The 574,447-nt window shown below is 35.4% G+C and overlaps 55 protein-coding genes and 2 non-coding genes across 90 annotated transcripts; 36 read left to right on the top strand and 21 right to left on the bottom strand.

Moving 5' to 3' along the window:
- Window positions 1–41,250: 41,250 nt before the first annotated feature.
- Window positions 41,251–44,145, bottom strand: Cyp309a1 (Cytochrome P450 309a1). The gene is made up of 6 exons (XM_068287526.1): window positions 43,858–44,145; window positions 43,441–43,792; window positions 42,963–43,382; window positions 42,765–42,888; window positions 42,431–42,694; window positions 41,251–41,431 (listed from the first exon to the last, which is right to left on the bottom strand). Exons 1-6 carry the CDS (start codon window positions 44,055–44,057, stop codon window positions 41,277–41,279), a joined length of 1,515 nt encoding a protein of 504 aa, XP_068143627.1. The 5' UTR covers window positions 44,058–44,145; the 3' UTR covers window positions 41,251–41,276.
- A 1,683-nt stretch (window positions 44,146–45,828) lies between these two features.
- Cyp309a2 (Cytochrome P450 309a2) lies at window positions 45,829–47,959 on the bottom strand. 2 transcript variants are annotated; one of them, XM_068287525.1, is made up of 6 exons: window positions 47,584–47,959; window positions 47,181–47,532; window positions 46,699–47,124; window positions 46,520–46,643; window positions 46,187–46,450; window positions 45,829–46,120 (listed from the first exon to the last, which is right to left on the bottom strand). In XM_068287525.1, the coding sequence occupies exons 1-6, from the start codon at window positions 47,775–47,777 to the stop codon at window positions 45,957–45,959; spliced, it is 1,524 nt and encodes a 507-aa protein (XP_068143626.1). In that variant the 5' UTR covers window positions 47,778–47,959; the 3' UTR covers window positions 45,829–45,956. The 2 variants fall into 2 exon arrangements, 1 of the variants encoding a protein (XP_068143626.1); XR_011032119.1 differs by lacking the exon at window positions 45,829–46,120 and having other exon boundaries at window positions 46,310–46,450; window positions 46,520–46,639.
- Window positions 47,960–50,804: 2,845 nt separating this feature from the next.
- LOC137575082 (4'-phosphopantetheine phosphatase) lies at window positions 50,805–52,403 on the bottom strand. The gene is given in 2 exon segments (XM_068287485.1): window positions 50,805–51,689; window positions 51,691–52,403. Coding segments are annotated over 2 exon segments (1,083 nt in total). The 5' UTR covers window positions 52,156–52,403; the 3' UTR covers window positions 50,805–51,071.
- A 152-nt stretch (window positions 52,404–52,555) lies between these two features.
- On the top strand, window positions 52,556–53,337 carry RpL37A (ribosomal protein L37A). The gene is made up of 3 exons (XM_068287490.1): window positions 52,556–52,658; window positions 52,863–52,991; window positions 53,061–53,337. Exons 1-3 carry the CDS (start codon window positions 52,656–52,658, stop codon window positions 53,205–53,207), a joined length of 279 nt encoding a protein of 92 aa, XP_068143591.1. The 5' UTR covers window positions 52,556–52,655; the 3' UTR covers window positions 53,208–53,337.
- A 1,873-nt stretch (window positions 53,338–55,210) lies between these two features.
- Pgant5 (polypeptide N-acetylgalactosaminyltransferase 5) lies at window positions 55,211–78,860 on the bottom strand. Of its 4 annotated transcripts, none has more exons than XM_068287482.1 (11): window positions 78,714–78,860; window positions 78,286–78,376; window positions 62,024–62,829; window positions 61,590–61,942; window positions 61,357–61,523; window positions 60,964–61,282; window positions 60,709–60,886; window positions 60,269–60,449; window positions 57,201–57,340; window positions 56,906–57,139; window positions 55,211–56,847 (listed from the first exon to the last, which is right to left on the bottom strand). In XM_068287482.1, exons 3-11 carry the CDS (start codon window positions 62,201–62,203, stop codon window positions 56,701–56,703), a joined length of 1,899 nt encoding a protein of 632 aa, XP_068143583.1. In that variant the 5' UTR covers window positions 62,204–62,829; window positions 78,286–78,376; window positions 78,714–78,860; the 3' UTR covers window positions 55,211–56,700. The 4 variants fall into 4 exon arrangements, with proteins under 4 accessions (XP_068143583.1, XP_068143582.1, XP_068143584.1 ...); XM_068287481.1 differs by lacking the exon at window positions 60,269–60,449 and adding an exon at window positions 58,584–58,764 and having other exon boundaries at window positions 78,714–78,859; XM_068287483.1 differs by lacking the exon at window positions 60,269–60,449 and adding an exon at window positions 58,584–58,764 and having other exon boundaries at window positions 78,724–78,835.
- A 4,726-nt stretch (window positions 78,861–83,586) lies between these two features.
- On the top strand, window positions 83,587–91,236 carry LOC137575100 (sodium- and chloride-dependent glycine transporter 1). 2 transcript variants are annotated; one of them, XM_068287510.1, is made up of 11 exons: window positions 83,587–83,813; window positions 86,394–86,819; window positions 88,037–88,168; window positions 89,049–89,224; window positions 89,289–89,329; window positions 89,390–89,510; window positions 89,571–89,913; window positions 89,970–90,127; window positions 90,287–90,415; window positions 90,474–90,680; window positions 90,745–91,236. In XM_068287510.1, exons 2-11 carry the CDS (start codon window positions 86,507–86,509, stop codon window positions 91,012–91,014), a joined length of 1,890 nt encoding a protein of 629 aa, XP_068143611.1. In that variant the 5' UTR covers window positions 83,587–83,813; window positions 86,394–86,506; the 3' UTR covers window positions 91,015–91,236. The 2 variants fall into 2 exon arrangements, with proteins under 2 accessions (XP_068143611.1, XP_068143610.1); XM_068287509.1 differs by having other exon boundaries at window positions 85,864–86,819.
- Window positions 91,237–91,724: 488 nt separating this feature from the next.
- Window positions 91,725–95,937, top strand: LOC137575096 (sodium-dependent proline transporter-like). 3 transcript variants are annotated; one of them, XM_068287501.1, is made up of 10 exons: window positions 91,734–91,888; window positions 92,047–92,284; window positions 93,028–93,159; window positions 93,226–93,389; window positions 93,455–93,561; window positions 93,621–94,090; window positions 94,924–95,072; window positions 95,133–95,261; window positions 95,323–95,529; window positions 95,586–95,937. In XM_068287501.1, exons 2-10 carry the CDS (start codon window positions 92,122–92,124, stop codon window positions 95,865–95,867), a joined length of 1,803 nt encoding a protein of 600 aa, XP_068143602.1. In that variant the 5' UTR covers window positions 91,734–91,888; window positions 92,047–92,121; the 3' UTR covers window positions 95,868–95,937. The 3 variants fall into 3 exon arrangements, with proteins under 3 accessions (XP_068143604.1, XP_068143603.1, XP_068143602.1); XM_068287503.1 differs by lacking the exons at window positions 94,924–95,072; window positions 95,133–95,261; window positions 95,323–95,529; window positions 95,586–95,937 and adding exons at window positions 94,166–94,218; window positions 94,720–94,745 and having other exon boundaries at window positions 91,725–92,284; XM_068287502.1 differs by lacking the exons at window positions 94,924–95,072; window positions 95,133–95,261; window positions 95,323–95,529; window positions 95,586–95,937 and adding an exon at window positions 94,166–94,393 and having other exon boundaries at window positions 91,725–92,284.
- Window positions 95,938–96,246: 309 nt separating this feature from the next.
- Ntl (Neurotransmitter transporter-like) lies at window positions 96,247–99,311 on the bottom strand. Of its 2 annotated transcripts, XM_068287512.1 has the most exons (9): window positions 99,044–99,311; window positions 98,227–98,522; window positions 98,011–98,072; window positions 97,827–97,950; window positions 97,420–97,753; window positions 97,202–97,353; window positions 97,018–97,146; window positions 96,755–96,955; window positions 96,247–96,692 (listed from the first exon to the last, which is right to left on the bottom strand). In XM_068287512.1, the coding sequence occupies exons 1-9, from the start codon at window positions 99,216–99,218 to the stop codon at window positions 96,384–96,386; spliced, it is 1,782 nt and encodes a 593-aa protein (XP_068143613.1). In that variant the 5' UTR covers window positions 99,219–99,311; the 3' UTR covers window positions 96,247–96,383. The 2 variants fall into 2 exon arrangements, 1 of the variants encoding a protein (XP_068143613.1); XR_011032117.1 differs by lacking the exon at window positions 96,247–96,692 and having other exon boundaries at window positions 96,815–96,955; window positions 97,018–97,147; window positions 97,205–97,353.
- TRNAY-GUA (transfer RNA tyrosine (anticodon GUA)) lies at window positions 98,578–98,765 on the bottom strand. The gene is made up of 2 exons: window positions 98,729–98,765; window positions 98,578–98,613 (listed from the first exon to the last, which is right to left on the bottom strand). It is a non-coding gene; the product is annotated as a tRNA-Tyr (tRNA).
- A 546-nt stretch (window positions 99,312–99,857) lies between the features above and the next one.
- On the bottom strand, window positions 99,858–108,641 carry Tep3 (Thioester-containing protein 3). Of its 2 annotated transcripts, none has more exons than XM_068287486.1 (16): window positions 108,254–108,641; window positions 105,021–105,198; window positions 104,474–104,955; window positions 104,080–104,410; window positions 103,736–104,019; window positions 103,561–103,672; window positions 103,231–103,501; window positions 103,035–103,172; window positions 102,559–102,972; window positions 102,368–102,499; window positions 101,885–102,303; window positions 101,471–101,818; window positions 101,231–101,408; window positions 100,812–101,167; window positions 100,302–100,758; window positions 99,858–100,237 (listed from the first exon to the last, which is right to left on the bottom strand). In XM_068287486.1, exons 1-16 carry the CDS (start codon window positions 108,340–108,342, stop codon window positions 100,032–100,034), a joined length of 4,395 nt encoding a protein of 1,464 aa, XP_068143587.1. In that variant the 5' UTR covers window positions 108,343–108,641; the 3' UTR covers window positions 99,858–100,031. The 2 variants fall into 2 exon arrangements, with proteins under 2 accessions (XP_068143587.1, XP_068143588.1); XM_068287487.1 differs by lacking the exon at window positions 108,254–108,641 and adding an exon at window positions 105,806–105,940.
- Window positions 108,642–110,471: 1,830 nt separating this feature from the next.
- On the top strand, window positions 110,472–120,607 carry Tep2 (Thioester-containing protein 2). 11 transcript variants are annotated; one of them, XM_068287452.1, is made up of 8 exons: window positions 110,479–110,650; window positions 111,255–112,556; window positions 112,624–112,885; window positions 112,949–113,216; window positions 117,859–118,063; window positions 118,256–118,437; window positions 118,500–119,398; window positions 119,463–120,607. In XM_068287452.1, the coding sequence occupies exons 1-8, from the start codon at window positions 110,589–110,591 to the stop codon at window positions 120,552–120,554; spliced, it is 4,272 nt and encodes a 1,423-aa protein (XP_068143553.1). In that variant the 5' UTR covers window positions 110,479–110,588; the 3' UTR covers window positions 120,555–120,607. The 11 variants fall into 11 exon arrangements, with proteins under 11 accessions (XP_068143563.1, XP_068143553.1, XP_068143552.1 ...); XM_068287451.1 differs by lacking the exon at window positions 117,859–118,063 and adding an exon at window positions 117,090–117,321; XM_068287453.1 differs by lacking the exon at window positions 117,859–118,063 and adding an exon at window positions 116,756–116,954.
- Window positions 120,608–121,422: 815 nt separating this feature from the next.
- On the top strand, window positions 121,423–122,993 carry LOC137575107 (zinc carboxypeptidase-like). Its single transcript, XM_068287516.1, has 5 exons — window positions 121,423–121,597; window positions 121,661–121,788; window positions 121,843–122,227; window positions 122,295–122,682; window positions 122,748–122,993. Exons 1-5 carry the CDS (start codon window positions 121,436–121,438, stop codon window positions 122,939–122,941), a joined length of 1,257 nt encoding a protein of 418 aa, XP_068143617.1. The 5' UTR covers window positions 121,423–121,435; the 3' UTR covers window positions 122,942–122,993.
- Window positions 122,994–124,015: 1,022 nt separating this feature from the next.
- LOC137575113 (zinc carboxypeptidase-like) lies at window positions 124,016–125,552 on the top strand. Its single transcript, XM_068287521.1, has 5 exons — window positions 124,016–124,191; window positions 124,255–124,382; window positions 124,437–124,821; window positions 124,889–125,276; window positions 125,329–125,552. Exons 1-5 carry the CDS (start codon window positions 124,030–124,032, stop codon window positions 125,520–125,522), a joined length of 1,257 nt encoding a protein of 418 aa, XP_068143622.1. The 5' UTR covers window positions 124,016–124,029; the 3' UTR covers window positions 125,523–125,552.
- An 857-nt stretch (window positions 125,553–126,409) lies between these two features.
- Window positions 126,410–127,998, top strand: LOC137575129 (zinc carboxypeptidase). The gene is made up of 5 exons (XM_068287539.1): window positions 126,410–126,583; window positions 126,640–126,767; window positions 126,833–127,220; window positions 127,281–127,668; window positions 127,729–127,998. Exons 1-5 carry the CDS (start codon window positions 126,422–126,424, stop codon window positions 127,938–127,940), a joined length of 1,278 nt encoding a protein of 425 aa, XP_068143640.1. The 5' UTR covers window positions 126,410–126,421; the 3' UTR covers window positions 127,941–127,998.
- A 31-nt stretch (window positions 127,999–128,029) lies between these two features.
- Window positions 128,030–129,694, top strand: LOC137575128 (zinc carboxypeptidase). Its single transcript, XM_068287538.1, has 5 exons — window positions 128,030–128,204; window positions 128,273–128,409; window positions 128,521–128,908; window positions 128,973–129,366; window positions 129,427–129,694. The coding sequence occupies exons 1-5, from the start codon at window positions 128,034–128,036 to the stop codon at window positions 129,624–129,626; spliced, it is 1,290 nt and encodes a 429-aa protein (XP_068143639.1). The 5' UTR covers window positions 128,030–128,033; the 3' UTR covers window positions 129,627–129,694.
- Window positions 129,611–140,668, bottom strand: Myo28B1 (Myosin 28B1). The gene is given in 11 exon segments (XM_068287531.1): window positions 129,611–130,916; window positions 130,981–131,104; window positions 131,172–132,698; window positions 132,758–133,071; window positions 133,535–133,741; window positions 135,926–136,945; window positions 137,052–137,567; window positions 137,630–138,556; window positions 138,558–138,752; window positions 138,825–139,088; window positions 140,396–140,668. Coding segments are annotated over 11 exon segments (6,372 nt in total). The 5' UTR covers window positions 140,420–140,668; the 3' UTR covers window positions 129,611–129,662.
- Window positions 140,669–145,253: 4,585 nt separating this feature from the next.
- Window positions 145,254–189,213, top strand: Slob (Slowpoke binding protein). Of its 6 annotated transcripts, none has more exons than XM_068287532.1 (15): window positions 145,260–145,397; window positions 145,890–146,061; window positions 161,966–162,055; window positions 163,632–163,708; window positions 170,534–171,024; window positions 171,635–171,754; window positions 172,166–172,333; window positions 176,425–176,632; window positions 176,708–176,944; window positions 176,998–177,179; window positions 178,868–179,078; window positions 179,151–179,276; window positions 179,344–179,486; window positions 184,396–185,509; window positions 185,573–189,213. In XM_068287532.1, the coding sequence occupies exons 4-15, from the start codon at window positions 163,703–163,705 to the stop codon at window positions 186,872–186,874; spliced, it is 4,308 nt and encodes a 1,435-aa protein (XP_068143633.1). In that variant the 5' UTR covers window positions 145,260–145,397; window positions 145,890–146,061; window positions 161,966–162,055; window positions 163,632–163,702; the 3' UTR covers window positions 186,875–189,213. The 6 variants fall into 6 exon arrangements, with proteins under 6 accessions (XP_068143637.1, XP_068143638.1, XP_068143633.1 ...); XM_068287533.1 differs by having other exon boundaries at window positions 145,266–145,350; XM_068287536.1 differs by lacking the exons at window positions 184,396–185,509; window positions 185,573–189,213 and adding an exon at window positions 181,539–181,872 and having other exon boundaries at window positions 145,254–145,397.
- Window positions 189,214–190,096: 883 nt separating this feature from the next.
- On the top strand, window positions 190,097–194,736 carry Alg7 (Alg7 dolichyl-phosphate N-acetylglucosaminephosphotransferase). Its single transcript, XM_068287471.1, has 5 exons — window positions 190,097–190,474; window positions 190,543–190,684; window positions 190,771–190,984; window positions 191,047–191,281; window positions 194,187–194,736. The coding sequence occupies exons 1-5, from the start codon at window positions 190,329–190,331 to the stop codon at window positions 194,686–194,688; spliced, it is 1,239 nt and encodes a 412-aa protein (XP_068143572.1). The 5' UTR covers window positions 190,097–190,328; the 3' UTR covers window positions 194,689–194,736.
- On the bottom strand, window positions 191,677–193,850 carry Mgat3 (beta-1,4-mannosyl-glycoprotein 4-beta-N-acetylglucosaminyltransferase). Its single transcript, XM_068287499.1, has one exon. The coding sequence runs from the start codon at window positions 193,698–193,700 to the stop codon at window positions 192,189–192,191; it is 1,512 nt and encodes a 503-aa protein (XP_068143600.1). The 5' UTR covers window positions 193,701–193,850; the 3' UTR covers window positions 191,677–192,188.
- Window positions 194,737–194,804: 68 nt separating the features above from the next.
- On the top strand, window positions 194,805–196,012 carry Rsph1 (Radial spoke head protein 1). The gene is made up of 2 exons (XM_068287472.1): window positions 194,805–194,942; window positions 194,999–196,012. Exons 1-2 carry the CDS (start codon window positions 194,868–194,870, stop codon window positions 195,950–195,952), a joined length of 1,029 nt encoding a protein of 342 aa, XP_068143573.1. The 5' UTR covers window positions 194,805–194,867; the 3' UTR covers window positions 195,953–196,012.
- Window positions 196,013–196,760: 748 nt separating this feature from the next.
- LOC137575070 (immunoglobulin domain and leucine-rich repeat-containing protein 2) lies at window positions 196,761–205,458 on the bottom strand. The gene is made up of 5 exons (XM_068287469.1): window positions 205,338–205,458; window positions 198,895–200,943; window positions 198,538–198,833; window positions 197,848–198,479; window positions 196,761–197,787 (listed from the first exon to the last, which is right to left on the bottom strand). The coding sequence occupies exons 2-5, from the start codon at window positions 200,872–200,874 to the stop codon at window positions 197,120–197,122; spliced, it is 3,576 nt and encodes a 1,191-aa protein (XP_068143570.1). The 5' UTR covers window positions 200,875–200,943; window positions 205,338–205,458; the 3' UTR covers window positions 196,761–197,119.
- Window positions 205,459–205,814: 356 nt separating this feature from the next.
- Pif1 (Pif1 DNA helicase) lies at window positions 205,815–208,593 on the top strand. The gene is made up of 2 exons (XM_068287517.1): window positions 205,815–206,893; window positions 206,959–208,593. Exons 1-2 carry the CDS (start codon window positions 205,919–205,921, stop codon window positions 207,994–207,996), a joined length of 2,013 nt encoding a protein of 670 aa, XP_068143618.1. The 5' UTR covers window positions 205,815–205,918; the 3' UTR covers window positions 207,997–208,593.
- Window positions 208,594–209,056: 463 nt separating this feature from the next.
- ND-PDSW (NADH dehydrogenase (ubiquinone) PDSW subunit) lies at window positions 209,057–210,148 on the bottom strand. The gene is made up of 4 exons (XM_068287518.1): window positions 210,008–210,148; window positions 209,807–209,914; window positions 209,335–209,610; window positions 209,057–209,264 (listed from the first exon to the last, which is right to left on the bottom strand). Exons 2-4 carry the CDS (start codon window positions 209,886–209,888, stop codon window positions 209,137–209,139), a joined length of 486 nt encoding a protein of 161 aa, XP_068143619.1. The 5' UTR covers window positions 209,889–209,914; window positions 210,008–210,148; the 3' UTR covers window positions 209,057–209,136.
- Window positions 210,149–210,867: 719 nt separating this feature from the next.
- On the top strand, window positions 210,868–309,981 carry Snoo (Sno oncogene). The gene is made up of 2 exons (XM_068287474.1): window positions 210,868–212,840; window positions 302,296–309,981. Exons 1-2 carry the CDS (start codon window positions 211,824–211,826, stop codon window positions 305,185–305,187), a joined length of 3,909 nt encoding a protein of 1,302 aa, XP_068143575.1. The 5' UTR covers window positions 210,868–211,823; the 3' UTR covers window positions 305,188–309,981.
- A 1,301-nt stretch (window positions 309,982–311,282) lies between these two features.
- On the top strand, window positions 311,283–314,192 carry LOC137575079 (uncharacterized). The gene is made up of 5 exons (XM_068287479.1): window positions 311,283–311,407; window positions 311,459–311,621; window positions 312,984–313,108; window positions 313,165–313,835; window positions 313,892–314,192. Exons 2-5 carry the CDS (start codon window positions 311,489–311,491, stop codon window positions 314,118–314,120), a joined length of 1,158 nt encoding a protein of 385 aa, XP_068143580.1. The 5' UTR covers window positions 311,283–311,407; window positions 311,459–311,488; the 3' UTR covers window positions 314,121–314,192.
- On the bottom strand, window positions 311,703–312,320 carry LOC137575106 (mitochondrial import inner membrane translocase subunit Tim13). Its single transcript, XM_068287515.1, has 2 exons — window positions 312,070–312,320; window positions 311,703–311,992 (listed from the first exon to the last, which is right to left on the bottom strand). The coding sequence occupies exons 1-2, from the start codon at window positions 312,223–312,225 to the stop codon at window positions 311,903–311,905; spliced, it is 246 nt and encodes an 81-aa protein (XP_068143616.1). The 5' UTR covers window positions 312,226–312,320; the 3' UTR covers window positions 311,703–311,902.
- SmE (Small ribonucleoprotein particle protein SmE) lies at window positions 312,417–312,905 on the top strand. Its single transcript, XM_068287480.1, has one exon. It carries the CDS (start codon window positions 312,508–312,510, stop codon window positions 312,790–312,792), a length of 285 nt encoding a protein of 94 aa, XP_068143581.1. The 5' UTR covers window positions 312,417–312,507; the 3' UTR covers window positions 312,793–312,905.
- A 6,239-nt stretch (window positions 314,193–320,431) lies between the features above and the next one.
- On the top strand, window positions 320,432–329,853 carry spz3 (Spaetzle domain-containing protein 3). The gene is made up of 5 exons (XM_068287478.1): window positions 320,432–321,887; window positions 326,111–326,232; window positions 326,739–326,863; window positions 328,765–329,277; window positions 329,345–329,853. Exons 1-5 carry the CDS (start codon window positions 320,936–320,938, stop codon window positions 329,499–329,501), a joined length of 1,869 nt encoding a protein of 622 aa, XP_068143579.1. The 5' UTR covers window positions 320,432–320,935; the 3' UTR covers window positions 329,502–329,853.
- Window positions 329,854–332,697: 2,844 nt separating this feature from the next.
- Proc (Proctolin) lies at window positions 332,698–340,907 on the top strand. Of its 4 annotated transcripts, none has more exons than XM_068287506.1 (3): window positions 332,698–332,920; window positions 335,268–335,533; window positions 339,344–340,906. In XM_068287506.1, exons 2-3 carry the CDS (start codon window positions 335,372–335,374, stop codon window positions 339,563–339,565), a joined length of 384 nt encoding a protein of 127 aa, XP_068143607.1. In that variant the 5' UTR covers window positions 332,698–332,920; window positions 335,268–335,371; the 3' UTR covers window positions 339,566–340,906. The 4 variants fall into 4 exon arrangements, with proteins under 4 accessions (XP_068143607.1, XP_068143606.1, XP_068143609.1 ...); XM_068287505.1 differs by having other exon boundaries at window positions 332,698–332,739; window positions 339,344–340,905; XM_068287508.1 differs by having other exon boundaries at window positions 332,720–332,739; window positions 335,271–335,533; window positions 339,344–340,907.
- Window positions 340,908–345,545: 4,638 nt separating this feature from the next.
- On the top strand, window positions 345,546–348,419 carry TwdlE (TweedleE). Its single transcript, XM_068287519.1, has 3 exons — window positions 345,546–345,708; window positions 345,790–346,010; window positions 347,669–348,419. Exons 1-3 carry the CDS (start codon window positions 345,691–345,693, stop codon window positions 348,018–348,020), a joined length of 591 nt encoding a protein of 196 aa, XP_068143620.1. The 5' UTR covers window positions 345,546–345,690; the 3' UTR covers window positions 348,021–348,419.
- A 3,243-nt stretch (window positions 348,420–351,662) lies between these two features.
- LOC137575088 (kinesin-like protein GA13060) lies at window positions 351,663–361,831 on the top strand. The gene is made up of 7 exons (XM_068287491.1): window positions 351,663–351,889; window positions 355,263–355,725; window positions 357,059–357,353; window positions 357,716–357,946; window positions 358,119–358,709; window positions 358,882–359,956; window positions 360,088–361,831. The coding sequence occupies exons 2-7, from the start codon at window positions 355,399–355,401 to the stop codon at window positions 360,926–360,928; spliced, it is 3,360 nt and encodes a 1,119-aa protein (XP_068143592.1). The 5' UTR covers window positions 351,663–351,889; window positions 355,263–355,398; the 3' UTR covers window positions 360,929–361,831.
- A 5,546-nt stretch (window positions 361,832–367,377) lies between these two features.
- LOC137575116 (uncharacterized) lies at window positions 367,378–368,178 on the top strand. The gene has a single exon (XM_068287524.1). The coding sequence runs from the start codon at window positions 367,436–367,438 to the stop codon at window positions 368,051–368,053; it is 618 nt and encodes a 205-aa protein (XP_068143625.1). The 5' UTR covers window positions 367,378–367,435; the 3' UTR covers window positions 368,054–368,178.
- A 9,453-nt stretch (window positions 368,179–377,631) lies between these two features.
- mts (protein phosphatase 2 catalytic subunit mts) lies at window positions 377,632–382,358 on the bottom strand. Its single transcript, XM_068287492.1, has 4 exons — window positions 381,964–382,358; window positions 379,432–379,995; window positions 379,169–379,359; window positions 377,632–378,583 (listed from the first exon to the last, which is right to left on the bottom strand). The coding sequence occupies exons 1-4, from the start codon at window positions 382,066–382,068 to the stop codon at window positions 378,511–378,513; spliced, it is 933 nt and encodes a 310-aa protein (XP_068143593.1). The 5' UTR covers window positions 382,069–382,358; the 3' UTR covers window positions 377,632–378,510.
- A 1,099-nt stretch (window positions 382,359–383,457) lies between these two features.
- On the top strand, window positions 383,458–389,075 carry porin. The gene is made up of 3 exons (XM_068287500.1): window positions 383,458–383,615; window positions 387,732–388,279; window positions 388,354–389,075. The coding sequence occupies exons 2-3, from the start codon at window positions 387,732–387,734 to the stop codon at window positions 388,652–388,654; spliced, it is 849 nt and encodes a 282-aa protein (XP_068143601.1). The 5' UTR covers window positions 383,458–383,615; the 3' UTR covers window positions 388,655–389,075.
- LOC137575114 (DNA topoisomerase 1-like) lies at window positions 385,106–386,774 on the bottom strand. The gene has a single exon (XM_068287522.1). The coding sequence runs from the start codon at window positions 386,645–386,647 to the stop codon at window positions 385,166–385,168; it is 1,482 nt and encodes a 493-aa protein (XP_068143623.1). The 5' UTR covers window positions 386,648–386,774; the 3' UTR covers window positions 385,106–385,165.
- Window positions 389,076–390,729: 1,654 nt separating the features above from the next.
- LOC137575104 (voltage-dependent anion-selective channel-like) lies at window positions 390,730–392,937 on the top strand. Its single transcript, XM_068287513.1, has 3 exons — window positions 390,730–391,756; window positions 392,238–392,468; window positions 392,530–392,937. Exons 1-3 carry the CDS (start codon window positions 390,840–390,842, stop codon window positions 392,828–392,830), a joined length of 1,449 nt encoding a protein of 482 aa, XP_068143614.1. The 5' UTR covers window positions 390,730–390,839; the 3' UTR covers window positions 392,831–392,937.
- A 932-nt stretch (window positions 392,938–393,869) lies between these two features.
- On the top strand, window positions 393,870–395,232 carry Porin2. The gene is made up of 3 exons (XM_068287514.1): window positions 393,870–394,366; window positions 394,431–394,658; window positions 394,720–395,232. Exons 1-3 carry the CDS (start codon window positions 394,047–394,049, stop codon window positions 395,096–395,098), a joined length of 927 nt encoding a protein of 308 aa, XP_068143615.1. The 5' UTR covers window positions 393,870–394,046; the 3' UTR covers window positions 395,099–395,232.
- An 89-nt stretch (window positions 395,233–395,321) lies between these two features.
- Window positions 395,322–396,654, top strand: LOC137575115 (voltage-dependent anion-selective channel-like). The gene is made up of 3 exons (XM_068287523.1): window positions 395,322–395,869; window positions 395,951–396,181; window positions 396,245–396,654. Exons 1-3 carry the CDS (start codon window positions 395,412–395,414, stop codon window positions 396,543–396,545), a joined length of 990 nt encoding a protein of 329 aa, XP_068143624.1. The 5' UTR covers window positions 395,322–395,411; the 3' UTR covers window positions 396,546–396,654.
- A 258-nt stretch (window positions 396,655–396,912) lies between these two features.
- Window positions 396,913–403,035, top strand: LOC137575073 (leukocyte receptor cluster member 8 homolog). The gene is made up of 6 exons (XM_068287473.1): window positions 396,913–397,090; window positions 397,587–399,176; window positions 399,490–400,285; window positions 400,473–400,677; window positions 400,751–400,958; window positions 401,033–403,035. The coding sequence occupies exons 2-6, from the start codon at window positions 397,684–397,686 to the stop codon at window positions 401,184–401,186; spliced, it is 2,856 nt and encodes a 951-aa protein (XP_068143574.1). The 5' UTR covers window positions 396,913–397,090; window positions 397,587–397,683; the 3' UTR covers window positions 401,187–403,035.
- On the top strand, window positions 400,326–400,404 carry LOC137575136 (small nucleolar RNA SNORD53/SNORD92). The gene has a single exon (XR_011032121.1). It is a non-coding gene; the product is annotated as a small nucleolar RNA SNORD53/SNORD92 (small nucleolar RNA).
- Window positions 403,036–404,099: 1,064 nt separating the features above from the next.
- Window positions 404,100–451,279, top strand: Nos (Nitric oxide synthase). Of its 4 annotated transcripts, none has more exons than XM_068287464.1 (19): window positions 404,100–404,395; window positions 413,019–413,930; window positions 414,897–415,011; window positions 421,150–421,286; window positions 421,351–421,513; window positions 424,692–424,783; window positions 426,975–427,116; window positions 428,413–428,552; window positions 433,831–434,005; window positions 435,983–436,164; window positions 437,231–437,440; window positions 440,929–441,073; window positions 441,778–441,882; window positions 441,978–442,045; window positions 447,553–447,892; window positions 448,009–449,151; window positions 449,601–449,725; window positions 450,767–450,833; window positions 451,095–451,279. In XM_068287464.1, the coding sequence occupies exons 2-19, from the start codon at window positions 413,320–413,322 to the stop codon at window positions 451,200–451,202; spliced, it is 4,068 nt and encodes a 1,355-aa protein (XP_068143565.1). In that variant the 5' UTR covers window positions 404,100–404,395; window positions 413,019–413,319; the 3' UTR covers window positions 451,203–451,279. The 4 variants fall into 4 exon arrangements, with proteins under 4 accessions (XP_068143565.1, XP_068143567.1, XP_068143564.1 ...); XM_068287466.1 differs by having other exon boundaries at window positions 404,100–404,405; window positions 450,771–450,833; XM_068287463.1 differs by having other exon boundaries at window positions 404,100–404,405.
- On the top strand, window positions 429,878–431,056 carry LOC137575124 (lysosomal aspartic protease-like). The gene has a single exon (XM_068287530.1). The coding sequence runs from the start codon at window positions 429,878–429,880 to the stop codon at window positions 431,054–431,056; it is 1,179 nt and encodes a 392-aa protein (XP_068143631.1).
- Window positions 431,564–432,790, top strand: LOC137575130 (lysosomal aspartic protease-like). The gene has a single exon (XM_068287540.1). It carries the CDS (start codon window positions 431,564–431,566, stop codon window positions 432,734–432,736), a length of 1,173 nt encoding a protein of 390 aa, XP_068143641.1. The 3' UTR covers window positions 432,737–432,790.
- Window positions 451,280–456,592: 5,313 nt separating the features above from the next.
- Window positions 456,593–499,413, top strand: LOC137575112 (uncharacterized). Its single transcript, XM_068287520.1, has 7 exons — window positions 456,593–456,990; window positions 477,859–478,112; window positions 495,770–495,940; window positions 496,052–496,165; window positions 496,312–496,395; window positions 496,954–497,055; window positions 497,151–499,413. Exons 2-7 carry the CDS (start codon window positions 477,863–477,865, stop codon window positions 498,758–498,760), a joined length of 2,331 nt encoding a protein of 776 aa, XP_068143621.1. The 5' UTR covers window positions 456,593–456,990; window positions 477,859–477,862; the 3' UTR covers window positions 498,761–499,413.
- On the bottom strand, window positions 474,254–474,939 carry LOC137575121 (uncharacterized). Its single transcript, XM_068287527.1, has 2 exons — window positions 474,779–474,939; window positions 474,254–474,718 (listed from the first exon to the last, which is right to left on the bottom strand). The coding sequence occupies exons 1-2, from the start codon at window positions 474,786–474,788 to the stop codon at window positions 474,495–474,497; spliced, it is 234 nt and encodes a 77-aa protein (XP_068143628.1). The 5' UTR covers window positions 474,789–474,939; the 3' UTR covers window positions 474,254–474,494.
- Window positions 499,414–501,505: 2,092 nt separating the features above from the next.
- LOC137575123 (uncharacterized) lies at window positions 501,506–501,923 on the bottom strand. The gene has a single exon (XM_068287529.1). The coding sequence runs from the start codon at window positions 501,887–501,889 to the stop codon at window positions 501,590–501,592; it is 300 nt and encodes a 99-aa protein (XP_068143630.1). The 5' UTR covers window positions 501,890–501,923; the 3' UTR covers window positions 501,506–501,589.
- A 1,055-nt stretch (window positions 501,924–502,978) lies between these two features.
- LOC137575091 (ribosome biogenesis protein WDR12 homolog) lies at window positions 502,979–504,798 on the top strand. Its single transcript, XM_068287493.1, has 4 exons — window positions 502,979–503,301; window positions 503,362–504,037; window positions 504,102–504,348; window positions 504,408–504,798. Exons 1-4 carry the CDS (start codon window positions 503,243–503,245, stop codon window positions 504,695–504,697), a joined length of 1,272 nt encoding a protein of 423 aa, XP_068143594.1. The 5' UTR covers window positions 502,979–503,242; the 3' UTR covers window positions 504,698–504,798.
- Window positions 504,799–504,902: 104 nt separating this feature from the next.
- Ubc2 (ubiquitin conjugating enzyme 2) lies at window positions 504,903–508,846 on the top strand. The gene is made up of 4 exons (XM_068287494.1): window positions 504,903–505,244; window positions 506,494–507,131; window positions 507,933–508,017; window positions 508,132–508,846. The coding sequence occupies exons 2-4, from the start codon at window positions 506,522–506,524 to the stop codon at window positions 508,142–508,144; spliced, it is 708 nt and encodes a 235-aa protein (XP_068143595.1). The 5' UTR covers window positions 504,903–505,244; window positions 506,494–506,521; the 3' UTR covers window positions 508,145–508,846.
- A 1,265-nt stretch (window positions 508,847–510,111) lies between these two features.
- Window positions 510,112–513,439, bottom strand: LOC137575093 (transcription factor mef2A). 3 transcript variants are annotated; one of them, XM_068287497.1, is made up of 7 exons: window positions 512,879–513,439; window positions 512,303–512,821; window positions 512,067–512,185; window positions 511,889–512,005; window positions 511,678–511,855; window positions 510,779–511,341; window positions 510,112–510,708 (listed from the first exon to the last, which is right to left on the bottom strand). In XM_068287497.1, exons 1-7 carry the CDS (start codon window positions 513,063–513,065, stop codon window positions 510,322–510,324), a joined length of 2,070 nt encoding a protein of 689 aa, XP_068143598.1. In that variant the 5' UTR covers window positions 513,066–513,439; the 3' UTR covers window positions 510,112–510,321. The 3 variants fall into 3 exon arrangements, with proteins under 3 accessions (XP_068143598.1, XP_068143596.1, XP_068143599.1); XM_068287495.1 differs by having other exon boundaries at window positions 510,115–510,708; window positions 511,678–512,005; XM_068287498.1 differs by having other exon boundaries at window positions 510,116–510,708; window positions 511,678–512,005; window positions 512,348–512,821.
- Window positions 513,440–523,582: 10,143 nt separating this feature from the next.
- On the top strand, window positions 523,583–543,331 carry LOC137575086 (protein phosphatase 1 regulatory subunit 14B). Its single transcript, XM_068287489.1, has 4 exons — window positions 523,583–524,084; window positions 541,247–541,497; window positions 541,567–541,641; window positions 542,477–543,331. Exons 2-4 carry the CDS (start codon window positions 541,282–541,284, stop codon window positions 542,558–542,560), a joined length of 375 nt encoding a protein of 124 aa, XP_068143590.1. The 5' UTR covers window positions 523,583–524,084; window positions 541,247–541,281; the 3' UTR covers window positions 542,561–543,331.
- A 1,134-nt stretch (window positions 543,332–544,465) lies between these two features.
- c(2)M (crossover suppressor on 2 of Manheim) lies at window positions 544,466–546,874 on the top strand. Its single transcript, XM_068287445.1, has 8 exons — window positions 544,466–544,472; window positions 544,627–544,763; window positions 544,835–545,007; window positions 545,065–545,297; window positions 545,365–545,554; window positions 545,617–546,489; window positions 546,553–546,690; window positions 546,747–546,874. The coding sequence occupies exons 2-8, from the start codon at window positions 544,657–544,659 to the stop codon at window positions 546,872–546,874; spliced, it is 1,842 nt and encodes a 613-aa protein (XP_068143546.1). The 5' UTR covers window positions 544,466–544,472; window positions 544,627–544,656.
- A 479-nt stretch (window positions 546,875–547,353) lies between these two features.
- Window positions 547,354–548,523, bottom strand: LOC137575101 (BOS complex subunit TMEM147). The gene is made up of 4 exons (XM_068287511.1): window positions 548,357–548,523; window positions 548,151–548,292; window positions 547,974–548,082; window positions 547,354–547,916 (listed from the first exon to the last, which is right to left on the bottom strand). Exons 1-4 carry the CDS (start codon window positions 548,428–548,430, stop codon window positions 547,555–547,557), a joined length of 687 nt encoding a protein of 228 aa, XP_068143612.1. The 5' UTR covers window positions 548,431–548,523; the 3' UTR covers window positions 547,354–547,554.
- Window positions 548,524–548,791: 268 nt separating this feature from the next.
- Window positions 548,792–550,854, top strand: Syx5 (syntaxin 5). The gene is made up of 3 exons (XM_068287542.1): window positions 548,792–548,808; window positions 548,936–549,836; window positions 549,902–550,854. Exons 2-3 carry the CDS (start codon window positions 549,131–549,133, stop codon window positions 550,657–550,659), a joined length of 1,464 nt encoding a protein of 487 aa, XP_068143643.1. The 5' UTR covers window positions 548,792–548,808; window positions 548,936–549,130; the 3' UTR covers window positions 550,660–550,854.
- cni (protein cornichon) lies at window positions 550,847–552,586 on the bottom strand. 2 transcript variants are annotated; one of them, XM_068287543.1, is made up of 5 exons: window positions 552,509–552,586; window positions 552,214–552,415; window positions 552,035–552,147; window positions 551,838–551,981; window positions 551,381–551,752 (listed from the first exon to the last, which is right to left on the bottom strand). In XM_068287543.1, the coding sequence occupies exons 2-5, from the start codon at window positions 552,361–552,363 to the stop codon at window positions 551,725–551,727; spliced, it is 435 nt and encodes a 144-aa protein (XP_068143644.1). In that variant the 5' UTR covers window positions 552,364–552,415; window positions 552,509–552,586; the 3' UTR covers window positions 551,381–551,724. The 2 variants fall into 2 exon arrangements, with proteins under 2 accessions (XP_068143645.1, XP_068143644.1); XM_068287544.1 differs by lacking the exon at window positions 551,381–551,752 and adding an exon at window positions 550,847–551,338 and having other exon boundaries at window positions 552,214–552,527.
- Window positions 552,587–552,866: 280 nt separating this feature from the next.
- fzy (cell division cycle 20 protein fzy) lies at window positions 552,867–555,320 on the top strand. Its single transcript, XM_068287541.1, has 3 exons — window positions 552,867–553,314; window positions 553,387–553,696; window positions 553,762–555,320. The coding sequence occupies exons 1-3, from the start codon at window positions 553,006–553,008 to the stop codon at window positions 554,709–554,711; spliced, it is 1,569 nt and encodes a 522-aa protein (XP_068143642.1). The 5' UTR covers window positions 552,867–553,005; the 3' UTR covers window positions 554,712–555,320.
- Window positions 555,282–569,538, bottom strand: cact (NF-kappa-B inhibitor cactus). Its single transcript, XM_068287545.1, has 8 exons — window positions 569,379–569,538; window positions 568,219–568,800; window positions 567,895–568,162; window positions 567,314–567,491; window positions 566,715–566,925; window positions 557,222–557,310; window positions 556,898–557,155; window positions 555,282–555,625 (listed from the first exon to the last, which is right to left on the bottom strand). The coding sequence occupies exons 2-8, from the start codon at window positions 568,628–568,630 to the stop codon at window positions 555,554–555,556; spliced, it is 1,488 nt and encodes a 495-aa protein (XP_068143646.1). The 5' UTR covers window positions 568,631–568,800; window positions 569,379–569,538; the 3' UTR covers window positions 555,282–555,553.
- A 1,311-nt stretch (window positions 569,539–570,849) lies between these two features.
- On the bottom strand, window positions 570,850–571,827 carry LOC137575059 (ubiquitin carboxyl-terminal hydrolase-like). The gene is made up of 3 exons (XM_068287444.1): window positions 571,696–571,827; window positions 571,533–571,627; window positions 570,850–571,468 (listed from the first exon to the last, which is right to left on the bottom strand). Exons 1-3 carry the CDS (start codon window positions 571,825–571,827, stop codon window positions 571,105–571,107), a joined length of 591 nt encoding a protein of 196 aa, XP_068143545.1. The 3' UTR covers window positions 570,850–571,104.
- Between the last annotated feature and the right edge of the window lie 2,620 nt (window positions 571,828–574,447).

Here is a 574,447-nt window from a genome sequence, read left to right as displayed (position 1 = left end):
ACAAGGACCAAGAGTCAACCAGATTGGAATTAAGCAAGCAGAAACAAATGCTATGGAAACCATTTTGACTGTGAAAGAAAGCTTTAGAAAGTAAGGTTCATTATTTTCATCTATTTAGCATACATCTGCGTTTAGATGAATGCGTTTGTTGGTGCATCAACTTTAAATGATGATTAAATTATTAAAAACTTAAATGGGAATATGCCAGATTTAACAGAGCTTGTGTGCCAGTTAACTCCAGATATCTACTGGAGTTATTAGGAACCAAAAATGAATATGAATTAACGTATAGAACGGATAGGATAAGCTTAGGATGGTCTTAGTCGAAGGTAGCAGCTTTGATCTTTAAGCTCGCAGAAAGTCTTTTAAAACTTGGAAAACTCTCCAAAACTCCAAACAAAAACAGAAAGAGTATTGCATTTTCCAATTTATTCAAAGCATTCTTAAATACAGCACATCTTTAAATTTCAACTTTCATTGGTAGATGAACAGTTGCCCCTAAAATACTTATCCTACATAAATTGCCGGATTTTTTGGTTTTCGTGTTTGCCTTTGCGTAGCACATTTCATTGGCCATTGGCAAGCAGTTTATGCAATGTTTGGCTTGCCGAGCACGAACTGCATCAGCATTAGCAGCACGATGGGCCGCAAGTGGAGCATTTAGATTTGCTGGAAATTCGAACCATAAATTTACCAAAAATCGAAATGATAAACGGTAATTAAAGATAACCTATTAGGCTAATCTAATCGAATGAATTTATTAGCCAATACTATAATTTTTCAAAATAGTTTTCCCTTTAGTTTGCTAGTGCCGTTTATTGAAGGTAATTGGAAAATTATGCAGAAAGGCATAAGACAAAAATACTGAAACACAAACACCCAAAGACTAAGGATACCGACGGTTGGCCACATATGTATGTATGTATGTATGTGTGAGAACTACCAGGCGGCGAAATAGGATACCACTAGACAGCAGCTCATTTTTAGCCGGAAATGAACTAGAAATGCAGAAACTGGCCAGCCAAAACGACGTTTCAGTGTGGTAAATCGAAAAATCGTTCAACAGCCAAAAAGCTGTTGCTAAAGTAAAATGAAATTAAATTTCCGTTTCAAACGCTTTCAACATCTCTACCATGGCCGCTGGCATTTAGCCTATTAATAATGCCTCGATCCATCTGATATGCGTTATATACTCTAAGCGAACATTCATACATACTTAAGGTTGCCAACGAAAATGCATTTTTAAATGGTTTTCTTTGTGTTTTTTTGTTTAAATCTGTTTTTTGTGGTTCTTTCATTTCAGTTTTGGTGGAACAGCGTGACAAACGTCACAGCAAAAAGGAAAACTGATTTCAAAACAAACTCATGCACACATACACACATAGATGTGGGTAAATGTGAGCTGAAATGAAAGAGTGTCGACTTTTTGCTGGCAGCCTTTATGCAAATTCCTTGCTCACAATCCTGACTATGTTTGGACAGGTGAGTAAGAGTGAGTCGGCGGTGGTGGTGCTGTTGGTGGAAGCGGAAGACCAGAAGGCGCTTTGAAGTGCAGAATAAATAATACGAATGAGTTGCTGAGTGAATTCTTTTGATAGTGCATAATGTAGTTAACCTGCCTGCCTGCAAGTCCTCTATCAAACTCTTGACTCACAAATATAGTCTTAAATCGAATAGTAAGAAAATAATTTCAAAGCTCTTTAATTGAAAAACGCAATAGGAACCAATTTTTTTTCATTAGTTGCGGTATAATCTATGTATAAACAGTGTCACTTCAAAATGTCAGAAAAATATACATTATATAGTTAGTTATGCAATATGCCATTGTCATTCGTTTTCCTTTTCATATTGGTTTTTGTTTGCCAATAAATCAATGTCAATCATTCAATATGCAAGTCCGATGCGAACACATCAATCAATCAGTCTCAAGTCAATCAAAAATGCAAACTTTTTTGTTTCATTTTTTGTTTGGATTTCTGTATTTTTATTTTGTGTCTAAAAACTTTTTACATTCAATCTGTGGCCTCACAATTTCGGTTGCGTTTTGTGGCCTTATTACCAGGGATAACTTTATTGGTCCAGCATTTCCATTTTGCATCACATAAATCACAATGATTAGAGGAAAATACTGTCATCGGTTCGTGTTGATTATGGGCCACAAATCACAATAAAACAAATTTGACCATCGTCAACAAATTATTGACAACCAAAAACAAAAATAAAGCAATTACAATGCATGTGCGTGGGTATTTGTGTCTGTGTCTGCCATAAATAACATTTTTGCCAGGCAAACATGTTCGAAAATGGGTTTGCAATTGATCCAGCAGCAGGAAGTGATTGATTTATGCCTGCCTGTTGATCCAATCGAGTGTCGAGGGCAAAAGAGTTGGCCACAATTTTTGGGTTTACGTTTTTATGCAAAAACCCAGAATGTTTTATTGATGATGTGTGACGATATAGTTTGTAAGCCACACTACATTCCCAGCAGCAACATCACAGTAACATCTGCACGAGAGTAGAGCAATGACTTTTTGCCGGCTCATTGCTTGGATAATTGATGTGCCTGAAGTTATAAATATATTTCAGTCACGTTCACCACCTAACTTTGCTAAACAATTAGTTTCAGTTTTCCTCTATTTTCGAATTTTTCTAATTTTTCTTTGGTTTTATTATTATTATTATTTTCTTTTTTTTTTTTTTTTGTACATGGCAAAAAGTTTTCCATCAAGTTTACTTGCCCTGCAGGCTGTTGTTGCTTAGCGAAAAGTCCGCTGTTTGCCTGACATCTTAGAACTTTGTGGAATGACGGAGAGTTTAGTGACTTTGGCTTTGGTGTCACTGGACAACGAAATGACTTAGAACGCACATGTCACGCCGATTCACTCGTATGGGGCAACAAGCAGAACAGAGAGCTTGAAAATTGAGCTAAAATCCCTTCAAGCTAAGAAATACTGGATAAAACGATAAAACGAAAAAAAAGAAAGAAAAAAATATAACACATAAAAGCTGAGTTCATGGAATTTTAATGAGCATAAAACTCACAGTTAAGCAGATAAGAATCCAAATGATACAAACAGATATCAATTATAATGGAGTCCCAGGCATTTGTTTTTTGCCATCTCTATATTCTGTCCCCTTTTTTTTTTGTAGCACGACAAGAACAAAATGGGCATGTACTACACAGGTTGAAGACTGCTTGTGTATTCAATAGTGGTACGAGTAGTTTTGTTAACCACTGTTTGTATAAAGTACAATAGCAACAGTTTGTTGTCCAAATGTTTGCTTCCATTTCAGTTTCCACATCCACACTTAAGCTCTCTAGCATATAAATATTCTATATGTACCTGAGTGGCTATAAAAAATAAAAAAAAAGAATACAAAACGAATGGAATGAGGAAAATGAGAAAGCTTAGTTCAATCCGCTTAGCTCTCTAACTGGCTAGCACAAATTGCATTTGGTGACCCTCTCTACATTTCCCACCCTATGCTCTAAGGATCCCTCTATCGAACCCTTATCTGGGAGCACTTCATTTCATTTATTCGCGCATTTATTTGCCATTTATCAAATAGAACTTGCAGAGAGTTTATTGAAAACTTTACTCAGTTTAATTGAATGGCTAAAGAAGGAGAGTTAACATGGCCACCCCTTGTCTTTTTGTAGCTTCCCCACTCATTCCCTTTCGTTATGCATGTACACTTCTTCATTTTCTGCTTTATGCAAAGTCAATTGTGTGCGTGTGGCAAAAGTTTTTACTTCAAAATGCAAACAAGTTGAAGTTGAAGCGTATTTTCCATTTTTCACACTAAAAATTTTGCAAAAATTATGGCTTAATGATAAAGTTGGCTTTCCGTTGCTTTCCTTTTTTAGCACTTAGTTTTCAATTATGAAATTTACATTACACTGAGGCACTTTTTGGCAAGAACAATATTGATTTTGATATGGACTTTGATTTTCCACCAAAATGACTTTTCATTTTATCTTTAATTTGGCTCTCGATACTCTCAATTACTTAATTGCAGAAAAGAAATCAAAACAAAAGGACACTTTCAACTAAATTAAACAATTTCTTCAAACGTAACAAAAGCTATGTCTCGAAAGTGCTCGACATTTGCTAAAAGAGTGACTTTGTCATGGTTGGAGCATGCCTGAAATAAGGACAAACCTTTAAATTTATTAAATTGTATTTCTCTTTTGTTGTGTGTAATGTAATTCCATTTGACGTGCCAGATTAGTTGGAAAATGTTTTCCTTTCTCGACCAGCTTGAGATGCTGAGAGTTTGATAATAGATGATATAAAAGTGTTTCCTATAAGCCTATTGATGTGAAACCTAATTATTTTCGGATAAATTACTAACAATAAGCTTTTTCATCAATTATTGATTTGTCTTTTATTATTTTGCATTTAAAAAGTGGCCCCCTCCAAGACAGCTTTTGTCCACTGCCATGAATATGAGACATTCCTAATTTTTGTATACTAAAATCATTCGAGCGTTCACATAGCAACTGTCCAATTGTATGATTTTTGCCCTCCAGCTGCAGTTGCATCTGTTAGATGGCTATTAATTCGCAGCGCTTATTCGCCTTCTCTGGTGATTATGAATACATATATATATATACGTACAACAGCGAATGACAGGCATTAAAGCATTCATTGTAGTGAATCAGTTACTAAGATTCACCTTAACAAATTGAAGAGAGAAATGAGTGTGGAATAGATATTTAAAGCTTAATTTTTCCCCCTCAAACCAAAAAGTATGCCACAACATTAGTTGCTAATGAAGTGTTTAAGGAAATTAAGAGTACACATACGCCATGTGGGCCACAAGCTCACATTACGCATACGACCCAAATTCTAAATAAACATTTCCATATCTTTTGCATGAATTTTATCTTCAACCGGGGACAAGGGCATGGGCAGACCAAAAAAAAAAAAAGGAAAACAGAACCCCAAGTGAAAGGGAAACGAAAAAGAAGGCCGAGAGAAAAGAAAAAAAACACAAAAATGAAAATGGAGAAAATGTGAAATAGGGAAAACAAGTTAACGCTGATTGCACAAAGCCGGCGGATTTGTAGACGGTTGCACAGTCAACGACTTTTTCTTTCCATGTCACACTCTCCCTTCCCTTTTCCGCTCTCTTCTTCTCTATCTTTATGTACCTTTCTTTCTCCAGCGTAAACGGGGAAAAAGTTAGGCAAAAACACGAAATTAAGAAAGGAGTCCCTCTTCAAGCGTAACGGTGTATTTAACAATGTGAAGGTGTATGTGTGGGTATGTATGTCTATGTCTATGTATGTGTATGCGTGTGAACAGGATACATTAACAAAATTAGCGCAGCAAGGCGTTCAACCGGAGTCAGGGCATTCATTCCCATTCCCCCTCGTATATGTACATAGGTATGTATGTATATATAGAAAGTCTAAACATTGCCCACAGGCAAATCATTCAACGAAGAAATCAGTATGAGGGAATGTGAAACGGGCGGAATGAGGAAAAGGAATTCAACTGAAGCTCTCAACACTCGACAGCAAATTGCCGGAAGTTTCATGCGATTAAAGCGCCATTATCGATGTGAATTATTTTAACGTTGATTTCAATCCTCTCGTTCAGCGCCCACCGAAAGCGCCTCACCCCACCGTTTTCACCTTTTGCCTTGGCAATCAATTTGCTTTTACTTTAAAAAGTAATTGCCAGGCATTTGTCGCCACTAAGGAAAATGAAGTCCTTGCCATTACAAGGGAAAAAATTCTGAACACTGAACAAACGGAAGGGTATAATGGTCGAAAGGGCAGAACGAGAATGAATGGAAAACTGTGAGAGAAAACTTTACCGCAAACTTCAAATTCAAATTAAACTTTTGCTAGTTTTTTCTTTTTCTCTCTTTCTCATTCTTATGATTTGTTGGCCCCTGGTCTCGCTATACATTTATTATAACTAAAAACAAAAGTTCTTGAATGTCCTTTTTTCAATGTCCTTTCTTTTTTTCCTGCTTCTTGCTTGTGATTTACAACCATGAAATTTGGTGGACTTTAATTTGAAGACTACAGGTAAATGAAGTCAAAATGCTTGACTGGTTGCGATGGCTGCGTCCTTTGTAAATATTTAATTAGTTCAATTCACAAGGTAGCCGCAAAATTTATTGACTCCTTAGACCTCAGGTAACTACACAAACCTTGTGGTGGGGATGGGAGTGGGTATCTAAACAGATGAAGAGCCATATGATTCCTAACTAAGAGGACTTGATTAACAAAGCCTACTGCCCTTGGTCTGCCGCAATGACTTAAAAGGGGCTAAAGACCAACTTCGGAATTCTCTAATTAGCATGTTCGAAATGGTTAAGGGCTATGCCAGAGTCTTAGACAAAAGATATACTGATGGAAATGTTAAATGGCTGGGGGGTTCAATTGGATAGTGCAACACCTGCAATTAAGGAGCTGCCTAAGGTTGTAAGCCGGAAACAACACAAATCCAATTAGAGGCAATTGGGAATATTCATAAACCATCTGGATCAATACAGATACAACAAAGGATAACAAAAATCCTTTAGAGAGAGAATTTACCTAGAGAATTTACCTCTTGCAAAATTCCATTTTCTGATAATAATATGAGTATTAATTATGTAATTCTTTACTTTTGTTTGCTCTAATAGCAAATAGTGTTTAATAACAGAGCGCATTTTTTTAACCTTGTAAAGAGCACATTAGTTGAAATGTTTTTATTATAATCAATAAATATGTATGTATGTATCGTTTGGTTGAGATGCAAATTCAAGCCAACTTAAACAGGTTTCAGACTTCTATTTAGCGGATTCACCAGTCAGAAAAGTTAACTCTGCCATCTCGCAATGTCTTTTGAAAGTTGTTATTTTGATTTGTTTGTTTTGCTTTATCGAAATTATATCCAGATACATTTCCTGCAACATAAACTCGAAATACTTTGGCAATTTTTTACACTGCTGCCATATGGAGCATCAATTTGGCAATTTTCGATATTATTTTTTTGCCCAAATCAAAGAGAAGTCGTACGTACATATAAAGTTTCAGCGGAAGCGCCCGGAAAAGTATGCTATAAAATTTGTATAGCTTATTCAATGCATCAACAGCAATCGAAAGCAAGTATTTGTGAAAAAGTTAAAGTGAGCAAACAAAACGTACACACGCAACGAAAATAAAATAAAACAACAAATTTTCCACAAAGGAATTGTTCAGGTTGTAAGGGTGTGTGTGTGATGGGAATTGTTTCCAGGACACAACCAAAATGAGAGGTAAAAAATAAACTTTATGGTAAATAATTCAAATGTGTTTCGCATACTTTTGGCAGCAGCAGCAACTCCTCCGCCTATCTGTTTTTTTGTTTTAACATGTTTCAACCTTCTTTTATTTTATTGTGGTTTTTTTTTTTGTTGAGTAAAATTTACTATTTCGCTTAAAACTTTTGTGAGTCGTGACAATTTTGTTGTTTCATTTTAAACAACAATTTACAATTTTGGCCCTGTTTTTTGGCTCTAAAACAAAATCGAAAAGTCAACTAAACTTTCTCTATATTGAATGCCGTCGCCATAGGAATCGAACGAATTTCTTCTGTGCACTTGCTTTGCCATTTTGACAGTTTGCTAAATTACGCGACATTAACTTAATAGACTTCTATAAATTTTCTTTAGACATTTGGCAGCTGGCAGCCACAAGGCTGACAACAAAAGAGAAGGCAATATCCTTGCACAGAATACAACAAACTTGAGTTACTTTCGTGTGCATGGTGTGCATGAGTATGGCACAATATATTTTCTCTATCTTATAGACTTTGTCTTTGGCATTTCTCTTGTTGCCTGTTGTGCATTTGGGCAATATAAATTTTGATTGAGCTCTAGGCAGTCAATTTACTACACATCCATGTACATTCATATACACATACATGCAAACGTCTATAAGAATGAATTGACCTCTAAAAACAAGCACAAAAAAAAGTTGAATTAATTTTTTAAAGCTTTAATCCCAATGCCTGACACGCGTTTCACTGGCAACTGACTCGGGGATTCGACTTTTTGGTGTCAGCGAAAAATGAGACCAGACAAGCGACTGGCTACAAGGCATACCATGACCTAAAGATGTAAATACTCTTACTGAATTGTGAAGAAAATATTTGTTACTAAGAGTACACGTAACTACATAAATATAGTTTATAAAAAATTGTGGAAATCAAGTTTAAAAGAGTTTTGTATAATTTATAACAAAACAAAACATGAAATAATTGACTTGACTTATTTGTATAATTTACTAAAGACTCCCATTTTAACTGTATTAAAAGTTAAGAAAGTTAAATTATAATTTAAACCATTTTAGATTTAATTAACTCTTTTATTTTTGAATAAATAATCTGAATTTTCTTTTAAAACCCGAAATCTTTCGAATATCTTCTGTTGGTTAAATTAAATTTACTTGGAACTTTTACATTTCTCAAGCAATTTATCTAAATTAATTGGTTTAAGCCTTACTCTTAATATTTCAACAAGTAGAGGCCAACACTGATTGCAAAACTTTGCTTTACTTTCAAACTTTATCAGTTATAACGATGTCATAATGAGTTTACATGAATAACGAAGGAAAGGCAACAAATTGATTTTGTTACTCAAAGTTTTAATCAATATGAAGATGATTTATAAGTTCACCTCTTTTTTGATGCCAGGGAAGTGTATTTACAAAGTGCATGGAGAATGAGACAAAGAGGGAGAGAAATAGTGAGAATGAGAATGAAAGGATACGAGCGATGGGCTAGATATGTGAGTAAGATAAAAAAAAATGCAAGTGTAGCAGAAATTAGTGGAAGAGCCTCTTACTCTAGGTTTTGCTGCGTCACTGCTTATGCTGCGTTAAGCAATGAAGAACAGACACAGGCACACACTCATACACACACACACACACATGCCTCTTCTTCCTGGCATCGTGATGTTGTTGGTGATGCTGCTGCAGATGCTCTCGTATATCACTCAATGTTATGGTTATCAGCAACTGTTGTTGCCTGTTCATGTTGCTGTTGTTGCATCCGCCTGTTTTGCATTTGCCTCACCAGACACACTCACACAAACACTTGAATTTGCCAACAATAATGCACACATTCACGCACACATGCACACACATACTTATGGGATGGCGTTAACATTCTGCATAGTTGCTGCTGCTGCTAGCTGCTTGTTGCTGTTGCTGTTGTTAGTTGGCATCCATAAATTCAAGCATTAATGGCAAAGGGGCGGACTGGTAGCCACTCCTCCTCCCTCAATTGCAAAACTGCATTTGATGCCTTTCCCCTTTCATGTAAAAATGTCAACCGAAAAAAATGGAAAAATAAACGAAAGAAAAGGAAAAAACTTTTGCAATATTTGCAGATGCCTCTCCTGTGTATCGTTCTTCTTGCTTTGATTGCGGTTTTGCCAGGACAAGCCAGCGAATTTTTTCTAAAAACATATTTTACTCTACACAAAATAAAAATACATACGTACCAAACATACATATACACATACATGTTCATACACCGAAATGTTCAATACTTGCAGCGAAACCAATTTAAGAGACGAGCATTGAGTTTATTTTAAGTAGTTTTATAGTAAAGGAAATAAATATAAAAAATAAAATAAATAAATAAATTCCCCCAAAGCATTTTTATGCGTACACGTTAAGGGAATCAGATTGGGTTGGTGCCGGTGGATGTGGCAAGGTGGGAAGGGTAATGTAGGGCAGATAAAGGAGTGCCGATTGAAAATGCCAAAGAACATTAAAATTCAATACACAGTCAAACATAAATTCGATAAGTTTGAGTGTTCGTTCAACAGACCGAGAGAGCAACATGTTTTATTTGGTCCGGCGACGTGCGTGTTGGCTGCTAAAAAAACAGAAAAAAAAGAAAAAGAAATAAGCTAAAGAATTACAGAAATACTCTTTGACTTTTGAATACTCTCTGAAAAGTAGCCAATGTAAAGGCAATAATACTAAAAATGAGAACAATTTCCCGATTTAAGCTAGGACTAACTTTTTAAAACTATATACTAAACATTTGAGCTATATCCATAACTTTAGGCATTAATTAAAGAATTTGCGATAAGTTCTTCTACACTCGCCGTAAGGCAAATCAAAATATTCCGACTCTATAATCGTTCTTCATATACATGTATGACAATCAATCCTTAAGCAATAAATTGGTATGCATGCAACTTGGTTAGACTTTGCAATGTACTCTTATACCCTACACGCTTATAAGGTATACAAGGAAAGGTGCTTGTGGGTGTTTATGTAGTGCACATATACGAATACATACTTGTACATATAATTCAATAGAGCAAACATGCCACTGCCTTTGGCAGCCAAAAAAATAATAAAAAAAAAAGAACCAAACGAAACAAAAAATAATAATAAAATAAAACTTTATTGACACAAACATAAAACTCCCAAATGGACGTGTCTATATCTCTCTCTCTCTTTTTCTCTACCTCTCTCTCCCTTTTTTCCAGCAAGTTGTTGCAAGGAAGAAACAACCATGTATCCAATTTTTTATATAGACAAATTTATGCATGTGTAAATATTGTTACCGTTTGATAAAAACATATTGACAAACATTTGCTGAGTCGAACTCCTAAACAAATTGTGTTACATTCCCTGGAACAAGCAAAATAAACAGGAAACATTTTATTTCATTTTTCTCTATTCCGTTATTTGTATGTTGCATGCATCCTGGCATCTGCTGACTTGCTGCAAAGGTAAGGCAACGGCCTAACAAAAAAGAGCCTAGGAGAATCTCTAACAGAATCGAAGTGTTCACTTCATACTGACCCAAAAACCTAGAATGCGAATAAAAGACTGACTCTGACTTCTTGTAGAAGAAAAACTTTTGATCAATTGGTTTCTATGGCCGATTCAGTCACTCGATTCTTGTCGTAACAAATAAACATATATAATAAAAGTGTAAAATGCATTTCGGTAATTTATCTGGCTAAAAACAACAAACGATTTGAAAAAGAGAAACTTGGCTTAGAATCGAAAGCAAAAACAGGTCTCAAATCAGATGCCAAACAAAATACTAGATATAATTTTAAAAAATGTATAAAACCTTAATATTAGCACGATATCTAAATCGTTATGTTCTCAAGTCTACTCTTTGTTAAAACTACTCTCAAACTACTTTTTATAACTATCAGTTTCACAGTTCCTATTCCACATTCAGACTAAACTTATTTCTTAGCTGAATTTCTATTCACCAAAAAACCACTTAAAAAACAAACCAAAAGTGAGTAACCCATTAAATGATAATCTTCTCCCAAAAGACTTAAATTGGTCTTTTTCCACACTTATTTCATTTAAAATTTCAGCAATCTGCATATCATAAAAGAACAGGCAAAGTTTTTTTTTGTTTTTCAATTCTCTTCTATTTTTTATGGTTAAGCCTTCTTTGCTGCTGTTGGCTCATTTAACGAAACAATTAAAACGGCTTATGCACTAAACTGGCAAACACAGTTATGCGACAGATTCCAGAAATGAGAAATCCGAGCCACATGGGAAAAATTGTGTATGTATATGTGCGGGCAAGACCCCATACAGGCAGCAGCATTTTGCATTTGCCGCCTAATAGAACTTTAATTGTTTTGCAAAATACTTGGTATTGTGAAGTGGGGGCTAAAAGTTGAAATTGCTTTTCTTTTTTTTTTTGTGTTTTTTTAATGGAATGAGATAAGGGGTTAAAGGAAGAGGGCTGGCGTGATGGCAGTTAAAATGAAACGAAAAGTTAAGAGAGTAGGAAACAGGAAGCAGACAAAGCTATTGACAGGCAGGGAAGCGTAAGGCTTGAGACACGACTGCACATAAGATATGCAAGTTTATTTGCCATAATGTGGAAAGCCTCAACAACAACCAGCCCCACCATCAACATAGGCAAAGAGTGAATGGATGCAACTTTGCACACCAAAAACTTGTTCTTTTAGCCGCACCATCACGTTATTGGCCTGATAAAGCGAACAGGCACGTGCAGACATAGCCAAAAACTGAGTTTCCCCTCCCTACCCGCTAACCAATGATAGAGTTTCTTTTGCTAGGGAAATGTTTCACAGTTTTCAGACATGTGCGCCCATTAGATTGAACAGCATGGATGAACTAGGATGAGTCTGAGGGTCTTTTTCCCTCAATCTGTGTGTGTGTGTGTGTGTTTTCCATTATGTTAAGCTGAAGAGTCGGCTGCAACTAATAAAGGCTTTATGACAAAGTCTCACGAAACCATTCTGTATGTGTGTGAATGTGTATTGTCTATGTATCATACTGTGTGATTCCCCTTAAGGCCATTGAACTTAGGCCTATTCTGCTTTAGTTCCTTGTTGTATGTATGTCGTCTTGGTACATTTTCCCACTCATTCTAATCCGAGTGTGTGTGCATGTGTGTGTGTGCGTCTGTGAAAATATTTTCAAAGTCTTAACCTCACTGGCTGAGCAATCATAAATCAAATGCCACTGCTCTACCTTTTGTTGCTTGAGTGCTCACAGTCACATACACACACATTCACCCACATACATACAGACATTCCCAGACTTAAATTTTATTTATGGCTCAAACTGCCATATGTGTGTGTGTGTGTGTGTGATATGTGTGTTAGCAACTAACATACCAAAACAACAAAATATATGCGAATATTCGAGCGTTGAGCGAGCGTGAAAATAAATAAATCAGGGAAGAGGAAAAAACTGTAGCATACCTCACAGGCGCTCAGCGTTAAAGTTTTTTTCTTTTCTGTCTATCAACGTAAAAATATTCCCTCGACAACAGATCGAACTTTTTTTTTTTTTTTATCTTAGGAATGCTCTTTTCAATACAAGTGCAATAGCTGAATGAATAGCGGACGAAACAAGCCTACCTGAATTAGTTACGGGCTCCTCTCAAATCAAAGTCACCAAAAATCATGTCGACTTGTCTAATCAATCAACTATAGCAACAGAGCCAAGGAAATATATTTTAATTTTAGTATTCTTATATAATTGAATTGTACAATGTGCCGACTTTTATGGCAATATTCCCGATTTTATAAATGTGTAATGCCAACAAAAAGCGATGATGCTGATTCATGTTTCTATTAGCAATACATACAGGATCTGTCTCTCACTATGCATCTCATGTACATGTAAATGTCTTACACCTTTATGTATGTATGTCTATAATAAACTAGCACCAAGACAAAAGAACAAATCAATTCCAGTTAAGAAATAAAGGAGCTCGTCGAAAAACCTTCCAAAACAATCAATAGTTAAAAGATCTCCCTCAAAAAGGAATTTTAATAAAGAACTAGAAGAGTATTGTTTAGCCGCTTCATTTCCTTTTATCGGTAAATAAAGGCAATGAAAAATTCAGAAAATAAAGAAAAATTTATCAATAAATTGCAGCGGAACCAGTTGGAAAAAGGCCTCACTACAAATATATACATAGTTATAATAGGAAAGGGGATTCAGCTGATATGGCATAAGAAGGGGCGGATACCAGACTTCAATTGACTGCACACTTGATTGAAGTTGACATTTTGTGTGCCGTAATGTTTTAGTTGCTGAACAGGATGGTTAAAATATGCCAGAGGAATAGAAAGGACTCTATTTTTTGCATGACAGGAACATAGTGCGTGTAAGCGTGTCAAAGTGAAAAGCTCCAGTCATAATATAATGGCAAGTTTGGAAACTCACTCAGAATAGTTTTTTCATGTAATTTTTGCAAAAAATGGTGTAATAGTATAAAAATTCAATTCAACTGGATAGCAGTATAAATATATATAAATCCTATACTAGAAAGGCTCACTGTGAATTTGTTTATGAAACCTAGAAAAACCTTTCGTTAAATGTTCATAACATTTGTTCATTACATGTGGGACTGTAATATATATGCATCGAGTAGTGGCTTTATACCATTCAGACTTTCGAATGGTATAAAAGCCACTACTCGATAAGGGTTATCTTACAGTCAGTGGATTGTCTTGCATATACAATTAGTCATTACAGACTGAAAAGAATATTCGGAACAACTTGTTTACAACATATTCTGTTAGAAATATCAAGTTTATAAATAAACAGTTAGGAAACAGACTATCAATTAAGATCAAGTATTTATTAAATCGTCGTGTCTTGATACAAATGTCCCTATACAAATAAATTGAACAATATTGAGAAACTACAAATTTATTAATTGAAAATGCAAATTCGATTATCATAAATATTTTACTGGCAATATCAGATATAAACCAAAGAATGTGAATGCAAGTAATTAGTAAAATGCTAAAATTCAGAGATTCAACGAGTTATCTGAAATAGAGGCCTTTGCAAGCATTTGTATATAAGAGTTACTTATAAATAATGTTGACTTAAGTATACTCAACTCAGTTGAAGCTTGTTTGTCTCTCCAACATGGGAATCGAGTATGCAGTGGAGTTTTCAGTCGCATTCTGTATTTTCTTCGCTTTTTCTCGTGCTGATCCGGATGCATATATGGCAATTGAAAAGGGCCTGAAAAGTCTGTCAAACGTTGTAGTGAAATATCAAAGTGAATTCGATATGAAAATTAAATTTGGCCCATTACATGAAGCCATTGATGAAATCGACAAAGCTTTAATCGGCATTCAGGGTACAGCTACAAGTAAAATAATTGAGTTGCACAAAACGAACAAGGATGCTCGTTTGGCATACCAAAACTGTGTCGGTCCGGTATTCGAGTGGTGTGTTTCGATCAATCGTACTCTTGATCTTTTTATCCCATATATAGCTGACAAACAATTGACAAACGATGATCGAAATATTATATGGCTTATGAATATCGATGCGCTGAATGATGGTCAAGGTAAAGTCTCCAGCTCTTTGGAATTATTAAAATCCGTTCAAAGCAAGACGGCCGATTTGAAAATTTTATTGGATGCCATTAAGCATGATCTACATCATGATCTTGCCCCACAACGACAAGAGAAATATGAGAATCAGGAATCTTTGGCAAGGCATAACGCATACGCTACAGGTGCATATGCCACGGCTGGAGTAATTGGTACTATTTTCACTTTGATTGGAATTATCACATTGGGTCCAATAGGTGCAGCATTAGGCATAGGTGTGGCATTTACCTCTGTAGGCCTGGCGCATGTTTTCGATAAGAACAACAAAGCATCGTTGGAGCAACAATTGAAAAGCATAGAAACGTTTTTCAATATTATCGACGAAAAAAATATCAAATGCTAGTAAAATTGCTGATCAGGTCAATATAGATTTGGAGGAAGAAAAGAAAAATCTTTATGCTCTCTCTGGTCTCATCACAGCTGCAAATAGAGTAAGAAAATTGAAATGTTATTCATGAAATTAGTACTAATTATTTATATTTTCAGAACAATCAAGCTTTATTGAACTCTTCTCCAAACTTGAGACAACTTCTTGTTCCAAGTTTTCAGGCTTTGGGAAAATCGTGTTATGACTACACTATTTGGCACGGATTCGGCTCAACAGGCTATCACCCTAAAACTGGCAGAGCTAAACGTCATGTAACCGATACTTGTAAAACTAATAGATGGAAGGCATTGCAAACTCGCTTAAGATCATTTTTTCCGAACAACAATTTGGCTACCATTATCTCCCAAGCTCATAATATTTTAATGGAAATCGATTGTGAAGAAGTAAAATTGCCTGCCCCAGCGATTGATGATTGGCGTTACCCAACTGACCCATCAAAATCAATATGGTCCCAATCAAATCCCACAAAAAATATGATTGCATCATATTTAAAATACGTTTAATAATTAAGAAACATAAATAAAAGAATTAAAATCAATGTAGAAATTAAAAACTATAGCTTTAGATTTACTTCATGGATAATATTTGGAGTTGAATTGATCATTTCTACTCAGTTTAAAATTTTCTTAGTTTGATCCAAAATAATTAAACAGTATTTTGTGTCTCTGGAGGTTTCTCCTTCTGGAATCTGTTCGTTAGAGTCCTGCAGACTATTTGTGTTTCATCCATTTACACAAAATCCACGCAGTGACTTAACTGGGATTTAACTGAATTCAGTAACTGCTTTAGAGATAAAAATCTACAAAAAAAAAGTCCAATAAATAAACTTAAGTAAATTGTTTAGATTACTGTATTGATATTCGTATTTTTTATTTAAGAAAATAGATAATGATGAGGAAAACATGAAATAAAAAGTTGTTCTTAGCCTACAATGGTGGCTTGCAATAATTTTTCTGAGTTGAGACAAACAGAAAGTCTCATAAATTGCTCAACCCGCATTATGTCGACTTTGTATGCCCAAAAAATAAAAGAGTTTTTTATAAATAACTGAAGACGGCTTTTACATTCTGGTGGAGCGAAGCGATTGATTGAATTCAATAGACCAGTAACCGATTCATCTATTCGGTATAACTTCCTCAAATGATCCATTGTTGCTTTCGAGAGTAAGGCTCGACACTCTTGCTGACAACATTCTGGATACCAATTGCATTCTCTTGAATAGAACTTTAGGCTGTCGTTTATGGATGACGTTATCGCTGGTGTTGTAGATATCGGTGAGCTAAACCAGAAATTGAAAGTTAAACTATTCCAACATGGACTTATAAATAAAGTCGGAAACTTACACTTTGTTATTTAACTTTTCTAAGATGGGTCCACATTTAGTTACTACATATTCTTTGTTAAATTCTTTGTCATCAGTCTCAGCACTCGAAATGGAAGCTTGAGTCTCAGTTATCATTCTTATCGCGTATTGCAGCTTGTCATTGAACGTTGTCATTGTAGTATTAATTATAACAGTTCCCTCGCTTATAGACTTTTCGAGAAGTGGTGCTAGCAGTTCTTTTATGTTTGTGGGCGTAAAGCCACGATTAACTTCATATTTTAGAATACCATCTTGGAATGTAATTCGTGCTTCATAGTTTTGGATAACTTGTACTTCTATCTCTTGTATTGATTCTAAATGGTATTTCATCTGACTTAGTTCATTCAGTACATTCGACGCCAATTGGGATTCACTTTCACGACTCTGACCGACCAAATCAACTGTATTCTTTACTTCTGTGCACCACTTAATCATCTCACCACATAAGGTTGTATATGGGACCCAAGCTTTGCGCAGATTATCGACTGCTTTTGAAGGTACATGTTCTTTTGATTGAAGTAAATTATTAATTCCATTTGGTGACACAAAAGAGTCGAAGAAACTTAGCTTCTGATTATATAACTCTACGAAAGCTACACCACTGGCTTGCTGAAGGGTGGAAGCTGAGACAAATAGAGAAATGATACACAAGAAAATAAAATAAACTGTATTCATGGCGACGTCTTTTGAATAACTGAATGGGGCTTGCTCCTTGTTGATACTCATAATGCTCCAGTCTTATCAACTGTAAGCAACTTCACAGAAGCAATACATTATTTACTTGGATATGTATATATTAACGTATGTTCATATGAAGAAAGTTCTTGGGGAACAAAGATTATGTTAAAAATCTGATTCAATTTTAAAAGAAGTATACCATAAATAATTTCTTGAATTGCGCAAAGATATTGGAGACTTTTAGAGCAAAGGTTTTAAAGCAATTAATGTTAACTATCTTGGTATTTAAACCAAAATGTTTTTTTGTTTTTGGTTCAATATACATACATATGCATGGATACGAAGGGTTCGATAAGTGGTTTAAACTTTAAAGAGATATGGTGGGAGAAAATTGCACTCTGGGAATTTACACTCTGAATACAAAGTCACTTCTTGATATGGGCTATCTTGAAGTCACTGTCGTGAATTATTATTTATTGCAGACTTGCGGACTTTAAACTGCTGATATTGGTTAATCTGAACGGTTCTTAAGCTGGAAAAACTTGATGTATAAATAAACTATCAAAACACTATCCCTTAAACACATTTGGCTTTTCATGAAGATAAAGCTCCTTTGAATGCTACATATATAACGAAGTGGTCTGGATTATTCTTAAATACCAAAATTGATGCAGTTATCTCAAAAACTGAGAGATACTACTTATAAAAGTTGCCCGTCCAACTATATTCAGCTCAGTTGAAGTTTATTCGTCTGTTCATCATGGGAATGAAATATAAATTAGTGTTTCTTATGTTGTTGTTGTGTTCTTACTGTGCTGATTGTCGTGCTGATCCAGAGGCATATGTGGCAATTGAAAATGGCCTCAAAAGTCTGTCAAACGTTGTAGTGAGATATCAAAGTGAATTTGATATGAAGGTTAAATATGTTCCATTACAAGAAGCCATCGATGCAATTGACAGAGCTATGTTAGGCTACCAGGGAACAGCTAAAACTAAATTGAAAGACTTACACAAAACGAACAAGGATGCTCGATTGGCATACCAAAACTGTGTTGGCCCTGTGTTTGAGTGGTGTGTTTCGATCAATCGTACGCTTGATCTCTTTATTCCCTACATGGGTAATGAAGAATTGACAAACGATGACCGAAATATCATTTGGCATATGAATATCGACGCCCTGAAAGACGGTCAAAATAAAGTTTCCACATCGTTGGAATTACTAAAATCTGTACAAAGCAAAACAGCGAATCTTAAAAATTTACTTGATGCCATTTTGCAAGATCTACATAATGATTTCGCACCAAGCGGCGTTTATGGAAAGCAAACAAATAGATTAGAAGAATCTTTGAAACAGAACAAGGCTTTGGAATTAGCTGCAGCCATAAATATAATCTTCAACGTTATTGCCGATTTTACTCGATCTCCGATAGGTGTGTTATTGGTATTACCTTTAGCGTTTCTTGTGAATGGGCTGCAAGAAGTTATCGAAAGGAAACGCAAAGCTACTTTAGAAGAACAATTAAAAACCATTTACACATTCTTCTCTGAAATTGAAGCCAAAATAGCAAATGCCAGTGCAATCACTGACGAGGTTAATCTGCACTTGGAAGAGGATAAAAACAACTTATATGCACTTGCAACACTCATCTCAGTAGCAAACAAAGTAAGAAATATGAAACTTATATATCGAGTTAATTTTGTATTCATTGGCGTGCTTATACTTTTAGAACAACGAAGGTTTGTTGTCCAATTTTACATACCGAAGACGTCTTGTTCCCAGCTTCCAGGACTTGGGTAGTTCATGCTATGAATATACAATTTGGCATGGATATGGCTCAACAGGTTATCAACATAAAAAAAGGGCTAAACGTCATGCAATGGAGGCATGTAAATCTGAAAGATGGAAGGCATTGGCAACTCGAATGAGATCGTTTCCTTCGAACACAACATTTGCAACAATTGTCTCTCAAGCTCATTCTATTTTATTGCAAATCGATTGTGAAGAAATAAATTTACATGGACCAGGAGCCTATGGAATCTCCAAAGTGTCATTGCAATCTCCAAATAACCCATCAAAAATAATTTCACTCCAATCAAACACCATGAATAATATAATTGCGAATTTTTTAAAATACCGTCAATAGAAAAAACAAAAACACAAAAAAATGCTTGTACTATCCACAAATTGGTTTGTCATAATATTAAATTGTTATTGTAAATAAATAATTGGGTAAATTGAAATAGTAAATATTTTTTTTTTTAATTGCAATACCAACAAGTTATGAAATTGTCTCAATTGCTATACTGTAGAGAGGTGTAAAGGACGTTGGATTGCGTATTTGCATCACCAATATCATCATCATCATCATTATTGTCCGGAATAGCCTCTCTGTTGTGGCTGTGGCTGCGGCAGCTGCTGGTGGCACGTCAAACATGCGACTTTGGTTGCATATAATGTCCGTTTCACAGCCGCGGACCTAACTCTGGTCCAGACATCGGTGTGTACTGTACTTTATTTATAGAAGTAAGCGTGAGAGAGCAATTTCCCTCTAGTTGTGTGTGAGTAGAGAACATTGTGGTACAATGAACTGACAAGTGTAATTATGTTACCATGTTGTATCTGTGTGAGTTCGTGTCCGTATCCTCTACATAACCGCTGATTGCAAGTTTATATGCTGTAAGCAGAGTACATCCTTCCATCTCCATCTAGTTCACATAACACTCTTCCAACTCCTACTAAATGTATTCAGACTAGGCGAAGTGGAAACAATATTTATATACCGTTTCCATTCACTTAAAAAACTTCAGCCAATGTAAAAGGCCGTTAACCGCTAAAGTAACATTGAATCCATTCAAAATTAACTACTGACGTATTAAATTTAAGTGATGATTATAAGTGGTTTTTTCTTCATTACATTATGATATTAGCAAATATATTTTCTTAACAATTTACAGTTCAGAAGCTTACGAACTTTATTGCTGATTGAAAGAGTTTCAATTGGCAACTTTCACATTTCAATACCAAAAGAAGTATTCTTAAAATGAAGCCCTTTGCAGCAATCATTCCAATTTCAGTAATGGTGATTTCAACTCACTTGCATTGAATATTGTAAATGAGAACAATGTTAGCCGTAAAACTTGATGTCTATACTAATTGGCTTCATGTATAGTTTCTTTCTCATTTCGTGACTCGTTTTCCTCCCTTCTTTTACCACCGTCATCATGCAGGCAGTAAACATTTATGGGGGTGAAAGTTTTTGCCAGTGATTAGTTGAGGATTTTTACTTGTGCTTCTTGCTATTGACTATAACATATTTGCAAAAGATAAGGGTAGAGGAAAGCTTAATGAAAATTAGCATGCCCGAGGATTAAGTAAGTAACTATGTATGTATGTAAGTTGGAAAGTGAGATGTCTGCTCTGAGAGAGTTTGGCAAAAATTACTTGGCTAATTACTGGCTCAATGTGTGAAATTGCTGCTAAGTTCTGTGAGACAGAAAAATGCCGATTGAGCCGAAAAATTTGTGTGCCAAATTAATGAAGATAATCTTGTAACATGTAATCTTAAAGCCAGAAAATTACTTAATCATCCGCAAGATACTTTAATCGGTGGCATTAGGAAAACATAAGCGAATATGTGGCTCATTTAACAAGTATTTACCTATTAAATTAAGCTTACCCCAAATTAATAGTAAAAGTATTTCATTTCTGATTTTGTCCAACAAATAAATTTGCGGAAACTTATGGTTGTTTTTTTCTAAAAATTTCAACTCTGCCGTTTCTGCGATTTTCTCACAATTGAACAATTAATTTTCCTATATTTTTTTGTTATCTCTATCAATAATTTTGCTACTTTATTTTCCCTTTTGGCTGAGTGCCTTGTAGACAGCTGCTGCCAAGATTATTCAACATCCTCACGCCTCTCTTCCGCCTCCCTTTTAGCTAAGTATAGCTAAAGCTACATTTGTTCGCATTTTAGGTCCTTGGACACTGCACTAATGACGCAAATCGGCCTAAATAACAAGTTCCTGGCATTTGGTCAACAAGTGGAAATTGCGTTGCCAACTCAGCAGTCGATTTTAAAATTTTCCAGTCAAACTCCGCAACCCACCCACTACTCAAAGCTCCAGCCGGCGAGTCTAGAACCGCTTTTTGGTTGACCTCCCGCTCTCTACTAATGAGAAGCAATCAAGAGGAACAACGAGGACTTGCTCTCGAAATGGAAATTAAAATGGCAAGAAGGTGGTCGAAAGGGCGGAAAGTGGGCGTTGGTTGAACATTTGATTTAATTAAGTTTAAGACGCAAACTCTTAAGGCAAGTTGGCAGCGCCTTTAATGTCACAATGGTTAATGTAAAGTAAGAAGTTGACAATATACCCAAAAATATTTTCAGGAAACTTATGGACAAAAAACCTCAATAAGTTTTACACTTGATTGTAGGAGGATATTGGTCTTTATATAAATAGTTGTAGTTATCAGCCATAAGTGAGGATCATTGTGTTCTACACAGTGTCGCAAGGGTAGGAAAAGAAATAACCAAATCAATTTGAAGAATATTATATAATTAATCCTTAAAAATATACGATTTTCGTTATCGATAATCAAACTTTGGTTTCACTTTAACAATTGGTTAACAGAATCAATAAATGAAAGAGCATATAGTTTTATTATTTGGCTATTACTTACATTCTTATTCGCAGTCTGCAGATGAACTTTGGTTTTCCGACGTAATGATCAGGACATCACACAGGACTTTTGACCAACATCTTAGCTACATATTGTAACAAAGAGCCAACAATCTCCCGATCCTGCAGCCAAAGTCCGTTTGGGTAAAGGAAAATGAGCAGCGATTGCTTTCGCTGACAACATTCACGCCGGTTTCCCAGCGAATGAGAGAAAATTTCATATATGGCATGCTGATACAGCGGAAAAGGTTGCTGTTTCAAAGGGCAACAATGCGGGCCATGGTCGCTGTGTACTATTCAATCCAAAAGCCACAATGTTTGTCGGTTGCGGTATGCTGACTTTATTATGTGGATGCCAAAGGCAAATGGTGAATACAAATAGCTCGATGAAGACAATGAAGAGAGTGAAATTACAAAATGCAGCAAATAGAAGATTTCAAAAGAAATAAGAAAATAAATAATTAATGATAGTGAGGACAAAATTCAGTAAATAATCTTCTGGAGAAGGGAAAACTCAAAGAATAACATAAGCAAAGGATTTTATCATAAGGTTGGACCTTTAAACTCTTCAACTTTTCCATCCAATTGCCGAAACTTTGAACAAGTCAACGCTGTCCACTTCGCAGCTGGAGTTCGACTCCATCTGAAGATCTCCTGCTTCATTCCCTTTTCCTTTTGGAGACACACAAATTGTCGAAGCAAATTGCACAGCTGGCTGGTTATTTTGAGAACTTTTCAACCATTCAACCGACCAAGCATATAACTTTGAGTTATATGTTTGCGGTACCCACACACACACACAGACACATGGACAAGCATTTCATTTAGTTTTTGTGGCCATTAAAAGAATTTCTCTCCCTTTGTAATATTAATGAAATCTCTTTTGCCCACATATACAAATTGATGCTGAAGTTTTTCCAACTTGTAACTCTAATTGAATATGTGTGGCCAAGTTTTTCTCTGCTGCTTTTTAGTGTGGAAAACGTGGATGATGAAAGTAACATAAAAGGGGGGTGAGCGAATTCTCTTTAGAAAGTTACCATGTGTGCAATATGTTTTGCAGTTTTGAATGCAGCCTCATCAGGCTACAGCAGCTTATGTTATCAAAATTGCATAAAGTTCTCGACTTGTTCTTGTTCTGTTTGTTTGAAGAAGATTCTAACCAAAAGGGATGATGCACTTGCTCTGCTGGTACTTAAGTCTGCCAAGAAAAAGGCAAAAGTTTATTAAAAAGAAACAGTCGGCAAGTCATTGGCCATTCCACAAAGCGAGCACTTAAAAGTTGAAGTCCTCTCAGGCATTTCTAAAAATTTTCATATAACATTCCGACAGTCTGGAGTCATATGTGGACGAGCTAATGGTTATTTTACAGGCTCTACACATGTCGGCCCCATGCTAAGGCATAAAATAATCCATCAATGGGTAAGCTACAAATTTGATGGACGTCATTTTGATTAGCTTCTTAATTTTAATCAGTGGTCATTTTTACGTGGCTGTCGTCCTTCACTTCAATGGTAACTAATTAAGGATTTACCATATCAATATCCCGGCTACTATCGGCAATAATTCCCTACTTGGACAGCTTTTTTTCCTTTCACTTCGCCACTAATTAGATTTAACCTATCATTTCCTCACCCCAAACGAACAATTTGCTATGTTTTAGCGTCATAAGTAAAGAAAATGCATCCGGTTAAATCTGATTGAATGTTAGCTCGGGACAGAATGCTGGAAAATTTTGGGGCTGGAGTCAGTTAGCCCAAAATCGGTTAATAACAGTCAATATACTTATTATTTTGTGTTGTCGGAAAAGGCTCAAATAATGATTCCTACTTAACAATTCATTATATTGTGAAAATGAAAAATTTCAATATTGAAGAATTTGCCAACGTTTTACTAATAGAAATATTTTAATGTGATGGCATTATGAAAATATGGAATTAACTAGATTGGTTTTTCTCTTTTTGTCTAATTAAATAAATATTAAAAAATTTTGCCTAAACTATGTATAAACGGCAAAAAACTAAGTGAAAATATCATACAACTAAATCGGTTTATCCAAAATGATCCAAATTGAAGTTTGTATTAAACTTTGGGCCAATTGTTTTAACATTGTATAAGGAATAATATTTGTTTTAATTATAAATTTAATAGATGGTCATTTTGATTGAATTTTTATGCCTACTAACCGTCCAATACAGACAGAAAGCTTTCATTTTGTGCCTGCAGCGAGCGTTTATTTATTTTCGTTTAACACTTTTCCGGTTTAGTCAAAGTTGTTGGGCAAATTGTGTGGGTTCAGACACTTCAAAAGTCAACAGCAACAACAAAAACTAAATACACTTCTGTTGAATGAAGTAGTTTTTGGCGAGTGTCGACAACAGCAACAACAATAACAGTAGCAACTTCTAGTGGAACAACTGAAGCAACAGCATAGCATTATGCTAATTAAGTAGAAAAGTTGAAAACTGAAACTAACTAAACATAAATTAACGCATGCGACAAATTTCCAACAGAGGGCACACACACACACACACACACACATACAAGACAATGAGTCTGAGTGAGTGTGAGAGAGGGAAAAAGAGAGAAACGGAAGCGGAAGTCACAGTGTTGCCATTTTGATTTGGCTGGGTCATTAGCATTAGCATCCTTTGAAGGAGGCATAAATGGCCTCTGCTCGTTACAAAATGAGAAATTAATTAAAAAGGTGGAAGAGAAATGTTAAAAAGAAACGATCCAAACGCGTGACCGAATTGTAAAACAAATCCCAAATGGCCTAGAGATGTAGTCCAGCTACCCTCCACTCCCACTTCTCCTACTCACCCACTACACACACAATCGTCAGGCGTTCTCTGTTCAAGTTCCTATTTTGGCTTTGTCCAATGACGCAAGAATATTTAATGCGTTTGGTAATAAAAGCGGATTTTCGTTTTTGGCCCCAAACAGCACCAACCCAACACACGCACACACAAACACACACACTAATCTGGTTAGGGCTCAAATATTCCTATTTTTGGCAACATACTGTTTTTGGTGCCTCTGCCCCCACCCTGTACCCCGTCTCTGTGCATTTTTATGAACTACGAAACAGAGGAAGGAAAAGTTTCTTTCTTTTCTTATGGGGGAGAAAAACTTGTTTTTCTTGGCCATGTGAAAAATTATTGAAGACTTTTTTTCGTTGTACTTGAGAGCCAATCAATTGCATGCAACATCAACTGAAACAACTTGCTGGCCACTGTAATGGCTGGAGGATTATAATGGGAAAAGTGATTTAAAGTCCTTGGCTACACAATGCTTATTCTTAATATACAGAATCAATTTGACCTCAATACGTTCGATGGCCCAAACTTTTAAATTACTCAACGGGCACTTTCAATAAAGGCGGGGGTCAACTCACATTCTACCTGCCAAAAAAAAAAGTCCAATATTTACAAAAGCCGCCTACAGCCGAACTGTGAATGCTCTAGGAAAACGGAGATTATGGCGACAAGGAGTCAAATATATTCATATTCATTGTGTGCTTTATTTCCAGTAATATAAATGTTTCATTAAAGCTAATGTTTAAGTAAGGATAACAGTGTTTTTTATCCATAGGCTTTTCATCTGAGTCAAATATAAAAGACCTCTCACATTCTGAATTCTAGATATGCGATGGTCAACATAGAATCCCAGAGTGACAAGATTTGGTTCTTGTTTTGAGAGCTAGCCAAAATGTTAATGCCCCCAAATTTTCATTTAATAATCAAAATCTGAACTTGCGTACCACTATGTTAAAATAAGGATCCTGAGTTTTATTGTCTAGCATTTTAAAAAGATCATCGCAGTCAAATTTGTTTTCGAGTCCTCTTTCTAATCCTAAGTGTCACCTTTGTCAAGGGGAAAGGTATTTGATTTTTGACTTCTGCTGACTCTTGTTAGATTTATATAATTAAAGAGATTTTGAGCATATGGAATCAAGTAAATTTTAATTTTTTAATCAAAATAGTCTTATTAAAGTAATTTTCATTACACTAATCTTTCAAATGACGGGTAAGTAATTTCAGTTTTATCAAATGTTGCTTCAAAAATCCATAAATTATTATAAAAGTTAATTTAAAAGAGATAAGTATCATAATAAGTATATTATTATATGACTTATAAAACGAAGAAAAAGACCAAAACGTTGAAACAAAATATAAATAAAATATTTTTTTAATACAGACAACTTTTATCATTAGAAATGTTTAGCAGAATAAGAATAAATAATAAATATGCTTGACAAAAAGGTTTTTCTTTAAATAAGTTAAGGTGGGACTTTGAAATTGCAATATTTTCATTATAGTTTCGAATGGCGAAAAATTAGCTGGTTGTCTCCATTGTGATATTTGACTTCTCTCATCAGCAGACTCCAAAATTGTATGGCCATATCACTAATTTAACACTAAAACAAGTTTCAAATTCCAACTGAATGAAATGGAAAAAGAAAAGCTTCCTATTTTAAATTCGACCGATTCTACGACCATAATTTAAGAGATTCGACGTTGGTCATTTATCATTTTTTATAATTACTGAGTGAGTTTATACCTATATAGGATTATAGGTATATTAACATCAAATTAGAAGTGTTAGTTTGTATAGAAGCAATCAATTATCTTTAACTCACTTAAGATAATACTTAAGTAGTAAGGCTTTGGTGGATTTTTCCGTCTCGTTATTTCGATGGAAATTACACTACAATATTTGCATAATTGTAAGTACTTAATGTAGTATTTGCTTAAGTAATAGTAATTGTAATAATATCATTTATGAAGCAAATATAACATAAACTGTTGATTTCATTAATTTCAAATAGTTTGAACTTTAAACAAATGTATTCTAGCCATGAGCCAACTAAAGGTTATTATTATCTCTGTTACATATTGGTAAATTGATCAAAATTCCTTCACAACGTCACGAAAGACTTAAAATGTTTTTTATGTCAATCATCACATTTTTCCATGTCAGCTAAATGATTTAGTGGCTGATTGGAAATGGTCTTGGCTTAATATTTATAGCCAATATATCCTTTACCTTAGGGTATTGAAAAAACTCCTTCGACAAGGTCCCAACATGCCAACCAGAAAAACTTTTCTTACTGGCGCACAAATTTACTCTTTTCTGGCTCCCCCTCGCCAATATAACTGCGCGTTAGGTGGCTCGTCTTTAGCAAAAGTTGTGTTAAAGTTTTTCCCTTTTCTTTTTTGTAGTCGTCCTTCATCCTGCTGTTGTTGTTGCAGGATGAAGGACGACTACAACGAAGCCAAGCAGGATGTCTATTTCCGCCGCTGGCGTAAAAATAACAATCGACTTGCAGTTTGAATACGTCAGGCAAAACTTTGCTCAGTTCCTGGGCTCTCCTCCATACAGTTTTTTACCAGTGCTTTTCTTTTCATTTTCTTTTTTCTTGATGTATAAGACGGCGGGATTAAGTGGATTTTTAAGTGGCAGCAGCAAAAGTGGCCACGGGCCAGCTTCAGTTGCCAGTTTGGTTTTTGTTTCTTTTTGGTGGGATGGAGGCCTTTGAGTGTGTCCCAGGCGACACAATTACATGCACGTTATTTCCCCGACGTCGACTTTGACTTTCGTCGCGTTGGCAAATTTAGCATGGCATACTTATGGGCGCAGGGATAAGACAGTCAACCAATTGACATGGACAGCACGTGCTAATGGGCAATTTTAATGCAGACACAAAAAGAGTGTAGGCAAAGAACTCTGACAGGGTGAAGCATTTGTCAGTTCTTTTTGGTATTTTTTCTAATTTTTTTGCTTTTGTTTCTCAAGAAAAATGTTATTGCTGAGGTTATGTGGTCGTCTGATGATTGTCTGAAATGGTTTTTATCGTGCCAAGGTAAAGAGAGAGAGGGAGAGAGAGAGAAATGAGGACGATCAGTAATGTTGGCTTCGGGAGCAATAACCTAACATGTGAATGCTCTTAACAACTGTCTGAAAACTTTAAAAATCCCTTAAAAATTGCCTATGATTTGAGTAGATTAAAATTAAGACATTTTCAAAACTTTGCCTAAAATAATCATATGATAAGAACCTCTGAAACAAAGTTTGTTGAAACAAAAGTGTATCTGACTAGGTCAGTGAAAACATTCATTGTGGAGGATTTTCCTTTGCTGCATTGTGTTTTTGGGTTTAGGATAATTTCCATTATGATTCAATTATTTGCACAAAATCAAATTGTCATCAACTTGATGGCGGGGCCAAGTGTTAACAGGCAAGAGTTTATGTCAAGTGTTCAGATACGAGTTGGCATTCAGATGTCTGCCCAATCCGCTGCCAATCCCAAGCCCAATCCCACAGGCCGAATGTAAATTGTAATGTAAGCGGAAATAAGCATCGGTTGACGCTGCTGAACTTGGCTGCCGTCGCATTTTAATTAAAATTTATAAGCCCTGGTTGGGGATTTGGCATCCAGGACCACAGACACAAGGCCAGGATTCTATGGATATCACTAACGGGAATGGGAACGGCTACGGCAACGGGAACGGGACTTGTGCCTAGAGAGGGACGTGGCGTTTTAAGCTTTTAAGTTGTGGTGGATTTGCAAAGGATTTTATGTGAAAATCAACTGCGGTGCGCATAAATTAAAAATCAAGCCACAACAAAAATAACAATAAACAGAAAAAAAACAACATTTTTTGCTGCTATGGACCGACTTTGTGCGCATTATTTGTAATTAATTTGCTGCATTAGCTTTTTCCGTTGCCTATTTCTAGGCCAAGCACGAACAGAACAGAACAGAACAAAAAAAAAAATTAATGCCTCGGCAATTTACGCATTTTGCGGCTTTGATTGTCAAATTGAATTATTTTGATTTACAAGTGCACACAAAGCCATTCGCCGTATTATTATCCATTTTAATGGGTTTTCCGCAAATAATTGTTTTCGATCAAATATTTCAATAATATATAATGAATTCAATTATGATTATTGTTGGTTAAAAAAAAAAAACACACACACACAAGAATTACATAAAAATTTATAAAACCATATATTAAGACAAGCAAGATACCCTGTATCTTGTGAGATGAGCACATGGAAATCTTACATTTACATTAGTTACGTATATTTTAAAGGCATATTAAACTCTTTAACAAGATTTGGAGCCAAATGAAACCAAGCAATCTAGAGTTTTTTATCGGACCAATCTCAAAGTAATAAAGTTCTCTGTATTCGGGATGTAACAATTACTTTTGAATCGTTTTGTCATACCAATCAAATCAATCTCAAACTAGTTGAGAATTACATATAAAGCGAAAAATGTTAATCATAGATTTTAGCTCCAAAGTTCCAGTTACATTTACTAACCCTAAAAGTATGATTTTTATACCATACACCCATAGGGTGAAATGGTATATTAAAGTCGCCAAAATGTATGTAACAGGCAGAAGGAAGCTTCTCCGACCCTATAAAGTATATATATTCTTGATCAGGATCAACAGCCGAGTCGATCTAGCCATGTCCGTCTGTCCGTCCGTCCGTCCGTCCGTCCGTCCGTCCGTCCGTCCGTCCGTCCGTCCGTCCGTCCGTCCGTCCGTCTGTATGAACACGCAGATCTCGGAGACTATAAGAGCTAGAGCCACCAAATTTGGTATGTATACTCGTGTAGTATGCACATGTTCAGCATTAATTGGAATTTCGGCCACGCCCCCTTACGCCCCCAGGAATCACATAAAACTGTTTTTCTTAAAAAGTATGACAGCTAGAGACATCAAATTTAGTTTGTATACCCGATTAGTTAGTGCGCAGAAATTAACTGTTCAAACTTTTGCCACGCCCCCTTACGCCCCCAGGAATCACACAAAACTGTTTTTCTTAAAAAGTATAATAGCTAGAGACATCAAATTTGGTTTATATGCTCGGTTAGTTAGCGCGCAGAAACTAATTGTTTAAACTTTTTGCCACGCCCCCTTCCGCCCCCGGAATTTACATAAAAGTGATTTCCTTAAAAACTATGATAGCTACCGACATCAAATTTAGTATGTAGACTAGCTTAATAGACGCGCAGATATTGGCTATTTAAACATTTTGCCACGCCCACTTCCGCCCCCGTAAATTAAACAAAACTGATTTTATCAAAAACTAACAAAGCTAAAGTCACCAAATTTAGTATGTATACTGGCATAGTATGCGCAGAGAATTTAGATATTTTCACATTTTGCCACGCCCACTTCCGCCTCCATAATTTAGAAAAAAACGATTTCCTCCTTTAGTTTTTTGACTATCGCATTTAAATTTGGCAGACTAATTAATCTTATCTATTTTTACCAAACTACCAAATTTTATTGAAATCGGACTAGAAACATGTAAAATATGCGTATGAACGTATTTTACTACGCGGTCCACAAGGCCAGAATTGGACGTTGGCTAGTAGCGGCGCTAGAGTGCTCGTGTGTTTGTAGAGTGAGCGAGATAGCACATAGTATAAGATATGTAAAAACAATTTAATAGACATACATTTGGTCTTCGAAATTTGAAATATTTGTTTCACCAGGTGTATGGTATACCCAAGTCGACGAGTCGACTTACTTGCTTCATTTTTTTCAATTTTAAGATTTCTTAAATATCAGTTCCAATATGTTTCTTACATGTTCAAGAATAATTTTCAAACTGCTTAAGCGGAATACTTAACCCAAATAATATCTAATAACTTAATTTAAGTAAACCCTTTTTAACAGATATTTTCAGAATATACAGAGAAGCCACAGCCAAAATGATGCACTTGAAATAGTTTGCGTCGAGAGGAAACCCTTTTGATTTGGAAATGAATCTTTCTACAACTTTTCAAAAACTTTGACCAACTTCAATTTCAATGTAGTCATTACTAAATGTCAAAGGAATATTTAAGTTTAGGCAAACAGTTCTACAATTCTAAAAACTTATATACTTACTGACTTTAGGGTACGGCACATAAAAATATTATACAGGCTGACAATAAACCTATGTGCTTTGGCAAATAAATATACATACATATATGCCAACACTTGATAAGAACTGATATAAAAAACCATTATTAAAAAAAGAAACAAATCGACTAAGCCAGGCATTGACGAATTATCTATGCTTTAAATTCACAATTAGTTAAGTAATAATTAGTTAAGTCTCTCTTCAAAAAGCCCACAATATAAATCTACTGAAAATTATATCACTATATTCCTAAAGCAGGTGTAGTGCCCACCTTGAAGTGAAGATTTCAGTAATATATAGATTTTGGTCTCTGGAAATCTAAGTTTCAGTTTTTCCTCTTATAAAAATGAGCCATAGACAACAATTAAACTCTGCTTATTTGGCAAAACTAGAAACGAAAATAGGCCTTATGTGCTTATGTACATACTAAATATAACAAGGACTATACTCTAAATATTAGAGTATAAGCATATAATGCTTTTTTGTTTAACTAAATAGGCATGTGATTAAGATATTTCAATTGATTAGGTAATATTACCTACATAAAAAAATACGAATTTTTTGCAGTTACTTAAAAAATAAACATAAAAAATTTAAATTATAGATATGGAATGTGAGTTTAAATATGTTTTAGCATTTAAAATTTAAACAAATTAAAGCTTTATTTGATGTGAATCAGAAAGATTTAATAGGCAATAAATCACTCAAGACAAAAGTAGACGATTCTACAAAGCAAGACAGTTTAAATTACAAATTAAATTAGTTCGAGCTTATATTCTTATCCAATATTATTCAAATTAGACAATGAATGTGTCCGACTTAATTAAAATTCAATAGATATGCCAATCGAATCTAAATTTCTCATTCTTGAAATCTTCTTAATTGCCATATTTGTGAATTTGAAACGGAATTAGCCTAAATAGACAACGACATCTATGGCCATTAATTGCTGTCTATCTCTGTGGGCTAATCCCTTGCCAAATAGCCAAAAATTGCATATCACCACGGACCACTTGGGCTTGGTATGTACACCATGTACTCGGACCGCTCCCTTACATGCATGCACTTCCTGTTTATTGATATTTTATGCGGCATTTTATGCAGCAAATTGCATTCTAATTGCAATTTTAGGCACGTTCACAATGGTCCATCCCCAAACCGTTGAAAAATTTGCATAACATGAATTTCCAATTTAATTGTTCAAATAAAAATCCGATTTTTCGCACATGTTCAGCAAGCGGCCAAAAAAAAAAAAAAAAAGAGAGAGAAAAAAAAACAGGAAGCAGTAATACAGAAATGAAAAATGTTTTGGCCAAAAACCGATGATGAAATTTAATTGAGAGCATGCGAGGGGAGCAGCTCAAATCGATTACCTCTGCTGGAGTTGACAAAATATATACATTCGTACATACATACATACATACCTACATATGTACATATGTACCTATGTATGTGTGTAGGAAATGCCTGGGCAATGGCAATGGATTTTTGTTGTTCGAGGCAAAGTGCAATTTGTTGTCAAGTTTTGTATGAATTTCTTAAAAGCGCATAAATTTTACAAGTACATGACGGAGGTGCCATGACGAGGGAGTTGGAAAATTGAAGAGAGAGATTGGTTGGCAGGAGCGGCGAGAGGTGATATGGGGTCGAGTGTCAAGTTTATTATGGTCCCTGGAAATGGTATGCAAGGAATCAGTCAAGTTACTGCAGCTGGAGCTGAAACAACTCAGCTGGCTTAAAAATTTGTGCAAATTTTTCAATCAGTATGTGAAGACTTTGAGCTTGTGCAGTTGCTGGTTCGAGGTGGTAACGTGATTTTCCAACTCAAAATGCTTACTACTACTCTTATTGCCATTGTCACATCTCTAGCCAAGCCAAGAGTTGGTCACAACCAAAGTCAAAGTTCAAACACAATATCTCAAATATGCTCGAAGGGTTTTTTGAAGTGAGGAACTTGCAACCTGAAGAAGCAGCAGAATGAGAGGAGGCTATGTGCACTCATGTGTGTCTATTTCTCTCATTTTTTTCAAAGTTCTTCAGCTGTGTGTTTTGTGTGCGTTGCACCTCTGGAAATTGAATGGGCCATGGCTCTCATGTCCTCTCAAGCCGTAAAAGAAGATAAATGACAGAAGTGAGCCATATCGGCCACAGCCAGCACCAGCAGCAGAAGCCGCTCCAAATGCTTTGCATTTTGCTAGAGTCATGATTTCACGGAGGAGGAGTTGAAATCCTAACAGATAGCGTCACACATTTTGCCATCTTAAGGCTGCAAAACGTCAGGCATCAGCAAATGGCCTTTCTCACCCGTTCAACTTTTCCGTTTGATTAAAAATCTTGTATACTCGTATGTACACAGGCATGTAAAGGTAATCCCAAGTTTCACCTTTCGCCAATTTGCAATTTAATATTCATATGACTGCAAAATGGCAACCAAAAGTCGCAACAAATAAATGAAACAGAGAGAAATATGCCAGACATAAAGAATGTAAGAGAATGAACATAAACTACAACGAAAGACTCACTTTTTGGATGCCCTTTAGAAATAAATGGTCCATGCAAAGAAATTAAGGCAATAACCTAAAAGAAAACACTGCAAAAAAAAAAAAAAAAACAAATTTAAAGCTACTGGAAAAAGAATTTATTATAGAAATTGATTTCTAGTTATGTGGTAGGAATTGTATGATCTAAAACAATCTTGAGAACAAATTTGAGATTTGCAAAATTTCCTTGGAAGTTTTTCGACATGCAATCTTATTATACATATAAGCAAAAAGATGTCTTCCTTCTGGTATAGCTAGATCTTAACAATAAAGGTTTTGAAGTAAATAGTAGACATAAGTTAACTACTTCAATAAAATTTCAAAATCTAAGTCGAAATTGCAGTAAGACAAATTTGAAATTTCCCAAGAGATATGTATAGATTATGTACAAATTCGTTCCGTTTTCATTTTGTTATATATACAGGGAAATTAATGCAAATTAACAAACATTTTCAAGTCAACTTTTTTTGTTTTGTGTAATTTTGGAAGACCTTTTCCATTCAGGATATGATTTGAAGGATAGAGATGTCAATTTTGTTGCCCCTTGAGGTTATTTTTTTTGCAAATGACCGACCTTTGGTCAGGTTTCAAAATTCATGATGATGCTCATATACTCTCAGTCCGAAGAAGAGACAGAAAATATGACACTGAGCTGGAACGAGGACGAGTGCTGAGCTCTGGCCAAGAGTAGAGGTGTCCTTTGTGGTACCATGATTGGTGGGCCAAAGGAAGGTTGAAGGCTACGGCGTCTCTCTAGTTTGGCGCAACTCGCGAAACGTCATATAAAAGTAAACACGCTCCGGCATTCTCCTGACAGTGGGCATGGAAATTTATTGCTTTTTCCCCAGTCCTTTCAGTTTCTCTCTCTCTCTCTGTCTCACTCTCTCAACGTTTGCAGTCTTCTTGCTGCTGAAGTTTTGCGAAATTTTTGGCGGCCATGCAGCACACTCGTAACACACTGACAAAAGTTGGACGCAGGAAATAAAAATTACAAAAAAAAAAGGAGAAAGATGCCAAGGCAAACGCATGTGAAACGGATGTACATATATATATAGCCCAAACCCTGTCCCAAACCCAGACTCATGATTCACGACTGTTTTATAAAAACCCACACATATACTTGTACATACTTATATACATTTGTATGTATTTTTTAATATGCATAAATTGCACACTTATTTTATTTCGTTTCATTTTCAAGGAGCCCACCCACAAAATCGGACTAAGACTATTTCAGTTACCTTGAATCGGGCAGAAATTGAGTGGAGTCTACTGGGCAATGACTTATGTATGGCAAAGGTATTAAACTCAAATTTAAAATTGTCCACATGATATTTTTTTGTAATTGATTCATTTTACCTATTATATCAAAAAAAAAAAAAAAAAAAAAAACCATTCCGAATATTAAAGAGAAATAAATTCCATTTAAAATGTTTATTTTATATAAAATAAAATCGAAACGAATTTTCTTTTTGGCATTTATATATTTTTTCAAAAATAAGTAGAATATGGACCATTCGTGTAATAAATCATGATTTTTTGCAATATTTAAGAGCTGAAAATGGGAAACATTTCTGTTGAAAGTTAAGAAGAAAAGCGGCTTGTGTATTTCTTCGGCAAGGGAATTAAATATTTGGTGAAGCTTTGCTGAAAATTTTGGCCATCGCCAGCTGATATATGTATATAATTGGGTATATATATCACATAAATGTGTGTTCTATTCGTATGTGTGTGTTTGTGTATATCAGAGACATGACAATTGACAATATTATATGACACGTTAGGTTTAAAAGCCCCAAACTCTATATTTGTATTTCATCAAGTCAAGTCAATTCTTTGGCTTTAACTCAAACAAGTCATTTTCATTAACTTGACTTACTTTGACCGCAGCAGCAGCGGTGGAAATATTCTGTAATATAACCAAGTTCCTTAAGCCCATATACACACTAGTATTTGCTGATTGTGAAACAAATATTGACAAGGCCAAGAAGGACAGCATACAATACTCCACTCCACATCCTATTTGTCTCCTGCTCCTGTTGCAGGCTTAATATACCAGCTCCGTCTTCAGCCTTGTGCTTAGTGCCTTGGTCTTGCTTATGGTTTTGGTGTGGTTCCTGCTTTCCTTTTTCCTGGTTTGGCTTCCTTCCACTTGCCCCCTGTAGTCCGCAGAGACATTTGTGCCATATCATGTTCCATGTACCATGTTCTCTGTGTTGACGCACTGGCACAAAAGCTGAAATTATATTTAAAACTTCTCTCTTTCTTTCTTTCTTTATTTCTTTCATTCTTTCCCACTTGCTTTGCGTCGGTCTGTCTCTCGGTCTATCAGTCTGTGTGTGTCCTTTCTTGGATGGCATGTTATTTACTTTTGTGGTCATTGTGCGCCATCGCCATCCCAAATGCCCCAAAGTTATAATTCTTAAAGTTTTTATCTACCAAAGGAGCTGCCGCCCGCCACCAGCTTTCTGTCTGTCTGTCTGTCTGGCTCGCTGGCTGCTCAAGTGGGCGTATACGTAATATTTAAGTTAAATGTATTTAATGGTTCTTCTTCTACTTTCATTTCATTTTTCTCTTTCTCGCTTTTTTTTTTTATTTTTGCATATTAATGATTTATGAATGGGTCCCAGACATGTCATAACAACAACAACAACAACAGCATAACAACAGGAAAAGTAGCTGTCTATTTTCATTTAGAATTCGCTTAATTTTCATTTCTTGCTGCTTTTGTTAATGAGAACATTAGACTTGTATGTACAGACGCGGCATGTCTTGAGTTCAGTTTTTGAGGGTGTTTTCAATTTTAATTAAGTGCTGAGCCACATTTAAGCCTAAGCCGGCATTGGCAGTCAAAGTCTTATCCCCAGACCAAGTTTTAATGCTGCTGCTGTCTCTTTTTTGGGGCAATTTATGGGCAAGCAAACAACAAATTTGGCAATTTGTTAGGCTAATGATGCCATTTTTCCTCAACGAAATTACCTGATGCCTGGACGGCAATACCAAACCACCTCATCTCATATAGTAGGTACACACGCTCTAAAACACACACATATTGCCAAACAAACTACCACCGCCAGTCATGTGTGCGTTTTGTTGATTGGCAACTAAGACCGGACCCGAACTAGTTCAGTTATACACTAAGGTAAGTCTCAGTTGAACGAGCCGACGAAAAAAATACGCGTAAACACCTCCAACCAATTTCCAGGGTAGCTTTGGGTATCAACGCATTCTGGTCATAGTTTCTAACCTTGTTACCAACAAAATTTCAATATAGAGATCATAATGGTAACATATTCTACTATTGGCCTTTAACATAATACGTGCTCTATGTGCTCTATTCAATGAGTATGTCTATAAGCAAATATCAGTCAAGATGTAATAGGTTAAGCATTAGAACATAGTTTATCCTCAAATGGGCCATCGATAATGCAAAATTACTGGACTCAAAAAGGAAACATAAACAACTTACACAGAACATTTCATATAATACTATGGTATATACATACATATGTACATACATTCCCTAGTCGGTGGCTCAATGGAGACCTACTAAAAAACTACAATTCTGTTGTGCTTCCGTCGGGGATAATGGAAACGATTGTGGATAACGAATAATTTTTTTTTTCCCATACATTTAAAACTGTTTTGAAAAAAAAAATACTACAATAAAAATGAACTTAATAAATCTAAGATGTATATAAAATAATAGTTCTTAAACCATCTCTTGGGAACTTCAAACCCAAAAATTTGAGTTTATCCAATAAATTAGAATATTATAAAAGTGATTAAGTGAGATTTAAGAGTTTTGCCAAGTTTTTAATGTTATAATGTAGAGTAGATTGCTCAAAATACTAAGTTTTCTAAGAATTTTTGTAACTTTGGTTATATTCTTAGAATATTTTTAATACCGCAAAGTCTTTGGCAGCCCTTAAAATTGATTTATAAGGAATATTCATTAATTACTGTGCGTTAATTGACTTGCTTGCCCGATCTGTTTAATGTGATTAAGTAATTAGTAGAGAAGGTTGAGAAAAACTTGTATAAGTATTTAAATGGATATTGAATTTAAAACAATGTGTTGAACTCTTATATTCTAAGAGCTAAAGTCTTAGGAGTTTTGGTAATTGTTTTGGTGTTTGCCTTCTGGAACTGGATCATTTATTGGCCACAACTGTTGGACAACAGCAACTCTCTAATTTTGGGTAACAAATGTTACTATTTTTATATATCATTCAAGGGTCAACAAGTTACGACTAGTCAGCAAAAATTCCTGTGTTCCTCTGCTTGTTGAGGTAAGTAAGTAGCTGTCATAAAAAAAGGAAAATGTAGGTGCTCAACAAACGGCATGGGATGAGATTGAGGCGAGTTACGCTTATACTTTATCCGAATGACTTTGCTTCTTGGGAAGGGGGAGAATCTCAGGAAGAAGTTTCATTTAATGGTAACTAGTTTTGGTTGGTCAAATTTCCATTTAATTAGCGACAACAGCTGTAGCCAGCTGTATGCAATGAAACCCCAAAGTCTATTAAGCATTGCGAAAGCCAAAATGGCAAACGTAACGTTAGGATTTAATGCCAATGAAACCGCGTGAGGCATTTGCCAATTCGGTTGGGTTCAGACATTAGACGAAGAGGGGGGTGAGTAAGATGATACTTGTATCCAAAAACTAACCAGCCAGAACAATGCTTAACACAGACACCCGAGATCCTGAACCGAATGTGCAACATGCCAATGCACATGATGTGTTTAATGGTTAAATTGTTGCTAATTCCATTAGCCGTTTGCTGGTCTCCTCGGTCCGGGGCTGGCCTGCCCTGGCTGGGGTTTCCTCTGGTGTTGTTGGCGTCTGTTGTATGTATTTGTGGCCAAAGTGTTGCGTTGCAATGCCGCCAGATACAGAGCAGACCCATGGCAAACTCCTCTTTGCACCACTTTACTTCAGTATACTACACTCTATCCCGCTGGCAAATGGAACGTGCGCAAATTAATGTTACGTTGACGCAATGTTGGCATGGCTCCGAGTACCGTGACCTGTTCTCGTTACTCCTCGTTACCCACCAAATCTCACTTCACCCCATGCCACACTCCAGTGTGTTTCCTGTTCCAAAATTTGGCACATTGTTTGCCCTGGTCTGCAGATTTGTCAAACTTGTTCTCAAATGGAGGGAGAGGAAGGACGGCGGAGTTAGAAACGGAGGCAACTACAACTGATTGGAATTGCAATAGATTTTGGGCGCCCATCCAAATTGGCCAAAAGGCAACAAACTGTTTCGAGTTTTAGTGTTGAGTGTGTAAAAGAAATTAGCCTCCAATTTTGTTTAGGTCAATGAAAATTGGTGGAGTATCCTAAATCAAGCTAGTGAACAAAAATGTACTATCTAGTAGAGTGGACTAAAAAGCATGACTTGTAGAAACTTTAGTCGATCAAGATATCCGCAGGATGTTCTTCAGAATATCCTATTGACTTTATGCACACATGTTTATAAAAAATACTTTGCATTATTTTTCTACATTCGTCAGTAATTAAGACAACAAATATCTCCTGTCCAGTTTATCATTGGCAATTAAATAGGAATTTTTGAAAAAACTTCTCTAAATGGTCTCGCTTCTAGTTTATTGCTAATCACTTGCCAAATGCGCTTTTAAACCATCAATAAACATTTTAAATTTTCCTACACGGATTTTATTCAACCACACATACACGCACACCACCCCAAATACCCATAAACAAACATAAAAGAACAAATAGTTTAACCCCAAACTGGTTAGAGCTTTCGCGTAGCGATATCCAAAAAACACATACATTAAATTTGTTTAGTAAATGATGGCTAAAATATACGCGACAGCACATTAAGGCACCCAAATGATTATGGCGCCCTTAGTTCGAGGACTAACACAACCCAACTTCCCCTACTTCCCCTCATCATCATCCCTTTGGTGCGCTCTTCCAGTTCCATTCAGTTAACGCGTCGCAGCAGCGTAGTTGGCACTTTTCTATTTATTTGCCCATTAACGCTCATTTGTGGTTATCAGGTAAATTGGATAAAAGCCAACGTAGCTTGAAGCCCAGGCATGGCAGGTACTAACATTGCCTACCACTAACCTCCTCCCAGTTCCTTCTGTGTCGTCTTCTTCTCATCCACCTGGTTATCTTCAAGTGTTGTTGCAACACGAAATGAAGGCTTTCTGCCGTTGCCTTTCGTCGTTGAATTTGCCCATGGCCAAGAGGGAAGTGAAATTTTTATACTCTCTACCCATTACTAATTGGTTAAAAGGGCATAACAAATAGAAAGGTATTCCTTGCATATTCTTGTTGCTGATCAAAGGTTCAGAATATGTCGATGTCTTGTCTGTTTATTTTCTGAATTCAACAACAAAATAACTTAAATATCGGATAAAATTAAATTTACTTTAAGAGGACTAAGATTAAATTATATCTATAGATACTAGTTCTTTGATGGAAGTAAAATATTAATATTGATCGTTAGGATCAATGAAAAGTGTCTCCTTTAATTCCAAACTGAACTATTTGGTGATTTATCTATAAGAAATGTTCATTAAAAAAGAAATCATTGATGATTGGCTGTATCAAAATATTTTTAAGAAAATACAAATTATATTTATAATTACATATTTCATTCAGCTGTCAAGCTATTTCACTTCACTAACAAACCCATTGAACTCAAATTGGCAAAGATCAAGTGTTAAAAGTTGATCATCGGACTAAAGTGGTCATTTTTAAAGTGAAACCTTCTGATGGGTCGTCCTGATGAAAGATCGACAGTAAAAAGACATGAACAGATAAATTCATAATCTATACTATGCGATATAAGGATTTAGCTGGGAATCTTTCATGTGTTAGCGCAGGATATTTTCTCTGTCGACTCCTCCATTTGGCATATAGAATTCTTTCGTTTCTGTTTGCCATTCGTTGTATTTATTTCGTTGTCGGCGTTAACTGCGTCAGTCATTAACTTTTTACGACTGCTGGTTTTTTGTTGCGGTTAGTTTCCAGCTTTTGGATGGTGGGAGGTTTCATGTCTCTTGACAAATTTTTAAATCGCGAATTCAAATATTTGCAACTGAAATTTGATATAAGCCACAATTTGTTTTTAAGATCGGTTTAGTTTGTTTTGTCTTTGTTAGTGGCTAATAAATAAAATCCCTAGTCATAAAATTTAATTTAAACCAAAGTTTATTCCAAAAAAAAAAAAAAATTTAATGAAAAAAATGCACATAAATGCACCATATTGCACAAGCTCAAATGAAATTTTGTGGTTTGTTACAAAAAACGAAAAAGCAAATACAAATACAAAAACTAACGAAAAGTATAAAAACAAAAATGAAACCAGAGGAAAGGCGAAAAAGAAAATTGTAAATAAAAATGAAAGGCAAACGCCTGCAACATACAAAGCACTCGCCTCAACGTGGTGGCATTGTGGCTAGGGATTGGTCCGGTCGGCCCAGTGTATTGTGTTGTCCTTCGTCCTTTGCCCCATATACATACGAATGTATGTACATATGTGTGTTTGCATCGTCAAGCGTGTTGCAGTCCACTGCATTTGGTCGCCCCTCAATATGAAAGCCCGGTTCAGGGTGTCAAAGCGGGTAGATGCTTGGAATGGCAGTTGGTCTCTGGGTGTTGGTTTGCGCTAAATTAAATTTCGCCGCGGTTGGCCTCAAAAGTCCAACGAACGCACACACACTTACAACTATGAAAACATTTATGTATAGCCCTATAGTCTAGCCGAAATGTTGTGCAAATATATGTAGATACATTCTTTGGTCCTCTTTTTTTATTAGTTCACAATTTTATATATTCCAATTCAATATCGCCATCAAGGAAAAGCCCCAAACCACTGTCCGAGCTCATGGGCAGTTTTTTCGTTTGCCTTATTTTATATTGTGAGAGAATTTGTACGACTGCCGTTTTAACATTTAGCTGGCCAACACGCATTCCTGTCCAAAGAGAAGTAAAATCAAAAATAAAACAATGATTTTAACGGTTTTCATAAAAATAAACCATTTTTTCAATAGTTCAAAAGAACCAATTTCATGCATATACCAATTTTAATTTAAACTGAAATTTATTTTTTAACAATTTTCATCATTATTTTTGGTGAAAAATTTGCTACAATGGCAAACGGTTTTTTCTAAATTTTATAAAAGTTTACCTTTTCCTGCACTTTTTATTATTAGTCTGACTGGAATACCCTGCGTAACTTCAGTTTGAAATGTAATTAAGATTTAAAGCGGGCATAGTATAAACAAAGTTTAAAACGTTATCAGTGTCTGGACATTAAAGTCAATATAAAAAAATCTCATTGCGCGTCATCATTCATTCAATTTCTGTTCAAAGTAGTTTTCTTATAGAGGTGGGAAATTAGTCGAAATATTTGATATTAACTTTATGGTGTTTTTAACTAGATTTAGAAAAGATATTTAGAGATGTTAACAAGAAATCAGCCGTTTTTTCTCAAGTGAGTTTTTATAAAGCTCCAAATTTTAAAAGTGGTAAATAAAGTAAGATCCTTTTTGATGCCAAATTCTAAATAATAATAAATTATATACTCTTAAAGCTTTGGAAGAAGTAGATATAGTAAAACAAAGACAAAGTAAATAACACAAATCTCCAGCTCCAGTAGTATTATACGAGAAATGGCCAAAGTCCAACCCTGATGACATTCCAATACATTTTTCTAAGCATTGCACAGTTTGTTCATCAAAAAAAAACGTTATATGATGCAACGATAATATGAATGGTTAAGGATGATCATAGCGATAATTCTGATAATAACGACAGCATAAATATTCTGTCTCAAAAGTTATTTAACTTATGCTCATCTTAATTCATATTTTGCACAGAAATCCATATAGACATAGGAATCATTCTTAAGGTTTTGCTACTCATTTCAGATGGATAGCTTACCCGGTGTTTCAAAGGAAAAGTAAACTTACCTAGACAAATTCGAGGACCATCTCCAAATGGTAAAAGCATTCCACGTTTTGTAAATTCAGTGGCCGACTCAGTGGCAAAACGTTCGGGCTTAAATTCATTTGCTTGCGGATAGAGAGCCTCATCGTGATGAAATTGAAAGGCAGGTATGAGTACACTAACGCCGGCTTCCAACTTTAGGGTCTTATCATTTCCGACATCGATTTGTGTGGGTCGAGTGCAGATCTTCATTAAAAATCCAATGGGTGAGGTCAGTCGTAATGATTCTGATAATCAAGTGGAAATGTATTTTTCCATTAATAATCGATAGTATTATCAAAAAGATTTGTCAACTACCATTTACACACTGATCGAGATAAGGCAACGCGACAAGTTCCTCATAGCTAATTATCTTATCATCACCTAAAGCATCCAATATTTCAGTACGTAACTTTTCTTGCACTTCATGATATTCGCTGAGCTGATAGGAGATAATTAAACAAATATATATATATATATATATATATATAGAGGTGTATGTATGTAGGTACCCACTGAATAAAGTAAATGGTAAAGAACAGCCCCAGAGGTTTCATAGCCATCCATAAGAACTGTCAATGCATGCCCGACAGTGTCATCCATGGTATTGCCCTTCTGCTGGAGCTGTATGAGATGCGATAGATAATCTGCCCGATTTGAGCCATTTCCATTTTGACGAAGCTTCACCGCCTGCTGAGTCAGTTGTAAATAGAAGGCATCTGTCTCCTTGGTGAAAAGCCGAAGTTGAAGCAATTTACGCATAAAAGGAGCGACCAAGGTTCGATTGAATTTGGTAATACTCTGGAAGGCAATAAAAGCCCAAGCAGTGGAGACCTTCTGAAACTCACATTGCTCCTCTACATTGCAAGTTAATGAGCCAGCATCGATGCCCCAAATAAAATCGCCCATGGTATTGGCCATAAAACGATATGACAGCTAAACAAAAATTATGTTATTAAAAATTTAAATGTCTAGAGATAATGTTTACACTTACATCTCTGGTTTCAATAATGTTGCCTTTCTCTGCTATAGCCCTTTCCATATACTTCAGCAATCTCTGACCACTCTCTTGCCAAATGGCATAGCCCAATTTGAGTCTATTTGCCGTCAGGCCACCTCCTCCCTCTGTGCGTCTCTTCTTCCAACTTTCACCGGCACTAAAGAAGGGATTACGTGCCACATATTTGTCATCCTTATTGTGACCTACAAAACTGCTGCTTATGGTATCACGAAAATGATTGAAATTCGTTACCAGGATCTCATGGGCCAGTGCTGGATCCAAGATCAAGAGTTGAGGTGCACGTGTCAAGAAGGTGCCCACCGCCCGATGTTTTCCCCTGTATTTGCTGAAATAGAACAATCATTTAAATTGATGCATATATATCGAACCTTGTTCGATATTCCAACTCACTTATAAACTTCCTGCACATCGAGTACTAGACCACGTTTACCCCAACCCAAAACACCCGGATATGTGCCTAGAATTGTAAATGGTTTCGCTGTCACCATACCGCGTTTCTTCCAGTAATTGTGATGCCATGTCAAATACAAATAGACGATAGCAAATGCTATGTGAACAAAGCCTAATACTAAACCAATAACCGACCACATAGTAGTATCGAAACTGTTACGGAAAAGCGATCGAATGCGAGCTAAATCACTTATAACCGATCCGCTCACAGACCTATTGACGACTGTTTTGTTTACTCGCGTGTTAGACCCCAGAGATTGCAAAAATACGGGTCCAATATAATACATATATATTGTGTACAATTGTAGAGGAGGGTTCTCATTATCGTATCACAATTTTATATTTAAGTGCTTGCTGTTGTTGTTGGAGCAGGTATGATGAAATTAATTTGCCAATTAAATGTATTCAATATTGTGTTTGAATGTTTGTAAACATTTGGATAACCATAATGGCAAGTCATGTGAGTTTGAAAAATAAACCTTTTGGGTTCACCGACCGGTTTTTCCTAGTCTAGATTGAAAACTAAATATGTTTACATAAAAAGTGTTTGATTGCTTTTTTTTTTTAAGATTGAACAGCAAATACATATTCTAAGAATAAGAATTTTTTTTTAGCTTGACTTTTAAAAAACTAACATTTATTCTAGGGATCTACATCTGTGAGGTATTCAAACTATTGTTTATATATTTCTGATAAAAAATAACTAAATACCCATGATTCCAATTAAAGTATAATTTATAGCTGACTGTACTATATATAGCATTCAGATGCACAAAAAATACTGTTCAAGAAATCGTACCATGCCAGTCGTGGGGACTTTCCGTTCAAAACAAATTTAAAAATAACGAACTTATCGGTCCAGTCTTAAATACTTTTGTTCATTTCAGTCATTTGTTTTTCGATCGATTGTCAAATAAAAAAAGAAGAACTGAACGAGGATGAGATAAACATTGTAAATACTTTTTAATACGTGGCAATTTACGAAAGATGGCTTCCATCCAAGATTTATGTATTTTGACGATGAAATTGGTTAAGTTCCTTTAAAAAAAAAGGCATGGCTTTTAAAATGGAACTTTGCAGGGGTTCGTAATCCTTTTTTTTCCAACTGAGATGTCCAATCTCATTTTCACTGCCACAACTTTTGCTACTTTAGGACTTGCAACTATGAAGACACAAATATGTAGTTAAAAATCGTTTATCTTTAATCTTTAAAAAGTTTTTCCCAGCTAAATTGAATTTTTCGGTTTAAGTTTTTGTAAGCGGTAATTAAAAACATAATTTGATATGTATTTGTGTGTAGTGTCTCCTGATATACAAATAAATGTGAACTCGTCTTGTGTTAGTCAAGGATTCTGGGAGATCTACTGGTTTTTTTATTTTCACAAAGGTGGGCATGGGTCTTTCATTTTGCTGGTAAAAATATTATCAGGGTATATTAAATTTCCATATTATCTGCAGATACTTTTTAGACGTTAAACGCTTCCTTTTCTTAAGTTTTTTTTTCTTTTTTCTTTTTTTGTTTTGCTTTATAGTAGGTTTTCAATTTATTTATGTATATCAGGACGCAGACGAAGCGGAAGTACAAATAAAATACGTCAACAGAAGTTTAGAAATACGTTGACTATTTCTGCCTTGAAGTTGTCTTCCAAAATGGTGTCCCAAACAATTCGTTTGTGTTAACTAGTGTAAATCAGAATTTACAGAAAGCACATAACAAATATTATATTTTGAAAACGTTGTTCTGAATTGTGGTCTTGCCAAATACTCCTTACATACCTGCAAATATTTTATTTGCCTATTCCCATAAAAATCTAACGACAATGCTCATCAACTTATTTGAATTGCAAAAAGTATTGGCGCGCTCCGCCTTAGTGTGACCAGACGCATGAAAAATATGGCAATGTAACGACATGCAAAAATAATAACGGTATTTTATTCAACAAATAATTTACGTTACTTTTTGACTTCCCTTTCTTTCAAATCTTTTGCTGGTGTATAAAAAATGCATTCCGCATTTGAAGCTAATACAAATTACAATTCTATCTCATGAATCGACGAAATTCCAAAAATATGTCCCCCTGAAGAGTAATGCCAAAGCCAGAATCTCCACTTGGAACAATCTTTTCCTTTGATGTTACAATCTGATAGTCGCTAACTATATATAACAGAGCCGATTTCAATGTCAATAGAGCCAAACGCATGCCTGGAAATATGAACAAGGAAATAAAATATTCGAAAATCAATTTGCATTCATTTGTAGAAGACTCACCCATGCAAATTCGTGGCCCATCGCTGAACGGCAAGAAAATACCTTTCTGAACAAGTTCATCATAGACGCCATTTTCGAAACGTTCGGGCCGAAATGTTTCTGGATCGGGAAAATATTGCTTGTCATGGTGGAACTGATAATTCGGTATCATTATTGTCATGCCCTCTTCGACCTCCAATCTTTTGAATTCGTTCAACTGAATGTGTGTTGGATTTGTACAGATTTTCGTATACTGCGGTATGAGGCTACTCAGACGTAAAGATTCTGTAAGAACCAGTATAAATTGGTTATAGAAATTTTGAATTAATTGAACTGGCCATATGCATAACTAACCATAGACAACTTGTTCGAGATAGGGTAAGGCACACAATTGTTCGAAGCTTAAGCTTTTATCGTCGTTTAAACTTTGCTGGACTTCCGTGCGTAACTTTTGCTGGGCTGTTGGGCTTTCAGCTAACTGGATAAAAATAGCATTTAAATTCTTATCAAAGAGGTTTGTAATTCGTACCCACATAGTATAAGGCATGAAGCAACGCCGTTCCGGTGGTATCATAGCCATCCAGCATCACTGTCAGAGCATGACCCACCAGATCATCATGGCTAGCTTGCTTCTGTTCCCGCAATTGCAGCAAATGGGAGAGATAATCGTTTCGTGATCCATCCTCTCCTGTTTTCAGACGCAAATCAATTGATCTTTTGGTTAGATTCGAGAAGAAGTCATCTGTTTCCTTGGGATAAAAACGAAAACGTAACAGCAAACGCGTAAACGGAGCTATAACCGAGGCCATAAATATGGACAACATATAGAAAGCGTAGCTTGTCCATTTACTGGCCATTTGTTGGATCTTATTGGGATTCTCCAGTGGTCGGGTCAAAGTGCCAGCATCAATGCCCCATATAAAGTCGGCCATTACATGAGCCGTATAGCGAAAACAGAGCTAAAAGAAATTTAATTTTACAGGACATCATCGCATATGTAATGGCATAAGCTTACATCTCTGGTCTCCAGGATATTGTTATGCTCCAGCACTTGATTTGCCATGTATTCGTTTAGCTTCTTGCCACCTTCCTCCCATATGGCGTAGGCCTGGGCCAAACGACGGGCAGAAATACCAACCTGAGCTTCGCTCCTCAAACGCTTCCAAGTCTCACCCGAAGCCCAAAAAGGATTACGCTTGGCGTATTTGTCCCACTTCGCATGACGGATATACGAACTAGTGAGTGTGTCTCGGTAAGAGCGAAAATTGGAAACTAACACTTCATGGGCCAACTGCGGATCGAGGACCAAAATCTGTGGCTCTCTTGTCATAAATACACCCACAGCTCGATGTTTGCCCTTGTACTTGCTTAAATTATCATTATTAATTTATAGGTTTATAGATTTTTCATCAACTTACTCATAAGCGCGCTGCACATCGTGCACTAGATTACTCTTTCTAGTCAATAGACCCGGATAGGTGCCCAATAATGTTAGAGGCTTGACCGTGACAAGTCCTCGCTTTCGCCAATAATTATGATGCCATGTTAGATACAAGTAAATCGGCAGCACCAACAGATGCAATGCCATCAGTCCTAAGATTAGTAAATACATTCTACCGCCAGTTAGTAGCTCCTCCAAGCTCTCGTTTTATACTGAACGATTATTAATTCCCAGATTTCGCTTCGACATCATCTATGCGATGTTTCTATCTATGCGATGTTTCTATGTTTGTGTGCTGCTGAAAACAACAGATTTGTTTGCACGGAAATCTATGTATATACATACATACATATATATAGATTTGAATAAGTTTCAAAAGCAAATGTTTTGACAAACAATCATAGAAAAAGACTTATCAGTAGGAAAAGGAAAATATAGGAATGATGCTTTGAGTTTGGAAATCAGTTTAGAAAGCTAAATTGTTGTTTTCTGCTTAAAGTTTTTTTATAAATTGTTGAAAATTTTCAATGTTTTTTAAATTGAATTCTCTTTCAATATATTGCTTGTTTTTTTCAAACCAAAAGATACAAAACTATAGCAAAATGAATTTTTATACCCTTGCAAAAAGGGTATATTAATTTTGGTCAGAAGTGTGCAACGCATAGAACGAAGCATCTCCGACCATACAAAGTATATATATTCTTGATCAGCACGACGAGACGAGTTCAACTAGCCATGTCCGTCCGTCCGTCCGTCCGTCCGTCCGTCCGTCCGTCCGTCTGGATCAACGCAAACTCCTCCTAGACCGTAAGAGCTACAGAGCTGAAATTTTGCACGTAGGCTTGTGTATACTGCAGGCGTTGTATATCTCGGATTCAGCCGGATCGGACCACTATATCATATAGCTCCCATACAAACCCCAAAGTCACGAACAGTGACTTTTTTCAATAACTTCGTTATTTTCTGTGTTATTATCGTGAAACTTAATATTAGAGAGTTTACTACGCCTATAAGCGACTATGCCAAATTTGATCAAGATCGGGTGACTATATCATATAGCTCCCATAGGAACGACGAACAGTGACTTTGATCAATATCTTCGTTACTTTTAACGCGATTGCTTTTAAATTAAACATTTCTTAATTTAATATATATGTTAATGACTGTGCCGAATTTGATAAAGATCGGGTGACTATATCATATAGCTCCCATAGGAACGATCGGTGGAAAACAGTGACTTTGATCAATATCTTCGTTATTTCCTATGATTGTAGGCCTTTCTTTCTCAAGCTTAAGCCTTTTTAGATAAAACGTTCTTCCACATTGATGGCTAATAGGTAAGGATCGAGTTACCAAAAAAGTTGCAAGGGTATACAAACTTTGACGCGGTCGAAGTTAGCCCCGGCCCTCTGGTTTGTTAACGTTTATTATTAAATATCAGGCAAATCAACCTCGTCTTCTTGTTAATTTAGAATTTTTTTTTAGTTATTTCCATTTTTAGGAAGGAGGAGGACTTTGAAATTTTGGGATTGAAAACAAGATTTGATTCAAATTTTTTCTCTATAATAATTAAATTTTTACTCGAATCATTAATCTTATAAATACGATTTTTAAAACTCTTTACAATAAACGAGTGACTTGATTTGTTTCAAGAAGAAAAATATTTAATTTAATTTAATAAAATATGTATAGACTATGAAATGGAATTCTAAGATTTGATTGGAGCAAGTTCCATTCTTTGGGCTATCTTTTGATACATCGTTTGGACCTTCCCTGCAATCGAATCCGCTCATGTCTTTCAGGTTCAATAGCCATTTCGTACAGCTTCAAAATGAATCTCTCTTATCAGATGCTTATCAGTAATATTTACGGCACTCTCTATGACAATGAAGTCAGCGAGCGAATGAGTGAGAGGAAAAGATAGTGAGAAAGATAGTATAAGTTAGTTGAGGTATGCGAATTATCACAAAATGGAAAACAAAATTCGGAATGTAAACATTTTAGATATTACGACAACGGCAGCTGCATGATTATCACACGTCTGTATAAACAATATCTGATCTCTTTATTGTACCCTAGAAGTATTGGGCAAATGAGTATATTACAAGTCATTCTGGTTTATAGCCACGTTCTGTGAATTGTCTGCCTGTCTGGAAAAATCAACATGACATTTAAAACTATTTAAACTAATTGAAGCAATTTGAGTATATTGCCTGCAGTAGAATATGACAATTTATTGTTAGAATTTTCTGTTTATTAAATATCAAATTTAGAAAGTTTTTTATATCAGAGATCGTTATTTATACGAATGGGCCGACGATATTCGACACTCTCTTTAAGAGACTTTGATTCTCCGCGAAAGGGTAATTAATGGGAAAGATTTGTTTAAGAAGAATTAACTGAATTGGATTTAGAGTTAACGTAGTAGTCTGAATTAAAATTATGAATGGCTCGAATACCTAAAATACTGGGGATATTCAGACGACTCTGCTTTTAGGATAGACTTGGTTGATCATTCATTCACTAACTCTGTATGCATTTGTGAATTTAATTTAAATGAATGAGACTTAAAACTCAATGGAGTCATACATTTACATTTGACAGACATGAATAAAAGTTATGAATACTGAGAATATATAGAACAATCTAGAGTCATGACTACAAATTCATTTAATCATTCCCTTTCACAAATCTTTAATTTCTCGTCTATTGTTAATTAAATGTATTTGAATATGAGTACTCAATTCACGCATACTGAGGGTAATATATATTCGTTTATCTTTCTAGCACAATGTTTATGTATCCAATTCGTGATATGAATTGATTTTACTCATTCAAAGAAACGTAATCAATTTGTATTAATATTCTTCTAAATACACCTTTTCTACCATCCATTTATAAGGTATCCTGATTGTCTATGATGTCTGGCTTAAATAGGTATTAAATAGGTTATTTGAGGTTTTTGTGAAAAGTAGTTTATTTTCTTATCAGTCGACATGTATTTGTATGTATATATGGTACCGTTTGAGGTTGGTTAATCCATTATATGCTTATCAAGGTACGGGTGTGTCAGTGTGTTTGTGGTTTTTATATTGAGTTTTTGTTATGATTATAACCATGACCGATAAATATGGGGCCCCTAGATAAACAAAGACCTACTGTTATTCATTTTAGTTTATAATTAAAATATTGTATATGTTGTGTATATATGTATATTATATATGTATGAATGTAGGTATGCATTTATCATCTAGCCTTCCATAGTTGGAAATGCTCGATGAATGCAAATGCATTGGATGCACAAATCTCAAATGGGGGTTGGTGTATGGGGTAGGGCACAGTAAATAACAAATAAAATATAGCTTTGTGTATTAATCTAAACAATATGGCCAATTCCAACAGCAGCAGCAATAACATCGGTATAACAAGAAGATGATGGCACCATCTATGGGGATTAGGCCGAGACTAGCTGAGACCCTCATATTTGCAGATGACGGCAAACATCTCATCACCGCCTAGATATTTGGCAAGCCAGCGGTTCTTAATAACGACCAGTTTGAGGGTTTCGCAAGCGAAATGGGCATTCAGATTGGTGTGCAGAGCACGTCCCATTCCCTCGATGATCAGAAGGTCAGTCTCATTGGTGGCTATTGCCTCGCACAGGTCTCGAGGTAGGGTTCGCATATCCAGACAGGGCCCACTTTGTCCATTGGCATAGACAAGCAGGCGGTGACTTTGTAGCCAGGCCTCCTCCAGAATGGCACACTGGCAGGAACACTCATCGAGCAGGGATCTAAGTTCCTTACTTGTCACGTCATTTAGAGAGGGTTCACTATTGGCACAGAGCAGAACCTTTGTGCCGCGCTTCAGCAGTTCTCTGACAAAGGGTAGAATGCCTAAAACCACATCCACTCCGCTGTTGTCCACAAAAATAACTGCGCATTTGTGGGCCGGTTGCTTAAGACGCCTTAGCCAGCTATCCAAATTATCTACCAACCAGGGACGTTTCTCTATACGATCCAGGGCCTGATGCAAACCAAAATTGCTATCCTTCTCCAAGATGGTAGCAATGGCCTGGGCCCCCCCAATCGAACATATTGCCCGCTAGGACTCCACGCACCAGTTCCGTCCACTTAGCATCTACATCTGTAATGGCATCAATTTCATCTAGACGTTGCTTTAGCCTGCTCTTAGCTGAGCCATTTTCCAGCTGCTTCTGACGGAGCCAAGGATCTGTGAACCCATATCGTCTTAACATTGTCTCATTAAGCTTCAAGAGTTCACTTGTACCCAGCACCACTTTGCCACTATTCTGGGCAATATTCTTCTGATGCTCGTCCAAATGGCTCAGATACGCTTCCATGAATTGTTGGGCTCGCTGTGGAGCTGTCTCGTCCTCAATTTGTGAATCAGCTGCTTGTTTAGCAAATTTCTTTACAAGATCCCGGAAGCAGGGAAACCAATAGTCAGCTGCCTTGGGATCTGTGTTCAGGTCCAATGTGTCCGGCTGGTAGCTGGACACATCTGAAAGTAACGAGCAGCTGTGCATAGCGAACACCGTACGCCGAATGCCCCTCTGTTGAGTGAAGCGTTTTAAATTTAATAAAATTTTTGACGCCGTCGTGTTGCTGTTTTTATTGTCGATGGGGCCCTCGGCTAGAGATGAAACGATTTGCAATTAATGACAAGTGACTAAAACAAAAGACTGATCAACATTATAATTAAATGTGACTTCAATATTTTTTGAGATTGTTTTTCGTATTCAAATAATAAACTTTATATCACTTTTTTCAATTTTTAAAAATAATGATTAAAAAACAGGGACAAACAAGTTTAAATGAAAATAGCAAGAATAACCCTAATGCCATCACTAGTCGGTCACAGTGATCGTTATCGCAGTACGATATATCGATATATTACGAACTTATCGATATTTTTGCAACCCTTAGGGAAATCGATAAAAGCAAGTTCTTTTTTATCGTGCTTCGCTGACGACACGTTGTGTTGCTGGAGTTTTTCCCACTTATTTAATAAAAAAAATTACTTAAAATGGTAGGTGCATGTGCAACAATTGTTTGTGATTGATGGGATATGCAGTGCGACTTTTGTTGCTCGCATAATTGCCAAAAACTCAAAAGCAAAAGTTATTTTGTACATACTTAACCTCAAAGTTTTGTGCATTTCGTCGCGTCGCATGGTTCTTTTGAAAGTGCTGTGAGATTTAAACTTATTTATGTTTATTTATCTACCATTTAGGCCAAGCGCACCAAGAAGGTTGGAATCGTTGGTAAATATGGTACCCGTTATGGTGCTTCCCTCCGTAAGATGGTCAAGAAGATGGAAATCACCCAGCACAGCAAATACACTTGCTCGTTCTGCGGCAAGGTAAGTGGTCCCGCCGTTTGGTGTTGAAGATGTCAAAATTAATTTATTGTGCTTTCCTTTTTTCTTTAGGATTCCATGAAGCGCGCTGTCGTCGGCATCTGGTCCTGCAAACGCTGCAAGCGCACCGTTGCCGGTGGTGCCTGGGTTTATTCCACAACCGCTGCCTCGTCCGTGCGCTCTGCTGTGCGTCGTCTCCGTGAGACCAAGGAACAGTAAACGCACGCTTTAATGCTCCCGTTTATGCTGTAGTTCCCATAGTTTTATAGACGAACGCGATTTTCTTGTGGTTTACACCGGTCAAATGGAAAATAAAAGAAAAATTGTTTTTACTTTATGAGTAAGAAAAGTTGGAGATTTCATTTGGATTGTGGATATATTTAACTTTCAAACATATGTAGTGCACAGTGATACCAGCTGATTTTATAGTTTCCGCTTTAATTTGCCACAAGGACGAGTTCAAATAGTTTCAAAATTGCCTTAATTTGGATATGATCCTTTTGTCATCGAAAAACGAGTCTGTTGAGTTAGCAGACGCTTTCATTAGTGGAAAATGGAAAACCCTAAACAATCAAGGCCCACAAAGAAAAGTAATCGTGGTTACAATTTAATAAAAATAAAAATGGAAGAGAGATCCGAGGTTATATCAGGGTAAACAAAACTGTAAACTATGTAAATCAGAAGTTGGTTATAGGTAGCTCAGTATGAGCTCTAACTAAAACAAGGGAAAGTTCAATTATAGCAGTCTACTACGGTGCGACATAATCGTCTATTAGGCCAATTTCACCTACCAGTTAGTTATATCTAGTCGATTGAGAACTGTTTACTTTTACTTTTAAATTTTTCAGCCTTAGTTTATTTTGTTGCCTTTAATAAGAACCAAAATTATTGATCGGTAGTATAGCATCCTATCCTTAATCTGCACTAAAATCTCGGAAACAACATTTGTAGCATCTGTTTTCAAATCAAAATTAGTTTTCCCAAATACCCGAGTGATCGAAACTATACTAAATAGCGATATGATTGATATATAACTTTTTGAAATCTGTTAGAAATTGACAAAAATACCAACTAACAAGAAAAGGAAGACTGACTGATAAAAAATATAAGTTTAAAAATAAAAAGTACTATATATTTTCCATTCGTTCAGTTGTCAGTTTGACAAAACAAAAACCAACATGCAAAGAAAGCAGTTCCCTTTGTGCAAGGGAGCAAGCAGTTCAAATTTGCGGAGGCGCAAGCAGTTCAGCTGAACATATTACTGAAGTTTTCCTTTGTTTTGAGCACCAGATCTGATATAAATGAAGTTTATTTAAATAAAATTAAAAAAATATTGAATTTGTTTCTTAAAATTAAAAAAAGATCCTATTATTATCCGAGTTTGCGTAAAATATGAACTTCGCAGTGGTCGTGGCAGTGCTGATCGTGTTCCTTGGATATTTAAGATGGCTTACGAATAAAACCAAGTCCCTTTTTTAAAGAGTTCCCAAAATTATGATCACCTTTATTTGGTTGAGACAAATGAAAAAAGTATATGTGAATCTTTTTTCTTAATTTTTCATTCTTTGTTTTATTTATAAAATTTAAAAAGTCTCTAAACAAACAAAAAGGTTTTTAAAAAGAAAAATTGCTTACAAAATGTCTTGCTTACAATCAGTTTTTCCTGTTTGCCATTTTTTTTCTTTTTGTGAATGAGATTTTACATTTAATAAAATAGTAAAATTATATTTAGCTAAACATATAATTCAACAATGATTTCTTGTTTTAAGATTTATATATATGTATGTATATATATATAGTAAACTATATAATTGTATAGGCGGTTCATGGTTGGGTTTCTTTTTTGTATTTTAGTAGAGTTATAGGAGAATCGTTTATCGAGGTCCGCCAACCTGTTTTCGAGGGTTCCGATTGGTTATGTTAAGGTTAATGCTAAAATTAAAATTGCACCGTCACCAGAGTTAAAAAATAGTTACTATTATTTATATTTGATGTTCATAAACTATTTGTTTTTTGTTTCTCAGTTTAATTTAGCTAAAAGATTTTACTTGGCCTGTGTCTATCTGTGGCTTGGTTTTATCTATTTAGATCCATACATATGTACATATATATATGTATAGTATATCGGGGACTGTGAAATTTCTTTTTAATCAGGTTACTTTTTGATTGAATACTTTTCTCATTTTCGTTTAAATATTTACACAACAGCAAAGAGAGTAAAGTTCATTTGAGCAATATTTGCATATATATCGATATATATATATTTGTATATGATTAGTTAGTGAAGAGCTGTTGTTGTTGTGGTTGCAAATTTTTCATTTAAAACTAATATAGTTACGAACTTAGTCAATTAACTTACAACTAAATGCCATTTATAGTACACTTTCTCTTTTATTATTTTTGCTTTGCATATGGTGTATATATATGTATGTACATATACATATATACATATGTATATATATATATATAAATATTTATATTTAAATGTATATTTTTGTATAGCTACTTTAAGTTATATACAACATTTTTCGTTTACGCAAGACTTGAATTGTCATAATTTGTTTATAAATAATTTGGTTTTCCTTATTTTTGTTTTTACACTGTAGTTATGATATGCGTGCAATTATATAGAGATTTTTTTTAAGTGTATAATGATTATGGTTGGAGAAGCATTATATTTTTATTTTGCATTCTTTTGATATGGAGTAGCAACGAATTATCTTTCGATATATATACTATATATATAAGTGTAGAGCAGAGTGCGAAGTATAACAACCTGTGATGAGGCCTTAAAAATTAATTTTGCACATAAATGTTAACTAAAATAGGAAAAACATGGAAAGGCTATTAATCCCGAATCAATATCGTTTCGACCATGGCTCGTGCTATTATGAAATTAATTGGAAATACGAATCGGGACTATAACTATATCGGAATAGTATAAAAGTGTGAAATGTGCAAGGAGTTGAAGGAGTGAAATACTCAAATATTAAACGTAATAAGGATTTGATAGATCTGACAAGATGGTCAGTTAGTTAACAGATAATGTTTTGAGCTATGAGCTATTGACAAATTAAAACTCAATCGACAGGTGACAAATCATGGCATTTTACAAATCATAATTACAATATGTATTTGATGTGTTTGCAAATTATCTTTAGATGAAAGTTTAGATATTCAAGTATTTAATGATCTCTCCTCCTTGCATTTGATAAATGTAGTTAGGAATGTGCTGGATTTTATAGAATCTATTATAATGCTTTGCTATGACACATGTGGCGATATTTTTAGTTATAGTTTTCCATTTTAGCAAATTTTTCCAATTTCGTGAAGCACAAAATGTGTCATTTAAATGCCAATTTATTGGTACTTGGTCGACGCTTTATAAATGTACATTACATTATTATCTTTATATATACCTATGTAGTATATATATGTATATAACTAAACTCATTCATACACACAGATCAAATTGGGAAGACATTATGCATTAAGCACACACTCTCATACGCAAAACACACACACACACACATATACATTTACAATCATTGTCACACTGAAATAATGATCAAATTATAAACCTAAGGCTAAGTAAACGAAAATGCGTTAAATCAACACAAAAATTGGAAGTTCATAGTTTAGAGTTGAATCTTGTTAGGTTTCTTTTTGTTTTTCTGTTTTTTAGATTAGTTAGTTTAGCTTAGTTTAGCAGCTAGTGGGCCTGCCACTTGAATTTTGATTCCATAAGCCACTGTTGACCCTTGCTATAATCACAGGGACGCAATAATGGCGTATTTGCATCATCTCGTGTGGCACGCTGTAAGCACTGACCCGTATTTGTGTGACGTATCCATTTCTCCTGTAAAAAGCATAAAAGTTTAATTTCTGATTGACAGGAGGTAAGTGTTTCATCTAACCTCTGCATCATAGACCCACTCCTGATTGCCACCCATGTTGTGACAACGAACCATATTGACTGGCCCATTGGAACTAGATGCATCTAGACACAAATCATCTGACATGATTTGCTGACGCTTTGTATAGGCAAACACCTGATTGCCACCGAGTCCATGGCAATAGCTAATGCCCACTTTCTCATTATACTTGCGGCCCATGGTATCCAAACAGGTTTCCGTTTCCGCATTGCGTATCTATAAATATTGTCAAGAAATATATAGAAATATATTTAAGTTGCTAAGATATAGTGCCCACCTCGCCCAGATAGTAATAGTCCAAGGGCATCAAACTCTCGGGATATACATTCTCCAGATACCAACGGAAACTTTTGCATTTGAGACGTTCTCGTAGATTCTTACGATCACTCACATCGCCAGCTGAAGCCTTGCGAGCACCTAAAAGGTTTTTTCGATAAACGATATTATTCATTAGCTAGGATATAAAAATCAAACTATGTGAGTGTGTGTTTTTGGTGTTATTAGTTAAATGATGAGTAATAAGTTAGTTATGAGAAGAATTACTGTACACATTAAACATTTAGCAATTTTATAAAATAATTATTCAATAATATACACACAAAAGTTAATACACAAATATATATACATACATATAATGTAAACATGCAACAAGTTACTTTAAAATAGTAACAACTACTAACACCAATTAAGTATGTACACATAGCGAGAGTATTCACATTCAGATGATGGTTAATTAGCATACAATCTAACTCAATGCGTATTTATATATATGACTTTTAATTTGAAATGAGTAAATGTTGAAAACTTTTTGAAAAAAAAATCGATTTTTCTTGACCCCTATGACTAAATTTGTACAATTTTTAACAATAAAATTGTCTTATTTTGTATGTGAATACCCCCCGATATATTCATATAGAAAATAAAACCAGACAGATGCAATATTTACATGCTCTAGAGCGTGTTTTTGGGGGGCTTGGGAAGAACGAAATCAAAATAAAGAAACAATCGACAGCACAATTGGACTTTTTAGGTGATTCTTAAAGTAGAAAAACAAAGGAGAAAAAAACTATGACAAAAACAGAAAAAAAAACATGATGTTCATAAAAAGGTGGGACACAAACAACATAATAATAATAGTAGTAGTAAAAATAATACAGAAAAGAAAACTCGATAAACAATAAGGAAAAAGAAACCGACGAACAATTTGCAAATCAAATATACATGGTGAACAGATTCAGTTTTGGTGGTTTGGGCGGTTGGGTGGAGTTAGGTTTGGTTTGGGTGGTTTTGTCACGTGGCCATGCCATATAAATCAGATAAGATGGGTGGGTAAAGTAGGTGATTTATATATATATATAGATATTTTTATGTTGGATATTGTAAAAATTATATGTATATTTTTGTAGAAACAGTTATAGAGACAGACAATTTGCATTATGCAGACAGAACGTGCCACTTGCTCGATAAATTGATATATATATATATAGAATATATATGTATCTGCATACATTTACAAAACAGAACATTTTTTAAGAGACAGAGACAAAGAGAAAAACAGTGTGAATATGAGAGAAAGTGAAAGGAAAGAAGAGCATTCGGTGGAGTTTTTTTTGTTGTTTTGTTTGTTGGTTTTTATTTTTGTTGTTATGTTTTTGTTAACCTGGATAAAAACTGTAGTAGAACTCTTTCCAGTCGTCCAGCCAAACCTCAACCAGACGCGCATTATTGTGATTCACAATTTCCGTGGTGCCGCCTGGGAAGGTATAGGGCGTTGACTTGCGAAAGACATGACCCACACGGGAACAGGGCGCTATTTCGAGGATACCGCCACACATCCAAACCTGGTAGGGTGGCGGTTTTTGTGGTTGATGTTTTTTGGTTTGGTATTTTGGGTTGGGTTTAGCGAATGTGGGTGGGGGGTTGGGGAGAAAAAGATTTACATACATATAGAAATATATATCAAACATGGGTTTGGCGTTATAGTTTAAGCCAAGCGCAAATCTAACGAGTGCCTGCCTGTTTGTGAACCTTAAATTGTTTGGCTAAATAAAGTCCAGAAAACCATGAGAAAAATGCTCCTCCTTAAGTGAAGAGAGAAAAACCGAAAGAATGAAACTTTTAAGCTTTTCCTTTGGCTACATTTTTTAACTTTCTTCGTTTACTTAAATAAAAAGTTTATCTTAATGAACCTATGGGCACTATGTTTGTTTCCTAAGAATGTAAAAATTTTACAGTTTTTTTTTTGTTAAATTTTATAGGAAATATGAAATTTGTTAATTCAAACGTTTTTTTGCATCTCTCTATCATGAACTAACGATTAAAGCCTCATAAGTAATCAATTGGCTTAACTAACTAATCAATAGTCGTTATATTTTAGCAAGTAGAACTAACAATTCCCCATGAATTAAAAATATGTACTTGAATACAAAAATAAATTTAAGAAAAAATCAGATATTAGTTACAAGTGTGTGTGGGAAGAAAAACTAATAAAATAAATGTAAATTAATAATTTTTAAAAAATAAATGCGTAAAATATAGTTTTAAATAAGCAACAATTATTGTGGATGGCATTATCAAAGAAAATATGTGAAGTTTCACAACATTTTAGTCGGATTTTTGGAAGGAAAATAATGTAAAACCTATTAAGTAAGAATGGAGTGTCCCGATTTCATAGAATAAACGGACATGAGCACACCAAAAATAAAACAGAAAGGGAGATGAGAACATCGAGATGAATAAATTCATTAATAAAATTATAAAAAAAGAAACTAAATTAAAAGTGCTGTTTGTAAATAGAAAAGAAATTGGATTTAAAAGCAAACGACGAGATATCGTTTAATAGTTTGTCCGATTTACTTTGACATACGGGGTTTAGCTAGTTTTTTATATATATCTCTTTGTGTACAATATATATATATATATATAAAGAGAGAGAGAGAGAAATAGCGAGTTACACAAAATCTTTACGTATAGATTATGTTAAGGTCTTGATGCTTTTATATGCTCACAAAAACACGTTTGTTTTGGATGTTGTGGTTAGTGTTTTAGTAGTTTCTATAGAGCCTAAAGGTTGATCAACCTTTTGCTGATGTTTTTGTTTAATTATTGTTTGTTTGTTGTTGTTGTTGGTTAGCATATTGTAGAAGCCAATTATACATATATAAAATTTTCTTAAAAGTCTAAAGAAAAAAAATATATGAGTTAGATAATAATGCACGCAAGATATATAATCGATTTTTGTGTGTCTTATTATTTTGTTTTGGTTTGTTGTTTGTTAATTGTTTTTTTAGTTTTGTTTGTTTGTTGGAATTGTTGTTTTGTTGTTGTTTTTTATATTTTGCGAACCTGTGCTCATTGCATAATAGAAATCACGCCACTCGTCCAGCCACACCTCGGCCACACGGGCCGCATTATGTAGCACAATTTTGGCCACACCGCCGGGAAAGGTATACGGCGATTTATCACGAAACACATGGCCCACATGAGAGCAGGGGATAATTTCTAAAATTCCTCCACATTGCCATATCTGAGATGGTTTTGTGGTATCATTTCATTTTGATATACAGATTATTTTTTTTTTTTCAATTTTGGGGTGATATAAGAAAAATAAAAACAAAAAAAAAAAAAGACATGAACAAAACGATTTGATAAAATTTCTGGTAAAAATTAACAAGTAAAGACTTCAACTGGTAAAGAGGCAACACTTTTTTTTTTGCGGCTTGGCTTGCGTCTAAGAAAAAAAGGAAAAACAAGAGGGAAAAGGATAAATGATGACTTTGCCTTACACGGAATGACATTTCCAGATTCTCGCCACCCCAAATGTCCATGCCTTCGTCATAGGAGCCAATCTCATAGAAATAATCCTTATCGATGGAGAAGAGTCCACCTGCCATGGTGGGTGTACGTAGTGGAGCAGTTCGATCGTTATTCCGGCGGGCCATTTCACGGGATGGCACTCGGTACCTTTTTGGAGAGTGGGGGCGAACACGGAGATAGTAACTTAAGATCGTTAAAAAAGGCTTCATCTCTAGTCCACTTACCATCTAAAGTTTAGCTTCCAATTAAAGCCACCCCATGTTGAATCGGATGCTGTGATATATTCAAATGTCTCATCCGAGATAACATCGATGATGGGACAGACGACAGTGCGACGATTTTGAACAATTCTGGCTAAAAGTGGCTCCAGCCAGCCCTCAGTGCACTCACAATGTGCATCTAAAAAGGTGATCACTTCACCTGTTACATGCTCAGCACCCAGAAGACGAGCACGAATCAAACCTGAACGTTTCTCGGTACGTAGAACAAACGTCCTTACTGGCAACTTGGCCACATAGTCTTCCAACTTTTTGCCAAGGAAATCTAACAATGAGGTGAAGAAAGACATAAGCTGTTAGCAAATGAAGACAAGAAGGAAATAAGTATAGTAGGCTCACCCCTCTCACTGGCATCGTCCACCAAGATAATTTCTTTAAGCAGTGATCGTGGCGATCGATTGATAACACTCCATACAGTACGCAATAGAGTGGTCCAGGCCTCATTATGAAACACTATGACAATTGAGGTGGTTGGTAATTTTGAGGCATAATGCTTGCGACGACAACTAAAACAGAAATCAAGTTTATAGTATAAAATAAGTATACACATGCATATCTATACGGAGACTTACTTTTCGTGTCGCACATCTGTTAGGGAACGATTTAATGAGATCATATCACTGGCCAATAGATTGAATTGATTCTCTTTGAATTTCTCTTTCATCACTTCCTTCATGTCTGCGGGTATTTTCACAGGCTTGCCCATTTCGCCAGGCTGGCCATGTTGTTCACGCACTGTGGGGGCTTGGAACCACTTTTTCAGTACCACACTGCGATAGGTCATTGAGATGCCGCCTGGTGCAAAGCCTTGACCCATTATTAAAGCGCTACCCGCCGATGGATCACCGTCTAATGACTTTTCTGTATTTATTTCATTATCATCCACTAATTGATTATCGTCTACCAAACGCTCAGCATTTGGTAGCTGCAAATAAAGATAAACAAAAAGGAATGCAATCATTAAGTAATATGGTTAATATTTTTGGTGTTTCAGGTTGACTCTCACCTCAACATCATATTCGCCAGCTCTCTTACACCGCCAGCCATCCTTGCCTATGCAATCTGAATATCGGGCAATTAGCACAAAATCGAATATGACCCAGGCCAATGAGGTTAATAGGACAATACGGCAGGTATTCGAACGCATGCGTCCGCGCATTTTACGTGTAAAGCTTATAAACGTCATGATTACAATTGACGATGTGGAGGATGACTATTTACTATGTTCTATGTTAACTTAACGGACAATTAGAAGATGGACAGTTTGGTCTCTTCTTCGTCTATTGCGAAAATAAATAATGTTCTATAGTATTCTTTTTTTCGCCTATGTTTGATGATGTGCGATGCTTTCTTCTTAGTAACTACTACTATATCATGTGTGTCCCATTCGTGGATATGTTTGAAAATGTTATTTGTTGTTGTTGGTTGTTGACGATCGTGTTTCGAATTCTTATTGTAAAAATGTATTAGTTTTGCTTTTGCTTTTCGTTATCAGACTTTTTTTTCTTTGCTCCCTCAAGCTTTTAATTGTAAATTATTCATGTTGTTGTTGTTGTTGGCACATATGGGAGCTGTTCTCTTCTTCTCCACGGTCTCTCTCACACGTTTCATGCTAACTGACCATTCACCACATTAAGTTCGTCTTGACCTTGTTCTCGTTGTTGTTGTTGGTGTTGATGTTGTTTTTGTGGCATCTCCTCATCAGTTCTCTACTCTTCAGTGCATCGCAACGTCCAGGTCCAATGATAATGACACCACGGCCAACTCATGCCCTCCTGCCGCCGGACCAGACGACCTTGAAATTTATACGAACTGCAAAACGAAAAAAGAGTGAAAAAAAGCAAATAAGATAACCGGTAAAAAATAAAAGTAAATCACACTCAAACAAAAAAGACCAAAAAAAGAAAAAAATTCAAAGTTATGATTTCATTTTATTGTATAATGAGGTTTTTATTTGTTGATTAATGAGACAAAATTGTTTATAATTTATCGACAAATGAATCAAAATTGACACATTTTCCGAAAGAAAAAAAAACGTGTTTGGCAAATCGAAACAATTACAATAATCAATAAGCAAAAAATTTATATCTAAAATGACTCAACAATTATTTAAACTTTAAATAAAAAAACAATTTGATAATTTTTATGACAATTTTGTATTTCAGAAAAATCAAATTTTTTTCATTCTCAAAAATTAGAGATAAGCTGAAGAGAAAAAAAATGGAAATAAAAAATAGCAACTATGTTTGTGTTTTTATTTTAATTAAAATTATATTTAGAGGAATTATAATATCGTTTATTTCTTCGTTTGTGTATTTATTTCTTGGATAATTTGAAGTGTCTGATTCTGAAAATAGTCATAGTTTAGCTCTGGTTTTTAAAACACTCAAAAAAAGCTTGCAAAGATCCACATCAATACCTTTTGTTTATTTTTCATCGAATATTAGATTTACTCTAAGAATCATTTAATAGAATAACTTTTAGAAAAGATTTATATAAGGTTTCTTAATTTTATGTTTTTATAATTTTATATCGTTTTTGTTTTTTGTCTACTTTTTAAGCTACGCAAATCTTACTTAATCGTAGAAGTGTAGAAGCTAGAATTAATTTATCAAAATTTGCAGTATCCCACAATCGTTTTTTTTTTTTTTTTTGGCTATTTTTGTTTTTGTTATCAATAATAGCCAGCAAAAAGCGTTTTCGGAAGAAATTAATATGATAACCTGGCACCAAAATTTCTGAACACTAGTGTACTGAATCGTTTTGCCTGTTCTTCTACTAGACAAAAGAGATAAGCTGTTCATGTGTCATCGGTCTTAGTGAATTTAAGTTCTCTTTATTATTATGACAAACTGATCTAAACACCTTTGTTTAATTTCATTTTCAAATTAAATCAAAACATTGATAATCTTTTCAGCTGTATTAACGTATACAAACTATTATTTCCATTACTACAATGAATGTTTAGACATTTGTGAGAGGTAAAAAATACCCGTATTTGCCATTTGTTTTACTGAAATTTTCCGTCGAAAGCGAACAAAAACGAGCCATAACACCAAATCAAAGCTAATCCCATTTTTGTCGTTTTCATAATTTCACAGCCAAAATCCCCGAAAATGCCAAGCCAAATTCCATTGACAAAGGTCAGAGACGACGAAACAAAATTGAAAAACGAAAAAAAAAAAGAAATGCCACAAACCAGCTGAAAAGTTGTTGGGGCACAAGATACCAAAGACAAAAAGAAGAGAAAAAGCGCAACTCTTAACGGTATTTTCTTCTTTTTTTTTTTTGCGCACATAACGTGCATTTGAATCATTCATAAGGCATGCGACGACGTCGACAACCAAACTACTAGACTTGAGTCCCCTTGGTAAGAGAGCTGCTCCCAAAACCAGTTTTTTTTGCTCATACCGAAAAGCATTCGTGAGGCGGCATACCCAACCCAAGATGGAAGCTCCGGTTCGGGGGCTTCTTCTTCTCTGTTAAAATATGCAGTTGCATGTCCCTTGAAACAGACACACACACACTGGAGAGCCCTTTTTATTACCTCGCAAAGGTCTTCAATAATAAATTTAATAACAACGCATTGAAAATGTGTAAAAAGGGCAACAAAAATTAAAGAAAACAGCACCAAAAAACACTTTATGTAATAATTATTTTTGTGAAAAGCTGTTTTTTACATACATTAATAATTCAGAGAGCGAGAAATATATACATATTGAGAGTGTGGCAAAGAGAAAAAAATGGCTTAAATTCAATTTATTTTACATGTAATTAATCAAATTTGAATGGCTCTTTTTCTGGCTCATTTGAATATGGATTTACAACATTCACCAGCATTTTGGCCATATGTATATACATAAGTACAAACACACGTCTGTGAGTGTGTGTTTGGACTTCAATTAGGGCAATTATATATTTATCTATAAACAATTCAATTATCATTATGTCAAATGAATTTATACATACATATGTATATACCGAAAAAACGGTTGAGATTTGCAATTTAAAGTACAGTCATGCTTAGTCTAAATGACTAATTGACAGGCCGGTCGGCTCGGCTTTAAAATAGAGAGAAATTGAGATCAAGGCAAATAGAGATAGATGGAATTAACAGCTGATCATAGATAATCAGTGTTAAAGGAATGTTATTAAATCAACATTAACACTTAATTATAATTCAATTCAAAGCAATTGAATTAGCAGCAACTCAAGTTGAAGGAACAGAAACATTTAGCAACAATAACAACAAGCCGCAACATAGTAAACAACACACAATGCCAGAGAAATAGCGGAAGAGAGTGGTAAGCAAGAGTGGGGAGTGGAGCGTGGAATGGAGAGATTGAGCGGCAAGTGGGAAAATGCCAGAAAACCCCAAGGCAGCACAGTGTCCCGCGAGGTGAAAATAAACTTAAATTATGGACCAACAGATTATATTCGAAATTCAAAGTTTAATATTTCAACTTTAAGCCACCTGTCCAAAACCACTCAAAATTAGTATTAGGTGAATGGTATTTAATTTAGTTTTTCTAAGAAGATGTCGTGTGTGGTATCTTTGAAAACGTTTACGGGAAGGCTAATAGGCTCTGGGCCAATCTTCAAAAACGGTTAAGAAAGCGTCGAAGTTGTGCTTCGTTCCGGACGATTTTCATGTGAGTGCTAGAGAGCTAGATCGTGATCTGGGCATTATGAATTTAATATACTATTTGGGAATACAACTTGTCCCAGTACCAAGCAGAAATGAGCAAGAAACCCTTTGTGGTCTAGTTGTTTCATGGGCAAGATCTACAAAACCATCATGGCTGATTTCTAATCTGGATAGTTGAAGACTTAATACAGAGCGGACAGACTTTTTGCATTAAGACTTTCTTTCTACTGCACTGCTTACTTAGGCAGGGACAGGTAAATTAACATTCAAAACTTTGATTTACATCTTTTTTTTTTTTTTTTTCCGCTTCTAGCATATAACTCTTCCCTAGTCAGGACTTTGATTCTAAGCTGTGATTTGAAAAACTTCACCCATGCTATTTGACTTTCGAGACACTGTGCCTTCTCTCGGCTCATTCGTTGGCGTCTGCGGCAACAACAATTGATGATTTATGTATGGTTATACATACATATGGAATGACGGAGAAGTGGGACGAATATTTAGCAGTATGCTCAATTGTAGAAGAACGCCGCCATGAGGAGGCGGCAGGCGGCAGGCGGCAAGGCAGCCCGCGGGCTTTTGTGAACTTGTGCGTTGATTTCTAGTACGAAACCCCGCTCGTCCCTCAAACCCATCTCCTATCACACTCTTTGCAGCACTTCGTACTGTTGGTATTTGTGGGTGGCTTTCAAAAGTTGATAAGCTTTTTGTTTGTGTTCATTTTGCTTTCATTTTTTTCCTCTTTTTTTTTTACTGCATCGACAAGGCTGCTGCTAACTAGAAAATTTTCGTAATTTAATTTTGTGTTTTTAATTAAAATAGAGTGAGCGAAGGGTAGATGAAGAATTGGTTGGCAAAAATATGCACAGCACGTAAAATCGAAAAACTGTCAAACTGTCATAAATTGAAATATTCACCTCTACTTCCCCTCGCTCGCAATCTGTCTCTTTCTTATTGCTATTGCTCTCTCGTTCTCTCTGTTCCTATCTCGGGGCCAACAAAGCGGAAGTAACATTTTTATACTCTATCTTTACTGGCTAGGTAAAAAGGAGAGCAAAAAATTCTGAAAGCTTCGAACTAATTTTTTAGGCTGGGCCCAGCACAAACACAGAATTAAGTTTTAAGGCTTGGCTTAGTCTATATTCAAAAATACCTTATCAGTAATATAATATTTAGCGCCATGCAAAAGGCTCTGTTCAGAAAAATAGGCATAAAAAAGGCATGTTAGATGTGTATCTAACATCGTAAGCACGTTTTTAACACAATAAAAATGGCGGAATAATAATAAATTAGAAGGAAAACAGGATTTTCGAAGTTGCCTTTTGTGCTTTAAGTTTAACCCAAATCAGCAAAAAAATTGAACATTTCGGAGTTAAAGCCCTTGGCGGCCCGTGTCCATCTCTTTAAGAGAGTATTTTAGAATCGGTTTTGCCACATAAAGTAATATTACAGCGCCACGCTAAAAGTAATTTTATTTTTTTGGTAGCTGTTTATTGCTACTGATAAGCGAGGGCGTCAGAAGGCGTGACACGCCCGCATCTAAGTGTATATGTGTGACATATACATATGTATGGATATGTGATTGTGTGTGTGTGTGTTAGCTGCACTTGTGTTTTTCACTTTGGCACGCTTGTTGAGCGCGCGCCCACTTGAAAGACACACACAGAGACAGAGGGAAATGAAAAAGAAGAAGGAAGGGGAAAAGCTTGCTTATAGCAATTAATTTGATGAAAATCTGTGTCAATTTTTATTTTTTTGTAGAAATGGCGAGAGGCAAGTGAGCGTTGTGACAACAACAACAACAAATTTACCGCCTAAAGATAACGGCAGTTGACAAGCGCCAAAAGTGATCGATGACATGGCCCCTCCTCCTCCTTCCTCTGCCTTTTATCTCTTTGATTTCATTAACAAAGTTTAATATTTCAGTCTTTCTTCTTTCATTATTGAGTAATTCATTAATGAAAAGCTATGCAACGTTTTGACTGTCCAAATGAAATTGTAACACATACGAAAACGACAATAAAAGCGCCCGCAAAGCAACGTAAAACTAAAACGACTACAAAACAAAGTATACAGACAATGAAAAGAGAGGGGAAAAAAACATTTTTTAAACGTCAGCAATTAAATGCAATTAATGAAATTGTACAATTACTATAGCCGGATGACCATTGACCGACCAAACGACATTTTAGGGGGACTGACCGACCGATTTACCTGATTTTCCAATCATTAACCACACTAAAAATTTTCACATGCATTGCAATTGACAATTTTCAACAATAGTTGCTGATGCATTCTGTCAATTGGATTTCACCCAAAATATAAGTTTTTTTTTTATAATATTTAGTTGTGTGTTGTAATTTTGTGAAAATTTAATTTTATGGCACTGACTAAAGAAGGTAATTTAATATTACAGCTTCAACTAAGAGTAAAGATTAAATAAGATTAAATATAAAGTGTGGTTCTTACTTTATATTTAATCTTAATCAATAGAAGATTACAACTTATTCATATTTAGGCACTTTTCCAAGAGTGACTCGAATTAATGTCTAATATCCCCTTTTTGCCGTAGTTCATTTATTTGTAGAGTTTGACCTTAAAATTAATACCAACGCCTATTTTAGGTAACGCTATTTCAATTCGTATTTCTTTTATATTTTTGAAAAACGCTTCAACATATTGCACAGTTCATTTTACAATGTTCCCTAAGTTGCATTTCCATTCATCGAAAAATTTACATTACATCATTTAACAAATACTTGAAGCATTTGTAATAATTTTAAAAAAGAAGCCTGTCAGGCATTCACAGGAATTTCTAAAGCACATTCTCTCAATGCGGTTAAATTCATCATTCTAATGTTCCCATCTTTTTGCTGCTGCTCCATTAAGGCCAACTCTTTGGCACATATAAAAACAAAAGGCCTTTATTTTTGAAACAATTAAAGTTTGCCCATTATATATAAATTCCGTTAGGTGAATTGGAAGGCCCACTGCACTTGCCTTTTAAATGATGTACATATATAGCGATTAATCTCCGTTCTCGTCTCGTCTCATCGTGCGCTAAATTTACAACTTGCAGCACTCAAATAAATTTATTACACTTTCATGTTGGCATGCACATTTCGCCTTGGCAGCTGAAAATGATACAAATTAGCGCTATAAATACCAAAAGATATTCAAAATCACAGAACGCATACATACGATCCACAAAACATTTAGTATTAAATCCGAGTTGTTTCTGTATTTCATTTTATTTTTTTTGGAGTCATAAACAAATGCGATGCGGCGTTTGTTGTCAGACCAGACTCGGTCAGGTTAATGAACTAACTCGACAACAACAACAACATGATGTGTCGGCTATGGTAGTATGTATATAAGTTTGTTCATACATAGTAGATGAAAGGCAGTATGTGTGTGTTGATGACAACACGGCTCGCAATTTCTCTTAATAAAATGCTAATTTTTAACTGCCCATCAATACCGTCTAGATATTCGTTATCAAATCAGCACACGGATGAGAGTAACATAAGTAAAATACCCTAGAGACTTGGCTTGTCTTGAATTTCTACCTTAGATTTTTAGGCTCCTCACTCAAATGGGATATAGTTTATCTTAAAATTTCATTGACTTAAGGTAATCTTACATCAGCACAGTGGCGGATCAACGGGGGGTTCAGGGGTTTGGTTAAGAAATTAAGCCACATGCCCTTTTACTTGGATGCTCTTACTTGCCCTTTCCTCTCTAACAAGTTAACACACATGATAGAGAAGGGTATGTAAACCATCGAATTCAACTCTTTGCCCAAGCCTATGCTATTCAACATAAACTTTATTTTACATTTTTGTACATCTTTTTGATGACTTTCAACTGATTGATTAATAGGATTTATAATAAAGAAATGGAAAAATAATATGACTAAAATACTAATTGAAGCAAAGATCGGTATTACTTTCAGTTTTGTTTAGTGCGTAACGCTAGTTTTATATATTGCAGTGTAATCAATCTCAAGCAGTTCAGTAATAATTAAGATAGTTTACTAAAATTTTAAATAAAATGTATTCCAAAGAATTTGTATTTGTCTTAACGAGTGCGCTTACTTGTCTGGCAAACTGTTACCTTATAAATGGGCAAAGAAAAGTAAATGTAAAAACAATTGTTTGAAATATTTAATTATTTTATGGTGCAAATTACACTTTTGAGAATTAAGACTAAAAAAGACTGTTTAAATATTTCTCTGTTTTTTACCGGAGACCCATGTGTTTTGTTTAACAAAAAAATTGTTAAGCCTATTTAGCAAATGCGAAAACAAAAAACCCGAAACTCGAGAACAAATGACTAAGAATTTAAGCCCCCCATTGGTTTTAATGGTATTAATCAATTGATATCAAGATCCTAAACCAAGCACATTTCTCTTTCTAATGCTCTCAAGATGATGAAAGATGATTTCCATGAAGAAAAAAAACCTGTTAACACAAATCAAGAGAAATGGCAAAGAAGTCAGAAGAAGCTTTATCATCATCTTCATTCTGATAATCAACAGTTATCAGTTATTCCAAGCTTGTCCGCATCTTCTTCTTTGTTTTTCTCTCTGTCTCTCTTTAAGGAAATCTCATAAAATGCTTTTTGCGCTAATTTTTGTTACCCAAAATCCAATCCAAAAAAAAATTTCATGACACGCATTTTAATTAAAAGCAAATAGAGAGAAGGCAAAACAAAAAGATGTAAAGAAAGAAAAAGAATTTGTTTGGATAAATGTGGTAATGGTGGTGGTGGGTGGGTCACAGGGGGAGTATGCTGGGGGAGGGGGAGTTTAATGTAGCAGAAGTTTCACATAGAGGGCAGGGGCTTGGTGACGTGGTGGAGGCGTTTAGAAAGTAGAAATATGCTAAATGCGGTTAAAACGGTTTGCATAGCAATTGCTCATTTGCACAGACCCCAACACACACACACACACACACAAAAAGAATTAAATAAAAAAAAGAATGAAAAACAAAAACAAAATGGTTTACTTTTTCTTTTTGCGGTTTTTATAAATTCTCTAAAACAAAGTTGGTTTTTTTTCTAGTATAAAACAAAAGAGACAGAACATAAAGTGGAACAAATGAAAAGTTTTTTTTTTACATTTTATTTAAACTTTTTTTTGCGAGTTTTGACATTTGGGTTACCAAGTGAGAGCACACTGAGCAAACTTAGTTCGACCCGCATCATTAACTTGGTTTTTCTTTTTTTGTTGCCTTTCCCTCTGTTTCCTCTTCTTTCAACTAATTATTATGCCACACACAAGAATTGCATAAGAAAATCCAAAAAAGTCAAGGTTTTTATGTATTTAAAACTAATTACCCATGATTGAGGTGGGTTAGGTACACACACACACACACATATGTACTTATATGGAAACAAATGTATGTGGATGATAATAAGAAAGAAGTTCAAAGTATGGGACACACTTAAAGAAAACCTTCTTTAATATGTAATATATCTATTAAAAATATGATTATATTTTCAGAGATGATCAGCAGTTAAGCTACATTTCAGTACACAATCAAATAACTGAATGCCATTTTATATTTGAATCGGGAACCTCAGTCGATACATCGTATTCTGTATTCTATGTTTTCTATCTCTTGGACTGTTTTGGGGTGTCCCTGACTTTTACCAGAGATAGGTTATCTTTTCTGTAACATATCCTGGCCATATCTGCAAATGGAAATGCCCTAATCTTGCCCCAAAGAATTATGTCTAACATGATCACTAGAATCGATAAATGCAACATGAAAATGCTTTTACCTTGTTATCATCTCAAATTTGTAGCCCACATATCGCTAAGAAGGTCAGGTACAAAATTTTAATGTTTGTCTGCTGTTCTTTGGTGTTATCAATGTGCATACAAGTGCTTTTTAAATGTACAAAATTTAAAATTGACCAGTAAATAGTCTTTTTTACCTTTCCTTTAAAGTCAGTTCAAAGGTCAAGAATATAGATTCGAAGAAGCAAAAGGTGACTTTCTACTACCGATAGTATTGCCTTTTTATGCTTAAGTGATTCAGCCTAAAAATATTACAGTTATTAACTTGTTGAGGAAGTTTGTAGGATGGAGTCCGAAAAAATGGATGTGAGTCCAATGGGAAGAACCTTGTCAAATATGTTTAATATTTTACTTTTTTATATCCTTCAATTCTGTCAATCGACAAATAATGATCTCATTAAATATTACAAATGTCTTTCCTAATCTCTTTTTGCTAATATAATACAACAAATTTATAGCATATTGGTTAAGTTTATTGGTTAAAAAAGCCAATTTATTCAATGTTCAACAACGGAGGGGGTGAAGGGGGATCGCTAACCCGATGACGCTCAGTGTTTAGTACACGACAACAGTTCTTTAGAAACTAAGGAATCGGGTTTTAGGTTTTTCAAGTGTTTTGAACCACAGATAATACATATAACTAGTTTGTGATGACTTAAATTTTGTTAAATAAATAGTGCTCCAAAAAATATGTTTACAGATCTTTTTCTTTATATTCTTTATTTTTTTGCCCGTATCCCGCATAAACCTAAATACATATAAGTAGCACAGATGATAATATGATATAGACATTATTTGGTAATTTTTGCGGTTTTGATGTCAACGACACAGCTCTCCCTCCATTTCCCCTTCGGCTTTCTCCCTCCCTCTTGCACTCTCTCTCTCTCGCTATCCATCTGAAGCCGCCGTTTGCCATGAGCCATTAAAATGTTATTTCCTTATTATTGCCTTAACTTAATCGTTTTCCTCCTTGCCATTCTGCCTTGTGCCACTTTTATTGCACTATCTTTTTCCATGTACACACATACATACACACTCACACAAAACATGGCATATAGGGGACAATTGTTCATGGTCCCTAAGTAACATGTAAAGTGACTGACTGACTGAATGACTCGACAGACATACAGATGAAACGGCGTCAGAGTCAGACTTTAGATATTCGAGTGTCTATGTGTATGAATGGATGTGTGTGTGTGTGTATGTTGTCGGTGGTCCAGTCCATCCCTTTTGGCGTGTCCATGACAATAGAATCTCCCCCAAGCACATGGCATACAAACTACTTTTTTCTCTCTCTATCCCCCCCATGGCATACATTTTCTTTTGGGAGCTTACACAACCACATAATCTTCAACAGGGTAGAGAATGTTTGGCATCACTCTCTAAAATATTTCTTTTTGGACCAGCATCACGTTTTTATGTTTATAATGAAGTGCCATAAACTACCACAGTGGATAGCATTTCAAAAGTTATTCCAACTAAAAAAAATACAATATCTATAGACTGGTAGAATCCTATGTATATCTTTTAGGCGCCAGTCACACGTTCTTTTGATTATTGTAAAGTTTTTAAAAATGAATGGAATTTAATCTTGTTTTTGTTGTTAGATTAACACAATCTTAAGCAAAAACATCAGCTGGTTGGCGTTGTAATGGAAGATTTAGTTAGTACTTAAATGTCATTTAGGTTGTTTATAGTAGTGTTGGGTTACTTAACTTACTCATGAGTAAGTGAACAAAAAAGAGTTGTTCATTAAACTGAGCAACTGATCATGTTTTCTTCTAATTGTTGGTCTTAGTACGCTTTCTCTTTAACTATAATTCATAGTGTTGGAAACTAGATTTAGTACGATCCCTTCCGTATCCTCTACTCTGATTACAAACTTTACCCTATTAGTTATTCAAAGTCATTTCTTTCTGTAATTAAAAACTCTCTATTTTTTCCTGCTTAACAGAAAAGTTAGCTGTAATTAATATTCCTTCTATCCTGTTTCTCTGTTTTCCTATATTTGCCAATGGGATTGAGCTGGAGGTAGGAGCTCCATATCCTCGCAGTTATCGGCTTTTGAAATTCATTTATCCATTTCATATGCGTTCTCCTTGAAAAGGTGTTTATTAAGATCAGTTTTAATTATTCTTCACTCAAGTTGTTGGTTAGATTATCTCGAATTCTGCAGTCTGGGTAGAGCTCAAAAGTTTATAAAATGTCGAAAGGGGCTCAAGATTTCGGAGTCTTTTTCTCTTCGATATTTTGCTTGTAATTTTTTCATTAGTCGATACCCAATGATGCTTAATCTCTTTGAAAAAAAGATACAAAATAAGTGTTAAAAAGTTTTGTTTCAGCAACAAAGATTGAAATGTTAGAGGCTTAATTTCATTTTCAAAGAGTTAACTGCAATCAGTTTTGGGCCACGTTATCAACCTATAATGTAGCAACAGCTTAAACCTTTCTTGCCGTAACAGAAACATCTTTTGTGGAAGACTCGTCTCCGAATAGGCAAATATTTTTTGGTCTAAATGTCAAACCACTGTGAGAGGTTGCACATTTTTGACATCTTGTTCTGTCGTTCTGAAAATGGCTCCTTAGTATAGCAAAAAAAAAAAAGCCATGTTCGATAAAATGAGACAAGTTAAGCTTAATGGCCAACTGTGAAGATGTTGCGGAGGGGTGAGGGATGAATTGTGGTAGAAGGGCCTATTTGTGTTTCTCTTTTTTTGTTTACGGAAAATGCATTGAACTAATTAAACAGAAGACAAAAAATAATATGCTTAACTCTGAGTGACATAAGCAATTAGTTTGAGTGGTAGAGTCGAGTCTCTGTCTGGCAATCAAATTTCAAAGCCACGTGACTAGATTTTAATTTAATTTTTTTTTGTGTTTTTTCTCATTCCAATTTATTTCACCGAGTGCGAAATTATGTTAAACAAATGTTATCTTTTGTTCCCAAAACATTTTGTGTCATCTAACCGATAGTTATTTGAACTAACTTCATGCGCTAATAGTTGATCGCACTGAAAAAGAAAAGTAGTGTGGAGAGGGGAGTGGAGCAGACGGGAAGAGAAGTGGGTGGAGTACGCCCACGTCAACATAAAACACGTTTTGTTTGAATTGCAGTTGACGTTGCGGCGCGTTGCCAACCTTGGCAAAAATGCTGAGCTAGCGGATACCCCGGGTAGTGGGGGAGGTGCCAAAGGGGCTACTTGCTTGGTTGCTTGCGTTGGAGGGCCTTCTGGGCCAAAAAATGCGAGGGCATGCCTCATAAATTTCTCGCTACCTTTGCAATATGAAATATATGCAACATAATTGAATTACGCTTTGCGTCTATGCTAGTGTGTGTGTGTGTGTGTTAGTTGTGTTCGTGCGCTTGTATCTGTGTGTGTGTGTGCTCAGTGTGCTGTTAATTTTTAATTTATGCTCGTAAATAATCAAGCCATTTTCATTAGACCAACCACAACATTTGAAAGAAATTTTTAAGAAAGAGAAGCAAAACAAGAGACAGAGAAGAGCCGTAAAGAGCAACCTCATGAACAACACACAACATGACGAAGAAGAGGATGAAGAAAATAAACCCATAAACCAGACCAAATGAAATGCAAAAATAACTCAAGAGCCATTTATAACGACTTGTTGATACCCCTTTTTATGAATTGGCCGGCATCAACACTTCAGCGCCGCCACCAGCTATCCCAGCCACGAACTTATGGCCTACAAATTGAAAGACGTTTCGTTACAAATTTGTCCAATTTGGTAAGTCAGTATAAATGAACAACATGGAATGAGACATTTTAGACACATATTTTGAATTGATGTTGCGTTTCAAAAAACTTTAAAACATTAAACCAGTTTTTTATGACGGTTTAATACATTTCATGAAGAAAGACAAACAATCTGAATCTTCTATTTTTTATACCTCGCATTTATCACATTTCTCTCGAAATGAAACTTAAAGTCAACCATATTAAAGTGTCTCTCTACAATCTCTTATCACATTTAATCAATTTTGTTTTCATTACGTTTTAGATTAAAGTTTTTATCTAAAAGGGTATATTGCATTCGTCACACACTACTTACTTTCATTTTCATATGAAAATGTTTGTTTAAATTATTCATAACTCTGTGAATTAGCCAAGTGAATCATAGCTCTCGATTACCATAATCTTTACAGGGTATACATATATGCATATACATACATATATATGTATATATGCACATGTATAGAAGCCACCAACTAAAAGATAGAAAACATGCCAACACATTTTTGCCGGTAAACAAGAATACAACAACAACAAAGAAAAAACTGTGGCGGCAGTAGAAAATGTTTTCGTACTGTTTTTTTTCCGTGTCTTTTAAGATGCGTAAGCAAAAACGAGCTAATAAAGGTAAAAAAAAAACGGAACTAGGGTTTAGTCTTCACTTCGACCCTTTTCTGCCCTCCCCTTTGCGCCGCATTTTCTTTGTAAACTAAAAATAGAATAGACTAAATTGTGAAAAAGTAGAAGTCTCCAAGTAATCTCAAAAGGTGTTCAAAAAGACCCAAATCTGCCGCGTAATCATTTTCGGAAGCTCCACACACAGTTTCAAAGCCCCCAAGCTGAGTAAATACACGTTGACAGACGACGATGACGGCGACGGCGACGTAGACAACGTCAGCTAGAGTTCCATCACTTAAACACATACACAATCGAAACAGTTGGGGGAGAAACAGAAAAGAAACAGAAAAAAGCAAAAATAAGGCCAATGATGCTTGTAATTGTGACCCAAAGTTGTTGTTGCGGGTGTTTTTGGTGGCTAAGGCCAATTGCAATTTCAAGGCAATAATCCAACTTGAGCTTGAAACTCATTAACTCGTTTTTACCATGTGTTTGTGTGTGTGTGTCAGATGATAAAGTAAAGTGAAGTGGATACCAACCAATGCTGATGATGATTATGGAAACTTGATGCACACGGACACACTCACTTGCCGCTTGTCATTTACAACCACAAAAAACGAGTGAGTGAGAAAGAGACGGAGCGAGAATGCAACAGCAGATGTTGCTCTTATTTCGGATACACTTTTTCCATGCTTTCTGTTTGTCTTTCTGGAGTTTCTGTTTGCAATCAATGATGGTCAATAATAGCTATGCGGATGCTGACCGGCTGGTGTTTAATCAAGTACGATTCGCTTAGAACAGGCTTGACACTAAAACATTTGTTTTTGGAATGCATTCAAAAAATATTATAAATTCATATTGCATTCATTTCGCATCGTCTGAGGTGATTTCAAAATTTAATTTCCTACAAAAGGATTTAAAATACATATACTCATTGAGATGTTTTTGTGTTGTCTTTCTGGAGAAGAACTTAAAAGATAAGTTGTTATTTTGTGATGTTTAAAGCAGGAGTTTCACTTTTAAAGAATTTAAATGATTTTTTTTTATACCATCAGAATTTCGAAGTGCTGGCCACGATTTTAAGATTGACAAACAATTGAATTGATTATATTTCGGTTCTTGAAAAAGATTAAAACTAAATTTATTTTCCTTTTAGAGATTGATTTAATGTACCTTTTTTTTTGGCTAAACTCTAAGCCAATATGAAAGAATTTATTCGTGAGATATTGGCCGATATATTGAGAAAATATGCAAGTTTCAATTTTAACAAGCTCTCTAAAATTGAAACTTGCATATTTTCTCATCTTAAAACATTTTAAAAAAGTCACCCTTTCGTACAATTAATTATTTGTTTAAAATTTCCAATAAATCAAAAATAAAAAAATTTCACAATGATTTTTACCTGTTGGTCTACACTGAGCCCATTCGATATGGCGGGTACAAAAAAAGTACAAAACAAATTGTGTCATCTCATCTTCATCATCATCTTGTTCCTGTTTTTAGGTGATGATGGACATTTTCATCACCTCCTCAGCATTCTCAACCCAATCTAGACAATTACGAGTGGAGTATAAGACCAGCTTGAACTATGGGGAAATCTGAAAAACCATGCTGCATCTAACACACTGAATGGCTGTTGTTGTTTTTGTTGTTGTTACTACTTGTGGCAAGGTATGACACTCGGGGGAATGGCTTTCTCTCTAACAACATTTTGCCACAAGAAGTTGAATAAGGGGGGGTAGGAGAAATAGAGAAGGAAGGAAATCAAGGCCAAATGATGATCTGCAGGCCAAGTTGGGGCCAGTTTTATAGCTTCATTTGCACATTATAGAGAAGGATGAATAACGACGACCAAAAGAAAGAGGGAGAGAGAAGACACACAGGGGGTCAAGCACTCACACACACACACACACAAACATTGGGAGGGAGAGGCTGTCTTTAAGTATGATTTTCACTATCTTGAGTTTACTTGATAAGCTACACCCCTCACTCCACCCCACCCACCATTTCTATAGCCTAATGGACAATCACATTAGTTAGACCAACGACGTAGCCGACGCAGTCGTCGTCATCATCAATAATTACACAGAAAAATATATAAAATAACAAAAGCAAAACGAATTCTTGACGATTCGCCTAATGTGCAATATGTTTGGTACCACTGTGCCGGGCACGACATAGCAGAGATGAGCGAAAATGAGGGATAAAGAACCTGTAAATACGGTTGGGTTGTAAAGTAGAATTGCAAGAACAACTCTGACTGCAGTCAGCAGCAGGAGCCGTGCCGCATCTTCATTTCTCTCTTGAACCGGTTTAATTGAGAGACATCCAATCAGAATCAAGTTTACAAAACACATTCAATATAAGTAAATACTTTGAAAATAAGAGGAAAACCAACAAAATTTTAAGAAAAGAGAAGATAATAACAATTGCCGTTAGCTTACCTCTATCTGTCTCTGTTTCTCTCTCGTAGACACGCACACACACAAACACAATCTGTACGTTGATGAAGCTGCGGGAAAATTCAGGCAAATCCTGTGGAAGATGATAGAGGGAAGAGGGCGGTTGTTTGAGGCGTTTTTGTAGTTGCAGCCGTATCAGCTTAAAATATGTTGCGAATTTTCCATTTACAATTAACTTTTTCTTAAAGAAAACAAAAACCCGGTTTAAAATTTCCTACTATTGGGAGAACCGCGCCTTCCCCTTCCACACCACTACCACTATGTGTCGGCTACTATTGGAGTTGTTGTATGTGTGCGCGTGTGTATATACATCTGTGTATGTCACACGTATGCATGTGTATGTGGTGGTTTCGCCTCTTGTCGTTTGCACAAAATTAAAAATTGATAAACAATTTATATCATTGCCTTACACTCACTCACTTCCACCGACGCGAGCAATATTAATTGCTATGGTTTTCTTTTCTTTTATTATAAATAAATTATTAACGAAAAACTCCGCCCGCACAACCTTCCACTTTGAAAACAAAAACAACAATAAAAAAAATGTACTGTGAGACTGAGGCATGAAAATGTGAGACAATGTGGCCAGAGTCTGCTGGCAGTATTAGCAATATGTGTGTAAAACAGGTTTCAATGAAATCTACTCTCAATTTTGAGAGTTATAAAGTCAGATCTTTTGAAAAATAAGTTTAGAAAATAAAGAACAAAATAAGTAACTATTTAGAACTGTAGAATTTCAAAATCTGGAACATTTTTTGCGAGAAATGATATTAAATTGTTTGCAAAACGTCCATTATATAAAAAGTATATAAAATTAATTTTGTCGAAATGTCATTGTTGAATTACATTACATACATATATATAATATAAATATTAATTTCGGTAAATGTTTACTATTACTACTCGATATTTCAGTGTTGAAAAGTGGAAAAATCGGGTAAAGCTAGATTTCAGTGTTGTCAAACGCTATTTTTTATTTGGCGCGCTGTTTGACTGCCCTGGTAGCCAAATATTTTAATCTAAACTCAAAAGTCGAGGAATATTCGGCTGCCAGAGCAGCCGAATATTGTATTCTAAACTATATTTGTTCCATAAAATCAAGAAATATTGTAAACTCAACAATATTTTCGTTTGTTGAGAATAGTGCTAACAAAAGATTCAAAAAGCCCGCGTATTCGAGTATCCAAAATTCGGCATTCGGCAACACCATCTCAAAATTGAACAGCTTTTTTTAGCCGGAAAAAGCTACTTTTAGCTATAGTCCCGCTAAAAATATTAATTTTCTTTTGTTAATTACTCAAAAACTACGAAATAAATCGCACCTGAGGTCGTGCTCGTGCAATTTTTCTCTTTCGTTTGATACCAAAATTATGTAGTTTAAGCGCGTTTTGGGCCCGAGTAGTAATAGTAAACATTTACCTTATTTTTCATTTATTGTGAAAATTATATTTTTTTTTTTGTAATGTGTATATGAATCAGCTTATGTTTCAGCTATTTTTTCTGCATTTTGATTATTTTGGCTGTTTTTTTTGCTAATTGGCTCGTGGAACAACGGCAGCACTGTCTCTCGACTGCAACAACAATCATAAGGCCGATTTCGCCCGAGCCATAAATTATCGACGTTATCGGGGTAAAACTATCGGCTATCGACGCTATCGGATGAAAGTTATCGGATGTCGGCTATCGTTTAACTGCGTTGTGAGATGCCAGACCGATAAGATTGTACAGTCTGGCTACACCATCTATAAGCGGGAAACTTAAATTCTTTTCAATTGTATGGGGATTTAATGTAAAATCTAATCAAAGTTTTATGAAAATATAAATTTCTTAAAGATCGTAATTGTGTTTTTGGGACAGTTATCAGAATATTTTAAACTTATTAATATTTTATTTTCACCACTATTTCCAATGTCGCTCCGTATCGAAGTTAAAAAAAAAAAACAATTAACAGCAGTTTGATTTTCACAGTATCTGTGTTTTTATCTTCTGAAATATGTTTTGTTGATTCTCGTTAGTCTGTTTTGTAATACATTAAGCTGAGATAATTTAAAAACCTTCGTAAATCTTAGTGTTTGTATATTTTTGTGTTAGCTAATGCAATATTTGATCAGCTCCTATAGAAATGGAAAACTTGATTTACTTTGTTTCCCTTAAACGTGATACGAACTTTCTTGATATTTTGTGGAATTGTTCGAGATTATCCGAAAGTGGCTCTAAATGAACAATGTCAAAAGTAATTTTTCAAATGAATTGATGAGTTGGTTTTTCTTTTTCTTTAAGAGATGTTAATCAAAACGGTAAATCCATTGCGCAAGGTACAAAATTATTAATATAAAAATCTAGAACTCAATTGTCTAGGAAATCATTTAATTTGCATCTACGTGCATAGAAATACATTGAGTGTGGGTACTTAAAACTGTGCCAAACCTTGATCTATCACGTCAATTATTCATTAATATGACAATTATTGGACCATAAGTGCAATTAAACTGGTATCAATTGGAATTTAAACCAGTTTTCTGTCTCCACTCTCGAATACAAATGACCCTAGAGATGCCGATACCCACACGCAGATAAGTTAATCACTTGTCGCAGTGCTATTTTTGTATTTAGCTATCGTCTAACTAATAATTAACTATTCTTTGTTACGCCTCCTAAATTCATTGATTGATTCATTGGCCACAAAGGCGAAGCGCAATTATAAATTCAATTGCCAAGTTCAGGCGCATGCGCAAGTGCGTTGCATGCCATTCCGGGGTGGGGTAGGGCAGGCGTATGGGACAGATAGACATCAGATTGTGAATAGTAACCACAATGGAAGGCAACTGTTGCTCAATTACTCATCGAGTCGCCTTCCTTGTAAACACATTTTCAATCCTCTCAGTTCGGGTTTCAATGCTCCGCCGGGGGTACAAAGTCTGGCGCTTGTTTTTCCCATGTTATTGGTGCCGCTTTTAGTTTTTGTTGCCTTTCGGTTTTCGTTTTTTGTTTGTTGCTAATGTTGGAAATGCGTCAGTGTATCGTTATATGTATACTAAGAAAACAAAAAGTCTCACATAGTGCAATGATTTATTCGATGCCTCAGGCCAAAAGTCAATCGTGGTCTCTCCATAATCGGAGGAGCGCTTGAAAATGGCAAGAAATTTTCTACTGGGCTTTGGCTTTGCCAATAGCTGGCAATTGCCCCATACAAGAGAAATTTATTTGAACAGGTAAGCGACAAAGTAAGCTACCAAATGACTACTCCAAAAGAATTAGAAATGGGATGGAACTTTTTCTTACTTTTTGGTATTCATTCTCCTAAAAAATACTTAAAATGTGACTCAAAAGGTCAACTACGATTTACAGACGATACGAGAGAACTTATGGCTTCGATCAAATTAAGTTTTTATTGGTATTAGACAATTTAATGTACATTAAGAACTTGATTAAAAAAATCAGAAATACTCTTTTCAACATGTTTACTTTAAATATTTTGCAAAATTAAGTAATGATTAATCATAGATTATTCACCAATCTGAAAGTTGTCTTGAAATTTACGTGGAAGCATTGTTTTGGTATTGAAGATATTAAGTTTTTTAGCATTAAATAAAAAGAACCTAACTTTAGTATTTGAAAAGATTTTTCTATATTTTTATTTAGGTACTTACCAAATATCATTTTGCTAGCTTCATAAATGAGGGCGTGACATCGACTATATCGGCTTCTCCCACTGATCAAAATAATGTACACATTAATGGAGTCGAAAACGTATCCTTCTCTGCATTGCAAACATCTGACTCGAATTATAACACCTAAAACTAACCAAGATATGAATCATCTCCGACTATAATAATCATAGGTCAGTTTTCTGGAGAATATCATTTCTGGAGTCGGATTGAAAGAGAGTCCAACATTTACTTTAAACATTTTAAATTATAAATTTTGCTCCTTAGTTTCTTTTTCAATTATATTTCTTGTGAAATTAAACATCTATGAAAATTTTAATTATCTCAATTTTCAATTTCTGACATTGTCTAACACTTAATGGTTTTCCATAGGATACCTTAAAATACCTTTGGACTTTTTTAAAACATATTTTCTCTTTTCAGGTACAGCGTAAAGTAAAAATTCGATACTTTCAGCCCAATTATAAAATATTCATTAAAATATCTAATCTAAAAAAATTTGAATCATACCAAATTCCGTGATATATTTAGTTGTTGAACGTTTCACTTCCTCTAGGCCAAAAGGGTACAAAATCTGGGGGAATTTGATATTGTTTAATCGATAAAATCAAATGCGCAGCTCTCAGTTGTGAATGTACAAAACGTGACCCAGAAATTTGCCATACATTTTCATTGGTTTGATCTTTTCTACACTCATGCAAAACAATTTTATTTAGAATATATGTATATTCCGTATTATAAAATAAGATGTATGCTTAAAAGAATATTCAACCTTTAGATTCTATGAAGGACAAAGTTTTTGAGTGCTCAATTTGTAAATAGGACTGAAGTTCTACCAACCTTAACTTTTTTCCCATATAAGGATTATCAGAGCAGATTGAGAGCTGTTAAACAAAAACAACATTGCCCTTTAAAAAATTTGTTGTCTTGTTGATAAAATATAGTCCTCGAAGCAAATATTATTTGTAGATATATTTTTTTAACTGAATACTTAATACTTTTTCAGCTTATAGCATACTTCAGGGGGCCTTGTTTTCCCAGCATTATTGCCTATGATGGCTTGATAGATTCAAATAGGTTCCAATTACAGATTGAGTTATTCCATATTTGAGCTATGAATAATTATGCCACTACACTTGTATCCTTGATATTAGCAGGACGAACCTTTCACATTTCTTCAATTCATACATTCTATCTGCTTATCCAACTCATTTCAAGAACACTTTTTATCTGTCAGCCGACATTCCTAGGGTACGTCCCTGCGCCTTGGAATGTGGTTGCAGCTCTTTTACTATCACTGTCCCCCACAAGACAATCAAGCAAAAGCAAATACTCCCCCCTCTGATGGCCAAAGAGCGAAAATAGCGCAACAACGTCAACTTTGTTGCCGAAGTGGTTGGTGGGTGGGTGGCTGGCTGGATGGGTGTGTGTTGGGTGAGGCACAAAGAAAGAGATATAAAAAACGTTGAAAGAGAATGAATTGTATGCTTCGGGGAAATGTTTCGCTTTCGTGTTTTGGTCTGTGGCGCGGCGACTTTCTGGCTACCAGGCTAGGCCGGGGCCAACAGCCAACAGTCAGCAGTCAGTGTCAGTCGCCAGTTGGAACGCAACGTTCAAAACGCTACGCATTTGAACGGCGGCGATTGCATAAAATCGGCTAAAAAGTAAAAGGAAAAGAGAGAGAAAAAGAAAATTTGTCGCCGGTCGCAAATAAAGTGACTTTTTTTTTTACAGTGTTGCATTGAGACTTTACGTCTAGAGCGTTTCAGAGATTAGAGACTGAATGATAAGACATAACTGTTTTTCTTAATGCAAAACCCGGCGCCAATTTAAGTATCTACTGTAAGAAATTCCACTGCAGACTTGGCAAACACTCGAGACGCCGAAATTGCAAAAACCAAATACTAGATTCATATATTTTTTTGTTTTTGTTTTTGTTTTCTGTGTGTGTGTGTGCTTCTATAGATTGTAATTTCACGACCATTTGAGTTGATTTGGCAAATTTATGGCACACTCTTCAAATTTGTTTATAAACATTTCAATTCGATTCGACTAATGTGAGCACGTTTGCTGTTCAAAAATTCCTTCGAGTGCAGCAAACCTTAAACTTTGCTTTTTTGTCATTGACGTCATCGAAAGTATATATACACATATACAGATGTATACGTATGTGTATAAAAGTACTATAAACACGCAAAAATCAAATGTCTATGCTTAATTCGTAGGGGTAGTTTCTATACCCTTGTTTATAAGGGCCTTAACCGATCTGATATCGAGGAAATTAATGATGGCTCATTAGTTTGGCCTATTCCGTGTTGGAATTTTCTATTTGCATTCAACATTTTTCAATACTTGTGACTTATTTATTTAAAAACAAATTTCCATTAAAGTTTTTAAAGTCTTTTTATGTCTATTAATTTCGAGTTGTTGGCCATATTTGAGGGCAGCATAAAAACTAGTCCACGATAAAAAATTAAAAATCTGTTTTTAATATGCAATTCAATTTTAAATGGCATAGTCCATGTACCTTTTTTTTGTGGTAGAGGGTATTAAAATTATCTAACTATTGCTCTCTCATTCAAAACAAAAAACAGCTGATTTTGTCACGCTCCCAATTTAGTTTTTTCTTTAACCATGAAAGTGTTGTGCTTGTTGTTGTTGTTGCTGTTGACCCCCTTTTAGCTCTATCCCCTTGTCTCCTACTCTTAAAACTACAACTTGTTGAAAATTTTTAAAAGAGAATTATGCGCAAAGAGAATTTGCAAAAGAGTATATAATATACATAAATAGAGAGAGCAAGTGCATCCATCAGCTGGAGTTGGCTTCGTCCATTGCCCCCGTTTCACTTTTTGTCTTGCTTTTTAAAATAATAAATAATACAACAAACTACGCGCCATTTTTCCTTTGTGTATTCTTTTAAATGAATTTGCATTTTATGTTATTTCTTTTTTTTTTTTTTTTTTTTCGTTTCTGGCGTTTTCATTCCATTGAGCATTTTGTTGTTTTCTTTGTTTGAGATACAGATCTTTTAGCTAAATTTAAAATACATACATATATTTACGTACTTATGTGTAGAATGATTTAGTCAAGTACAGGGGCACGGGCATGTCAATGGATACAGTGGTTGGAAAGTGCTTTAAAAATAATATGGAATCTGAAGAAAGAATTTGTGTTTAACCTTAGTTTGTTCCTTTTTAAATAACGTATACAATAATCACGTATACGCAGGGTGTGACCAATAATATTCTGTTTAGAAAGATTCCGAAGATTGTTGGCAATACAAAAATTTACAAAATTGATCGAAAAGTGACAAAAATTGACAAATTGGAATTGTTAAAATTTAAACTTTGTGATTTTTCGTGACTGATTTAAGAGAGGAAAAACTCTTTCTAATTTGTTTAACAAGGCATATTTAACTAGCCTTTGGGTCTTAGATTTTATGTTGTCTGGTTAATTTTCAAAATATATTTTCTACAGTGAATACAGTGAACTTTTAAACTCAAATATAGTTTGTTTTATGTAGGGAATGAAGAGCTTGACGGTCGAGAGTTTTGACGTAGTCTGAAAATAAGAGTTTGAACAAAAAGTTGTCCCCTTCCATTTGATAATAAAGGTGCAAGCAGGAGGGAACGATAGTAGAGAGACGCTGTTGTAGTGGATGTTATTACAAAAAGTCATCATACGAAAACTGTCTCATTCCTAACAATTGTAAAGTTTAGTAATCGTTTGAATTACTATTAGATAGAATTTAATAAATAATTGCTTTGTCGATTTCAATTTCCCACCTCCTTTGACTCACTGTGCATCGTGTACACACACTTATTGACTCGAGCGTAAATATATATTTAATCAAATTCGTCGCTTTTGTCGAATTACTTTGTGCTTTGCTTAGCCCAGAGAACCGACAATCACAACAAATAGCATCATTTGTCGTTGAGCATCGTTGGCGATTGCTTCGGGTGCTGGTTACTCTGGCGGCACTAGAGTTAGAATCATTGTGCAGTGCTTGAATAAACTACGGCAACAACAGCAAAAAAAAAGTAATAATAATAAAAAACGTGACAGTGATTCTTCTTGATTTCAATTAAAATTGCTAACGGCAGCATTAAAAGTTGATTAAATTTTGCTTTCGGTATGAGCTCAAGTGCCTCCTATTCAAAAAATTAGCTGTGAAAACATTCTCCGACTGACCCAAAAAAAAAAAAAAGTAACAAAAATACAATTCGCCACAAAAACCACAAACTAGGTCATCATGCGAAACTCTTACTTGCAAAATTTGTGCAATAATATGAACTTGGAACTCTAAGCTAACATAGACGAAAATCAAGTGAAAAAATATAGCTAATTAAATAATATAAAATAAAAGTTAAAACATTGTAATCATAAGTGAAACTCAAGTGCCTCATTTGGTAAAAACTTTAGATGCTGATGATGATGATGATAATTGAGTGTTAGACCAAGGTCCAGATTTAGATCCAGACCATCAAAATATATATATTTACAAAAAAAACACACACAAAGAGGCACAAATCATTATGAAAGGCCTTTGTGATGACAATTTCAATAACAATAATTGTACGCTATTCGACGGTGGAGGAGCTGACGATTGTGAGAATGGTGGAGGTGGAGGTGGAGGCGGTGGCAGACGACACCGTGCCCGACAAGTGCACAGTCTGGCCGTAAGAACCACAAGTGCCTATGACACATTGGAGCGTCCTTTTCGCCATGATAAACTACGTGGACGATGGTCAAAGTCAGCTGATTTTTATTTCGCCACCTCTAGCCATGCCTTCAGTTCAATGTTATTCTCCGATTTACCCGTTTGGGGCCTCATGTTTGGCGGTTGGAGTGAGTATGATTACATACATATACATATACATACCTACATATATTTATTTTAATTTTCAAATTCATTCACTATCAGTCTCTTAATTCAATTAAGCCATTAAAATAGAGCTGAGGGGTTATCAACAGACAAATAGCAAAATGCGTTAATTATAATCAGCGTTTTTTTTTTTTTACTTTTATTTTCACTTGCGTGTCTTTGTTTAAAAACCAATTTTTTTTTTTTTAAATGAAATGACTTTGAAGACGAGATAAGAATAGGCCATTGACCAGTTGTCTCTCATTATTATTCCAAACTCAGCTATTTACCTAATTGCAATTAATTAAGCAACACCATAATTTAATCGTGATCTTTGTTAAGTATACAATTGTTTCAATTGCTAAGCTAAATTTGGTTTTCCCCTCATCCAATACTTACTTTAGAAATCAATAACTGCAATGAAATCGGCTTCCTTTTTGACACAAGGAAATTGATTAGACATTGATTTTTGTTTACTCCTCTATGTGAAGAGCACTTTACACTTGCATTGTTAGAGATAGCATTCAGAAGGCTCTTATTCCATTGAGTGGCAATAGCTACGTGTCCCCCCCTTTGCTTTTTATTATCCTTTAATTGTTTTCACACAAAGTTCGTAACAGTTAAAAAGAAAATCAATTTCAAACTTAAGTCAAATGATTTTGGGAAATTTTTTGACTTTTTAGAATATTTACCATGGAATATAAAAGCCTAATGAATCACTTCCCACCAGAGGAAAATATGTGCAAATATTCTTTAACTTGTATTCGATTTTACAATATAATGAATAAAATGAATCAAAATGGAAAAATTGTTAGTTTGTAATGTGTGTAGGGCCCCAAGAACTGATAATTAAAGTAATCCAATTGAACAACTGTTTTGCTACAATTGTAGATGATGACACATCTTGATGTCGACTAGGAAGGTTTAGTTTAGAAACCCAGTTGAGACCGTAAATCTAGAACATTATTTTGCTTACAAATACATATTTTCAATTTTTCAAATAACTTTATCTCAATTGGCAATGATTTAATTTATCGAGAGCTTGAAATAGTTTCAAATCATTAAGGTTTTCAATGACTAAGATTTTGTTGGAGTTTTTTGCGGTTGCAAATGCAAAGTAAAAGTAAAAAGGAAAATATATAATTTATTGAAAGAGCTCTTAACTATAGAATTCTAATTACTTGTATATTTTCTTTTACAGAATACTTTTTGCTGTCTTATTTACTGGCAATAATATTCTCTGCGCTTCCCATATTTCTAATTCAAACATTTTTGGGACAGTTTTCATCGTCGGGAACAATATCGGCATTTCGCGTGTCGCCCATATTTAAAGGTAAGAAATCGATATAAACAAAAAAGTATGAAAGGTTTTACTGTATGGCAATTGACAAATGTGATTTGTGTGAGATATCGGTAAAATTTTGTTTATTTTTTCAAAATGTTTCAAAGAATAGTTTCCAAATAAAGTCTGTCGACTTGTAAAAGTTATTTTTGGTCTTGATTACAGACTTTAAGATATTTTCTATATAAAACGAAGCAGCTCTGGCAATATTTTTTATTAGATTTTGAGAGGCGGCTCGAGGTCGATAAATAAAAAAACAAGATTTCATTCCTTTCAAGGGATTATTTTACACGTTTGAGGTCTGATTTGTCCTACGAAAAGGTTTAAAACAAAATTTATTTTCATTTGAAACCTTTTGTTCTCTTCTCTTCTCTCTGACAATTGATGTCAAGTAAGTTTTTTGAGTTTCTTTTCAAAGACCAATCTTTATGACGATAAATGGGCAAATCTCCAGCGTTAAGTTATATATATGTGTATGTATTTTGGCCTGTTCTTGATTCTGAATTGATTTTAAATTTAAATTTCTTAAAAAATACAATTCAATTCTATCTAAATTCTTTGCAATTTCAAACGAGACAAGTCCTGAATGATTCTGATCGATATTGCAAAAAGTAAAAGTTATTTCTTTTAAATAGTTATTTCTTTTATTGATAGCCAGTAATAAATTCATGACATCAACTCAAAAAGGTCACCCAAAAAAAAACAACTAAGAAAAAATGTTCTGCATAGTATTAGGCTTTTTGATTGTATAGTATTCGATTATTTTTGAAGTATAATGCATAATTTTAGACTGAAAATTAAAATGAAAAATGGTATTCTTATTCGTCTTTTAAAAAAAGTATAAGAATTTATGCCTTTTTATTCATTTCAGGCATTGGCTATTCCATTTTACTCCTGAATCTGGCCACACTTACCTACTATAGTATATTTGCTGCCGTTCCGTTCATCTATGCGGTGAATTCCTTGCATCCAGTAATACCATGGATGAGTTGTAATAATACTTATAACACGGTTAACTGTTCAACTCACACAACATATAATCAAGATGTAAGTCTCTATCTAGGCAAAGAGGACTTACATGAAATATCTGACATTTTTCTTCTTCTTTCAGGATGTTTGGCAAGATCCGCATTCCACCGTGGAATTCTTCAGGTAAAAAGGTCTACAATTCATTTAGGACTCTTAGTCATTCTCCTCTTTCTTCTCCTCCAGATCTGTAGTGGCGTCTACATCGGCTGGTTCCGGTTCTTTGACAATTTCATGGTCTCTGCTTATTGCCGTTGTATCGCTTTGGCTCTTTGTTTTGGCCTTGATACTTAAACCCATTTCATTTGTAAGCAAATATATTGATACAAAATTTCTCGTCTATATATAAATGCAATTTTCTTCATAGATCGGAAAAACCTTTCGCTGCGCTTGCATTGTGATGTTTTCATTTTTTCTCTCAACATTCATCTTTATGGTCATTCACATGGATGTCACTTGGACAACGTTGCTTCATTACTTCAATCCCACAGTGCCGGACAGTTGGAGTGCCATTTATCCAGCCATGCAACAAGGCATCTTAATGGCCCCGCTAATGCTCGGACCTGGTTGGGGCAGTGTTCTAACCCTGGCCAGCTACAATAGTTTTCGCACAGACGCTGAAAAATTTAGTATTTGGGTTAGTGTAACCCACATATCGATTGCAGTGATGGCCTTTGTATGCGGTCAAGTGGCCAATGATCATTTTGAAGGTAAGTTTTCGATAATTTTGGAATATTCAAATTTTAAAATTTCATTTGGTTTGCAGGTCATGTTGGGATGTTACGCTGGCATGTTGATGAGGACCATGAGATGCAATTTCTATATCTCTGCTATGCCTATTTATTTGGCAGTTATAGCACGTTGTCCAATTTATGGTCATTTCTCTTTTTTATAGTCATTTTCATAGCAGAACTTTGCGCGTTGGTAAGTTAAAAATTCAAATTTTTGATACATTTTTTCTTTTCATGCGGTTAAAATGATTGCCAATTGATTGGTTGGTTGGTATCCTTATTGAATTATGTTTTTCAATAAAGATATAATCTTTTACCCATAGACTAACATAGATTCAAATTTCGTTTACAGGTCATCCAAGTTTTGAATGTATTGACGGCACTTTTTGATGAATTCGAGCAGCTACGACCCAAAAAGAAATATGTTATATTTTCTTTGGTATTTTTCCTTATGATGACTTCTATATATTTTTGCACTCAGGTAAGTAAGAGAGAGTTTTTAAAAAGATAATGTTGTTAAAATATTTGTTTATTTTTAGTTGGGATTTCGTCAAATGAGTTCATTGCCCTATGTATTGGTACTAAGCCAATTGATTATATCGGTCATTTTAATTATTATGACCACTTGGATATATGGCCGTGTGAGATTCCAATGCGATTTGCAGTTCATGTTGGGCAAAACGATCTCAAGTATGAAAATTTACTTCATACGCTTTGCCACGCCCATATTTTTAGTAATCTGTCTGGTAAATATATATAAAATTATCAATGGATTCTCCAACTATTAATTTTTTTTGTTCCTTTTGATAGTTACAAAATGCCTTTCATTTGGCCACTGACAATGGCAGCCAGTTGCATCATTCTGTGATTGGTGTCACTCAGGGAATAATCTATCTTGTGGCCATCTTTTTTATGGTCTATAAAATGTGTCAGACCAGCGGCAGTTGGCGTCACCGTTTGAGGCAATGTTTTACACCTCATGACTGGCATCCTGTTGATGCTGATAATCGTCGTTTCTATGAGGAAATAATGGGCACTTCTGAGATGCTTGTTATCGATTCGAATGCCAATAACACATAATGCCTATTTCCTTTTTGATTAACACTTACAACTGACTTGCCTGTACTTAAGAAAGAGCTGAGTCGAACTGAATCCACACACACCACATACACACACATGCACACTTTTTGTGTGGATATTGGAATTTTTACTTTAATAAGATTGTGTACTGATATTTTCCAAAAACGCTTAGGCTATAATGAACAATAAAACTGGTGATAATAATTTATAAAGAAATGCAAACGCAAAAAGAAGAAAAAAAATTATTGAAAAAAAATGTTGCATACTTTTCGCCTGTGCAGTAGCTTTAAATTAATTGAACACTTTTATTCCACAATTTATTTGATCTGAGATAAGCCTGTGGCTCAATGGTAATCATTTGATACACATTAAATTGAAAATTATATATACTCAATGGAAAAGCTTTACTGAAAATCAACACGAAATAACACTTGAGGGCATCCATCATTGCGGTTTCCTGTCTATTACACAGACAAAAGAGATATCTATTGAAATACAAATATCAATTTCGATTATGTTTTGGTGTATGCATATGCAAAATTTGTCAAGAGCCTCAAATACAGCGGAAAATGAAGAGAATGTAGGAGAAACCTAGAGACAGATACAGAGATAGACTGGTATGGGGGAGGAAAATAAGACAGAGAGAGACATAAATATATAGACACTGTGTCAGACAAAAGCTTGATAATGAAAAATATGGAAAAAACGTCGACATTCGCACACAACATCTGTCCGAATGGCCCGACTCATCCATCCGATGCTGGTGGCTTTTCAGATTCAGATTCAGTTTGCCGGCAACGTTTCTTCTAATTAGTTCGTCAATTTAAGAGCAAAAACGTAGCCACGTAAAAAAAAAATTATAAATATTATATATGTAATTGTTTAATTTTTAACTACAATAACACAAAAACAACAACAGCTACAGAAACAATAACAACAAACCAAACTGATTCAAGATTCTTTAATCGGAGCTGCAATAGAATTCTTTTCATTTTTTTTTTTTTTTTTTCGTACATTGTGATTATTTTCAAGTGCAATGCCATCGGATTGACGTTGACATAGATAATCTTACCTGTCTATATAAACACATAAAATTCCAACGCCGAAATGGTCTATGAATCTTCATACGAATCGGGGCAAAAGCCCTTTCGTCCCGATCTGCAACGTGGCAAATGGGAAAAACCCACAGACTATCTGTTCGCCTGTTTCGGTTTGGCCTTGAAACTAGATGTATTTGTGGCTTCCTATTGGTTCTTTTTTGATATGGGATGTAAGTAATATAATTGTGATATACAAATTTAAGTACAGTCCTGGATTTACAATAGAAGCAGTCAACGGCAAATGCCTGGACTGACTAAATTCTAAAAGTTTTAGTATATATTTTAGATAATTCTTATACGTAGTTTAATTGTAAATAAACTAATATGTTCCTTGGGTCCAAAATAGATAAATTTTAACATTAGTTTTTCCATCTTGTAGTACAATTCCATAAAGATTTTCATTAGTTTGCCCTAGCGGCTAAGTCCAGCCCTGTCTATATTTGTGAATGATTATAGATAAATGTACTATACACTTGCTAGTCTATAAAATACTGATTAGAATTATCATTTGAATGCATTTTTCAAGGGGCGTTTCTATTGGGGGTAGTCATTTGACCTATGCAAATACATACATATTTGTTGATTGCAAAAATATTTACATTTATACAAATGATTTAAGTTTGGAAAAGACGCATAAAAGATTATTAAGGCCGCCATTAATACTTTATATAGAAAGAAACACAAAGTTTTCTTTTATTTAGAATTTCTGTGAAAGTCTTATCTCTAAATGGATATTTCAAATGACCCATCTTAAAAGCCCCGTGCTTAATATGAAGATTAAAACAATGAGTCATTAGATTTAAGAAACGATAGTTATTAAAAGGGAAATATATATTTACCTCGGGTTATCAACGCACTTTCACATGATTTGTTTATTAAATTAATTTCGCTTTAATATCGAAATTTTTTTTAGTGTTTGGCATGATGCCCTATTATATATATATGGTTATCTATTTGGTTCCCATTTTGGTTGTTCACTCGTTTATGGGTCAATTTTCCAGCAGCGGTTTCATATCCGCGTTTCGTCTTTCACCGTTTTTTAAAGGTAAGCATATATGTAGTTTATACTTATGATAAGGAAAACATAAAGTTCTTTTCGTTATTTTTACAGGAATGGGCTTTGTCAGTTTATTTTTGAGCGTATCGATGTTGGTTTACTATGGCATCTTTGCGGCTGTGCCACTTATTTTCATAATTAATTCACTGCGTCCCACTTTGCCCTGGAGTTGTGAGGGTATTGGACATTATGCTAACATTTCCCACTATCCAATGACTGTGAGTTTAACAAACAATGTATTTTATATTTCAATTGTAATATTGATTTCACTTTGAATGTAAAGATTTGTAACAAAACAAACACAGAATTGGATGATTTGATGGCAAGTGACAATGAAACGGAAATATTTCTAACAACTACAGTACATGTTCCATCGGTGTTGTTCTTTAAGTAAGTGTATTATAATGCTTAACAGATTTTCATTTACAGATTTAACCATTTTCTTGCAGACATCATTTTCAAAGTTATGATTCTGAGAAGTTCAGTTATCTCGATGATGAGTATGAGCTGTCTTGGAATTTTGTTGGCCTCTTTTTAGTTGTTTGGGCAATTGTCGCATTTATATTTTATAAGTTCTCTGAGACGGCTAAATTTGGCAAATTCATACGTTATATGGTTATAGGCACTTTGATTATATTACTTGTATGCTTTGTGCGTTTTATCTTTCTACCTGGAGCTCTGGATGGACTTACCCATTACATGAAACCTCGTCTTGACGATATGCTAACCGGTGGAATATCAACTTCTATAATGATGTTACAGGCTCTTGGTGCTGGCTGGGGCAGTATTATAGCCTTATCCAGTTTTAATGAGTTTAAAACAAACATTATGAACTATAGCTGGATTATTGCTTTTGGTCAAGTAACTATTTACATACTGTTTGGCATGGTCACTTTTATGCTGGATCATTTCTTTCAGGGTAAGAATTAAAAGTAACGAGGGGATTCAATTTGTTCAAAGAAGTTTTAAATATATAAAACTATTGATTACACAGGCCGACATGATTTTTGCTGACGTTAACTTGAGAGGTGTTCTTAACTAATTCGGGTACGCTGATTCTAACTGCATACTTGGTTTTTGTCCATCACGTCCAGATTTTTTGAAATCTGGAGATCTGGGGTTGGAAAATATGCACCCAAAAGTATACTATAGAAAGTTTGAAACAAAAATTTTCAACTTTTTTAACAGATTTCAGAATATTCCGTGTAAGAAAATTAGTTCTTGTTTGCACTAATAACTAATAAACAATTTGTAAGACGCAGCAAATTCCCACAATTCTTTAAAATTTAAAAGCAGACAATTCTTGGAATCGCTATAGCATACTTTTTGGTTCAAAATTTACTCATTATAGAACTATATCCAGAGTGTAAGATATTATCTATTATAACAAAGAAATAACTCTTTGATATTTTGTAAATTTCTTTTAAATCAAGCCTAGTATATTAATAGGATAAGATAATAATGTTTTTAAAGCAATATTATGCTTATATCATGGAATAATATATTGCAAATGAAGTAATTTTGAATAATTTGAACGCATTTTTTTAGAAATCCTGACGTGATGGAGAAAAACTGAGTACAGGGCCGTGATCAGCACCCCCCAATTACTATAGGAGACCTATTGAACTTCAAACACTTTTTTATGACCTCAAAAATGTCGGCCTGTGTTATTGCTCAAGTTTCTACTAGGTCTGAAACTTTGGTGTCTAGCTCATTCTATTAAGTACTTTTCCCTCGTTTTTTCCCATCTAGAAATGAAGGCGGATAGGTTTGAGACCTATGTGGAAAACCATTGGCTTTTGTTCTTATCTAGTGCTAGTGCTTTGGCTTCTTTGGAATGGCCTAACATGTGGACCATTTTGTATTACAGCATGCTCTTAATGGCGGCACTTATTGTGATAGTATGTAATCAATTTGTAACTTAAGAAGATGTAAAAAGTAAAACTTTTATTTCTTTGTAGTCCACCCAGATCTTTACGGTGCTCAAAAGTCTTTTTGATGAGTTCGAAGGACTACGTCACTATAAGCAAGAAGTTACCTTTGGCGTAATTGGTGGACTGGCCATTTGCTCTTTCTTCTTCTGCACTAATGTAAGTACAAGTTAAGGATTCCCAATAACATTTGCAACTAACTATTTATTGAATATTTCAGCATGGAATTCTATATTTCTCGAGCCTCAGCCTGGATGCCATTTTCTCCCATAGCGTATTACATTTGTTGCTCCTCCTGGTCATTCTATGGATCTATGGACGTGAACGTTTTCAGCGTGATATTGAATTTATGCTTGGTCAACCGTTTGCCTCATGGAGAATCATTGTGTTACGTTTTGTGGCTCCCCTGATGCTTATTTATTTGCTGGTTCGTCTAACTATTATCACTCTGAAACAAAATGTAATTGTTTGACTTTATTTCAGTTAATGGGCATCTTTATTTCTGTATTAGAGCATTCATATTCCTCAACTGTTGTACTAATAATAAGCACAGTTTTGGTATTGATACCATTGTTATTTATACCCGGCTATGGTATTTATAATATGTGGCAAGGTGCTGGAACATTTTGTGTACGTTTCCGTAGAGCCTGTCGTCCCACAGATTGGTATCCTTTAGAGACAGCAGATCGTCAACTATATGAGGAGTCCATGGGAACCTCGGACATAACGCATCAATTGTATGAAGTTACGGAAGAGGTCAATTGACCTAGAACAATGCATTCAACTTACCCACATATTTGTATAAAATAAAAATATTACCAAGAAACAATACTGACATATTTTGGTTGTCATTACTAAAAACTAGACAAACGGGCTAACTAACTTTAGTCACGCTGATTCTAGTACATTTTAAAATACATTTTTGGTTAATCTTTTGCTATATATGGGTTTTAAGTGACAAATCTCTGCAAAAGAACAAGCCAAAAAGTTCTGAATTTTTAATCTGGTTGTTCCTAACGGAGATTTATGTTATGGTCTTCCGATCTTGATGAAGTCGGACACGTTTTATAATAGATGTGTTGATGTTAAAATTATTGCCTGCAATATATAGAAAAGCCTACAACAATACAGCATTATAACGATATGGGCTTAGGACAATTTTTCATTGCTTTACACGTTTTCAATTTATAGTTGACATAGCCAATATATACAATAATTATAATTGACCTAATTGACTATTAAATATATGAAAATATGTTTAAATTTAGACGAAAGATTAATTCATTTCGTTGTTTCTTCGCCACCAGATGTCTCTGACATAAATTCTGGCATTTGACGCTGCCTACGGTATGCATTGTATTCGGCTTGAATTTCAGGATCGGCTGGCGTCCAATCGAGCGGTTTGAGACGTTTCTTAAGACTATCGCACATGGTGTCACGTTTGCGAATCATAATGTATATTATATAGAGAGGTATCCACATCACAGACGACACACAACTTGCCCAACCAATAGAGATTGCCCAATCCGGATAGCCTATATTATTATAAGTAATTCTTCGTATAAAAAAAACGCTCGTGATTAGGATGAACTGGCAAAAAAATTAAGGTATTAGCCAAAGCAATTTGTAGTTAATTTCGGTGTTCAACTTACAACCAAAATTATGGGAGTTAGGAATTGCCAAGAGATTCTCCAAAACCAGCTAGGACGTTTGCCTATCATAAATTCCACATCGAAAAGGAAATTTTTAATACCATAGATATACGAAACCATAATGATCTCCACCATACAGATGACAATGACAGCTATCGCCGAGGAATACCAATCGAAAAGCTGCAATACGAACATGCCACCCTAGCAAACAAAATGATTCTCATTAAAATCTACAAAAGTTAAGGAAATCAATAAATATTTACATTGGTGCACATGATTGAGGAAATGGTAAAGAAGACAATGCAAACAATCAAAGTGACTTTTTTTTTATGATTGCGTAGAAAATGAACCTCATCCAATATTGATGAATTGATGGCCTCCAGTTGGACAAACTGTGGATTAGAAAGTGTGAGAGTTTACCTTGGCCATAATCACTTACTTAGCTACCACACTATCGATGCCCAGCAGGAAGAGCATGAAAAAGAATAAAATCGCCCACAACTGTGGGACGGGTAACAGGGCAATGGCTTCAGGATATGTCACAAATGCCAGACCTGGTCCCGAGGTGGCCACCGTAGCTACGGGTATGCCCGATCTCTCTGTATATAATAAACAAAAATTACATTCACATTTGGATAGGCTCAATTGAAAAAAGGGAAACCAACCAGATAGATGACCCAGTACTGAGAATACCACAAAACCAGCAAAAATGCTGGTAAACACATTTATGGCAGGACAGAAGATTGAATCGAATTTTGCATTATTTCGAAATGCATTAAAACTGGCCATATTAACAATGCCACCCCATCCAGGTCCTAAGCCAAAAAACATTTGTATGGCTGCATCGGCCCACACTTTAAGGTCAAGCAATCGATCCCATTCTGGATAAATAAAGAACTTGATCCCACCCCAAGCACCGGGTAAGGTTATGCCTCGTATAAATAATACGAAAAGCAATACATAAGGAAACGGAGCTGTAAAATAGACCACTTTCCCCATCTAAATTAAGTGAATAAAAACAAAAAAATAACAAATTGAATAAATGCAGTTGTCAAATATTAAATATGCATACCGACTTTATGCCTCCAAATAGGCAGAGGTATATAATAATCCATGTTATTAATAAACTAGCTAACTGTTCCCATACCATACTGCCCAAATGGTTAATACTGTCTGATAGTCTTAATATTTCTCGACTGGCAAAACGATGGAGAACACTTAGTAAATTTTTCAATTATCAAACCATTAATACTTACTGAAAGAATTCATCTGCTGAAGTGGATAGCTTTTCGGATGACGCATTAACCACATTAGCCAACTAAAAGTATAAGGAGTTAATGTTTAATGTAATTATAACTAAATACCAACTAAAACTATGCACCTAACCAGTTGGCCAAGTATCCGAATTGGATGAAATTTTAAACCCATACAAGGATGACATGACTTACCAACATGAAGGATGACATACTTACGTGTTCAACCTGCACACAGGCCTCCGTGTTCCATGAATGATTACAATCAACCCAAGGAACTGTCGCACTGAAACAGTATGATAGCATGCGCACCGGAAAGGATATAATCACGGAATAGTAGCAAACACAGTACATATTTACAATAACCTGAGCTATGCCAGTTCCTTTCAGCAAGGGTGCTAAGCGGAACATGCCTGTGCATCCAGTGCTAGAGAATTGTCCAATTAGTACTTCCATATAAAATAGTGGAATGCCAATTAAAATAACCATTAATAAGTATGGAACCAAAAAAGCTCCTAAGAAAAAAAAAAAAAAAAAATTAAAAATGATGGGACAACAAAAATAAAGTAATCCTTCGAGCCGGATTTGAACCAGCGACCTATGGATTTCAACAGATCGCGATTTAATGAGCTGATGCTACAAGAGCAAGCGCTATCTGGGTCGTCGGATATTGTTTGGCCCAGAGTCCTGCCACTGCTCGTAACACCAAGCCTCGGAAACTCTACAGTCCACCGCTCTACCAACTGAGCTATCGAAGGCATTGGTTGCATTGCTGCCAAAGTGCCAACAAGAGGTGAAAGCTATTCGGTTTAATAGCTTTCGTTTCAGCTTTCACTCGAAAGCTATGTAAATACTATGTACAAGTCGCATGCAATTTCGCTGCAGTGACGTCAGCGTACGTATGCGCTATTTTTGGCACAAGCTTTGAGAGCTCACTCATCAATTAAACGTAACATGGAAGCGTAATGGAATGGAATGGAATGAGATGGAATGGGATGGGATGGTATGGCATAGACAAATGTATATCTGAACTTACCACCACCGCTGCGGTAACAGAGATATGGAAATCGCCATACATTACCGATCCCAATTGCATAGCCAATACATGTCAATAAAAATTCGGTTTTTGAACTCCATTGACCACGATTCTCGTCTCGTACAATTCGTTTTTCTTTACGCGTTGGCGATGCTGGTTCTTCCTTTGGCGGCATTTAGGAAACTCACAATTTTATGTATACATATATTTTTTCATGCCTAAATATGATTAACATATACTATGTTCCTTATGTCGAACAAAGCAATAATCAAAGCCCTAAATAAGTTTTAATAACAGATATTTTTCAAAAAAATTTTAAAATGTTTTGAACATTTTGTAGTAATTGACTTTTTTTTCCTTTTATTTCAAGCTGTTTTATGAGCACAGTTGAGCAATTTATCTCCCATCTACGGATCTGCCTATTAAGCTAGCTCAATCCACTGCTTGAATGCTAAAACTAGTTGGGAATTACAAATATGAAACCAAAAAAGGTTAAACCAACTTAACAAATATATATAATTTTTAAATAACCAAACGCCGATATTAATTTTGTTGCGTAGTACAAGCTTCGTCACTATGAGAGCGGGAATATTGCGCCTAAAAGTATGCACAACAAAATTACTGGCCCATTTCACTGCACTAAAGGTAAAACAAGTTAATTTTTGAAAGTTGATTAAACTGTAGATGAATTGGATTTTGACTGCTTGACTTTGTGCTTCGTTGCTTTGATTTCTGCCTTCTAATTCGAATGAAAAAAAGGTTTGATATTTCACTCAAAAATAAAACAAGAGAACTAGAAAAATGCACTTATAGATTTAGTAAATGTTATAACAGCGTTTTATTGGCAACTTTTTCTTAGTTTTAGCATCGTTCGTAGTTAATCTTAACTTATTGATTAGGAGGGTGAGTTATATTTCATAAGTTTTTGTTTGACAATTGTTAAAGCTTCGTTTCGTTTTTACCACTTGGCTCATCGTTAATCTCTTCTCTAATACCGCAAAGTCGTTAGGGTCATTAAAACTATTAGCAAACTCGAGGTCAGTCTTAGACTGTCAGCAGAGCTACCAAAAGACTCATCTTGTTGACGAGACTCTCGTTTTTCGGCCTTCTCACAGATATCACCACAATTGGCATGTTCGCAAATGTCACAGATATTTGACTTGGGCGCTCTATAAAATTGCCGGGCACGACGAGCTAGAGTTGGAAAAAAGTTAGATTAGTTTGAAGCTTATGGATAATTGATATAACATAAACTTACCATTATCATAGTAGTCATACATTATCACAGCCACGGGACGATTTTTGGTTACCTTAATCGTTTTATAGGCATGCAATGTGGGACAAACTTCTCGCCTATCAAGATAATCAAAATAGATTATCACCTTGGTGTCTCGATTGACAGTCTCCACCTTCTTGATGCGTTCGCTCGATTCGAGTGTTGGTAAAGTATCTGTATCGACAACAAATCCACTGGGCAATTGGACTTCCATGACGGCCATATTGGATCTTTGCTCCTGTTCACCTGCCACAGTAACAAAACTGGCACAGGCCGACAAATGCAAATAGTCGGCATGGGAATTGCGATTCACAGTGGGATCTAGAACAAACCGTGGCCAGGCACTGGTAACATTTGTATTATATTTATAGCTGACCTGAGCCAAGGCCATGCCACGTCCTGTGGCTGAAATACTCAAGTTTTTCAATGTATTCGGTAGCTGAAAACAGGAATAAGAATTAGCGGCTCAGTATTTTAATGTTATCAACCTACCTCAACTCTTTGCAGTGCCATTGAATTCTCGGCATTCACATTCAGGATAGTCTCTGCACCCTCGCCATAATGGAAACCTAATTGCACATTATTCGCCTGGCTTGAGAAACGTTCGGCAAATACCATGATCGCCTGTAGGCCAACAACAGTGTCTTGGGACGAAACGAAACCTCCCAAGGCACTACGCTGATCCATCAGCCAATTGAGAACGGGTAAGGCATCACTAACAAGATTATTTTCTAACAATACCAAGGCTGCATATGCAGAGATCTCAATGTTAACACTTCTGGTGCGATTATACCACGGTGATTGTTGTTCACCCGATGGGGCTGTCTTGTTCCACCATTTGCGACCATCTAAGAAAAAAATGAATGAGTTATATGTACGTCATTCCGAACGAAAGGACATCTTCAGCTTACCCTGATTGATGGCCATTGAGTCAAGACGTTGTAGAAAGGCCGCTTTGGCATTATGATTGGCCTTAGAAAGGACATATGTTCCCAAGGCCATGGCATGCAAGTTGCTGGAGGCATCGAGCCCACGTGTAATGAAATCCAAGGCCTTGTTGATATTATTGCGGTACTCTGGGTAGACATCCTATTTGGAAATATTCGAAATAACATTACGGAGAAAATTTATGTATTTTATTATTAGCTTACCACACTCTCCATCATGGCGAGAGTAACAAATGCAGTCAGACTAATGCCATCATCACCAAATTGCTCAAAGACATCTCCATGTTCTTCGTAACCTCCATTTGCTGACTGTACACTGACCAAGTACATTAAGGCCGATTGCAGGACATGTTCATCCACTTGTATATACGGGGTTGCTTGACGCAAAGATCTAGCCACGTAAGCAGTTAGCCAAGTGGAGCTCTTCTTTGACGATAAACCGAACGCACTAAATGCTCCATTCTCATGGCGGTAGTAAAGCAATCGCTGATAGCCTAAGGCTAAGTTGCTCAGAGCTTTGCGCTCTATTTCTGGAGTAAGTTGACGTAGCCGCTGCCAATGAAAAATAATGAAAGAATCAATAAAAGCATCCAGCAAGTGTGGGTTTTTGTAACTTACCCCCAAATAACGAAGCACCATAAGATTGGGTACAAATTTTACCATAGTCTGCTCTCCACAACCTGTTGGCAATTGTATCAAATTGTCAAGATTACCCACAACACTTCCCATCAAATCACCCACAGCAGATACTTCAATGCTGGTGGACTCTGGTATAGCATTTCTTGGCACTTGAATTGTAACATTTTGCCTACGTTGCGCATTTGAATTAAGCTCAAAAAGGAAACCTCTAGTGATAGCCTCTACGGCTCCCGAATGCTCAACTATAAGAGTTCCCTCGACAGTATCGCCAGCTAGTGAAGTGGAGGCTACCGCCTTCACTGGAATGGCTCCAACTCGCTTCGGTGTCACAATGAAAGATATAGAACGAGCTGATTTGCCAGGAACTTGAATAGAACGACGGCTATAAAGCTCCACCTCTGTGAAGGCAATAAACAATTAAATCCAAATTCAATATAAAAAAGAGCTCTTAACTTGGCTTACTTGGCTTGTTTGTAGATTTTGTGTCCAATTGGGGGAAATCAAAGTCTTGAGCTGTATTGTAGAAGGTTACCTCCACATTTAAGTCACTTTCTCTATTATTATGCACCACGAATGGAATGGCTATGAGCTCATCTATAAGCGAAAACTTATTGTTGAACTGATTTCTATTTACTGATCTCAAACAGACTAACCTTTACGTATGGAGTAGGGCAGATCGGTGGCTATATAGAATTCTTTGTACGTCTCCATTATGCCTTTTGGTTGATTAAGACCCAAGCCATTTACCGGATCCAAAGCAAAGGCAGAGATTACCCATGAAGTCATGTCGCTGGGAATGCGTCTGTGTATAGAGTTTCGGCCGTCACTGCTGGCCGAGAGATTAAGGAAGAGCCAAGTATCCGCTGGATTATGCATGACATGTACACGAGGATTATGCCAATATGGTTTTGGGGTATAGGAGAAGGCATAACGCCCCTTGCCTGGTGGCAAAGTGTTCACTTCTATCTTATGGGCTGGTCCTATGTCAGTTTTGCGAACAGTTGTCAACTTATCTTCTTCAGGGCCAGTCGATATGTCTCGACCTATTGCTGGGGTACTCTCAGCCTCTGCAAAGGCAATGTGTTGTATTATTAAGGAAGCAGAAATCGTTATGTATGTAACAAGTTACCTTTTTCTACAAAATAGTCTGTATTGGACATGGTAATGACGCCAGATTCCTTGCCAGGGGAACCCACTGGAGTATTGACATCACTTAACTCATATGACAGCAAAGCATCCATTAAGCGGTCATGGCTAAGGTCGTTGCCTTAAAATAATAATTTTATATTCAGGGAGTACAAGTAAAAAGAAAATTTTTAACTTACTGCTACCCAAGTTGACTGCATTTTGATCGACTATCATGAGACCGACATACGAGTAGGGTTTCGTACTTATTCCTATATCAATATCCTGTCCAGGCGGTGCTCTAAGAGGTGCCTCGATTTGCACAGCATTCAGAAGATTCTCCTCAAATTGTATAATTTGCTCATCATAAACGAATTCGCCATTAATCACCATATAGACTAACAATTTAGCACGTGGCATCATGGCAAATGAGGCAAGAAATTTGATTGTATGGAACGTATTATCGGGAACCTGTGAAAATCATCGTATTTACTTTAAGAAGCTTTATTTCTAGCAAGAAAATTACTTACATCAACCGTACGTGAAAGTAAGATATCGCCTCTGCCCACCAATTGATACATGAAATACTTCATGGGCTCATTAGAACGCACTGCCACAGAGATTTCTTGATTCACCATGGGTCTGGAAAACATTCTTCATTGTAATGTATATTCCATTTTCAATAAAAATTTAATTTCAACTCACTTGTCGTTTAGGACCTTAGCAGTGATGTAGTTTTTGCTATGCAAATGCTTTCGCGGCACTTTGCCCACATCGCTTATCACACCCAAATAGTCCACAATTATGGAATGGAATTCATCACGATCGCCGACTGGCACAGTGAATTTCATTTTGATCTCGCCACGTGAGTCTATGCTGTAGATCGTACGATTATACATTTCACTGCTGCCATAGACATTGGTCAAATATGCCGTGATCTCTGGTGGGAAATCCCTTAAAGGATTGCCATCGTTCCTGGCGATGCGGGCCTTTAAAAGTGATTTGAAATTTACTGAATTCAAATAGCTTTTTCTACGTGGAATACTTACAGTAGCCTCAAAAGGAACACCTGGTATATAATAGCTAGGCAATTTAACAGTCTCTACGCGATAGTGATTCAAATGCAGTGTCAATACAGTTGAGAAATTTTGGACTGATCCTGTGGATTTCTCTTCGACTAAAGCATCCAATAGATATTGACGTTCATAGTCTTGCTTTAGATGTAGCTCCTGTTCGATATCAAACTCAAAGTACGCTCGACCATCAATGGGCACCACTTTGCGTGTAATGAGATCATTGACGAACGGTTGTAATGAACCAAAGAAAGTGGGATAAATCGATAGGGTCGCCTCACCCACAATGGGTTGGCCATAGGCATAGCTTCAAAGAGAAGAAAAACTTTGCTTTAGTTATGAAAATAATTTCATTCAATTTAACACTCACTAGGCCTTGATAGTTGCTGCAATTTTTCCATCCTTATAAATGGCATTCCTTGGTGTCTCAATATCAACCACGAATTTAGGTAATATGTGATCCAAAATCTCAAATGTCTGTGTATGCATCTGATCGCCCACTCCCAAGATAATGGACCAAGCGCCAAAGCGTGGATAGTCTGACAGGCGCAGCTCATTCGAATAGATTGCATTGGTTAGACGTATATCCGTATAACTTCTAATAAGATTGTTGCCCGAATCTTTGATCTCCAAATGAACCCGTCCATAGGCACGGGCGGGCTTTAAATTGGAGTCCAGCAGCAGCACCCTGTATTGAACCAGATCACCGGGCTTATAGATACTTTTATCTGTTTGTATTAGAACTGTGTGCTCTTTGGGCTCGAAATGCAATTGAGTTTCATTGGTAAAGACAACTCCGCCGCTCAGACCCTCAGCTGTCAGACGATAACGATCTCTTTTCAGTGCTGGAATCTACACAAGTGATATTAGGATACCGTCAACCTACAGGATGTGGGGGAGGATGCTTGATAACTTACTTCAAAATGCAACAATTGTGTGGAATAGGGACGCAGCTCAACAGTTTTAAAATCCGTATAGCTGCTGCCCAATATGCCCACTTTCATGTGAGTTGGTTCCGGTGATTTGTGTAGGCTGACAGCCACATGATACTGAGAGTTGGGGCGTAAAGTGTTTGGAGCTATTATACTATAAAGTCTAAAAAGATGATGGAGTAACAAAAACCAAAAAAAGTATTGTAAGTACAAAATCACATTTTGCTTTTCTTTTTTTTTTTTTTGCTATTTATTCACGCGCTTAACGGAAGACAATGCCACTCGTCGGGTTTGGGAGGGTAACAAACTTTGCTTCGCATCTCTTTGATTGCGGGTCGCAGAGGGGTCAACCGCGGAAATGATGTGCGGGGGCCATAACAATTTCTGTGGTTTATCTTTGCCTTTGCATCATTTTGTGAATCTGTAGCATTATGTCTACCAATTGCAGCTTTGAATCAGTGCAGACTTTGGCTTTGTTTCTTCATTTTCATTTCCATTTCAATGGTGAAGACAATTCCAGTAAATGTTAGGTAAGTGAAAATTGTACATATTGCACTTAATCTCACTTTATAGATAACTGTGCGAAAAATATCTATCCCTAAAGGGGAACCATCGAATAAATATCTGATTGTAAAACATCTTCCCAAAATGAAATGATATTATAACTCTTTAAAAACATAATTAAATTGTTCAAAGTTTAAACTGTATCAACTAAAATCAACTACATTTTAATGAGTCTTAAATATTTAGCTAAATATAAACAAAGGAACCTCTCTAAAATATATCAAAGTAATAAAAGTCCTTCATCCAATAAATTTGGGTAAACCAAGTGAACTGTTTGCCTTTTTTAAACTTTCTCTGACATTTTTGAATATGAAATAATTTCAATTTATTTTTATCTCTGGGGAATATGTATTAATTTTGTGTAAGACTTTTTTATTGTATATTTTTACGTATACGTAATTCACATTATTCCAGTTTGTTATAATTTCAACGTTTTTAGTTATCTTCTTTTTTTAATGTAGCAAGTAATGAACAAGTTTTAAAAATTTCAATTACAATTCTAATATTTTAAAAGTTTTAGGACTTGTTTACTAAGTCTACTGACTAATTCATGTTGTACACATACATACATATATTTTTGTGTTTGTTTGTTTTTGACATCTAATAAATATTATAATTGGAATTATCTTTAACAAATCTTCTTCTTTACATCTTCAGCACCTTTTACATCTTTATAATCTCTCTATATAAACATTATTTTGTCATTTAAGAGAGTATACGTAATTCGCGCAAAGTTTGTTTTGTTTATTTACTGTGAGTTGTTTATTTTGTGTTTTTTACTTTTTGTTATTTTTTTCTTTGTTTTACTTTGTTGCTTTCATAGTAAGTTAAGTTTGGCCATTTTTTTGTAGTTTAGGTAAGAGACTGGGGCTATTCATTTAGGTAGTACAAGAAGCACTCGTAGTTAGATCGCAAAAATTTATGGACTGTCTCCTAACTGTGCCGGTTTGTCTGGACGGGTCTGGACAGCCCTGGTGTGGTAGTTGGTGTTGACTGGTCTATCTCAACAGTCCCACTAACTGTCCGATTGTCGTAATTCACAGTTGGCCCGCAGCTTGTTCTAATTCCAATTGACGATCGTACTTAGTGTGGCAGTTGTGTCTGTTTGGCCACCGCCTAACCTGTTCCCACATTTTCTTTTGTGTTGTTTATGTCACGATTTGTATTTAGCCTAAAATGAAAACAGGTTCCCCGGTTAAAGCTATATTTTCGTTTTTTTTTTTCCTTTCTGTTTTTGCGTTCCACATGATTTGGAGCCAAGCATTGCATTAAAGACATATAATGGGCATAAAGGTAAGCCGATATGATTTTATTGAAATTTTGTTATAATCGCAGAAGCCTTGTGTAAGCTATGCCATATATGGGTAAGATATTGAACCTGGTATGTGGAAGTAAGTGAAACACCTACATTTAAACACTCACAAGTACCTCAATTTGAATTAGGGTGGTTCTTTGTTCATTAAGAATATTAATAAAGAATAATAATAAAGAATAATAATAAATAAGAAATAGCTTCTTGAATTTAACTCATATTAATGGTAAAGGAAATGTTTTTGTCTCAGTTTTATCAGCGGTAGTTTTTGCTGGCAAATGTGAATAAGATATGATAGAAAATAACTATAAATGAATAATTATTACCCCACATGATTTGACCATGGATTATCATAGTTTTGTACGAATTTCTAATAATATAATTGTGATACGAAATGATCTTTAGAATAACTGCAATAGATACCATAAAGAAACTTTTCTTGAAAAATATTTGAATTTAGGATCGATTATATAGTAAACCCTTTTCAATTGAATCGGTTTTCAATTTAAGCATACATTTGGAATGCTATTTTCTTTCCCTGTAGGTTCTATACCCAGACTGATTGGATTGTAGTTGGTGGTATTCTTTCAAAGTATTTTAACAGCTTCTATACCTCGTATGACTAACTGCAAGTATGTGACATCCAAATGTAGGTACATTGTTTTCAGTACATTCTTAAATCAGAATTCGCTACTCTCGTTCAACTGGTCAACAATTTGACAGGCATTTCAAGGTGAGCCAACGGAAATAAATAAGTAAACAGATTGCGTTTATGTGTCAGCTTACTAAAAAGCATCATCAGGGTAATTCATGAATCACATTTTAAAAACTTATATATGAATACTTCTTATGGACATCTTGTTACCTTGCATCACTTTATATATATATATATATGTACATAGTATATATCTGTGTAGAGATGCGTAGGTAGCCTCTGGCATCAGATTTGAATCAAAAAGAAATAAAATAACCAACGCAACATCTACAAGTTATTTAATTCATTTTATGACTGTCTCTTTGCTCTTGTCGCTGTCTTTTAACCTGTTTTTTGGTTTTGTCTCTATGCTTTGTTGTTGTTTTTTGTCAATCTGAGATAATTTCTTGATTACATGTTGTTAATTATATATAGAAGTTATTCGTTATTATTCATCCAACAGGGGGCATTATCTTTTCTTTTTTCTTGTTGTCTTTTTGTTTTTTCACTGGTCGCGTTTCTTGTCTAAGTCTTTTGTTTTCTAACATTTCTTTCGTCTTATTTGAGTGGCATGATGTCATTCCATTTTTCATCATTTGTCCCATGTGGGAGGTTGTAGCGTATATAAGTAGACACTGTTATACTAACCCCTGAGCAGCAACATTATGAGTTGGCACTGCCAAAAGTAAACAACTTATCACTACAAATAACATTACACTATAGCTTTGTAAGCACATTTTGATGTTTCCAAACGATTTGATACTTTTCGCTATCACATATTTCAGACACAGATTCAACTTTTTTAATTTTTTCCTTTTTTTTTTTGGGATATATATTATATTTTTGGGTTTCGATCACCCAGTAGCTACAGCAGCAGCAGCAGCACCCGGTTATTGCTTAAGACACAGCGCGCGGAATTTTGCTCACGTTTTTGTTGCCAGTTTTGTTTTGTTATTTTTTGGCCCGCTTTTTGTGTTTTTTTTTTTACTTTTCACTTTCAGTTTCTTAGCGCGTCCACCTGTTGTCCGTTCGTAAGTTCGCTTGCAACTGATTTTTTGGGTAAGCTTTAAACCTGGCTTTTGCAATATAGCCACTTAAGAAGACTGGATTGGGGTAATCGTGGGGATGAAGGTGAAGTCAAGTTTGCTTGGAGCTTTCAGTTTGTCCAAAAGCTTTTCATGGGTGGTTAAAAAATTGGCTAAGACAGGCATAAGATGATAATAAATGTTTAAGTAAGCAAAAATTGTTGAAAAAAAATATATAAATTAAATGCATTTAGGTTTTTTTTATGACATGACTTAATCAAAAAAGGTTTTTACATATAAAAAAAATGTTTGAAAAACTATTGTTAAGTGTTCATTAAAATCGACTTACAGAGGTGTTTCATTAATAAAAATTTGATAGTGAATTACATTACAAATCTGTTTACGAAGAAGCAAAGGTGTTGGATATGAGCGGCAATAAAATTAGGGAACACTCTCTGAACAATATCAGTTTTTACTTTATTGTGGAATAAAATTATAAATAGCTGAATATGATAATAAATAGAAAAAAATAGTTATATCGGCAAAAGAATAAGACGTGTTTCTCTTAATTACATAAGTTTACAAAATTTGACTTTTTTGTAATGTATAAAATGTAATGACATTAAAATATAATGATATTTTTACACTTAATCAGTACAAAATCCCATATTATATATGAAAATCTTTTTATCCCAACTTAAACATCTATGTAATTAAAAACATGTATTGCTGGGTCGAAAAATAATAATTTCTGCATATAAGAACAACTTCTTGATCATAAACTTTGTTGTTCTTTTAAATTTCAATTTGTTTTTTAACATTTGGCATTATAATGGGCATGATCATGTTTTTGTTGTCATACACTGCGTATACATTATTCTTGCCTAACAACTATTTAAAATGAGTTTTAAAATAATGATCAATACTACTTAAGATTAAATACCTTAGGGACATAAAAGATTTTAAGGTAAATACCATATACGATAAAAAAGCAAGTTAAAAAGTCGGAGAGCTATATCTTAAATCCATCTGCACGTTCCATCCTTACAGCTGAAACTCGATTCTAAGGAAACGTTATGATATAGTAGTGAATAGCCTTGATTCCGACAAACGGAAAGACGCTGATGCTGATCAAGATTCTATCTGCTTCAAATGATCACAAATACTTTCTAAAATATACCAAATTAAAAATTTTAAACAGCTTCTTGTTTCTTCTTTCTTCCCTTTTGGATGCCCTCCACACCAAATTTCTACTCCTTCAAATCACAATATTTAAACGAACTTTAACACTTTTCATTTATTTGGTAATTTTTGCAAAAAAACAGGTTAATGATCTTTAGAGCAAATATACATTGTATATTAATTTTATATTTTAGCAACACTTTGTATTAAGATTTAAAATGAATAAAAAAATGTATGGCTTTAAGGTGTTAAGTATAAGAGAAGCTTGACTAGTCATTCGTTATCTCTTAAAACAAGTATGAGACAAATAGATAGATAGACGGGGACACAGATAGAGAGAGAGGGAATGAGAAAAACATGCTCAAACAAACTAGTTTGTTTTAAATTTGTTTGTGTATCATCAATGACGTCTCTATCGGTTCGTGTGATCTATCAGAGAGGGGACTTGATTGCAATTAGTTAGCCACAGCAGGGAACTTCCCAGAATTTAAGGTTTTGTAAATAAACAAACTAAAACAGGCAGTGGGAGAGAAAGAGAGAGAGAGAGAGAGAAACCGACCGCTCTCGCATCTATATATAGAAACTATATACCTACCGCAAACGTACTTAAACTGAGCTTGAAATCAATGCGAGCTCATTGTGGCTCGTCGCTTCGAGGCATTCGGTTCATTTTGGATTTGCATTTAAATATACATAGTTTTGATTATATTAAAGTGTGTGTATAGTGGTTCCCCATTTGGAAATTGTTAAAATTTAAAAATAAAAAATTCGCGACAATGTCGCGTCTTTTGATCGGTTTGTGCTTCTTGCAATTGGCTTTACTCATCAATGCTTCTGGGTAAGTTGAAACCTTGACCTCTCTTATAAATGACAGTAGCTTAGAAGAAAAAATAAAACTATAAATAGAAAAAGGATCCAAAAGGGTGAGGGGTTACAAGTTTGTTCATATGAAAACTTGGAGCAACTAAAGCTAAAGCCTGATTTCATATGTTTTGTATTGTTCGTTTAGTAATAAATTTTTTAAATTGTACGTCCGCATCCATTTTTATGAAATATTTGTATATACATATGTCGATATGTAGATTGTATAGCCAAATAGTGTAAAGACCAGGAAGGGCAAAAATTCAGTTATCGTTGAAAACAATGAATTCATCTGTTTTTATGGGTCTTCCCCATTGAGTTCACTAAAAACAATTAATTAATATTATTTTGGTTGTTTTTTTTGTATTCTTTTATGATGATTGAGCAGAGCCATAAAAAAAAAGCTTTCACAAATAATGTAAAGTACCTTGCGGTATTTCTTTTTTTCTGTTAGCTTCAGCTTCAGCTTAATAAATTTACATGAAAATTTAATTAAATATACAAACGATTGACAAATCGAAATCAAAAAGGTTTGCTAGAACTTTTCAAACTAATGGATTTATTTGATTATTATTTTACAGCCTTTATACAGTAATAGCTCCAGGTACCATTCGATCGACGTTTAAGTACAATGTAGCCGTGTCTATTCATAAAGCCGATGGACCGAGCAAAATTAAAGTTGGCATTACCGGACCCTCTTATAATGAGACAAAAGATTTGGAATTGTTCCCCATGACCACAAAAAATGTTGAATTTGATGTACCGAAATTGTCGAGCGGTGATTATAATCTCACTGCCGAGGGCGTTGAGGGTGTTATCTTTAAGAATACCACCAAACTGAATTTTGAAAATAATAAGCCATCGGTCTACATACAGACTGATAAGGCAACATATAAGCCGGCAGACTTAGTGCAATTCCGAGTATTGTTTTTAGATGAACAGACGCGACCTGCTGCGATTGATAAGCCAATTCAGATTGTGATCAATGATGGCGCTCAGAATCGTATCAAACAGTGGTTAAATGTCAAGCTAATCAAGGGCGTGTATACCGGTGAGTTGCAGTTGTCCGATCAGCCAGTATTGGGCAAATGGCAAATCGAGGTCAGTGTTGAGGATCAAGACTTGAAGCAAAGTAAATCGTTCGATGTGGATAAGTATGTTTTACCCAAGTTTGAGGTTAGTGTGGAATCACCTAAAGATGTTGCCGTAGCTGATGGTTCGGTCAAGGCCACAGTTAGAGCCAAGTATACGTATGGTAAGCCTGTGAAAGGCAAAGCTCTGGTTACATTTGAACCCTCTGGCTTCTATGGATCAATTGGAGATATACGGCAGGAGAAAACCATTGATGTGGATGGCAAGGGACATGTCGAATTCAATATCGGAGGTACTCAATTCAGAAGCCATTATATTCCTCCAATGAAAATTTTCGCCATTGTAACGGAAGAGCTGACAGGCAATAAGCAAAATGCTTCAACCAATGTAAACCTTCATAGTCAACGTTACAATCTAGAAGCAGTCGATAAGCCACCAAATTATCATCCAGGTAAAAAACTCACCTACAAAGTGGTTGTAAAGAATCTCGATGGTTCTCCTTTGCAAAATGCACAGAAGAAGGTAAAACTAACGCTTGGATCTTCGCGGTATTATTATCCATGGAGAGGTGCCCCAGAACAGCCTGCCAACAATGATGATATAAATCTAGAAGCTCCGGTAAATGAACATGGCATAGCCACATTTGAATTCAATGTCCCCGAAAATGAAACTCGCTACTTACAAGTAGAGGCTAAATATGATGATTCTACCTCTAATTTGGGTAGTCTGCACAAATTCCAGCCTGCTGTCGAAAGTAATGACCCCTTAAAGATTGTTTTGAAGACGCAACCGTAAGTCAAAAAAGATTGGGAAGCGAAAGGAAAATTGTTATAAATTTTATTTCCTCTGCTATTACAGCCTGAAATTGGGCAAAAGCGTATCATTTGAAGTCAAGTCAAATGCTGAGATACCCTATTTTGCCTACACCATTGTAGCACGTGGCAATATTGTGGAAAGTGATTATGTTGATGTTCCAGAAGGTCGTAAGACTCATACAGTTAAATTTACACCAACATTCGCCATGGTGCCAAAAGCCACAATTTTCGTCTATTACATTTTCGATAATGAGTTGCGTTTTGAGGAAGAAACCATCAATTTTGACAAAGATTTCGAAAACTCGGTAAGTAATACCCATCAATTGCCAAAATTCACAGAATAGATTAATTCATATTTTTTGAACTAGATTGATATCTCTGCACCTGTCGATGCTAAGCCCAGTGAAGAAATTAAATTGAAGGTAAAAACCGATGCAGACTCATTTGTTGGACTTTTGGGCGTAGACCAGAGTGTTCTCCTGCTTAAATCTGGCAACGATCTCGATCGTGAGACTATCTTCTCGGACCTTAATAAATATCAAACTTCAACACCCTCACAAAGGGGATACGGACGTTACCCAGGGCAAACCTCTGGTCTAGTTACCTTAACCAATGCAAATTACCCCTATAATACAGGTAAGACTATCATTTATATATAAATGTGTTAATTTTAGGATAAGCTTTTCAAACGCGAAGCTTATCATTTAAGCACCTATGGTTTTTAATCCAATCGACTATGACTTGGAATCATTATATGAGAACCTTCAAATAGTGGGCGATCAACCATTTGGAATCACTTCAATGAAAATTAACTCGAAAGTGATACGCAAATATTTTCCAGAAAATTGGATATATACCGATATTGAGAAGTATGAATATTCAAAATATTAAGAAATTAGCCCTATTCCCTTGCGGGGTTTGCGCAAACTATAAGCTAAATGGTTTAGAAATCTATTTCTATATTTTCCTCTAATGATCCCAATGTAGATATCAGATTCCCACTTTTACCCAGACCCATCTCCTGGGTAAGCAGGCCCATTTTTGCGCTAGCTGCTGTCGCCCCGACTGGCTTATCTCCCAATCTCGCTACTGCAGCCCCACAAATCCGTAAAGAATTTCCTGAAAACTGGATCTTTTATAACGCGGAAAAGTATGCATTAGCTAAAATTTACAAATTCTATCTACACGAATTTGTTTGGTTTAGGTCTTAATTGCTACCCACTCTAATTATGTAAATAGTTTAAAATGTATATGTATGTGTATGTGTCTTACTTACTGTTAGCTTAAAGTGCAAATCTAAGTCTTTGTAGGGAGTTAATCGATTCATCAAAAACTATTTTTTTTGTCGTATTTCATTTAATGCAGAAGAGGATTATTCTTTAGTACTGCATTTTGCAACCGGACCACTAATATTTGATAGATTACCGCAAGAGGAGATTATATCGAATCGCTTTCAGGAAGATCTTCAAATTCGTCAGAAAATTCAAGTTCGTAAGGAATTTCCTGAAAACTGGATCTTCTATAATGCGATAAAGTATGAATCGGAAAAAATTTACAAAATTAGCTCACTTTCTTTCTTCTTCTCATTCTTTCCATCTTTTTAAGTAGAATACCTTTACCAATTGAATCCACTTCCAAAGTGTTATAAATCGCAGATCTAAGTCTTAATGTTTGGAAATTGTTTCTAAATTTACTTTAAATATGGTTCTAACCAATGCAGATGAAATTATATATTTTGCACTGGAATACAATGATGTACCCAGACCAGTTTTGTTTGGCATTGGATCATCGATTGAAAAGACTGAAACCATATTGGGTCCTGTGAGCCCGTCAGATCTCCAAATTCGTCAAGAATTTCCCGAAAACTGGATCTTTTATAATGCTGAAAAGTATGAATCTGTTAATCTAAACACTTGATTTCATTTTAATTGGCTTGTGGTTCTTCTTTTCTTTAATCTACTATTCTTCATCTATTCTGAATGTTCTTGCAATTTCTTAATTTGGTATCCAAGGCTTTAGATAATATGATTTTACAATAAATTTTAGTCCTGTTTTTTTTCTGAAATTAATGCTTATGAATGTGTTCTAAAACAGCTGAGGATTTTTGGCATTATTTTCGGTATAACCAATATCCTATGCCCATATATGCTAGTCGAGGTATTGGTGTCTCGGGATTATACATTACGGGAGGTATACATTACGGATCTGCTTTCTCAGGCTCAGCTTCTTCCCGCTTAGGTCCACGACCACAAGCACATATACGAAAGGAATTCCCTGAAAATTGGATATTTGATAATACCGAAAAGTATATACAAACTGCATGCATTAGTTATATACCTATGTCATTCTTATGCTTTGTTTTAGTTATTCGATTGACATTGTTAGATTTTCATTCAGGGAAATTCATATCATTATCTCAATCCTTACATAAACTTCAATAATTAAAAGATGCATCATACGTCATAATTCATTTTAGAAAAACAGGCATGATGAACTAAGTAAGAAAATTTCTCAAATAATTTTTAGACGAAGAGTTTTTTGAATATTATACATTGATGACTGAAACTTATCTAAGTACACCGGCGTTCTTAGATTTAGCACACGATGGTGCAGATGAAGTAGATATGCTAGTTGAGATAGTTGCAATAAGGAAAACTTTTGCTGATGTTTGGATATGGCAATCCTTGAATGATGGGAGGTGCGTTATATAAAATCTAGAGTATGCATGATTCAAAAAGATTTTACTAAAAACTACTAATGATACAAACCCTTCCCTTTACATATAAACTTTGAATTGTTCCAACATCAGTTGCACAAATATGAACAAAAGAAATTATGCCAAGTTAAAAAATGAAAAGGATTAGGTTTATATAATTTTTGTTTATTGTATTTTAACATCATATTAGAGTTCTTATTTTGTATAAAAATTATACCTTGCAAGATCAAACGGCTTATTGGGATGGGATTGTAACGACAACTGCTCTTCCATTGGTGTACACAAGTAATCTTCCCTCGATGCGAAAAACAGTAACGCTGAAAATTCGTCGGAATTTTCCTGAAATTTGGTTTTGTTTCAAAAGTCTCAAGTAAATTTAGTATTCAGTTACTTGCTTAACCATGTCTAACAATTGGCACATATGAATGTATGCATACCCATCTCATATTGTCCAACTTTGTCATTAAAGGTAGCATTTCGATTTTGCTTGTTTTAAACTGAAAGAAGAAGTTTAATATTAGTGGGGATCGTTGTGATCATTATATTAAAGGGGATTGTTAATCCAAACTAAAATTGTTCAAATCTATAGTTGTCTCGAAGACTGACCGGCAAGGCGAGCTATATATTAAACGGGATTTAACATGGGGAACTTCAAGTTTTAAATTGTATTCTTATTTAATTCTTGTTTACTATCTAACCAAGACGTATTATTATTAAGATAATTTCTTAGTTGTGTTCCCTGGTATGGTGCAACTGAGGTCAGATGTAGCATACTTAAGGCCAATTCATCTTAAAACTCATTGGACCTACCCAACTTCGGCTCCACAAAATATACGGAAAGAGTTTCCCGAAACTTGGATATATTCCAATACTGAAAAGTATGCGTAATAGATTTTATTATTTGTGTGGGAATCTAATGTTCGTCTATTGTGATGCACACATTACATATTTTTTGCAATTTTTATTAATTATAATAACATATAGTGTCCGGGTCGTAGTGTTGAACAGTAACCTTCGAGGCGTTGTCAAATATTATACATAAATTTTAATAAATTTTTCCAAATATTAAAGATCGAAGTTTGCTGCCGCCATGGGTTTATTACCCTAAACCTCTAGCACCTTCAATTTTTAGCAGAGAGTTTATCACATCAACTCCAAGAATCATAAGTGGACAGCCTACAACCAATGCTCCTAGTTCACCACCGTCCCAAATTCGTAAAGAATTTCCCGAAACTTGGATATTTTTCAATAGCCCCAAGTAATTGTCCACTTCATATATTAACGATTATGTATCTAACAATATCCACTCGAAGCTTATTACATTAGTAAATAATATACGGCAGTAATAATAGTTGAAAAAAATCCTATAAAACTATCAATATCAAGTTTGAAACAATTTTTTTTTTTAAATCATTATTATTTTGTTCACTCAAAGTGAGATTGTGAAATTGAATTTTAGGTCTAGAAATGGTTGATGATGATATTGCTTATTCAGTATTATTGGATAAGAATGTTGAAGAATATGATACAGAGGATGCAGAAGAAGTAGGAATCGCAAATTCAGATGATCCAGAAGTGGTAGAAATGCCACAAAAATCGATAATAATACGTAAAAATTTTGCGGATATCTGGATATGGGAATCCTTAAATAAAGGGAGGTGCGTTAACGAATATCTAGATTCTAGAATATGCATGACTCAATAAATTTCTAATAAATATAAACTTTAGCTTATTAATTACGTATATAATTAAGAAGGAGACAGTTAATCTTAATTTAACCATTAATGATTTAGGTTTCCCCGTTTACTATGATGCTATGGAATTTTTGGACGAAATTTCATACATGTCATCTCCAGACTATGATGATTCTAATGATTCAATGATTCCCAAAGCTTTTGATGAAAGTTTAGTAACACGATCAGACATGATAGTACCAAGTGGTATTTTGACAATGGCTCGCGAACCAACACCGCCACAAATACGTAAACAATTTCCCGAAACTTGGATACGTTTTAATATTGAAAAGTATGAGAAATAGGTTCCTTTTGTTTGTCGAGATTTCGTGGTTGTCTTCAAAAGTTTGCATGCCTCTTTAATGCACATTGTTCATGCCATCAATAATCAAATTGAATATTTTCGTTTCTTATAATTTCTTATGTCTATATGTGTAGCAAGGCGTTTACTCCGTAGAAAATATCATAGGCGGTTTCGGGGTGGAAATAGAAGTCATATGGGACCCAACGTTGATCATTTGACATCGATGTCAAAGCCCATTAGTGTCACTCCACCACAAATTAGACAAGAATTTCCTGAAACTTGGATACATTCCAGTTTAGACAAGTATGAAAAATACGTATCCTTTTTTTTTCGTTTGAGATTTTGTTCTTTGCTTGTGCTTTTCATTCGGAATTGTTCATACCATAAAAACCTAATATTATGATATAAAGTTCTGTTACCCTGAACTGATGTCCAGAGGTTTTATGTCCGTCAAGAACTCTCTCAAACTTAACTTCATTGGCTATTTTTTTTAAATATTTACTTCGTTTCTTATTTTCGTCAAAGTTAATAATAATAAGAAGCCGGAAACCGCGGGTATTATACCCATCATGAAAATCAGTGGAAATAGTCAAAATAAAAACAACAGCAAGAAAATTTATAGGACCACAACAGAAATACCCCAGATCTTTGATGAGGCAAATACAAACGAGACAAATATTGGCTTACGCCAAGACTTCATTGAGACTTGGATATTTGAAAATACAGAAAAGTAACTAACATTTTCCTAAAAACTAAAACACAATATTTTCCACACTAATTTAGCAAATAAAATTTTATTTTCATTTAACCCATTGTGCTTTTGTCCTTGTTGCTTTGTGTGTGTGTTGCATATGTAATAAATGTTTTATAATCAATTAAAGAAGACTCTAATGGATTTTTATATTTGCATTAACAAATAAAGCGTGGATGCAAGTGGATTTGCTAACTTGACCAAAAAGATACCAGATACCATTACCTCTTGGGTGATTACTGGCTTCTCTCTGAATCCAACAACGGGCTTAGCCTTGACTGAGAGTCCTACCAAAATTCGGGTATTCCAGCCCTTCTTTGTGACAACCAATTTGCCCTATTCTGTTAAGCGAGGTAAGTTATTAGAGTGAAGATGAGTTTAGAACTTAATATTTTAAATTCTGTGCAATTCTTAGGTGAAGTTATTGCTGTTCCTGTGATTATTTTCAATTACTTGGACAAGAATCTGGAGGCTGAGGTTGTTATGGACAATTCGGACCGGGAGTTCGACTTTACCGAGGCCACCAATGAAGTAGAGGAGAAATCAATCGACGAAGTTCGTCGGGTGAAACGTGTGACCATACCGGCGAATAGTGGTCAAAGTGTTTCATTCATGATACGGCCAAAGAATGTGGGAACAACCACTTTAAAGATAACAGCAACGTCGCCATTGGCTGGCGATACTATACATCAGAAACTAAAAGTGGAACCCGAAGGTGTGACCCAGTATGAGAATCGAGCTGTTTTTATTAACCTTCCTGAGCAGTCTGAGATGAGCGAAGAGCTAGATGTCGATGTACCCAACGAAGCTGTTCGAGATTCCGAGTTCATTGAATTCTCTGTGGTCGGAGATCTATTGGGGCCAACCCTACAGAATTTGGATAATTTGGTCCGCATGCCATACGGTTGTGGTGAACAGAATATGGTAAATTTTGTGCCAAATATTTTGGTATTGAAATACCTGGAAGTGACCAATCGCAAAATGCCAGCGATTGAGAAGAAGGCTAAGAAATTCTTAGAAATCGGCTATCAACGCGAATTGTCATATAAACACGATGACGGCTCTTATAGTGCCTTTGGCAAATCAGATCCAGCGGGCAGTACCTGGCTAACAGCCTATGTGATGCGCTCCTTCCATCAGGCAGGCAAATATACTGATGTGGATCCAAAAGTCATAGTGGCTGGCCTCGATTTTCTGGTGTCTAAGCAAAAGGAAAATGGCGAATTTCCTGAATTGGGTAAATTATTTGATAATGCCAATCATAATGCTTTGGGACTAACATCGTTTGTCTTGCTGGCCTTCTTTGAGAATGATGTAAGTGACTGGAAATAGAGCCTCAATTATGGATATTTTATAATGATTTTTAATGTTTATTTAGGAACTGATGGACACATACAAGCAAGCCATTGACAAGGGTGTTCAATATGTGGCCGAAGAGGTGGACAAAACTGATAATCAATATTCCTTAGCCATTTCATTGGTGGCCTTACAGCTGGCCAAACATCCTAAGTCTGAAAAAGTTATTACGAAACTTGAAACTATGGCCAAACAGGAGGATGGCCGTAAGTGGTGGTCGAAAGCCAAGGAAGATTCATCAACCTCTAATGATCGCCGTTTCCATTGGCATCCGCGTAGCAATGATGTGGAAATTACCTCATATATACTCTTGGGTCTGCTCGAGAAATATCCCGCTGAGGCTTCATTGCCCATAATTAAATGGCTGATATCTCAGCGGAATAGTAACGGCGGTTTCTCCTCCACCCAGGATACAGTTATTGGCTTGCAGGCTCTTACCAAGTTTGCCTATAAGACTGGCTCTGGCAGTGGCACCATTGACATTGATTTTACTCCCTCCAATGGCACACAGGACACGATTAAAGTCAATCCTGAAAACTCCCTAGTTTTGCAGACTCATGTGCTTCCAAAGTCAACGCGTAAAGTGGACTTTACAGCCAAGGGCAAGGGTTCGGCTATGGTGCAACTTTCGTATCGCTACAATCTGGCCGAAAAGGATAAGAAGCCTAGTTTTAAAGTCACTCCCAGTGTAAAGGATACTGTCAAGCAGAAATTGTTAGTCGAGGTATGTGCTGAGTATATCCCACTAGAGGAGAGTGATCAAAAGAAGGACTCAAACATGGTGGTAATTGAAATAGCGCTCCCCTCTGGATATGTCAGTGATTCTGATAAATTTGATCAAATTAAAGCTGTCGACCGAGTGAAACGCATTGAAACCAAAAACTCTGACTCAACGATCATAGCCTATTTCGATAGCCTTACGCCCGGAGATGTTAAGTGCATTCCCGTGGAGGCTAACAAGGCTCATGCAGTGGCTAAACAGAAGCCGGCATCTGTTTCCATATATGATTACTACGATACTGAACGTCGTGCAACCGAATACTATGAAGTAAAGAACTCTCTCTGCGACATCTGTGAGGCAGATGATTGCGGAGCCGGTTGCAAGAAGCCTTAAAGGCCAACAGATTTTATTTTCAAATAAATCATATACATAAATATGCAAACTTATATATATATAGTTTATTTATTGGACTGGGCATCGATTAGTCTAGAAGGATTTAAAGTTATTAATGATTAAGAGAATTTCAAAATGAACTTACTCCTGAACATTTGCTATGCAAAATTTGGCCACAATTTTCTCCTTTGCCATAAGTTTGTGAAAAGACCTCATTGCCAGGGGGCTCACCATAAGATGCACTTCGGTAACTGTCGTATGCCATAGGTTATACTACAGGGAATGAGAAAGAATTATAAAAACTAAGTATTCTATACAATCCTTTAAATACTATATTTTTACTTACATGGTTTGGTTGTTCCAGTAACTTCAATACAACTTGGCGTTGTCGGATATTTTGAATATTAATTATATAAACCGCATAATTATCATACCGTACTCGATGCTGCTCCTTAACGGGAAGTGATAATGAGGCCTTTATGGCTAGAATTAGCATGAATGCAACTAGGAATTTCATTCTTTCATTGAATACTAGTGACTTGAAACTGACTTTAAGTTAAGAAAATAAATCTTTATAAAGCTGTCTACCAGCTGTGGTTTTAGAACATTGCATTATACATACACTTATACATAGCATACAATAAATAACAAATTGAGGTCAATAAATATGGCACACACTGGGACAGACGCGAATACTATACATATATATGTACATATGTATCTATGTATGTGTATACAGTGAACACATTATATGGTTAATATCTTTATAGTGCCCAGTAAAAGATTATGGGAATTGGTATATACGTTTATAGCAAGAAGGTTAGTAAGTATAGAATTAATTCGACCTGAATTAGTTGGTTTTACCATTTGAAAGCGGACACATGAAACTGTGCGAATATCTATTTTCGTTTAGTTTGATCCTTGCTATAGCTTCGGCTTCTATCAAGGTCAGATATGATGATCATGCGGTCTATCGTGTTAGATTTGAAAATCAGCAACAGAGGCAAGTTTTACAACAAATTTTGGGTAAAGAAGAACAGAAGGTAACATATTTTCACACAATTGAAAAATACATATCAATTTTGATTAAATTGTATCTTTCTTAGTACGATATTTGGTATGAAGGACGCAATGAAATGCATGTGATGGTCAATCCTCTTGAAGCCAGCACCTTCCGGAGTTTAGCTTATATGGCAGGACTAGAAGTAGAAGTCTTTATTCCAAATGTGCAAAAGTAAGCTAATCATTAAATTTGAACTTTTCATATAAGATGTATGAACTTTCCTAGATTAATCGATGATGAGCAACCCCTCGAAGAGCGATACAATTCGGACTTTAATTGGAAGCGCTATCACAATCTTGAAGAAATCTATGCCTGGCTAGACAAGATACTTATAGATTATGCCAATGTCACTGAAGGATTGGTTATTGGACAATCGTATGAGGGTCGTGATATACGAGCCGTTAAAATATCCCACAATACAGGAAAACCTGCTATTTTTATAGAATCCACGATACATGCCAGAGAGTGGATCACAGTGGCAACAGCTACTTGGTTTATCAATGAGCTTTTGACTTCCGACAATTCCCAAGTGAGGGAATTGGCTGAGAATTATGATTGGTATATCGTTCCAGTGCTAAACGTCGATGGTTTCGTTTATACGCATACAAATGTAAGATTGGGGATATCTCTTCACAGGTATATAGAATGAATTACAGTTTATTGTTCTCTATTTTAAGAACCGATTGTGGCGAAAGACCCGACAACCTAATGCCAACTCAGAATGCATCGGTACCGATGGCAATCGAAATTTTGATGCCCATTGGATGGAAAATGGTGGGGCCTCTGATGATCCGTGTGAGGATCGGTTTGGTGGATCTGCGCCCTTCTCTGAACCAGAAACAAAAGCCCTTTCCGAATTTGTTGCTAACATCAAGGATGATTTGCGCATATATTTGGCTTTCCACTCGTACAGTCAGTTCCTGTTGTATCCTTATGGGCACACAGAGGAAGTTAGTCCACCCAACAAGGAAGATCTAGAGGCTATAGGCGATGTTTTCACTTCGGCCATTAAAAATTTAGTCTATGGCACTGAGTATAAACATGGAACCACACCCAGCTTGCTGTGTAAGTTACCCTAATTAAAATGAATTAAAAAAAATGATTATGATAATAATATATTTATTTTTCAGATATTGCTTCTGGTTCATCAGTAGATTGGGCGTACAGCGAAATGGATATTAAATTAGCTTACACTATTGAATTCCGCGATACCGGACGTCATGGACAAGTCTTGCCAGCTGCATATATTATTCCTAATTCTGAGGAGCTATTGGCTGGTCTTATTGCTCTTATTGATAAGGCTAAAGACTTGTACTACATTTAGACAGGAAGAAAATTTTTTATGATATTAACGTAATAAAGCTTTGAAATCCATTGATCACTTAATCTTATTATGTTTCAAACTTCGTTTCTATTATTTTTTACTATTACTATACTATTCTTAAAATTCAGGTTAATATAATCTTTGTTGGCAAAAATGTAAATATACTTGAAAAAGAAACTCCAACACTGTACATACTAAACAAATCCGTCTGAATCGACGCTATCTTCTCCTAGACCGTAGCTACAGAGCTTTCGCATGTAGGCTTGTATATACTGCACAGTTTGTATATCTCGGATTCAGCCGGATCAGACCACTATATCATATAGCTCCATACAAACGGCAAAGTCACGAACAGTAACTTTTATTAATACCTTTTTTATTTTCTAAGCTATTGTCGAAATTTCATATTGGCGGGATAACTATACTTTCGTCAAATTTGATCGAGATGGGATGACTATATAATATTGTTCCCATAGGAACGATGGGTGGAAAATACTGACTTCGATCAATAACTTCGTTATTTGCTATGCTAAGATTGTCGGTCGTTCTTTGGCAAAGAGGAACGAAAGCTTGCAAAGTTAACGCATCTGGTTTTCTATAATTTCTTTTATGGCATTTCTAAGATGACACTTTCAAATGAAAGATTAAAGTTTTATCTGAACATCTTACTTTATGATGATGTTCAACGCTCAATGCTGAGAGTATTCTAAAATATGACTATTTTCGTGTAGTAAACTCTTCAAATCTTATCCACTTTTGGTCATTTCGGATATCAATACTCCCCATGAGAACGATAAAAAAAATATATCTTTGAAAAAATACCAACCTACTATCTGTGTACGTGAACCTAAACCTAAAATAGTACATACTATTATACAATAAACAACCAATAAATACGGAATACAGTGGATCACAAGTAAATAATATACATAATTAATACAGTGGGCACATTTTATGGTTAATATCTTTATAATGCCCACTAAAAGAGTATCGAAATTAGTATATAAATACATTTTCAGCAAGATGGTTGGGAAGTATAAACATTTTTCGACCTGAATTAGTTGGTTTTACCATTTGAAAGCGGACACATGAAACTGTGCGAATATCTATTTTCGTTTAGTTTGATCCTTGCTATAGCTTCGGCTTCTATCAAGGTCAGATATGATGATCATGCGGTCTATCGTGTTAGATTTGAAAATCAGCAACAGAGGCAAGTTTTACAACAAATTTTGGGTAAAGAAGAACAGAAGGTAACATATTTTCACACAATTGAAAAATACATATCAATTTTGATTAAATTGTATCTTTCTTAGTACGATATTTGGTATGAAGGACGCAATGAAATGCATGTGATGGTCAATCCTCTTGAAGCCAGCACCTTCCGGAGTTTAGCTTATATGGCAGGACTAGAAGTAGAAGTCTTTATTCCAAATGTGCAAAAGTAAGCTAATCATTAAATTTGAACTTTTCATATAAGATGTATGAACTTTCCTAGATTAATCGATGATGAGCAACCCCTCGAAGAGCGATACAATTCGGACTTTAATTGGAAGCGCTATCACAATCTTGAAGAAATCTATGCCTGGCTAGACAAGATACTTATAGATTATGCCAATGTCACTGAAGGATTGGTTATTGGACAATCGTATGAGGGTCGTGATATACGAGCCGTTAAAATATCCCACAATACAGGAAAACCTGCTATTTTTATAGAATCCACGATACATGCCAGAGAGTGGATCACAGTGGCAACAGCTACTTGGTTTATCAATGAGCTTTTGACTTCCGACAATTCCCAAGTGAGGGAATTGGCTGAGAATTATGATTGGTATATCGTTCCAGTGCTAAACGTCGATGGTTTCGTTTATACGCATACAAATGTAAGATTGGGGATATCTCTTCACAGGTATATAGAATGAATTACAGTTTATTGTTCTCTATTTTAAGAACCGATTGTGGCGAAAGACCCGACAACCTAATGCCAACTCAGAATGCATCGGTACCGATGGCAATCGAAATTTTGATGCCCATTGGATGGAAAATGGTGGGGCCTCTGATGATCCGTGTGAGGATCGGTTTGGTGGATCTGCGCCCTTCTCTGAACCAGAAACAAAAGCCCTTTCCGAATTTGTTGCTAACATCAAGGATGATTTGCGCATATATTTGGCTTTCCACTCGTACAGTCAGTTCCTGTTGTATCCTTATGGACACTCTGAAGAAGAAATTCCACCAAATAAAGAAGACCTTGAGGCTATAGGCGATGTTTTCACTTCGGCCATTAAAAATCTGCCCTATGGCACTGAGTATACACATGGAACCACAGCCAATTTGTTATGTAAGCTGAATTGAAATAAAAGAAAACAGTTATTTTTACACCTATTTTTTAGATATTGCCTCTGGTTCATCGATAGACTGGGCGTACAGTAAACTGGATATTCCATTAGCCTTTCTTATTGAGTTCCGAGATACAGGTAGGTATGGACAAGTCTTACCACCTGCCTATATCATACCCAATGCTGAGGAGATACTAGCTGGCCTTATTGCTCTTGTTGATAAGGCTAAAGACTTAAGCTACATTTAAACAAGAAAAAATTGTGGTAAAATATTTAAAAAAAAATACATATCTATGCAGTTCATCAATTAATATTATTTTGTTTTAAACTTTTTCATTATAACTTCTCCATAATATAATGTTACGTATACATTATTTTATATTTCAACGTTTTCGTAAAAAGATGAAAAAAAGAACATTTCAAATTCTTAGAAACATAATGTTCGTTCGCATTTGAAAACTTCTTAATCAAATTTAGTATAGACGAAACGAAGTTTCTAATTTATTTTGTTATCTGTCTATCACAACAAACACTGTAAAAAATGTATTTATTTTTGGATGCCCCATAATGAGGAAGTAATACATAGAACAGAATGTATATAGGGTCTAGACTCTAGACTCCAAATATGGATGAGAAAGATTAAATATGCGATTGCAAAATGTACGATAATAAGTAAGTAGTAGTGTCGAATTTGAAATACACTGCAAAAGGTGCAGCTTATATTTACATTACCAACTTTGGCTCATTACATTGGGATAGTCAACAAAATGTCGACAGGGTAGCGAAATTTGTTGATAACTGTAGCCAAAATTTGGGTTAACACCAATCAGCAATCTGACAATAAAATTTCAAGATTTCTTAATGGAAAATCGACTAGGATAGCCCAGTCGTATTTTGACATTCACAAGCTAGAATTCTGTAAACTAAGTACTCATTAGACCACCCTCGTTGCAAACTTTAAAACAATATTGATATACTCTTTGAAAGTGAAAATTTATATAACTACTTGATGCAGTGAGTTTAGTTTTCTATCAATGCTATCTTTATGAGCCCATTGAGTTAATGGGTTAAAGCTGTTAGTGTTATTTACTACTTAAGACGAAATACAAAAACGTATTAGTTGTCTGACATTAGCCAAACACTAAACATGCAGTTAAGCGGAATATCAATAATCATATTGCTATGCGTAGTCCTGGTGAGAGGCTTAGACGGTCCCATTCGATATGATAACTATGGTGTCTATAAGCTCAAATATTCAAGTTCTTGGCAACGAAATCTATTACTTAAACTAACCGAGGAACATGATAATGTAAGTTCTCCCTACTCTTGATGACATTTTTCTTTAAAATCTATTCACATGAATAGTTTCGCCTGTGGCATGAGTCCAAGGATGAGCTACACATGATGGTAGGGCCAAAGGCAATATGGAAATTCCAACAAGTATTACAAAAGACCCATGTGAAAAGTGACTTATTCATAAAGAATGTACAAGAGTAAGTTAAAAATTAATTCGCTGATAACATCAATCAATTAACGATAATCAATTTTGTATTGCCAGGCTAATTGAAAACGAAACTGATATCAGCACCAGGGCAGACACTTCTGAATTCGGTTGGACTCGCTATAATACTTTAGAAGAAATCGAAAAATGGCTTGATGAGATTTTGTCTGCATACCCTGAGGTAACTGAAGAATTTATCGTGGGTCAATCGTATGAAAATCGAACTATACGAGGCATCAAAATCTCTTATAATACGGGTAATCCAGGTGTATTCATTGAATCGAATATACATGCTAGGGAGTGGATTACCTCGGCCACAGCTACCTGGTTAATCAATCAGTTTTTGACCTCAGAAGATGAGATGATAAGATCTTTGGCCGAGAATCATGATTGGTATATTGTGCCAGTACTTAATGTTGATGGATTCGTATACTCCCATGAAAAGGTTAAAGACATCTTATTTAATCGGTATAGTTTATCTAAAAATGCTTCCACCCTTTTATAGGATCGCATGTGGCGTAAAACTCGCCAACCATCGGACAAATCCTCATGCATAGGTGTTGATCCAAATCGAAATTTTGATTCCCATTGGATGGAGAATGGAGGAGCTTCAGACGAACCTTGCGATGAGACTTATGGCGGACCGTATGCCAATTCCGAGCCTGAAATTAAAGCTATATCCGAATATGTGGCCAGCATTAAAGATAAATTAAATGTCATGCTGGCTTTTCACTCTTACAGTCAACTTCTGCTGTCACCTTACGGTCATACGGAAGAGGAAGAACCAGAAAACTACGATGATTTGAATGAAGTTGCCAAGGCCTATGCTGACGCAGTGCTAGCTCTGCCCTATGGCACTTCATATAATTATGGATCGGTAGCCTCTGTGCTCTGTAAGTCAATGATTTAAACGTGTTTATTAATGAAATGAAACTCATTTTATCCTTCATTAGATGTAGCATCCGGGGGCACAAATGATTGGGCCTACAATGAGCAAAACATAAGCATATCGTACACCATCGAGTTTCGAGATCAAGGCAAATATGGTTTCATTTTGCCACCCGCTTACATTGTGCCCAATGCCGAGGAGGCATTGATTGGTATCTCAGCTCTGTTAGATAAGTGTCAAGAGTTGAATTATCTGGAACTAAAATATACTTTGTAAATACCGCAATAAATCAATCAAGATTAAGTGGAAATAAACATTAGTTTAAATTGGCCAAGTCGTCAGTTCAATTCAGTCAGTCAGTTAACCAAAATGCGTTTAGTTCGGTTGCTCTTGCCGCTTGTTTTGCTGGCTCTAGTCAGTGCTGGCACCGTAAAGGATACTCCAAAAAAACGTTTCGACAATTATAAAGTATACCAGTTGATCATCAAGAATAAAATTCAATTGGCTGCTATTAACAAATTAAGTGAACTCAGTGAGAAGGTAATACTTGGCAGTGGGTTAAAATTATTCTTTTTGTTATGACCAACACAACTCGTATGTAATTCCAGTTCAACATTTGGAAGGAGTACGATGAGCGTACACAGCAAATTGATATTATGGTACAGCCAGAAGAGTTGTCCCATTTCCAAGAGATTTTAGAATTAAACAATATCCACAGTGAGCTAGTGGTGCCCAATGTTCAAACGTAAGTTTAGTTTTTTCCCCGTTGCGATTAGATGGCAGATTAGTCGGCGATTATTACGTGCTTACCTGACACTGTTTAGATTATAATCGTTTTTATTGCCCCCCAATTTAGGCTTATCGACGAAGAGCAGCAGCAAGTCACTCCCCAAGATAACGTTTCGTTTGGCTGGACAAAATACTATGAATTGGATGAAATTCAGGCTTGGCTAGATGAGATACTGGCTACCTATCCCGAAGTTACAAAAGAGTTCATTGTTGGACAGTCCTACGAAGGTCGCACAATTCGTGGTATTACCATATCACATGGCACGGATAAACCAGGAATATTCATTGAATCCAATATACATGCTCGCGAATGGATCACTTCGGCGAGTGCCACTTGGTTTATCAATCAATTGTTGACCTCGGAGGACCCTGATGTGCGCAATCTGGCCGATAGCTACGATTGGCATATTGTGCCAGTATTCAATGTAGATGGATTTGATTACTCTCACAAGAAGGTAGGCTTGATAGAGAACGTGCTTCATTGTGTTCCATTGATATTACAAAACATTTTTGATAAAGGATCGCATGTGGCGTAAAACGCGTCAACCGCATAGCACAAACGCTTGCATTGGAGCCGACGCAAATCGTAATTTCGATTCCTATTGGCTTCAAAACGGCGGCTCCTCTAGCAATCCCTGCTCTGAAACATTTGCCGGTGATGTGCCCAATTCAGAACCGGAAGCGAAGGCTTTGGTTGACTATCTAACGGCACATCAGGATGACTTTAAAGTTTACTTATCCTTCCATTCGTATGGACTTTGGCTACTATCGCCTTATGGCCACACTGCCGATCCTGAGGAAAAACCCGAAAATGCTGATGATTTACTGGAAATCGGCGAAGCTTTTACCGCTGCTGTTAAGGCTCTTCCATATGCTACTGATTATGTACATGGACCTACTGGCACTACCCTTTGTAAGTATTAGCTAAATAATATTCAAAAATGAAACTCATAGTCTATACTCTTAAACATAGATGTTGCCTCTGGCACTTCGGTGGATTGGGTATTCAATGAGTTGAACAAAGAGGTTGCTTTTACTTTGGAATTCCGCGATAAATCTGGTGGCTCCTATGGATTCATTCTGCCACCTGTGCAGATAATACCCAACTGTGAAGAGCTTATGGCTGGCATGTTGGCCCTAATTGGCAAGACCAAGGATTTGGGTTACTTATAAATGCAATAGTTCAATGTTTTTCTTGTTTATTTCAATTCATTCATTAAAACTTTTCATATAGGAAGCAAGCAGATCGTCCATTTTATATCCCTGACTGGTGCTACAGAGTAATTTTGAGGCGCCAATCATATTGCCGAACCGTATATGAAAATGATTTTTACCCGAACTCCATATGCCCAACTGATTGTAGTCGTAGCTCAAAATGGGTTGCTTTGTCTGCATATCAAGCACATGGAATCCCGAGCTATTGATTGCTATTAATAGGTTTTCGGGTAAAGATTCATTATTCAATTGCTTCACAGTGAAAAATGTGGAACCAAAGAAATGCTGCTTAGCAAGTTCATTTAAAAACATAAATTTAACCTGATCTTCGCCAAGTTGCTGATGTAAATTTAAAAGGGGTAAAAGTTGTTGACGCCACTCGCCAAGAGTTTTTAGTGGTAGCAAATCTTCTGGCACTATTCGTGGTAAGGCATCGCCCAAACGTTGAAGACCGATGTCATGATCCACCTCAGCTCGATAAATGAGAGCCGCCAGATGTGAAGCCTGCTCACAATCTATGGGATAATAACCCTTGAGATATTTATGCAACTCTTGTGGATAGGTGAAAATTAAATCTCCGTTCGGATCTTCACCCGGTTGAATATTAAGCCAAAGTTTGCGCATAAAATGTAACTGATAGTGGCCATCGCAGCTAGCACGTAGGGTCTTCTGATGACGTTGCCAAAAAAGTAGCTGACTGATGAAATCAAATACAAACTCTTCCTCTGGCATGGCATAAACCTTCTCCCCCGTCTTTAGAAATATACTATAACCCACATCGGACTTTAGTTCCAAGCGCTTAGTTATTTCCTTAATAAGGGCAGCTCCTCTTGTATGGGATTCGATCTCAAAGGCCTCAACAGTATTGTCGGGAAAATAGACCTTGTGATAGATATGCATGCAACGCTGTTGTATGCCTTCCACCTCGATGAGATGTGGGGCTTGTTTGCGCTGACCATGTTGGAGCGTTTTTTTGAGACGTTTTAGACAGGCATCAGCCAGAGCATCCGAACGCAAACGCAGAAGTATAATGAGTTCTCGCATAATGAAAACACTTGGAGCCATTAGTCCGGTGGCCAGGTATAGCAAATCCCAGCCACGTTGTTCACTCTCCACTGTTGGATTATCGATCAACTGTTTCATTAGCTGGCAGTAAAGCTCATCGCAGAGTACTGCATGCTGCAAGGCAGGCTGAAATATTAGATCTGTGTTCACAGGAAGATTTCCCCTGGCTATTTCACCCATATACTGAAACATAAGAAAAATGTCTTTTAAAAACTGCTTCAAAATTGGTCAATTGAACTCATTTTACCTTGAGTATGTGATGGTAGATTACCAAAGCCTGTTGAAATAGTTGCGGTTTGGATGCAAGAGATTTCAGTAGGGGAGCCTTCAAAGGTGTACTACCATAACTCCACAATGGGCTTGTTTCAGATCTAAATTTTTTAAAGTGAAAGATGAGATATTAATCAAACATGTGGAAGAATATGTTTTCCAACTTACTCCAAAGGTTCTCTAAATTGAGTCTCAGCCAGCTGAGAAATATTATGTTGACGTCGCTTGTTTGGAACATGAATTCTAGGACTCGCTTGTGGAGGTTCTTCTAGACGTCCTTCTTTGAGAATTTCCAAGAGTTTTATACTGGGTTTGGTTAAGGTGGCCAGCACACGTACATTTCCAGTTGCAAATTTACCCCACTGTCCATTGACGCAACCCTTCCAACAGAATTGTGCATCACTAGCCATAATTCGTAAGCCAGTGACGCCTGCTTCGAATTGTACCAGATCGCCGGGGCTCAGTTTAAGATAGTTTTCCTCATCGGTTGTGGTGTTATCCACGGCCACACCATAGCTAGAACGTTGCTGGAGATTCTCCACTATATAGTTTATTAAATTGGCAACATCTTGTGCCTCGGCACATTGGAAAACAAAGTTTTCTTGCTGAATTGTGAGAATATGAAGCTCTTCCTTGCCTTTAGATTGAACCTTGAGCAACTCAGCAAAGCTGCAGGAGGCCAAAATCTGTTCAGTTTCATCTATTAAAAAGAGGCCAGTGGCATTTATAGCCAACATAAGTTCATCAGTTTGCAGTTTTGGTCCCTGCAAACGGACTACCTCAAAGAGTCGCGAGTGTCGAATTGGCCAAGAAAGATGAACAAATAAGCAAATATCTTCTTTGGCCCGTTGCTGGGATTCAGATTTATTTTGCTCTTTGATATAGGAACTACGTTCGTAGGTAGTTGCTATTAGACGACGCCAGTTCTCTACGGCTCGCTCCCCTGGGGCCAAAAGATCGTGCGGCACAAATGCTGTTATCTCCGAGGCTTTAAGTTGCGAAATATTGCCTGGGCCATGTTCAATAAAACAGGCCAAAGCACACATCATGGCAATATCTTTTTCGGATCGACAACGATACTCTCCGCACTTTAGTCCTTGCATAATTTGTTTATATATCAAATTTGTGGCGTTTGCATCAATTGTAGGATCATACCAAGTGGCAAACATTTCTTTTCGTAGATATAGTTTCCATGATTCATCCACTTGACGTTGTTCACTAGCCGAGATAAAGTCTAAGACATGTTCTCCGCCGGCTCCCATAGGCAAAAGTCTCTCATTTAGCGATAAAACCAAGCCAAAGCCAAATGAATCTTTTAATTTCAGATCCTCACATAATTGCTGCACGGCCTCTTTGGCTGTGCTGGCAGCGTCCACCTGAAGGCGTCTAACTTGGCCATCCATTAGTGATATTTCCAATTTCAATGGCTGACGATTGCGTAAGGCTTGCAATTCTATTAGTGCAGGCGGTTGAGAGCGAGCTCCATTTGCAAGAGTCCGCTCCAATCGTTCCATAGCAGGAGCTGTCAACAATTGGGCAGGTCCTGTTTTCATGAAACTACGCAAATGGGGCTCAAAATTGAAACTTGGTGGAAAACAACTCAGGCAGAGGGAAAGCAACAACCAACCACGACTTAAGGAATTGCGACTGGGATTCAAATATAACTGCTTACAGATCTGGGCTAGAATTTCATCTCTGAAAGGAGAAAAACAAGTAAACTACAATCAATGTTGATTATCTTAAATAATAGGTACCTTAAATTGTCTTTCAAAATGCCATGACCAATGATGAAATGTAATTTATCCAGTGGAGAGCTAGCTAGATTTAGCCAATGTTGATAAAAGTCCTCCACCTCTTTCCATTGGTTATTGCCATTTGCCTTCAGCTTCGTCGGACGCTTAATTATCTGACGTACAAAGCGGCGGGGCTTTGTCATGGTTCCATCTAAGCCCAACAGACGCGTTAAGTCGTTCATCAGAAATAGATTATGTGCAGTTGAACTTGTCGATGAATTGGCAGTCATCTCTGGTAAATCACCCATAAAACGTAGAATGGTCAACCAAATGGCCTAAAAATAAAGTTGTTTGGGATAGGAATAAACTTATAGTATTCGAAAAACTTTGTATGTAAACCTCAAAGTAATTTATTAGAAATTTCATTTCAATAACTGACTAATAAGTTTTATCTAGGAGATTTTAATTGATAAATATGGCTTTAATGATTCTAATTGGCTTTATTTTAAAGACAAATATCCTGCCTTTTTAATGTAACTAGAACACCATAACACCAAAGATTTGTCATAGTCTTGTCAAGAGCAGACATATCCGTTTTGATAGCGACTATTTGTAGGTTTTGTCTATCTAATAATGCTTATAAAGCAAATTGGTTATTTCCGTTTTCTTTCATTGTTTAGAACTATTAATTAAGCTATAAAGGGACTTGAATAAATGAAGTATTAAGTTCTCAAAAGTCAGCAAACTGCAACGACTTACTTCCTGTTGTCGTATTTGCTACTCATTGTCATAACTCACCTTGGAGGCCATCTCATCTATGGCCACATCATGCTTCAGCAGCGATTGTTTTAGGGGTTTCCTCTCATGCTGGGCTGTGGCTCCTCCACCGAAATAAGTTGCCGCATATTTGAGGTAACTGCAATCTGATGTATCCACCTCTGAGACTACCGATTTTGGTAATCGAATGGTTCCACCTGTGGCCATTGCCATGATTTTTTTATTTTTCTGCCAAGAAAGAGCAAGAAAAATTCTTTTATCAATACAAACTCTTAAACATTCTTGAATAGTATACTCATATTCTCTCTCTCTTATACAAGCCCATCCATTTAAAAGTTTATAATTCAAGCGACGTCTTAATTATTTCGACAGCTGTAATCTGAGTGCCACTTATCAAAGTGCTTTGGCTGGGTAAGCTTTTCAAGAATTTATATATTACCTTCTGAAGATATGCCCAGGCGATACGAACAAAATTGTGGCGATTATTTACGATCGAAGTTTTATTTCATTTATCATTTTGTTGTGGGTATTTGTTTTAAGCTAGTTTACCGCCACCGCTTTCTGATAGCGTACATAAGAACTCGTATGGTTCCACGACTTGGGTTAACATATGCGTTTCGGTTTTCTCTGCATTTAGTTGCTGACTAAAATTCACACAAACTGGATCTGAATTCTGAGAATATTTAATATTTGTTTTTTTTTTTCTGTTCTTAGACTAATAAAATTGAAAGAACTTTGTGGTGTTTGTTTTAATTAAATATGGCAAATGGTTGGAAATAAAAACAACTGAAGTAAAATTAACTTTTAACTAATAAAATTGTTCAAATTTTGTGGTGTTTCTTTTTATCACAAAAGGCAGAAATATTAAAATTGCGAGCAATTCAAAAAACAGAGGGAAAGGTCACGAAAAAATTTAAAATATGAAACAAATTTTATATGAAAACCGAACAACAATATCTAGAGATTGTTGGGTTTCCCGTTGCCAGAAAGTCTTTTATATTTAATTTTGAAAAAAGGTAGAAAATCTGAATATTTATTTTTGAATTTTAAAAAACAATAAAAAATTATAATTTCAGCATTATTTTCAGAGTAGTTAAACGTAAGTACCTGATTCAGCAAAAGCTGAAAAGAATCCTTTTGAAATTGGACTAAATTTTGTTGACTCTTACAAAAAAATGTTATAAATCTTATAAGCAGCAGTTTAATAGGTCAAATCAAGGTTAACTTTTCAATTGTTATTTTTTTTTTCTTCACTCTTCACTGTTTAGCCAAGTTCAAGGTTTTACTTTTATGCCCTTATAAAAGATAAGCACCTATATATATTTAATTAGTCCAATTGGCTTATCCACCTGAATAAACAATTTATACCTTTACTGCTACTGTTATTGGAATTTCCAATTTGTCAAGGTATTCAAAATGTTTCATACTTTGGACATTATTATTTGGCCTTTGGCTATCTAATCGAAATAAATATGAATAAATGGAAATACATGAACTTTGCATAACTTAATAAAGTTAAATATTAAAATTTTGGCCAACTTATAAAATTAAAATAGATAAGCCAATGTCCATGGAATAATGAAATTTGTCGCACAGATAATTTCTCTCGTATCATCAATTAAATGTCTTATCTTTAAGTTAAATATTGTCTATATATATTTCTATAGTATGTGTAGATTGAAATAATTTAAAATGAAATTATTGAAATGAGTCATGCCTGTGATTGAAATTCGTTTCAAGATCTTTCCACAAGGCATTGATAGTAATGGTGAAATGTGAAAAAAAAATTCAAAATAATATTAGGCATGATGAAGTAATGTTCCGTTTTGGACTGCATGAACAAATATATATATCTATATACATATATGTACACAATCACAACCACAACCTTGACAAAGACAAAAAAAAAATTGAAATAATAATAATAAAGACAAGACGACCATTTGGATTTTGTAATTTCTATATATATGGCATTACTTAAACAAACTTTTATTCAGTATGGGTATTTATATACGATATTTATGTATGTACAAAATGCAATCACAAGACATGTTTACCAATAGAAATATACAAGCTGACATTTATATAACATTTTATACAAGAACAAAGACCATTTATATAGGTATTCAATTGAAGAACTTTCACACCCCTCACCATCACCAGATAAACTCAATTCGATATTTGATGAGTGGAAAAGTTCGAATTAACTCAAATGTAAAACTAATTTGTTCGAGGCTGTCCCAGAGGCCGTTGCTACTAGAGACGCGTCTGATTAACTATTTTTCGAGGCGCTGCCTCATAGTAGTTGACGGGACGGGACAGCAGTTTGGTTGGTATGTCTTTGCGCAGGCGCAGCTCACGCTCGAACATCAGAGACTTCTCTTTGACATTCGGCCCCAGGGGACCACTCACATCGGGCTCATCGTTGAGGAAGCCAAAGACATCGTCGACGATTTGCTTGGAAGATTCCGCATCTAGCATTGGGCTCTCGGGTATTTTACCATTTGTATAGCCATTCGTTGGAGGAGCTGGCGCACTGCTAGCGGGACGTTTGGGCAATGGAACAGGCGCTATCACAGCAGGTGGAGGTGGTGGCAGCGACATTCGTGCCTGCAGGGTTGGCACAACGGGTTGCTCTGGCTGTTTAAATGACTTTACGCGTTTCGGTTGTTGCACTGCAGCCATGGCCAAGGCATTGCGGGCAGCTGCTTCAGCCTTGAGACGTTGCTCTTCCTCTAACTTTTGCTTAAGTCGCAATTGCTCTTGCTCCTTTTGCTCTTTAAGACGTTGCAGCTCTTGTTCCTTCTTTACACGAGCTGCCCTTATTTGGTCTTCCTTCTGTTTTAGTTTTTTGGCCTCCAATTTTCCTTTGAAATCTTTTCTAGCCAAATAACCGCGACTTAAGGCCTGCAACTTAATGGTTCTACTTCGCACCATTGTGAATTTGGTCGTGAGCTGCTGGGCTGCAATGCATGCACCCAAACGATGGAAGCCCTGACGCATTATCTGATACTTACGTCGCTGTAAGCGACCACGCCAATACCTTTGCACCGTGATAATAGCTTGGCGATATTTCTGCAAATATCGTCGGAATAGAACGCGTCGAATGCCACGCTGAATAGTTATAATCGACTTTAGCATCAACTGTGATCTTTGCGTTTCCAGCAAGTTATCATCTTCATCGCGCAGAAATAGCTTAGTACGTCCAAATTGCCGATCACCATCGGCAGAGAGTGTAGCCTGGCAGATTTGACGGGCCAATTGTCGGCAATCACATTTATCCAATGGGCCAGTGGGTGGCACCAACAAACGATACCGATCCACAAAGGCACGGTATTCATGACGTATGGGATAGCCAGCACGACGGATGCGAGCTGTTTCCATCATGCCCGAATAGCGCAATTGCCGTACACACAATTCCTTATCGAAGTTCTAAACAGAAATAAAATTGCCATTAGATAAAGGTTTTTTTTAGTCTACGAATTAGAAAGAACTCATTTGACTACTGCGAAAAATTTATGCGCCTATCATTACTTACATTTGGCTCTTTGTACTCATTTGGCTTGATGCATCGTATGAAGTATGGATGGGCCTGGGATAGAGTACGCATTAGCATGTCCAAAGAGTTGCGGAATTTCACACATAAAGTTGGCTGCTTCTTGGTCGTATCCATAGGCATCTCTTGGGGAAAGATATCCACGAGATATTTATTTTTCGATCGCTGAACAAGTGAACGTAGATCACTGCTAAATGAATCACGATTCTTTTCAAGGAAACCCAAAGGATTGTACATAACAACACCTGCATAATGACGTATACCAAACAGGGATGTCTGTGTGGTTTTGCCCTTAACATAGATGGATCGATTGCCATGCTGGACATGAAGTTTCTCCAATAGCGTTTGATCTGTTCCCTTCGGAAATTTAGATTCTTCATCGATCAGAGACATAATATTAATGGGTTTCATGCCGATTAGATCAAGAATTTGTTGATTGTCCTGGAACTCAATGTGCTGCCAATTAATGTGCTCACTTTGATATTCTGCCTGCTCCATCTGTAATAAACGACTACTGATTAAATAGGCGGGCTAACGAGAATGAAGCAACTTTCACGTACCTTGAAAATATGACCCACAAAGAACTGCTGAAGATTCTCATTGGCGTAGTTTATGCAAAGCTGTTCGAAACTATTGTTATCAAAGTTCTCAAAACCAAAAATATCCAGCACCCCAATGCTGTTCATGGGATGTTCTGGCTGTTTGTTGATGGTCTCATTAATGCGTCGCACGATTCGCACAAAAATTCCATCATACAGACTTTTAACAAAGGCATCGCGGCCCTCAACTGCAGCCTCTTTGCCTAGGCTGGTGACCACATGCTCACCATGGACAAAGATGGTGCGCTGTGTCAGAGCAGCATTCAATGGTGCTGTGGGCAAACCTAATAGCTGGGCCACATTTTGAAGATTTTTACCGTCATCCAATTCGGCTACTTCCAGATTGGCCACTTCGGTGGCCTTAAATCGGAGATTCCCCAAGTGCAAAATTGCTGCCAACAGGCTAAAAATTGACCAAACCTCTTCCGGCTTAAATGACAATACTTTCATGGCAGCTCTGATATCGGCAAAGTCCTTAGCATCTTGTTTACCAGGCAAGGTGAAACAACCACCCTGAGCTAGATAATGATACTGGCTTGGAGACTTCTCCAAAAGTTGTAGACGCTGACGTTCGGTATCACTGAGACCGGCCAACATGCAATAGAAAATATGATAATTACGCTCTTCGCGACTTTGGAATACAATGCGAGATTTCTCCAATAAATATTGCTGAATCCGAGCACCCTGTATGGCGCCTTCAGGTGTGAATCGAATCTCTATGTATTTGCCAAAACGCGAAGAGTTGTCATTTCTCACGGTCTTGGCATTGCCAAAGGCCTCCATAATCGGATTGGCCTCGATAATCTGTTGCTCAATCCACGAGTGTTTGCCACTAATTGCGGCCAGGTACTGTAGAATCAATTTGGTGCTCTCCGTTTTCCCTGCCCCCCGATTCACCGCTAATCACCACACATTGATTCTCCTTATGTCGTTGCAGACGCTGAAAGGCATTGTCGCTGATGGCAAAGATATGAGGCGGAAGCTCACTTAGCATCTTATTGCGATATAATTGAATCTCACGATGCGTGTATATGGGCAATATTTGATAAGGATTTATGGCCACCAGCATGGAACCCGTATAGGTCTAATACATAATAAAAAACGGTTAGTCATTAAAAAATGCTTTTGGAATTTCACACTTTTCCATTACACTTACATAAATCAACTTCTTGGCATAGCGTGTCTGAAGATTACGTAATATCGTATATTCCTGTAGATCACCCAATGTTATCATATCTTCCACATCCTCCTGCGATGTTATATGCATGGCCTTAAGCACATCGCCAGCTGGCACCCAAAACTGTTTGTTTTGATCATCACAGACCAAAGTCTGGGTCTTCTCCGTGCGAACGATACGGGCTCCAAACGGTACAGCAAACTCACTGGTTGTATTCTGTGGCTTAACCCACACATATTCGCCCTGTAAGACAAAATATCATAAACAATTCATTAATTGTTTTTTAAACGCCCCCTCATGATTTAATCCATAAAAAAACCCAGATAAGACTTCAACAAAGAGTTTAATATTGTTGTAAATTTATTTAACCACACCCAAAAATGGTATCAAAAATAATCTATATTATAATAACCCATATAAAATCAGAAACACAAAAAGAATAATAAAACTTGTAGCAATAAAAAAATATTTGTATGCCTGATGATGGTTAAATTTTAACTCCCTTAAAATTATTTCATTTAAATAAAAGGTGAAAACAAAAAACTACAATAATAAAAAAACGCGAAAACAGTAGCCGACAAAAGTAAATATAGTTAAAGACACAAACCAAGTTGTGTTATCTTATCAATAGCAAGGAATGCCGATATATAGAAGAAAAATCGGTCTTATCGGTATTTCAGAAACAATACCAAAACACGACACGGCAACAAACAGGTGATAATTGCCAAAAAAGGAGAAGAAAAAGAAACTAAAGACAACAAATTTGTGGAATATCGCAATAGTGAACTATAAAAAAGTTAAGAAAATATTCAAAAACTGTTTAAACGACCTTGTTTATCTTTTAGTCTTGACGATAAGATACGTCAAAATCTATACCATGAATTATGATGAAACCTAAATAGAAATCAAAATTGAAATTTAATATATCCCTGACGATCATAAATATTTCATCCATAATCACTAAAATGAGCTAATCAATATGTCTGGCCATTAAAATTCTTTCTCCCTGACTGCCTTCAAGGTGAGGTCATTCCCCAATTGAGGCTGATTCATAGTTGTGGTACGATGAAAAGATATTGTCATTATTTCTAAAAAACAGGTGTTTTTTTCTTTCTTTTATTTTCCATTGAGATTAGATGCGTCTTAGACAAGTTTATTTCTGATTACCTTTCTGACCACAATTCATTGAAATTGTACATTTCCTTTCTCTGCTAATCAAAGTAAATTAACTTTTACCGATGATAAGGTAATATTTGTAGCTTTCTGTAGCACCGGAATTCAGAAATATCAGAAAATCTTAAAAGCTTACTATCATAAATACCAGTTTCCCAAAGGTTCTTATTTATGACTTTTTTCACACGTGGAACGCACTTAAGAAGAAACAAAAAAAAAAAAAAAATTAATGCTCGCTTCGGTTGTTTTTAGATAAGAAAAATTCTCAACGTAAGGCGAGCAGTATGTGGTTATCAAAAGATAATAATTTTCTGATATTTACGATGACAAGCAGGAAGTATGTAAATTAAATCTTCAGATATCACATTCACACTTACATGTTGCCGCACAAATTCCGACATAATATGGCTGGGAATTCAACACAAATTTGATTGTATAATTCTGCGTTTCATAAGAAACACACACACACACTGACACACACAATATATTCGGCGGCCAATGTGATAAAGTTACTTAATTGGCAAATATTTGGCCCCAACAATTGGGTCTTATTTATATTTTTCTTTATTTTCACAGCCGTTTTGCACTTCTTTATCAAAATTATTTTCACGTTTTCTATTTTTTTATAGTTCTAGGTAGTTCTGCACAGCACGAAGTGTCGTTCACTTATGAACTAACCAAACCAAATTGGTTATTGTATGGCCCCAACTGTCTCGACTTTTGTCGCTTTCAGTTGACATTCGTGAAATTCATTCTTATCTACTACCTTCGATAATGAATATTGAATGCTTTTTCGGCAGAGAATCCTTATCAATGGAGCGTCGGGCATGGAGTGACGGGCGCCATATGGTGCACAATATTTTTGATTCTTTCAACCTAGAACTTGACCCCTTTTACACAGAAAACTACAATATTTGAATCATGTTGCATATATTTCTGCATACGTCATGATTAATCGTCTATAGAATTCAATGATTTCGGTTGTCAAATTGCTTATCTGGCTTATTTGCAGATTAGCCGCAATCGATGAGGTTTTGTTGTTTTTGTATAAACGTAGTTAACTGGTAACTGACCATGCCTATGACTCATTCATGTCATAGTTTGTACTTACACCTGCATTTATAGTATTTCGCACCACAATTCATGGAAATCTAAGTAGGTATATATATGTATGTACATATATGCATTGCTGTATGACTTTGCTGAATAATTTCAAGAAGGTGAAATTTATTGCATTACCAGCTAGTTCTTGAAAGAAAGTTGTTGAAATGATAGAATGTTAAGCCGATGAAATATTTTATGATTTATACTAAAAGACAATAAAATTAATCACAATTGACATGGCCTTTACTCATGTATAGAAATACAACTTTAACTGCGCAGTATTAGACAATTAGCGGCAACCATTTGAAATTTGCACTTTTAAATATTATATCTAAAAGTTTTCTTTGCAGTTAAATTTCTTCAAAGATTACAAAGTCCAATAGCCTTTATTTTTGTCGTCAAAAAGAATTTGTCATAGCTTTTTGGTTGGCAGCCAGCTATCAATCGATATAATAGCATTTGTCATTAATTAAAATCATTTAATAAACAATCTACTGATAAACAATATAAACAAGAATAAAACAAATTAAATGACTAGCCAACAAAAATCCTTAAATAACATTTAATGTTGTTTTTGTGCTTCACTTGATCTAAATGCTCGAATCTTTGTAGATATTAAATTGCACCAATTTGCCATAAATTTTGCAAATCTTTAACTCGTTTTTTATAACTTTTAAACGTCATCGTTGCTAGTAGAAAGTAGATTAATTTTGTGGCTTAAATAAATTGTTGTGCGATAAGCATAATGCAAAAATGTGACTCAAGTGGCTTATATAAATTTCATTCTTACCTTGGGGGATCTACATAAAATGTCTCACGTGCACAATAAAACTAATTTTTCAACGACTGACTTTGTCTCTTAACATTAAGAATAATAATAATAAAACGGAGTCTGGCTATGGCATTGAAGATGTTATCACACACTTTCTGTCTGCATATTTTGTTAAAAGCACACAATTATTTAATTGAGTTCAAATTTCAACATTAATTTAAGTCTGTTCTTGCTTATGATTTTGAAGAATTTCGATTTGAGCCCTCATCTGGCTTTTGACTTCGAGCCAAGCTACTCGAATGCAAATTGAAGTTCAAATCAATCTGGTGAAAAGAATATTACTAATTTTCTTAAATAAGTATTATTTATTAACCGATACATTGAACACACAAAAAACATAGATAAGAAAAAATACACGACAGCGATTGAACTGAAATTTCCATGTTCTCGATTTCAATGGAAATTTTTATGAAATATATCAATTTATTAAATTTGTTGGAATTAGAATCAAATTAATTTTGTTTATAGTTTTGTGTGTTCAAACTAACTAAAAACTAAAAACTATGCTGAATCGCTGTCGATATGTATGACACTGAAAGGAGAAAAGACATTAACAACTGTCAAAAAGGCTGAATAAAACTACTAATAGCATTCTTCGAATGCTTTGGCTTAACTTATATGGCTAAGACCAGAGACCTGGGGTTTCCGTTGGGTCTGCTTCACACCGATTACACCTATCGAATTGGGTCAGACTGGTGCAACGATTTCTGGGATTAACTAAACAAACTAGATTCTTTAGATAGTCAACTCTTAAGGATGAATGATTTATTCAGTTAGAAAAGAAGAAAGTAAGAAGATACATGATAGATCAATGAAAAAACACTTTCTAATCTAGGCACAAAGTTAATTTCAGAAGACGCACCACTTGACTGTAGGGAGCTCTTGAGTTTTAAGCTAATCAGCTGTTTGTGCAAACTTTCAATAAAAATCTATGCAACTTTTTCTAGAGTATTGAAATAAGTAAAGAGCAATGTTCTGTGCTCTATGTCTCCTTGAGAGTTACAAGCTTTTTGCTTTAAGTCCTTGCCGGAATGCAACGAACTCAATTTAATACACACATACTTAGCAAAAGCGCACACACTATGCGTACATGCATACATACACAGAGGCAGGATTGTGGCAACAGAGAGAGAGAGAGAGAGAGGGAGAAAATGAGAAGGAAAAAAAGAGCTTCTCCTTCACCTCCTCGCAATTAGGATTATCCTGCGAAATGTGCTTAGCTAAAGCAACACAACTGAGCCAACAGCGTTTAGCGATTTCAACTTTTGACCCAATTTTGAATGTCATAAAATATATAAAGAAACAAGTAAAGGAAAATGTCCAAAGGGCAATGCCAGAAAATCTCTTCAACTGTCAGCTATGTGTTGAATAATAAAGCCCAAGCCTGCAATGATGCCATGAAAATATGGCAACATGATGAGCTTCTGTCATAGGAATTCCATTCCAAGATAACGTTGCGTATACTTAATGTAAGACAAATTGTTGTCCCACTTCGAAACATCGAGATAAAAAACATCAAATGAACTAAATCAGTAACGAATTTCTATGTTTGCCCTGCATGTTGTTCTGTTCTTCATGATAGGCCAGCATCGTTGCACTGATAATTTTGTTGACGACACCGCCAAAAGCCTTCAACCTCTTATAAGCAACATCACATCTCTACCTCGTTAGTTTGCTTTCCCTATCTCACTCTCTCTCTCCCTCTTTCTCGAATCCTGCGAGCCATTCTCTTGGCTCTCTCGAAGCACATTGTTGACCTATATTTTGGCATCAATGAAATGCAAGCAGATGAAGAAACACAATAATACAAAAAAAAAAACACAACCAAAAATGCCAGCTGCCAAGATTTCAATGCTATTTTGTCGAGTAAAAGCTCTTTACATTACTACTGCCGCTTGACTGGCTATCAAAAGCTTTGCTCTCCAGTGAAAGCTTACCCACTGGAAAAGAGAGAACTTATCTCATCTAAATTACATTTAATACCGTAAAAGGTTGAAATTATTTTAAAAGTTTAAAAACATTTATAGAAATGGAAGTAAATGTTTAATAAATCGTATTTTTAAACAAAAAATATCACATGATATTACAACCGCATTTACTATTGCCAAGTTAAGTTATATGACACAATATTATCCAAAATCAGCCTGGATATCAAAGTCAAATATAGAAAGAAAGCTGGAGAATCGAAACATCTGATCTATTTAGGTTTCTTTATTATGTGAATTTCAATCTCTGGTCTATATTCCTGACATAATATTATGCGTATACGTAATTTTTCATCTTTGCAATAAGTATTTTATTATAAAATATTGTAATATTTTTTAGTCCTTTATAAATTTGTTTGAAATTTCTTATTCGCAAGATATTTTTAATTTGACGATTCTGGGAAGTTTTTTTTCGGATAAACAGACTGCATGTAACTAATCTAAACAATTTTTTTTTTTAAATTTTGAAAAGTTAATTTTAGAAAACACGAAATTTTTCACATTAGTTGTGGAAAATGCAATATGAAGGCTGGTTTCTGCTACTTTTTGCATTTTTTGTTTAGATTGAAATATCAAATTATACATATTTATTTTGAATCTAAAGACCTTACTCGAACATCACAATAGAGTCGACATATTTTGAGAATAACTTTCTTAAATGATTAAATATCATAATAAACTCTTGGCTTTGCTTAAATTTCAAACTCCTTTTGTTGCACTTTGCTGCACCTTGTTGTACTTTTAAATTATAACGGTTTGGATTGCCAACAACTAAATCAAAACATAAGGTTCAAACAGCTGAGACGTGTCACTGAGAGTTGAAATGCCAATCTCTCTCAAAATCTACATATGTACACGTGTGTGCTTGGGGGATTGTGTGTGATTTTATGCGTGTGGTGATAGAAAAGTTTCTCATATTGTTGTTATTGTTCTTGTACCTTTGACCACCTGGAAAATTATAAGAAGGAACAAACAGCTGGAGTATTCTAGAGACAGAGAGAGAGAGAGCGAGAGACTGTCATGAAACAATCTGGCAATGGAACAGTAGTTAGTTGGACCAAACTGAAAAAAAGGGTGTCAATGGAAATTTTGTAAATTTTATACATACGCACGAGGAGCAGCAGCCGAAAAAGAAAACACAACCACAACTAACCAACTACCGAATGAGGCGAAACAGAAACGAACGACCGAACGAAAGCAAGAAACGAGCGGTAGCGGCACTTTTAGGAAAAACTGGAGAAGAGATATTTTCTCCGTGTTTTCCCAACAAAACAGAAAACAGGCAGCGGTGGAAAGCGGCTGGCAGCTTTTCAATCCAGTTCGAGTAACGCTGCGGAGTGGACGTCTTGTCTCTTTTAGTCACTCTCTTGCGATTTCACGCGCGTTTCTCAGCGAAGTTCTCAAGTTAGCGGTACAAAAATTATCAAATAAATAAAACACAAAGTTGCTGAGAAAAGTGTACGACAAATTTAATTGAAAAAAACACAAGTTTTTTTTAAACACACATAGCATTATAGTTGGTTCTTTTCCATTCGGCAAGCCTTCAAAAATGTTATAAATTATTTAAGGAATTTGTTTCCATTGTTGTTGTTGTTGTTGTTGTTGAACTCACTTTCAATTGTGTTTGCTTTGCCCTACAGTGCTCTCACTCACAACGGAAAACAACAGAATTGTAAAGAAAAAAGACGAATACCGACAAAAAAACAAAAAAATACCAAGAATACCGAAAACTTGAAACTGTAAACTCATTTCATTTCATTCAGTTGCACGAGAGCATTGCAACGGAACGCATCTCTCTGACTCTCTGACCTGAGACGCATCCGCATTCGCATTGTCATCGGCAACATTATCGTCATCATCCTCTTCATCATCATCAACAACAACAACAAAAGAAAAGAAGGGAAACTTCGCGTTGTAATATAGAGTATATAAGAATATTTGCCTATATAGCCAGCAAATATATAGTACACACATTCGTGAGTGAAAATTCCAGAAAATAAAATTGTCAATTAATATAAATACAATCAGCAAAAGGCAAAAACAAAAACCAAAAACCCATACTAGAAAAGAAAATACAAACAAACAATCAACGGAACGTTTTTTGCCATCCTTTTGGTTACAGGTGAGTTTATCTACCATAAAATTGTGGTAGAGGCATAAAATGACCTATTTATCAAGCTTAGAGCATCAGGCTGAAATTCTATTGTCGAAGATAATTTGAAATTTGTGTAAATTTATGAATAAGCAAATAAAGACCAAAGCACTAAGTAAGACTTAATAATCATGAAATTTGAATTACCTTTTTGCTGAAATAATAATAATTCTCTTGGAGAATTGAATTAGGTATGTTTTAGGTACATTTGGATTGCTAATCTCAAATCAATATTTACAAATCATTTTCTTAGAGACAAGTTTTTAAAATCCTTGAAAAACAATATAATTAGAGATACCAAATTTGATTAATTTTGATGTGGAATCTTGACAGAAGTTTAGACAGTCATTAGATACACTCAGAGGTAAAAGAAAGTAGTTCTGTTAGAACTAATTACATAAATTTTAGATCATCACAATTGTCATTTTTGAATGATTGTTTCTTAAATTTGTTTTCAATTTTTGTTTCTCTCTTATTTTTTGTTCAATCTGAGTTTCATCTACTAGTTGAATCTTGTTTTCATCGCTACATCTTAAAGAGAATGGGGTAAACGAGACCCAATTCCACATACTTATGAATGTATACTATGCCTTCTATATAGATATATGTATGTATTAGTAGTCCAATACGCTTAACTCTTTGAAGAGACAACCTCTGCCTTCAAGCCCTTTAACAATAAATATGAACATAACATAGATTAGCCATCACGAGTGCTCAAACCTTTTCAATTTCTTGGTCGAAAAAAGTAAAGCATGTTTGAAATGGGATGTCCAAAATTTACAATCGCTTGTGTCAAAAAGATTAATCTCAACGTGAAATCCAATATTTTAAAGTCGAATCCACTGTAAACTCATATTTATCTAAATTCCATTATAGTTCAATACACAAATACAGTCCTTAGATATGAAAGTGAACAAAAGCATCCAACTTACTTTTTTGTATTTATGTAGATTATGCAAAGTTAATTTAATAAGATAATTTGATTTCTTTTCAAATGCCGTCTTTTGCAGAAAGTTAGAAGTAAACTTTGCTAATGATTCACATTTCGATTTTGCAATCATTGAAGTAAACTATAAAGCTATTCCATTCAGTTATTTTACGATTGCCAATCAATTTAGCATTGTCTTGCCATATAATCGCAAATAATAGAATTATTGGTCTATACACATTTACAAATTCTACATATTTTTTCCTTCAACCTTTTAGTTCATCTTTGAATGAACGATATAACCACTGCCCGCTCTGCCCTCTAAACGAATAACACTTTGTCTTACAAGAAAAGTTGTTCGTCTATTCTTTGTTTATGCTTGGTGTGTTGTTTTGGTCCTTAAGTTATTCCATCTATGAGCTCAATTGTCTATTTTTAGAGTGGACTGCGTCAAAAATCTCGATGCTTTGTTTTTTTCGTCACCCCAACTGAAGCAAGCAGTTTGGAAATAGACCAAAACAAAGAGAAAGTCAAATATTACGCATACGCAACGTTCACTCCCTTTGTGGTGTAGCTGCAAAAGGGCGTCGTTTTATGCATAATTAGCATAAATGTCGTAAATACTTTTTGCGTTGTGCTGTCGTAGGCGACACTTGGTCGCACTTAAGTGTTATGGGGGTTACCGCATCCCAAAATGCCAACGATCTATTGATCCAACTTTTCTATCAAAATTAACATGAAAATCAAATCAACAAATGAAAATGGAGCCGCAAGCCAGAGCCAAAACGTAAAAATCGAATAGAATTTTGTGTGTGTGCCAGCACAGACTTGGGATGATGTCGAAGAACAATAGATGTGTCTAAGGCAAATAGCAAAGCAAAAAGAACAAGCGCCAGATTGAAATCCTCGCACACTCGTACTGGAAACATCAGGGAATCGATTGAAATTGTAAACTGAGACCCGCTGCTTTCTCACAATCGACTTTTGCAAAGTTCTTTGTCGTTCATTTGGCTAGTTCAGGGCACAAAGCCATAAAAATAGAACATTAGCCCTAAAGGCACTGCCAACTCTTGTTAGCTTATGGCCATAATCCTTGCATAAAATTCCTGGTAATGTTAAGAAATAAAAAGTAAAAGAGCATCCTTTGATAGTGCTTACACTGACGCTTGTGCTGATACTGGTGATTCTATTGATGCTGATGTCCTTGAGGATATAATGCATTCCAATTGCCAACGCTTTTCAAATTGAGAGTAATGCAACGTGGCGGCATTCAAAGCATTTCATGCGCATTCCTTTAAGGGCCTCTGTGACAAGACAAAGATGTGAAAGCCATCTCCATTTTGCATTGACGATTGCGTCTTAACTGTCCCATTTGAAATAATTCAGGCAAATGCACAAATGGGCAAACAACCACTTCCCTTTCATATCATATTCACAAGCAATAGGGCGTATGGGTTATATTATTTGTTATACTATTTTTGCAAATTAGAAGAAGCTGGAGCGAAAGAAAGATTTTTTGATAAAAGAAATTAAAGACAAATTAGGCGGATAAATTAAGGAATGAATACAGGTCACAAAAAAGAAAGAAAAACTGGTCTTTTAAGGGTCTTGTATTCTTGTATTGCGATTAACTAGTGTAAGTTCATAACCATTTCTTTGTTGCCCAAGGGTTTATTCCATTGCTTGCTCTCATTCTACTAACGTTCTATAAATTGTTATTTTGTATCGACAAAATACTTTTCCTCTCCGCTGATTTATGTGTGCGTGGTGGCTGCTGCTGCTGCTGCTCCTGTAGCAAAATGTTTATTTTAAGCCCTTTTTTTTGGCTTCGTTTGGTTAGGTTTTTGTTCGCAGGGAATTAGTTCATCCTGCTCCTTTAAGTCAAGTCTGCCACGCCCCATCATTCAGGCGCCACCCAGAAACGCACACACATACACACACACACAACTACATAGTAGAGTCTTGATATGTTTTTCCCGCTTGTGTGTTTGCTGGCTTCAATTTGTTTGTTTGTTTATTTCACTTTTCGTTTTTACGCAAAAGGTCAAAGTTAGCATTCGCTTTGGGCTTTACATTCTACTCCCATGAGCCATGTGCAAATACATACATACATATATACACATATATGTATGTATATATCTGTATAAATATATTGGTGTGGGTGTGGCTCTAAATTTTGTTTATGTGCTTGTCGCGGGGGTTTTGGCCTGTCATTCATTAAAAACTTTTGAAGAGATTATCGACTAGGCCAGTCCAAAATATTTATGGGGCCGAAAGAAATATCAAATAAACAAACTGAACAACACATTCATTTGCCATACGCTAAAGGTCAGAGCTTGACCTTTAACATATGTACATATATAGATATATTTTCTAAAGTAACATTAACACATGAAATCAAAGACACGATGACAAAAGCAAAGAAATATTTGACATTTAGCAAATGGCAGCAATAAAAATCAACTTAAATAACGTTTATGGTGGAGCATTGAATTTCTCTTAGGGCCTTCTGTGGGCGATGGCAGCCGGGGGCCAAAGGTAACGAGGAGAAGATAATGTCGTGACAGTCACAATAAACCGCGGAAGAACAAATGCCCTAAAAGCTTTAAATCTTTTATAACCATTTCAAATCGAAAGCCAATCGAAAGCGATATGTCTGCTTAACAAGTTACAAAAAATTTCTAAATTTTTAGTATTTATTATGTTTTTGAGATAAATTGCAAGTGGAGTTTCTTTCATACTCTTACAAATTCAATGATACTCTTTGCAAGGGTATAAAATGAACAAAAGATAAGTTTATTGTAAATTTGAAATTTTCATTGTTTTTCTTCTTCATGCAAACACAATTAAAATACCATTTTAACCACCAACCAGGGGGAGCCTTTATCAAACCAAGGATCTACAATGGTACCACCCCGCCCATTGTATTTTCATTTTTTTTGCTTTAACCTTCTCGACTCGAGTCCGCACCGCCCCGCCCCAGTTATATCCATAAAAAAAAGTAGCCTAGCCAGTAAAATGCAAATTTCACAGTGTGTGTGTGTGCGTGTGTTTGTGTATGTGTATGTGTGTCAACATGTTGACATAAAAAACACACGGCAACATTTTAGTAATTTATGGGAACTTTCAATAAATTTAAGGCCATTGCTAAAATATTTCTCACAAAGCTGTCGTTATTGACAATTAATGAATTTTGTATATAAGTATCTTTAATATTTTATGTAGAAGTGCCCCGTTAAATGAAATTTTCAATTTTAGGTAAGATTTTCAGCATATTTTTCACTTAAACTGAAACTAAACTAGTTCGAAATTAAATCAAATTATTTAACTTAATGTTGCCAAAAAGTATGCTACATTTTTTGTATCAAACGAATCTCTCTGAATTCCCTAATCGTAAATGATGTTTATCGTATTTAGTGCAATGTTTCTAACACCTCTATTCCATTGTTTTCACTTCATCAACTACTAGTCAGTTTATGAATCGTTAAATCTCTAAATAGACTTTCAAATTAGAATATAATAACAGCTTAGAAAGAATGATTTCATTTAACATTTAATTACATATTATTATTTACTTATGTATATACATTTCGTTTAATGACTTCCATTAATAACATTCCCAATTTGCATATTGAATAAAATAAGCGAAAACATTTATTAGCATAAATATTAATGTGTGTATCAATTGCTGGTCAAACAAATTGGATACGTATTTGGAATCGTTGAGTTGCCTGCCTCGCAACTCACTCACTCATTCACTCTGTTGAATCGACATGCGAACAACTTCCGTTTCCGGCGGCAGGTCTGAAAGCTACCAAAAACACAAATCATATTTCCGTTTTGCATTGGCAGCCTTAATATGCAAGAACATCCATACATACATCAGAGGGTAATTCCCGGGTTCAGGTTGTTAAATGGCACACAAATTTGTTAGTCACTTACTGGGCTAATTGCCTGCCACATTTTCGTTCACGTAATTATAAAATTAAACATGACGTTCGCATATGAAATGCTGCACATTTCCGTAGTGAGTGACCGGACTGGACCGTACCGAAAACCAAATGGGAATGTGGAGGAAAAGTTTCTACAATATTTATACAATATTTTCTTTTTTCCTTTTCTTTTTTGCCCTACTTTTGCCTGGGACTGGACTAAAGTGGACTTTCAACAGTTGCCGCTTTTGTTTTCTGCACTCCTGCACAGCAGGCAGCAACCAACTTGTTTTGCTTTTTCTGTTTTTTTTTTTTTTTTTAATGCTGCCCAAGTGAGAGATAGATAGTTGGAAAAATAAGAGAAGGGGGGAGGGGGTGTGTGTGGATGTGGTGCGGTACTGTTTGAGGGCGAAAACGGCTCAGTTTACAGGTGAGCCGCACTCTCTGACGACATTATTACGATGTGCGGCGTTGTCATTGGCTTAACGGCTAATGGACTCAAATGGTTCTTTGCGGCTTCCGTATTTTTTTTTTTGTTTCCTCTTTTCCATCTTTACTTTCTCTTTTGGCATCTTCTTATGCTGCATGCTGTATAATTTCTTTGTTTTTCTCTTGTGTTTATCAACGCTTGTCATTTGTTTTGTGACTTAACTTGGATTTTGTTTTGCCACAACATTGGTAATTAAAATGGCAAACGATGAATAAATTGATGTTAGGCATATACAAGTAAGAACTAAAAACTTAAAGTTCAAATACATACAAAAATCTTTAACCAAATATTGCCAAATTTATGGAAATCTTAAAGTTTTAGTTTCCAACTTTCGTTGACAAAGTTAGTTATGCAGTTTTAAAGCCCAGTTTCGACACTTTTTGTTTCTCGTTCTTCTAAACTTTGACATAAACTTTTAAGGCTCAACTTGCTATCCATAACTTTCAAATACAGCTGTCTAACGTGCATTGTATAACTTCACAATGTAGCTAACTAGAAATTGTTAAGCCCACTTTATAGCAAAAAGCTATGTTGGTTATTCCATGACTTCTTTTGAAATCATTAATTTTGATTAAAGCTTAGTTTAATGAAAAAAAGGAGGGTACCTTGAAAATGCTCACAAAACGAGTCACTGCACAAAGCAAAAATAAAAAGAAAGTGGAAAAGAGGAACTCAAAGAGCGGTTCATCTTTAGACATCCTTCACTCCGCTCAGGTAGGATATGGACCGCAAAACCGCAAAACAGCCTTTAGCTTAATGCAAAACTGAAAGCGCATTCAGGTCAAACAGAAACTCACACATACAGATACACACACACACACACACACACACACACACACACATAAGAAACATAGAGAAAGTTTCCTTCATCTCAATAAGCAAAATGTCGAATTGTGGCCACTCGTTATGACCCGACCCACTGGGCAGTGGCATATGCAAATGAATTTTAGTTTCCAAATGCGACTTTATTGTAATTTCTGGCATAATTACTTATCCAACACACAGATAATACCGAGAACTAGAACAGAGCTCGAGGACATACAAACAGACATACATACACATACATATCACACAGTATGACAATGAGAGAACGACAAGTCGACGTATAACCATTTGCATAATCCGTAACCAAGAGGAGGGTAGAAAATGCCAGAGAAACAGAAAAAGAGTGAAAAAGAGATGGCATAATAGAATTAGCCATAAAGAGGCGAAGAGTGCATTTAATTTTTTAATTTTCATTCCACTTTGATGACTTTTGTATTGCCTGTTCCTCTGGTTATCCGGTTTATTTAATGGCCAAGCCATTAAGAAGTTTATATTACGTTTAACTCAAGGATCGCAGGGGTATACATAGTTTTGAGCGTTGATTTTATTGAGTGGCAAAAAGGATTGAAGAGTAGACTCTATGGAATAATGACGTTTAAGTACAATGTTTCAGTGGTTCGTATAGCAATCAATCTGTGAATTGGACAATTCTCAAACTTGGGCCATAAAAATTCTCAACTAAACTACCATGATCAAAACTTGGGTTTCATTTTTAAGCATTTTGAATCTTTAAAAATGTCGAAACCTAGACAAAACTAAAGTACTATGTTTAAATGGTGAACATAAGTCTTTCTAAGTTAGCTTATAGCAAGTGGCCTAACTAAGTTGTTATTCCTACATCTTCTCTTGTTGCTTTCCTCTCATGGTGTCTATTACTCTACACAAACACTCCATTCTATTCCAGTGCTAAAATATTTGTTCAGAATTTTTTTAAATTTATTATCTTGGGAAATGAAAATGTGTCTAATGATTGTGTTTCTTGGAAGACTCTCGTAATGACGTGTTTAAGGTAAAAAGAAACCTATTTCTGTTTACGAATGTCTCATAAATCTTTCTCATTGGCATGTTTAATACTGATTTCGAGACATTTCGTGTCTTTTTCTCAACTATAAATATCGCATTTTTAATTTACAAGCTAATATAATTTAATGGGAAAAAACTCGTGTATATGAATAAAGCAGCTCAAGTTTCATTTTATTTTATAATGTCTTTTTTTTCTTAGCTATTGTTTTGAAATTTAATATTTGTGAGTCGAAAATAAAACTAAATTTGATTAAGATTGGACGACTATATTATAAAGTCCCATAAGAACGACGAAGAACTGTGACTTCAATAAATAACAAACTGACTTTGGAAGCTATTTAGCCTAAGATTTTTGGATAAAACATGGAAGATAGCCCTGACCCTTTGGTTTTTATATCCTTATTGCAACAAGTTCTATAACCAAACCAAAAGTGGTTTAGTTAATGCTTCCCATTTCCGTTAAGTGCAAAGGATTCACCTGTTCCATATTATAATGATTTCTATTGCCTTCAACTGTCGCCGTATCTCATTTGAAATGCTAGAAGCTCATCCACACAGTCAATTACTGTTGAAACTGTGGGACAAAGGCAAACAATGTCAATTACACCGATTTACATATGATTAAAAGCTGTTTATATATGCATTCAATTTGTTGTTTGCGGGATAAGAGAGCTTAAAACGATATCCGTAAATCACACTCTCTGTCTCTCCTTTTCACGGAACATTTCCAGGCGATTTGCGTGCCTGAAATGTAGGCAATTAATAAGAAGTTCCGCACACATATGCATACATACATGAGTGTGCATAAATGATTAATGATTGAACGAGTTCCCAATGTCTGTGGATCTATACATACTGTCTATATATTTAACATGGCCACAAAGGGTCGCTTAAGGTTGCAGACCGTGATGATTTCACATTGCGTTTGCATAATTAAATTACATTCGAAATGACGGCATTCTATCCTTTCTGGACTCTCCATTTAGATACTTCAGACACTTGTGACCGCCTGTCTGCACGGAATTAGCCGGTATCTAGTCAGTCTGCCAATCGAACGACACGGACAAACGGTGTCTACTGTCATTGTGGTTTTTCAACGAATTGACATTGCCACAGCCGTGGCCATCAATTTTCGATATAAGGATTTCATTCCGCAAATCGTTTATCTCAATTTTCAATGAAAGTTGGCAAACTTACTTACTGGGATAAATGAATGAGCCTTTGATTTGATTGGCCCATTGACACTGATTCTTTTCTTCCACGTTTTTTCTTAACATTTTTTTTTTTTCAAGTGTCAATTAACCAAAGAATTGATAATTTCATGAATGAAATTCTTTTCTTAAAGACAAATTTGAAGTTATCTTGGAAATGCCTGAATTTGTGAACTTTAAGACAAGGCTATCTAGGCTGAGCCAGTCCCTTGCGGGGGACCAGTTCGTTATGACATTTTTTGTGGGTCAGGTCAGCATGAATCCTCTAGCAATGCTTTTAGGTATACTTCTAGGGAGATGATTGCGTTGCCCCCTTAACTATTTTGCATATAGGGCCATCAGGCAGTGAACCATTTCTGATTTGCCCCTAAGCAAAAAGGAAAGTTAGCTCTAAGGACTAGCAGTTTTTCTATCCTTCAAAGTAGTCTTTAACTGTTGACTATTGTTTTAATTACTTTCTCTACCAATTTATATAAAGTATCTTAGCTTTTAATATCCTCAAAAATGTTCCTTTTGTTTAATTTTTAATCAATCAGAAAAAAAAATGTCAGCTCAGAGCACAAATATATCTTCATTATCCAAATGTCCGGCAATCAGAGCGGACAAAAACAATGGACTGCCTCTGAGAACTGTCAACAGATTGTCATTTGACAGACAATTGTCTTTATCGGCTGATAAATAATCATCAAAACTATTTTGCACATTCGCTAGCGAAGGACATTTGCTTTTGGCCATACTGTGCAGTAATTGAAGCATTGTCCTGTTTCTGGAACACAGTCAAATTGCCTTCAACGCTATAAAAAAGTGACGTCAACACTGTGTTTGTGTGTGTGTCGCTGTGTCTAAATGTGCGTGGGTCTAGGGACCGGGAAAATGTAGAGGAACTCTCTTTCAAGCGCTAATTAACTGCGGCTGCAGCAGGAAATGTGCCAACTGTCAGCCGGAATCGGGTTAATTAATCTCTTTACCGCCTAACGCGGGCAAAAACAAAAGTAAAGCTGTAACCGAGAAGCTTCAGCATTTTGGGTGTCATTTCCCTTCTCTCAGCGAAATGTGTGTCAGGGCCAAAAATATACCTAAAGGTATATAGGCAAAAGACAGGCAAATGGCATAACAAAAATCAGAAAAACAAAGTTCTCGCTACATATTGAAATCCACATAACTATAAACTTATTTTTTTTCATTTTAAACGTTTTTACAACACTCCAAAAAATAAAAGAACCACTGACGGTTTTCCAATTTTGACAGTAAACTTTGCTATGAGCAGTCAGACAGTAGACAGAAGGAGGACGCTGAGCAGCGAGGATTTTGGCTTTGCCACATAAAGTAATAAAAAGCGTGTGAGAAACTCAAAGAGATTTTGCCTGAATTCAATTTGCCGTGGTGTAAAAAAAAAACCCAAAAGAAAAAACGTATAAAAGGACTGAGAACGTCAACAAAAACAAGGACATCCATGACAACCCACTGGGTTGGTTCGTCGGTTTTAATAAAAATATTTTCTATATATAAAGCATATATGTATGTATGCACATATGAATTTGATCAACACCATATCTGTTTGTTTTTTTGTTATTCTTTTGCGATATTTGCCAGGATATTAGCTAAGTATATGAGGATTATTTGTTGGGAGATAAAACATCACGAATTGGACAACGATACCTAGCCAAACAAGGAAATCAATCTTGTTTGATATACTTTTTTAAAGCGTCTGTTATATGTTTATCACTCGAGTTTTGGTGTGCTTAAGTTTAAGAAAGAAGGCAAAACTATTTCACATTATGAATGCAGGACAGATTCGATCCAGGCCTGTTAATTGGGGCGAAATTAGGTCCTGAATGTATGCTATAGGCTAGAGAAGTGAAAATATTTTTAACTAAAAACTATTGATTTTTAATTCATCTTTATATAGAAAGTTAAGCTACCCCTAGAACTAAGAAATGTTTCTTCAAATTCCTTAACTTTCTGATTGGCTTATGTTTTCAAGTATTGTTGACGCAATATTTCAAGTGAAAATATGTTTTTTTGCCGTCTTAGATAAGAAAGACAATTTATGGTTTCACCTTGTCCAGTCAAACTTCCTTGTTGGCAATTACAAATGTCAACCTTCCACCATAAATACAAGGATTGTGCAATCACGAATTGTATCAAGCCGAAAATAGGAATTCTTGGAAAAAAATAAAACATTCTATGTACCGAGGTCTGTGTGGAGAATGGTCAGAAGTTGGGCATATGGTACGCTTGAAGGAATGGAAAGGAAGGAGGGTACCGCCTGCATTTCCGTTTGCATGCGCCAACTTCAACGTTTGGTCTTCGTCTGTTTTTATTACATCCGGCTTGAACTATGTTCTGGTTTCATGGGGGCAGGACCGAGAGGAAAAGTGGTGACTGTGAAGCAGCTGTTGCGACCGGAAGCATCCCTTGGGGAAAAAGGTAGAGTTCTCGTCGCCATTACCGGTGCGAGGCTGAACATTAAAATTGCATTTCGAAATCCGAGTGCCGGTGGTTTGAGAATGGGCCAAATAGGCGGTTGGATAAAATGTCACGTAAAGTTTTTACTCTCGCTCTCAGTGGCTTTCTCGTTGTGTCTGCCTCGCTTACTCTTTCTCTCTGAGCCACATTGGTGGTGGTATGACATTACTGACCTGCACAACCAAACAGCAGAGAGAAAAGGTTCAAGCTTTTCCTTTCTCTCTGCTAGCTTTTCTTTTTCTTTCTTTTTTGTTTTTCTCTTTTTTTCTTTTTGTGTTTTGCTTTCGTCGACTACATACTTCTTCCTTGTACTCGACAATCAATTTTATTGATTTGCATTTACCCCACAAAGTATGTACATTGTATGTATGTATATGTACACAACCAAATAAATATATTTTTATATGTATGTATGTTTATGACGTTGTCAACAAGAAATTTAAATTGAATAGTTCACTCAGCATTTACTCCATTTAATTTAATTTTCACACACACTCGTACGAGATGGGTTAAAGGAAAAAGAAAGATACGGGAAGGGGTTTGAGTCGGTTAATTAAAATGAAAATACATGAGAAACAACAACAAGAACATACTTTTTTCCTATATAAATTGCCGGCGTCCATTTTCAATGCAGACTTGTGCGGAACTGACCAGAAGAACATACAGAAGAACCGAGAAACGACCGACCGAGGTTTGTTTATTTGCATTTCATTTGCCACGTTTCTAGTTTTACGCTTTTGGCCATTTTTCTTTGCCATTAACATTACCATTACCATTAACATTAGCATTACCATTGTCAATGGCAATTTTGTTTTGCCAGAGTGCCGGAAGTGTTCCAACATGCAACATGAAACAAAGAGAGAGAGAGAGAGAGAGAGAGAGTGAGTGAAAGAAACTTAAATCTATGTCCGTGCTGCATGTTGCTGGGTGCTTAGAAACACCACAGAGATAATCATCTTTTCATAAAATAATCATAAATCCAATACAAGGGACGATTAAAACAAATAGTGTGGGTCTATAACATATTCTCCTATTATTGCAAATGTAAAAGGTGAAGGTTACAGTGTTTGCTTCATGGTTTACTTGCCGGAATATAATTGAATTTTGTTATTTAAATATCAACCACAAGAAATTAATAAATATTTAAACCTATTTAATCTCAACTAAGATCTCTTGGTGGTCAATGAATAATTCATTGCAAAAGATGAAATCAATTTGTCATTGCCTTTGCAATTTGTCTTTTGACTTTATAATTATTTCTGAAAACTTCAACAGCTTGATTTAGAATATAAAATAAGTAGAGTGGAATTAAATAATAAAGAAAGAAATCATCAGCAGATTCGTTAAAGAATCCATGTAATGACCTTACCATATCTTTAACGCTAAAAGTAATTGGCCATTACTATTCTGGATTCTTTATCAAAGTCTGCTGATGATAAACTTGGTGGTTTTATCTCTTACTCACCTTTTTTTTAACCTGACCCACTGTGCGTTTATCTGGATCAACGCAAAACTCTTTCTAGACCGTTAAACTTACAGCTCTAAAATGTCAGCAACTAATCATAAAAAACAAATACAAATTATGGTATAAAATAGAGTTTGACAAATTACATGGTAGTTGCAGCATTGACCTTCTATTAATTAGCTAGAGATGTTTGTTCAGCTTTCCAGGACAACTCTCTCGTTGTAATGTTAATGTTGTGTACTACTAGGAACGACAAGGTGACTCTAGCAATGTTCATCATGTTCGAAAGATTAACATTGGAACTATCAACCCAAAAGCTTATTTTAGTTAGCTCAATTAAGCAATTGAAAAGGGCCCAATTTTATCAAAATGACTAAACCGTATAGCTATTCAATTCAATTCCTATTTTTGCCATTAATCTACCTGAGGTTTTTCATTATTAAAAAAACCTTGTTACGGTCAAAGTTAGCCCAGTCTTCTGGGTGCAATATAAGATAGTTTACCGAACTGAAGTCGTAAAACATTTTGTTAAATAATTTTATTTCAAGAGTCCGGCCCCCTTAATACAATGAAAACCCATATCAAATTTTGTTTAAAAAGTTTTCACAAAATTTTCCTGCTCAAATACAGCAATAGAACAAATGAATGGTGTACGTTTAATTTTGTTTCAATTAAACGACCAAATTACTTCATTTTATTTTGTTATTTACTATAATGGCCTTCTAATTAATGTTATAATAATAATGATTATACTAAAATGCCACGCCTTATACAGTTGGCACGCATTCGCATCAAATTGAGCGACAAAACCAAATAAAAACTTTTTGCTTTTGGCACGAAAATTATGAATTTACACGCAACATGAACTGGATGCGAGTAAAGGGAGGAGAGAGAGAGAGAGACACGGAGATGGGAAGAGGGTAAGAAAAAGCCTTGAAAGTTTTCACTCAAGTGCTGGGCCATATGTAAGCCACCGAAATGGGTGTGGTTATCCACCACTCCTTCTCCTTCTCCTTCTCCTTTGACATCCCTTCCAACTACTCCTAGTCAAAGTTGAGACAAATAACGCTGACTGCCTCAACATGACAGCTAACCCGCCCAACTGTGTCTCCCTTCTTTCCTCCTTCCACTTTTGTGCCCGCCTGCCTGCCTGTCTGTCGCTCTTTTAGCCAGTTTCCTTGGCCAGCTCCAAGGCAAAGCGATGATAAATGAACATGCTGAAAGTGACACAGATTTTCGGTCAGCTGCTGCAGTTGATTTCTAGTCATAGCGCATACATGTCGTATGAGTAATTTATTGTAAATGTGTTATACATGTCGGTGTGTTGTTGTTTGTGTGTGTGTGTGTGTGTGTGCTTGTGTGCAGTATTGACAATTTTATTAGCCCGATTCATGTGTTTTTATAATGCGGGCCATAACAATAAAGTAAACCTCGTTAATTTCGCGACATATGTTTGAACACATTTTGAAATGTCAGCAATCGGGAGAAGGGGATACCAGATAATTATGATGGCAATGTCAATCTTGTTGATGTTGTTTTCAATGCGGTCGATGCTTGATTCCAACATTTAACCAGGGAACTTTTTTTTTTTATTGAGATTTTTCGGTTTCTATTTTAAGCTTTAATTGATTCAATTGTTCAAATTTAAGAGAAATTCTTTCGTTTTTCTGCCAACATTTTCATCCCATTTAGTGTGTTCCATGGTCCCTAAAAGTTCAAAGTTCAGGCGCGTGCCATGTACATGACTGGCATTTCCAGAGAGACTAAATCAACAGTTTGCCTTTTGCCTACCTCATCACCATACCAGAAACAATGCCAAACCGAATGCCAAGAATATTTTCCTTTTTCGCACACCCACTCACACTTTTGTTCTTTCTCTCTTTAGCTCTTCCTCTGTGTCCCTCTCGTTTGCACTTATATTTGGCAGCGTTTACCCGCTTGCTGGCCATAATGATAATTGTTAAAAAATAAAAGCGAAGGCGGCAGCCACTAAAACATTGAGAACGCTCCATTGAGTATCTCAAGCTCAGACCCATTCCAAAATCCATTGACCCTCTTGTGTGAATCAAACGCTAAATGAATTTGATGTTGGCCATCAACTCTCAACTCTCGGCAGGACATCCGGTCCCCACCTTCAAAGTGCCACTTGAAATTCGATGAGGAAAGCTAATCCCAAGGCTTTCACTCAATCAACGGGGGAGCAGCACCAACACCAACAGCAACAACAACAACAACAGCAAAATCATTGTTTGCCATTCGACCAATTATATTTTGGGCAAAAACAAATCAATGAAGTGTAATTACATGAAAGCAACAGGATTGCCAGAACGAAGAACTGCAGACTTACTGAATTTAATGAAAGTGAAAACAAAAGGAAACTAAGTTTTTTTTCGTTTTTTGCTTAATGGATAGATCTCAATAGAGATAAGAACAAAATTAACTAAATGTAAGCTTAATTGATGTCCCTCATGAAAGATTATGATCGCCAAAACGACAAAATGGATCCATTAGCTTATTGATATATAATATTTGTCTTGTCGATATTAATACATTGTTTCTTAGACAATCTTAATTCTTCGAAACTTATCACGTTTACTTTGATCAGTTGCAATAATTTTTGAATCTAAATATTGCTTTCAATAGAAGGTTTCACTGATTTGGAAGCAATATCGGTATATCTTGAAATTTTCAAAATTGAATCATTGGATCCATGCAGAAACTTCTGACTACCCTCGTTTAAAAATAGCTGATTCCTTAAGTTTTGCGTTATTTTTTCTAATTTGTCATAACAAAATATATATTATTTACATACATACCTTTAAAACCAAAAGTATTGAACATTTATTCTAGAGAAGTAAAATAGGAATATTGAAATTATTAAATGACTTTCAAAAAGTCATTTAGTCTACTCACTAACAAATTTCTAACTTCTTGATGTCCTTATGCGACTTTGAACTTAGTGATAAGAAAAATTCGTAACTATTTGTATGAGCAGCCGTAGAAGTTCTTATCTTATTATTTCTTTTCCATTGTCATGTTCGGTGTAGGTCTGTGCGACTCTTTCAATTATATTCAGTTAATATTGTTTTGAACGAAATTCTTATGCATGTAGCATATCAGTCCTTTCTACTTCTTTACCGAATTGGAACGGCAGGTTAATGCTAAGGTGGTCTGATATGATACGAAGAAAGTGGTCAAATTTTACGTACATACAAGATTATAATACTTTATTTATTATACCAGTACTACATAGTAGGTGATTTCACTTAAATAAAGTTTGCTTAATTAAGTCTTGATTAAATCCATCAAACGCTTAAATATCTCATATATCTACTGATATTTTGAAACATTTTGATATTGAGCGCTCCTATAAACAAGAGTCAGAGGGACTTAAAGTCTTTACATTTGACTTGATCCAAAATCGATAAATTTTCCGCTTAAAATCAACAGTACAATTTATTTTATAGCTTTTATTTTGGCAAACTTACAAAAAACTCATAATTCTTTTTACTTTTGCTTCTGCTTTTGCAGCCCCTCCAACCACTGTGACGTGCCCATAAATGAAAGGAACGTGCGATGCAACTGAATCCCAGCAGACATACTGAAACGCACTACTGGATTGTAAGTATAAATCCCCCTGGTAGGGGGAACATTATTGAAAGCAGTGCCAACTCTCAACTCTTAGTTCTTCAATGAATCCTTGAACTTTAAAAGTTTTGGTCTGCCATTAGAAATTGCTTCAACTTGACAATTTCTTACCACAATTATTCAGCCATAAATCCTAGAGTTTTTTTCCAAAATTCAAAATAGTTGCCAAAAAAAAAAAAAACAAGAAGGAACGAACAAAAGATGAAAACTGCATACATACACACAAAAAAAAAAGGCAAATTCAAATAGAATTCAGCAAAGGGCTGATGCAAGCAGTCGGCATTGTCCCAACACATTGGCAGGATGCCAGAGACGGGCTCCAGATGAGACAAAAGACTGACTGACTAACAGGCAAAGTGTCTGGGCAAATAGAATTTGATTGCACGAAAATTGTTGGAAAATAACAAAATTGTTGGAGAACATTTGCTCTCTGACATGTGTCATGATTTCATTTAGCGGCTTTTGTTTCGGTCACACAGAAATCTCAATTAGAACAGCGGAAACAAAGGGGGGAAAGTCAAAAAACTGATGACGATGATGATGATAATACACACCAAATTAACTAATCAAGATGAACTAACTGATGATGGCTTTCATACTAATGCATTTTTCATTATCTAACCAAAATGCGAGGGTTTAATAAATCATTCCTAAACCTCTGTTGCCCTCAATCAACCAGCAAGAAATGATTCGACAGAATCCTTATGCTCTGTCATGGGTATTTGGCCTTGTTTCGGGTGAAAAAAAAAAAAAAGAAGGAGGAGAAAATAAACTGCAGTTGACATTTCTTTGGCTCTAAAATTGATGATCTGACTTAAATGACTTGACTTGGCTGGCCATCAAATTGAATGAAAAGATGTTAAGCTGTCTTTTGAGCCAAAACCAATTTGTGGTCGCTTGTTTTTTGCTTCTGTTTTTTTTTTTTTTTGACCCTTTTTACATTTTACAAAGATATAAATTAAGAAGATTAAATGGTTTATGAGGATGTTTAATTTGTGGCAATACATTAAAAACATTCTTTTGAGAGTTATTTAAAAAGAAAGTAATTAAAAGTACTTTTAAAACTGGTTAGAGGAACTCTAAAATAAACTCGCTTATCTGAAAATTTGGATCTATTTTTTATTTAAAAACTTCCAATTAGTTTAATGCTTTAAGATATCAATAGCTAATTTCTAAGTAAAATGTCTGAGAGACTTAGTGTCCAATGACAAGAAAGGCACTTCTACATCGCAGACACTGCTGGTCAATATGTTAGGGACATCTTTACTTGATTGACATTTTTCTGAAATTTCGCTTCAGATGTTTCATTTATCAGTTTGTAAGCTGAGCTAAACAGGTTTCGCTGCTCAAATTAGAATCGTTAAGCCACCTACGTCTAGCTTTGAAAAAAAATAAGTAATAAGTTAGCCTAGTATAGTCAATTTCATTAAACTCAAATATTAGACTTGTTAAGGTCATCAAATACTCAAAAAAATGGACACTATTCTTCCTTAAGAAAAAACTTAACGCCAAAAAGTACTATAATTGCATATAATTTTTCTATTTCCAGACCCTATTTTGGTGTGCCTTAGGAGGTTTGATATTGGGTGGAATTGTTGTCATTTCTTATTGGATAAGACGATGCAGGTATGTATTTGTGTTTTATTTTATGAAAATTCTATCAATATGGAAATATGCCTCGATCTAAAGCGAAGCGAAAAAAGAAACACTTATCCAATTACGGACCCCTGACCACGTTGCTAGGCCTTAAGATGATAAATACAATGTTTTGTTTAAAATATTCATTGGACTAAGACCCGACGCCACACGTGACTAGCTCAGCGAGCAGCGAATTATTCACAAAAAGCTCAACGTGAATATGAATATGACAAGAGACTATGACAACGACCACAACGAATGCACGTGAAGGGTGTGAGGAAGATATGGAAGATAGGCAGATAGTTGGATAGGATGGCAGAATGAAGGTTTCACGACATTTACAAAAAACTAACAGAGGATGGCAAACAAACAAAACACAAAAAAAAAAAAAAAAAATACCACTCGCTGTGAATAATTTAAGTCGACAATTGGACTGACTGTTAGCAATTAAGTTAATGATGCAAGGTCACTGGAAATGCGCACCAAAACCAAGCCAGGACGACCAGGCCTCCACAACAAACTATGACGTCTCCGAATGGCCAGTAACTAACCCCGCCTTCAGATAAGCCACTCTGTCTGGGGTGCCATTACATTACATTGGCGCCACAGACAGAGGCAGAAATTTGTTTTATTTTTCTCTCTTGTTCTTGTTCTTCATTATTCATAAAAAAATAAAAAAGAAGGGACAGCAAACGTAGCAAACAGAGCAGCAAGGGACACAGAACAAGACACAGACAAGTTGGACGAACAGAACGAACAGGAGAGTCGAATGACTGTTGCGTGTTCACGACATTCGCTGTTCACGCGAGGACAAGGCGTGAATAAAAACTTTTTCCAATTTCCATATGGAGTCGGGCGATCAAATAGCAAACATAAAGTGAAAATATTTGCATACAAGCAAATGTCCTGGGAATGAGCAAATGGGATGAGGAAATGAGGGTGTGGTGCGGTGTGGTACATAGTGGTGTGGTTGTCCGGTGGTGTTGTCGGTTGATGACTGATGGAAACTACCACCAATGCTGGTCAACATGATTATTATTATTTGCTACAAACAAAAAATTTTGTCTCTAATGGCAGACATGACACAGTGGCGCAAGTATAGATGCAAGAAGCTGATAAGAAAAAGTTCTAAGAAATTAGTACTTAAAAATGCACGCAATTAATATTATTACTTTTCTTTCTTGGATATTACTTACCCTAGGAAAAAAACATTGAAAGGAAACAAATTTTTAGAGATAAAGTTTTTTTAAGTCTTAGATAAGTTTCAATTTTAAAGAAGTAACTCTTTTTTGTTCTTTCGTTCTGCGGTCAAAGGAAGGGTCGAATCAGTTTTAAAAACTACGAATATTTTGCATCACTTTCTTGCAATTAGTCTTTCGACTACAGGAAGGTGTAACTAAAGGTAAAGACCTATATCCTAGACCTTACATTTTCTGACAAAACTACTTTCATTGGTGTATATTTATTGCAAAGAAAGGAGCCAACTCTTTTTACTTTCATTTTGACTAATTGACAATTATAAATGTAATGAGAATCAATATTTCTAAAGAATGAGATTCTGGTTGTTCGGTAGTAATTTCATTTTTCAAAAGTACTCAACCACAGTAAATTGACCATACATTGTTATCCCATTGTCAAGTTAAACAAACTGACATGCCAAGTTCAAATCGTGCGGTTCTCGTTGGGGTTTAAGGTGGCCGCAAAAGAAAAAGAGAGAAAGAGAAAGGCAAGAAACGACTTCAAAATACCCCTTGTCTATTTCAATGGAATTATGTACAAGTTGCAAACCCTTTTGACGACCGCAAAGTACCCACTTTTCGCATTATGGGTATAGGTCATTAAAAATGGAATGAATATGAGACAAGAACAAGAGCATCACGAACGAAGAGCACAAAACTGAGGTCACTTCTAAGCGAATTGTCATAAAAATTAAAAATCAATTTTTATAATCCAGTTAGAGGGGTAAGAGCTGCAATACGGGGAGCAAGAGCAATAAGTGAATGAAAGAGAAGGAAAGAGAAGAAGCACCAAGTAGTGGCCGACAACGTCGACGATGGCGACGACGAACCAAAGCCAACCGCAAACAGAAAAATGCGATATGAACTCACGCAAACATTGAAAGTCAAACCACAATCACCCATTCACCACCCAAACCACCCACTCACAAATACTAGTTAGAGTCACCTCGTTGTGTTGTATGCCGACAATGTCCGACTGGAATGAAGAAATTTCATACATATTTTTATTTTTTCTTCTTTTTTGCCTAAACCGAAACGATGTTCGAATTTTACCTTCATTAACGGACGACCCGACAAACGCGTTGGCCGCGTTTTTATTTTCGCATAGCTCCAATAGAGAACGAAAAACAAAAAAAAAGAAAATACTTAAATTCCACTATACGGAAAGTTTTCTTCAGTCTTTTACCCCAACTGTGTTAATCCATTCCATGGAAGAAAAAAACGACGAAAACTTTGTTGTTAACAAACTATTTAAAAATTTATTTCAATTGTGTCGCGTGAACGAATTCTCTCTTTGGCATTTTCGGCCAGGACTGTAAATAATAAAATAGTCAAGGAAATGATAATGAAGCTGAAACATTTGAGCCAACAAGCAAAAGGTTATTTTCTTGCGAAAGCATCAAGGATGACGTGGAACTAGAAGTGGGAGTAGCAGCTAACAAATTAATCACGAAATCATAATCTTTTGCTTGCATCATCATCATGTTTAATGGGCAATTACATTTTTGGCAATTTTTTGTCTCATTTATAGGTTTTTCCTTTTGACATTTTCTGTGAGAAATTTCCCAAGATTAAGTATGATTAGATGATGAAATATTTGTGCAAGCAGAATATGAAATGGTGCTAAAGTATTAAGAAATATAATAGGAAAATTTTTCTTAATTACCAATGACATGATCTAATATTGTGCAATATTGCAACAAAGTCTTAAAATTTTATTAAGAAGAAATATTGAGATGGAAACCATTTGAAACTTAATTACCTTGAAAATAATTGAACATGAATTTTACATCAGATAAAATGAATTGTTTACTATGAATTATTAACACTTTGTTTTGTGTTTATTAGTTTTTAGAACTGTCTAAAGACAAAAGTGAAACTTTAAATCAATGTATCTATCTTTAGTTTTTTCTCTCTTATTTTAGGAATTTCCATTTATTAATCTCAAATAGCTTTTGATAAATATCTATACCTATATGAAGTCAGGTGAAATATTTCAACTCAGCTTAGAAATTTCTTTTGATTACTAATGCAAAATTTATCCCTAAAGATTCAAAGCATATCTAAAAACAATATTAAGAAATATCATCATTAATTTGTAAAAACAGTTCCTTAAATTGAGCTTCAATTCAGCTTGAATTAAAAATCTTTAATAGAACTTTGTTCTAGTTCTTGATCTTTCTACATATTTTTCTTATATTCAAAAAAGATCCCAGCATAAATTTTGTACTTCAAAATACAAATTTTGATGTCTAAAAATAGATAATTCCTATTAAATTGGATAACATTACATTTGAAAACTTAAGACCTTGCATTAAAACACTTTTACACAACACAATTATAAAAAAATTGTCAGAAGCTTTTTCTGTTCTATTTCAAATAGAATGCAGTGAGTCATAGATGTTATTATTATTATACTTTTTTTGTCATAGGTAGACTTCGTAAATAAAACTAACTAGTATCATTTTTACGTAGATTAATCATACTGAATTTCATATGTGCTATATCTATTCATATATCATCATAGTCAATGCCTCTTTTTTGACAATTTAATTTGCAATAAAACAACCAAAAACGAAAAAAGTGACAGACAGGATAATAATGCAATAATAATGGCAATCACTTGAAGAATAAACTAACTTGATATCGTGATTTTAGCCCGACTAACTGACTGACTAACTGACAGACACGACAGACTTTTTTCGTTGTAGAAGAAATTGATTTGAATTTATTTTCTTTTGCCATATGACACCAAGCTAGCGGGAAAAGCACGGCAAGTGCGCTTCTTGCTTCCAGCTAGAAAAAATAACGAAAGAAAACGTAAAGAAGGAAAGTCAAGAAAATCAATAGGCCTTAAAAGTAAAAGGCAAAACGAGCATTTGCCGTGGCTGATTAGATAAATGACTTGAGGAGCGTCAGCCAAAGGTTGAGGGGGAGTGCAGTGTGGGGTTTGCGAGTGAGTGTATCAAGCCATATGCAAGAGTGTGGTGGGGGCGGAGTGGTCGGCAAGAAAATACAATTTAAAATTAGAATTAGACAATTAGACAAATAGGCAAGAGCAATGGAAATGGAAACGCATGAAGAGGGGCCCAGAGGCACGTGATAGGCACATGGCGAACCTATGGGTGGGGTATTGTGCTATAGAGGCGTAAAGGGGGGGTGGCAAGAACGCATTGTATATAGAGCTCAATGTCACGCATTCAAACGTACACACACACATCCACATAATACACAATACATGAGGAGGCACTTGACGTCTATTCTGGAGTGCAGGGATACGGGGCGTATGATTTATTTAAGCGTCTATTAAAGTACTTTCCATTATTTCGTTGTTGCTGTTCGCTGTTTGCTGCGGTTTTCCGTGTGAAGGACATTTGTTGAACTGTTGTTTAGAAAATTAACTTGAAAGAAAGTTTTTCGTGCTTTTTAATTAACACCAGTGAATGGAAAGCACCAAATGGAAAAAAGTCATTATACAAACTGAAAACTCTCCCCCTCAAATGGAAATTCCATGAGCAAAAAAAATTTCCAACTTATGGCAAATGAAAACTTCATTAAAAACTTGATAAATTCTTTTATATTCTAATTGAAATTAAATTAAAGTGATTTTAAATAAAATCAATAAAATACAGGCATAATTTTATAACTGAATAAAAGTCAAGTTGAGGATGTATGTAAATATATTTATCGATAAGTGGAAGCAGCCTTCAGAAGACTTCAAAAGAGCTCTTGCAACAATATTTGTTTTCCCCACTAATGTAAGATAAATGGCATGTTCAAATGTTCTCTAGACATTTTGATAATACAAGTAATATTATACTTAATCTTAAGGGTAAAACTTATAACTTACCTAAATATGCCAGTCAGCGACTTTGATGGAATTTTGAATATGTTGAAGAAAACCCCGTAGTTTTAGGTTCTTGGACTTATTTATAATGAACAGGCCCAGCTTGGAAATGGCGGCAATCCTAGATTCGTTTGCTCTTATCATAAATTAATTTAAATTTTTCAATTAATCCAAAAAGTTGTCTGCTAATTTGAAAGACAAAATAGTGGAATAAAAGCAAATACTTATAGGCATTTTATAGATTCTCACATCCTCTTTTACAGTGACGACAAAATACTCTTAGGAAAACGAAAAATAAAATAGAAATTTCCATTATGTGTCTTATTATTGTTGATTTGGTCATTCTTATCATTCGATTCAGTGGAGCATTGAACTTATGAATGACTTTAACTTTTTTGTCTTTATTTAAATTTTAGGCCTTATTCCTTTGAGTTCGTTTACAAAGTCATTTCATTCGTCTCTAATTTGCATTCACCAGAATATTATTCTTAATCTTATTATTGCTCTAAGTGATTTGAGATAAGGCTTAAACAAATAGTTATTTGTCTGATCTCTGTGATTTATAGCAAAATGATTGTGTTTAAATTGTATATCCAAATTATGTTAAGATACAATTTTCTAACTCTGATATTGGGCGGGTTTATATACACATAAATATACATATATTAAACAACTACAAGTTTTTCGTAACAATTAAAATAATTAAAACCTACCTATATATATATATATAATATCATCGACCATTCAGATTTAGGTATCTTGCATTGTTGTGGGACTATTGCAAACTTTGCTTAAACTATTGCAATCGGTAGGTAAATTTGCTTTTTTACCTCGAACAAAGCAAATTAGCCAGCAAAATAAACAAAAAAAACCAAAAAAAAAAAAAAAAAAACATTCAATTTGAGCGCAAATAAATCACCAAAGCAAAAAAAAAAACCTAAAACAAAACTCTAAACCGTTTTATGATTTACTTTAATGCAAAGGCAAACAAAATTTTAAAATTGGCACACAATAATATTTGATTAATATTTTTGATTCGTTTTTCTTTCTGTTGTTATTTTCACTTATTTATAGCAAATTGTTGAAAAATATGAAACATTTCAATTCGCTTTTTTATATATCTATATTTGAAATAAAATTGGCTGCAAAAATTAGTTTAGTTTAAATGATCAAAATCTAGTATGACCGAAGCATGTTTTATTTGATTTATGTTCAAAAAACAAAACAAAAAAACAAACAAATGCGAACATTTTAAATGCTTTTGTGATTGTCATTTACAGCAAAGAATATTATGAACTTATTTGTCTACAACAAAAAAACAAAAAGAATTTATAAAACACAAAACACACAGATTCCACATACTCACTTAACCTTTTGTGATCAATTGTTAAGCAAAATGGAGCAACCTGACCTGAAAAAGGACCAAAAGCAAAAACAGAAAATGCCTTCAACAACAAACAAAAAAAAAACTTTTGGTTTTGCGCTTTTCACTTGTACTTTTCCAATTTTCATTTCTATGCGTTGCTGTGTTATGTTTACCTACAATTTTATATACAAAAAACAAAACAGAAAAAACAGTTTTGATTAAAACTATTATTGCATATTTCTTTCCATTTCTCAACTTTTGTTCGACAAACAAAACAAAAACTGAAAACAAACCAAATCAAATCGACCAACAAACAAACAAACCAAAAACAAAACACACCAACAATTGCAATATCCACACAGGACAGTGAAGTCAACGACGCGACAGCGGCGTCTCAGGAGCCGGAGCCGGAGCTTATCATCAACTGTCATCGGCGTCAGTATCAACAGCAGACCGCAAAAGTCATCACCCGATCAAAATCATCGTCGTCGCCGACGACGCATGCTGCAGTGCATCAATTGAAGCAACAGCAATCTTTGCCCACACCACTGTCACACCAACAGCACCAACAGCAACAACAACAACAACAACAACAACAGCAGCACGCAAACGACCATCAGCACCACAATCATCCGCACGCCTCGAAATCAGTATCCATTTTGGTCTACAAAACGTTGAATACAGTCTTCAAGAGTAGCCGGAAAATCATTTTTCGTGTCTGTGAGGTAGCCAGCTCAAAGAAATCATTCACCATGTTCAAGTTCAACAAGGCCGCCCAACAGCAACGGATCGACAATCGAGCCAGTGCGGTAACCGGACATGATCAATTTGTCCGACCACCCGTGCCGGAAAAGTGAGTTGAGAAGAAAATTCAAGATCAAATAATTCGGAAAGAGTGCAGCAAAAGTGTTGACGAAGAAATTTTTTACTATCTTATTTGAGAATCATAGTCAAGATAGCCCAAATCGCAGGTTTAAAGGAATTTAGTCAAAACTTACCACAAAACTCTTATGGCCGATTAAGGTATATTTGTTCTCTAAAACTGGAGGCTTTCTTTTACTATTAAATTACAGATCTATTTTCTTTATGGTATTGTTCAATAAATTAAAGTTCCATAACACCAGATTGGAAATGTCTATATTTGCATTCAAAGTACTTCTTTAACATCTTAATAGACAACATTTTATCGGATTAGTTTCTATGGATCTATTCAATAGCATTTAAAATTATGTTCTGCTGATTTCGGCATCAAATCCAAGCACACATAAGATGTTCTATAACAGACTATTGAGATACCTTTAGATATACTTGAAAAACTCCTCAACGTATTTTAACCAAATTCCAATACTGGTTCAATCACCACTTACAACTTTGCAACACTTTTTGCTAGCAAATCAAAATGTCAATCAAAATATAAAACCAAATCTATTTGTGTTATCGATAAATGTCATGCCGCACGATAGGAAGGTGAAACACATTATGAAGAAGCTGCACAAGGCAAATGGACTGAAACGTTCCAATTCGGCAATTGAATTTGATGTCTCAGCACTGACAGCTGCCAATCGCCGTCAGATTTACAGTAGGTGAGTACTCATCTTCGACTTTCATCGATTGATATAGTACTGATGAATGTGACTTCACATCTCTGGGTGTGTGTGTGTGTGTGTGTGTCTGTGAAAGGATAACAACAATAAGCGACTTGTTTTTGATCAGGACAGACACACGCACACACACACTCACAGATGCCCACACTACCTGTATACTAGTGTGTATCCAGATTTGCACTAGCAGAGAGATACCACAAAACTTGATCTTATACTTTTGATTGATTTTCTTTGAAAAGAACTTCATAAAGAAAACAAAAAAAAAAATGAAAAATACACCAATTTATTATATGTTCATTTATGTTTGTCCTTTTTCTTTCCTTTTTCCATTGATTTTCGGCAACTATTTTTCCCACCATACCACTCGTCCACCTTATATTCTATTTACAGCAATCGCTCGGCCAGTTCGGAGCAAGATAACTCAGATCTATCCGAGCACTCGGAGAAATCGCCGCTGGTTAGTGCGAGGTTAGACAATCTTGCTAGGCTCTTTTTTAGCAAATCGATGCCAGCGGAAACCGGAAGTAGAGATACCATAGATTCAGTACTAACAACCAGGTTGCATATGAATATATATTTTATACATCTTACCAACTACAATATATATACATATCTACATATATCTATATATATTCGTACATTCAATTTTTTCTTATCTCTAATACTTGAAATTCAATCACTGCATCATAAATTCGATTCTAATCCACAACATTCAATTCAATTGGCATATTTCGAATACATTTACTTACTAAATCTAACTCAAGTGTTATTTTTATCTTAGTTTTCTTGTATTTTCTTCTTTTGTTTGTTTTTGTTTTTTTTTTTTCCTTTTCGTTATTGTTTTTTTTTTTCATTCTCTTTTGGTTTTTGTTTTTATGTTTTATTTTTTCTATAGCTAGCTGCTTTTGCTTTTTTCCGTCTAGTTTGCCCGAAAAGCACTTTGCATGCTAAATAAATACATAGAAAATGCTTTCAATGTTTGCCAAGTAGAAAATTTATAGCAGCACCCAAAAAAAAAAAAAAAAAAAAAAACAAAAAAAAAAAAAACACTTAATAATTTTTTTGTTTAAATTCTGTGAATGCCTTAACAAAAAAATACACACAAAACAGAAAATTAATTAACAAAATTGCCTAATATTAAAACCAAACCAAACTAAATTGGAAATCTTCTTGACCAGAAGAAAAATAAATAATCTACAAAAATGCTTTGGTTGGATTTTCAAATTAAATAAAAAGAAAACCAAAATGAATTTAAAATTACTTGAGCTATCAGACAATTATTCTAAAATTGGATTCAGCAATCAAAATGATTTTCAAAATTAAAAATAAAATTAATTCAAATTGAAGTAAATGTGTCTTTGCAGACCTTTTAAACATGAATTAGTTGTTAGATTTAGTTAAATATTAAAGATGTAATATCTGAACTATTGAGGGAAAGAAATTTAGAATTTAACTGTCAATTAATGCCACAAGGGCACCTCACAGTTTACTTTTCTTTGTAAGATGTAAGATTGAAAAAATCAATCTATTCATTCTTTGTTTTCCCTGAAAATGACATGGAGACTGTTCCTAATAAAGCATTAAGGCTGAAACCTAGGATACCTTTTTGACAAACCAACATTCCAGCAACATTAGTTTTATCCCCCTAAATAGAACTTTCAACTAGTGAAAGAAATCATTTAGAAACTTAGTCAAAACCTTTTTAAAATTACTCAAATTATTCCTGGAAACATAAGTTATTGTTTTTAATAGGATAATGTATGTAGATGTAACTTATTGCTGTGATCTATGCAACAAACAATTTCTGTCATTTCTCCCAACTCTAATGTTACTTATGGCTTAAGTCAGAAATGTGGCATGGTATATGTAGGCTTAACCATATGACCGTTAGATATCTGGTTGGTTATCTTTTAGAGTTAGCATTCATTATGTGCTTGTTACAATCAGAATATTTTGTAGATCTAATTTCCCTCTTGGCATAGCAAAATCAGTTCAAGGTGAAAATGCCCTAAAATTAGAAAGCCAGGCAGAAAAAATAAAAAATAAAAATGAGAAAATTGCAAATTAAATTATCAACTTGGAAAATATTCCATACGCGGCAGGCGTTGTGGGCCGCTAACATTGATGAATGTCAGTCTCTTATGAGCAGGTCATGTGTTTGTGTGTGTGTGTGTGCATGTGAGTGTGTGTCGGTGTGGCTCTATTCACCTGCCCGGCTTCTCCCTTCAACGTGCTGAGCCGTGTGATGAATGTGCAAGCGAGCGTAAGCATCTGTTCGTGTGTATAAGTGTCTCTGTATGTGTGTGTGTCTGTCTGTGTATGAGTTCTAACGAGCAGGCATATATATGGGACTCTCTCTGTGTATGTGTGTGTGTGTGTGTGTGTTTGAGGGTGTTTGGGTACGTATGGGAAATGCCGCGCTGCAAAGTATGCAATAAAAAATTTCACACTCGAGCACGTTAATTACGCGAAGCGAAAGGCAACAACTCGTGCACCGCCCCCTCTCAATCAAAAATACAAGCTGCCAAAGAAACACTTAACCCCGAAACCCTCTATATTTTCCAATTTTTCACAAAAATTTTAATTTTATTTGCAGTTGACCAAAATCAAATTTTCATTCCTAATAAATAATAATTTTAGTTCCATCTATAAATGTCAGTTTTTTTCTAAAACAAAAAAAAAAGAAACTTTGTCTCTGGCAAAAAACACACACAATCTATTACATTTTTAATCAAACATTTGTCTGAAGGACATTTCACCCCGTTTCCAATTCCCTGGAAAGAGGGAAATAGAGAACACTCTCATGCACATACACACACATTCATACATTTACGCACAAACAACAAGTGTGTCGAGTGTTGTGCAAATATTTGGAGAGCAATATTGAAAAAGAAACTTCTCCACCGAGCATCTTTCTAACCCTGGCTTCCGCTTACCATTCTTCCCTCGGTAACCATCTTCTGTTCTGGCTGCATACCAGGAAAAATTAGCTTAAATCAACAAACAAACACACAACGAACGCACAATTTTTGCAACCAAGTCAAGGTCTATCATAAATGCAAAATGCATGCAACAGCAATGGGGTACATTGCAAGGGGAAATGAAGGCATAAGTGGCAGAATCAAAAAAAAAAACAAACATTTATATATGTATTTTAAAAAATTATTATATTCCACATACGCAACGTTGGCCAAAAGCGCAAGCCAAGCGTTTAAAGACATGTGAAACTGAAACTGAAAATTTGTTTCTGCATTTTTTTGATGACGTAAAATGGAAAGATTGTTGGCCAAGTTTTATGCCTCTCAGACGCACACACACACACACACACACCACAGAGCAACAAGAACAACAAAAACACACACACACACATTTTCACTTTCCCACTCTTTCTTACATTCTTTCTCTGCCTTATTAAATTTTCAAACACATGCTAAACTTAACCCAAGGATGTGCTTAACCTTCGCTCTGTTTTGATTGAGTGGCCCTAAGTGTTTGTTTATGAGCCTGTCTCTTTCTCTCTCTCTCTCTCTCTCTCTCTCTCTCTCTTTCTTTCTTTGTATTTGTGTGAGTGTGTCGTCTTTCTCTGTTTGTTACACTTTCTACTTTCATTTGGTTTTTCTTCTGCTCTGTGTTTTTCTCCACACTTACTTTCCTCTACACAATTAAGCAGATTTTCCTCTTTTTTATACATATATAGTTTTTTTGGCACTTTCTTTTTTTTTTTTTTTGTTGTTGTTTGTCTTAAATGAAAATGAAAATAAATGGCAAAACAATTTCGTAACGAAACGAAACGAAATGAAAAGAAATGTATGTATGATAAACTCTTGCTTCCGTTTCCGCTGCGCCATTGTGCAGGCAAGTTATTTAGCCCTTGTCCCTGTCCCTGTCCCTGCCCCTGACTCTTTCCAAACACACACACACAGAGACACAGACAAGTCCTTTGCCCAGCCCTCTCAATGGTTTTTTGAATTGCAAATTTATTTTTTGGCAATGTTTCATTGTGTGCGTGTGTCGTGTTGTATGTGTTAGCCCCTGCGGCAAAATTTTGAATGGTCTGAAATGAAATTTGTTCCTCTCCCTTAGTCCCTCATTATCTTGGTCTTCCTTTTGTCTGGCTCTCCCGTTTGTCTGCCATTTTTGGTTTGCTATCATCATAAATGTCTTTGGCTGAGTTTCATTTGTTGTTCAATCGTTTTACCGGTCAGTTAGATAAGGTTTCGTATTGCAAATTGCAATGCTTGCTAGAGGCTGAAATCGTTTATATGCAAATGTTTGGAGGTTCTTTTAAAGTGTTTTTTTACAGTTATCTGAGAACTTAAATTGCCTGCTGTCATTCACTCTTAGCATTTAAATCATAAGTTCGAATACAATTTTCTCATGTTGGCCAACACGAAAATTGAATATGTATTTCATTTTATTTTGTGGTCATTCTTGTATATTGACAAAACCCCTAACCGAGTGATCTCATAAAGATAAACTCATTTGTATAGTAAAACAATTGAATCATTTTTGTAGCTCTTACAAAAATATCATAATTTTTCTTACATTTTCTGTTGTATAATTCTTGCTCTCTACTAAAAAAACACATCAACTTAACTAAGACGACGGGCAAGACTTTAAATTTTAAATATATTCAAAATAATTTACAGACCAAATATCAAATATCAATACTCGGCTCTGGACAGCGGCAATGGCATTGTGGAGCGAAGTCCTCGAGAGCGTGCCCAACGGGAACGAGCCTTGAATGCCACACAAGAGTGGATACAAAGCGCCAATGGGCGCTATGAGGTGATTGCACATCTAGATGAGATTGGATCGCGGCATGGCAAGAACTGGTTTCTGGTCACAGATGCATCGGTAAGTAGCCAATTAACTAGACGAGTCAAACAATCGATTTCAATAAACAATTTCTTGTCGTTTGCTTTGTTTTAGGTTCGCACAGACCGTCTGATGACATTGCTTCCTCTGCCGCCCGATTGTGTTGCATTCGAGGATCTGCCGCCCAGTGAAAGTGCCAGGGATATACTAATGGAATTGCTGGGCTCATTGCATCATCCGTATATCTATCCCGTATTGGATTTGGGATTCTTGCGTAATAGTTCAAATAACTATGCTTGCCTAGTCACACCATTCAATTCACGTGGCAGTCTCAAGGATCTTATCTATAAGGCAAGTTACAGGCAATTTCCTAGTCAGGCCAATCTTAATTTATATCCCTTCAGGCTCAATGGAATGAACCCTGGGCTAGAAAATATACACGTAAGCCAAATGGTTTGCCAGTAAGTCAGGTTCAACGTCTTGGCCGACAGATACTGGAGGCTCTACTCTTCCTGAAAGAGCGTGGGTTTCCGCTTCATGGTCATTTGCACAGCGGCAATGTCATATTACAGAATGGAGCTGCAAGGTAAGAGATATGCACTCATCATCATACCTACATATCTACATAAATATGCAAATGTTAAATTAAAAGCAATTCAACAAAATCGTTGCCCATTTTTTGGGGCCATTTTGAATGCATACAAAATGAATTTCATCCACACACATCTCCACCCCATGGCAGACACGCCTCCATTTTTTTGACACCTCCCACCACCACCTTTACGGTTCACCCAACCGCATGGGTAACACCGAATGGGTTTAACGCCATGAAAAGGGGGTGAAAGAAAAAACTTCAGCTTTTTGTTTGCCATTTAAAAATAAAATGCCAAGAAATTTACTTATATGGCCCATGGAAAAAGAGCTAACGATTGCTCTGATATAACTGCAAGCTATACATATATACATACATGTACCTCTACACATATGTATATAAAAATATATATAAGTATAGTTAGGGTAGACATAAGGCCTTTAAATTTTAAAGTTTCATTTTGATCAGAGCCCAGCATGACCCATTTTGGACTGAATAAGCTGATTTTCATATAAATTGGCCTTACATACATAGAGTGTGACAAAGAGAGAGAGAAATCAGTAAAACCGACAGATAAATAAGCTCAAAATCGGATTGATAGCCAGGAAAAAAAACTTCACAGAAAAAACCAAAACCATGTTCAATTTGACTTTACAATTTGATGAAATGAAAACTAAATGGAAAATGGAATTTTAATTGATGTTGCTGGAAAATACATATTAGATTAGAATGAGATAGTATGAGATAGTAATTACTGCCATTTAAGGACACATAACAAGCTATAAAAATATAGATAGAATGGATGAAAACAACTCATGGTCTTGAATAAAAGTTTATCTCAATCAGAAGCAGTTTGGATCTATTTTCTGTCCTAAGTTGGCAGCTTATTTTCAACACTTGATTAACACTTTTCATAATGACTCTTGTTTTATCTTCGAAGTCCGAATCGATTAGTTTCCATGTGAATTTGTCTTCTTGATACGCTTTCCATTTATTTCCCTTGTTTTAGTTTCCAATTATTCTTAATTTTCAATACCAAATTGATAACATCCTAAACAAAAAGGATCTGAAACTGTCGCCTAGATATGTACTTGCGGATTGAATTATAAAGCTTAAAGTAAATTCAATGTCACGCCAACTAAATTAGTCAAGATAGTGTCACACGTTGTGCGCCAATTAGAGGTCACAAGTGAATACAGTGAATATCTTTGATCACAGCGACAAAACCTTTACCCCTTCTCTTCTTTGGCTCTGTTTGCTCTGTTTTGACCATAAACATAACCGTAAACATATAGAAGCTATATAATAGAAAAGTCTCTGACATAATATATCTCACATCAAGTTTGACATACGCTCTTTGTCATAAAAGCAGACACACACACCGCATACTCAGGCAATGACACACATTCATCACCCCTCTCACTCACACATTAATCCATAAAAATAGTCACTATGTGTTTGCCACGTGTTGGCCATCAATATGGAAGCAAATACGAAACCCAACCCACAACATTCGTTTCACCTCTAACCACCTCTTTTTTGTCGTTTCATCAAGTATGTTGCATAACTTTAGGGGTGTGGGGGGATTGGGGGACGTGAAGTGATTCACATTTAATTGTGCATTTCAATTGACGTTGGTTTCTAATAAGTTTTTTTTTTTTTTATTTTCTTGTTTTTGTCAGATTATCGGGCCTTGAGAATGGCCTTTTGGGTCTCAGCTCTCGCATAAATGCCGTCATGTGGTCGCGTTCGGAAACAGAAATTGAAAATGTCGATATAATATGTTTTGGCCATCTGCTGTATGAAATGTGCACGGGCCAAGAATTGACCACACCAAAACCGTCCATGCGGGTGCTCGAAATGGAGCTACAGCATTATCCACAAATTGGCCAGGTGAGTGACAAACAACAACATAAACAACAAAGTAATTTGAAATACATAAAATTTAAAATTTTGGTTCAATAGATTCTAGAAATCTTGGGTCTTATATTTGAGCCGCCAAGCGGCGTTTGCCCCTCCGTTGAGGACTTAGTCCTATGCGATCTCTTTCGCAGCATTGATTTAAGAGAGCTGCGTGGTCCCTGTTTTAGTGTGAGTATCTTTAGTTAAGCTCACAACTATCTCTAAGCTGGAAGCTAAAACTAATATCTTCTTTTAGACAATTAAGCCAAGTCTCAGCAGATCGACATTGAATTTGCTGCATGCCGTCAAGAAACGTCAATGCGCCTCATTGGGTAACTCCTTCAGCGAGGCCAGCTCACCCTGTACACCGCCCTCAACGCCACATGATCGACGCACTGGGTAAGTTGATATTCATTTAGCCATCAGCTCGTTATGCTTTGCCTTGACTACGACAACAAAACCAAATTCAGTTTAAAATGCTAAAGTCAAAAAAAAAAAAAAAAAAAACTCTCACTCTCACTTGTATACTGCATCACATTTACCTCTACATATCAATCTATATTATGTATGTACAAGTAAAACACCCACCAACAACACCATCAAACACTTCATAACCCAAAGAAAAATAAAGGTCATCGTCGTGCAAAATGTATTTGCTGTCTTAGGTCTTGATTTGTGAGTGGTGTGAGATGTTTATGTCTTGTATGCAGGTGAATATTCAAAATCAAAACTAATGAAACACTCCTCAACTGCGGACCGTCTCTTGGCCTTCTCCCGACGATCTAAGAACTCAATATTTTTCGATTCCCTTTATAAAATTTCACAGAACCTTTCAATTTAAATTTCTATTCACAAAGTGACATTAAATGTTTTTTATATGCGCCATTTTCCTCAACTCAGTCCCTTAATAAACACATTCTACCTAAATGAATAGAAAAACAAAGTAACACACTTCGACTTGGGTTTACCCTTTCAACTGAATCTATTGGCCTTTTCAATACTTTTGAATCAAGTTTGTTCTGAATTACGTAGATTTTGGATGTTGTTTTTGTTAAATCAAAAAACGTTAACAAATATATGTAAAGATATGTAACTGTTACAAAATTTTATAAAATATAAAATAGTTTTCCAATTTTCTGTTTCTTAAATAGTTCGAAATGTCTCGCCAAAGTATTCAAATGTATTCACAAATTATAAAAGAAACTGAAGTTCATTAATGAAGTTTCAAATTTTCAAAATGATAACTCCAGAGTTAAGAAATATTAAAAATAAGCCGATTTTTAAAAGAGTTCTTAAAGATTTTAGGTATTTACTTTAACAATATTAAGTTCAGAAATGATAAAAACTTTGATTTCAAATAAATTCACCTCTCTAACAATCTGCTAGACTTCTGAGATGTGTGGTATACCCTTTAGACATGTGGTTATAGAAGGGTATAAAGACCACTCACAAAAGGTAAATGAGAAATGAGGGAAGGAGAAACTAACTTGTTCAACCAACTAAGGCGGCTCATAAACTGGGTTGAGTGTAAACGTGAAAGTGTGTGTATGTGTGTGTGTGTCTACACCTGTGTCCTGTTAATAATTATGATAATATGCAAGGGCTCTATCTCTCATTCGCCCTCTCTCTCTTTCTCTCGCTGACTCTGACCCAGACTGTAAATTTATGCATACAAGACAAGAATATAATTAAGTAATAAAAATAAAATTGTAAGAGAAAAGAAAAAAGTTACCGTCAAATTGTGCTCATCCGTTTGCCTCTCATGTATATTTAAGCATCTCTCGCTGAAAATCTCTATCTCGTTATCTCTTTCTCTATCCCTCTCAATATTTTTATCTCTCTCGTCCCTCTCAATCTCAGTGTAAATTAAATCTGCTGCCTAAATTTAAATAATTACAAATCGCATGTTTTATTTACTTAAACAAACAAATGTTTTCTGTTTTTTTTTTTGTCATGTAGTTGAGGATTTTTTTGAAACTAAAGTATAAATATTTTTTTTCCGTATGCCATAACTCTTTACTCTCTCTTCCTACTCTCTATTACTACTACTACTACTACTACAAATACTAACTAATAACTACTACTACTACTACATTCAACAACAAACTAACTATGTGTCTTAGTGTTGCGATCCCTAGCAGAATACCGTTACCGTTACACCAATCTCATCATCTACAATACATAATTGATACATATCGTTCAGCTCTTGAATGTCTATCAACTTTCATTTTTGTTTATCTAACATATGTGTGTATTTTGTTTTTGATTTACAAACTTTTGCATTTCTGCATTTGTTTATTTACATAACCCGTAAAAACCAAAAAAAAAAAAAACCAAACAAACAATCTCTATATATAAATATATAACCACAACAAAAACAACAACGACCACCAACCAACCAACCAACAATTCCAACTTTAACAAACATCATCTCAACTGCAACAACAAAAGTGTTCCACCTGCGCCCTATGAAGTCTTTCGTATGTACTAGCAAAAACAGAAAAAAACAACAAATAAACTAAGAACATTTTTCAACTGAAAACCAACCAAAAGAAAACCAAAAAACCTAAATAAAGCATCAAAAACTAACTCAAAAAAAAGTAAAACCAACTCACAGAAAAACTCACCCATAAACCAAAAACAAAACGAAAAAACCAAATCAAATCAATATATATAGAGAAAAGAAAAAACCAATTATTCCCAACAAATTTTTGTACCGAAATGCAATTTTTGTATCAAATCAAATGGAAAATCATGAAAGACAAAACTTGTTATTAGCAACAAAAACGTGGTAAGTGGCAACATTTTTTTTTTTTTTTTTTTTTGTTTGTTACCGCCAAAAACCACCACAAAAAAGACAAAATAAAAAAAATCCAACTAACCAATCAACCAAAAGCACAAATAAAATAAAATCATTTCAAAAACTAAATTCGGTTCACCGATTTTTATATGCCCTTGCAAAAGTATTTTTTAGGGACTATAAGTCAACAGAAATATTTTTGGCTTAGATATTGATTGAGATATATTTAAAGATAATCTTCTATAAAAAGTTTAATTGTCTTAAGGAATTATTTAAAAAAATATAAACATAACTATGAAATTTATTTTAAATGTAACTGAATAGTTGATCCATCAACTAAATCCATTTGAGCACTCTTAAGTTATAACAAGCACAAACTTAAAAAACGCACAAGTCACAGAATTTTGAATGTTTATTCCCAAAAATCTCTGAACAATTTGGTTCTAGAAAAACTAGTTTGAGTAAATTTCTACTCTTCGAAAACATATGTTTATGAGAATGAGCAAAGAACAAGGATAAGACAGCTGGTTTGATAGTTATTCCCATCAAAAGCTCAATACTTCTAAAGCAAACACTTTTAATTACCAAAAAATTCAAGAAATTGAAAAAGAATAATTATCATATTTCTTTTGCTAGATGGTCTATTCTTTAGATAAATTAATAATAAAAAAAAAACGACTATCAAAATATTTTCTAACTAAGACTCTACTTAAAAAGAACCTTGACAAAAGTTTCCAGTTTTAGTTTCTTTCAGCCTTAGAAGATATTCTATCTTCTCTCTGAAGATAATCAATACTACCGCTTAGGCTATAAAAAATATGATATTCAATTTATGGAAAACGATTTCAGATTAAAAGTTTACTCATGAAGTATTGAAGTAGTAGGATTTACCTCATGTCACAAAAGCTTTCTCATAGTTAAATAAACAAAAACAATTGCAAGGGTATATAACCAAATATTTGCATGCGCAATTCGAATATCTCCTAGAAATGCTTCCTATCATCATTGACATTAATTGCATTGATTTTACGCTTTTATTTTGTGTGTATTCTTTTTTTATATTTTTGAATTTCTGCTCATTTTAATGCATGATGTATGAGATATATAAATATAATTATAATAAATATTGCATTTGAATAATGTATATAGTTTATGTGCATAAATAAAAATTGATTGCTTTGAAATGTAGCATGTATTTTAAATAAATAGAATGACTAGTTTTTTTTTTGCCAAATTTACAAAATAAAGCAATTTTTTAGAATTATTAAGGGAAATGCTTTTAACTAGAACCATAATTTGTAAATTCCTCGATTCCTATTCATTGTAATACTTAATTTTTTACCTTTCCATGCCACCTGTATGAGCCAATTTGTATAAATCAATTTTCAACCCAAAGAAAAAGCCTTGTATATTTACTGAGCTTGAAATTAATCAATAGAAAAGGAATTTTCAAATAATTTAAGTCCAAACTCCAAACTTTTTAATACTCAATGTATATATATTTTATAGCAGAAGTAGGTTTATGGGTACAGGTTTATGGGTACAGATTGTAGCATACTTTTTGGGGTTGAATTTGATTTGACTTAATTGCAATGATTGTTTTTTTGATGTAATGAGATAATAAGATGATAAAAATACAATTATTTATAGCCGATTAGGGTAATTTCTTTTTAAAATTCCAGTGTTTGGCTTTGAGAAACGTTTCTAAACCTTTCAAGCCTTAAAGCCTTTATTTATAAAATTCTCGTAGACCTTGTCTATGTCTCATTTTAGCCAAATTCACGATATTTAAATTGAATTTAGGCATTAAATTTAGGGCACCTCCTTTAAATTAAGGAAATACGTTTATTAATTTTGTAGGATTTGAGTAAGTGAATTTAAAATGGGAAATAAATTCCGACATTTGTTTTTATTTCAAGTACATATGCTTAACTAAGAAATCAAGAAATATTTGTTTAACAAACTGACTTTTAAAAGAATACAAGCAAAGTAAATAATAAAAAAAGGGATTTCCTATTGATGCTAGATATCAATCTGTTTGCTATTGTATGTATGTGCATATGTATGTAGGTATGTATGTATGTACATATGTATATAGCAATGGATTCCTGAGCTTTAATTTAAATCACGCACGTATTTGTCGCTTTCAATGCAGCAGCAGCAGCACCACCACCACAAATTCAAATCGAAGTGCCCACGCCCACTCATGTACGTCCATATACTCACTTATCCACACACACACATAAAGTCAGACACACACACACTTATTCACCCTCACTCAACCACCAAACAATAAAGCAAAAGCCATGACATGGCTGAATCTGAATGTGAATTCAGGTGCCATTCCATGGCTTAGAGCTGGGTTGGGTATGAGGATTGGGATTGGGTCATGCATCGATGACGATGAATGTCAGAAAACCATTTCTGATTGTTATTTCTCTTTCACACACACTCTCTTCCACATCTAACTACATATGCATATACCTATATATATATAACCACTCTTAGAATCAGCCGAACAATGGACTCATTTGACATATCAAGCGACTCAGAGGAGGGTCTGCTCGAGGAGATTGTCGTGGGTGGCGGCGGCAGTTGCCAGCATCAGCAGCATCGACAGAGCCTGCTCCGATTGCAGCACTGGCATTCATCGGCCAACGAATCACCCATACACTATTGTGACCATGCAGCCCTATACTCCGATGACAATAGCATTCAGGAGCCGCCCATTATACGTTGCAGCACCAGCAGTCAAAGTAACCTAAATGTAATACTGGCCGAAGGCGGAATGGACGAAGAAGAGGAGGAGGAAGGAGAGCTGGGTGTTGGGGTGGAGGCAAGAGAGTTAGGTATCGAGGCGGATGATGAAGAAGTGGCCAGTGGCTCAGCCCAGGCTCAGCGTTTATATGCTCCGTCATCGAACCCAACACCTGCCTCTGTTAGTGGAGCCTCTTTCAATCATCAGCTCACTGCAGATATGTGCAATTATAAAAACTCCAAGAGTCGCCGTCTGGAATACTCGCTCAAGTGTCTCAAATATGGTCGTAGTAATCCGTCACAGGATTCAGCATTTGGTTCACTCACTGACAACGATTTGTCGATTGGCTCATCAAGCATACGTCTAAGCAGTTTCCAATCCATCTCCTCACCAATTGATGAAGGAGTTGAGGATATTATCATAGCCACAACAACGGGAGGCAATGAAACTTGCCTTGAATTGGCAACCATACCCCGTAGTATGGTCTCACAGGATTCAGCCATTTCTTCGCCATGTCGTGAGAGTTCTCCAAGCAATTTTCTGCACATTGATGATGCCATGTCAGGTTCAGGTTCCACCTCTTCAGGTTCTGTGGGCTGTGGCTCATTGGGCAACATGCGACCCCAACAGTTTCCTGTATCCCTTTCACCAAAAATTCTAGTCACAGCCACCAGTAATTCGAGCAGTTCTTCCCTGGCATCGACAGGTAATCAGGGTCAACGTGAGCAACAACACTCACAGAATCCAACCCAGCAGCAACAGTTTGATCCGCCCAAGATACTGGTCAATGATCAGAATTCCATATATACCACATCGCCATCAAAGAGATCTGGCATGATTGAGGTCTTTTCCCAAAAGTACAGGGTAAGGGTCAAATAATTTCAATTGCCAAATGAAAATTATCAAAAATGTTTTTCATAATTTTAGGTCAGCTCCTTTGAGGACATGTCGCCCAAGCGTAATTCGGATAAGCAGCACTTGAAGCACGTGAATCGTATGGCCTTCCGTTCTCTGGAGGAAGAGCGACGCATCGATAATGCTTTCATGCCCATGGCAGATCGCACCCATTCTGACAATCGCGTCAATATGCAGAGCGAAAAGTACAAGAAATTGACTCATGCCTCGTTTCGCATCAGCAAGACATCAAGTCAGGATTCGCCCACTAGTGCCACTGCCACATGCAGCATGGAAATGCAACGCACTGGACGCCAGACTTTGTGGCGAGATAGTAAATTTTATCGCAAGAATCGCATAGCCAAAAGCAATGATTCGCTTATGGAGAACAATTCGCCCCATTCACCGCGACTCTCGCCGAGTTCGCTGCGGGACAATCAATACGAGAGCCGCAGCAGCAGCACCACTCAGGTCAATGTACGACGCTCATTGAGTGGCAGCCAGCAAATGCTGAGTGTAACGACAAGTTTTTGTGGCAATGGCAGCGGCAATGCGTCCACATCGGGCAGACGCTATTGCAGCTCTAAGAGCGAAGATTTGGGTGAATCATCTGATTATTTGAGGGTAATGGATGCCCGCAAATCGTACTCAGAGCGACATTTGGTGCGACTCAAACAGACGGCCATCAATAATACGCACAGTGAGGATGAGATGAGCTTCAACGATGACAATAATGCATCATCATCAGTATCAAGTTCATCGCATGCCCATAGCCATGGTCATATACAGGGCCACCAGGCACACAGTCATGGCCGGGCCCATCAGCACCACCAACAGCAACAACATCATCAACAACAGGTGACACATCAGGCGCCTGGTGGTCGCTGGAGCAGTTGTTCCATTACCAATCAACTAAAGACGACCAATATTAAGACCACTTCGTTGGCCACTCTTACCCTGGCCTGCTGCCAAACGAATTTAGTAGCCAAAGCTCCCTCCGCTCCATTATCAACAACCGCAACCAGCACCAACAACACCAGCAACAGTAGCAGCAATAACAGCAGCTACCGCACGCCCTCTAAGTCCCTGGATCAGGCACTCAATGTCAGCAGCAGCACCAGCAATAGCAGCAGCACCAGCAACAACAGCTCTGTGGATGAATCACCCTCCAAGCTGACTCCTAGTGGCACTGAACTCTCTCGCATCTTTGTCATGGACATGGATGATGCCACTGGCAGCAATTGCAGCGAAGAGAAGACACCGCTTTTGGATAGCGTAGAGATGTCACCGATAAGTCCAACTGAACCCAATCAGCCAGATCTGGAGAAGCTCTAAGCGACATCCAAATACATTACAAAGTTACAATTTGCACTGCTTGCCACCTCAAAATCAAAATTCTTTCTACCTTTCGAATTCTTTTTACCCCCCAATTTCTCTTTTCAAATCTTTTAAATGCTTTTTTTTATTGCAAACAAAACCAAATCGTAGAAATTAGAATTAGAACTGATATATTTCGTTGATCTTTGACTCAGGCAAGCAGTGCATTTTGTTGCCACACACACAGACACACACGTATTGAGCAGCCGAAATGCAAAGCATGTGATAGAAATACCAAAGGAAAAAAATACTAAAAGCAAGATATGAAATTGAAAAGGGGAACCACATGAAGTTATTGAACTTTTTAAGCATTAGAAATGGTAATGGCAACTAAGAAATAAGTGTCAATGGACAAAAAAAAATAGCAAAAATTACAACAATTTTATCTTTTTCTTAAAAGAAAATATTTTCAACTAGTTTTTAGTTTGATAAAAACTATTTTTCTTCTAAACTCTAAATTTTAAAATCTCCAACACTTCTAGAAACTTTTTCATTCTGATAGAAGTTTTGTTAAAATTTCAAGTTTTTCTTAAATTATTAAAGTTAGCTAAAAGCAATTGTATTTTACGAATATTCGGTTACAATTTTTCCAAGTCGAGCTTTTCAAACAGTGTTGGTCAAGTCAATCTTTTTATTGAATGTTGAGAAGTAAATTCAAACTCAAATTTTAGATTACCCCAATATATTCTTCAACAGAATTTTGTTATTGTTTTTTAAAACTGAAGTGTTTTTTATTTATGGACACATTGTGATTGCTGGATGAGTATGAGTATTTTTGAATCTAAACGAGTAGTTGGTCATTTTATGAGTTTGCTAAACACACAAAAACTTAAATCAAACCAAAATCAAGAAAATATAAATCCGGCTGCTTTTGCCTTTAAACCAACAAGAACACAAAAACCGTATATTGAAAAAGAAAAGAAAACAAAATAAATAAATGAAACTCCACACTCAAAGCTTTCTTCTGGTAACAATAATAATGTTTTTCTTTATATTGAACTTTTAATAAATTGCTTTTACAGCAATTTACATAAATTTAAACTTTACTGATGCTATTCAAATCTTTAGACTGCTAAGCAAGAAAACCAAAAATTAAAAATAAAAATGAACAGCAAACCAAAAAGCGAAACTAAATAATTTGAAGCCAATAAAACTTCTGATAAGTTGGTTTTCGATTGTTTCGTTTTTTATTTTTAGCAAGTACAATTTTTTCGAATTCGAAATTATACAAAACATTACTTGGTAGTTAATTGAATAGTTAAGAAAAATATAAGTATTTAACAAAAAAAAAAAATGAAAAAAAAAAAAAAAAAAAAAAAAAACAAAAGCTTCGCAGCGCGTATTGAAAATATTTTACTGTAGCTTAATATTGTTTTAAGGCCGTTCAGACAACAACAACAACAACAATTAAAATTGTGTGGGACAAAATATTTTAAATCTATAAATTTTAGGGAAATTACAAAATATAGTGAACAATTTTATGAAGTTGCAAACAAAGGAAATCAAAGAAACTACAAAAAGAAAACCATGTGAATTCACAGACACACACACACACATACTGACACAATTTTGAACTTCTGTTAAATTATAAATATTCTAATTTTTTTGTTTAGTTTAAGCTTTAAGCATGCACTTCAATATTACAAAAGAAAAAATAAGAGTAATAATTTAATTGAAGAAGGGAAAACAAAATAAATTCATAGAAATGATTACGATAAAAAATACAATAAAAAAAGAGCAATCAAATTTACAAAACTTACAACAAACAAAGTAAAATATCACAGCAAATCCCAAAGAAACAAGAAAATAAATACATATAATATATACATATATATACACAGACACACACACAAAACAAACAAACATATGTATCAAATATACTATTTAAAAAAAAAAAGAAAAATAATTATAGACGCACGCACCTAGCGAGTTGCACTTTGTCATCAAACAAACAACAAATAAAAGAGATAACAAACCCGTTCCAAAAACCAAAAAATAAAAAATAAACAAAAAATGATCTAAGTCAAATTTCATAACAACATTGGCTTTTAGTTTTAATTTATAATATTTATTAAATATTAACAATGTAGTGCATTGTTTTCAACAATAACAACAACATCAACAAACCACTCTTGTGTAAATTAATTTATTAAGAATTATTTAACATTGTGTATAAGTAGTTCTCTAAGTAAACTGTTTGGAGAAACTCTTTGGACATGGTCAGACCCCCCTACCTTCCTAAAAGGTTTACCCATCCCCACCCCTCAACAAAAAAGAAAACAAAACCAAACCCAAAAGGATAATAAAAATACAAATTAAACGACAAACAAATAGAGTATTTGAATAACAAGGTTTGGAAAATTTAGAAAATGGCTCAATGAAAGTACAACTAAGCAAGTTCATTAGCTCCAAATCCTTGCTAAAGATCATTCTGCTCAACCCAGTATCATTTACTACTAAGTCTTGATATACACTTTCCAGGAAGTCAAGCGGAAAACCCATGATGTAACAGTGCAGGCAACTCTTGCTGATATTCAGAGGGTGCCTAAAATTTCAATATATTTCATCTTATTGCAGAGTCAATGGCTATACATTAAATCCGAAAGGATCAGTCAAGGATTATCGCCCAAGTAACCTATCTTTGAAATTATATTAATTGTAGGCATCGTTTCTGAACATTGAAAGTGCGTTCAATAACGTAAAGAAACTTAAAAAATAAACTAGAATGATGGGGTCACTTTTAATCGACTTTTGAATATTACTATTTTTATAAGTATTACAGAATATCGTCAAATATATAATCTACAAAATCGTCTCATTTTTATTTCTAAAACATTTTTCAGAAAAGTCAATTAGAAAAGATAAAAATAATTTATTTCTTCCAGTATTCGCATTTCCTTTTTATTATAAATATTATTTTATTATTATTGTTTGTATAAGATTTGCAAAAGGAACCAAAAAAATTAATACCAACAATAAAATTTGACGTCTGAAAAGATGATTTTAAAAACATAGAAATAAGAATATAAGTTTTAGTTTTATAAATGTTTGCTAAAAGTTAGAAGAAAAAGTCTATTCAATTCAAAATTAACGGCGTTCAAGTAATTTTTGCATGAAACACCCTGTGCGCCATAGATTTCATGTGTTATTAGTCTGCTTGCGAGCGTATGGTCACACTGCTGACGAAACAGCTGTGTTTGTTTTTATCAGCGCCGCATAAGAACAATTGCGTGTACTTTTCAGCCAACCCAATTAGTTTTTCATTGGCAACATGATCGAGTGAGGCACACACATAATTGAAAATTACACACACACACACACACTCCAACACCAAAGACAGCTGAATCACAATCTTGTGACGTGGAGTCGCTAGTGGGCAAACAGGTTAATTTAATTTAGTGGAGTTGCAACAATGTCGGCCACAGCAATAGCCATAAATGCGGCTCTGTCCACGGCCGCATACTGCATGACGGTGCGAATGATACCACGATTCCGGGGGATGTTTATCAAGGCGAATTTGTATGGCAAAGATCTGTGCAAAAAGGACCAACCACAAGTGTAAGACGCTACACAGTCTTTCCTAGAGATTGCCCCCATGTAATGCCCTCTACTTCATCTTCGTTTAGACCCGAATCCTATGGTGTCGTCATTGGCTGCGTTTTTCTGGTGTCTATGTTCATTTTCATACCCGTACCCTTTGCCTTTGATGAGGCAGCTGCCACAGATGCGGTGACTGGAGGCAAACCTGCCACATTTCCACATGATAAAGTAAAATTAAATTCCAAAATGGCAAATGCAAATGCATTGGACACATAACACATGCTAATGTTTTGTTTCTTTTTTTTTTCTTTTAGTTTGTGGAATTGATTGCTGCCCTATTATCCATTTGCTGCATGATCTTTCTGGGTTTTGCCGATGATGTTTTGGATTTGCGTTGGCGTGACAAGCTTCTACTGCCCACCATTGCTACGCTGCCCCTGCTTATGGTATACTATGTCAACTACAATTCGACTACGGTGATAATGCCGAATTTTGCACGTTTCTTACTGGGAACTTCGGTTAACATAGGTTCGCCTCATTTTGCCTGCTTTATTTACAATATTATAATTCCAATATTTCTCCTTTGGAAGGTCCACTTTATTATGTCTTTATGGGCATGTTGGCGGTATTCTGCACCAATGCCATTAACATATTGGCTGGCATCAATGGCCTGGAGGTGGGACAATCATTGGTTATAGCTGGATCGGTTTTGGTATTCAATTTAATTGAGTTATCATTGGGACATCAAGTCGAATCGCATGCGTTTTCTATTTACTTTATGTTGCCATTTTTTGCCACTTCGTTGGCCCTATGGAAGTTCAATAGGTAAGTCTATTTGGCTTTTGTATAAGTTATTGTTAGCCACTTTCGACTAGGCTTTTAAATGAATCCTTGAATCAGTTCCTACTGATTTTTTTTTAAAAATAATTTTAATCAAAAAGTCTAACTTTAGCGATTAAACGTACGCAACTCATTGTTTATTGATCCAGAGGGATTCATTTTCAATTTGTATTTTAGTCAAGGAGAAGATAAATCATTAGGGAGATTTCTGTTAAAACAAATTTCCAAGTGTAGTAATAAAGAAAGGGCAGTCTTCGGTACAGATGTACAGAGATTCGACAGTGAGTTCCAATGCCTTTCCACAGGCCAACATCTCTCATTTAGTTTTGAAAATGTTTAACCGCTTTTGCTGTTCTTTTTTTTTCCTTGTTTATTTGAATATGAATCTGACAAGTTAACAAATTTAGAATAATTTTTTATAAACTATAATTATAAGACATTGAATTAGATTACAACTGATCTTAAATTTTTCATATGCAAGGGTATCTTAATTACCCCAATTACTAATATTTAAGCTAAATTCTTAAGTCAACTGAAAGATTATATCATATGGTGGTCACAACGTATAATTCCAGCAAATTTGTTAGATATGAAGAATTATAATTAATTTTGTATTGACCTCAATTCTTCATATATATATATATATGTGTGTGTGGTTTTTTCTTATCACAGATGTTCCGTCCTGTCTGTCTGAAATTTTAAAGTTTGTTTTTTATTATGTTTTTTTTTTTTTGAGGCGATGTGCAAATATAATTAATGTTTAAGATGATGATTAATGTGATATGAGATCGATGATATAAAGCAGGCACGTATACATATTTAAACAAATATATATGTATATATATAGGACTCCTTTCTTCACTTAGATTAGGTCACAAGTAAAACTTAGACATTATTCCATCTCGTTGTCGACATCGTCCTCTTCCTCTGATACATCGTAAAGATTGACTAGAAGTTGCCCGAATTGACTGCTCAAACGTAAAGCCATTTCGGGGGCATAATATTTTTCACTTTGTTGACGCAGACGTTGCAATTGGGTGGTACCGTCTATATATAAACCATTCGATATTAATCGTTGTATATAGAATGAATCTATATGCGCATTTCTGCTCGTATTGGGCAATTTAACATTCAAATTGTGATAGGAACTTTGCAGAAGGCGCACAATTTGCTCGGGCGACAAACACAATTGACAATGCCAGCCGCCAAAGTGATTGAGATCACCCAAGGTGTGGCTATAGCTATCGATTTGAGCCACACCATTATGCAGATGGTTCAATGAACTGATTACTCCATGTAGTAAAGTTCTCTGTGGATGTTGCCAATAGAATCCGTAGACATTGAACTTCAAACGAAATTGCAAAGGGAGCACATCTTTGGCATAGTATTTGAGAAATTTTAGGGAAGACGGAGCATAGACTGTTTCACTGTCGCCATGGAGGAGCAGGTCCTTGACCTGCATTTGTACACCACATAAGGACCAAAGTTGACGACGAAATTGTCCATAGACCAAAGAACTACTACAATTTTGCCGCGTCGGACACTGATAAAGCAAATAACTGGCATTGTTTCGTCCCAACATGGCCTCCACAGTGTGTTGATGCTGTTCCTGCTCCTTGCTGCCACTGTGATTCACATAGTAGATGAGAAAGTAATCCACCACCTCAATTAAAGCTATCAATTGCAGTTCTAATAGATCCAAGTTTAATAATTCCCATGGTCCCAATTCCAGCATATAGTATAGACGATGCAGATTACTTCCACTAGCTTCTCTTAGCTGGATTGGAGGTGCCGCAATACCGGCCCGCTTGCTGACCCGACTAAGAGTCATCAGAGCACGCCAAATAATCTCCGGTTGACCACAATCCCTTCCATGCCAGCCATTGGCACATTTACATTGTAATGGTGCCATTAGATAGTCCACTTCATTGACATGACTCTCGTTCAGTGTGCCCTGACGATAGCACCATAAAGATGGCTCCAAATCCTCCTCATAGGCGGCTGCTTCCATTAAATTCGTATTGTTTAATCTTTCCACTTTCATTTGATAAAAGTCCAGATCATAACGATTGACATTCTCATGCGGATGACGCGGGCAATGAACACCCCCGCCACTGAATCGAGCTTCCTCTCCTCCTCCTCCTGCTCCTCTTTGCTTGTGATTCTTTACAAAGTTCACTCTCCTTCCCCTCCAATCCTTAGCATCGGGATCCCATGATCCCGATACACTCTGCTGCATCTGTTGCTGCTGTTCCTGGCCGTTGTAGCTCATTTGAAGCAACCATATGCAACCAATGAACCCAATTTGTAGTATTAGAACTGACCAAAGCACCAATTTTTTTGTTATACCCAATCGTCCATTGCCGGCACTGACGACTGCAGTTCCTGTGAAGCTTTTCACCATTCTGCTGGCGTTTTGTTGGGAAAAAAAGTTAAGTTATCTTTTTGTCCATTTGTTGGCTTATATTCATTTTCTTCTTTCAGACTTTTTCTTTTCTTAACACACCCAAAAAATTCCTTTTTCTTTTTTTTCGCTCTCCCCCGCACAGCTGACGTCGTCGCAGCTGTTTCTGCGTCGACTGCGCAGCCGGCGAATTCTGTGTAAGAGCGTTTAGCCTTTTTCCTGCCAAATGTTTGCGGGCTTTTTAAAATTCGAAAGTAAAAATATTCTGAATACATTTATTACATTCATCAAGAAATGGTAATTAAATCTTGGTAATTAGTAAATTGTATTGATTTAATATGATTCATATATCAGAGAAATGGGTATAAAATATTGAAGTCATATATAGCTATAACTGGTTTTTTTTTTTTAGATTTTAGTGTGACCAATCAATTTTTTCCGTTATAAGATTCAAATTTAAATACTTGTTCTATGTTTCTCTTACAGATATCCATCACAGGTATTTGTTGGCGATACATTTTGCTATTTTGCCGGCATGACTTTTGCTGTGGTCGGCATTCTGGGGCACTTTAGCAAGACACTGCTCCTGTTTTTTTTGCCCCAAATACTGAATTTTCTGTATTCGATACCGCAACTATTCCACTTTGTGCCATGTCCTCGTCACCGTTTGCCTAAATATGATAGTAAATCAGATTTATTACATATCAGCACAACAGAATTTAAATTGGAAGAACTGAATCCATTGGGTCGCCTCATGGTCAACGTTCTGAGGAAACTGAAATTGATAAGCTGGCAAGAGGTGAGCACTGATGGTCAAGTGCGAACGAATAACTTCACTCTGATTAATTTTGTAATGGTTCTCTTCGGGCCAACACATGAGCGAGTGGTTACACAAATATTGATGGGATTCCAGGTGTTGTGTACCTTAATGGCTTTACTCATACGGTATCCATTGGCGAATTACTTCTACACGGAAACGTCTAGGTGAGAAGGGAAGAAAATTTAAAGATTTAATTTAATATTTATTGATAGAAAAGCAAGCCTCGGCATTAAATGTAAATCGTAGTCTAATGAACACACTATTATTCCTACACTATTATATTTTTCCGAAAGTAAATTAAGTTGATTAAATAAATCCAAGTCGAAAGCCGAAAGAAAACCATCGATATGAGTGTTTCGGATATGTCAGAAGAGTCGGATTTGTCGTATCCCGACGAGGAGGATTCAGGACCTAATATAGGTGTAAGCTAACTAGAAAATTGGCCAATGTAATATTCCTTTATAAACCCGTAAAATAGCTCTATATAGGCGGACGTAATGCCGCTGGACAACGACATGGTCGCGGTTGGGCAATTTTACCCAATGGCGATCAATATGATGGAAATTATCGCAAAGGACGACGTCATGGCATTGGTCTTTATGTTTTTAAGAATGGCTCCCGCTACTATGGCCAGTATCGTTGTGGCAAACGATGTGGGCGTGGCATATTCATCTATCCCGATGGTTCTGTTTACGAGGGAAATTGGCGCAAGCATCTAAAACATGGCAAGGGACGTTATAATTATGTGAATGGCGATTGTTATTCTGGTGACTGGTTCAAGGGTCAACGTCATGGTGTGGGCATCTATAGCTTCAATACCAACAAGGATAACTGTTGTCTGTCCGTGCGGCTGAAATCAACATGGAATAGCAACACACGAATGGGTCCATTCGAACTTTACATTGGCAACGATGATAAGTGCACCATTCTGCATGGCATCTGGGACACTCAGTATCCCTCTGGACCAGCTGTATTCAGTTTCAATAATCGTTATCTACTTTTGGGCTATTTCCTGCCAAACAATTTCAGTTTGAAAGCCACTGCTTCGAATGAAAATATGGAAGGTGAAGATGAAATGGGACAAATGGAGGACGAAGACGGCAATCCTTTGCCAATGGCACCAACACAATGGTTTGCTCAAGAGATTGCAGTCTTTGATTACTCAATGCTGCCGCAGGAACCAGTGCCCTTGCCCATTTCCGATTCGGAGCTTTCTGTCTGCTCACTGTCCACTATGCCCAGCATGCGCAGTGAGGAGAAGATCAGCTACTTTGATGAGGGAGAGGAGGGCGAGGGCGAGGGAGAATTGGAGTGCCATCCTTGTGAGTGTGAGTCTGATATTACCGAGGTTGAAACCGACAGTGAGCCATGCAAAATTGATGCTAGTCCATGTGCCATCGAGGTGGTCGTTCAGAAATGTCCCAATGTTTGAGACAAATCTCGATGTTGAAACTTGTGTTATAAATAAATTTTTGGGATAATATCATATGGATTTTCCTCTTATGTATTTTGTTTTATAGTAAACATTTTATTTATAGATCGATTTGTTTTTCATATATAGTTTCTGCTATATTTGAAAATGATTAAAATTTGTTTTCTTTCACTTTAAAATACGCCTCTATTGTTTTATAAATAAGTTGTTCTTACGTTTCTCTCTTTTTGTTTTGTTTTTTGTTATAGAATGAAATCACAAATGGGGGCTTTTTAAGTATTATTGACAATTAATTAATGATACATTTCCATTTCTACAATCTCTCAATTTTTAAATTCTTTACTAAGCAATATATGTATAGATAAATAGATATATAACTCTTCTCAATTCCAAATATGCTAAATTTCATGCTTACAGAAAACAAAAAACTAATGCAAAACTAAGACTTTAAATAGTCGAATTAATCTCAAAGCAAAAATATTTCTAATAGACTTGCTAAATAACGGCTTGTTTTATTTTCTTTTGTATCGTTTTCTTTTTTACTACTCAACATTAACTAAATTCAGTTTTAATCAGCTGAATGAACTATTGCATATTATATCTGAAATAAGTAATAAGCTAAAATCTAATTATAAAAAAAACTATTTGAATCTACAAGTTTATTCTGTTTCATAAACTTAGCTAAAACCTAATCGCCTTCAGCTGATTTGTAGAATTTCCCAAGCAAAAACTAAACAGTTTTTAAAGTAGAATCTCAGTTAAAAATCAAATTTGACCTTTGACGATTCGTTATAGTTTCAAATGATAATAAGTAGATTAAGATTTACAATTTATTAGAATTATGCATTGGAATTGAGAATAATTTCTATTTTTTGTTTTTTTTTTCTTTCTTTGATCTCTATGTGTGCCAATTTCTGTATACATAATTACATATAGTTAAATAATCGTATGACTTTTCTTATTTCATCAATCTCGAATGTTCAGCATTTTTGAATTCATTAAGTTCCGCTAATTAAATCTAAATATAATTATTGTTTGCTGCCTTAAACTTAAAATCTATGTATGTACTTTTACATTTCTTCATTTTGCCTTTGAATTAGTTTAACTTTCAATTAATTAATGAAAAAAAAAAAAAAAGTAGAACAAAAATCTCTAAATGATTCAGGTTCAGGACTGTTGCTGTTCGTCTAGGATTATGTTTAGCTTTGTGGCCGGAGGAGCTGTGGTCAATGATGACTCATCCATGGGATTCAGATGCTGCGGTTCTCTGTCCTTGGTTAGCAATTCATGCAAAGTACTGCCATCACTCTGCTTGGACACCTTATAGATGGCCGGACATGAACGAGAATTTCTAACATCTTCAGTCGTTGTATCTCCAAGAGGTAACAGTTCTTGCTGCTGCTGCTTCTGCGGATTTTCCTCATCTCGATCTAGATCCTCATGCCCGCTATGATTGTTATCCTCAATGCTGGCATAATTAGCTAAAGCAACAGCTGCCGCCATGGCCGCCGCCTGATTACTGCTACTTGCTCCCTCGGGATTCAGGTAGAGCCGCGGCGTATTATAGAGCAAGAGATGGGGATCCATTTTGAAATCGTGCTCCAATTGCTTCTGCTGATCGAGATTCTCATCGATGTAGTTGATGTGAATGGGTGAAGTTTGCAAATTAAGCCGCGAACTACGCAACGGATCATCAAGGTCATCTGGTGGTGTATAGTAGATGGAAGCTTTGCTAGTAGAATTATTGGCCACAGCCAGGCGCGCTTTGATTTTCTGTATATTTAACTCCTTTGCACCAGCAAAGTCCAATTGGCTTTTGAAGTAGCAGTCTATGTCTGCAAATAGAAAAAGTTTTAGCCATTTGTCTTTTCGAAGCAAAAATATCCTTAACTTACCCTCAGCTATGTCCTCCTCACAGCGCCCACGACAATTTTCGAAATAGAAACTGGGTAAATTCTCCAGCACTTTGTTTAGTGTCTGCTGTTGATACTTGTAGCCCTCTCGCAGACGTAAAACTTGATGGGCACTAAATTTCCTGATCTTATTGCGCTGGAAGACGTAATTCTCGCGCACCCAGCTTAATTGGCCAGTGGAATAATCGCGTACTTTCTTCACCTGATCATAATATTGATCCTTGAGGGCAGTCAAATGATTTGAGCCCATATCACGAAACTCTTTAATATGCTTGGCCTGAGTGGTATAGCTACTTTGAATCCATTCCACTTGCTGGGCACAATTCTCTCGAATGCGATGCACTTGCTGGGCATAGTTCTCGCGCAGACGTTCCAACTGTTGACTCTTATAGCTCTCAATGCTGTCCAACATGGCATAGATTTGACGAGCCCTTGGTGATTTTTTATTCCGATTGGCACAACAATAGAAACGCTGACAGATACCCCAACGGGAGAGACAACTCCTAATTCCCTGAACAATCAAGGTGAGGAACAAGAAACTGGTGGCCAAAGCAGTTCCTGCCAATAAACTTCCAATTTTTACGCGATAAAATACTATGGGATCGATATAGAGCCTGCAGAAAATGGGAAAATGTTAACAAAATTACATGAGGAGGAGGAGATCTCTCTCACCTAAGGCCCGTTGATGATTTGCCCATAACATTGAAGGCAATGCAAGTGTAAAGGCCACTATCAATTCGTGAAATGTTGTGGACCAGCAGAGAGCCATTCTCCACCAGAACCAAACGTTGGCCTACCATCGAATTCTGTTGACGACTCAAGTTATGCTTTTGTACATAACTCTCGTCCATTAGGGCAGCCAGCTCGTCTTTGCTTATAGGACGAGGATCATCCCGATCGCTCTCAATGATTATGGGTCGCTTATCGGGATCGGCATGATGACGCAATATAGTGTTACGCGGTGTTACCTGAAATAAAAAATACAGTTAAAGAAATTTTACGATAGAGGAAGCATGTCTTTTGACTTACCCAAAGAATATCCGGCACCGGACTGCCCGAAATTTGGCACTCCAATTTGGCTGTGGAGTGAAGTTTATGCATTTTTGGCTCAGAGAATTGCTTAACGACGGGCACTGAGCAATTTAGGTTGCTTAATACACGCAGCATATCACCCGGATAACCATATTGACACTTTAACGAATCAATCTGATTATCAATAGTTTCATATGACGCCAATGGTGGTCCCTGATTGGAGCTGGGTGAATGTAAGCTGGTATTTGAATTGGTTAACCAGGCATTTAGCCAATACATGCTGCAATCGCATTGATACTCATTGTTCAATATGTTAAGATAACGCAAATGGGCCAGTTCTTTCAGTCCCTCGGGCAATGAGGCCAGATTATTGCCACGCACCGAAAGACGCTGAAGGCGTGTAAGGCCAGAGACTTGCTGGGGTAAGGCCTGAAGACCGCTCTCCGCAAGCAAAAGTTCACGCAAATTGCGAGCATTGGCAAACAGGGTACTCGGCAATTGTGTAAGTTGATGATTTTGCTGCAGCGATAGATAACGCAGATGTCGCAATATCTGCGGATCTATCGTTGATTCATCTGTCCGGGATATCCAATTGGATAATTGCTCCAAGGGTGTCTGATCAATGCGCAGCAGAACCAAAGATCGTTGCATTTGAAAAATTCCCGAGGGTAACTGCTTGAACTGATTCCGGCTGAGATCCAATTGCTTGAGGGCAGGCAGTGGCTGGAAGATGATGGAGGACAGTCCGGTTAGATTGTTGCCGGAGATATTTAGGGCCAGTAGATGATTCAATGACTCAAAAGCCTTGCGATCAATCTGGCTTAAGGAATTCTGCGATAGATCCAATTGCTTTAGATGATGCAAATTGTATAGACTATGCTTGCCAATCGAACGCAAATGATTACGCTGTAAATGCAATTGCTTTAGCTGACCATTCGGAGAGAAGAAGTTATCGGGAAAGGAGAGCAACCAATTTTGGCTGAGATCAAGCAATTGCAAGCTGCGTGCCGTATGAAAGAGCTGAAAGGGTAACACGGTCAAACGGTTTCCGGATATATAAAGACGCTCCAGTTTCAAAGCTCCTTCAAAGATATCTCGTGGCAGTTCAGTTAGCAGATTCTGACTAAGATTGAGTAGACGCAACTCACTGAGATGGCCAACAAAATGCATAGGCAGCTCTCTCAACTGATTTCTATCCAAATGCAGTTCTTCCAAATGATTCATATTTTGCAATTGATTTAAACTGCAATTGGCCAAACGATTGCCACTCATTTTAAGTACTTTCAGGCGACGCATCGATGATGGAGAGTCAGCCCATTGTAGGCATTCTAATAGATTCTCACTTAGATCCAATCTCTCCACATACTCAAAGCCCTGAGGTTGCCTTTGGAGCAACCTGCCTAGGGTGGCATCTTTTAAGTCACTCTCAAGCCAGCGGAAATCTTTAAGACTCTCATATTGCTGCAGCTGGAGAGGATTGGACATGTCGGCTTGCACATACCGCAGCCTAATTTGATGATACGAGATGCTTCTTTTTTCCAACAATTCTCTATTGATTGACTCGATGTTAATTCGTTCACAACTCAATTTAAATTTACTAGTTAAGGGATCTATTGTTAACTGACTGCTAGATGTGTCCAATACATTTTGCTCTTCATCATTCTCTCGACTATCAGTTTGCTCATCAGTCAATTCATCCAGCCACAAACTTTCGTCACTGTCACTATCATCCAAATCCGTGTCCACTGCATGCCCCACAAATGGCAAATGGAATTTATAGCCCAGCAGCGAGAACTCATGTTCCTGCCATGTCCTTGGCCTGGTCTTTAACTGTCGATGATGATGATTGAATTGCTCGGAATCCGAAGCACTGCTACTCTCAATGCTACTATAGGTTGATATGCAATCAGCGGATGTCTGTTGCACAACTAGACAGACGACAATCAATATCAGGGAAATCTGGGATATTGTTTCCATTTTTCCGTTTGTAATCTCAAATATGTATATGGCATTATCTCTCTGTCATTCTGCGGTCGCATAGTACACCTAGACAACAGAATAGAAAAGAAAAGTAAAGTAATTGTAATTAATTTCAATTTGATTATTGATTACATCAACAAAAATAAAATCGATATTTACTATATATTACAAATGGTTAAAAACCATAAAAAAACACAAACTAAAACTATTGCGTGTCCCAAATTCCAAAACAAAAAGAATTATTGGTCTGGGTTGAAACTGGGTATTAGTTGATTGCTTTGTTTGATATACGACAAGAAATGACGCCCAATTATTAGGAAACAAGTTAGATGGTCGCCAGCTTAAATATACTCTACATAAAGTAAAAAACTTACAATGACCAAGCCCAAGTTAATTCAAGCTATGTACTTAAGTTTACCATGTCAACTCCTTTTGAATGACATGGACTTAACAAAGCTAACAACGTATTCCCATGTCTTCAAGGATATACTTTTCAAACTTCTAAGTTATTTTGCATTCTTTTTTCAATTGAGAAAAGCATAATATTTATTGATCTGCCTACAAAGTGTATGTATCTATCTATCCAATCCAAATTTATTTGCTTTACTATTGACTTTATACTTATAAACTTTTATAAGGTCGAGAAAAAGACTTTTTTTCCACCTCCTTATCGACTCAAATAAGGTTACATTTGAGTATTAAGGGGGCCGAGTTAGAAATAGGTGGACAAATTAAATATTATTAATAATGCAGCATATAATGACAACTTTTCTTTGACGGCATGAAGCCCAAAAAAAAAAAAAAAGAACCTATCAAATTTGTCCATTTTGTTTCTTTCCTATTCTAATGAAACAATAAGCAAATTATATAAACACGAAACACATGATAAAACCCAATGCAATGAGAGTTCGTGTCCTTGTCGACAAAGAGCAAAATGGAATGAAGCAAGAAAAAGGTGGGAAACAATTCCAATCAAATTTTTTGGAAATGAACCTTTCTAAAGGGCAAAAAGGATCTACATTAGTTTTATAAAACTGTTTATCAGTTAGTGGCTTATGAGTCTTGTGAATTTTTTTCCTTCTTTGCCAGTCTATGTTTCCTAGTGATTTCATCATTCTCATGGGTGGATATGAGATATGATAGTCATCCCATTTAGGCAGTCAATCAATCTGACTCTGTTATAGCCAGGCATAGACAGAAATTCTTTTGATTCGATTACAACATTAAATTGCTGCACCAATTAATCATCAATGCGATAATTTTTATAAGGTTATAACAGAAATTATTACGATAATAAATTAATAAAAACAAATCCTATAACATCCATGTCGAAAAACAAAGAATATCTATTTCATAATAATTGATAAAATTTCCACCAACTTTTAAGTAGTGACAATAACGATCAATCAAAAATTACAAATTTTACAGGGTGTGACAGTTAGCCCGAATAACACATTTAATTGTTTAGAAACTTTAAACATTGTTTTGCAAGAAAAAATTCCTATTAAAAAATGTTTGTTTCCTCTAATACCAATTTATTTTTAGAAGTCTTCTATAAACAAAAATAAAATGTTATTTTGGCATGCTTCCGTATTTGTTTAGTACAAACAATTAAAATTACTGTTTCTATTATAAAAATTATAAGCTCGCTGAGATGCGAAAATAATAATAGAAGAAATTGTTTATATAATATGGTATAAAAACCACAACCTGCATCAACAACAAAATATGGCAAAGTATTTTATTACCGGCAATATAAAAGCCACAAAGTCTGGCATACACAAAAAAAAAAAAAAAAAGGAACTATTATTTCTTTAAAAATTTTATTAACAATATAAACACGACCTTTTACTGCTAGATAGAACGAAGAAAACTGTGTGCCAAGTGTGACTGACCCCATAAAAATGTTGACTTAAAGGCATAAGATTAGGTTGCCATCATAATTTAATTTTAATCTGATTCATTCCATTCTATATAGGGTGTGTAATTAGCGAAAATCTTTTGATTCCTTATGCCAATAAGGAATAGTCATATTTAATATATTTTTTGTATAGTTTCAATCGTCAATCGGTTAAGTTTCCCAATCATTGTGGAATTAGTAATGTAAATTTAAATATTTCGTCAAATTGAGCGGGGAAATTTACTGGGATATGAAGGAAAAGTAAAAGCATCGATTTGGAAAACATAAACAATCCTATATAAAACTTAATTACTTAAATTCCAGGCTAGTTGCATCATGAAAACAGAAGAAATTTACTCATAGCTCTTTACGTATTGCCAACTAAACGAAGAAACATAAATTAATTATTCAGGTTTTTAAAGACTTTTTTTCCTAGTTAAGATTACTTTTATAAATCAAGTAACCCAATCGGGCTCAAAGTCAAGTTTTGCATTTGATTCTCTCTCCAATTCCGTCTGCCGCGGTCCTTAGTTGTTCTTTGAAATTGAATGCTTCAAATCATGTTTACAAATGCCGTAACAACGTTCCCTAAGTAACCAAAAAAATAAAAAGAACTAACAAGACTATTAAGATTATTTTTGCGTATTTGTTGCCATTCGAACAAATATGACCTCTATAATGGGCACCCTTTTAGTGGTCAGACAGAGGCTTATCAGTTGGGACGACTTCCCTCCCTCTATTGAGTGACAGGGTGCAGTGGTCTTGATAAGAAACGCGATTAATCAAACAAAATGTGCGCCTTTAAATGCTAATTCCATGACAATTGAAAGTTCAATAAACAAACAATAACAGCAAATTATTGTTTAAATATTGTTAATATGTGTTTTTTAATGGAGGTGAATAATTTCACAACATTTTGACACTAACTTTTTTCTAGTGCGTGCAAAAAGCGAAACAGAAAAATGAAAACAACAACAAAAAATGGCTGAAATTTGGCTCAAAAAAGAGAGACAAAAATAGCTCGAAAGAAAACAAGAAAAAACTGCCACGAATATATACATACATAGATATAACTATATAAACGTATATATATATATTGCCATAATTAAATTAGCAAAGACTTGAAAAAACAGAGTGAGAGATAGTAGAAAGCAAAGGTTTTTGTTAAACAAAGAGTTGGAAATATTTATTATAGCAGAACTCATGATCAAAAGCAATTGAAATAGAAAGAGAAATAGATGAAGCTAAATTGTTTATGCGACGACAAACAAATTCTCATAAACGAGGGCCTGTACAACAGTTGTGGCAATCAAATGTCACAGGTTTTGTTTTATTACCTAATTACCAACACTTGTTTGATGGATCATTGATAAACGACAAATGTCACTGAATCGTTTGGTAATTAGTTCCGAGAGTGGGTAGGCTTAATAAATTTGTATTTGATTCTTTGTGGCTTTATTTCTAATGTCAGGTATTGAAGAAATACTTGAAAGAAATTACTGAAGAAGCATTTTTATATCTCATATTTAAAAGCAAGTCTAGGGAATAAGCTCCTATATTAATCATTGAGTTAATAATGTTTAAAATATTTAAAAATTCTATTTTTGTGAGCAAACACCACTTTTCCTTGTAAATACGTATACGTAATATCATATTGAAGGTATGTATTCTATTAGCTAATTTTGTTGCCCTTTTGTTTAAAAATAAAACCTATAACTTCTAAACATGTTTGTAAACATTTCGTTTATATTAACTCATTAATTAAGATCTTTCTGCTTCTGAAACATCACTAATTTATTTTTGAAGGATGACAATATAGCTTATATGCAAATTTAGAAGCACCTCTCGTTAAAGTAATTTTGATTTGAATCTAGAATTGTTTGTCTGGAAGTTGCATAATTTGGCAGACCAGCTTAAAACAGAAACAACAAAACGTCTGAAAATGGATTAAAGCACAAACATACACACTTACACTCCCACACACACACACACACACACACAAAACTTTTTCTATGTACTTTATCTTCTCTCTCTGTTTCCTCTTTGCTGACGTCTGTCCATTAGAAAAAAAAAAGCCGCTAATGAGCCCAATGCGAGCGTAAAAATAAATACAAATAAGAGAATATATTTTTTTGTATGCGTCCCCCCCGCCATCCGCCCCCCACGCACACACACAGGTGAACAAAATTGCAGCCATTCACAAATCTTAACACTTCTTCACCATTCTCATAATTCATTCATCTTCACATTCATTTGTTTGCTCCTTCACCTTGATCTCTCTCACCAGATGTTAAATAATCTACGAAGTTCTCGAAGGCTCTTGCATCCTCTTTTTATTGTTTCACTCTATCTCTCTCTAACAGCTGAAAGGAACTGCTTTTGCTGCTGCTGGAGCATAGGTGGCAATTGTACTTTTTTTATTTTTTTTCACCCTTTGGACAAGCAGAGGCAAACACATACACAGATGCTTAAGCAAAATGCCTTAGTTTATGAAAAATGTTGATATATTTAAAGAAATTTAACTGCATTTTGTTATTGTTTGTTGCTTTTATTAACTTACCGTTGTTTATAACATTTTTGTTAGTTTTATTTAAATTTAGAAAATTGTGTAAAATTTTCGACGGAGTAACGAGAAAACAACAATCACCCACGATTCGGCAGTGTTGCCATTTTGGCTTATGTTCGGCCAGATCTGGCTTATTTTCAGAAGCGATTGCGGATAAAATTTAAAAATTGTCGATAGCAAAAAATCGGTAAATATTTACAAAAGCTATTTGGGCCCAAAACGCGCTTAAATTATATAAATTTGGTAACAAACGAAATATTTACCTGTAAATATTTACCTAATTTTCTACTCAAGAACCGACATATTCTTGTTTAAAAATAGCAGTGTCCACATTTTTTAAACAATCGATAGTCTGAAAATACTATCGAGCTATCGCCATTATAAAAAAAACTATTGATACTATCGATTATTTTGCAGCCCTAGTTTGGAAGGGCAAATCGAATTTCGAGTACGAATTTTGCTTATCGAAAAATGAAATAAGCTGGCCACTCTAGCTTACTTACACCGCCAAAACACGCCGAGCAAAGGATTAATTTTTTTTTTAAACTGCTGACTAAAAACAACCAATTTCCAATATGGATTTGAACGAAGCTGTGCTCACCTGCGCAGTGAATATACACTGGACGAATGCCGTGGGCGTAACGGGACGCAAATTGGCCTACAAGACGGCCACGCTACGTTTGATACGCAACGATCTGCGAGAAATGTTCCTGGAGTTGACGCCCGAGAAACTGAAGCCAATGAAATTTAAGCTAAAGGACATGATGGTACACAAGAAATTTATGTCCGAGGGCAAGGCCACCTTCAATTTCAAAGCAGAGCTATGTACATTATACTTATCAAATGCTCCACCTGGTACCCTGATGTTCTTTCTTCGCACCATTTTCATCAAGATGAATGGCGCGAATGGGGAATCTGGCCAGCCGGATGAGGCAGCCCTGCAGAAGAAATTGCGCGAACATATGCTCTCGGGAAGACCAAGCAGTTTCGAAGAGATTAGCCCAGTGACCACCGCGGAGATGATTTTGGCGCGAAAAAAGGCGGGAATAGGCTCGAGAGCTACCACCACCACACCCTCACCACAAGCGGCTAAGAAACGACGGTTCGAGGAGGATAAGGGTACAGGAAGCGGAAGCAGTTTACCAGCAGCCAAAAAACTATATCAACAATCATCGACATCTTCCAGCTCAAAAGCTGAAAGCGAAGACACTTTGCGTTTAAGTGAAGAGCAAATGGAAGTCCTACGTTCGTGTACGGCTGGAAAAAATGTATTTTTCACCGGCTCCGCTGGCACAGGCAAAAGTTTTCTTTTACGTAAAATAATATCAGCTTTGCCGCCCGATGGAACCGTGGCAACGGCATCGACCGGTGTGGCCGCCTGTCTGATTGGTGGCACCACATTGCATGCCTTTGCTGGAATCGGAGGTGGAGATGCAACATTGCCACGTTGCTTGGAGCTGGCCTCCCGTCCCGTAAATGCACAGACTTGGCGTAAATGTAAACGTTTGATTATCGATGAAATCTCCATGGTGGATGGGCAATACTTTGAGGTAGAATATGTCACTCTTTGACAATGACTGTTTTATTAACAATTTTCATTTACTTTTGAACATAGAAAATCGAAGCAGTCGCTCGTCATATACGACGCAATGAACGTCCTTTTGGTGGGATTCAACTGATCCTATGCGGTGACTTTCTCCAGCTGCCACCTGTGATTAAGGTTGATTTCGGAGCGTCGACACCCCAACAACGTTTCTGCTTTCAATCGAGTGCCTGGGAAACGTGCATTCAATGTGTCTTTGAGCTAAAGCAAGTCCATCGACAATCGGATCCAGAATTTGTGAAAATTCTAAATCATCTGCGAATCGGTCATGTAAATGATATCATCAGTTCCCGCCTGGTGGCAACGTCCAAGCAGAAAATCGAAGGCAATGGTATTTTGGCCACACAATTGTGCTCCCATACGAACGATGCGAACTCGATAAATGAAACCAAATTGGAGAATCTCAGCGGTGAAAGGGTTCTCTTTCGCGCCGAGGACTCTGATGCTGGTATGACCAAGCAATTGGATCAACAAATTCAGGCCCCTTCTCAATTGTATCTCAAAGTAAATGCCCAAGTGATGCTTTTAAAGAATATCAATATATCCAATGGCCTGGTCAATGGAGCTCGCGGTGTAGTGGTACGCATTGAGAAGGGTCTGCCCGTTGTACGATTTAAGAATAATCAGGAATATGCCTGTAAGCATGAGAAATGGATCATTAAAACTGCCACTGGCGGCCTCATAACACGACGTCAAGTACCCCTCAAGCTGGCATGGGCCTTTTCCATACACAAAAGTCAGGGTTTAACGCTGGATTGTGTGGAGATGTCGCTCTCCAAAGTGTTTGAAGCCGGTCAAGCTTATGTGGCCTTGTCGCGAGCCAAATCCCTGCAATCGGTACGCATTCTGGATTTTGATGCCAAGCAAGTGTGGGCAAATCCTCAAGTACTACAGTTCTATAAGAATTTCCGAAGACGTCTCATCGACACGAGTATGATTCCCTTGGGCCCCAAAAATAAGGATCAGAAGCGTAAGCCCGGCGATGCTACTAGCGCTCTGGCCAAGATTAAAAAGAGTCTAATGAACAAGCCACTTGTTTCAATCAGCTAAAACCGAATCAAGTGCATGAACTGAATAATTTCTAGTTTAATTAATCTAAGACAATTAGCTAAATTGACTTTGCTGACTTTTGAATAGGCTTTTCATTTTAAGACTTTTTTGTTTTGATAGTCTTAAAGTCAAAACCCTTAAAACTATAGAATTAAATTGTATCAATAATACTTTAATGAAAACCAGTACAAACAAATTTTTAAATTTGTATGTTTACAAATATCAAAATTTGAAAAATCTCTTAAAAAATTGGACAACTTTTCAAATTTGTAAGCTTACAAGTTTAAAAATTTTAAACTTTCTCTAATTCCTTTAAAAACTGGATAATTTTTCAAATTACTGATCTATATTTTTTCCCCTTTAATTTGTCACTAAACTTTTTCTGAAATCTAATGAAATTTTAAAAGTATTCAAACTTGTATTCATTTCCGAATTTGTTGGATAGAATGAATTGCAATATCTTCATAAACATATAATGTCATGTTTCTCTAATAAGTTATTGGAACATAAACCTAGGTTCTATATTATTTCTTCGATAAGTGCTTTACATTTAAGCAATCTAGCACTGTTCGAATAAACAACTTCATTTATCTTGAATATTTCATTTTATTTCTTTAATTATTGTAAAACTGACTGAAACTAAAAAGAATATTTTAGTTCAATAAATCAAATTAAACTTTTTTTAACCAACTAACCGAATACTGCCTAATTAATAATGAAGCACAATTAAAACGAAGAACTCGCAAAACTTTTTTAAAACAGAAACTTGTAAAATGTAAAAATATTTGAAAATAGATTCTACAAATGATACTTGTGTGTTTTAGAATGCATTCCTACCAAAAAAAATTGTTGATAAAAGAGTCGTTTAAAGGAAACACATCTCATGTGCCTCTTTTGAGCGAAAATTTGATTTTCCGTCAATATTTTCACATTCCTTCACTTTTCATCTCTAACTTTGTAGAAAAAATGAAAAAAGTCCTTTTTATGTTTATCAACAAATCAATAAGCAAGCCACATTTAATCCCATTTTGAATGTTGCATAGGTTCAGAGTATCGGAGATTCCTTCTTATAGATGATGGTGTATATTTCTTTTGTAATCACGATTTAATTGAACTAAACAACAGAAAATTGGGAAAACTTCAATGAGCTGTCTGCTCCTCGCCTTTCATGCCGGTCCCCACGGGGCCATGACGACGTTCCCAGATCAAGCGATGCTTCTGCTTCATGTAGGCGGTTTTGGCATTGGCATAACCACCCAAATCACCATCTGAAAAAAAAAAAAGGAGGAAAAATTATCCATAATACATATAAAGACATAATTCTTTGGTTTGTCTTACACTTGATAAACCAATTCTCGGTAGCCTTCTCATATGTCTCCAATATGGGCTTGCACTTGACAATATGATCAGGTGCCTCGTACAGGGTGCAATCCTCGAAGCGTTGACGCAAAATGTTCACAATCTCATTGTCCACCATACGATCCCGACGGAATTGTTGATCCGCCTCGAAACGGCAAACGGCATCGTCTGTATAGCATTGATCGATGGTGGGTACACGGCGGTACTTTTGATGATACCAATTGTATTTCTCTTGATTTGGTTCCACAATGCTTTCTATAATGAGAAGGTTGTCGTTGGTTAAGCGGGAGGCAAGAGGAAAAATTTGTAAACAAATCTTTGAGGTTATGTCATTATGTAATTGCAAACTGTTTTTAGCCAGGATTCGTGTGTTTATTGCAATTAAAGCATGTCTTAATGAATTTTGGATTAATCTGGTGGCATGTTGGGATTCCAAGTAGTTTGTACATACCACGGAACCAGGTGATTGGTCCATCAATTATATTTTGCACCGACTGGGCAAAGCTGGCCATAGGACTGCGAGGCTCCGGCATGTTTCCTTATCCTCTTCCGCCTCCTTCTGTACAATAATAAATATAGAAGTCAGTAAAGTAAATTATCGAATAAAACCATCGATTAAGACTTGAAAAATTGTCTAAAAGTTGTTAATTACTTGAAAAATAAAATTATCAAAATACGTCGATTAGAGATGGGCGATATGGCAGGTTTAGTGCCACAGCTAGAGGTGAAATAGTGACCCGATTTTTACTGTGACAAGTGAAATTATCTAACGCTACACTGTTCGAAACCGACACCAAACAGGACATTTTTATAAGCTTAAGAAGCTTACGTATGTCGTCCCCAATATGTACAACAAGAATAGATAAAATATAACTCAATTCAATTCTACCACTCTAAGGTAGGATCTTTGCTTCACGATTTTGACAGTTACTGCAATATCTCCATTTAAAACTTGACCAAATAAAGTACCTACGGACTTCATTTTATGATATGATACATTTGAAATGTTTCCTGGGCAAGGCGCTGTCACAACGTTAACGATAACATTTTATTGTTCTACTTATCGGTTACAAATTTGCCTCAGTCGATGAAATACAGGATTGCAATTCAAATTTTCGGAGAATTGAAATTTGATAAATGAAATTTTGATTTTCTGACTCTCTTACTTTAATAAGCCGATCTAATATTGTTTCAAAATATTTACTTATATTTTGTACCATGAAAGTATACAAAAATATGTATCATTTAAATGTTTGTTTACACAGTTTGCTTAATTATCTTTCAGCTAAAAATTTTAATATAAATGTCCTCTGAAGTATGAACAACTGTTAACCATTTTCGTTCATTATTTAATGTCAAAAAGAATATTGAAAAACTGTTTTGCGGAAGGTTAGAATAATGTCAAAGTTTAGAGCTATAAGTTTTGCTTATTGGGCTAGTATTTCCAACTGACGACACGAAAATGTTTGCTGGGTAAATTGTTTTTTCTTGTTATTGTTGTTTTTGGTTTCGTCGTGAACAGACGTGCGCGCGGAACTTCTTCGTTCGTAATTCTGCAAAAAGCTACGTAAAAACAAAAATATCAACTCGTAAAACAACAAAAGAAAAAAATATATAAGAAAAGCTCGCACGTGCGGATACAGAGAGCAGGCGTCTAAAAATTGTGTTTGTGTTGTGTGTGTTTGTCTGTGCCAAAAAGCAAAAGAGAGAGAGAGATAAATAGAAAATAAATATAAACAAAATAAATAAAAAATTTTAATAAATACGCAAGAATAATTTTTGCAGCAAATTATTGAAGCACAAAAATTAAAGCTTATAAAGCACAGGCACAGGGGAAGGAAGATAGGGGCAGCACCACAATTTTCTCTGTGTGTGTGTGTGTGTGTGTGTCGGTGTCGTTGTCGGTGTCGCTGTCTGTGTGTGCGTCTGGCTGGCTGTCTACGTCTGCCGGCCTTCGTCGTCGGTGTTTCGCCTCTCGCCCCAAACCCCGCCCCACAAGCAAAACCACCCGAATCAATCCCTCATTGTGCCTGTGTGAGTGCGAGTGCGTTTCTCCGTGTGTGTGTGCGAATGTGTGTTTTGTGTTTGAATAATATAAATATAAAGTTCAAATTAAAGAAATATTAATAAATAAATAAATGTATATAAAAGAATAAGCGAAAAAAAAGAGAGAGAGAGAGAGTGGGAAACATTCTATTTATAAAAGAAAAGGAAAAAATTTGTTTGCCGTCGGCAAAATGCAAAATGTGCCAACCAAAAAAATCTACTGATAGCAAGCAGAGCAACAAATTTGTCTTAACATGTTCTAAATTGATTGAGAACACAAAATGAGATTCTCCTTCAAATAGTCGTAGAACACCATCAAAGCCACGCTCCCCATTACGCACACATCAAACAAATATCCAGCTAAAAGGTGGAAGAAATCTTTGATTAACCGTTTTTTTTTTTGGTTTGGGACATCCAGAGACATGACCGAATACGTGACACCCATGATCAGCAATGTGCTGAAAAAATATCAAACGAGTGCACCAAAAAGTCTGCAAGGTCCTGGTCATCATGCGCACCATCACCATCGTAGCGAGAGTCCGCCCAATGTTAAAGGAGCAGGAGGAGGTTCGCCAGTGATGGCACTGATAAAAAAGGAGATACTCAGTTCACCAGAGCCACAGATGCAGGAGATGCTGCATCCGCATTTGCATTCGCATCATCATCATCCACACCATGACTCGCCGCCATCGGCCCAGCCACCTTCAGCCACCATTTATCCACCATTGCCGCCGGAAATATCCCAGCCCATTCTTTCGGTGGCCGATTCGGGTAGCGGTGAGCTCTATGAGACCCGTTTGGAGGGCAAAACCATCGGTTGCTTCTCTTTGGGCGGCGAGATGCGCCTCTGCTTGCCACAATTTCTCAACAATGTTCTCAATGACTTCACTTTGGAGCAAATTAATCGCATTTTCGATGAACTCGGCATATATTGCTCCCAGTGTACACCCGATCAATTGATTGAGTTTAAGGCAGCCAAAATTTTACCATCAGATGTCAAGGCCAGCGGTTTGATAACCCGCACCGATGCCGAACGTCTCTGTGCCGCATTATTGCATCGTTCCGATCGCAATAGCTATATACCCGTTGAGAATTTGGCCAAAGGTGCCCTAAGTTTTCATGTGTATCACAAGTGTTTCGGCAAATGCGAAGGCATCTGCACTCCGGACATGTATTCGTATCAGAAGCCCACTTGCATCAAGTGTCTGGAATGCGACGGTTGGTTCTCACCCCAGAAATTTGTTGGTCATGTGCATCGCAAATTCGAGAACCGCACCTGCCACTGGGGTTTCGATTCACGCAATTGGCACGATTATCTCCATGTCGCGTTGGATGTCGAGAATCGAGAGAAATATCAAATAATATTGGATCAACTGAAGGAGGTGGAAATCAAGGAGATGCACAAGGCGCAACGTGAAATCGATCACAAGAAACGAAAGGTAAGTCAAGTCCTAATCTTTATTTTGAATAGAAAGATTCAGTTGGTTAAAGGTTTTTAAATTGTATAATTCGAAAGAAGCTCATACCAAATGGAGATTTGGTTTTAAGTTATCGAATTTTCAATTATCAGAAATCTATTTTCATGCTGTTTCAGAGCTATACATTTGTAAATTATTAAATACCCCATATTATTAAATTATTGAAAATTAAAAACGTTAGCGAAGAATTCCAAGTTCTTTTTACTGTGATCTAGAAAAATATATCATATTATATTGAAAATGAAAGATAGTTCTACGCCAATTAAGTAAAACTATGCCGAACTTCCTTTCAAAACCCTTATAAACTTATTCTATAGATCCATATTGATCTTCGATTCTTCATATAAAGCTTACAACTTAAAATTACATTGAATGAAATATTAAATTATATGCATCGCCCACTGAAAACGGCAGCGGCGCCATATTTGGCTTTGGCGTCGGCTACTTCCCCCATTCTCCCTCAATTCTTTCAATTCACATTTTTATTCTCATTCACATTCAATTTCGATCTTCTTTAACGACACTTTGTCGTCGCGCCCGTCGATCATAAAAAATAAAAAAAAAACTATAATATCTAGCCAAGAGCCGAAGAGAAGCATTTTATGTTCATTTTATTATAATTATTATTATTGTGATTTAAGTGCAGCTGTGCAACATTTTGTAAAACAATTTTTTTCTTCCTACATTCCGTTGTGGTATTTTATTTATTTAAACTACTTAATTTTATGCTTAAACAGCGCTCGATGCATTTTTTTTTTTCAACTTTTTTATTTCCATTTAAACAGTTTTTTTGTGTTTGCATTGGCCTAAAGCGATTTTTTGTTCATGTTTTTTTTATTGGGGCTTTTTCTATGCCCTGTATTTATGCAACGAAGAATGGGTATATGTTAATTCTTAAATTGTTTATATCGAAGTTTTAATTTTTTTAAAAGAATCTTATCGATGTTGTGAAGATGGGAAACAGATAACTGTAAAACTCGTTAAAGAATGGTTAAGAAGGGATTCCTTTCAGTTTTACACTTTTCGGCAATAACTCTCGATGATTCTAAGTACATAATTTCGACCTCATTGAAATGCACAACCCTTAAACTTAAATTTGGTCATAATTCTCAACTAGTTTTATCTTTGAGTATATTAATAATACTTTTATAACTAATGTATTTATTTGTTAAAAAACATAAAAGATTAGTTAATTGACGCAATAATTATAAGAATTATCATTTCAATGCGAGCGACTTGAGAAAATAGGGTTCTTCGAAAATATAAAAATCAGTTTTGCATTATTTTTTATGTGGCGTATACGTAATTTTCATAAGTATTAAAAATGGACTGAAAAATGAGCCGAAAACTAAGCTTTAAAGCAAATTGCTGTAAAACTAATATAAATATTTTTGTGTATTTAAAAACATCGAAAATTTTCGTTTTATTTGTTTTTTTTAAATAAATACCTGTTTTAATTTCTCTAAAAACGTAAAATAAAACCTCTTTCAATGAATCTACCGCTGTGACGTCTCTCATCGCCTGCTGATAGGTGATTGCGCCCTTGCAACGGTTTCAATATTTGTATGCTCCTATTGGACTGACTGCCTGGCTGCGACTAAATCTTTCACTGTATTTGAAGTTAAAACTTTAGTAGAATAGCTGTAAATTAACATTGTTTTTGCGACTTTTTTGTATACAATTTGTTACTTACCTGTATGTAATGTAAAGAAGAGTTGAAGACGACAGAGTTGAATTTTTGCCTTGTTGTTTGACTTTTCCTGTAAAGGAGGCTAGCATCTGATGATGACACACGCACGCACGCACTACACACTATTGCAATTTTGTGGTGGAAAATATCCTAGCCACCCATACATTGGTTAAAGGCTTTTATTAGAGACTTTTCCAGGCCTCTCATCGGCTTCTTTTGCAGGGTAAAGCAATGTCGTTTAGTTTGACTTAATGTTGGATTAATATATATTATTTTGTTTGTTTTTTGTTGCTTTACAGTTGCGTGCCGCTCAGCCACAGCGACGTCTGCCGGTGGCCATGGTTGGCCGTTGACGACAAGTAGTCTCTGCCACGGCTTTTTTGTTGCTGTTGTTGTTTGTTTGCTGTCAAACATCAGTCAGCTGCAGCATCGGCTGCGACAGAGACGTCGCGGCGACGTCGATTTTTGTGGCTTATTTTTAGTTTTGCGCTCAATTTATTCTGTTGTTGCTGCTGCCTGTGGGCAAACCTTTCGTTTTTTTTTTTTTTTTGTTCTCTTGTACGTGTTTTTTTCTTCTCTGCTTCAATGTTAAATATTCAGCAAATAATATTAATAAGTAAGACAAGTAAAGGCGAGTACCAAAGAAGGGGGAGAGGAGTGGAAGAAAAGGCAGGAATGGAGGGGAAGACAAGCAACAAAAATAAATCGCAAACCGGTTGCTGTTGCTCTGCTTGCGTCGTCGTCATCTTGTACTTTGACCATGGCTCAGCTGCTGCTCTGCTGCTGGGCCCTGCCTTTTACTGTCCGCCTCTAAACCCCCTCTGTCGTCGCTCCTGTTGACTGCCTTGTCTTGTTATGGGATGTGTGTTTGTCTGGAAAAAAAAAACATAAATTTACGTCTTGCAGCATTTTTGTGGCGCAAAAAAAGCAATAATAAGAAGAACATACACAATATTATATAAAATAATAATAACAATCGAAGGAAAAGAATTTTGAAATCATATGCAAAGGTTTGAGTAAAGTCGTTCATAGAACTTTGAATGAATTTGAATGTTTTATTCAAAGTGTACTTCCTATTAATAGAAGAAGTAATCACTTTGTTTTATTTATTATATATTTTAAATATGTTCTTCCGGAGGCCAATATCTTTATTACATTGCAAAAAGAGTATATATCTCAAACGTGCTTGATTCTTACTTCCCTGCTTAGATGATTTTGATTGATTACCTACATTCGAGATTGATAAAAATTTAAAAATTGTCACGTTAACATCTCTAGTCAAGAATATTTTTCAATACCCACACAGCATCAAGGTATCAAGATCCAAAAACCAGTGAAGGAGATGAAAACAAAAATTTGATAGAGAGAGAGAAAGAGAAAAAGAGGGTGAAAAAACAGAAAAAAGAGCGTCACACGGGCGCAGTAGCATGCAAAATACACAAACTTGCTTTGAAATGCCAATGAACGTGACAGACGACGCTGCCGCAGACAGACGACAAAGTCGACGTTGACGGCGCCGGCGCTGTCAATTGGCAAACAAAACAGCAACAACAGCGATAAAAACAGAGACAAAAATCGGATCGAAATGTTGCTTTGTCGCTCTGCCCTTTCGCTGCTGCATGACTAATCAAATTGTCGAGGCTCTCTAAAGATCCTTGCACAACTTTTTCGACCAAACTTCGGACTTTGTCCATTCCATTTGAAGAATCTTTCCTAATTGTTTTGTTTTTGTGATTTTTAATATGATTGTCTGTTCGTTTGTTTTGTTATTTCCATGTTTCCAATTCAACAGGTTTTTGGTTTTGTTTTCAATAATTGCGTCTCATTCTCTCTCTCAGTTTTCTCGCTCTGAGCTGTTACAGTAAAAACCCTTCTGAGCAGACAGTGACTGTTTTCAAGATTTAAATGTTAATGTGAGAATAACATTTGTTGATAAAATGTTAAGAAATACACGATCAATATCTCGAGAAGAATGTCTCTTCAAAAGGAGTTCAAAATAATAAATTTTGAGAAATAACATTGAAATTTGTATCCTAAAAGTAAAATTTTGTTAAGCAAGTTTTCACTGTATCAAAATCTTATCGCTTATAAAATTTCCAAAATTTATGCTAATCTCTTTGAATATATATATATTTTTTATTTTGCTGCTCTGCCAATCATCATGTTTTTCTGGTTTGCATTGCTTAGCACGTTTCGCTTGTGTTTTTATTATTATTGTAAATGAGAACCCAAAAAAACCACCTCCTGGTTAATTGTTACAGTTTTTCGACAAACACATACACACTCATAAATATGAATTTCACTTATCACCCTGCTGCTGTCGATGATGATAAGGTTAAGCACTAAATAACCACGTTGTTAATTGTCAAAACAAACGATAAATGTAGCCAAAAAATAAGATTAAGTCTAGAGTCATTCTTTTTATTTCCATATGGAAAAGGAAAGTTACGCCCAACAGGATTTTCTTTATATGTCTCATCATATCAAATCTGATTTGAATTGTTTGATGAATGGCGAATTTATAATCAAAAAAGTCTTACAATGCGGTTCAATTGTTTTTTTCCGTGAAATTTCTAATCAATTATCAATAAATTTTAAAAACACATGTATACAGTGCGTATGATTAATATTATTAAGTATACGTTAGATTCAGTAGAAATAAGTTGAAGATAAGAGTAGCAATCAAAGATGTACCTCGTTTTAATACTAAATTGTGCTAGTAAAAATTCAAAAAATTAAAGGTGATTACAATTTTTTTATTTAAACATTTTTGGTAGCAAGCTTAATTATTTCCAGTCGATTTTAAATAAAACAATCTACATTTAAAATTATCTTACTATGAATGAAATCACTGTACTAATATTTGTTAACACTTTTGATAAAGATTGCTTTAAAGTATTTATTTGTTTTCAGATTGCAATTGTCTAATAAACGAGAGCCTGATTATAATCCCTTTTGATTCGCAATAAATGCAATGTTTTAGTTGAATCATTTATTATATATATTTTTATTGTAGTTTTTTTTACACTGTGCTACATACTAAAAACCCTTGGGGTAATATACGTAGGTCCGACGTGTCAGTTAGTTAGCGATTTGATAAGCCCGATAAACCAGCAGACATCCTTCTATTTTTGTCTCTCGTTCTCTTTCTCTGCATGGGAGTTGCGCTTCCCTTGGGCAAGTCTCGAGACCTTCACATCATCATGTCATGTGATCCTACGTATGTACGTTCTGCCTGGCTGTTGTTTTATTTTTTTTATGACTATTAGCCAACAAGAAAATAAAAGCAATTTAAGACACACACGACAAGGTATTAAAAATAGGTTCGATTGCAATATACCCTGTAATAAGAAGCACAAAAGATACCAAATAAATTCGTATACTTCTAAGCAATTTACTATTCGATTAACTGATAATCACTTATTGTTAGTTGTGTACTCGGTTTTTTTTTTATTAAATTGAGCAGTCAATTGTACATTTTTTTGATTCCGAATAATTCCACTTTTTAAGTACACGATATGAACCTATTCAAACTAATCTGATATTTGGAATGCAGAGAAGAAGACGTTTCCGACCCCATAAAATAAATATATTCTTGATCAACATGATACGCTGAGACGATATAGCCAACTGCATCTGTTAATTCGAAGGCTATTGGGACAAAACATGGTAGATATTTAAATAAAAGCAGCATTAAGGCATAGAAAAAGAGTTAAGAACATGTACAAATATTATGGAACAAGGACTGCAAGGGTATATAAGATTCCGCATAGCCATAGTTCGTCTTTGATATTTTTTTTTCTATTATGATGCGAAAGGTGCGGCCTCGTTTGGCAGTAGAAAGGAGTAAAAGGAGAATTGTATCTTAGTTGTTTTTTCTCCTTCCATTTATGCCTAGAGTGGTAAATGTTGTTGTAATGGTGTTTGTTGTTGTTGTAGGTTTGAAGTTACTTGTTAATGTTGTTGTTTGGTAGTTGTTGTTGTTTTTTCTGCAACAGGTGTGTTTTTGGGATGAAGTTTTATGAGTTGATCTTCTAACCAAATAAAATGCTCGTGTTGCTATTGATTGTTATATTGCAATTTCGTTGTATCTTCTTCTCTGCCTAGTCAGTCAGTGAGTTAGTAAATATTTAAAAATCATTCTCATGTTTATTTTAATTAAGTCCAACGCGATTTAATGCGATCGTTCGATCGTTGCTAATGATATTGTTGTGCTTGTCCCTCTCCCTCGGACTCGGTTTCTCTGTGTGTTAATTTTATTTTATATTTATTTTGAACACACAAAAATTAGTGAAAATATTTAAATAACCAAAACGTGTTTTCATCAATTTTATTTGATTTCGTTTAGGTGAAGTGAAAATTATTATGCAAATTGTTGCGAATGTTGTTATTGAAATTTTTTTTCGGTTTCGGTTTTGTTTTGTATTTGGCATTTGTAACACTGATCTCTATGTAAATTGCAAAAATATGATTTGTTTACATAATAAGTACATGAAATGGAATACAATGTCAATTATCGAATATGTTCCAAAATACCTGAAAAAACATAATAAGCAAAGGTCCTGAATGGGAAGGCTCAGGAAATTATCTATCGATTGTGTTCAGTTTTTATCATAAAATGTTAAATGAAAAGAATTTGTTGTTTTGACTTAACTAATTCACTCAAGCGAAACTAATGCGTGTTCAGCAAAATTCTTTATTGATACTTTTTATAGATCAATGAGCTATGAATGGACGCTTGAATAAAAATTTTGTAGCTTAATTACTCTAGACCTTTGACCCTTTCACAGAATAGTTATATTTAAAATAGCGTGATATAAAATATTTAATTTATCAATCTTTATTATGTTAAGAACAATTCCAATTATCAGTGGATAATTCCACCATTGCCACCATTAATTGACAAGAATTATTCTTAGCGGCAACCAGCAAAATTTCAAAAGTAAAAATGCAATGCAAACTAAATATATTGGGAGCTTGGACGATAATCTTTAAGGTATTAATCATTATAAAAACCTAAATGTATAGACTTCTTACCCTTTTTTTTTTTTTGCCAAATAGCCAATGACCTCGTTTAATTAGCTGTTGTTGTTTATTTGATTTTGAAATTTAATTACACATATATGTACATTGTACATACATATGTATATGTATATAGAAATTGTATTTGAAATTCTATAGGAACTGAGCTGATAATTTTTGTATAATATATAAGTACATGTAGGTCGCCTTGGGGCTTAAGTCTTATCAGCATCTAAGTCTATGTGACTGTCTGTCTCAGTTTCTGTTTCTGTCTCTGTGTCTGTTTCATTTTGAAAAGTTAGTTTAAGTAAGTATTATTATAATTATTTGTTTATTAATATTGCTTATCATTCACAGTTGACGACGACTGGGATTTTATCTCTGTTTTATATAAAAAGTTATCTAGACCGGGTCCAACAATTAAACCACGTCTAAACGTTATCGCCGGTTTTTCATATTGCCGCAGACGTGACAGAATTTTAGCTTGGGCGAAATTTATTTCAGTTTATCTCAATGGAGAATTTGCTTAAATGGTCTCTCAGTGGGAAAAGTAAAGAAAAAAAGTGGTTTACAAGCGATTTCCTAGTGTCATTTCCCATGTTCTCTCACTCACACTCCACACTTTATGTCTCTCTCTCTCTGTCTCTCCTTTTTGCATTTCCGATGGTTACCTGACAGCTTACACCTGGCGACGCCTCGGTCGGAGAGGCAAACCGACAAAATGCGACTTGCTTCACTGGTTTTAGGTCTCTCTGTCTCTTGGACTTGTTTATTTCCTTTCTACCAAAGTATTTGCTTAACGGTATGCCTCCAAGTCTTAAGCGGAAATTTTACCCCTTTCGTCGCTCCGATTTTACCCCTTTGCCACAGTTGATCTAAGGTCTGCAACAATCATTGCTAATTGGGTGAATCTAACAGGTGTTATAACAATCACATTTAATAGTAATAATAAAAAAATAATAATATAAAACTTTAATAATTATTTTTTCGCGAATTTTTTTTTTTTTTTTTTGCAAAATTTTTGTGTTTTTTCTCGCATTTTATTGTGTTTGTTCGTTTGTGTGCCTGTTTAACTTTTTATTTGTTTGTTTGTTTGTTTATTATTTTCATTTCATTTGAGTTTTTTTTTTTTTTTTTGATTGTGCTGATTGCGCCTGACAGTGAAAAGAATTGGCAAAGACTTCAGCACTTGAGAAATAGATAGAGAGAAGTGTTTGGTGGGCAGTGGGAGAGTTGGCTTTTAATATCAGTTAGTTGTCAATATTAATGAGGCTGCCAGGTGGTAAATGACAGTCAAAAGAAATAACTTTGATTGGTTACACTTAGTATTAAGTGATATCGATTTTGGTATGACGGCAACTATAAATGCGTTTCGATTACAAAATAGTAGTGGAAGGCAGAGTGGAGCTTTAAATCGGTATAATATCCTGACTTTTAAATTATATTTCGAGCAAATAAAAGTTCATTACTCATCCATAAAATCCAAATCACAAGAATTACCGTTTTTTACAATTTAATTTGCAACAAATGATTATGTCGCAATGTCCTATCTCAAATGATTTAATGAATTTTCACATTGATTTGATACCTTTGATATTGTTAACTTTGGAAGTTTAACAAAGGCCGAAAGTCTCTATTAACCTACATTGAAAGCCAGCGTCAGCAGTCCCTCCTTTCCTTTCTTACCAACCCTCGTTCCTCTCTCTTGCCATGGGCCAGACCGACCAGACATTTTCTTTTTGCGATGATTGACAGCAATTGTAATATGAAACTTGTCATTCATTTCATTTAATATAGAGAGCGTTTGGATAATGACAATGCATGTAGACGAGTTCTATATACCCTAACGAACCGCCAACTTCTAAGTGTCTCTAAAAGCTTGCCATCTTCTTGAGGTGTCTGGAATGATGGGTGGTGGCGGGTAGCGAGCCCTATAAAACTTTCACACGCAATGTGGCTCATTAGGACTATGAACGAAGCACAGTGGCTCATTTCGCAAAATCTATAATATGTTTATTTTATGATTTCAATAGTAACTTAAGTCTCGAAATGGTTTTTAATCTCAGAATCCACATATTCTGATGATGTCTCTTTTTCTAAAAGAAAAATTAAATTTTATGGTTTGCATTTAAATTATTTTCTCTATTTGGTTTTCGACTTGGTTTTTGTTTTAAATTTCAATGGCTACCTGTGTTAAGCATTTTGAGAGACTGAGAGAAATTCTAGATGCTTAAATGTCAAATGCGGCTGCTGTTGTTGCAATTGCATTTGTTTTTCATCTCGTGGTTGTTGTTGTTGTCAGTGCGCATGAGTGAACATTGAGCCGACAACGACGTCAGTTGTAAATTTCGCGCAACATGACGGCAAAAACAAAACAAAAACCAACAGCAATAGCAACAACAAGAAATGCCACAGCAACAGCAGCAGCCCCCCAGGCACAATCTGCCTGCTGCCCCTGCCACCTTGTCACACCGTTTCTTGCACCTTCTTCCACCTGGCAAACTGAGCTTGTTGTAAATGATATTGTCGTCACACAAACACATAGACGACGCACTTACATCCATATAACTAGACAACAAACATTTGCATAGTGCCCTACCACACATTGTTGTTGTTGTTGTTACTGTTGCTGTTGCTGCTGCTGCTGCTGTTGGTGACGGCGTCGCCAACGCCAACGCCTGTCGAGTCACCATAAAATGCAATAGCTATGGAATCTGCTTTATAAATACCCTTTCAAAATTAGAAAAAAAATATATGAATAAAGTTTGTAAGATTAAAAAATGTTTTTTATTACTTGACTTAATATTAGATTTCAAATTTCAAGTTCAAAAAATTTTATAAGACTTTAATCTTTTTATTGATAAATTGAAAACAATAACCCAGTTACATTGCGGAACAATAACTAAACAAAACTAGGCACTTAAATACTATTTTATATACATATATGTACATACATATATGGATATTTTATTTGCAATTTATACGAAATGGACAAAATGTTAATATTACGAAGGGCATTTGATAGTATTAAATATAAAGTAAATGTTTAATTAACAAATTGTGAAAGGAATATTCGGCATATAAACAATATTATATACAGATTCATCTTAAGGTACTTTGAGTACTTTTATTTAGAGTATTTCCTTTTCGATCTTAGTTTTCTATTGTCTAGCCCTGCCCCACTATATTCCTGCTTAGTGCTTCTTGTTGCAGGCAGTGAACTATAAAAAAGCTTGAATATGCGGCTAGTAACATTGTTGCCCCTCGTCTTCCTTGCTTACTCCCCCTTTAAAATTGCGGTGGTGTGTTTTTTTTTTCGTTTTTAATTGGCACACGCAAATTGTGCACATAACCTCAAAGTGGCTGAGACGTTGTAACCTCTCCCGAGCAAAAGCCTCGCCAAAAAAGGTTGCATCAACGAACGATGACGCTGGCGACGTTGACGACGATGACGATGACGTTGGTGTTGACTAGTGTATCCAAAGTTTGCTCTCTTTCTCTCTCTTTCTCTTGGACTCTCTTTTTCTCTCGTGCTTATGTGGGGAGGTCTTCGGAATGGGCACGCGACTGGCGACTTGTGACGAACTGAGACAACTCTGGGGTTTAATGAAATATTAGACGCTGACAAGGCGTTGAAGACGACACCCCACTGGGTAGGGTAGGGTAGGGTAGATAGGAGGCAGACATAAAATGAGGGGAGGTAGCTTCGTCGTCAGGCAAAGGCATTCACGTAATTATAATGTAATGTATAGTGTTGTTGTTGTTAGCTGTAATTAATAAATTGTTTGACTTGAGCTCACTCATATTTCTTTCGATGTCGCTCTTTCTCTCTCTCTCTCTCTATCTGCCTCTTTAGCTTTTCTATGTCTATTTCTTACTTTTACTGTTGTTTACGGAAATATTGACGCAGCAGAAGCAAAGAAAAGCGACCTCTTTATGGGCAACCTTCTAGTGCACCGACCAACCGACAGACCGACCCTCCGCCAGACCGACCAACCACCTCCATCAGTCAGCGCACTTGACGCCGCATTGTGCAATGTATTGACTTTTTACACGTGACAGGCAATTGACGAGCTGTTGTTGTTGCCGGCATGTGTCTGGGCCAACGGCCATCTAATTGCAGCATTGTCTAGGCTTACAACACGACACGATGCGAGGCGATGTGATGCGATGCGACCCGACCCCATCCGTTTCGACCCTGTGGCCCTTTTTTTTGGGTTTTTTTTTCTTTCTTACATATGTATGTATATGGAGTAAAGTAAAATGGGGGAAAATTAAGAACTTAGATTGTCTAGCTGATATCTGTGGAGTGATGAGATTGAGATTTCTTTTGATATGATTACTTATCAAATTATATCGCATTTGAAAGGAAAACCTTGGACAAGGAAATACTTCATACTAAAGTGGAATAATCTATTATTGATAACAAAAATGAGAATGATTCACTTTACAAATATTGTTTAAGGAAAAGCAATTCAAAATTATAATCATAATTGTTATAATCACCCAACTCTTGCTTATATAATAATGTTTTTATCATCTTTGATATAAAATGACATTACTTTATGGCTACAAGAAATTATATTTTACCAGTAAGTCAGTTGTTAGGGCCTTGGAAATTTAGCGAATTTCCACTGTACTTACTTCCCCTCATCATCATCAGCATTATGACGAGCCAAAAATGCACTAATCAAATTGCAGTTTTGAACTTGATTTGAAAATGCATTAACTGCTTTACCTGCTGTTGTTGCCTCTACTTAATACTTAACTGGGTGTCGGTGGCAGCAGCATCAGCAGCGTCGGCAGTTGGCCAATAAACCGGTTGCAGGTGGCTATCAACCTAGTCTTCGTCATACATTTGTTGTTGTTGGTTTTTTTCCAAACATGAACTGCTGCAATTTGTTGCAAGCAATCATCTTGTAGGCTGATGTCTGTCTATCTATCTGTCTGTCTGTCTGTCTTTTTTTGTCTCATTTTTGTTTGCTAAAAATGTTTACGAAAAGTGTGGCTAAATTGTATTTTTTCTTTTAGTAAAATGTTGATTTGACAAAAACCTACAATAAATGAAATCAAAAGTATTGAATTTCAATGGTTTATTTACAGTTCATTTGAGAAAAAAAAAAAAAATTTTAAAATAAAAACCAAATTTTATACATTTAAGCTTAAGTTAGTTAAAATCCGACAACTTCAACTCCCACTTGTGAATATCGATGTCTTTTTTGTCTCCATTGAGTCAATTTTTTTAATTGAATAATCCACATTTTATTTGTTTTTAAAATATTCTAAATAGACTCTCATATACAGTTTGCTCAATTTTCCCCCAGGACCCATATAAACTTATGACTAATATAAATTTTTTTGATGTGTTTTCTACACTTTTTTTTGAAATATTTTAAATATTTCAATTTTTGAATTATATTCTACTTAATGCTTGCCTATATTTTATGTGATTCATAAATTGTATGGAAATATATTAAAAACAAAAAAAAACATATTTTTGTATTATAGAAAACTGTTGGTTAGCGAGATAAACTGGCTAATACCCCTTGCCCCTGATCCTATGCGGTATCAGTGTGATGATTCTGATGATGATGATGAGATGCAGCATTCTTTCAATAATTCTATCTCTTTTGCAATTGCAATTGCCAACTTGTTGGCATTGCCATTTTGGCCAATTTACTATTGCCACGCCCAGAACTTTTCGCCTACTTTGTGCCTCAATTATGCCAATTGCAGTCAGTCAGTTAGACAGTTGGCTGCCTGCTGCTGCCGGTTGCCATTTGCTGACTGCGCCATGACCTTAAAAAGGCAACATGGAAATTGTCTGCTCCAACTGAGAAGACTCGCAGCTGTCCTCCTCATCGTCGTCGTCGTCGTTGTCGCTAGATGTTGTCGGTGGCCATTTCTGTGTATGTGTCTCTCTGCATTCAAGCAAAGTTATGCAATGTTGGAAAAACATTTGGCTTACCACAAAAAATTCTTTGCGATTTTTGGTTAAATATTTTAAGTGGTTTTTACCATGCGCCGCGCTCTAAGGTTGTTTCAGAAACTTAACGCATTTGACCTACTAAAAATAAATCGACCAACTGTACAGGCAGACATTACATATTCTTTTAGTAAAAGAAACCCCCAAACCCAGACAAACGCCGACCATGGCCAAGCGGCATTTTTCCATTTTCCTTTTTTCATATTTGCCGTATTCAAGTTAATTACGCCGTGCACATTGTTTTGTTTTGTTTAGTTTTTTTCTTTTCTTTTGTCATTCATAAAAGAGTTCTCTCAATTTTTTTGTATGAGTCAATCAGCGTAGTCTTCGTTTGTTCTACAAAAAAATGAATTTCAAAAAGTTTTTAAAAAATCTTTGACAAAAATCACGTGGGCGTGGCCACAATGTCGACGAACGACAAGCGACAAAACAAATTTGACTGCCAACAACAACAACGGCAACATAAAAAAAAAACTAGCGAGAACATTTTCTCGACAAAAATATGCCGAAAAGTGCAAACAAGCATAATATTTTGTTATTTATGGGAATTTCAGTTGTTGTTCTTGTCTACTACGGCTGACTGGGAAAATCTTCTGGTATTCACAATGAAAAAGGGTATATACGTTTTATACGGAATGAATTATTTGTGGAAACTAAGCTTCTATAATGGCGTACTCTATCAAGTGTGAAATAAGAATATGAACCATGAGTTTTAAAGTGATCTTAGTTCATAATAAAAAGGGATACGAATATGTATTTATAAAACAGGAAAATATATAAACCAATAGTGTGAATTATGTCAATTACTATTTAAAATCTTAAAGTCTTTTAAAATGTTACTAATATTATTATTTAAACCTAAGATTATTTGTTACAAATAATCAAAAACTAAGATACTTTCTGTAAGGTCAAAATCAAAATCGAAGTAATATTAAAGTAAATTGAAATGTTTCATAAACCGTGTAAAAGATGATTATGCCACCCTGTGCCTTTTTTCTGTAAATTACTTTTATCGGTACCAATTAAAGAAATGTTTATTTTGGAAAATGAAAGCTTAAATAAATTTGCAAAATCATGAAAGTTTATTTGATTTTAATGTTGGCAAAGAGATTTAATGTGTGCATATCTGAAGTAAACTTAAATAATTAAATAGTTTTTCGGTTTAACTTAATGTTTATTTTATGACTGACTTTAAACGTTAATTGAGTAAACAACATTAAAACTTTCTCAAAAGGAATAAAAGGAGCAGAATTTGAATGGTTGTCCATCTTTTGAGATACCATTTGAAATTTTTATTCTTTATCAAAGGGTGAAGAGCAATTCAAAAATATATAAATTAAGAATCAGAGATTTGTATCTCAGGGCAGAGAAACTATCGTTACGTTTCACATTGTCGAATTTGTTCATTGTCATGCGTTTTCGTTTCGAGTACTTGTGTATTTGTTGGTGACTTCATTGCATTGCAAATCTTTTTCGAGCCATTGACACCCTGTTGTGTGCTATTATAGGTCTTTTACTTATACAAAAATACATACATACATACATATGTACATATAAATATATATGTATATACGAGCACATTCTGCTATACCGGCCAGCCTTTTTTTCACTTTCTCATTTCCGCCTCGTCTCTCTGGTGTCGTCTCCTCTTGTCATCAACAATTAGCCCATAGCCCGTTGTCGTTTGCCGGTTTTTGCCTATTTTTAAAAATAGGCACAAAATAAATCAAATTTATGTGAGCAAAAATGAGCTACAGAGAGCAAATATTTTGGTATATAGAAGATAAATGCGAATAAGTTAAGAAATATAATTCTTATTTTTTGTGTACGCATACTGATTGTAAATATAAATATCGAAAAACTTGTTAAAGAATGTTACGATGTGATAAAAGTCCTTGCGATTGGCCGAGCGCCTTTGTGCTTCAAGAGCCTCGGACTCTTAAGTAAGATTAGATTAGATATAACATACAAAACGTATTTAAAATGGAAGGGGTTACCCAAAAAAAAAAAAACTTTACACAAATTTTCCAATAGGCCCAAAAATGCTTTTAGAATTGACGCTTTGTTGAATCTTAAATAGTCACTATAAAAAAAATATGAATTAATATGAAATGGAATACGTTGGATGCAAACGGAGAAGGCACGGACGGATCTAGAAAAAAACTTTTGGATGATATTCAATTGAAAAATGTATAAAAAATGGAATCATAATAGGCCATTTAATCAATGATTGGATTATTGGATCTTCTTTATGCAAAGAATAATACAAGTAAGTCGGGGAAAAACTTTTCTTTGCTACTTAGTGATCTATAATAGATAGTCCTAAGTTGTTGGCAATGTTTTTTATCTAAAATTCTCCCTTAAGCTTTTTAAATTGATATTTTATGTATGTAGAAAAGGACAATTAGAGCATTGAAAGGCTTAACCCTTGTTATCTTTTGTTTGTATATGAAAGCAAAGGGGTGGGCGGTTGGTGTAAAACCTATGAAATAGATAGACCTCCTTACAATCTTTTATTCTGCTTCTCTCACTCTATGCCTCACATTTTTAATGATGTTTTACAGTTGGGTGGAAATTTTCTAATTGTGCAACGCACATGGGCAAATATGTTGAAAAGTGCGTGTAAGTGTTACCCCTCTGACCCTCCATCCCTCTACTTACCCCACATGCCAGGTGAAATCCCGAACCGACCTAAGTCAAGCAAGAGCAACCCTTGTGCTCGTTGGGTATGAAATAAAAAAAGCTCGACGAAGCCACCACAAAAGCCAACCCCAAAAGACAAAAGTACATAAATTGCGTTGCATGCAACAACAATAACAACATGAAAAAGAAAAAAAAGGGAAAAACAAACATAGAAAATGCGTAGAGGCAAAGACAAAGCAACACCTTGAACATACATAGATAGATGAAGGGTTGCTTGGCTACATATGTGTAGCCATATCTCCCTCCTGGTATCCCATCAACATCATTATCATCATCTCACATATCTTTCTATCATATTTCTAAAGCCATTTTTCTGCTTAAGAGAAAGAGAAAAAGGAATTGAGAAAAGTGCGTAACCCTCTTGTCCTTATCCTCACCCTCTTGTTGAAGCTTTTGCCGAAGTTCATCAACTTTTCTTAGCCCGTCCCCTCCGCACCCAACATTTGCAATCTTTTAATTTATTAGATTTTTACCCTACTATCTGTTTTTCCTATCGCATATCCATCGCCATAAGATCTGTAAATATATCCTTTTCTTTTGGGGTTTTTAGTTTGTGAATTTGCTCCCCAGTTTCTTTGACTTGGTCGCTCTTTTCTTTCTTTAAGCCAATTCCTGGTTCAATAAAAATGTGTCTTGGCTGAAATGTGTAAAATATCCTTGAAAGGTTAAAGACATTACCAATGCAGGACACCAGCATAACCACCATTCTAGTTGCTGCTGTTGTCGCTGCCATCGTTTGTTGTTGAACTCGTTTTCCCTCAGTCATGCGGTCGCTGCCCCTGGCCGCCTTGAGATGGAGCGCTAGACAGAGATAGCCAAATAAAACCGGAGAGAAAGAGAGATGGAGAGTGAGTTCCTTTTGTTTGGTATTCTGGCTGCTGTTGTTGGTTGCTCCTCCAAAAGACCCATTGTTATATGCTGCTGCTTCCTACCGGTGCCTGACTGCTGCTGTTGCTTTTGCCTTTGCCTCAAGTTCCTTTCAATGACAATGCGTTTCATTCTCTCCTCAACCTTTCCACTGTCCTTCTGCCAATTTGATGGGGCGGGCTAAGCATTTGAGCTGAACTGAACTGTACTGACGGGTGTCATCGTCATCGTCGTCGTCGTCTTCATCAGTGCGTTGTACTCTATTTTTCCCTTTTCTTTTTTACTTTTACTTTGAGAAATCCACCTCGCATTCGTTTCCATTTGAGGGTTGAAGAAATCCTTTTTTATACGTTTTCGTTATGGGACTTGACTTCAACCAAAAAAGCTACACACAGAGTTCCTCTATTCATTGAGACGCATCGGTGCTATTACCATTATTATTTAACTAGAAATATATTACAATAATCGCTTTCAAAATTCTTTTGCGAAGTCCGTTAAGATAAGGACTAAGAATTTCTGATTTTTAATAGTAAAATGAGGAAAAGGAGAACTAAAAATCGAAAGAATAAATTTGATTTAGTTTATAGATAGAATTAAAATCGAACTTAGCCGGCTTTATAGATAGATTTAAATTATTTAATTTTAAATTTTTGAGTAAGCGAACTATGAGCTATCTCAAATACAAAAAAAAAAAAAAAAAAATACATATATATACATATGTATGTATATATATATTTAAAGACAAAAAAAAAAAAAAACAAAATTTACAACTTGTTTAAACAATGTGACAGACTTTTTGTATTAATATTTAAGAGATTCCCAACTCTTCTTTTACCACACTCTAAACATTCTAATTTATGATATTAGCAGACCAAACAGATTGCACCTCTTGATCTCTGACACATTCCACACTCTCCATGCGCTGCGGCGCCTAAAAGTAGATACGCATAATTAGTTTTTAATGCTTTTGGTGTCAGCATTAAACGAGTGAGACAGAGAGAGAGAGATAGAGGGGAGAGAGACCGCTGCAGCATGGGGGATACGACGATGTTGCGCCTCATTTGAGATCTTCTGAAAAGTGATGACATTTCATGTTGACCTTAACCCCCCTAAAGGCGTGAAAGCGAGGAAGGGCAATCGGGCTGTCTGTCTGTCGCAAGGCATTTAAGTCAAATGAGCACTGAAAGGCAATGAAATATGGATTAAACACATTCCAATTATAAGTACACACACACACACCCACACATAAAACTCTCGAGGGGGAGAAATTGGCACTTGAAGTCGCCGACAGCACAATGACGATGACTGCGACATTTGGTTCTTATCAGCGAATGCAAAGAATAGCAACACCAACAACAAGTAGCAAGTAGGGGCAGAGTGGCCTTTCAAGATATGGCGCTAAATTTCTTATCAAGCAACAGCAAAAAGAAAAAACAAACAAAAAACTTAATAGAATAAAAATTAGAAATAAAAAACGACAAAAAATATAGTACAAAAATTCAACAAACTTGGCTGGCGACAAAACAAACCAGACAAGGAAAATAGAAAAAAAAAAAATAAAAATAAATATAACAAGTTCTATATGCTTAATTGTCTGCCAACTGGCAAATACTCTTTAACCATAAAAAGTCGTAATTAAATTATTATACAGATGAAAAAAAATAAACAAAATACATTGCAGATAAAAGAAAAATAATTTTTTAAGTTTGTAAAATCCAAAGTACTTGTCTTTAAGATAAGTACAGGGTATAAAAGTCAAAAATGATAAGCAAGAGAGCAAATTATACATACGTATTTATATATATTTTTTTTTGTGTATAAAGCAAAGGCAATGACAGTATACAAATTTATAAAAATCATTGGCGCTTGGCCAATCGTCAAATGACAACAACAATACCAACAAAAACAACAACAAGAGCAAAAGCAGCAGCCGCGCAACAAGAGCAACAGAAAAAATGGTCGACGACCAGGCAAAGTGGGAAAAATAAACATTATAAAGATGAAGGCAAAAGCAAATTTCAAATAGAGCAAAAGAAATAATAACAATAATAATAAAAACCCAAAAACTTGACAGCCAAATCATTTTACGATTCATCTGAAATGAGAATACCCTTGCCCATGTCCATTAAAATTGATAATACAAATAGGGAATTTCCATCGTTACTCATTACACTTATTATAAAGGATATTCATAAAAACCATTTATTCTCATCCGATGAATTATCGCTAAATATAAAAGATTATGACTTATTATATTTACAAGCTTGGGTCCATTTTATAAAGTAAAATTCAAGTGAGCAAAGTTTCTAAACAGCTTCTATAGGCCTTTCTTGTTGTTAGAGTATCTAGAAAAATAAGAAAAATATGGAAACGCGCAAAAACAAAACGGACAGAGAATAAGCGAGACATAGTTGTTTCTATATAGAGCAGAAAAGAGACAGCTTCTGTTCGTAGGGATAGGACAGACAGTCTGACACACAGTAAGGTGAGGAAGGGAGTGGTGAGTGGGTGGGGGGTGATGATGGAATAAGCATATGAGAAAAACCCAACGAAATGTTTTAATTAAAATTGTCTTAATTTATAATTTATGTTCAAAAGGCATTAATTCACAAGGCGTTGGAGACGTCGTCTTTTTCGCCGAGACTAATTCACAGCTGGCCTAGCCACATAGCTGGCTAGCTCGCCATAGTATCACACCGACATCAGCGGCAACCGATAAACATCTATTCTACGCAGCAGGCAGAATTTGTTAGTCGTTGGGTCGGGAGGAGGGGGGGACTATAAAACATATTTGCTGTCGATTTTTATGATTTGTGGTGCCAATAGATAGGCGCGAGAAATATTGCCAAAGATATGCAACAACAAAAAAAGAAAACATTGGGATTTATTATTAACACACAAACTTCTTACGTATAAAATCATATTAGTGAACTATTAATTAAAAAGACATTGTGGTTAGGTAGATACAATTATATGCTTTCGAATTGCTTAATATTTTATGCTTTATATGTATTATGAATAATACTTTTCTATTACCAACTTGTAAAATAGAAAATTCATGTCAGACAAACCAATCGGTTCTTATAAAACATATGTTTTTAAAGAATTTCTCAACCAACAACAACTGGGACAATAGAAATATTTGTCTGAATAAACACTTAGATTTAGGAGATTAAAAAGATAAGCAGATAAAGAAACGAATTGAAAATCTTTTGGCTAAATAATTTCGAATGCATATGAATATATTATGAATATAAAGTGTATTACATTATATTTAATATCAAATAGTCTCTGAGAATCGCTCTGAAAGTAAGTTAATTGGTAGTAAAAAACATAAACAAAGACAAATTGGAGATAGAAGAAAATAATAAACTTAACTGCTCAGTTTTGTTTAATTTTATTAATAGTAATTTAGGATTCTTAGATAGTAAACAATAAAGAATTAAGTGAACAAAAAATAACAATGTTCAGTTGCTCAGTTTAGTGAACAACTCTATTTTATTTATTCACTCATGAACAACCCAACCATAATTCATTTGGCCATACATCTTAAACTATTCAGATTGATAAATTGAACAAGAATCGCTTAGGATTAGTCAATTCGATAAAAGTTTACTATTTGATCGATTTCTTGCCACATATGTATATTGATGGCCCCTTATCTATTGTATTTGTTTTTATCTAACAAGTACTTTCTTACTTAATCAGTTAACTAATTCAATTTCTTGTTTTCCTTTATTTGCAGGTATGTTAATTCGAGGAAAAGCTTAAGTTGAGTATTGGAGTTCTACTTGTTTTTTTTTAATCCCTCTTCTCCCCTTCATATGGCGCGGCACTCCTCTTTTGGTTAGCTGTCGTCTTTTGTGTCATTTGCACAAAATGACAGTTGCTTCATGCATTTCCGGTTCTAAATGCGTAAGTCTAGTCAAATTAAGGCAAAGTTTGTTTGCGGCCAAGACAAGTGAAAGAAAAATAAAAAAAAAGGAGTGAGTTAAGCAGACAGGCCAACCAACCAACCTACCAAACGGCTAGCTAGCTAGCCAGCCAGCCACTTAGTGGAAAACACCTGCTCATCTTGGCGTTGAAGAAGCACGACATTGCATTGCATTTGGTTAGCTTGAGTTTGCTTGGGCTGCCACCGGGTTGTGGCTGGACTTGTGGCTGAGATTGGATTGTTAGCCATGTTGCTTGGCAAAATGTTGCAATTAGATAAGCAGAAATTGTTATGTTGACATTAAAAACAAACGCCAGACAAGATAAATGTGATGGAAAATGCAATAGAGTTGCTGTAGTTGTTATACCATACACCCATAGGGTGAAATGGTATATTAAAGTCGCCAAAATGTATGTAACAGGCAGAAGGAAGCTTCTCCGACCCTATAAAGTATATATATTCTTGATCAGGATCAACAGCCGAGTCGATCTAGCCATGTCCGTCTGTCCGTCCGTCCGTCCGTCCGTCCGTCCGTCCGTATGAACACGCAGATCTCGGAGACTATAAGAGCTAGAGCCACCAAATTTGGTATGTATACTCGTGTAGTATGCACATGTTCAGAGTAATTTGGAATTTCGGCCACGCCCCCTTACGCCCCCAGGAATCACATAAAACTGTTTTTCTTAAAAAGTATGACAGCTAGAGACATCAAATTTAGTTTGTATACCCGATTAGTTAGTGCGCAGAAATTAACTGTTCAAACTTTTTGCCACGCCCCCTTACGCCCCCAGGAATCACACAAAACTGTTTTTCTCAAAAAGTATAATAGCTAGAGACATCAAATTTGGTTTATATGCTCGTTTAGTTAGCGCGCAGAAACTAATTGTTTAAACTTTTTGCCACGCCCCCTTCCGCCCCCGGAATTTACATAAAAGTGATTTCATTCAAAACTATGATAGCTACCGACATCAAATTTAGTATGTAGACTAGCTTAATAGACGCGCAGATATTGGCTATTTAAACATTTTGCCACGCCCACTTCCGCCCCCGCAAATTAAACAAAACTGATTTTATCAAAAACTAACAAAGCTAAAGTCACCAAATTTAGTATGTATACTGGCATAGTATGCGCGGAGAATTTAGATATTTTCACATTTTGCCACGCCCACTTCCGCCTCCATAATTTAGAAAAAACCGATTTCCTCCTTTAGTTTTTTGACTATCGCATTTAAATTTGGCAGACTAATTTATCTTATCTATTTCTACCAAACTACCAAATTTTATTGAAATCGGACTAGAAACATGTAAAATATGCGTATGAACGTATTTTACTACGCGGTCCACAAGGCCAGAATTGGACGTTGGCTAGTAGCGGCGCTAGAGTGCTCGTGTGTTTGTAGAGTGAGCGAGATAGCACATAGTATAAGACATGTAAAAACAATTTAATAGACATACATTTGGTCTTCGAAATTTGAAATATTTGTTTCACCAGGTGTATGGTATACCCAAGTCGACGAGTCGACTTACTTGCTTCATTGTTGTTGTAGTCACTGTGACTGCCACGCCTCATTTGCTTTGATCGAATTGAAATGAAATATTTTAATTCATGTGGGTAGATGTGTCAGTTGTTGGTCGATGAAGAGCATGTGAATCGCGTTTGCAATTAATTTTCCAATTGGGCCATGTGAGAGAGCACTTTTGAATTTGGCTCATTAAGAGACACTGAGCGGACAACAGCAACAACAACAAAAATCGCCAACAACACCTTGCTCAAACATGAAATACATGAAATGAACTTACAGACAAGTTCCGCTTTATTTTTTTTTATTTTTCTCTCGCCTTCTTCACATTTTGTATGTTTTTTATTAGTTTTTTTTTTTTTTGGTTGTTGCTGTTTTAGTAACCCAGAAATGTTTGCTGGTCGTTTTCGGTTAGCTGTTTGTTGTAGATATTTGCCCGCCGGCTAGCCACATGTGTCACAAATACACACTCACATACACGCTCACATAGTTGGTTACTAATAACCAAAAGTGCGAATAATGACGATTTATCTAGATTAATTATGTAGGAATGCCTGTTTTTTTTTTTTTTTTTTTTAATAAAGGATTTTAAAAACATTTCTTGGGATTTTAAGAAATTTAATTTTTGCATAATTCTTGGAAGCAAAAAAATACTTAATAACATACTTAATAACATTATTGATCATATTAACTATGTTTGTTTACTTTGATCATTTAATTTTCTTCTTGAATAATCTCATCTGTAGCAATTCTCGTATGTAGAAAATTTTAAAATATTGTTTGTAGATTCATTTTCAATGAATTTACCACTGTGCAGTAATGCTGACTGTGACGATTTGGCGGCTATGGTATGGTCTGGTCTGGCGATGATGTCGTGTGGGTCTCAGTCTCTCTGCGTGTGGCTCTCAAAACTGCGCTTAAATGTTAATAATTTTTATTGCCGCTTGTCGCCGACGCGTTGTTGTCGAAGCTGTCGCCGTCACCGCTGAGACTTAGACCGAAACGACGATAGTGACAGAGAGCGAAACATAGTCAGAGTCTGAGATCGAGTCGGAGTCGGATTTAAAACCAGAGACAGAGCCTCTGTTGAGTCAGTCCGTCATTCAGTCAGTCAGTCAGTTTGTCCGTCCGTCTGTCGATGATGATAATGCTAATGGTGTTCGCTGCTGGTGGGTCATTGTCTGGTCATTGGCCGCAGTGAAGCGTTGAAGTTTTGCACACATCAACAGAAGACGAAGAAGGGGCCCAAAGCGGAGTTGGAGCAGTAGAGAGACGGCGGAGGCAATAGAGGAGAATGGTGAAGTTAAGTTGGGAAATCGACAAGGTGTTTTGCTGCCTAGTTATGCTTATTATTATTATGCTTGCCGCATGTGGCAAACCCTAAAACCAAAACCAAAACCTTATGTTAAACCAAAAGTCAAAACAAAAAAAAAAAAAAGAACCAAAGTTTGCCATTTTGACTTGACATTGATTTGAGTTTCCGCAAAATGGAAAATGCCGTTCTCGACTCGTTTCGCATAGTTAATTTAAAAACAAGAAAATTTTGTATTTATTTATTTATATATGTATTTTGTTGGTGTTGTTTTTTTGTGTTTTGGTATTTGCATTTTTCAAATTACAAATTACAATTGCGATTTTCAATTGAAGGTGTCAATCATATGGATAGAATGCAGCAGTCTATTGCAATTGTACTTGAAAATAGAATGCAATTAACAAATCCAAAAGGCAAAGAGACATCAAAATCAAGAGCTCCGCTGCACTTGGGAAATTAGCGTTACAATTCTCAAGGCGCACGACGGACACGGACACGGACTGGCAGCTGCCAAGACAGATAGACCAACCAACCAACTTCAAGTCATTCATTCGGTCAGTCGTCAGTTTGCTCCGATTTGCTCCCCTCCCTCTCTCCACGCCGATACACAGATAAATGGCCTTCGTATGGACTCAAAAAAAAAAAAAAAAAAAACAAGCTCAAACTCGATCTTAGTCTGGCGTAGTACATTCATCTAATCTACAGTTTCTACACCGAGTATCTTAGAGATACACTCTAGAGCGTTAGCAGAGCATTCATTGATTTTTCTTCGTTGATTTGGTTTTAGTATTTTTTTTTTTTTTTTATATTTGCAACAACAGTTTCAAGTTCAGTTTTTCATCAATCAAGTTGGTGGTACGAGCAACTGACAAACTGGTAATACAATATCTATTGAGAAATTGACTTTAGCTTTTGATGCTCTATAATAATCTATTTTAAATTGATTTTCATGCTAAGAGAAATTTCATGAAAAATGATCGCAGAAACTACAACAACAAGAACGTTAAAAACATACCAAATTAAAATTAAAGCAAGAAAAACATAAAATATCGAACATAAGAAATGATTTGTTGAAAAACGTGCCGGACATTGTGAATGATCTAAGTAATGGCTTAGATTGTGATTAGTAGTTTTTAATTTTTTGTTGCTTTATACTTATTCTTGTTGCTTCTAAAACCCTTTTCTTCTTCCTTCTTCTTTAGTGCAGAATGAAGGTTTCTTTTTGTAATTAGGCCCAGTTTATGCGCAAAAGCTCTATAACCTGTCTAATAACTACATTCAACTTAAATGAACAGTTAGATCATCTCTTTGCATAATTGCGAAAGGTAGCTTTAGTTGCGAAATCTGGTTTTATTGGCGCTAAAAATCATAATACTCTTTGGAGACTGTCTACAGTGTTGGCATTAAGCTTAGATTTTATATTCAAAATAAGTTTATATGGGGACTTGTAAAACACAATCATAAACAGAGTCTTGTGGGAATGGAATTATAGAGATTATTCAATAAATTATGCGCCAGGTACAGTTTTTTATTGGATCTATATATCATAGACATATATGTACATATATATGGGAGATGTGTGAAGACTTTGTTGCAAGTTCTTGCAGAATGATGCGAATGTTGCGTAAAGTAATTTCGAAATGCAAGATAAAACTAAACTGATGCAAGATATATTTTTCTAAATTTTAAATTAATATTTGTAAACTACAATTAATTGCCTATGATGTCATTATATGAATCTTCTACCGTTAAATTAATCCTCTTCACAGATTTTAGAGAATGGCGGGTATTATTTATTTTCAAATGTAGGGATTTTGCGGAATTCGCGAAAAATACAAAAGTGAATGACAAGTTTACTAATCCGAATCGAGTCTTTAATATAAAACATAAATTTTGGCCATTCATTTGTTGAAGAAACATCCGAAAATATTGGCATTCTTTATTAATTAATGATTATACCCGTTTTCCAATCAATTTCATGCCTTTATTCATGGCCCAGCGCATAAAATGTGCGCGTGTTTTTGCTTCATGGAGTGAGAGAGTTGGGATATATAGTAAATCAGCATCATCAGCAATCACAAGATAAGACAGCAGCAGAAAAATCAGCAGCAGCAACGGCAGGAGTTGGGGCAACAAACGACGGCACGTCTAGCCCATAAATTTTCACCATTGAATATCCATTGACATGGACTGCTAAACCGCGTGCCAGACATTAGAAAAATGTTTGCTGGACTTTCGTAATGATTTCCCTCTTCCCCTGTCTCTCTCGCTCTCTCTCTTTCTCTTTTCAATACACAACTATGTATAAACATCAAAAGCAAATTGAAGACTTGTCTGCCCTGCCTCAATGTCTGATTCGAAATTTGTTTGGTTCTCTTTTCTCCTCTTGATTTTTGATTTTCGCGCAAATTTTCAATTAAAGTGCAAAAATAAACAAAAAAATAAGTTAAATTGTTAGTTTTTATCATTATGGAGAAGCTACAGTCAGGGAGAATCTCAGAGAGGGAGAGACGAGAGATAGTGAGTTTGTGGAAGAGCGTTGAATAAAATGCGCACTGATTTTTTTGTTGTTAATTTATTTTCGAATATGATGTAGAGCTTTTAAAATAAACAAAAAAAGGCAAGCCAAGAGGAGACGACGAATAGCAACGAAAAACTAATAAAATAAAGTGTACCTGATCCTCTGTTTCTCCCTCTCTCTATCTTTGTCTAATTCTTTCTCTCTACTTTCGTAGACATTTTGATTAGATGAAATTTTTATTGCGCATACTCAATGTTGACCGATAACAATTACTTCAAGGCTAATGCAAGACCCGGTAACTTATATTTTTTAGGGTATATGCATTTTAGATAACTCTGAATATTTCAATTAATAACGGTTTTAGTTTCAATGTATTCAGATATTTTCTCTTCCCAGACGTACCTCTTTATGATTTATGGGACTTGTCCCCAAATGAACATTCGAATTTGTACAGATTCGATTATTTAAGAAATTAAATTTACCTTATGAGAATATATCTGCCCTAATCAAAACAAAGTCTTATTCTTTAAGGACGTCTTAGAAAACGGTCCAAGAAGTCAATAAAGTAGTAAACGACTGGGCTATAAACAGTTTTGATTCTTTTTCGACCACTAACAGAGCAAAATGTATAAGGTATCCAGGTGCTAACAATGTTGCTAATGAATGACACGTTTTAAAGTCGGGCCAAAGCTTTGCCGCCGAAGCCTCCAGACATGCAACTGTCGGCGTGATCAGCTCGTGGGCAGATGTGAGCTGTCAACAAGAGATCAAAGAAGAAGACTCCCAGAGAGTAAAAGAGTGAGTGAGAGAAAGAGAGTCAGGAGGGAGTTTTGGTCGATAGATTTAGACAGACAGTGCACAGTGGGCTGAAAGTGTTAGTTATTTATCTTAAATACAAGTATTATAATGCAAAAAGTTAGAAGAAATTTGTTATCGAAACTAATTACAGATACTTTAGTTGATTTAATGTCTAATGAATATTTTTCATTTTGATTTTTTATAATATTTGAATATACTGTTGGTCTTGTCTTGAAGCAAAGGTCTTAACGAATTGTGACAATCAATCAACAATAGGCGACAACAGAAACAACAACAATGGACAGACCACATCGGTCAGCAGGTCAAGCTAGGTGGCACTACTGTGCTTTTGCTGTTCTGTTTCTCTCTGTGTTGTTTGTCTAGACTTTGTTTTGACTTTATGCTATATATGCTAATTGATGTCAGCAACTTGTTTTGCTATTGCAAATTACCATTGCCTTTTGCCTTTACGTTTGTTGTTATTGTTGTTTGTTGTTTGTTGGTGTTGCTGTTGTTGGTTTGTCTAATTTGAAAATTGCAATGGCCCCGGCATGCAATTTAGTTTTCATACCCCTTTCTACCACATTAGACATAATGGGTATATAAGGATAGTCCAAATGAAACATACGTAGCTATTAAATTAGAGAACATTTTGTAATGTCAGCTTTGCCTATCGGGATACTTAAAAATTTCTGGCACTCTAGCAAAAATGACTCCTGATCGAGGGATGTAAATTGTCATCTCAAATGAAGCTAAATCATGGGTTATCGATTGTTTAACGATCTTCGAGTATACATACATATGCCAAAGCTAATGCTAAAAACTACTAGCAATATGATTTCGTAAGATCTCTAACAGTGTGTGCTTTGATGTTAGCTAAAATATTACGCGGTATCTCAAAAATCGTTCCTTGGATTGTAAATATATAGACAATGTTTTTTTCTCTTCTTATGTTTGTTTTTCACTGCAACGACTTGAATTCACGCACATTCATTTGCCAACTATTGCACTCTAACTGTAAACACGAGACGCGTCGCAATGTCTGCGACTGACGTTGACAGAGAGAAAGAGATAAAGAGAGATGGGTTGAAAAAGAAGTAGGAGGTTAGAGTCAGAGTCATGTCAAAGCGGGGGCGGGCCAACGAACTCGCTCACTCGCCCGCTCATCCGCTCACCAACTGGCGCTCACTGCAGTGAACTGAACTGAATGCGAATTTGCTCCTCGACATGAATATGAAACGCATGTAAAATAAGGGAAACGCGTGCAACTTTTTCGTTTTATAATATTTATGTAGTTTTTTTGTTTGCTGCAATTTGCTAAGCGTATCAAAAAGTTGTCGAGGGAAAGATTCTGATGCATCACGGGGCTGTAAACTATATATATATATGTATATGTCGGGGAGGTGGATATATGGATAAACCAGCCCAAACGAAATGACTTGAGCTCTGCATCTGGCATTGACTTCTTCAATTTTAACATCTCTACAACTTTTGGCTTAGTTTTAATGCACTAAAAAAAATAAATGTCCTTAAAAAAATTAAAACTTAAAATTATTGAAAGAAAGACTGGACTGGAATCAATCAAATCGTCGCATACATTTTCAGAAAAACTATTTTTTAAATTTAAATTTTTTTTAGATATATTTACACATGTAAGTCTATGCACCTTTTCAGTTCCTAAACCATTTTTAAAATGAGGTAAATTCAAATGTAAATAAGTTGTGCCTATTCGAAAAGTAGGAAAAAATTAAAAGCTTAATTCAGCGATTAAACTGTTTCACCTTTTGGCAAAATTCAAATGACTAAATAATGTAATTTTTTTTTCTTTTTTTTTTTATTAGTGTACAATGAACTTCAACAGTAAATGCTTTTGCTTGAAGGGGAAAATTAATTGGTAATGTTTGTTGCATGCAGCAATTGCAGGGGCAACACCAACAACAATGCCAGGGAGCAAGCAGCATCATTGTCATTAGGGCGCTAAAAGCCGTCATTTTCATTAGTTGTTGTTACTACTATGAAAAGGAATCATTATCCTGGCAAACATTTTTCATTATTTAATGTTGCAAATAATTTTCCCCTTTATGCCGCCCCCTCTCTCTTTTGCTTATTCTTCATTTTTTAAGCTATGTGTGTGCGTTTGCTTGTTTTCTTCTCTCTTTCACTCCCATCAATCTCGTTTTCCTTCTATCTCTCTTGTCTTGTTTTCCCTCTGTGTGTGTATGTGTGTGTGTGTGTCGCTTTTGCCTATGCCCTGGGGCAGTTTTCTTATTTATTTGCGTTATTTATTTCTTGGCGCTGCGCTTTCGCTTTTGGCAGCGCCAGACATTGTTGTTGTTGTTGCTGTTGCTGTTGTTTGCATTTGTGACAAAAATAAATGCGCTTGCATTAATTTGCCTGTCTGCAAATTGCCACTGGCCACATTTTCGCCTTCTGCTTCTCACTCGCTCTATCTCTGTTTCACGCTTTGGGTCTGTTTGCTCCGCTGCTGCAATTGCAAATTCAAGCGAAATGCAAATGTTTGACAACGAACTCTTTTTTTCCCCTCCGATTTGTTGTTGATTATTGTTGTTGTTGGTATTGGTTGAGTCAGCAAAGGGCCAAAGGTATTGAGTAATAATACTTGATGTGAGAATAAAAAGTATTCCACTTGCTTTGTCCCTTTGACGGAAGCCTACAAAAAAGGCTCTATGCCTTGTCTTAATTTAGCTCCCCTTACTCTCTTTTAACATTGGAAAGAGAACTTTTCTCTCTCTTTCTCTTTGGTCATAAGGTAATGTCAGTCAGGCAAATACAAAATTTTGCTCTATACAAAAGGGCATAAAGTCAGCCCTTTGGCTGATGTGCAAACACGTGTAAAGCTAAAGCAACAAACCGACAAACAAACTAAACGCAAACACACACACACACACATGTATAACAAAGCAATCAAACAAACATTTGTGCCCAACAAAGTGAACAATAGACAAAGCAAAGCGAACAAACGGTCGAGAGGAGAAGAGTGCAGCAAAAGGCGGCAGAGAGTCATTAGAGTCATCACCTTTTGCATAATTATTGGCATAATTATGGATATGCCAGATGGTGCTTGAACAAAAAGTGAAAAAGATGACAAGAAAAAGGTTATAATAACATTGTCGTTAGCCTCAAGCAGTGGGAATAGAGTGCCAAGAGAGTGGGGTAATCAGTGGTTTAGCTTATCAGGCTTAATAGCATGTGCTTGTATTCTTCAAATCATTATGACTAGAGCTTTCAAAGAATCTTTAGATGTTGAAAATGCGAGGTTTTTTTTATTTTTGTTTTAAATGCAAAATTGGAACTAATCTTCGCAGAGACAAATACATACGTTGATACTTAAGGGCCGACAAAATATTGAAAGGGAATGCAATTACTTCTTGTGTCTGATCTCTCTCCCTATTACATTGTAAAATAAAGGCTTTAGTATTATTAAGGGTTATTTTTCAAGCTTCATATTGTTTTCTAGTAGAAATTAGGAACTAAGCTAATTCAATACGTCCATTGACAAGGTTTATAGCTGGCTATATATGGAATGTTTATCCATATCCAAAATTTACACGTAAAATTAAAAAATTAAATGGATATACGAAATAAGTAGAAGATTCTATCTCTGTCAGGTATGCCACACACATGCACAATATATTTGTGTTTTATTTTATTTTAGCCTTCATATTTGGAAATTTTCATTACGTATACGACATGCTGCCGCGAGTACCAGTGAAAATTTATGACATTTTTCAAGAATTGTGTGTGAAAAACGTATAAAGCTGCATTCCATATATGAGTAGGGCACTGCAGCCAGAGGTAGAGATTCTTTTTTTTTTTATAGATTTTGTTTTTGCAACCATCAAAACAATCAACACCTGCAGCAGTAGCGGCAGCAACAGCGCCTGTAGCCATGACAGCCACGCCCACGCTGTCGTTCTTCTCACTCTATGGTTCCCCGTGCTAACCTTCTTTGGAGACCATTTTTTTTTCGTTTGTGTCATGGACTAACAACAGCCACCACAAACTAAAACCAAAACTTAGGCTCGGATCTCGAAACCAGGTGGCGGAGGCAGCGGCGGCGGTCCAATGGATGCGTTTGGAAATTAAAACTGAAGTTTTGCACGCCACATTTAAAGCGGCAAATAGCGGCGGGCGCAGTGCAACAATGTCGACGTTGTTGGTCATAAAAATTGTGGCCCAACTGCAACCGCAGTCAAACGGGATGTGGACATGGACATAGACATAGAGCAGAATCGAGAGATGTGTAAGTGTGTGTGAGTGTGATGGAAAAAGGGGCGGCCGCAACTCATGTGGAATTGATGTGCCATGGCTCGTCTATCTGTCTGCCTGCCTGCCTGTCAGTCAGTTAGTCAGCCAGCAGTGAGTCGCATTTGCCGTTTTGTTTGAACTTTGTTTTCAATGTTGCAAAGCGCAACGATGCAACAATTTTTACCCGCCCCTCCCTTTGAAGTCCCTCCACCATCCTTTTCTTTAAACGCCAATTTTTAGTTTGCTTCTTTCTATTCTATTAGATAATTTGCAATTAAAAGCTAAACACGTTTTCCTATGGCCACGGCTTTTCGTTGAAGCGAAGGCCCACCCACGATGTTTCGAAGGCGTTTTTCTTTTTTTTTCGGGAGATTCCATCGAAGTCATCGAAAGACATCGAATGGCCAAGGCCAGCAACACGTGTTCAACACCGCCGTTCACTCTAACTAACTCAAGACAGTTTGTCTAGAGATGTGTACGTGAATTAATATAAACTAAATCGGATTAAACCTATGCTTTAGAACGTAATAGTTTTATTATAAAAATGTAAGGCTTGTGGTGACCCCGACATTTTGAGCGAAGAACTTGAATTGAAACTAATTCTATGAAAAGAAGTCATGGAAAAACTTAAATGATTTTAGTTAAAGTTTTATTTTAGTAAGCGTTAAAATTCGTGTTTTTGTTTTAGTTCTCACGTGAACAGCACTAAGTGCTCATATATTTGTCTATATGCAGGTTTATATATGTATACATTGTATGTTGAGTGCAGCAGCATTGGCATTTGCATTGCCCATCGACGATTGTCTGCTTCGCTGATTATCTGCCTCAATGCCATACAGACGGTAAGACAGACAGACAGACCGAGAGACCGACATAGAGACAGATAAATAGACATACTCCATATAGAAACTCTAACTCAGCTTGTACCTATTGTTGCATTTTGCTGAGCGATTTGTCTTTCATTGGAGCAAATGTCATACGACAAGAGGAGAAGGAGGAGGCGGAGTAAAGACAGAGGGACACAAAATCACAAGCCAAAAGGTAAAACCAAAACGTGAGCTGGCAATTAAGCAAGTTGGCCATAGTTGTGCATAGATAGGCAGAAGGCAGAAGCCATCCAGTTCTAGACTGTCACATGGCAAATAAGTATTTTGAATTTAAATGCCTCAACCATATAGAGAATTGGCAGCATCTGAAATCGACAGATATTGAAAGAAATAGAGAGACAGAGATACATGCATAGAGAGGGAGATGGCAAGAGAATGCGGCTTGTATGTACTTCATCCAAAGATTTAACTGATTAGTTTTTCATAGCACCGCTGCATAGCCACATCGTCCGACCCAGTGTCTTAGCAATTGTGTGACGAATGGTCATCAATATCTTTTGCTCTGTGGCCAATTTGTGTACAGTTTATCCATTTCCGGGGGCAGAGAGAGAGAGCGAGAGAGAGAGAGAGAGGCGAAAAAATTGTGTGAGAATTTTCCAAGAAAATCTCACCCTCTCGCATTACGTCGCATTTCCCCTATGTTTCTCTTGCGGATTTTTCCGCATAAATGAATGACTGATTGAATGACGTCCGATTGAATGAATGATGACCATAAGTAAGTACTATGCATCAATTTTATTGTTGTCTGCCGACGATTTTAATCATTTAATTAAAAAGTCTGATTTTTAATTGGTTCAAAAGAAAAAATGTTCAACCCACAGTCGACGTTTGGTTTAAGGTTTTCCTCTTTTACTCACGCAATTTGTTAATTTTCTTTTATTACATGAGACTCATGAGTCTCAAACTCTTGGTGTGGTACTTTTGGTTTGGTATGTAAGAAATATCATTGTCTTTAAGTAGGTACTAAAGCATCTACAATTCGTTAGATATTACCATTTACACGCAATAAAAGAAAATGCAGGAATTGCTGTTGGTTAAAGATGCAGATTTTACAGATACACACATACACATATGAATATATCCGGCAATTATATAGAATTGTTTGTGTGAAAAGTGTTTTGTGTGTGTGTGTCTGTGTGGATTCAGAGCCCCATTTACATCAATATGTATTGTTATGCAGGGTGCAACGATGCGCATTGATGTAAGTGACACGCCCATTAAAGCACAAGAAACAAACAACAATAAAACTATTTAATACCTGTGATTGTAATATTAAATTATCAAGTAATTTTAACAAGGTCTGCAAAAAGCAAACTGCTTGTCAAACTCAGTCTTAAATGCGAATCCAGCCAGCATTTGCACTTTGAATGTCCAGAAATGATACAGAATCAAAAGAATTTAATTATTCATAATTTCGCTAATCTCATAATAAAAATCAATTAAGGTAAAATCTGAAACTTCGGATCCCTTACTCATTTGGATAAAGTTAAAGTATTAAAAATATTTTTTAAATATTACAGCAGAAAACCACTGAGTTGTAGATTTAAAATATTCTAGAACTGCGATAAATAACTTGACCAAATGGTTTTTTTTTTTTATTTCGCATGCTAATACAACTTCTCAAAACTACGCTTCACTTAGAACTTGAACTAAAACTTTAAGTGAATGCTTTCATCTATAACTAATTGCTGCTGATGTCAGCAAACTACTCATCATGATCAGCATCCACATCTTTTGCTCGCCCCTTTAGTGAGAGAAATGCGCCAATGAAAGAAAAACAAACAGAAAATATCTAATGAAAAGCGCAGATGCAATGGCATTGCAAAAAGTTTTCAATTAATGCCCAAGACGAATGAAAAACTGAAAAGTTCATTTCGAAATAAAAAAAAAAAAATAATAAATGAAAGAATAATAAATATTCGTGTGAATAGAATCTGATACAGAAGAGAAGTGCAGGCGGAATGCAAGGTTTGTTTGTAGTAGAAAAAATGAAATATTAATTAGCGCTCAAATCAAATATAGAAATGGAATTGGTTTAAAAATAGATGAGCGCCGAGCGATGGGAAATTTCCCTCTCTAAGGCAACCAAAAATATTCACAACATGTTTATCTTGCCAAACCACAGCAACAGAAGCAGAAGCTGCTGCAAAAGCAGTAGAAGCAACATCAGCCCGCAGCAATTAAGGACATCATCAGCAGCATCAGGGATGCAAAAGGCATGCCCCCAACAACAACAACAACAAGAGCGACCCTAGGAAAAAAAAGTAGAAGATAAATGCATCCAGGCGCAGCGATAGTTAAACGGAAAGAGAGAGAGAGCGGTTATAAAGTGCAAGATGCAAGGGGATGGTTAAATCTATGCCATAGTTCTCACAATGGACCAAAAAAGCACAAGAGCCTGGCAGCAGGATATGGCGTCGTCGTTGCCACAAACTGGGTCAAAATTATAAACACGTTATCATGCAAATGGCACAGGGACATGACACAAACTAAGAGAAGAACAGGGCGAGAGAGGGAGAAAGAGAGAGCGAGATGAACACCGAGAAAGCTATGCGTTTGGAGGAACTAGAGCGAGGTATTATGGGAAGCAATAGGAGAAGGTAGTAGGAGAGAATGATGATGATGATGACGGGGATACAGCAACAACATAACTCTGGGACTATCTGTGGCAGACACATTGATAGAAGTTAGAGAAGCGTCCACAGCAACAGAAATTATCCTGGCCAGCGAACACGAAAAATAGGCAAATCTCTTGGACTTGCTTATGCCGCCGACGTTGTGCGTCACTAAGCAGGAGAAAAGCTCTCGCTCCATCTCTTCAAAAACAGAATTAATACCCACTTTAACAAAAGCTGTATTGATTGGAATGAAGCGCCAGTCAACAGTTCATCAGTATCAGAAATAGAACAATTGATTTAAGAACCATATACTAAATCTATTTTAACGTGCTAATGCCTGTGAATTTACACACCTTGTTATAAAAAAAAATCTATATGGACTGCAATGAGAATTGGTTAGAACAATAAAAGGTAAATGGTGACGCCAATGTTAAGAGTAAAACTTCAGCCATCAGAAGTTGATCACAGCCAGCAGTTTACAGTCTAAACGAAAAACAAATGGCTAAATGTTGTCCCAAGGATTCAAGAACCATTTAATAACGACCTTAACCATTTATATTTTTTTCTAGTTAGCTTGAAACGTCTTCCATTTATACTAAAAGCCAATGAATGTTGGCTAATATCATGTGAGCATAGCTTGGCCACAGCATTGCGGTCTCATTACAATAAATTATGCAAACTAGCGACTCTACAACAACAACAACAACGACAACTTCCACGTCGATGGCAATGTCGTTGAGGATGGTCGACCGTTTGTAATTAAATGTCATTTTGAGCAGAATTGCCTTTGATGTGGAGCTCTGTGTGCCCTCTACTACTGCAGATGATGCTACTCCACCGTTTCGTTCTCATTTTCCCCATATTTTCACGCTTAGCGTTTCCCTTTGGCCAACCACACACACAACTAACCAAAGTTGTTCATAATTAGCGCACTTTGCATTAGTCAGCCGAGACAAACTTACACCTGTCGCAATTTTTTGTTGTTTTTGTTTTTATATATTTTTCTGCTAGATATGCACTTTGCGCATATTTTCTTATGCTTTCTGCTTTCTTTTCTTGTGCCTGTGCCTGTGCCGTGTGGTGGTGATTTATTGTTACACTTTAAGCAAAAATTATTTCTAGTTTTTAAATTGCTACTCGAATTTTTTTAAGTATAAAACGGGTTGTATCGCTTATAAGATAATAAAATGTATACATATATCTTGATTGGAAAGTCGAATAGTATATCACTTCTAACAACTTGATTCGAAATTAAGAATAGAAACAGAACTAATTGTATTTAGTTATGGACTACTTGCTCATCAATAAGCTGGTGAATATGAAGTTTTAAATAATAACTCTAAGACAAATTTATTTCCAAATGTGTGGAACAAAGATCTTCAAAATCATGGACTGTTCTAAAAAATATTCACTTTGAGGGTCCGATTAAAAAATCCAGAATTTCAGTATTTTTAGTTCGTTAAGTTTATGTTTAAGGCATTTTGTCACTATGAGGATTAATCGAAATCACAGGACATCTTTAAAGACTTTCTAGTTGGGGGAATAAAGAGGTAGTAATGAGGACACTAAAACTATAAGAAGAAAATTCGATTTCAGTAAATATCTTCAACTTTTGAAAAGTGCGGACAATAAATTAACATATCTGATCGGAGATTTCTGCTCTAAAATGATGTGGAATAGGCTTATTTTGAATTAAATTGTGACAAATAACTTTTGGTTTCTTCTAGTGTAGATTATATTTGACCAGCCAGTTGCAACATTCTAATGGAGGGGTAACTCGAGATTTTTTTTTCCACACATAATTTATTTGGCAAACATTGTGCAAAATTATGTTTGCACTTTTAGATTTTGGCTTGGATTGTAAATCAAAACTGTATTTTTATGGCGATTAAGATGTCCTGTCCCCTGGCATGCTAGTGTGTGTGTGTTTATATGTGCAACATAGTATGTCTGCTTCTCCTTTTTTTCTAAATTTTACTTTAGTTAGTTTTTTTTTTTTTTATTTTTTGGGGCAATTAGCGGTGCCGCCTGGCCACCAACCAAGTGACTAATGCCAACCAGCAACAACAGCAGAAGCAGCAGCAGAAACTCTAGGAAGAGAGTTCGGTCCTCAGACTGTTGGCGGCGGCCTCAGGCGACACGCAATAAATTAGCGTAAATTTACAACATTTTCTAAATTAAAAATGGCAAATGCGAACGAAGGAGGATGACGATGATGATGATGATGACGATGATGCATATACAAATTTAGCAACATTAGAGACACAGGGAAAGAGAGAGAAAGAGGGAGACTATGTGTGAGAGTTTGAAAAGGAGAGGGCGAATCGAGGCCCATACAAAGGGCCCCTTCTTAGATTGCTTCATTTCTTCGATATATCTTTTCATTTTATTTATTTTTTTCTTTCTTTTAGTTGTACTTATTTTTTTTTCTTCCTTTTTGCAACTGTTTGCTCGTTTATCGTTTGCTGTCAGTCAGCTCAAAGGGGGCAATTAACGCTTCCAACTACATACATCGGCAACAACAACAACAACAGCAGCAGCAGCAAAAATAACAACAGCGTGATCACGATGGTCGGAAGGGTAGGGGTGAAAATAGAGCCGGAATAGATGTCGCCCATATTCCTCTTTACACTGGCGACATATTGGCGACGCCATTTTGACGCCGCGGCGTCGTTGTTTGTCGCACGCAAAAGGACAACAAAATTCACGTCCGTCTGACTGTCCGTCCGTCCTTCTGTTGTGTCTGTCTCGACCCACGGACGACACAAACATTGCCTGTCTCTGTTGCCAACACAATGTACGCACTTTTTGCCCTCAACCACCTCACTCCTTGGCCCCTCATTACCCCCATTACGGCGCGGTCTTTTCTTGTCTAGTTTCATTTTTATTTCACAAAATTTATTGTGTTAATTTATTGTGTGTTTGTGATGAGCGCGATTTGCATATTATTGCAACTATTTCACACAATTTATGTGCCCCTCAACTGATACACGCACACACACTCACACCTAACCCTATTGCTGCGCCCCAATGGCCACTCCCACACACATTTCAAAGTTTACAAGAGAATCAGAATGCAGCGACTGAAATCATTTCAGTTTCTGCATAAATTTTATTACTATTTTATTTTTTACATTTTGATTTAAATCCCATTTCTCTTGATTCTTACTTTAATCTCTATCTAATCAATTCAATTACGTATTGTGAAATTCACCTACATTAATTGTTTGTCTAGTTTTTCATTAAATTAGATTCAAATAGTTTTTTTTTTTTTTTTTTTTTTTTTTAAATTTATGTCATTTTTCTTTGTTTTTTAGCGGATCTTTAGATGTTATGATATATACAAATACAAATCAATATTCCATTTTTAAAATCACTTATGTGGAAATAAAGATTGAAATAATTTTGCAGTTCTTTTAAATTAATTTAACTTTAGAATATTTGAATTTGTACAAGTAAATATTTAAATTTAGAGAGCTTGATGTGTTTTTGTTAAAAAGCTAAAAATCGTGTAAATTTAAATGCAATGAATGTCATTGTAAATATATATTTACTTTGTTTGCTCTATTCATTTATATTCATATAGACCTGCCAAATTGCGAATATACTCAGTTTGCATTAGCACAATGAACTCTAATAATGATCACTTTAAATCGGGGCCTGGATCCTGCTCATCATAAACATTTAGGCAAACACAATTATAGATTTTAATTCAACGCCAACGTCAAAGAGCGTTGGGGAAAACAAATTGCAATGAAATTGAAAATAATCGAGTCCCAGCCACGAGTCTGGCAAAATTTTAGTGCGCTTAGCAAAGGAAAGTGAAACATATATGTGAATTTTTCTATATATATTTTGGCATGCAACATGCATAAATCTCTGGCAAAGTGCATGCAATTGCCATACACACACACACACACACAAGCTCATACATACCCCAATCCCTCCAACCTAAACCATCTATCCTCGCATATGGCATCTTCTCTTGGCATCTCATCTCTTTCTTTCTAAAAGCCAAAATGAATTCTATTGACAAATTAATTGCAATCATTGCAGCAATTAAAATTTTTTAAGAATTGGCACACAACAAAATCTAATCATATTTTTTTATTTTTTCTCTCTTTGCAGGTAAGCTTTGGGATGTTTTTTGGTTTCACTAGATTCTAGTTACCTATTTAACTGATAGATGTAAGTAAATTGCGGTTTCTTATGGGATAATTATACAGAAAAGATTTTGATATATTTTCGAAGTGAGTAGATAATTGTAATAATATTCTATGCGTATACAAATTATGACATTGTGAAATAATTTGTAAGCGAAACTGACTTGATGAAATACAAAAAGGACATATTCAAGTTTTCAAAATCAAACTAAACATTAAATAACTATTAAAGTTAACTAAAGTCATTTTAATTTAAACTTGAAAGCTCAGTCAACTGAATTATTTGTGTAATTTTTTTGAAATGGCAATGGCTAATAAAAATTTGTCAAGTATATATACATATACCTGCGCCCACTGCAGACTCATAAGTTTTGTAAAAAAGTTGACAGAGAGTGACAAAGATTATAAACAATTAGAGCAGCTTTTTGCGTAGTTAACAAAGATTTGTATTTCTCTCCCGTCAATTGGCGTTTCGAATGATTTGTATCTTATATTTTTTTGGTTTTTGTTTTCTCAACATGACGAACAAGTTTTATCCGCTTCGATTTTGACACCTGTTTACGCACCTTATTAAGAAACGGCAAAACGAATGGAACACGTGTTCACAAGTGTGTGTGTGTGTGTGTGTGTGTGTGTCTGTGTTTGTGGAATTTTGTGAATGGTTTGTTAATTTATATATTTCGTTTTCAACTGTGAGATTGATATCGATTCTTTTGGGTAAAGTTGAAGCTGGTCCAAAGTAAATAGGCAAAGAGAATTCATTCTTTACGGTAAGTGAAAGAAACGACTTTTCAGTACCCTAAATTCTGTTATAACGAAATGGAGCAATCCTCTCAATGATTTTGTCACACTTGCGATGACTCAAACGACATTAGATTCAAATCATTTGGTCGATTATATTCACTTTTCTTCGATTACTCACATTTAATAACCGTTCAGCTTGGATTATAAAATAAATTTGTTTTGTTTGTTAGAACTTAAGCTGATCAGGATTTGGTTGAAAATTATTTCATTATGTTTCTATAAACATATTTTTCATATTTCGATATATCAAGCTTTGAAATAAACCTCTTCTTATAAGATATTTAATTAAATAGTTGCATGCTTTTCGTTGGTAGGGTCATAATATGCCATTTTATTCCTAGAAAAGGACAGGGTATTGAAAGTAAAACACCCTTGAGACAAGGAAAACGGAAACCCAAGAAGCTGATAAGAAAAAATAACTAAAACGAAAGGAACTGCAACACCAACAACAACGACAATTCGAGATGTCGTAAGACAAAAAAGGGCGTCGTCGCCGACGCTAAAGAAATGACAGAGATAAAAGACATATGTATAAGGGAATGAGAGTGAAGGAAACTGATAGAGAGAGAGAGAGAGAGAGAGAGAGAAAGAATAAAAGCAATAAGAAGTCGGAAAAAAAAGTTTTTAGGAAACTTTCAACAGTTTTTGTTGTTGTTCTTGGCGTCTGTCTGTTTGTCTAAGGGTCTAAGGGAGAAAGCAATAACGAAAATTCTGCTACTGCAGAAATGGCTTCGCCCTCAGACGAATATTGTTGCTGTAGGTTGTGTTGGCAGGGCAGCGGTAGTAACAGCAACAGCAAGTGGGAGTTGGGTTAGAAGACGACTTATGGCTTAATTGGGTGGCTGGGCAGCGTCTGCCGAGACGACGGCAACGACAACGACGACGACGTCGAGAACAAATCGTAAAGGGAAATTGTTTTTTCTTTTTGGGTTAGCCGACTGTAGAGAGGACGAGAAGGAAAAGTTTTTGCTTTGCCTGTTTTCTTTACTTTTTTGGTTGTTCGTCGTACATGTATGTGTATGTCGGTCGGTTTATACATAGGCGGCGCCTGCTCATTCTCTCTCTCTTTTCTCCCACTCTCTCTCTTTCTGTTGCTCTTCCTCACATATATAAAGCTACTATATAATGTATATTTTTGGTATAGATGTGTGTGTGTGTGTGCGTCTGCCACTGTCTGCCAACGTTACTAGACGGTGGCAAGTTGCCTCGCCCAAGTTTCCGTTCCTTGTCTGCCTGCAAAATTGGGTATGTGTATGAGTGCGTGTGTGTCTGTGTGTGAGTGCGACACAGTTTTATACTATGTAAAAAGACGTTCATTTTATCTCTCTGTGAATGTATACGCCTGTATGTGTGTGTTTGTGTGAGTATTCCTGCTTCATTTCTGTGCCAAATGTATGCTGCCTCTCTTCTGTCTGTGTCTGAAACTGTGGCGCGTGTTTGGCATTAGTGACAGTCATGTCAGCAAAACTTTGGGCCACATTCAACATTCCAAGTTTATGTCGTCGTCGTTGTTGGCGTCTCCCCCTTGGTGCTGCTTGTGGGCGTGGTTGGAGGTTGGGTGGCTAGGGCATTTCGGCAGACATGCTTGACGTTGATGTTGTCGTGTCCTTTTACTGCCTGCCTCCTGCTGTTCCTACTTCCCCGCTGCTATGCCAGAGCAAAATCACATTAAAGACGCAGACATTAGCTTAAAGCACCTAACCCAAAAACCCCACATAGAATTTCCTTAAAAATTTAAGTGCATCATTTAGATAACACACTTTGTTTTGGGGCTCCAAGAAATCATTTACTTTATCTTTTATTTGGAACATTTCACTTTTATGATTTCTCACTTCATAGTTTTTTTTTTTCGTAGGTTTTCCTTACAACAGAATTAATCATCTAACTGACAGTTTTCTTGGTGTATAGCATATTTTCCGAAAATTATGCTAAACAAATTGATTCTACTCATGATGTTGAGGGAATTCACTAACTTATTATCGTAATCGTTTACTAGTTCTTGCTTCGAACTCAAAATGATGTAGCTTAAATCTACCGAAAGCTCAAATGCTTCAAATTGCAACCGAAATAGTTTTGAAGATTCTTAGCAGAATCTTTACTTGATGTGATATTAATTCAAAACCCAGTAAATAGTTTGATATCACATCTAGAATGTTAAAATAGCATTTTATTCATTGAGTCAGCTTGTGGAAAATTTTTATGTCACATATAAAACCATATCAAATTGATATTGATCTATATATATATATATTTGTCCGGTTTTCGTTTCTCCATATTCCTTTTTTTCCTTTCAATTTCTGTTGTGTACTTTGGGTATACACCCTCTCAATGTCATCAGCAATTTAACCATAAAATTCCCTAGGCAATGGCCCCAACAGCAACACCAGCAACAGCAACTACAGTATGACTGAAATGTCATCCAGCGACTACTTCTTCTTTTTCCTTCATCCCTGACATAATCATAAATTATTGACAGACTTTTCTTTCATTTTTCCGCCCCTCCGGCTCCCGTCTTGTGTTACCAATTTGTGGGTGGTGTCAACTAAATTTTGGTGGCTCATTTGTCCTTGGCCAGGTCACGCACAGAGAAGCCAGCCGCCAAATGCTTTTCCAGCCGCGCCCAGCAATTATTGAGTCCGTGTTGGCTGCCGTCCCTCTTTTTCTCTTCATCTCTCTTCCTCTGACTATGTATGCCTGGTCAATGCCTATCAATTTGTGGAAATCATTTCCGCAATTTTATTGCCTCGTGCCAAAATAAGAACGTGGGCGGCAAAAAAAGAAATTAGACTTCATTTCTAACATTTTTGAGGCCATAACTCTTTTGCTTCACCAGCTGCCGTAGATTCTCTCTGTATTCCCTTTTATCTCTCGTTTCTGTTGGATGTCTAAATTCCATGGCCAGGTCAAGTTTGGCCTTTTAACTGGGTTGAACACGAGGCCTAGCAGAGACTTTTTTGTGGTAATAACTTGTTTTTTTTTTTTTTTTGTCTTCTGCCTTTTTTTCCTAGCAAATGGATTTTTGCATTACAATGTCAGATTAATCAAAACGAGCAAATAACAAGAAACAAAAAAAAAAAAAAAAAAAAAAAAAAAAAAAAAAAAAACAACAACGTTAGAGAAAACCGACAATTGTTTGTGGCTTAGACTAGAGTTAGTTGTTGTGGTATGGCTAGTGGTGGTGGTGATCGGTGGGGGGTTCAGCAGGAGGTGGTAAGGAGGCGTGGTACTTTGGTGCGCTTCACAAGAAATACGAATGCATAAAATTTTATGTTTTTTTGCTACTAGTACAACTGCTACAACAACGATGACGACCGCGACGACGATGACGGTGGCAACAAGTGGGCCAAACCACTAGCAACAACAACAACTACAAAACTGCAGCCATGGCCACAACCGCAGCGGCAACAGCAGCAGATGATTATCGGCTAGAGTAACAACAACAGCAACAACAACAACTGCCACTGCATTAGTTTTTATTGAGGCAGTTGGCCTGAGCTCTCCACTGGCAGACAAAGCGGCACTCTAGCAATAAGCAAGAACAACAACTGCCACAGCAACATTTTCATTACCATTCATCACCTGACGACGACAACGACGACGACTACGAGGACGGTCGCTGGCTGCCTGACTTAGGCTGCCTGCCTACCTCTGCTGACAGTTGGCGGCGGAGTGAAAGAAAGAAAACCTTGTGCCAAGACCTCGACTTCCTTTGGGTCGCACCAATCGAGCGCTAGCTTTGGGTGCTTTGACTGTAGCTCTTGCTGATGGACAGACAAAACCTTGTTTTCCAGCTCTGCCAGATGCATCGCTGCTGTTGCTGTTGCTGCTGCTGATGTTGTTGCTGCTTCTATGACTTTTTGTTCTGGCCCCTTAGGCCATGGAAGTTGCTTGTTAAAGTTATGTTTATGCTCTGTCAAAGGGTATTTTAGGTTATAACATTTTCTTTTCTCCTCCTTCTTTGTTCTGATTCACTTTTATGCAAGAGATCGCAAAATGATTGTAAATAAAGCAATCAAGGCATAAAATTATGATCAATATAAAAATGTATTAGTAGAGAAATAAAAAAAAAACAAACTAAAAACAAACTTTCTGCAAAGTTCACCAAGATCTTTGAAGGAAAAAAAACCCCCGTAATATCTACTAATATGCATTCTTTTAATAGAAATTTCAGTTGGCCTCTTAATAAGCTGTAGGGTTTTGGGATTTACTTTTTACTCTTCACTTTAAAATTTAAAAACTTTCTTTAGATATTTTTTAGTCCTTTTACTCTTAATTTTTTGAGAATCTCTTCTTTTTTTAGATTATCTAAAATTTAATATCTATCTTAATCTATGTTAACTCGTGTTTGTGGTGTTTTTCCATTTAGCATTTGCATTCAAATGAGATTTAATTAAAGGTCTACGATTAGCCAAAAATTTGATGGCAACCATTTAACATTTAGATGTTAATTTCACGCGAAATATTTGTTGAAAAGCCGCAACCAAAAATTACGTATTTTTGGGTCAGACCAGTCTTCTTAGCTGTCTAGCAAAATAAAACAAGGACTTGAAAATGTTTTCCGGGAAACGCAACCCGAAAAGAGAAATGGCAAAAAGTCACAACATGAAAAGCAGATGGAGTGGAAAGGAGAATAGATGGCGGGCAGACATCTAACGTATCGTAGATTGTAGTTTTTGTCCATTATTATTATAACACACGCTTTTATGACATGTTGTGAAGGACACACACACACAGCAACAAGAACAACTGCAAACATTTACTTTTAATGGCCGTAGAGTGAAAGAAAGAAGAAGAAAAAAGAGGACCAAGGGCCGTCACAAGTTTCATAACAAAAAAGGAAAAAAAAAAAAAATAGGGCCAACGTTGTGTGTATTCTCTAACCATCGATAAGAACGAACAATGAGGCCTGACCCAGGGCTACTAAGGGCTCCATATACTACACCTTTCTCTCTTACCCTCTTTCCTTTTTCCTGTTGTCGGCGACGACATCCTTTTTCCTGTCTGTGTATGTGCGTGTGCGTGTGTGTGTGTGTGAGCTCGCCTTGTTTTTCTGTTGCCTGTTGTTGCCGCCTCATTTCTGCCTGTCTGTGTGAGTTATTTTCTCTTTATGTGCTTGTATTGGTGCGCGTGTCTGCCTCGTCCTGGACGCTCCCTTCGACCGTCCTTGCTGCCTGTCGAAAATGTTTTCCATTTCAGTTAGCAAATTATGTCGGCCAAAAGCGAAACGAGGAAAGAGCACACACACACATACATACAGAAAAAAATATAAATGAAAAACTCAGACGGCGTCGCAAGTGGAAATGGAATGAGGTAGAGAGGGAAATGTGTTTTTATGACATGGCATCGCCGGCAGGCAACGAAAGGGCCGAAGGACGCATTGGAAAAATAGGTTTGCAGAAGCCCTCCCCACCAACCGGCACCCTGAAGTCTCGTGGACTCTTCGGACCTTTTCCTTTTTTTTTTGCTTTTCGATTTTGTTTCTTTCTTTTTCCCATTTTGTTGTCCCGCTTGGCTTTTATAGTCTCGACGCTGGTGGTGGACTGGCGACGATTTCCGCTTGAATTACGCGACCCAGCGAGCCATGCAACACAGCAGGCAGGCAGGCAACACAAAATAAAGTTGCAAAAATTGTCGTCGACAATCAACAGAGAAGAATTCGATGAGAAGAGGAAGCTGTATGGGACACAGAGACAAAGAGAGAGAGAGAGAGAGAGAGAGAAAAAAAGAGAATGAGAGCAATTCGGAACATTCGCCATTTTGTTGAAGCAAAGAATGGCTGCCGTCGGCAATCATTGTGTCATCGATAATAAAGATTAAAGAGTGTGGGTTGCGGTAAAAGAATAGTTGAGATGGCTTTGCTTTCAATCTGCTTGAAAGTGTTTTTTCTATATATACAAATATATGTATATAAATCTATATGTATTTCATACACCATTTACATATGTACATGTATTTGTGTGTGCCTTGCTTCAACAAAAGAAAATGCAATTCTATTGTAAATAGTCTGGTAGCACTTGTCACACATACACATACACACATACACAGAAAATTCTACATACTTTTCTATAACATTAAAACAGTGAAATCTGTTAGAAAAGAAAAAATTTATTTCATCACTTTCCATAGCATACCTAAATGGGTAAATATTTCTTACTTAAAAGTTTTAAAGATATTACGTATACGACACCATACTTTTTTTAAGAAGCGATGAAATGATGAAATGGCTAAAGGTACGTCATATTGGCCTATGATAACTTAATATAAATCTGTCTTAATCCAGCAACAAATAAGTACAAATGTTTCTCTTTAAAAATGAATTTTTTGGTTTGTCTTTTTGAGTCTTTACCGTATTGTTTTTTTATAACAGTAGTTTTCCCCTATTTGCATTGCTCCATTATGCGAACGCCTTGTCAAGAGTGTGCTTGGGCTCTCCATTTAGCCAGGCTATGTGTGTGTATAAGTATGTGTGTGTGTGTGTGGTTGGCCAAAGTGGTACAAAGTGCTAGCGGCGGCCAACAACTGTATGAGAATGAAAGAGGACTCTCTGGCAGTTGGTTTCAGATTCTAGATGCTGGTTTGTTGGTTGCTGGTTTGCTATTTGTGGGTTTTCTCATTTCAAAACAAAACGACCTTCAACTCATGCTGGCAAAAGAATCCAAAAACCCAGGAATGAGTGCCAAGAATCAGGTCAGGCCCAAAGCCGGATCCAAACTAGGGAGATGGGTAGTTTTTGTTGTTATTCTTGTTCGTATGTGACAAACCAAATTGTAACTAACAACTTTGTATGGTCTGTGGCCCCAAGAACCGAGCATAGAACACAGACGTATACAACAGAAACAGAAGCAAAACTTTAGAATTTGTGCAAATACATTTACTCACCACTGCGACTACATAGATAAAATGCTAACCCAAACCTCATAACGCCCTTTTCACATACCATTGCCATTGGGTAACTGCATTGTCCAACCAGCATTTCTCCCGCATTATACTAAAAACAAAAATAAAAAACAAAGAATGTTTAACTCATCTGCTTCAACTCAATCACATGAACAAGACAAGCTTTAATATAATCTAATTAAAAAATCATGTCACTCAAAAGTAATTTCATCATCGGACCACATTGCGTATACTTGATATCCGAATTTTTAATCAGTTAACTTGTCTGGGCTGAAGTGAGCGAGCGCAAGCAAGAGAGCGAAACAGTCAGTTGCGTTGCCTTGTTTTACTTAACTTTACTTATATAAATAAATGTATTTTATACATATCTTTATTATGCTTACGGAAAATGTGACGCTAATTGGAACATTAAAGAGAAGAATAAAACCAACCAAAAAATTCAGAAAAACAGATTGACAGTTACAAAGAAAATGTTCCTGCAAAATTGCCGATAGATATAATTTAATCGACTTCAGCAGTCAATAATATTTGTTGAAATAATTTTTATTTTTATTATTATTATAATTTATGAGATATGGAAGATAGGGAGATACAGAAAACGAAACTAATATATATTATGGGAAGGAATAGGATGGTAAAAGAAAAATGGTTGACAACAGCCCATTAATTGACATTTTTTTCTAGTTTTTATGAATTTAAATATTTATGACAATCGAATTTTAAAGGAATCAAAATTTTGAGTTTCGTATGCACTTTGCTTTCATAATATTATATAAAGTCATAAAAAAAGCATTTGCAAAGTTTTTTGTTTCGTTAAGCCACTGAAATCTCTTTTCTTTTTTCTCTCACTCGTTAAATGTAAAATATATAAAGTAATACCTCTTGATAGCTTAAATCACTTAAATACTTATCATCTTTGTGATTGAATTTAAAAATAAATTACGCATTCTATTATTAAATCTTTGATTTTTTTTCTAAAAATAACCAACGTAGATTTGCAGTTCAATTTTAGTTTAACCTCCTTACCTATTCACGCGCAGCTGATGGCAGCTATGGCTCAAGTAAATTCCGCAGAATATATATTTCTTCCACATTCAAATACTCAAACAGCGCACTCATTCCACCTAACCTGACCCACTGACACTGCACTGAAACTACATAGTATACAATCAAGAACCTAGTGCAAAACGCCCAAAGGCCGCCCCCTCAATCTCAATGTGGAAAAATCTCCCCCCAACAACATGCCGGCAAATCATATTTCCGTTTTGTCGCCGTTGTCGTCGTTGATTCCGTTGCATTCATCTACCTCCCTTTTTGCTGCTCTCTTTCTTTCTGTATCCCCCCTCACTTTGTTCACTTGCTATATACTCTGGCTGTGGCTAGGTTGCCCCTGTCATTTTGCAATGTTGCCGGCATTCCATAATGTCATAAATATATGCAAGGCATGTCTATGCGTGCAACGGCTGCATCATCATCACCATCGTCATCATCGTCATTGCAAACGTGATTATCGCTATCTGTCAGACGCGCGTTTTGCGGTCGCTTGCAAATTGAATGTAGGTCGTCCACCGACTAACCAACCAACCGACCAACCGTTCGACCGACCAACCGTTCGACCGACCAACTGTCGTTCGTCGCGTGACCACAGAGAGCCATCGATCAGAGCGCTAGTGGTGAAGATGAGGTAAGTGGGTAGATGGGTGGGAGGTGGGAGTGGTTTTATGTGATGGTTGGTGGGGGTGCTTAAAGACAGTGTAACGCGGCTGATTGGCCGCCTCTATGTCTGCCATGTCGTCAGGCATGGACATGGAGCGCTGCGGTCACTCAGTGTCATGTGCTTTTGACGTGTCCCACACCCCAACTCTCTTCTCGATTCTCTCCCCCTTGCAACATCGTTGCTGTTGTTGTCGTAGGTTGCTCTACTTTTTTTCATCTATCTTGTATCTACCCCCAACTCGCGGTTTACATAACCCATATATGTATGTATATATTTATATATTGCAGCAGTTACATAGATTTCTCGCGCGCTCTTTTTTGTGCTTGTGCTGCATCTCTGAAAAGTAGGCAATACTTTTTTGCAGTAACCCTAAAGTTTTCCACTGCAGCATTAAAGTTTCCCTAAAGGACTTTGAAAAAAGAGAGTGGGCGAGTGTATGTGTGTGGAGGCGACCACCATTAATTCCCTTTTTCGTTATACGTCTGTCTGCGAAAAAATAAAAGCAAATATGTACTTGGTATATCTGTTTGGCCCTAAAATGTATGCTACACTTTTTTGGCGCAGCTGCCCTGGCACTCCCTTTTCCACTCAAACACATTCATATACATATAACACACTTACAAACAAACCTACACGTATTTATACATACATACACACACATACAGACAGCAAAAAGGAGGCGACTGACTGGTTTTTAGGTCGATGGCGTAAACGACTGAACGACTAACAGTCAACGCGGTTTACTGTTCTGGTCTGGTCTGGTCTGGGTTGGTCTCGTTAACACAGACACACAAACACACACATCCATAAAATGCGAGAAAGAGAAGAAACGACGGAGATAAAAAAGAGATAGAGATACAGGCAGACAGAACAACGTCATCATCATCATCATCATGACTATCAACATACACAAGCGGAAAACTTCCACCAGACTCCTTCGTCCTCAGACCCCCAAACCACCCTACCCTTCATCCGAGTGAACCATTCAATTTTCACAGGAAAAAGAAAACCCCAACCTAACCTAAAAGCAACCCCAAACCAAACTCAAACTCAAACCTGCCAACAACCCAACAAGCTGCACAATTTGGTTCGAATGAACCAGTTTTTCAATTTTATATATACAAAAATTATAGCTTCTCTGCCCAAAGAGTAGGGTATATGGAATAAATGAATAAATATTTTGCAATTTTTAAAAATATTAATATTAATTTTTTCTGTGGTGAGGACAATGTCAATGCAATGACAGTTAATGCCGGACGATTTGCCAGTTACAATTGATAATAATTTGGTGTTTAATATTGTTTTAGCTTTAGGCCTTAATTTAGAAAAATGGGACAATCTTTCAAATTTTTTCCTATTCCCGTTCTTAAAAGAACTGAGTATTCCGATAGTCTATAAAAGGCGCGGACATCAAATTTTGCGCAATTGTTGTCGCCTCCATCCTTTGCCAATCCTTGTCCAGTCTCGCTCTCTCTCGCTCTAACTTTGAACTCTGTTTACTTAGTTTGCCGCCAGATGGCGCCATTTTCACTTTTTTTTTTGCCATTTTTGGCGCGCTATATGTTTGCTTTATATGTATGTGTTTATATATGTAAAAGAGTATGTATTTTGTGTATATAACTGCACAAGTGCGGACTTTTTTCATTCATTTCGTTTTGTTTTATTTGTCCGTTACTGCCGGGCACAGCAGACAGCGGCAGCAGCAGCAGCAGGGGCAGAAGCAGAAGCCGTTGCCGCCATTTCTCCTGCCCTGTGTGGGTTTTGGTTCGCTGGATTTCTGTTTTACTTATTTTTTATACCATACACCCATAGGGTGAAATGGTATATTAAAGTCGCCAAAATGTATGTAACAGGCAGAAGGAAGCTTCTCCGACCCTATAAAGTATATATATTCTTGATCAGGATGAACAGCCGAGTCGATCTAGCCATGTCCGTCTGTCCGTCCGTCCGTCCGTCCGTCCGTCCGTCCGTCCGTCCGTCCGTCCGTCCGTCCGTCCGTCCGTCCGTCCGTCCGTATGAACACGCAGATCTCGGAGACTATAAGAGCTAGAGCCACCAAATTTGGTATGTATACTCGTGTAGTATGCACATGTTCAGAGTTAATTGGAATTTCGGCCACGCCCCCTTACGCCCCCAGGAATCACATAAAACTGTTTTTCTTAAAAAGTATGACAGCTAGAGACATCAAATTTAGTTTGTATACCCGTTTAGTTAGCACGCAGAAATTAATTGTTCAAACTTTTTGCCACGCTCCCTTACGCCCCCAGGAATCACATAAAACTGTTTTTCTTAAAAAGTATAATAGATAGAGACATCAAATTTGGTTTATATACTCGTTTAGTTAGCGCGCAGAAACTAATTGTTTAAACTTTTTGCCACGCCCCCTTCCGCCCCCGCAATTTACATAAAACTGATTTTCTTAAAAACTATGACAGCTACCGACATCAAATTTGGTATGAAGACTAGTTTAATAGACGCGAAGAAACTGGCTATTTAAAAATTTTGCCACGCCCACTTACGCCCCCGTAAATTAAACAAAACTGATTTTATCAAAAACAAACAAAGCTAAAGTCACCAAATTTAGTATGTATACTGGCTTAGTATGCGCGCAGAGTATATATATTTTCATATTTTGCCACGCCCACTTCCGCCTCCATAATTAAGAAAAAACCGATTTCCTCCTGTAGTTTTTTGACTATCGCATTCAAATTCGGCAGACTAATTATTCTTATCTATTTCTACAAAACTACCAAATTTTATTGAAATCGGACTAGAAACATGCAAAATATGCGTATGAACGTATTTTACTAAGCGGTCCACAAGGCCAGAATTGGCCGTTGGCTAGTAGCGGCGCTAGAGTGCTCGTGTGTTTGTAGAGTGAGCGAGATAGCACATAGTATAAGACATGTAAAAACAATTTAATGGACATACATTTGGTCTTCGAAGTTTGAAATATTTGTTTCACCAGGTGTATGGTATACCCAAGTCGACGAGTCGACTTACTTGCTTCATTTTTTTGTTTTTGTTTTTTTTTTTGTCGTCCTCAATGTGGCCCGCATTGTGTGCAAAGGTTTTTCTTTCCACTTTTTCTCCTACACATCCTTTGACTACACCTCCCCGAAATGTTGTGCCCAGCTGTTTTGTTGTTTTTGTCTGCTGCGCTTGGGGTTTTCTTTTCGGGTTTTCTTTTTCTTTTCTGTTCTTTCTTATTTCTTTTCTCAGGCTTTGCGCTTCCCTTTCGCCAACGTCGGCTAAGCTGAGAATTTATGTGCCATGTGCGTTTCATATTTTTACGTTGCCATGCGAAAGGTAAAACAAAAAACAAAAAAAAGTTAAACATGCCTGTGGTTCACTCTCGCACTGGGAGGCACCACACCTTTGGGCTCTCCTTGCTGGGTTTTCCTTACTTATTTTGTTCGCCATATATTGAAGTTTAAATTGGAACATTCTTAGTGAGTGAAATTTAATAAATATTGAACATTCTTTCACAATTTTATACCTGTAAAAGTAGTTGAGCATGGGTTTGATTGAAAAATAATTGAGTGCACATTTTTTTTTTTTTAAAAAATATCTAAAGGGATGCACACATTGCGTATGAGTAATGTGATGCAATCATTTTAAGAACTTGAAAGAAAACTGACAACCAATAAGTTTTCAAAACACATCCAAAGAAATTAAAATAAACCTAATATTTTGTTTTTATGAATTTCATTGGAGGAATTAAAATTAAAATTTTATTTTGACTAAACTTCAGTAAAAGTTAAATAAACTGTTAATAAAATGCATAGCCTTTTATTTTTAATTACTGCTTGAATTTGTCTACCAAATAACTTATTATATCAAGTTAATTGCTTTACTTTAACATACAACAATTTATTGTTTCATATTTATTTTAATTCTTTTCATTAAAACATCAAACTATGCACTATTCCTTTGATAGTAAAAGTATTTATTTTTAGAATTTTCTTTAACTCATAATGTTATGAAAAAAGGAATAAATATATTAAAATCTATCATCTATTATTGTACAACTCTACTTGAATACAACTCAATATTTGAAATTCTTGGTTTTTTGGTTTGATAAATTTGACTACACCAAAATAACTACTTCGTTTTTAAAGACATAAGCTTTTAGAATAGCATAATTTAAGGTCTACTTCTGGGCTCAGGGATAAGGAGAGAGAGAGAGAGAGTCCTGTTTGCGGTTTTGGCTTTTGTCACGTACCGGTTGGGCCACCACTAGTCACCCATCAAAAAATATTGGGTGGGGGTACAGGAAAGGGATAAGAGAACAGGGGGTCGACAAGCAGAGCACTACAGCAACAATGTTGGCAAGTGTCAGAAGTTTGGCTTAACTTTTGCACGCGCTTTACTCAAGTGTGAAGTACAAACACACGCAAACACACACATACACATATCCTAAGATATACACTCAAATCCACGCACAGGCACACGAACACAAGCACAAATACACTCAGACTTTATGCGGTCACATTAATGTTACGCCATTTGCTTTTTTTTGGGTTCTTTTTTTCCTTTGTCTATTCCTTTTTGTTTGCGTCATTCTCGCTTGGTTGTCTGTGGCTTGTCTCCATACCAAATGGGAGTTACTACTCTAATCATGGGCTCGGCCCAACCGCTGGCTTCCTTTTTGGCATAATTTGCATATTCAATGAGCTTTCGAGGACGCACGTGTTACATAACTTTGACTACGTGTCTGGCAAACGACGCGACTTTCTACTGCCACTTTACCATTTGCCTGCTCCTCTCCCACTCCTCTCTCTCTCTGTCTCTCTCTGCCTTATTTAATCTTTGTTTCTCATTCTTGCTACAGTATGTACATATGTATGTATCTCTTTCTGTGCTGCTCTGTCTCTTTCTGGTTTCGTACACGTGGCAAGCAAAATTGTTTTGTCGGCAGTAAATTAAATTTGTTTGGCAAGTTGACGACGCGTCGTCATCCTGACTTTTATTTGGTTAGGGGGCAGACGACATAGAGGTTTCCATATTATTGATTAACTACCTTCATCGTTGCCTCTCTAACACACTCTCTCTTCAGGAGTCATAAATATAGCTATATCTATGTATATTTATATTTTGCTTTACACATTTTAAATTCCAGAAATTGAAGGTTGCACACTTAAAAACATTGTGAAATTTTCCGTTTTAAAGTTTTAATTAAAGTTGAATAGAAATAATTTTGTACTTTAGTTTACTTTGAGGAACCAAAAACTCAAGGCACGTTTTTCACATTTCATTTCACTTCTCATGTCACTGGCAAGAACAACAACAACAACACAAAGTCAGGTCAAATCCTGATTCTGAGTGGCAGCTACTCCTCTTGCGCTCCCATGCTTCTTACTCTTATGACAATGACACGGAAAGGGACTCGACATGTGACTGCATTAATCATTAGAATGAGAAGCTCATCAGCAAGTAGGAAAAAGCGAAAAACAAGACAAGAAAGGAAGGTCCTAACCCCACTCCAATCCCAGCCCATATAGCAAACAGCAATGGCCTGGCCAGTGTCTCATTAGACTCGACCCTAGTTGCAGTTGCCGCACTTCATTTTCACTATATTCTGCTTCGTCCCTATACACTTTCAAAAGCATCTAATGATTTTTAGGACAAATATGTAACAGTTTTGAATTAGCATTGCTAATTAAAAAGCTTAGTCTTAGATTTTATTTTAATATGATGCATTTTATTAATGTTTCCATTGTTTTATTTTACTATCAAGAAGCTATCGACTAACATCGGACAACTATATAGTAAAATGCTCTCTGAAAGCATAAAGAGTATACAAAGTGAGACACGGTCACAGTTAGAGCGACTTTCCTCCGTATTTTTATCCTTTTTTTTGCGCTTTTGTTTATTCTTCTTCACATGCATATGCATTTCTCTTCTCTTTTGGTTTTTCTTTTTTTTTTTCAGCGTTTCGTTGTTTGTTCTCTGCAGTCGTAATTTATTTTCCCTTCGCAGTCGTCATCCCCGCCCACTCGGCAAAACAAATACCGTCCATGTCTATACACAAAATCAGACGCTCAAGGACTCTTGAGTTTGCACAGTAGGGGCGGGCTAGCGATGGCAACCCTTCCATCCCCCCTCCTCAACACAGACTCATACCCGAAACCCACTTGAAACTGCCGTGCAATGAAAGTAATTTCACCAGAAGAGACTCTGGCATTGCCACTGCCACTGATGTTGCTAAGTTTGCACGGCCCGCTGAGTTGTTGTTGTTTTTTTTTTTTTTGGTCCTGCGGCTGCTATTACTGCTGCTGCTGGTGCTGTAGTAAAAGTAAAGGACATGGACCGAATGTGTTAAGCTAAATCAATGGGACAGCCAGATGCCGTTGCCTAAGGGGAGATTTTTAGATTAATGAGATTTCGGTAGAAATAACTTTTAGCAAACTTTGCAAGACACAAAAAAAGTGAAAGAGAAAAAAATTTCAAATGAGAAAAAATGTCTATTAAACTTTTAAATACTAAACCCACAGATCAAAATATTTTTAAAATAAAACGTTAAAAGGGTTTTATTGTTTCTTTTTTGTTTACACAAAGTTAAAATAAAACATTGTGCAGTTTTCAACTAACTATCTTATCTACAATTTCTTTTTTAACCCCTCAAAATGTGATGAAGTTTTTTTTTGAAAAAATAAAAATAGATTTCAAAAAAAGATTTTAAATGTTTAAAAAATCTTGCATGTTGCGATATGGTTATCATTCTAAAATATAAATTAACACCGTTTACTTTTGGGGAAAACCCTTCTATTATTATTAGAAACGACAAAAACAGAATTCTATTCATTTGTATAACAAAATACTTGCCAATTCGAAATGCTATTTAAAATAATATTTGAGTGCTTTTTTAACCTATTAGTTTGTTCCGCTTTTTGACTGTAGAAAAATATAAACTTTTTTATACTAATCAGTCGTTTGCTAATCTTTGTCTATGATAATGTAATTTGTAGGAAAAATCTAGAAAGAAATTTAGATCATTATGAATTTCTTAATCGAATGCAAAACCTTTTCAACTTAAGCAAATAAATATTAAAATTCATTCATTTATTCAACATTTTTCCGCTATTCCGCAAATAAAAAAAAAGAAGAAAAATGTAATTTCCTGTCTCAACTCTTAACAATGTTAGCGTTAAATGAGAGAATTTTCACTGACGAAGAAAAGACCTCCCGTTGACAATTGGATGCCCTAATTGCCTTTCATGGCTAATGTCACAATAACAGCAAGAGAAATTCTGAGTACGGGAAAAGTATTTACTTATTTACATAGATTTTCCCTAGCATTTTGCTCTACAATATTTAAAGTTTTAGTCCCTAAAGTTTTTGCCACAGTTTTTTTTTTTTTTTTGTACCACACAAATCAGTGGTATTTTCTATGGTTTGATAAGCAGCAGCGCAGAAGAAGCAAAGAATGAAAATGAAGGCAAACTGGGGAGGTGTGGAATAAGGTGATATGAAAGGGAGCAGGAGAATGAGGGTGGGGGGGGTCTGACTTGTCTTGCCTCCGACTTGATTTTGTGCCATTGTCAGTCAGAGAGACTTGGGTCTCTGCTGCTGTTTCTCTGAGGCCATATATCCACGTCTGCCACAACGTCTGCCAAGGCGTCGTCGTCTTCTTTTTCGTTGTCTCTGCTGTGCCATTTCTAACTGTAGCTGTCTGTCTCGCTTTTATTTGCCTGACTTTTCCCCCAACTTTTCATCCTCTAGCCACCACCTTCTCCTGCTGCTTCAATAGTTTCTTTTGCTACTTCTGACTGTTGTATTTATTCCACAACTTTACATTTTCATGCTCGTGTTCACATTTTCTCCTCATCTTTTGCGTACTGCGAACCGCTTTCGTTTCCTTTATTTTATTCTCTTCGTGTGTCTTCTCTTCTTTGCCTTTCGTTCTTTGTTCCCACCCACTTCCGCTCTATTTTCATCTACTTGAGTGGAATTTTTATTTGTTTCACTTCTCTTTTGTTGTCTCCAATGTAAGCGCTTTTCATATTACCTTGGGGTAATCATTTGCCTGAAGGCCTCTCCTTGCTACCCCAAACCCTCATTTGGAATCCTTTTGCTGCTCCCCTTTTATTTTCTACTTTTTGGCCAACAAAAATTTTAATTTCGTTCAACGTGGGATTCCCCCAGCGCAAATTCATTATGCGTTCAGCAACAGCAACAAGAGCTGCCTTTCATCTTCATCATTACAAATGAAAAGTGTCTTCTGTGGCTCCCTCGAGATTTCAAGATGAAAACTTCTTCTAGTTTTCACCAATAATTCTTTCGTTTTGTATCTCTTTCTCTCTGATCATCGGTTCTGTCAGTTTCTACAGTAGCATTTAAAGTTTTGCTCCTTTGGATGCCTCTTTAACTTCTTTTAATACCATGCATTCAAGTGTTAACATGCCCCGATACATTTATTGTCATATTCATTGGTATTTCTTCTTATTACACTTGCTGCATGGTATAAGAAAGTCGGCGCGACGACTTACTTTATTTCATCTGCCGTTTTTTTTTTTTTTTTTTTTTGGCGATTTATCTTAAGTGGTTCTTGGTGAATTACAACAAATTTCTATAATAAACCAAGAAAAAAATCTTGAAATGTCCAACGGGCAGCAATGTTGAAAAAAGATTTAAGTCGTACTGTAAAGTACCCTAGCTTAAACTTTTTAGGAGAAATTATGATCTCTGGCAAAGTTACTCAATTGGACTTAAACTTCAAGGGAACTGAAGCTATAAATTTTAGAGAAAAGGTTGTGAAATCTTAACTATAATTTATTAATATGAATTTACTCTACAAATTCTAGTTCTTATACAATAAAGCATTCTAATACTAGATGTGATCCGTTACTCTCATGAGCAAAAAGGGTATTAAAAAAAAATGAGGAAGGAAGGCTCGTCGTCTAGGGGGCCATGAAGAAACCGCTACTTATAGTGCGCTATCAAAGATAACAATGTGTTGTTCATTTCACCATTAAAATAAGAAAGAGAATTCGAGATAGATGGAGAGAGAGAGAGCGAAAGAGAGAGGCAAACACAAAAAGTGTACCACCTATAGTAGTTTAATCAATATCAAATTGACGTTTCTTTTATAAGTCATTTTTTTGTGATAAGAAACTGTGTTGGGAACTGTACGCCTTATCAGCACCTAAGCAAATTGCGTGGTCCGCTTGTGGTATGAAAAGCTGTAAACAAAACGCAATATATATGATAAGGCCACCAGCAGCAGCAGCGACCTTTGATTTTGCCCATACACAGACAGAGTGATAGACATAGAGAGTGAGAAAGAGAGAAAGCGAGCTAGTGGCACAGGAGAGCGGCACACACGCTGTTAGAACGTGCTTATTGCCGATGCGCCAAAAATTTGCCATAAATGTATCGATTGCAGGCACTCAGAAGGGAGAGCACCTGTTCGATTCGTGGCCAGTACAAAAAAAAAAAAAAAAAAAACAGCCATCCACTTTATCAGCATCTCTCTGGCTGCTGGCTGACTAGCCAAAACCTGGCCAACAAACCAAAGAATGCCTCCTCTACCCTTCTTCTGTTTCCTCCATTTCTACTGCTACAAGTGGTCTGGTATAGCTGGTAGCAACGATGTGTCGTTCACTTGCAAACGAGCAACAGCAGCAGGCACCCGCCATGCACCCCTTCACCAGTAGTTACTCCTACTCCTGTCTTTATGAACTCATTTTGTTGCCACTGCCTGCCTTACAGTGGAATTAAATAACTTTTAAAAGCGCACAAAATAATCTAAACTTTTCAATAGGCACCACAATTTTAGAAAGTTTCAAACTAATTACAAAATTTTAGAAACATTTATTTGGCCATGTTCTTTTAACCTTCTTTTAAATAAGAATAGAGAGGTATAAAGTTACAACCAATTCCTATTTTATAAGAACTTTGTTTAATAAAAGTTATTCAAAAATAGATTTCCTTAATATTTAACACATTCAATGGATCTCAATAGCATTAATTTGATCAAGTATCTTAATACAATGAGAGAAAGTATTGTAAGATATTAAGTATAACTTGCCCCACAGTTCAGTGGCAGGAATAGCATCGTAGGATCGTTTTGGAGAGCTCGTGCGTGGCATGGCCTGCTGCTCTTTGCTTGTTCATAATCAAAATTAATGATTGAAATTATCTAGCAGCTAAAGTAGGCAGTAGCAGCAGCAGCAGCAGCAATACCAAGAGTCAGTTGCAGTTGCATCGTCAAGAACAAAAAGAACAACAACAACATCATCGACAGCAGCAGCAACAGCAAAAACCACAGCCCCGTCGACTAACCCACTGATGGCAGCATTTAGACAAGGCTATCAGCACCCCAAAGAAAAGTCGCAGTCTCCAACAGTGAATAGAGGAACTTGTGGACGTTTTTTTTTTTTTTTTTAGTTTTTTTTTTTCCTGCTGTAGCCAAAGTTGGCCAACAATTTCATATTAAATTGCCAAGTATTAAATGGGCGCAAGGAGAACAAAAAAAAAAAATGGGAAAAAAATAAAGATGAGGAGGAAAAAATACCCACTCGTCTCTCTAGTGTTTTACTTCCTTGTTCTGCAAGGTGCTTGGTGCGGATTAGTGCACTCTCCTTAAGTTTAGAGGAGGAGAACGTGAAGAAGTAAAAGAAGGAGAGCCTTTGCCTCCACCTCCTTGCTGCTGTTGTTGTTGCTTGCCTGCAAGGGCTAATTTGTGCAACGCTCCGTTCTATTTACTGGACACTGGCAATAAAAACTAATTACAGCCTTTTGCCACAAGAAGAAGCTGTGGCAGAAGTTGGCCTGATAATAATCTTGGCATAATGATAACAATGCTCCTTCGTACGGGCCAGGCTTTTTACTAAGTAGCGTAACCTAGAGGCGGTCAAGAGATCGAGCTGCTATTTAGTAATGTACAGTTTTGAATTTTCCTTTTGCTTTAATAGCAAAATGCTTTAATTAATTGCTATAGAACGAACGAGTAGAAAATTGTGAAATTATTTTTTCAAGTGCTGAAACCGTTAACCGAAAATAATCGATGGAAATTACATGCGAGTAGTTAGTCTAGTGTACTTCAAATTTTCTTATTTTCATTTCAGATTGTTTACAAATATATAAAAAGATCATAAGTTTTATTGATTCAATTAAGAATAACGTTTTCTCATTCCTTGTCGGTTTCAAATTACAACTTTCTTTTTAGTTATTTAAATGAACTTACAATTAGATCAATTATCGATGCCAATACATTAATATTAAAGCTAAACACTAAAACGTCTCTTCCAATGCCAATTAATGTTATTACAAAACCACATTTTTAATGCCTACTTTTGGAGCCATTTCATTAGAGTCCTGAATCTGTTCTAAATCAGAATCAGACAAACAAGTAATTAGCTTTAAATAAGTGAAAATATCGATTTAGGTAAATTTTAAATATCTTGGCTAAAAATTAACAATTTTAATTAACAAAAATGTATGTATGTATACATAAATTAGCTAGAAAGTTGGGATATCAAGTTTAATTTTCTTCACACGCTGACCAACTGATGATGTCAACTATCTGGATAGGCAAAAAGGTAGTAAGCAACAGCCAATTAAAATGTTAACAAGAGACAAGGAGACATCATCAGGAATCTTCAATCGGATCAAGAGATCTTTCGCTGACTGTTTCCTGTTTTTTTTAACCAAAACTCTCTATCTCTGTCTTTCTCTTAACCTGATCTGGCGACAATTCCAAGCATTGACAGGCGATTTCCGTTTCATTTCATGCTGCATACTACTGACTTGTTTTAAGTTTAGTAGAAGAGTTGAAGTCAGTTAAGCTAAGCACTGAATGCAGCAGGAGCAACTCCGTTAAAGTCAGACATGGCGCCAGAGTTTAGTGAGCGCCACGCGCCGCCAGCTCTATTGGGCGCCGCCAAGGTGGCATTCAAATTTCTGCTCTGCTAATGGCTAGACAAGGAGCATCATCATCATCATCTTTTGCTCTGAAGGAGTTTCACGACAATGTACATATAAGCGATGCCACTTGCTGCCTTAGGCTCAAGGACACGCCCCATATAATGATGAGCAAAAGGCGCAGGTGAGTTTTAAGACCAAGTCAAGTCATCATCATCATCCTCGTCGTCGTCGTCGTCGTCGTCTTCGCCGCCATCAAATTGCACTAACCTCTGTTACCCTCTCCATATCTCTTGCTCTGCCTAATCACAGACGCCGCCACCGTAAGCAACGTTTGGGGGCCCACTTGTTCTACTCATTTTCTCTATGGAGATCTCTTCTAAGCCGCCTTTATTATTTACTTTAATTAGCATTTCCGCACGGCCAGTTGATTTACTGATGGAGGGTTCGTGGCATAGTAGTAACTGGCCACTGGAGTGCCTGCATTTTAGAGAGCATAGAGCAGAGATATTCCGCATCGATAAATAACATTAATTAAGTTGTTCACTTGCCACTGACTGACTATTGCTTGCTGCAGCTTTGGAGATTTCAGCTCCAATCTGAAACTGAGGACTAGGCCACTCCCCAATAGGCCGCCCACCATCAACCATAGAAGTGCCACACCACCACTTACAATTTTAATTAGCCATTTATGTTGGCTCATATTTAAATCTCAACTATTGATCTATAACTTCTGACCAACAGCTCATAACCTTAAGCAGATTATATACCAATACAAGGCAAATTGTTGAGAGAGTCTATACAATAAATATATTTATTATACTAATAGGCGACAGCAGTTAAGAAATCCGATTAGCAAGTGGAAGAAAACTTTAATATGTATTCTTTTTTGCTAAATAAACTTATATTATTTTATTTTTTACAAACGTTTTTAATAATTTTGATTCGCAGAAAAAACAAAAACTGTATGAAAGAACGAAATAGATATCTTAAATCGATAAGACAAATGCGGGGGAGTGCATGGCTAAAGTATGCTTGACTGAGAGATCAGATCGTAAATAAGAGTTGAAAACTTTATAAACGCGACCATCGCATAAACTTGGCCAACGTTGGCTTTTTGGCCTGAGACTTGCCATGGTTTACGAGGCGGCAACCACACAATGGTGGTCACGATCAAAAGCGGTCAAGAGTTGGGCAGCCGCAGAGTTGCGGTAGCGGGAGCTCCGTTTCATTCCACTCACAATCGTCTATATAAGCAAAGTCATAGTCTTCGTGGTCGTGTGACAATCGCCTAGACACATTGTTCCTGGACTGTGTCACAAAAGACACTGAAGAAAAATTGTAATGACAGAAAGTTGTGTTAACATAGTTTTTTAAGGAATGAAATTAGAATTGCGGAAATGATAAGACTTGAAAATCATTTTAGGAAAGAAAAACAGATAATTGAAAATATAAATTGGCTGAGCTTTTTGTAATTCTGAAATTTTATAACACAAATTTCATCATTCATATACACATATGTATGTATAAACTCTAAAAATAATGAAAACATTTAATAAAACTATTTAAAAAACATCTTTTTTTCTGTGACTTGCCACCTTAAACACTTCAATGCTAACTCTTTTTTTTTTTAATGAACCATGGAGTTCTGTCAGTGTAAATGACCAAAGTGATTTTGATTGTGGGCAGCAGCACTTGGACGCCATTGTGGCTGCTGATATTTTTCTTGTCGTTGCTATTGTAGCGGTGACATTCCTGAGAATCTCAACTTAGACCGACATTGTCATAATTATTAATAAGCTCATACAGTTTGATTTGCATGTATGCATATTTAAAGGCTTTTGAAGTTCTCCGACACCTGACAAGGTTAAGTATCTCCATGTTCTCTTTCTATTTCTCTATTATTCTCTATTCTGTCTATCTCTAATAATGTTGTCCAATTGAAATTAAGGTGTCACGCACCTGACTAAAAAAAAAAAAAGGAATAGAAATGCTTCTGTCCAATTCGCTTGAAGGCACACATACACTACTGATTGCAGTTTTTTTGCAGCTAATTGCAGCACTTGAAGGCAACCATCTCTCTGACTTTGGCTACCGACTTGATTTTCCATTCTACTATGACACATGGCAAGAGATGGCTTCAGGCCATTTCGGCCTGCTCCTCATTTAAATCGCACATTTGTACGCGTCATCTTCATCTCTCTGTCTCACAGTTAGCCGGTCCCCTTCGTCTTCCTCCGTCCTATCTGTCTCTCCATCCATTTGTCTATGCATAGCTGGCAGCTAATTTTGCCAAAGCAAAAGGAGAGCAAAAGCAAAAAAGAAAGAAAAAATTAACTCCCCACAGTGTAATTTTTCATTTCTTGGAATAGGTTTTTGGCGGCAGGGGGGAGGGAGGCCCAGTCGTTGCCGCAAGTAACACGACTTTTCTTTGCTCAAATCCAACTCCTTCGTTTCTGCACTCGAATTGTGAAATTGTGGAGGAAACATTAGAACATTTTTCTGCCGTTGTTCATATGTAAATATTGGCTCAACATTATATCATTGGCAAAAATCTGTGGCCAGCCAAGCAGGCAGTAGAATGATGACTTCTTCTTGAATGAGAGCGCCCCCAAAATGCGGAAGTTTCTACACAAAAACAGAAGAATATATAGAAAAGATGGCAGAGGGTGAAGTTTGCTTGCAACATTTGCAACTGTCAACGCGACATTTGAACGTCAGAGTTTATTACCGGGTTGGACTTAGGCCAATAATGAGACAACCCAAATGAATGGAAACATCTACAGAAACATCATAGGACAATCCCAAGAGAAATCTAAAAAAATTATTCTTGGATGCCAGAGTTTTAACGTCTTAAGAAAAAGCTTTAGAAATAAAGCAAATAATTTACCATTAAATTCCCATCAAGCCCTAAGACTTAAAAATGCTTTGAGGTTTTGGAATGTTTAAAGTTTCATTTGAATTTTAAAAAATTACTTCAAGTTTCACAGTTTTTAGTTGTTTTGCAGCTTAGCTTAAGGTTCTTACTAATCTAGTCGTGGGGTTTTATTAAATGTAGAAAGTCCATTAGTCTTATATCTAAAGGAGTGAAGAGTCGAGCATTTTAGGGTTCAGATTAATCTCAGATACATTTTAGATTGAATTACTTCAGGCATTTTTGCGTTTTATTAATATTGAAGTATTAAACTAAACATTTGTACTTTTTTATATTGGATGCAAATACCAAACAAAGTTTTCCCCTTAACAAAACTAAAAACCTTGAACCATAAATTCTTCAAATATGGCAAACAAAAAGAACAAAAACCTACAAATACTCAGTCCACTTACATATACATACATATATCCATATATATGTGTTTTCTCTTGTATACTTTAGATTTCAACGTTTTGGCCAGGCCAAAAGCTGTCAATGACATGAATTGCAAGCGCCGCAAAATGCTGAAAAAACCAAAAGCGAATAAAAACCTAACCAAAAACCAATGCCACATATGCCCCCCAGTTGTGCTGCTGCTGCTGCTGCCTGCCTGCCAAATCAAAACGTCAAATTATAATTGTCTATGAGTTTGTTTTTCCTTTTTTTAGTTTTCTGTCTGTTTTCCCCCTTTTTTTTTTGTTTTTTGTGTGTGTTTTCCGTTGGCACGAGCAGCGCTAAAAACAGTTAGTAGTGAGCACGACGACGACGTCGACCAAACCAAACCCAGACACCCACGCCTCATTGTCAGACTTGGACTTGGTTTTTGCGACCTGCTCCCCGTTGCCTTCTTCCTCAATCCCCCGTTCCACCTTCTTCTCCTTTTCAACTCATGTGCCAGGAAATTCAGAAAAGCAACCAAGAAATGCGCTCAAGCGCAGCGAGGGCGAGCCACAGCCACAGAAGACTGTTTAGGCGAGGTCAGTACGCTGGCCTAAGCCGCCGTCCATACTTACATATTATTACTTTTGTACGTACATATGCATAACTATGCAAAACAGTGGCGGACTCAAAAAAAAAAAAAGGGGTTTGTATTTATCACAACTTCTTAGTGGACCTCGTAAAAACATTTAATAAAGGCCTTCGGTTTTATGCTTAACCAAAAAAATAGAAAAAAATGGAAATGGAATGGAAAGATAAGACTCCTAAATTTTAGTTAAAACAAAAGTTCGGAAATCTTAAAGATACATCTTCAAAATTTTGAGAGTTAAAGTAAGGCTTATCCAGTTAATAAAAATGTTTGACAAGTGAGTTTGGATCTTAGGCGTGTGTATATTTATTCTATTTCTTCAAGTAAATAGAGTATATGGTAATGAGTAGACATAAAAAATGTAATGCAAAAAATGTTTACAGATAAGAATTTAATGGTTTCAATTTTCAAATGAAACACAACAATTTGTATGTTTATTTATTCTTAGAAACAAAAAGGTTATTGAGAAATTGCGTTCAAACCATTAGGAAACAAACGAATAAAGTTATGTAAACATTTTTTTGGCATCCTTAGCTAAAACTTTCCACTTATGTTGGATATAACAATGAATTAAAGAAATAGAGTGGGAGTGGTAAAAAAATATATAAAAATATATTTAAAAAAAAATAAATAAACAACGATTTATGACAGTTTTGTCAATTAGAGAGTTGAAAAGAAACATATTCATTCACAAAAAAAAAAATTGTTTATCCAGTAAAAGTTGTAAAAGTTTAAAACTTTTACTTAACTTAAATAAAGTGTGTGAAATTTATTCTCAAAGGGAGGATCCTTTCATATTTATGTATACAAATCATTCGAAAATCCGCCACTGCTGGGCACACATAAATTAGTCAGTCAGTCATTCAGTCAGAGAGCTAAAGTAGCATGCAAAATGACTAACTGCCTTCTCACTCTGCCTGGCTGTTGGTTTGGCTCTTTGCCTCTTATTGCAGTCGCCGTCGTCGTCGTCAAACTGTCTGGGGTCTGAGAATTGAACATTTTGTCCGATTGGCAATTAGCTTTTTGAAAATCCAAAAGCTTTCGATTGTTCAATTTTCGGTTAATTGGTTCTGATTGTTTTCGGGGCGTGTTTGAATTGAATTGAACTCGGGGAGTAAATTATGCATTTTAGTTTCTCCATTTGCCTGGCTTTTTGTTACTTATTTCATTACACATGACTAATGCATACAATTTTCATCTAATTTTTTTCTTTTGTCTTTTTCAGGTATGGAAAATGAAATGAACATATCTAAATAACCAACCAACTGGCTAGTTATGATGAAGGTCAACATTTATAGGTTTATGTTTGTATGTATATATATCACCTGCTGTTTTGTTGTCTTGTAAGTCTTGTCTAATTATCTTTAACTTTGAGTGGGTGTGACCCACTGCCTGACTGAATGATGGTGGATGTGCGATTTGCATGCCACAAGCCAGCCCACAACTTGATTATCTGGCAATTATATTTATATGTAGCTCTTTCCCTCTCTCTCTCTCTTCTGTGTCTTTCTCTGTGTGTTTGTTTGTCTTTCACTAACTGGTAATATAAATTAATTTAATGGAAAATCGTGTGCTGTGTGCTGTTCCAGACAGTTCTTAAAAGATACCGCCAGACGCCGACGCCGCCAAAAGACAAAACTAACATACGACAAACAAAGACTCCGACTTGAGTCTCGAGTTGAGTTTTAAATGCTATGTAATTTTAATTGCCCAAAGCCGACAAATGCGCCTGCCAAATATGGTAACTGACATTAACAACAACAACTGCAATAATAAGACAAGTGCAGCTAAAAGAAGACATGAAGACTGGTAGCTGGTTTATTATTGCATCTCTGTTTGGCTTGGGTTTTTTGTTTTTGGGTTGTTGGTTTTCTTCTTCTTTATCCATCAAGAAGTTAGTTATTTTCTATAGTTTGACAGACCATTAATGTATTTATTATTGAGCTTTCAATTCCCTGCATTTAGATACATTGATTAAATCAAATTTGTCATCAGTCGATCAAATGTTTATAATTCTTACTCTCACAGTAATCACGTATTCATTTTTCGACAAACACATGCTAAGAAAACTTTGAAAGATTTTTTTATTAAGTGCTATTAAATATGATTTAAAGGTTACTGATAAGATTGAAATAAAATGATCGAAGTTTGATCATAAGAAATATCGTAACATCTTTAATTCTAATACTTTTTGTGATCTCAGATTAAAAATAATTAGTCTCCAAATTTTACAACCCCATCATTAAGAGCTATCAAAATTATTTATCTCAAAAATAGTAAAAGATTTATAAACTATTATTATGACTATTCTATATTTCTTAATAAACGCAATTAAATTGAGTTTTAGACCTTTCAAAAGAGAAGTAAGTTTTTATTTTAAGACTTGCAGACCTGTTTCTATTGCTGTTTTTATTGGAAACAATTCTGAGAAGGGAGAGAGAGGAAGAGCCCCAAGCCGCAAAGTATTCCAGGGTATCTCGATATTTGTTCATCAAGTGCACATGCTTAAGAAATGCAAAAAAGGACAATGAACCTTATAAACAATTCTCAAACAACAAACTTTAATTGCCTGTTTAAAAGAAATCTTTTGTTTTAGCTGATGTTTGATGGATTGGGAGAGCATTATATTAAATTACCAAAACTGCACTCCGCATACAAAGAGACATAGCCAAAGAGTATGCCTTTGAATGCTTTTGTTTAACTTGGCACTTTGTGCATGCCAAAATACGAGAGAGAGAGAGAAAAAAAAAACGAGGTAATGCCAACAAGAGGCGTAGGCGTGTGGGCCTGGTCAAAATGGGCAGTGGCCGCTTCAAACGAAGTTGAGTGAGTGACGGACATACTGACTGACTGAATGTCTGACTGTCGGACTGAACTGGGCTGACTGACATGCCCATTTCGCATGCCTTTGTGTTTTTTGGCTTGTTTACCTCTGCCTCGGCCTGCTTGCTACCAACCACTGCCGCCACCCCCACACGCGCATTTTGTTTCTCTGTCTTTGTGGCTATCCTTGTCTCACTTCTGTTCCTTTCTTTTTGGCGCAACAAATTTTTTTGGGGGCCTTTTTTTACCCTTGCAAAAAGGGTATATTAATTTTGGTCAGAAGTGTGCAACGCATAGAACGAAGCATCTCCGACCATACAAAGTATATATATTCTTAATCAGCACGACGAGACGAGTTCAACTAGCCATGTCCGTCCGTCCGTCCGTCCGTCTGGATCAACGCAAACTCCTCCTAGACCGTATAAGCTACAGAGCTGATTTGCGAATTTCGCACGTAGGCTTGTATATACTGCAGGCGTTGTATATCTCGGATTCAGCCGGATCGGACCACTATATCATATAGCTCCCATACAAACCCCAAAGTCACGAACAGTGACTTTTCTCAATAACTTCGTTATTTTCTATGCTATTATCGTGAAACTTAACATTAGAGAGTTTACTACGCATATAAGCGACTATGCCAAATTTGATCAAGATCGGGTGACTATATCATATAGCTCCCATACAAACGGCCAAGTCACGAACAGTGACTTTCTCAATAACTTCGTTATTTTCTGAGCTATTGTCATGAAACTTAATATTAGAGAGTTTACTACGCCTATAAGCGACTATGCCAAATTTGATCAAGATCGTGTGACTATATAATATAGCTCCCATACAAACGGCCAAGTCACGAACAGTGACTTTCTCAATAACTTCGTTATTTTCTGAGCTATTGTCGTGAAACTTAATATTTGAGAGTTTACTACGCCTATAAGCGACTATGCCAAATTTGATCAAGATCGGGTGACTATATCATATAGCTCCCATAGGAACGATCGGTGGAAAACAGTGACTTTGATCAATATCTTCGTTATTTCCTATGATTGTAGGCCTTTCTTTCTCAAGCTTAAGCCTTTTTAGATAAAATGTTCTTCCACATTGATGGCTAATAGGTAAGGATAGAGTTACCAAAAAATTTAAGGGTATACAAACTTTGACGCGGTCGAAGTTAGCCCCGGCCCTCTGGTTTTTGCATTTTGTTTATATTACGTGTCGCCAGGCATTCGCTCGCATTCAAGGCGGCAACTGACTGACAACTTCAATCAGCATCAAAGACAAAGCCGACCAAACCGTCGACGATGCAGCATAAAAGTGCCACGCCCTGACTCACTCACATTGGACTTCTCTTGTAATTGGAGTAGAGTGAAGTTGCCTGTTTGGTTGGAACTGCGGGTCTTTGCTCTTGCTGGATTCCCAATGCAGTTTTTATTCCTTTTCTTTTCTGTTTTTTTTTTTTTTTGTGGGTGTTGACAAACCCGGCCACGCATGAAACAGGGCACTGCAGGGTTAATTGTAAAGGCCACAAGAGTGTTAAATGTGACAAAAGAATAACAACAAGAGACATGCCATGGACTCAATAAATAAGTCAAAATGTTAACTAAAAATTCTAAATAAGTTGAAGGCTTTCTGCCGAATAGTTTGTGATCGAAAGGCACAACTTTCAATAAATAAAAATTAATTAATGTTGTCTAAAATGAAGGTAAATCTAATCTGACTAGAGGCACAGCTTGCGGAACCAATTCTTATTTAATAAATTTTTAAACTAACAGTAACTTAATGAAACTTTCATTTATACATCATAAAATAGATGGTAAAATGTAAAAGTACATCTAATAAAAATAGTCTGGCTGCAGTTTTAAATTTTCCCAATAACAAAATTGTCAACAAAAAAAAAAAACACAAACTCAAAGACTACAAAATAGATTTCACTGTGCACACAGTACACATATGTAAATACATATGGGCTTCCACTGCATGCCTCAAGCATGACTTCATCTTGACCTCGTGCATATCCAGTGGAGCAGCAGCAGCTGCCGCTGCAGCAACCCACTCAAATATGCCGCAAGCATTTTGGATCTGCCTCTGCTGCTGCTCCATACGAGACAGTTTGTCTGGTTTGCCATCGCCATCGTCGTCTTCGTTGTCGGCGTTTTGAAAGCTATTTTTATTGATGAAGCGTACAAATATAAACGAATCAGCGCTCTGTGTTATACTATGTAGCCGATACATTGGAGTATATGTAGCAACATTGTTGCCATTGCTGCCGCTGGCAACATTTTGATATTATGAAACATTGCATTCATTAAAAAACGCATGTTGCAGCCACAATGTTGCTTACACCAGAGGAATGACAATGACAAACGGTCTGCAGATTGATTCGCATGTGTGTGGTCCGGTCCGTTGTTGTTTTTTATCAGCTTGCCATTTAAGCTTGAGTGCCTTTTCTAATTCACACTTTTTTTCTTCTTACCCTCTCTCTCCTCACTTAAATCTTCTCACATATGTATGTATGTATGCTTTTGCCCGCATGTGACGACGTTTGCGTTTTTACGCGTCCGCCGTCATCTTCATCATGATGATGATCATCATCAAGCAAAAGTGAAGACCACACAGAAAGCAGCGCAGAAGGCATTTGGTTCGTCTCGTCTCGTCTTGTCTAGGCCTAAGCTTAGTTGGACGTGATGAATGAGCAGCGACACTAACAACAGCAACATCAAAATCAGCCGGTCAAGGGAATGAGATGGGAACGGACATTATAGTATAGTAGGATGGCATAAAATGGTGGTATGGGTTAGACAGTACACTGCCCCGTTGCTGTCAGCTTTGCTGTGACTTTGTCGTCGGCAGTCGTCAGTCGGCGCGCGTTTAATTTGCAAATGAGCTTTGAGGCTCAGCAGAAAGCCAAGTGACATTTTTAAAAAGACTTTGGAATGCATTGCCTGGACACGTGATTAGAAGCACTAGTGATCACGAAGTCCACAAGTAATATATGCAAATATTTGTATTAACATGAGCAGAATAGAAAAGAAATATAAAAGAAACTTCAAAAATGTTAATATAAATTATATTTTTTGATATTTAATTGTCGAATCATAAAATTAATGTCCAACAATTCTTATCCTGATTTCAGTTACTATTCTAATACATATATTGAGTTCTATACATTTTAAACATTTCTTACAATGTTCTTCCTTCACTTTTTCAAATGATTATGCCTTTACCGATCTTTGATTAGTAATTACATATAAATGTTTTATGAATGAATTCTGTTGAAATGTTAAGTAAAAAGCCATTCTAGTTGTAAAAAAACATATTTATAAATATAATTGATGTACTATGAACTTGTAGTCCTTTCAATAAAGTTATCTCTTCCGTAGACCTATCGTTGATTCGTAATTGCTTAGTATAATTATCAATATAGAAGATATTTTCCTTAAGGATTCAACATTTTGTGTCTTTTTTTTTTTGAGAATAGTTCATTCTCCCCTCGATCTAATGGCAATTCCGACCGAAAATGTATGTGTCTAGTACGATAAATACTTTGGTTTTTAGTTTTGGCTTTGCCAATAGTTTTGCCCCATTCCTGGAATTGTTTGTCTCTTTGTTTTCACACAAACACACACACACACAAAAGACACAGAAAAAGTCTGGGGTCTTGGGTCTGGGATCTTTAGGGTCTAAGCTGTTGTTGTTCTTGTTGTTTTTTGTTGTTTTTGTGTTGTTGTCCGGATTTGGGTTTTTTGTTTTGATGCCATTTACTGAATTGAATTTCTTGGCGGGCTTTTTCGCTTGGTCTGGCCTGATCTTTGCTGGCACAGCACAAAATGAGCTCAAAACAAAACTCCACGCACCAAGACCTAGGGATGTCGATTGGAGGCCGGGGCTAAGTCTGAGGCCGAGGCCTGAGAGGTTTTGAGAGCTTTCCTGGAACGACATTCATTCATAGGCCATTGGCATTGTCGATTGAATTACAGCTTCTAGTAAAATTGGGAGGGGGTAAGCGGCATGAAGGGCATGTTGAAATGGCAACGGGAACTGGAACTTGTTTTTCTTTTGTTTTTATTTTATTATTATTATTATTTTTTGTTTTTTTTTTTTTTTTGTCTTCTTGTGATGTGTGTATTTGTTTTGTAGGCGTCTCGCATTTCGCAGAAGGATCGGTTCGGATCATCATTGTCATTATCATCACCATCATCATCATCATGTGGAGTTCGCGGAAGTAGGTCGCAACGATTCAGAGTGTCCATGTGTGAGTGTGTATTTGTAGTTCTTTTTTGGGTTTAATGGCTGACCCATTTCGGGGGAAGCCGCATGAGGGCCATATCCATAGCCATTGCTGCCGCCTCTATGCAACATTGTCGTAAATTATGAAAAAAACAAAAATCATAAAATGGACAAAAAAATAAACTGTCAACTCGCCTACAAATTCACCTCTAAAACATCATCCAATGTAACATCAAAAAATTATGTCACAAATGCAACCCAAAACACCCACCTATTCACATATATCATACCCTATATAAAGGGTAATGACAGGTTATGTTGACCCAAACTAACCCAACTTGGTCAAAATATTATGCAATATAATACCATTAGAATATGTTTTAATTATTCTTCGTATAGGATGAGTTATGCTTCAAAAATGATTACGAGATATTTAGATATTTCTTAGGTAGAGTTTTCTAGTTACAACACATAATATATGCACTTGTTATAGGGTATATTAAAATCGTTGCGTTAACTTAATAAAAAACATTGATTTGATTTGTATTTCTCCTCAATATACATTTTTTTTCTTTATGCTAATCAGTCTCCCACATGGCCAGACACAAAAAAAAAAATAAGACAATCCAAAAAAATCCAAAAAAGTTGTCTAGCCCAAAAATAAACATTTGACTTTTTATTTTGTCCATGTTTTTGTTGTGATTGGGTTCGTACTCTATTTGGTGGTGTCTTCATTTGCAGCAAATGAATTTATTATTTATTAATAGACTGCCGTAATTTGTAGTGACAGTTTGGCATCTCATTAAAAGTGAATTAGCCGCAACGGATTTTTAGATTTTGGCCACAAAAAAATAACGAAGTAACGAAACCGAGTTAAATAGATCGTAAACACTTTAGAGTTGCTTGGCCAAATCGTTCTTTTATTTTATGATTAATTTATTACGAAATAGGCAAGATTGTAAAATGCTAGAAAAGAAAAAATGAGAATAAGAATAAATTTTACCATTAGTAATTCCAAATACGGAAGTTATTTGCATAATTACTGTAATTATTAAACTGATTCAAATGAAATGTTTTGGTCGATGTTTACAGATTTGTTTTAAGAACATTTCAGTTTGAAAATTATTAACTTGCACGTTTATCTAGCAATTCTACCACGTCATTAATAACATTTCTGAAAATCAAGTGGCTTGTTCTGCCTTGCTCGACTGCCATCGTCAAAAACCATTTTGAACCATCAAATCCGTCTTAACTTAAACTATTTTTCATAAAAACGGTAGGATTTAAGACCAGCTAATTAAATACTTATTTAATTGTTTTATGAATACATCTGATCTTATTAGACATCTGAAAGGGAATGACAAATAAAATATTCATTGTTAAGGCAATCAATTGAATAGAAAATTGAAAACAAAGTATCCGGCATATTTCTTAAACTTCTATATTTTATTTATTTAAAAATATGTAAAAGAAATAAACATAAAAGAGATTTAAGCAGATCTCTGTAGTAGTTTCTCGGAAGGTAAAGCTGATTAAATTTCGATTTTATAGATTGAATTCTCCTCCAAAATGCCTGATTGTCATATCTTAAATTATCTTTGTCAAAGAATAGCTTACAAAATATTAAAAATTGTAAAATCTGTACTCGGTAATTGATTTTGTATTATGAATAAAAGAAAATATCAATATTTATGAAACCTGTTACTAGGTATCAATAGCTAAGATTAAAAGAAACCGCATATCGATTAAGTAATAAATAATCTGGTTTTAATGGTTAAGAGTAAAAGATGGAAAATAAAGAAGGAAAACTAATTGTTGGAAAATGTTAAAAAAAAAAGTATAAAATAAGAATAAAACTTTATTATAGTGTACTTCCTAACTGCCTTGCATAAAAGTACTTTCTAAATTCAAAGATTTTATTCTTTTGGAAAAAAAGGTTTTTGTAATTTACAATTAAACAACTCTATTATTATCGCACAGTTTGTCAACCCTTTGAAAATGCAATTCATTGTTGATGACAACAGCCATGCTTCGCTCTCTTTCTCTCTATCATCATCACCTCACAGTTTGGATAAGAGATCAGGTGCTAGATTAACTTCATATAGTTAAAACGGGTGGCAAAAATGCAAAGAGGGGGGATAGACGGCATCAGGCGGCAAATTTAAAGGGCAGCGGCGAGACGTCAACGCCAGACGTTTCCATGGATAGACAGACTGAACAGCTGCAGCACTGGAAAGGAGGAGAAGGAGCACAGGGGTAACGAAGAGAAGTTTCAAATGGGAGGAGAGGAGCGGATCAAATGCAATGCAACATAAATAAGCAAAAAGGCAAAAATTGTCTTTTATGATGGAGAAACAGAGTTTGAAAAAGAAAGAGAGAGGGAGAGAGAAGTTGTGGATGTGGAGTTGTGCCTGCAGTTTAGTATGATTCTTTCTTTTTTATTTCGCAGTTGGGCTCTTCCTGCCCCGCTGTTGTTGGTGCTGCCGCTGCTGCTGCTGCCGTGGGGCACTTAAAGGTGCAGCGCGTGTGCCAACGCATAACAGGAGAGGGAGTAGGAGAGGGTGGACTGGGCAAGGGAAGCGAAGGGAACCAAAGAGATGTGGCGCAAAATAAGCGGAAAGCACAAAACACAATGTTGCGCAAAGAACGTTGAACTCGTTGCCTGGCAATTCGTCGTGGTGTGGGGAAGACGGGGACAGAGAGAAAAAGAGAGAAATCGCATATATACATACATACATATGGATATATGTTTGTGTATGTATGATTTTCATAATTTTTCATTTTCACGCACTGCTGGGACATTTGAAAAACTGGCAGATTTATAAGTCACCGCCACAACCATCGCATCTCAGCGTTCCCCGGTCCCTTTAAGCTCCCATGAACTTGTTGTTCCTGCTGCACTCAACATAATTGGGGGAAAACCTTTTGAGAGAGAAAATGAAAATTTGCATCCTCCTTCTCCTTTATTTTTAGCTTCTGTGTTTATCCTACCAGTTCTCCTGCCTGTATTCCTCTTCCATCTCTGTTAGCTTAAAGTCTTTTAAAGTGAATTTGCAAGAGTTTTTTGCTACTGCTGCTGCTTGTCATAACGTTGGTGAGGATAATGCGGTCTGAAACCATTTTGTTTGTAATTGGCTTATGAAGTCTCTAATTTCAAATGCATTTATTATTTCAATATGGCCAACGACAAGTTCTTTTTTTCTTTCCTCTCAAAACTTCTTCAAGTTTTCTTATTTCTTGCCATGGCACGCAATCACAATCGTTGATTTCGAATGCAGGCAGATTTTGGCCAAGGAGCTGCTAAGCTAAGCTGCAAGCCATAACCATGGCCAAGAGCATGAAAACAGATCAGCAGAAAAACACAAAACACACTAAATTACACTCGAAATAATTTTGTTCCACAAAGAGTAAGAAGTCCTGCTTGTGTTTAAACTTAATCATGAATTAATGGAAACTGCTCAGAACATATTTGGATCGTATCAGAAGTTCATTGGCTTTGTACACAGCTTCTGTATTATCGTAGAAAAATATCTTACATGATTCAACCAATTTGAATTGATCTAAAATGCGTCTCAAAAGTGTTTTTCACTTGATTTTCGTTAAGTGTGCAGAACTCGTTTCTCAGATCTTTTGTGCTGAAAAGATTTTTTTTTTGCACTCGTAGTGAATATGTTTTTGGTCGAGGACGTCGTTGTTGCCTGAAAACCTGATTTGTTTTTACGACCCAATCTGGTTTGCCTTGCAGAAGGTAAAAAGCAGAAGGAGAGACACATTTTGCGGCATTTCAAGGTCTGACTCAGCATTCAGGCGGCCAGCCAGCCAGCCGGGCCAGGCCAGGCCAGGCCAGCATCCAGAAAAGAAGGAAACGTATCAACAAGAGTTGTCTCTCTTAGCTGCGCCCTTTGGCCACGCCCCAATGCCGCACTTGGGCCCCACATTCCAGTTATGGAGTCCGTAGTCCGCAATGGCTGGCCGCAGACACACCTAGTGTGTTTTTTTTTTTGTCCATTTCTTTTTGGAAATTTGGTTTGCTTTTTTGTTGTTGTTGTTGTGTGTTTTGATTTTTTATTTTATTTGCAAATAAATGTCTGGGGCCATTGCGGTCTGTGAACTCCTTTGGTCTCTTGAAGGCTTTTGCAGTTCGGTCATTGGCCAAGTCATTCAATTGTTTTCCCTCTTCAATTTAACAAACTTGTAGTTTAATCACACATGGTTTGACCAGACCCCATGTCCAGTCAAACATATCAAATAACCATTTGGTCTCTTCAAAAGAAGCCGCCAAATGTGACAACAACAAAAAAGTTCTTTTTTTTTTCTCCAGTATTCTTCTTTAGTATTTAAATTATAAAACTGGGCAACAGAGGAACAAGGGAGTGAAATAAAGGTATAAGTAGTAGCAAAAGTCACATCAAAGCGTTGACTTTATTTCCCCGTGCTGTCAATGACCGCCCGAGTGGCGAAAGCTTGAATTACCTAGTAGCCCAACAACAAAGGGGAATTAACCAGAGTCCTTCCTTTGTAGATCCACCGAAAACTTTAGCTCTGCGGCAACAACAACGGTTTCAATTACGCAAAACAAAAAGAAAAATAATTTGCATTATGGACACACGGCGATGGCTAAAAGAAGAAGGCAATGGGGGCAAGTGTTTATATGGTTTACCTGCTACATAAATATGCATATACAACTAACAATAATAATTCGTAATGGTTTCCCCATTTTCATTGACCATGTAGTAGCTCTTGGCGCCACTTGGCATTAAAAATTGGAAAAAAAAAATATTATTAGTAATTATGCCACAAAAGTCTCATGCCCATTAAAGTATTCTCACCCACTTTGCTTCCATTTGCTCCCTTCGAATATGGGGCTGGCAGGCGCCTGCCCTCAATTATTGTTTTATGATCCCAAAGTCCACAATACAAAAATTTTCCATTTTTCGAAAATTGGCATTCAATGCAAAAATATGCAAAAATACAGATGCAAATGCAAAAATGCAAAGCGCAATAATATTTCCCTCAGCCATGCCCCATTTGACATATGAAATGGCATTTTCATTTCGCGGCAAACTGCCTGCACATAGCTCATACGCAGTGTGTGACGCTTGGAGAAATTGTTTTGCACATTGGTCACTCAATGAAATGCAACATGCTGAATCCATACAGATCAATAGAAATTGAGAGTAAGCCCCTATAGCCCTAGGATTAGTTCAAATTAGAGATGACATATTTGCACAAGTGATTCTTAAATTAAATCTAAAAACCCAAATTGAATTAATTACTTTTGTTCACCCAATCGCATTTTAAATATTATTCCCAATTAATCTTTCATTTTGTACTAGATGTAGCTAAAATTATCCGCACTGTTAACTTATCTACGAATAAATCATTGTTGTTGTGGTCAATCCCTTTGGTTTAATGGCTTCTCAAACGACTTTGAAGCATCAGAAATCGGTCTACTGTCTCCTTAGACTATAAAACAATGGCTTTTTATAAACAATATTCTATTTGATTTGACAATTAATTTCCTTACAAATAAATGATCTAATAATTTCTAAATGATGGGTATATAAAAATGGATCATAAACGATGTTCTAGTTAATGGGCTTACCATTCTTTGGAGATATAAACTGATATTTTCATAATTGAGGCAGTAAATTTTGACTCGGAACTATTTATGCAAATACATTTTTCAATTAGTTATAATACTAATTAATTTATATTTAATTAATTGAGATTATTTGTTCTCTTATATCTAATTGACAGTCAATAATTTGCAGTGTCAGCCTTTTTGGCGATTTCCTCGCATTCTCCAAAATAAATGCTCACTAAACTGTGGAAATCTTTTTTTTTTTTTTTTTGATTGTGGGTCATTTTTCTATGGGTTGTGTGTGTCTCCCTCTCTCTCTCTCTCTCTCTGTTATGGGTGCCCCCAAGGGTAATAAAACTCAACTACCGTTTTTGGTTTCAAGCCACTCCCCTCACAATTCATCCCACCCCACCGCGTCAATCTATCAAGAGCCACAATCATTCAACAAAATGCAGATGCAGAGCGCGTCTTTTGCCCCTGGCCATTTAGTAGCTACTGCAAAAACTCAAAATCCGCAGCCAGCAACAACAATCGTCGTCGTTGTAGTCGTCGTCGTCGTCGTCGTTGCCATTGCCGTTGTCAGTTAGCAACAACAGCGGTAGCGGCGGCATCGGCAATGTGGCAATTAACTCTTTGATGGATTTACTGCCCGCTGTTGACGTAGCGGCGAATCCAGTGCCTATGAATCTGCTTTTGGCCCCTGCCCATTCCTCTGGAGGAGCAGCCCCTGTGACTATTAAAAATGGCCACGAAATGCGTTTTTGACTGCAGCGGATGCAATGGCCAAACAGCAAAAGAGCCAAAGAGATAGAGAGACACCAGAGAGGAGACTCCACAATTATAAAATAACCATCATTTATAATGGTCGTCGTCGTCGTATTCGTAGTTGGAGTCGCAGTCTCTGTCGTCGTCATTGTTGGTGTGGCTGTTGCTGTTGTTGTTGCCACCGGCACAATTCTCAATGCGAGCGGAAATGCAACAACTCCAAAACTGCGTGTGGATTTGAAATATTCTATTCTAGCCCAGACAACACATTTAGCGTCGCTTTTTGGGGCTAGCAAAAGAGTTAAAGGCAATGCTAAAAGCCACTAACCGTCGGTGTACCACTAGCAAACCAGCAGATTTTCCGACTCACAGAAGCGTTTCAAATTATAGGCACCAAATAAGTCCGACCTACTGTCTTCTCTCTTCCCGCTTCCACCTTCTGCAATAATCTCTCTAGCATTCCGTCTACATCAACATCAACTCCATCGTCTTAGTCGTCATCGTCGACATAGACGCCTTCATCTTCGTTTCGGTTACCGCCGACGCCGACAATAAAATGCGTGGCAAAATGCAATTGAGAAATTAATTTTCTCCCATTCATACGCTCTCGCATTTACGTCTATAATTATAACTAATTTGTGTATGCGAAAAAAAAAATAGTACAAAACCAAAAACAAAAGCCAAAACGAAGAAATACTAAAAACAAAAACGCCCCAAACAAACACTTGCCTTTGTTGAATTAAATTGAAGAGGAAAACGTTTAAAGAAGTGGAACCGATGAAGACATCAGAAACATTGCAACGAAAACTCAACTCAAATACTTTGAATCCAAGCAAACTTTTATAAATGCGTTTATCATTCACTTAATATGAAGTAGAAAAGTTTCCTTATTTTAAGCGAGAAGTTTTACTCCATGTATTATCCCGTAGTGGAAGAGATAATAGCAATTGTCAACCATTTCGCGGGCGCAATGTTCTGCAATATTTTGCCATGGAACATGATGAAATTTGAGGGATGATGACAGATATTTATTAACATTAGATAAAATCATTAGACATACAATGATGATGTTGTTTTTTCATTTCTCTAAGCAGAATAAATATTGAATTATCACCACCTAAAAATATTTCCAACATGGACTCTGTTGTATTTCTAAAGCTTTGCCAATAGATCGTTCAACAACCTTAATGTTGCAACAAAGTTTTTCAACTCTTGAACAGAAATAAAACTAAAAAAATGATTATAAACTACCTCGTTGGTTCCAAATAACTCTAATTTGTAGTGGATTTTGTATATACATTTTCTTCTGTAGTTTTTTTTTGTTTTTTTGTTGCCAACTGTCTGGTTGGTGGTTTTTTCGTGTAAGTTGGTTGTTTTTTTTCCAGGTCTATCTACTTCATCCAGGCGTGCTAATGAGCAGCCCTGGATAATGCCAGCTCTGGCAAAGCATTCATGTCTGATAGCATAGCTGAAGCACAGGAGCACAGGGCAAGCCAAATGAAGTGCCAGAAATTGCGAAGCGAAATTGCATAAACCTCTCGACGAAGCGGTAGAAAAACCAACAACACTCAAGTGAATGGCATAGGGAATGGGGATAGGGTTGGGACATGCTGCATTGGATTGCTGGAAGGATTGGAAAAAAATCTGAAAAAAGACGAAATATTTACAGAGCTGAGTTCATTAACATTGCAACTAAAACAAAAATTGTCGAAACAACGACATCTATATACCCTAAAATATGCTGAGTATATTCACTTAAAGTTACGATTAAATTTTTTATAAATATTTAAGATACATTTTTTTATGCTCTATAAAATTCAAATTCAATTCTTTTAGTCCTGTGAATCCTTTCTGAAATGAATTATTAATAATTTCAATTATTTCATTATCGAATCCTCCACAACTTAAATAGTAATTGCAGGTACTTTAAAAAATTAGTAACAAGAAAAAAATGAGGAAAATATAAAAACTTAAAAGAAATTTTCTTATTTTAAACAACATTTTACTTATTAAATATAAAGTTTTTTTTATTCAGCTAGTTTCAAGTGACTAATAGTCGGAATTGTTTTAATTGTTGTAATTATTTTTGTAGGGTATCAAAACGAAGCAAGTTCTGACTACCATTTCAGGTGCTCAGTTGCTGTCAAACTGTGGTCCATCCATCCATCCATCCATCTACCCACCCACTGAACTCTACGCTCCACTTCTTATACGCTCTTCTGCTCTCTTACACTCTCTCCTCGCCTTCTCCTGTAATCCATCAACCAACATCACTCCTAGTTGTTCCCTATAGGACCTTCTGGTAGCTAGGCTGCCATATCTACCCCAAGCGTTGGTAAATCTAAATGACTTTATTACTTTTTTTCCCCTCATATTTTGCTCCTCTCCACATTTCGTTTTTTTTTTTATTTTTTTTTTTATTTGGCTCACCACAGGGTGAGCTGGTGTTGCTCCTCCTTCATGCCATTCCACTCCACTGCTACTTTCATTTCAAATCCAGCAAGGATACAACAAAATGCGGCATAAAATCAGGCAGGAAAAAAATACACACAAAAAAATACAAGGATTGCAGCAGCAATGCAAATACATAGCAAACGAAGGATTGCAGCAGTTTTTTCAGTTTTTTTTTTCTTGCCCCCGACCAACCACAATGCCGTTTGAAGTGGTGGGCAATGGGCGGTTTGATACTGGTTAGTGTGTGGGTAATGGGGGATGCTGCCGCTCGAGATGATGTTTAAATGCTGTGCCTGCAAAAAATTTAATTAGACAACTGTGAAAATAAAGAAAGAGGAGAAGTGGAGAAATGTGGAAGAAGAAGAAGAAGAAGAACTCAACCAACGAACCATCCATCCATCCAACCAGCCAACCAACTTACCCTGAGGGTTAAGAACCCCACTACTAGTAAAAGTTTTACGAATTGTTCGAGGGTGGAGGGGGCAGGATTCTTACATTTCGGTTTTGGAATGAGCTGATGGGTAATGGGTGACTGTGCTGGCATGTGTAGGATACACTCTCTATAAGAGTGCATTGTGTTTTTTTTCCCCTCCATGGACGACGTTTCAAGGGTAAGCAAAAGAAGGAAAAAAATGAAAAGGAAAATGGCGAGCGAGAGTTATGGAGTTCCCTCCATTGTTGTGTTTGCTCTGATGTGCCGCTTGGGGCCAGCAGTGGCAACAGCCGCATATTAATTGCATTGCATACTTTTGGGCTCATTGTATGAGGGTGTAGATTTTGACTCGAAACCCCGACCCACCCTCCACTCTCTCCCGTTCACCCATTATGTATTATTAATAATGAATCAAACTTGACTTTCGGTTCGTTGCTCGACGGAACAACAAAAGAAAACTGAGTTCAAATTGTGTTGGGGGGCGCCCCTAATCAGGGGCCCAGCAGGACGAACAATGAAAAATAGTCAATTCTATAGCAAATGATAAGCACATTGGAAATAAATGGTCTATTAATGCAACACAAAAGTCCATTGTACTATTATATTTCCTAATTGAATGTCTTCTCCTTTGACTGCTCAATGCAATTTCGTAATTGCACTTATCAGAAGCTATCATAATTGTATTTTGAAGAATATGAAAGTATTTTTAATCTTAAGATAATATTTTACAATAATATTGAACAGTTTATTAAGCACATTAATAATTATTACAGATTTATCCATAAATTTATAGTTTCTTTAAGATATGTTTTTTCTACTGAAATACTTATTCTCATCTAGGTTAAATAGTATGTAATTAGTACTTCAAACTAAATGAATGCTTTTACTATTTATTCTTTAAACATATCTGATAGTCTTTTCAACATTTTGTTAATGCAATTTAACAATTGTTTAAATGAATCGGGCCTATTTAATTATAGTTCTTGCCATTTCATTAAAAAATATTAGTTTAAGGTTAAAGGGTAATGCTTTGACTACGCCTCTGGCAATTCTGAAGTCCTTCTTAATGAAGGCTTCATGAGAATACGTTGAAAAGGATTTTAATATGATGCCGCAACGTTTTCGTTTAATGTTTTTGACATTGCCTTTAACATATTCGCACACAACACACACACTGAGCTGCAAAAAAAAAGAGTGTGAATTTCTTTTACTTCATTTTTGTGACGTAATACTTTTTTTGTGAATTTCCTTTATTTTTCAGCTGCTGCAGGGTTTTTGTTTTTTAGTTTTTGTTGCTGTTGTTTTTGTTGTTTTTTTTTTTTTTGTGTCACGTTGGGCTGCTACATGCGCGCTCCTTGGTTCAATGACATTTTCCATGCTTCAGCTATAAAAATGAAATTCCAGTTGAAAGTACAATGACGCTGAAGTACCAACAACTAAGTGAGACGCCTTCTTCTAGCCCGCAGCTTTAAAATTGCTTAAAGTTTGTATTCTTTGTTTGTATTCCTCTATTTATTTGATATCTTTTCTAATTAAGCAACACACCCGCCTTCCCCTGTCCAGATCAGGGGACACACATTCAGGCAGAGCGACCCACATGATTTTGATTCGAGGAAGGAAGAAGGCAAAAAAAAAAAAGAAAAAAAGTGGACACAACAAAATGTTGTCCCAATCCCATAAACTTTTAAAGCCAAACGATCTTACTGATCCGATGTGTGTCTGTGTGTGTGTGTGTGTGTAGTATGACCATGTTTGGTTTGAGTAATAAATAAATCGAAATAAGAAACGAATCGCATTGGTAAGGATCAAACCAAAGCGAACATTTTCATAAATCCTCCAGGTTTATGGCATTTTTGTGCAAAATTTTCTCAACGATTCTTTGTAACTGTACAAAATAGCCAAAGTCATGACCATACATTGAGGCTCAAAGGCTGCAATTGAATGACAATGGCAGAAAAGGGGGGGCGGGCAGTGCGGGTGGCGATGATGGTGGTGGTGGTGCAGTAGAAGAAGAGGTCAAGTGGTCAACAATGAATACTAAATGCCAAACACCTTTAAGTATGCCAAACATAGGCATAGACAGGCAGATAGAGAGTGTGAGGAAGCGTGAGAGAGGGAGAGTGGAGTAACAGATAGGCAGTCAAAAACTGACAGTTTGACTAACATTTCCAGGAGGGAAAGGGAGGGGAAAAGCTTCTGCTACTTCCGTGTGTATATGTGTCTGTCACTCAGCCAGTCAAGAAAAGTGTGTGTGTGTGTGTGTGTGGAGTGTGTCTAAGCAGCGGCCTTTTCTGACAGGTTTGACTTTTTCAAAACTCAAGAAGGATTTGTATTTTTCTTTTTTTCTGCATTTTCCCCATCGCTTTCCACCAAACATAAAAAAAAAATAGAAATAAAAATCTATAGCAGTTTTAAGTTTTAGACTCTTTCTCTAGTAACTTACAGTTTGACTGACGTTTTAAACTGCCTTTTGCCTGGTCATTGGGGGGCGTGGCAGGTGTAAAGTTTTCCCAAAAACGTTTCTTTTACCCCCCTCCCGATAGTTGTCTCTAATTTGCTGTGGTTAAAAAGTTTTTAAATTAAATGACATGACCATGAAACGACGCCCACGACAAGACAACGACGTTTGATGGGCATTTGGAGGCGTGGCATAGACATGTTCATGTTGATTTTAGAGCCAAACCCCAAAGATTTTCATTAGCTATAGAATAACATGGAGAGAAGACACAAAAAAACTTGAGTAGAACTAAGACTAACAATTTACCGTTTTCTCTCACAAAGACAGGCCATAGAGATCGCATATAAAGTGAGAGAAAGCAATGGAGAAAAGTAAGGAGGAGTGTGGGGGTAGAATAGTTGAGGTCTTTCTCAAAAACAAATCATAAATTTTGTGGTCCAATTGGTTTTGGGCCAATTATGCAGCAAACAAATGACCCATAATGAAGTAGAACGAACTGCTGCTGCTGCTCCATCTCCAGCTCCTGCTATTTTCTACTGCTGTTGGCCAACTGACAAAGTCAACATTTATCTTGCCATATACGAACAGGAATAGACAAAACTATAAAGGAACGACAATCCTCAAACATATTTTAAAGCCGAACACAAAGCACTCTAAGAAATATTATTCGCAAAAAAAATTGACTGAAAAAGAGGCTCCTTTACAATAAATTTGAATCGTATTTGAAAACTCTTACGTTTGTTTTCTTGTAATTTTCTGTTAATACAGTTATTAGGTTTTAATGTGGTTTTAGCGTTTGCAGGAAAAGTTATTTCATTCAATGCCTATGGGCCAGTTAATCAAGAATTAAAGATTATTGAATAATTTTCTAAAATGTGTACTTTAAATCTTTACGTTCTGATCCTTTTGAGTTTTAAATGAAAATGTCTAACAATTTTGATCTAGGAGAATATTTTGCACTCAACTTAGTAAACTAGTTAAGCTGATCGGTTAACTCGATCATACTCTTCCAAACTATCAAAGTATTCTCTATATTTGCACTATAATAAAGCGTTTGCTGGCAACAAATAAATTTTTCGTTTTCCATGATGGGCTCTCCTTACTTTCTCAGGCGACTCGACTCGAAGAAGAACAAGGGGAACTGAACGGGGGACTGGGGAGGGGAATGAATAGTTCATTCTGTCTCTGGGTATATTTGCTGGCCACAATGTGCCCAGCCTTAATTGCCATGTTGCGGCAACATGTTGCTGATCAATGGCAGAGGAGCTCCCCATGGTCAATGATAATGACAATGCCACAGAGAAGAAGAGGAGAGGAGAGAGAGAGAGGTAGACCAAAAACCAAAACTCAAAGTCCCATGATTAATGACAATAAATTTGTGAAGAGCTTTAGAATTATTGTTAGAGGCGGAAGCGGCGGTTGATTAGAGAAGCAGCCACAACTGCCAATGTGGTAAGCGGCAGCAGCTCTCGTAAATTTCAAAAATATTGCACGGCAGCTGTCATAAAAATGCAATGCGATGGCAATTTGTTGTTTGGTTTTCCTTTTGCCGCCGTCACTTTTGTGCATAAGATTAACATAAACCAATGAAAGAGGCTGCTGATAAAAAGGGGGGGCGGTAAGGGGTTGCAGGTGGGCAATGTAGTAGGTAGATCTAAGCATTGCGCCTGCGCGCATTGTCTGACTGGTGGCCATCACTCAAAACGTCGCACGCTAATTGGACAGTGAAATTGCAGTGGAGGAGTTTCTCTCTACCTCCCTCCCTCACTCTCTCTCTCTCTCTCGCTGTATGGCTCTGCTTAGATGGTAGTAGGCCTAATAATTTACCAGGCAACACGCATTAACTTCTTATTTATTTTATGCGCAGTTTCGGTTTCATTTAGTTACATACTCATTTACCTCTCTTTCGAAATTCCTTCATGTTCATTAATTATGCGAATCGAAAAACCCAAGAGAATAAAGAAGAGGGGATAAAAAGTTGCTAAGCTATACAAAACATAAACAAATGCAGTCAGCCATCCATAGAATAAAGTTGGGAATTTGTTTTTTGACTTCATTAAAGTTGATTTAAATATTTTTCTAAATGCATTTGGACCGGCTCTTTGAATGCAATAAATGTGTTTTACTTATTTTTACAGTTTTACTTTTGAAATGAGTTAAAAAATTCTTTTCGCGCGCTTTTCATTATCCAAGCCGCTCTATAATTAAATTAGCAATTTGTATATATTATTTTACTCATTAAAACTGATTAACAGGGCTGTCTTCTTGATTTTGAAGTGAACAAATAAATCTGAAAAAAGTGCCAAACATTTATTTATAGTTTTCATTTAAATAAAAGGCAATTACTGATCGACATAAAACGACATAGAGATCTAATTTTGTTATTGCATATATAAAACTGTAAACTAGTCAAGAAGGAGTTACACTTTTATCACAATAAATTGATTGATTATCTCAAAAAGTTTGTATCTTTTGTATTCTGCTTCCTTTTCGAGGCCTTTTAACCATGTTAATGTATTTAAGTTAATCGAAATTTATTATCGAATCTCACTGTATTGAAAAAGAAAGAAATCAAAAGTCTTTCTTAAGAATCATTATCCATTTAATCCAGTGCCGGACTAGCCATATACCAGTATTATCAAATAGTACAGAGAACTATAAAAATATCACTTAAAAATTAATTGCTCTGTTCTGTTCAAAATATGTAATTTGAAAGTTTTTCTGGATTCGTGCAAAATAAACTCTAAACTTTGCGTGTGTTGAACTTTTTTAAATTTCCAGTGATTTTCGATATACTTTTAAATTCAATGAAGTTTTATTTTAAACCGAGACAAAAATACCAAAAATGAAACATTAGATATATGTATATATTTAGAGAATTTCATAAAGTTATAATTTACTCAATTTTTTGAGCATTTGAAAAGTCCTAAATCTAAATATTAAACGTAGAACGAGTTCTCCAGTTTACATTAAATTTATGAGATTTTTATGGAGTTAGTTTACATTTTGTGTAAGGTTTGCAAGATTTTGTTTCACCAATCGGGACAAGGTTATTCAGTTTTCGTTTACTTAAAGCCAATTAAAAATGTGTCACATTTTTTAAATCGTGTCCTAACTTTCAAATCGGAATTCGATTTTGTAACTTATATTTTGATTTTTTTTTAATTGCATTGGCTTAATCCAGTGTTAGCGATAAATATTATAATGACCGGTGAAATGATTCCTCTTGGACATTGATCATATTTCTTTTTAATTAAAAACTGGCTCTATGTCGATTCTAGGACCTATTTTGGTTTAAATTTAAAAGTTAGAAATAGGGAAGTCTGAGCAATTCTCATCGGAATTTATCTAAAATATTTGTTTAACAAGAAAAATCTTTTGAGGGTAGGGTATGTCATGGTCATTGCTTGTGGGTCTTGGCAATTGCAAATGTGTTTTTTTTTTTTTTTTTTGACTTCTTGTGTTGCACTTTTTTCTCTTTAGTTTTTGTTTTTGGAGCCGCTCCTCTCTCAGACCGACTGCACCGACTGACAACGGCAACAACAAGCAAAACAGCAACAACAACAACACGAATTAAAATTGTAAATGTCGCGACTTGTTCGGGGATGTGCAATGTCGATTCGACTGGGCAAACAAGTTTACGGCCCGCGCCAGACACAGACAACAACAACAGTAACAGCAAAAGCAACAGCAATAGCAACAACCACGATGACGCCAAGAAATGCAGATGAAGGCGGCCTGACAGCATCGTCTCGTCGATTTGGCGGTAAGAGTTGCATATGGGTCGCTGCTCCATTTCCAGATGGTGGACGACGACTCTGCCACAGTCACAGGCACAGGCCCAGGCACACATCCTCATCAATTGCCGAACATGCAACATAAGAGAGAAAGAGCAGCGATCAGCTCAATAGTAACAGCACCAGGAGCAACGACGACGACCGATCCGTAGCTGCATAATTGCCAGTCTAAATCAATGGGGCGCAAGTTGTTGCTGTTATAGCCAAACCCCGCTTCGCACACACACTCACACACACATGACTCTGTCCGACTTCATTGTCAACGCCATCGTCTTCATCTCCATCTCCATTGCCGTGTCCATGTCCATGTCCGTCTCGCTCGTCGTCGTCGTCGTCAATATTTGCCATGATCTTATCGTCAAGCAAAGTCATGTCGTTGCCATGGTTGCGTCTCCGTCTCCTTCGTTTCTACTCTGCTCCCTAACTATCTCTTTCGCTGTTGCCTTTGCGGTTCATCTGGCAGCAACAGCAACAACAACAACTCACAGTCACTTGGGTGCAATTATTTTATTATACCCTACCATAATAATGGGTATACAAACATACCCATTGATCTGTCCTTGTTTACACAAACGAAAGGGTAAGGAGAATGTTATAATTTATATAACTTTAATCCGATATGGAATCGTACATGCAAAAATAAAACTTTTTATGAATCAACAGCAACAGCAAATGTAATCAAGGTTTGCAAAGCTATGATCGTCTCATGTAACAGAGAAAAAGATAAAAGATGTACATACTATATGTATGTATACATATATAGAGAGAGATAGTATAACTTTGGATCATTTAAAGTCATTTTCTTACTATATTAAAAGTTTCTTATTTTATTATCTAAAATAATTTCAAGTTCTGTACTTTTCTTCTAGTGAATTTAGAGGTTAGTTTTTGCATTTTAAGAGCATTCTAACTTCGGTAATTGATCTGCCGTTTGTCTTTTATTTTCTATCGTGTGCATTTCGTGTTTGCTGCACATCATCTTTGTCGCTGAGTTATGGCAAAAGACCTTGGACTTAAGCACTTTGGCGCGATTGTTCGATACGAAACGCCAACGTCGGAACGACTGTACCGCCAAATGTCTTGCTGCACCCGCACTACCCAAAAGCAAAGGCTGAAGCTGGTGCAACACCAACCAACCAAGCTTAAAATGCCCTCCACCCGCATTTTAGCCGCTCTTTTTGGACTCCCATTCTCCCCAGACTCTGACTCTGACTCCTTCGTTCTGCAATTTGTCATTGCGCCGTCAGCAACGACGCGTGCGCCAAAGACTGGAGGCTGCTGCTTCAGCCAAGAGCCTCGGCACCCATCATCTATCGCTGACTGCCATCTGCGTACAGTTAAACTGACTTCGCCTGCTGGCGTTGGCGATGGCGACGGCGACGGCAACTTTCCTCCTCTTGGTGACTGTCGACTGGCGTCTCCTGCAGCGTATTTTTTTTTTTTTAGCTTTTGCTTTTTTTGTTGCATGAGTCTCTGAGTCTCTCGGTGGGGCTGCGGCTGCGGCTTTGGCACACTGGCGCTCCTTCGACGACTTCTTTATGGCTCTTGATTTTTATGATTTTGCTGTTTAATGGTTCATTTGTGTGCCTTGGCCGTGTATGTGTCTGGCTTCCAGTTTTGTTATCGCCGCGTCTATATCTCTCAAACCAAGTCTTTAGTTTATTTTTTTTCGGTTCTTTTACATTTCTTTGGTTTTTTTTTTTTTTTGCTTGTTTGCCATCGTCGTCGTCGTCGCCAACATTCTGGCGGACTAAGTGTGTGCTTAGTTGGTCGATTGTCTGCTTGGCTTAATCTCTGTTGAAAATATTTGACCATAACGCCATCATGCTCATCGTCGTCGTTGCGTCGCCACTGGCGTTTTTTGGCCGACTTGTTGTTGTTGACTCTTCGAGTTATGGCCGACAGGAATCGATATAGTGGGCGAAGGAATGGTGGTGGACAGTTAACTTCTTTGTTTGTTAACTTTTTACATTGTTTACTTGTTGTTTTGTTGCGTTGTCTCCAATCCGCTAAAATTTATGTTGCATACTTTGTGGCTGAATCCCAAGAACCAAACAAAAGGGTTTTGTATAGAAAACTAGCTTTAAATGCTAAATAAGTATATGCTATAAAATAAATTTAATAATGTTTTTAAAATCTTTGAAAATGTTACTGATGACTGTCAACTGGACTAGAGATTTCGTTTTTCGTTCCGTTTTCATCCAATATTTTCATGAAACATTCAGAATTTCTTTCATTAAACTAGCATTTCTTTTAATAAATCTTTCCTTTAGCTTTTCCTCTCAAATAATCTTGGCAACAAAAATAACAGAAAACAAAATTGGTAAATTTGAAATAGGGATGGAAACTGACAAGGAGTTGAGAATAGTTGAATGGACACTTCAGCGGACAAGTTCACAACAAGAAAAAGTTAAAAATACTATCAAAGATCGAGTTGAAAGTCCTTAAAATTAAGCAGTTCGTATTTAGAAAACTCATTTAGTATTTTCCATACAAATGGTGAAAATTTAAGCTATAAATCATACGGATAAGCCCTGCCAGAATAGACGCTTAGTTTATGGGGTTGGTTAACAAATTTGCTAATCACCTTAGCATGATTATTTTAATGAGCTACTCCTCAGAGTTGTTGACATGCTTCTTAATGAGACACCACTGAGCTACCGACCATCAGTGGTATTTTCTGTTTGTGCCGCCGCCGCCGACTCAATCAAAACAGAGTCCGATAGATATATCCATAATGCCTAGCCACGATTTATGGTTTGGTGTCGTCGTCTAGCTTCTTGTACTCTTCTCTATGTCTCTTGTATGTTTATGGCCATTTGTTGAACTGCTGCAGTGACACCTTCTGTGAAACGGCAGAATAGTGAGCGACGATGATGGCGCCATATTCCATTCAAAAATCACTTTATGGTGTTGCCCCTGACCATAATTGGATGCGCGGTGCCAATCATTTTAACAGCTAGGCAAACACGCAAGGCCACGAGAGAAAACCCGAGACCGAAACCGGCTTCGGCAGACCCAAAACTCCTCTGATGATAATGCAAAATGAGCTGAGCTGAGGAGGAGCTGCATGGACGGACGACGGGTATGTGATCGTTGTCGTCTTCTTCAGTCTCTCAATGACAATTGGCGCCGTAACTGCGGGGCGTACCGAGACCGAGACCCGAGGAGGATCTGTAGTTCGCTGTGTCTGCTTGTTTGTTCATAATTAGCCAGCGTTGGCAATTCAAATTAATGATGGCTACTGGTTTTTCCTTCTCCTCCTTCTTTTTCCTCTCTCTATTTTAATTTTTTGCTTCTCTTTTATGGACGATCAATTTTCTAAGATGTCTTCTCTCTCTGTCTCTTCTCGTTTTAGGCGGAAATGCTTATGGATGAGGGTCTGTTGGGTCCACTTGGTGGTTTGCCTCTGGTGGCTGGGCTGGGGCCATCGCATCAGGCTTTGCCAGCCAACCTCAAGCAACAACAATTGGACATTCCAAGCTCCAAGAAACTAAAGGGGGCACCCCCACCCAATTTGGAGGCCTATTATCCAATGATGTATGCCCATTGCATGCTGCAACAGCAGCAACGCGAACGCGAAAGAGAGCAGCAATGTGTGGCGGCGGTGGGACAACAGCAGCAACAGCAAATGAACTGCTCCTCATCGGCATTTCGTCCATGGGGACCAGGCAATTCGGCGGCCTTTCTGCAAGTCTACAATGCCACAGCGGTGGCTGCTCTCTCATCTCATCTGCCCTACACCTGCCAAGATCCACCCGAATTGCAGAATCCCGAACGTGTGGTTCGTAGCTCGGATCGTGAGCGTTTTGAGCGAACCTATCAGCCAAATGTGGCCTTGGCACCACGCAAGAGTATACTTAGCAAGGAGCGGGACAAGGATCGTGAGCGGGAGCGCGAGAGGGAACGAGAACGAGAGCGCATGGAGAGAGAACTGGAGCGTCAGCGATTGAGGGAGAGAGATGAGCAGCAAAAAGAATTGCATATACAGATTAAACAGGAGCGGGCGAGTACCCCATCTCCACCGGCGTCGTCTGTGCCGGCAGTGCCGGCTCCTTTACCCTTAGAATCCGCTCATACTTCAAGTCGCAGCAATTCGCCAACGACCACGCCAACGCCCACGCCGATGGCAAAACCACTCCCGCCCTCTAGCAGCCAAGCGCCACCAACAACCGCTAGTCGACATGTGGTTGCACCACCTCTGCCCCTCAGTCCGGAAGAGTTTTCAGCTGGCAGCAATGAGATAACCTCATCCACATCGCCAGTGCCGCCAGTCCGCATAGCCACAGTCAACCAACACAACAAGTTAATGCCCAGCACAAATGGCCCCAGCAATCATCACCATCATCATCCATCACATCATCACCAGAACCAACAGCAGCACCAGCAACAGCAGGAACCAAGTCGCATAAGGATCAATAAGAATTTGATGATTCAGCCGACCATAGCAGCAGGAGCAGGATCTCCCCTAAATAACAATAATAATGGTGGTGGGGCCTTGGTGGTGCAATCTCCCTTGCCAGCGCATCCCAACCACCACCATCATCATCCTTCACTGGGTGCCCCACATCATCATCATCATCATCATCATAATCAGCAACAACAACATCAGCATCATCACCATAATCATCATCATTCACATGGCTACTATAAGACGCAACAACAGCAACCATCACCCACTCAGTCTTCCAGTGCCGGTCTTAATTTAAGTACTCACTCCTCCAATGTGGTTAGCTCGCCGCATCCTCAAACCACCAAACAACAGCAACATCCAACTCCGCATCAGCAGCCACCTCTTCAGAATGGTGGAGGCACCAAACCCCATTTGGGCAGCGAATTTGAATTGTCAACAGACACGGATGATGACAGTCTGAATGGCGAACCGGATAGCAGTGCCATGCTACCACCTTGGGAACAGGCTGTGGACGCCCTGCGAGAAACGCGACCCCGGGATCGGGAACGTGTGCTGAACTTGCTCCAGCGCCTGCTCCAAGAGAATCAACAATATCGCTTTAATAATCTGCAATTAAGTGAACTGTTGCACAAGCAGGATGTCCATATCTCCGATTTGACCGAGCAATTGCAGCGATGTCGCCGTCAATTGGAGCAATTGCAGGATTGTAAAACAGATCTGAAGCGAGTGCCATTGAAGCAGACCACCATGCTGGAAGAAGACGGCCCGGAGGATGATCGTGATGAGGAGGAAGAGCTAGAGGAGGAGGAAGAAGATCGGGCGAATAACAATAATCTTGGTGAGCAGCTACTGAAGCAACCGCAAACCAATGGTCTAAGACGTAGTCCTACGCCCCTAAATCGAGATGAAGACGAGGAGGAGGGGGAGGAGGAGGACTTACAAAATCACGAGCAAGAGTCTGAGGATGAGCCAGCCATGAAAAGGGTTAAGCTGCAGGAACAGAACGAACGAACAGTACAGCCCGATGACCATAGTCAGGGGGATGATGATGAAGAAGACGTAGATGAAGATAGCCGCAATTCTTCCATAAAGGAGAAACCTCTTGAGAATGGTCGCCAGATTAATGGTAATCATTTGGAAACTTCGGAGGAAGAAGAAATGGAAGAGGATAGTCCAGACAACGACAATGATATTGTTGGTGTTCCTGTGGATCAGGATGAGTCCCATGTGCAGGCTCCACATAGCAGTTCAGTGGCTACACCGCCCACAGCCACAACACCCATTTCCCCCGATTCCGCTGCAACAGCGGGACAATTGTTTGACAGCAGCAACAGCAGCGATGAATCATCAATGAAGAAGGCACAAATGTCTGCCTGCAATGCTTTAGCCAAAATGACCAACAACAACGATGACGAGGATGACGAAGACGAGGAGGATGGCGACGGCGAGGATAATGATAACGACGATGATGATGATGACAATGACAATGATGAAGTGCGGTCTGACAAACAACAACAGCAGGATGAGGACTCAGATGATGAAATGCCTTTGCAGCAACGCAAGCAAAAAAGACGTCGACACAACGGCAATAACAGCAATAATAATATAACAGCATCGGTAACATCTTCCACTCCAACCGCAACTCCATCTCCGTCTCCAGTGGCGTCAATACCCACTACGCCAACGCCAGCAACTCCACCACCAACAACAACAGCAGCAGCACCACCACCACCACCCATGGCCACTAAGGCGAGCAAAAAACAAACCACCATGCCACCAGCAACCATAATAACCACAACGAACTGCGAGTTACAAATCAAAAAGGAAATAGCCTAAATAGTCCTTTCCCTGTTTCACGTTCTAATCCTCGGTCAGCTCGAACGCTGTCTCTTTCACACACAGACACACCAACACACACCCTTACACACACTGACACTGACTCACAGCAACAACAACAAAAACATTTTCTAAATGTTTTATGTTTATTTCTTGTTTAAGTTTCATTTACTTTTTGTTTTGTACGTTTTCTTTTTGTTTTTTATTTAATTTTTAAGTTCTGCAGGTCAACAAAAAAAAAAAAAAATGGAAAATTTTTAAACAAAATGTTTAAGCTCAAAAACTTTGTCGAAACGCACAATACCCTTTAAAAGGGTATAGTGTTTCATGCATAAACCTCTAAATATGTAAAATTTCAGTTTATAGATCAAGGCAAATGGTTAATGGAAAACATTTTCAAAAGAATTTTAAAACTACATAAACTGAAAGTTTGTTTAAAATATTTTGATTAACAGAAACTGGACGATCTTGATAATTTCAAAACCGTTTCAAACCCTTAATAACCGCTTTGACTAATACTCAATTTCCACATACTTTTCTACAGATTTATAATGCCTTGTTTCTAGAACTATTCCAAGTTAACCTTATGAATTGAAAGTACTTGGTGCCGATATTTATATATAACTCAAATGAAACTTTGTTTATTTAATATAATGACTTTATAGACAATTTATGAGATTGACATACCCTTCTTAATTACTTTTTGTTTAAATACTCTGTTGAATGCTCAAAATTGTTTTTTCTATTCATTCAATTCAGGCATTATCTTAATTACTTATCCGTTGCCCTTGATCTATATATATAACTGAAACCGAATCTGCGATCAATCATTAAACACTACTTTTACTTTATTGACAAAGCCTACAAAATATCATGAATTGTTTAAAACATTCAGACGGATTTATTTTTTGTTTTATCAAATCAATCTTAAGCACATTTTGTTCTTTTTTTAAAACTTGTTTTTTGATCTCACGTAACACAAAACAAATATAATTCATAAGGCATTCTTGTCTGCCTTTATTAAAGTGTTTTCTAAATTTATCTAAACTAACAAGGAACTTTGCTTGCAGAAACCATACAAACATACATTTACATATATATTTAATTAATTGAAACCAAAGCTTTAAAAAAAAAAAAAAAGAAAAGAAAAACGAAAAAAAAAACAAAAAAATGGAACAAAACATTACTTGTAACAAAACGCGATTGACTTATGCGTTTGTTTTATTAATTTTTTATTTAAATGTACTCTTAATTTTATTAATAAGTTTTTATACCCTTGCAAAAAGGGTATATTAATTTTGGTCAGAAGTGTGCAACGCATAGAACAAGCATCTCCGACCATACAAAGTATATATATTCTTGATCAGCACGACGAGACAAGTTCAACTAGCCATGTCCGTCCGTCCGTCCGTCCGTCCGTCCGTCTGGATCAACGCAAACTTCTCCTAGACCGTAAGAGTTACAGAGCTGAAATTTTGCACGTAGGCTTGTATATACTGCAGGCGTTGTATATCTCGGATTCAGCCGGATCGGACCACTATATCATATAGCTCCCATACAAACTCCAAAGTCACGAACAGTGACTTTTCTCAATAACTTCGTTATTTTCTATGCTATTATCGTGAAACTTAATATTAGAGAGTTTACTACGCCTATAAGCGACTATGCCAAATTTGATCAAGATCAGGTGACTATATCATATAGCTCCCATAGGAACGATTGGTCGAAACAGTGACTTTGATCAATATCTTTCATTATTTCCTATGATTGTAGGCCTTTCTTTCTCAAGCTTAAGCGTTTTTAGATAAAACGTTCTTCCACATTGATGGCTAATAGGTAAGGATAGAGTTACCAAAAAAGTTGCAAGGGTATACAAACTTTGACGCGGTCGAAGTTAGCCCCGGCCCTCTGGTTTATAATTTTTTTTTGAATTATAAAAGCTTTGCGAAGACAAAAAAAACTACGAAATAAGTTCGGAATGTCGAATTTTGTATACCCTTGTAGGTTTCTCAGAGGATAACAAGACCACAAATAGTAATCCGATCTTAATAAACATAACTAAATAACCAGGATTAATTTTTTACCGTACTCCGATCAGAATGATTAGTAAGTAGTTGTTGTTCAATAGTTTGAATAATCTAAATTGATCAAATTCTAATTCTAATTCTACATTTCAAATGCTATGCAAGGGTATATAAACGAAAAGCAAAACAGAAAAAAAAACTTTAAGCGAGGCTTAAAAAATATAATTCATAAAATACAAAAATACAATTTACTTACTTTTATTTACTAAGGGCTGGCAGCTATATATATAAAATATATATATTATTGTAAAACCCTCTGGAAATCATAAAAAATATATGTTAATTGTAAGTTTAAATAATAAAATTTAAGTTAAATGCAAAAGAGTGAGTAAGTGACATACACAGAGAAAGAGAAAAAGAGATAAAGGAAGTGAAAAGGTAAAGCAGAGAATACCGAACGAAAAAACACACACACAAAATGAACCCACCACAACAATAACAACAACAAAATAAGTAAAATTGCTAAAACAACAAGAATAACAAACAAATTTATAAAATAATTATTACAAAATATTTTATAAATGAAAAAAAAAAAAACAAAATATACAGTACTAAGAAAGTTGCCGCGTTAAATTTAAAAAAATAAATCAATATGTTTAATAAACCATATGATAAATATATATATACATACAAATATATATGAATACGGTTAAACAAATTATATTAACATAAATATTTATTGTAGCCTCTAATGAAAGAAGGATGAAAACAAAGAACACTTATAGTTATATATATTTAACAAGAATTAAATAATTGTATACTTTCTGTTTCAACTTTGTAAGCTTTGCTTTGTAGGCATTTAGTTTTCCGATAGAAATCTTAAATTAAATAAAAAGCAAGTTATACACATCAACAAATACAAAATATACAAAAAATACAAAAAAAAAAAAAACATTGCTAAATAGATTTTAAGGCTTCTCTTTTAATTTTAAGTATGTGAAATTTTTGTAAATATTATTTCTTTCAAGTATATCAAATTTCGTTGCCAATACATTGTGAAATATATATGTATATATATACATATACCGAAATATATGTATATGTATATATGTGTATATACTATGATTATATTGTTCTGGATATAACAAACAAAAAAGTAAACCAAGCCAAGAGCCAAGCAAACCGAAAGCAGAGATTTCAAAAATCTATAAACGTTTTGTTAAAAAAACCAACAAAAAAAAAAAAAAAAAACACATAATTCTTAAATTATTTCTATGCCTGTGTGTGTTTGTACTTTCTAAAAGAAAACATTTCGTTCTTGATTTTTAAAAGAATTTTCGAAATTAAAAACAAAATTTAAGCAACTAAACATACAAATTTAAACCAAAATTGTCTTTAGTTTGTAGGCAAAAAAAAAATATATATAAAAAAAAATATTGCAAAAAAAAATGTGTAAAATTGTAAAAATTTAAATTTAAACAAAAACCCCCCAAAAAAAGAAGAAAAAAATAAAAAATTGTTATGCAAATTTCAAAAAGTTATATAAATTATATGCAAACAACAACAACAACCGAAAAACCGAAATAAATATTGCTATGCAAGAATTAAATAAAAAGTTTAAAAATAAAACAAAATACAATATATATACATACTTATATATATAAATTATTGTACAATTTATTCTTTCTTTCTTTGTTGTCCATCCCAAAGCCTCCCCCTCTTAAATGACAAAAAAAAAAAAAACCAGATCTTATAATGGAACAAGATACATATATAGCAGACGATGAAAAACAAGAAGTTAAAACATGGTTAATCAAAACGGTTTTCAGCAATATTTCATATTTATGGCCAAATTTTACAAAAATCAACAAACAAACAAAATAGTTGAATAAAACAAAAAATAAAAAGGAAAAAAAAAATACAAACAACAACAACAAATAAAAGAACAAACAGTTTTTGTATAATTTTTTGCTAACAACCCAAAGATAAAACAAATAACAATCATTTTATAAAGTTAAAATCGTAACAGAAATAAAAGATGATAACAAATTAACTATATATACATTCATATATTAACAAATTTTACATACCCACGACAACAACAAATATCTTTGCTTGATATTGTTCAAACAAAAATAAAAAAAACAAAATAAATGTGCAAAAGCAAGAACAAAAAAATGAAAATAACATACAACACTTAATAATTAATAAGCATACAAAAACAAATCCGCGTCTTGTCAAAATATAATTAATTATATATGGCAAAAAATAAAAATAAAATATTAACAAAAATGTACAAATTATGGATGACGAAGAGTTGAAGTAGTCGAAAACGAGATAAAAAAGCAAAAAAAAACAAAAGATTGAAGCAGAACAAGCAAGTGAACGAAAATAATGGCAAAACCACAAAGCAAATTAAGTTTAATTAAATTAAACAGTTAATGACAAAGAAATAAACAAATTTGACTTCAACGTTTCATATTTAAGTAGTGCAGAACCCAATAAACAATTCAGCAAACCAACAACAAAAACCATTATTACATATGTAAAGAAAACCCCAAGAAAAAAATAAAAAAAAAACATAAATATTATGCAAAATACATAAAAAAAACTTTCATTTCGATTTGAATTTGACTGCCGTTACTACTCGGGCGTTGCCACACTTGGATAAATAGTTTTGCCAACATTATTCAAATATGGTTGCATACTTTGAGGGGTTATGGTTTGTTAAGAAATTTATTAGAAAGAAATATATGAAATATATGAGAACTACACAGATTCTAGAACTGGCCACTAGTGAAAATATATCATAAACATGGCGATGTTTCAAAAGGGAAACCCTATATCGTCTGCTCCAATAGTAAAGTTGGCTTGCTACATTAGTAAAGGAAATGTTTGGGTATAAACTGGTTGGTGTTAAGATTTTAAATTTCAGGGTAAAGTAAAACATCAAGACACTTTTGCACAAAATAAAAAGTCTTTAATATAAAATACAGTCAGTACGATCTATACTAAAGAAATGGATTAATCTACACCCAGGAAACTGTTAATTCACCTCAAATTTTGCCCTCCTTTTCAGAGTTTTGAATACCGTTTGCCACCCGATCCTTCAAGATTGCAACTTTGAGCATTTTAACTTTTCCACTAGAGTTAAATTTATTATTTGATCACTTTATTTTTTATGAGCTTAATCCCTTATTTCAGTGAAGAGGAAATATTTCTTAATGATGAAGTTGAATTCTGGCTACGCCTCTGGCTCATTTATTACCCAAGAGAACGAACAAAACAAAAAACTGAATATCGTTTACCTGCTCAAGAATCCAGAAAAAGAGCTGATGCTGACCTGGCCCAGAGTTCCATCTTCAGTCGTTAGGGCAAAGCGCGAGCGTAAAGAGCATTAAGGGATATAAATTTTTGTAAATTTGACAAATTAATATGTGAAATTTACAGTTTAATTGCTAAAATTTAAGTACAGTGGAAATAAAATTTGTGCTTTTTTATTTTTCGACTGCCCACTTTTCTGTGATTCTTTGAGATTTTTGCGGTAAATTGTTTTATGCCTAGCATTTTCATTTTAAGAACCGGTTCTGTGCACTCTTCTTGGCCAACACTCAGAGAGTAAGAGAGAAGTCGAGAGAGGTTCGTAGCTAAAGAGACAGGGAGGGGCGAGGGGAAGGTGCAAACATAAACAAAAACACAAACAAAAATATTTGCAATACATCAAGACTATGGGAACACGTGCCCCGCCACCCTGTCCAGCAGATCCTGGCTTGCCTCAATTAATTGAGGATTTACAGCGATTGTCTGAGGATCAGGATAGCGCCGATGTGGTCTTTATTTGCGGACGCGAGGATGAACGCATTTATGCCCATCGCTTAATGCTGATGGCCCGGTAAGTTGAAGTAGTCGCCTGTGGATAGTGTTTAATTACCTTGCCATTACCTTTTTTGGTGGTGCGAACGTGCAGCTATGTGAGGCATCTCTTTCATTCGATTGAAGCTAATCAATTAATTTATTCTTTTGTGTAATTGCCTCCTCCCAGTTGCAAGAGCTTCAAGCGGGGGGATCCAATTCCCATACCGGGATGCACTGTGTCACCAGCTGCACCAGGCACATCGGCTCCAACCACAATTCGTCTACCGCACATCAATGCCGAATTGTTTCGCCAATTTATTTTGTATGTTTATACGGCAAAGGTGAGCATAATACAAATAATCTTTTAAGCACGGGAATTATTTCCTTTGTAGTTGGTTTTACAGGATTCACAAGTATTTCAAATGATGATGATGGCTCAAGATATGGGCGTAGTTGAATTGCGTGCAGCTTGCGAAGATCACGTAATTTCCACTTTGTCTGTGGAAAATGCCTGTACATTTTTAACTGCTGTCATGGATATACACGAGAAATCAGGTATGCAGAGAGCTATAAGAAATACAAGTTAAGAAATCAAATTTCGCGCAAATAATCGATAGTTAGAAATCCGATTCAGTGTCCGTTATCATTCTCTGGCAACTCTGCTAGACAATCCATGCTGGCTGGTGTGAACTACAGTTTCTGGCAACACCAAAACATGGTTATCAGCATTATTCACGTAACATTTATTGAACTTGTAAAGACTATATTATAGTTGTAAAACTAATCAATAGGTTGCCAATGCAGTTGTCCCAAATTGCACTTCTGGTCTACAATTTTTACTGCATACGCTGTAACCGCTGGCCGTAGGTTCGTGAAATGAGATTCCACGAGTCCATGAACCGGTCCATACACATGGAAATGCATTTCTATTAGAATGAAATAAAAGATCATTATTATTTTCATTAAACTGTTGCAAATACAATTTGAATAAGCTTGAGATTACCTGTTCACCAGAGTCTAAGGAAGTGCCTGGCTTATTGACACATTTTTTGAAACATTTTTGTGTCATTTGTGTGAGCATCTCCTGCGCATTGGCCACAGCAATTTGTTGTTTCACCTGGGAAATCAATTCACCCTTGTCCACGTTAGCCATAGACATTTTATGATTTATGTTTTATGTTATTAAAATTAATTTAACGAATTAAATGAATATTAACACACAGGTTACTAGCCCAGCTAGGGGTTGCCAGAATTTCCAAAGAGTGCTATTACCAAAAACATTTTATCGATAGCAAATGTAAAATATCGGTTCATGTAGATAAGATGTAGATGCATTTCAGCTGTGTGCCCATAACTTCCATCTCTAGCGAAAAGAGACGCCGGCAAAAGCAGCGACAAACGTTGTAGAATTAGCGAAAATTTTCAGTAAAAAACATTCACAATGTCCTTCAAAGGCAATCCTAAAGTGCAGAAGGTGATGGTCCAGCCCATCAACCTGATTTTCCGTTATCTGCAAAACCGCTCCCGCGTCCAGGTCTGGCTGTATGAAAATATCTCACTTCGTATTGAGGGCCACATTGTCGGCTTTGATGAATACATGAATCTGGTGCTGGACGACGCCGAAGAGGTGTATCTGAAGACCCGTCAGCGCAAGAGTCTGGGCAGGATTATGTTAAAGGGCGACAACATAACACTGATACAAAACGTTAATCCTTCCAAGGAATAGCCAGACACTTCAGCCCTCCCTCTTAGCTACAACTACGATAGCCTCCTGATCGTAACTATAAGTGAATTAACTGTAAAGTCTTTATGAAAATTAAAACAAAATTTATATGTAAATGAGGAGTTTTCATTGCTAGGAGCCAAGTGAATCGGTTTTTCATTTGTTTGGGTATTCTTGCTTCTAATCTGTTTCAGGAGCAAAATGTTTTATGGAACGCTGCATCATCTATATAGGCGAAAATGCAGCTGAATGTGTAAAGACGCATGCCTTCCTCACACTCACAAAGGATGCCCTGATTAAAATCATATCATCGGACTATGTAGGTGGTTATTGTAAGGATATTTTCATTCATTAATCTTCTTTTGTTTTTACTAGTTTTGCCTCGCTGAGGAAGAGGTTTGGCGTTGTGTCTTAGCTTGGGCGAAATACCAGGCTGGTGTCACCCAACCCACTGCCCATTGGACAGAGGAGGAGCGTGCCCGTGTTTGTCAGCACTTGAGCGGAGTTATGGGTCATGTTCGACTTCTTCTAATTGATAGCCAGGTGTTTGCCGAGGAAGTGGAACCCACAGGAGCAGTTCCTATGGAATTATCACTGGAACGTTATCGCTATGCTGCACTGCATCCCAATAAGCTGGTGGAGAACGATAAGCGCTTGCAACCACGTCTAACGGTGGCCATCAATATGTTTCCCGGCTCTGTAATTTTACGCAACGATAAATTGCCTTTGCAGAGCATTCTTAATAGTTGGTTTGGTTCTCCAAAACAATGCTGGCGTTTAGTCTATCGCGCCTCCACCCACGGCTATGGTTCCAGTGCCTTTCATCGCTATTGTGATGGGGTGGCACCCTGCATGGTCATTGGCCTGGGCGATCATGGAGAGATTAGTGGAGGATTCACAGATGTGGCCTGGGCCAAAACCAGTCGAAAGGGTGGCTATATGCACTCTGAGAGAGCTTTCCTCTTTGCCCTCAATCCGGCCAACGGAGGCCAACCAGCCAAATTTGATATAGTGAAGAAACCCTATGCCATCTGCTATCATCCAGAGTAAGTTCTTCTTGCTCATTTAATTTTCCTTTTCCCCCATTTGTCTCTTTTTCCAGCTGTGGACCAATTTTCGGTGCTGGCGCTGATCTGCTTATATCGAGTAATTGCAATGTAAACATTGATTCATATTCCAATCTTCCACATTCCTACGATGGCCCAGATCTTACACTCTTTGCCGATTACAATTTCTGTGTTAGTGACTATGAGGTCTATACTGTGGCCTCTCCATCGGCACCTGCCTTGCCGCCAGGTGTTCCCATTAAACAGAAATACGATAGATACTAAGTAAGTTGCATCAGCTATGTATGTAGCCCACCCTGACAATAAATAAAACTGGCTCATTTCCTTGAAAATACACTTGAACAGACTATACTTAGATATTGTAATCCCCGCCGGATCTGCCACGGTTAATGGTATTTCATTTTAAGGGGCGAGTCCACTGAGTTCATGACTTTGCACAAGGTAAAAAAATAAATAATAATACAAAAAATATAACAAAAACAATCGAAATTGAAAGGTAATTAATGATTTGTTATATATAGAAAACTGTTTTTGGACTCTTTTTTTTTTTTGCGGCTTTTTTATCTAGATGGCAAAAGAACCAGCAAATTAATTAACTCGTTTCCATGTTTCTATGTAAAAACCAACCGAGGGCTAATCGATGGGTATTGCTTGAATTACAAATGCAGAATATACAAGAACTTAGTAAGTAGTTATAGTGTTGACACGATTTCATTGTATGGAGTTAAATTGAAGTAGATAATTATATTAAAAACCTGTCAGAGATATCCAAAACACTTTAAAGAAGGTACCAATACAAGAAATCTAGACAAAGAAATGTAGAAACTGATAAAAAGGAAACTAGGAATAAGAGGAATTGCTCATCTGACAGGTTATGTGGTAAGAAGTACATAGGTAAAAGTGTTTCTGGAATCTTTAACTTTAATTGAAAATCTTAAGTTTCTTGAATAATTGAAAAAGTCATTAGACAATCGCATCAAACGTTGGGGCGATCAGTGCTCCCTTAAGTATGCAATATGCAGATCAAGTATTAGATTTTACACATATATAAAAAACTTTTAGAATGTCTTCTGGATAAAAAATTATAATTCATTGGTTATAGACACTTACCAAGGTACAAGTACTTTTACAACGTGTTGCATACCTTATGGGGCAAAGCTCCTTGCTTTCTAAAGGGATAGATTTGCCTATGATCGATGAGTATTAGGTGTAATTAGGAATAATTGCTTTTTAAGTTTTATATTTTTTTTTGTTCTTTTAAAATTTATAACCACTTCATAATCAAATAAATAAGAATTACAAATATTTAAATGATTGTTAAAGTTCATTTTGTATGTTGGTCTATTTTTAGATCTCAAAAGTTATTCAAAGTAAATGATTTTTCAAATTAAAAAAATAAAAAGCCACTAATTATTGTTTACCTTACCTAATATACAAAAGGCGTGTTTAGAATTTAAAAAACTTCTTTATATGTTTTGAAAGGCGAATTTACTATAAATATATAGTTATCTTTTATTTTTTAACCAGTTAATTTTAACACTATGAAAAACTTTTAATGATCTCAAATCTCTCAAGTTTATTAGATTATAAAGAACTATAAATCATCTGAAATATAAGATTTATCTAAAATTTAGATAGAATATCTTATCGAGGCCTAATGTCTCTTAAAATTATGTGTTTCAGTTAGTTAGAATGTCGATTGCGTATGTTTTGAGCACACCTCGCTGGAGTTACATACATCTACATATAATATTTCACATTCGAAGTTATGTGCACTTGAACCTGGTTAGGTTGAGGTCCACACGTCCACCACCACTGCCACCAACAGCACCACCAACCACCACCACACCTCTCCATTGGTGCTCTCGATAGTTCAACACCAAAGCGATACAATTGACAAAGGAAAACAAATGCGTAAAAGGCAATTTCAGCTTCACTTTGGCCATATAATGGTAATAAAATAATAATAATAATAATGGCTAATGTTGTGTTATAATGAAATACTATACTCACAGGTAGATACATAGATAGATAGGTAGGTAGGTTGGTATCCCTCTCTATCGTACGATTTGCCTCTGCACATGGCGCTGAAGTTGCTCTCGACTGGTTTTCAACTACTTTTCAAAAAGCTTCTGATAAATTGGTCCACGCTCTAAATTGGTTCTAATTAAAGCGCCTTTTTTTATGCTGATCGAATCGATCAGCGTCTTGGTTTGGCTTGGCTTGATTTGGCTCGGCTTGACTTGGCTCTTGGTACGCAGAGCCCCCACATTTTTGTCATTCGTCTCGATCTGGAGATTTTGGGGTTTTGGTTTTGGGTTTTTGTGGCAACAAACAGAAACAACAAACACTTGATGTTTGGCGTTTTTTTTTTTTGTTGTTTAAATGTGTATTGTGACTGCACAAAAGATTGTCAGTTAAAAATTTGTTAACGACTTAAGGCCAAAGCTCGAGAGCCACAATTTTTCGATAAGGTATGACGGTGAGGTGTGAGGTAAGGTCTGTTGTTGTTCTCGTACTTAATTTTGACAGGCGGCAAAAGCCTCAGGGGCAATCAGGCTAAAAGGCATACTGTGGCTGTGGCAGGCGCTAGAAGAAGGAATGTCATTTCCAAAGATCTCTTGTCAATTTTAGATGATTGTCGAGTGGATTAGAGGGAAATATACATACACATTATATATGTATATACATACATATATACATACACATATAAAATGGTTTTTAGTCAAATTACGCCTGTCACATGAAAAGGGAAAGGCAAAAAATCAACTGGCGCTAGGTACGCGTTGTTGTTGTTGTTGTTATAATTGGAGTGAACTATGTACTGAACAAAACTTGTTCTGACAATATATATATATACACATTTTTGTACCTATTTTTCCATATTGCATATGCAACATGCCTAGCCATTGGGAGTCTAGGGTTGCATAAGGAAGGAAAATGATCTTAGGAAGTTTCGCAATTTTTCATAAGGAAAAGTGTTCAGAACAGAATACAGAAAACTGGTTTTTCTAATTGGTTTATTTAATTAACAAAGCTAATAAACAACTACAAAGTAGTTAAAGAAAAACATATATATCAATTTAATTCTCTTAAAAGTCTTTTGTCCATCATGAAATGCAATGACAATGAAACTTTAAAATAAAATAATCCATTAAATTTGATTTAATCTCAAGGATCTGCATATATGATTGTTAAAAACTAAAACATAATTAATTGTATTCAAAAGCCAAATATCACGTAGTACAGCAGCAGCAGCAAACTCAAAAACCAGTTGATATATTAACAGCAATTTTATGACAAATCTGCAGACAAAAATTGAATTGGCGAATCTATTAAATTCTATTCAATTTGATGGCTAAAATTAATGGAAATTTACAAAAAAAAATGTTAACATACATACCAAGTACATAAATTCCCCTCTAAGGCGGATAGAAAAGTTCAAAGTTTAAGAAAAGAGTTTGAGAGTTAAATATTTTCAGTATTTAACTGGTCGTCTTTACAAGTCCATTCTAATGCCCTTATGGACCTATGGCAACCAGCTATGGGATACAGCGTGTCACTCCAACGTGACAAAGGTTCCAAAACAAGATGCTACATAGATTGGTCGCCTTCTATATCCGAAACTGTGTTCTACACAGGGACTTACAAAGCTCCTTAGTCCACAAGGAATCCTGAGATTCGGAGTTCGCCACCGCGGCAGACTCACCAATCACCCAAACCGGCTGGCAGCAGACCTGCCAAATGAAAACTATCCTCGCAGACTAAAAAGATTGATTTGGATCTACCTTCCAGGCCTGATCCTGACTGGTAGCCCTAGTTTCTTCGATCTTACCAGATGGTGGTTTAAGACCCACCTGTTGAACCCATCTGCCGCTTTGCTTTTTGAATGTACTTTTGCTAATGCCATGTTTTATATGTTTTTCATCGAATTATTGACCAGGTCTGGACAGATTTTAAATAAATTAACTGAAAAGTATTTAACCGTATACATAATAATTGGAAACTTTCGAACAAGTTTCAATAATGGGAAAACAAACACCACAGAGAGTGATCACTTTGGACCCAATGAACGATTTTTGGGCATTAAGTCTAACTTATGAGTTATAAAGTCTTTTTAAACAAATGATTAATACGAAAAAGCTAGATCCTGATAAAATATTTGAGTTATTTTTACACGCCATACCAACCCTGAAAAGAACACATTGCGTATACGTAATTTTAAGCTGCTTTAAAGCATTTACGTATACGAGAATCTACTTTGAAGCTAAGGGTTAACGACTTAGCAAGACTTAAGAACTTATTAGCAAACATTTATATACAGATTATACTATAATTAAGCATTTATTACATGTAACTCATAGAAACCACAATTAATACATTTAAATAACATAAAAACTTATCAACTTTACTTCAATATCAATATTTTCATTTACTTAGACAATGGAGAAACCCTTGAAAAAACGGAAAGAGCACAAAGTACACACAAAGTTCATTAAATCAAACAGCTGATTTTGCAATTAAAATTGTGGAGAGTCAATAATATCGTTATTTTGAATTGAAAAACGAATATTAGATAAACAATTAAATTTTTTGAATTGCTTAGCTTTAGAAATTTAAATTGTACCATTTTGTAAAAAGTATTTAAAAATTTGACTTCTCAGAAATGCCCAAAAAGTTAATGTTTCATCAATTTTTAGATTTTATGCCAAAAAGAACGGCTGTTGGGCCCCAAGGTAATATTCGAACCGAAAGGTTCTATTCTTTGCAAATAACAAATGTTGAGAATATCTTATGCAAAGAGATAAAGAGTACATACATATATACTAAGAATATCTTTTTTATTCATTTTGAATATGGCTCACATTATTGTTAATCAAAATCTCGAAAAATGTTTGTTTAAGACCTATTTTGGGTAGTAGATCGATAAATGGTTATTTGCCTCTTAAGATCGAATAAAACATTTTCAATTAATTATTATCTTATTGTTTTAGTTGCTAATGGCAAAATCTCTAGTCTCTAAGTAAAGTCTATTAAATAGTTGAAATGTTTTCCCATTGCAACATTCTTACAAGCTCCAACCCTGGCTACTGTGTAAATGTGCAAAATGCATATATTTTTGTTGGGCTTGGCCCAATAGTCTATAGAACAAAGGCGGTCTCTGCCGCCCGGCCATTTGCCATGGCCAGTTGGTCAACCGCTAAGAGACTGGCCAACCCATGTGTTACACTTTAGGTGACTTATTTACATATTGAAATATCAAATAATTTGTAATATAATTGAAAGGAAAAGTCAAATACATACATCTGTACATATCTGAGAATTGGGGCCACAAAACTATCAATACGACCTTGAAAAGTAAAAAGAGACAAAAGAGATTCTACTTTTAACCGATTTCCTTATAATATTGATTCCAGCGACATTCTTGAAAGTGAATCATTTTGCACGCAAGAGGAATTGTAGGGCGGATTTTCCTGACACATTCATGTGCAAGATAAGATCAGAAGCATGGCATGTCCAATGCATCCGTTTCCGTGTGTCGTTATGGTTGGGATGGGAAGGGGGGAGTGTAAAGGGAGCTCTAGTTAAAAAAGAGAAGGTGCTAATCATTCGGCAAAAGGGACACAGTGAGTCCAAAACAATGACGTAGCCAATGAGTCTACGCCTTCGCGTATCTGTCTAACTGTCTGTCTATCTCACTGAGCGTCATTCATTCATAGCCTCATCATCATCGGTAGCTGTCTCGACGCCTCAATGCACTCGGCATTATTGTTACAAGCCAATAATAATTCATAGGAAAACCCCCTGTTTATTGTCACACCTCCGCCCAACGCCCCAAACCACCCATCACCCATCAACCGTCAACCAAAGCACAAGCTGCTGTTCTCCAGCTGCTTGAAGAGAGTTTCTCTTAGGGTCTGACTGTATGGATTTATTATTAATTTTTGTTGTTGTATACTTTAGCTCTGCTTCTGTAACTCTTATGGCTCTCTCTTCACAACCTGTTTTTTGTTTAAAGCCCACTTTAAAAATACTTTTGCTTTTCATTGCCTTCGATGATGGTGTTTTTTTTTTTTAACTCAGTTTTTGTTTTTTCTTCTGCTTTTATTTAGTCTTTTTTTTTTTGCTAGTGATTAATATGCGCTTTTCGAAATTGAAACAAAAAAGTATAACACACATCATCAGCATCATCATCGACGTCATCATCGGCATCATTGAAGGTGACCTAGGTCAGGTTTGGTCTTAATTAAGTGCTAAACTCTTAAACGATCTTTTAAGAAATTCTGTCTCTGCCTTTTATAATTATCAATATTCCTAAGGGCATCTACAGTTCGTACAATTACATATTGCTTATTTTTCCGGTTTTGTTTTATTTTTCGTGTTTGCCATTCAACAGTAAAGAAGAAAAAAATAAAAAAAAACTTACGTTCGCTCGCTGCGCTCTCTGATAATTTTTTTATTTTTGTATTTTTTATTTTTTTGAGTATTTTTCGAGTTGAAACATTTTTCCCATTAAGTTTTTTAAAGGCGCACGGCGAGAACGGCTCAGTCTCGATTGTCAGCTTGTCGTGAATGGTTTTTTTAGCACAAGACCGCGGGTCCGAGTAACTGAAAGATTGAAGTCTAAGTTCGACATCATATTTCTATATATACATACATATATGTACATACATATATAACTCGCCACCTAGATCGTTTCGCGCGCGCGTGTTTCCCTGTATGCGTGTATGTGTGTGTGTTGGTGTGTGTGTGTGAGTGTATGTGCGAGTGTGTGCTATTGCTAACTCTATTGTCGCCAAGGGGGAGTAAGACTGATTTGTTATTTATTTCATTTGTTGTTGTTTTTTTTTTTGCCTAAATCAGTTTTTTTGAGTTGAGCTCTTCTTGCTCACATAAATTATGTGGCGGCGAGGTTCTAGTTGATATTAGACGGAGAGATAGAGAGAGGGAGAAGTCAATCGAGTTTGTGGCTTAAGTCTTTCGTTTCCTATGAGAGATGCATTGATCCAAACGCAAAACAAAATAGTTCCATAAATTTTACGTAACTCTCCCATCAACAAAAAATATTCAACTTGAATATGGCTCTGACCAATTTCTCATTGCCATTTGGTAACTTGGCCCAGCCATGGGGCGTGACATTGGCCCCCTTGCATCCCATACATCAATTGGCCAGTAATACCAATAATTTGCTCTACTCGCCGGCCGATCATCAGCAGCAACAGCAGCAGCAACAACCGCAGATCACATCAGATATCAACTCTGACTATTTTAAGAATAATCCTTATGGTCCACCAGCGGGTTATCCTTATCAAAGTAGACGCAAACAGAACAACAATGCCTACTTGCCACCGACTGGTGCGGCAGCATCTCGCAACTCTGTCTATCACCTGCAACAGCAGCAGCAACAGCAACAAAGCCAGCAGCAATCCCATGTGGAAGCCAATGAGAATACTGTGTCATTTCAGAGTTCGAGTTCGAGTAGTAATGCCAATAGCCAGAGTAGCATTCATTTAACGCAATCCTCATCATCTGGTCGTAGTCCTGCCGAAGGCTCTTATACACATTATCCTGGAAGCAATAAACAACAACAACAGCAGCAGCAACAACAGACACAACAGAAACAATATTTCAATGCCCATGGCAGTGCCAGTGCCACCTTCTCAAAGAACAGCGGCAGCTTTAGTATTACCAGCTTTGGCAACAGCAGGCAGCAGCCGCAGCAACCACAACAACAACCACCAGCACCACCTCTGCAACAGCAACAGCCACCACACCAGCCGGCACAGCCGCGTAGACCGCTGCAATCGGTCAAGCCGGAAACTCAGCCTGCCTCAACATACGGTGTGGCTGCCGCCGACGATAATTATCCGGAGCGGGCACCCGGTTTCACACGTGTCCAGGCTGGCCAGGGATCTCGTACCCAAGTCCATGCCGTGCTCGACTATGATGTGGAGGAGGGTGAAGAGGATGAGGAGTTGGAAGACGAAGACGATGAGCAAGGTGGCAACTATTATCAAGGCCAAGCGAAAGGTAAGAGCAAAAATATTTTTCAATTTTGAAGTTCATTAATTTAATTAGTTGTTGTTTTCTTATGTATAAATCAACAATTAACCTAAATCGATTTTTTATTTTGATCTCTTCATCTAAAAAAGTTAATCTATTTAACAAGAAACAAATGGTTTCCACCAAAAATATAATAATCAGTTAATTGAACTGTTTCAAAATCAAAAATTTCTAAACAGAAAATTATTTAAATTACTTAATTGAAATCGTCTAACACTTTAATCAAAATTGTAGATCCTTAAAATGGTTTAAAAAAAAAATGTTAATTCGTTTTAATTTTTGAATGAATTTTATGATTTGAATTCGCCTCCAATTCTAAGCATCGGATAATTATATAGTAACTTTTAATTTATATAGAATTCAAAACTTGGTGTCTATATTTTCAAATAAACGAGTGGAATTTTCTAATTTTGATTGTATGTGCAATTCTTTTCCAAATACAATCTCAACCAAGGATAATTTTGTAATTCCTTTCCATTCCCCCTCTTCTGAATGTAATTTGTAAATTCTTGTTTTATTTAATATTGTTTTTCTTTTCACTTTTAATTACATTACGTTTAATTACAAATACCTTTTCTATATAGTTTCATTTGATTCTCTGTCAAGTCAATACAAATTTTTGAGTTCTGTATTTAATCAAAATTGAGTTCAATGTTGATATACTGTTATTTATTAAGTCAACCTAACTCAATTAACCAATAAATGAAATTAAAAAAAAAAAAAAAAATACTAACTATGAGCTATTTAATTGGATTAATTATTAAAACTTAAGCACGATTTGTGTTTTGTTCACAAAAATGGGTTTGACTCATGATTTTCACAAGCATTTAACAATTTTGAACAGTCAGTTAACAATTCACAGATAAAAATTTTTGTATTGAAATAACTTAACCCATTCATTTAAACTTTCCATTCTTTTATCCTTTTGGTTGACCTTGTTCTAAAACTTTTTGCTTAAACTAAACATTAAGTTTAATTTGTCTATTAATTACTTATGTATATGAAAATTACCTCAAATGTTCGAATTTTACAAAATTGTTATTTTCAAATACTAAATAGGCAAATTTTTAACTTGTTTTTGAGAAAAAAAAACAGTTTGGTTTAAAAAACTTTGACTCTCACTATGCTTTTGAGAAAAAGCAGCTCAAAGAAGAGTTAACAATAAAGAGAATGGTTTGAAAAAATATACAAAAAGGAATTCAAGAACTCGGCTTTTTATTTACAATACAAAACAATTCTCCATATTGTTAATTCTCTCTGCATATAATAATAGATGAATTCTGAACATTCTTACAAATAGAGTATTTCAAAAGATCCCGTAATCATTATGAGTTATATCATATTATAAAATCTACATTTGTTCATATCATCATCCACTAATATGATTCATTTTGAGTATTTGAACAAAAAATCATTCATAAATAAAGTTAAATTGATTAATTTAAATTTCTTTTGCTTAAAATAAAACTCCCCTTTTGAACAAGAAGTCTTCTCTAGAGAAATAAACTGAATAACTAAATGTATTTCTTAATATCCTTAAAAAGGCATTAAAGAGTATTTTTAATTTGTTAAAATACTTTTTTCAATACTTAGAATAGAATTTTCAAAATTAGTTTCCTATTAACAAATTCGACTGCAATTTGTCATTTGCTTGCAATTAGCTTTAAAATATTTAATAAGCTATTTATTTTAAAAGCAAAGAATTTCCTCCATTGCCTCAAATGATAAGTAATTCGTTTTTATTTTTGAAAGATTGTTTTCTAAATAGTTTAAATCATATGATTTTAGCATTCTTCTCACTTTATCGACCAATTGAGCCAAAAAATTTCACTTTTTCTTTTTGCCAAATATTTCCGGTAAAAATCTTCGTTTTCATTCTGAACTCTAAGCCATGTCTCAAACCCCTAAGCGAAGTATGTACATCATCGGATCATGATCGAAACATGATTTGCTACCGTTATTCATCAATTATATATGAACATGAAGATATGTACGTATGTTAAAAAAGAAAAAACTCAAAAAATTACTGTGCATTTGGTTGTCATGTTGGCGGCTTGTACGAGTACTCATTCACTTACTTATTTTGTTTGTTTGCTTAGATTAACTGATAAGCTGCCTCTTCCCACTCAACCCACACTAAGCAACTGAAAGTCATGTGGATTGTTGCCATGAGTGTGTGTGTGTGTGTGTGCGTGTTAGTTAGGTGTTTATTTTGTGTGTATCTTTTCAATTGAGAGCAACTTCTGCACAACAACTAACAACAACTAATAAGTATAACAACTACACATAGATAGATACATGCAGCAGCGGCGCGACAAGGTCAAAGGTCTACAAACCGCTTAGCAAGGTCACTTTCAGACAGTAATGGCCAGTGTTTGACTTTTATAGCTATCTGACTAACACGCACCACGATTTATGCCTTTAACTCAGAGCAGCACCGTTCGGTTCCAATCACCAATTTGTTAGATGTTGTTGTTGCTGTTATAGTGCTTAATCTGCATATAAGACATCTTGAAGTTTGAGATCGAGATACATACATCTCTATAAACATACCTTAATTTATATTGATAGCGCTCTCTAATTCCTGCCCTTGTTGTCCTCGCACAAGACACAAAACTGTCAGCACAATTAAAATTTGGTTTCTTGACATTTTACTTTTTAATTTGAAATTGTCTGTGGTTTTTTGTTATTTCTTTGGGGTTTTTGTTGGCGCCTCTTTGTTTCACATCATCTCAATCTCCGAACTTGTTGAGGCATTAGCAACCTGCCAGAGACAGAGACACCAACTGAGACGCAGACGGAGACGGAGACTGAGATGAAGATGGAGATGGAGACCTCAAGTACTCAAGTCGGCTACGGTTACGCGCGGGGTATTATGCAAGAAGTCGGGCTCATGAACATGAACCAGCTCTTCTCATACTCGAAAAATACATACCATACCATGTCATACCCATACTCACACTCTTATAGTATGAATGGTGAAGAAGACGTGCAACAAAGCACAGCACACGCATATCTGACAAGTTTTAAAGATGTGGAACGAGTACTCAAGATTTGGTTTTCACCTTCTTTTGTGTATGTGCATGCCATGGTTTCTATGTGTGTGTGTGTAAAACGAGTCCATCATGTAATGGAATGGAAAAAAGGGTTAAAGATCAAGCAGTAGCTGACAGCAGATTGAAACCAAAACTTACTTACAAGTAAGACTAACTAAACTGCCAAGTCAGGTTGGTCTAGAAAGACCAAAACTATTGAAAACTTTTTAATTTCTCATTTTTAATTGAGACTTTATTTCTGGATATACATATGTATATATCAATTCTAAATAAAAGGAAGCAATAGACCATTTGGCTTCTGTTCTTAATTGTCTAAAATATATCTAGCATTTAACTAATTGCTTAAGATTTCAAATACTGGTTTAAGCAATTAACAAATGTGAACATTTAATTCTAATACTTGTATAAAAAACTTGCCTCATTTAAAAGTTGTATGAACTTATGTTAGATTAGCTAGTTGGACTAAACAGTATAACTAGATTCTTAATGCTCTAAATAATGAGCTTAGTCTAAAATCAATCAATTCGTGACACTCGTCTTTAGTGATTTATTACAGTGGGGCAAGATTTACATAGAGAATAATTATGCAGCTTTTGTGCTTAGAAATTGCCTGGGAATATTCTGAAAAAGGTTTTTGATAGGTTTTTATCTCTCCTAATACTAGAAATCTCTCTTTTGAAGGCCTTTAAGGCAGAAAACATTGAAAATTCTTATAGAAGTCTCAATTCAGTAGCTGAAAATGATTTGGCATTGATTTCTCTTTTCATTAAACATATCTTTGTCACTTTGACAACTCACATCCTGATCTGATGCTCTGTTTTGGATTATCTGGGGTGAAGGGAAAGTTGTGTGTGTGTGTGTGTGTGTGTGGGTCTTTAGATCCGGATCTGGGCATTACAAATGCCAAGCAGGTACTTATGCAGATGGTATGTCAACTGTTGCATTCCGATTTGGTATGCAGACACTGCACTGCACTTGCACTTTATTTCGGGTTTAACCACTAAAAAAAAAAAAAACAGAAAAAAGAGCCTCTGATTAATGCCTTGTCCTTGCATTTCATGTGGTTTTTTACTTTTGGTTTTTTTGTCGTTATGAATCATTTAAAGACTTGCAAATATTTTGGTTTCATTTCAGGAGACAAGCAAATGAATGTGACACCCATACAGGGACCCATCTATCTGAAGAATGGCAGTGTGCCAGTGGTGCCATTATTTTCCTATCCCAAGCTCAACAATGGATCGTTCTTACAGATTCCGGTGAGTTCTCTATGTAAATTGATATCGAATCGTTGGAATCGAAGGGGTGGCTATGGGGAGGGGACACGCGCAATATCGATCGAGTTTACTCAAAAAAAAAATACAAAAATTTTGCGGAAATAACTTTGACGATTTTGTGTTTCATTTCATTATCTTTGTTTTTCGCTCACGAAGGTCGTGCGAGTTCGTTTCGTTAAGAGGTGTGATGATGAAGTTGAGCTCTGAGTGAGAGATAGAGAGCAGCAGTAGCATTTAAGAGGGAGGGGGAGGGGAGTGGTCTGGCTTGGCTCTGCTCTCGTCTTGTCTCGATTGCTCTGGCCAAGTCAGAAGATATTAAAATTAAGTTTTTTTTTTTTGGTTTTAATGTTTATAAATTTACTTGAGTCATTTTCACACCCCGGCTATAAATTGTTATTGGTCGTAAGACTGCCCCTACATACATATATGTATGCATATTAAAATTTATGTATGTATTTGTATTTATATCTTTGCTTTTTTTTGCGTAGATCTGGTGGACGGCATTGTCAGTGGCACTTGGCCTGGATGTGAGAGGCGATGTGATTAAAGGAGTGCCATGCATCAAACGATATCATCAGCTGTTCTGTCCCACGGCCGGTAATAGTTATCCCATGTGAGTAATAACAACAACAACAACAACAGCAACAAACCCTTTTGTTCGCAAAATCAAATTAAATAGAGGAAATTCCAATAAAATACAACAAAACAAAACACAAAAACTAGTTTATTATAACTATTTTCTCAAACTAAATAAAAAAAAATAAAAATTTAATGATTTTTAGTTCACACATTTCGCTGATTAGTTCAGGGATGCATATAAATTTTTGTTATTATAGTTACTCTTAATTTTGTGGTTCAAAATGAGAATATTTCCATCATATTTATGTTAATTTGACTACAAATGGGTTCATTTGGGTTGTTCTTTTGAGTCACCTAACGGTGCTTATTAGCATAGGTTTGTTAGATTTAATCAGCCTTCTCTATGACTATTTCATCATATTGGCCAAAAGAACTCAAACACGTAAGCTTGGCAATAATCTATTAAACAGTAGCCAAGACAGCCATTAAAAAGTTTTTTGCAAACTCATCGCAAAAAAATAAAGGAATTATTGTGGCATTAATGTCATAACATTATTAAAACTAAACTAATTCTACTCTTGAACTTTTTATTGTATTAAGAGCATTAGCATAATACTGAAGATCATAAAAAGATCTAAAAATTCACCAATTTAATTGTTAAACGTTTTTGAATGAAATATTTCTAAAAGCTATGACTTACCTCCAACGATGTCATTTTTCTTAGATCTGTAGGCTATACCAAGGGCTTAAATATTCTCACTTACTACCAAACTTCCGCTAATTAAGCTTTAAGTATCTGCTGATTCTCAGATTCAGATAGATTAGCTCCATAAGTTCTTAGGTTATTTTAAGTCTATGTTTAATATCGTTTGAATTTTGTTAAATAGTTTAATTTGTGTGTTATTACGTTGCTCAAACAAGTAATGTCAGTCTAAAACAAATACATTGTTTAAATAGAATAAGAAAATGTAGACTATTTTTGAACCTCCTTATAAGAGCACATTGCGTATACGTAATAATAGAGTTGCGATGAATCATTTAGGTACAGCCTCAAAGTCAAATGATAAAGGCGACTAAAAGCGACTAATATAATCACGGATTCTACTATAGTTTAGCGTTAAAAAGTAAAGAACTTGAGGATTTTATATACATATCTGTATTAGGGTGGCTCAATTTTGTGTCATACAAATCGTCCACCATATTCGGAATTTCTAAGAATTCATTTTAGACATATAGTTTCTTGGTGAATAAGTCTAAGAATCTGGTGGATGATTATGTCATTCCTTTGCTCCATACATACTGATCCTCTCCTAAGATCAAAGCATGAATTCTTTACATATAGACAATTCATTTTATATCTGTAAGTTTTGTGTCATAATATCTAGGTACATATAGACTAAAAGGGACTGTTAAGGACTAAATGAAAAAACATTGAAAATAATAAATAGGCAAAAAGAATCAGCTAGGAAGGGAAAGAATACATGTTTTGACTTAACTCTGATACGTTTGTTTGAATTCGCTTTTAAGGAGAGGAATATTATCAGTGATTATGTTCTACGGCTCTTTGCCCAAGAACTTTGAATAATGATAACACTTTTTCGAACTGGAAATTGCAATTATTTGCGCCTTGTCCTTCTTATAAGTATTCATTTAAGTATTTCCAGAACCACACCCCCTAAATGACTTAGGAAATATAAAAACTTGACTAATAATCAGCTATAAATACATACTTACATCTACTCACGTGGATGACCAACTACATCATAGTTAGGCTAACATCATTTGGTTTGCCATTTAAAAAGAAAAAAAGATATATTTTGTAGGGCTATAAAAGACAAACTTTTAGAAAAACACAATTTAAAACTGACTAATTGCATTGTGTTTTCAGACTTCTGTGCTATATTTAATAACAATTGGAATTTGTTTTCTTTTTAGTGACAAAATTGAACGTTTTATAGACGATAATAAGGCCCTGATGCGTCGTATGTATGGTGACTTTGAAATGAATATGGAGGGCAATGCAGGTGGCGGTGGGGTCGGCGGAGCTGGAGCAGATGGGTCACGACAGCAGGCTAAAGTTCGCAAACGTCGATTCATCGATGAGCCAGATATATTTATACCCCCCGGTGCCTATGCGGCCCATGCAGGTGAAGCGGGTGATAGTTACTTTGGCAAATTGCGAGAAAAACGCCAAGCAGCGGCCGGTGGAAGTCGTAACAGAGCAGGAGGCAGCGGAGGAGGAGGAGGAGCAACTAGCAGTAATGCCAATAGAACACCGGGTGGAGGTGGTGGCAATGCAAATGGTAGTTCTGGAACTGGCCGTCTCGATGCCTGTGAGTCTAAAATTGAAATTGTCACCCCTTATTGGGCATCGAATTCGGCGGGCAAAATCCGTGCCATTGTCAATACACAGCACTTTGAGCAGGCCATACATCAAGAAGTCTGCAGGTGAGTGCCCTGAATGGGAGATCGAGTTTAATATTTATCTAGACTAATGTCGTGATCCTTCAATTAGCACAACACAGACGTCACGATGTGAGGGAGAATGCGGCTGTGAGCAGAAATATAAATGGCATCGGCTACTCGCCTACGATCCCGACAATGATTGCAAGGGCATCTTTATGGATTGGTTCCTGTTTCCTTCATGCTGTGTCTGTAGATGTAATCCCTAACGGAAGTAATCAAAACTTTGAATGAATATTAACAAAAAAAAAAAAAAAATTACTCGTACTCCATAGTTAGAATGCCACTGAATGTATTTTAGTTGTTGTTAAGTAGCTCCTAAAAATTTCATTTTAATGGTAAATCTTTAGTTAAGCTCAATTCTCTAGTTAAGGTTTGATATATGAGCCATATCCTTCATGTAGCCACACACAAACACACACACACACACACACACTCACCCACAGCACATGCTTACAAACATAAACTCGCACAGCAACACACACACACACACACACACTCACACATACATTTAATATATAATTCAGCCTTCATTTGTTGTTGTAATTGTAAAATCCAAAAAAAAAACTTAATTAAAAGTGAATAAAGCTTATGCAAATAACCATAGGAAATTTATTTAATCAATTGAAATGTTATTAAAGAAAGTTCTTAAACAAATTTGAAATTGATTTAAATTTAAATATTAAATTTAAAATAACCAAACATGAGCTTACAATATGCCTAGTCTATAAATTACTTGGGGGTTAGATTCGGCTAAGAGCAAACAATTCAATTGACGAGATTCCTTTTCTATAGCCCAAAAACTGCAATTTAATTTAAATATTTTTAATTTCATTTTTAAACCTATTTACAGTGTATTCTATGTACATATATACTCTATTTTTCAATACTGTGATTCTTTAATCTATCAAATTTGAGAGGTCCTTGCAAAATGCTCACAAAAAAGACAATTTCAGCTTTCAATATCGTTTAACTGATACGTATTACGTAACCGAACTCTCAATAATTCTTAAATTAACTAGTGAATTTATCTTTGTTCTTTGTTAAAGAAACTGTATCTTAATGGTTGATACCATTCATAAGGAAATCGGTGGTATATAAACCAAACCCTTTTTAAACCAAACAAACGGTACGTCAAACTTAAAGAAGAGACACTAAAGGTTTTGAAAAAGTTAGCTTTTTTTAGTAACTTTATCATTTTTAGCCCTTGTTTCTCTTTTGGAACATAAAATTTCGAATTTCTTTTAAAAAGTGTTAGAATCAGACACCGTAATTGTAAAAGGTTTTATTTTTAGAACAAAATCATAATAATTATTTTTGATTTCTATTTTATTTATCAAACATTACAATTAATTTTGAATTTTATTCGTATTTTTGAATGTTTTGAATACTATGCAATGGAAAATATAAATTTAGTGGTTGTTTTCTAGTTCTTTAAAATTTATTAAAATTAGGTTTCTTATAAGAAGCTTTTTTTTACGAAAAAGTGAACTTGCAAAAATGTATTTTGGTTAAGTAAGTATATTTTTGTTTTATATAGACTTGGTTTGAATTACTTTCAAGCGAAAACAAATTTTCGTTGAATATCTTAACAGAAATTGGTCTAACCCAAAAATGTTTGATCTTAAAAGAAGAAGAAATCCAAGTCTATGGACAGTTCTGCCATGTTCCTAAAGTCGATACGAAATACGGTCTTCAAATTTAAACAAGTCAAATCAAATATAATCAAATAAAAAAAGGAATGTTTAAAAAAACATAAACTTACTCTTTAAAAATGTACTTTTTAAATAAAATATTACTTTTTTAGAAAGGAATATAAGAAGTTTAAGAAATGGATAATCTTTCCTTTGTATGTTATAACCATCAGACGAATTAAATTTACAAATTTTAAAGGGAATCGACAAATCCAAAAGAGAGTGACGAGCAAAAAAGATAATATAGAACAGATTTTAATTACAAATCTATCTATTATCCTAGTTCTATGCGGGTAGCTAATTTTAGTCAGCCCGAAATACGTTGCTGCCATCAGAGTTCGGTGGATGGCGACACCGGGTCAATAGTGGCGACATCCATTGTCTGTTGCTTCTACAGTTGCGACACCCGACAACAAATGATAACATTTAAGAAATTTGCATACTTTTAGGGGCGTAAGAAAACTGCGAATAAATTTTTTTTTAACAATAATATTGTACAAAATAAAAATTACAAGGAAAAAAAAAACAAAAAAACAAAATAAATGTTTAAATAATTTCTCGAAAATGGAAATGATATATAAAAACCAACGAACTTTCGTAACACTTTATTGAAAATTCCGTTATTTAAAAAATAAAAATTTAAATTTAGCGTTCAAAACCCGCCAAGGGCAACTTAAACTCTCTTCAAGCCGTCTTCTTCTTGTATATGATTAGGTAATTGTATTTTATTTTATTTTTTCATACAATATTCTCTGTGGTTGTTTTTTATACAATATTTTTGAAACGCAGTGAGCATCAATAATTTCTGAATGTTTCATAAAGCGTTTATTATCTAGAGTTCATAAATAATAAAGAAATATGAATGAGAAATGGTTAGAATGGGGTGGGGCGGGGGGGTTGTGAATATTGTATCCATTTATCGTACATTCGGTTATCCATATCCCAGAGAGTTCCCAACATTTGCTTAAATTCAGGGCCGTAAAAAACCCTTGCATACATTTGCTGATGCCCGTCACGTATTCAATCACAGCCAATGGCTAAGTACAAAAAAAAAAAAAAAAACCAGAGAAAAAAAGTACTGAGCTATATCAAAAATTTTGGGCTATCAGTCGTGCATGGTATACAAATGGATCCATTTTGTGGCAACCGTCGATGAAGAGAATAAAAACTTGAGTGTTTTACTATATGTAGTTGCTTGCTTGGACTAGTTATTGACGCCCAGCAATGTCAACAACTGCAGCCATGACGACGACAACATCAACGACGACAACGGCAACGCAAACGACAACGACAACAATTGGTGGGAGTTAACCATGAAATTTAGCCATGCGAAAACATTTCGCCAGATTCTATAGTAGCTATCATTTGTAAGAAGACAGCCAGGACAATAGAATCCCGAATGGCGGCAGGCGAATTGAGGAGGATACGGAGGAGTGGTTCTATATTATATGCATGGGTGACAATGATATGTGCGCGCGCACATTTCGCCAAGGAATGCGGGTGCGGCATAGAAGGCACCCAAAGGATGTTACTACCAAATGCTAGGGGGTAGCGCATGTGTAGGTCGGCATATGCCGGATGCCTCTGCTGCTGCCTGAGCCTGTGCCTAGGCCAGCCAGGTCCTGGCGTCACACAACCCAATCTCAGTCATTGCTGCGGCATTTTTGGCTATAAATACAAATGTCTGAAGACTGTTTCGCTTAAAGCCACATTGTTATCCTAGTTCAGCACATCGTGCCCGACACACACAAAAGTGAGCATTGTGAAAAAGAATAAAACAGCAAAAGGAAAAAAAATATATAAGCAAAAACACATTCGAAACGTGACGCAGTTAAAAAGCTAATCCCACTCAGAAAGTACAAGAACAGTACAACCAAAATAATAATAACAACCAACCAACAACAACAAAAAAAAGGGCCACAAATAAATAAACTGTGAGTCAGTGGCAAGTGCAGGTGCACCAGTTGCTGGCGCCACCAGGTGGAGCACTGTGATGCGGTGGGCCCAGGGGGGGTTCAGTGGTCTTGTCGGAATATGAAATTATTCAAGATTATTGTGTAATCAGTTCTCAGGTTCCATAACGAAGGAAGAGAGCTTAAAACGGGGACTAAGCATGCACGACTTGGCAAAGCTTTTGAGGTGTTCTGTAAATATGCATTTTCCTTTCATTGTGAAAATTAAGTAAGAAGTAAATAGAAAGGCGAAAAATACAAGGATACTTAATCACAGATTCGATTCGAGTGATATCAAACAGATTTCTTTTAAATTAGGTTTGACGGTTACTCTGGTTATTAACTTAAAAGATTTTAGCTAAAAATACGTTTTTAACTTGTGGAAACTCTCTTTCTTATTTTTGTAGCCAATTGTCGAACATAAGTATTTATATAGGTAGCTTTATTTATCTAAAACTTTATATTTCAATTAAATAAGTAAGAAAGTTGTCACGTCGACTTTTTTCATTTTGTGTTTATTTCATAAAACCAAGTTAGTACAATGTACATATATTCATACATACATATGTAGGTATGTATTTTAATAAATGCCTTTTACGTTCTGCTTAAAAAATAAACCTTGCGAACACGTACAAGCTCAAGAACACTTTAGCTCTACTAGCCCCAACTCCAGCCTTTTGACTCGCACAGCGAAAAGCGTTTATACTATTATTATTTTCTATCCGATTTTTAAGAAATTTGGTGGACCGATAAATATAGATTACAAAGTTTAGTGTCTCAAATGTAATTGCAATAATTAGAATATTGCGAGAAAAATTATGTGTGGCAGGGCGACATTATTCAACAAATTCAATCTGGGTCCTTACTAAAATCTACGGAAAATATGATAGCTGTAGCTCTTAGTCTAGTCTTCAAAATCTATTTCTTCATATAGAAGGACGGATAGACGAATACCAATTTTTGATTCTGATTAGAAAGAAAACTTTCTTCTTATTCTTACATATGCACAAATGTACATTTTGTCCAACATACATACATATATATCGAGTTTTATAACAGCTTTATAATTGAGGACTTAAAGTTAAGATGTATAGACAGGCATTTAGCTATATCGACTCAGCTTCTCATACTGATCAATAATATACATTCATACTCTATGGGGTTGGAAACGTCTCCTTCTCAGCGACTAAAATTAAAATCCCCTTTACAAGAGTATACGATTTAAACAAAATGATTTCAGATTATATCAAATTTCTTTGTAGTTAATTTTCGATTTACATGTTTGTTAACCCTCAAAGCCACATTTATTTTTGTAAGGTAATGTCCTTAAAGGACAAGAGCAAGTATTAGAAAGGGTTTAGGTGCCTTTACAAAAGTAAAGTTCAAATTTCTTAAAAGGGAAATACATAATTCGAATTCGGAAAGATAAATTGCTAATCAAACTTTGACAACTTTTTCATCATTATTCTAATCAATTGCTAATAAAAACAAACTTATAGTTGGTGAACTTTTTATTTTAGTAGTATGAAAGTTTTTTATGATATTAACTATTACTTTAAGAAATGTTTGAAGTTTACAACCGATATATAGACAAAGTAAAAATTTAAATAAACTCAATAAATAAAGGTCAAAAATTTATTTGAAATTCCTTTTAAAAATAATAGTATTAAAATTAAGCTTAATGTTTGTCTTCTTCTGAAATCTATAATTTATAACAGTTGGATAATTTTTAAACAAAGTTATTTCAAGTGATTGGCTAACATTTTCCTGCTTATCCTTATATATATATATATAAATATAGTTTAATGTTTTTATCCACTTTTTTTACCTCTTCCAAGAAAGCTAAAAACGAAAATGTTAACGCTCAAATTCAAGGCAAGCATTTGGTTGGTCCATTTGAGCTAAAGCATTAAAAATGTCCTCATGACTTGATTATATTATTTTATAGAATTTTACAATCTCGCTAAATTGGCAATAAATTTTTTGTTTATATTGTGTAGTCTCATTCGCAAATGGGGAAAAGTTTTCCAATTTTGAAGAAATCACTTAACTGAATTAATGTTTCCTTTATTGATTTTATTTTTAATTTGCTTTCATTTTGTCAGTCAGTATAGAAAAGATGTAATTTACTACTAAGGCAATTAAATAGAAAATAGAAAGATTTTCCGATGAACACTTTATCCTGCTGCTGGCGACCTCACCCAAGCAATTACAGCAAGCAAGTCTCTGTTGGTCCGCCCCTCCTTCCTCCCTGCCCCATGATATATTGTATGTGCTGCAATTTGGTCTTCATTTAATATTCCCCTTTTACTTTCCCCATACCTTGCAGCAGCAGCAGCGCCAGCAAGTACAAGTGCCAAGCCCACACAAACACACATTCAGCCCAAACCAAGCCCAGCCCAAAAAAAAAAAAAAAAGAAAAGAACGCCCACAATGACAATGAAAGCCGCAAGGAATCAGGTATATGGACCCAAAGTGCTTATATGGCTGCTGCTCTTACTCCTGGCGATGCCACCGCAAATTGTGGATGGACGTTACCTGCCGACAAGGTCACATGGCGACGATTTGGACAAGTTGCGTGAACTGATGCTTCAGGTAAGCTCCGACTAAGTGACTGCCCGAGTGAGTGAATGAGTAAGAAATGGAAATGTGCATTCAATGGCATTTTTTGCGTCGTCGATATAATTAACTAAATGAAACGAGAGAGCCAAAGCGTGGTATTAAGTTGCAATTATGTCGCCAATTATTGAGGTTTTATTTTTAACTTGTTGTTGCCTGTTGTTTTGTGTTGTGTCTTTGGGTTACGTCATTCGCTCAATGGTAAATTGGGTATTGGGAATTGGGTATAGGGTTACAGGTTCAGGTGCAGGTCCACAGGTCCACAGGTCTCAGGTCCCTGTGGTTACTGTGGTTGCTGCGTGTTTAACCATTTCAAAAATGCATATACATATACATATACATATACATATACATATACATATACATATACATATACATATACATATACATATACATATACATATACATATACATATACATATACATATACATATACATATACATATACATACATATATAAAAATGCATTATTTCGCAAGAGTTTCTTCTGGCATCTTAACGGTGTCTTCGATGGCTCGTCCGGCTACAATCGCCAACAAACTCGACTTCAACTCTTGGACTCTTCATCTTTTTGGCATTCTCCAACTCCCCTCAATCCTCTCTCCACGCACAAAAACCCCCAACCCACACACACACACACACACAAACACACTGAAAGTTTCCTGTTCTTTTTCGCAACCGAAACACAAAAATGCGGCTCAACCGGAGCGAAGCAGAGCCAAAGTGATGGCAAGGGGTCTCTTTTGGAACGGGGAGAATTCCACATAAATTGAATGTAGATGTGGATGTGAAGTCACACGAAGTCGCAGCAGCTGCAATCTGCAGTCAGCAATCGCCAATCTGCCAACCTGCAACTGTTTTATTTGCCATTTAATACAAATACTTATTTCAATATATGCTACATACATACACACATACATATAGTTAGATGGCCAGACTAACTGTAGCACCACTAAAAAATTCTGAGTCATGGCCCTGTAAATCGATAAGATGATGCTGACGTGCGACGCGCCAGACCATCTTTGGGCAAAAGCAAACCAAAGAAAAAGAAAAAGGGAAATCAAATGTCAAATACCAAATAATGACGATGACGTAGTCTCTGATGAAGGTTGACTTGCCAACTTTGGCTACGTCACAACAGCGAAAGCAGAATGCATATATATATATATGTAGGTAGGTAAGAAACACTTGACATATAATGGATAATAATGCATTGAACCTGAGTGCCCTGTTGAGACAACAACCAAATAGAGCTTAGCCTTTTCGGCTTATTGTTATTGCCATTTGCCAGGATGTCATGTCACTCACAACAGACCACTCCCCGCCACCCCTCCACCGCAATACCACGCCATAGATTCCAGTCAACAACCACCCGAACCCAGACCCAAACCCAGACAAACAACTGACAATGACAATGGAGCAATTCCCCCGACAGAAACCAAAGCCGACAAAGTGGGAAATTGACTTTCATAATGCGAATTCCGTCTGTAGGGTGGAAGGAAGTTGATTGTTTTCAATGTTCTCACTTATCAAAATGTCGTTGAGGCGGGGCTAAATAAGATTTTTAATTAATGGGATTAGAAAAGACAAGTGAAATTTGATCTGGCACGAATTAGGTTTATTTTTAGATATGAACAATTAAATATGCGAGAAACTTTTTCTAATTACTTTCAAATAAAATGTCCACAATTCTAATAGATAAAGTTTTCTTAGTTAAACTTTGATTACAATTAAAAATTAACATTGAGGCAAAATCTTATGTACTTGGAGAATTATAAAACTATTTGACGGGTTTCAACTAGTCGGATAAAGTTATATATTCGAGTTTTAAATCTAGACAGATAAGTAAGTTTTAGATAGATCGACTATATACAATTTTTATTTTAACACAATACGAAAGTTCTGTCCAAAATGTACATAAATTAATAACAAAGAGTTAAAAGTAAAATAATATAATATTAAGATAAAGAGGTGAAAGTAAGCATTCTTATCTGCATTTTGCCCCACGGCACATTGCAATTGCATGTGCTGCTGATTGCATCAATTATATATAAAAAGTTAAATGAATAAAATTAAACAATTACAATTGTTTAATATATAAATACCACATAGATGAATAAGGTAGGAAATCAAATTAAAATTAAAACAACAAGTAATCTACTTACAAGTACATATACTTATAAAATGTCTATTTAATTTTCTATAAATTCCATGCCCATAAAATTCGAAATTGTTTTTCAATTATTTTTACGAGCCATGGCCAACTTACAGCATCTGGCTGGCTGGCATCCTTAGCAACTCACATAACTTTGCACTTAACGCCAACTCTCAAATTAAACTGTCCGAATGTGACGACAAAGATGTGCCAAGTCTTAAATAGTATTAAAAACGGGAGGCAAAAACAATGACAAAAAGCAAAAAGCTACCAAGAGTGAGTCTCTTCCAAGCGACCCAAAATCCAAAAACCCAACACCCAACAATCACATTCACCCTTCCTAAACAGATGCAGAAATGCGATAACAAGCCCAAACAGACAAAACAGTCATCATTGCTTCCTTATGTGACCAAAGAGTACATCATTATTTGCAATCGTTTGCACTGCACCAGCACACTGGTCCAAGTCCATTAATAACTGAATGGACCCAACAAATGTGCATGATCAGGGACGGTTTATAAACAGACTTAAGAAATTCCATTTAGAAAATCTTTTTAAAGTTATACTTAAAGAACTTTAAATAACTTAATTTAACATTAAAAAAGAAATATATTAAAAATTAACAATTTGTTGTGAATAAATTACAATAAAATCGTCAAAAATTGGGAAATCGGAAATCCATATATAGCTAGGCTGGAGATTAAAAGTCCTTAGGATGTTCAGAATTGGCTAATCCTTACCAAAAATGTAATATAATCTAGCCCTTCTAAAGATTAAACCTCGGTTTAAACTATTTTTGAACCCAAAAATATTGTTGGTTTTATAATTGGACTTGGCCAAATCGTTTGGTGGGCCTTATCACTTGCAAATCTTAATCCGTGCCTGTAACTGGCGATGAAATAGCTGAAGAAGATAACGAAAGCTACAGAAAAAAACCAAACAAAAAAAAACTATCTTTTAAATTAGCAATAATATAATTACTTGGCGCGAAATTGTTTTTAGGGTTTTTTTTTTTTTGCTTGTATGTTTTGTTGTTGCTGTTGTTTTTGTTCACACATCATCGCTGGTTGGCTTTGTTGTTTTTGTTATTGTTTTTTTGGTTGGTTAAAACAAAAGAGCCCCAAAAGTATGAAAAGAGGTTGCGCGGCTGGTGGCGAGTGGCGGCTGCTGCTGCTGGAGCTGCTGGTGCGGCGGCTGCTGTTGATAATTACACGACAATACCCCCCCATTAACACATTTTCAGTCATCATCAAGTCGCCAAGTCGCACAAGAGCCGCAACAGCAACAACAACAACAACAACAACACGTTACAGATAAAGTTCATTCGATTTAATGATTCGCCAAAAAATAAAAGAAGCCAACAGCCATAGCAAAAGCTAAAAGATGTGACGAACTTCCCACGTAGCCGCGACGCGTTGAATAAATAAGATTTCAACAGATTTTTGAAATAACTCGCATCAAAGAGCGCCCCGTCGCTGAGGTGATCCGTGTTAACATCTATCCTAAGTAAAACTACTACTACTACTAGATAATATAATAACAACCATAACAACAGCTCAAACATACATACATATCTCTTCAATCCAACTCATCTCGATGTGGCTCTAAAGTTTAACTCTTTTTGTTTGCAGATTTTAGAGTTAAGCAATGAGGACCCACAGCAACAACAACAGCAGCAGCAACAACAACAGCCGCTGCAACAACAACACCCACTTTTACGTCTGCACAATGAGGGCAACAATCCACTACTAGCAAACTCTCAACGTGGATCCAATTCCAATGCCGCCTGGCTACAGAAGCTAAGCGCAATGGGCGCCCTGGATGAGCAAGGCGGTGGCTATGGGCGTTACTAGAGACCCATATATATATATATGAATTGTAATCAAAATGGAAATGCTGACGACAACTGAAAATTAGAAATGGTAATGAGATTTTGAAATTATACGCTTTAAAAACCCAAAGAGCTACAAACAAAACAAAATACTTCAAATTCAGCGTAAATTTGCCATACATTTTTCAGATTCATTTCAAATTTGTTTTGGTTTAATGAACCACAATGTTAATTTAATTGGTTTCACTTTCATGTTGGACCTCCAAAAAAGTAGGCTACATTAAAATGTTCAACTAGAACAAGGCAGAGCTAAAAATGGGTAATAAATCTAAACTAAGAAGATGCTCATAATGATTAATAAATTGTCTTTATTTTTGCCCATGTGATTAAAGCTATCTCATTTAGTTATTATTAAGGCCTATAATAAAAATTTTTATCGATTAATCAAAATAAATGCAAAGTCAAACAACGATAATTTTTTAGCAATTTTTAAGGTCAAAGAGCGTAACAATATTATTTAAGAAATATTTGCTTAGACCTAAAAACAAAGTTTTGGCCTTATTTTTTAAGTGGAACAACTGATCATGAGTATATTTACGGTTTAATTTCAAAACCCATTACCATTTCCAAAACTCAACGGTTTTTAACTGCTTAATTGCAAAACTGAACTCCACGGACTAAGGAAGTTCCTATATTAGCACAATAATTTTTGAAAACTCAAACTAAGATACTAATTGTAACTATTTATGTATGTGTATGAACCGATATATACCTATATGTACCTATATGTAAACTATATGTGAGAGTCCCTCCCAACAAATTTTGTCGTCTTCTTCGTTTACTATTTATGGAGAAAATTCGTCTTCTTTTGCCTGTTTAAAGTAAATCAAAGTGAGCAGCAAAAAACTCTAAAAAAAAACAACTAAAAATAAAGAAAAATGTTAAAAAATAAAACTTAAAACAAAGTCAATTGTATATACTTATATATATATATATTAAACGCAGTCCCCCAAGGCAACACATGGCATGGTGTTTCTTTTATTATTTGATTTTTATTTAATAGCCCCCAAGGCTGTGTTACTACCAAATACATACATATGTATGTATGTATGTATAACAAAAACTTATATTACCTAGTAACTAGCACTAACTGAAGATGCCAAAGCAGAGGCTTCTTCTTGGGGCTTTGCCATTTGGTTTTTTGTGTTTCATCTTGACCTCCAAAAACATCAGCACAAGTTACAAGTTCAGTACGTTGTCGGTTTATAATTTTAATGGCTCTGTTTTACTTATACTTTATATTATATACTCTTATATTATTATATGCAAGCACAATATATATATAGTTATATGTATATGAATGAATGTAAATTTAATTGTTGTTGTTAAATTACGTTTATCGTTATTACCTTATGATTAAAAACAAAATAAAAATCATTTTCAATGCAAGTTCAACGAAATATCTACACTCATCTCATTGAAACCAGGTCTTATGCAAGCCAGATGTAAATAAATATACATACATATAAGGAAATTTTTACATCATCTTCATTATCATTATCGCGATCGAGAGATTCCCAACTCAATTTACTTTCTTCTGTCTGCTGGTTTGTCAAGTGCAACTCTTGACAAATTAAAACTAAAAAGTGGCACCCACCAGAAAGTTGATACTGATTCGAGTACTAACCCATATGAACATTCCCAACCAACCAACCAACCAGTGAACAATCTATCCATTCCATCTATCCATCCATCCATTCGCTCTGTCAGTCGTTTCGACCTCGATAAGTAGGTACTCCAAGTACCGTTGCCTTTTCGCCGTTTTGTAAACGCATTTATAATTGTTTTTTCTTCATTTCATTTTTTTTGGAATTTTATGTAAATATAATATTTAAATGGTTTTGTCTTCTACTCCAACTGTGTGTGTGTGTGTGTGTGTGTCTGTTTGTCTTGTTACATAAAGTCAAGTCAAAAAACAAAAGATACAATATAATAATTAGTATTTGAGCTGGGCAAGGTGTCGGAAGACTTGGATGAGCATGTGTATGAGGAATAGAGAAAGAGAGAAAGCATGAAAGATGAATGGTTTTTGTTTAAATTTCATCTGATTATATGTAGCACAAAATTATATATTTGGCATTGAGCAAAAGGGAAAAAGATGAATGCAAAAGGGATAGAAAACCAGGTCAAGCTTCACATTCTAGCCACATCACGCATTCCTTTGGCCTAGTAAGGTCTTTAATAAGTAATTAGAATGATGTTTCAACTGTTATATTCACAAATGTTTGCAATGAATCTTTATGATGTATGTTATTTAAAGGTTTTGGCCCCTATTCTAAATAAAGGCCTTGAAATATAACCTAGTCTAAGCTAGTTCACTGAAGAGATAGTTTACATAAGAAAGAACAGACAATAATCTGATAACTAAAGGGAAAATTTAATGTAATTTAATGTGATCATCTTAAGTAGTATATTACAGATCAATTTGGCCCTAAGATATGTAATATCGATTACTTCAAAGCCAATTACAAGCCATAAAAGACAAAACCTGCACCACATACTGAACTGAGCATCTGGATCGCCACTCACCTCGGTTAACTGCCTACCTGTGGCTCTACTTGTGCCTTTGCCTTTGCCATTGCAATCATAATTTACTCCACTCAATCATTATGATGTTGTTGATTATGATGATGATGATGGGTGATGGTTTTTGAATGTGAAAGATGAGCAATGAAAATTAAGGAAATGCTTGGCTGGCGTTACTGCTGCTGCTGCTGCTGCTCGGGAACCGCAAGATGAACAAGAAAATCAACAAAACAGAAAAACTGAATAACTGAAAACACGAGCCCAAGCACTTGCCATTTGGCTAACGGCATTATAAATGATGCCGTTGAGGAAAAGTGACAGTCGGCCTGAAACTCAAAATGCACTTGCAATGGTCTTGTTGGTGTCGTCCTACTCTTTCTCTTCATCCTCGGATCGCATAATGCCCCTGGCCACACACTCTTATTATGCTATTTCAACAAATTCCAGCAGCGTTAGCCAAGAGGGAGGAAGATATAGAGATATGGAGAATGCCAGTGGTTGGCAGAGTTAGAGAAAGAGAGATAGAGTAGTCGCCAGGAGTGGTCACCAAACGAAAGGTGATCAGGATCGATAGCGCTGCCTCAAATTGCCATTTATAGATTATGTGCATAAAATTTTCTTCCCCATGCTTCATGCCAAACTCAATTCAAACGTGACACGAACAAAAGAGTATAACAAAACACCAGACGTAACTTTTTTGGCTAATCATATATTTCTATACCCTATACTTTTTGACACTGTGAAAGGGTATATTATAGTAAACTGGAACAAACAGAAGATAGTATTTTTTTATTGTTAGACTTGGGTTATTCTTATCTATAGACTCAATATAATAGAGCTAAAAGTCAAATTCTAAATGGGTCAATGGACCATCTAATGATTTAATGAAAGGAACTGCATAATCATTAACATCTTAATAGGCTAATCTAGTATAAGATACATATCTTAATAGAATCACAATCTCTAGCAACTAAGACTACAGGAAATCTAAGTATTCTAAGGCACCTCATCCTAAGTTAATTAATCTGTCACTAAAACAACTCATACTAAAACAAAGAATGTAAAGGATTTTACATAAAACAAGGCTTAATTGATCTTAGTTTTGAATTTTTATATCCTTGTGTACATATTTTTACAGGGTATCCTCAAAGTCAGCACCCGGATTTCACTTTTATTTTCAGTTTCAGTTTGTGAATTTTGTTTTTTGTCATATTTTCTGGCGCCAAACAGACAAAAATTATTAAATAAGAAAAATGTAAGAAAAATAAAGAAAAACGGAAAACAAATTAAAGAAATTCAAATTCAAAAATATTGCATTATATATTATATATGTTTATGGGGAGCAAAAGATGAAGATGGTTATGAGGATGATGGGGAGAGACTCCAACAAGAGCGTGAAGCTCATTATGAGCTTCGTGGCCAACACAGCACGGACAGCAATTACAAAAGCAACAACAACTGTAACAACAACAACAATAATAATAACAATAATAACAAACAGGCACCCATAACACATAAAAAAAAAAAAAAAAACAACACACAAAACAAAAGACTAAAAAAGCATGAAGAAATGAAATAAAACCAAAAAAAAAAAGTAAACCCAAACAACCAAGTTCCAGTTCCACTCGCAGTCCCAGTCCCAGTTCAGAGCACATTATTCCTCATCTCCTACCTGGTGAATCTGTCTCCCCTCGTCCTCTCCCTGGCATCTTTACTTCATGCCATTCCATCCAGAAGCGAGTGTGAATCCACATTCATTGAAATTGAAAGTGAATCGTGCTACACGATCCGATACGATCCGATCTGATGATGCCGACGACGACGACGACGACGGCGAACTACATTTTGCCATCCTCACAAAAGTGACCAAAAAAATAATAATGTAACCAAAAACAAAAGACTTTTTAAGAAAGGCTATCTCTTTCGGGTGGGAGGAATGACGATCATGAAATACACTTTAATATTTAGAAGTAAATACTAAAAATATAGTTGCAAAACTATAATCAAAAGTGAAACTATGTCACATACTTATTCTTAGTATCTGTTTTTGGGTATAACTTAAGTAATCATGTCTCAAAGTAATTACCTTACAAACAATTGTCGGTTTTTTTACATTCCATCATAAGAAAAGTTTCTTTTTTAAAGTATGTAACATATTTTAGAATCTTTCTATAATACCTAACCTAATGAAGACTTAATAATATAGTTTTAAGAACAATACGAATCCTTTAAAAAACGTAATACATTAATAAATTTATCGACTTCTGTTGAAGTATAATGTTCATAAGTTCTAAAAACATGACCCACAATATCTTTAATCTACACATGAAATAAAAACATTTCTATCAGAGTCAAAAACAATGTAGAAAGTAAAAAAAAAATAAAATTTCAAAATTTTTTATTCAGAAACTAAAATATTTTTGACAATTTAAGTGCTGCACATCATTTATATCCTTTTTCGTATTCTATGGATCTCCAAATCAAAGTCTAAATCAATATAGAAACTTGCCCTAAAAATCATTTTTCACTTAGATATTTCATTAATTTTTTCGATTTCTTTGCTGGATTTCATTAACTTCTAAACTCATGACTCTTATTTGTAGAATTTCATGATTCTTTTAATATAAAAAGCCTTAATTATCTCAATATCAAAGTCAAAATTGATATACATAGGAAGACAAAAAACAAATTATTATAAAATTTTAATAATTTTATTTGTACTTGGGAGTACTTAATAGATCATTTGGTTTCATTATATGCCATCCACTAAAAAAAATGAATATCTTATTTTCATTGTTTTATATAGGATTGCCAAAAATGTATAAAATGCTTGTCTGGTTTATTATAGCCCCGGCAATAAAAACAGGATTTCAAATGGCAAACGACATCAACAAGTCGAAACGCTCCCTATCAGCTGAGGCAATTTCAAAGAAGTTAATAAAAAAAATAAACATTTAACAAAAACAGAAAAAGGAAAAACCAAGCATTATAGTATTAAAGACGAACAAAAAAAAAAAAAAATCTGCAACACCAACAACAACAACAGCAACTAAGAAACGGTCAGCAACAATCGCAGTTTGGGTTGACTTCGCTGCCGCAGCTAGGAGCGTCTGAGGCAGAGGCTGAGACCGAGACAGAGGCAGAAGAAACTGAGGCCCAGCTTCAGTTTCCCCCCACAGATGACTTGCCAACTGCTAAAGTTGTTGTTGTTGCTGCTGCTGATGTTGCTGATGTTGTTGTTGCTGCTGTACATTTCAATTTCTTCATGGTTATGCGCCGCTCTTTGCCAACTGCTCAGCAGCAGCAGCAACAGCAGCAGCTGACTCTTCGCGGTCGCCGTAGTTGACGTCGCGTCGTCTTTATTTTTACTTAATTTTTATTTCACGCGTTGCGCCGCTATATAAGAAACTGCAACAGTCGTTGTGGCATGCAGTAAGAGGTTCCGCGTCGAACAAGCTTCAAGTGACAAAAACAAAGCCAAAAAATAAAAATAACGAAACATAATTCGCTAAATCCTCAACAACATATAAACGGATATACTTACAATCACTCCATATCAAAATGCAGCCCACTTGTGTGGTATGTTGTGTTTATTTCCACTGTGCCACATATACATATATATACTAAAGTGTGTGTAAATCTTCTTCTCCGGTCTAACAGATAGTGCTCGTCTTGGCCGCTGCTGCTTTGGTGGCTGCCCGGCCAGAGCCACCACGTGATACCTACAGTGCTCCACCGTCGAGCAGTTATCAGCCAAGTGGTCCGAGTGGAGGCTATGGCGCCCCAGCCCCTCAATACGGACCTCCTCAACAGCCTCCCGTAGTGCATAAGCATGTCTATGTCCATGTGCCACCACCAGAGCCAGAGTATCAGGCACCAAGGTGAGCATCCACACAACCTTCTAATCAATATCCTTTGCTTTTCTCAAGTCCTTGCTACAAAGACCAAGTTATTCAACTGATTTCCATTATATAGAAATGGAAAGATATAAATCAGATTTCAGGGTTTATGGATTTCTGAATTTCTGGGTTATTTTTTGGCACAGATTTTTAATTAGACTTTTCTTTAGTGTTTTAAATAGATTAGAGTAATCACTTAGAAAACTTCAAGAGGATTTTCTTACACTACTTTTTTAAGAAGAAGAGGATACTGAAGAAGAATCATAATCTTAAGAAAACCCTTTTTCAAAATATTATTCCAACCAATTTCATTTCAAAGTCCAACTCGAAATATTATAATCCAGATTTTAAAGACATCTTAAAAAGGAGAACCATTGCATTAAAGTCTTCTTTGGTAATTTTCAAATTTCTAATTGAAAACAAATTGTTTTACATACTGAAATTAAGTGAAGTGATCTTGAGGGCATTTAAAAATTATAATTCGAATGAATCTCAATGAATATTTGGAAGAGGACTGAAATTTTACATTGTGTAGCCCTTTATTCTCTTTCTTATTCGACTTTTTGACCAAATATTTCATATAAGAATTCAGATTAACCAAATTTAGAACCCTGTGAACTCTTCAAAAGCATTGTCAAAAGCTGCATCAAAGATTTATGATTCTTATATCAATCTTCCCTTAGCAATTAACTATGTGAGTTAGAGCAACTAACGCGATCCCCACGATCCCATTTGAAACTCTACATACTATAGTAAATATGTGTGGCATGGCATGTTATGCTATGATTTGATTGTAAGATATCGTTGGTTTTTGTCATGAAAGTAACACGATTGTTATGACTATATAATCTTCTTCATTTATGTAGGATTCTCTCACAATTCATAGAGCAGACAAAATTGGTTGCAAAACCTGCGCACTCTAATCATCTAATCCAGCTCATGGCCCTTTTAGTTTGGTTGTTGTTTTTGTCAACTGATTGCCACATTGCGTTTATTTTTTGCATTATCATTTATGCCAACAACCAACCAGCTAAGAGCAGCAACAACAACAGCAACAACAACAAATCGGTTAGGTAGTTTTCAGTTTTCAGTTACAAGGAAATTTATTTAAGCGAAGGCTAAAAATTGTATCTCTTTGTCACTGCTTTTTCTTTTGCTGCTGTTGTTGTTGTTTGTTTGTTTGTCTTCTTCTTGTGCTTGTGTTTTCTTTGGCAAGTAATGTTAATTACCCAGAGGGGTTTTCGGCGATTGTTGGATATAAGGGAATGGGGGAATCGGGAGAGGGGCAAGATATGTATGACGACGATGATGATGATGATGATGTAGACCGCCAAACCGTGACTAAAATGTTACCTAAGTTTCTTCTTTCTTTCCAAGCTAATTAGACAATTACCATAGAGGGAGAGATACACTGTAACAGAGAGACAGAAAGAGAGAGAGAAAGCATACCATTTTTTTTTATATAAGCCCTTGGGCCAAAAAGCACAGCTGTGGGCGGTAATTGTGACAGGTCGGTCGAATGTCATCATCATTATGATTGGCATCATTATCGTCTACTTTTTTTTGAAATTATCAAGATAAACAAATTGTATTGCAATTGTTACATTCTCCTTTCACTTCTGCCTCTGAACACTTTATAGGAAACCTCTGTATGTGCCACCACCACAGAAGCACTACAAGATTGTGTTCATTAAGGCGCCATCGCCGCCGGCACCCACTGCCCCAGTCATTCCACAGTTCCCACAGAACGAGGAGAAGACACTGGTCTATGTGCTAGTCAAGAAGCCCGAAGAGCAGCCCGAACTTATCATTCCCACACCAGCACCCACACAGCCCAGCAAGCCGGAGGTCTACTTCATTCGCTACAAGACCCAAAAGGAAGAGACTGGACCGTATCCCAACAGCATTGCCCCACCATCGGAATATGGTGCACCAGCAGCTCCTCCAGCTCCCTCTGCTCCAAGCAGCTCATACGGAGCGCCATCCCATTAAAATTAACATCGAACACTCACGAGGAACCCCCAATCACATATATCTCATGGTCTTAACCTTCTTACTCAAATTTTTCAGCAATCGAAAAAAGGTAAAAAAAAAAAAAAGAGAATGAAATCGACGAACGAAAAACGTGTGACAAAATTTACGAACAAAAAAACAAAAAACACCAACCAAAAAACAAAATATACCCGAATCCTTTTGCATTTCCTGATCATCCAATGATGATTGGGAGATTTCATTTCATTATTTGTTAAATCTTGATACCTCCATAAGTTGTTTCTTCATTCATTATATAGGCTGTTTGTTTCAAATTGTTTTTGCTTAGGTTTTAAGGTCAATTAGTTTGTTTAAGCAGATGCGTTATACAACAAAATATATTTTATATATATACACACACTCCTCACATCGAACTAGCCTTAGTTATACGTACATAATACTTGATAATCCGATTCCGTAATGCATTTCACAAATGACAACAAAAAAAACAACAGAAAAGACAAAACAAAGACAAACAAGAGAAATAAAAATGATACTCAAGTATTTGTAATAAATGAATGGCTAAATAAAAGTTATAAAAAAAAAACAATTATCCAAATATAACTACAGAGATTTGCTTTTACTTTTCAATCCCATTTCAATTTGTAACGGCTAAGACCAACGGCCAACAGGGGGCGCCAATGTTACACGTATGCGCAGAAGGCGCAAACATTTGAATTTCAATTGATAGACCACAAATACTACAAAATTAAATTGCAATTGGACAATAAATATACCAAAATGTTTAAGCTTGTTTATTTTCTCTAATTAAATTTAGCTGTTGGTTTAAGGCCATTTTATGGGTTGACTAAACTTTGGGGATAAACCACAATCTATTTAATAACCATTTAGTGCGGCAAAAGAGTTTTTGTTTTTTTTTTTTTTTTTTAGCCCAACAATTATGTACATTGTGATGCTAATGCAATTAAAGTTGATTAGATTGTATGTACCATGCAACTTTAACTCGATTACCGTTAAATCCCTTGCACAGTGGGTCAGAGTAGTACAGTTTAGCCACAATATTTGGAGCCGGTGCGGAGCAGAGTTTATTAATTTTAAAAGGGTTTCCCTTCCTTTTTCATGTCTTTAAGACTGTTTAAGTTTTAACAGTCCAAAAAGAAAAACTATTAATGTTTTTCTGGTAAGCCTCTTTTCTAAACCTCTCATGCATACTAAATTTAAAACAGTCAAATTTAAATCTTGAAACTTTTTTTTTCAATTTGACCTGTCATTGGTCAACTACTGGCCTACTTTATCTCTTTGAAATGTTTTTGTTATTATAAGTATAGGATATATAAACATATTGTACAAGCACTAGCAAATAAGGCCTTCGGTTTAGACGAAAACTACATCGATAGACACTAGCCTGGGATTCGAACCCGGATCCTGGTTGTTCAGTTGCTTAAATGACTGGCCATGACCATTTAGACAACTCATCTCCCGAGGACTGCATTCTTGAAATGTAAAAAAAAATATATACAAATATATACTTATACTAAAGATGACATTGTTTTGTTGAAGCCTTAATGAAGTTTTTATTTAATACTTATTTTTACAATCAGCAAATATTCTATTTCTATATATTAATATCTAATTGTAAGTAGAAAAACCTAGAAAATATTTTTCTACTATTTTTCGTGATTAACAATAATTTAATTATATTAAAATTGCTTTAATGTTGAAAAAATATTCAACTTATTTGCACAATTATTATTTATATTTTATCTTTACGTTAAGTGTGCCTTAAATTTCTGTTAATTCTTGTTAGTGTCAAGTAACATAAGCCTAATATTAAAATATATCAATATTTTTGGGGATATGCTTGAATTTATAGTCTAACAATTCGATTTTAAATAGGCCGGGCAAATTGTTTTAAAAATGAATAATGGAAAAAGATATTCTACTTTGATATGGACAAATTGGAGAAAACGGAATCAAAATAACAAATCATTTTAAGGGTTTGAAGTTAAAATTTGTTGATAAGATAGATAATAATCCAATAATTCGTATATAATTAATGTATTAAGAATTCTCATAAAACTTTAAATGCATGTAGAAGAATTAACTATGTACTTACGAAAGGCAGTTTCTTATAAGAAATATTTATTCAAAATAACAATTTCCAAAGTTTATTTGGACAGTTTTAGATAAACCTTTTTTAAATAAATATTTCTTATAAGAAACTACCTATCGATATATAGTTAATTCTATAGTTAAACTAAGATTTTAAAGCACTCGCTTTGAGTTCATAGAGTTATTCGCTTTAAAAATGTACTAATACAATTCTCTAATCTATCTAAAACTGTTTAAATATATAAGAGAATTGTATGAGAAAGTTTTTAAAGCGAATAACTCTATGAACTCAAAGCGAGCGTGCTTTAAAATTTAGTTTCTGGTATACATATGTATGTTAGTCGAATAACTCACAAAAAGTGAAAACGTAACTCTATTCTAAAACGTCCTTATTCTATGAACCCGTTTGAATAAGTAAAGTGAGAACTTTCAACAATCGAATGACTTCTTTGAGCTTTTGAAGGTGTTCACAAAAATTTAGAGTACTTATGTGATTCAAACACATCTATATATATGCTCCTCAAGGGTTCGACTTCTCCAAACTTTCATATTACCTCTTAAGTGTTTTATGGGGCAGATATTTTGAAATCTCTTAATCCGCTTTCCTTCACATACAAACATACATACAAACATATTTCTAAATCGAAAACAAATCAATTATTTACGTTCGAAAATGTGGATGATTTCCTTCTCTTTCTCTCTAATCTAGCCCAGGGTGCTCTGTCCAGTTTTGTATTTCCTACTTTAATTGAGTCAAATAAAAAAAAAAAACAGACACACACAGACATGCAGAAAGAGAGTGAGAGGAACAAGAGCAGAAGAAAAAACACGGCTAAAAAAAACCTTTTAAAATACACAAAACTCAACAGCTCCTTCACGGGCCTGCCAAATGTAAGCGAACTTAAAAACACATCGTTTGCATTTGTATAGGGACGGAGGACAGAATGGTAGATGGCAGTAAGGTGGGTAGGTGGGTAGGTGGTCATGTGGGTAGGTGTATAATACAACTCCCACTCCCAATCCCATCTCCAAGCGGCACTTAAGTGACGCTCCAGCAGCTGCCAACCCAAACAGCTCAACTATCAACGTGTGTGTTATTCCAGTGTCTGTCTGTCTTTTAGTCTGTCTGTCTGTCTTTCCTTCTTATTCGTTATTTCGTCTTGTTTTGTTAGTTTTTATTTTAGCATTTTGATGTCTACAATATAAACATCATTTGCGTTGTTCCTTTTGTTTAAGCCTTGCTGATTTTTTGTTTACCTGAGGCTCCCCCACCCCCCCAAGAAGAGAAAGAGTATGAGCCTTCGTAAGAGCAAACAAGTTGGTAAGAGAAAAAGAGCACTTCCCCGTTGGGTCTGGCGGAAGTCCACCCTTGGTCAAAAGGCATTACCATATTCCATGCTCTTTGTTTTTGTACGCCTGCGCCACCATTTCCACCGAAACATTTTCCGAGCTGCCGTGTGAGAAAGTCAGCCGAATGGTTCTCAACATTCCGTGTTCCGAGTTCAGTTGCAATTGTAATGCCAACGCTGAAGGCACGTGAGTGGACGTGGTCGTGGTCGGCGCGATTTGTGTGTGTGAAAATGATGATGATGAAAATGTTAGAAACTCGTTTCAGTTGAGTTGTAAGAGAATCGATGATAAAAAAGAAACGAAACGAAACGAAATAAATAAATAAATCATGTATAACAAAATCAAAGATGAAGCCAAAGAGCCAAAGATGAAATCAGCAACAAGAAATTGCCAGTCATAAAAAAAGGGTTTGTGTTGTGCTACCGTCCTCCCCCCTTCACTCTTCTAACTCCCCTACCATAACAAAAACCATTCTGCAATTTCTACCCCATTATTTGTGTGTGTGTGTGTGAGTGTGTTGTTGTTGTGTACAATTAGAAGGCGCATTGCCAATCGATTTGTGTGAAAAGCTAAAACTCAAAAGGTGGGACAAACGCAAGGAGAAAAAAACAAAAAAAAATAAGAAAAGCAAAAAAAAAAAAGGAAAACTGAAAGAAGAAAAGAAGAAAAACTCGCCTCCAGGTTGGGTTGGCAGGTGCGCGTCGTAGTAGTCTGAAAAATGAAGTTCAACTTTGTGTGTGACTCTGGTGTGTGTGTGTGTGTGTGCGAGTTGTTGTTGCCCTGTCATTCATGGAAATGGAAAGCATGGAAAAAGCCCGAGAGGGGACAATATTAATGAAAGACGTTGCAAAAATGTCACGTTCCGCAAGTCAAATTGAAATAATAATGAAGGCATTGAAGAAATGTCACAGCAAAGGAATTTACATGAGAATGCAAAATGAGTCCAAATGGAAATGGAGGCAGCAACAACAACAACAAAAACACACACACGAAACGTAACGAAACAAAATAAATCACAAATAGCACAAATTGGACGACTTTAAATAATATGTATATATAAACAGCATAATCATTAATATGAATAATTTGTAGAAATTCTCTTTAAAACTTTTCTACATTACCATGAAATGAAACTCTAATGAATGTCAAGAAATCTCATATCAATATGATAGTCCCAAAAGGTTATTGTTGAGTTAAGATCAAGATGTAGATGAAGAAGACTTAAAACCTTTTTTCAAGAATATGGTAAAACAATGTTAAAACTAATTCAAATTTCTACCTTTATATGGCTAAATTGATCAGTCTCGAGGAAATTACAAGTCTTTACTCTCTTACTCATTTTAAAACTAGAAATTCGTCTGTTAAACTTTTATAAATCAGGAAATCATCAAATATAAATTCTAATTTCAAAAAATGTATTGCCTAATTTATCCAATTTGTTTAACAAAAAAAACTGATAAATAACCAGATACATTTGTTTTACTTGCCAAAAAACAATATATTATCAAGTCAATTCATTACTAAAAAAAATCATTATTGAGAACCAACTACAATGGTCAATGCTTTTCCCTAGCAGATCACTGAGTGAAAACATTCAAAACCCAAGTCCTAAAGCAAGTTATAGGATTAGGTCAGGTTTAGAATTCTTTTCATTTTGAAATATTTCCTTCATGGGAATGTTCGTAACAATACTTGGCCAAAACTTAAAAACTTTCTAAAGAGATTTTTCAATTTTGAAGTTGGAGTGGAATCGTTTCAGAAAATGTCGCTACATACATAGTTAATTATTAGATTTATACAAAGTTTTTAAAGTTTTATTTACATAAAAACCATTTTTATATTCCTTGATTGATCCTTCTTGAACGATACAAAAATTGTGGGCAAAGTCTCATAAAAATAGTTTTCACATAAAGTTACGAACTAAAAGTATTCTTTCCTTTTATTTATCTTTTAAAATCTTCTAATCGTCAATGTAAAAAAGCTAGAAATAACTTATTTATCAGAGATACATATACATATGTACATATAAATATATAATAAATAAACTACATTCATGTTTGTTACATTTTAATCAATTTTTGACTCCGCCCTCTCAAGAAAAACTAATTTAAATTTAGCCATTTTTGTCCTACCCACTGCCTTGTTCTTTATATGAAAACTTAACATAAAATCTTATTATAAACCACATAAAACTCTGACCACAAAAATTTATTTGATTTCTTGATCTGAGTTGTCAATGTAGAAAAGAATTTAAATTATTTTCCACCAAAAACTGTCAAAATACTTAAGAGGAATTAAAAAAAATAAAAATTTTTAAATTTTACAATTCTTTTTTAATTTACCGAATATTGTGGGATTTAAGCTCCAAATAAACGGAAAATTAATTACTTTCACCTCAGTACTTAATAAAATAAATATATTAAAAAATTTTTTCTAGCTGATAGAAAAGACACTAAATTTGTGAGTTTTAGAAAAATGGCTAAAAATAGAAACATTTTTTGACTTTGATCATTAAAAACAAATAAAAGGTTCATAGTGTCTGTTGACAATTGGAATTAAGGGCCCAAAAAAACTAGATTTCGAAAATAATTTAAGGAAACTCAAGGGATTTACCCATTCCCCATTCCATCTCGACTTCTAATTATTGTAAAAAAGGATTAATTTTAAGGGTTCATAATTGGTGTAAGCAACTGCTATAAATATAACTAAATATTTTAGATAATTTTAAAACATTTTTTACGTTTTATGCAGTTGTAAAACGATTTACAAATTCGTATAGTTACATCAAAGAAATTACAATTTCAAATGACAACTCCAGTAAAGAAGATGTACATCTGATTGTAAGTAGATACCTGTATATTCTAGTCCAATGAAGTGAATCTCTTGGCCAAGGTCATCAGGAGACCAAAATTGAACAGAATTGCCTTCTCGTGGAATAAAAAAATAAACTCTCATTTAATATATATTATTTGAAGTTCATAAGTTCTGCAAGGATACAATAAACTTTTAATAAAAGCTTCAATTAAATGTTCAAACTTGTCTCTACGTATACTAAATAGCAGCTTTAGCTTGTTTAAAGAAATTTTATAGTCATTCAAAGGATAAACTTGAGTTTAAGTACCTTTGAAAGAAAAGTCCCAAAAGCGTCATAAAACTCGAATGTCTTTGATTTTATGGAGCCGTGGCAGTGCTTTTAACGCATAAACTTTTCTCTGAAAAATACTTTAAAAAGAATAAATTCCCGAAAAATAACTCAGAAATGAGCGGAAATAAAAGGTTCGCATAGGCAAGATGCTACAAGTGCATAAAACACAAGCTCAGTGAATGTGACAGTGTGATAGTGGAAACATATGCCCAATAAACAGATGCCCATAACCATAAAGAAAAAGTGTTATGGCTATTACCATAGACAGGACCAGAAGCAGGACCCTCTTCTTAAGTCGAAGTGCGAGACCAACTGTCCAGCCCCCCATTTCCCTAACCATGAGTCTGGTCTTTGGTTATGCTATCCCCCCAACACACACACACACACACATACACACATATACACACCATGAAACCAACAAAATCACAATTTATGACAGAAACAGAAGAATCTGTGGGATGAAACTATTTAAAGAGCCATAAAAATCCATGGATATAAAATCCAACAATGTATCAAAAAAGCTTGGGAGAATTTTAAGGTCTAAAGCATGGAAAGCATAGGAATTCTTATTAACTTTATTTCGCTTTATTCTCCTCCCTCCCCACTCTAATTCCGTAAATTCCCCTACCAAAAAGGAACCCCCAAAAGTGCTTCCGACACAATAAACTTCCAACAAAAACAACAACTGTGGCAACTAATAATAATACAGGACGAACAGGACGAGGAGGAGGACCTAGAGGAGAAGGCGAAGGAGGAGGAGGAGGTGTAGCCATGGCTACCACAATAAATAGCAGCAGCATCACACGCAATGGCGGTTTCTGTGGTGCACTGCAGCGTGCCCCACCGCCCATGCCGCCGGCTTTGGCCAGACGACTCAGCAGCCGCGAATGCTATGGCGTGGGCAAAGTTAAGGTCATGCTACGGGTATCGGATAAAGTCGAATCAGATTACATGGTACTTGACAAAAAGAAGCGTCAGGTCACCCTAACCGATCCAAAGAATGTGTGTCCACCACAAGCAGCACAAGAACGAGCTCCGATGGTGGCAGCGCCGAAAATGTTTGCATTCGATAATCTCTTCACCGCCGAGGATAAGCAGGTGAGTGACCATCAGGTCTTTAACATTTAATCGATATTTTCACAACAACTTAACAAACACAAGTTGGCAGTTTCCAAAGAAGATTCTTAAAGTTAATCATAAGGCAAACATGATCTTGTATGCGTTATGAACTATTTATTAGTCATAAAAATTATGCACCATTTGATGGGGTGGCTTGGTTGGCAAAACCTTTAAAACTTTTCATAATTTAAACTTTATTTGGTTTGTTGTTTTATTTTAAGATTAGGCGAGTAATTTAAGGTTAAGTAAGTAGTAGATATTATCCTACTTTTTTAAAGTTAAGAATACCAAAAAGGTAGTAAGTAAGTTTGCCTTCTAATTGAGGTACCCCTCTCAGATACTTCTCAGATTCATTTTGAGTATATATTTCAGAATGATATCTACTAGAGTTCATACATGTATGTAGCTCTATCCGTCCGTCTGGATACTTGCAAACCCCTACTATGCCATTAAGGATACAGAGCAGAAATGTTGCAATCTAATGCTTCTCTTTACCTAAAGTACTTTATCCCTCTAATCCTTCAATTTCTGATCCATATATCATGTAGATGTGTATCTAAACGCCATCTAAACAATCAATCTGGAATAATTTAAGCAGATAGACAAAGTTTGATTAATTTTGTTTAATATCCGATGACTATATCACTTCTCTTCGCTACACAAATGTACAATAACAAAATTTTCGGTCCTTTTAAAATGGAAACTCGGCTTTTGGCATGAAAAAATCTTATCAGGTAGAAAGTAACTAAGCTTTGCTAGGATATACAAACTTCAGAGTGTCGGAAATTAACTAGTACTTATGATTTATAATTTATTATTTATTATTATAATTTAAAGCTAAAGTTATTTAATGTCAAAGAAGTCGATCTATGTATACATGTATTTATCCTTGATAAATTTGGGATAGGAATTGAATCGGAGAAGTTTTCACCGTAGATGAAAGAACCTTTTTATGTTTCTTATCTTATAAGCTTCTAAATCTAACTTAATCTTGAAATATGAATCTGAAAAACAACTTTTATTTGATATGCATATGATATTTTAATTGATTTCTATAAACATATGAATCTGTTATCCTTTCATTTATAATTTCTCTTTGGCATAATCATAGGAAGCAGAAGCTATAAAATGCATAAGAAGTTTTAGTAAAAAATATTTAATATAGAAATTTAATCCTTTTTAATGAGAAAAGAAGCATTTTCTACATAAAACATTGTCTTGGGGGTCTAGAATAAAAAATAGGTGCATATTGTTATTGTTTGTCATGCATAATTGAATTTCATCTACATATGAATTTTTACCCTTTCATTAGTCGGATGTTTGCGCATCGGCCCTAAGTGAGGTGATACCAGCTGTACTCGAAGGTTCCGACGGCTGTCTGTTGGCCATGGGCTATCCGGGCACTGGTCAACCGCAAACCGTGCTGGGTGAAGTGACCGCTGGTTCCTTGGGCGCAGCGCCGTGTGCGATTGCCTGGCTCTATAAGGGCATACAGGAGAGGCGACAGAAGAGCGGAGCTCGTTTCTCGGTGAGAGTTAGTGCCGTTGGTGTTAGTGCCACCAAGCCGGATGCTCTCTCTACGGATTTACTTATCTCGCATGCTGCTGGTAAGCATATGGATAGATGGCTATGACTGGGATAGGCCACCTGTTAGCTACCAAAGCGGAGAGGCGTGGGCGTGGTTAATGTTGCCCCTGGGCCAGATGATGATGTTCATGATGACTGGGGCAGGCCCAATTTGAATAAACTTAACCTGTGAACCACCGCCCATCACCCCCAAGACTGAGTACCCCCCCGTCTCACGCCCCTTGCCCTTTGGCAGCTCACTTATAGAGTGGCATTTATTCCAACATAAAACCTAATGTCCTTTTCATTCACTCTACACACCGTCTCTAAACCATCTACACCATCTACATTCTATATTCTTCGTTCTAACTCCAACAACTGCCAACTGCCAACTCCAACACAGAATCTGACGACTCCCCGGGGATTTATTTGCGTGACGACTTCCTTGGCGGTCCAACGGAACTACGTGCACCCACTGCCGAACGTGCGGCTCTGTTTCTCGACTCGGCTTTGGCCGGACGCTTAAAAAGTTCCGGCCCAACTGGATCTGGGGCAGGGGCAGGGGCAGCCCTTGAGTCCGCCCTCATCTTTACGCTGCATGTCTACCAGTATAGCCTGTCCCGCAAGGGGGGTGGTAAGTCTCGACTCGCTACTAACTGTAGCTCATTGTTGTTGCCACTCAAGTGGCCCGCTAAATGTTTCACTCGACGCCAGCACCATTAAAGTGTCGCATTTCCATTCCTCAACCTCAACTCATGAACCCCAAACCTTTCCCCTTCTTTTTCTTCTACGCATTCACATTTCAGTTGCTGGCGGTCGCAGTCGTTTACATATCATCGACTTGGGCGGCTGTGCCAATCGCAGTGGGGGTCTTCCGCTTTCGGGGATTGGCAACATACTGTTGGCCATATTGTCGGGCCAACGGCATCCGCCACATAAGGACCACCCGTTGACGCCGTTGCTCAAGGACTGCCTGGCGCCCATTACCTGCCACGTGGCAATTGTCGCCCATGTGCAGCACGAGCAAAGCTATCAGGATGCACTCTCAACCATACAGATTGCGTCCCGTATACATCGCCTGCGACGACGGAAACATCGTGTGCCCATGCCCTTGGCCGTTGGACTAGCCCAAAATGGTTCGTCGGCAGGTTCGGGGGCGGATCCATCGAGCTCGGAAATATCCGCCGATACAGTCATCTATATGGGACCGCATGATGATGTCGCCACCGATGGCGAACATCCTCCAGTCTATTTACCTTCACTCAGTGCTGGCGATAATCGGGCTATGCTTAGCAAGGCTCTCAAGGGTAGCGCTGCAGAGAAACCACCCTGCAAGGGGGTGACAACAAGTGCGAATTCCAGCCCCATGATGTTGAAGAAGATTCAAGCAGAGAAAAGTAAGTTAATCCAATTAAGCCAATTTACGAAATTAACAAGCATTAAGTGAATACCAAAGAAACACTCTAAAGGGTTTCCAAAATGACATTTTAACGTTGATGAAGAACATTTTCAGCATAAAGAATTTTTGATTAAAGTACGAAATTTTTGGAATTTTTATCCTTCTCTCAGGTAAAAAACTAGCTCAGGTGCAGAGCTCCACAGGAAGTCTCAAGCGTCATGCAACAAACTCAGCAGCCACAACTTCCGCCATTGCAGGGCATGAGGTAACAGCGCCTGGTTCCCCCATGGCCATACCCAGGCATATGGTATCCAAGGGTTCCAATGTACCCACACCCAAGGGTTCACCTTTGCGTCGTCCTCATGCAGCAGCTCCCGGAGCTGCTCTTGAGCAATTGGAAGCTGGAATGCGAAAAATCACCGAAGAACAGTGGATCGATGGACCGCGAGTGTCGCGTGCCAAAGTTGCTGAGGCTAGACATCTGTTGCGCGAAGTGAATCATGTGAAACAATGTGAGACTTGGGTCGATGGACCCAAATCTCAATCATGTCGCTCTCTCACAGCAGGCAATCTGCCGTCGTCGTCAATGCAGACGCAGGGCTATGGGTTCATGGATGCCCACAAGAAGACCATGATCCGGCAATGGGTTGAAAACCAAACATCGCAAGTCTTCCACAGTGCCAGCAATTCGCCGACATTGGCTCTGCATGCGAAACTATCGCAGCTGAAGCAAAAGTCGCTGGACCTGCCCGAAAAACCCAACTATGTGTCGGCAGATCAATCGTCAGACATACAGCAGCAGGGCTACGAAAGTCTACCCCTCTTAATGGGCAGCACAACGCAGGACATGGGTCAGGATGGTGACGAGGATCAGGATAGTGGACCTTCAGAGGTGCCTCCTGCCTTGCCATTGCTTGATGATCCTTTGGGTGGATCGCGAGACATATCACAGGATAATTTGCAACGTATGTTGTCGCGACACGTGTCGCGTGAACAACTCCATGAAGCTGAATTTGTTGCCAGTCGAGCATCATCTTCCCATCATCCCAGTTCGCAACGTAGCATCGACTGTGGGCTGCAAGTGACAGAAGAGGAAATCGCCCGTACTATGGCAAATAGGGACCAAGAGCTATTGAATCAACATCCTCATCCATTGGCAGCTCTAAGTCATTGCGACAATTTATCCTTTGTGTCTAGTTTCAATATGGCCTGTGAATCATTTAGCGAATGCGGCGAACGAGCCAGGTGAGTTAATAAATCTTTGAATTTCTAGTAAAATTTATCCCAGATATGTAAGTGTATATAGCATAAACCTAATACTCTCGCCGTTTTCCGTGTCTCTCCCCCTCTGTCTCGCTCTTCTCAATTTCTTGCAGACACCAATTTGACCAGTTGGCTCGATTGCATGAAATCTTCACCTCCCAACTAGCCATGGCGGAAGTAACACCGTCTTCGGCCCTCTTTCGCACCGATGTGGGCAGTGTTTTTAGCGAGCCGGCATTTCGTTTCAATGTGGGCCAGAGCAGTGTGTGCAGTGAGCCTGCTTATCGCCTGACACCGAGTCCACCCAAACAGCTATCGCATAGTCCCAGCCAGGGGTCATTGCCCAGTTTGAACGGCATCATGGAGATAGCCGGCATGGATGATTATGCTCTATTGCGCCAACCCGATGGCGCTTCCGATCCGAATTTACCAAAGAGTGAGAAACGATTTACACCCCAACACGATGATATATGTGAGTTGGATGAGAAAACTCTGGCCAATGCGGTGGGCAAGCGGAATTCCCTGGAAGATGCCCAACACAAACTAAATGAGATCACAAATATTCTGCCTTTGGCAGTGCAATCACGTTTGCCACTATTGCCATTGAATACCAGCTCCGAGGCCTATGACAGTGGACACGATAGCTCAACGCCCAGGACATCGAAACATTCGGGCATATCACGTCGGGCTGAGAGTGGCTATCACAGTGTGGCCACGGTGAGGGATTCCGATGAGAGTAGCTTTGCATCGGGCATGTCGAAGGGTCAACGACATCGTATTACCATATCAGCCAATGGTGGTGCAAATGGTTCTGGAGCCAACTATCAGCGCCATGGCAAGAAACGTGGCCAACGTCAGGAGGGCGGCGGCAATAGCAAAGGTCTTTGCAATTGGCTACTAAATCCATTCTCCTGCACTTATCCAGAGACTGAGGGTGAGATTAGCGATTTCTAAACCAACAAAAACCAAAAACATAAATATCACACAAGAAACAAAATTTGTCCAAAGCAACAAGGGAATACAAAATTAAAAGGAAAATTCTATATCAAATTGTCCAACCACCCACCCAACATAAAAAAATGTAAACAAGAGCTAGTCCAGCATTTCGAAATGGCCAAAAGAAACAAAACAAAATTATATACACATATATCAATGATGATGAACTAAGATGAGGAAGAGACACTTAGCCTTTTGGTGGATCTTTTTTATAGCGACTGATTAACTTTTACTAGGCGCCGGCTGCCACTCAAAAAACAAAATACTCACTCACACAAACACACACACACACACACTCACGAATCAATTTTAAACAAAACTAATCTAATAAACTAACCCAACTACCTAATTATACATACATACAATACCTAATTGCTATATTGAAAGCTGCCACTCAATCACTCAATCACTCACTCACTCATTTACTATGAAAAAAACAACAAATACACGCATAAGTTCAAACAGGGCTTTAAATATCTTTTAAGTTGCCAGCTAGCATAATAAATACAATTAAATAATGATCTATATATACACATATACATAAGTATAAAAAGGGGTTAATTGGAATGTTGAATAGTAAAAGAAAATAGAAAAAAAAAGCAAATTAATAAAATTCTATTCACACAATTCTGACAAAATCGAAGCATTTCCATTTCAGTGCTTTAGTTAGGAAAATCTTAGATACAAAAATCACTTTTAGATACATTCTTTACTTTAAAATGAAATGACCCTGAAGACCACTGAAAAAGGAGTTTGGCTGTTGCTCAGATTAAGCTATTATTCACTAAACTTCTGAGAATAATTGCCAATTTGGTTAAGCTTTTTGGACTTGGGTTTCTTTAACTTAACTTTTTCCAAAAATCAAGTATGTAACTATTTTCACAAATTTTGCATATTCTTTTACAGATAAAACAATTATTCATAACTGAATCTAAGAAATAGTAAAATAAAGATGATAGTCAATTAGGGCTAGTTAAATTTGCATTTATAGTGAAATATTACTACTAACTAATCCATAATATACTATTAATTTCAGTTTTTTCTACGGCATTTTATTTTTGGACAGACAAAATGCTCAAATTACGTTTCAAAGAAGAAAAAATTCATATTTTTTTTTTTTCATTGATTGTTTTTTCTCTTCAGAATATATTTTCAGTATTGGCAAAATTGCTTATTCTTATCAAAAAAGATTTAACACAAATTCAATTATAGTGAATCGAAAATCAATCTAATTCCTTTATTTCAATTTAACTGAATTTATAAACATTTTGATGGTAAAATAAACATTCAATAGATTTTATATCTTCTCATTCCCATTCTGATTATACCCCCGATGCTGTATCTATATGAATAATTAAACATACATAAATGTACTTAATCAGGCTACAATCACTATGACTTTACAACAACAAAAGAGTAAATATAATAAAAAAAAAAAAAGGCAGAGAAAATTTATATACATAATATATATATGTATACACTATATATCTTTATCATAGCTATTTATTGTTTAATTTTTTAGTTATATATTTGTTTTTCGAACAAAAGAGATGAAAGTGACGATAAAACAAAATAAAAATCGTATGCTAAATGTTAAATGTTTGCTTATTCAAACACTTTATTGCCGATTATAAGTTACAAAAACCAAAAACAAAAGAAAACCTAAGAAAAAAAAAAAAAGAAACAAAAAGAAATGTTTAAATTAATTGTTAGTTAGCTAAAGTTATACATCTACTTCAAAGGACAACAACAACAACAAAAACAACAACAAGAACCACTGACTATAAAGAAATCGGTTTTTTTGAAAAGTAGACAAATGTTAAACATACAATTTTGTTGCCATTTTTGCCTAAATAAACTATGTTACAAATATAAAAAAAAAAAAAACGAAACAAAACAAAACACACACAAAAGAAAGGAAAAAAACAAACAAAAAAAAAAAATAAATAAAAAAATTCAATGGAATAATATATATATATATATATATTTATCAAAGATATAATATGAAATGAAAAGAAAATTTTAAGGAACAACAAAAGCTAATGCATATACTCGAAAAATATACATATATACATACATCGATATTATTATATACATACAAATGAGAATCACATGGATAAAACCAAATGGACTTCGGATTCAACGAAGTTTCTATACCCTTGCAGATAGAAAATTTGGCTATGGCATACTTTAACCAGGACTTAACAAATTTAGCAGTCGAAATAAAGCATTAAATCAATTTATTCGCAAGGGACTTTTTGGTATTCAGTTGTCTGATTAGAATCGTTGAACTTCTCAATCTCAAAGTGATAATTAAATCTTCCTTTTCAACAGTCCATCTTAGTCTAATTCAATGAACAAAGTCATGTATCAATAAGATATTAATTCATTTGTGTTAGTTTGTTTAAAAACAGTTGACAACGATGCCTTCTGCAAGGGTATTTCGATAAACGCCACAAAGTATGCAACATAATATATGAATAGCTAAATTTTTGAATTGTCAGCTAAAAAGCCATTAACATTGATAAATATGTACGAGTATTTTCATTGCAAAACTAACAAAAGAAACAAAATACAAGAGAGAAGAGAGAGAGAACGAGAGAGATAGGAAAGAGATAGGAGATAGCAGACGACATGACATTATCATACATTCCTTCATTGCCTTTTTAGTCGCATTCATTCGCAGCAATCAGCATATAAATTAAATGTTTAAACTCAACACACTAATTATATTGCATTATTATTATCTATTTCGTATTATTCCACACTTATCAAGCGTAGCGTAATCAACCAAAGGCTCCTCTATACTTTAAATTTTTAACAAAACATAATCACAAAAAAAAAAAAAAAAAAAAAAAACGAAAACGAAAACGAAAAAACCAAAAACCCAATTTCTTTCAAAAACCAAATGCAACCACATACATATACATACATACATACAAAACTAAAAATACATACATACATATTATATATTTGAATGGAGTCGTCGACTTCGGCGCTGAAATACAGACTAATTATTTTTTATAATATAAACAAATTGACAGCTGGTTTTATTGCAAAATAACGACTGCGTGCCGGGGAGGGGGGAAATGTGAACAGAGGATGGGGTAGGCCAAGGGGATAGGGAAGTTTTGGCCACAGTTGGACAAATAAAGTTGACGCTTTTATAGATAGAGACATGTGCGATACATTCAACTACGTAGTACATATATCTAAATGTTCCACCCCATCATCAGCACTCCCACCACCCCGCCCATCTATTCCCTTTGTATTTGCCAAAAAGGCAGATGATGGGAATGTGCTGCGGCAATACAAGGAGACAAGGAGAGGGGGATGTGGCGTTGCGTTCGGATGTCAAACAATAAAACACGAAACGAGAGCAAATGTTCAATCAAGACGAATGTTTAAATGCTCTTTGAAATTCATCAATAATATATAAACATATTGAATACAGTGACTATGCAAACATTTCTAGAGAAAGGAATAAAGGGTTTAAACATAAAGGATAAGTCTCATATAACCCTTTATCCAAAACAATAAAGAGTGAATCTTTTTTGCACAGAACTGCTAAAACATGAAAGTATTTCGAAAGAAGGATCTTAGATATATATGAACTAGTAAACAAAACCTTGTTTCATTCAAATGATTTCATTGGCTCTGTTTGTTTCAGAATAAATATGGATCTTCAAAATTTTCTTTGAACATTTCTTTGACATTGAATAATCGTTTTAAAGATTGCCAATATCATCTAAGGATCTGAGAGGGTTTTCAGCAATTTTTAAAGGCCAGCAACATAAAGCCAAGACCTACATACCATGAACTGATCTGTAAAATGTTTGAAGCAAAAGTTGTCTGGTGTAATTTTGGTGAAGGAAAATCCGTCTAGGAATCCGAAAAGTTGAAATCGTTCAAGGAAGAAATTGCACAGTTGGACAACAATTTTCTTGGCTACTTTAAAGTACGACATTTTTTTTTGGCATTGCCACTTGTGATATAGCTATTGATTTGATTCGATTCGAGGCCAGAATCAGCATCAATGACAAACTTAATGCTGTAATTCGCATACCCACATGGGAATTGAGCGTATAACAATAAAATGTGTTGGCACCTTCTGGCAAATGCCGCGCGAGCGTTTCACAATGCGAAGAAGTAAGTATAAGTGTGGCACATCTACCCACCCCCTACCGCCATCTGCAACCCCCCCGAACCACCGCCCCTTCTCGGCCTTACAACCTTCACACCGCCATCATCAGTTGCTCTGCAGCGATTTTTCTTGTTTGTTACTTTCCTTTAGCCATTGCGTCCTCCTCAGCCTTTGCCTTTTGTCTGCCGCCCTTTTCATGTAGCTTTGTCGCAAACGTCGCCATTTTTTTTGTTCCTTTTTTCGCTTCTGCTACATTTTGTTGTTGTTGTTGTACTCTCTTACTCTCGTTCCATTCTTTTTTGCATTTTGCAATATATTTTTCCTTTTACAACCCTCTTATCACAAAAACTTTAAATTTTCGCATTTCGCAATTCACAGTCACAAATGCAAATGCCGTGCCCGCCCACACCCACATACAGAACCACACACACACACAAAACTCAACACCTCCCACTGGCTCCTTGAAAGACTTCAGGCTGGCTCGCCATATGTTGCCAATTGAGGCGAAAATCGAAAACTCGTCTATGCAGGGGAATTGTTTATGACCCTAGTGACTTGACTAGTTGATGATGATGATGAGTAGACGCGAGGGGTAACGGTCGGTGGGTGGTTGGGTGCTTTGGTTTAGTTAAGTAGGGGCGGTAACTTTCCTTTTCCTTTTTTTCTCTTCATTTTGTTTGTTATTTGCTTTTTCTTTTCCCCCTTTTGCGATTTTAGCTCCTGTCGCCTTTTAATTATGGCTCGCAAATTATTTTCGAATTTTTCCATCATGCTACGGAAATGAATGTTGACTGCAATTTCCCCCCAAACAGGATGGCAAAAGGATTCGAACAATTTCTTCCATTTTTTCAATACCATGTAGGCACTGACTAATGGGTATATTAGACTTTTCATTGCCAGTGATCCTAGTAGATCAGATTCTAGACTAAAGTCTTATATCCTTAGGTTTTATGCATTTTGTTTTGGATCGATCATTAATCAATTATTTTTATGATATTGTCTAAACATCAACATTCGAGAATTCAAACTTTTCACGGTTTCCCTTAACTTAAGGTCAACTAATTCGAAATGTCAGAATCATATTTAAATTCCCCTAACTTCGACTCTTCAATTTTTCTACAATATTGACTAGATTACTCAAAATTATCCATATATGTAGAATATAGTATAGAAATAAACTCTATATCAGGATTGGAATCAAGAATTGATTTGGCATTATATAGGAACTTAAATGGAATAAATGGAGCTGGATAACAAGATATGAGTTCCTTAGATTAGTAGATGATGGGAAAACGAATCCATTTAGACATAACTTTAAAGAATTTCTTGCCTACTGGGTATTACAAAGTCGAAACATATACGAAATCGAATTCTCCATCTTTTTATGCACCAGGTACAACGTCCACTGTGTGCTGGAGTTGTTGTTGTGACCTAAAAAAATATTCACACTCACTTCACTTGTCAAGTTGAATAAAAAGCAAACGTTGCCCGTGGGTTAGGAGTGAGAATCAACCGGGAGTTTGCAAAAAAATAAAAAAAAAAAAAATAAAAAATTTAAATTAAATATACACAACATCTATATGCATATATGTAGCATATATATACTTATATATGTTTATGCGAATGTTCTCATTAAAATTTGTATCCCGCATGCAATTAGAGTTTGTCATTTGACAGCAATGGAAAAGATACGAAATAAATTTATTGTTAACAAGCTGCTAAATCAACAACAAGCTCGAATTCTGGAGTATGAAGGAGTCTGTGGTGAAAGTAAGTGAGAGTAGTTGTTGACAAATTTAACCAACATTTACTGCATAGCTTTAAATTTTGGTATTTTTGAAATTAAGTCCTAAAGAGGCAATGTGTTTATCTAATAGATCCCTGGGAAGTTAGCCTTTCTTTATAGAAGGATGTTCTTTTACTTTAATTGACCCTCCGAAACACAGAATTAAAGTTTGCAATACGTGGAAAAGTCCTTGGGAAAATTGAGTCAAAGTTCAAGGGATTTATTACAATTTCAAAGATTTGCATCCAAAAGATGTAACAAAGTAAGACATTATTTCATTTTAACAAATATAATTCGGAAAATTAGTACAAAGAAAGATTGAGTTTTGACATTATCAACGATAGCAAAACAAAACCCTAAAAATGGTGATTCAAGATATAGTAAATTTGGCAACGTTCAATATGAAATTCATCTCATTAATCTGAGTGATTTTTTCCAATGACGAGACACTCACTCACTCCTCCTTTTCTCATCAAACTTAGTAGACTTTTCGTCAACATTTGCCCAAATCTTTTCCAAATTTTCGTTGCTTGTCATGAGCGAACCCATTTCGGGTCGTGGATTGCGTTGCGCTTACAATGGCCTTCTACTATATAGTGCCTATTTGACGGCCAAGAAGATGCATTTGGCCGAACATCCTTGTGCATATAGCGCCTGCATTGTAAGTGGAACAGTGGCTGTCCTTGGCCTCTTGAGAGTCATCTTTGGCAGTGGACATTCGGACGAGTGTCGTAAGTTGCGGGACGTTAATCAGGGTGTACTGGAACTGATGCCGTTGCCTCTGGTCAATATGGAGCTATACATACGATCCACGGGAGTGAGTCCTTTAGCCTTGAGTCATGCCATCTTTGTCCTGCCTTTGGTTGGTGATTTGTGCTGCTCTATAGTCAAAGAACGACGGCAATGCGATATAAGCGAATGTCTTAAGGATCTCACGGTGCTGGGAAACATTGTTTCTTTGGCATATCTGGCTCATGTGGAAGAAAATTCCATCTATATGCGCATGATGCTGGTCATGGCTGTGATGAAGTATGCTGGAGTCTTGGTTGATAGCATACACGAGGGCACGGGTGAGGATTTGCAAGTGTGTGGCACAGCCCTGTTCCTACACCTGCTCGGTAGAGTACTGAGGCAATGGAAGGACAAGATGTGAACTAACCACGAGTAACCAGTTGAGAGCCTCTAACCCCTGATCGCTTTAAGGTTTCAGCATTAAATTTTCCATGAATTTTTTGGTGACTTTTGTATGGTATTAAATTTCATTAAGCTGCTTTTCAATTGCTGTTCATGTTTGTGTTCATGTTTTTGTAATTGCCAATTGGCGGCAACTCCCCCATCCACCAATCTCCCGCTTCAAGTGACTTGTATGGCTTCTACGGGTATGTTAGTCGTGTGTCATACAAATTGATATGGGGTGATTACAGATGAAAGGCAAATCGCTGAGTCACCGCCATTAGAAATTGCAATTTCTTTACTTACATATTGTATGTATGTATATAGGTAGTTATTGGAATTTATTGCTAGTACAAACATCAAGTACATCATGTTTAAAAGTGGCAATTCACCAAGTCGATAGCCATCAGTTTTCACGTGACTTTACGATAAGTTAATGCTTGGTCATGAGGTCAAAAATACTTTAAAAAATGAATTTGAAATACCCTAAAAAAGCCACCAAAGGGGTAATATATAATATCCTAGAAAAAACACCAAATTTGAAAGCCCACAGTTAAAATAAAAATAGAAGTTTAACTGACGATATATTTCCAAAGGATGGAGTTTATAAGTTACATTCTCAAGTAATATCACTAATAAACAAAAGTATAAAAAATGCACCAATTTCTATCTCACTTTTTCTAATTTACTTCCCATTAGTACATCTCCGACCACATCAGACTGTGATATAAAGTCGTTCGTTTTTTTATAAAAAAAAAAAAAAATTTTTTTTTTTAATTTTTTTAAATTTTTTTTTCAAAAAAAAATATGGGACAAGTTTCTGAATCCTTACAAGGTTAAAGATAGTTTTTTAACCGCCCAAAGAAAAAACGGCAGATAGAATATTTAATGATCTTTCACTGTTAATAGCTAAATCACGTTTAACGTGTTGGTACGCATATAACAAACGATATACGTTGGGGCCAACCACGTAACAAACATGATTTACAGGGCTCAAACTGTCATCAATACCGCATTTCAAAAAATTAAATTACAACGGGGCGGAAGACAAAATATATAGTGTTCGTTCGTTTTGAATCTACAAAGGAACCAAAAAAAAAAAATATACTGGGAAACCTTCAATTTCCCAGTATATACTGTATTTCAGGATTTTTCCAAAAATTGTGTGCTATTTGGGCCATTATTAAGCAGAGTAAATAATTGTTTTTTAAGGTTCTTCTAAAAAGCTGTTACTATGTAGAATCGAGGTTTCGAAGTTTTACTTTTCCAATTAAGGTATGTGAAAATTTAGTCTAATCAATTTTGAGTATTCGGTTATAAAATATTCGTAGAATGTGGATAAATACGGAACTTAATCACAAGTTTTGGTCATCTAAGAGTAGAATTTTGAATGACTTTGGAGTCCTTTAAGTCCGTTAACAAGGACGCCATTATGACGCCATTTATAGTTAATATATTTAAGTAATAAATAATAAATTTGATGACTGCTGAAACCCTATTTAAGATTATTGTGATATAATGATATGACTAGATATAGTGGTTCGATTCTATCTACCCAAGTTATACTTACATATGTATGTATGAACATATATAAAAAGCCTGCAGTATGCAAGACTCTACATGCAAAAATTTCGGTATTTCTATGAATTTGAAATATACTGGGAAATCTCTTTCTCTCTTGGTATAGCGTTTATCTATATAAACAAATTTTCGAGAATATGTTACTGTGAATGACTATTCCTGAATAGGATACTAAATGTATTCAGCAAAATTCAATAAAATATAGGACCATAGTTAAAAAATTTTCAAATTATCACCAGATTTGTTAAACCGACCATTGGAAAAGTGGGTATATTACGAAATATGGTCAAAAAAATCGTGGGAAACACTTCTTTACTTCATGATACTAATCATTGTGAATCATTTTTCTGATAGTAGAACTTGACACATAATTTTAAAATAGGCAAATCTTGAATATTTAGACGCAAACCTATTAATTTGTTCATGAGTGTCTAAAAATTTCTCTACGTACATTAAAACAAAACCAATACAAAGTACTACAAACTAATGATGCACACCTCTTGATGATTTGTTTATAGGGAATTGTTCTCGAATCTGTTAATATTTAAGGGCAAAATCAATACAATCCCCATTTATATTAAATAGAGGGCATGGTCGTTAGCTAAACTAACAGCTTAACAAAAAATATAAAAAAGAACAATAAATTCAAATTTAATTTATAACAGAATTCCGACCTCAAAGAAAAAATAGGCTAGAAAAGGAAAAGAAGAAAATGGAAAAAATTGAGAAATACTTAAATGATAAATACTCAGGAATTTTTGTTTTTTTGTGGGTAGGAATTGTTCCTGGTTGAAATAACCAATATGTGGGGTATTTGTAATCCGCATTTAAACCTAGATTCCTGTGTGTCTGTGGACTCCCGAAAATATATGGCATAACGTTGCGGGGATGCGGATGGGATGCAACTTGGCAACACTTGAGCATGCCAGGCACGCAGCTTGGGCCTCATTCTCAAACCTAAAAGCATAAAGAAAAATAATAATTCAACTTTATTTGTGCCACACACACATAGACACACACTGAGAGCCACAGAGACATAGACTCACACATACATATGTACATACCTAGGAGGATAAAAGGAAAAGCTAGATCCAGGCTCACGGCCAGGCAGCTGTTCCTTGTCAACACCCAGGAACAGAACAGAAACAACAACAACAACAATCCATGGCAAATTTAATCGAAAGCGTGTAATTGACCTCAGCAAATGGCAAAGAATGGGCGTGGAAATGCTAGAGACGACGAAGCGTAGCAATGGTTGAATAGTGGGAGAAGGAAAACGGTAGTGAAGAGTGGGTGGGTGAGTGGGTGATTGGGTGGCTGGCGCCATGGCTTTGTCGCTTAGCTTAGCCAACTGCCATCAAATCATTATCAGTTAAATAAACGACAGGCAAGCCAAGTTAAAAAAGATAACGAAGTCGTCGGAGCAGCAACAGATGATATCTGCCAGGGACTTGACTTCGTCTCCCATCTCTCCGACTACAGTTCTATGTCTACAGTGTTCCAATAGCGACAGTGGGAACGGTAAGCCGCCGTCGTTTTATGCTAATTCAAATGGAAATGGAGCCAGTCAGCAGCTGCTTTGAGGAAACGGCACCAGTAGAAATTGTCAACGACATAATCAGGAGTGGACTCTATATGCGTTTTGGTGGTCAATACTTTGGGGCGTCCAAAAGAAAATCAATCTTTGAAATTGCCGATACAAGTGGAAGGGAGAGATCAAAAATAATTCTATTCGATTTTTTATGATCAAAACTTATATAAAATATTTATAATTTTTTAACAAATATCTAAATAAGATTAAATCACTGTGAGATCGATTCAGTAAGGAGTTGCCAGGACACCAGGTAATGTGGTAAACCGTTCCTGGATATGGCCAAAGCTTGTTTCATTATGCGCTTTTGTGTGGATGGCTGACTGGATGTATGGGGACTTTGGTCGTGGGGCGTGGCTGCTGATCGGGCTCACCAGATAGCTGTATAGCAATGCTACATATGCAGATTGTTGTTACTGGTACCGAAGGTACAAGTCCTCCAGCCAAAGTCCTTTTGCAGCATTCCTTGTAAGGCTGAGAGAGAAATTCGCCATGATTTTCATATAATTTCCGCATCATAAAGCTGCGAAAGTAATTTTCCACTTGAAAGCACACAGCAGAAGCGCAGCCAAAAGTGTGAAACGTAAGCAAGAGTGGTGACCCGGGAGCGGGACTGAGGGGCAACTGACTGAGTTGTCCAAGTTGTTCTATACGCACAGTAGGTGGGTGGGCGAGAGTGAAGTTAAAGATGGAAGTGGTAGTGGGTGAGGGTGTTGAGCTTGTTTTTTGCCACATTGAGCATTTGGTGTTGTCACCTTTTAGGCGCATGCAAATAAGACCCAGACAGACCGAGATTCCTTTTTACATTAAATCGAAGCCATCTCTTTAAGACCATAGCCATAAGATTAGGCTAAGCAGCTGGGCATACACACCGACACAATGGCAACACCAATACCACGACACAGACAATAGGGAGTGGCAAATTTCATTATGCGGCTCACGTGCTAGACAACCAAATTCAGAGTAAAAGAAAAAGAACAGAACGGAACGAAATGCTAAAGTAGAAGTAGAAGAAGCAGAAGCTGAGGGCACAAAAGAATATCGGAAACACAGAACACACGCACACACAATACACACGGAGGACATGCAGCACGGAGCCCAAAAGAGGAGCAGACCAACCCAGAGCCAAAAGGCTAGGCTCCATCTATATATCTCGTTTGCTCTCAAGCTGGCTCTCATACCCAATACCTCCTACCTATTCCCAGCCAGGCGGAAGGAAGTCAGTCAATGCCCGCAGCAAAAAGGCCAACAACAAATGACAAAGTAAAAACAAAAACAAAACAAAAGTGTAGTAAGAACGAAATAGGAGGTGGAGTGGGATGAACAGGAGTAGAACAACTCATCCTACCCACAGGACAAGAAAAAATAGCAGAAGGTGTGGGTGGGTGTACGGATGATGAGCAGGAGTGGCGGGCCAAGCATCGCCACCATTAGCAACGGAGAGTGACTATAGAAATGCCCTGAACACACATACTTAGACAAATTTGGCTAATTTGTGCAGGTGCAGAAACAAAAGTAAAAGTAAAAGCAAATGTAGTAGCAGGAGGACCAACTTTAGTTCACTGTGGTCAAATCATAGGAAATAACCAACAGAAAAGTTGTTAATTATTGATATTAGCTTAGTTGATATTAAATTTAAGTGTTAAGCACATCGATTTGCTTCTACCAAACATAAATGATCTAGTCGGTCAATAAAGTTTAACGTCTGCCCCTTGCTATCCCCAGAAGTATGCTACACAACTTTAAACTCTGGCGAATTAAACTAATAAAATAAAACAGCAAGTTAAAATTAATCGTCTACTGATGCCAAGAAAATGCCAACTCATTTTTAACTCATTTCCCACAAATATTTTGATGACGAAGTGAAATTTGTATAAAAAATGAGTTGAGAATCCTGTCAGACTATTCCGAGTTGCAGAAATACTTTCACGAACATTCCAATACACATAAGCATGTACCTTTAGATGACCCTTTTTACAATTTAATTTCTAAAAGGGAAAACCTTTTTTTTTTAGAGTTAGAATTTGATCTGAGTCCTCATGTCCCTTTTACTTTCAATAAAGGAACTTCAAGACAGGCGACTTAAAGTCAAAAAACTTTTGCATTAAAGTTTTTATTTTTGGCATTTCGAAAATTAAGTACTAAAGAACAAAATTATGATTCTTCTTTTGTTCTTAGATTATTGTTGAATGCCAATTTATATCTTTACTAAATTATCTTATCTTAATTACATTTGATAAGACTTAGAACCTTTCCAAAAAAAATTATATTTTAAGTGAAGAAACTTTTTAATACACTCAAATATAAAAGACATGATAGGTTAAGAAATTATTTAAAATTTAGGCCAAAAAAACATACGAAGTTTTCAGTTAAGCTTAGTTGGTAACTTTTAAGTGTTTGGTTTTCTCTTAACTAAATTTAACAAAAGTGGATGATAAAAATGACCAAAAGAGGCTTTCAATTGTGAAATACATATATGTCTTGTATCTTATCTAATGTCTACACAAGTTTGTTAAATTAACTGATAACTTAATTCATTTGATATCCTGTTAAAATTTTTGATAAGCCACCTATCTTTTTGATATGCCCATTAATACCTTACCTAGGGCCATAGAGTATTAGCCCTAAACAAAAAAAAAAAAAAAACGTCCAAAAATTTAAATATATATGGAGAAAAGAAAAAGTAAAAGAAGGCAAAAGAAAAAAAAGTCGCTTGAGACGCAAATCGTTGGGGATTTATCAACAACAGAAATAAAAAACAAAAAAAAAAAAAAAGTAAAATAGAAAGAAAAGGGAATAAACTTTTCTGTACTATCTATGTATGTGTGTGTGTGTGTGTATGTATCCAAGGGAAGTAAAGTCTATGCCGAAAGAGATATTGAGGCTGGAGTTAACAATGTTAACTCCCAAACAGACACAACTTGGGTATTTAGCGAGAATCGATTTTCGTTGATTTGCGCCATGCATCTCCACATCCAGCTCTCCTTTCAACTTCACCCCATCCATTCTTAACTGAGCCAGGCCTGCCTGACCTTTCAACCTTTTGCACAGCCAGGCACGTGGCATTGGCAACCCAGAGAAAGAGAGAACGAGGCATCATCATCAGGAGCAGCAGTAGCATTCATCGACATCTACATCCACATCCACATCAGCATCCATCCAGACTCAGGCAACTCATCACCATCATCATCATCATTGTAGTCTGCAAAGTTTATTTAGGCAAAAACACTCTTCAATTTTATAGCAACAAATTTGCATCGTAAAAGATACTTGCAGGCGGGCAAATGTGCCCATACACAACTAGCCCCCCCCACCATCAGCTTCCAACAGCTACAATCTCCACCTCAGCCATCACCCGCATGACCAAACCCAGAACGATAAAAATTCCCTTAAATTAACTTTAGAAGTCAGGACTCTGAGGTACCCTGTGCTTAGAAACTTTCGAAGATTTTCCAACCTCGTTTTCTTCTCTGAGGTTACCAAATTGATTTTATTTTTAAGTTGATTAGTAAGTTTGTCGACTTTTCCTTAAACTATAGAAAGTTGAAAACTTTAAGAGGTATATAGAAACTTTTGCCAGACTTTTTCCACACAATTTGATTGATTTTGATCAAGTTATTAGCTGGCTTAATGTACCAAAGGATTATTTGCCCGTTAATCTAATTGTGGGCGTGTCATTTTAGAGAGACTAAAGAGACTAAATATACGCCCCTACCAACTTAAGACAAGTTACAGGGTATGAAAATACAAAAACGTTTGTTTAGGTCACCCCTCCCACAAATGAAATAACCCCCTCCCCGTCCAACCCCATCATAAACTAAGGACAAAATCGTAAAAAGTGAGCAGTTCATTTAAATTTTTAATATTTAGGCTACATGAACGGATCTCCCACCGCATTCCTTTTTGGCCTCCGCTCTTGCTTCCCCCACCTTGCCACTTCTTCCTGTGAGCTCACTAAGTTTTGTTTTATGTTTTTCGGTCAAAGCGTTTTGAATTTATGCCTTTAATTAAATACAATCTTACCTAGGACTCATCTCTCTTGTGTCTTTTTTGGGGTTTTCTTCTTTGGACTTCATATTATAAGCAGAGCTATCAAATAGAGTTGTATACTTTCTTATGTTTTTCGTGTTTTTTTTTTTTTTATTGTATTTTTGTTCTTGGCCATATATTATTTCAACTGTTATGCATATATAGCAGCATCCTTGCTCTCTCGCTCTTACACAGTGTGTCGCATTTTCGCTTTCTCTTTCTTACTGGGAACACGCATTCAGGATTTATTTTCACATTTATATGAGCGCGGGGTCGGGTATTACAGAACGCGGGGGGGCGGTTCTGTTGGTTTGAAGGGTATGGGTATGTAAATTTTTCAGTAAAAATTCACTTCGTGATAATGGATTTTCCATGTCGCATACGCCGCAGTCGATGTCGACGTCGCTGCTACAACAAATAAAATCTGCTCCAACCCGTGGAGCCACCTCCGCAGCTCTTATCCCCGCAGCCCAAAAAAAAAAATAACATCTCTCATGCCCCAGCTTTCCTCTTGGCCCGACGGCGACAATTACCTCCCCTCCTCCAACTTTTGCCTTTTGCTTTGGTTGAGGCATGATAGATGACAAGTCTCTTGGTAGGTGTATGACTGTGTGCGTGTGAGTGTGTGTTTGTTCGTTCTTGGGGTACTTGAGAGGGTCGGTCTGCAGTATGTTTTGGGAAATTTGAATTTACAACAACAAAAGTCAGGGACACACACAGCTAACACTAAGTACGTTACCACTAGACGTGACACGAATTCCTTTCCCTCCTCCTGATGCACCCCGCCTCTTCTCATCCTTAAATAAAAAACCAACTTTCTAAATCTGATACAATTCAAAAATCTATAAAACTAAAAATTCCAATATTTTTTAGAGTAGACTCGTAAAAATAAGTAAACGAAAAGTGCCTTCTCCATGTTAATTTGAAAAATTATGCGCAACGTCGGATGAATTCTTTGAAAATCTAAAATTATTCGAATCGTTGAAAATGTTTTTACATATTTTATTCTAGAACTAAAAATGCAACAGCTAATCAATCAAAATTTCTTTAAGTGCAATAGGAATGGAATTTATTCACAAAAAATTAAAAGTTTTTGGAGGTTTAAAATTAAAAATTTAACTAATTAATAATTCAAAATTCCCAAAACTAAATCAAATGATTTTTTTTTAAATTTCAAGTTTATTTGTTTTCATCAATCCTGAAGAAAGGTCTTTGCCAGTGTCGGAAGTTTATCTACAAAATTATGACTAAAAAATTCGATTTTCAAAACACTTGAAAAAGTTTTAAAGTAACTGTTGTTAACGTATAATTGTTTATAGAGTTTTTAAGCTATAATGCATAGGAAAAGATTTCAATTAGTTGAAAATAATGAATACTTTCCAGCATATTGCATACTTCGAGGGGCAAGGTTGCCCCGCCTCCTAAATTCACGAACTTTGGCATAGAAAAGATAAGGATTAGAAACATTATAAATAATTATCAATTGAGTCGATTTAAGTTGATTATATCCTGAATTTAAGACTGAAATTGAATTGACAAAGAGGATTCCATGATTTAGTACAAAATGCTTAAAAACCAATAACTAAAATGTAATTGCTTGAATGTCTACGAAAAATACTAAAAAAAGTTAAGCCATTTCTACCTTCTTCTCTTTTTTAAGATACAACACCAATAATCTGGCAAATTCTATGCATTAAACGTTCTCTCCCTTTGCCAAAGCCCTAACAAAGTTAACAAAACACTTTTTCATTGGTAAAGTGCTTTGATTTTGTCATCTAGTTAAACTGAGTGGGTGGGTGGTTGGTTGGTTGGATAGGCATTGTCATCGTCCGCCCAGGTCGTGGTCTCAATTAGGCTAACTTCTAACTTTGGTTGACTTCCGATTGCGAATCCGATTCGTGTTGGCTGTTTTCACTACCATGATTGCATACATACTGCCTTTTGCGTGTGTTTTGCCCAAAAGGCGAATGGCATTGCCAACATAAAAACTAATTTTTCTCTTCTGAGAGAGCACAGAAAGCAAAAAAGGGGCCACGGAAACGCTGTCTCTCTTTTGGGGCGCTCTCTCTTAACAGTTCTCTTCGTCTGCAAATGTTGTTGTTGGGATTTTTTTTTGTTTTTCCGTTTATTATTTTATTAAAGTTACATATGAACTTAATTTATAATGAATTGTTTTTTTTTATAATTTTATTCGCTTTTTTTTAAATTTTAATCAGTAATATTAAACTTTTTGTTTCTGTTTTTTTTTTTATTTCCTTTTCTTTTTATTTATTTATTATTATATTATATTTATTTTTTATGTTTTGTTTTGTATATGAATCGCTGGCCCGCCCCGCATTTTAGCCCCTGCCCCCCAATTTTGCTTTACTCTGCTTGTTGTTTAGACACATTTTTCCCCCCAGTTCCATTTCAAATAACTGATGATCTCTGCTACTGCTGCGCCGCTCCTGCTACTGCCGTTGTCGGCTTCTGTCCATAAAAAATGTTGTAAGTCCCCCCCTTAAACTGTCCATTGTCAAAAGCCCCCCGTCAAAACGTTCTTCCCCTGGCACACTTTTGCTGCTAACCCTCAGTCGGGCTGACCACACCACACACATATCATAATCATTCTCTTTCTCCTTTAATTTTCGCATCTATCCATCCATCTAGCCATTCTTCCTTCCATATCCCATCCATCAAATTTTCATTTGCTGTTGCTTCTGCTGCTTTTTGCCGCGCTTAGTTCGTTACTTTCTTTTATAAATTAACAAATTTAGCTAAATAGTTGTAGTTGTTACAGTGGTTGGTTGTTGTTGCTTGATTGGTTGTTGGTAGGTTTAATTGGATTGGTTTGTATTATCATTATTATCCTCCTGCCTCTGCATGTCTCTTTTATTATTTTCCCTTTTAAATTGCTGCGCTAACTTTGATAGAGTTTTTGGTCGCCCTTTTCCCTTTGCAACTTGCTACATGCAACAATTTTCAATGTTTTAAACAATATTTTTCACTTGCTCTTGTGTAGCACTGCTAGATTATTGGCAATTGTTGCAACGAATGTTGTTCTGGCTATTGTAACTGCGCGCATTGCCGTTGGTTGGTTGTTCTTGTGTTAATTTTTAAATTTTAGTTTTTTCTTTTTCTTTTTTGTTGGTTTATATTTGTTGTTGTTGTTATAATGCGATGTAATATGTGTGTTCGTGTGTGTGTGTTGATTGGTTTTCTTGTGTTTGTGTGTGTGTGTGTGCGAGCAATACAGCTTAAAGGAAATAATCGGGTGTTCTTCGTGTAACATGAGGCTCGCCGCGCCTCGGTGCTGGGTCAAATTGTAGGCTAAAAAGAGATAAGAGAAAAATATAGTTTATTAGTTTTAGAGTGTCTTCAAATATATAGAATTTTATGAAATTCCATGACCTATTTGCCTATTCCAATAAGAACCACCTGTAGGTACCTTGCTTTACTCAAATTATAATATTAAAAATATAAAATTAGTCTGTCTGTAATAATTTAATTGTTAATAAAACTTCATTTTCCTGGATCTTTAAACGCGTTTTTCCCACCTCTACAAATAAATCTACTTTATATATATACATAATTCATAAAATCTAAGTAAATATAGTATATACCCAATAAATAGATAAAGTACAAAGTTAAGATAAGCACACTTTATAAAGATAAAGAAACAAAGGATTTTAAATGCTTTATGACTTGGCTCTAACGTCAACGAAATCGCGCGAGTGCATGGACAAACATTTATTAACCTTACAACGTCACTGAAACGTGAATATCATTTCAATTTTCTCATAGAATCATGCTTCACCCGGATAATGAAAGTACCTATTAGGTATTTATCTACAACTTACTCCATACATTTACTAGATATATAATTTCATCAGAATGATTATCGTGTATACTTACAATGAAAATTTAAGTGAATCATCAAGTTCCATAAGAGCCGCTTGGTTACCACATCTATAGCAATAATTTGGCGCAGAGAATATTGTGACAACATTCCGATCATGACACCAATTGTAGCCCTCCATAACCAGTTGATGGGCACGCGAGACCAATGTGAGGCCGTTTGTGTTGTTAAATGTTTCCGAAATGTCCTAAAGATACAATAAATGAGAGAGATGAGATGGTACTAACATTATATTAACAATAATAATATTTAAATATACCTGTCCGAAAGTGTAGCCTGCGCCACGAGGCGAAATACCCCAGCCGCCCCTATCATCGGGATCGGACCATAGCAAATCACACATGGGTCCTTCATGTGGCACCTCCTGCAACCGGTCCAATGCGCGAATATGATCCAGACTGTCAATTGATGGACTTAAGCCGCCGTGCAGGCAAAAGATTTGCCCATCTACCAGCGCGGTCAATGGCAAGTAATCGAACAGATCGGTAAAATATTTCCACACATTGGCATTGCCATACTTCCGCAGGCATTCATCATAGAAGCCATAGACCTGTGTGATCTGGCGCGATTCGTGATTGCCACGCAATATGGTAATGCGTTCACGATATCGCACTTTAAGTGCCACTAACAGGGTCACTGTTTCCACCGAATAATAGCCACGATCCACATAGTCGCCCATGAACAGATAGTTTGTATCTGGCGATTTGCCACCTATCCGGAATAGTTCCATCAGATCATGGAACTGGCCATGCACATCGCCGCAAACTGTGACAGGACATTTTACCTCTTGCACATTGGACTCCTTTGAAAGAATCTCCTTGGCCTGGAATAGAAATGTAAAAGGATTTAATACAATCTCTTTTAGAAATTTATAATTCTCTTTATTAACTATGTATATATGTTTATTATCAAAATCTCTATCTGAATTGGAACTTGTTAAACGTGTTTCTTTCTGTAGTATAGATAAGTACAAAAACTCACTTAATTGGTGTATATTAGAGGCTTTGTGAAAATTAACTTAGTCATTGTGAATGTATGGTATTAGCATTTGCAATGATTAAATTACTCAAAAAGTTATATACAGAATTTTGGCTAAATGCCTTTAACAAATAAGTTTATTAATTTTGGATAATAAGTAACCTTTTGGGTTTCGTTTAGTTTATGTCTAGACAAACAGTCAAATCGGTTGAACATATAAACACTTATTATTTATCCAATGACTCTTAGATTGAGCGATTGCCAAGGGTTGTATGATACGGAAGACCCTTAGTCATAAGCATTTATTCATATTCTTTAAAAAAAAAATTGTTTAGTTCCAGTAGAAGAAATACGGGAATACCAGAAATTCACCATACAATCCAAGAGAAAGTAAGACCAGACCTGTACGAGGAATATTTGGAAATAGGAAATTTCTTCTTTATATAGAATGCCCCAATCAGCTTTCAACAGGTCTATTTGTTGGCAATACGAATTCATAAAAATTGTATTTGTTTAATGGAGACATGTTTCCGGGCCGGAAAAACAAGCATTTAACGCCAACGCATTTTGAGTATTAAGAAGATATATTATATTTATGCGTAGAACAAACCACAAATTGGTTGTTCATCTTTCGCTTTTTGCCATCATTTTTTTTACCTTGACTTTGGCAGCGTCTACTGTCTAAGGCAGCTCTCCGCTCTCGAGCGAAACTTCCGCCTATATGGCCCAGCCTATGGCAAGGTAAATTTGTTTGGCAGATGCAGCATCACGAGGTTCACAACAAGTCATTGTGGACCACCACTGCCGCCGCCCCACCCGAGTCACAGACTTGCCGGCGTACACCCTTTGCTTAAATTTTCTCAATGTTTCTAGTTTTCTTTCTTTTTGTATTTCTTGTTCTCTTGATGAGAAATTTATTTGGGTGACGCAAACATAACCCCACTTCCCAATAGCCACAGAGTATCTGATTGTATGCGTGCGGGGGAGAGCTTGCATACAAGTGTGCACACTTATGTGTGTATGAGTGTGTGTTGGTGCAACGTTCAAATCAGCAAATTGAAAACAATTGATATTGATATGAAAGAGAATTTAAAAACGTTTCATATTTAAGTGTTAAATTGAATTCAGTAATCAACCAAAACATACACACACACACACACAAACACAATAAAGGTCGCAAACACTTATAAGCAGCAGAACACATATTGAAAAGATACCGTTTAGGCTGTGTGTGTCTGTGTTCACAATACATGGATACATATTCTAACATTAAGTAATATTTATTTTGCAAAAACAGTCGACATTGCCCCACAATCTTGGCATAAGGGCAATTAGCGGGGGAAATAGTGTATGGGCAAGGTTGTTTTGCTTAATTTTCCCCCAACAACAAAAAATACGCGCATTTCACTATCATTAACTAAACAATTAGAAAAAATATATATAGAAATATCTCTTTTTGCTCTGGCTTAGGCCATTGCCTACACATATGTATATTGCTCCCGGTCGCACCTATCTCTGTCGCTCTCTCACTTACGCACTCCATCTCTCTTGCACTCATTTAAAGTCTTGGAATTTACCAATAATTTCAATATGGCGACTACTCTCTTTATCTCTCTCTTGCGCACTCAGTAATGGAATTCGGCCGCTGCTGCGTCCCGAAAGTGATTCATACGAGTGAGAGAAAGAGCAAGAAAGAGACAGTGCGATGAGGGCACGCAGCAACAACGTTCAGCAAAGGAAAAAAAAATGGGGAAAAATGCTCGCCTAGCATGCAATGGATGATGAAAACTTATTTTTAAACATTTTCCCTTACCTTTTCGCAGAGGGTCCGCACTTGTGTCTCTGTCAATTGATTGCATTCGTTCAACTGCTCAATCCATTGATCAAGATCTTTTGTTGTTGTTGCTTTATCTTCCATCGCAGTTGTGGTGGAAGAAAAAGTCTCGTCAATCTTTGTCGATTCAATTTTGACGGCTTTATTAGTACTCGGGGGTGAAGGAAAATTAATATATTTTTTGGTGCAAATTGGATTGCCTGCAATGAATCTGGCACTTGGCGTGTGCTAGTTAGAAATTTTGCCCCAATCGAAGCAACAATTTCTACGTTTGATATAAAAAGCAAATTTTCTCGTAATTTTTCTTTTCCTTTTTTCACAAGCGACGAAGGTATACCAGCGTTGCCAGTTGCCAAATCGTATCTGACTCTGGCAGCTCTGTAATAGCCGATAACAAAAAATTATTTGATTATCGATAAGCTGGGAAGCTAATCGATTGAATGTCAAAAAGTGTTTGCCTTTTTTAATCAAAATTGATTATATTTATTTTATTTGTTTATTAAACTATCTATGTTTGTGATTTGTATACACGCACTAATGATTTTGACACTAGGTTAAATTTTCCGATATTACTATCACAAACGATTACTCTGTTTGAAACAAACTTACCGATATATATTAAAACGAATTTGTTTGTTTTTGAATATACATGTGTTATTTTAATAAATATAATTAATATTAAAAAAACAAATACAGAATGTTTGCAATACAGAATGTTTCCTCTCGAATGGTCTGATTTTGTGTTCTACAAAAATCTAAGAAACTTCGGGTTCTTTTTAACTTGTACCTTTTAATCTTATTAAAAGAATCATAGGTTTAAAACCGTTTAACAAACTATTGCGAATATCGTGTAACTGTCACTGATTCTTCACCGTGACAGTATCGACAAACTACCAGCTAAAAACTGTGACTTCTATCGACATCTCTAACCGAATTGAGTAGAGCTGGGAGTCCATCGATAGAGTCCCCCTAATGAACAGCTATATTACTGCAAGATTCCCATATTAATTTCGAAAGTAATTTAGCGTACCTAATTCTTAAAGTGACAAATTTTTGGTTTGCTTCGATACATTCAAATAAATACCTTTTTCTTTTGAAGCAACATATTTCGAATAAACAATAGTTTGAAAGTTCGCTTTCATCCAATTTTTCGATAGTTGCTGTAGAAAACTGATTAACTTAAAGGATTGATTAAGATTAGATTTCTCCCACGCACAAATCAAGTTCAATACATCGCCATCGAAAAATTTCCATCGATCTATCGTACTTTTTAAATTCCATCGATACTATCGATGGAGCCATCCATGGATTTCCCAGCTCTAATAATAGGGCAAAAATTTACGGCGAGAGGGCAGAAATTTACGGCGAGAGGGCAGAAATTTACGGCGAGAGGGCAAGAATTTACGGCGAGAGGCAGAAATTAATTTAGTCGCAAAATTCATCGCCATCGAAAAATTTCCATCGATCTATCGTACTTTTTAAATTCCATCGATACTATCGATGGAGCCATCCATGGATTTCCCAGCTCTAATTTAGTCGCAAAATTCATTTTGTGGTGTGCGTTTCGTGGTCTCGTGGTTGTTATCTGTTCCTCTTACACTTGATAATCCCCAATTAAAACTTATTAAAAAGTAAGTAAATAAAACTTGCTGAAAATGAACGCTAAAAAGTATCGACACTGAACTCTTTAAGCTGAGCTTAAATACAAACGCAACGGAAAGTCGTTTAAAAATTCAAGTGATTTCATAACCTCGAAAAAAATTATGGGAACGGGGTGGTGGACATTTTTCGCAAGACACGCGCACTGGCAGATTGAGCGAGCACTGAAAAAGAGAACTGAATACGAGATTTTTGTATTATCAGATAATGCCAATGCTTTAAAATATCATTAATTGATAAGAGGAGCAATGTTGGTTAATGATAAATTATAGGTAATCATTGCCGGCTCACCCACACAAACGGAGCCCCACATACACATTCACGGTAATTTGCAGTTCATTGGCAGCAGCTGCCTGGCCGACCGGCAGAATCAGAGAAATGAATTACCGTTACGTAACAACATATTCTTTTATTGGACCTGCTTCTGCACACCGTCTCTTGCTTTTTTGGTTTAAATTGTTGAAATTATTTGTTTTATCACATTTTTATTGAGGCTTTTGTATTATTTTTATATTTTTCCTTTACTTTTGCCTTTGTGCTCAAATGATTTTACAATTTTTCTTCTGTTTGTTTGCCTTTTGCTGCTAGTCATGTGAGGTTTTAGTTAGTTGGTAGGTGGGTGTATGTGGGCCGCAAGGAGGCAGGTAGCAAATAATGACGTCAGTTTTACAACAAAAAAATCAATAGTTTTGTGACACCTTTTTAGCCTTTTTTTCTTTTTGCTTAATGCTTGCCCAGGTTATATAAACAATATAGGGTACAAATCAATTCCCGGCACATATCAAGGTCACAGTTTTACAAGTGAGGAAATGAGATTACATCACCTGATAAATAATTCCTTGTTGGATTTTCTCTTTAATATTTTCGTAATTATTTTTTACACATTGCATGTGAAAAAGAGAAACAAATATTCATTTCCTGCCAATTTGGGTTCTTCTTGTTTTTGTCATTTCCCATCTAACCATTTGGCTTATAGCCATAAAAAGTTTTTGCTTCTGTACCATGTCATAATTTAGGTTAATATTTTTGCCCTGACTGTGTAGACTATAGTTTTTAACGTCACAACAGAGACAGCGGCCTCCGTTGCAGTAGCAGTCGCGGTTATGCGAAAACAAAGACCAAAGCAAAGAGAAAACGTGCCGTTAGCTCTTGTGTCAATGATCTCGCTCACCAGCAATTAATGACCAACAAGTACAAGTACCAACGAGCAAACAGAGAGCATTGAATAGCGAGATGGAGATGTACCCAAAATGGGAAGCCTTTATTTTGCACACTGGAACAAAAGTCAAAAGTCAATAAATTACTTATTATTGAAGAAGAAATAGGGACCATTGGAAACTTTATTTTGGATCAGCTTTGATCTTCATGTAATCTTTATTCGGTATCAAAAATAGTTTTTAGGTTGAATTAGAAACTTTATGTAAAGTTGTTTATTGTTTAAAATATGCTTTTTTCTGCTCCCTTATTACTATAGTCCTGCTGTTAATCGGTATTATTATTGTCATCATAATTTTCATTATCGTCATTCTCCTAGGAAATTATAATTTTCATCGGCCGTGTGTATAGCCCAAAGAAATTTTGTTCTCTGCGTTTTATTGAAGATCTTTTCAATCGGCACATTATTCTTTTTACACCATGCCACCGCTATACGTGGATCAGTATAACTTAATTTTAATGTAGTTAAGGCAACATTCTTGTTCTCTTCTCGATTAGTCTCTTCGAGCTTTAACGTCTTAAGCTGGTCCTTTAAACATTCTAGCTGCTTGCCCTTTCTTGCGGCAATCATTTTATCTTTAACTGTTTTAGAAAGATTTGCGGATTTCTCCAGTTCGATGAATTCGGCTTCCAGATCATTAATAGCATTGTTCTTGTTATGTATTTTCTTCCTTAAATTCTCCATGATTTGCTGATGACGTTTTGGTACAGAACGTTGATGATTGCAGAGTATGGCCACAGCACGATTGGCACGATTATAGACCAATAGTTTCTCAGGAACTGTTGCATTTTCATCGGTCAGCTCATCCAATTGATTTTGTAACGTTAGAGAAGCGTAATATGTACGAAATATTTTGGTAGTAAGCCCAACCATCAGTTCCTTCAGATGATCGTTGAGCTCATGGGCATTGAGACATTCAAAGAGACTATCACCCTTTTCCTTGTCTTTCACGAAGACTTTCAAATTGTTAAAAACACGCGGCTCTACCTCGATCATGTTGTAGTATCGTATAGAATCTTTTCGAAGGAAATCGAAAACAACCACATACTCTTTATCCATAAGGTATCGGTGGAGCTGAATATCTTCCACTCGCAATGAACTGCAACGAACTGTACCGGCTAATTTATCAATAAAATACAGTGCGATTGCTCTTTGCCGTACGTATATACGTTTGGATTTCCATTCCTCACTGTATGTTGCACGAATCTTATCAATTAACTTGTGTAGACGACGAGCTGCCTCATATTTGTTGTGATCACTTTCACATCTAATTTTTGACCGTGGATTCAAGATAATATATTTGTTTTGACCATGTACATTGTCTGTCCAGGAGGCCAACCATGTTACTGTGTTATCGTGCCGTACTTCCTTCCACATCTCGCCACGTGGTGGCATTGGTATTTTGGAATCCCTGCCACAGTTAATGGTTATATCGCACGCCCAAACTCGATGCCTGATCATGCCCATTTTCGGATGATCGCCACGTCCTAGAAATAGTCCTGGAGCTTCTAATCGAAAATTATTAATTCTCTCACAATGACCATCGAGTAAGCAAAAACCATATTTGCTAATTAGAGATTCGTTCTCCTCCTTTTCGGACAACTTTTCTTCTTTGGTAGCCGCCCGAAGTTTATTTGATTCAGCCTGAAAATATTCGAAAATTTCATAAAAATTGCATTTATGGAAATCTTTTATAATCTTGCGCTCATTGTAAGTCATGGTGCCACGAAAGTCCATGAAAAAATTTCTATTAAAAATTGTATTTCTGCAATATTCATGATTTAACATTTTGGCATATAATGTAGCTGCCTCTTCCGTATGTTTGCTTAGCTGGAATGGTTTGCCATCATAAAAAAACCGCACATTAGGAGGTAAACACTTATACGGTTCAGCAAAAACCGGCCCATTATGCTCTAGTGTTAACCATTTGACCCCATCCTCACGATTCTCCTCCTCCCACCATTTCCAGATGTCTTTTTTTCAGTTTTCAGCCCGTCCTTGGTCGATTTTGAATCGTTTTCCAATTTGAATCTTTTCTTTTTGGGTTCGCTATAATCATCTTCTGCCTTTAAGGCAAAGCTACGACAAGTATGTTCCTTATTCTCCTTTCTAGATGACCATCTTTTATGGTCCTTTCCGGCAGCCGCCTCATTTTCCCCCATTTTTGTGCTAATATTTTCTTTTGATTAAGTTTACAAAGTTTCAATTTATTTGCTTTATTTTTGTTTTTTTTTTTATATCTTTATAACACTATAAATTGTATGTCATAGTTCTTTTATCATATCGATTTGCTTCTACCTTCAAAAAATATCTAGCGTTACACTGTAATCAGTTGAAAATAAAATCATATATTTATTTACATATATTCGTATTAGTATTATCCACTCATTGGCAACATACATCTTATATATATATACATATACATATATATTAATGGTCATGGCAAACGAATGGACATATAGTCGTCTATTAAAAGAAGTAATCAAAAGTCACACAGTGCGTCATCAAACAATCTCGGTCTCGCTCTCTTTACATATATTTTAGTCTCTTCATCAGCCTAGACGTTTATTGACCCCTCACAGTGATGGGCAACCCTTTGAATGCCTTGAAATTTAATTTTAAATCGAATTTCTATTGACATTTAGCCAAAAACAAGCGAAACTATTTGCCGAAACAGTCTGTTCTCTTTCGTTTCGCTCAGTATATTCATGGCTTATCTTATTTTGCTAGATTTCTCTTCTCTCTCTCTCTCTCTTAATCTCTCTCTAGGTTATTTGTGCAATAATGGATTATAATCATGAAATCAATGCCTATAAATGTATTTAAATCGTAAATTTACAAGTTGATTTACCTTTCTTTACTTTTTTTATAGATGGCTCCTCCATCATATAGCGATTTGGGCAAACAAGCTCGCGACATCTTCAGCAAAGGCTACAACTTCGGTCTATGGAAATTGGACTTGAAGACGAAGACCCCATCGGGCATTGAATTCAACACAGCTGGACACTCGAATTTGGAGTCTGGCAAAGTGTTTGGTTCTCTGGAGACCAAATACAAGGTTAAGGATTATGGCCTCACTCTGACTGAGAAATGGAACACAGATAATACCCTTTTCACTGAGGTAGCTGTCCAGGATCAGCTGCTCGAGGGTTTGAAATTGTCGCTGGAGGGCAACTTCGCCCCACAATCGGGCAACAAGAGTGGCAAATTCAAGGTCGCATATGGCCATGAGAATGTTAAGGCCGATTCCGACGTCAACATTGATCTGAAGGGTCCCTTGATCAATGCTTCGGCTGTTTTGGGTTATCAGGGCTGGTTGGCTGGCTACCAGACCGCATTCGATACACAGAAGGCCAAGTTGACCACCAACAACTTTGCCCTTGGCTATACCGCCAAGGACTTTGTCCTGCACACAGCTGTGTAAGTAAATTTGTTATCCCTGCTTGCAATTTCCTTGATCTTCAGATTTTGTTTCCCCCCACCTGTGCATGTAGCAACGATGGCCAAGAGTTCAGCGGCTCAATCTTCCAACGCACTTCGGACAAACTGGATGTGGGCGTACAATTGTCATGGACCAATGGCACCAGCAACACCAAGTTTGCCATTGGTGCTAAATATCAATTGGGTGACGATGCCAGCCTTCGCGCCAAGGTCAACAATGTCAGCCAGGTCGGTTTGGGCTATCAGCAGAGACTGCGCGATGGCATCACCTTGACCCTGTCCACATTGGTCGATGGCAAGAACTTTAATGATGGCGGTCACAAGATTGGTGTCGGTCTTGAATTGGAGGCTTAAGAATGCAGCTATGTCAGTTGCCTTGCCGCCACTTGATTATAAAATAAAAGTTATCTAACAACATCCCACACACACACAACAACAACAACAACTACTACAAGAACAACAACTAAGTGCAGTAAAACAAGAAAATAAAAGTGTAAAAGAGAATCTTCATGTATTAGCAATTAGTTTCAATCAGAAAGCAGCAGCACCAACAGCAACAACAATACCAACAACCTGTCTTTTCCCATCTCACTGCCAACGAATGAATTGAAACGTTCACGGGGAAAAAATGTGGGGACTAGACTAGGGCAGAGAGATATGTTGTGGTTGGTGTGGCTTTTGTTTAGTACATATAATAGAAATTTATTGTTGGCAAAAGATTCAGTGCAAAAATTACATTTACCTATTAAATAAAAACGGAAAAATGGAATAACAAGCTCTGCATTATTTTGAAATTCATCAGAGATACATGCTATACTTATATGTATAAAAATCTATATATATACGCATCACACAAACACACACACACACACACACCAAAGAGTCATTGAGGGAATCAGACACAATTATCTCACACAACCCTTTACCTCTACCCAACTCGTTTTCGTTTGTGCATTTAAAAATAAATTTTATCAAAAGCAATTGAATGCAATTTGTGCTTGAATAGATAAAAGGCATGGATAGGTATCCATGACGGAGAGGACGATGACACCAGCAACGGGAAACATGAATCTTAAAGCATATAAGGGCCAAGAATAAGGATCTAGAGTGCTAGAAGCAATAAAAGGATTCGATTGACTATTATTCGATAAATGAGACATTCAAACAAATTTGGGGATAATGTTTATACATATTTTTGCTTTCTTCATTTTTGGTAGATCGTAGTTGCCCATGTATATAAGGCTACAGCTAGTCCTTTTAAAATTCAGTCTATTTAGCAAATTTATTATGACGTGTTTTATCGTCGAAATGCCCCTGAAGATTCCGATGGACAGGACCGAGTTGCATCTAAATCTGAAGATGATTCCGAGTTCATGCCGCCACAGTCATGTGGGCTCATATTTTAATGTTGGCGTTCAAGCCAAACAATGCTTCATAAGAGGTTGTAAATATGGGGTTTTTTATATGGAATGCACCACCTAGACGAATAAGGCTGTTGTCCACACTTCTTTCGGTGGAGCGTATACCGATTTCAAAAATATTTTTCCATTTCATTGGTTATTGGTTATTGGGATATCGCGCAGAGTTTAATCTGGAGGAAAAAGGATTCGATAAACATGCATTTTGTAAGTCGACCTTAAATTGTAAGATTCTAATACTTATAGCCAAAATTCGCTTACAATAATTAGCTTAAATAATATTTCAGGTTTTTCGAAATTAGGGAAACTTTCCAAGATGTACGTGGATCTATATTCCAAAGGTTTGGCGAACGATTTGCTGTGGCCTTAAAAACCAATCTATATTCGGTGGCGAGACAAGGAGAATGGCTTTAGGCGGTCAAGGTCAGAGAGGATGGCAATATGGGTTTGGTGTATCAATCAAAATAGCATGGATCCTAAATTCTTACTCTTACACACTCAGAGAGAGTAATATTGAGGAATCCAGACACAATTATTTACACAGATCCCTTACCTCTTCTCTACTCGATTTTAAAAATAAATTTTAATAAAAGCAATCGAGTGTTACTCTTGCTTGAACAGATATCTGGCATGGATATCTGCAACGAAATTTTTGACTTTTATTTGTTGTTCACATTGCCGTTTCTTACACAAAATGAGTTACATCTTAGCAGATTTAATACCATTCACCCAAATGGTAAAATTAATTTAAGGTCGCCAAAATCTATGTTAGAGACAGTAGGAAGCTTTTCCGACCTTATAGAGAATATATTTTCTTGATCGGCTTTAAGATTTAGACATGATCTGGGTAGAGTCAACCAGTTTACATACCCATGCTGTAAAGGCAGATCAGGTTTGTTTAATTTATGCCACGATCCGTGGCCATAGAAGCAGTGAAAGGATTCGAATGGCTGTTTAACTAACAAATAGTTTTGCCCATTTCTCTTTTTGTAGATCGTAGTTACCAGTTAGCTTGAAAATTCAGTTTGTTTAGCATAATTATTATAATAAGTAGTATCAAAAGTTCTCGCCTTTTTATTTGATTTTAATTTTTTTTTCTATGTTGATATACATACATAAGAATGCACCAACATCCTATATTACAATGTATTCCTTCTGGGAAAAAACAGCATTCCGATGAGGAACTCCATAAGAAAAAGCGAGAAAAGAAAAATAAGGAGCAAGTGGCCTCTGGAGAAAAACCTGCCGCTGGCGAAGCTAAAAATAAGAAAGAAGAGAAGAAAAAGGAGCAAGGCTCCTCTGGAGGAAAACCGCAGCACTCCGATGCGGCTGGCCAAGCCAAAAATCAGAAGGAGGCAGATAAAAAAAAGGAGCAAGGCTCCCCTGGAGGAAAACCACAGCAATCCGATGCTGCTAGCGAAGGCAAAAGTAAGAAGGAAGAAGATAAAAAAAAGGAGCAAGGCTCCTCTGGAGGAAAACCACAGCAATCCGATGCCGCTAGCGAAGGCAAAAATAAGAAGGAAGAAGATAAGAAAAAAGAGCAAGGATCCTCTGGAGGAAAACCACAGCAATCCGATGCTGCTAGCGAAGGCAAAAGTAGGAAGGAAGAAGATAAGAAAAAGGAGCAAGGATCCTCTGGAGGAAAACCACAGCATTCCGATGGCGCATCTGGACCCATATCCGATGAAGATTCCGAAATCATTCCGCCACCGCTAGTGGAGGGTCAAGTGGGCTCATATTTTAATGTTGGCAGATGGGCTAAAGATTGCTTAATCAGAGGCTATAATTATGGTGTTTTTCATATGGAATGCGGCACTTCAACATACAATGATGTTGGACTCACCACATTCGGTTCAGCTTATCCCGATTTCAAAAACATTTTGGGTGGTGTTGAGATTCGCAAACAATTGGGTCCGTTTCACTTGTCTCATAATTGGCTAAGCAGTAACGAATGGCTGTCAGAAGCGGGAGTGGAGACCCCAATAGCTGGTGGCATATTTTCTGCCCTATTAAGGACAGCGTACTCAAAACAAGAAAAGTGAGTCCTTAAAATGATTAATGTTTCCAATTGTCCTTTCTTCGAATGGAAAACAACGATTTTCTCAACTAGATTTAGTGTCTTTCTTCACTCTTTTTATTTGGTCTTTATTATACCAAGCACAAATAGCTTGAAATGGTATATTAAAGTCGCCAAAATGTATGTAAGAGGCTGTAGGGAGCTTTTCCGACCAAGGGCTTATATAAATTCTTGATCAGCATCAACAGCCGAGTCGATATGTCCATCTGTCCGCTTAAAGATAGTTTCATACCAAATTTGAACGAAATGGGATAAAAATAGCGAAGTTATGCTTATAAATATGCTTTTCAATAGCGGCGCTAGAGTGCCCTTGTCCTTGAGATAGCATATGCTTGATATGAAGCATATAAAAGGAATTCAATATACAATATACATTTCAACAGAAGTTGTTTCAGTTTTTGAGAAGTCGGAGAGACGACTTAATTGTTTCATTTACTTATAGTTTTGAATATAAAGCGAAAGTTAAGACTGGTTTTGAATTATCCCCCATTAAAATGGAACTGGCTCTCCCGGTCGTTAATGAGCCCAAGGCAATGGGTTATTTTGTTGTAGCCCCCGCTACGAATTGGTTATTGGGATATCGCGCAGTGTATAATCTGGAGGAGAAAGCATTCGATAAACATGCATTTTGTTTGGGCTATTACAATGGAACCTCCGAAGTCGGCGTTAAAATGTAAGACATAGTAATGTAAAAGATCAAAAATCGTTCATATGTAATGTTTTTTCGAAAACAGGGAAAATTTCGAAGAAGTGCGTGGATCTATATTCCGAAGGTTGGGCGAACGATTTGCTGTTGCCTTGCAAACGGATCTGTATGGCGGTGGTGAGACAAGGAGAATCGCTTTTGGCGGTCAGTATATGCTCGACAGCGGTTCATTGCTTAAAGCCAAGGTCAAAGAGGATGGCAATATGGGTTTGGTGTATCAATCAAAATTAAGCGAAAATATTGAAATTAGTTATCATTTCGGTTTCGATAGCAGATCACCAATCGACGGTGATCATAAAATTGGCGTAGCATGGATCCTAAATTCTTAGTCTCACACACTCAGAAAAAGTAATATGAAGAAACCAGACACAATTATTTACACAGATTCCTTACCTCATCTCTACTCGATTTTAAAAATAAATTTTACCAAATGCAATTGAGTGTAATTTGTGTTTGACAAATGGGTTGGACACCTGCGATAGGGAAGACGATGGCACCAACATTGGGGATCTTTAATGCATTTTTTTAAATTTAAAATAAACTGGAAAAAGGTGTTTTTTGTTTGGTTAGAGGAACTAGTCTCCCTAAAAAATTTCAGGCCTGATACGATTGTAAAGCCAAATTACAAAGTGTTCTTTTGGCCAATTACAGTGGTGAATAGGACACCCAGCGAAGATTTATAAAAATGCTAATTGTAGTGGGACCAAGACCAAGAGCATTTTTAAAGAGTTTGGTCAATAAATGACTTAACTTGTGGCTTAACGTTTGTGTAATAAAAGAAGAAAATTTACCTATTCATTGAATTGGGGGTTGTCAGGAGTTTGCTTTCGAGGTTCCCTTAATGGCCTGAATTTATCATTTTAAAAAAAGTCTGTGAATGCTTGCAAATGAATCATACAACTTAGGGAATCATTATACTATACGTAATTCAGAGATCGCTAGTAAAACTTGGAATCTCCCAAACTATATGTTTTATCTTTTACATTAAAAATTCTGCATTTGTGATAAAGGGATGCTAATCGACGGACAAAAAACTCAACATTTTTTTTAACACATCAAAGCCTTTTAATCTCTGTGTAGATAGTTTTTTGATTACCTTTATCTGAAGTCAATCCTTTCTTAAATTTTGATGGAATATCTTTAGATCTGATATTGGATTGACCCATGTCTATCACAATTACTGGCTTACGTAAAACGGTCGCCAGGCTTAATGAAAATAATTTTACTACCGACTGATCGTAGCTGTACAATTGTAGATATATGAACTTAGCTAAACGTTTCTTTTTTGATAGTCTGATTAGACCAGGAGTGTTATCTAACTCGTCGTTCATTAGAAATGTCACAGTAGGCAGCTTTTTCTTTTAAAAGTGTTGAGAGTAATGAACAGAGAACACATTGAACAAAATATCATAGAATATGTTTATGTGTATATTCAAAATTTCGTCTGGTAAGAATAGTAATAGAAAATAGTTTTGACATAAGTGTGGGACACAGAAAAACAGCGAAGAATACTTTACAAAGACAAACTACTCCTTTTGGATTGAGATGGCGCCACCGGTTTATACAGATTTGGGCAAATTGGCCCGTGACCTATTCAAGCGCGGCTATCATCCAGGAATATGGCAACTGGATTGCAAATCCATGTCCAGCTCAGGAATTGAGTTCTTCACCACGGGTTTCGCCACCCAGGACAACAGCAAGGTGATGGGCACACTGCAATCCAAATTTAAGATCGAGGAGCACGGACTTACATTGACCGAGCGTTGGAACACTGAAAATTGGCTCTATGGTGAAATTATGCAAAAAGATAAATTGGCCGAGGGTTTAGTACTGGCATTGGCAGGAAGATTTCAGCCAAGATCAAAGTGAGCAAACTATCATATGATTTGTTTAATTGCCATGTTTTTACCATTTTTTATTCGAATTTAGTGCAAAGGAGGGCAAATTCAAGTTGGGCTATGCCCAAGAGCAGTTCAACTTTTGGTCAGACATTGATATCAGCTCCAGTCCCATACTGAATTGCTCTTTGGTTCTGGGACATAAGGAATTTCTGGGTGGTGTCGGCTGTGAATTTGATGTGGGCAACACAAAGGTTGAAAATTGGAAAGTAGCCTTGGGTTGGACCAATGGGGAACAGGCGACAGTGCATGGGGAATTGTGAGTGCAAAGAGAGAGAGGTTGAAACATTTTATGAAAATAGATGATATTTTCTTTCTAGAATGAATGGTGATTCCTGGTTAGCTTCACTCTTTTACAAGATTAATGAAAAATTCGATGCTGGAGTGGAGATTTCCAAGATTTCCAGGACTGGTGGAGGGCCTGAAGGCGTTGCCGGTCAAGCTGAAAACGAAGTACCAGCACAGCAAGTGCCACAGGATGAGAGTGGCGGCAATTTAATGTTTGGTGTGGGCATGATTTATCATTTGGATGCTGATTCCCTAATAAGGGCCAAGATTAACAATGCCATCGAGGTTGGCCTGGGTTATGAGCAGAAGTTGCGGGAAGGCGTCACCGCTTCCATATCCGCTGTCCTCGATGGTAATGATATTGGCGGTGGCAATCACAAATTTGGCGTTGGTGTGGCCCTAGAGTGCTAGAAGCAATGAAAGGATTCGATTGACTGTTAAATTACCTGTTATCCCTACAAATGGAGTAAAACTTCTTTTTTTTTTTTTTTGGATATAGTACATCACTAAATAAGACATACAATAAACGAATTTTCGATATGACAGGTCCTTTGGCCCTTTTCTTCTGTGTTGGTAGATCGTAGTTGCCCATGTTAATGAGGTGACAGCTAGTCCATTAGAAATTCGGATTTCAAATTAAGTTTAGTTAGCTTATTTATTAATATAGCATCAAAAGTTGTCGCCTTGTTATTTTATTCAAATTTATTGATACACATTCATTAAAATGCGCCGAAGGACATTGTCTAGCGTGTTTCAACGTCGAAAACAACAGCAATCCGATGCCGCTGAGGATGCCCATGAAGATGAAGACGAGCAAGCTGGGTCTGAAGAAGAGCCTGAACTTATAGCCCCGCCACCATTAGAGGGTCAGATGGCCTCATATTTTAATGTTGGCGGATGGGCCAAGGAATGCCTGATAAGGGGCTATAAATATGGTGTTTTTTATATGGAATGCGGCACTAGGACGAACAATGATGTTGGACTCACCACATTCGGTTCAGCTAATCCCGATTTCAAAAATATTTTCGGTGGTGTTGAAATTCGCAAACAGTTCGGTGCTTTTCATTTGTCTCAAAATTGGCTAAGTAATAACGAATGGCTATCAGAAGCGGGAGTGGACACACCGATGGCTGGTGGCATTTTTTCCGCGTTATTAAGGACAACGTACTCAAAGCACGAAAAGTAGGTCGAATTGGTAAATTTCATTCCGCCTAATACCCTATCGAGGAGGTAATCCTCAACTTTCATTTAATTTATTTATAGTTTTGATATTAAAGCGAAAGTAAAAACTGGTTTTGAACTCTCCCCCATTAAAATGGAATTCGTTCTTCCGGTTGTAAATGAGCCCAAGCTAATGGGCTATTTTGTTGTAGCTCCCGCTACGAATTGGTTATTGGGATATCGCGCAGTCTATAATCTGGAAGAAAAAGGATTCGATAAACATGCATTTTGTTTGGGCTATGACAATGGTAGTTCCGAAATTGGCCTTAAATTGTAAGATCCTAATGCAAACAAAATTCGTTTACATAAGTAATTTTTCGTGATTTTTGAAAACAGGGAGAATTTCCAAGATGTACGTGGATCCATATTCCAAAGGTTTGGCGAACAATTTGCTCTTGCCTTAAAAATGAATCTGTATGGCGGTGGTGAGACAAGGAGAATCGCTTTTGGCGGTCAGTATATGCTCGACAGCGGTTCATTGCTTAAAGCCAAGGTCAGAGAGGATGGCAGTATAGGATTGGTGTATCAATCGAAATTAAACGACAATATGGAAATTAATTATCATTTCGGTTTTGAGGGCAAATCGCCAATCGACGGTGATCATAAGATTGGCGTGGCCTGGATTATAAATTCGTAGTCTTCTTCAGTTCTGGAATTGATTTACTTGTTGCGCTCTCAGTTTTAATTGAACATAAATATGAATTTCGGTTGACAAAATTTAATAATAAACAAAATAAAACAGTAAAGCGTTCAATTTTAAGTCTACACGAAATGTTTCTATTTTAAGTAAATTTGGTGAAGTCCGATGTTGGTTTATTCATTTTTTTATGATATAACGGCAATCACTATTTAAACAAAATTTACCGCGCTAGCGTTATCGCTGTTGGTTGGTTATCGATATATCGATGTTGATCGAGATTTGTAAATTACGATAGTCGATTCGATAGTCGCTATATCGATGCATCGAAAAAACATCGATGTTCTTTTTCACCTTTATGGGGAGGCAATGTTTTTTCTGTCATGGTGAAAATCGAGTAATGAAAAATGGTATTGTTTTTTTTGCATTACGTGTTTAGCTACAGTTTGTGTCAGGAATAAAAACAAAAAAGCGTCCAAACGTTCGGCTTCTTTCGAAAAATTGGAAACAATTGAAAGAGGCAAAACTTAAGGAGAAAAAATTAGGTGAGTGAGAAACAAAAGAAAAAACCAAAAGAAAACAAAATGGCGTCACATTTCTGAATACATAGGTAACAAAAGAGGCGGGGATGCCACATTAGATTTTGTGTCACAATGTTGCTATTAATAAAAAGACAGATAGATGACTCAGTAATCTACCATTAGAAAAGGTGTTTAACTAGGTGACACTAATATTTGTATGTCTCCGCCCCAATTTCCTAAACTGCGTTGCCACACGTGTTTGTGTATGCATTAAAGTGTCGCGCTAAAGTAAATGAACAGCTGCAACGTGTAGTTTTATTAAAGTTTTGAGTTTGAGTTTTGTATATGTTGAATGTGATCAATTTTGATTTTTATGTATATGTATGTACATATATGTATGTACATTAAATTTGCCTAATATTGAGTTGGGTGATAATCACTTAAATAATTCGAAGCAGTGACGTCACAGGCCTGCGCAATGCTCTAAACTAATGCTAATTTTCGCCTTTTTGTGTTCCAGCTAAAAGCAAAGAAAAAAAAAAAGAAACAAAAGAATAACAAGGTAAGTTCAGGTAAAAATAGAAAACAGCAGAAAAATAAAATCATCGTAACACACAATGTCCGATGCCATGAGCGCACCGCCGCCCTTAATACCGCAACTTCAAGAAATGCAACAGCAACAACAACATCAGCAGCAACAGTCTGGCAATCCAGGCAATGCTGCTGCTGCCGCCGCACAGTGGAATAATTATGCGTGGTATGCCAATCAAAATGCGGCTGCCTATCAGCAACAATATCAACAATATTATCAATATTATATGCGTTACCAACAACAACAGCAGCAGCCACAAGTTACATCCACAATTAGTTCATCAAATGTACCACCAGGATTCAGTAATAACTGCGCGGCTCCGCCACCTCCGCCATTGCCTGCAATTCCACCGCCACCTCCGCCAACAAACAACAACAACAACAACACCAACACCAATAGCATCAATAATAACACCAACAACAATAATCAGCACAATAAACAACAACAACAACAACAACAACAAAAGAATTTTGGCGGCATAAGGTTCAATTTGAATTTAAATCAAAAACGTTTGGCTAATGCTCCGAATCCTCTTCAGCAACAACAACAACAACATCAGCAGCAGCATCAGCAACAACAATCATTGAATAATTCACCCAATATGGGTAATAATTTTAACAATAACAACACCAATAATAACAAAAAGAAACGTAAACGTAAAAACAAAAATCAAATGCATGATCAACAAATTTTTAATAATAATAATTATAATAACAATATAACTAAAAATATGTTTAATATTGATCAAAATTCATCAATCAATGAAGATCAAAACCAACAACAACAACAGCAGCAGTCACCACACATAATAGTACCAGATTTAAGCAAACCTCCGCCACCATTGCCATCAATGGCTGGCATAGAAGTGCCAAAAATGCCACCACCCGCTTCAGTGGTACTACCTGCAGCACCACCACCACCTATGATGGAGTCTATCAATGCTTCTATACCTACAGCTTCATCATCGTCTGATCCCTCTGCTTCTGCTGATAATGCTGCTGCTTCAGCTGGTCCTGCTCCTTTTAAGCGTCCAAATAATTTTCAAATGGCAACCAATGATACTTGGCCCGATTCTCTTAATCAGTATGTGGCACGTTGCTATTCCAAATGTAATACCGATTTGGATAAAGATCAAATTGATATATGTCTGAAGGGAAAAATTATGGCTGCCGCCAATCGTAATGAATTATGGACCAGAGATTGGGATAACGAACCCATGCCAACGGTGCATAGCGAAAGAGATGGCATTGATGTGGTATTGAATCATACGACCCCGCCACCACCGCAGCGTAGCAACTATTTTAATAAGAAGCAGGAGCGTGAAAGGGAAGAGCGGGATCAAAATCCACACCAGCAGCAACAACAAAATCAGCCGCAGCAGAACCAACAATACCATCAAGTCGAACAGAAATCGGGCAAGCCAAATGTCAATCATTTCAAACAGAAAGTCAATGCCTTTAACAAAATGTCCACTAACAACTACGGTTCGTCCGCCCGCTATTCGCGGAGTCGTTCGCGGTAAGTACAAGCAATATTAGCAATGGAGTTACATGGGTTCACACTTTCTCTCTCCCAGAGTCGTGTCATGATCAGCACGATTCTTGTCGATTAAGAATGCATTCATAATCAATTTTAAATGGAATTCTTCTTGAAATACTTTTTATTAACTTTAAACAAGCGAAACCAATTCAATGAGACTTGCCCAACCAAATCAATGAATGACCTAATTATTCAAATACTGAAACTTTCATTTTCGATATGTAACGAACCCATGTATAACTCATCTTCAATACCTAAATCAATCAAATATTAATTGTGTTTTCTTCTATAGATCGCCATCAACTAGTTCTTCCAAATACAACAGCCGAAAACGTTATTCACGTTCGCGTTCACCATATTCACGTTCGCGATCCCGTTCGCGTAGCAGCGATGCAAATAGCCCACCCGCACGAAAAATGTTACGCAAGTCCGTTTCGAATGAGTCCCTTGATTTTATACCAATAAATGCAAATATGTCGCGAAGGCAACAAAAATTGATACTGCGGAAAAACCGAAGAGCTGCAGCGGCTGCAGCAGCAGCAGCGGCATCATCATCTACGTCGTCGTCGACAGTTTCAAATTTGAAAAATAAAAAACAACAGCAGCAAGCTCATTTCTATAGCCAACATTCAAGTAGTGTTGGCGGTGCCGTTGATGATGACACAGCGCGTTTGCAACAGCGTGCGGCACGATTCTCTCAGCAGGGCTCTGGTTCGGCTAAGAAATCGGTCGTTGCGATTGCAAGCTCACCGTTTGGTCTCACCACGGCCAAAAATAAGAAGAAAATGTTGCAACAACAGCAACAAAACCAGCATCAGCAACAATCCTCATCGTCGCGATCATCATTCTATGAAGATGTGGAAGGTTCAGGCGCCGGAGGTTTAGATTTACTTGATTTACATATTGTAGGCACATGTAGGGATCTAGAGAAATCATTTTTACGCCTCACCAAGGCACCATCACCAACTGAAGTTCGACCCGTTGAGGTGCTAACACATTCGTTGAGTAATGTGAAAAATAAATGGCGTGCCAATCAGGATTATCATTACGCGTGTGATCAGTTGAAGTCCATACGACAGGATTTGACTGTAAGTATATCAGATATATTCTTTATTTTTCATTGTTTTCTCATTTATGATGATATTCAAATGGTTTCGCAATATACCTGACTTCCATTGATGAAATTCCCCTCTGGCTGTCTGATTGAGATTCGGTTTTATTTTACTTGAACCAATTGTGTGAAAAGTTTTAACATATCTTGTTGTTGTTTTCTAGGTCCAAGGTATACGCGATCAGTTTACAGTGGAAGTTTATGAGACGCATGCCCGCATTGCCATGGAGAAGGGTGATCACGAGGAGTTCAATCAATGTCAGACGCAATTGAAGATGCTTTATCTTGAGATTGGAGGCAAGAGTATCAATTCATTGGAATTCACAGCTTATCGCATACTTTACTACATCTTTACAAAGAATACCTTGGGTAAAGATTCAAATAACCCCATACTAAAAGTCAGTTTTAAGTATTAATTTATGATCTATATTTTTGTTTTTAGACATAACCACTGTTTTGCGATCGATAACAACTGATCAGCGCGAGAATCCAGCGATTGCACATGCCTTACAATTCCGTTCAGCCTGGTCTTTGGGCAATTATTGTAAATTATTTGAATTATATAAGACAGCTCCATTAATGTCGGGCCATATGATTGAATGGTTCTTGGAAAGAGAGCGTAAAGCTGCTCTCCGTATCATCATTAAATCGTAAGTTATTTGTATACATATGTCATTTTCTCGATTGAAGCTTCAATAACATATTATTTTCATTTTCGTTTCAGTTATCGTCCCAATCTTAGTGTCGAATATGTCAGCAATATTCTCGCTTTCGATAACATTGAAAAGTGCAAAGAATGGCTAGATACATTCAGTTTGCCCTATGCAGCAGATGGTGCGCAAATTGATTGCAAGAATGCCGCTGCTATTGTCATTTGAAGAGCTCTCAATCACAGAAATCAAGTTGTTAGCGAAATGTCGCTTTCGAAGACACACTCTGAGAAATTGTTTCTCTTTTGCTTAGTTTTTCGCCTTGACTTTTTCAAATTTCACCCCTCGCGTTTCCAAGTTTGTACATAAGTTTGAGATCGGAATTTTCTACATTTTCTATTCCTAATCCCCCCCATAAAAGGAATGCAATCAAAATGCCCCTTTTCCCATTTCCCTGCCTCTCCGTCTCAGTCAAAATTCTAAACAACAAAAAAAAAAAAAAAAAAAAAAACGACACATCAACTTTAAACAAAATGCGGCAAATGATCCTACAATGAAGATGCATATTATGAAACTAAGTGGCTGCGATTGCGAGTACAGGACCAAGATACATAACGATTCATGATGATGGATGGACACTTCTTCAGTTGTTTCAATGGCCAAAAATAATGATGGATGATGAAATTGCAGACTAATTACCTTTGGTGATGCTCCGACTGATTCCGGAATAATTCTATTCTCAGCGTTTTAAAGCTTTGCGCAAATCGCATACCTTTCGAGGATATTCTGAATGATCTTCAAGGAGTTGCCTGGGATTGCAGTTCAATGATTGGCTTAAAACTTTGCCGAAGGAGTCGGCATAAGGATGGAATATTGGCGGCAAAAGGAAGTCTGCTACAAGCAGTAAAACACTTGTAGGCGAATGAATCGTAAATGAAACTGAATGCTATTCATCTTTAGTGTTTGTTGCGGCTGGAGTAGTCTTCTTTTGGACTTCGTCGCCAACATAATGACTCAAAATCAGGATCAGGAGTTGTTTTCAGATGATTTTTGTAATTTAAGCTGCATCCGTTGCCTTGTTACTAGGAATCAGCTCTACACTCGTTAATTGTTTCCAGAATAATTGCCCTTCATCGAAGTCTATATAGACATCTTTTAGGTTTACCAACAAAAGAAGTCCCCCAACAGTATCCATTCAATAAATTATTGGAATCGATTATTTCAGGCAATTTGTATGCATAAACATTTGTTTAGCAAATTTTAGCTACAAATTGCCAAGAAAACTTTTTAAGATTGTGAGAAAAAAAAATCAAGAGCATGGAAAAACTAAACTGATACAGATTTTCATATCAAAAGGTGTTATATACAAAAATCGTGTATATAATGTATCTTGTATAATACACCAGAACTAATAATCTAATATCTGAAGACAAAAAAAAAAAAAAGAAAAAAAAAAACAAACAAGGATAACAATACTAAGCAATGTAGAACAACCTTTTAAGCCTTCGAAAGGACGAAGAGGTCTTGTTTCGTTCTTCGTATACCTTTTATTTTTATTTTTTTTTTTTGTTTTCTGCATTACCCCCATTTTTATGAAAGAAACATTTCGGTGTTTTTTAAAATTAATTCTTAAGCTTTAGTCTTAATAATTGTTATTCGTTTAAATTGTTTTAAAAAATGTTTATACTAATGTCTTATCTCTCTTGTATACCGGTATATATATACGACAACTCAACAACATCATCGATTACCAACCAACCAACCAACCGACCAACCAACCAACCAACGAACCAACCAACCATCGATCAATCGAACAACAGTGTGTGGAACAGGCGATGCGAACCAATCAAGTAAAAGCATAAGCAAATCTCTAGCTGGGGGAACCACATCCAACACCAACACCATCGCCATCTATCAATTCATTTGCCATCTGCCAAGGGCCGGTTCAATCAGCAGAAGAAGAAAAAAAAGTGAAATCCGGAAGTTTTTGTAAGCTCTTCCAATTTTAATATGTCATTAATCATTTATTGTAAGATCAAAGTTGAAAATATCCCTCAATACAAAATGAAGCAACCAATCGGCTATCATAATGTACTATATATTAACTTATATTAAGTAACTTTTACATACAATTAGGGCTTTTCGAAACCTATATATATATGTATATATAAATATATAGAGATTATAAAATAATACATATTCTACATAAATATATATATTTATATATATGGTGAACTAATTAAACTAGAATATTTCAAAACTATACAGATTAGCTTAGTATTAAGTCTTGTTAAATTTACATATTAATCTCCATGAAAGTTGAAAAAAAAAACCCAAAAAATAAGCGAATTGCAAAATATTCGAAAAAACATTTCAGCTCATTAATGCTGAAAATTTTTCACTTTTTCTGCCACACACGACTTGAGTTGTGAATAATAATAAAAGATTATCTCGCTTTTAAATCACAAATCAAAAAGGTGCTGTCTTTGTTTCTTTTTTAAAGGACTTAAATGGGTTACGTGAGTTGTGTTTTCCAACATAAAGGCAAAGGTTTTTAAAAAATCATTCGTTAGCAAACTAAAACAAATGTTCTGAATACATTCAAAAAGGTCGAAATCTATACAAAATTTTGAAATATTTCCCCTTTACATACATATGTATGTACCAGATCTGTTTGAAGTAAGAAAGAAAGGGTGATTCCCATAATATTTTAACTTGCAAGAAGCAACAATTAGATTCCACGTTTATCGCTTAGCTGCAAATTTGAATTGTCCGGGCGATAAATCGATATTTATCGATTATTTTCAATTTGGTTGAAGCATTGGCTAAATCTTTTTGCCATAAACAGGACCCACTTATGGTAAGTCCTATAAATTTGTGTCGTTTTGATATAATTTTTTTATATTTGACCCGAACAGAATAAAATAATTAGTTAATAATATTAATTTCTATTTACTTTAGCCAAAATAGAAATTTAATACATTTTTCAGCTGCTGCTTTGTTTACCACTTATAATGAGTAATAAATCTGTAATTTCTGCTGTCAATGCTGCTGTTGTTGAACCGCCCCTGAAAGATGAACAACGAGTCTGGTATTTAAGGATGCTGCGTTGCTGTCTTAGTTTCAGTTAACGCACGGCGCTTGAGTCCGTTAGATCGCGCTGAAAGCCAAACCGGTAAAAGTGGACCAAACCGAAGATAATCAAAACAAAAATTGTTAACAACAAAAAATCGAAGAAAAAAAATAATAAATAAATAAATCAAAAGGAAGCTGGCAAAATAAAGTCAAAGTATTTTGGCCAATGCTTTAAATTGGTTGTGCTTGTGTGAGCAGTGTTCGATTGCAGATGCAAATTAAATTAATTAGCAAGGCAAATAATATCCTTTAACATTGAGAAATTTAATTTGTGAATTTTGTTTTAAATGCTGAATGTTAAGGTGCATAAAGGTAAATATTTTAATTTATATTAAATGCATAATTTAAAGGTTTCAAAAATTGATAGGAAAAAAAATGAAATGAAAGTGAATGAAATTTAAAAAATTAAGATTTGTAACTTCATTTATTGATAAGCAAAAGTGTAAGACATTTTATTTGGCAGTGCAGGATTTGTATAGATTATGGAATAAAGCAAATTGAAAGTACAAAAAACATATCAATTAAAGGTGTAGCATTTTTCAGAAATATTTACAACGAAAGTGTCATTTAGGTTGTATGAAATTGAAGACACTTTTATGCCTTTTTAATCTCGAATATGTTGTTTGTCGAAAAAAAATAAAAAATACTTATGACAAAATATTTTCCCGAAATATTAGATTAATCCCTTAAACGTTCTAATTGTTACAATAATAAACATTTTACAAAATTTTTAATGTTAATACAAAAAGATTAAGCTGCAAAACAATTTTTTGTTAAAACTTTGCCCTAGAAAATCCCCTTGGCTCTTCAGTAATATGTTGAGTAAAGTGCAAGAAAAAAACAATTATACAGTTGTGGATGGATTTAGTTTTTACATAAATGTATTTTCTTTGGAATATTTATGCAATTCAAATTTTAACCATTTCTGAACTGTATTAAAATAAGAAAAAAGAAACTACTCAAAAAGTTCTCTAATCATTTTTTGAAAGTCGAGCCGGCTTTTCAATTTCCCAAGTGAAAATCAAATTTCAAAATACAAATTAGTTTTATTAACGTAGTAAAAGATATTGTTTATTTGGTAAGGAGGATGTATTCCTTATTGTTAGAAGGTTAAATTTTAGATTCCGAGAATATTCGGAGTATTTGCCTACATCAGCAAAGCCAAATATAAGGAAAATAAAACAAAACAGTTTAATCAATAGAATATTTAAATTACAAAAAAAAAAAAAAAAAACTACAAAGATTTAAAGTTAATGAGTAAATTAGTTTATTCAAATTATCTTTGAGAAATAAATCTAATTATATAATCTAACAATAAGTATATACTTATTTTGTTAATTTAAAAAATCTATCTGTTAAAAAAAAAAAACACTTATTATTCCATAATGTATGCAAATTTTGGATTGGCAGAAGGAAAAGTTCCGTGGAAATAATTAATTTTTGATTAAAAAAATCATTAGTCAATAATTAGGTAAATTTTCCCACACTTTCGCTCATGAATAAATGGAATAAATTATTGTAATTTTCACACTTAATTTGTATGCATAGATTTTACATTATTTCCATATAATTATTGATTAATTATAATTATTGAGCAATAATAAGCTCTCTCTCTCTTCCTCTGCCTTTAACTCTTATCTCCTCCTTTTTGGTGAAGAACAATTGACATTCGCACATAAGAAATCTCAGAAAGTCAATTGATTAATGTTGCCTCTTGCCAATTTTGAAATTTAATTTGCAATTAAATAAATCACTAGAGCAGAAGATGAGAGGAGTAAAAACTGAAATGGAAAGGCTGAAAGTCAGGCTATCAGTGTGCGGGTTAAACTAGAGAATAAACTGTTTTTGCCTGCAAATGAAATTAATTAATTAAAAATGAATCATTAATAAATGAGTAGACTGGGTGGCCGTATCCTAAACACACTCCAATCGACTGAAATTTTCTCGTTCCCTCGCAATTAGAGCCACAAATTAGTCCATTAACAATGTTCGCAGAACTTTGTCAAAGAGTCTCTCTCTTTTTCTCTAACTCGATTCTAATATAAAATGATACGACAATTAGCACTTTAAAGAGACCGGCAGACATCAAGAATAAAACAAAAACACAAAAGCAACCAAATGAAAAGTTTGCTCCACTTTTCACAAAAAAAAGGTCTCATTTCCTTTTAGTCTTCTGCGTCACTCCTGTGCCAACCCAGCTGCGTCATATGTCAGACTGCGGAACAGAATCTTTAGTTTCTACTTCAGACTCCTATGGGTATGACAGAATTTGATTGTACATTTTAGTCTAAATGTCTAGGATTCGTACTAAAAATTAATTGGCAAAAAAGATGTTGCATACTTTGTAGCGTCTTTTATTTTGACCATGTGATTAAGATTTTATTTGGTTTATTTCTCTTTAATAAATAGACAAAATGTGAATATCGCTAATGCTCAAGAAAGAGAAATTTAGGTAAATGAAAGAAAATGCTTGTGGCTTAGTCGGAGGCAAACGGGAGACCAACAAGTTGTTTATGGAAAAATGGTGAACATAAAAAGAACAGAGTGTCTTTACTTCGGTGCAATCATGTTGACTTTTTTTTAGTGCAAAAATGTTTTTATATTGTTGGTAATTTCTTTAATGAATGAAGGAGAATAATTTTCCATCATTCAGAGCCAGCGAAACGTAGTAAAATGGCAACAAAAGAAACTTGACAAAATGTATTTTAATATAGAGAGTGAAATAATAGGACCAAGTTAACTTATGTGTGTACAAGATGCAGTTTTATAATGAAATTTACAAGTTATTTCTTTCAAAAGTAGCTTGGCACATGCCAATACAGATGGTTTTTGGCATTATGCAATGTGATTCATTTAGTTTTACATGAAATGTAAAATCCCAAAAAGAAATAATTCCTTTCACCTGTATTGTTAGTCAAAGTGAGAGGCTTTGTTAACTTTTATGAAAGCATTAGTCAAAGATTTAGAAACATGTTTAGTTTAGTATGTCTTAGAATCTGTTGGTATATGTTGCTGCCGGTTTCTTTGGGTCTAGTTACTAAACTAAATGATTAATTTAAGTTTGTTATTGCTTTACCAATCTGAATAAGTCCTAAAAGGGAGGTCAATAAATTTACCCGTTTATTAGTCGCCTAAAGTTTCATCTGATTGTGAAATAATATTCGTGGCTTTTGAGAGACATTGTGATACGCGGTTTCCGTTTTGTTTTTGACACTTTTAATTAGAAAGTAATTTTGTGGCGTTGGTCTAATAATATTCAAGCTTTAATTAGTTTAGAAATGCATACAATATATCTGATTTACTTACACTTAAGAGTCTTAATTAAAGTGTAAGCTTAAGTTCAATACTTGTTTAGTGTTTTTTAAATCTATGCTTATATACCACAAAACTTGCTTATTTTGGAATAAGTTTTCGATTCCCATTTTTATTGGTTTTCTACATTTCTGAGAGTTTTTTGCAATAATCTGTTGCCGTCATATTAGATCCAATATTTTATTAAAGTTTATATATATCTTGCATATGCATAAATTTGCCGCTGCTGCTCAAGTCTGTAGTATATAAAAAAACAAGAAATGTTTAAAAAAAATTTGATATCCTTCTGACCCCAGCTGTGCGAAACATTTCACATATTCACAATTTATGAAGTGCCTTAAACTTGGTTCGTTTCAAAGTAAATAATACAAATTTGTACAGCACTTGTAAGAGTATCTCTCATATGCATACATATGTATAAGTAAATAAACCTTTAAATGTGTGTGGCTATCTTTTCTGTGGGGTTTTGCATCAGCTCTTTGCCATTTTGTGGCCAGAAAAAGGTAAACGATGAGGCTTGACTAAGCAACTCGCCTTAGATTTACATATGAAAGGCAAAGCATATTGGATCAAGGGTTTTTTCAGGTTTGTATCCTTAACAAAATATTCACACTTTCAAACATACATAAATGTGTGGGTTTACATACATATATAAAGTATAAAATTTATGTGTAGGTTCATATTTTTGTTTTTTTTTTTTCGACTTTTTGGTTAATGTCAGCAATAGAAGCAGCATCAGCTGTGTCAATATTTAATATTTATTTATTGTTATTTACAGACAAAATATCTCTTGAGTGTTGGGATTGGTAGGAAGAAGTAGAAGTATATTTGCTCACCCAATATATGTGTATTTGCATCTTTAAGTATTTGTCATGTCAAAACAAATAACAAGTTGTTAACTGACATTTGTTGTTGCTGAATGAAATTCAATTAATTTATTTAGCAATACTAATATATTTGATGTTGCTCAGATTTCAAAGACTAATTGGTACATTAGAAAGAGACACATGAGAAATGCTCATTTTGAGGCTAACGGCTAAATTACCTTAAATTTGAAGTTTCTCTGGCTAAATTACCTTTAATTTAAAGTGTCTCTGTCTATGACTTTAAAATAAACTTCCTAAACTCTCACCTTTATATTCTCTGATAATCTCTAGAGCATTTAGTTCCAACTACTATTCTTTTGGTTTACTTCATTTTTGGTATACCAAAAATTTTTGGAAAATAATAGTTAAGTTTTCAATAGTTTCTTAAATATCCCAAAATAAAAATTGAGTTGCTTTTTTCTTTTTAAATCGCTTGCTAAGCAGTCACTATTCGCCCTCACTTGTGGTCGCACAGCAAAGTGAGCTCGGCCACCTTTTAACTGCCTGGCCCGCAAATGTAGGCTACAGTTTTTTTTCGCACTCCTCGCTTGGTTTTGTTCGGTGCCATTTAAATGGTTTTTCTTAACAGATTTGTGGGAATTTTTTCTTTTCTCTTTGCTGTCGATTTTTTCCATTTGCGTTTTGCAGTGTTTGCTTTTGTCTTTCAATTGTGCTGCGATCTTTTTACGTCTTTTTTTGATTTTTTTGTGTCTCCTGTATTTTTTTTTTTTTTTGCCTTCTTGCTCTTGTTCGTTCTCGTGCTGCCTGTGTGGGTGTGTGTGTGTGTTGTCATTTGAGATAATACGAAAAGCATTCAACGCTTTTGCTGTTTTCGTTGTTATGGGATTTTGCTTTTGATTTTATTCAAAAGAAAGTTTATTTTAAAGCAATTGATTGGATTTAAAATGCTGATTTGGTGTAAGGAGGAAATGAGGGGATGATTGTTTGTGTTGAAGTCGTGTAAGATGAGATTTTTGTATGTGCCCGAAATGTGGGAGATTCTAGGCAGCTGGTTAAACCCTTTTCGGTGGTAGCACAATACAGTTTTAATATTTTATCAACACTTTTTTCTGCTGGTGTTGGTGTTGTTGTTGTGTTAGGTGTAATCTTTTGAAATCATGGCAACATTTGGGGCTACCAAAATGATACAAAAAAGAACAATTTATATGCTGTAACATGAGAGGATAAGTAGATGAATTATTTCAAACCATTAGAAACCTTTTTTTATTTATTCATCAGCAACATTTATGAATTGGTTTCCTAATTTCTTAATTCTATCCTTTCTAACATTGTTCTTAATTTGTTGCTTTGGTTTAAATTCTCTTTATTAGTTTTATAATGTTATTTAAAACGCACAAAAAAAAAATGGATTAGAATTCAAAATTTTCTCAATTTTAATTTAAATTAAACTTCAAAAGTGTAAAATTATTATTGAAAAAGAGTTTAATGCGATGTCTTTTCAAATGTGGAATAGTTATAATAGTTCGTGTTTTCGTGTGAAACTTTCTAGGATATTTGTAATCTATAAGGATTGCAAATTAAAAGTCATGGATTTGATTTAAAAAATGAATGCATAGTGAAACACAATATTACATAATCAAATCAATCTTGTAGTCAGGTATTCCCTTTATTTGGTGTTACAATTGTAAATAATAATTATTATTATAAATTATAATTTACTCAAAGGCTCCGAGATCTGAACTCTAATGAAATTATAGAGTAAAGCAACCAACAAAAAACCCAGGAAATTAAATAAAATGAATTAAAAAGAAATCATCTTGAAATTTCTCTTTGAGTTGAAGAAGCTGAAAATTGAAAAATGTTGTGTAGGGAAAACCTTTTTCTTTGCACTAGACACTTTTGACCGAAACTGCTCTCTGAGAAGTGCTAGAGATAAAGACAAAAGGAAAAGATATAGAAAGATATTTAATATTTAAAAATGTCATTTGGGTTATGCCCTTCCCAAAGAATTAATTAATGCTTCAGCATTTAGTTTTAATGTTAAACAAGTAAAATTTGTATCTGGGATTCAAATGCCGATAATGTGTTTTAGTTTCCACGATTTGGGCAGGAGCCACGACGGGAGCCCTTTTACCTCTACAAATAGCCAACTTTAACACCTTTAATGAAATACGTTTCTACGCATAAATTTGATCATTTTAAACCGATATAATATTCGGCATGCCAAGACACTAAGATAACATATAAAGTCATACCAGGTAGATAAATTCGATTTTTGATAAGTATACCTTCTCAAATCGCCATGAGCAGAGTTACTTTGGAGCAACGTTTGAGCTTAGTTGTTTTTTTGATTTGGCGCCGTTCTTAGCAACTTTGATTTGGTTTATATTTATATAAGATCCAACTTTTGAAAGAATTGAAGCCATTGAAACAAAGTGACAGCTAGTTTCACTGACCTCTATGGAACCCTAAACTTCCAAAACAATATCCTTTATTACTATGCCACATTTATTATTAATTATTAATATTATAGATTAATTTGTATCAAATTATGGAGAATGAAGATTGCCTGCTAAAAATTTAAAACAAAATCCTGCCCTTTTTTTTACAAGAATCTACCATCCAACTTTGGGAGCAAGGGACATCTATCAATATATGTAGATGGTTTAAAAATCATTCCTTGGCGGAAAAAATAACGTATACGCAAGGTGTGCCAGCAAAGAAGGACAATATTTAAGAGGAGCATGAAAATGAAAAACATTTCAATGCTGCTACAATTAAAAACCATACAGTAAAGATAATATAATTATATTTTACATTTACCATATAAAGATTTCCCTAAGCTAATTGCAACTTTTTTTCTTTTACAATTAAAAGATTAAATACTGACGCTACAATTTGTGTTTGTCCAACTTCTTTGTTTCGTTTGCATTGAAGCTTAGCTCATTAACTTTCCATTAGAAACAACAAAAATTCCCTCAACTATAACTCAGCCAGAATACACTGGAGACTTATGCTGTTTGCTGCCTCTGGGCGACCACAAACAAAGCACAAACAGTGAACAAAATGAAAGCAATTAAAAGTATCTTTAAATGGCAATTTCTTACGTTGTGAAAGCCACAAAAGTAAATTTTACATTTGCCGGGCACATACATTTTCTTAATCAAAAACTCTGACGATGAGAACAACTCTATGAGAATTCAATTAGTGCACCTTTAATTTGTTGCTAAACAAGTTAAGTAACAAGAGGTAGCTACATATATACTATGAAGGTAGATAGGTACTTACCTAAACTATGTATGTAATTAATGAAGTCCTGGCATCGCATTACAGACAACATCTGCTTAACCCTTTCACCCTTCTAAAGTGAAGTTCTTTTTGATATTAAAGCACGCTTTTCACGCTTTTGTTGCTCGATGGCAACAGATGGCAAAACGTGAAAATTTTTCGGGTTGTCGGAAATTTTTGGCTATGGCATTGCCAAGCTGTTGCTCCTGGCAAAATAAATTTGTTGGTTTTGCGATTTGCCAAACAAAATGAGAACCAGCATATACATACATAGATAGATATATATACTTATATACATAGAAGTGTGCCCAGTGAACTGCAATTGATTTGGCTTTTTGACTGACATTAGGCCCAACAAATTTTGCCTCGAGTTCAGCGCACATTTTAACATTTAACAATCGCCCATCTCTTTCTAATTACTGGGTGGGACAAAGAGGACAATCATTGTCCTTTGTTTTTATTTGTTTTACGAGTTGTGGGCTGAGAGGGGAGTTGGAAAATTGCTTAAGCAAATGAAAATGATGACCACACATTTACGGTTTGTTTTGTTGAATTTGTTATTGGTTTATCTTGTGGTGTCCTTGTATGTGTATGTGTGTGTGTTTTAGGCTTATTATTGGTTAGCCTAATCAATCAATCAATTAATTGCCTGGATTGATTCAGAAGAGTCGTATAAGTCTATTTTTATAGCTAAAAGCCAACAGTTGTGGTTCCTTCGTCAAATGTTGTTGATGATTCCTTTTGTTTTTTTTCATGATGCTGATGAAATGAGTAAAGTTGAGCCAAAAAGGTTGTTCCAAGGGCTATAAACAGATCTCTATTAGCTTTAGCATAAGATTGGTGATTGAATTTTAACTGTCAAGAGAAGCGTATTTAGAGTTGAGCAAGCCACTAAATCAGAGTTTGCCCTTTGATTACATCAGATTAACATTTTTGATCATGTACTTGTACTAGATTGAATTATGTTAAATTATGTTTTCCGCCAGTTTAATTCTTTTATGGCTAAATACCACAATTATTGGATTTAGGTTTAAGTAGAAGACTTTCCTTATAGTTCTGTTCATTCGTCTGCTTGGCTCATAGCTAGCCTCTTGTGGATTTCACAACATCAGATAGCTCCACCAGAAGCGATCGGTAATAACTAAATCTTTTAATTGATGTCTTCTTTATTGAGCTTCTTTTGTCTTTTCCTAATTTAATCAATTTAGAACTGAAAAAAAGAGATAAATTAACATATTAAAATGTTACTCGAAAGTAATTGAAATTCCATTCCATGATATGACCAAAGCAACTCATGGATCCTTCTATGGGCAACTTGTACAGAAGTTTTAGCCAGAAACTTAAGAGTTTGTAAATTTTGTTCAAATTTCAACTTCTGGTTAACATTTGATGAATAAATTTATAATCTTTGCGTTTAATCTACCTTGTTTGTATTGTTTTCTTTGGTAAACTGAATAATATTACAACTTTATTCGTTTCTCATTTTTTCAATTTTCAGATCAAGCAACTGCATGAACTAAAAACCAATTGACTGTGCCACCTGAATCGTGTAACCATACAAAAGTTCTTGCTGTGTTCGTTTTTTTTCTTTCAGTCTTTCCTTTTTACCAATTTCCAAGAGAATTTAATCAAAAAGAAAAAAACTTGAAGATTGTTCGAGTGTGCGGAGAACATTGAGTGCGGTTCACCTGCTGGCTGCATTTTAAATAAACGAGGCAAGCAATCAGCTAAAAAACGAGAAGAGAGAGAGAGAGTAAAATACAATAAAACAAACAGAAGGAGAAAGGTCCCTGGACAAGATGTCGCAACATTTCACATCGATATTTGAGAACCTGCGTTTTGCGGCCATCAAACGTACGACAAATGCACAACAGCAGCAGCAGCAACAACAACAACAGCAGCAGCAACAAAAAACAGCCACGCCCCCACAACCAACTACTCCAGAACAAAGTAGAACCAAAATCAAAAATGCTCAAACAACGCCAACAGTAAATGGCAATGGACTCTTGAGTAAAAATCTTGACGGCGCAGTCGACTCATCCTCCAGTCATGAAGTGGACACAACCTCAACCACAGCGGTCGCGGCAACAACAGCAGCAGCAGCATCAGCAGGAGGAGTACCAATTGGGATAGGTGGCGGTGGCAGTGGCGGCGGCGGCGGCACGCCAATGAAACACCACAAGCGTGCCAGCATCTCAACAGCCTCGCCACCCGTACGCGAACGACGTGGCACCAACACAAGCATCGTTGTGGAACTAGATGGCAGTGGCACCAGCGGTGGGGGACAACAAGCTGCTTTTGCCTCAGGCAGTGGCACAGCATCCGGTAAAAGTTCACGCGAACTTTCGCCTTCGCCAAAAAACCAACAGCCAAGAAAAATGTCACAGGATTATCGTTCGCGTGCCGGCAGGTAAATATTGCATTTATCACATCTTGAAGATTGGGATAAAAACCAAGAGAACAGAAGTTCCCTACAAAAAAGATAAATAGTTGCTGAAAGATAGCTATAGTTAATGTAACATAGCCGTAAAAATAAGCCAAAGGCACAAATGTGCGTATACGTAATATTTATTTACTTGTTTTAAAGGGATTCCAAAAAGTGCGACTCAAAGAGTTATAAAGATGCAGACATCAGTTTTTATTTACAGTTTTATGCACTTATATGTAAATTTATAACACTTAGTTACTTAGACTAGTTAGCGACGAGCTATAGTTAAAAATTGGAGCCGAGTGATTCTTAATGTGCACGATATACTTAGGTTTATATAGCCATGTCCCTTCTTGACTATCTACTATTTGATAGTTTAATATATTTATAAACAAAACCAAGCATTTATACTATATATGTACATAGCTTCCTTAGCATCGATTATATCGGGATATCAGGGTTTGATTAACATGAAATGACTAGGCGAAACTTTATCACTAGTTTATTACTAGAGATTATCTTTATAATTTGCCCAAAATCAAATAGTCATATAAGTTGTAAAATTATGTGAAAATAGAATAAAGAGAAACTTCCATATAAAATAATTCTTTAATAAATAATTATTTAAAATAAAAAAACACAATATATTGCCAATTAAGATTAGATTCGACTGTTTTTAATTTGAGATACGTTAGCCAAGCTTAAGTTTTTAACCTCTTTCTGTATGAAAGTCTGATTTACATATAGACTCTTTATTATAGAGGTTCGTACAGTTTATGGTAAGGCATTTTTAGTAAGGTTTTGGAATATGACTTTGCCATTTTAAAACAGATTACTTTAAAAATTGATTATTCTCTTCATATCATCTCCCCCTTTCTCTGAAGACGAAATTTTTTGTAACTTTTTGCTGAATTTATTCACTTATACATTCAATATTTTGCTTCACAGTTTCATGCACTTGGACGACGAGGGACGGAGCTTATTAATGCGCAAACCCATGCGCTTGAAGAACATTGAGGGCAGACCCGAAGTATACGACACGATGCATTGCAAAGGTGGCGAGGTGAGTCACGTTTTTTGTGTCCATCTGGCAGAGTTCTTTGGTAATACACATAATTAGCTAGAAATGGAACTAAAAGCCAAAGACTTGTAGGTTAACTTTTGGATGTCCATGTGTGCCTGTGTGTGTGAGTTTGTGTGTGTTTGTTAGCCATGCACGAATGAATGTGCAATAAAAGGCTGTAAAACAATTCGCAAAATGTTTTCTTTCTCTTCGTCTGTTGCTTTTAGTGCGTGCAAAAAGTTTCTGTACTGTAAGAGAAAAGAACATTGCATACTTGTTGGAGTTGTTTAATACTCATGACGTTGTTAGTTGCCCATGTAATTGTTTATGTGTATGTGTGTGTGTGTGTGTGTGGGTGCTTGTGCCACTTCTGTTTGTTTGTCTACAATTTTAACGTTTACTGCAGTTTTTTGTGCCTTTTTTTTGTAGTTTTGTGTTTTATATAAAAAGTCTACATGTGCGTGAGGCTAACATGGAGAAGGGAATGATGCGATGGCGGGGATAGGGAGAGTACTATATGTGTCCTTCTTCTCTTTTGTCCTTTTGTGTTGGACAAAAGTTTTCTCAACGTAATGAAGTGGCTTGAAGTTTGTATGCATTAAAATTATAGCCAACTGTGTTGGCTTTCTGTCTGAGAGTTTACTCATGAAATTTGCGTGTGATCGCTCGTGTTTCAAACATTTTTGTTGAAATTGTTGTCGGTTTTGTTGGGCTTAGTAATTTGTTCTGTGGCTAACTTATAAATTGAAAGTTTTTCTTTAGCATTAAACGTAAACAGAGAAGAAGAGAACAAGCATATATCGCAGCTGGGGCCAAGTTACTATAAAATTTTACTTTAATATGGTCTTATGAATGAAATCAGTCCAAAACAAACTTTTTAACTCAGCAAATTGAAACTATTTGACAATGTGTAAATTTTGACTTATCTATTGTCTTTTAAGCTTTGGCATTCTTTTTTTTCTTTTTTGCTTACAATTCTCAACTACTTTTAGCGTTGAACCTATAATATGGTCATTGCTTTAATGAAAATTTCATTTAAATTTCAAAAATGTACGAATTTTTATAGAAAAAACATTTGTTTCAGTATTTTTAAGAACTTTTTTGTAGAATTTGAAGTTATACAAGGAGCATTGAATACTTAAAAACTGGTTAGGATCTAAAATATATCTTTCTTATGAGTTCATGCTCCTTTATGCAAGTAAAGGCCTTTTCATTCATATTATTTTTCTTCTAAAGACTATTTCTTACTTTTAAATCTATAAGGTTGATACCAACAACTTTTTACCCCAAAAAACATAAGACTTTGATAACATAATGGCTACGTAAGTGTAATAAATAATTCATACATCACTTAAGCCATTATATAAAATAATTGGCTTGACTCCAAATTGGCTCAGTGTTTTGCTCATTAGTTTTATGTGAAAATTATATAAACGACGAATTCAGCATTAAAGTCAACGGATTGCATGTCACCTAACCTCAATTAGCTAAGGAAACTGAAGCTAAAACTGTACTCACTAAGCACTGGTTCTTCCTCATTTATAGTTGCAGTTACAGTTACAGTTGCAGCTACAGTTAGAGCTATGCTAATTAAGTCAGCATCAACACCCGGGCAACGGAAATGGCGCAACGAATCCTTTTTTGCAATCAAATTTCATTTCCCTGCCTGCATCTCCTTCTCGTTTTGCATCTTCTACTTCTATACTCATAGTTCGCTTGCTTCTCTCATGCTTCCATTCTCAACATTTAAATGCGCTCACAAAATTATGCAATGGAAAAAAAATTTGCCCGAGATGCTGACTATTTGCCTGATTGCCTGCCTGGTTGCCAGCCTCTGCCAGCCTGCTTGGCTGCCACTTTATTTTAAGCACCTCGAACACTCTCTTAATTCTGCAAATTTCCAACAAATGCAAATTACTTAACCCCCTTCAACCCCTATTTCAGCCTCTCTGTCTCACAATCGTCCTATCCGTAACTCAAGGTAATTATAATAAAGCGTGTGAAAAACTTTTCTCAGGTTGCATTTGGGCATTTAAAAGGCAAATTAAACACATAGTTTACCATTAAGTTTAAACTGAAGTGGGTTTTATGTATGTATGTATGTGTCAGCCTTCCTTGTGTTTTTTTCCCCTTTTGTTTGCCTTTTTATGGCATACATAAAATTTAATTACCATAAAGTTGTTGTTGAGGTATTTAAATGAGTATTTATGATAAGCAAAACTTTTGCAACCGCAATTGAAGCTACATAAATTTATGTGATTCCCTTAAATGCATTGGGTGTCAAATGTAAATTAAGTCGTTTATGTTTAAACACTTGTAGATACATGACATATTGGTTCTTTAATATGAAAACATCCTGTATTAAGCAAAAGTTTTTCTTTTACTACCTCAATGAATAAAGTATTTCATTTTAATTTTACAATGTAAGTAGTTTTCCTTTGTTTTTCTTTTTCTTAAAATTTTCTTTTAATTTCATTTGTTTTCTGCATCTTGAATAGCATTTCTGCATTCTTTTATTATTTGCATTCAAATTTCATTTTCCAAATTATTCCGAAAGGTGAAAGCCAAGAAGAAAGTAAAATGTAGGAAGCCAGAAAACTTAACAACTACAAAATGATTTTCTTTTTTCTTCAAAGTTAAAGTTTGTCTTGGTTGACGGAGAGGAGAAAAGTAAACTAGTTACTTAAAAATGTTAAGAGAGATACTCGACTTTTAAAATACTTGTACAAAAGAATTCTAGTTAAGTTTTCCAGTTTTAAATTTTCAATAGGTTGATGGGACTTTTTATTTAAGTGATCGTACTTAAAATGAATTTCCATCTTAAAGATGGGCAAATTTATAGTTAATTTAGATTTTTATCTTTTAGTTTTCGGTTTTCAGAAATGTTATACACACATCTCGACCATTTTATTGAGGTCTTTAATGTTTATCTGATCTTTGTTTATAATTTCCTCCTTTTGGTTTTTGCTTAAAGTGTATCTCTGCATTCTTTATTGACTTTGCAAAAAAGTCGCTCTCTTACGAAGTCAGTAGAGAGCGATTTTTCTTTTCTTTCTTATATTTTTGTATATTTTTTTCGCCGCCAGAGAAGCCAAAGTAAGGAATTCTGGGGCTGGGGAGCAGGGGAATTGTTGATATCCGCTATATATTAAATACTTATATCCTTTGCCCCTCCCGCAAAATACCAATTGGCCGGCACGTGGCTGCACATGGAGGCGAAAGCAAACTTTAAGCGCTTTTGGCTCTCAGTGTGTTTGCATTTATTTGACGCTTTGCAGCTGCAACAATTTCCGTTTCCGGCGCAAGTTGTGGCAAGTTGTTGGTGTTGCTGTTGTTGCTGCTGATGTTGTTGTTTATATTTACATAAAACAATTTTGGACAAGTTTGAGTGGCAAACGCAGTCGGAGTCTGCAGTTCGGGCAATTATTTGCATTTTGCTTGGATAGCCAAATTCATTTGCCACGGCTCAAAATGAAATGGTTAAATGTTCTTGGTCGGCATTATGAGATTTCTACTCAACAATATACACACATACATGCACACAAAACTAAAGTCATTTAGGTGAAATAGAATTTCTCTGGGAATATGCTGTAACATGTTCTAGGTGTAAATAGTGAAAACTAAGTTCTTCTTGTTCTGCTTATTTGCTGTAGGTTTCACTCATTCTGCATAAATTTGTCTTGTGAACCAGCTGAGTGAAAATTGGCAAAGTTTATGCACAGAAGGACTCAGCTTGTATGAAAAGTAAAACCAACAGCAGCAACAGCAGCAGCAGCAGAAGGAGCAGTATGAGTAGCAACAGGAGGTGGAGGACATTTTTTATTGTTGGTGTTGTTATTGTTCCTGCAGACTGCACATGCAAATTAATGTTTGTGGTTTTTGGCTTAAACTTTTTCTAGAGACTGCAGTTTATTGTGGTTGAAATGTTTAAATTAACCATAAATTACATAGAGCTGCTATGTTTTTCAGCTTGTTGCGACTATATCAACATCAACACTTGATTAAATTTTCTTCTCTGAGACTCATTAATTTTGCGCATTTTAAAACAATTTGAAGACTAATTCAAGACAATTTTAGACTAAACACTAAACAAACGTTCTAATATAAGTATATATTAATATTGACCGTTTTATTTATAACGAATAGTTACTAATTCAACTACCTTTGAGAAAATCTACTTTAATAATATCATGAAAAATCTAAGATACCAAAGAAATGGACATTTATAGTTATAGTAAAAAGGAAACGCTGCAAAGTAGGCAACGAAATATGAATTAGTTATAATAAGTTTTAGACATTTTCGGTAAAACTATCTTAGAACTCATTGTAGAGTCCGATTCAGTGAACAATTTCAGGAAAAAGATTAACCCATGTAAGCAAATATCTAAACCAATTATTTAAAGAAGTTAACTTAATAAAATAGATATTAACTTTATAAAAATGGTTGAACTGCAAACTCATTAAAATTGTATGAGAATTTAAGAACATAAAAATCAAGAAATAATTATGCTACTTAATCTTTTTGTAACTGAATAGATATACATACATATATTGAGTAAGTTAATCTGTCTTAGTTGTAGCTGAAAAATCCGACTCATTAAGTCACTGGAAACGTATTTGCTACGTTTTGCTCCCACATACCGTTCTTAATTCGCTCTCAAAGTCAACCAAGTACTTGAGCCAAGTAGTCAGTACTTGCTACTTGCAATTATTTCCCCTCGAGGTGGTAAAACTGTTTGTATGAGAGTTATATAATTGTCGCAGGCATTGTGCCATGAAATTTTCTACCTTCTGAGAGGGAAAACACTTGAAGGATTTTTATGTGGCACACAGTCACTTTCTACTACTTCGGCGTCTTCGTCATCTTTTACGTCTGTAAGCCAATTCGAGAGCTCAACTGCCTGGAAAAACAAACTAATTATGACCGCGGGTGTAGCTTTTACCTTGCCGCCAGCCCTGTAAGAGACAGAGACAGAGAGAGAGGGCCAAGGCGTTGAGTAAATTAAACCGTCAGGAAAACAAGACAAGAAAAAGCAAAAGCAAAGGCAAAAGTAAAATAAAACAAAAACGAGAAAAGAAAACAGAGCTTACAGGCAAAGCATTTGCCAGTTCTCTGAGGTGAGCCATCCTGGGAAAATTTTCATCGTTATGTTGCAGTCGGTGTAAACTTGGGGATACCCTATAGAAAACTTATTAAACTAATCTCTTTGGCGAAATATAAGCTTAAATACTAAACATATATTTCCATCTCGTGAATAAATGGGAAGAGTTAATCCAACATGTTAAAGGAAACTGTTTCGCTATTGTCGCCTTTAATTCCGATGTTCAACATGGTTTTGCCTTGGCGGAAATGGCGATGATTAGATAGACAGATAGATAGACAGTTTGACAGACGCTTAGATAGCAGTCCGATGAGCTGCACAAGACGGCTAGACCGATTGGCAGACAGCTGGATAGACTGATGTCCGGTTCGAATTGTTAGGACAATCGAATAGACAGATAGATAGATAAATTGGAAAAACCGACGAGCTTCAATTGACCATTTAAGAGGGCAGGCTGCGAAGAAAGGAAATATTTTAAGTTTTTAAGATCTCAATAAACTCTTTCAAAGCATTGAATCTAGGGTATCAAAATTACAACGACACGCATCATAAAAAAACGAAAGAAAAATGGGATGAGAAAGAGGATGGAAGCTAAAGCTAAAGCAACATCCGCAATTGACAGTGAAATGCTTTTTAAACGTTTCAGTTGTTGCCTTTTATTTAATTTCAGTTTCATTGCCTCTTCATTCTCTTTAACTCTCCCCCTTGCCCAGCTCTTGTTTCGTTCTCTCTGCCAACTTGACATTCATCTTCATTTGTCGTTTTCTAACTGAAAATTGGCAATAAAAATTTAATTAGCCCAGATAGCAAAACCAAGATAAAAAGAGAAAGTGTGTGTGTGTGTGTGCGAGAGAGAGTGACAGAAAGAGCAATTATATTTTTTTAATTAAAGCTGTCAAAATATAAAGACATCTGTTTATATACATATGTACATATATGTATTATTATTCTTCCTTTTCTTGACTGAATGACTTATTTATTAATAATTATAATTTTTTTTTTGCTCCTTGTGGTCCTTTTCATGTTATCTACGTAGGTCTTAAGCTGTTCAAAGGCCACCTGCACAAGCAGCATAATGAACTTTGGCACTGCCCCAGTGGAAGCACGTAAAACCGATTTAGTCCTGGAACATGCCAAGGACTTTCTGGATCAGTATTTTTCATCTATTAAACGGTGCGTTTGTAACACCCTTGTAATTGCTTGCTCCTTTACTTGTATTCCTTTATCCTGCAAGTAGCTCCTCGTCGACTGCTCATGAAACCCGCTGGAAACAGGTGCGCCAAAGCATAGAAACCACAGGACATTATCAGTTGACCGAAACGGAGCTAATTTATGGTGCCAAATTAGCATGGCGCAATTCTTCACGTTGCATTGGTCGCATTCAATGGTCAAAGTTGCAGGTGAGTTCGAATCCCTTTATGATTTATCTACCTGACTCGTGGGGCAGGCTTTAATTACTATGTAGATGTGCGGCACGATAAAGCTGTAAAGTAGAAAGATTTGCAAAATATAAACTCACAAAGCTTTCAAAAAGGAGCTAGTTAAATATTCACAAATCCATAAAAGATATAAAAGGCTATACATTTATTTTTTGAGAATATTTTTAGTCGTTTGGTTGACCTGCTGGAAAGATTAGGGCATAGTGACATATCTCCGACGACATATCTCCGCCCAGTACATTTTCCTGGCGCAGATCATCGGCGGAGATAGATTTCGATATTTTGAATGACTTTAAGAATTTAAAAAGAAAATAATCCAAATTTGTCAGTGTTACCCACGTTACCAATGTTTTATCGTTTAATCAATAGAGTTAGATTCTTTCATTATGTGACCACTTTGAATGTAAACCGCAAACCATCTTTTACAAGTCGCCTCTGCAGATTCCCTTCAACTCACTCAATTTTCAATATAAATTGCAATAAAAATTTGTATAAGTGACCAATTTTGCATCGAATTAACTGATCTAGCATTCATTTTATACAATGAAAATAAAAGGTATAGTTGTTAAAGGATTGAAAATGTGTATTAAGAGGAAGAATATGAAATTTGCTTTCGTATTCACGACTATCCCGACTAACCATATTTTTGTATATTCTCAAAGGAATGTTTAATAAGTTTTCTGGCTAATTAGACAAAAAGACTTTGCCTAATTATCACAATTATTTAAGGCATTTTAAAACAAAAGCTGCGAGTTTTCAATAACTTTCTTAACGATCAAAACAACGCGACATTAAAGGCACATAGGAGTATTTAGCTCTTTCCGCCCCCAGCAATGTAAAACTAATTCTTATTGGGATTATAAACATTTGCAAGAGTATTTCAAACATCGACCAAGTCAAATTTTTTCATGGTGCACTTTTTTTATTTTTTTATACCGATTTTAGAAATTGTTTTACATGTAAATGTCCCAACGACTAATGTAAAATGAAATTTTTCACGACTCCAACTAAGTTATGCAGACGTAGATGTATTTACGTTTTAATGTGTGTGTGTGTGTGTGTGTGTGTGTGTGCACTTATAGTATCTGCAACAAATCATCATCATCACAATTCATCAACTCACATTAGGGATACAAATGCGAGTAGACCCACCAAAAATAGTCAAGTAAATTTGTCAGAGCACAAATCACAGACGACAGTCGACGTACCATATATGTACATATATATGGTCGTCATTATTCAAGATTTATGTGTATATGTGTGTGTGTGTGTGCGTTTCTACAACATGACAAATGTAAAAGGCGATAAAAAAAAGAACTGAAGCCATCCCCAAAATCCGAGGCGTGAAAACAAAGCAAACATTTGAAATGCAAATCCGACATAAATTTTAATTTTCACAGAGATTTATTCATACGTACACATACATACATACATATATAGTCGCATATACTTACATATAAACATATTCAAATTATAATGATCAGTAGTTGGCATAATAAAATGGCTGTCTCTTTGTGTGTGTGTGTGCCTAGCAATGTGTGAACAGATTTGCATTTACACTTGAATGATTTGCATGTGTGTGAGAGACAGAAGGCAGATAGACAGACAGACAGACAGAGGAACCTAAGCAGTCAAAAACTGTGATGCCTTTGCCTCTGACTCTCAAGTCACCTTGAAAATTTACTTGGCATCATAATATATACTACATATGTACATACATATTACTTGGTATAGCTTACTATCTTTTTAATCAGTTGCTACATTCAGATTTCCTTTATTGCATGGAGCCCAACTTACTTTTATCACGATTTTTTTTTTAAATTTCCAACTAATCTAATTTTCAAGTATTTAAGCTATGTGAACCCTTTTTACGCTTTAAATATTCCATATGTCCGAAACTTGGTTTTCATCTATTAAAATGATGCTGCATAAAACAAATTTTCTATGATAATTTTCATTTTATGCCATGACTTTTCATAAAAGTTTCAAAAGTTATTCCATAACACTTGAGAAAAACAAAAACCAAAAGGAAAACTTCACTCCAAATGAAATGAAACAAGGGTGTGCGTGTGTGCCTCCTTGAAAAAAAGGGTTCCCTTTTGAACTTAATTAGAAACAACCATCTAAAAAAAAAAAATGGGGACTCGGAAATGAATTCTAGTTTCAAGTGGGCCCCCAAAAAACATAGAAAATCCATAAAGCCAAGTGTAAGTACTTGCCTTCAAATGATAAACCGCAAAAAAACAGGTGTGAAAACACACACACACAATGGTCAGAAGATAGGCCAACAGAGAGAGAGAGTGAGTTAGAGCGAGACAGTAGAGCGAGTGAGAGAATGAGAAATTGCAAAAAATTCATTGAAGCGAAATAATTGAAAAAGGGTTTCAATGTTTGAACAAGTTATAAACAACCTCTAACTCATTCTCTTTACACATATAAAGTTGAAAACTGGGAACTGAAAGTGGGAAAACAAAGGCAAAGCAAATATAGAAGTTACATAGAAATTTATGTCACATTTATCATACGCCCAGTAGCCAGACAAAAACAAAAAAAAAAAACAACAAATTCTAAACTCTATTCTTTTTAGTAGATTCTCGACTTGGAGATACTCTTTACCAAAACATTAGTAGACTTTAAAGGATTCTCTTTCCTCACATATGTACATATCACATATGTAAGATTATGGCTGGTAACGAAGTAGGCCTGGTTAATATCAAATTAGCGAAACTTCTCTTTATTGTGAAACAATTTTATTCTGCCAGAATACCTCAGCAAGGAAAACACATATCCTTATACCCTTAATGCTGTTTACAGGGTACTAAAAGCTAAAAAAAACGAAACTGATTTTCACTTTCTCTCTCTTTTTTTTTGTTTGTGTTTTTTTTTTTTTTGACAAAGTTCGGGTCACTATGTTATTTTCATGTAAAGCAATTGTTATGCGTATTGTTTGAATGTTTTGTGCGTTTTAAATATTTTAGTTAATTTAAACTTTTGACCAGTGGGCGTGATGGGAATGCATAGGTCTGCCAATCAAGGGAAATTCTTTTTTGCTAGAGTTCACATTTGTAGCTTCAAGCTATTATTATAAACTTTTATTTTTGTGTATATTAAAAAAAAGTATTTTCTCGTATTTTTCCAGGTCTTTGATTGTCGTTATGTGACTACCACAAGTGGTATGTTTGAGGCAATTTGCAATCACATCAAATATGCAACCAATAAAGGCAATTTGAGGTAAGCATTGATGCAGGTGAAAACAAAATTAAATTTGATTCCATTTTTTTTTTCGTTAACTATGGTGGAATGTAGCGTAAAGAAATAAGTTTTTATTTGGATTTTTTTGTTTAAATATATATTAAATATTTATAAAAGACAGATAAGTTCTGTATTTATAAGAGATAAACGGCATATTTATAGAGAGTTGGTAAGGTAAAAAAAATATCATATCATGGCAATATCAGTGCCGGATTAAGTCAATAATTTATGAATTGGTTAATGGGCCTTTTTTTAGACTGTATTTTTGACTATTTTTAATCGATTTGAAAAGGTTATATATATTAGTCAGAGTTACGTATATTTTAAAATAACTTTAAATGCTTCGATAGTTGACAAAATTAATTTGTATTAAAATTTTAAAGAAAATCATCATAATATTTTTCAAAAATTTTTCTAAAATTTTACTTTTTGAGACTTTAAAGCAGATTAAAAGACATTTTTCTAAATTAAAAATATAGACAAATATTTTCCAAATTCTCCAAAAATTTACTAACATAGAGCTTCATGAAATTAAAGAGAATTCAAAAGTATTGAAATGAGTTATCACGAAAATCGGTTAAACTTTAAATATTACAGATTCGCAAAACAAAAATAAGTAAACATTAAATTAACTTTTAGTGCGAGCGCTTAGCATTTTCTAATAATGTTACTTGGTGAAAACTAAAACAACCAAATTATCTGGCCTGTCTGGCCAAAATAGACAATCCTTTTTATCTTAAGGATATTATTGAAATTGTGGATCTAATATTTAATTTTTTGACTGACATTTATATTGATGAAGAAATGCCTTCTTTCAAACAGATCAATTTTGTTTTTGCCCAATGTACTTAAATTTGTTATCAGGAAAAAGTTAAAACAATTTCTCAAGCACTTATTGTTAGTAAAAAGAAGCATTCGTCATCCAAATTGAAGAATTTTTCATTTAAATTTCTAGACATTTAAGGAAATTATGATATGACTTGCTGTATTAGCCCATTAAAGTACTTAAAAGATCGCTAATGATTTTTAGCTTCAATGTTAGTCTTTTTTAAGGATTTCAGCGATTAAATGTTTACTGTGGAGTTTTGTCTCCTTGTCTTTGAAAGTCCACTACATTTCCTTCAGGTTGTCTTCAACCACGACTTCATCCTTTTCGCCGTTTTCGAGCTTTCTTTCTAATCTAAGTATGTTAAGAATGGAAGAATTGGTAGTTTTTGGAAGAATTGGTAGTTTTTGTCAAATTCAATTCAAAAATTCCAAACTCTAACATAAAGTGCATTATAGAGAAAGAGTATAATGCAATAAGCTTCTATATTATGCAATATGGATTTGTATAGAAAAAGTAATATAATAATATACATAAGTCTAAATTTTTAGTTGTCTTCTGTTATACCGAACTAAGTATCCAATGTCCAAATTGTGATGACTCAATTAGAATCAAAATTTTTCAGGTTGTAAATTTGCTTAACCAAAATAATGAGAACAAAAATAGTTAGATTCAATTTTAGAGTGAAAATCTTCACTTATTCCAAGAAATTGAATGCCCGGCCCCAGCCATATCATCCGCTTATAATAATTAGTTCAAATGCTCGCTAATCTTTAGAAGCTTTTCCATAATATTCAATATTTTCCATATGCTCTTTGTTGTTCGATATTTAACATAAAGCCATATTAACCGAAACATGCCACAGTTTAATCTACTCAATTCATGGTATTAGGCATTGAAAGTTTTTGGCAAATGTTTGGCCCAAAAATGATTGCCAAATAATTTTGCCAGCTAATTGGCAATGAATTGAGCGACGTGAGTGGGTCGATGGGAGCGATAGAACGATATGTTGGCCGATGATGTGTACCAAGTGAGGCGGCCCAGCCATTTGTTGGCATAAATATTTGAAGAGGATGTGTATTCTGGCTTTCACCCTTTCTTACCTCACCTCCCTGCACCCATAGTATTTTAGGCTTTGTGTTTGCACTTTTCACTTTAGCTAGAAACGTTATGTTGAGTGTGAAAACTTGTGTGCCTTCAACTTTGTTGAACTTTAAAGTTGTTCAAAATAAAGGGTACATTTTTGGTTGAACTTTATAAGCAGTATATATATATAAATTGTTTGATAATTTTGCACAAAATTTGATAGTTTATTGAGACTTTTGGCATTTTGCTTGTTTACAGATCGGCCATCACCATATTTCCACAACGCACAGATGCCCGTCATGATTATCGCATTTGGAATAGTCAACTTATATCCTATGCGGGCTATAAGCAAGCTGATGGCAAAGTTATTGGTGATCCCATGAATGTGGAGTTTACAGAGGTAAGAAATATAAGAAATGAAATTAATAAATTGCCATAAATTAAATACTAGATGGTTAGGCTTAGACTAGAAATACAAAAGGATTGATTAGTTGCTGCATTTTCAATGATTTTGATTAAGTCAAGTTTAGTTGAAAACATTGAAACTCTAATAAGCTTAAGTTAACGAGAAGAACTTAAAGCAGTAAAATATTAAAGGAATTATTAGCTTGAAGATAATCCTTTTAGGTTCTTAGTAGACATATTATGTTGTTATATCATTTACGTACATAAACACTTGAGTAATGTTTTGTCTTAAATTAAAGCTACTACTTATTATCTATGCAATTTTAAAGGCAACAGGCAAATAGCTTATACCCGTATTTCATGTTTAAAAACTGAAATAATATTTTAAATCTTAAAATATTTGGTTGAAGCTTAACAGCTTAAAATTGAGAGTCCTTTGAGCTTGTTGTAAAATTTTCACAGGAAAAAAGGACATGCATTAGCCTACACTTAATGGGCATTTGTGAATAGTTTATGGGTGTTCATAATGGATTCATGGTTGAATCGGTTTACAACAATTTGACCCCCGTAACAATTAGGCTAAATTAATATTTAAGTACACTGTTTAAGAGAGATATGTAACCAAAGGATGCATATTGCAGATGATAATTGGAAAATGTGTATACAATTAAATGCAATAGCCCTTAAAACAAAAAACTTACTCTTATTTATCACATGTAATCTACCTACATATCAATTTGCATATAAAAATAGAAGAATTTTTGCCTGCATCAATTGCGTTTGCCTTTAGACAAATCTCATGCCCTTTTTCAAAAGCGATTTATCCAACAAGTTTCCATGGCCTGACAAAAGTTTCACATGTACAACAACTCTCTCTCCAGTTTGAGTGTGTGGGTGTGCGAGAGAGTGTGTGTAATAAATCTCTTTTTAAATACGCAAAAACCGAACAAACAACAAAGCTGTCAATAAATACGAACACAAATATGGCATAGGCCTCATGCAGATGTTACCCATAGTCGATAGATGGGTAGAGCGAGTAGGTGGGTAGGTGATGGATTTTGCATGCGAAACCGCCCAAAAGTATGCCCATTTATTTTTACACATGTCACTTTTTTTATGTGCGCTGCCAGCCTTGCGGCAGTCATTGCTTGCTCTGGTTTGGTTTTTGTTGGTTCTGATTCTGATTCTGGTTACTGGCTTTATGTTGATTTTCGATTTTGCTTTACATTTATGTATGATGAGAGTTCCCCTCTTACATTCTCTGTCTCTCTTTATCTATCTTGTTTTGCAGGTCTGCGCCAAATTGGGCTGGAAGAGCAAAGGCACTGAATGGGATATATTACCATTGGTGGTCTCGGCCAATGGTCATGATCCGGACTATTTTGATTATCCACCAGAATTGATATTGGAAGTGCCGCTGACTCATCCCAAGTGAGTAAATGTTATGCGGGGTCCTATAATTGTGCATGATTTTAAGATAACTGCTTTTACCCTGTAAAACATAAAAACGTTTATGAAAGTTTATGAAGTAAAATGTTTGAGGTCTACTCGTAGGTGTTCTAAAAGTTTCTTTGCACTTTTAAAAGATAATAAAGAGTTTTGTCTATCAAGTGTTAAGTATAATTTGAAAAGCAAACAGATTCTTAACGAACATATAGCTTAAGTGGATCAAATATAAAAAGTATTGAAAAATATGTGCGAATAAATTATTTTCCAATCCAGAGAGTTGGCATATAAGGAAAACTTGCCCCTAACCATTTTAAAACTTAAAAATGGCAAAATAGATATTAATATAACAATTAATTTACAATATGGAAGTTCTTTTTCTTTATGAAATGTACGTGTTAGTCATTTATACTTATGAAAGCATCTTCAAAGATATTAAAAAAATGAGTATATATCTGTTTCTGACAAAATAAGATTATGTTTCTGGCCATATTTGTCTGCCTGTCTAGTTTAAGTCAATCTCCTCTGTAAGGAGCATTGCCAATTGTTCTCTATTTTCTATTTCTAAAAAAAGGCAGGCAGTTAACTCAATTTACTCAATACATAATACATTTGTTTTGCCTTACTGCCTACTTCATATTCAAATTGACTTTAAAACGTTGCTTACGCAAGTTCAATATGTTTTTAGCCTAAAACAGTAAATATTGATAGAGAACAAATTCTTGTCACAACATATGTATATATACCTAAATAAGTATTGAGTTCTTAGAACTGTTTGTATATTTCTTAGATATATGTATAATATTTAAATTGCATGTAAAGTTTGGTAAAAAGGGTTGAATAAACTATGAACATATGATAAGATAGACACAATGAGGAAGCAGTCAACTCGTGTAGGAACTTGGCTTGGCTTAATTATGGCAACTGGTATAACTTAAGCCATCCAGACTTTATGTATGGATTAGGCGAATATTATAAATAAAACGTACCTTTTATGGCTTAGGCCACCAGCTAAAGTAATTTTATCACCCTTACGAAAACTGATTACTTTAATTAGAAACAGCTGTTTCAAATGCTGTCTCTAATTGCTTTAAATAGATAATAACATTTACTATATATGAAGATACACTTATCTTTATTTATTTGACTTATGTTTAGTTTCTTATCTTGTCTGTGATTATAAAGATTTCTGTAAAATAGGATAAATATTTGCATATGCTCGCGTGTACAACACTTGTCTGATAAATACTATTTAAGGCCTATGTAGATCTGAATTATGTTCACATTTGACAATCTTGTGAAGCGAGAATATGAACAAGTTATCATACGTCGTGGTGATAGTGGTTTTGGCCTGCTTGGTCTCCCATTCGTGGGCCGAAATATCGCGAGTTCCGTTGATACCCCAGGCTAACTTCACCAGGACAAAAAGCAATGTGAAAGCTGAAAAGTCTATACTAGCTTCCAAATATTTAAAGGAGACAACCACAGGACCAACAGGTCGTTATTTGGTTCTACATAACTATCAGAATGCGGCATATTATGGAGTCATGAGCATCGGCAAACCAAAGAAGTACTTTAATATTCGGTTTGATACGGGATCTGCCAACTTGTGGGTGCCAAGCATTAACTGCCCTTCGACAAACGTAGCTTGCCGTCAACATGCCAAGTACGATTCATCCGCATCGAGTTCTTATGTGGCCAATGGCGAGAATATCACCATTGACTATGGTACAGAGTCTGTGGTTGGTTATCTCTCCACCGACATAGTGAGAACTAATAACATCCCCATTAGATCGCAAACATTTATGGAGGCTACCTCTGTGCCAAGTTCATTTATAAATGCTCCATATGCCGGCATTTGGGGTCTGGCATTCCAGTCGATTGCTGTAGGAAACGTTACGCCACCCCTGGATAATATGATTGCACAGGGACAGCTCAGTGAACCACTTATTTCATTCTATTTAAAACGTGACGGCACAGATCTCAAGGGCGGTGAGCTGATATTTGGCGGCATCGATTCCACTCTCTATACAGGAAGTCTCACTTATGTTCCAGTCAGTGTTGAGGGCTATTGGCAATTCGAAGTGACTTCGATAGATACAAATGACGTTAACCTATGTAGTGATTGTCAGGCTATAGCCGATACAGGAACTCCTCTGATTGTAGTGCCCCAAGCGGCCTATGCTGACATCAATGACCAAATTGGTGCGGTCGATAATGGTGATGGAAGCGCCTTCGTTGACTGTGACCAACAGTCATCCTTGCCTGATGTAAACTTTAGTATTGGCGGCACCACCTTCACATTGACCCCCAGTGACTATATCGTAGAGGTAACCGATGATGATGATAACGTATATTGCATGTCCAGTTTCACCTATTTGGCGGGCTATGATTTTTGGATCCTTGGCGATGTTTTCATTGGTAAATTCTATACGGTCTTTGACAAGGGTAATAGCCAGATCGGATTTGCTCCAGCAGTAACATCGTAAACCAAGCAATTCTTTTAAAGTTTTTTATTTTTAAATAAAAAGTTAATGTTTCAATAAATATATTTGCCAAGTTTTATTAAGAAATAGTTTTGTTTATAAAAAACAAACCTTAAAGTGATAACATCACCTGATAAAAGAAAGCCCTTCAAGCAACTGATTTGATAAGATGTTATAAAAACCTTAATTTATATGACCAAAGTGGCTAAAATTAAAAACAGCTGTTCTAAATGCTGTCTAAATTGACTTAAAACAAGCAATCTCGTATAATATATGAACGTAAACAAATTCATATTGTATTTTTCCATTTGAATTCTGGTTGATTCTGAAAGTCTTTAGAAAGCTGTTAACTCTATTTTCGTTTGTGGTTATAAATATGTCTCCAAGTCATTAAAATTAGGTTAAATATTTGCATATGCTGACACGTGAAACACTTGTCTGGCGAATACTATATAAGACCGATGTAGACATCAATTGTGTTCACATTTGCCAATCTGCTCGAATAAAGATATGAACAAGTTATCTATCGTAGTGTCAGTTCTTTTAGCCTGCTTGGTATCCCATTCGTGGGCCAAGATAGCGCGAGTTCCGTTGAGGGCCCAGGCGAATTTCACCAAGACCCACGACAATATCAAGGCGGAGAAGTCTATATTAGCTAGCAAGTATTTGGTTGAAGCCACCACTGGAAGTGTTGGCAAAGAAGTTCTGCACAATTACTACAATATGGAATATTATGGTCTGATGAGCATCGGAAACCCAAGACAATACTTCAATATACTCTTCGATACGGGGTCCTCTAATCTCTGGGTGCCAAGTGTCAACTGCCTTTCGACGAATTTGGCATGCCAGAATCATAACAAATACAATTCGTCCGCGTCCAGTACTTATGTTGCCAATGGCCAGAACGTATCCATTCAATATGGTACAGGCAGCATGGCTGGTTACCTCTCCACGGACACCGTGAGAGTCGATAACATTCCAATTGAATCGCAGAGTTTCCTCGAGGCTATCTCTGAGCCGGGCACAACATTTGTCAATGCCCCATTCGCTGGTATTTGGGGTTTGGCCTTTAAGTCCATTGCCCAAGGTGGCGTTACTCCTCCCTTGGATAATATGATTTCACAAGGATTGCTTGATGAACCAGTCATCTCGTTCTATTTGAAGCGAAACGGTAAAGCAGTCCAGGGCGGTGAGCTGATTTTCGGTGGCATCGATTCCAGTCTCTATACGGGAAGTCTCACCTATGTTCCCGTCTCTGTGGCAGACTATTGGCAATTCGAGGTGACCGCCTTAAAAACACAGGGCGTTGCTATAGCTAAGAATTTCCAGGCCATAGCCGATTCTGGAACCTCTTTGATTGTAATGCCCGAAGAGGCCTACACAGAAATGAACAGCCTTATTGGTGCTACCGATAATGGCGATGGCGAGGCCTTCGTTGACTGTGACAAAGTGTCTTCATTGAAAAATGTCAACTTTATTATTGGCGGCACTATCTTCACGTTGAAACCCAGTGACTATATATCTGAGATAAGTGAAAATGATGTGAACTATTGCTTGTCCATCTTCAGCTACTTGGAGGGCAATAGTCTCTGGATCCTTGGCGATGCTTTCATCGGTAAATTCTATACGGTCTTCGACAAGGGTAATCTTAAGGTCGGTTTTGCCCCAGTGGCAACTTCTTAAGACTTCTGGAATCTTTAAAAATTATGTCAATAAATACAATTGTTTAACAAGCACACACACATTTCTATATACAAATTTATTTATTTGAAATTCTTTAACTAAAGCTTTAAGTTCAGTAGTTTTCCATTTTTTTTATCAAGATATCAGATTCTTAAGAGCTGAATACATTTGTATAAGAATGACGACTTCTTTTCTTGATAATGTGCCAAAAATAAACAAATTTTATTTTAATTTAGAATTGAAAAAAAAGCATTTGTGCAAATATAGACAATGCGTGTGCAACTCTAATTTATTTAAGAAACTGCAAAACAATAAATTATTTGTTTAAATTCTTAACAAACAAGTTTTTAACATTTTCAATGTGCTCTAAACTTTGAATGGAGAAAATCGTCAAACTATTATTTGGACAGTTTGCTCTTGAAAAAAAAAATTAGTTGGTGGTTTCTTAAAACTTTTTGAATGATATCAAACCTCTCAAACCTTATAATCTCTTTAATATTATTAAACAGATGAAAATCGTCAAAGAAAGGACTTTTTGTCCTTAGTATATGTTGGCCATCAAGTTAACGGTCTCGATAAGTGCATAGAATTTATAAATAGTAAAGAAAACTTAAACAAAAAAGTCAATTATTTTAGATTGTGTTTAAAAATGTGCATTAAATTGATGATTGATTAATGACAAGTGGTAAAAAATTGATCTTTATCTAACATTTATCAAGATTAGAGAGAGGATAACAATTTTGAATTTGAAGTACATTAATTTTTAATACTTCTTCACTCTTAGAAGTGAATACTTATTGAAACACTTGACTAATTAATAATGAAAATGTACAGTAAAATATATTGAAACGACCTGGTGAACAAATGCATCAACCGCTTTGATGAAAGTTGTTATGACATAACTAACCTTCCTTGCTAGAACATAAAAACAAAAAATCTATATCATCAGCTGTTGGTCGAGTTGTGACAAGGATATTGAAGGGATTTGCATCAGAAGCGTCCGTGCAGGAAAAGTAAACACAAGTCTGACCAAATAAACATTCCCCTTTGGCGATGCTGACCCTTCATGCGTTTGTTTTTTTTTTTTTTCACAGATTCGAGTGGTTTACGGATTTGAGTTTACGTTGGTACGCTCTGCCCGCAGTGTCCAATATGCTGTTCGATGTGGGCGGCATACAGTTTACGGCCACCACATTCAGCGGTTGGTACATGTCAACGGAGATTGGCTGTCGGAATTTATGCGATACAAATCGCCGCAATATGTTGGAGGTAAGTTAAAGTGCTAAATGTTCATGAATGAATTGGGGAGTGAAGGCAGGGAGGGAGGCAAAGGAAAGGAAAGGACAAGTGTGTAGTGTATATTGTAATATGGTTATTGATAGCGCTCAGTTGTTGCTTGGCATTGTCCTTGCTTAATGTCCTTGATGTCTTTGTCGTTTGGCTTTAGCGGCGCATTCCGGCGTTTATTTCATTATATGGGCCGCATAATGTACGCGTTTCCATAAGGACTTCTCCTCGCTTCATTTTCTTTTTTTGTTTTTTATTTTATCTCTCTTTGCTGTCCCGGCGTAAAAGAGCGCGTTTTATTTTTTTGTGACTGCCTGGTAGGACGCAATGGTAGGAGGGAATGTATCCCTGTGTGTAAGTGGGCGGAAGAACACACTTCAATGTCCGGATGATATGGATGAGCTTTAAAGTTATTACATTAAAATATGATTAAATTATGAAATATTTGACTTGCTTATTGCATTTTCAAATTAAGCAACTGTCAGCCATAGACCAACATGTTCGAATGTCTGTATCTACATTTGATCGATTTACTTAAAACTAATTAGTTTTCAACACGATTTTGCCATTAGACGGACGGACGGACAGAAAGCCAGCGCTAGGCACTCACAAAATTATTTCAAATTTTATGACACAAGCATTATTCAAGCATCACGAACACACACTAGCTGGCACACACACACACACACACACATTCTAATGAATATTTGATGGAGTGTGAGTCGGTGTTACAATTGGTTCAGTCCAGGGTCTATGATAACACAATTTTATTTTGAATTAATTTCCCCTAATGGCCATTCTGAAACTACATTTAGCAGACCATTTCATCTGATTTAAATAATTGGGACTTAATAGAAAAATTTAAATCTCTTTGATGAAGCAATTTCAAACGAAAATACAATAGAATCGAATATTTTAAATAACTTTGAGATAATTTGAATACCAAGACTTCAAATGAACAATCAGAAAAATGCCATATATGAATGGTCTGTAAAGACTTTTGAATGATTTTTAATGAATATCTTAAATATCTGATACTAATATTCTAAAAAGAGATAGCCTTGTTAATAATCACAGTAGAGTAAAAAGGAAGAAACTATATATTTGCCGTGAAACCTCGAGGGGACCCACAAAATATCTTTTGAATGTCAATGGATGGCGAAGAAAAAAAAGTAATTGCTCTCTAAATGTTCTTAGTATACAATAAAAATTGTCCTTCCGTATCAAAGATACAGTTGGGAGTCCCGACAACTAAAAAAAAGTTTGAAATTATTTAAAATATCGACTTTTCTTGGGGTTTTCCTACCCCCCAGAATCCCGTTTTGGATACGCCAATGGTTATATCTGAAGCTTTGACTTAGATAGTTAAAAGCACTTAATACTTACAGGAATGGATATGAAGAAGTCAAGAAATCATTACTTTGAATTATTCGTTATATCTATAACATACATACATACTATCTAGTTTCGTTGTATGGAGATTTTACTGTATGTAGAACAAACAAATTTAAATTGCTAATTATTATTATGTTTGTCACAAATACTTGGTTTACTTTGCTTTTAAATTTTTTTGTTGACAGTTTCCAATTTATATTGAAAATTCAAATTTATTGATGAATATCAGAATGCCTTTTCCTCTGATCACTTTCAATTAAAATTTACCTCTTGAAGTCAGACACTTTACGCTTCTATGGCTGCCAGGACAATCAATAATTGATGTCCTAGCTTCCGACCGCAAAATCCACATGTTTTAGACCACTTGTTGAGAGCCAACTCAACAGACAGCCTGTCTGGCTGTAGGCAGTAATAATCAATTTTCGGCCACAACTGTAATCGAAATTTACGACACACAGACACATACACTAACACACACTTATATTCAGAGTCATTCTAACTCCTCGACTAATTGCAATTACAAAGTAATTAAATTTTCATATTTTCGATTGCATTTTTGTATAGACTGTGGCACTGAAAATGAATTTGGATACAAGGACACCGACATCACTGTGGAAGGATAAGACCGTTGTCGAGATGAATATTGCCGTATTGCATTCGTTTCAGAGCCGTAATGTTACAATTGTGGATCATCACACGGCCAGTGAAAGTTTTATGAAACATTTCGAAAATGAATCCAAGCTCAGGTAAGACTTTGTCCTTTGTGCTTTAATCTATGGTGTTATGTCTCCTGATCGGCTGATTAAGTTATTTTTTTGTTGTCTTGTTTATGACTGAATGGGGAGGTAGGACATTTATGGTTTTTGGCCCAGCCGCATGTTTATGGCTTAACGTGTTTTATTTGACTTCCTGGAAGAGTTCCTGCCGGAGGGGGACCAATCGAGAGGAAACTCTTTTTCAGGTGTGAAATAAATTTATCGTTTTCAATTTGCTGTCGCCAGCGTTTATGCAAAGTGCACACACGAGAGGCACATAAATGCCGTTCAATATGTCAAACATTTTATTTCATGGCAAAAGGGAAGTTTGCCAATACAATAAAAGAAATATTTTTATACATATGTGTACGTAAAAATACATATATACATATGTCATAACTCATATACAACTTTTCCTGGCAATTGTTGGCTTTATCTCACTTGCCAAACGCAAAACAAATTATTGGTTAAAGGTATTTAAGATTGACTAAAAAATGTATCACTTCAAAGCCCTGAAGTTTGTTAACTTTCAATATATTTATGGCATTTCGAATCATATATATCATATTCAGAATCCTTTTAATCTAAATCTTTACGTCAAACCATTTTTAGCTTAGTTCTAATTTAGGTAAAGAGATATAAATATCTTTTGCTTCATCTAGTCATTTTGTGCCTAATTTAAAGTACTCATTCTATATTCATATTGTAAATCAAAAGACTTAACTGCTAAGCGTTTCATTTTATGGTCTCCCCACGAAAATTAAGTCCAATAATGGCCATAACCATTTGAGCAGACACTTAAAATAACAAAATACGTGGGCCATATTTCAATTACTTACGGCTAATTTGCATTTGGCTGAAAAGGGAAAATGTATTTGTATCAGCAAAGATACAGGAAAGAAGCAGGGACAAGGTAGGGATCCCTTACCTTTGCTTCTTGTCAATTACAGGCAATATAGTGAACAAAAAACAATGCCAAAGCGGCAAAACGGCAAACCATTACAATTAGTATTCAGTATTACCCCTTACACTTGGCTCTCTTCTTCTCCATTTCTAGAAATGGATGCCCAGCGGATTGGATATGGATTGTGCCACCGCTTTCTGGCTCTATTACGCCCGTATTCCATCAGGAAATGGCTTTGTATTATTTGAAGCCTTCGTTTGAATACCAGGATCCAGCTTGGCGTACGCACATTTGGAAGAAAGGACGCGGCGAGAGCAAAGGCAAAAAGCCAAGACGTAAATTCAATTTTAAACAAATCGCTAGGTAAGTACTTAGCCATCAACAAACCAACCAACCAACCAACCAGCCTCATCCAATGGCATTGCGACCTTTTTACCGTTGCTGATGATAATATCCTTATATCCCCTTTGCCGTGTAATTGTATGTATGTCTGTATGTGTGTACCTATCTGTGTGTGGTTGTGTTTGGCGTGTCACACGACAGCATCAGCAGGGATTAGCTTTTAAGTAGATTACATGGATTGTGGTTTATTGGCGCTGCTGTTTCTGTTGCTTCTTTGGCTTCTCTGTTGTTTCCCGGGTTTCGCTCGTCAACGCGCTTGGAAAATTTGATACATTGCATCATGTTTGTTTTGTTTATTGTTATTTTGAATGTTATTTGCCCCCTTTAACCAGCTTAAAACAAGGCGAATGGAGCTAGACAAGCTGGCATATGCTAACTTGATGAAATTTTTATGCAAATTGTTACATCAAAAGTGAATGGAATATCTAAATGAAATGTTCATGAAGAGAAAATTATATATGAAAATATTTTGGGAGGAATACTGAAGATCAAGTGCAAGTTGACAATATAAAAAATAGATTGTCGAAGAAACAAGTAAGGGAGTTAAAGAGAAATTTAATTTCAGGAACTGCTTTTAAATTATATTATGTTCTAGATTTTTAGATTCTAAAGAGATGAGGGTAATTTGAGAGATTATGGACTTTTAAATTATACTAAATACCATTTTGGGAAGATATTAATTGATGATTCGATAAATTTGAACCTAAGTGATTAAATCAGTTTATCTAATTGTAAGTCGCTCATAGAGAGAGAGAGAGAGAGAGAGAGAGAGAGAGAGAGACATAGCCTCTGTATAATGATATACAGGTTACTAGGGTTTTGTTTTTCTATCGTTATGGTGGGAGTTACATATGTATATGCTATGATTTGATTTAGGTGGATTCGATGGATTAAATACAAAGTGCTCAGTAAATAGAAGGCTACATAGGAAAGCAGAAGTTGGCCTGCTTCCCTTTAAATTAATTTACCCTTTTTATCGATTTTAAAAGGCTTGGAAATCAGTTAAACTGATTCGACACTAACCGGATAAGTTAGGAATGTATTGTCCTGCTAAGGAGAGCATTTTAGCAAAGTCGACTAAAGAGGAGTTTTCTAAGCAAAGCTTTAACTTGGAATTGTTTTGGGTCCATCAATTTATATGGTTGTTTTTTAAACTAGGTAATAAAGTTTAATACTTTTTACTTATGTTCGTATAAATCTTATCTTAAATAATCAAAGTAAATCACATTCAATTCGAAATGAAGTTCTTTTAACAAACATTTATAGATATCAGCAACTATCTCTTTATATCCACTGACAAACACTTCAATCTATATGAAAGATAAAATCTACATATGTATATGTATGTAATAAGGTATTTTCCTTTTTTTTCCTGGTGAAATGCAGTAACATATTTGCCATTTTTATTTACAATCCCTTTCATTGCTTAATCAACGAGTAATAAAGCATTTGCGGTTAATGCGGAACAAATAAAATCAATTTCATAAACAAACAAAAACCGATAAATCTGGAAAGAAGAAATAATGAACTGTCTACCTGTGTGCAGGGGCAATTTACTCAGTTAAATGAAACGTGAAATGATAATAATTATTTAATGACCGCACTTTAAATCGTTAATTGTGTTGTGTGGCCAGTAATGAAGTTGGCCGAACGATGAGCATTTTCGCAGGCTAATTAATTTTAATTTACTGCAATTGGCCGGGGTCCCCACCAACCCTCGACGCGTAGGACAACAACATCCTTTATGCACTTTCGACAAGTAACAAGTGGCAAGATTCACACAACATTTGCAAAATCTGCAAAAATGGGTAAATTCATTAAAAAAGTTGTCAATTAACAATTGAATTAAAATCGTACAAGTTTTCCATTAAATCGAGCACTTCCGCGAGAATAACTTTTTATCAATGCGTACACACACACACACACACACACACACACACACACTTTGATGTAACACACACATATATGTTACTGTATAGGAATGACAGAGTGAAGCGACATAATTAAGTTTAATTGTTTCAACACGCGCATTCCTCTGCCATTTTTCTTTCTACACTGATGACGATGACGCTGAAGATGATGATGAGAATGATGAAAATGGAATTAAATCATTGCTGACATCGACAACTTTATGAAAATGAAATTATATTTATTATGCTGGCAAACGAAACGAAATGTGAAGATGAAGTGGCAGTCGGGACATATATTGAATTACACTTAAACTGCCTATATATAGAGGCATTAACAGCCATTCTGCCCATCAGCCAGACAGCGAGAGTGAGAGAGAGAGAGACAGAGATGGCGATACTAAAGTAGTTTCATGTCAGGAACAGACGGCAGAACAACAGCGAGGAACCAAATGAAATACAATAGCAGGGAAAACTGAAAGAAAAACGAAACGTAGGGGAAAAAAGAAGTAAAATCATTGCAAAAGAAAAGAAAAGTTGAAAACGAAGATGTCTGGGAATGAAGCAACAAACGTTCGACTCCGCCCCACATGATGGAACACATTTGTTTTCTTTTTAATACCCTCTAATAAATTCGTATCCATCAGTTTCAAATAGCTTTAAAAGCAAAATAAATAGACAAATCAATCTTCAAAATATATAGTTCTGTAATAAGTTTTTGAAACAGTTGAAACAATAACTTGGAAATCAAAAATAATTCTTTTCGACTATAAATCTGGTAATTGTATTTCCTTAACTGCATTTAGTAATTTGATAGTTTGATTATAAAAGTCATGGGCTTAAAGATAAGTATATAGAGTTCTGATCTAGTTTCTTCCTTCTAACTGAAATCTTTTTAAGACAAGCAATCAAACAAGTGAAGTTCATTTTTATTTAAATGATTTCAAAAACAATCTGTAGAGTATTCTTCAGATTCATGTTTTTCACTCAACTCTCTTAGAGACTCATTTAATTTCAAGTCGTTCTTTCTGCACTATATGCATAAAATTTTATGAGTTCTATTTTGAGCGAAAATGAGGCCGCTTGCCTGCTGTTTTGCCATAAAAATGGTTGCTGCAGCCATTTGATTATTGACAGGCCATGTGTGGACGATGTGAACACCATGGTCCTCGTCTCCGTATTCGTCTTCGTCTTCGAATTTGCTCGTCGTCTTTATGTGTTTTGTTGTAGTTGCAGACAATTTTCCAATTATATGGCATGTCAATCAGGTCCACGCCCAACATAAAGGCTTATAAATGTAATGATGCTGCCTTTGAGACAGCTTTCGCTCCTACTGACTTTGCTGACTATGCCTTTAAGTGCTGTGTACTATAAACGAGTGTGTCTGTTGCCTTATTGAATATGCATGGAGAAAGGGAGCAAAAATTCAACCCTTTAAGTATCACTTACATACACAAGCAATGAGGACTACGACTGTGATGCATTTATCTTGCTCTCACATTAAATCATTCTTCTTTCTCACTTTCTGCTTCGATTTTCTAGGGCTGTGAAATTTACATCGAAATTATTCGGAAGAGCCTTGTCAAAACGCATCAAGGCCACTGTGTTATATGCCACCGAGACTGGCAAATCGGAGCAATATGCTAAGCAATTGTGTGAGCTGCTAGGACATGCATTCAATGCTCAGGTAAGTAAAAAGGATCTAAATTTGCTAATTTATTTAACTTTAATAGCTTAAGAAAATTACTGAATTTGTAATTGAATTTTATTAGTTAAATTTTAATCAAAGATTCGAATCAAAATGACATGTATACTTGTTCTAGACCACTGTGTCGGCTTATGTAGATCTAGATAATGTAGAGTATCTAATCTATTTTTGTCTTGGCCAAACTGCAATGTTAGTTGTAGTTGTCAACCTATGTTAATTCCAATGTAAATTGCCCCTTAAAACTTTCATAAAAAGAGAATACATTGCGCCTTTAACCTTTAGCGACCTTAGCATTTGTGGTCACACAAAAGCCACATTAGAGAAATTAGCATAAGGCTAAAAATGTCCTTTTCAAAAATTTCAAAAAGGGAACTCTTAGGGCTTAGTGTGGTATAAAAAGCAGCTGCTCATTGCCTGTTAAAATAGATAACGAAGCTGCAAACAGCTGCGACAAACTACCTATGTAGTACATAAATCCTTTTCAACCTAATTCCTCTCACCAATAAATGTGCGTACACACATCTAGTTGTTGTATAAGGAGCCGATGTTTTCTCTAATGACCACAAAAGTGTTGGTTTTTGTTGAGCTAGGCGAAAAAGGAAAACACTAAGCATAAGCATGAGGGGAGTGGAGTAGTGTAATGATTATTTCGAAAGTAGGTACTAAATTGTTTATTCATTTAGATATATTGCATGTCTGACTACGATATATCGTCAATTGAGCATGAGGCATTGCTAATTGTTGTGGCCTCCACTTTTGGCAATGGTGATCCACCTGAGAATGGCGAAGTAAGTATCATGAGATAGCCGTCAACTAATTAATTAATGTACGACTATTAGCCTCTTAATGAGATACTAATGTGCGCTTTTATATATGTTTTTAGCTCTTCTCACAGGATTTGTATGCCATGCGTGTACAGGAATCGGGAGAGCATGGCTTACAGGATTCTAGGTGAGTTTCAATTTCAATTTTTTGCATAAATTTCATAAACTCGTATCAATTTTTCCATAAAAAAAACACCAAATATATATAGAAAAATGTAGGTGAACTAAATTGCTTTTTAAACAAGTTTTTTTTGTTTTGTTTTGTTGGGTTTTTTCTGCCTGTGCGTTTAGCATATGCAAATAGCCTCGGTCACCATTTGTGTAGCATACTTTTTTGGGGTTGCCTTCACAGAGAGGTTAATAAAAATTTGATTAATTAAAAGTTCTTCAGTAGATACTAGCAAGTATAGGACTTGATGTCAATGTTCCATTTTGGTTTCACTGTTTAACCTTTTTGAGTATTTGTTGGGGTCTCTTTTTTTATCATTGTTTGGGAAGGAGGTCACCAAAATGTTTCTGCTGACACATGGTAAGGTTGAAATTTTTGTTGTTTTGTATTATTAATTGGCTGCCGGTTGTTGTTATCCTCCTGGCTCATGGCTTCTATCACATGTGCGTGCCAAGAGCTTTAAAATTGTCGACACAGCGTTGGAAAGGGGAAGAGAATTGTAGATTGGATGAGTGAGTGAGAGAGAAAGACAAAGGACCTGCACTTAAGTGCGTGCCGCTTGAGAGAACAGACAAATCCGCGCAATTTCCTTGCCATTCTACCCGCCCCCTACCTCATGCCTCAAACAATAACAATAATTTTGTTATTTCGATATTTCCTCGGAGTTTCCCTTCGAAATCATACACACACACACACAAACAGACAAAGACCATTGTGTGCTTGCGTTTTTTATGATGTAAAGGGGATTTCCGTTTGACAACTTTGACAACTTAGAGCGTACATACACATACAGGCGCACACACACAGCTACATCACTAAATTTATACCTAAACGTATGAGAGACTAAGCGAACAAAATGCCTGTTGACAATGAAATTGAAAATTCATATGAAAGACACAGCAGCAGGCAGTCAGCCAGCCAACATCCTTCGACAGGGGCCAATTCAATAAAATATGATAAGCGTCAGCATGGCAGGATAAAAAATGTCCTGCGGCAGCCACTGCTCTTGCCTTTGTCTGTAAAGGAATGCTTTAAACGTATGAAAATTAATAAGAACATTTCGTTACCAACCATAATTGTTGCTTGTTTATCAATTTGTTCTTGTACAAGAAAAAGAAAAAAGGAGATGGTTGTTTGCTTCTCATTTTTGTATACAAAAACCAATTAATTTGATTTATTATTGCTTTTATAAGCTCTCAACATTCCACGGCGTGTATAATACAAATGAAGTTTCTTTGGTTTTTGGCTTAAATTGAATAAATGCGTAGCTAAGGGAATATTTGGAAAATGGCTAGGCGTTTATTAGCCCAGTAATTAGTTATGGTCTTCAATGATATTAATGATCCTTAAATGGTTTTCATATATATATACACCAATTTAATGAAATTTACCACAATAAGTATTTGTGTCCGCCTCTGTGAGCTGAAGTCTATGGTTTTGATATTAATCATTATTAAAATATAACAAATTGTTTTCCTTTCCAAATGCTTACAAAGCAAACAATGATGACCGATAATTTTTAAAGCATTTTTCACTAATTTGCTTTTTAGCTGTCGTTTCGGCAGTTTTGATGTGCCAGAATAAGCAATATATCGTAAGAAAGGACTCCATCCGAGCCACTCAATATGAAAATCTTGAGAAATCCATGTGTAGAAAAACTCCATGCAATCGACATGTGGAAGCAATTATCTAAATGCCTAAGAGAATTTGATATATTCCAGCTTTATTTTAAAGAAAGAAGTTAAGGATTTTCTGCAAAAATATTTGCTTTCCAATGAGATTTTAAGTGCTTTATCAGCACAACTATTGTTGTTAGATTACTTAAAAATAAAACAAAAAAATCAAAGACTCTTCAATTGCTTAAAATGGCAATCGATTTGTTTTATTGAAAAATTAAAGTAAACATTTTTTGCTGCGGAAGCAAATTTAATTCAATAGCTTCAAAATAGAAGCGTCTTCGAAACTTATCTTAATATATCGATGTCAAATTTTGGGTTTTTAAGTTTTTTTGATGTGTTTTTTGCTAATTTAAGACTCGCCTCAATCGAATCTTAAACAGTCTTCATTGGTCCGTCTTAAATATTCCTTGTCTCGACCCACATGGCGAATGTGAAATTTAAGCATGAGAGCTTTAGCATTGGGCTTAGCATCATCATGTTAGCTATTTGCCATTTGCCTTACTTGTGTGTGCCGTTGACTATCGGATGCTTTTTATTTCGGCTGCTTTTCTGCTCGAATGCCTTCTGCCATGTGCCTTGTGACTGCTGTTGTTGTCTCCAGGCATTTTGTCGCTTTTGGAAATTGCTTTGCTGTTAATTGTTTGCTTCAATTGATTCTATTTTAAAGCCAACAAGTTAGGCAAAAAGTTTTTGGAAACTTTTCATCGAGTGTCTATCGTTGGCTGTCTAAGCCCGGGAAAAGCTGAAATCGAAACTTTAATAGTTGTCTAATAGTTTTCGCAAATAGTTTCGAGTCAAGAAGAAATGTGCATATTAAATTTGGGAAACTGCAACAATGTGTGGTTTTGAGTAAAATTTTAAAATTAACCTCATGAGCCTCATTGGATGATATAATTGTCTGATTATCTTCATGTTTGAAAAACAAATCATTAAATAAACATTAAAGATTTTTACACAGAAAGTGCACAATCTTTTAGCCTTGTCCTGCTTTTTATGTCCTTGTGTATTTGTCAGCTCAAGTGACTCACTTAATTGCAGTCTATTATGCCATCAACGCCTGTAAGTGTGCTTTGAAGTGTCTCGTAGACGACGACGATGACGATGACTAGCATGGTGAGGACGACAGGTGACTGTGTCCTAGTGGCATCCGCATCCTGCTGACTGCTGACTGCAAACTGAAACTGCAACCCAAGGAGGCACTTAGCTTCTCTTTTCCTATCTTCTGTAACATTAACATCAACAACATCATTCTCATTGCTTTTATTATCGTCTTTTTATAATCATTTTTCTGTGGCAGATGCTACTCTTACATATATATCAACTCACAATTACCTTACTTAGCATAATGAGCCAAAGCCAAACACTTGAACTGTAAACTGTTTTACAAATTTTCTGTATGAAAAAACACTTCAACTGAAAATTTTTCTTCTTAAATTACTTTTCAAGTGCTGCAAAATAATTACAAGCTATTTGGCGAGGGGCCACTTGACTCAAGTGCAGCAGACATAGAAAATTATTGTGTTTACAAAAAAGCATAGCATGCTTTTAGGTAACTTGGTATGTTTATGATACGACTCAGAGATATGCATGCACGAAAAGAAATTGTGTATAAAAAAGGATACGTTTTTGGAAGTTTAAAAAAAAAAAATATTAAAATTAAACGGTAATTTAAAATTTTATAAAAATCAATACAAATATTTTTTAAAAAATAGTAGGCACAAATTTTGGAGATTAAAGAGTAGGTAAAAAAAAAAATTTGAATTAGTTTCAAAATATTGAAGTACTTTAATCAAATTCTTCGGCCGTTTTTATGTAGTTTTTGAATCCGAACTTCTCTATTCGCTCATTCCTCGAAAAGCAACGTTATTTAAGGGAGGATTTAGAAAATATTTTCAAGAAAAGGTAAAAATTATTTCAAAGTCTAATATTTCCCCTGTATCAAGCGATATATGATTTAGTAATGATTATATTGTTAATTATTTCTGAAGATTAACTCTTAGAACGATGTAGCCGTATATTATCTCTTTCACTAATTGAGCAGCACTTCAGTTTAGTCGAATTTTAGCAACATATTTTATCTAACATAAAGAATTCTTGCTATAAATTTCTTTATCACTCTTATAAATTTGCATTTTTTGCCAAGTGTAATAAGTAAAATAAAAACAGCCAGCATTTTAATTATGCCGCAGTTTCAGGGATTCGTAGTCTGCTTTCTCCATTTCACTTTCGTTGTTGTTGTTGTTTGGCTTGTTTTGTACATCTCAGGCACCTGGCTCTCAGTGGCAAGCTGTAAATTACAACACTCTTTTCACGCCATGCTGCACTTTTGGGTTGCAGCAACATTACCAGCATCTTGCTCTCTGCTCGATGCGAAATGGGATACGTTTTGTCTGTTTGTTTGCGTGTTGATTTTGTCTGTCTGTCCGTGTTGTTAGTCCCTAAAGAGCGTGTGATTAAGTTGATAAGCAGCAGAAGCATGCAACATGCAACACTCAAAGCTACTGAGATGTTTGTACTCAGAGCGTTTGTGTGCCTTTTGATGAATTGCTTACGGAGCAGAGAAATGGAGATTGAGTTGGTAACTCGGAGCATTTTTTTGCACCCATACACACAGTGGTACTTATGTGTAGTAAAATGAAAGTTAAAATTTTAAAGCCCCACAAAAGTATGCTTTAGATTCTTTAAAACTTTAATCCATTCTTTTTGATCAGGTTTCTGAGTATTCATGGCTTGCGAAGTTTCTCTTCCACTTTAAGCTTGAAAGCCGTTCACATTCTCAATTACATTTTACTGTTAACAACGGTCTTACAAGTTGTAAGCTCTATTCGTGTCCCGTAGGGTCAAAGAATGAGAGAAAGAGAGAGAGTGGCCAAAGCCAGAAAGAACGAAGGGCGCCCCTCCAAAAACACTTTGCAGTTCATTATATAAAGAGACCAACAGGTTTTTACGACTCAACTATAAAGCCATAAACTTTGACCCAAAGCCAAGCTGAGAAGCAGCATCTCAAATAGTTTTAAACGCATCAAGTTGAAACAGGTCTTGGAGATCAAGACCAGTGCCAGCGAAAGGACCATGGTCCTTGGTCCTTGGTTCTTGGTCCGCAGCGAGCTGCAGTTGGCAAGTTTGTGAAGGGTTGGGATTTTTACAACGGCTGCAAAAGCGGATTTTTGTCTGACAAAAAATAAGAAAGGGGACGAAAAAAATAACTGCCACTGTTCATTGTGGAATCATCACTCAACGGGAGGGCCAAACGAACATGGAGAGGGGGAGAGGAACACAGACTGCAGTTGGCTGCAAGGCAATCCCCCACATACTGAATGAAAGAGAAAGAAGAAGAGGCTTGACGAGCTGCTGACGAGCGGATGATTACGTATTTTTTGTTTTCTCTTTCCCTTTTGTTTTTTTTTTTTTTTGCTTTTTAGCAAATTTTCTTGCAAGTTGAGCCTTGGCCCCGCCCACATAGCCGCCTACGTTTGTGCTCATTTTATTTGGCAAATTCCTTCTTTTTTTTTTAGTTACTTTTGCTCTCTTTGCTACATTAAATGACAAGCGTAATAAATGTTTTGCTGTCAGTTGTATCTTTTTTTTTTTTTTTTTTAGATGTGTATATTCTTTTCTTTATTCCATTGCCTCCTTTGCCGTGTTCCAGGGTAGTCATTGTTTGGACCACGCCTCATCCTTTTGTTTGCACATTTCTTTGTAAAATATGTATGCCATGAGAAGCATACGTTCCGGAATTCATTTTTTGCCTCGAAATCTCTAAAAAGACATTATACCCAATTCCAGCATGGGCGTGACATCATCCAAATCCTTTATGAAGGCCAGCTCCAGGCAGGATTTCATGAAGCTGCCTCTGCAACAGGTGAAGAAAATCGATCGATGGGACTCGCTCCGTGGTTCCACATCAGACACCTTTACGGATGAGACTTTTGGTCCTCTGTCGAACGTTCGATTCGCCGTGTTTGCTCTAGGCTCATCGGCATATCCGAATTTCTGTGCTTTTGGTCAATATGTGGACAATATTTTGGGTGAATTGGGCGGTGAGAGGCTTCTGAAGATTGCCCACGGTGATGAGATGTGCGGCCAAGAGCAATCATTTAGAAAATGGGCACCGGAGGTCTTCAAGGTAAGTTAAATAATTTAAATTTGAAGCAATTAAAAAAGATTACTTTATGGAGATAGGCAATGAATCATTTTATTTCTCATCTCAACACTAATTTACTTTAATTATTTTTTTATTAGCTTGCTTGTGAAACCTTTTGCTTGGATCCCGAAGAAAGCCTCTCGGATGCCTCATTGGCTCTGCAAAATGAATCTCTGACCGTTAATAATGTGCGCTTAGTACCCTCGGTTAGCAAGGTAAGCTTGGACACAGCACTCTCCAAGTATCACAACAAGAAGGTGCATTGTTGCAAGATCAAGGCTCAGCCACACAATTTGACCAAGTTGAGTGAGGGATCCAAAACTACAATGTTACTAGAAATCTGTGCTCCAGGACTGGACTATGAGCCCGGCGATCATGTTGGCATATTTCCAGCAAATAGAAAGGAAATTGTCGATGGTCTACTCGATCGTCTGGTGGGCGTGGAGAATCCCGACGAAGTTCTGCAATTGCAACTGCTCAAGGAGAAGCAGACTTCGAATGGCATATTCAAGTGTTGGGAACAACACGACAAGGTACCAGCAGATACTTTAAGGAATCTTTTAGGAAGATTTTTCGATCTAACGACACCACCGTCAAGGCAATTGCTTACCCTGTTGGCTGGCTTCTGCGATGACAATGTGGATAAGGAGAGACTCGAGTTGCTGGCAAATGACTCGTCGGCCTACGAGGATTGGCGGCATTGGCGTATACCACATTTACTCGATATATTCGAGGAGTTCCCGTCATGTCGACCGCCAGCATCGTTACTAGTGGCACATCTAACCCCCTTGCAGCCGCGATTCTATTCGATTTCGTCATCGCCGCGAAAGGTGAGCGACGAAATCCATTTGACGGTGGCCATTGTGAAATATCGCTCCGAGGATGGCCAAGGTGATGAGCGTTATGGAGTTTGTTCCAATTATCTGGCTGGTCTCGTAGCCGACAATGAGGTCTTTATCTTTGTGCGTAATGCCGTGGGCTTCCATTTGCCCACTGACAAAAGTCGTCCCGTGATTCTAATTGGACCAGGCACTGGTATTGCACCATTCAGATCATTCTGGCAGGAATTCCAGGTTCAACGTGAAGTGGATGCTGCAGCACCGTTGCCAAAGGTATGGCTGTTCTTTGGTTGTCGCAATCGCGATGTGGATCTGTATGCCGAGGAGAAGGCCCAGTTACAGCAGGATCAAATATTGGATAGATTATTTTTGGCATTATCACGTGAGCCAGATATTCCCAAGGTTAGTTTACTTCGATTAAATCCTATCTATTTTATTTCATTTTAAATGAAAATATTGGACTTTTCTGTTTGGTTTAAGAACTTTTTAATTAAATTTGCCCCCACGTTGGGCGCCACTTACGGTATTCAAAGGCACTAAATCAACATTATTGTAGCTTAAGCAAAACTTTCACTAAAAAGGAAATAATTATCTAAGCCACAGTTGGACTCCCTCACTTTGGTTCGAGTTGAACTAGTTTAGTGATTTATTTTCAAAACTACCTAGAGACAAAACTTTCATTTTAAATCAAACATTTACTTAAGCAACAATGCAAACGCACAATTTGAACACAATTGTATGTATTGCAAATACCTTGTTTCATTGTCTTTTTGCCTGCCCTTAGATTTAACAAATGATTTGCTTGTTTTGCTCAACTTCTTTCTACTACTACTCACCTTTCAATTTTGCAGACGTATGTACAGGATCTGATTGAACAGGAATTTGATTCGTTGTACAATTTGATTGTACAGGAAAGGGGGCATGTCTATGTCTGCGGCGATGTCACAATGGCCGAGCATGTGTACCAGACCATCAGGTGAGTGTGCCTTATCTCTGGAGTCCTTCCCCCTTTGTGCCTGCCACTGTGGGCGGTCAATCTCTCATGGGTAGAATTGTGTTCTGTTCTTTAATGCTCTGCGGTCGATTTTCTGACTTTTCCTAGTCTTTTTCCTTTTGCCTTTAGCAAAAGCTCTTGATTACGTGCATTATTGTGAAATATGTTTGTGTCCATACAAGGATATGTCCTTGATATTTCATTTGCACTTGGCCAACTAGAGCGAATTAATCCTAAGCTGCTTAGGCTAATTGAAAGAGAGAACTAAGTACCTGAAAAGGCAAATGCTAAACCACGAGCTAATTAGAATTGTCATATTTTTTTTTTTTTTTTTTCTACTTTTTACAAAACAGTAAATAAACAAATACTTAAGTTTACTAAATTTATTAAAATTTATTATTTGAGTTCTTCTCATAATTAACACTGACTAATTAAAACTATCATTGTTATAGGCTAGCCTGATAAGGAACAAAGAAATCTAAAATAAATGTTATTAACATAATTATAATTTCAAAACAATTATCATTACTTTGCTTAATAAGAAGTTAATACTTATTATTGACTCTACTGTTTTTTAATCATAACAAGAAAGTAATGCTAATACTTTAAATTGTAAGTCTTTTAAAACCAATTCGAAGTTCGAATTTTTTTAACTACCCGCTTTTACCAGTTTTAAACTTAAAGTAATGACAGAAACACACATTCAATTACACCATTCAATTATAATTTGAATGCCATTAGAAGTAGTAGAACTTTTTGATCCAATGGTTTAGCCATGATAAAGTAAATGATTTAAAATTTGAATATATATAGGATACTTGAAATTTATTATGAAGTAAAGAAAAAGAAAACTTAAATATTTTAGGGTTAACCAAAAGCCGCACAAGTGAAAAATTGCTGTCATATTTTATTTACTTGACTCCCAAGTTTACCTTCTCCTCTTACTACTTTCTCAACATTTTTTCTTCCACATCTTTCCCGCCTTTTTTATATTTTTATTCTTTCCTTTTCGTTACTTCACAGAAAGTGCATTGCTGGCAAGGAGCAGAAAACTGAAGCGGAAGTTGAGACATTTTTGCTAACATTACGCGTAAGTATCCTTCTGCATGCTTGTTTACTTGCTTAGGGCCAAACGCTTGAGAGGTGGGGAGGGGCATCAAGTGAGGCGTTTAACTCGCTTTCATCCTTGGCTCACAGAGCGTATGAGTATTTTAAGTGAATGCATAAATATTTGTTGCCCTGATGTTCCTGTATGTAGCATTTGTTGACAGATTGCCACAAAAGCAACAACAACAAAACAAAAAAAAAACGTACATTGTTGTCACCATATTCTTTGTTGTCGTCTTTTTAGGATGAGAATCGCTATCATGAGGATATATTCGGCATCACATTGCGAACAGCGGAAATACACACCAAATCCAGAGCCACGGCCAGAATACGCATGGCATCGCAGCCATAAACGATGAAGAACAACACACAACCACATTCGATGAAGACCTTTTTAATGAACAAATATACATATATATTTTATTCCAACACTCTTTTTGGTACTATTGCATACATTTTTGGAGATTAAGCCTACACATTGGGTGCTTCGAGTGCTTGGAGGTGTTCACTTTGAAAAGTGTTTCAAAATACATTAAAATTACCAAATGTGAAGTTGGCTTTTTATTGAAAGATTAAATTATGTTATTGGGGAAACATGAACTTTAGATAACTCTTCCTAAGTTAATTGATCCACTCCTGCCCCTTCTTCCTTACGTATTTTGACTCACTTTCAATTTGAATAACCCTAAGCATTACACTCTTTACATATACACTTTGTTATTTGTTATTATTTAACAAATTATTCTTTCTTTTTATATTTTTTTCGTTTCTCTTTTCCAATTTCCCATCAATTTATAGGTTTTTGTTGCTTATCACATATATCAATGTATATTTAAACAGGGAAACGGGCCTAAAATAGTTAACTAATCAAATTGTTATTTCAGTTAAACATATAAAAAAGAAATATATATATTTCAAAAGCAATTGCATCTTAATGGCTTGGTTTATTAAAAAATAAAAAATAAAAAACAGAATGCAATATATTCGAGATACATACATATATACAAAAATATACATTTGAATAATAATTATTACAATTTGTTTAAACTACTCTACATAACTGTACAAAAGAATGAAATCAAAATTTAAAGATCTAAATGTTTAAATATATTTCAAAATAAATCAAATTAAAATGTCAATCGTCAGTTTGTTTTTTCAATCTTCAGCCAATTGTAATTCAATTTTCCAGCTTGGTAAGTAACTGAAGGCCAACATCAATGTTGGCAAGTAACTGCTAAGCGGCTTAATTTGAATGCAAACTCCAATTGGCCAACTGATTGAGCTTGGCAAATTGTGCAGAAAATGCAATTTATATATACAAGAATATAAAAAAAAGGAATCCACTTTGTACAGAGCTTTTCCGCTTTTTGTTCTGTTCCATGGAAATTGTTTAATAATACTTTGCGTATATATGTATAAACACGGCCAATGTCGAAGTGAAAAACCCTAAATCATATCACTTTACCTTCCGCAGTGTATTTTCTTCTTTTTTTTTTATTCTCCAAGCTTCTGTAGTTTTGATTTATATTACGCTTAGATATCAAAGGCTTAAGGCACAGTGGTAAGAAAATATGCAAGTACTTGGACAAAATACAATCAACTACAAGAATTATCTTTGCCTAATGTTTCAAGAAACTTGTAGTAAGAGTTTGTTTAGATATGTCAAGAATCAAAGGATAGAAGGATCTTTTAGCTCTGATTTGAACCCACACTTATTGGTATATCTTTTGCATTTTCTTAGCCAAGTTGAAACTGAGAGAATTTTTCACTTTGACCACTGTGCAAACTGTAGAGTTAAGTCTCGTTTGTGGCACATTCCGGTGGCTGTGTCGTCTGCGGTTTCAAAGCGTTAACAGATTTGTACCTTACGCGAAATTCTAAACAATCTCCTTTCCCCCAATCGAAGGGGGCGCTGGGCTCACCGCTAAACCGAGCCATAGCCCCAACGTTCGCTCTTTGGCCATATCCGATTTCAATGCTGAAATTGAATTTGACGTTCGCTTGGCTTCAGTTAGTTGCTTTTGCTTTGCTTTCCTTTGCCATCTGTTTGTCTGTACGAATATATATATCTATTTTTGATTCTGGTTATTAACTTTTTCCTCTTTAGGGGTAATTTTTTTTAGCGGAAATTGCAATTTTATTGAGTAGTCGCGGTTTGACTTCTGATTGACATTTTGGGCCATATCAATGCGCTCGTGTATTTAGGTATATATTTTAGGTTCTACTGTAACCGCTCTCATAATTTATGTTCTGGCATGTGTCACCGGCAGACAGGAAACTGAAGCATCAGAATGCATGAAGGACATGGATACCCTTTGTTGTAGTATCGGCAATCTGCAGGATATGGCATAAAGGAAACAAAATGATCGAAATAGTTGAAGCTGGGTAGAGAGACTCTTAAACTGGTTAACCATTTGGCTTAAAGATGCCTATGAAAAACTGACTAAAAGATATTTTAAGATGACTCTTTAACAATCATGCCATATAAAGACTACTACTAATCCTTGACCACAGCAAGTGAGTTTAGATTGCTCTTTTCTTGGACTACAAATCGAGTCTTCGCTCTAATTCACAGATCGTTGACCCCAGCAAGTAACACAGTTGAACTACACCCATGTAATACTTGATTACTTTTAAGTCTTATTGAAGAGACATTGATGTCTCGCCATTCTCTCATATTTCACCCATTAAGCAGTTTGCGTTTTCATCATTCGATTTCTATACATAAAATCACTGACCTTTTGGTTACAAAAAAAAAACTCATATATCGCTGTCTTGCCGAAATTGTTAATAAAAAAGGAACCACAAGTTTAAAATACTTTTAATTTTTAGCATATTCTGTTAAAATTTTTAACGTCGCGTGGCTGTAATTTCTTCAATGCGGATAATTTGCTGTTCTTCGATTCTCTGAAACCGAATTCGGTGCTAATGACATGGTTAGCAAGTGAAAGACATGCTGACCGATACATTAACTTGGTTCCCCCCCCCTGCTTTCAATCTGGTTAGTGCTTTAAACTTAAATTTGCTGTTAAAGAATTTTACAGTTTTTGCAGAAACCGCTTTAAAAAGAAATCATTTTGGGTTTTTTTTCTGTGTAATTACCTTTTTTTTTTTTTGTTTCGTTGGCATTGCAATCGCCTGATCACATAAACTGATGATCAATTTTGTGGTCAAGATGAATCAGCTAAAAAAGGGTTAAGCCCGAACCTAAACTGGAATGCAGTTTTATAAGTCTATGAACTTGAACAACACCAAAAACATAACACAAAATCCATTCAACTTTGGCACGCGTCTTACAACCCACAATCAGAAGAAAACAAAAAATGGGACTAACCGGCTTTTTTCTCCAGTAAAGTCTATTTATCATGCACCGCCAGTTCTATACTCTTACAAGTTTCCTTATGTAATGATATTTATGATCGATTAATGCTTGGCCTCAGTATAATTTATTAATTATTGACCCATCTTTAAGAAAGAGATAAGTTTTGGAGTCTTAACTAATAAACTAACATTTCACTTTCCCAAACACCCTTCTTCTGGTAAATTGCTTACTTGATGTTAGTATGGAGAGTTGGACAGGAGGAAGATCTAACTTAAGTATACCTCATTTCAGCAGAGTATATGAATTAATCATCGATAACAATCCCCAATTCTCTCTTCATCTCTCACTCTCTCTCTCTGTCTCTTTTTCTGTTTGTGTGTGTATCTTTCTCTGAGTCTTCTTGTGATACCAAACCGCAGACATCAGGCCAACATTCCTGACATAATTTTGTATGTGAGTAAGCAAACGAGTTCGGGAAAAATTAGACGTCATCAGCAAACAGACGCAACAGCCAGCCAGCAACAGCAACAACAACAACAACAACAACATCATCAACGACGACAACAGTCGCCAACGGCATCAAAAGTGACGCAGATAAATATATTTCTGAAAATCCCCGCAATTTTTCATCCGTATTGAAAAGAAAACTGCAAAAGGCAAAAGAGCCCCAAAAAAAAAAAAAAAAAAATGGAATTTTTAATTTCTCAATATCCCGAAATATGCAAAAAACAAACGCCATAGCAGTCAAAAAATGAAATGAAATTGAAATTGACATAGCCAAGTTTATTCTACGGGACAGCAAAGATAAAAGACATGCAATGTTGAAATTGTATCAATTTCCCTTTTGAAATTTGTCAAAGCCAGTTGGATTAAGGATTAAATACATCGTCCTGTCTCCGTGTCAAATTTATGTAGATATTTTGATTTTGCTCACAAAACTCTCTACTTGATGGAACATTTTTTTAATATTCCTTTTTGGTCAACTCATTAGTTTATTTTAATTTGTATAGATTAACGATTAAACATTAATCTCTTTTGTAGATATTCATTAATATTTAATTATTTTGGGGATGTCTAGAAGTTGCCCCTATTAAAAACAGGTGATAAAATTGAATCAGTTTAACATTTAAAAGGTAAAATTTAAAAAAATTTAGGTTTAAACTTACTAAGTGGATAGGACTTTTGTATTAAATTGCAGGCAATACTAAATCAAATCATAATAACAAGTGACAACTTGTTAAGAACGATATACTATGTGGATAATGTATAAGACTTTCAAGTCATACCTACATATTTACAATGTTGAGCATCAAATTTGTGTTTTAATCAGTATAATAACTCTTTTTTTCATTACAAATACTTAAAAGTACTGAAACCTTAGAATGTGTACCAATAGTACTTGTCTAAATAAAGACAATATAAATTAAAAATATACAAAATAAGGTAGACAGAGGATCCTAAGTTTCCAATAGACAAAGAAATAACAAGTGTCCTATTTTTGATTTAGCCCTCGGTAGATGAGTCAATTAGGCTACTGAACAACGAGGATCCAAATTTAAGCCCCAGAATAGAATAGAAAAGAATAGCCATATACTAGTGCTTCTCACATATAGTTAAGTTAATAGTCCACAACTGTATCCTATACTGAAAATACACAATGTTTTCTGTATGATTCAAAGAGCAAAAGGACATTTTCTTCTTCATTTAGATTGATAAACTTTAATTCTTAATATTTAAGTAAATTCTCAGTTCTTATGGCTATTCACATGGAATTCATAGAAAGATCCATGTTAAACACTTAGAATAACCTTTGAATCAGTTGGAAGAAAAATCACAAAATGTGACTAAAAAAATTGCACACTGCCATGCAATTATTGTTAATACTTAACAATTTGTGAATTTTCTTGAGTTTTGTAAAATTTTCAATTTTAGACAACAATTTGTTGTTGCCGAGCGGAAGCAACATGTTGCCAATCTCAACTCATCGCTCTAAACGTTGTTTTTGCCGGCTTCCAAGATTACTTTTAAACCTGGCTTAAACCGAATGCTAGTGCGGGGAGGGGAAAGAGAGGGGGAGATTGCCAAGTTCGCATCGAACTTAGTTTTGCCGGCTCAAGCCTAACATTGCGACTTGAACTTGCGTTGCTGTTCGAAGCTCAGGCATGCATGCAATGTGCCAATGAGTGTCTCTATGTGTGTGTGTGTGTGTGTGTGTGTGTGTATCTGTGTGCCTGAGAGAGCGCTTGGTTACCGACAACAACAACAACAGCAACGGCAAGAGCAACCTGCAAAGCCAACGTCGCTGCGGCGACAACAATTTGTGTTTTCTGTGTTTTCTTTTGTGTTGCTGTTGTTGTTGTTGCTGTGTTTTTTTGTTTTTTGGTCGAAACGCGCTTCGTTTATTTTAGTTAGTAACGAGATTTCAAGCGGTCAACGTTGACGTCGCGGTTGAAAATCGTTTTGTATCTGAAAAGCTCAGCTTACAGTGAACACTCACTAAGCTAAACGCCTCCGCCAGTGAGCAACAGTGTCTATCTATTTCGTGTGTAAGTGTTGTGTGTGTGTGTGTGTTGTGTGTGTTGTGCGTGTGTGCAGACATGAAGTGAATAAGAAATTGAAGAAGCGAAAAATAAAAAAATAAATAAATAATAAACGCAAAGAAACGTGGTTAAAGCCAAGCAAAAACCTTCCACCAACAACAACAACAACAACAGCAACAATTTTGGGCGATAATCAAAGAAATATTTCTTTTTGGCCCATTGCGCGCCTCAAAACGGAAAAAGCGCGAAATATTTGTTTTCTTTTTGGGCCTGACAGTGTAAGTGTCTAAAAACCATCTAACCATAAGTGTGTGTGTGTGTGTGTCTCTGTCCCTGTGTGTGTGTGTTAGTAACAACAAACAATGCGACAAAAAATATTATGCATTTCCATCAACAACCAAAAAAAAAGAAACAAAATACAAAACAACTAATGCAAAAGTTGTTGATTATTTGATTTCGGTTGCCAAGAGTGAAATTATTGAACAATAAATTTTTGGTTTTCCCCAAAACGAGGGCAGGAGGAGCGATGGGTGGGGGTAGGTGGGTTTGCTACTAAAATTTATGATCTATTTTCAAATACCAGTCCAATTAAATTTTATGAAATTAATATTACTTCAATTGACAAATAATAAATAAAGTTTTGCCTACTCATTTGATTAGCAAGCCAATTCAAAGTTGGTAATTATATTACCCATTTGTTTACTTAACTAATACCATTTATAGAGCAAAAACCAAAATTTCATTTATTCAATTTGGTTTGACATTATAAAATTTAAAAACTAGTTTTCCAATTTCTTATAGATATACATAATATAGTCATCCTTCGTGTGAGTAACCAAAGAAAACCTGTTGCTATAGGAACCGACATATTCCTGAAGTACTTAATGTTCAATTATAAATCTAATATATTAATTCAGTTTCTTTTTTAGTGAAATTTTAAAAATATATACAAAAAATTTAATTTGCCTGATTATGATCCAGAACATCTAAAAATTCTATGGGATATATATAATATTGTTGCTCAATTTGATAGTTATTTTAACGATTAAATTGTAACAATCTTTATATCTACTTTTTTTAAGAGTTTTTAGTTTCTTTAAAGCTGTTTGGTTGATATTTTTCCTTTTATTTTCAATAACCTAAGAGCTTAAATTGGCCATAATTAATCATAATAATTTCAACAGATGTTTTGGAGTATATAAAACCAACTATTCCTAAGAAATCAGTAGGTTTTTTTTTTTTGCCTATATGGATTTCTAAACAAACACTTTAATCAAAGTTGTATAAACTTAACAAAAAACAGAAAAAAAAGATAATGATACCTGAAAAAAAGTTGTCTGGCAATTTATAGAAGAAATATCTCAGAATAATGACAACAAATCCCATTTTCATTACTTTAGTTTCCCTCACAAAGACAAACAATCAATTAAAATGAACAGAAAAAGAATGAAATTTTAGATCTGAAAAATATTTTAGCTAAAAGACTTAACACAATGTTTTATTTGCTTTGCCTTAATGACAAAAACCGAAAGAAAAAAAAAAGTTTAGATATAATTAAATTTAATAAATTTATTTTCTAGGCTTTGGGTCTTTAAACTTTAGTTCACTTACCTATTTACAATTGATGGGTTTAGAAACATTTATAATTTATGATTGTTTCTCGTAGGTTTTTGACACACTTCAAGATGCACTTGAAACTTCAATCAGAAATGATATTTTGTTTGTATCTAGATAAATTTCAAATTGTTGACTTGTACAGCGAGTAGTAAGTAGGTAGGTAGATAGATAGATAGAGAGATACACATTTATGTATGTACATACTACACATCGTATCAAATAAATTAAAAATTTATGAGATTTTATTATTATGATTGTTATGAACATCGGGCCAAGACCTTATAAGGTTCATTGCTACTTGTCACCGTTTGGTGTTTTGCCGTATGGTTTGTTTTGTTTCATGTAGGCTCATTGTATAGATAATATACATTAAGCTTAATGGCATTTGGTTGAGATTGTTGCTGGGTCTATCCAAGTATGTGTATGTAGGTATTTATACAAGACAATCCACGCGTGTCTGCCTTTTTAGCCATGGCTTGTGAACTTTTTTTGGCTAACTTATGTGTGTGTGAGTGTGTCTGATAACAAGCGTGTTAATTTGCCAAGATACTTCCAACACATTTTAAGCCATTGTATTGAAATCAGTTTTGGTCTGTCTATGTATTTGTTTGTTTGTTTGTTTTGTTTTGTTTGGCATCTTTGCGGATTCTTATTCTCTCAAATTAAGCATCGATTCTTGCTGCCAATGATAATGTTAATGTTAATGATGATGATTATGAAATCTTTTTGTGGCATTAGTCGGTCAGGCCAACAACAAGTGATGATTAACTTTATTGTGCTAATAGCTTGCTCGAGACGCCGAGTTCAAGGTTAAGGATGACCATTTGAAATTTAAAAATTTGTAAGTACCTACACATTGCTGGCCAAACGAAATTTCATGTCGAAATTATTAATACTGACCGCGTAAAGCAGCTTAACAGAACTACTTAAGTATAATACAAAGAGAATTATTTCAATTACGTGAGATTAAGCAAAAATGCTTTAATGATAGTTCGACCGATTTGCTTTATGTTTGCAAAATATCTTTCACGTGTGCACTAAAAGGAAAGGGCTGATGCGATAGAGCATTCATCTTAAGCGGATTCCAGATTGTATAATATTTAATATACGGTACTTTTATATGTTTTAGGGAATGTGTATTCTTAGGATACATTAAGTCAGTTTGATTGAACCATCAGTTTTCTTTAATTACCCTTTAGTACTTGCTTTTCTCACTAGTTTGGACAAGTCAAGTTATGGTCCGAAGGCGTGAAACAAAAAACATTAATTCATTTAACAGGTTAGGGATTTCTGGGATATCGTACATCTATTCTAGTCCTCAGCTTCATTAGCCCAGTCATTTCTCGGTACACAAAGACCAAACAAAATATCTATTCTAATCTTATTTCAGTCTTTTCTGAATATAGATTACTTCGACTAGGATGTTGCTCTCAATAGGTAGGATTTAGTCCTTAAATAGCTATTTCTCGGTGATATAGATCAGATCATATCAATCCGCTCGAATAGAATCCCCTTAAACTTCTCTAGTTCTCGTTTTTTGTTTTCAATGCCATAAATAACTTTAATTCCCAAAAGAATGGAGCTATCATTTCCAGAACTAAAATTTTTAAATATCAAAGCACCTTTTGCGATAAATCCAAAATTAATTTCTGACTGCAATCATTTAATTCTTAGAATATGGAGTGTTTTTGCTATATTTCCGGCTTTAAGCAGGAAAGATTAAGGTTCCTATTTGCATAAGTATATAGAGATATAAGGCATAATTGGTTAGGCAGAAATCAGCTTAAAGGCGACTTCTTTTAAACTGATGTGCTAAATAACTCACAGCTTAATTAAATAATATGAGAACTGTGGAATGAATCCAAAGTCTAAACAATGATACATTAGATAGAATATATTTTGTATATTTATTGCTGGGAAATTGTTAGTGTTTAAATAAGTATTAATTTCCACACCATTTGTGTCTGAAATTATTGTCGGTTGTGAGATTCTTAAAAAGTAAAAGTATGCTCAGAAATTCTAGAAATAAATGAGATAATCACTTAGATCTGGATATCGTTTTAAGTCCTTTTTGAGTTGTAGAGAACTACAAATTTGACACATACTTAATAATTTAACACTAATATAAGCTACACATTTCAAAGTAATAGAAAAAGTGATTTCAAATGACCTTACCTATTCAATCTACTAAACCTAAGAAAAATTCTTCATCTTTTGAAATGCGATTTTACTTTATAGTGTCTAGACATTAGTCTAATCGACTTGGTTCCATTTCAGTTATATAAAATTCTTTAATAAATAAGGTATATATTTTCATTGTGCCTTAGTTTAAATAGAAAGAATTTCGCTTAGCTGTGAAAATATAGCAGCCCAATGCGAATAATTGCAACAGTTTGGTTAAACCAAATCAACTGACCAAAAAGTGATGACTGACTAAAATAAGACATGTTAAAGAAAACACTAAAAATAAAAATGGAAATAATAGAAACTTATTCATTATATAACTATACAAATAGGACGGGTCTATATAATAAAAGAAACTTTACTCCAAGTTCGCCATTTTGATCCAACCAAACTTTTAACATTTCAAAATTAAAACTTTAAAATTGGGCGAAATTCTTTTAAACAACAAATAACACACGACAAGTTAATGCATCTCGAAATGTAGTTCAGCTAACATCAAACAAAATTGAAAAGGTTTTTGAAAAAATGGATTATCAAAGGTGGAATACTACGAATTGGATATTTGAATACTTGAAAACGTCTTTGTTTATTAAAGCATACTTACATGTTACTTTCCAAATCGTTGTTTCATACTAACTCGAATGCCCTGAACTGCCCTAAGAGACAAATAGCTCCACCTTCGCCTATGTTTGTTGCATATATTGGGTGCATATTTAACTAAGTATCACTTTGTTATCTTTAACTAAGTCATCGCATATATCATATTTAAACCTTGGGCACACTTCCTGCAAACCAAAATGAATGCATTTGAGCGGACCAGACTGGCAAGGAGGGCGAGCAAAAAAAAGGGGACAGAATGGCCGTTACCACTATAAATAAACTTCATTCATAGGCAAATATTAAAATGGCAAACCAAGCCAAACAAATCAAACAGACAACGTGCAAAAATGGCAAAGAAAACGTATACAGAAAAAAACAAAAACAAAAAAACAATCCAGACGAAGAAGAAGTCATAAAGTGCAAAAATTCATTTAACGCATTTCAACCATGCTCATTACTTAAAGCAGCAGACAATGGGTGTGGGGGGAAGTATGCGTTACCGGGGGGGGAAAAGGAGTAATATGGCCTAAACCTCACCAACCACCCCCCCACACCCACCCAAAGCATAAAGACGCCTCGCCCACAAACTTGGCACGTGGATCTATTTAAAGTAGTCCAGTCCAATAATAAATGACAGCCAAGCGACATTAGCAAAGCCACAAAAAAAGACAACAGAATATACATATATACACTTTTTATGAATGAAACGGAAAATGTTTTGAATTTGAATTGTGAATTTCGAACTAAAGTTTTGTAGTTTGTTTTTGCTCTTTTTTTTTGCACACATTGCGTGTAAAGTTGTGGCTCGCATTTAAAATTATCAGTCGATCGATCGAAAAAAAAACTCTTACATACAAATATTTTGCAAATACTTATAGTGGATTTTTAATTAAGTCAAAATCGCTGAAGTGAAGCTGAAACAAAAATCATTTTGCTATCTTTTTGACTTCTTTGTGAAAATTTAGTCGAGACACAAACCAAATTGTTGCCTAATCACGGCAAATATATGTATAACATAAATAAGAGTATATTAAATTAATTAATTGTGGACTGTGCTTACCAGGAAACGCAGTAACATAAATAAACAAATAATTAAACTAAGCAGTCATGAGATAACGACTCTAAGATACCCTTTTAAGCATTTCTCCTAAAGGTTTGACTACATTTCAAGATGTTTAATATACTTCCATTCGAGCTTAGTATATGGTAAAGAAGAAAACGATTTTACGTCATTTTCGACTTTGAAAAATTCCCAAAAAAAAAAAAAAAAACCATCAGCATTCAATTCACTTGAATTTCATATACGACTGTCATCTCTCATTTATTGAAATCACATGATACATACAGATACAGATACTTCATATGAAAATAAGATACATATTACTTGCATGTTTGGTCTGATGCGTAAATAAATATGAAAAACTTGTCAACTGACGAACTGTCGCGACGACGACGGGCGTCAGATGGGGGCAGCAACTGACCAAGAGCATCTGTAGTAGCAGCATCTGCCCCAAAAGTAAAATAAATAAATAAATGCAAAACTTTTAATGAAAGAAAAATAAACGAAATGAAACGAAACGAAAACGTTGAATGCGAATGCGAATGATGATGATGATGATAATGACAACAAAATCAAATTGAATGAATGTACCAATATATACAAATGTCCAACGCACACACACACACAGAAAGTAAATGAACCCACAGATTTAATTCAAAGCTGTCATAAAGGTGAACAGATTCGTAGTAGTCATCAAAACACATTATCGACAGGAAAAGGGTATTAAAGCTTCTGCATAAAGATATACCAAATGAGTCAAAAATAATTACTTACTTTAATTTAGTTCAAAATGAAAATAAACAAAACAAATTTCAATAACCTTGTAACCTTTTTTTCTGGAATTTCCCATTGCAAAAATGAAAAACCAAAACTTTAACCAGTTTTTTTTTTTTCCAGAAATTTTTAGGGAAACCTAAAGTAGAAGGTTCACTTAAAGACAACAATAATTTTTATCTGTAGTCTCAGGAAGATATATATCTATATTTTTGAATTGACATTCTTTAGAGCTATCTTAAAGTCAGCCTTTTGAGATACATTGACCCCGATCATTCTGAGCAGGAAACCATATAGTTAATAATATATTAAGGCAATATAAGATCTTGATATCAAACTTGATTTGTTTCCTAAAACTTTAACTTTAACTTGGTTTTGGTTTCATTATCAAATGCCTCATTAGTTGTAACAAAATCGAAGCGATCTTATCATATCTTTTTAAGTGACTTCTAATCAAAGTTGTCTTACAAGGAAAGAACAGAGTTTTTCTTTTTTAAACAAAAATAATGAAATGGAATAGGCAACTAACTTAAATGTCTTCAAATTACAACTCCATTTACTTAAAAACTGATTTATATGAAGAACAATAATAATAAGACAAAAAAAATATTAGAAAGAAAGGATAATAAGCAACTCCTCCTAAGATAGGCGTCATTTATAAACCGAAATTTTATATGAGTTTTTCAACTGAAACCAATTTCTGAACTCGAACTTTTGATTCTAGAATGTTTATGTTAGAGTATTCAACTTTTAACTATAGTTTATTTCAATGTGTGTGTAATTCCATTTACTAAACTGATACTGTCCCATTTCCGGCCACACTTTAGTAAATATCTTTTTTCTCCACATTTTGCTGACGCATCTGATAAACAGCTTTTAGTTCGCAACTAAAAAATTGTTGCAAAAATTCTGCAGAAAAACCTTTTACACGATTTACTCAAGTTCAGCTGAGAAATTTCACCATAATCGTTAAGTATGTACACACAGATATACATTCATATGTATATAGATAAATAACATATACATATATACACTAGTTATGAAAACGAATGAAACCTGTTTTCATATTTTGTTTGATTTTTTGTGTGTTGTGTTGATTATTAAAGAATTTCAATCATAATGAAAACTTCATCGAGTATGTTTATGAATTCTTCTTTCATTCAGAATGCTTAGATTTAATTGTTTGTGTGTTATTTTTGGCAAATGATTTCGAAATTTGTCAGCTTAGATCATCCGATTTGCTAAAGCTTAGACTAACATTTATTCGACTAGCCGACCGCTGACCAAAAGTGGCCAAATTGCCTTGCCTTGGTTAATTGCGCCGCTGCCGGTTCGGTTCTCTGTGGCGCCATTTAGTCGTTTAGTCATTTAAAATTCCAGAAAACAATTGGGAAACATATATGTACATACATATTGTATTTGCCTATACCCACATAACTTCAGACCAACCACGTTTGTGTAATTTTAATTAATTTGTTTTTAGAAAAATTTTGTGCGCCATCCACAAATTGCACAAACGTGTAAAATAATTTCGCACGTTGCGGCCTCAATTTTTTGTGTATATTTTATTTTTTCCTTTTTCCATTTGCAATTGTATGCGAGGCTGATATTGAATATATCGATCGATTGATACGTTTCGAGAACAACCTCGATTTCCGATTTCATTTATATATATTTTTTTTTTTGAGTCATCTTTATTTTGTTTCGGGTTTTTCGTATTTATGACCTGCATTAATCACTCAAAGCCATAAACACGTTAATAATACGTTTTCGGTTATTTTTTCGTCATATATACCCTATAGTCTTTAAGGAAAAAGAGCATATTAGCTAGCAAGAAGTCTTGAAGACTTAAAAGTCAAAATCTTTCACTTCAGATTGCTAAACCTTCTGAGAATTTATGTTGTTTTATGAAGTTTCCTTTTTGTATTTAAAGGGTGTCGCATAGTCGTCACCTCCATTTTTTGGGTTCCTAGTAGAGGCTAGTTTCATTTTGATTTTACGAGCTTTGTTGTTGGAGTATTTATTTTTATTTTTTTTTTCCCTTTCTGTTGTACAACAATTTATGATTTGCCATTAAGCTAAATGTTCAATTAGCGCGAAGGCGTGATACATCTGAACTTGAAATGAAATATAGAGATTTAAAGAGTTGGCTCCAAAGGGCAAAAAACGAGTGCCTCATCTTCCCAGAAGCCCCAAAAAGAAGAACTTGCAATCAGGAAGTGGCAAAAAAGAGGGAATGTCCGAAAAGAGAAAATGTAATCACAGAACTAGGTAGAGATAATACTCAAAGGATTCAAGTCTGCCAAAGAGAAAGAAGAAAATAAACACTTGCAATCTGAGAATTAAGGCAATGCAATTTAGCTTTGCCTGAAAACCAATTCAAGTTTCAAAAAAGTGCAAGAGATATTAAGTTTTTTTTGGAAATGTTTAGGCACATTGCAAAATAAGGTCCATGGGCTTATTTAAACCCATTTAATAACAATTTAACCCATTCTTGCCATATGCCAAGTTTTGTTTTATATTCTGTAAACTTTAGTCTGAAGTACTCTAAATCAACTAACATATAGAGAATATTTACCTTAAAAATGGAAATGGCTTTAGTATCGAAGAAACTTATGAAATGAAACGTGATTTGGAAGGTTGTTTTGGGTTATTTTTAACTTATCCGTTCGTAAAAGTTAAAAGAAGACTTGTTTTTGGCCTTAAAGGTATACATATCAATATCAATTCCATAAACTTGTAAAAATCGAAACGATAAGTTCATTGGGAAATTCATTTGATATCGATTTCGTATTGTTCTTAAGAAATTACATTTTTTAAGATAAATATTTGGATACCAAATAGAAGTATTTCAAATACAGTTAGTGAGTGAGATTAACTTCTCATTTGACATGAACTACTACCATCAAATGGCCCTAAAAGGCCACAAAACTATTTGAAAATCAAGTCAAAAATATGCAAAGAAACCTTTTTTAGTTTTTCTTGTCAATCGTTTTGATTTGTGACATTTAAGAAATCTACACAAAAATATATGGCCAAAAGAGTTTTACCACTGAAGTGACTTTTTAGTAAAGTTTATTTTTCCGAAACATTCTTTTCGGCCATCATTACTTGCAGTAAAGTTTTCCATAAAGAAAATATTCCAAACAGAAGCAAAAAAAAGTTGTTGATTTTCTTGCCTATTTTGTTGCCATAGGCTACTATTCACATGTTGCCCGCCAAAGTGCCACAAAATTGTTGTAAGTGCCCCATGATGGATACGAAATTTATAACAAGAGGGAGAGCAACCAAAAACTTTAACTTCCACCCCCCACCTCTGGGGCCCGGGACCTTACCCCGCAACAACAAACAAGCCAAGTTGTTGTGCCAGCAAAACAAGCGTAAACAAAAACCTTTCCCTTGAGAGGTATAACAAAAAACCGAGGGGGGTTACACATAAAAAGGGGTGAGAAAGGGGGAAGAGAGAAATATTCATGCACAATTTGCATTTTGAGGCAGTGGCAACGGCAACAACAACGGCAACAGCAACAACTAGTCACTGGTGAGTGGTAGTAGTTCATGTCAAATTTTGTGTCAAATCAGCGCAAAATTTGAAGGCGTTCGCCAGACACCGAGAATCGACCCAATCAAACACCCTTCCCTGTCCCCCTCTCTCTTACTCTCTACACACACACACACACCCACACATACAGAAAGTGCGGAACGTTTATGCCAAGGCAAACATTTTAAAGAAAATATTCAAGACAAGAAAAATTATTTTAGTGGGCAATATAAATTTAGTTTGAATAACCTATATATATATATATATATATGTATATTCGTAAGTAGATTTAGCCCTTTTACTTAATATTCGTCTCACTGAAAGGTTCATTTAACAAATTGCCATTAACAATTTAGGCAATCAATGGAATGCTTTGAGGCAACTAACATTTCTTGTATATATTTTACTTCATGTTAATTTGACAGCCATTGGCAAAATTGATTTCCATTCGAGCATACCAACAAGATGATTGAAATGGGTGGGGAGGGGGGACTGGAGGTGGTAAGGGTTCAATCCAATTCCAATCAAAACTACTGTACATGAAGGGTCATTACAGGGTTATAGGAAATATCACAAAATCAAACAGAAATTAACCTCACACGTAATTGTTATAAAGCAGGTATTTTTTTGTATATATAATTTTACCTCGATTTTAATTGTTTGCCATTGGATATGGAGAGTGTGACATTTTGTATTGTTCAAATCCAAATGATTTCCCCTTCCTGCCCCAAACCCCACACACCTTCCACATCTCCTCTGTGTAGTCAACATCCCCTTGATGGAAACTATAATTGACCCTCTAACCAGACACGTGACATGATTTGATAAATTATATGATTTTTTTTTTTGTTTTTTTTTTATTTTGCGCATTTTTTGCTTGATTATTTAATTTACTTGCCTGAAATTGGCCAGAAATTTTTGGGATAACATTTTTTGTTTGTGACCCATTTTTGCCAAGGGGAGAGGAAGAATGAAAAAAAATTGCAAAATGTTGATTAAATAAATGGTTTCATGAAATTGATTGCACATATATATTGATGGCAATTATTCAAATATAGGTCATCTAATTTTTGGCCTGGATAAGCAATTTCAAACATATTTAAATCATATATGGGGAAAAGGGAAAGTAGTCGGGGTTAATCAAATTCATTTGAACTAAATTAAAATGGTTGAAAGTGTTGAGTTTTTCTTTTACACTGACTAATTGGAAGAATAAGGATGACATATTGAAGTAGTTTTAATAATTTCTTATGTTTCCAATTCCATTCCATTGCCAAATTACATTTTATGTTTAAGAAAACAGATTTGACTTTTGGAATATTAAAATAAATATTCACATAATGATCATAAAAAATATCTATTGATGTTTTTTGAATATTTGAAACATTTGCAAACCATTTTAGTTGCTCCTGTATCGAATGTGAGTCAAAAAGTCAATAAACTCTTTAGCCAAAAAGAAAACACTAAACAAGTAACAAGTCGTCTTCCTGTCAAAAAAAAAAAAAAAAAACCAACAACAACAAAACCGCAAAACAAAAATTAAGTCAACAATATAACACGAAAATCTTGTCACGTACAACAACACAAATGCATTCGCCAACAAGGAAAAAAGTCAAACTTTTAATGTATCATCGATAATGATGGTGATAATGATGTTGATTTTGGCCCAAGGGTCGCTGTGCGCCTTTAAGATACATTTGTATCTCTCTTAAAGCCACAGTCGGCAGTCAGTCGTGCGTTGTGGCCAAAATGAATTCAGTCAATTACTTCATTATGCGTTGAGGTTGTGGCTCCTTTTTTTGGGTTCCGCATCTTATTTTCGTTAACTGACTGCCTGTCTGTCTGTCTGTCTCAGCATCATCGTCATCATCATTGTCATCATCGTTGTCGTCATCGGTTGTGTCTGCCTTCCTGTCATCAGGTGAAAGGCAAATAAAATGTCAATTTATATTTGCCAGTTGTGTGTCCTTCTTTGTGGGCTATAATTCATATGCATATTACACATTCCAAATTTATTCAAAAGACTCTGAAGGCCCCAACTTATGTATGTACATATGTTTATCTTAATTCTACAGATTTTGGGTTTACCTTAAAGTCTTCCTTAGCTGGATGAAACTTTTACTTGAACTTGAAGTGAAATTTCATTTATTGAGGACAGTTGCAGGAGAAAGAGATACTTTTGCATTGCTCTACTTTTTGTTTTTGTTTCTGTTTTGGTTTTATTGTTATTTTGTTTCGCGAAACGAGTTGATGACCAAGCCACAAAAATGTACACTGAAAGCTGTAAAGGGGAATACTAAAGAACTTGCACGACTTTGAGATACCCTGCACATAAACTTGAACTTTCTTTGATAAACAGAGTTAAATGATATACAATCTCATTCAATCCCTTCTTTTTCCATCTCCTAATCTGATTAGTGAAGTTTACTTGGACTTGTTTCACACCAAAAGACTATAAGTATTCTTTATTTGATCAGTTTTGGCTAAATTTACCTGAGAGTATCTAAAAATAACTTGTTATGTGTGAAGTTTTTTTGTGCTAGGTACAATAACAAACGAATTGATGTGAAATTTAACAAGGTTTTAATAATAGAAGTACTTGGATGAAAACCTAATACTAAGGGTTATATTTAGTTAGTTATACTAATCACATATGCGATATACAAGTCACGCCTCATCTGGTGGCTCTGTGCTCGTCACATATAATGACTATATATACACACATTTGCTGACTTTGGTATACTCTTCTTCCCATGGATACACAGGGTATAAAAATGACAACAAAAACACAAAACTCCCTCAATGCCAATGAATCGAGTGAGCCCCAGAAACAGCGGCAACTTTGTTGTTTTGCCTGTCATCGAGATGTCAGTGCAAAATGTTATGGCAGCAATTATTGTTATTTCCGTATGCGAAATTTTTCATTTTTGACACCCGAAAATGGAAACTTCGAAATGGCATGATTCTTGTCATGTAAAGAGAACCAAAACCAAAAAATAAAAGAACGTAAAAAATATACAATTTTTATACTTTAGCCACACCCAAAAACGATTGGGAATACAATTTAAATTGTTTGACCATTTTTAAATTATAGCCTAACTTCTGATTAATTATAGTAGTAGCAAAAAGATCGTGCTAAAAATAACAAAGAATGCATTATAAATGCCAAATGGTTGCAAAACCCTTGATGGCCACTTACAGGTAATTTGCCCCATTATAGGTATAATAAGACGAACAAGATGCTCACAGGCTGGAATACTGAGTACTGAGACAGAGTCTAAAACTGGCCATGAAACTGCTACATCTAATAAGAGTAAGAATAGAATAGGTGCATGAGGATGAGGATGAAAGCAATATGTGGCACTACTACTAAAAATAGATGGATGCAACTGCAGACGGACAGACAGAGAGACAGACATACCTAACGAACAACGACGACGATGATGATGATGGCCCATAAACGTTGAGCTGAGCCTGGCTGATTGACATAAAAAAGGACCAAGTGAAGTTAAGAAAGATGCTAAGGAAAATGTGAGACGATGAAGATGAATCAACATTCCTGGCGGTCAACGTACCACGTTGAGGAATGCCTCAGATGATTATGACGATGATGACCATGATGATGATGATTATGATGATGCTGACAAGGAGATGAAGATGCAACCAGCAGTAGCAGCTTCATAAAAACAAAGGCAAACGAATGACCACTGGCCAATGCATGGAAAGAGCCCACTTAAGCAAACTCAACCCAAATGGCAAAGAAAGCAATTCTCTGTTATACACATTTTTTTTGATCGAATATTAAAGACCCTTCATCAATAACTACTACTACGGTTTCCTTGATACATTGATTTATGCAGATCAGGCAAAATTATTAAAAATGTTTAGATGCAACAAAGAATTGCTGCCAAAATCTTTTTCTTCATTCAAATACTTCTACAGGGAAAGTTAGCCATTAATGAGAGGGTCACTTAGATAAGGATGATTTTGCCTGCTTTAGAATTAGGCTAGCAATGGGTCATCTAGAACTCTCTTAGTGTATCGCATCTTAAGTCCCAAATAAGTAATTTGAAATAACTATAAATATCATTATCCTTTGCAATTCAAAAACTGGAAAATTTCCGAAAAAAGTTTTTGTTGAGTAGTTCTTAACTGCTTTGAATCTTAAAACTATGTTAAACACAATAGTTAACTTGAAAGATGATAATATGGCAGAAGTTTTTTAAAATTAATACCTAAGCATTACCGAAATTTTTGGTTACTTGGCTGGAAATGGAACTTTTTAAAAATGATCTGAAATACTAAAAACCTTTTATACTGTGAACGATTGAAATTTGTATATGTTCATAAGATTTATTGAACGAAAGCCGACTTAGACTCAGTTTTAATTATTGGTTTTAACTCAAAATGTTTCCATTAATTTTTATTCCCTGGATTATTAAGGATATTTCCAAAGTGATATTCAATTTAAGACAAGTCCGTGCCAGCCATATGAGGAACATGGAGTCAGAGACAATCCTTGTGGTCAGTGTATAATGGGAAAACTAAAAGAGACCAAAGGCGAAAAAAAAAGGGGAAAAGAATAAAAACGAAGAGAGATGCCAGAACGTAACATTAAAATAAACGCGCACAGATAAATCTTTTGGAGTAGAAAGAGGCAGGAAGAGGAAGGAAGAAGTGCAAGTTAAAAAGGGGTGTGGGGCGGGTATACCCAGTGACCAGTAAGCAGTGGCCAGTTTCCAGTTGCCAGCGAAAATGCAATCAAATGCGGGTCTTCTTCTCTTCGCTGTGTGTGTTTGTGTGTGTGTGTGACTACGTGATGTCCAGCACATTGCACACTGGGCTGAATTGCCAAATAAGTGGCATAAAGTCGAATAACTCATATATCGAGCTGAAACTTGGTATATTTGATAAGAATAGCACTCTAAATATTGAAACAAAATTTGAAGTTCATTTGACCACGCCTACCCCAGTAGCCCATATAAGGCAACAATGCGTATACGTGATCACAAAGAAAAGTGTAAAAACTATATAAAGTACAAAAATTTTAATATTTTTTATATTTTAGTGATAGTAATATAATATTTATTATGATTAAATTCTTACTTAAAGACAGGTCTTAGTTACTAACAATTTTAGAAAAGTTCATTTTTTAATTGTTTTCCACATCTAATTCAAACGCATATGGATTTATATCCTCTATTTCTGAGTCGGAGTCATCATGAAAACTGTAATCATTATCTAAAGACTGAACATTTATTGGAAAATTATAATGTGGTGTTTCTAAAAGTTCAATGACATCTCGCGGAAGGGGGGTTTTTAATGTCGAGCTGCCCTTTTCTTAATGGATTAGCTTCCTGGACATTTCGGTAGCTTGGATATATGTCACAATTATGCTGTTTGCTTATTTGACGAATTTCATTGTATAATCGTTTGCTTATCGAGTTTTCCAGCAAAAATTCCAAAGCTTCATTTATTGTTAAAGGTATTGGTTTTGCAATACCGAATTTTCTTATAGCTTCAGTTGCATCACATTCAGAATTGCTAAAATTTTTAAGCACAGATGCAGTGTTACTTTCATTTGATTTTCTGGCTGCCATTGTAGCAGCATGAATCAAAAGTTTGCTGTCGTTCTTATTGTTCATTGCAACATGGGCAGCTAGTTTTCTTTTAAGACGGGGCCCAGCTTCATCATAATTTAGCTTTGGTCTACCCAATTGAAGACTGTCCGTATCATCTTTATTGTCCAATCCAATTTTAAAGCTCATTGATAGCCACTGTGAATGTTTTATTCGGAATGTGCGCATATTTCTGCTGCACTTTTGTAAATTCGAAGTAATGTATATTTCAAAGGTTTTAACATTCTTTTTAATTTCACTAATGCTTTCATTGGTTAGCGAACATTCCGTCAATTGGCCAAATATCCAGTTTGCAAGAACGACAGAGTTGCGGTCGCTGTCAATCCATACGTCCAGCAGCGTTGAATGACAGAACTCAATGTGATCTACAAGTTCAGAATACCGCCAAAGCCGCAAAAAGCCGCAAACAAGATTATTACTAACTTTTTATACACACTCTCTACTTTGTTTTCACATACATTACATATCCCAGAAACACACAGAAGGTAAGTTTTTACTCCACAGAAGACGAACACATTTGTTTAATTTTCTATCTTTTTGGACAATACAAAACAGTACAGATATATAAAATATAATAAATTTGAACACCAAATTGTTGTGTTTTATACATTCTACATAGCTTGGCCTCCAAAATCCATTTTTTCCACTATCTTATTTTTCTTTTGTGTAAATTTGCCAAGCGCTCAAAGTAAATAAAAATTTCCCGCCAATTTTGTCGCAGGCATCAGCTGACTAATCACCTGACTTTGAAGCTTGATCAGAAAGACAGGGGTGCATGTTTGGTAAAAGCTATCATCGATTTTTCCTATTTAGGGACTCTAGTTTGAATATACATAATTAGAATTATTATTTGCTTCCACAAAATTTTATACTTTATGCCACTTATTTGGCAATTCAGCCCAGTGTGCATTGGTCAGTGCCGCACCAAGAGGAGCATCTGCAAAATGCACGCACATCGCACATCCGTGAAATTCCTTAGTTGCTGCTGATGCTACTCTCGTGCTATGCATTTACGTTGACGTTGCAATTACAACTGCGGTTCAGCCCAGTCAACAGCAACAAGAACAACAACAACAACAAGGGCAACAGCATTGTTAGTCCAAAACCCTTGCCTTTCTACGCTTTCTGCTGCCTTCTCACGAATGGGCTGCCTGTTTACTGTGTGATTATTACAAGAAGGAAAATAACAGGCTTTCGCTGCCCATCAAAGTAAGTTACTTAAGAGATTCTTCATTCGGGGCCAACTTAATGCCCGACAGCAACTTGGACTTGATTATGCAGTTGCCCACAAAGCCGCACAGTCAAAACGAAACCACACCACACCACACGGCAACAGGAACCGAACGGAACGGAATGACGGCTGTGGCATAGAACCACTTGAAGTGCACTTTAAAAACTCCTTCAAAACCCACGACAAGTGTCATTGGGTTAAATGCGGCTTTGTCACACTGGCTCAACAAGTTGTCTGTCAATGCATTGCATATCAATTATGTATCGGTTGCTGGCTCCAAAGATTCAATTTGCATTATTTGCATTCTGTATCTAACGGATGTGTCATCAAATTAATTGCAGACACAAAGATATCTGTGTGTACATTCAATGGGGTATTTAATGGATGGTGATGGAGATGTAACGATTACTACTAATCATCATTAACATAGACATGGCCATTACCAACTAGGGAAAACTCTTCAATGGGCAGCTAAATTATATCAATTGAAATATTGCAATTCAAGTTTGATTATTTGTATGCGAAGAACTAGAAAAATGGATAAGGGAAACGGGAAAACGATAATAATGGTTTAAAAATCATAAAAGTTCATAATACCCATTTTGGTTATAACTTCTAAGACTACAAATGAAGTTCTCTTTGAGTATCTAACACAATTTCAAGAACATGTCATAACTATGTATGTATGTATATTCAGCTTTTCCTCAGTTTAAATCGTTTGTAGTTTCGTCGATTTGTCAATTTTTTACTTTCTAGAATCTAGATTAAAGGCGTCATGCTAATTTCAATTTTACAGCCCATAAAGGTTGAAAAAAATCGAGTCACTATGACAATCTTGACATTGTTTTCTGCATTAAGAGCTTGGTATTATATTCATTAGATCAAGTTGACCCAGTCCTCTAGATATAGTTGTATATTTCTAAGCCATTCGAAGTGCTTTAGCAAAACCAATACATCACAAATTTTAACGTTTGTAGATAATCGTGAAAAAGGTAAATAAAACTTGACCTTTTTTTTTTGAAATGGAGCTTTATTACTCTACCAATACTGCAGTTTGACGTTATGGACCATTAACATCTGCTTACTTAGTCACCCAATAGAAACACTTTACTATCACCTCCCGTTCACCTTGACATTTAATAACGATGATGAACTGAATATGGCTTATTCATTTCCTCAAGACGCATAATCGAGAATTGTCCACCTTCGGACTTACCAAATCTAGTAAGTTTATCAAGTTTATAGGCAGCTGGTCCTGGTCCAGGCTTCAATAATCTTGAATCTGTCCTTAAACCAAAGGAATAACGATGGCCACCGCTGCCCATGAGGCTAGGTAAGGTATAGGCACCAGGTCCGGGTCCTTTACGAAGAAAAATATATGAATACGTAATGAATTATTCCATTTGTTTCAAATACTTGCCAAAGGACATTTTGTGTTTTTCCTGGGTACGTTAATTTCAAAAAAATATTGGACTGCAAAACAATTTTTTACCAAAATTTTGTATGCTGGAAATTTAAGTTGTTTACGAAATGAAATCCAATATATTTATGACAAACTAACATGGAACAAAACTCAGGAAAACTTATGGAGATTGACCAAAAAATCTTGGCCTAGTTGTTTCAGAAGAACTGGAAACTAGAATATGGAAGAATATGGACCTTACTTTTATTGAAAGGATAGGATTTTTGCTTTTTAATACTTTTCATTAACAGCTTTATTGCTCCTAGTAATCAAAACATCTTTTAATGGTGAAAAGTGCAATATTTTCTATTTCCTGATTGCTCATACTATGCGGAAGATATTGTTTAACAACTTAATAAGAAGGCGATTGCTTTGATATGATTTCTAGATCATAAACTTTGTGATTCATATGTCAATCACAAAGATCATAAACTTTATGATTCACAGGTCACTCACAAAGTTTATGATCCGAATGTTGCGGTGGCCTTTACAAGCTAATTAAATGTCACAAACGATTGAATGGTTGACCCCCCCCTTCCCCACCCACACCCTTCTAAGCTAATAGAACATTGATTAAATATTTATTTATTGCATTTGATTTGTAATCTAAGTAATTATCCCACATGCTATACTAAACACATTCATAGCTACCAGATAAAAAAAAACCTACGTTCATTTATTATTAACACCTCGGGCGTAAAAAAGCAACATTAATTAACTTTAATACACACGCCATACTAATTAATATTTAATTTGTTTCAAATTGCACAACATTTTGTATTGTTCTCACGGATTGAATATATTTTCATGCCTTCAATATGCTATTCCACTTTTTTGTCTATTTGTTTTTTGTCGGTTTGGACAGATGAATCTGTCCCTTCATTAATCTATAAATGTCAACTTTTTGCCCATAACTGTCAGTTGGCTCGAAAATGGTGTCCAGACATTTAGTTTTTTGTCTTTTTTTGTTTCGTTGACAAACCCAAGAAAAATTTATGACAATTTATGCTTCCAACCATTGGGCAACCCATTCGGCTATCTCTTCATCTGAATCTTTAAAATGTTCTCCGTTATCGAATAAATCAATTATAAATTAAATTGCTTAAAATCTTTATGACTAGCCAAACAACATTTATGCAAACATTTTTAACATTTAAAAAAAAACGAGCAAACTAAAGAAGCAAATAGACAACTAAAAAAAAAACCGAAATTTATGCAAAATATTTGGGTGCTTAATTTAATTCGTTGCGGCTTAAAGGTATTTAAATTAGTTTTTAGCTGTTTAAGCTTTGGCCAAGTGTTAGGAAGAATTATGCATACATATATTTACTTATAAATAGCAATTAATTAAATTATTCTAAAGTTATCCAAGATAAGTCAAAGAGCAAAACCGAGAAGATATTCGACCATATAAATGTTGATGGAATATTATAAGCTTATTTACCTTTGATCAGTAACTGTCAGTCAGTCTTGGAGCTAACGATTTTAAATTTAAATGGAAATTGCTCAGAAAACTGTAACTTCTATATGTGATCGTTTAAATCCAAGATAAACTTAAGTGCTTTGCATCTGTGAGAGACAGTTAACATCTTTTTTTTAAACTTGTTTCAAAAAAGGGCTATATAAAGCCACTGAAGCTAACAGTAGGGCAGAGACTGGAGAGAGAATGGAAGTCACTAATATTTTTAGAGGCAGGATAACCTGACTAATAGAAAATAAAATAGCCAGAACAAAGTCAAGTAGATCTATGAGAGGTGGAAATTACATTTTTCTCTCATTATATCAACAAGTTTACATAAAGAAACAATAATTTTGTACTTAGGTTTACTGGACATTTCCACAATATCTCTTACAAATATGATTTCACTCTCTATTCTTTAGATTAGTGTATAATTTTGTACTCAGTTATTTAAATATTAAAACTTGTATTACGGGACCAAGACAACCTTTTGGAAGCAGCTGGAACCTTAATCACGAGACTACCTAATCAATAAACTTAACCATATTATGATTAGGCTAACTTATGGTCCTACTCTTCCTTCTTCATACATAGTAAGGATCCAAAAATAGTTTTCATTAAATAGTTTTATATTAAAGAGTCAAATCAAAATTTTATATAAATATTTGAGTAGAAGTAGAAATAGTAAGAAATGTTGAAGTCAAAAAAAAAAAATAATTGTAAGCGAAGCTGAGTTTGCATTTATAATACTTTATAGGTTTCATAGGAAATGGATATACATATTTTCGATATAGTCGTTAAAATATTCTAGGGTAAAAGGTTCTCCTCTCTTTTCAGTAAGTTGTTAGCCACTCATGGATATCTATTTTTAGTCTTGTTTTGTATTTATAACTTAAATTCTTAAGTTCTAATAACTTTAATTGTAAATGAAACTGCATTTTACAGATTTTTAATATTGAAGTGAGATATTCTCCACAGTGCTTGAAGAATTATTTGAACAAAGTTGTCCTTTGATTGATTTGAATAATTTTTTGCATAAATGAGAATAATTTCAAAGAAAATTATAATTAAGGTTGATGTTTGCTGAGACTTAAACTTGATTGGCTTAGTTCAAATTAAAGTTAAACACTCAAGTTAATTTTATAGCCTTTAAATACATTAGCTGATATCTTTTATGCACTCTTGTAGTTCGCTTTCATGACAAACATTTTTTATAATTTTTTTCAATTAATAGTTTGCCAATAGATTTCATCTGAACCCTTGACCTCAATACCAATTGATGGGACTGAAGTTTTGTCAGCTTGCTCAGCTGAAGAATAACTTTTTTGCAGCCACTTAAAAACATTTTTTATTTTTAATGCAAGAAACTTTTTTCGCTGCTGCAGTGCAGCCTTTGCATAAATTAAAAATAAAGCATAAAAATGACAGAAAATGATAAAGAAAAGAGATGAGTGGGTTAGCCCTTAAAATAGCCTCTCGATATGTTTAAGAAAAGTCTGAAAACTGAAAGACTTTTACAATCTGAATTTGAGATTTTTCACCCCTTTTTTGATATGTGTTTCCCATCTCTCAATTTTAGCAATATGCACACTACAACAACAGATAAACACTTGGACAATTCGCAATTGAGACTTCTCTTGCCCATCGCTATGGAATCCCAGCACACAAATCTGCAAATGTCCAACAAAAAATGCAATAATAACCAGCAACGAGGACGAGGAAGACGGCGAGAGCGACGTTTGCCGGGCATTGACGATGGACGAGGCATTTTTTGGTCCATCAGTAAGACCATTTCCGTGTTGATCATCTGCATGGCCCAGCTTACGACTGCCGGTAAGTGTTAAAAAATTTGGCTTAAACCATTCAAATTTTTGATATACGGTATTTGAAATACCCTTATCATTACAATCTTAGGTCAACCGTCAAAATGTGTTATCTTCTTATAAAAAAAAATTCCAAAATATTTTACTAGGAGTTTCGAACTAAACCATGGCCTAGAATTTTAACACTTCATTTTAGGTTCTTTTTGACCATATTTCATTCTAGATGGCAAAGTCAATATTCCCTTTCTAAAAAAAAAGCAAATTCAGAAGAATTTTGCAGAAAACTAATAAAATGATTTGACAAGCGACGAGACATGAAAAGGAAAATGACAGGAATTCGCATAGAGACGACAGACATACATACATAACCTCAATTAAAAGCACATCAATAACAGTTCCTTTTTTTCTGTCTAGGACACGTCTCAACCCACTTGCCCCTTCGAATGCAATTGCAGTTGAAATTGGCACTTGGCGTGTCAGCCAGCCAGTCAGTCGTCCTTCTCTGATTTGGATTTTGATTTATTTAACAATTTAGCAACAACATTGACTATTGAAGGGGAGGGGGAGTGGAATTTGAGGAGGGATTGGCAAATGTTGCAAGCTGTGACAGTGACTTAAGCTTTTTGTATCCTGTCCTATCCTTACCCTAACCCATCTGTCTTCTTCTCTAGCTCTGGGGGTCAAGAGTTCACAGCGTGTTGCAGTTTTTCTTCGTCTGCAATTGAGGGGAGAATTGTTAGAAAATGTTACCATAACTTTTTCTACGTTAAGCAACAAGAAATTTATAAGCTAAACTTATCTTTAAACTCTGATAAATGTGCACATTATTTAGCAAGTTAATATAGTAAAGTTAAGAAAAGTTTTTTAAAGTAAATCCACCAAAATCCAAATTGTAGTCAAGTTAAGAGCATTTTAACTAAATGGGTTGGTTGAGAATCTGGTCTATTAAGGCTAAAATAAAATATGGTTAACTTAACCCTAACACTACTTACAGCTATGGTAAATACAAAGAGATTTGTTAAGTATTTGAATTTCAAATCAAACTAAAACCATTTCCCAACGATATTCAAGTTTAATCTTTGACATATCCTAGTACTGGAAATGTCATGACAAACCAAACCAAACTAAAATGAACTTGTCGTTTGTCGCTAGATACTGGGCCGTTGCTACGTAGTACGCAGTACTTGCAGTTTAGTAGGAATTAACACAAGCATGACATTAACTCCCATTTGGCCTGCCAGTTGTCTCTCTCAGTCGGTCTGGGAATCGGAGCGGAGTATTCCCCCTAAAGCCACTGTCCACATGACAACCGTTTTGCTAGCCAAAATAAACGCCAGGCAACATGAGAAAAACACAAAACGAAAAAATGGAAGAGGAGAAAACATTAACCAAGCTTTTGGTCGCTCAAAAATCTCGCTCAAGGGTGAATTTGTGAAGCTCTTTAAAATGCTAAGCTGCATTTAGGCGTTAGAGCGAGGTCAGTTGCCCCGCCTCTTCCTGTTAACCCGCTATTGTCCTTGTTGGTTCTTTGTGTTTAGCAGCTGTTTTAACATTTTTGCTGGCGTTGCTGTGTTTTAATTTTTTTCAACATTTCGCTTCGTTTTTTTTAGTTTATTTTTTTGAGGGAATCCTCGCATTCGCGGAAGTGGCGGCTGTTGCGGTTTTCTGCATGTGTTTGCTTTGTCCAACAACCCTCAACTCCTCCCCGCCCCCTTTAAAAACCACACCCTCTTACGGAAGTTGCAATTTTCATTCCATTTTCCTGGCCACTTTACAGCATTTTCTCGCTGCTACTAACAAAGTTTGGAAAAATTGTTGTACTGTTTCCCTTTTTTTTTTTTTTTTTTGCACCACAAACCGCATAAAAGAATCCTGCGGCCTAAGTGCTGGGCATTAAATAACTACATAAGTAATCCTAGACATTACAACACTTTAGGCTTTAAGATTCAAAGGCGTCCAGTGGCTAAGCTCTATATAATGATTGATTTTGGTCGAAACGGCACGAAATTAATTTTAATTTTTTATATGCTAAGAAACCTTTTTAATTTTCAATTAAGCATGAGAAAATATAAAATACGTTTAATTCGTAATGGGCACCAGAAAAAAAGGCTGTAACAGGCAAACAACCAAAAAAGGCGATGGAATTATAAATTCTAAAGAATCAGCTACCTGGCCAAAAAGGCAAACAGTCAAATAAACCGCAGGAAAGAAGAATGGCCGAAAAGGATAAAACTGAGGTGAAATGAAAATATAAAATACTCTCTTACTCATTCATTTTATAGTTTAAATTTAAGAGTTTCTATGTAAAGATTGTAATACTTCATTTTTTAGTCTTCAGTTTACTCAAACCTTTCTTTGGTTTAATTTTTTAAGATTTTAGTTGTTCAAATATGCAGCCACAGTTTTTTTTTTCTTCTGCTGAAAACTACATTAAATTCAAGTGAATCATAAATCGCATCTTATTACCAATCAACTGAGATAGTCCAGAGGCTTTACAATAGTACTGTAAGAGTACTGAGGGTAAACGTGCATAGAAATTGTTACACAGCCATTTTAACGGCAATTTTATAGACCTTGGAGATGACTTCGAAAACTCGACCATAAACAAAAGCCAAAAGGAAAGGGCACTCAGAAAGCTGTTAACAAGAATAACAAGACAGAAGAACAAAAAAGAGAAATGAAGAACAAGTGCATTTCATTGCGATTACGAGCCAAAGAGATAAAGAGATAGAGGATAAAAAATATGTGCATAGTAGTATGTAAAGTGAGATAACAGGGAAAATCCTCCAGAGCCCAGGACAATTGTCAAGGTGAGAAGATAAAGTGGAAATCGACAGCAGCTAAAAATGAACTACAATTTTGCAAATTCTTAAGCACATTTCAGCTGCTGCAAAAACCGATTTGCATATTTACACACACACACACACCCACATACACACACGCGAAAGTGCAAACACATAACTTGCATACAATAAATCTTGTGACGTCTCAAGAGAAAGACGTCACGTAGCTGAGAATACAAAAGGGAAAAAAAGAAACAACATTGGGACGAGGGGCATAGAAATGTAAAAGAAAATTCATATAGAAATAGATGGAAAATCTTTTGGTTGGGTAGTAGGTGGCTTTTCCTGTTTCCTGCCACAGTTCCTGGCCCCACGTTTGTTGTGTGTGAAATCATTGCACTCGTTGATAGTTTTGCCAGGGAGCCAGGCAGCCAGCTCTAAGGCCAAAAGGTCCTATCCCTGCTTTTCCTCCCATTTTCTTGTCAGTTGTTTTTTTTACCTTTTCTTGTATTGCCACCGCAGAATGACGATGAAAAATTGTCAGAGTCGTCGTGGCGCTATTACGAAAATGAAAATGAAAAGGAAAATCGAGCTCATCATGTATATAAAAAGATATATGTAAGTGCCTGCACACACACACTATAGACACATGACCCTGAACGGAATGAGCATGGGATTTATATTCATGTAGTGTAAGCTGTTGATAAAAATATAAAACAAAAGTTCTCAAAGGTTAAGTAAGAGCATTCAGCACAACAGAACCCTAGACAATGCCCTGGGATTAACAAAAGTTATCTATTAGCTTGTGCCTCTTGTTATAAATTGTTTGAATTTCAATTTTACAATGTGCTAGACGGTCACTAACTGTGCTTAGACTGAGAAGCAGATAACTAAAGACGTCTATTTGATTTGTCCAATTCTAGTAGTTGTTTCGTTTAACCTAATACATTTTCGATAATTAAACTCAAAGATAAATTCATTTTCCATCAATAAAGTCTGGAAGACAGTTTCATGCCTTTTATGCCCAAGACTCTAATTGAAGAACTCCTTAAGCAGTCAATTTGAATACCAAAACTAATGCCATCACTAACTGTTTTTCAAACAAGAAAAGATAAAACCCGTTAACTCATTAAAAAATTTACCAAATACTTACTAACCTTATGCTATGCGTAATATCCTATAATCTGTAGGATTTGTGGAATAGGAATAAGAATGCCTTAAGAAAATATACAACTTTCTTTTAAAGAACGAATTTATTGCGGTTCAATCGAATGATGGACACATTTCCATTACGGTTTCCTATCAACTTGCATCCTGCTCAAATCTCAACATGGAAACACATTGTTCAACTAAATCTGTATTTTGCGGTTGTCTGGCGACTTTGTCACATTGAATGGACTAAATGGGATAAATAACGATATATGTTTACATATGAAGAAACCAAAAATAAAAAATAAATGTAAAGACACACAAAATGTGGAGCTGATTTATATGCGAATTTTACATATACATGCACAAATGCACACACACACACACCTTCAAGGTGGCGCACGTAACACATTGAAAGAGACCCAAAAGAGTGCCTGTTGCCAGGCCCCTTGAGGCAAAGTGGGTGGCCCCCACAAGGCAGAGGGGGCAAGGGGCACAATAATGGTAACAGAGACGGCGGCGTCTTCGTCTCCGTCTGAGGAATTGTGAGCAAACAAACGAGACAACAAGCAAACAGCAGCGACAACACACATGCCAATGTTTTGTTATTTTCTTTATTTTTCCTGTTTTGTTTTTTCATTTTTTGTTTTTGTTCCTTTTGTTTTTATTTCGACATCGTGAGAAAAGCAAACGTCTTCAAGGAGACTAAAGCAGTAAATGTGATTTTTCGGCTTTAAAAGACTTTAAAAAATGTAAAAAAAAAAGAAGAAAAATAGAAAAGAAAACCACAAGAAATCCTTGCGACCAAATAGCTGCTCATTTTTAATGCATACTTCATAAATCCTTGTCATAACTTTGTTAGGAAAAGTTGTTTCTGCCCATAGACAGGCTATAGTATAACCTATCTCATCATCAGGCTCGAACATCAGCTGGGTGTCAAATTGCGCTTGCCGTTGACTTGCCTCTTGAATGTTGCGTATACGCAGCGTTGTCCCAGTCAAGCCTCAATGCAATTTTTTATATTTTTTTTATGGGCCAGCAATTGCTAAGCATTTTATATGCATCGATTGCAATACCATATTGCAGAAATTTATGATGGATAAAATTATGGCGATGCGATTAGAAAGTCATAAAGAGGAGATACAAGTTGAAAACGGAAGCACATTGACTCGAAGATGTTTCTAAACTAATGCTAATCTAATTATCAATTTAATAGCTTATGAGAGCTTGGAAAGGCTTCTGAATGTGGAAAAGAAGTTGAGGTTGAAATCCTTTTTGTCTTTTCTGCCTTTCGCCCTCTAATTGGAATTGCTTCCAAAAATTACTTCAAGGCCAAACAATTTATTCATAATCCTTCTCAACATTTAAAGCATTTTTGTTAATCGCACTTTCGAATACATATTCTTGAATTGAATTTTGTTCATTTTCTTTTTTTGGTTTAATGTTTTGTTTTTTCATTCATATCATTTCTTTTTAAAAATGTTTTGCCACTTTTTGCCTTTGCCTTTTCTTACACTAAATAAATTATAATTGTTCAGTTTCAGCTTTTTCAGTTTCCACTAATTTGCCTCCGACTCGGCTTCAATTAGCATTACATTGCCTAAGTAAGCATTCCCCCCTCCAACTTCACCTCATTCCTCATTCACCCACATTTCGGGTGGGGATAAAAAAAACTTCAACAAACCGGAAATATTGTAATTTCCGCTTTTGGCCCTCGTTTCTCGCTCCTTTTTTTATAATTTCGTCTTTTTTTCTGTAGCATTTTATTTCACTTTTCCTCTAGAGTTGCCGGCTTTTAGGCGCCGTTGTTAAGTTTTAAGCCTGCTTTTTTAATTGCACAGTTTTTTATTTTCTGGCATTATTTTTTATAAATTAAAATAAATACCTTAAGCACTGAACAAACACCAAAGAGCCAAAGTGAATGTGGCAGAGAGAAAGCAAAGGGCAACAAATAAAATTAAAAGAAAATCTCTGTGAAAGAAAAAAAAAAATTTGCATAAAATGTTTTAATTCAGCAAGTGATGGTAGTACAAGGTACCAATCCCACCCCACCTCGCCTCGCTCCACCCCGTCTGTCAGAGACTTGACATTTTAAAGACATCGTTTTCCCCAGCCCGCGCCACCTCAGCGCCATTTTTCCACTCGGCTTAATTGAATTGTTTAATGGAGTCTTACGGGCAACAAAAGATGCTGAACGAAAAAAAAGGGAAAAATCAAAACGGCATAAAATAAAATGCGGGTCGAAAGCAGCTGCTCTGCTGTTCTGCAATTCCCTTTTTCTCTGTACATTCCCCCCACTCGCTGAACCTTTTAATTTAACGCCAACAAATTGTCGCCATTGGCCAATGTCGAAATGGCAAAGAAGAACGGTTAAAAGAACAAGAAGTAAGAAAAAACAAGAGGTAAAACTGACGCACATTATTATCTTTATAATCAAACTCTTACTCCCTGTTTGTGTGTCTTAGTTACTTTTCTGTCGCTTCTTCTTCGATTGAGCATTCAATTTGCAATTTTATTAACCTGTCGGACACACACCAAAGTTTATCCACTCCCCCAAAACAGAATAGAAAGCAAAATATGGCAAAAGTTAAATCTTCTCGCATTATTCACGCATTTACGTGGCTTTAATGTCCAACTACATTTTCATCCTCTAAACACAGAAAAACTCGAATAGCTTTACTCCCCCCCAGCAATATTTTTTGTATGGCTTTTCAATACAACTGAAATTTATAGAGCTGGGAATCCCAAGGATTTCATCTACCACAAAATATCTATGACTCCATATACACATTTTTCTCTTTTTCTGCTTTTTTGTTTTGTAATTTAAAGTTCTTATTACACTGCCGAGTTGGCTAGTCACGTCTGATCATAAAGTTGAGACTGGCGAAAAAAGTAGACACATTTTCTTTCACCTTTTTTTTTTTTTTTGCATATGCCAAAAAAATGAATCGTGCCTAGCATTTCTTTCATTTCGAGGACAAAAACAAAAACATTTTACATAGTGAAATAAAGTTTTCGCGAATAACTTTTGCTGATTGTTATGGGAGTTTTGGTTATAAATTATAATTATTCGCCAAAGGGGCAACAAAATTTTATGGGAGTTAGAATTAAGATACTTTTAAAATGGAATCTGAACCTTTTTTTTTAGATTTATTGAACATCATTACTAATTCTAACATTAGAAAATGTATCTTAACGAAAGCCAAAATATTTGATCTATATTTCATTTATAAGTACTTTAAAAGAGGCGGATCTAGAGCTAGGGGAGAAAATTGCCCCATAAAGTATGCAATACGCTGACCTTTCTTATTTCGTGTTACTCAAAAATTCTTTGTAAAAAATGTTTGCTTTTGGCCTTTATTTTATCCACAGAACAAAAGGCATGGTTTTTCCAATGACTTCATTAAATTTATCTTATAAATTTAGTGTCATTCGACTTCTCCTATAAAACATAAATACTTTTGACCTGAAACATGTAATCTATACAAATATTTAGAGAAAATGAAGCTATAAAATTATAATATACAATATAACAACTAAGAAAAATAAGTTAAATGTTTCAGAAATGTATGAATATTGAATTTACAATCGAGAATTGATTTCAAGCTGGCTTAAATGAAAGGTTTGCTTCAATTTTGAAGTTTGCCAAAGTTCAGGTGTGTTCTACAAAAGCAAATTTGATCCCAATTTTTGGTATTTGAACTCAAAAATGCATAGTCAGATTTACATTTCCGATGGGCCATCATCTATGCATGTATGTATGTAGTTGCAGAGCAGAGTTAGCCACTCCTTTCACTGGTCGAAGAGAACGGAGGGCCTTAAAAAAAAAACAAAAACAAAGGGCAAAACACCCACAAAGCATACAAGGGACCCCCAATTACACAAACAATACAAAAGCCGCAAACTCATCCAGGAAAAGTAACACTAACAAGTGCAAAAACAGACGGCCACATCCTATGCAGAGTCAAACGACCAGTCAACAACTCCAACCAAGTTCAACGAGGCGTGCTCATGACCATTTAAAGCCGCTTAAAGCTCTCTCTCTCTCTCTCTCGAAAAAAAAAATCCATCCAAGAAATATGCCAAACAATAATAGCACGAAATTTCTATGGCCTGTCATCTGGCATCTAGCATAGTCATCGAAGTTCACTCTATATACATATACTTTATATGTATATAGGTTTATATATGTATGTACATGATTTTCGGAGCTCTTTGCAACTTCCTTGGGGACTAATTTACCGATTTCACACACAATTTTACATGCTGGTTCCCTTTTGTTCAACTTTTCGAGTAAGTGTCGCTTGTAAGTTTTCCCTCAGATTTGTTGTCCTACCATTTGACCTAAGAGGATGGCAGTATCCCTTCTCCTGCTTGATCCCAACTCCTGTGTGCGGTTTGTTTGTTTGCTTATTGTTGTTTGTTGGCTGCGTTGGTGGCTTCTCTTGGTCCATTATTATGCTTATTGCCGGCGTATGGAGCACGTATTATGATAGGTAGTTATAACCCAGACAAAAGGCCAAACTCACTGCATTTACTTCTGTCGGCAGTGCCACTCGTACGTGTGTTTTTCCCATATCCATGGCTCTTGAAGTGATGCAAATATATATTTGAAGAACAAAGAATCCCTTACACATTATGCACATATACATACTAGGGCTCTTTAAATGGAATTCGGTGATGAAAAGAGCATTTACACCTTATACGAATTTCATATTTGTAAGGGCATATGCTTCCACTTAGTAATCCTTCTTTATTAGGCAAATTCCAAAAGCCTTGCCTTCGCTTTCTCTCTTTATGCTTGGTGATTTTCAATGGCCAGTTCCATTATCATTACAATTGGAAATCTCAATTCAAATTGCCTTTGATGTGCTTTGCAGAAGTTGCGGCAGTTATGCCCGCTTTTGGAGTGAAAATGGAAATAGATATAAAAATTTATTATATTAACATTTTGGGTTTACAATTCTAATGTATTTATGTAAACGATATTCGACTTAATTTCGACCTTTTTAAATTTTTATCTAATCTTGGATATTTGGCGACTTAAGATCAATTCTGCGAGTATTATGTAAAGCACAAATCACATAATCTGAGCTCTTTCAAGATTTACAAAGTTCTCTTATTAGCAAACTCTGCCAAGAACTCTAAGTCTTCTAAGTCCAAACCAGTTGAGAATTAAAACTAAATAAAGCGACAAAATATAGATAAAAGGAGTTTATCTTTATGTGCCTTAAGAATTGATATAAGAGCTTTGCTCATTAGTCCGTATTATCTTAAGAACGGTATATTGTACTATAAGCAAAAAAGAAAAGGTTTTTAGAAGAAAGTTAAAGGCAACAAGAAGAAGAAATTTTAACTGTCCCCTTCTCTAATGAAATCTTAAGCGTCTAAAAAAAAGGTTTCCTGTTTTTTCTCTCTAATGTAAAGTACATTTGAAATACAATGAAAAATACTTCAAGATCTATAATCTAAAAGCAACTTGCTACCTAAACTACAAAGAACCAAAAACTACTTCAAATTACTCCATATTATAAGGTCACATAGTTTATCAAAAAGGCAAAATAAACTGGGTCGGTACACGATATACTGTTCCTTTATTCTTTATGAACTATATGACTTAAAGTCCCTTTAAATTAGTCTTGTTCGGATATCCAAAAACGACTTATCCTCCATTAAATTTGCCATCAAAAGACATTAAAAGTCTAATTCACCATCAAAAGGGTAACTTATGTGAATCCCTTACAAATATCGTGATGGACTTTACTTAAAAACAAATTAAAATAAATTTCTTAACGCAATTTACTTTAATTGGCTCAGAGAGCATAAGTTTCTTTTACAGACTTGATGTAATCAAGATGCCATGTATGCTGTAATTCCAGTGGCTAACTGAAATATTACAGAAACCAACCAACGACCGGGGTAACGAGGTAACGGGGTAACGGGCTAACAATGACACAAATGAATCTCACTTTCATTCATGACAGGCAGCTGCTACTTGATAATTTTTTGTTTGTTCCCAAATCGGCTTAATGCGAAAAGCAAACACAGTGAGAGCCCCTGAACATCCATACATATGTATGTATGTATGTATGTATGTTTATGCTGGCTGACAAAGTCTCTGGGCAACTTCTAAAATGAAAAGTGTTACAAAAAAATGAAAAAGAAGAGGAAAAAAAACTAAAAATAAAATGAAAAAACAAAACGAGAAAACTTTTACTTTCAATGCTTGTTTTTTGTGTAACTTTTGAGTGGCTTGGCCTAGAGAGCGACTGGAGCCGGGCATGTAAATTAGCTTTTTAGCTTTTTAAAGACCCAAAGAGACAACCGACTTGGACTCGGTGACAAAGTCGAAGCTCGAGCTCGAGCTCGAACTGGAGCTGGAGGTGGAGGTGGAGATGGCGTCGGTTGGTAGCCAACAAGTGTTCGCGCGTGTCTCTCGCTGCGGGTAATTATATTGTGGTCACGTTTAAGCGAGGCATCTGTTTTACTTTTATGGTGTGTTACACTTTAACACCGATCTACATCACACACACACAGAGTGTCTAACTGCCTAACTGACTGACTGAATGAATGAGGGAGTGAGAGACTTACAGACCAACTGACAAATTAAATAAAGTCAACTTACATGTAAACCAAACCTCATCCAAATTTGGTTTCCTTTTGAGTTTTGGGCGTCTGGGAAGTTCCGATGCCCACAATTGATTGCATGGTCACTGACTATAAGTACAGTGAAATTTATGCAATAACCTTCCATAATTTTCAAAAGTCAATTAGCTTATTAAAACATTTGAAAAATACAAAAACAAAACATGAACTCTTATCTGAAAAAAGTTTGAACAAAAACGTTAAAAATACCAGCAGTAACTCTTATGCAGGTAATAACCAATATGTTTATTCTGCAGACAAAGTTTTCCTTATATACTTATCTGTAACTTAATTTGGTGACTATAACCAAATACTGTATTATCTAATGTCAAATTTTGTCTTAAATGTTATCACGCTTGCCAAAGTTTCTTATTTAAGCTTTCTTGGCAAATTGAAATAGCAAAGGAAGGTTTAAGTTCTAAAAACCAACCTCAAGGCTTATATCAGTGAAGAAGCTGTGTTAGAATACATTTATTAAGTACTTTTACGGAGTAATTACATCTTCTTTATGTAAGTGTAATAACAAAACTTATTCCAAAGATTCAAAACTGATTTGCTATTAGGTTATCCACAAATTAGATGAATTCGTAAAAAAACTACACAAGAATCTTTTATATCAATGAACCAGTCTTTATTGATTGTTTACCGCCTGATTTACTTTCAAATTGTCTTTGGTTTTGAAAATGAAATGGTTTATTGGAATATTATTTTTGAATTTTGTATAAATACGTATTGAGTTTTTCTTATTTCACCGAGACGTCTTTACTTTAAAGAAGAAATCATAAACTTAGATTTTAAAGATTGAATTTTTAGCAATTGTTACTCAAACATGTTATTTCACATTACTCACATTACTGTCTGTTTATATAGTCACCTATATAGGTATGTATGTAATGAATCTTTTTAAAACTTAAAGCATTAGATGAAGTTTGAGCTATAATTTTTCAATTATTTGATCTTATTCCTGGAAAGAGGCCTAATGACTTATTACAAAGTTCGTTTGTGGTTTCTCTTAATACGAATTCGATTACTCAACCATTTTAGGGCAAGCAAATATAAGGATACATATTTAATGCTTAAAATTATGATTCAAATAAAAGTAATTTGCACTTTCACCGAACTAAGGTTAGTTTATGGAAAAGGGGAAAGATGAAACACTCAAGTTAGATAATTCTAGTAAATTTTATGTTTGTCAATGAATACCCACTGTAGCTATAATTTTGTATGTGACATTAATTCATCACTAGTATGTAGCAGGTGCTCTTTGTATATCAATATTATTATTTATAAAATAAACATATACAATTAGCCAACTGGGCATGAGATGAGGAACTGCCCAGAATATCTAATTCTAATTCTATGATTTGGCTTCTCTGACATTCACCCGATGACAGTCCAAAAAGACAGTTGAGATGACAAGATGCTACTGGCTGATGATGATACTAATAATCATGATGTGTGTGTGTGTGTGTCGTGTGTGTGTCGTGTGTGATTATTAATTTAAATGACACAGTGCGGACAGGTGAAGGTGGAGGCGGATGGATGGGCTGCTAACATTGTGTGCGACACGCAATGGTAACGCGCAGGTACAAAAGCCACTTCTAAATACAGTGTGCTTGTTGTGGTGATGACAGACTTAAATTAGTTGAACGGAGACAACTAAATTCAAACACACACACTCAGTCACGGACAAGCTCTCATTGCAGCTGCATTTCACACGTTTTGCGTTTTTGATAATTTGATAAACTGGCAGTGCAAAGCGATGCAAACTGTGAGATACATTTGTATCTCAAAGGCAATCTTTATGGGAATTTCATAAAGCAAAAGCATATAAGTTGAAATATTTTGCATACAGTTTATATTTGTTGAAGTCGGTTAAGGTCTGGTTTTATTCTCTAAGCCATCCTATTTAAGCATTTAAAGAAGGCAGACTAAAATATGTTATTCAGACTTTGATGTTGATTAAAGAAGATGCTATGTGCCATAATAGCTGTTCAAATTCAATTCAAAATGTCAACATAAACTTTATTTCAATCGAACTGCTGTTTTTTTTATATAATTTCATTTAGTTTTTTCAACATGATCTTTCTTCATTCCACATTTTTATGACTTTGAACCCACTGCATCTTCAGAAAACTTTGATTTAAACCATTTTTTTACAGTCATCAAGCCGCCTCTTCAAAGTTTCATACTTTTGTGCGTAGGTAAGTATATTAGGTCGATTCTGAGAAGTAGTTACTCTCCAAAGAAAAGTTGATCCAAAGGAGTTTATTTGATGTTGAAAATAACTGTTAGAATGAACACTTCTAAAGATATAAATATTAAAAATATCAAAATGCACTTAAAACAAAACCTTATCCCAACTTACAATTATTAAAACAAAAAAATTAAGGAAAACAATATGCAAAACCTCATGACTCATGTGATTAGATTTTGTTTTAATGAACTAATTAAAATTTGCAAAACAATTGTTCAAATTGTTTTTCTTCTTTTTTCGTGTGTTCGCGATAAAAGTTTGTGGCAATTTACTTATATAATATTTGTTTAAGAATTAGTTGACATTTGAAAAAACAAAAAACTTGCTGTCTGGAATTGTCATATTTGCTGGAAGACAATTAGATGCCGTCATGCTTCCGTAGATTTGTGTGTATTTACCTATGTTTAAATCAGCTTAGTGCTTATTCTAATAATTCAATTGTCTGTTCCGTCCAACAGAGAACAAAAAACCCAAAAAAAAAAAAAAAAAATAAATAAATAAATAAAAAATACACACGCGTAAGTCAGGCAGCTGCGAATGCGATTTCAAATTGATGCTTAAATGGCATTCAAAATGAAAGGAACAGAAAACAATCAAAAACAATCAAAATGATACAGCAGCCGAATGACTGACATACATACATACATACATATAGACGGAGAGACAGTCCGTCAGTCAGTCAGACAAATGACAACAAATGAGTTTTTCGAGTGTTTCGTTCATCTACTTTTTTTTTTTGTTTTGTTGTCTTTGTTTTTGGTTTGTCAAAAAGACCGGGCAAAAGATGATAAATGAGCTTCACCAGCGACCAGACACTTTTGTCTCTCACTGTGAATAAAAGGCCGCATAAAATGTAAACTCATCGCCCCAAAGCAAACAAATTACACGGTTAAATGGCAGGTGATAAACGTGAATCTTAAAGACAGGTCAAATGTATGATGTGATAAATACATCTCAGAACAATTTCATATAATGGCAAGACTAATCCATCTTATGAAATACGTCCTTAAGGATAACAGTAAAGAGTTTTAAGCATCTTGCGCATAAAAGAACTTTTGCAATTGCATTGCGACTGTCTAGTGCAATTAAAATTTATTTTCCATGTCAAAACTAACACATTTTCCGTCCAACTAACCGCAAACTGCTTAACTGCAAAAAGGACTCCCCGTTGAGTTGAATAGCAGCAGGAGGGGGAAAGTGGATTGGGTCCCTGGTGGGAGAGCATTCAAGTGGAAAACGTCCTGGCCACTTGGCGAAAATCTAATAATGGTAGAAAACATCTTTTCCTCTTCACCATTTATCGTTTTGCCATCGCATAAGCCAAAGTTGACTAGTTTATGAAGTAGGCCCAGAGCACCCAATACGATAAAAGGAGGAGGCGAGGAGTAGTCAAAGTCGGACAAGAGCAATGAGAAGACACAATTTTCCACAATTTTCACAGGACTTGAGCTTGACTTTTGGGATGATTTGTTATTGCTCTTGCCATCCCCTAGCCAACATTTATAGCCTGCCATAATTTAATGTGCAATGCACAGTGAAACAAAATATATGCGCTAATCTTAAAAATTTAGTCAACTGGAAAAAAAACTAATAAATAATTGAAATAAATTTGCATAAGCTAAAATGGAGTGGAATATTATGATTTTTCTTAGAATAGTTTTTGAGTTCAAGGAGAAAATTGAATCTAGTTGGTTATCAATCGCCCGTCCGCCTCTTGAGATCTTCTTCAGAGCTGACCCCATTTCATGTCCAAAACCGTCTAGCTATTTTTCTACTTTGTCGAATTTAAAGAAATATAAGAAGATCTATTCGGGGAAAACTTAGCAAAATAAAACTAGGCACTTAAGACTTTTTATGTTGATATTTATAAAACTTACTTATCTATGTGGTTAATAACCATTAATATATTTGAATTATCCATTTAGTCGAAACATTCTGTTTGCTATCATTTCTATATTTGAGGGTAAGGTCTCAGGTGGGATGGTTTTTCCCAGTGTTTTCCTATGAACCTTGGATGTATACACACTTAACTGGAAATTTGACATAGACAAGTATAATTTGTTTTGAAAATATGTGTAATTGAGAGTTTCTATTGAAAAAAAAGATATATGATTCTGATAAAAGGGTTTACTTTTGGGTCTAAAAGGGATTCCCACAAGGAATTTGGCATACGTGTAAATGAAAAAGGAAACTAAAAAGTTGCAGAGCAGACGTGGGTGGTCAACATGTCGTATAAGTAATTTTTGGTATAGTATAAATGTGAGACAGACCTAACAAATGATGAGCAAGTCTGAGTACAAACTGGATGGATTTGGCATATCCTTTCGAATTTATTTTTCTCATTTTAATAATCTTCTATCTGTTACATCTATTTTGGACAACTTTAATATGTTTTTTCCCTTATAATTATTTGTATTTATCAAAATTAAAGTAATTCCAATAGCCTTATCCTTTATAGGGCTTTAGTCAACACCAGATCTAAACTAAATCTTCTCACATTTCACAATTAACTTTGCTTCACTGTTCTGCTATACAAGAATTGTGCGTTAAGCATTATTAATAGTGTGGTTGACTATATTTCGAGGCCATTTTGGTTTGTTAAACGCTTGTTTATTGCTGTACCTATTTGTTAATAACAATTGCTTGATATGCCAGCGATCATTTATCATAAGAAAGCTTAACATTTGTTTAGAATCAATGCAAACATTACTGCACAAATTTGTTGAGACAATTTCCCTCAATCTAAAGCATACTTTAAGCTATTAATATATGGTCTTAATGTCTGTCTATTTATTCTCTACTTTTTTTTTCCTAGTTATGTTTGTGTGCATTCAATTTTTTATACTTCCTACATGCACCTCACATTCTGTCTGCGACTTTCAGACTATATTCTATTTTTAGTTGTTATGCAAGGGATGGAAAGAGGAACACACACACACACAAATGAAATGAAATTTGAAACGTTGCAATTAGTTGGACAGTTTTCCCGTTTTTGTTTTTTTTATTTTATGCGCATTTCCATTGTGCATCATATGTATGTAGATATAGAATATTTTTGGTGTCTTTCCTTACTGACCAACACGTTCTAAATGAGCAAAATTATTATGCGCTGCGGCATCATGTGGAACAGACAGGCACAGAAAGCAAAGTCACATTACGTATACGTAAGATCTTATTTAAGAATTTGTTACTGCTAATGTTTCCCTTTAAATCTCACAATCTCTCTCACAGACACACACACACACATACACCTACACAATGTAAATGCTGTAAGTTGTGGCCTTTTATCTCTGAGATGACAATAAATTGTTGCCGCGAAATTGCATTGTAAATAAGCTTTTGATTATTTTTTCCGCAAAGTATTATGCAAATTCTTTTGTTCAAAATGTGTCGCGTTTGTTGTTTGCAGTTGGTCGCTCATTCAGTGTATCCATAAATTTTTTCAGATTCGATGGTGTTAATGCCCAAAAGATTTTAGTACCATTTCCAGAAACAGATTGTTGAAAATCATATTTTTGTCTGAGTTATACAAAAATTCATTTTAATTAGTTCATAACTCTCTTTTTTAGAGATTTGAAATTAATTAATGCCAAATTTGATGTAAATTCTCATTAGCTTTTATTTTGCTATGAACTATTTAATTTGAATTTTATGGAAAATGTTTTCTTCGCCAGTTAAAACCACTAGAAATGCGCTCATTTTGCATCCTTGCCACAAATTGTTGAAAGACCGAAGAATGCAGCTTGCTTTATATCTAGAAAATTACGAGAAATTCGTCCTTTCATTTAGAGACAGCACAAGGAAGTCGTCACCCATTTGATTTAATAAAGGACAAAAGGGAAGCATATGGGATGCAGTTCGCTTAATGAGGACCAAAACAATTTTAGCGTAGGTCCTTGATAAAGGACTAAAAATAGTCCACGACAAGCACTAACAACAACCAAGCCACCGAAATGGAGACCGCAAACAATAAACTAGAAAACGGCACACAGGGCGTATGATTAATGTCAGAATATATTTAATCATTTTTCACTTGTGCCAAATGACAACGACAATTTGACCCAACATTAAAGTAGAAAACTTTAAGATAAATATGATGAGATCTTGTCCTTGTATATATTTGAGTTGGAGCATTTTAACAACCGATGCCAATCACAAGAATTATTTAGAGGACTGACCAATTTTAACAATGGTAGAGAAGATGGAAGATGGAAATGCCAGCGGTTAAATGAATAAGGAGAGATGGCAATGACGATGGCCTCTAGACTGTCTCCATCTCCGATTCCGAGTACGAGTCGTTGTCCGTCTGTTTCATGGACTACTGGACAAACAAAAAAGCGAAAAACTAAAACTAAACTCATTTAACTTTTGCCGTATTTTGATAGCATTTTACCTGGTCGACACACCAGACACCAACGAACGAACCAAGCAACAGTAAGAACAACAAAAACTACGACAACAAACAAACTGTTATCAAAATGTCATTCATTCAAATATGTGTGTACCAAGTGTCTTGGGGAAGGGCAAAAGGGTCGATTGTCCTATATAGCATCTATTTGGATGCTGCCTTCTCTGCATTCTTGCGGAACAAAAGCGCAACAGGGGACACGGCCCGGGACCATGGGTAATGGAATACACTGAACAAAACGTTAATGGTGTGAGTTGACCTTCATCGAATTGAGCTTATCAAGACGCTTTATTCTCTCAGTGTATGGGCCAGTGGCTCCTTTAGAAAGGCATTGTTGACTGTTTGGGCTTTCTCCCATTTCACTTTTGTTGTTCCGCATCACCTCATGCTCTTTGTTTTTTTCTTTTTTACTATCTACTTTGCAGTGCCCGCCATTGAGAGCAGCAACAGCGCATCCGCATCTCCTCCAATTGTCACGGTCGCGGTCACGCCGAGCATCATCAGCAGCAACACCAGCAATAGTAGCAGCAGCAGCAGCAATCCGAATGGCGGAGTAAGCTCAACTGAATCCCCGCTAGAGCCGCAACAGCCACAGGGTAAGCACTACCTCAAAACCTAATCTCTCTGTAACAATGCCACTTTAACTTCACCTTCTTCTGCCACTTCTCCTTGTTTTTTTCTGTTTTTGTCGCCAATTTGGTTTATAGGCCAATGTCTGCTCGATGGTCTCTGGGTGACCGAATCCCCAGCGCTCTGTGAGAAGCAGACAAGCTGCCGTGCCATACAACGGACTGGATACTGTTGTCCCGATTATAAATGCGGTAAGTGACCATGCATGACCATTTATGCAAATCCCGCCCAGCCATGGCCATCATGAATTTTGGCCAACTTCTTCACACTACCAACAATATTTTCCGCCCGCGTTTTTCAAATGAATTTTGTTCACTTCTTTTCTTGTTTTGCTCAGATTGTGAAAAGGATGGAAAAACTTATGCGAATGGCTATAAATTGGTTGATCCGGATACACCATGCACGGTCTGCTACTGCAAGGGTGAGTAACCACATTAATTCGCTATTATATTTGGAATATTTACAGAGATATTATTTACTATTGATATTCACCCCGATGAATCTATGTATTTCTGTGCCCTCTTGTTGTTTGAAATAAGTTTTAAATAAAATTTGACTTGAGAATGAAATGATCTGAATCAAAATCAGACACCTAAAACGATTCAAAATGTGACTCTAGATGATTCTAATATGAGTTGCGTAGTATTAGTTAATAGACCTAGTCGTTTGTGATTAAAAATATGACTCAGAAAGGAATCCAAACTGATACAAAGCAACTCATCGAGAGGAGTCGAAACATTCAAAAGAGACTTTTGCGATGAGAAATTCCATGAAATGCTGGTTAAGGGTTTCGTAATTCTAAGGAATGTTTAAAACGATTTTGAGACTAGGCAGCTATTGAATGTTCGTTGAGTGTTAAATTTTTCTTTGTGTTGGAGCAACCTTAATGTTTAATGCAAGGAGTATGCCTTGCATAAAATCTTTCATATCTTTATTAATCTCTGAACGCACTTTACGCATTTCGTTTCGTTTATTGCAGGTGGCGACATCGTATGCAGCTCAGTTACCTGTTACCATCGTGATGATTGCTTGCCCAAATATGTGCCCGGTCGTTGCTGCCCCGAATACGATAATTGTCCAAGTGAGTGGGTGTTCCTGTGTGTGTGTGCGTGGGCGGGGGATGCTTTGGGTGTCAGCAGCAGCGGAACTAATCTATTGAATCCATTTCTATTGCAGTTCTTGACAATAATCCATCATTGGTAGACACTGGCAGTGAGCTGGCAGGCATTGGACTAACATCGACCGCATCAACATTGTTGCAGAAACCAAGTGTGGTGCCACAAGCGAATGGCTTCAATTGGAATATAACTATCAAGGAGATAACAAAGCCAACTGAAATACGTATAACAGATGATAATAAGGCGAAACCAGCTATACCCATTAGAAAGGTCATGACCACAGAGGGTGTGCCGTCGGCGATGGGAAGCACAACAGCAGCCACAACAACAACAACAACAACAACAGCAGCCCCAGCTGCAGCAAACTCAGCATCGACAACGGCGGCAACAACAATAACAACATCATCTGCAACAACAGATGCACCAGCAACATCTTCAACATCAACGCCAACAGCAACATCGGCAACAGCAACACCTTTAACAGCAGCAACATCTTCAAGCACGACAGCAACATCAGGGTTTGGGACTTCACTTAGCTCGGAGACGAACCCATCGCAAGGCAAACCTCTCAATGGAAGCTTAAAGCTCATTGCTTCAGTGGGTTATGGCCCGAACAGCAATCGAATTGACCAACCGACAAAACCTTTAACTGTCTCGAATCTGGAACCATTGACTGAAAATGATCCCAACAAGGTTAATATCAAAAGAGAATACACCACAGAGGGCATCCTTGATGCTGGAAGTGCTTTGGCTGCCAGTTCAGTGTTTGTACAAAATGGTTTTCCCGACTCACTAGTAGAGAATCCCGACTCAGAATCCGAAATAGCTGAACCTGAGACAGCTGGTAGTGATAATATCTATCATATAATATCCACCACAGAAGGTCCGGCGGGAAACAATCTTACCACAGCTGAGACGGAAATAAGCACCGAGAACTCTCTAGGAAGTGGCTCCACCACTGAGTCTGAGCCAACCAGTTCCAGCTCTAGTTTGAGTCCCCATCACATGGATGTGGAGGATGACGTTCCGCAAGTAGAATCGAATCCCGCCTATCCATCCCTACCCGAAGATGATTTCAGTTTGCGGGATGTGAACTTTCCCCTAGCCGAGTTGGAAGATATCAACGATGCTGAGACTCGAGATGATGCCGATCATCGTCGCACTAAATTGGTGCAGGAGAAGCATCTGGACGGCAGTGGCAGTGGAGGCGGCAGCGGTGACATGGAAGTCCCTATAATGGCAACAGCGGCCTCAAATCTCCATGTGGAAAGGGTGCCCATGGTGCCACTGATCAATAGTGCCGAGGATCTATCTGGTGAGAGTCGCATGCAAAATATAAGTGATTTACCCCTAGAGATGGGAAGTGGGGGTGGCAGCGGAAGCGGTGAAATCAAAGAGAAGGAGCCCACGACACCGAAACCAGTAAAGACCTCTCTATTGGATATCGACGAACTTGGTTCGGGTGGTGGACAAGTGGCAGCCACTGCCGGCGGTCTGGATCCCAAGGCAGATGCCGAGAGCCTCAAATTGGACGAGAGTCAGGAGCACAATGATGGTGTGGCCAAAACCAGTAGCTCGTCCAGCGACAAAATATCCAATCGAGCCGAAAAGAGTTTTGTCGAACGGGCCATACCTCTGGGACGTCTATATCTGCAAAGGATCTACTGATTGGGCGCAATGATAAACTGATAAATGTATATATACAAACTATTCGAATCCTACATTAAAGTGAGCAAATATAAAAAAAAAAAAAAAAAAACTAAACAAAAAAAGTCTTAAAATTAAGTAGTCAGATGTAATGAAAAATGAAGACAGAAAATGAAAACAAAAAATGGGGACAATGATAAATTGACTGCAAACTGAAATAAGAAATATTCATTAAATTATCAAAGCAACCAATATAAAATATAAATTGAACAACAACAACAACAAAAAGCTGGGCTCCCAAAATGCAATAATTAACTAAAACAACAACAACAACAAACAAAGTTGATGTAAAAGAAAACGAATTCTTAAAATCAAAACTAAATATTTGCTTAGTTATATTTCTAATTTATTTTTCACATTATAATTAAGAGCACACCGACACACAACACACACACACACACATTCATTATTGCCACGCCCACTTCCTATCACAAACACACATAAACACTCACACACATTTACATTGATAAACATATTTGGTTAAATTCATTATTTAATTTTTTATAAATTTCTAGTGAAAAACAAAACTAAACTAAAACAAAAACAAAAAAATATTTCTTAGTCGTTTCAATCTTCTAAAAAGCTTTTACGTTTAGACTGAATATGAAAAAGTTTTTTTAATTTAAAATATTTTATATTATCTACATTAATTATATAATTTATCTCATCAAATTGCTCGAAAACTAAACGTTTTTGTTTTTTTTTTGTGTATTTCTCTTGATAATAAAAAAGCAAAACAAAACATATTATTTAGACATTGCATAATTTATTTAGACGTGCATATACATAGATAAGGAATTCAATATATTATATATACATACATACATATATACTATGAAACATTCGATTTTTTTAAATATATAGAACAAATATCTCTATATAGTATGAATATTATTTAACTAGCATAAAATTTAGTTTCAAGTAAATTTTCCATATAAAAATATATCTATGATTAAAAATAAATAAAACAATGTAAACAAATTGTATTTAATTTTATGCATTTTCTTGATGTTTACTATTTTGGCCACCAAATACACAAAACGTCCCAAAGACTTACCATGCACCCTTTAGGTGAAAAAAGTAAAGTAAGTAAGTCCTAAGAATAAATACATATGTATGTATATATATATATGTTTTAGATTCTGTTTAAACACATTGGAAAAATTAATCGAATATTTCTTTTGAAGTACTTGATATAAATCTACACAAGTGCAGGCTAAACGAGTTAAAAAACAAAATTAAGATCGTTTAGTCTCCAAGATTTAATTGGTCCAGGTAAATTTTGTTGGAAATTTTCTCCAAGTTTCATTTGCATACAAAATTTTCAAAATAGTGATGTTCTATTAAAAACATTGGCACACTAATATTAATATTCAGTATCCATTAGCCAGAAATAGTTCAGTTATGCAGACCACAAGCAACGATTACTGAACGGCATATGAAAAGTAATTAAAACTTACATACATATGCATGTGTATCAGTTTGCTCCTATAAATTTATAATAAGTAGCTGCTCCATTTAGGGCATAGCATACTGAACTTGTTGCTACAACTTTATTGAAGACAACAGCTTCGTTTATGACCAAAAGTAAAGTATCATTCGGAACATGCCCAAATAAAAATTAACATTTAATAGCTTTTAACATTTATGTATATTTTAGTTTTATTTATTTAGTTTTTTCTTTGCTAATCCTCTAAATGTATTGTTTGTCTAAGTCTTGAAATTATCAAAAATATTGAAATATTTATTGATACTTACTTTTGTTTAAGGACAAACTTATATACTTCTGGTCTTGTGATTTTAAGATGCTACTAACTGCTTAGTTTAATTTTTGATATTTATTATTAATTAAGTTAAGTACATATTTATGAAGTCTTCAGCTTAAGATGGGCTTCAAGTCTTTGGAAATTAAATTTGTTGTAAAACATGAAAGGACTGTGATTCCCTTTATAATTTACAGGTTTTAAAAGCAAACTCACTTAAAGTTTTTTGTCTGGAAAAATACTTGAAGAATGAGTTTAGATCAAATTTCATTTTGTAATCGTGTCCTATGCGAGATTGCATAATCCGCACTCACACTTGCCACACCTTTTGACCAGCATCGTCACAGTTACCTGGATGATGGCTCCTCATTGTATATGCAAGTGCATGCAGTGGCAATTACCAAAGAAATTAAATGAACAAAACGTAGACAACAATTGTATGTTTATATGTACATATGTATGTATGTACATACTTATAATGTTGCATCACAGAAAAGTTGCTGACGGCTGCGACGGCAACATCAGCAACAACAGAAACAGCAACAGCAACAATACCCAATGATGACGACGTCTCAGGTTGCCCCCAGGCGACACGCCGATTCATTCACACACATGTGTACATACATATATTTACGATTATTGAACTGTAATATGTACAATGGTTGAAAAGTTAACTGTTACATAAGCCAGGCTAACAGAGGACAGAGGATTGCAGAGAGTGCGAGAGAGAGGTAGACAAAAATGGGTAAGCGAATTTTGTTTAATTTGTATGCGCAGCGGGACATCACAGAGGAGAAAGTCTTCCCAAAAGTCAAAAACCAATAGGCGATATCAACTGGTTTTACTTTCGCTGATCTTTGATAATAAATCTTTGTCGAAAAATTAAAATACACTCTCTTTTTATTGATGTTTTGTATGTGTGTGTATTTTTTTTTTTTTTTTTTTTTTTTTCAATCTTTCTGTTTTTTAAACTTAACAAGGGAACAGTGAACAAATTAATATATTTTTATGTACATTTCTAAATTATTTAATTACGTCCAATCTGATCGACCTGAGCTTGCAGATTGTTTATCACCTCGGAGGGCACTTGATCGCCCAAGATTTCAAATAGATTGATGCGCTGATTGCCGGGAATTTGCTCATAGGCACCCAGTTCGATACCCTCTTGAACATTCTGTATTTGGGCATCTTTGGGTATCAGCAGAGTTTGTTGGGCCTGACGGATGGCTTCGTTTGTATAGGCGGCACCCTCACGATTCTGTGGCATCGAGTGAACTCCACCAGCCAGGAGCAGGGCAAGCATAGAACACAGCGCGAACACTTTCATTTTCTTTGTTTTTATTTTGTAATTGGTTCTTTTTGTTTCTGCAAATGTTAACGCGTTAACGTTAGCGGTCGCGTTGATTTCAAATTTTGATTTGTAATTTCTTGTAACGGTCTTACCTTGCGCGTGTCGGTTTTTGAATGTTTCGCCTGCGCTGGTCTCCAGCTCGTTTTATAAGCTGAGCTTCAACATGGGAATTGGAAGGCCTCTGCTGCAGCCTGGAAAGTGTCTTTTGCGTTTCTGGTTTTTTATTTTGGTAATTTTTTGGCCGATTCCAGTTCAAATGAAGTAAAAATAATTTGTTTTTTATTTTTTGTTTTTTCTGTTGGTTTTGTATGGGAAATTATAGTTTTGTCCACTTTTAATGCGAAGGTTAAGCTTCACTTTAAAGAGTAAGTGAAGAAACAAATGTCAAGTGGCATTTAACCTTCCAGTCTACACACACCAAAGTGGTCATTCAGGTGTTGGCTATCTGGTTCATTAATGACTTTAAACGTTTTTTTTTTTTTTTGTCAACAATTACCAGTCTTTGCAATATAAAGAGCCATTTACAAATTGCTGCCATGGTTGTTTTTTTATTTTTTTTTATTAAATGTTAATCTTTTTTTCCTTTTTGCGTAATATTTGGGCAAAAAACAAAAAAGAAGGGCGAAAAGTTGCGTCGTCTGCTTTAGCTATTAATTTTTAAATATTTATGATGATTTTTATTTTTTCGTTTTTAATTTATATTTCTGTAACCAATTGTCTTTTATAATTAAAATTTTCAATTGCAAATTTACAATACTGTTGAGCATAGTTAAAGTTTTTATTGCCTTTCCTAAAAATACCGTTATTAACAATATTAACTTACTGTTATAAATAAATGAGTTAATCAAGCCTTATAGAAGTATTTTTTAAATCAAATAATGTAGTGTTTTCAAACCACTTAAACACTTCATTTTGAAAAGGATTAAAAAATGTTATGGTAACCAAATAAAATTGAAATACCTTTTTCCGATTCCACGGTTTTATTAATTGGCGCCCAAATTCGACTAATTTTTCGATTTTTTATCGATAGCACAACAATTTTGATAACCCGATTTTTATCTTCTGGCAGCACTGGTGTTTTATATTTCGTTTTGGACGGTTAAAACCGGGAAATAAATAAAATATTAAAAATAAGCTATTTGGAATAATCAAAGTCAAAGCCCCAGAGAGCCTTCCCATACCCTGGAGTTACAAGACACCAGGAAATAGAGGCACTCTTACCAATAAATAGGAATCAAAACATTGCTGCTTGGTGGGAGGAAAAAACGCACGTGTAGCAAACTAGTGAGTGTGCGTGTGACAGAGTAAGAGAGAGAGAGAGCGTGCGAGATGGATGCGGAAAACGGCGAGGGTCAGGTGCAAGTGCATCTCAAAACCAAACAAGAACAGTAAGTGATAACAGTTAAATTATTTGAAAAACAAAGTTCTTAGCCAACAATAACTTTCAGCTATGCCGTGCCTGATGTGCCTTACGCCATAGATGGCACGATGACCACAGTTGAGCTGAATACGTTTCTTAATGCCTTGCTGCGAAATAAATCCGGAGAAGAGTCGTCTATTGATTTCGATTTCCTTGTGTTTGATGAATACCTTCGTGGTCGTTTGTGTGATCATCTTAAAGAGAAGGCTATTAGCTTTGAAGATGCAATAGAAATTGAGTATGTAGAGCGATTTCCGGCTCCAGAACCACAAGATTGCCTGTTGCATGATGATTGGGTGTCTGCAGTGAAAGTTTCTGACAAATGGATCCTTACTGGCTGCTATGATAATACCTTAAACATATGGACTCACAAAGGAAAGCATATATTGACCATACCTGGACACACGGCTCCTATTAAAGCAGTGGACTGGATTTCTTTGGATAATGGAATTGGACGATTTGTATCAAGTTCCCAGGATCAAACAGTAATGCTTTGGCAGTGGAATGTTGACTCTAATGCTGTTGAATGTGTGTCAATTTGTAAGGGACATGAAAGAGGAGTGGATAGCATAAGTGTTAGTCCCGATGCAACGCGATTTGCCACAGGCTCCTGGGATACCATGTTAAAGGTGTGGTCTGCCGCCGAAGATGATGCTGGAGGTGATGCTGCTTCTTCCAAAAAGTCAAAAGAAAATGGCGTTCGGGTAAATTCAGAGAATATAATGTATATATTTGGATCCGACTATAATCTCACATATTTCATTGTAGACTCCAATCATGACTTTGCAAGGACATCGTGAAAGTATCTCAGCTGTTCAATGGATTGACACGAGTACTCTGCTCACCACGAGTTGGGATCACACTATGAAAATCTGGGATCTTAGCCTAGAGGGCATTAAAACGGAGATTTCCACTAACAAATCCATTTTCGATGCAAGTTACTCAAACTTAAATCGTTTAATTGTCACAGCTTCAGCGGATAAAAATCTTCGGCTTTATGATCCTAGAACCAACCGTAAGAGAATATTTTTTTGCTTTGATATGAGATATCTTAACGTAGTTCTTTTGTTGCAGAGGGTTCCATCGTTCGTAACACCTACCTGGGGCATAATGCCTGGGTTCAGACTGTTATGTGGTCGACTACAGAGGAATTTCTATTCGTATCTGGGGCTTACGATAATCAAAACAAGCTTTGGGATTGTCGCAGTCCGAAGGCTCCACTGTACGATCTTTTGGGGCATGGTGAAAAGGTATTGGATATTGATTGGTCCAATCCTAAATATATTTGTTCAGGCGGAGCCGATAATACGGTGAGAGTTTTTAAGTCTCGCAAAGCCGGCATAGAAACAATGGAAGATAAGTAAATTACTAATCATAGTTGTAGATTTAAGGCCTGATTTTTCTTTAATAAATGATGTCTTTAGGGACCTGGATCCCTATAACTGATGTAAATCTAATTCAATAATTTTTTGTGGCAAGTTCTTTTTGCATAGAGTGTTTAAAGATTTTATATCGATAAAACTTAGATTACTGACGGACCATCTCTAGCGGCTGCCTGTGTCAATCAGTGTTGCCAGAATCAGTGGAAAAACCGGCAACACTGGTCTCAATCTTATATTTTTGCAAGAATTTTGATGAAATGTTTAACAATAACCAATAAAACAATTTAAGTTAAAGTGCAAAGACAACAGCGATAAACTGCCAAATATACAACGAACAAAGTAAAAATATTAACGCTTGGGAAAACTGCGTGTGTGTTTTGTCTGCGAGAGCGAAAGAAGAACGGGAGTAGGCGGCAGGGAATCGGTGTGTGTGTTAGAGAGAGGGATCGAGACGAAAATAATTTTTGCAAGTGTTTGGGTAGAAGAAAGAAAGCAAAAGGCAACCGACACAGCAAATTGTGCGACAAAGGTGTGTATGTTATAACTAAACAACAAATAAACCATTCTTTGTTTCTTGTTTGTGCATTAAATGAAAGAGAAAATTGTGCAATCACTCAATTGAGAGAGGGAGAGAGAGTCAGTAAGAGTAAATGGAGAGCGGCGGCTGGCAGCAGCAGCCACAACAACAACGCGATTTGCAAATGTCTGGTGATTGATTTTTACGTACTACGGCCAATGCTATTCACCCGGAGGAGTCCCAAAAGTAGAGTTCCATTGCATTTCAAGAAAATCGGATGAAACATTCATCCAACATCGTGAAGAAATCAATTACCAACCTACACGACAGACGGAACATGAGCCACACAACCTCCGACCGAGAGTTTGCCAAAATGGCCGCTGGCCCCTGACTCTTAGTGTGATTCAAATTACACAAAAAAAAAAAAAAAGAAAGAAAGAAAAAATGAATCAGGCGCAAAAAACACAAATATGCTTAACTAACCGCGTAGACAAAGCCAAAGAGAAAATATGTAACTTTCTGTATTCCCTACCATTTAATTTCCCATTAAGGCATACATTTATGAAGGAAAAATGTAAATGAAAAACCCTTTTTGACAGCTTTCCAAAAAAATTAGTTGCTGTCAAATATATTTGTCAATTAACGAATGTGGCATTTGTAAACAAATACATATGTATGTATATAGTATTTGTCAATATGTTAATTATAGGAACAAAGATAATGTATGGTTAGTTTAGGCTGTTTTATTCGATCGATTAATATACACTCTATAAAATGTATTCTAATCATTGAGAACAAAGAAACGCCTTTGAGAGCGTTTGAACAAATTTCATGTTGAACTCTGACAAATTGTCTGACCCTTACATCAACAGAAATCGTCTCAACCTCTTTTTATTTTGCCTATAATGCTATTTGTTTTTATTCTAATTGTTTAACAAATCAAACTCAAATTATTAAAAATCCGTCAAGAATATCATTATTAGGAAATTGCATTTTTGACAGATTGTTAATTAAGACCGTAAAAGACTGCAACTAATCATATTAGACCAATGAAATAAAGAAAAAGGATTCGTTAATCCACAATCCTTTCTAGTATTTCCGATAGAACTACCTTTCAGTATTGCTTAATTGCCAGTAAATCGAGAATACAGTATTATACTTTTAGTAGGTCTCCACTAAGCCATTGACTAGGTGCAAGTCAAGAATGTACTAAATCTGAATGTACTAAATGTGTTTATTTGTTTCTTTTTTCCATTTACAGACGTATTTAATACAACCAGCTGCCAAGAATGTCTTCAACTTCAGCAGCAGGCAGCGCCGCGGGTGAAGTGGCCACCTCCAGTGCTAGCTCAAATGCCAGCGCTCCAAGCACAACAGCCAGCAATGCCAATAATCAGGTAACAACTGCCGGTGGCCCAGCCACAGCAACAGCACCGACTCGAGGACGTGGTGCGGCCAACACCAATGGCGGCGCCTCGGGCAGCAATACAGGTGGCAGTGATGAACCCCGCAAAGATGCCAAGCCCACGCCAAGAATATCAAAAGCGTTGGGCACATCGGCCAAGCGTATACAGAAGGAGCTGGCTGAGATAACATTAGATCCACCTCCAAATTGCAGTGCCGGACCAAAGGGTGATAATCTTTATGAATGGGTATCAACAATTTTGGGACCACCCGGCTCCGTATATGAAGGTGGTGTCTTCTTCCTCGACATACACTTCTCACCGGAATATCCATTCAAACCGCCCAAAGTCACATTTCGCACCCGTATCTATCACTGCAATATCAATAGCCAAGGCGTGATCTGTCTGGATATACTCAAAGACAATTGGTCACCGGCATTGACCATATCAAAAGTGCTGCTGTCAATTTGTTCCCTGCTTACAGACTGTAATCCTGGTAAGGTCCTTTGTTAAAAATTTTATAAGTATTTAGTATTTAAATCCGGGAAATAATTATAATGTCAAATAGTTCTTAAAGAAAGAGTAGAGTAATAAGCCTTACTTATAAAAGTCTCTCTCGATTTGCCTGGATTTTCAATTTTCCATCATGGCTCTGGTTCTCACCGTCCCGGATAATCGGTGTTGAACTCTTCGGATAAACGAAAAGTTCATATTAAAGTTTATATAACTTATGAAACTTTAGCCAAAAAAACCTGGAGCTTTAGATTTTTTGCCTTTTATGTTATTTTCTTTTCTTAAACCGTTCAAAGAGAATTTTTTATGAAAATGTCGAATAAGAGTTGAATTCTAAAACATTAATTAATTAATTTTGAGGCTTACATTTTTTTACGATTTCTATTCTCAACATTAATTTTTTGTTGACAGTTCTCCAATTTAATTGATATAATACTTTTAGAAATTGTTTCGCTATAAATGTGATGAAACTTATTTTTAAAATGTTTTAAATCATTTAATTTATATTTATGATTAGTTTGCACACAAAAGTTAGATTTTTGACTTATATTTTACTAATCATAAATGATAATTATATTTGATTTTATTATATAACATTTGTTCCACTTAGAACTGAAGTTCAAGTTAATAAATTAGTTCTAGAATGGTTTAATAGTATTCAACATATAAATTAAGATAAAATAGAGACTTATTAATACTTGAAAAACATATTCTCTAAAACTGTGCAAAAGACATTTTCGTGGCTAAAATATCTATTTACATAAACATATATTGATTATTTCAGCTGATCCTTTGGTAGGCAGTATTGCCACGCAATATTTGCAAAATCGCGAAGAGCATGATCGAATTGCGCGTCTTTGGACAAAGAGGTAAGTGCTTGAATATACATGTACATTGTACATACAACTTCTATATAATAAATTCTATAAATATTATATTCTTCTCTATAAATATTTTTAATTTCTGTTCCTTTATTATTTCAGATACGCAACATGATGCGTAAAGCTGGGCATCACACAAGTACCACAAGAACATCTGCAACAACCACAGCAACAACAAAAAACGAAAATTCGCATATTGCAAAATAAAAAGTCTATTTTATAAATATATATATATATATAATAATAATAATAATAAAACAAAAACAGAATAACACAGAAACAACCTATTGCTAAATAATAAACAACAATAACTATTACCACACACATAACAACACACGCAGAAAAACTCCAAACCAGAAATAGTCGACGTTCCCTCTTTAAAAATATTAATAAATAACATAATATCCCGTTTATACATACAAACGATTTGTAAAAAACAAACAATTTGAAGATTTTATAATCTATGTATTTTTCAACAAACAAATAAGCAAAGGGAAAGAGATCTGAAAAAGATATTGTGTTTTAGATCGCTTAGCAAAAAAAAAAAAAAAACAAATTGAATATAAAACAAGAACCATTAATCAATGCATCATAAATTGCACTAAAAAACCTATTCAAACTTGCATAATTAAATATAAATATATTTAGTTTTTATTATATGTGTACAGTGTTAAGTAAAATAAACAACAACAACAAAGCGTGGAGCTAAACAAATGAAATGAAAGTTAAAACAAGTAACAAGCCTATTTTAAAGCATAATACTTATATCAGGGCAGCAAATTTCATTTAAAACAAATAAAACCCTTAAAATTCCAAATTTTATGACAACAATTATGGCCACAAAACATAGAAAATAAATTCTCAAAAACAAAAAAAAAGACTTGATAAACAAAAAAAAATGTAAAACGACTAATCGAAAATTGCAAACAAAATGTATACAAAAATTTAAGACAACCACAACAACAAAACAAAAAAAAAATGTAAACAATTCTCCAAAAATTTTTGTTATTTACAAAAATTTAAAACAAAATCAAACAAAAAAAAAAAAAAACAGTAAACCCCAAATTCGGTTTTGTTTTTCCTTTCATGTGATATTTATAAGAAAAATTTTTGTTCTTTTTGGGCCAAATATTTTATGTATGTTTTGTTCCGTATTTATTGTGTAAATTGTGAGCCTACATTGGGTTAGTCCTTTATTTAGAATGCAAATTTGCTTAATAATTTTTAATTAACAACAACCACAAGGAGATATATATATATATATAGAAAAAAAAAACAACAAAAAAAAAGAGAAAAACACATAAAAACTTCCTATTATTTTGTAGTTTTAATGACTCAAAATCGAGACATAAACAAAAAAACAAAAAACAAACAAATAAATAAAGATAAAAACAAATAATTAAAATAAATTAAATAAAGTAATTGATAAGTTTTTTGCGTAAATTAATACAAAAAGCAAAGAGAGAGAAAGAAAGAAAGAAAAAAATATTGAAAGAGAACAAGTTGAAAAAGGAAAATTAAATAAAAACGAAATAAAGGAAAAATTATATGAAAAAACTAAAATAAATACAAAATCTTTTATTAAATAGATGATGGAAATTGCTGACAACGTGGCACCTAAATAGACATTCCTTTGTTAAAGGAACAGATTGTTAATTATATGTCCAACAATTCTTTTGCAAATTAAAGAGTCATACAATTATTTTTATATTTAAAATTGTATTTTACCAAAACGATTGAAGTACCTTTTGTTTGCTTTAGAGCGTCTAATTCCAAGTAGTTTTCGAATTAGGCGTAGTTTCGAGGAATTGTTTTCAATTGTTTAGTTGGTAAAATAACTCACTTGATATAAACTTTTTTCGATTTTGCAAAGGATTTTTTAACACTTTAAAGGCCTTAATAAGAATTAAATTTCTTCTCTTAGGTATTAAATATAACAGGCTACAAAAATTCCATGAGGATAATAGACTTTTAACTATAAACTTTATATCACCCGATAGCTAACATATGCAGTTAAAACTGTAATTAAATAGTCGTTTTAAATGGTATGTTTATATGTTCAATTTTATTTTGATATAGTATATATATTCCGTTTATATAAAATATGTTTATCCATTAGACTATTATAATCGTATATGTTAAAGGTCAGTTTTTGGTAATACACTGACACTGAAGTTACCCGCCCCGGAAAAACATTTCTCACGCACGCACACACAGACACACATAAAAACGACGTAGGGAAAAACATAAACAACACTTTTAGCCCCATTTCGAACCCCATTTCAGCCATGTCTACAGATACATGCCGTTGACTAGAAAATCGGCCTCCTGTGAATAGGGACTCTTGCCGCCCACTCGGCGGGCCCGTCGGCCAACTGTTCTCATGCGGCAACCGATGAGTATGGCCAGAGCCGCTGTCACCAGTAGACCCATGGTCAGAGAGAGTACAGCACCACCGGGTCGCTCCGAGTGACCATCATGATCGCGAAACTCTAGAGCCAAATTCTCGTGAATCGCTTTGTATTGCTCATGCACGGCAGCAACAGGCACGGGCAGAGCTGGCAGCAATGGTTGCTGTTGCTGCTGCTGTTGCTGATGTTGCTCTTTGTTCTGCTCCAACGCCAGCTCAATGGGATCTTTGGAGGTTTTTGTTTTGATTTTTTTGTGCTTACGTTGTTTCTGTAAAACAAAAAAGTTACAAACTTTAGAATTATGCGAAATGTTAGTTAATTTTAATAAGAAACGAAACCTTTTTGGGCGCTTCCGTTGACTTTTCTTCCTCATCGTAGTCGTAATCATCGTCAGCTAATTGACCCTTGTCATGTGTGGGAGCTGAATTTAGAACTGGCAACATGGATTGTTGCGGCTTTTGTTGTTGTTGTGGAGGAGGTGGCGGAGGCGGAGGAATAACCGCATAGGTCTGACTTTGTTGCTGCTGTTGTTGGGGAACCAACAATTGTTGCTGTGGTTGATGTGGCGCAATTTGAACTGGCTTTGGCCAGGTTACAATGTTTGAAGGCAGCGGTTGCAAGGCAGCTGGTTGAAGTTGTTGCTGTTGTTGTTGTGATGGTTGCTGTTGCTGTTGCGGTGGCGTTAAATAAACTCCCGACATCCCATATACAGAACTTGCACCAAGATTCTGATTATTATTATAACTGGACAATTGCATTTGCCCGGGTTGAACTTGAACTACTTGCCCCTGACCCTGTCCCGGTGCCTGGCCTTGGATCTGCTGTCCAATTGCTGCCTGTTGCTGTGGTTGTTGTTGCAATTGCAGGCCTCCTTTGTGATTGAATATGTGACTTTGTTCATCTAAAAAGAATTCGAAGTTAAATGGAAAAATGATATACGGAAGTGGAAAGTGTGTCTTCTTTTTAACGCACTAAGAGAACTAATTGAATTAATTACAAAGTAGAGCTACATAATGTATATGTACATCCCTCGTAAATCAATTTCATGTGACGGCAAGCAAACAATGAATGAAAATTGCTTCTGACAATGCTGCCCAGCGGCAATGAGCATTGCGTGTTTAAGCTTTAATACCAATTTAAAACTCTTTGTCTCATTCTCTCTTTCTCTTTGCCTTTCTCTTTTATAAATATTTATAAAAATTTAGTCGCCAGCAATATTTGTTGCTGTTTGTATTACCTGCATTCAGAATTTCGCCCTGCTGCTGCTGTTGTTGTTGTCCATCGACAATTAGTTTGCGATTTGTCCAGGCAGCGGCATCTTCACGATTATTAACCCTTGGAGGTGGTGGTGGAGGTGGCGGTGGTGGACCTAAGATTAGTACTTGATGTTGTTGCTGTTGCTGCTGCTGTTGCTGCTGCTGTTGCTGCTGCTGTTGCTGCTGTTGCTGGACGGAACTGGACTGCATTGGCTGATATTGTTGTTGTTGGACTACTATGGGCTTGGGTATATCCAAATTATTGTTATTGTTGCTCACTTTGGTGGCACTTGATGAAATGGCATTGCACTTGAAAATAATTTCAAGAAATTAAAGATAGTTAACTACTAAAGTAGTTAAAGGTACTTACTTCTGGTCCCTCATCGCTGCCATCTTCACATTGGGGAATACCATCGCAGGCATTATAAATGGCAACACATTCACCAGAATGACAAGTGAATTGAAATCGTCCACAATGACCAAGAGGAGCTGAAATTGGAAAGAAAATATACCAATGTCAAAAAGTTATTCTCGAGAGGCGGGTTAACTTTTTACAATTGGTTGACTTTCAAATTTGTTTCAAAATAAAAAATAAACAAAACCAACCACTTTGAACTGGGGCAACAACAACATTTGGTGACTGAACCACACCTGATGTTGATGGTGCTGCAACAGATGCAACAGCAACTGAACCACCAGCAACAATTGCCGGTTTGTTGTTGTTATTGTTGCTATCTTTCACTTCCGGCTTCAACTTCAAATTGGTCAATTCCCATTCCTGTTGCGATATATTATTGCTGGGTATATGGGGCAATTGGGGTTTCGGTGTGCTACTTTTGGCCACTTCCGCCGCCGTTTCCCGAACCTGTGGCGTTAGAACGGCACTCGTATAGTTTGCATGCCTGGTGAACTTGCAATGGAAATTCTCCGGTGGACCGCACTCAAAGAGATAACAATAGCCACCAGATTTGCGTTCAAAAATATACACATCACAGGCATCCGTCTCGCAGCACAAGCGTTCACATTCCTCAATGGTGTCCAATTCAAGTCCTTGCAAATATTTGCCACCAATTGCCTGAGATTCACCCGTACGAATAATCGTATTCTTATGGACATCAAAATGGCCTGAAAGTGGAAAAGAAAGTTTAATTTCGGTAAAGAAAATCTCTTCCGTTCTCTTACCTATGCAGACCTCCAGATCCATTCGCTTGGACAGATGATGCATGTCCAGCATCATCAGAGGTTGTGGGGGAGGAGCAACTGCAATTTCAGGTTGTCCAAGACCAGAAGCAGCTGCCACTGCCTCCATCATGATAATTATTATACTTGTAATGGCCAAACTGGCCACTGGCAATTTCGGTATTAACATTTGAAAGGTGTAACTCTGATCACTGATCACTTTGTGTGGTCACGCTTGTGTTCTGTTAATATCTATTTTACGGTTTGGTCACAGTTCACTGACAAAGAGTGAGCGGATGGGGGGACAAATCTTTTTAGAGGGCTTGTCGTGTTTACAAATTTTACACGCCTATTGATTTTTTCTCTTCCTTTTTTGTGGGGCTTTTCTAGTCAGCCAGCTGCTTGAATTTTTCATTTATTTTGGACACTTTTTTGGCAAACAAATTAAGCATTAAGTAAATTGATTTTCTTTTTAATAATCAATTTTTCTTTTGTTATAATTTATTTTACAAATTGCTTGAAATGAAATGAAATTTTTCGCAAACAGCATAAAATGTAAACCAATGGAAAATGCAAAGGAAACTTCCCTTAAGGAAAAAACCCCCCACAACAAACCCCTAATAAAAGTAAACTTTCAAAAGCTCTCTGTGAGAACAGCTGACAAGAGAGAATTTGTTATCGATAATTGTAACGAATTGAAAAAAATTGAGAGACCTGCCTATCTCCATTGCTCTTAAATGCATTTCAAGAGAAATAGATCTTTATTTTTTTATGGGTTATATGTTGAATAAAAGAAACGACAAAAAAACAATATTTCCATTTTTTGTTATGTCTTCAAATATCATATAAAACAGACTCTTATTTAAAGGAGAAATTTATGCTTTAAAGGACTTTTTATCAAAGGCGGATCTATGGCTGCGAAGAGGGGTCAACTTTGCCCATCTAAGTATGCAACATGCTGGAAAATTAATCATTGTTTTCAAAAATCGAATCGAATCAGCATTTTAATTAATAATTTCAAAATGAAAAAATATAAAAATTAAGCTAAATTTACAGAAAATTAGTCAAAATTTAAAAAATTTAGGAAATTTTGAAACAGAATTCTTTGGCATACGATATTTTCAATGGCAAGGAAAAAAATTTCAATAGAATGGTTTTTACTTTCAATGCTAATAGAAAAGTAATGCTAATGCTTCAAGGGACAAATCTGAGCGCTCCATTTGTCAGACAGGAAGATTCCAATTTCAACATCACATAGCCAGCTGCCAGACTAAACAACATTAAGAATGGTGTCAGGCTCGCTTAGTCGGCATATTTCAAAACATTTCGACAATAAACCAAATAATGATCCCACGCCCCCACCCGTTGGACTATTGGACCCGACAAGCGTCGCGCGTCAAGTACCCAAGCCTTCTTGTATATATCAACAGAACAGAACCAATCAGTCTTGATCCAAAGTTTGAATCGTCCAAATCGCCTTTAGTCAGTGACATATCTTCCAGTAGTGCTCTACAATTGTTATAAAACTTAAATGTTATTAAAATAAAAACTTAATTTTATTCCTGACGAATAAAATCGAAGGAATTCATTCTATGCTTGATGACGAAATTACGTATTATAGTTTGAATATAGCAAAATTTTTGGTAAATTTGGCTAAAGTAATCTGAAAGTTTTATTCTAAATGTTTGAATTTAGTATTTAGTAGTTACAAGTAGAGGGACAGTATTGAAGCATATTTACTCTTCATTTATAACATTGTTATAGTTATAGTTAATGGGATTTCAGTGTGAAGCTAACATAATTTAATACAGGAAACATGGAAGATGAAACCTTTGTTTTGAGTTTAAGTATTTATAAGATTTTTAGTTCTCTTTGAAGAGCACACTATGTGAAAAAAGCTTTTCTCTCTCTATTTTCATTTCTCTCTTTGCTTTCCAGTTACCATATGGTTAACCTTATGTTTCGTTTGCCTTTCAACCCTAACCTTGCAGACCTTGCCAATTCGTCGCAGCATAACAATAACGTTGGCTGATTGTTTCAGACTCGTCTCATCTTCAGCATAAAAGAAAATCAATAAATGTAAAAGCTTTTTACCTTTCTATTTTTATTAAAGGCTTTAATAATTCAACAATGGGTGGTTGGGTGTAGGATTTCGATTTGGGGTTGGTGCCAAACGATAAAAGATATGGATATGGGCGAAGATAATTCAGACAAATACAAAAAACAATGTATTTTTGTTTGCTTTTCTAAAAAATATCAATGTTTTTAGATGGATTTTTCTAAATAGGTTTTGATAATCTTTGTGTTGATTCTTTCTATAAATAAATTTTCAGATTTCTACTGTTAATTAACAGAGTGTTAGAACCGCTTGGAACGCATGCGCAATTTTTTGTTTCAGTTTTGTTGGTGTTGCGTTTGCCACTTTAAAAATTGTACAACTTGAAAATGTTAATGAAAATCTACTGAGGCAGCCCCCATGTTGCCTATTAAAACGCCCGCGTTGCACAAAGGCAAGCGGCAACCAAGAATCCACCCCATTTTGGTGGGACATGCAGTGCCTGAGCCGTGGCAAAGACACAAAGCGAGAGAAATAACAAAAAAAGAAAAGAAAGGAAGCATTTTGTTGGAGTCATAAAGTGGGCAAAATGCTAGGCGAGGTCTGGGTTGAAGCATAAACATAAAAAAAACACACCATTGCATACTTCAGGGGGTCACCCATGCCAACAAAAGGGGCAGCAGTTTTCGTTGGTATTGGTGGATGGCCTTAGTATAGAGACATGTACACAAATACGTTTGCACACACTCACACATACGTATGCATATAGATGTTTATGTGCAAATGCAATCGCAATGCCAACAACAAGTCTGACGAGTCTAAATGAGTATACAGGCTGATGAATACCCAGCAATGTAATAATAAAGTCTTAGTTTGCAATCTCTTTCTTGTTATGTAACATCTTGAAATCCTTTAGATCATTACAGCTTAAAAATATTCGACAAGAATTAGCTTAAGAAAAGTATTAAAGACAAGTTTATTAAGCAATTCATTTACTAACACTGCATAAAAGAGTAGCCACAAACTAAAATGAGAATGTGATGGCAACACTATTGATAGTTCATTTCTGTCAAACTTCATGGGGCAGAGTTCGTGTCTAAATGTCATTAAAAAAAAACGATATAGTTTCCAAATTTTCTTTCTCACATCTATTTTCAAGCTACTTAAAGTGGAACCCAAAAGATCGAATAAGATTAAAGAAGGAAATAAACTACCACAAAAAAAGTATGTAGTTAAAAAAAAAAAGTGCAAAGGTAGGTAATTAGGGGAATTGTTTCTCTCTTCGAGTTGAAGCTCTTGGTATAACATGTTTTGCAGGGTATTTGCCAACATTGCCGCTTAAATTGCATGTTCAGTTTTTACGCTCCTGGCAATGTTAATGCTTTTAATGAAGGACATTGCAGGGCCGAGTGCAGAGGTTTCTGGTTCTGGTTTCTGGGAGCGGTTTTTCTGACTTGATGATTATGCCCAACTAAAATGCATTTGGCATTTACTTTTAGTAGATGCATGCGGGCAGGGCATCAAGCTCTAATTGCAATTCTCACAGCTGCCGCTGTTTTGTCGCAATTGCTGTTGCATACTTTTAGGCGAATTTAAAGCTATTATTGATTTTCAAAGGATTTGCTGAGAAAGTTGACTCTGATTGCACTCTCGTGTCTGATGGCGCTGGAAAAAAGTGAAATATTTCTTATTTCTAACACAAGCGAGTATAGTTGATGACTTTTGCATGATTTGTGGGAGTTTCATTTTTTGTTTTTGTTTTCAGTCAGTTATTTTAAATTGAGGTTATTGACATAAATGAACAATCCTAGACTAGACCCGACATTGTCGGCGCCGCCAACAAAGTTCAATAACATTTTCTGTAGACCAACAACTGAAATTTTGTCTTCTGCCAAGACTCGTAAAGCATTTTGGGGGCCAGAAAGGACATGAGCACGTGCGGGGCCAAAAGCAAGGCAGGCGAAAAGCTCGTAAATTCTTTACAGTTAACGAAATGGAAATTTCGCATGGTGTGGGCTCAAAGAATGGGGCTCTAGTGAATGTCAAGGGACGGGGGGTAGTTACTAGAGGGTGAAGACACTCACACACACACACATACACTCACACAGGGGAATGACTGACAGAAGACGATGACTCTGGTAATTCGGTTGCCAGGTGAATGTTGTTGCTCAGATCCGACTCTCATCTTGTGTGGTTTTTGTGGCCTTGTCTCTCGCCAATATGTCTGTCTGTCTTTCTCCCCTTTATCTCTTCTTTTTCTTTGGCTGGCCAAAACGTGTTTCTGAAAATGCTCGTATTGCTTTTGTTTGCAGCGAACTTAATTCATCTAAGCCGCCAAAAAAACAAACAACCTAGTCTCATTTATAAAAATCTTATCTAAATATGTTATCAATCTGTTGAAATATTGTATACTCTGCAACTATTTTAGTTTTAAACACAGACTTTAAAAAGAGTTTAAGTTATGTTTCACAGATATATACATATACCAAAGGCGGAGTCAGGATTTCCCTTTATGGTAAGTAATTTGCTGGAAAAGTAAGTCTTTATTATTTTTCATAAGTTTAAACCTTTTCGCCTTATAACTTAAAATGTCTTTATTACCATTGCTTAGTTCGAAGATTATTTTTTATACACATATCTTTAAATGTGGCGAAAATTGAATATTTGGGCTTTAGGGAGCAAATTTTCTTAATTTCCGTCACTATATAAAAATCTTAAATGACGGGTAATTTTTTAACAATTTAGAAACATTTTTAATATAAAAAATTTTAAATTTCTCTAATGTTATTAAAAAATTGTCCTGCTTTCAGAATTACAAATGGTTTCTATGGTTAAAAACTAGTTTTTAGAAAAGTTTTCAGTACACTTACATAAAAATTTATAAGTCTAAACATCATAATTCCAAATATACTTGTTTTAGATTTTACATTCATATAGATATTTCCAATCAAGTTCACCTAACTAATACTACTTTCATTACAAATTCTTAGTTAGAGTAAAACTTACCTATAAAAACTTTGAATGAATCTTGTGGTTAGTCCAAAGTAAAGCAGATGAACTCAAATTGTTGACCAGGTTGAGGTTTAACATAGTTCTCTTCGAAAAGGAGGGCAAATCTTAAGATGGACATGTTGAAATTGTATTTCTAAATTGAGTTGAATAAACCCCCCCCCCCTTTCCCCCACTTTAAGTCTCTAAAACTCGAAAAACCCTCGATTTAAGTTTAATTAAAACAGCCATAGATAATTTTATTAAGCCTGCGTGTGACAATAAACGAAAAGAAAATACACATAAGTTGTGTAAAAAGGGGGGAAAAATATAAAAAGAAGTCTTTTGACTTCATTTGCATAAGAAAAAGTCTTGGAAAGACCTTGGGATCCGTGTGATGAGATAAAAATGATATGAGAATAACCGTTGAAATAACAGCAAAAGGTGTGCGTAGAGCGAGAAAAGAACGAATAATAATAGTAAAACAAGAAACTGAGAACTGACAACAATGAAATCATCTTAAGACATGAGTAGAATAGTAGCTAGAAAAATCTTCATTCTAATGGGCCAGAAGTCAAGTTTATAGGTTCGAAATTAGAATACCCTTTCAAAAAGTTAATAGACCATGTTAAAATATATTTATCTATACTTTTTCTTAAGAGTCTCTTAGATTTTAAAGAGTCTTATAATTCTCTTTAGTGGTTTCATTTGCTTTGCTTCCAAAACTTTGTCTGAAATGTGAAAAAAGTGAATTTTACAACTAATAGTTAACAATTTGGCCTCAGAGGGAGCAAGTACCGAATAAAGAATCAAAGAAGTGGCCAAAATGAAATCATTTATTAATAAAAATCTATTTTGGCCACACTTCTCTCACTCGGTTCTGCCTTTGAGCAATGAACTTGTCAAATAAAATAAAATAATGAACCACAAATAATTATGCGTAAAACCCAACAAAACACGCCGCAAAAAGCCAAGAATGAAAAGAAGAATGATGGACTGATGAACTGACCAACTCGGTTCATTAATTATATGCAACAAATCAGACAGCGTCGCGGCATCTGTTAGATGCTTCTTTTTTTTTTTTTTTTGGCTTTTGCTTTTCATGGAGAATACGTTTTATCAGGCCCATCTAACAAGGCGTCAAGGAACCTTCAAGTGTCAAAGTGGGCGGGGTTGATTTTGGCAATTCGACTGGCTTAACCGCACAATAAAAGCGCAACAAGAAGACCCATAAACACGGGCCAAAAGAAGAAGAATAGTCGTCGAGAGGGGGAGAAAAAGAGAGAGACACAAGAGAAAGAGCAGGCAGCATCTGGCCTCAAAAGATGAACTCTTGAACTTGGCCAAAACGACTTAAAGTTCAATGATTCTCAAACAAACAAACAAACAAACAAAAAAAGGGAGCCACACAAAGCCTGAACCCCGAATTAGCCTTAGACAAATGTTAGCCAACTAAAGGGTTAAAGTTTAAATTTTGGACATACATATATAGTTGCTTAGACACTTTTTTTCTCAATATTCATTTAAATTTTCCAACAGTTTTGCTTAATTTAAATGAAAATTATTCTCTTACACATTTCGTGAAGGAAAGAAAAGTGAAAAATTACATAAAATGTATCTTTTCTTTTGTGAATAATTCAAAAGGTTGGGAGTAGGAAAAAGCCCCACTATAAATATTTTATTAGACTGATGATGGGGGAAACAAAAAACAGCAAAAACATTAAGCCAAGACAATGCTTAAGGCTTAATGAGCTGCACCAGAGCAAAGAGAAAGATAGACCGAGAGAGAGGGGCAGAGACAGTCGTATAGCGAAGAGAGAGACAGAGAGACACGTAGACAACAAGATTCATGTATGTAAGCCTGGCTTATTAAAAACTGAAAGACTTCATCCGTTTTGTTATGCCCTGTCAAATTCTTATTGATTTTTTGTTCTTTTTTTAATGCTCCTTCTAGTCGTTGACAACTTTTTCTCTTTTGACAGCTGTCCAACATTGAATTAAGGCACAGTAAACTTTCTTGTTAGTGAATCATTTTAAACGAATAGCCGAAAGGATTTTTTTAAACACAAACTCTTAAAATTTTGCAAAAATTATCAACAAAATATGAAAAAAATCAATTTAAAATAATTTAAAAAAAGTCAAACCAGTTCTTCATTAGTTAAATTTAAAAAAAAAAAACACACAAAAAGTGAACAACTCCGGTTTGAGAACTGAAAAAAAAAACCTTTTATAATTCAATTTTTTGGTAATTTTTGCTTATATATAAATTAGAAATAAAGAATAAATTCTTTTAGTGTCAGCAACAAAAATAAACATTAAATATATTAATTTTATTTATTTAATAGCTAAAAATTTCAAACATTAAAAACGTACAAAAAAAAAAATATATATAATTTAGGTCCCAAAAATAAATTAAAGAGTTTCTGAATTTACGTAATATTTAATAATAAACAAAAAATTTAAAAATTCTCGTTTTTTACAAATTTGTTGTATTTTTTTATAATTTTTACAGTATTACAAAAAAATATAATTTATATATAATATAGGTATGTATATATTTCTTTCTTCTATCATCATTATGATTTAATGTTAAACTACTTTTTTTTTTTTAAATTTTAACATCAAAACAAACTAATACATTTCTTTTCCATATTATTAATAATTTTAAATGGAATGTTATTATAATGTTATCTAACCTGTGCTTAAAGGTTTATTGTAAATGTTGTCTCAAACTGTACTTTGTTGTCAGTCATGAGATGTCTTAAATAGTATTGTTAATAAAAATTTGATTCGATTTGGCCACGGCAAAATGAATTTCACGAGTTCTCTCGGACTATAAATAGAAATTTGCTGTACGATAATCAAAATAGGTAACTATAACAATAATAAAACAGAAAACATAAACCTATGGCTGGCTCATTTAATCGCAGCTTCAGTTGCAGCCTCCCCCCCAAGAGCCTCATCCCACTGCCGAGTCAGCCAAGCTCAACATTTATTCATCATTAATCGCAGCTTCGCCGCGGACTCGCCACACACATCAACAGTCAATCAACGCGCACAGCCCCTCCACGGAATCGAAAAGCTAACACACTCTCATTTAACAAGCCTCCGCCATGTGTACAGGGCCGGATCTCCAAGTTTAGAGGTAGTTGGATGTATGCTTTAAGGAAACCTTTATCTATGGGAGGATTCGGTAAGAGAAGATTATATTGTCTTCAAAAAGTTGAAACAATATTTCATCTTTTGAAAGTTTGCTTATTGCTGGCGTTTGCAAGGAGAGGTTTTACTGTATGTATATACAGTGGCGGACACGAATTTAAGACGTTTTTCTTTTTTTTTTTTAGTTTTGATTTTCTCGGCTCCTAAATAACTTATCCGAATAATTTTTTATTTAAATTGTTTGTTATTGTATTCAGATAATGGACCGTAAGAATGGTCTTCATAGTTTAATCCGTTTAATTTACAGGTGCATTTAAACAAAGAGAAGTCCGTTTTTTGGGGGGCATTTATTTAAGACGTTTTTTCCAAAATCTTAAATATTAAAGATAGACGTTTGAAATCTTCGTAAAAGTTGTAGATCTAGCAAAACTAAGATAAACTGCATACAAAACTTTTTGAATTTAGCCCCAACTTTCGATTTGGAGCCAATTGAAAATCTGTATTTTGTATGAAAATTTTTGGTCCTTTGGGCGAGTCCATTTTACGACACTAATTCATACTAAAGTACTTTTTTCCTTGAACTACGAAAGAAAGTGAATTGAATCTCCTGTCAAATGACATATTTTTGATTCAAATCGGATAAGAATTAGATATTTTTTTTGCCTATCAATAAGGGACATTTTACGCCAATCTAAACAGCGGCCTCTGGAAGGGGTATACGCATGAAAAGAAAGAGATGGAGAATAGAAGGGTAGTTTTGAAAAAAATTTTCCATATTGATAGGCGATGAAAAATATCTAATTCTTATCCGATTTGAATCAAAAATATGTCATTTGACAGGAGATTCAATTCACTTTCTTTCGTAGTTCAAGGAAAAAAGTACTTTAGTATGAATTAGTGTCGTAAAATGGACTCGCCCAAAGGACCAAAAATTTTCATACAAAATACAGATTTTCAATTGGCTCCAAATCGAAAGTTGGGGCTAAATTCAAAAAGTTTTGTATGCAGTTTATCTTAGTTTTGCTAGATCTACAACTTTTACGAAGATTTCAAACGTCTATCTTTAATATTTAAGATTTTGGAAAAAACGTCTTAAATAAATGCCCCCCAAAAACGGACTTCTCTTTGTTTAAATGCACCTGTAAATTAAACGGATTAAACTATGAAGACCATTCTTACGGTCCATTATCTGAATACAATAACAAACAATTTAAAGAAAAAATTATTCGGATAGGTTATTTAGGAGCCGAGAAAATCAAAACTAAAAAAAAACAAAAACGTCTTAAATTCGTGTCCGCCACTGTACATTCAAAAAATTCAAAACTAATTATAGATATTTTCAACTACTCATATATACGTTAATTTTTTAATAAACTTTAACTATGCGCCAACCACAGATATCAATTTTGAAGTCAGAATTAGTTATTGATTCGTTAGATTGGCCAGAGAACAGTTCTGACCTCAATCCTATGTCTGAAAATGTCTGGGCCCTTTTGAGTGCCAAAACACGAAGGCAATAGCCAAAATCATTACAGGAATTAATGAAAACAATAGAAAAAGTGTGGTTCGAGGATATAACGGCAGAGTATCCGGAGACTTTGTGCGAGTCCATGCCCAATAAGGTCAACTGCGTTATGAAGGCCAAAGTTTGATAACTTTATAAATTAATTTAAAAATTCAAAATGAAATATTTTGGACTATATTTTAATTTATATTAACAGCAAATAGTTTAATCAATATGAAAAATGTTGTTTTTGTTAAAAATTGTTTGTTATTTTACTTAACAATTTTTCCCTTAAGAGGGCCAACTTACTGAAAAATCAATTAATTTGTGTGATTTCAGGAAAATTGTTTTTCCTAATTGTATAAAAGACGTATAAAAATTAAATTTTATGAAATTGATGTGGAATTGATTGATTAATCAAAAAAAAAAATTTAAATTAATGATGCATTGATATTTAGATGAATCTCTGAGCAAAGAACGCACCAATTTGCGAAAAGGCCGAGTCCGGGTTTTTTTTTTTTGTCGCTGGGTGTAGTTTCATACATATTTTTGGAAAATATAGTTTCGTAGTTGGAAAATATATACACGGATTTATAAATTTTTTGAAATTTGTAAAGTAAAAAGCTATGGCAACAGATTCCTTGGACTTTCTTTTGTTTTCAATCATACATACATACATACATATATGTACATATATATAGCTACACTTATTGATATTGATCTACAGTTCTGTTGCTCTCGAACCCCGACGTAGGTGGGTTTTCCCCCCTGATGAAGCATTACTGAATTATTAGTTAATTACACTAACAATAAGTTAACAAATTATGATAGTTGTATTATATAGAAACTCTTCATCATTAGTTCTTTGAGTTCTTTTATTCCGGCTCTGTCTTAGATGTTAGTTAACATTACAGTGTCTCTCGTTCTCTCTCTCGTGTACTGTTAGCAAATGTTGCAGTTGCCGGTGGGCGACTTAACATTTTTTGTGTATCTTCAGCTTCAGTCTTTCGATGGTGCTCACCGGCTGCGCGTGCTAAACCAGATACAAGATACACGATATATAGATATATTAGATTTACTTTTCGATTCTGGAGCCAAACTCTCCGTAAAGCTTCAGTCGGGCTTACATTTGCCTTCTAATAAACAAACAGTTAAACAAACACACAATTTTGTCGTCTTTGGCGTCTCGTCCATCGTGTGACTGTTGGCTCCCATTTCTCCGGTGTATGTGTGTGTGTGTTCAGTGTGTGTGCCAGTGAGTGTTGTTCGCCCTCATTGTGCTCTCGTGCAAATGAAAATTTCATTGAGCAGAAAGTCGCAGCTATAGAAAAGTGGAAAAATCCTAAAGTAGCAGCGGGCAAAAAGAAAATAATTAAACAACACTTCAAGTGAAATTTCAATTTATGAAAAAATTCATCTAAATAAAGATCAACAAACGACGTTGGAAAATTGCCAAAAAACAAACACTGAAAAACTGAAAAACTCAACAAAATATTTAAAAAGTAAATTTACCTTAACTACTACTAAGTTTTACCATTTAAAATTAAAACTATGCGAAATATTTTCTAGTTCTAAATTCCTTTTCCTTCTCATTTGTGGGTGGTTTCTATTCCCAAGTCTATTAAATGTCTATCAAATGAACAAAACCAACAGGAAAATATAATCTATCTATTAAAGTTTTTTATTATTATTATTATTTTGTTATCTCCACTTTCTTTGCTAACCGAGAACCGGAAAAATATTCTTCGTCTAGTTAAGTTGGCTTGTCCAGTCATTCGAGTCCGAGACCGAGTCCCACTCCGAGTCCGACGTCAGCCGGTCAAGCATCTCACATTTAGCAGGAGACGAGTAAGAGCTGTGGATGTGGTAGCAAAAGCGTGCCTGCGGCCAGTCCCAGCCACTAGCCAGCCAATAGCCACCTGCTTAGGTCTCACATCAGACCCAGTCCCGGTCTCAGTCCCCTCCGAAACGAACTATCATGGCCCAGACATTGCGGCACACAACTTATTCCTATATACATAGATAGATAGATACATATGTATGTGAGTGTGTGCGTGTTGAGTTGTGGAATTTTATGCAGTGGCTGCTCGTTTACGTTTTTATTTCATGCAGCTTTAAGTATTTACAACTTCATATATGAAACTTCTTTTTTTCACTTTTTTTTGTTATTGGCTGGCTGGCTGGCTAACTGGCTGACTGACTGGGTACGCATGCAGCCAAACGTAACGAAAAACGCAACTCAGCTTCACGCTTCCACTCTCACATCACATACAGAACTTTGCCAACGAGTCGAGCTTCAATTGCCATTTATATTATAGACCAAAGTAAGGGGCAAGCGATTTACATACCCCACTATATACCTTTATATACATATGTACATGTATGTATATGTAAATATGCCAGATGATATATGCAACTAGGAAGTGAGAGGTGGAATGAATAAAAGTTATATGCAATCGAATGGTAACACATTTAGAACTTGTCTACAAATTTATTGCCTAAATGCATCATTTTAACGACAAATCAATAAATTACTTACTACATCTGCTCGGACAACATGCAACAACATTGGAGATTCTTTTCAACTCTTTTAAAAACTCATATTTTTTGTAACTTCTGACTTGCAATCAACTTGTATATAACTTGTCTATACATATATATGTATCTTTTTATCTGACTCTTGGTTTTCGTACACTCCAAAAGTAAAAAGTTGAAAACAATGTAGGGGCAAAAGTTTTATAAAACTTTTCTTGTATAACTACTTCAACTAAAAAGAGTCAATTAGTTATTCAAGGTTTATCCAAAAGATGGTTTTGTAGAAAAATAGTAATTATTGATTTTTCAACTAGTTCAAAAGTTTACGTTAAGATTTCAATATGATCAGATTTAAGTTAAGAACTCTTTTTGTCATTAGGCTATAATTGCTTTCATCTCAAACTAAATTTAATGCAAATTTTAAGTGTCACTATGAATTCGAATGAATAAATATTGAGAACAAAATGTATTCACAGTCAAATTTCAAGTTTTAAAGCCTAGTACTTACAACAGATCAAAATGAATTGAAGCAACTGAATTTATTCGAATTATATTCAGTATATTAACCTATTTTCAGCGAATATTTAACTTTTCAAACAGTTTTTGAAAATACAAACTAAAAATTACACTAAAAATTGCAAAATGGATTCTTTCATCAATCGGTTTTACCTAAACTAAAATAGGTATAACTTTTTGTCCACTATTTTGAATCCTTTGGAGTCCAATTACTAGAAAAAAGTCAAGCCTAAAATAGAAATCATATTGTACCAACTATTGAAAGATTGTTTTAACAGAAATTACCTTTATGAGTATTTCTTAAGCCATTTTGTTGATCATAATTGCTTAAGAGAAGATTCGAAAAACATTCTGAAAACTTTATTGACATAAAGTACAATAACAAAATATAAGGCTAACTTTGAGAATTATTAGATATATGACTCTAAAAGGAGTTGATAATAATTTGAATAGTTGATGCAACTCTTCAAGACTCTAAAAAGACTTGAAAGTGATTCAAGAAGTCGATGTAATTCTTCATTAGACTCTTTAACTCTTGGTTAGGATTCCAATTTCTGTCATCTACATATTATTGGAAATTGAGCTAATTTATGATTACTTTATTTAGATAAATCAATGGAATAAAGATACGGTATACGGATAGGGTCAATATTTTTAAAAAATTCCAAATAAATTTTACTAACAATTGATGAAGTAATAAGTTAAATTTTATTTTAGGCTCTATAGTATATATAATTGTTTTGATAGATCAGAATCAAAATCATTATCATTTTCATTTTAAGTTCCAAAAAGTATTCAAAGGAAACTTATACTTGTGTCAATGTATGTAAATTGACTTGCCTAGATTCGCCACACTAGAAATATGGGTAAACCAGTCTCTTGGTCTTGGTGAGATTCTTGGCCTCTGATAAAAGTGATTCACTTTAATTGACTTTTTATCAAACGCAGACTCACTTTTTTTTCGTGGTTTTACTCCTATTTGTTTCTCTTTCTTGGTGCTAGATTTCCTTGTTATATTGCCTGGCATTTTTTATCGGATGTCTTGTGTATGTCGATTTATGCATCTATATAAATGTATATATAGCCATGTGTATATGTGTACACAGATAAGTCAGTATATTTTTTAAGTATGTCGACGGCTGTGTCGGTTATTTTATTTTCTTTTACGCTGTGTCTGCTGTTGCTGCTGCGTTTTGTAACCTGGTTTTATTTGCAGTCATAACATTTGTGTCTAATCACTGTGCACCAGCGACAGAGGGAAGAAAATGGTTAGAAGAAAAAAAAAATACAGATACAAGATACATTAAGTATTGGACACACGACAACAACAACAGTTTGATTCTGACATGTTTTTTCTTTTGCTTTTGTCTTCTCTTAATCGATATGGTTACAGGGTGTTGCGGCTGCTAGATAGATATAGATACAACACATAAGATACATAGATACATACATCTGCATGTATCTTAAAGTCATTACGCACGTTTTTACCGATACTCACGACTGACTTTGACCTCAACACGTTGTAAAAGCGATTGAAAGATAAACCACAGATGGAACTTTGAAGGTCACACAGAGCAACAAGAGAAGCTAACCAACATCCAACATCTAGGGAATAGATCGGACATACAAAAACCAAACCAAAAAAGTAAACCAAAAGTCCAAGACAAGAGTAAAACAAATAAAATGAACTTGAAACTTAAACAAATGCTGTTTAAATTGACCAAATGTCGTCATAAATTTTCGTGTTAAAACCTAAACATCCCGTGTATCTTGGCAGATGGAAAATAAACAAAAAACAAAAAACCTCCCAACCCCCTCTCCTCCCACTCCATTCAACCCGAAACACACACAAATCTCATTTGGCAAACGTAACGTCTGAAAGTGCCTGGCGATTTCGTCAAAAAGATTAATAAGCCATTTTTTTTTAGTTTGTTTCTGTTGGCTTCTCGACGTGTTTGGCATGAATTTTGGGCAATTATAGCTTCTTATATATATATGTATCTGTATCTGTATCTGGTTCTCTTGAGCTTCTATCTGTCTGTCTCTATCTAAGCGGAAATGTAAGACATGCTCATCGTGATTGCAAAGAAAAGAAAGAAAAAGTAACGGCAGCTTCAACAAAAATGTATAGCACAAAAAAATAAATATAAAAAAAAAACGAAACCAAATGAAACAAAGGCCAAATTATATTGCAACCTGATTGGAATTATTTTTGGATTTCTTTCAGGGAGTGTTTTTAAAGGCCATTCTAAGCACTTAATATTTATGAATTATTATTAATTAATTTGAATGATTTATTATGGGAAATGAATTGGACCTATTTGATTCTTTTTGGTAAAACAGAAATAATAGATGAATTTCAAAAACTCCATGAAAATTGATATAGTTTTGGGAAGTCTTTTCCTAAAAAATAGTTCTTCTAGGTTCGGGGTCTTTTTCGAATCCCTTTAAAACGTCAATCGTTTTTATTTTTGTAATTAGAAATGTAAATTAATATATCTAATAAGATCGAATCAGTTTAAAGCGAATAGAGCAGGAAAATTTATTTAGAGAAAACTTAAACAAATTTATTAGGGGAACCACCTTAACTGAAACTTTTTCAACCACAGTAGAACCTCGATTATTTGGCCTTTAATGTTTAGCTATTGCAAGTCCTGTCGATTATCTGATGCTCTGGGTTAAATTGCGCAAATATGTATATAAGTTTTTGGGATCATAATGAAAATCGGTTAAAAAACATTCGCAGAGCTAATGGTTATATTTTTTTGTAATTTTTAAACATGATTTCTTGGTTAATGTCGTTAATGTTGGTTAATACTTGCTTCAACAAATATTTATAAATAGGAAGATTTTTCTTAATTTTTTTGTTCTTATGTAGATATTTATCTTATTCTTAGATTTAAACTTTGAAATCAGTGCAAGTTTTGGAATATCAAGTACATACTCACATAATATTGATTAAGAAATCCAGTTGGCCTAGTCCTTCTTAAGTCAAAGACAGGACCCTTTTTAAGCAAAGACGAGACTAACTTAAAGAATATGATTTATGAAAAGTATTTGTATGAGTAATGTTTTAATCCTTTTTTTTGGAGTTCTCCCACTATAGTTCTTCAAAATATCTAAAGATTTATCTTTCTTAGACTCAAGCTGACAAACGATTCCAGAAATGATCCGTTTTTAGTACCTACAAATTTAACCTATAATAGATTGTTGTTGATTGATTGAGTTTCCAGTCAGATGTTAATCAAAAAGGACTATAAATGCATTTGCCCTGATCCCTTTTATGTCAGGGACACCTAAATTAACATTTTCTACTTTATTCCTTATGCCTTCAGTTAACGATGTTGATTGTTTATGGAAGTGCAGATGGATTTCAGTTCAAAGAATATATTTTGCCATAAATTATTATGGCTATTTTAATGCCCTTTTACTTACTCATCATTCAGAATGTAAATATTTTTTATTTGCCATGGCAGAATAGCTGGAAATTTGCATAAAGTTTTTCCGAAAATTCTCCTATGAAAATGCATTGCATCATGAAATTCCTCAGAACATCGTCCGTAAACACATTTTTTTTATATTTTCTTTTGGCCACAATCAACAAAAGCTATTCAATAAGTAATAAAACAAAAAATCAAGCAAAACCTCCAAAACCAATTGCCAAGTTCTCCAATTCCCAGTTAAGCAAACATTAAACGATACCTCTCTCCCTCCCCCCTCTCTCTCGTCAATTTCTTGGCCATGACTCAGTGCCATAAAGAATAAAGAACGCAAAGGTAAAACAAAAAGCAGCAAAAAATCTGAACTTAATTTGCCTTATTGTTTATTAATTTGACTCTGCCGTCCCTACATGGCTTTTTATTTAATAACAATTTCGCAAAATGAGGTTACCTTATGGATAAATAATTACAAGTGATCACAGAAAAAAACACCTACGAGATACACGCTCTTTCTCTTCAATTTAGGTTTTTACCTTTTTTTCTGTTTTTTGGTTTTTTTTGTTGGCCATTAGGACAAGTAGGCATAACCGGAGCCAAGTTAGGGTTGTTGACCCTTAAATGTGGAGAGCCAAAAAGATGGCTATCTCTGGCATATTCAAAAAAAAATACTTTGCTTACTGGGCAATTGGCCCAAAGCAGACCAACAAAAAAAAATGAATTGTCATGGAAAATTTGTGTTATAACTTCAGGAAGATAAATATGTATTTAGTTGATCCAAAAAGTTTATCCTATGACTCTTACCTCAAACTAATGTTGACTTTAGCCATTTTTGCAGTTAAGGCGGCCCACTTGACATCGTTTTTCCTTTTCTTTTCTTTAAACTTTTCGTATTTGTTGGCTAATTTATTGTTTACGCAATGTTTTTGTCGTTTGGAGAATTGCGTCATAATGACGTTAGAGGAGTGGAAGAAAAGTATTGCAGGAGTAAAAATGAGGCTTGGGGTGAAAATAAACATATATATTTCCATAAAGGTGTGAGATTTTTCGGATTTGAGTGAAAAGCACAAGTGGCCAAGAATTTGTTTATTTATAAATAGAATAATTTTGTCATTCATCTTCACAAATTGACCGATTTTAAAGAGAATGAATTGTATATATACGAATTGTTTTGCAAGAGAAATATGTATATAAATAGCTTCGTTTTGTTGTGTAAGGCCAAGAAATGAACACAATTCCATAACTTAAATATAACTCATAGATTTCTTAATATGTTTTTTTAAAATTCTATATGGATATTTGGCCGATTGGCATAGGTCATAGATAAATTGAATTGAAACTTAGTGTGTCCCAGATTTACAAGAAGATTAATGATTTTTGTTGGTTCTTTTTGGTTTCCCGGGTTTTTGTTTTTGTTTTTTGTTGTATTTGCCGACCTGTTTTATCAATATTTTACCACTCTCTCTCTATCTGTCTCTTTCTCCATTTCTTTCTCTTTCTCTTATCTGAAACGAAAGCCACCTTAATTTGTTCCAAAGACAGAACGCACTATGACTAAAGTTTCTTTCATTTCATTGAACTCTAACCTAGAGGCGACAGATGAACTTGGTCGTAAAGTGACTGTTGACTGACTCCCTGTGTTCTCCGATTGTTCTAGCTATAAAACTATAGTTATAAACACATACATAAACACATCTACATATATACAGATTTATGTTTATGTATATATGTATATATGTATGTATATTGATAGAGGGCAACCATTGTGTCAATGCACGCAGCTCGTTGCATCTTTTGTCTTTCAACTTGTGACTTTGAGTGTGTGTGTGTGTGTGTCTGTGTTTGCATGAAGCTCCAATCGTGCTGAACTGAGGAGTCTACACTGAGAGAAATACAGGCAGATATACCCAATATTGGTAGTTCTTTTGTTTAAAGATATGAATTCACATTATTGACTGTCTTAACTTATATCATTTCGAATTTTTTGAATAATTTAAGTCTCACATGAACTTACAACTCTCTAAAAGGTGGCAAAGATTTCCCTATAAATATATGACAATCTTGGCACAGTTTAAAATAGTTTACCCAGCATCTAATACACCTCTGATTAATCTTAAATATAATTGCTTGAACTGTCTCAAAAACATCACATCAAAACTTGTGAACTTAAAATGTTTCACAACTGGAAGTTGAAAATTAAAGACTGGAGCTTATAGATAACAGGACAAAACCCACGTCAAATCTATTCAGGCTTCCCCAAAGACTATCGTGACCACCTAGGCAAGAGACCATTCCGGAACGGATCAATAAGTACACCTACATACTGTCTTTATTTCCCTATATCTGAAATCACCCTACTAAAGACGTTCATCATAAGGAAAATATGTATGTAGGGTACATCAAATCATTATCTCGAATCATTATCGCAAATCAAAGGATTTCATAAATATTAAGAATTAAATGATGCTGAGTTGAGTTTGAGTTAAAAATGTATTTTGAAATCATGATTTGATTTTTGAAGAATTTTATAAACAGATCTAAGCATCTTTAATAGCAAAGATCTGATAAAGATTGGTGTTTTCTATTGAATATAATATATAATATCTCGATTTCCGAGGAACCCTTTAGGCTATATAAGATACTTAATATAAAATTATACGAATATCTTTTAGTAAGGTAAATAAGTTATGTAAGTATGATGAATGATTCAATTGCCCTTTTCAATGCACTCATGCGGATATTGTAAACGATTTCTCTCAGTGTATACACCATACTGCAGCATATGGACATAGACATACGATAGACATACCATAAACGTCTATATATGAGTGCTTTAATAGCACACAAACACAACCTCGGCATAGAAATTACGGCTTTCTGGTATAACATTCAATGCCAGTGCCACAGCGACCACCGATATTTGTAACGCAACACACACATTAATAAATAAACAAGAACAATCATAAAAAGAATGGTAGTGGGCGTGCCTAAAGGGGGAGGGGGAAGCGGACCAATCAATTGTACATAGTTCGCGCAACGCGTGCATTTTGCGTGAACTTCTGATGAACACGAAGAACAATGGGAAAACCGCCCGCACAAATTTTCTATTGCATGATTTATCAGTTTTGTTTGTTATTTATGGATTTTTCATACCCTATAAACTGGCACTTCAAAAGAAAGGAGTATGCCAAAAGGATTTACAAGAATAAAAGACAATGTTAATACAACCAGATCAAGCTATATCCCATGAATGCCATTGGAGTTATCAATTATTATGCTTAATGTGATTTTATGAAAATATAGAGTATCTGGAGTTCTGCACTCCAATACTTATATTTTTCCATGATGATTGGCCTTTTTGTTTTTGTTTCGTTTGCTGCTCTGAATGCAATTCCCTCTGTTTCTTTCTCATACCTTTTGACTTTGATAGTGTTTACATTTATCGATTGATTTGACATTTGAGCTGAAAGTCTTTGATAAGACTCTCACATACATACACGCACACCCATAAACTTCTATGTGTGTGTGTGTGTGTGTGAAGTTGCCCCCGATAGGGAGTGGAGGAGAGAGTAAACATCTGTGAGTGATTTTCCCATCTGGCATTGACTACCAAACGGAATTACATCAAAGTTAAAGCTTCAATATAGTTTTCCTTAGAATTTTCGTTTATAAAGAATTTCAAAATTGTTAAACAAACCATAAAATAAACTCAAGACAATCCAAGCTATAGATTTCAGTACAAAATTATCAATTTATTTAAACAAATATCTTATTATCTAATCTAATATCCAACCTTGGTTGGTAATTGAATTTTCAACAAATTGAATTTAGAATTGAAATAGACATTTAAAGTCTTTTTAGTAGTTCTTTTGATTCCTATAACTAATGAATAAATAGAAGCCTATGCATAGATTTTAAAATATTTATTCAAAAACCTTTAAATTACCTATAGAAGCGCTTTTTGTTTAGTTTTTTTTTTCATTTATTATAATCTGCAATTAAAACATGTTTTGTGGCCATTAATCTGACATTTTATCTATAACTGCCAATTGGTCTATTGTATCTATTTATTAGCCAATGATTTTGATTAATCGATTTCACTTTGTTAATTCTAACAGAAAACGCTTAATAAAGACAAAAAAAAAAGTCTATAAAGAAACATCGCAAAATAAAAAATCAGCTATAGGCATTTTGATAGTCTAAACAAAATCACAGATCAAATGACTGGCACGTGTTTGCCTTTATTATATTAGTTGGACATTGAAGTCATATCAATCAAATCACATCTAATCGAAGAGTGTGAAAAAAATCTATATATTTGCAATTTGTTTTAGTTGATTGACTCTCTTGATGAAGAAAAGGCTATATACCTACATAAATAAATTTATATACATATAACATTTTTTATAGTCTGAGCTCGGCGTCAGCTGTTGGGTTATCAGCGTTTTTCTTTTCCGCTGTTCGACTTATTTAAATGAGGCTCAAACAATAATAAATAATAATTTATTGTAAGTACAGTTCGATGAGTTTGTCTGGGCTGATAAGCCCGATGATGAATAATGGTTAACTAACAAACAATATGGCGGAACTAAGAGTCAAATCGGATTTTCACTTGCCTCATAACCTTTCATAACTAACTAGAAAAAAAAAAAAAAAAAAAAAACTAAAAATCAAAAAAACCAAACTGAGACAACAAAAATTTGCATAAATAAACCAAGTTTTTTTGTTGGGCCTACTTTTTTTCCATCTTCTGTGACTATTTCTAGGTCTTTTTAGCATAAAAGCGTCACATTTCACTTTTTCCTTCTCTTTCTGTCTCTCTCTCTCTCTTTCTCAAAAATAAAATAAAAAATGTCGACTATGTGAAAATTTGAGCTTGAATGGTTTTTGAAAAAAAAAATATAAAAAAATAAAACGTAGATAAATTTGACTCCAACTGCGATTTAGTTTTGTGCCACTTTTCTCTATATGGTCTTAGAGATGGCAAAGTAATAGATTTGAGTCAACAAAACATATGAAATGTTTAACAAAGAAATTATTTGCCTAATCTTTCTTAAAAATATACAAATTATTGATTTTCTTGGTTGTTTATAAAGTTGTAGCTTGATGAAAGTGTTCATTTAATCACTTTTCAGTGATTAAATCAAATGTTTTGCTCACTCTTTTATTCACTAACTCACTTGCCCAATTACTCACCCATTTATTCACTGACTACTTTAGTTACTTGCTCATTTATTCACAAAAACTCACTTGTTCATTTGTTCAGTTGTTAACTGAATCACTTGTTCATTAATTCAGTTGTTTTAAAGTTCTTATAGTCTTTTATAGAATGTTTTCACATTGGTCGAACGATTGCAAAGATTTGTGAGAATCTTCCACTATATGTAATAATAAAGGATGCTTTATTTAGGGGTATAGAACCTTCGATAGGGATAGCAATAAAATCAGCTGTCGTTCCTTTAACAAGTAGTAGTAGTAGATTCGACACGATTTTGAGCAACTCTTAGCCTTTTGTCTTTTGAAGGAAAGATCTTGGTATATATATATAGTTCAAGCCAAGTTCATTATGGATTATAAACCCGAAGGTCACAATAACCTAGGCAAAGAGTTTTGGGGAAAAGGACATCAGCCCGAAGTAACAGATGGGTTTTTCAAATTACTCTATTGAATATTCTATACCTTAATGGTTTGGCTAATAGTTCGGCTTGCCCAATTTGCCCAAAAACAAGTGCCAATTCAATAATTAAAAAGAAAGAACTCACTTTATTAGAAATGATTTTTCTATCCCCACTTTTTATACAAATTACAATTAAAAGAAAATAATTTAACAATCGAAAAAAATTTGAAATGAATGAACAAGTGAGTGAGCAGATGACCAAGTGAGTCAACAAAGAAGTGAGTTTAGTCAAATAACTGCTTACTTTGGATTAATTTTAATCAATAAACCACATCAATCCAATTCCTATTTGAGTGACCTAATGAGATCCCGGATTATCACGCTTTCATCTCTAGTTCTAACTCCAACTGAGAAATCATTAACTTGTTTTAGGATTTCCTAACCTTTTTTTCATTCTTTCTTCTTTTTTATGATTCTTTCATTCACTCAATTTCGATTTATGTAAATTTAATACGGTTTTTGTTTTTGTTTTTGGTTTTAAAATTTTACAATTCGTTCGGTCACAGAAAATGAAACCGCAGTCTGCAGCCATTAGCCCAAATTTTAGAACAACAAATATCTATAAAAGAAATTCACATTAAAATGCCGCAGAAAATGTATAAATGATGGGAAAAATCCGTAGGCATCATTTTGTTGAAAACTTCCGGAGCGGAGTGGAGTGGAGTGGATTGGAATCAATTCGAAGGTGGGGCTGGGCAATTTGGCAGACATTCAAAAATCACTTGAAATTTTATGGACATTTAGTTGAGACCATTTAGGTAAAGTGTTTTATGACAGAGGTCGCTTGGTCATACCATATTAGAGAAGTAAATCGATGTATAAAACATATAATTAGGCGGGAATATAATTACCTTGAAATTAGCATGAACTTTCTGCATTTGGTTGAGGGAAACGTGAATTTTGTCTAAGGTTTGGCCAAATTCGGGAAATTGATACAAATCAAAGTCAAAACACAGACAGTTAGATGGAACGACAATTGCGACACATTTGATTTGCATATTGAACCATAAATGGCAGCCAATGGAAGTTTTATTTCAAAATTGAAATAAATACCATTTAGATTGGTAGCTGTTGGAGAGGTTTGTTTGTTTGTTTTACTTTTTGTATTTGAAATTTTGAGTGGAAGCTGCTTTAAGGTATTAAATTGAATTAATATTTATGGCTCATTAAATTTACATTCAGTTTAATTGTGCATTATTGAGCATTAAAAAATGAAGGTTGAGTTCTTGTTTAAATGAGTTTATTGATACCATTTAATGTGATTGATTCGACTTCTTCAATGGCAAACCAAAAACACAGAATCTTTTTTGTGGGATGGTAAAAAGTTCTTATCATTCAAAAAGAGGAAGCAAAATCCAATGGAAAAACTTTTTGAAAAACCTTTTAACATTAAAGAATGCTTTGGATTTGGAAATGTTTTTTGGAAAGAGTTACTTACTAATTAGTAAGCAAGTTTGACACAGTTTTATTTTTTAGTTTTGGAAGTAGTTTTGTTGACTTCAGATGATATGAATAAAAAAAAATTTTGTAGTATTTGAAAATGAATATTAAAAACAAAAATATTAACATTCTCTATCATAATGCAAATTAACAAATTACTTTTCAATGTGAAGTTAGAATATGAATAACAATCGGTCAAAAAAGATTCACAAAAATATGTATTTTGTATTAGAATTTTTAACATGATTTTTTGTGGTAACTCTCCTTTTTTTGGGACCATATATGTATTCCCAAATTGCTAAACGATTTCAAAAGGTTATATCTAATTTTCTTCACAATTTAGAATATACCTAAATTAAATTAATTTGGATTCCGATTTTTGAGAATTGGATTGAAAGAGATAATTCCACCTTAAAAATAAAGATATTAATTTTTCAATTACCCAAAAAGTGGACTTATTTAGAGATTCATGGAATTATAGTTTATTTAATTATTTGGCTGTTCATTGACATTTTTTGTAACACTTGAAAAGATAACTTTATTATTAGTGAAATAAAATTAAAATTAAATATAAGTTTTGCGAATCAGTTAAAATTTGTCAAAGTAACAGATTCACAAAGTTAAGTTTTAGGATTTTTTGATATTGATAGCTCTTTAAAGTCAGGAGAATATTCTATTTATATAATTGTAGTCAATTCTATATTTAATATTGCTAGCAAAATGAAAATACTCCCACGTATCAATTTAGATTTGACATTTTCATTGGCGAAAATGTATACAAACACATACACAAACATTTTTTGTGGAAATCTTTATAAATATATATATATATTTATTTGCAAAGTTTTTATTTTCCCTTTCTGTGACATTTTCGCATTGATTTTTTTCTCAAAAATAAAGAAATTTATGAACATATGTCGATGTACCTCAAAAAGAAATATTAAATAAAAAACAATGTCAGAAAAATAAGGAAAATGTCAATGGCAAAGAGAAGGACATGGTGCCAGGAGGTGCTAGGATAACCCCTGAACACCTGAACAGAAAGGTGAACAAACAACATACATACATATGTGGGTACATATATGTTGAACCTATTTTTTGTGTATCCTTGCGCTACTTTTTTGTCCCCCCCTTTTCCCACAAAATATTTGAACCTTGAAATTGCAATTTGCCGACCCAGAAAGAAAAGTTAACCAAATTGTTTTCTTGTTCACGTGAAATTGAATTGCCATCAGTCTAAATATTGAAATAGTTGAAATATGTGAAATTTCCGCCTTTTCCCTCCCCCGAAGCAAACAATTCTGTTAGACAAAAGAACAAACAATAACAATGAGTGTTATGTGGTATTATTACTCCAAATGATTCCCACATACACACATATATCTGTGGGCACTTGTAAATATTGTCTTTCTTGTGCGAAATCTGATATGAGATTTACTCAAGAGTCATAAGCAATTATGTGAGACTGACGTTTAACTTGTCACTCACTCCCATGTCGGCCAGAAGGAACCTGAGACCAAAGAAAAAAAAAACAGATTCGCTTAGGCTCATTCCTCGTAATATGAGAATTCCCCCGTTAAGGGAGTTCATCCACTCAGATGGGCTATGTGGCGGCCGGAAATTGTTCTAAATGAAGTTAATTGTGTGGATCCGTTGGCCTAGAACACACAAAAGTGAGAAGTTACGGCATGTTGATGGTTTGGTGACATGATATACATACAAGTGAAAAAACCGAAATACACATAAATAATCTCTACAGGGTAAGTGGGTAATATTCAGTACTCAGATATCTTTTAATAGCCGAAATTGCTTATGAAATTAAAGGTTAAGAGAGTTTAAACAACAAATGTCACAGATTAATAAACTAAATTAGCCTTTACCTTTACTTCTATTTGTATTACTGAAAAACATAGAATAGAAAAATCATTGAAAATATGGTTTAATTTTGATATTATCTTAATGTAATAATAATGTAATAATCAATTATGTTTTTTTAAACTCATTTAGGGCATACATAAAGTAGGCATATGGGCATGGCATGGGATACATCACGTAGGAGAAATATGCTTCTTCCCTTTTATCTCATCAGAAGTCTCCTTGCTGGAAATTCCATTTATATTAGATGTAATTCCCAATTGAAGATATTCTCGAGTTCTTTAGCAAAATCTGCTGATGATAAAACATAATCCTTCTTTAAATGTTTAGCTATACAGACATCCTGCTATAATCTTTTTCAAAAGATTGACTTCAAGTAGATCTAAACGCAACATAGGTCGTGATCTAAATATATAATTGCCTTTCCTATTTTATGATGCAAACTTAATTAAGTATGATCTCTGGCTACAATGGGATATCGTGAATATCATGTCTTAAGTTCTATCAAGACTATCAAACTCCTTAAAGAGGCAAATTTAGCTAATAATTTGGGAAATGGAAATATCGAACATTTCAATCCTGAAATCGGGTATTTCGAAAAATACTTTTTTAAAAATCAAAATTTGACTAATTATAGAAATTTCTGTGAACTCCAGATAAAGTTTGACTTGAAAAAGGTCATAACGAAGCTTAGGTATAAAAAATTTGAACTGTTCTAAATAAATTATCAAAATCATTGTTCGTTTTGGTTAAAAGGTATCAGCCAGGTCGTATGCTCTGCGTTTTTCATCATACATGTTTTGAATGGCAACACCTACATAAGTTTTCCCATCATGGTGGAAAAGCAAACGGTAATTGTGAGATTTCTAATAAATTATGTTGACTACTAGGAAAACTTTTATCTTAGGAATTTCTACATATTTTCCCAAAGTAAAACCATTTGACCGATGACTTTGTTATTTTCCCCCATGTGGGTAGATTTCAAATCAGTTTAGTGGGGGAAAAAGAGAGAGGGTTAAGGAAAAAGCAATGAAAAGCAAAAACAAAATAAATTATACCCTTATTATTATTATTATTACATACTACATAGCTGGTTTGTTGCCTGCCTGTCTGTCTGTCTTGCCACACTCAACTAATGCAACTTTGCATAAATATGATGTTGCAAGTAACAGCAGGAGGCACATGAAGCACATGAAACATGTTGCATGTGTGCGCCAAAAATGGCAAAGTGGTAGGTAACTGCGAGAAATTGTAACAACTGTCGACAACTGACTCGAAAGACCCCCACACCTTTCATCTTCGTCTTCTTCTTCTTCTGTGCAACGTTGTGGAAATTTCCGGGTTTGAGGAAATATTTATACACAAGGGTTTTAGGAGTGCCAAAGGGGGCAGATATTTTGATTTTGCCTAAATTGATAAAATGTGTGTGTACACATTAAGCTTTAACGTCATGCAATTTGCAGCTCCAAATTAGTTCACTTCATGTCCATGCATTACAAATCAATTAAGTTTGCCCTGAATTGGCCATTCTCCCTCCAGCCAGAGTGAGTGAGTGGATGGACTCAGTTGCTGTCCAATATGTGCGATCGCATGTCAAATTGTAAATTAAAATTGACATTTACCCAACAAGGCAGCAGAAAAATGGCAGCAAATGTGAAACAGACATACATTAGCCAGTCAACGGGCAATAAATATTTAAGGGATTGTACAATTTAAAAAGAAAAGTTTCAAAAATCCAAGCCAAAGCCCAAAAACCATACTAAACATCTTTGTTATCAAGCCAACTTGATTAACTGGGTCAGAATGAGAGAGATGAGATAGATATGGAGAGATGATATGAATAAATAGGATATAAAAATAGGATTTAGATATCTTTCAAAAACTTTATAACTATGATAATTTTTTTTATTTCTTTTTTTCCGACATTTATTCAAAGTTTAAATTTAGAATTATTTTGAGAACTTTTTATGCTTCTATCAAGTGTTAAACAAATGGTTTGAAATTTAAAAATAATCAAAGGAAAACCAAAAAGATTCTTTAAACGTTTAAAATGTAAAAATTATGTCCTTGATTGGTCTTTTGCCTATACATAATAATATTATCCTTGGAGCTATGTATATATTTCGAAGCATATCAGGGACGGATAAAGGACTGTGGTCCAAGGAGTCCAAGCCCTCGCCTAAATTTTAAACATTGGACTTTAGTTTTAGCCTAAATCGTATACCTGACCCAATTTGATAGTTTATTCATTATTATGCTTCATTTTACTTTCATTAATGCAAAAGTCTTTATCACACTATCAGTTGTTTATTTTAAGTTTCTTTTAGTTATGTTATTTCAATAAAAGATTCCGAACTTTTGTCTCTAGATTTGTCCCATCTTCTCTTATAGCTCCAAAACAAATCTTAAACCATTTCAGTCCACTTTAAGGCAATTCTTATCTAAGAAGTTTTATAAAAATCGAACTTACGCTACAAATTTCAGTGTGTAGTTTTTTAAAGGTCAAATTGAGATAGTTTAAAATAAAAGAAATTTCAAGCTTTTCTATTTGAATGGCCTGTATTGTCAGTACTTACATATGTACATATATAATATCAATAACTGCCAAAATGTTGTTGGAGGGGTTTTGGTTTGACCCCGGCCAAAAGTCAAAATAAAATGTCATGAATCCGAATGGAAGCAAAGAGAAAGCATTCATTACACATTAATTTAATTAACTGTGAAATGTTTGTGTGTGTGTGTGAGTGGGTGGGTGAGTATATGCGGGTGTATGGAGTGTGTGTTTATAGCCAGATACAGATAGGACAAAGCCAAACAATCTGACATGTGAGCAATTATTCCTATTTACTTGTTTGCATGTGGAAATTCCTGAAAGATATATCCAAATACATATAGACGGCAACGTATATAGTGTGTTCATGATGAATCATGGAATCATGAAACTTCTCTGCGCAGAATGAAGTTTTGAGTGCCCGCAGTGTGAGTGAGTCATTTTGTAAGAGATGCCTTTGGGCCAGAAATAAGAATTAACTAACTGACAGCTGCAGCTGATGATGACGCAGAAGGGAAAAGTTAAACTTTCTCCACCCCCCCACCTAATACAGTTATTTAACATTAACTTTAATTCAATTATGAGAAAACACACAAACAATTTACTTACAATTCTTTTCCCCCCCAATTACAGGCAAAGCCAATTAATTGAAAGTAAACTCAACCAAAATGCAGTGCGGACTGGAACAAATGAACGATTGTGAGCGATCACCAAATCGAACAAATTTGCGGGTCAACTTCAATGAAAAGGGAGCCGAGGTCAAAGAGCGTAGGGAGAAGTTCTTGACGGCCAAATATGGTTCACATCAAATGAGTTTAATACGCAAACGTTTGGCCGTCGAAATGTGGCTATATGACGAGCTACAGAAACTGTTCGATCCACCGGTATGAATGGATGTCTACTTAGTTACAATCAATTGAAATCTATTAAAAATTAATTTCTACCCATTACAGAGCGAAGCCATTGATGTGGATATTGATGAAATATTGGACATGGATACAGATGATATAAGAAGATCTCATCTTATTGTAAGTAACTATAATCTAGGCGCAAGGGGAAGAGTTGGTTAGAACATATATATTAAGTTCTTTCTTTTCTACCCATAATTGAGGATTTTAGCATTTCAAAGCTAGCAAGGATAAAATATGTATATATAAATAGTCAAACAAAAAGATATGAAATTGACTAATTATAAAGACTTTAAGACTTTAGCCCATGAGAACAAACTATTTAATGATTGAGCTTGTTTTTGTTTTTTAAAGCATTTAAAAAAAATAACTGCAAAATAGAAACAAAAAGGAAAGACGAAAAGGTTTCTAGATTTTTGACATTAGAATTGTTTTATTATATTAGCACTTATTGTTATCCATAAGTGCTGAATTAGCCAGATTTCAGGATTAGCAAATGTTTTCAGAGCCCTGTAAAAAGATTTCTGATCATTAAAAAGTTGATTCATTGTTCATTTTTGAACCAAAATATAGTCAGAGACAAATAGGGAAACAAAAATTAAATTTTCAAAAACTCTTTGTCAACTTTGGAAAATTTTAAAGGAGTTTTGGAATCTGTATTTAAAGCTGCAATTTTCTGTAAAGTTTCAAAAACAATGAAAATTTGAATCGAAATTAATATCTATTTTCAAATATCCTTGTGATTAGTAAAATTTAAGAAAAATGGTTTAGATTTTGTTTAAACGGAAATGTAGTTTTTTTAATTCGTCTTTCAACTAATTTTACATATTTTAAGACAGGAAATTACAAAAGTTAACATTTACATACATGTCATTTGCCCTTAATACATGTTACTCTGCTTCAATTATAAATCTCACACAATAATTGTTTTTTTTTTTTATTTTATATTTTGCAGAGATTACTTTCAGTCTGTAAACGCCCGCAATCGGACATATCGAAATTCATCAGTGATCTCTTGGATCGCGCAAAAACGTTGTAAATCTTTAGAAGATGGTTCTACGAATTCTACAACAGCAGAATTTAATCATTAATCATTGAAACTACCCATATGCTTATTATATTACAGCAAAAACAAATTATTATTTTTAAGTTTAATCGCTTGTAAAATCAAAAACAAAAAATGATAAAAAGAAACAAAATTCATCATTTGTAAAACTTTCGATACGAAAATTATGAGTTTTTTTTTTTTTTTTGTTTGTTTAGTTGATAATAATAATACATACATATGTGAGTTTTGCTTGTTTTTTGCTACTAACTCAAGAGTTTCATTTAATTAAGTTGTAATTTAAAAAAAGAAAATCACCTTGAAACAAACAAAAATCTTTAGAATTAAGCCTATAATATACATATGTAAGCCTAATATAATTTGTCATCAACAGAAACAAGAAATCATAAATTCATCAATTTTGTGATGAAAGAAACATACATACAAAACATACATAAATATTTAAAAGTAATAAACGAAAGTAAAAAAAAGCTAAAATAAAAAATGGCTTCGAGAAAAAAACGCGGGAGAACAAGAAAATTTAGCTAAAGGAAAAAATAATAGTTTTTTTGAATTTTGCATTAGGAAATTGATATGTGAGATCTCCTGAGACTCTGGTTGTTTGATTTGCAATAAAAAATAAAACCAAATTTCCTTTTCGTCTTGTGTGTGCTTAATTTAATCATTTAACCTAACCTAAAAAAAATAGATTTATAAACACGAATATAATTTAATAATAAATCAAAACAAAATATTATATACAAATCATATACGCATACTTACATTATACTTACATAATAATTAAATGCATAAAATTTGGGTGAAGCCGTTTTTGTAAAGTTTTTAGATCGATCCCCAAGATAAGGAAGAAGAAGCTCAGGTTCACTGCCAAATGTGGAGTAAGAGATAAACAAACAAAAAAAATGCGCAATAAATCTGGCAGAAAAAAATAATGGAATTTTTAGCATACAAAACGAAAAAAAAATACATATGTTGAAACACTTTATTATCATACACAATACAGGAACCTACTTTTAGCTTTTTTTAATTTTTTTATTTCATCAGCATCAATCACAACAACCACAAAAAACAGCCGATAGTTGCAATATTAATTTTAATAAATCATAAAACAATCTTATAATTGTAAATAAACAGTAAGAAAAAATCCTGATAAAAACAGCAAAAATCAATACAAATGAAAAACAGAAAAATCAATTTGTAAATACCCTTGATAAGGCATTAGAAACTTCTTAACTCCACACGAAAAACAAACAAACAAAAAAAGGAATAATCACATTCACTCTTTATAATAGATTTTAATAACTTTCTAGCAACATAAAAGTATTTTAAATGTGCTCAAAAATAAGTAAAGTGAATGAAAATAGAAAAATAAAAAGGTAATTACCAGTTTTTAGCACATTTTTGAGGCACTCCAACTGATCTATCAAATCTATAAAGTATTAGTAACCCTTCTCTATGAAATGCTACTTGCATTATTTATATGATAAAAGCATAACAAAAAAAGAAAAAAAAAACAAATTTCACGTTTTGGGTGCTCAAAACACACATCAAATCAAATCATTGTCACTTTCATATATAGATATCTCTATTTAAGCATAATAATAAACATTTAATCATTGCTCTCACCCGAACACGTCATATACGTATATGCACACGTAAACACACACACACACAAGCTGTAAGGAATGCAAAAAGCAAAACAAGAAGAAAAACAAAAAAATAATAAAGTTTACAATAAATATTTAATTGCTTTAGACAAGAAATGGTGTTTCATTTTTAGCGGTTTAATTTCAAATTCAACAGCAAAACGTGTCTTGTCCAACACTGTGTTCATGTATCGATATTTTATTCGATATTTTAGTCTTTGCCCATATCTAGTTTAACGGTAAAAACCAAAATATTGGTATCCTTAAATTTTGCTTTGTAATGGCAGCTTCCTGGATAGCAACAAGCATATTAGCGATATGATGCAATAATAATTAATTCGTGCGTTTTAAAAGGGCCACAAGATGATTACTGAACTACCCTTATTTTTGAAGGATGAAGACAACCTCTTGGAGCCAGCTTGGATGGCAGGTGGAGTTCGTCAGAGATATTTTAAGTCCATGAAATCCATGAGAAATCGAAAAGTTGCAAGATCTTGGAAAATCGGGACTTTTGATATTTTAGCAAGCTGGTAAATTGCCCCAAATACTTTACACACACACACAGATGTACATATGTGTTATTAACTTGGTTTTTATTTAGCAAAAAGGTTCAGACTCTTATTAGTAGTCAGGAAATTAGACGACGTAAACATTTAGAGCCGTCGCCATCTTATGTATCCACAACACCTATAGACATAGTGTCCTTCAAGGATGTAGCCCGTCTTTCATTTGGTCTGACCAATATATTTAGTCAACAGGTTGACAACTTATTAGGTAAACAAAGGCCAAATAATCATGTAAAGATCTTCATTTTGTTCACAATCATTTTAGAAGATACTCAACATTTACTAAAACAAATAAAGGAATGCGGTAAAATATTTGAAGTCCCTGCTGAGCCGATTCCAACAAAAAATAGTAAGCGCAAAGTGACTACACCCAAAAAACCTGATGTTATGCCAACGGATCGTCAAAAAGTTAGTGGAACTAAGGAACTTGATATTTATTGCCCAAACTGTTATACAGATTTGTTAAGCGAATGCCTGGAATGGAATAAAATTGAACTGGCAAGCTAACAATTATATGAGTTAAAATAAACCTATTAATTTTTTAATTTATCGTTCTTCTCTCCAGTCTACTGAATTCGAACGTATGGGTCAAGATACCAGTACATCAGAGCACATTATAACCATGCCCGATGTCTTATATAATGAGGAACCGAGAGATTCTTTCTATTTGCCGAATGAAAACGATGGTTTTGGAGATCCTACACCAGATAATATAGATTTAACTATTATGCAAGATCTGTTTCCCAAGAGCTCATGTAAGTTTGCTTTGTATATAATCAAAAAAGTGTATAAATTTCATTTGCATAAACGTTCTTAGTAAAACGACCAGCGCAGGACGATTCAATTGATAATTTAGGTCATAAAAAGTCAAGATTGGATTTAAATAATGTTCAAACAATTGGTGATTGTTATATGCCGCCCATTCAAGAAAACATAATAAAACACCCTGTTCAGGACGATCCATATGATCGTAAAAGATTGAAATCGGATTCAAACATGGCTGAAGCAGTTGTGGAAAATAGTAAAGATCATGATAATATTGAAACAGTCGGAAACGATTACGCTATGATGCCCTCTGAGGAAACAGTTGCAGAATTCTTAATGCCTCTAGTCAACCAGCATAGCCGACATATGAAAAAGAAAAGAAAACACTCGAAACTAATAATAGATGAATGTATCAAGTATTCCCGAGCGACACTTGTGGAACATAGAATCCAATACAAAGAGATTTTAATGGCCAATTACAAATCCAAATTCAAGATTCCCAAACAATATCCAAATGCCAAACAAATGTTAAGAGGCATAGTCATGGGAATAATTAAACATAAACATTTGGATAATTGGAAGGCATCAAAATTGTCTAAAAATCAAATGATGAAAGACAATGAAACTACATTGAATGCCATATGCGGAGATGTTAACCTAGCGAAGGAGATATTCCAAAAAGAGGCAACAATATCATCAAATAAAATTCCTCCACCTATATCGTCACCGACACATTTAGAAGTTGAGCTGAATCGTGCAACGAGTCCATTGCGAAGTGCGGACGAAGAACAGGAGCGTCCAAATACTGCTTTGCCATTCACTCTTTTACATGTGGCACAATCGTATCTATCAGAGGAGGAAATATCCGAACTTACACCTAAGAATAACAATATTTCTACAGAAGACAACATGAACCTTAATTTGGGTAATCAATACGAATGATTATTTAAAATATACATATGTATTCATATGTCCCTTTTTATCCTAGATTCGACATTTAATGTTATGCAGCAGTTATTATGCATTTGGCGTAATAATCCGGAAATGAAAGAAATCGATGCAAATGAGCTTATAAAACTTTCGCAAACACGCTTGCAGGTTGCTCTGATTTTCTATTACTTGTTGTGTAAGTTTTGTAAAATATTTCATACAGAAAAGATGTCTTAACTTGTATGATTTTAGGTCTGTCACGTGATCAGTTTATCCATATATCCAAAAAGCAAAACTCTTTGGAAATGGATAAAATAACATTGGGACCGGAATCAAGTCGACTTATATTAGACATTTCGCTGGACGAAACATGCCACTAAACAAATTTACCATAAATTTGTTTTTCTTATTGTTTTTGGTATACATATTTGTTATTTAAGCTGAGCAAACCTTTATGGTATCTCATAGTTAAAATGGTTAGAACGTAAATGGTACAAATACCATAAAATTGTTTTTCCTTTGTTTTCAAATTTAAAAAAGGGTTTTGAACCTTGAGATTTAGTTTAATTTAACGAAGACTTAAAATTTCAGTATTCACAAAATATTGAAGAAAAATCGTAACAATAATAGCTCTTATTAGCAGTATTTTTGATAAATTTTGTTAAAACAAAACCTATCTAAGAAATTGATAAACTATTAAAAAGAGGGAATGGCAATTTCCATCAATCTTTGTTGAAACAAAGTACATATAGGAAAAGGAAAAAAACATTCTTTTATTTTTTTTTTTGAACAACTCACAACTCTCAATACAAAAAACTCTTGATGTATATTGGAGTTAAGTTAATCCAAGTAATTTAAATTTCTCTCAAGTCTTTTTATTGGCTTTAAACACATTTAATATTATTACTTTATATCTATTAGTTATAATTCATTAACATTCCATTCTAAACCATATTTCTCAGATGTCAAATCAAAAAGTAAAACAAACGAAAAAAAAAAAAAAAATAAAAAAAGAAAACCACTAGATACATATATGTATATTATTGCCTTCCCTCGAATCTTAAATGCCAATCTGTTGGGCCAGACCCGAGTAGATGTGTAATGTGATATTACCAATAACGGCTGCAACCAAAGCCTTAACGGCAATTGTTAACCATGGACCGATGGTAAGGATATGCAAAAGACCTTCCAGCCAAACACCTTTAAATACTGTGATGGCCAGCAGTAGATTAACCACAGGCTTGTGGGACTTATTGAGATCGTGGCGGGTGAAGAGCCAAATCAATGTGGCTGTCGTTATATGCTGTACAAGCAACACATTCGACTCTAAACACTTTAGTATATAGATCCAACTGAATTCGGTACCACGGGCACCAACCCAAAGCATAATGCCACGCGATAAAATTACCTCAGCGGTGGCCCCTATAAGAGAGAGATCGTTAATCACAGGCAATTGTTCACGGTTAAAGGTTTACTTACATCCCAGTCCAGCGGTTATCAGTTTGGAATGGCCTTTACCGGGTATGCGACTGAGTATCAAGGCGAATCCAAGCAAATCTGCTATATCCACGCTGCATCGGAAAAATTCCTATTTAAGGTAATTAGATTCAGGTTAAGTTAACAATATGATAAGGGGTTTAGGTCTAATTTGCTTACCGCAAAGAAGTTAAATTCTCCATTACTCGAAGTTGCCGTATCAGAGTAAAAGAATGTGGCTAACACGAGCATTTTACAGAGTTGTGTAAATATATAAATGCCGCCTGCTTGTATGCACTTCCAAAATGCGCCATATTCCGACCTTAATTAATAAAAGAAAACCTTTATTGATTTAATTTAAGAGTTTTGGGTTGTATTTTACTCACAGGCCAGAGTATTTATAGGTGAAGTAATATGGCATTAATAGTGCAACACAATTTCCAAAATGATACAACGTCATTTTCTTTGATAATCTATGGCTTTTCGTATTTTGTACTTAATTAATTTAACTTTACAACATGGGAAATGAAGAACGGCAGGGCAGCTGTCACTTGAATTAGTGATGCCACCATTTTGTCTATCGATAGCAATGTCATACTAGCTATAGCTATAATTTATATTTATAAATTATCACAGACCTCAAACGTTTTTTTGTGGTTTTCTTTCATCCTAGTGTAAATTAGAAATCATTAGAAACTTAAATTATTCAACAAATTTGTTGTTTTACTGAAATATGTATCTTAATTTAGCCAAAATAATGGCGTTTTAGCCATTAAGTGTTTATCGACAGTGCAGGCGATCATCACTGTTTAGCTATCAACACGTCATCTGTCATCTGGTGAGTTTTTGCGTACGATAAAAAAAATTTGGACAAGTCTGTTTTATTTTATTTATTGCCAAATTGCTCATTGACAATGTTTTAGAGAAATTTTAGTAATTGTATACACTTAAACCTCTCAACACAGACACAGAGCATTGTTAAAGTTATCGTGAGCGAGTGGGACAGCAAGAAAACACAAACACTCAAAAGTTTCACAATCACTCGGTGATCTTTTGTGAATTTTCCAGTCGTTTGTGAATGAATTAAGTGAGTGCATGACGAATGCAAAAACCAAAAGGGAAAAGGCAACATCAGCAACGTAGTTTAATTTTGAAATGAGATGCAAACTCGACGACGACTTCATCAGCAGGACCAGCAGGATTACTACACTACTAACAGCGTCAATTATCAAACAGAGGATCAGCGTCCCCATCACCATCAACCAGGAGCATCAGAAGGTGGCAGCGGCGGTGGTGGTGGTGGAGTGATTCATACGTTAATCCAACCAGTTCAGCAGCCATTGTTGCAACACCATCAGCAGCAACAGCAACAATTCCATAACGAGGCATCGATTAGCATTGGCGTTGTCGATCCATCGCAATTGGCCACTCAACCAGATCCAGACGATAAATACGGCAAAGCGGCTCGCCAGTGGAATCTGCGTGCGTTTTCGGGACAGGCATTGAGGACTTTAAGTGCTGCTGCAGCTGTGGTCACTGGAAACCATCCGGGTGATAATAATAACTACGATAAATATAATTACAGTGCAATTGCAACTTCGGCTCCGCCGCCAAACAATTTAAGTGAGGATTTGGATTTACTTGAACCTGAGGAGGAGATCTTCATTATGGCGGCTAGAGATCGTACAGGAGAATTTGCTAATGCGATTCGATCGCTGCAAGCAAGAAACATCACAAGGGCCGTAAATATACGAGATCCGCGAAAGGCCAAACAGGTTCAGAGCTATTCAGAGTTCATGATGGTGGCCAGATTTATTGGCAAGAATATAGCCAGTACATATGCCAAACTGGAGAAGCTCACCATGTGTAAGTTTCATTTAAAAGAATAATTTTTAAAATCTCTTAATTTCTGGATGAATATTTCATTTTAGTGGCCAAAAAGAAAAGCCTCTTCGATGACCGACCGCAAGAGATACAAGAGCTAACGTACATCATCAAGGGCGATTTGAATGCCTTGAATCAGCAAATCGCCCGACTTCAGGACATCTCCAAGGATCAACGAAGAAATACGAATGGCAAGCATCTGGTCTCACATTCCTCCAATATGGTGTTAGCCCTGCAATCCAAATTGGCCAGCATGAGTACAGATTTCAAACAGATTCTAGAAGTGCGAACGGAAAATCTCAAGCAGCAGAAGACGCGACGAGATCAGTTCAGTCAAGGACCCGGCCCATTGGCCGCACACACTGTCTCACCATCAACTGCCAAGCAGGGCTCATTGCTTCTCAGCGAAGAGAACCAGGCTGTTAGCATAGACATGGGTGGAGGTGGAAGTGATACACAGCCTCTTTTGGGACCACCTGTTCGTCTTCAACAGCAACAGCAGCTTGCCATTTATGATGAATCCGATTCCTATGTTCAACAGCGAGCGGAAACTATGCAAAATATTGAGTCGACAATTGTCGAATTAGGTGGAATCTTTCAACAACTGGCCCATATGGTCAAAGAGCAGGAGGAAATTGTGGAGCGCATTGATACAAATGTGGCCGATGCTGAGCTCAATATTGAGGCTGCCCACGGGGAGATACTCAAATATTTTCAATCCGTTTCAAAGAACCGTTGGCTTATGATTAAGATATTCGGTGTATTGATATTTTTCTTCCTTTTCTTTGTTGTTTTTATGTCATAATTTATCGAACCGATCGGGATTCTTTATAGCCCCTATTTCTTTATATATATATATAAATTTTAAATCCAGCTTCCCCTCCCACATTTAAGTGAACCGTTTCTGTTTCTTTTATTAAAGTGTCCCAAAAAATACGAAATCAGATTGTAAAATAAACTTATAAAATTATATACAGCAAAAACATAAAGTATTTCAGCATTGAACCTGGAATTTTTATTATCTTATAAGTTTGATTGATTAACTAAGTTGTCTTTCATTAAGGCTTGCTATACATTTAGAACCTTGACAAAAAGTAATCCCAAGAAATTATATATGTTTGAAACTATCGATCTTGCTGAATCTTAAGGTTTCAGAAATTTTAAGGTTGAAGCTGTCTGGAGTCAAAGATATTCAATTATTTTGAAAGCATTTTTAACAATTTTACAAATTAAATGAAAAAATTATTAAATTATTAATACTTTGGGAAAGCAACAACATAATTTATAAAAGCAAACAGAAATCTAAGCTGAAATACTTGCTATTTGGAAACTGTTGAAGTGTTGTGTGTTGAATGGTTATTTCCATGTTTTATCTATGTTAAGGTTGGATGGCTTGATAAGGTTTCGAGTAATCTTTATGGACTTTTGCGCAACCTCTGGGGACACCTCTTTTGCATTAGCCAAAGATACCGCTGTCTCTCAGGCTGAAAAGGGAACGTTAATTTTTTTTTGGTTGAGTTTATAAGTTTTACTTTTAAATATTTTATTATTGGTTGTTTAAAATCCAACTACACCAAAAATTCCGAATATTAATAGGTACATTACAAGAGGGGAAAACATGTTCATGGGATCGTAATTAAGATGGTATTTTAACATTAAATTTTACAAAGTGAAGTTTGCGTTTGTTTGTTGTTGTTGCTGTTCTTGTTGTTGTTTTTCAATCAGATCGTTCAGCTAATCTCCCAAAAAAAGCAAATAAGAGTATGATGACAACTTATACACATAAACACACACACTAACACGATGTAGATGCGCTGAGATCCCCAGGCAGGTGGTGCCCTTTCTAGAGGTACATATGTATGTAGGACCTCTATGTCGAGATGAGCGAATAAACCATGCTAAAATTAGCCAAAGAAATATATGTTATGAGATAAAGATAGACAAATCACAAATTAACAGACAAATGAGTATTAAATAATTTACCCATAGATATAATAGAAGAAGCTAATCAAATAGACAGCCAGCTTAATCCAACCCTCTCGCATGTTACGAGACAGTGTGTCCGTCTTGAGAACTGTTGTCGGATCATACAGACCCGGGCCAGACATCACGGGGCGATTTTTATAACTGCAATGCAAAACAATTAATTAAATTGTCAATTAGTGTTCGGTCATGCTTACCGCCAAACATGATAGGCTATGAGGGGTATATTAATGCACAGGGAGAACCATTCGCCACAGACTAAGAACAATAAATTTAGAAATATATGCAGCAAATATTCCGGCAATACAAGCTACGAAAAAATTAATAGAAAATTGATTAAAAGTCAAGTTAAAGTGAATTCGTTTTGTAAAATTACCGGATTTAGACTGTTGCATTGATCTATGGGATTTTTATAGTCCGTTTTTAGCTCATCGAACGCAATGACGTGAAATATTGCGAAAAATATTAAAAAGGCATCGCCAATCAGAGCCACAATATATGTGAAGGCGGTAAAGTTGAAGACCATCTTTATGTGTGTTGTTGTTATGTGTAAAAATGGAAATACTTGTGGCACGTTTCTAGATGTTTAATAATTGTGCGGGAAAATGGGTGTTAATAAACTTTTACAAAGATTAATCATCTACATTTGTTGTAAAACGACTCATGCTCACTTATTTTATATTATCAGGGCGGCGACAGCTGTGAACTAAAAATGCAGTGTGACCGTATGTAGTATGGATTTAGCTAAGAAAAGAAAGCTAAAAGACAGAAAAAATGTTGTTAGATATTATTATTATTTTTAAAATGTAAGATGGCCTCCGTCAGCAAGTTTTACAACTAAGGACAAATAGATTGTTTAATGATTTAAAATCAAGATTTTTATAAATGTGTATAAAGTCCAAATAATTTAATAGCAACTTGTGAATATTTTGTAAACTATATACCAAATACTGGCTTGTTAAGAAGCTAGTGTCAAATGGTTTTAATTCGCAGTTCGGTCACACTAAAAATACTCAAAAATTCGCCATAGCATTTACAAACCTAACCCGCCATTTTCAATATAGCGTCACTCGTGCAATTTTTCGTAATAATAATTGTTTTGTGATAAATATAATTTATATTCAACTTTACTTTGCAATAATCTCGTCGCAATAGCAAAACAGAGATAATGTCTCAATTCAATTTTGTGAGCGACTTGCAAAATGCCTTAATACTGGATGGAGAAACGCGCGGACCTCCGCCAAGATGGCAGAAGAAGCTGGAGGCGTCGCTAAATGGTAGTGTCAATACCACCCGATCGGTGCTCTCTGTATCATACAATACCAGTTTCTCTGGCGTCCAGGCGCCCATGAAAACTCCAGGCAAATGTGCCGATGCAAAAACCAACAAAAAGCAAACACCGACAAAGACGCCAGGAGGCGGAGACCGCTTTATACCCAATCGGGCGGCCACCAACTTTGAGTTAGCACATTTTTTGGTAAGTTTCACTACTTGGTGAAGAATTAAGAGATACATATGTATGTATTTTACATTCCCATAAATTTCCTAGGTCAAATCGGATAAAGGAGAAGAGGAAAGCAATGATAGCAATGAGAATAATGTAAAGGCCTCGGCTCACAAAGACGAGCGACAGAAGCTTATTTCGGAGGTAGCCCAAGTGCCGGAAGGTGGACAAGCAGCGGGAGGCTCTCGCATATTGTGCTATCAAAACAAAGCACCAGCTGCACCTGAGTCCCATACAAATCCCCTCAAGGTTGTCTACTCCATTAAGACTCCCATATCGACGAAAAGCGGTTCACGTTATATTCCCACCACATCTGAGAGAATTCTGGATGCTCCAGATTTTATCAATGATTACTGTAAGACATCGAAAAGAAATCATTTTTATTACATCTCACCCTAATCCTTTACTCTCTTTTAATAGATCTTAACCTAATGGACTGGAGCGGAGATAATATTGTAGCCGTTGCCTTGGGCAGTTGTGTGTACCTATGGAATGCAGCCAGTGGTAACATTGAACAGCTAACTGAATTTGAAGAGGGCGACTATGCCGGTTCCTTGTCTTGGATTCAAGAGGGGCAAGTTCTGGCCATTGGCAACAGCACCGGCGCCGTAGAGCTATGGGATTGCTCGAAGGCCAAGCGTCTGCGTGTCATGGATGGCCACAGTGCCCGGATTGGTTCACTGGCTTGGAATTCGTTTCTGGTCTCATCCGGCGGACGTGATGGTCTAATCATTCACCATGATGTACGTTCAGCTAACCATAAAATTTCCTCACTTTCGGGTCACAATCAAGAGGTCTGCGGTCTAAAATGGTCAACAGATTTCAAATATCTTGCCAGTGGTGGCAATGATAATTTGGTTAATGTCTGGCCTTTGGCCTCAAGTGGTGTTGGCACAGCCACTGAACCATTGCATCAATTTAATGAACATCAGGCAGCTGTTCGTGCCTTGGCCTGGTGTCCCTGGCAGCCAAATACTTTGGCCACTGGCGGCGGAACAGCCGATCGTTGCATTAAATTCTGGAATGTAAGCAACGGTTCGCTCATCAAGTCTGTCGACTCAAAGTCACAGGTCTGCGCTCTGCTCTTCTCTCGTCACTACAAAGAATTGATATCGGCTCATGGTTTTGCCAACAATCAATTGACCATCTGGAAATACCCCACAATGGTGAAACAGGCTGATCTAACCGGTCACACATCCCGAGTTCTCCAAATGGCCATGTCTCCCGATGGCAGTACAGTTATCAGTGCCGGCGCCGATGAGACTTTACGTCTATGGAATTGTTTTGCTCCCGATCCATTGGCTTCCAAAAAAGTATCCAGTGTTAAGAGCATGGCCAAACAGAGCGTTTTTCGGCAAAGCATACGTTAACAAACAGGAGGCTATCTATATCCAAATTTCATACTCCAAAACGTTCTTATTTTCATCAAATTTCTTTTCGTTTTCTTTTTTAAGTTGCCATATTTATATTTTTGGATTTAAGATGAATTTTCCTTACAGATTGTTAAATTAGAATTAGTTGTGTTAGTTTATTTTAATTACCTTGTTTTCTTAAGTAATATTCTAGACAAATATGAAAATTTCATTATGTGCTGCTGCTAGGTGACAAAGCGATATAATTTTGTGATTGTATAATGACTTTATGTGAAACTAGCTATTTAAATTTTGACTCTTTAATGATATTAATAATTTTATGTAATACTTTATGTTCTCGCAAAATATTTGAATTCCAAAACGTTTATGATAAATTTACAATAATATAATTCAAACTACATTCTGTCTCCAGAGATAATTATTTTAAAAATTTATTTGGAGATTAAGATATCCATCCTTAATAAATGATTGACAAGGACATGCATGTAATCTTACACTTTTTAAATAAATGTTAATTTCATTATGTTTACTGCGCTGTTAGTATATATATTAAACAATAAATAAAAATTGCCTTCTGCTGCCATAGTGCATCGATTTTTTCCATAATGCGCTTTATTTTCATTACAAAAATACATTTCTCTTAAAATATGTAATCGTTGTCGGTCGATTCGGTGCTGTTGGTTTGCGTAAGTACATATACATACATATATCTCTCTTGTCAATCGGTTGGATCGGCAGCATTTCGTTTTTGTTAATAGCGGGAAGGAAATTATAAATAAGTTTTATATATTTGTAAGTTATATCTGCTGTATATTATATACAATTAATGGATGCAAGTTTCAAGCAACTGTCATGGGATTGCCATTGCCATAGCTAACAAAGTAACGCGGATCGCCAAAGCGATCGTACATCTGTAACCAGAAGAGAAAACAAAAAAAAACAACATGGTTTAGACCAGCAAAAATATTTGCGTAAAATTAGGTTTAAATTGAACAAATTAACAACAAAACCAACAAAATAATAAACAAAACTTTAGGCAAGTGTTTAAACAAGGAAATAACATAATTTACAGACGAGTGTAATTTGACCTACCTTTTTTTTTTTCAGTTACAACTTACTACAAAATCCGCAATATAAAGTCGATCCACCGACTTTGAAATACCCTGTACCCAATAGCATAAACTTTTCTTTTGAGGTTTGACTTTCTCGGCTTCTGAGTAACTTTATGAAATAAATTTTTCCGAAAACTTTTAAGTTTTTAATTTTTACCAAATGCCTCTGGGTACAGTGTACACATTTACTAGATCAATTTATAAATTTTGTTTCTCACAAATTTTGGTTTTGTTCAAATATTTTATTTTGCAACATCATCAGTCGAAAGAAAACATCAATTTAAAAACATCAATTAGATTTAGCTAGCTTAATTTACTAAATATTTTCTTTTATCTCATCTGTTTTTGTTTTTTGTGTTGTTGTTGTTGTTAAGAGTTAGGGACATAAATTGTTACTGCTAAATTAGAATCAGATATATGTATGTAATGTAATAGTATAAAGTAGATCTAAATCTATAGGTTAGTTTATCAATTGCACACACTCACACTCACGCATACACTCGCATTTACATACACACAAACATACATAATACATAGACCAAGATAGTGGGAGATAGAAGGAGACAGGAACAAACATCAAGTCTTACATAACACAGCTTAAATATACATATATAGGAGACAGCATAGATATTAGATGGATTAACAGTTCTTGTTGATTACTTTGTTGGTTTTCATTTTCAGTGGGTGATGGGGGTGATTTTGGGCTGGGGAGAGCTTCTACTAAAACATAGATGTCCAGCCCCCCTTTGTAAACTATATGACGAGGGCTATTTCTCGAACTTCTTTTTTGTTTTTCATTTTTTTCTTTTTGGTTAAAAACAATACATAGAATGTTATATACATATTCATTTTAAACTGAATACCAGTTCAGCTTTTCCATTTCTTTTTTCTTCTAATGGTTAGGATTTGGTTTTTTTTTTTTGTTTTGAGGGGAGTGGAGGGATATTTCTCTACATACATACATATATATTCATTAATATGTTGTTGCTGTGTTTGCTTGTTTGTTTTACTGTTCTGTTCTGTTTGTTGGTTGGTTGGTTGATTTGCTTTTTTTTATGCTGTCACGCTCACCTTCGTATCGTCTAGATCTTCAATATCGCTACTATCATAATCACTATCGGGCGGCGTTAATGTCTCAGCTCCACGTTTCTCGAGTATATTCTGCATACGAGATTTATTAAGTATGCATGCCACTTGATATGCCGTTAATCCTGCATAGGTTGCTGTCTCCAGATTCAATTTCTCGCACTCGTCAAGCAGGAAATTGGCCAAATCCTCATTACAGCATTCGATGGCGATATGTAGGGGTGTGCGTCCTGATTTTCCCTCCTACAGAAAGATTTATCAATCAATTAATCATTTAGAAAATTTATGTGTATGTATAGTATAACTTACCCTGGCATTAATATCTGCTCCATGGGATACCAAAATGCGTAGGATATCAATATGTCCACCCTCGGCAGCCAAATGCACGCAACGTTCACCTACAAAAACAATGATAAGAACATACAGATATCAAATTAGTAAATTATTTAATTATCAATTTGTTTAATCATTATTATAAAATTGATAACAATTGGAGATGGATGGATTGGTGATGAGGAAGAACCATATAAAAACAATATTATTTTAAGTACATTTGTACTCATCAAATTAAATTAAATTGTGATAAAAATTGTTAACTTTGTTGATAAAAAAGTGATATTGTTAACTTTTATGTTAAATTTGTTTTGTATTCTATGGAATATTGTCTTTGGGTTTAAATTTTTTCAATCAAATGTCATTAATCTCTGCGTCAATGTGCACAGTGTGTCTACTATCAAAAATCGTCATTTATGAATGAAATGTGATCCCTCCTGATCATACAACAACAAAAAAAGCTTCTCCAATACAAGAAAAATAAAGAAAAAAACAAAAAAAGATTCACCTGTTGTAAAACAAGTAGCGCGTAATACAAATCCGAAACACAACACAAAAAAAAAAAGCTTTGATTACGCCAATGCAAACTAAAGAGATCCCAAGAGAAAGAGAGAGAGAGAGAGTAAATAATGGAGAGGGAGCTAAGAGAAGAGTACGTAAGGGGGAGCATTGGCAGCAAGTGGGAGCTGTTTTTGCCTTATAAGACAATATGACAACGCGTACGCGATGTGTGTGTGTGGTGTGCGTGTATGTCTCGTGCAGTGGTGTGCGTTGAAAAACCCAAGAAATTCCCACAATAAAACAGCAGCAATAACACACACAGCTACAACAATAACAACAATTGAGTGACTGACGGGTTGAAGCACACAACAACAACAACAAGAAAAACAAAAAAAAAGTGGCGTAAAGTTAACAAACCAACTTTAGCAACAAGTTTGCCCAAGTTCAAATTGGTTTAAACAAATTTAAACACACACACACTTACATATATATGCATGCATATTTCCATACATTCTCAACATTTTGTTTGACTATAGTTTTTTTTCTTTATTTTTTGTTGCTTTTGTTTTCTCACAATATTTTCTCATCAAATTGAGCCATTTTGCTCAACTCTGTGATTGTGCCCCGTGCATACGAAATCAAAGCAGTTGGCTTTATCCGATACCCTCGATCAACTAACAGGAAGATTGGAATGTTCCACTGATTGATTGGTCTAAACCTAACAATCAGGATAATTTCCCATCCCTAAAAAGTGAGTAAGTTATATGTCCTGGTAATGAACTGGGCGTTGCCTTACACCAGAGATTGTAACCTCTGCGGCTGTCATCTTTCCATTCATTTCTTCAGTGGGTGTCAGATTTAAAAACAGGATAGGTGGCAACACTGTAGTGAGTATCAAAACTCAATTTCACTTAGTCGACTCTCTCTTCCGCTTAACTTATAGATCCTCTTTCCGTAATCTTTCTATAGAATCATCAGGGAAATTATTTTTCAGGACCCTTAGGATTCAAACGCCCTCTTACTACACACTCAACCATTTTTGCTTTCGTCTAACAAATGGTCCACTGTTTCGTCCTGATCGTACTGCCTTATCAAAAACAAATCCGAAATAATAACATTCGGCATATAGAAATCGAAATTGTATAAATCTTAAACTTGTGTATATTCCCATCGGATACGCGGTATCTTAAAGTCGCCATATGGGGTTATCGTATGGAATTTTTTTTCTTTTGGTTTTTGCTTTTATATGGCTTTATGATTAGTTTTTGGTTGTTGTTATTGTTGCCCACATTTGTGGCTACACGTGCTGTTGATTGACTTTCACACACAAACAGTTTGTAAATTTGCATACACACACACACACACTCGCTCACACACAGACGTGGTGAATAATATTAAATTGAGAATGGATTGAATACATAAAATAATTCTTTACAACAATAACAAAAAGGCCAATTGATTGCCTTTAATTGATTGTACTTAGCCCCAAAACCCTAACTTAGAATAAATGTTATACATAGTTGGAGATGTAATTAAAAAATAGATCGTTCAGAAAATGAATCGTTGAGATTGAAGTATGAATGAAAATAAAGCCCTAAGGTTGAGATAAGAAACACTTCGCCATGAACCAGAGATTCATAAATAGAAATCACGAAATTCTAATCAGTAAATTGGAATATTACTATAGCCCCATCATATATCAATTAATTAATTGTTGATATATTTAAGACTAATTTTCTAGTTCCTGTTTCTCGACAACAACAAAAAAGAAAGAAAGCAGAAAGTCAGATCTTCCAGTTTAGTTATTGTTGGTCTCTCTTAATTTCTCTCCTGTCTTCTCTTCTTGCTTTACAAAAGCAACAATTGTGTCACAAGTTTTAAATATAAACGATGACAACATAATGTATATATGTATGTATGTATGTATTTCTCTCTGATTTTAAGCCAAACGGAGCGACTAACTAAGAAGAGATAGTAGTAGCCAGACAATCAACCAACCAACCCAGAGATCTTCTTCTCCATTGTTGCTTGCGAGCGAAACTAGTGAGCGAATCTACGTTGAAGAAGACTTAGCAACGTGCCGATCGTTAGCATACGATTAAAGGCTTAAGCTACTATAATAATACAGTGAATCTTTATATATTTTTTTGATGATATTTATAGATACACAACCAACTATCCAACCAACCAACAACCAACATATGAAATTTGAAACACAAAAGTTTGTTTCAAACTTTTTGGGAATTCCCCCCAAAACTTGTGAGCTCTAACCTGATGTCGTCGTTTGCTGCGTCACGTATCTTCACACATCTCCCAACAAAAAGAAAAAAATTCGTTCCAAGTTGCCAACAAGTCTGAGCAGATTTAATTTCGGTTTAAAGAAATTAAATCGCTGTGAAATTTGCCTTGAAGTGCGCATTAATAAAAAGACTAATCGAATCGTTTAAGTATTTAATTCGTTTTGAGCGTAGTTAACACTTTCTTAGACGTAACATTTAAACACAAAGTAGGGCGTTGTCTAAATTGACAAGAACTCGCTAACTAATCAAAATATTAACTTTAATAGTCAAGGCGTTTAGAAAAGTCGATAAATTTAAAAGATAAACCCGAATTTCTATATTAAGCGCAGCTTTATTTTCTTTAAATATTCTAAAAATGGTTTAAATGTTCGATCTTAAACTATATCATAATATTTTTAGATCTTTTTCCCTTAGAATCATGAAATAATTGTTAAAGTAGTAACAATCTTTAGAATGTCGTCTTAAGTAGCTTTCTTCCATCCTAAATGTTATAATATATTTCTAAAATTTGGATTCATATAAAGACTTAGAATTTAAATTAATAAAAAAAAAAACATTTCAGTAAAATTGACCTCGAACCAGTTATCAATATTGATCATTAAAACAAATTCTCTTATGATTTTTTCCCCTCCCGAATTCTATTTACACAGGCGACCTTATATAAAGAGGGGGAAAGAAAAACAAAAAAAAAAAAAAAAAACGGCGCAGTTGAAAGTACTCAAAAAGTCGCAAAGTTCATAAATTTATTGACAATGAACAAATATTAAATATGATGTTCATTTTTTGTTTCTTTCTTGTTGTTGCTTTTTGTCTTTTTGCTTAATTTTAATTAATTGTGCTCTGCTGTTGTTTTTGTTGCTGTTGCTTTGGTATTTCTATAACGTGTTTATCTCAGTTCATTTGCTTGCACGTCCTTCAGATGGGCAACTTTATGGTTCATTGATTCATAATTCAATTATGATGGCATTTTTTTTTTTTTATTTTTATTTTTTTTCGTTTGGTTAAATAATATTTAAAGTTTATTTTGGGTTTTTTTTCGTTGTGCAAATTGCTTTGCAGTGCGTAATTAACTAAATTAAATATTCAAATGAAATATTTATTACAAATTCCAATCAGAATTCAGAATTAAGCAGTCTATAAATTACTTTTCACATAGATAAAGCCGAATAAGTCGTTGACAAAGCTCCTATAAAGATCTCTCAACTTTCAGTGATCTTCATTCGTTGGTGAAATTTACTCGTTACAAATTATACTCGTTACTTTTACAATATTCATCCATTACGCCGCAATTGCGCGTGCCCCCAAGAAATAAATAATACTAAATAGACAAAAAAAAGAAATGTTAGCGGGCCATTAGGGGAATTTTTCAAACAAACAAAAGAGTAAATCAACACCTGAAAAGAAAGGAAGGCGGCACAAACTCCAAAAACAACTGTCCAAACAATGGAGTCTAAAACAGAGGCCAACCTACACACACACACACACACACACACACAAATAGATCCAATTAAAAAAAAAAGACAACAATATCAAATTAAAAATTATTGTTTATATGTTGTTTTTTTTATTGTTTTTAACTTCTGGGCGCCACATTTGCGAATTTTTCATATTAAACTTTCCAACTTTCCGCCAATTTGGATGGTGTGTGGAAATTTGAAGGCGAAAAACCCAAGACAAATAACAAACAATAACAACAATTTAGCACAATTAAAGCTTATGGATTTTCCAAAAAACAAAAAAAAAGCGCCTCACTACGATGACAACCGACACCGACTTGGCAATGAAAGTGTTTTGTTGGCGATCCCAAAAAGCCAGTTATGTCAGACGATGGACGTCTGCGTCCGCGTCCAACATCTTGTTGACTTTCTTTTGAGTGAAGCAAATGCAAATACTTGATGGAGGAGAAGACAGGGAAGGGAAGGCGGGACGGAGTGGAGCGATCGTGATGGTAGCAGCCACGTGTGACCACCAAAAAAAAAGAAAAGAAAACGAACCACAAAAAGAGAAGTGAAATGGTAATGTGGAGAGCCAACAACAAGTATTATTAAGGCGCAAATGGCGCACGGGCAAAACCCGCCATTCCATTGCCAACAATATTTCCAGCCAAGAGGTCGCCCTCAATGCGGTGGGTAGATCAACAATAATAATGCCATACGGTAAAAGTAAGGTTTGTCACTTCAATTGTTAATCGAGGGGTTTTCCTATGTCTGGACTGGACGACAATCGAACACTTCCGCTTTACATACTTTATTGATCGTGACATACAAACAGATGGAGATACATTCATACATAGATGTTTTAGGAGAGGTCTGACCTTGTGGCCATGTCTCTATCTCCTCTCATCTCGGCTCTCTCTCTCTGTTTCTCTATTCTTAATGTGACTAATTTGTTTATAAGTTTATTCGCTTTTTCACAGTTGCAAAATTGATTTAAGATGTAAGTGCTTATAAAAGCAAATTCCAGAACAAAAATAATATAAAAACTAAAATTATTATGTATTCAATTGACGTTAAAGAATGAGTGACTGAGTGTGACTACTTAAAAACTGGTTTTTCTATTTGTTAAATGCATTTCAGATTTACAACTGGGAAATGTGACAGCAAAAAACAGCCTAGATGACTTGCATAATTCGTTAAATGAAATAAAGATCGAAATGATGTTTTGAGGATGACACCATTTCCCAAGATCCTAAGATTCTAAAACTTATTCACAAGTTTTCTTATTTTTTTGTGGTTTTTTTGCGATCTTAAATTTTGGGAAAATATGGTAGGTAATTTTAAACCCACTCTACATACATTCCTGGTCACTAATCTAGATCAGTTAGTATTCTTGGACTTCCAAGAACTATCTGAATTTCAAAAAGAGCCAAAATGAATTTTGTTGTAAATTATGGCCCAGGGGGGTATTAATTTTTCACTAATCAACAGATTGTTTGATTGGTAGTCGAAAAAATCAACAACTAAAATCCGTTTTAATTGCGTGGCCTCTACTGTATGTAGGTAACTCGAGATGTTGTAATTCCGTCAGAGAAGGCTTGTGCTATACTTCGATCAATTACATTTATAATATGTGATATCTAGTTGTGGCAAATTTCATAAATTTACATTATTAATTGGTATATAGTACTCTTACAATCACCTTGCTCATTCCATTATCATTATCTACAACTGGTTCTCGGATTTCCCAATTGCACTCTATGACGTACTATCAACAACGTATGTACCTACACTTTAATACGATGGCGACCCATTTAAAAAAAAAAAAATTTCTACTTTCGTCAAATCATGCTGATAGCTTAGAACTAAAGCCATGCCATACAATTGTGGTGGAATCCTTCTCTCTATAGTTGTGTGTGTGTGTGTATATCTTTTATCGTATGCAAGGGGAAACTAAACAAATAATATTACATACTATATATGCGGCAGGTGTTAAAAATCAAATAGCAAATACATCTTTAGCAGCACAAAACAAAAAGCCAAGCAAAAATGGTAAAAACCGGTGATAGCACTTATCATTTATTAGTATACTTTTTGGTCTACGTTAATTATATCGGTGTGTGTACATTACGTATAATCGCATATAATAAACAGACCACCTATTGGGGTTTTCCTAGACCTAGGTGATAACACAAACTGTGTGTGCCCTCGCTGACTGGCTGCTTCTCTTTTTTCTCTAGGTACAAATATGTGACGAAAATCGTGGCGCATTGGCTGTGGGTGCTTGACAAATCTGTTTGTTCAAGATAAGGCAAGTCACCAACGAGGGGGAAGTACAGAAAGCATTCGTACATATATTTAATTTTAGTCGGTGTTACTATGGCCAGTTATAATCGTTTCGAATTTAGAGATTTATGCTCAATTGTTGTTTACATATGTATGTACATATATGTATTCTGAAATTCCCTTAATTTAATTTGTCATCAAGCAATTTGCAATGGCCAGAGCCACTTGAAACGCACAGATGGTAATCTAGGAACATATGTTTATGTTTAATTTATTGTTATTGTTATAAGTATAGGATATAGTTGTAAACTATCAACCTAACTATATTTTACAAGCACTGGCAGCTAAGGCCTTCGGCTTACAATTAGACGAAAACTACATCCATACACTAGCCTGGGATTCGAACCCGGGTCCTCGTTGTTCAGTTGCCCAAATAACTGGGTCACTTAGACAACTCATCTACCGAGGACTGCGTGTTTAATTTATATTAGTTGGAAATCCATTTATTCTTTAAGCTCACCCAAAAGCCATTGCAACAAAAATAAATTCCCTGGAGTGTTCCATTCTTTAGCTAAGTTCTTAAAGTTTCTTTGTTCTTTCATATGCAGTTAATCACTATTACTTGCTTAGAAGTAAGTTAACACAAAAGGAAAGGAAACTCATTCGATTTCTGTTTTCTTATTCACCCAAAATGAGGGCAATTAACTTTTTCTTTTATATTAGGCGAATAAAGGGACTTCAAGGAAAATCTATTTTTACTTTGCGTGTTCCACATGCTTTCTTTAGGAATGAGATTGCGTGTTCTGAATAATGTTGTAATAAAGTATATACTATATTTATACCAAAAGGAATATAACCAACCATTTATCACAACTTATTAGACACCAAAAATAGCTGGGAATTTCCAGAGTTTTATATTATTTGTTGTTTTGGTTTTTGAAACCTTGCTTGATCTACATTTCAAGTGCTTGTTGGTGGTTTTTGTAATAATTTATAGTTGACACATATTTACTAAATACACAAAAATATACATGTATGACTATATACAAATGTATGTATGTTTATCGGATATTTATGGTGTATATGTACATAGTCTGCATTTAGTTGGCAATTCGCCCGATGCGAAATGTTTACCCAAATATAACTCACTCACACATTCTGGTATGCTTGATTTCCTCCTATTCTAAGAAAAATTTTTGCCCCCACTTTCAGTTGGTAGCTGTCTCCTGACTTCATTTCATTTCCAGAAAAATCGAATATATTCGAAACTCAGTTTTTTAATCTTAATGCTTTTGTTTTGTTTTTGTGTGTAGAGATTTAAATGTTTATAAATCATTGTTTTGAATTCTTTATAACGCATCTGTAAACTTTGTAAATTGTAGATTATTTTATATATTTTTTTGTGTTTGGGAAAACCCGAAAAAATCTTAACAGAGCGGCATAGCCAGCGAATCAGTCATTGTTAATGTTATTGGTTTTAATAGTTTTCGTCTGCCATGTCTCCTCTACATAAATATATGTATATATACATAGCTATACATGCATATACATATGTAGATATATATGTTTGCTAGTAGTATATAAATGGAATTAAGCAGCTGTTTGTTAGGGGCGAACAAAACCGGTTCGATCTAACTTTAGCCACAAAATGTTTGTTGGCTTTTACTTTATTTTTGGCAAGGTTATATACATATGTACATTCGCATTCGCATAGAAAGATAATCGATTAAACAAAAGCAAAAGGTTAAAGCTAACAAAATTGTTTCTCCCCTATAACCTCCACTAACGCTGCCGCCCACTCACACGCAATTCCTTTTTTAAGTTTATTAACCTTTTCGCTGTTGATTTCTAGTTACTTTTACTTTTTTTTTGGGGCCAGTATTTTGGATGAATCGTCATCGTCATCATGATCATCATCATAATCTCCACGAAGGAAATCAATGAAAATAATCAATAAGGAAGTACATTTCGCAACTGAAGTGGGTGAGGCCCAAAAGCAAATCACATACCACATGCCAGCCAATGCCACCTTTTGGGTGGGTGGGTTGAAAAATAAATCAACTGGAAATTGTATATTGGAATTTCAGTTTCGTTTCGATTTTGTTGTTTCCTTGAAACGCAAATCACACATACACACACACACCCAGTTACTCTGTATACATATTCAATTAATTCAGCATTTTAAACAAATTATTTGACTATATTTATTTTTCAAGTAGAATTATAATCAAGTTAACAATCTTCTGAGCTGAGGGAAATTGAGAATGCTTTATAGAATAATACTCTCGATATTTTCTATAGCATATAGAACTGTCTAACAAGATCAAAATGAAATTTAATTAAACTAAAGAATAATAATGTAGACGCTATAAAATTAGCTATGGCAAATTCTCAACAAAACATCTGGTGGAAATAAATTTTTTAATACAACATTTTCAAGGAGTATAGAAAATCAGAAAATTTTTGCTGACGTCTGAAAATTGCTTTTTTTGTTCTGTTTTTTCCTTTTCGGTTATTTTTGGGTTATTTTGGTAAATCAATAATAACAAAAGCAACAGCAACAACAACGAAATAATGCTAGACGGTCGTTGGTCGTTGCTTGCTTGCTGAGAGGAAAAACGAGCAGGAGGAGGAGGACAGTGAAATGGCTGGTTTTCACGAGCTCACGGGAAAATTTTCAAACGAAACAAATTTGTGTCGGAGGCCAAAAAAAAAAAAAAAATGAAATGGTGTACATATTTTTGGCATGTGTTCAAAGAAAACTACATACATACATATAACATATAAGCGAAAATGTGGAAAATGTCTCGCACTGTGGCTAGCCGTTGGCGGGACAACGACGAGCCAAAAATATATATTCCGCAAATATAATGAATATATAATTTTATATAATGCTAAAAAGTATGAATACATTTTCGTTTTTTTTTTTTTTTTTATTTTACTCACCATCATAGTTGCGTATCTCTAAATCGGCGGGTAGTCGGGCATAGCTTAATGAGCTAACTGCCTTATCATTCGAACGATGTCCATATTGACGATGTGCCTCATGGATTTCAGTTGCTCCAAATTTCTCAGTTAGAGCCCGTACACATTGCTTCTCGCCGGCAATGCAGGATAGATGCAACGCCGTATTACCATGACGATCGCGGACTGTGGGCTAAACAAAAAAAAAAAACCAAGAAACGAATCAAAGTGGGAAAAATATTTGTATTAAATCATAGAGGAAATGAATAATGCATGAAAAGTCCTTAAACTAAATGGAAATTTCAAATGTGTTGTTAGCTATCTGTTTATTGCGGTTGTTGTTTTTGATTTGAAATCTTTTATGTTTTTGCCCAAAAAAAAAAACCCTTCTCAAACTTAGTCACAGTATTATGGAAATTCATGGACTTAGAAAGAGGGGATTTTTTTTTAAGTCTTTCTTGCTAAATTTGATAAGTTACTTCATAGTGTTTAAAATGTTGCATTATGGGAAAATCCTTATAGAAATATAATTGATAATTTAATCGGCATTATTGCTGATGAAATTTTCAATGTTAACTTACCTCGGCTCCTGCTAATAGAAGCATTCTCAAGATGTTCGGTTGAGCTGTGAGGGCGGCCAAATGCAATGGAGTTTGGGCCACATCGTTTTGTATATTCAAAAGGCATGGATGTGGTGCCATACGGATAAGGGCAGCAACAACATCCACATATCCCGAAATGCATGCCAAATGCAAAGGTCTGCAGTAAAAACGAAATGAAACAAAATGCAAAAAGAGATGAGTTTCAGTTAAGTTTATTTACCTCCTCTCGGTGCTCGCAGCACTTGTGGAGTAAAAACCCAAAAATTAAACCTGTTTTTGCTTCTTCTTCGCTTTTCGTATTTGTATTTTTGTACCTGCCCACATACCAGGAAAACCCCTGGAATTGGCCTGACTAACATGTGTCAAAGTGAATTTGCCTGTCTCATTCATTGTCTCGTGTCGGGTGCCTTTGTGAATCATGAAAATCTCCAGGCCCCCCCACCATTATCATCTACCTCTATTCTCCACAGAGACACACAGTTGGTGGTCAAGAGAGAAGATGTATCTTTTGTCACATTTTATTGTTTTGTGGGAAATTCTAAAACGGAAATACTACTTACGTGTCGCCATCGTCATTTTGTTGATAGAATTGCTCCCAGGCATTCATAATATTAATGCTATTCGAGTTTGTGGCATTTCCATTTCCAGTTGCTGCTGCAGCTGCAGGTGTTTGTTTGCGACTTAAATTGTTAAGAACATCTCCGCTGCTGGCCAAATTCGATTGGACTGTCCATTGTGGTATGCCAAAGTCTACATTATGTTTGAGGCGCATTTGTTCGGATGATGTGGATCCTGGCTCCTGTTTAGGTGCCTCCTCGGTTGGGGATGGTACTACCGATGATGACTTCTTTCCGTTGTCCTGCTCCTCCTCCTCTTCCCCGGATAATTGTCTACTTCTTCTTCAATGAGGCCCGAATCGAGAGCAATTGAACAAATTTCTTTGTGCTGTTGTTGCTGTTTGTTGGTGCTCTTTTCCTCAGCCTCGTTTCTTGAACTGGTTTTGATGTCTTGTTCAATGATAATCTCCTCACTAAAGATTTGCGATGATTGCGGCCCAGAGATGAAACCAGAATCACTTGTTTCGCTTTGTGCTAAAGATTCTTTTTGTTGCTTGCTAATGGCGTCGCCGTCGTTGCCGCCAAATGGCGTTAAATTTGGCGTTTTACTGTTATGAATTACTGTGCTGTATTGATCAACACTGGCGGCGGCTGCACAGCTACAATCCGTCGCTGCTGCTGCTGCTTCTTCCTGTTTGTTATCACTTGTTGCTTTTGCATCTGCCGTTTGGTTCCACATTTTGTAAGTTTATTGAAAGTATTTTTAGTTTTTTTTTCTTTTCTTTTTTTGTCTCTTTATATTCTGCTTTGCGCACTTTTTCCTTTGGTTGCTGTTGCTTAAATGTTTTAATTTGTCACTGCGCGTTGTCTTTTTATTACTGCTAATTGTTTTTGGCTGGGTGATTCCTTCTGCAACAACAATAACGAAGAATAAAAAAATGTGTTTTCTTTAATTATTATATGGAAATTTCACATGTTGAACTTTGCATTGGAGCTCAGGTTAAACCACAAGTTCTCGCGCTCTCTTTTCCTCTTCCACTCACTAGCGTACACCTTCACATGCACACACACGAACACACACACACACAAAGCTTTCATATAACTGCGCTTGGGAAGCTTTTTTAACTTCTCTGAGGTGCGAGTGAAACGAATATAGAATTTGTATGAGAAAACACAATATCACTTCTTTTTTTTTTTTTGTTTTGCAATTCTTTTTATTAATTATAAGTGTATGATTAAACAACAATAACAACATGGCAATAATAAAGCATTTTCTCGGGGAATTTCAAACAAATTTTCCATCCGTTTCACACACACACAGCAACCCATACACATTTGTACATATACATACATATATACACATCAATTTAATAGAGTTTATCCCCATCACAGCTTCTCTTTTATTTTTATTTTTTCTTCCATTTCCATTTCAAAATGGCACCACCTTAAATTACTTTTATTTTCTTCTCTCTAAGCGAATTCACTACCTTTTTATTTCACTTTTTTGTTTCTCGTTTTTATTTCCTATTTTCCGCACATTCACTTCACTTGCCACTTCGCTTAATTTTTTTATTACAAATTTCGACGGAAAAACGTCCGCGCGCACAACCTTTCAACTTGAAATCAAAAACAACAATAAAAAACAAAAAAAAATCGATATTATCGATGGAACCGATGGAGTGCGATAAATCGATGGAAATTTTTCGATGTCGATATTGGAACGAATCGATTTTTTTTTAAATAAGAACCTCTCATCAGCATTATGTTTGGAAATCGTCTTTTGTTTTGTTTTTTGCTTAGAGAGATTTTTGTTTTCGTTTTTCTGGGCTTAGGGGGAGAAGGCGCCCTTTTTATATCCTTGCAAAAAGGGTATATTAAATTTTGGTCAGAAGTGTGCAACGCATAGAACGAAGCATCTCCCCAAAAAGTGACCATACAAAGTATATATATTCTTGATCAGCACGACGAGACGATTGCCATGTCCGTCCGTCCGTCTGGATCAACGCAAACTCCTCCTAGACCGTAAGAGCTACTGAAATTTTGCACCTAGGCTTGTATATACTGCAGGCGTTGTATATCTCGGATTCAGCCGGATCGGACCACTATATCATATAGCTCCCATACAAACCCCAAAGTCACGAACAGTGACTTTTCTCAATAACTTCGTTTTTTTCTAAGCTATTGTCGTGAAACTTAATATTAGAGAGTTTACTACGCCTATAAACGACTATGCCAAATTTGATAAAGATCGGGTGACTATATCATATAGCTCCCATAGGAACGATCGGTCGAAAACAGTGACTTTTGTAAATAACTTCGTTACTTTTAACGCGATTGCTTTTAAATTAAACATTTCTTAATTTAATATATCTGTTAATGACTGTGTCGAATTTGATAAAGATCGGGTGACTATATCATATAGCTCCCATAGGAACGATCGGTGGAAAACAGTGACTTTGATCAATATCTTCGTTATTTCCTATGATTGTAGGCCATTGTTTCGCAAACATAAGCCTTTTTAGATAAAACGTTCTTCCACATTGATGGCTAATAGGTAAGGAAAGAGTTACCAAAAGTTTGTATACCCAAACTTTGACGCGGTCGAAGTTAGCCCCGGCCCTCTGGTTTTATCTTCAAGTTTAACTTGAAACTATAAATTTTGTTTTTATATTAAAGAACATTCACAAATTACAAGCTTAAATCATTTTAATATATTTTCGATTGAATTAATTTATAAAGGGCTAACTTATAGTAGTTAAATTATACGCTAGATAATTCGTATCGATGATTATAGACAAGGTCATGAGTTCTGATACTTTTGGTTGACCCTTTTTGAATATTTGAAACTTTGTAATATTGAAAAAGACACAAAATATATATGTTGAATAACTCGTTTAAATTTTCGATGGTTTTTTCCATCGATGGAAAAAATATCGATTGGAGCAACCATCGAAAAATATATGAGTATAGATCTGACGAGATCGTTAATATGATGGCATTTGAGTAATTTTTTTGAAGGCTCTTTATTTTGGGCTAAGTTGGGTTAAACCATTTGATGGCTGTTTGATGCATGATGAATCAGTATGGAAAAATCAGTTCAAAAGTAGGGCTTTAAGCGCTTTTAAACCATAAATATATATATATATATAAATAGTTATGAGTAATATGGGTAGTGGATCTTAAGAAATCGGTTTGAAAATGCATGGTAGGCTTTTAATTCTGCGCAGCAGTTAGAGCCAAAACGGTGAAACGCACCTCATTGGGATCACGGGACATGAATTCTTTGCAAACTTTGGCTGCATCCTTGACAAATGTCTCCTCAGAGGTCTCACCATGCTTGATGGGAAAAGATTTGCGGCCATCTAGTTCATAGAGGGTTCCATTTTTGTTGACCAACGCAATGAAATGATGAATAACCTTCTTATGTTCGGAAGCATTAGTTTGACCCTCCTGAGCTAGTTCCTGATGGCCAGCTGTAAATTCTTTGTCCTCTTCCAATGCCTTGCCGCGATCCTCGGGTGAGAGAGAGACTGTTTTGTCCAAAAAGTTCTTCAAGACGCCGCCAGATACGTCCACTCTGCAAAATATCACAAGTTCCATGAGTAAAAGGGATTTTGGTCAACATTGTGTATCTAACTTACTCCTTATTGTTGGCCACACTGTGAATAAGAGCCACAGTACCACAGGCATTTACATCCTTGATACGCTCATGTTCTTCAGAGCGATGCTTCTCATACTATAAAATGGCAGAACAAAACTAAACTGTAAAAACAATATGGGGGCTAAAACGCTATAAAAACCAACCGCATCGCTGCATGGAAAAAGCAATATCAGAGCCTTTACTGGACGTGTTATCCACTCAAGCATCTTATCCTCCAAGCCTATGACATCAGTCACCGACCAAGACGGCGACACGCCCAGCTTGTGTATATACATACTTAGTCAAAACATAAAAGAAGAAAGGAAGCACAGAAAATTTATAAAAATTGGTATGGGAATTCAATTTGTCTCCGCTTATATCCTGTGCCAATTATTTTTTTTTTTTTTGACAATTTCAAATATTTTTTATTTTTGCCAATTTCCGAACTTTGTTTGATAATTTTCAGACATAATGGAATTCATTCCATTCTTACCTGGAATGGACCAATAGAAGATCTTTTTTGTAGAGCTTCAATTCGCCATGACTGGCACCACGGGCACACCAGGTAACAACGAGAGAACGTAGGCCATAGCCATCAACATGGACGAATTCTGGCATCATAGCTTGCCCTATGTTCACAAAGTAAATACATATCTGCATAGATAGGGGCTATATCATACAAACATATATTTCTTTACAGATTTTCGTCATGTACTTGACCAACTTGATCACTGGAAGTCAAGCATTGATATATGCAAAAAGCGCTTGTCCAAAAAGCGATACTTCCACGGAGTTTGTAAGTACCTACATACATATGTATATACATATTTTGCATTTCAACATTATATATCCATTATGCTTCATTGCAGCTGACCAATTCTGATGAACTTGCTGACATCATTCTGGAGATCTTAATGCAAGTGCCCATACCCTTGAGGCGAAACATAGTGGCCATAGTGTCTGACAGGTTCCGGATGAACATTCGTGAGTATAGTGGAGGACATATGTCCTTACGTGCCACCTCCACACATATTCGATGTGACACATTTGTTAAATTATTTTATAAAGGAATCGGATATCTGCTGTGAAAACAATGTTCTTTTGCTGGTGGACACTATATTCAAAAGAGAGGAATACCGAAATCAGTTTAAAGATATACAGGAAGGATGCGGATCTATTAAAATCGACACGCTGGCTCTCTTCTGGGCCTTCGTGAACAGTATTATGGAGACTCTGAAGAACATTTTCCATTGATAAGGATGAGTTCGTTTTGACAAAACTGAACATCGACCGGATGGAGCTCAAGGGGAAGTCATTTGTGAGTCATATGCCGGTCATGCCCCTAAAGATGTGTGCCGAGGGTGGTGGATTGCTGAGCTTTATTGTCTATGACGTAGCAAGTGATCTTAATTAAATAACACCCTAAAATTCTGGGCGGGAAATCGAAATGCGTTGCTGATATCAAAATGGATATGGGATATGTATTTGTTTTTAAAAATTGTTTTTAAATGATAATAATATTGTACATATATACATACATATATTGATGGTGATGTGCCATACATTTTTGTAAGCAGGAAGATCTTAAAGATTTTCGGATTCTGCCATGTTTTATGACATCTTCGAATCTCTCATAAACATTTTGTAAATAAAGTTGTTTTTTAATTGTAATGTATGTTTTTTTTAAATTGCACCACAAAAGTGAATACCCTACGAATACCCTTTCCGAACTTCGAACCATTGAGGCAAGATGAGGCGAACTGCAACGGACGAACTCGCTCGAACATGCTCCGATAATGTCGATTAACCGATAGGTATTGCTCCGATAATGTCGATTAACCGATTGGTATTGCTCCGATAATGCCGATCACGATAACTTTGCTCCGATAATGTCGATTTCGATAACTTTAAATTACGAGATTTCAGTGTTGCAAAATGAAAAACGGCTAAAATTCCGCTTAATTGCATTTTAGTGCTGGTAAACGCAGTTATTCTAGATTTTGGCGCATATTTTAAAGTGTTTTTTGGATGAAAATTATTACTTAAAATACTGATCAAAAACATATCTTCAAATAATAAAAACAAAAAAGAGTTAATTTCAAAATAAAATTAAAAATGTAAGCAAAACCAAAAATAGAAAAAAATGAGACAAAAATTTTAATAACAAGAAATTTGAAAAATAATATAACTTCAAATATAAATAAAAAATTTGCTCATAGAGCCTTTTGAAGGGCAGTAAATGTTTAATAGGTGTTAATTTTTCGATTGCCAGGAAGACACGATTTTTGAGCAATCTAAATTAAGTCTGCGAAAGATCTGCTACCATGGAGCAGAAGTTCAATAAGGAAGAGCATGGGATGTCTTTACTCGGGAGGTATACTTGTTACAGGGGGGTGAATGTTTCTTTAAAGTAATACGATAGTATTGCAATATCAAGTGGATTGTTGTTTTGAATTCTATTGCTTCGTAAAGTACCCAAAAGATAAAATTCTTTAACCGCCAAATATTTCAAAAGAGGCAATGAATTAAAATAATTTGATAATTATTATATTTTGATAAATAAAGTCGAAAATTCAGATGCATGGGCACTTCTCCGGTCATTCTGACAGGTAGACTCTATCAGAGTTAAGACATTACTTAGACATGTTAATAAGAATGTACTTTCAGCTAAGTTTAGTTACTTCCATAGAAAATTTGGAAATGCAAAACTTATAAGATATTCAGGATCTTGGGTATACATAACTTAAATCACTGAACATCAGAACTACATTCATGCTGAATCTAAAGCCGCCTTACACTTTAATTATTTACCGCATCGAGGAATACTTCCTGCCATCAACAATTCTCTTTTCTTTGGCCAACTTTGGATTCATTTCGGAACTGGAAAACTTTTCCACTTGAATTTAAAGGCACTTG

This window comes from Drosophila tropicalis, unplaced genomic scaffold, assembly GCF_018151085.1.
Source record: "Drosophila tropicalis isolate 14030-0801.00 unplaced genomic scaffold, ASM1815108v1 contig_562, whole genome shotgun sequence".
In the NCBI taxonomy this organism is placed as follows: Eukaryota; Metazoa; Arthropoda; class Insecta; order Diptera; family Drosophilidae; genus Drosophila; species Drosophila tropicalis.
Note: the sequence above shows the minus strand (reverse complement) of the source record. Positions and strands in the feature narration are given on the sequence as shown.

Coding starts and splice junctions, on each gene's coding strand:
- LOC137575100 (XM_068287510.1), top strand. CDS start 86,507: ATGAAAGGCCTTTGTGATGACAATTTCAATAACAATAATTGTACGCTA. Junction 88,169..89,048: donor CGTGTCGCCCATATTTAAAG/GTAAGAAATCGA, acceptor TATTCATTTCAG/GCATTGGCTATTCCATTTTA. Junction 89,511..89,570: donor TACTTAAACCCATTTCATTT/GTAAGCAAATAT, acceptor TTTTCTTCATAG/ATCGGAAAAACCTTTCGCTG.
- LOC137575093 (XM_068287495.1), bottom strand. CDS start 513,065: ATGTTAATACCGAAATTGCCAGTGGCCAGTTTGGCCATTACAAGTATA. Junction 512,006..512,066: donor GCAGCGATGAGGGACCAGAA/GTAAGTACCTTT, acceptor ATTATTTTCAAG/TGCAATGCCATTTCATCAAG. Junction 510,709..510,778: donor CAACGGAAGCGCCCAAAAAG/GTTTCGTTTCTT, acceptor TTTGTTTTACAG/AAACAACGTAAGCACAAAAA.
- LOC137575104 (XM_068287513.1), top strand. CDS start 390,840: ATGCACCAACATCCTATATTACAATGTATTCCTTCTGGGAAAAAACAG. Junction 391,757..392,237: donor GCGTACTCAAAACAAGAAAA/GTGAGTCCTTAA, acceptor ATTTACTTATAG/TTTTGAATATAAAGCGAAAG. Junction 392,469..392,529: donor TCCGAAGTCGGCGTTAAAAT/GTAAGACATAGT, acceptor TTTCGAAAACAG/GGAAAATTTCGAAGAAGTGC.
- Ntl (XM_068287512.1), bottom strand. CDS start 99,218: ATGCCGCCAAAGGAAGAACCAGCATCGCCAACGCGTAAAGAAAAACGA. Junction 98,073..98,226: donor CCTGTGTGCAGGTTGAACAC/GTAAGTATGTCA, acceptor TTATACTTTTAG/TTGGCTAATGTGGTTAATGC. Junction 97,754..97,826: donor TATTTGGAGGCATAAAGTCG/GTATGCATATTT, acceptor CACTTAATTTAG/ATGGGGAAAGTGGTCTATTT.
- Ubc2 (XM_068287494.1), top strand. CDS start 506,522: ATGTCTTCAACTTCAGCAGCAGGCAGCGCCGCGGGTGAAGTGGCCACC. Junction 507,132..507,932: donor GCTTACAGACTGTAATCCTG/GTAAGGTCCTTT, acceptor TGATTATTTCAG/CTGATCCTTTGGTAGGCAGT.
- Porin2 (XM_068287514.1), top strand. CDS start 394,047: ATGGCGCCACCGGTTTATACAGATTTGGGCAAATTGGCCCGTGACCTA. Junction 394,367..394,430: donor AGATTTCAGCCAAGATCAAA/GTGAGCAAACTA, acceptor ATTCGAATTTAG/TGCAAAGGAGGGCAAATTCA. Junction 394,659..394,719: donor GCGACAGTGCATGGGGAATT/GTGAGTGCAAAG, acceptor TTTTCTTTCTAG/AATGAATGGTGATTCCTGGT.
- ND-PDSW (XM_068287518.1), bottom strand. CDS start 209,888: ATGCCGGAGCCTCGCAGTCCTATGGCCAGCTTTGCCCAGTCGGTGCAA. Junction 209,611..209,806: donor ACCAATCACCTGGTTCCGTG/GTATGTACAAAC, acceptor TTCTCATTATAG/AAAGCATTGTGGAACCAAAT. Junction 209,265..209,334: donor CGAGAATTGGTTTATCAAGT/GTAAGACAAACC, acceptor TTTTTTTTTCAG/ATGGTGATTTGGGTGGTTAT.
- spz3 (XM_068287478.1), top strand. CDS start 320,936: ATGGCTCTGACCAATTTCTCATTGCCATTTGGTAACTTGGCCCAGCCA. Junction 326,233..326,738: donor GATCGTTCTTACAGATTCCG/GTGAGTTCTCTA, acceptor TTTTTTGCGTAG/ATCTGGTGGACGGCATTGTC. Junction 329,278..329,344: donor ATACATCAAGAAGTCTGCAG/GTGAGTGCCCTG, acceptor TCCTTCAATTAG/CACAACACAGACGTCACGAT.
- LOC137575079 (XM_068287479.1), top strand. CDS start 311,489: ATGATGATGATGGCTCAAGATATGGGCGTAGTTGAATTGCGTGCAGCT. Junction 311,622..312,983: donor GGATATACACGAGAAATCAG/GTATGCAGAGAG, acceptor AATCTGTTTCAG/GAGCAAAATGTTTTATGGAA. Junction 313,109..313,164: donor AAATCATATCATCGGACTAT/GTAGGTGGTTAT, acceptor TGTTTTTACTAG/TTTTGCCTCGCTGAGGAAGA.
- RpL37A (XM_068287490.1), top strand. Junction 52,992..53,060: donor CTTGCTCGTTCTGCGGCAAG/GTAAGTGGTCCC, acceptor TTTTTTCTTTAG/GATTCCATGAAGCGCGCTGT.
- Pif1 (XM_068287517.1), top strand. CDS start 205,919: ATGGATTTGAACGAAGCTGTGCTCACCTGCGCAGTGAATATACACTGG. Junction 206,894..206,958: donor TGGATGGGCAATACTTTGAG/GTAGAATATGTC, acceptor TTTTGAACATAG/AAAATCGAAGCAGTCGCTCG.
- LOC137575113 (XM_068287521.1), top strand. CDS start 124,030: ATGAAACTGTGCGAATATCTATTTTCGTTTAGTTTGATCCTTGCTATA. Junction 124,192..124,254: donor TGGGTAAAGAAGAACAGAAG/GTAACATATTTT, acceptor TATCTTTCTTAG/TACGATATTTGGTATGAAGG. Junction 125,277..125,328: donor AACCACAGCCAATTTGTTAT/GTAAGCTGAATT, acceptor CCTATTTTTTAG/ATATTGCCTCTGGTTCATCG.
- LOC137575088 (XM_068287491.1), top strand. CDS start 355,399: ATGGCTACCACAATAAATAGCAGCAGCATCACACGCAATGGCGGTTTC. Junction 355,726..357,058: donor TCACCGCCGAGGATAAGCAG/GTGAGTGACCAT, acceptor CCCTTTCATTAG/TCGGATGTTTGCGCATCGGC. Junction 358,710..358,881: donor GAAGATTCAAGCAGAGAAAA/GTAAGTTAATCC, acceptor TCCTTCTCTCAG/GTAAAAAACTAGCTCAGGTG.
- LOC137575129 (XM_068287539.1), top strand. CDS start 126,422: ATGCAGTTAAGCGGAATATCAATAATCATATTGCTATGCGTAGTCCTG. Junction 126,584..126,639: donor TAACCGAGGAACATGATAAT/GTAAGTTCTCCC, acceptor TCACATGAATAG/TTTCGCCTGTGGCATGAGTC. Junction 127,669..127,728: donor ATCGGTAGCCTCTGTGCTCT/GTAAGTCAATGA, acceptor ATCCTTCATTAG/ATGTAGCATCCGGGGGCACA.
- LOC137575123 (XM_068287529.1), bottom strand. CDS start 501,889: ATGAAAGTGTTCGCGCTGTGTTCTATGCTTGCCCTGCTCCTGGCTGGT.
- LOC137575059 (XM_068287444.1), bottom strand. CDS start 571,827: ATGTATATACACAAGCTGGGCGTGTCGCCGTCTTGGTCGGTGACTGAT. Junction 571,628..571,695: donor TTTTTCCATGCAGCGATGCG/GTTGGTTTTTAT, acceptor GCCATTTTATAG/TATGAGAAGCATCGCTCTGA. Junction 571,469..571,532: donor AGTGTGGCCAACAATAAGGA/GTAAGTTAGATA, acceptor GATATTTTGCAG/AGTGGACGTATCTGGCGGCG.
- Syx5 (XM_068287542.1), top strand. CDS start 549,131: ATGCAAACTCGACGACGACTTCATCAGCAGGACCAGCAGGATTACTAC. Junction 549,837..549,901: donor ACTGGAGAAGCTCACCATGT/GTAAGTTTCATT, acceptor ATTTCATTTTAG/TGGCCAAAAAGAAAAGCCTC.
- Proc (XM_068287508.1), top strand. CDS start 335,372: ATGACAATGAAAGCCGCAAGGAATCAGGTATATGGACCCAAAGTGCTT. Junction 335,534..339,343: donor TGCGTGAACTGATGCTTCAG/GTAAGCTCCGAC, acceptor TTTTGTTTGCAG/ATTTTAGAGTTAAGCAATGA.
- Cyp309a2 (XM_068287525.1), bottom strand. CDS start 47,777: ATGTATTTACTAATCTTAGGACTGATGGCATTGCATCTGTTGGTGCTG. Junction 47,125..47,180: donor ATATCCTGGAGACCAGAGAT/GTAAGCTTATGC, acceptor AATTTCTTTTAG/CTCTGTTTTCGCTATACGGC. Junction 46,121..46,186: donor TGGGCCACGAATTTGCATGG/GTGAGTCTTCTA, acceptor TCATATTTCCAG/GCATGCGTTTGGCTCTATTG.
- LOC137575114 (XM_068287522.1), bottom strand. CDS start 386,647: ATGTTAAATCATGAATATTGCAGAAATACAATTTTTAATAGAAATTTT.
- LOC137575073 (XM_068287473.1), top strand. CDS start 397,684: ATGTCCGATGCCATGAGCGCACCGCCGCCCTTAATACCGCAACTTCAA. Junction 399,177..399,489: donor TATTCGCGGAGTCGTTCGCG/GTAAGTACAAGC, acceptor TTTCTTCTATAG/ATCGCCATCAACTAGTTCTT. Junction 400,286..400,472: donor CCATACGACAGGATTTGACT/GTAAGTATATCA, acceptor GTTGTTTTCTAG/GTCCAAGGTATACGCGATCA.
- LOC137575130 (XM_068287540.1), top strand. CDS start 431,564: ATGAACAAGTTATCTATCGTAGTGTCAGTTCTTTTAGCCTGCTTGGTA.
- LOC137575096 (XM_068287501.1), top strand. CDS start 92,122: ATGGTCTATGAATCTTCATACGAATCGGGGCAAAAGCCCTTTCGTCCC. Junction 93,160..93,225: donor TCTTTCACCGTTTTTTAAAG/GTAAGCATATAT, acceptor TTATTTTTACAG/GAATGGGCTTTGTCAGTTTA. Junction 93,562..93,620: donor CCATCGGTGTTGTTCTTTAA/GTAAGTGTATTA, acceptor ATTTTCTTGCAG/ACATCATTTTCAAAGTTATG.
- LOC137575070 (XM_068287469.1), bottom strand. CDS start 200,874: ATGGAAACAATATCCCAGATTTCCCTGATATTGATTGTCGTCTGTCTA. Junction 198,480..198,537: donor AAATCATCAACGGGCCTTAG/GTGAGAGAGATC, acceptor CATTTTCTGCAG/GCTCTATATCGATCCCATAG. Junction 197,788..197,847: donor TGAGGAGGACATAGCTGAGG/GTAAGTTAAGGA, acceptor TTCTATTTGCAG/ACATAGACTGCTACTTCAAA.
- fzy (XM_068287541.1), top strand. CDS start 553,006: ATGTCTCAATTCAATTTTGTGAGCGACTTGCAAAATGCCTTAATACTG. Junction 553,315..553,386: donor TTGAGTTAGCACATTTTTTG/GTAAGTTTCACT, acceptor TAAATTTCCTAG/GTCAAATCGGATAAAGGAGA. Junction 553,697..553,761: donor AGATTTTATCAATGATTACT/GTAAGACATCGA, acceptor CTCTTTTAATAG/ATCTTAACCTAATGGACTGG.
- LOC137575115 (XM_068287523.1), top strand. CDS start 395,412: ATGCGCCGAAGGACATTGTCTAGCGTGTTTCAACGTCGAAAACAACAG. Junction 395,870..395,950: donor ACGTACTCAAAGCACGAAAA/GTAGGTCGAATT, acceptor ATTTATTTATAG/TTTTGATATTAAAGCGAAAG. Junction 396,182..396,244: donor TCCGAAATTGGCCTTAAATT/GTAAGATCCTAA, acceptor TTTTGAAAACAG/GGAGAATTTCCAAGATGTAC.
- LOC137575086 (XM_068287489.1), top strand. CDS start 541,282: ATGCAGTGCGGACTGGAACAAATGAACGATTGTGAGCGATCACCAAAT. Junction 541,498..541,566: donor AGAAACTGTTCGATCCACCG/GTATGAATGGAT, acceptor TACCCATTACAG/AGCGAAGCCATTGATGTGGA. Junction 541,642..542,476: donor TAAGAAGATCTCATCTTATT/GTAAGTAACTAT, acceptor TATATTTTGCAG/AGATTACTTTCAGTCTGTAA.
- cni (XM_068287543.1), bottom strand. CDS start 552,363: ATGGTCTTCAACTTTACCGCCTTCACATATATTGTGGCTCTGATTGGC. Junction 551,982..552,034: donor ATAGCCTATCATGTTTGGCG/GTAAGCATGACC, acceptor TTTGCATTGCAG/TTATAAAAATCGCCCCGTGA. Junction 551,753..551,837: donor TTCTTCTATTATATCTATGG/GTAAATTATTTA, acceptor GGCTAATTTTAG/CATGGTTTATTCGCTCATCT.
- LOC137575116 (XM_068287524.1), top strand. CDS start 367,436: ATGAGCGAACCCATTTCGGGTCGTGGATTGCGTTGCGCTTACAATGGC.
- Tep2 (XM_068287451.1), top strand. CDS start 110,589: ATGTCGCGTCTTTTGATCGGTTTGTGCTTCTTGCAATTGGCTTTACTC. Junction 112,557..112,623: donor ATTGTTTTGAAGACGCAACC/GTAAGTCAAAAA, acceptor CTGCTATTACAG/CCTGAAATTGGGCAAAAGCG. Junction 118,438..118,499: donor GCCCTATTCTGTTAAGCGAG/GTAAGTTATTAG, acceptor TGCAATTCTTAG/GTGAAGTTATTGCTGTTCCT.
- mts (XM_068287492.1), bottom strand. CDS start 382,068: ATGGAAGATAAAGCAACAACAACAAAAGATCTTGATCAATGGATTGAG. Junction 379,996..381,963: donor TGCGGACCCTCTGCGAAAAG/GTAAGGGAAAAT, acceptor TTTCTATTCCAG/GCCAAGGAGATTCTTTCAAA. Junction 378,584..379,168: donor GATTCACTTAAATTTTCATT/GTAAGTATACAC, acceptor ATCTCTTTTTAG/CCTACAATTTGACCCAGCAC.
- LOC137575101 (XM_068287511.1), bottom strand. CDS start 548,430: ATGACGTTGTATCATTTTGGAAATTGTGTTGCACTATTAATGCCATAT. Junction 548,293..548,356: donor ACCTATAAATACTCTGGCCT/GTGAGTAAAATA, acceptor TTATTAATTAAG/GTCGGAATATGGCGCATTTT. Junction 547,917..547,973: donor GATAACCGCTGGACTGGGAT/GTAAGTAAACCT, acceptor TCTCTCTTATAG/GGGCCACCGCTGAGGTAATT.
- Slob (XM_068287532.1), top strand. Junction 176,945..176,997: donor TCAAGGATCTTATCTATAAG/GCAAGTTACAGG, acceptor ATATCCCTTCAG/GCTCAATGGAATGAACCCTG. Junction 177,180..178,867: donor TTACAGAATGGAGCTGCAAG/GTAAGAGATATG, acceptor TGTTTTTGTCAG/ATTATCGGGCCTTGAGAATG.
- Mgat3 (XM_068287499.1), bottom strand. CDS start 193,700: ATGGTGAAAAGCTTCACAGGAACTGCAGTCGTCAGTGCCGGCAATGGA.
- Alg7 (XM_068287471.1), top strand. CDS start 190,329: ATGTCGGCCACAGCAATAGCCATAAATGCGGCTCTGTCCACGGCCGCA. Junction 190,475..190,542: donor AAAAAGGACCAACCACAAGT/GTAAGACGCTAC, acceptor ATCTTCGTTTAG/ACCCGAATCCTATGGTGTCG. Junction 191,282..194,186: donor GCCCTATGGAAGTTCAATAG/GTAAGTCTATTT, acceptor TTTCTCTTACAG/ATATCCATCACAGGTATTTG.
- Nos (XM_068287464.1), top strand. CDS start 413,320: ATGTCGCAACATTTCACATCGATATTTGAGAACCTGCGTTTTGCGGCC. Junction 421,514..424,691: donor TTCAATGGTCAAAGTTGCAG/GTGAGTTCGAAT, acceptor GTATTTTTCCAG/GTCTTTGATTGTCGTTATGT. Junction 437,441..440,928: donor AATTTTAAACAAATCGCTAG/GTAAGTACTTAG, acceptor TCGATTTTCTAG/GGCTGTGAAATTTACATCGA.
- LOC137575112 (XM_068287520.1), top strand. CDS start 477,863: ATGCACACTACAACAACAGATAAACACTTGGACAATTCGCAATTGAGA. Junction 478,113..495,769: donor GGCCCAGCTTACGACTGCCG/GTAAGTGTTAAA, acceptor TCTACTTTGCAG/TGCCCGCCATTGAGAGCAGC. Junction 495,941..496,051: donor AGAGCCGCAACAGCCACAGG/GTAAGCACTACC, acceptor TTTGGTTTATAG/GCCAATGTCTGCTCGATGGT.
- SmE (XM_068287480.1), top strand. CDS start 312,508: ATGTCCTTCAAAGGCAATCCTAAAGTGCAGAAGGTGATGGTCCAGCCC.
- LOC137575107 (XM_068287516.1), top strand. CDS start 121,436: ATGAAACTGTGCGAATATCTATTTTCGTTTAGTTTGATCCTTGCTATA. Junction 121,789..121,842: donor TTTATTCCAAATGTGCAAAA/GTAAGCTAATCA, acceptor GAACTTTCCTAG/ATTAATCGATGATGAGCAAC. Junction 122,228..122,294: donor TCGTTTATACGCATACAAAT/GTAAGATTGGGG, acceptor CTCTATTTTAAG/AACCGATTGTGGCGAAAGAC.
- Cyp309a1 (XM_068287526.1), bottom strand. CDS start 44,057: ATGTGGTCGGTTATTGGTTTAGTATTAGGCTTTGTTCACATAGCATTT. Junction 43,383..43,440: donor ACATTATTGAAACCAGAGAT/GTAAGTGTAAAC, acceptor ATTTTTGTTTAG/CTGTCATATCGTTTTATGGC. Junction 42,695..42,764: donor TCTCGATCAGTGTGTAAATG/GTAGTTGACAAA, acceptor CTTGATTATCAG/AATCATTACGACTGACCTCA.
- TwdlE (XM_068287519.1), top strand. Junction 346,011..347,668: donor CCAGAGTATCAGGCACCAAG/GTGAGCATCCAC, acceptor AACACTTTATAG/GAAACCTCTGTATGTGCCAC.
- LOC137575106 (XM_068287515.1), bottom strand. CDS start 312,225: ATGTCTATGGCTAACGTGGACAAGGGTGAATTGATTTCCCAGGTGAAA. Junction 311,993..312,069: donor CCTTAGACTCTGGTGAACAG/GTAATCTCAAGC, acceptor TCATTCTAATAG/AAATGCATTTCCATGTGTAT.
- LOC137575128 (XM_068287538.1), top strand. CDS start 128,034: ATGCGTTTAGTTCGGTTGCTCTTGCCGCTTGTTTTGCTGGCTCTAGTC. Junction 128,205..128,272: donor TAAGTGAACTCAGTGAGAAG/GTAATACTTGGC, acceptor ATGTAATTCCAG/TTCAACATTTGGAAGGAGTA. Junction 128,909..128,972: donor TTGATTACTCTCACAAGAAG/GTAGGCTTGATA, acceptor TTTTTGATAAAG/GATCGCATGTGGCGTAAAAC.
- LOC137575091 (XM_068287493.1), top strand. CDS start 503,243: ATGGATGCGGAAAACGGCGAGGGTCAGGTGCAAGTGCATCTCAAAACC. Junction 503,302..503,361: donor CTCAAAACCAAACAAGAACA/GTAAGTGATAAC, acceptor AATAACTTTCAG/CTATGCCGTGCCTGATGTGC. Junction 504,349..504,407: donor TTATGATCCTAGAACCAACC/GTAAGAGAATAT, acceptor CTTTTGTTGCAG/AGGGTTCCATCGTTCGTAAC.
- Pgant5 (XM_068287482.1), bottom strand. CDS start 62,203: ATGACGTTTATAAGCTTTACACGTAAAATGCGCGGACGCATGCGTTCG. Junction 61,943..62,023: donor CTGGCGAATATGATGTTGAG/GTGAGAGTCAAC, acceptor CTTTATTTGCAG/CTACCAAATGCTGAGCGTTT. Junction 60,887..60,963: donor TGGAAGCTAAACTTTAGATG/GTAAGTGGACTA, acceptor CTCTCCAAAAAG/GTACCGAGTGCCATCCCGTG.
- cact (XM_068287545.1), bottom strand. CDS start 568,630: ATGTGGAACCAAACGGCAGATGCAAAAGCAACAAGTGATAACAAACAG. Junction 568,163..568,218: donor TGAAGAAGAAGTAGACAATT/ATCCGGGGAAGA, acceptor CATCGGTAGTAC/CATCCCCAACCGAGGAGGCA. Junction 555,626..556,897: donor AAGATCTAGACGATACGAAG/GTGAGCGTGACA, acceptor TTCTGGTTACAG/ATGTACGATCGCTTTGGCGA.
- Snoo (XM_068287474.1), top strand. CDS start 211,824: ATGACCGAATACGTGACACCCATGATCAGCAATGTGCTGAAAAAATAT. Junction 212,841..302,295: donor TCGATCACAAGAAACGAAAG/GTAAGTCAAGTC, acceptor TTCTCGTTTTAG/GCGGAAATGCTTATGGATGA.
- Rsph1 (XM_068287472.1), top strand. CDS start 194,868: ATGAGTGTTTCGGATATGTCAGAAGAGTCGGATTTGTCGTATCCCGAC. Junction 194,943..194,998: donor ATTCAGGACCTAATATAGGT/GTAAGCTAACTA, acceptor CCCGTAAAATAG/CTCTATATAGGCGGACGTAA.
- LOC137575124 (XM_068287530.1), top strand. CDS start 429,878: ATGAACAAGTTATCATACGTCGTGGTGATAGTGGTTTTGGCCTGCTTG.
- porin (XM_068287500.1), top strand. CDS start 387,732: ATGGCTCCTCCATCATATAGCGATTTGGGCAAACAAGCTCGCGACATC. Junction 388,280..388,353: donor TTTGTCCTGCACACAGCTGT/GTAAGTAAATTT, acceptor CTGTGCATGTAG/CAACGATGGCCAAGAGTTCA.
- Tep3 (XM_068287486.1), bottom strand. CDS start 108,342: ATGTGCTTACAAAGCTATAGTGTAATGTTATTTGTAGTGATAAGTTGT. Junction 104,956..105,020: donor CACAATTGTTGCATTTTGAA/GTAAGTTATCAA, acceptor TCACTTGTGTAG/ATTCCAGCACTGAAAAGAGA. Junction 103,173..103,230: donor TGCAGTCAACTTGGGTAGCA/GTAAGTTAAAAA, acceptor TATTATTTTAAG/GCAACGACCTTAGCCATGAC.